Here is a 490196-nt window from a genome sequence, read left to right on the forward strand (position 1 = left end):
CCTTCAGACCTCAAATTCTATTTAAAAAACAGTAAAGAAAAAAAGAGACAGAAATACGTTAATTATAAGGCTGAAGAGCAAATAGGAGGATTATCTCCAAATCTGTTAGACAAAATAACGTTTCAAGAGACATTTGAATATTTTGATCCTGACAAGTGGTATGCTCTTGCCTGGTATGAGATGGCAGCAGTGCAACCTTCCTAACCAGACTGTGCAACTAGGCTGACATGTGCTTTGTAGCAGTGAATTGATGAAAACCAGCCCGATTTTATCAATTAACACTCTCTCAGGGCATTCCACACATGTAGAATGGGAGTGAACATCAGGCTGGATTTCCTTCAGTATAAATTGTTCACTTCTACTCAAGTCAGTGAAGCACTGCCAACTAACACCTGCTGAGGATCTGTGCAAGGACCTCAAGGTCAGTATCTTAGAGCCCTTCATACCTCATTTGCCATAAAGTTATTCTCCTCTAGAAAGTCTCCTTGTGCAGGAGGCAACTTACACATTGAACTTAGTTCCTATATGCACACTCCTATAAATCATCCACAAATATTCTTTAGCAGATGCACGGGAAGCTGATGACAGAGCAAGTAATTTTATTCATTGAGCCAGTTTTGACACTAAAGGGCATTGAACAGCTGAAAATATTTATAAGGAGTTCCACTTACAATGTTATTTAGAACATCAGTGGTGGTTTTGTTATTTCTTAGGAGTGCTTAGATGTAATAGTGTTACCCCTTTGAAGAAATCAGTAGCAGTGGGGAGAATATAGCTATCAAGATTTACATAAAACTAACAGTCATGATATGCTCAAAAGCTTAAGTTTATTGCTCTATTTAATGACTACCACCAGTATTTTAAAAAAGAATGCCAGTTCTTCCTGCTAGCTTCTCACTGAAGGAAATATTTTAAATACAGCAATAAAATCAAGAGGTTTAAAGATAACACATTTTGCCACACATTCATGCAAACCCTGCAGACAGGATTTTTACAGGTTCATGGATACAGAATAAACACAAAGATGTGTACTGAAATAATGGGAAACTCTCCCCACAGTGAAGAAGTTGTAGGCATAACATTTCGGGCCCTACACTGCACCTGCTGACATCAATGGCAAAACATCAGTGGGAGCAGGATCAGCCCTTATTGTTCTGAGAGCTGCTTTACCTTCTCCTGATTAGGAAGTGCAGTAAATTCGCAGAATCTCCTGCACTAATATAAGCAGTGGGTTTTGGTTATTGTTACAATAAAGAGAAGCAAAAATATTGTTAGTAGGTCATTACAGCTTCTATTCATAAAACACTCATCTTTCATGTCAAGGATCCTGCATACCTCCATTTTTCTCTGCTCTTAATGAAGCACTTAAACACGTGCTTACCTGTAAGCATTAAACACAAAATACGGTCTTCACAGCCTGATTGAGTTCTGAAACAAAAAACCTGGGCAGCAGGCTGTATTACTGAAAAGGAAACACTGCTGCCTGGACTAGTGGTTAGAATGGGCTAATGATTGTCTAAATTTGGTTTGAGGGCAAATTTATCAAAAAGCAGCCAACAAGTTCAGGCTGATTTTTTTTTTTAAAGGTGCCTATAGCATTTGCATTAATTTTAATAAGCACTGGGCACCTGGTCACCTTCAAAGCTTTGAAAGAAGTTTAAATTCATAGATTACAAGTGATTTTATTATTAGATTTTTAATAAATATGAACTCACAAAATTCCTCACCTGATTTTGAATCTCAGATTTCAGGGGAAATTGTATTCAGATTGTGGTCTGACAGTGTAAAAATAGAAACTATTTGTAAAAATCAAATCTGTTTGCCAGATGACTGAAATGCCAAAATATTGACAAAGAAAAGGTAAAGTGTGAAGAATTTATGTTCAGATTTATGTCTACTATTTGTCTCATATTCAGCCAGCTGTCAGTGGTACTGGGGTATAGTGCTGGTAACAATTCAAGGTAAGAATTTGACTGGCATAATTGAAATATTTTTTCCCCTTTAGTACTGATAACAGTGGTGGTGGACTGCTTTAGAAAAAATAAACAAGCAAACATGATGTGTGAAACATCATTTCAATGTGAATCTACTTGAATCTTTCAATGCAGAGGCTCAGAAAGTTTACGATATACACAGTATTCGGTAATTTTATATGTAAAAACAATCAGAAAGAGGCAAAAAGTTACTTTCAAGCTTAGTCAACATACGGCACATTTCAGCATGACAATTTGAAAAGTTTCACACTGTATTTGGATATATTAGCAATGATCTTTTAAAAAGTAGCAAACCGAAGACAGTGGATTTTTTTCTGATTTTTTTTCTTGCTTTTGTAACAAATGAAGCTACTATTCTTATTTACAGTATAAATAAGCCTTTTTTGGTGAAGATCATGTCCTGTCACATAGTTTAAGACAAGGTGTACCTCAGCTCTTAAATGTCAATGCAAACAAGAGCATAAAAGCAATATCAAAGTAAAATAATATATCTTTCCAGCTAAGACAGCCAGGTTACCATGTGTCTCTTATCAGATCTGAAATATATCTGAATGCAGTCAAAAGTTCTCTTGGCTTTAGCCTTTAGGAATATAATGGATACTTATTCTTCTGCTGTTCTAGAAAGCTGTTTTCCGTACAAGCTCATGACATGATGGACAAATTGATACTGTTCACAAGTCTGGATCATTCCTCCCCTGAAAAGGAAAGAAAAAAACGGGAGGGAAATAGCAGTCTTATTACATGCAAGCACACGAGGAAATAGCACAGCTAACATAAAGCTTGTGCACCAAACCAAAGGTCTATTCCAAAGCTTCCAGAAATGAGTGAGGAGTGCCCCTTGATTGCAACCAGCTTGCAGTCTGACCCGGAGCTCCATTTTAAAAGTCTCTCTTAAGCTAGGAACAGAAGGAAGTGAGAACAGGAATGGGCTTTGTGTTCACTTTCCTTGTCAGAGGCCTTCATCCCATAAGGCAACATCATCGTCATTTACATTCATATTACCTGAGCACCTGCACTCCAGTAACCACTTTAAACACCGTGAAAAGCAATCCCCATCCTAAAGCTCTAGAGAGATAGATGGAAGCAGGGGAAATAAAGAGGGGAAGTAGCTTATCCAAGACTTCACAGCTGTACTAGGGACTGAATTTGGGACTATAGAGAGCTAGGCCAGGCCAGCCCAGCCCAGACAACTGATACAAATTTCTCATTCTGCAATGAGGATTCTTCCCTCTGTGCCATTCCACATCATGCTTTTGGCAAGTTCACCAGGGAGCCCTAGGGATGGCTAGCAGGATTTAGGAACAGACAATGTAACTTCAGAAAAGTTACTCAGATTTGTAGCTGAGTTGGTGCACACCTTGATAGTAAAAGACTCCCAGCACAGTAATCTATTTTGGTTCAGCTTTTTCAGTTTTTACTGTTCTCTTTAAAACTGCAAACCTGAAAGGAAGTGCAAGCAGGAGCAAAAACAGTTTGATTTTCCATGTATCATTAACCTGTGTGTTTCTGCAAGTAGCGTATTAAGTAACACATGGGCACTACAGGGGGAGAAAGGAATGAACAAAAATAATCAGGATGAAGTTGTTAATTTTAAGCAGATTTAATAAACATTTAAAATTCTGTGAAGAATACCCCATCAAAGGTGATATGACCTCTTGGTAATGCATTAGAAAACAATTGAAACCCATGGTTCAAACTCACAAAAAGTGTCTGCAGAATTGTGCCAGCACCGATGCTGTAGCACAGATCCCGGGGCCACTGTGCCAAAAGGAGGCTGAAATGACCAGTGGGGTTGAGCAACATGGGAACCTGTGGGTGAGCAGAGCCAACCACACCGTGACAGTCTGAGGAAGTGCCTAAGTGGTGCATTCCCTTAGAAACCTTCACCAGAAGAAATTAATGAAAGTTCCTTCCTCTGAGCCAAATGGATAGCAGACACTCTCCTTGGGAACTGCCCTCTTCTATGGGGTCCAGCTTCACAATTAGGGGTCACACAGTAACCATAAAAGTAAGGGGGAGCTGAGTGGGCAAGACGACATTCTCCTCCAGCCTCTTGCACTTATTTTGTTAAGCCACTCCTTGAAACAACAATGAGCAGGGAAGGGCAGGGACTCACACTCCAACTCTCATCAATTAGCAAAGGTGAAAAACACCCACTGTGTTTCCAAAAAATATATTTCCTAGCTGAGCATCTCTCCCCCCACCTGCTCTACTTAATACAAGCTCCCAGTTGATCTATTTCCGAGTCCCTCTGTGCCACACAGAGCATTGAAATACATCTACGTCAGTCTGTGACACACGAGGAACGTTAGTCATATCTGACAATTAATTCCCAAGCAATTCCATTAACAGTGGGGTTGCACCCTGAAGTTGTAGCAACACAGGCACTAAGGTGGTCATTGAATTTCAGACCACAGGAAATTATTTTCATTTTTATCTGATTCCCTGCTATGTGATGGCTTCCTCTCTTCCCACACATATGCATGCCATGACATGTGCTTGCTGTCCAGGCTTTGGCACAGAATAGACAAATTATATTTTCACCCCTTTTTGCCACAGAAACCTTTCAAATCTGAGTTGCTTTGTGGGCAATGACAGCAAATGTCTCTCAGCACTGTGGGAAGGATGCAGGAATGATTACTTCCTCTCCTTAGTCATAATAGGTTATTTTAGGATCAGCTGTTGGCCACTGATACAAAGCCCAGTGCACAGGATTTTTCCAAGGGATCTGTGAGAGAATGAAAGGAAAGAAACATTCGTTCTCTCCCCACCCATGGCAACGTCAAAGGTTGTTCTTAGGGCTAATGTCAACCTCTATACTCCTGTGTGAAGCAGTGAGGGGCATTCCTTTACATATCTACTCAGGCCTGCATGCAATCCTCTTTTCCTGTGTACCTGGTGACTCCTTCCCATTCACCCTGTTTTCTCTAGCCAGTAATGACCAGGCAAGAGGAGGAGACACAGACAGTCTTCCTTCCTGTAGCTGCTTAGACACTGTCTCATCATCTCATGCTACTTTTGAAGTCACATGGAGTTTTTGCGGGGGTTTAGTGAAAATGAGAGTGGATGGCAGCATGACTTCCAAGAGACTACAAGCCCCATTTTTCAGTCCTTGAAGAAATCATGCTATTCACTAGGAAGGATGGTGATATGCTTTCTGTCTTGAGTATTTTAGCCCATAACATTTAAACGGCTTTTTCCTATCCCATCCCACTCCTGAGAGGTATGTGACGGCTACAGAGGTTCCTGCAGTCTTTCTTTCCCTCCATAAGTGTGATTTCCCTTCTTCAGCCTCTAAAAATGACTGCTAGTTCCCCTCTGCCTCCCCCTTGTATTTTTAATTGGCTTTCTGTATCACACTCATTTGTAAGCAGGCATCTTCAATCTTCATTTGTATGGCTATTTTCCTGTGTAACATTAGTCACAGACACAAGATATTTCACATCCAGACAGATATTTCACTGGTCTGTGGATGATCAGCATTCACTATTCATATTCTGGTTTTCTTTTTCTCAAGAAGTCTTTCCTTGTCTGGTCTGAAATCCATTGAAATAGCCAAATCTCTAAGCCCCTGCAGGTCCTTGTCTATCAGAGCCTCAGCAGGGCAGCAAGCATTTCATTTTCTCCCTCCCACTGAGCATAATTTCTCCTCTGAAATAAAGTTCAGCGTGGGGTTGAGGTTCTTTTTTTCCCCTCAGAAAAATCTTTGGTATGTTTTTCGTGACATCTCTTCCCCCGACTACATTTATCATTATCATTAGAGAGAGCACTGAGACATGTTTTGATGGCACTTGAAACCAGTGGGAGAGGAAAAATAACATCTCTGGTGCAAAATTCAAGTCTGTTTACTTCATAATCAAACTCAAGGTGGTGTGTTAAGAAATGCTTAACTGGAAACCATTGAATTTGGGGGAAATTTTTACAGCTCCTTTCATATGCCTCCAAACACTTCAGATTGTCTCCCTCTCCAAGCAATGTCTCTCCCAACATGGCTCACAGCTCCCAGTATGTGAGACCAGTTTTATTTACTCCACCTGGGAGGAAAGTCGTGATCCATGGCTCTGAACAGAGCAGCAGAGATCTGTACAGCAGATCTGTACAGCAGATCTGTACAGCAGATCTTCGAGCCTTTGCTTCTGTATGAATATGGGGCTAACTTCTCAGCTAGTAAAAGGCCATCCCTTGCTGCATGGAGATGGGTAGCTATGCAGATTTTGATGCCAGCTGTGAGTCTAGCTCAGTTCTATGGCTGTTCATTAGGTTTACTGTTCATAAAATAGGCAAAGATTACAAGTCAGAACAGTTTAGAACATGAAAACTTCCTTCAAGGACGTTCTCTCTTGACCTCCACTTGCCTTTGTTTTTCTCCTCTTCCCATTTGTTTCTCTTTAAATAAAGGGAAATGTTACCATTTTTCTTCTTATTTTTCTGGAAAGGAAACAGGCTTTCTTACCTGTCTAACCGTAACTGGCAGGCTGTTCGCAATATGTCAACTATGCCCTCATTCTTCAGCTGTTTACAGCACACACTGGTTGCAATAAAGCAGCCAGTCCTCCCGATGCCTGCACTGAGGAAGGGAAAAGCAAAGAGAGGTGGTGGAGATGTCAGAATGACTTTGGAACTTCCTTGCTAAACAAGTACCATTAAACCAGTACAAACCCCATTATCCTTTTTGCCTCTCCGACCTTTGCCAGGTGAGCGCTTCCAGACAGAAAGCCCAAACTAGGAAAAGATACTAACTTCAGTGGGATAACACGATTAAGTGTGAGCCACTCATAGCAAAAGGGTGAGCACTGAACATACAGTGCTAAAAATGGACTATTAGATACCACTTGACCCAATATGTTGTTGAACCTGCCATTGAACCATTGGAAAAAAGGAGTTAAACTGTATTTCTTAGTTAGATTTGGTTTGACAGCAACTCTTACTTGGAAGGCAAACTTTGCTTTGATATTCTTAATTCTAACAGCTTCTTTGAAAGCTATTTTTTTCACAAGTGTATCAAAAAACATAACCCTTGGTTAAATTATGAGAGCTAGCAGCAATATAGTAAGTGTGATGCCATTTGCTGATCAGATCTACAATCTAGTAATTATCTGAATTAGAGCAGGATACAACAAATTTGCTAATAAAGAAATATGTTTGTCTTTCCTGAACTCCTTTGTATCTGATTCAGTCCTTGGTTAATGACCAGAATTGAATTTATTCTCAAAGGCACAGTGCTGTAGAAGCTGTGAATTCTTCTTATCACCTAATAAACTAGCAGCAAATGCTGGAAGCCCTTCTTATCCATGAAATAATTAAGTGAGCACACTCAGGAATAATTACTTGACACAACTACAAGAAATCCTGCTTTCATTTACATTGTGAGAAAGTCATAATGCAAAACCACTGGTAGCAAATGTACAAGAAACAGTGGAATTCATGGTTCACTGCTACTCACAAAGTCCTTCATCTTCTAGTTGCCTATAACCAAACAGACCACAGCACAGAGCCAGAGTTCCTGACATATAGATTCCAGAGTGTTTTGGAAAGAAAGGGAAAAACACCCATTTTTAGATAAAGCAAACAGCACTGAGAGAGCACTTGTCCCAGGGGAAGCTGCAGGTCTCTCAGTGGTCCAGACAAGGTCATAATCCCTCCAAGACTGCACAAGGGTGGCACATTATCCACATAAAATACTTTATAATTCTTTCACCATGTCTCCTAGTAGTTATTTTCAAATAAAAGTACCCCATTTCTCCCCAGATTATTACTTTGTCCTGAGGATGAACCTTACAAGAGGACAAAACAAATATGCATAGAAAGAGTGACATGGTGACCAGCAGCTTTACCTGCAGCAAATACCATAATGCTTCAAGGAGCTCTTATACAGTCACAGGTTTCCAAGGGCAAAGGAGACCTTCTTAAAAAACATTTCTTATTTTTATCTGAACTCTTCCCAATTTGTTAACATCTGTTTAAAAACATAGGCAGAAAAACTGCACATGTGGTATCATACAAACTTTTTACTAGTGTTTACTCCATATTAGCCTATAGATGGATCTTTGATGACACCAAGCTAACCAATCATTCATGTCAACAGGCTCTTTAAAAACGTTCTCATTGTATAATACCCATTTACTGTGGATTTTGGAGAGCAACCATCTGCTGTTTCCTAGAAAATTTTATGCAAAATGAAGTAAAATTCCTTACAAAAATCTCTTTGGTAAAATGTATTTTATTGAAATTATGGAAGATTACCCTGGCAAGATAACTGCACCTCTTATCAGTCTTTCTGCTATTTATCTGAAATAACTGCTTTGACGACTGACTTGTAGTTTCGAAGTAATCACATTTAACCTTTCTAAGCACTGGCAAAACAGGACTTGCTTTTAGACCTCTGGAACTTCTCAAATTTTCCGAGAACTACATTCAACTACACTAAACTTTAATGGTTTAGAGTCTGTGAACCAACTTTTTAAAATACCCTTGGATGAAAATCATTCAGCATATCTGATTTAATGACGGTCGGTAGTCGTTGCTTAACACACTCCCTAGTTAGCAGCGCAGAAGAACATACTTCATCACATCTACAAGTGCTAAGTATATCATCCTACTTCTTTCTGAAGACAGAAGTATCTATCTTCATCTATTTTTATTCTGCTCTGATTGATAATTACAATTTTCTCATCAGGCTTCAAACCACTGTAAGGATTTTGTTCCTTCCATACAAGAAGTTTTCATCTTTGCCAGGGCTTTTTACTGATACTTCAGTTTTACTATCAATTGCATAAATTTCCTGACTGTTGGTTAGTACTTGCTGCAATCAGCTTTGTTGATTTGTCACTGTTTCATTTATGTGCTATACTTAAATTATTGTCTTTGGTCTAATAATGATTTTTTTTTTTAAAGCAAAGGAGGAATCTACAAAAAGGGGGTTTGAAGTTTAAAGTTTAATATTTTTATTTTTCTGCTTGCATGTGTCTTCCTACTCAATTTCATCAAAACTATGTCAATCTTTGCAAACTTGGCCCTTTAAAGATCATTAAAGGCATATAATACTGGTAAGGAAAATGAAATGAAGGCATTCTTACAGGTAACTGAGCCTTCATCAGCTTCTGTGTTCATCTCAATCTGTAACTGAATAGGACACTGGGTAATAGACAACTATTGTCATTAAATATTTGAAATTCCAAGTATATTTCAGAAGCAGTTGGACAAGATCTCCAGTGTCTGACTTATGGTCTACATGATAGTATCTGCACCATGCCATGAAAAGAAGCCCTTAGAATTTATGTACAACACTTAATTACCTGCAGTGAACAATCACTGGGGCATTCTTCTCCTCTGCACTCTGCATGGCCTCTTCCACTTCCAGTACTAGCTGTAACAGAGGAGGGGCTTGATCTGGTGTCTTCTGGTCTGGCCAAGACGTGTACCAGTAATGTTTCAGGTTTCTGACTTCTTCTCCTTTCTGCAATCCAGTTAAGACAAACACCACAAAGTTTTAAAAGAACTTCTCGTTGTAAATTGATACTGAAACATGGCCTTCCCTTTCAGAGTGAGATGATTGAATCAATCTGCTGGAAAGACAACACAACTGGATGCATGAGGTCCAAGAGATTGCTGCAGAGCACTTTTTGATACAGGTGGTGGAAGAGTCAAAGAGGAGAGGTGTGCTGCTGGACTTTGTATTAACAAAGAGAGACTGGTTGGGTACATGAAGATTGGGGGCAGCCTTGGCTGCAGTGACCAAGATAGGGTAGAATTCAAGATCCTGCTCAGAAGAAGCTAGGGTAGTAAGTAGGATTACAAGCCTGAACTTTAGGAGAGCTAACTTTGCTTTCTTCAAGAAATTACCTGGAGGAATCCCCTGGGTTAGAGCCCTAGAAGATGGGGAGTCCAATACAGCTGGTTAATATTCAAGGATCACTTCCTCAAAGCTCAAGATTGGTGCATTCTTCTGGGTAAGAAATCAAGCAAAAGGGGTGTCACCCCAATCTTAAAAAAGGGCAAAGAGGACCCAGGGAGCTACAGGCCAGTCAGCCTCAGCTCCATCCCCGGAAAGGTGATTGAATAGTTCACTCTGGATGTCACCTCTAAACATGAGGAGGAAAAGAAGGTTATCTGGAGTATTCAACATTAATTTACTGAGGGGTAATCATGCTTGACCAATCTGACAGCTTTCTGTGATGGCATGACTGGGTGGATGAAGGGACAGCAGCGGACAGATGAGGGGACAGTGACTTTTGACACTGTCTCCCATAACATTCCCATAGGTAAGCTCAGGAAGCACGGGTTAGATGAGTCGACACTGATGTGGATTGAGAACTGACTGAACGGCAGAGCTCAGAGGGTTGTGAACAGTGTCGAAGAGTCAGCTGGAGGCCTGTAGCTAGCATTGTTCCCCAAAGGTCAGCACTGGGTCCAGTAGTGTTCATTTTACTCATCAATGACCTGGATGAAGGGATAGAGTGTACCCTCAATATGTTTGCTGGTGATACAAAACCGAGAGGAGTGGCTGATACACCAGAAGGCTGTGCTGCCATTCTGTGACACCTGGACAGGCTGGAGAGTTGGGCAGAGAGAAACTTGATGAAGTTCAACACAGGCCAGTACAAGGTCCTTCACCTGGGGAGGAATAACCCCTTGCACCAGCACAAGCTGGGGACTGACCTGCTGGGAAGCAGCTCTGTGGGGAAGGACTCTGTGGGGGTCCTGGTGGACAACAGTGTGTCAATGAGCCAGCAGTGTGCCCTTGGGACCAAGAAGGCCAAGGGTATCCTGAGGTGGATTAGGAAGAGCACTGACAGTGGGTTGTGGGGGTTGACCCTGCCCCTCTATTCAGCCTCAGTGAAGTCTCACCTGGAGTGCTGTGTCCAGTTCTGGGCTCCTCAGTTCAAGGGAAACAAGGTACTGCTGGAGAGGGTCCAGTGGAAGGCCACAAAGATGATTAGGGCACTGGAGCACCCCACTGCTAAGGAAAGGCTGAGGGAGCTGGGCCTGTTTAGCCTGGAGAAGAGATGACTGAGAGAGAACCTTATTGATGTCTATAAGTATCTGAAGGGAGGGTGTTAGAAGGGTGGAGCCAGACTCTTTTCAGTAGTGCCCAACAACAGGATAAGGGGCAATAGGCACAACCTGAAACACAGAAGTTCCATCTGAACATGAGGAAAACCTTTTTTGGGTGTCAGAGCACTGAAACAAGTTGCCCAGAGAGGTTGTGGAGTCTCTTTCTCGAGAGATATTCAGAACTCACCTGGACAAAATCCCATGCAACCTGCTCTAGGTGAACCTGCTTTAGCAGGGGGCTTGAACCAGATGATCTTTAGTGGTCCCTTCCAACCCAACCATTATGTGAATGTTAATAGAGAGATCCATATTGGAAGCCACACAACATAGAAATCTGGACTTCAAATATCATGTCTGCACTTCAGTACACTGCCTTAAAAAAAAAAAAAAATCCTCCCTCCTAAAGTATTCTGCTCTTTTAGTGCCAAGAGCCATGTGCAAAACACTCCAGGCAGTCTGTTCCCTCTTGACAGATTCATTCAGCAAAGCCAGAGCTGTGCTTGTGACATAATTGCTTTCATAATGTATTTGACAGACAGAGAGCCAGGAGCCATATCTCTGTCTCTGATAGCTAGATAAATAGATGAGGGAGAGAGATGGGAGCTTATTTTTCTATCTCTTCTGACAGACAGACTTACATCAGTTTCCTGTCAATTCTATTCTTCTCTTAGACACTGTGAGAAATTCAGAGACTCTGTGGAAGGTTGGAATTGTCTCTAGCTGCAGTCCATGGCTTTTTGAGAGACACAAATTCTGATTCTCTGTCTCAGCATGGCTATGAAATAGCAAATATGCCATTTCCTTTTCCGAGTGCCAAGTAGCAGTGTGCGCTTCTGATTTTGTGTGTTCAAAGTGATCCTTCTGTCTGATTTCTAAAGGTGCAAAATAGTAACATGGTGCTCAGGCAACTGGCCTTAGCCTACAGCCATTACATAAGCCAGCTGGCACAGGGCTAAATAAATGTTTTCAAAAGGTCCAGGAACAGAAATGTTATCTTCCACAACCCTCCCTTCAACACAACGCTGTCTGAGTTGAAGAGGAAGGGATGAAAAAAAAAAAAGACAAATTTGGCTCTTCTAAAGAACAAGGCACAAAAATCTGAAAATAGTTTCTGTCATCTATATTCCCAAGTCCCTCCCTATGACTGTCAGTGACTGAATGTTAAGAGTGCTCTGTGACTGTGCCATTTTCCATCCTTCTCTTTGGTTGACAGAGCTTTTGCACAGCTTCACAGTGAATTAGATTGGGAAAGCGATCAAGTTAAATCTTTTTACTTTCTTGAGATGGATTAATTTTCAGATGGATTTATTGGTTTCCCCCTTTGGCTTACCACACAGTCATATAAATGCTTGTGAGGAAACACGGGAGAGATGGCACAAAGGTAGGAACAAGGGAGCTGGGCAACGGGAGGCTGGGCTTCATTGAGATGCTGTTCCATCTTACACTGGGTTTAAAATGCTCACTGAAGAACAGTCATAGGAAAAAAGCTACATCTAACTCACTTTAGGAAAAGAGAATCTTACTATTGTAGCACAGAGCCTGGCCTTAGGTTATTTACCCTAAGAGACCATTACCAGTTGTCATGAATAGTACTTGAGCTCACTTCAGTAAATCCAATCAACACTCCTCTGAAACAGGAACATACACAGTTGCATTCGAATGTGACTATGTGTGAGCCACAGAAGTTATGAACACCTGATTCTTAGCTCAGTTGTGAAAAATTATAATACAAATGTTGTCAATAACACAGAGAAAAAAAATAAAAGATGAAAGTCATCTGAAGAAAAACATGAATCACTACATAAAGTCACTTAGTTGACAGCAATGGAAAACAGCCAAAGTTCTAATGATGAACTCTGGATGTCTTTAGTTTTGTCTACGGTGATAAAAGTTTTATGCTTCTGCTTAGAGAATCCTAACTTTTGTGGTTCTGCTTTGACTTTAACAAAATATTCTCTATTGGTGGTTCCTTGAGACTGAGAAGACATAGAAACACTTAGGAGGAAGCAAAAGTTAAGTGATGGTTTGAAGTCTACTATCACGTATGCTGTAGCTGAGGTCATGAATCAGTGACTAGGCACTGGCAGGTTTCTCTGAGAAGGGAAAACAAACCTTGCCTATTGCCTGAGCTTTCTATAAATTCCTGAAGCTTGTCAAATCCTGGCCTCTATACTGAGAGAAGTATGACAGTCCACTCTGTAAAGCATGAAGTAATCATATATTGCTGATGGTGGTGTTGTATATTTCTGACCACTCCTGTTTAAGGGAAAACAGAAGTCTATTCATGGCTTCTCCAGTTTTCACTACCAAGTCACTTAATGTACGCATGGTTTGGAGCTCCTACTCCACTATTGCTATTAAATGATAAATGTACAGCTCTAGGCAATGGTAACTTAACAAATGGAATCTTTATTTCAGCTTTAGAATTCAATAGTTCACATCCTGATGCTTGGGGTGGGGAGAAAGAGACATTGCCACAATAGTACTGAAAACAAAAAACATTGTTTAACTCAGATGAAGCTGCAACTCTGCAACATGTCACTTCCCACTTGTCAGGGAGTGTGATTTTCTCCTTGCTGCCTTAGCCAAAAGCATGAGTGACAGACTTTCCACACTCTGAACATCCCAGACATGGGATATCATATGCTGGCTTTCTGCCTATTAGCATATGGCTGAAGAGACTTGAAACTGGTAGGATAAAAGAAGAGTTTTTCCAGCTTGGAAAGAAATTGTGGTGTTATACTGAGGTCAGGGATAGATCTGGTAGATGAAAGATGTATGAACTTTATGTAAATAGACTGTTCTTATTAAAACATGTAGCTTGATATTCTAGGACCTAGCAATGAAAACAGTTGTAAAATAGGACCCTGGTAGTTTAGACCAAGTAGTATCTAAGTACTTAGAAAATCAAAACCCATGTTTAAGTTTTCTATCAACAAGATGATAGAATGGTTACTTGGATATAAAAATACATATACAGTTAGTTGGAAAGACATTAATATTTAGAAATGTAAGCATGAAGAATGTTGTGGAGAAAATATTTTTAAGAGTCATCAACAGTTTTAGTGTCTTGGAGCAGAATGATCCCTTAAAGTATCTTTGAAGTCAAGTCAGACAAATTACTCAAAGAATAAATTAGCATAGTACCTATTGAAAGGGGTTTAGACTTGGGGAACAGAAGTGGTGCTACCACACCACTGACAAGTGCCAAGCAGACCAGTAGTCCCAGTGCTGAGAGAAACTGAAAATAGGTAAGCAAAATTAAAACATCTTTTGCTCAGTTCTCAACTCCTCCAATTCTTGCTAGTAGCACAAGTCATCTTAAGTATAAACAGCTCAGTCTGACAGCATCCTAATAATGACCATAAAAAGACAAGAATATTTCTTAGGAGTCTACCCATACATATTACAGATTATGTAAGATACCATGCATGTTAAAAATTCCCTGTTAGTAATTAGTAGCCCTTTGCCCAAGTCCATGGCCCTATGAATAAACAAGCCTTTGAATTCCGCGGAACATCACCACAGAGGTTGGTGTGTTACTCCACAAGTGCTGTCTGTAGTATGACTTGCAAAGGCTACTAAGAAGCTCTCTGTGAGCTACCACGTCATTCTAAATTATCAGTGAACTCAGAGGACACAGGCACAGAATGAGTCACTGGTTTCTTACCAAGTGAACGCCATCCTGCTACAACTGGTCTGGTAGCTTTCAGACTGTACACACGCAGCCTAAATCTCTGACTGCTTATTTTATTGTAGTCTTCATATCAACGAGCTGAGCAAAGCTTCGACGACTTCAGCACTGAAAAGTATTTGTACAGCAGTACACCTCACAGAAGATTTCTGCATGACTCTCCATGAACATCTCAATGTATAGGTTTAGACTTCTAAACTACTGTAAGCACATTGGAGTGATTTACCTTGAGGGTGATGAGCCTTAAACGGTAATCGTCTGCTTGTATGACTCTGTTAACTGTGATTTCTATGCCTTCATAGGTGACCTGTTCCTCTGGCCAATATTCTGTGCATTTCTGTGTGCAACATAAAATAAATCTAGTTAAGCAGGTATCAAGGGAGGTTCATTTTTGCTCCTCTGAAACTGGATACAGCACATGCATAGATGAATATGAATAAACTTTGTTTCTATAACAAGTACAAGTTTTTACTTTCTAAACAGGGACTACATTTCAGCTGATTTTTGCTGCACTCATAATAGCCTGATTGCTTGATTAAAAATGCACAAATCAAGTAATTACTAACCAAATCTTTTAAATACACACATCCTTTTTTATCTTTGTGCAGTTGATGTGCATTTTGAAGGTTCATTAGGTAGACCAGTGGCAATATGCTTGTGTTTTTAGATTAATTCCTTTCTTAAGATATAATGATTAGTATAACACACACTAGTTACCAATATGGAAACACAAAATACAGTTTTCCTATTTTTTTATGAAGACTCAGTGCTCTCTGAATATAAAATTATCATTTGCATAAGTTTTTGTATAAAATAACATGACTAGGAATGTTTTGGGAAATCGACTGCATATCAGAATGCACTTAAAATTGTGAGAATCTTTCAAAGCTAAGGAACTAAAAGGAAGCAATAGCAGTAAGAGATATTAGACTGTTACGTTTGATTTTGCCCAAAACCAGTCAGAGATGCAGCCAGTACAATCTGACAATTAGAGATTCAGAAACTATAGCCCAGTTGCAAATCCACTATGTGGTACCAATATACTACAGATAAGCAAAAAATCTGTAAGCACTCCCATCCTGTAAGGAGGACTAAAAAAGACTGGTTTTTGTATGCAGCTTCCTAGAACTGATCCATATGCAAAGGCAGAGACAGGCATTTCAAGATGGTGCACAAATTACTTCGTGGACAAGGAATGAGGTGAACAAGGCAGAATCTGAGAAAAAGGCTCTCTTGTGATAATGCAAGAGGCAATCTTGTTATCACAGGAGACTAGGTATCTACTATGCAACAAACCTTGGTAAAGACGATGCCTGTAAGATTCCTCTCTCACATAGCTGCACACAATCTTGAAGGAAGCAAGTTGAATCGTTTTGCTCTCCCCCACCAAAAATAATTGTGCTTCAGGAGAAAGACTAACAACAGAAAAGTACCTTGCAAAGTTATTGAGTAAAAATTTTTGTGTAGGAGAATCAGTGTTCCATCTGCACAGTGCCTCAGTTAATAACCCACTGGGAGTGTGGCCCACTGTGTCTCTGCAAAGTTATTTACGCAGATTGTGTTTTTTCTCATAAACTGCAGAATCCACTGTAAAAATTGTCAAGAGCTCCAGCAGCTATCAATAGCACAGACATCGCTCTGCTTAAAGGCGTGGAGTAAGATGGCCCACTCATTTTTGTGGGCTGTCTGTCAGTTCAGATTAGAAGTGACAGAGGGCTGAGCTACAGAGCTTTTAATACTCACATTAGTGAAGTCATTGCACTGAGGAGGAACGCAAAGCCCCTCTTACGAGCATCATTGCTGAACAAAGGTTTTGGTTTTGAATCTAGGTACTTCTGAATCCTGTTATTCATATTTTAATATATATGTTATGGAAAAAGGAAATTAATATAGAAGTCATTTACATGACAAGACCCTGTATTTATGGATGAGATTCCTGACACCATTTAATTTTTGACACAAAAGGTATCAGAAAAGACTCAGCAGCTCTGTTGCGACATATAGGCTGTAGCAAGCTCCAGTTATGTAGTGCATCAGTACTGCAGCACACTGCTTTCCCAAGACTGATAGGAGGGGTAAAATACTTGGCCAGTACGGTTAAGAGGCAGTTCAGACATAAAAGTTATTTTGCATTCATGGTATACAATCTTGCCATGAAAACTATAATGGAAGAACTTATCACCAGGTATGTAATTCAGGATCAGTATTTCCTCTTTAAACCTCAAAGTCCTCAAAAGATTCTAGTACACTTTGTCATGACATTGTAACATCTTACGTGCCAGAAACTGGCAACTTAGATCAACAAGCAAGTTATTACTTCAGTGCTGTTGCTCAGACACAGGCATATGCAAGCTTAAAAACGTTACTGAAAACAAAACTTTTAGATCAGCAGCATACTATATTTTGCATCAGCAATGCCTTGACAGTACATGTCCAATCAGCCAGCTGTAACAACTGAACATTTTTCACTTGCAAAGCATGATAATTTTGTGTCCGTCTTGTTCACGTTTTTTTTTTCAGCACAGTTCAAGGTTAAATTTATTTACTTTATGACTGTGAAAAGCTAAAGGTTTGTGCATGTGCCTGGTTATGGGCACTAAACTTCCAGCAAGCAGGTAAGCCGTTATAACTCTGTGTGTATGCTGGATGTATGCCCATATTCTTGGGCTTCTAAATATCTAAAGCCTCCTCTCCAAAGGAAACTCTCTCATCTAAATAGTAATGGGTTCTCAAGCACAAGCTTGACATATACTGCTGCTGCAGTTTAAGAAACAACATTTGGATAACTCCACTACACATTGCTGCTAGTGGTGAGGGAGGATGCAGAGCACAACACATGCCCAGACCACTTTCTCACATCTTACACTGCCAATAAAGGGAGATGTAAGCTCAGCTACATGTCTATGAGCTGAAGCCCATGCACATAGTTCTTGCAACTCTGCCACGGGGCAAATATTTCAGCAGCTAAGTAATGAACAGCTGGAGGGCAGCAGTATTTTAAACTGAAAAAAAAATAAATTGCTTTAGGTGGATTAGCAGAAACACAATAACAATTTAATTTCTGGAAGTAGGTGGTAAATAGACAATTTCAGCATTTCAGTATTTTAAAACATTTCCTATGTGCACTCAGGAAAAGGTCCTCCACATCCAAGTCAGTTCTAATTGTTGATTGTCATAACTAGCATTTTTTTCAGAAATCAGGTACAGCTTCAATGAAATGTGCATATAGATGCCAAATCATAATAAATGCAAGATAAAGCAGCAGCAACTCTACTGATTGAAGATATTCGACCTTAGTAGTTATGGGCTACTATTGGTTTTGATTCCTTTAGAGAGAACTTCAAAGACTGCCTGCAAATAGAGCTGGGTTAGGAGAGGTTTCAGGTCAGCTGAGAGATGAAAATGGTAAAACCAGTAGTAGGCTGAGTCAGGCAGCAAAACAGGACTTACAGTAAATGGAACTGAAAGAGAAGCCCACATCTTCTTTGAGCCCAAAGAATTTAATGCTGGTTCTGATTGCACAGGCCATTGAACTAACTTCTATTTGCTGGCTTAGTGTCTATGTCAAAAATATCTACTAGAGTATGGTTAAAAATCAGACTAAATGTAACACCATTACCTCATTCATCTCTTCTATATTGGTAATCATGACAATGATGGGAGAACGCTCCTGCCACACCATTCTCCAGAAGTCAGTGACAGTATTAACTATCGGTCCCTGAGTAGCAATATATACCTTTTCCTCTCCTCCATAGCCCTGCCAACAAAACAACAAGAGATCAATTTTAACAGAGATGTCCACCACAACCTTGAAGGTTTGGTCTTTAAAACAGAGAGCTATACTGGTTGAAATGGTGACTCTGCGGCATCAGTTCTCCTCTCCATCTCTTTCCTGAACACGTGTACATGGAGTGAAGGCACAGTATGGACTCACGTAATTCCAGCAAAGAGTGTCCAACAGCCTTGTGGTGACTCTGGCTAGGTCAAAGCCTTATTCAGGCTGATTATCCAGTGCCTTGGTTAGGCCAGCTGACAAGGAATTTGCATCAAGAACTGCAGAAGTATGTTTCTGTCTGGTCTGAATCTGTACAGGTGCACTTTGAGATTTGGTTTTCAGCTAATGTAAGCAGGAGAGAAGAGCAATCAGATCAGCTAGGATGCCTTTAAAAGCCAGTGAATGTTGCAATTCCGTTTACATTAACAGCAGCTGACAGAGGCTAGGCAGACACATCGGACTACTGAGCTCTTACCCTGATGTAGTTAGCATTGATGTAAGAGCTGAGGGGATCGTCCTGATCAGCTGAGGTAAGGCACACTCTGCTGTGAGGATCTGAAAGGTGTAAAGAGATAAGTAAGAATTTATCAGTTCCTCAGAGGAAAGAGACACACAAGATTATTTTGTACAGTGAGAAATTTACACGCAGTCATGGCCATCACAACAGATGTCAGTGGCCTTGGAAAATTCCCATGTTAAAAAGTTACCATAAAAAAAAAAAGCAAAGGATGGTTGGGGTAATTTGCCGCCTTCTGATAGTTTCACCCGCTCTCTGAAGGCCGCTTAATTGGTCCTGTAGCAGAGTCAGTGTCTCAGTGTGACCCTGGAAAAGCAGTCTTCTGCTCCAGGAAATTATTTCTTAGCATGTTAGGTCAACAGACTCATTCTGGCTTGAAAGACTTTTGAAATATTGTTTGTGAAATGACAGCAAACAGCTTTTCTCCCAAACCATAAGCACGCATTTCCTGTGCCCAGGCAAGCCAGATGACAATAACTCTTTTCCTGTTTCATCTTGCAATGAACCAAACTCCAAGATGTGCTATTAACAAATATAACGGTTAAAGAGAAATTAAAGAATATTAACAGTCTCTTGTACTCTAAACCTCTCCAGTACTTGAGTCTCCTTCATTGAGGCTGTTTATGAAGCATTATTCTTGTTCTAATAAGATGACAAAAGAAAACATTATTTCACTTGAGAAGCTCAGTCCAATTCCCGCTGAAGTCAATGGCTGTTGCAATGATTTCAGTGCAAACTGACACAGGCCCACGTTTATGCTCTTTCACCAGAGCTACACAGTGTGTTACAATTGATAAGAAACAGCCTACTGCTGACAGAGGCCTCAGCAAAGAGCAACAGTGTATATCACCATGATAATATTAAAACCAAACCAAAGATGACTTTTTCATAAGAAAATTCGGCCGCTTAGAAACCAGACAAAAAATATGCAAAAATTGTGCTTTACCCAATATCATATTAAGGACCGATCACACAGTAATTTCTACAGTACTACAAACACACACTCAGCATGAAACATTGTCCTGGGAGGGACCAGATTCATGTTTATTGGAATCCTTGGCTTTGAAGCATAAAGTGAATGTTTAGTTCTCCTTGCTGCCCACTTTACTGCCAGCGCTAAGCCCTTTGAAATAGAGGTAGTAGGATAAGAGCAAACACTGCTCTTTTCCTTCCTCAGCAATATCAAGCCATCCTTTGGCCCCAGCCAGGGACAAAGTTGCACAGAGGTTACAAGTTTTCGAATTCATTCATAAAAAATACTCAGATCATAATAACCCTGGGATAAGGTTGTTCATCCTTAGAGAGATGGTAGGGTAGAAACCAGTTAGCTGAGATGGAGAGGTCAAAGTGACAACACTGGCTGCTAGCAGATATCCATGTCGCTGAGATGAAGCTTGCAGTAAATAATTAGCCCACTGAGTGATCACTTTTAATAAAATATGGTAGTGGGCCATACTTAGCCATTTGATTACAATTATGGAACAGTGTTTTCAAAATGGCAGCAATTCTGATGGCTCAGTTTAAACATCCAATATTACACATTTAAAATGGATCCTTCTCTCAAAGTACACATTAGATACCAAATTCAGAATACACAGATTACTTAGAAATCTGGCACCTGGGACATCTGAAATCATCAGCCACTTTTGCAATCTTTCCTTTCCAGCAAAAACAGTGAATTAATACTTGAAAAATTCACCTCAGTCATTAGCACAGCAACAGTGAAAGGTGGTTGAATGTTTTTATACTTCTTGTCTAAGGTATGAGTAAAGTCATAAGAAGCATTGCACACACTGAGCTGCAGCTACTGGAGTTTAAAGACAGATTAAAAAAATATCTTTTGAAACCATTTCCAGTCCAGGTTCATTGACTGAAATGTCAGGTATTTTTGACTTCTCTGCACTTATCTTTGTTAACCTGGCATTGAACCTTTTGGACTTTGCAAAAACAGTTACCATGGCTACTGGTGGCATCTTCCAGCAATGACTTAGAGCAAAAAAAGAGGCATGACATCCAATCGTTTCACTTTTCAAAATAACTTTAAGTATGAGAGAGGGGAAAATGATGACACTTGTAAAACTTCGTACCAAAATGCTTCTCAAAATTCCTGTTCCTAGCTACAAATAAAATTAGTGTAATAGAAAGGAAAAATATTATTATTTTCTGTGTCATCTTAATGCCATCAGGTTAGTTCTCTATATTCTCAGTCTGCCTTTGAGGCATGAGAAAACGTTGGCAAGGAAAATAACATTGCTAGAGTTTAGTCCTTCTAAAGGAGTTTCAAAGAAACCACTAAGTAACATCTGAATGAACAGCAAGATCTTAGATAGAATTTTTAAGCAGCGCCAAATGATGCAATTCTAATAACTTAAGAGCCAAAGATTCACGGAAAATCAGCAGCACTTAGATTCTTCATGCTCTGTACCTCTTTGCAAATTTGATTTATACTTTGAAGCCAGGTTCCTGCTTCATAAACATGACCTTTGGACGATACATTGTGGTGACAGTACACTTCATGAAAAGCCCTCCAGCATGTGGAATAAACCACCCTACCTGAGTGACTTAAAAGCACAAACTTACTCGGGAGAATTGTTTTGTAGCGATTCTTACGCACTAAGCCTGGAATATCATATTCCTTTGGGTCAACAAAGTTCATTGGAATTTCCTGTTAAAAACAAACAAACAAACAAAAAACCAAACAACAAAAATCACAAAAACATAAAAGACAGTAGGTGGTATTATTAGATTCACAAGAGGAATAAAAATCCCAAGCCCATTATGTCCTCACTGTGAGGGAGCAAAAATGATGAAGTTAACTGAGACATACGGTACAGTACTTCTAGCAATTTATCACCAAAATATGATTGATGTTTCCTTTTACTGTCACTGGCTTTTTTTTCTGAAATCCTTAATATGAAAACACTTATAGTGCCTAATTCATTGACTAACATATGCGACAGCGTTATGTTCACTCCTAATACTATTAGAATTGCATTGCAAGTGTAGGCACAGAACTAAGCAAAAGGTGCTTACTCAAGACACTGCTCCAAGAGCGATGGACCTCAGACACCACCCTTTCTGACTCACATTGCTTCCTCTCAGAGAGTGGAAGTCAGTAATTTGGCTAGGGACTCACACCAGCAACAAAGTATGACACATGTTATGGTATGTTGGCATACTGACCTGTCTCTATGGAGTTGGGGGAGCGTGACTGGTTTTGCTCATCATGCTGTCAACCTCCATGGAGAAGGACAGCAAATGGGTATTCAGGGATTACCTGCTCTCTACACTGCTGGTGCAAAGAACACACAAAGGTGGAGGGGTTTTGTAGTCTCCACTGCACATCTACTGCAATAAGCAGTCAATGCCAGGCAGAAACAAATGGGAACCTTCCACCAATTGTAGTCAGTAGGCATGGGATGGGAAGAGATGTGCTAACCAGACTCAGCAGAGATATGGCTCATGGGGAACTCGGAAGAAGAGCTGGTCCTCCCACCTGCTGCACACCGCATTTGAGACACCACTGCTGGACACAGTGGTAACAGGAATCAGGGTTGAGTAAGACAAGCCTCACTCTGGGAAAAAAAATTAAGATGAGCAGATCTATGGACTACAGAAACATGGAATCGTTAAGATTGGAAATGACCTCTAAGATCATCGAGTCCAACCGTTCACCTAGCACCTCCATGGTCCCTGCTAAGCCATGCCCTTAAGCCTCACATCCTCATGTCTTTGAACACTTTCAAGGATGGTGATTCCACTGCTTCCTTGGGCAGCCTGTTACAGTGCCTGAGTAACTTTCAGTGAGTAAATTTTTCCTAATATTCAATTTAAACCTGCCCTGGCGCAGCTTGAGGCCAATTCTGGAACCTTAGAAGACTATCTGTTCTCTCTCTCTCACACAGTACTGAGAATATTGTTGGGTTTAACCAGAGGCAATTAATGATAAAAACCATTTTGTTGAAGTACTTTTGTATCAATTTCAAGACCTGCATGGGAACAAAACCTTCATATTTTCTCAATTGTTACTTGGTATTTAGTCACTCCAAACTCTTCCTGAGTAAAGCCCCATGATCTCATTTTTGGGTCTTAAATCATTCACTGCTCAAGTCAATTCTTTGTGAAATCAACAGGACTTCTACCTGAATAAAAATTCTAAATCTTGTAAGAATTTCAGGATTTAGCCCTGCAAATGTCCCCTCTGACTTTTCTTCCAAAGTGAAACAGAGCCGCTTGCTTCATCATGGATCTGGACTTTGAAAACCAAGCAGATTAGACAGATGGAAAATACACAATGCAGAGCTGGCTGGTGATAACTGTTTCATTTAAAAAAAAAAAAAACAAAACTAGTTTACAGTATTTAATTACAGAAATGGCACTTTGATTACACTGCATTTTTATCTGTGCTTTTTCAGTTTTCATTAAAGAATGAAAATAACTTTGGATAGTTTGACTGCTAAATGATTCTATGAACAGGAAAAAACTAATTCCAAATCTCTTAGAGAAATGAAGCGTATTTTTTCCTCCTTCTAACATTATTTTCTTTGCTTGAAAGCTACAGTGTACCTCAGAGACTGATGAAACCATATGTGGACTAGTTCAGCAGTCAGTTCACACACTAAGTGAAAATTTCCTCCCTAAAACAGGAATAGATGTTTTACCTTGAAAGAATCAGGGCATGCCTACAAAAAAGCTGCTTTTTTTCAACTTGGACAGCACTAAGTGAATTAAGGACCACAGATACCCGGTGTTCTGTTTTAAAAGAGAAGCCCCGACCATACCTCTTTCTTGTAAAGAGAAAAAAACCCTGAAACCGCACAAGGAGGGAGGACAGCAGGTGATACTCAGAGCGTTACTCCTTCCCTTTCAGACACTTACAGGTCATGAAGAGGACAGGCTGAAAGGGCTGTTATGTTGTCAGACAATCTTCCTCCTGCTTTGCTGAGATTCCATGCTTAAGAGAATATCTGACTTCGCAGTATTAACTTCATTAGCTCTTGATCACACGCCCTGCAACGCCTCAGCACGCAAAGTCTGTGCCCTGGTTACCTCCCATCTTGAGCAGGAATTTACAACCCTGCCTGGCAGACCTAATACAGCCACTGCAGCATTTTGCATACTACTATTTTTGTCAGGTATAATAAACATGACAAACATGACAATCCCTATCTCATGGACATCCAAGTAAGTAGGGAACAGACTCAATAGCATTTAAAGATCTAAAAAGCTAGAGTACTCTTGCTACACCAAAATGTATCTGACCTTTGTCCTAAACTACTCAGAAACCCAATTTTCAACTGCTTGTTTCATCTGTGTAAGTATATTTTCCCAAAATGAGGCAAAGAATCTTTCTGCCAAAGCATCAATAGATACAGTGAGCCAAGAAAACATATTTCAAAATCCTAAAAGTAACTGACAGACAAGCTTACAACTAGTAAATAATAGCCCTGTGTTAACCAGAGAACACTGAGTAGCTCCACATCAAGCACTAAGCAGTAAAGAGGGTGGATTAGGGGGGTTGGGCACTGGAAGAGGCACAAGAGAGAAGTGGTCACAACACCAAGCCTGACAGAGTTCAAAAGCATTTGGACAATACTCTCGGGCACATGGTGTGATTCTTGGGGATGGTTCTGTGCAGGGCTAAGTGTTGGAATCAATGATCCTTGTGGGTCCCTTCTAACTCAGCATACTCTGTGATTCTGTAATTTCATCCCTAGAGCAATTCCAGACACATTTCAAAAAGTTATGCCTACAGAAAACATGGCTTTTCTTCTGCACTCTAGTGAAAACTTTGATTTTTTTTTTTTATAAAAAAGTAGCATGCCAGCAGCAAAAACCCAAAAACTTGTGAAAAATAAGATTTGCTGTTGTCATTGCCAGAACTAATTCTCTAGTTTTTACATGACAATATCAATGAAAGCTTTCATATACTGTCATTCCAAGTGATGACAAATTTCAGAATTGCATTAAATGCTTCACTGGTGGAAGTGGAGTTTGTGTGCACTACTTTTAGACTTGCATAAAATAATAGTAAGGTTCATAGAAGAGAGACATCATCTAATTTGTATTGATGCTCCTAAAAGAGAGAAGTCAGATACTCACAAAGAACTCTGCCTGGAGTATGAAAGAATCCAAAGCTTTCTTGTGCAGTTCCTCTTCAGTAAGAATGTTTGATGCCGTCTGGAGGTATTCTCGGGCTGACTGTTCTCGTGGTGACATGACATAGCCAAAGCCTTGCTCAGAACAGCCTGGGGTACACATATCCAGTGTGAGTGAAACATTTGAACCTCTCCTGCAAAAACAGAGCGGTCAAAGTTTGCTTACAACAGAACAGAGTGACCCACCACTGTCAGCAATGGACGCAGTCCCAATGACAGATTAACAACTTCAGAAAAGCACCCAGCTGATTCTCATGGGTACGGTTTGGTCACTAACTGTAAAAAATGGGTGATGCTTCTTGTGTAGACAAGACCAGAAAATGATTTTGTGCACTGAAACATGAAGGTTGATACTTTGATTGGTGATAAACTGGGATAAACTACCAGTTCGACATCAATAAAGATGTGAAAAGCCAATGACTGCAGCAAACAATTTTTATGTCTGAAAAATTTTCTTTCCACAAATTTACATAATGAGAAGGTTAAAATGAAGGTCCCAACATTTTAACAGTTACATTGAAAACAGAGATACTGTTGAGTTTAGAATTTTTAGTGGCTTTATTGTAAGTTAGCCACACAACAACAACAAAAAAAACCCTCAAAATGCCTACATTGTTTATTGAGTACAGTTTTAACATATTTCTGAGCTTCTGCCAATCTCACATATCATAGACAAAAGTAAGATTCAAAAGGCATCAGTGAATCTATATTTAAATATCTTTAACAAAAAATAAAGTCACACAATATGATGACTACTAGATAAGTGTTCTATACATCCACACAGTAAACCTATTTTTGATGAATCTCAACTGGCAAAATCTAGTTAGGAGGTGTGTGCAGGAGCTGTTGAAAAATCACATTACCAGCTCACGGAGAAGATCACGGAAGTTGGTTCTTGGGTCACAGCCCTTTCCTGGATTCAGGAGTTTTTCCAAAAGAATGTGCAGCCAGCCTCTTGCTATGATTCACAGCCATGGGGAAATGATTTGGAATGAAACATGACCACTAATGGCAGACATCAAATCTTTAGTTATATCTTTCAAAGGATTTTGACCTTACCTCCCTGTGCTATTAAACAGCTACCACATTTCTCCCCAGAAACAGACGCATGATAATGAATGCTTTTAGTTCTTTCAAGGTAGAAGAGGTTACATACATGAATAGCTCTTCAGTATGAGGAAATGAGATTTCTTCTTTAACAACATCCAGTGTGTTTGAATTTAACTACTGACTACACCTCTAATGGAATAGGTAGTCAAAGAATGAGAGAGAAGTTAAGATAGAGAAGCAGAATGGATTCCAAAGAGGGACAGGTAGCTAATTTAACACAACACCAAACAAAGGCAAAGTGTCCAATGCTTAATGTAAATGAAATTTGCCAGGGCACAGCTTAAACCTGAAATGATGTCTGTCTTCTCAAGCATACGTGTATGTTGAAAACAAGTTTATTTTACATCTTAAGTGTACACATAGTACACATTCTACCTAGTGTGAGAATTCCAAGCAAATGCTTTATTTTTCCCACCTCTAGTTCTTTGACAGGTTTTTAATTGTAATTCTTTACTTTAACCAATCGTTTACTCCCCAATTGATATTCCCTAACTCTCTCAATACAGTGAGTATCTTCCCTGCAGGCTAGCAGTCACCTGAGAAGAAATGTCAGCATCTTTATAATGACTGAAATGGAATGAATCAAGGATAGTGAAGAACACAAATGATTCATGCTTTTCAAGCCCAATCTTGCCATAATGAAAGAAACAACAAAACTCACTGATAGCAGCAGGTTCAGGGACAAGCCCCAGAGGCTACTGCAATCTCATGTTAAAGGCAGAATATAGCAATAAAAGATAGGAAATTTTAGGACAAATGTTATAATAACATATAAAGTGAGAAAAAACATTCTAAGCTCATGGAGTGCAAATTGAAAGCCTCTTCTGTAACGTCCCTTTTACTGTGTCCTGTGGAGATTTGGAAACTCAGCATCATACTCCTTAAAATCCAAGTTCTGCCCTTTGTTTCAAGTTTTAGGTATGAGAATTAACTATGGTTAGCAATCCAATTAAGCCTGAAAACCTAGAAATAAAGAAAGGTGATACTCTGCCATGCTGGGCCTTTCAGTAGCCTCGTTCTTATTTATAACATCATCACCTTTGCAGAATTTCTTCACAGGAATTCTTTCATCAAGACCTTTTTCTGATTTCACTAATAAAATGGAAAGAACACAAACCAGAAAAAAAAAATAATCTTCCTTTTATCTTGAAACTGCCTTTTACCAGCTGTGAATCTCTCTGAGAAGCTCCATTGCCCTGACGGTTCAAGCAGTGAACACCAGCTCACCTTGACGTTTCATTACTGGGTTAATTTGAAACAAATTCATTTACTTTTGGACTAACTCATTTATACAAGAATTATTGCAGATGACCACTCCTCCTACGGTGTTCTTTTGAAGAACTGTCCTCCAGCATGAGTGACAGAAAAAAAAATCTACAAGATCCTCCTCTTTCAGAGGTAGCAGCTTTCACCGCCCTATGGTGGATTTCATTCTACACAGTTGCCATAATGAGGAATGGCAAAAGCCTGATGAAACACAAATAGATATATTCAAAGGAAAGAAATGATGCTTTAGAATAGCACTTGTTGACAGCTGCCTAGAAACTGTATTTTTTTTAGCTAATATGCTTATATTTATGACTGGATTGAAAACAAGACAGGAAACAACTAAATATATATATATATATGTAATAAAGCAGGTGCTTGACTTTAAACCCCATTTTAAAGTGACATTCACAAAGGCAATAAAGCTTCCTGCTTTGCATAGAACTCCTAAATCCACAAATTCTGGGACCAGACCTTCCCCTATTAGCCACATCTACCCTACCTTTCTTGCAAGCCCACGGATTTAACCGTTAGAGTAGCTGGATCTGTCTCCGCTTTAATGTCCATTACGCAGTCAAAGACCGGAGTCTCCGGTACGGGATCCAAATCTAGGAAGTCATCCTCATTTTTATCCTCTGTCCACTCTGAGTACGTGAACGAAGGCTGCCGGCTCACAGATTGGCGTCTGTCCTCTTGAAGCGGGAAGGGGGGGTCTGGTCGGGCTCTGAGTAGATGCCAAAACTAAAGGAAACAAACATTTAAAAAAGCCTTCTGCTTGTTGCCAGCCCTTCCATACAGCCCAGAGGATGGGTCTTCAGGGTAGTATCCCAGTTCACTATAATGTATTAGAATCGGAGAGTACTGAAGAGGACAGGAATGTTCCATGCAGGAGTAGCTTTGTGGTGCATGCTATAAGGATTCACATCTACCCATTCAAACCTGCTTTCAGCCACAGAGGTTTCCACAGAGCTGGCCAGGCTTAACTCGGGGATACAGTAGAAGTGGAATGTGCTTGTGATCATCATATGCAAGCCAACGTGATATCACTGTCCTTTTGTTCAGTTTCTTATCCTTCCTAGGCTTGTTTACAAAATAAAAACTCATTGTAATATTCTACAAATCATACCTCTCCTGACTTAATGGGTTTCCATCTAAAATTTACAGGTGGTTGAGTTAAGAAAAGTAAATATAATTGGACTGAACAACTTTGATAACTTTGCACTATACCCAAAATTTATATAAAAATCCATCATTTTTAGAAAGGCCTCAGTTTTGATGTACCTGCTTCTGAGGCTCAGAATACCCTTATCAGTTTTTGGCAAAGACTGTTTTATAATCTAATTATCTGATTTGAACATGGTATAAACATTAAATAATAAATCTTGTGAAGGAAAATAAATGTAATATTAAAAGTTACAAATAAATGAAAGGTTTGAAATGGCATGAAGCTAAGAAATTTCTGCATCATATTGGTTTGCATAGATGCTGTAGCAGGTTATATGATTTGGAAATCAGATCATTAGATTGTTTAAATCCTTCACACAGGCCTCAGTTTAAAAATTTCAAGCTCAACTGTGGACTCCAGGATCTGCAACCTTAGGCCAGCTTCATCCATCTAGCACTTCATTCATCCTAGCACTGAACTAGGAGTAGCATCACTCAGAATAAATGTCATACAAACTGTAACTGTACTGTCATGAATCCTTTTGAGGCTAAGAACAGGTCTTATTTTTCCAAAGTAAAGCTTCTTCTTTCCTTTTCTTACATGGCTTTTAAACGAACAGTTGAATTTGGAAAATGTGCCACTAAAGGTCAAATTTCTTTCTCTTCCTAGGCTAGTAAAGCACATTAGCCTGCATAGGATTTGAAAGAAGAGTTTTCTTGTACCTGTCTTATTTTCATGTACTTTCATTTCTCTGAGCCTAAAGAATGAAAGGAAGTTTTAATTTCTGTCCATATCTAGCCTTAGCCAATGTTAGACTCTCACAAAGCAGCAGTATTTATTTGAAAGTTACAAAATGCTTTTTTTGTTTCAATTAACCAGAGTACACAGGAATTACGAAAGTAAACATAGGAACACCATTACTAGACTTTCATTTTACACAAACTCAAGGCCAAGTCTGAACTTGGCCTGTTATATGACAAACAAGAAGCTGGAGGCTCTATTTTCATTCCTCGACTACTAGAGTTTGGCAATCCCACATGGCACTATCCATGATTCTTACCCATACTGCAAGACTATGATAGCTGAGCAGGGATCAATAACTCTGTACTGCTGGAGAGTGCTGCTGTACCAAAATCAATGCTCGTGCTGAGGGCTAAGAGTAAAGTCTAGGTACCAATTCTCTGTTACAGATTCTAGGACTGGTACGGTCACACAGGGCTGATTCTACTGGTGATTCAACCCACTATAAAACCAAAGGAACAGAAAGTTTCCCCTAGAAACAAAACATCTTTTCTTTACATTGAAAGAAGTGTGTGGCAAATAAGGAGCTGTCCAAGACACTGGAAGAAATTAAGTTATACTTAAAAGCGACGAGGTTACAATAAATAATGGAAAACTACTCTGAAAACCTACTCAGAAGAACAGTTCAATGCTGGTTCTCTGCAGGTGCCTGAGTGTTAACACACTATTTTATGAGACAGAAGACAGACATCATCACTAATACAAGCCTCAAGCACTCTATCCAGCCTTTTGTTTTCACCGTGATTACTAAACCACCCAACACATTCTGGTACCTGGGTGCTTCAAATGTTAGCTGATGTCTGCTCTCCTGAAACATTTGCTCTACATGTATTAGAGTTACAAATTCCCCAATACAGGAATGAACTGGACTTCAGCACATGCGCAGACCAGACAGGTATCACTTGTGAGAATCTGCTTAACCGCATTTCTCACCCTTGCTACATGGTCCAACAGTTACTGCTCTGCATTAAAGCAACAAAATACTCATATAAACAGGCACATTTTCTCCCTTTCCTAGGGAAGTGCTAAAGTAGTACTGTAGATTACCATAGCTGCTGAACAAAAACAAAAATGCATAAGCTGCTTTTCACTGTTTTGTGTTTAGTACATATCCCGGGGGGTTACAGGCCAATCAGTTTCACCTCAATGCCCGATGGAGCATTGAGGAGCATCCTGGAAACTATGTTAAAGCATATGGAAAATGAGGAGGTAATTGGTGACAGCCAACAGGGCTTCACTAAGTGCAAATTGTGTCTGACAAATCTGGCAGCCTTCCAGAGTAGGATTACAGTGGCGGTGGGTAAGGGAAGTGCGACTGACATCATCTACCTGGACTTGTGCAATGCACTGTCTTGCATGACATCCTTGCCTCTAAATTGGAGACGCATGGATGTGATGAATGGACCACTTGGTGGATAAGGAAGTGGCTGGATGGTCGCACTCAAAGAGTTGTGGTCAACGACTCGATATCCAGGTGGAGACCGGTGACGAGTGGCGTTTTTCAGGGGTCAGTACTGAGACCAGCATCGTTTAACGTATTTGTTGTTGACACGGACAGTGGGACAGTCTTCACCCTCGGCAAGGCTGAAGACGACACCAAGCTGTGTGGTGCAGTTGACACACTGGAGGAAAGGGATGCCATCCAGAGGGACCTGGACAGAATTTAGAGATAGGCCCATGTGAACCTCATCAAGTTCAGCAAGGCCAAGTGCAAGGTTCGGCATGTGTGTCAGGACAATCCCAAGCAAAAACAGCCCAGGGGATGAACGGACTGATAGAAGGTCTGCCAAGAAGGACATGGGGGTGTGCCTGACGAGAAGCTCAACATAACCCAGCAATGTGCACTTTTAGCCCGGAAAAAAATTAACCTTATCATGGGCTGCATCGAAAATAGCGTGACCAGCAGGCTGGGGGAGGTGGTTCTCTGCCCTCCACTCTCATGAGATCCCACCTGGAGTACTGGGTCCAGCTCTGGGGCCCCCAGCATAAGAAAGACATGGATCTGTTGGAACAATTCCAGAGGAGGTCATGAAGTTGATCAAAGGCCTGGAGCACCACTCCTGCAAAAACAGGCTGAGAAAGTTGGGGCTATTCAGCCTTGAGAAGACAAGGCTCCAGGGAGACCTTAGAGAAGCCTTCCAGTAGATAAAGGGGCTTACAAGAAAGCTGGAGATGGACATTTTACAAGAGTATGTAATTATAGGACAAGGGGCAATGGCTTCAGACTAAAAGAAGGCAGGTTTAGATCAGACATTAGGAAGAAATTCTTTACTATGAGGGTGGTGAGGCATTGGAACAGGTTGCCCAGAGGAGGTGTGGATGCACCATCCCTGGAAATGTTCAAAATCAGGTTGGATGAGGCTCCGAGCAACCTGGTCCTGTGGAAGGTGTCCCTTCCCATGGTTGGGGAGTTGGAACAAGATGGTCCTTGAGGTCCTTTACAACAGAAATCATTCTATAATTAATTCCACGTATATCAGAGTGGGACTGGTGTATCAGGTCCGTCTATAAAGAGAGAAGGGTACATTTGGGAAAGAAAGATTTGATTATGAAGGCACTCCTTAAAGTAAAAGACCCCTCCAAGGTGCCTTCTAGGCAGTATATTGCTTAAAATCCATTTTAAAGGAAGAATGAGAAAGAGAGAGAGATATGACTCAGCCGAGAGTCATAGGAAAAATAAAGAAAAAAAAGGGAAAGATAAAGAAAACTATCTTCATGCAACTATCTGTTGTTCACCAGACTGGGATTCTAGAAACTCTTCCTGGTTCAATCATTATTTTCAATGTTCTGCCAATGACTATTTTATACCTTATTCCCTTCTTGTTAGAAGTAGATGTTTGCAAATTGCAAAGCAGCATGACCTGAGATGTCTGAGAGTAAGGTAACAGGTAGGCAGGAATGGACAAGGTTCATGTGCTCTCTCTCCTTCCTAATGTCCACATTAGAGAGAAAAAATTGGGCAAGATGGACCATTGGTCTGAACTCACAGGACGTTTCTTTTACCCTGCTGCCTTGTGACTTATTCAGAGAGCCAGGTGACATAGCGTGTGACATTCGTGCCTCTACTCCAGTCAGAAGACTGTTAGCACAGACCACATGAACACAAACCAGTGCAAACTTGACTACAGGAAACTGTTATAAAACTTTTTTCTTTACAAAAGTTTTAGCCAACACTTAAAAATGGGCCAAAATCTGCTCTCATCTACACTAGTATTCACGTTCATCTGCAAGGAATTCAGATGCAAAGCAGCTAAAACTGAGATCAGAATTTTTGGGCACACAGAGCTTTCACTTTGTTACCTTCTGTGTTAAGAAGGGGTCAGCAATAAATGTTTCCATCCACTGAGAAACAGTTGAATATGCAGAAAAATCACACCCCTCCTATTCAGATTTTCAGCTCAGAATGTTTTGCTGCAAAATTACGTGGAACTCATAAAGTTCTTGAGAATTCTTAGATGTCTCCATCTTTTTAAGTTTAATATTTGCAATTACAGAGTCATCAGAAGTTTATTTTTGAGGACAAAATCAATTTGAATAAGGAATCACAAAAAGTAGAAAATTGCATAAACCCTCCTAACTTCCTTGCCTGCATCAATGATCACAATAATGGAGAAATTAACTATAATTACTTTGCCTTGTGAATGGTTTTTAGAAAGTATATTCAGCTGACGCATTAAACAGAAGATTTTGCCAGTGTGCTGCCTCTGAGTGAACTTAACCATGGTATATAATATGACATACTTTCTAGCAGGGAGTCTGGCCAGCAAATCAAAGGAGGTGTTCCCCTTTTCTTGGAACTGACACAGCTGCACCTTGAATTCTGTTTACAAATTTTGGTCCTCCAGTTTGAGACAGATACGGAAAAACTGGAGTGGGGCCAGTAGAAGGTTGCAAAAGAGGTCAGGGGTGCAGAGTACAGCACCTTTGAAGAAGGTGGAGGGAATTGGGCTTGTTCAGCCTGGCAAAGAGGAGGCTCTTTTTCGTAGTGGCAGCTGATACCACAAGGGACAATGGCCACAAACTGCAGAAATTCAGCTCAGACATTTAACTTTGTGAAATTCACATCAGATACTAGGAAAAAATTCTTCCCCAAAAGTGCTGTACAACTCCTTCCATGAAGGTTTTCAAAACCTGTGTAGAAATATGCATCTAATTGAGTGTTGGCAACAGCCCTGCTTCAAGCAGGATGTTAGACTAGCAAGATCAAGAGGTCCCTTCCCACCAACAGTCCCATGATTCTATAATATACTTCATTGTACTGTGCATCACTCAAACAGCATATCAATAGTACAGCTTCAGCTTCCTGAGCTACCCGAGGGTGCACCTCTGTAAGGACAGGAGGTGATGCTCTACCTGTATCTTCAGTAGCTGCATTCCCACTCTAAGAGAACAGCATACAGGGGTATGGAAAGCCACATTCAATTAGAGCTCCCTAAAAAGAGAGAATTTTTCACAGTTTTCCATATCTACCACACAGCTTTGTGCCAGTTACGCAATCAGTGGAGAAACATGATATTCTCCTCCTGTTCCCAAACAGCTGACAGCTAACCAGGTTAATTGTAGTCATGCCACTAAGCTTGTTCTGCAGCTGGGGTCTTGGCCTACATCTACAAGTGCTTTACATTCAGTATTACACTGATGTTCTGGAACAGCTCTTTCTGCCACTGAAGTCAATGGATTAAGGTCCTATTACCGGACCACATCCCTTCTATTTAAGTGCAAATTTTTTGCCCATCTGTGGATGGAAAGAATAAAAACCATCAGCGTGATCCCCCATTAATCAAGACATTGAGTAAGGTTAAGTGCTTCCTGTACATAAAGCAAGCAGATAGTTATATAGAAACAGCCCCAAAAATGCTGCTTTACAATCAACTTGGGTATAACACCAACAACTTCAGGTAAATTAGACATCTTATAAAAACTCATTGAAAAAGGGCACGAATATAGTTTGCATAGTATCATAACTTACCAGAGATCCTACAAATAGCAGTCCTAGAGAAGCTAAAGACAGCAGGATGTATGATACCACAATGCTCCCAATTGTAGTCAGGTTCTGTGAAACAACAGAATAGACAACAACTCATGAAATATTTAGGGACACAGTATAGTGTCTGTATGCGTGTTCTTGGCAAAATGTGTATTATTTCCCACGAATATTTAGTCATACCATACTCACCTGTGGAAAAGCCACCACTACCAGAAAAAATGCCAGGCTTTGGAGAAGACTGAAACTGAAATCATCTCCAAGCCCCATCAACTCAGAAAGTCTAAACCCCAGGTTTTGTTCTGAAGGCAAAAAAGAATTCTGCTTCCTACCCTCATGCATTGCCAAAACTGAGATCTGGATCCACAATTCAGTTTTGCAGCCTGGACCCAACGCTTCATTGCTGCAGTCAGTGCAATTTTATACTTTTGCAAAGGGCTTTGAACGAAGTTTAGTACTGTTCCTGTGTTTAGAGGTCCTTACATAAAATCCAGCCACAAAAGACTTTTCTCTGTTTTATACACATTCTGTGAAATACCAGCAGGTTAATTCACACCACTGGAAGTGAAATTAATTCCAGTGTCTTAGCCATATTTAAGTAGTTTATAGTTTGGCCTATTCTCAGTAGTAGGTGCAAAATTCAGTTCTAATGGGCTTCAGTGGTCAAGGAACTGTACTCTGTTTCTGTCCCACTAGTACAGCTAAAGAAAAAGGTGGAGTTAAGAGCTTCCACTTGCTTATTTTAATGACAGAAGATTTCTTTGCCTTTACTGTTTTCAAGTCTAAATTTGCATGATAAACAGTGCTATAATAAACAGTCCTCAAAAATATGCATGAACATCTGCACAGTCATACTTGGGATATTCTTGTAGTGTGTTCTAGGAATCAGTTTCCTCCATGCTGAACAATTATTTTAAGTCAAAATCACACAAATCAGTGATTTTCTGTAAGGAACAACAATTTGTTAATGATTCAGCCACTACAAATAAGACACAGGCAGTAGTCCATGAAGAGCTCTGTGCATAATAAATCCAACAGCAAAAGGGCAAAGAAAAAGTGCTTCTTTTGAAAAAAAAACACAAAAGAGCAGGCGACATGCAGCTCATAAACATTGCTAAGAGGAAACAGAAAACAGTCGTCACTTTACTTCAGTCACAAGAGGCACAGAACCAGATTTTTTATTTGTACTGCATAGCCTCTGCTACAAAGATTATGTACAATGAATCTAAGCGTTCTGATAGCAAATATATTTCATCTGATTTTTGAAAGTAGCTGTTCACTATTTAATTAAGGTTCTGTCCACACTAGGAAAATCTGCACTGGGTATAATTACCAGTAATTTATCAGATGAATCATTCTGGTATACGTGTCATTATGTCATGGTGAGAAGCCAAGCAGTTTTACTGGAATAGCTTTGTAGATATAATTGAACCTGTACACCTAGTACACTTGAAATACATTTACTGCATATAGGTATGTTCTAAACACTCAACAAAAATAGATTTTTGTGACTGAGTATGTTGTGATTTGCACCTTTTATGTGAGTTGATCCATTCTTTCAGAATTTAAGTTTCTATTCATCCCAATAAATGAAGTTCCAGCTCTCCCTTTACTGTGAACTAAACCTTAGTGGGCTGGCTTCTTATTGCTTGCTTCATTTGCAATTATTAGCACATTATAAAAAATCTGCTGTGCTGACCTAACATCATAGCCAAAAATTCAGCACTATATGTCAAAGATAAAATATTGATCTGTTTTCAGAAAACTCTTTTAACCTTCTCAGGACAGACACACAATGCAGCAATCACTGTAATATATGAAATACATGTGTATTACACTTTTAATCAGAAGAGATATTAGAAGCGCCATCCAAGGCTACTGACATCAACTATATAATCAGAGAGGAGTACAGGGACTTACCTCCCCTTGATCTGACAAAACCTGTTTAAATGGAGTAAGCAAGTACGAGAGCAGGTCAAAGGCATTCTGAGCTGCTGGGATGGTCCCGTAAGTGCCGTACCACAGCATCATGCAGAGAAGCTGTGCAATCAATCAGAAAAGACATAATGAGCACCTCTCATTATACATTTTCATTTCAAGACTGCATAATTAACTAATTTAGTTAGCATTGATTTCATCTTGATTATCATTTTTGCTTTAAAAAGTCAGGTATTTTCTAGGCTGTAGTTTAACAAGAATAAGAAGACTGAAGGCTACATGCTCAGCCACTATTAACTAGATATGCATCACTGAGTTATGCAGGTTTACTCTGATCCACACTAGAAAAAGGACTGCCCAGGTGTACATTGAAAGAGCAGCAGATTCCTCTGACTTCTGAACTCTTCTAGATCAGAACTGGTAATTCAATGAAATTACTATGTTATTAAAAGACTATTAAGACCTCTCTGAAATCTCTCACAAATAAGCAACGCTCGCATGGACATCACTATAAATAGACACATACACACAAATATACACGCATGGGAACTTTTCATTTGAACCACTTTTGGGTGCTGCACACACCAGAGGTAACATAAAACTACAAAAGCAATGATGCTATACTTAATGTACTCACAGAGAGGTATAATCTCATCTCTGACTGTGAAGGGCACACCGCAACTTTACTGGGATACACCTCCCGATCCACTTGATAACAAAATGGGTATTTACCCCCATACATACCAGCTACAGAAAATGGATTTTGTGGGAGATCAGATCAGTCATTGGGCAAAGGAGGCATTTGCAGTGAGGCAGTAAATGGGATGGGAGTCTGGGACATCAAAACGCAGGAGTTGTTCACAAGGCAAAGAGGCGGCTGCAGAAATGAGAGGACTGTACCTATGTCCACTGCTACATCTACAGCAAATGAGAAGGAGACCTCCCAAGCCAACACAGCTTAGAAGGAGGGTCCCAGCATTTCAAAGCTATGGCAAACTGCCTTACCAGTATCTGTGAGAGGACAAACAGATACATGCTGTCTCCAGGCATTAATCCATTCCATCGGGGCGGCCAACCAAGCACTGCTGTTTTCTGAGAGGTTTTCAGGGACTGCTCCTTCCTTTTCAGCTCTCCTTGCTGTCCTTCAGCTTCATCCATTGACTCCATAACAGCTGGACTGGAACAACCTTCACGTGAAAATGACATGTGCAGGGGATGAATAGTGTGTGACCCTGCAGGCACCGCGGGGGCTGCGAGGGCTATTGTTTTCCTGGAGAGGATGGTTACCTCTCAGTTCCGCATCAGTAAGTGCAGCTCAGGATTGTGAGCGTCACACTCGATTAGTGCAGCTTTATTCACCTGCCTTCGTCAGAAAAAAGTGAGTGTGGGCGGATAAATTATTTTCCCTTTCTTTCCGGAGGTGCAGATTCTGGGCTTTGTTGTTAATAAATTCTCATCTACATTGCTGCACCTTTTCATTTTTACTTTTTAAAAGAAACTATCTGTGCTATTGCCTAGCTACACACTTCCCAGCTAAATGGTAGCACAGAACCCATTTTGTCCCTTCCTGCCTCAATTTCTCTCTTTGCCCTTATTTGTCTGCTTTGTCTAATTTGATTATAAATTTCTGAGGTAGAGATTGTTTCATGTTATGAGTCTGAATAGTGCTCAAGGGCTCTAGGTTTTGGCTGAGCATCCTAAGGCACTAATAAAATAGACTTTATTCTAATAACCTACTTCTTGGATGAATTCATACTCAAGAGCTATTTAATAATGTTGTAATGTTATTCTGTTTGGTGGAAATAACTGCTGGAGTGGCTAGTCCCTCAGTAACAGTATTTTGAACAGAGTCTCTGTAGATATAAACTAATTTGTAAGCTAAAAGGAGTGAAAGATCAGACCCACTTGATGTAAGTATTACTAATTCACATTTTTCTACATGAGGAAAGCCCCAAGGCTGCCCTGTGTACAGCACTGTAGCCTTAAGCCTAAGCCAGCCACCTGTGTCCCAGGGAAAGGCCACATCATTGGTCCTTCCCTGGTTTCAGAGAATCACAGAATATGCTGGGTTGGAAGGGACCCACAAGGATCATCGAGTCCAACTCCTGACCCAGTGCAGGACCCTCCCCAGAGTCACACCATGTGCCTGAGGGCACCATCCAAACACTTCTTGAACTCTGTCAGGCTTGGTGCTGTGACCACTTCGCTGGGGAGCCTGTTCCAGTGCCCAACCACCCTCTGGGTAAAGAACCTTTTCCTAATATCCAACCTAAACCATTTGTTGAGGTCAAGTTTCTAAAAAAAGTTCTTTTCAACGTACAGTTCTCTAAATGTCTCACAACAGTAACTCTAGGTCAGATAAGGACCCATAAAGTAACCACAGCTCTAATCAGACAAATGAAACATAAGGACCTGTGTATCAGCTGAGGGTCTCACCACAGTAAGAATTCATGAAAATATCCCATTCTGATTTCTATAATAGAAAAATGTGAGAGTAGGCAGGAACATGAGATGTTTATTCCCCCTCTGCTACTGTTCTCCCTCCCCTCACTGAAACAAACCTTAGGACATCCATGCCTGCACATGAGAACAAGGTGCTTAGAAAACACTGATGGCTTCATCTACAAGGTTCTGCATTCCCACAGCTGCTCAGTAACAAGAGGGTCACCACTGGGTAATGACTGGGGAGACCCAGAGACACAAGAAGGCGCATCTGCAGTGTACTATCAGGTGTTTCCCCAGGAGCTCAACGTTACTGGCTTCTCATTTTCAAAATGTTCATGTCAGTTCATGATGAGTAATGGCCTCAGCAAGGCATGCTGGGTATAACCAGTTGTATGTAACTATTTCATTGTCTTTGCACAGATATTTCTCAGGAAACATGGAGAATGTGCATCTAAATAGACATAACCCCATGTATCTCATACCACAGGTACATGCTGAAATCACCCATTTGCCAAGGCCAGGTTGAATGGGGCCCTGAGCAACCTGCTCTAGCGGAAAGTGTCCCTACTCATGGCAGGGCAGTTGGGACTAGACAACCTTTCAGGTCCCTTTCAACCAAAACCATTCTATGAAGGAGTCATTAATTTTTTTAAACACTACCAACATTTTATGTTAAATACAGGTCAATAAAACAGGGAAAAATACGGAATTAGAGGTAAAATCACAAGTATCAAGAATCCCACCCTTCACTTTCACCAATGTGTCTTTTAATGCTGGAAGACAATCACTTGAAAACAACGCTTTTCAAAGGAAAAGCAGAAAGTTTCTGGAATACTGCTCAAGAGATCTTGGGAGCTCTACCTCTCAGTCCTTCAGGCTTCCAGCCAGTGATCTACAGTCCTTGACAAACATCTCCAAGAAACTCAGAGAGGACAGACACAGTCCTTGGTGTCCAGGGACACTGACCATACGTTTAACACCCGACTTCTGATACCACAGTACATAGAGCTGGACTCAGAAGTTCTCCAGGAGGACAACACAGCAGCCACATTAAGCAGCCACAGTTAAGGCTGCCTAAATACTTTAAATGCTGACCTTTGTTTTCACTTCTATAATGTGCTAAATCTTAACAGTTAAAGTTGCACATTTTCAAGCTTCTAAACTGCTTCATGTCTCACTGGATTCAAATAAGAATTGAGGTGAAAACACTTGTTAACGATTGCCAATTTTTTTCCCCCGCTACTTTTGCGGGATGTTTTTGCTCTGTGTTTTGGAACAGGAATTTGAAATTTAGCAGGGACAGAATCTTGATGGCAGAAATTATTTTTGTCATCCCTGCAGGGAGACATGCACCTGTGGCTGAGAACTAAACCTTCAGAAATATCTGTTTACATATAGTTTATTATTGTTTGCTCCTAAAGTCTCTAGCCTTCTATTTTCAGTAAACATATTTTAAGTTCTACTTCTCTTTTATCTGCATGAAATAATACAGCTCTGTCCCTAAGAATGGTTAATGAACATATTTACTGTTTTTCCAAATTCTGATGACTTCCTTTCTTGGATACTCCTCCCTAAAGCTCAAGATAAAATATATGCATGCAGAACTAAAATATCATTGGGAAGACAACCCAATAAGAAGTCAGGGAATGCAGATTTCAAGCTCAGCTTTCAATTGTTTTTTATAAGTCATAATATTTCATATTTCAGAAGATTTCTTTTAACTGACCAAAGGCTCATTCACCTGCCTTATGTAGTAGGTAAACAGAATTTGTTTCATATCTGTAACAGCCTGAGATTTTACAAGGTCATTTGTGTCTAGGCTGGAAACAAAATCCTGACTCTAACATGACAATGTGAAGGCCACTTAACCACATGCTCTCTGGAACAAAGATGTCAAAGTTAGGGGACTGCTCTGTGTCTGTAACCATGGGGATCTATGCCTCTCCACAGCCCAGAAGTCCAATTCCTGGAATTCCATTGTTGTTCAGTATCATCTGTACAATCGGAGGAGTCAAATTCTCCTTCTTATGACTGCCCTATATGAAAGACAATAGATTACTTCTACTTTCAATTATTTTCACTACGTAAGGTCCTGTTCTATGGACCTGGGAGCCCAGGATTCCAGCTCTGCTGAATTGAAACTGTTACGAACAGGTATTTGCACTAATACAAGAAAAGACAAGAGGGACAAGAACTAAAATACTGGAGAACTGCCTGTATTCATATGTATAAAGGAATTGATTAAGATACATGTCTTGGATATATGAAGAAAAAGGCCTATATTAATTAAAGTTCACTCAAACATTTGCTCTTCCAAATCCTAAAAGATTAGATTCTAACAAACATAATGATTCCCACCTAGGGTTCTGTATTGATTTAACTATGTCAGATTTAAACAATACTGCAATTATCACTCACACTTCATCTTGCAATCCTATATTCCTGTATTATTTGCCCTAATGGGGCTTGGATTCTTTCACTGCGCAGATGAGGTAATAAATGAGTGAGACATCAGTAAAGCTTTCTTGTCCCAGGGTGAATGCGAAGGTCTGGAGAGAGCTGGCAAGGATGACTACATCCAGGAGTGAATCGTGCCTCTCCTCTGTTAGTGATTTGACTGACAGTTAAATGTAACATCCATGTGATATCCTCTTCTATTCCTGCATCATGAAGATTGGGATTCAGGTTCCACAAATACTTCTGCTTTGGTGCAGGACTATGGTTGCTAGAAAAAAAAAAAACCCTTTGGCAGAAGAATTAAAAAGGTCTCTGACATCTGTAACAGCCATATGGCTTGTTAAAGCAACCAGACATTTCAAAACAGCACCATAAACTTAACCTCATCCTTGCTGTTCAGGGTAAGGAACTTTCTGGATCATGCCAGGGATCCATTCATCCTGTATTCCTTCCTTAAATGTTGCCACCCATACAAGCTGCCAAAAATACAAGGAACAATGCTTTGCTATGGAATAATACATAGGGAAACATCTTTCTCCACTCAGGAGGTAAAAGCTGGTTTCTGTAACTCTGAAAATGGCCATTTTAAAACCCCTGTGTCTCCATATCTTTAATTTTCTGACTTTATATGTGGGTACATAAAAGGCAGAAGAATGAAAAAAACACCTATATGCACTCTCAGGAAAACAAGTGCTTAGAGTACCAGGCTTAACTGAAATGTTAAAAGGCACTGTAGCAATGTCAACAAACCTCACGGCAACAAACGTGCCACGATCCCATCAAATCCTGCTGTGGGTGAGGCATTAGCAGCTCTGGAACTCAACTGATTCATACTTAAAGCCTTCAGTGAAAAACAAAACAAAACAAAAAACAAGTCCCCAGAACCGCACATCGTGGCTGTTATTTCCTAATGAAATTAACACTTTAAAAGGAACTTGTGTCCTCTTTTGTGCATGGGTGCTAATGCTCACGGAATTGACACAGCTCCATGGCAGACTTAATTTAATAATGTATTTTTGAGCAACAGACTTGTTTCTCATCAAAATTGTTTTTATAACAGAAATAAAATATACCCCAGCAATGACAATATAGTGCTCTACAGTTATTAGACATTTATGTACATCCATCACACTGTCCCTGTGGAGGATTGGATGGTACTGCTTCTTCACTGAGAAATATAGATTTTGTCAATGGTGGCTGCTTCTTCACCGGGGGTGGAATCCCCAGGTTTTGTGAATTACCTGCCAGACATGCAAAATGAAGGAAAACCAGGCCTCACCTGTTCTGCCAACTCTCAAGCTGTAGCAGTCAACACACCACAGATGCTCAGCTGCATTGTCCCACGATCGTTTAGGGTGTATAGAGATACATATCCCTCTGAACCTATCTTCATGATGGCTGTGAGTGGCAAGAATTTATAGGAATGGACCACAGCATAAAAGCATCACAAAGCATGAACACACCAGCCAAACTTCACATCCGTCAAGACTACCAACACTTCATACCAGAATCATAAATGCATGTATAGCTTTTAAATCTTCAGATATCAAAAGACAACTACCCACTGAAATCACTGTCTCCAATTTCCATTTAACTGCCAGGGAGACCTGCTATTGATGACAGAACAGTAGATGAATGTACACTACTGATATGGGGCTGCAAGTGCTTCTTTTGACATGCACCTAAACTGCATAAGCAGGACACAGCCCTTGGCATCACAGTTCACATATCTGGTCAAGACCTTGTTAAAAACATACATCATAGGACATCCTGATTGCAGGCAACTCCAGGTACTGGCAAGACACACCAAAGCTGAATGAGTTGCCTCAGAGTGCACATGAACAAAAGGCAGCTTGTGCTGGAGGGTAAATAAAGCTTTAGGAGAAAGGTAACGTATGAGAAAACATTCTTTTTTTTGCTTGCCACTGCAGAATGATAAGGATGGAAACCAAGTAATTAGCTTCCTTTTGCACTGCAGTGGTATGGGAGGAAATGGGTAAGAGGAAGAGGACCTTTCATACTTGGATAGCAACCACAACTTGTGTATTTTTTCCTCATTCTGCAGGAAACCAACTCATGGATCACTATTTTATAATTCTGAAACTTCTACTGAACTTCTTTATAATCTGCAATCTAATATATTAGGTAGTAAACATGACAGAAGCTGCATCATTACTGTTTACAGACAGACAAAATTCACCACCAAGCTAAGTTTGTTTCTTCTTGATGCTCTCTTCACTCATAACTCACCTGATAAGTTATGTCAAAAATTACACTAAAGACTTAATGATCTGTGTTGAAAGTGGGAAATGTTGGAAGCGGGGAATGTTTTTGCTGTTATCCTAAGAATGCATCTCCTCCATTATTAATTTTTTTTACCTTTCTGATCATGACAACTGTTACTGTGCTTAATCCCTGACCTGCTCTGCTTACAAGAGTTCAATACAATTATGTTTTCCAAACGGCTGAATAGAATACTGCTCAGGAGGAGAGCATCTAGTCCTTAAAAGTATCCAAATTAAGAGCTGCAAAGAAAAATATTCACAGATGCACCCTACAGCTACCTACTACTGGCTGACTGGAGATAGAAGGGATTTACAACAATGTAATAGCCTCAATACTTCCAATTTCACTCTGGATAAAGTCCAAGTTTTAGCTGCCAAGAACTTGTGTTTGGTAGATCTTGCATTTGTAATGCAAAACCACATAGAGAGCTACTTCAGGAGGTATCAGACAGTTTAATTCAAGCACTAGCAACAACCCCGAGAGATCCATGTATCTCACTACATTTATCACTAAACACTGCCAGGCACCAAAGCAATTCTAAAATCAGTTTGATATCTAACTGGAAGCCAGTTAGATCAAACCAGTGGTCCTTTGTAGGACTGCAAACTGTAACTGCAGATTTCAGTCACCCCTGTGTAACAGAATTTAAAGAAGAAATAAGCCTGGCACACCATCAATTTAAGTAAGAGGTCCAAGAAACTGGAATTACCCTCTCTGACACATTAGAGGAATGGAAGCCTCTTCAGTCTACATGACCAGCAACCTAGTTATCAGTCTCCTATATTACTTAATCTGAGATGAATTTCAGTTTACAATGCTTTCAGTTTGCACTAAGTGTATCTACCCTGGACTGTAAGAACAAGCTGGGCCAAGCTAGAGGTATTTATAGCTACGTGGAGAACAACTGAAATTCATAACATTTAAGGACTGCATTTGGGAAAGCTGAATATTTTCGCTAAAATGATCACACTGCAAGTAGCCAAGAATATTTGTATTTCATTCACTCCAATTCCTGGATTGATATGCCCATCAAGAGGAATTCAGCTGCTCAACAGCTCTCAAGTGACATTGTTTCAGGTTCTCTGAAGATTTGAGAGAACACCACCTCATTCTTGCTTTTTTTGCAAGTGTGTGTAGGGAAAACTCTGTGACAATGATGCACATTACAGCTTTAAAACTCGGCTTTTAGTAAGTACAATCACTGATATAAAATGTCTACCTGCTGTTGATTAGTCAGAGGAAAATCTACTTCAATTCTCCTTTCTGAAGGACAGTCACTGAAACTGCTAATAAAACAACTTCTTGTATCATTACAAAACTGCTTAGAAATGGTCTTTACCTCACCAGGGAAGGTTAATTTACCCTTGTGCAACTGAGGATAACACACAAATACTAATTCTCCTTCTCACTTGCTTTGTCCATGAGTGGCTGCTAGCATACCTAAATCCAGCAGCCTCCTTCTGAGGAAGACAAACGTTTTCTGTGGAGTTCTTTGAACAACCATGCAGAGAGGAAAAGGGGTGTCATCTACTAGCCAGGAAAACTACCGGAGACTTGCACTTTTAAAGCTCAAGTGGTAGAATCTGGCTGCTGCTTAAGCCAAACTTTGATTACCAAAAGGGAAAAACACATCAAGAGAAAAAGAAAGCAAGGAATAAAATAGTGTATAAAATCTGTGAGCAAGACAGGCAGTGGATCGAGGTCTATGTATTTCTAGCCTAATGCTTCTCCCCTTTCCCTGGCAAAACAAACTCAAAGAAGAAACTTTCCTCTCTACTTGAAATAAGTTCTACTGAAAAAAGTTCATTGTGCTGGTGGGACACACAGCTCCATCTGCAAGTGGCCTGTTCTCATCTCTGAGGGAACAGGAACCTGATGCCAGTGTGCGAGGAGAATAGTTGCCTTTCCACTCAGCAGCTCCCTGATGAACTGCTGAGTCACACATTTTCTCTGCATTCATTTCACACTGCTCCCACTCAGTCCACCTGCCACTTCATCTGGGGTGGGTGGGAGGAGAGAAAGAGGTGAAGTCAAAAAAAATGTTCATGTTCACCCAGGACCATTAGTATGATACCGCAGGGTCACATATAAAAGCAAGCCTGCAAGCTGCTAGAGAGGAATGGAGAAGAGAAATATCAGATTGCAAGACAAACTGCCTCCCCCTATTCTTCAACAAGAGAAGACTGGTCAGCAAACAAGTTGCAAACCTCATCTGATTCCCAATCAGTCACTGATGTTATGTGCTTGCTGATATGTTCTGAGAATTTAGGGTACAGATGAGGCCTTGAGGTTTTCCCTCTTTTCTGTGATTTATAAGAGCTTTCAAGTTGTTATGATTTTTTCAAAAGTCCAACAGGTACTGTGTCTGGCTGCCACAATGATAAGTGAAAATACCATCTGGATAGATTCCAGTTCCTAAGGGTATCTTCAGCTGAGTTGCTGCAGTGGAAATGTCCACCAGCTCCAACCTTCATCATTTGAGAAGATGAAGAAAAAAATTTTAGTAATTTTCTTGCAGGATCCATAGAACTCAAGCATAACAGGAATCAACATATCCTAATACCTATTAAATTCCTGCACAGAAAAGGGAGTCTGCTATCAATGGCAAGAAATATATTTATCATGGTTACAGAGGGTCCAGATTACTCTTAGGTTGGACTGTACATATAGAAACATACATTTAACTAAATTACCAAGGTAGTATTTTTTTCTATGATTAGATTTCTGGACAGTACAGTTTATAAGCCATGAAAAAATGTCCAGGAGGTTCCTAATTTATTAAATCAATGTCTGAAAAAACACTTCTGAAACTGACTTTCATACTAAACCAGGACAACTGTGATTAACTTTCAGACTAATTTTTTACCTACTGCTAGTCTTAGCATTCACTAGAAAAACCGAGGGCTTGTTAGGAGCTAAATAAGGATTTGTTTTATTAAGCAGAATTAGTGATTCAAAAAGTAAGCCCTGTGAGAAACAATGTGTTCTTAGGTAATGTTCAGTTTTGCTTCTTAGTGATTCTGGTGCAAATCTGTTTGCTTGAAAATGTGCTTGTGCTCTGTAAACCTGATGCAAATATAAAACCCAGTCTCAGAGAGTTTAATGACATAGCATTAACATGCCTTTCTATATCAACTTCCACTCCCCCCCCCAGTGAGTGAGTGGTCTTGCTTAAGAAATAATTCATGAAAAAATGATAACTGCAGAGGAAAAGAAATATGGGAAAGAAAAAAGAAAAACTCAAAATCTTCTCAAATTCCCTTGTCTCCATACAGTCTTCTTTTTTTTTTTTCCCCCAAATAATCAAAAGAATTTGTAAAAGGCAATTTTATAAGACAGGACTGGTATATGAAGTCATTCCTGAAGGGATGCAGCCTAACACCAGAGACAGTTTCACTGAAGTTTGTGTATGGGAGACTTCATTTGAGCTGTCATCTAACTCTTCCTGTCTGGAAGAAACAAGATGTTCCAGACAGCACCTCTCCCAGACCCGGAATCCCACACAGTGTTATAGACTGCTTTATAATATACCTAACCCACTTTAGTGGGTTAGTAAAGTAACTTACCTAATCATCTCACCAAATCTCTAGTCCATAATAACTCATATGAAACAGAGCTGCAAGGGAGGAGCAGCTCAGGATACACCCAGCTGACACCACTCCGAATCAGGGGTAAGCCTCACTTGGATTGGGAGTGAGAAGAAACAAAATCCTCAGGCTCTCTGCTCTAGAAAAACAGCAAAGATGAACTGCTAGGAGCCATCAGAAGCAGTAAGGGACTGTCAGATAAAGCAACCATATGGGAAGTATATGGGAGCCACTGTACCATCTGTAGGGTCTGACTGCTGGTGTCCAACACTCATTATAAACTGCTATGTTTCTACTAATAAGGGGGGAGTTGCTCTTAATTTCCGATGCAAGGCTAGTTATGCCCTTATCCACATCTAAATCATACTCCCACTACTAAATCAAATACACAATAATGGCTCTCCTAATGCTTACAGGTCTTAAACACAAGATGTGTTGTTAAGCAGTGTCCTTTTTCCTTTTCTCCTGTGAAATGTCAAGTTAAAGGATATGCCATTTCTCACGGCAGCTAGGGCCCCTCGAGCAGTGTTTGCTTTGAAACAAAATATTAAATACGGTGTCAAAGTACGGCTCTTAAGTGAGCACAGACCCTCAACGGGCAGAGACAGTGAATATTAACTTGTATCACACCCACACATATTACTACTTGCCACCTTTCAATCAGGGCTCTGTTCAAAGCTTCTTTGGTTTGGTTTTGGTTTGGTTTTGCCTTTTTTTTTTTTTTTTTTTGCATAAGGCTCTTTCCTCCCTTCCTACTACCCCCCTTACAGAAGGTACATCTGGTTACCACTTAACAATTAGATTCAATTTTTAAAAATTGATTTTTTTAAATAAAGAATACATTTCTTTGTTATATTGTTTTCTTCAGTGAACATTTTCAAGTGCCTGGTGATAACCTGGAGGTGCCTTGAGCCTTTGTAAACAGAATACTAGTTGAGTTTCAGAGGAGTTGGTTGTCCCAAATTAATTCCAGGCTGAAAACTTCCTTTTAACACTGAAAATAGAAACCCAAAAAGCAGCTCTGTAATTCCACAGTTGAAGAGGTAAGGCTTTGACTGCTCATGAATCAGCCTTGCACAGGCAACACAGCCAGGGACAACTGTCAGCAGCACAACAATGCAGATTGAAATGTACAGGCTTGAACTCTCTGAAACAGGATAACCAACTCTCCTCTTCCAAACCCTAATTATAATTTTTGTGCCTTTAGTCTTTAACTGCAGGATACACTTAAACATGCCTGAATGCATAATCAAAAAATAGCAATAATTTAAACACAGTCAAATGGCCTCTGCGATACAAGAGTGACTCTGAAAATTAAAAGAAACATTCTGGTATCATACACTTTTGAAAGTGTTTACTACTCATACTACCATAATCTAAATTGGTGTTAGCACATTGGTACCGCTGGAAAAAAAAAAAAAGCATATTTCTCCTGATAAATGAATAACTTCTACAGCTGTAATGCTAATACCACTGTGTGTTTCTAATTTCACCTCAATGACTTACTAGCCTGGCATTCTGTAGGTATTAGATCCGCTTTCTGCTCTGGTGAATGAGAAGGTTTGCACCTTGAAGCAGATGGGTGATACGCTGGCTTCCTGCCAGGTTCAAATGTGAACATTTTGATGTCATTCATTTGGGAATAGCCTGCTTTTACTAAGTGACTCAAATCTTACGCCCTGGAGCCTTCACCAAAAACATTTAGGAAAGCCACTATCGCATTCAATGTTTATTTCAAAGACATTCTCTTTCCTGAGCAAAGTAAATTATATCAAGACCAGCCTCAACAATCATCTTCAGTCACAAACCTGATACATGCCCCAAGGGTACTATGCCAAGTATAAGCATTTCACTTTCTTTCATGCATTTAAAAAGGCTATGCTTGCACTGCTTTGCTTCCTCAGAAAGCAGCAGCCTCACTCAGATACTATAACTTAGGCTTCAGAATAAGCACTTGTACAGCTAGGGCATGGACATCCAGAAACAGGACGTCCACACTCAATTTTATCTTCTTATTAGAGCCCTATTACCATCCAGGGCTACTCCATTAATTCAAACCCTGCACAATTAAATATCATTGCTTCCAGTTCAGTGCTTTGCTACTCCTGTAACTGCAGTCCCTTCACATTAGGGGCATTCTTAGGTTAATAAAATGTGGTAAGCATAACAGTTTCAACCTCTCCTTTGCCCTAGCTATCCATACAGGAGCACAAAAAGGGAACAGTGCATGTAGGAGGTGGTAACAGTCCACTTCGTTTACCTGTGCCTAGTCTATCTGGGTTCCTATACTCTGCTTCTCAACATGGATACACAGCCTTAAATAGTAAACTAAGAAAAAAACAGAAAGCAACAGCTTGTCTTCTCATCCTCTTCCCAGTGAGGAAACATGCACTGAGCAATGTTTTGTCTAGATAGAGAAGCAGACATGCACAAGTTGTTACGGATCTCTGTCAGAGAAGGTGAGACAAAAAGGCACACGCTGGTGATGAGCTTTGCAATTATTCTGGGAGGATTTTGCATGACTTGCCTGCAGTCCTGAGCTTCACTCTACAAAACAATCCAAAGAAACAAACCTCTAATGGACACAGGTATCCCAAGGCTCTGCTTGACCTGAGGTGACTCTTATACCACAGAGCCTCATGCTGAGTTACCTTAGCAAGAGCTGACATTAATCAACAGGTCTCCAAGGTGGGAAGCAAGCACCATTTTGGATCCTGCATCAGCATAGCTTTTCTACTTCTAGCGCCACAGTAAGACTGGGATCACAGTTAGCCTAGGGGTTTTCATTCTGTACTCCAGCAAATACTGCAGAAATGCTTTTTTATACCTTAATCCTAGACCTTTCTGGAGAAGACTTGAATACGATCTGATGTTGCATGGAAGCACATGGCAGGTATGCTGCATCTGTGGGAGGCACAGCTGACAAGGAGGCACACTTAAAACCTCCCATTGCTAGAGGTATAAAAGGTCTCACAGTATCTCCTACTCTGAGGATGAAAAGACAAGTTACTTTACCTCCTCAACTATGCAACACAAATTTTAAAAACATTGTTGTCTCTGATCTGGATTGAAGCATTTCTTTCTTTTCAGAAGCTTCTAATTTCATAACATTTATAATTCAGATCACCACAAAGGCACCAAACATATCCTTATGACTCCTAGTTGCCCCACTGTTTTGTCTCCATGTTGAAACACACTGGGTATGTAATATATTTTCAAATATGAGTAGTCAATTGCTTTCCATAGCATGCTCTTTATGAAGGGTGGGTATCAATGGGAAGCAAGATTTCATCCACAGAGCTATATTTCTGCTATGCTACCCAGAACGCTTCATCTGCATTAACAGGAGATGCCAAGTGCCTCATACCAAGTCTCCTCCCACACTTTACTTCATATGAAGAACAAAGTACTGAGTAATCTTGTAAATCTCATTCTTAGCTTCTAAGGACCAGAGCAGCGCTTTCAAACCACCCCACCTCTGTCTTCCTCCACATTACTTGAAAATTCTACTAGAGATTTTTTTCCTTGCACCCCTCAACTCCCATTGATGACTGCGTACAACAAACTTGCTTGGTCCTTTCCAGAAGGGTTTGTGTGGCAAAGTTTTGGTAGCAGGGAGTGTGGGGGCTACAGGGGTGGCTTCTTTGAGAAGCTGCCAGAAGCATCCCCATGTCCGACAGAGCCAATGTCAGCCAGCTCCAAACCAGACCCACTGCTGGGCCAATCACACGGTAGTAGCACCTCTGTGATAATATATTTAAGAAGGAAAAGAAGTTATGGCACAGAAGTAAATGTGGCCAGGGAAGAGAGGAGTGAGAATATGTGAAAGGAACAGCCTTGTAGACAACAAGGTCAGTCCAGAAGGATGGGGAAGAAGTGCTCCAGGTGCTGGAACAGAGATTCCCCTCCAGAGATTGCCCACGGTGCAGACCATGGTGTAGGAACTGTGCCCCTGCAGCCTATGTTGGTCCACAGGGGTATAGATAGCCTTGGAAGGACCTCACACCAGAGCAGGTAGATGCCCAGAAGAAGGTTGTGACTGTGTGAGAAGCCTGTGCTGAAGCAAGCACCTGGCAGAGACCTGCAGACACATGGAGAAAGGAGCCCATGCTGGAGCAGGTTTGGTGGCAGGACTTGTGACCTTGCACACTTGAGCCTGTTCCTGAAGGACCACATTCTCTGGAAGGGACCCACACTGGAGCAGTTAGTGAAGAACTGTAGGCTGTGGAAGAACTGCATTGGAGAAGTTCATGGAGGACTGTCTCCCATGGGAGGAACCCCATGCTGGAACAGGGAAAGGACTCCTCTCCCTCAGGAGGAAGCAGTGGCAGAAACAGCATGTGATAAACTGACTGTAACCCCCGTTCCCTATCTCCCTGAATCGCTGTAGGGGAGGAGGTAGAGAATCAGAAATGAAGGTAAGACCAGGATGGAGGGTAGGGTGAGGGGAAAGAGTTTTTAATATTTGATTTACTACTCATTATCCTGATGATTTTGATTGGTAATAAATTTCCGCAAGTCAAGTCTGTTTAGCCTGTGACAGTAACTGCTGAGTGATCTTTCCCTGTCCTTGTCTCAACTCATGAGCCTTTTGTTATGTTTTCTTTCCCCTATGGTGTTGTGGAGGGGTGTGACAGAGTAGCTTTGGTGGGGATCTGGCCTCCAGGTAGGGTCAAACCACCACAATAGCCTTAATTATGTTGCAAAGACCGTAAGAAGAAGAGACAAGAGCATTTTATGCATGGCCCAGGTAGAAGCCCTGTGATCTGTTTCAGATATGCTGAACAGAGGTACAAAAGACAAAAGATGAAGCAAGGCAGTATCAAGTCCTATTTTTGAGGGATACCTATAACATAGTTCATCCTTTCATCTCTACAGATCTTGAAATGATCTTACCAGCTGAACGGACATAGCATCATCGAACCTATATGTGCATCCAACAGAAATAGCACTTCAGTGGCATGCAGAAAAATCTCAAGAACAAAGGAAGCTTCACCTTAGAGCTGTTGCAAAAGCCTTTTTCCCTACAGAAAATAACACAGGCTCTTCAATGTCCTGGCAAAGGACATTCAGAACCTGTCAGTACCAGTGAGCACAAAGGATGCTAAAAGGGGCCATTTTGAGAGCCCCTGAACAAACATGACAGAAAGAAAAATGACCTGTTCTGAAAAAGCTTTCTCTATTTTTCTTTGTCTCCCACTGAAGGCATACAAAATGGAAGGCATTTAGTGTCTCTCAAGAGTGCCATCCCTCTTCTCAAAAGGCTGCAAAATTGGTCAAATGAAACTTTCACCTATTTCAGCAGAAATGTTGCCTGCGCAAGGAAGTTGGGACCAAGCCTTGCAGACTAACCACCTTCCATTCTATTGCTGCGCTCAGAAGTAAGAGACCATATTAACATACACAGAGGGAACGTAAAGGCATACAAACTGCTAAAGACTTTGCAAGGCAGCAACTTGGGACTGTCATTTGAAGGTCAGTCTCCAACATACAGTATTTATCTACCTATTGTCCAACAACTTGAGTAGAAAGGACTTTTAATAGAACATGTTAGTTAATTAAATCTGGAACATTAATAGGTTTTTCATAACACTGTGGCATTTTATCCATGAAAAGCAATGAAAAAATGGTTCTATTTAAAAGTGGTAATAGCTGTAGTCTTTGAACATATGCTTAATGAATAAATCTGTTAGGAAAAAAGGCTTGTGTGTACTGGAGGGGGGTAGTATGTTTGTTCTCACTTAAAGCGTGCCATGATGGCAATCATCAACAGCAAATGGCATCTATTGTTGGGACTAAATAAAATTTCATTTGGCCAGTTACTTTCAGGTGAAATTGCATTTTTCTTTTAAATAACACATTCTTTTAGCTAAACAGCTGAGTTTAAAATAAAGCAATATCAGATCCATGTCATTAACGACACGGATAAGCATTCATGCTCTTTGATAGGTGCAAAGAACCACAATACAGTACTATCCAGGCTGCCTGCTACCACAGCATGGGGTGTAGCACACAGAAAGCCAGCAGCCTACAGTGAAGAGGCATTCAGATCCCGTGGGGAGAACAGTCTAACAACCCAGTGCTACCACATATCATGGTGGTGGGTGCAATTTAAGGGATGAAATTATATAGAATACAGTGCAACGCAAAATCTGAACAGAATAGACTATGAAGAACCTCGAAGACAACCAGTAAGCTATGATGAAAAAAGCACATGAGAACAAACTGAATTTGCTGGGCTTCCACTTTGCATGAGCAAGTGGATAAGTTTAACGAGCTGGTCAATTTATTTGTGAAATTAAAATGCCAATTCCTTGCATTGGGAAGTAAGTATGAAAAATATCTACAGTTAAGCCATAGCTGGCTGAGTATTTTTAAAGGAAGCTTGACAGATGTTGTGAAAATGCACCATTAAACAATAAACGCGTCAGTATTTACTCAACTCCTCTTCTGTCCTCCCAAAAAGCTCTTCTCATGGCGTGCCCAAATCTCTCCTTTCTCTGCTTAATCTGAGAGTTTAAGATCCTCAGTTACACTCTGAGTGCTCCTAAGGAAGGCTCACCAAGGCAGACTCCCCTTTCTGTTCTTTCCTTCAATAACATGCTTGAATATGGCTATTTTTGGCAACATGGCCAGATCTCAATTGGAAGGTGCATTTTGTGGTGAAAGAGCCATGGGGAACTCCCAAGTTGCATTCAATGATATTTCCTGGTGCAACATACTGCATTTGAAAAATCTAACAAATCTAACAGGTGAGACCATGCCATGATCATCTCTGACAACTCTTTTCAAGTAGAAGGGTTGGGAGACTGCTCCTCACTGCTTTTGGACAGTTGAGCCTGCTCTTAATCAGCTTTGTTACCTTGCCAATCCTTGCAGTCCCTCCTCTTTCCTTTAAGAACTCTCCCTTGTGAAGACACAGAACAGGCCCAGATTACCAAAGATCAGAGATCATGTATAGGTGAAAAGAGACAAGAAGATGCACAAATACAAAGCAGGTCTCAGGTTCCCAAGACTTCTTTTCCAAGACAGAACAGTGATACAATGAAGAAAACATTCCATCATTAAACCCTCTAATTCTTGAGGATGGTATTCCCCAACAATTCAGCTCCTAATGTTATCCATATTGAGCTACTTTGCTTATTGAGGTTTCTTGCATTTCCCCATGGGGATGTCACCAGCAGATGTAAGGAAAGCATGAAACCACAATCCACAAACTGGCAAGGCAGAGGTCAAGAAGGCATGAAACAGTAGAAGTTTGAAATGCTGTGATGACATTAGACTTCCAAAGGGTGGTTTGCTTCAACTAAAATAAGTTTATAAAACTGCCGCAGACACACACTTATCATCAAGGTTCTGTTCTCAAAAATTACTAGTTGTTTTACCAGGCTGATTTTCAGCTTATTTCAGCTTGTAGTTATGCAATTAATTTGTCCATTAATTAATCAGTTAGTCCACCAATCCAAACACTGACCATGAGGCATTCCTAATATGTAGTATGTGACAACATGCCCAATTCAAAATATTGCACTGTTCTGGATCTCACATCCATGAAACAGACTCTCTGGCATTTTTGACTTACGAAATATCTGCTCTAATGCATTAAACCAGGCCCTATAAAACCACTCTCATCAGTTAAGCTCCGTAATGGACTCGCAGCAACAAACAGAGAAAGGAGAAGACAAAATACAGGTGACAAAAGAAGGTCTGACTATGCTTGAGAATAATGGAAATAAGAATATCTAATAAGAGATGAAAGAAGGAAAATAAATACAAGGTCATAGAAGAGAAGCCCACAGGAGGAGGAGGAGGAGTGTGAAAGCCTGACAGAAGCACTGAGTGGAGACTAAAAACAGCATCTGGCAATAGCTCAAATGAAACAAGGTAGCATATGCAAGAAGTACAGTACACTGAAAACTTCCTCCCTCTTGGGGATTAAATAACCTCAGAGTTAGGGTAGACAGTCTACCCTCCCTCTCCTCAGGAATATCTTGCTCTAAACTTTGAAACAGAAAAAATGTCTAGTTAAACTTCCCAATTTCAACTGTGAACTCTTAACGGAACATTTCAAAGGCAAAGCTGCAGAAATCAGATATTGATTTTGATTCATTTTTCTAGTGGGAAACATGATGGTGGATATCTTCTCCCCAGCTCATTTAGGGCATCAAGAGGCCAAATTTTCAAAAGCCCCAATCCAGCCAGATAAGACTGTGGTTCCGTAGAAACAACTTTAATTGTTCTTCAAAAGATGGGCCTAAGTTTCATTTTCAAAAGCAGCTTAACATACAGAATCCCTTTCACACTGAAAGACAGGGACACAATACTGCAGAGTTGCTTTTGAAACTGAGACTGACAGTTTTCAAACTGCTGCCTACCACGTGCTTTTGCTTCCTTTAATTGCATGTCTGTGGATACAGCACACAAATGTGTCTATTGTCACTCACAATTAAGATAACACAGGTGCAGTTGTGAAAACATCAAACACTACATACTGGGCAGTGTGAGAACAGCCCATCGTTCCAAACCTTAAACTGCAGTGACGTTTATGATATTTGTACCTGCACCAAAGCTGAGAAAGTCCCACATGGGGAAGTATCACACTGCTAGCCAGGGCCTAATAGAACTCAACAGAATAGTTCTGTCAGCTCTCACAGGGGCAGAACATGGTATTACAGGTAGACATGCCAAGCCAAGCAATGCCATTTCAGGGAATATCCCACCATGTCCCACCTGTTTTTTGACATGGTGAATGTGCATAGGCTGCCACATCTGACTGCACAGCTCCATCTGACTGCACAGCAGGAACAAACCACAGTTCTTCACCTCTATGACCATCTGGAGCAGGGTTGTACCTGAGTTTGATGTTGCGCTTCAAGTCCATATGCCTATATTTCCTTCAGCAGAAACCAAGAAATAAAAAGACAAAGACGATGCCCTCCAGACCTCACTCTAACAAAGAGCATGTGGTTAGATTTATCTTCTGTCACAGTCCCTATTCCTGAAGATCAAGCTTAAAAGGCAGGAGCTACACAGAGAGGCAAGAGCAGAGCAAACTGTCCTAATATGAATGGTGAAAGGAGGACTGACAGAAGAGTCCTGAATAATCATTGCAGGAGACTGACAGACCAGAATTACTATTTTGCTGCCTGTGTAGTAGCAGAGACGCAGTAGAATGTACTTTTACTTTGAATTTAGGACCCCAATCTTCCTAGGGACTGACAGAAGCTGTAAAATAACCAAACTCCGTGATCTACTTTTGAAATACAGCTGCCCACTTCTGCTAGGACTCCTGAATCATACCTTATTAAGTATGCCCCATGTCAGTATGTGCTCATGATTGTCAATAAATCTTTAAAGTTTTCAAGTAACATTCTTGTATTAAGGTTCAAAGACTGAAACCAAAACAAATAATTGGTGTGATCAAATGAATGTGAATGTGAGGCCAAACTCAGGTGTGTTCCACTTCAGTTGGTTATTTTATCATTGCAAGCACAGTACTGACTCATCAAGCAAATAAGAGGCAGCTCCATCTTATCAATTTGGAAAAAAACCCCAAATCATTCTGTCACTGCAACTCAAAATGCAGTGCATATCTGGGAAAGAAAGAGGCACGATGGAATGCACCTGGAGGAAAACAGATGTACATCCTCTTGGAAAGCAAGGAAAGACTCACAGCTGCTGGAGAAGCAGCAGCACAGTGGTTAGAATAACTGTGCAGGGGAAACCCAAATCACAACCTGGAGCTTTGCACCAAAACACTGTGGTAGATCAGCTTGTGTATGTCTTTTACTTGAGCTGTTAGACTGTAGACAGCAGACACCACTTCATAGCACACCATTATAAACTGCTGTCTTCAGAAACCTGCATGCTCTAACCTGGTTGATGTGGCCTGCTAAGACTTCTGAAGTTCCAGGTAAATCTCTGCAGCAGTTTATAATTTGACAATGCATACTTCACCAATACTAAGCTGTCAGCATTGCCAGAGACCAGCTGGATTCACTGTTTTCTAGTTACAGTGACATGATGAATGGCTATCTCTCCACGGTGACCTAGAAAGGTACTTAGCGACACAGAGATCCAGGATGTAGCAGCAAATGGGTTCTGTTGTCTTTTCATGCAGGATGCCTGAAAGGTGACCAAAAATTTCAACTTTCACTGGAACTTCAGCGGAAAGCAAATAATCAGTTCTCTTAAATGCCTCATAAAATCCCAATCTGAGTAACAGAGTCTTATCTTTGCTATTCAACGATAAGATATCCTTGATATTGTGACTGCTGTGCTGGACTAATGGCGCTGGCAGAGGAATAAACATACAGCAGGGGACAGCATCAACAGGTTCAAGTCTTTAAATTACAAAGGCATGTTTACCAAAGTTATACCTCCTACTTAATGTGAAGCAAGATAACCATTTTATGCAGCATCAAGTCATTTGCCACCTGTCCAGCCTGAGAAAGGATCAAGTACAAGAAGAATTAACAAAAAAAAACCCAAACCAACAAAAAACTACCTAAGAACTTATCCAGTACTTCATTAAGATATGATAATGCTGAAAAAAACTGTACTAAAACTGTACTAAATCAATAAGGACCATAGAACTAAAAGTGGCACATGATAATTCAGCAAATAGATACTTGTCAAAAAGAATAGACTGATTTTTAATTTAACTCTTTTGAAATCAGGGTCCCTGTGAATGTCCAGCTGTACACTGCAGATACAGTGTACCTTGGCGCTGCAAACTGCCACGTCCTCTTCACCTCTCTGATTCTTAAATGCTGCTAAGAGACAAACAGATTTCCACCAGTTCTATTTTCTTTAGTGTTTTGTGTACACACTGCAGAATAAACCTGCTTTAATAAAGCTTTAACTGAAAGAATTTAGCTTCAAAATGCCAACCCGAGTGCATACTCCTTCAAAAATAGCATGTTAATTTTTTCTCATCCCCACAGACTCATGTGACCTCTTTTATCTGTATCCTGTTTTCCACCCGCACAAGAGCAGCTCATTACTATGTTGTGCAGCTACAGCAAAACTTTTCAATCCTCAGCAACAGCATCTAGTTTTAATTTCACTCTGCATACTTTTTGCTTCATACACTATGTTGGATGTGAGCACGTGAACATTAGGCAGTTTTGTGAAATAAACAGCCTTCCAGTTACTTAAAATGACTGTTTTCCAATCTAGTGTATCATTTTATGGTTTCACCATCCCTATTTGTTGGCTGGTATAAACACATCTTAACAGTTTTTCAAGGTATCTTTCAGAATTTGAAGTTGCCCTCCAACCTACCCTAATCAAGCCGTGCCTTAGAAGCTTCTCATTAGCTCCCATGCCCTGCCATGAAAACAACAAGATTTTCTTTGTATGATTTTTATTGATTACTCAACTTAGGAACTACAAAAAAACCTTTGGCCACATTATATATAACATTTTATACAATAGCGAAGTATATTAGTGTGTTTGTGACAGCTCAACTGAATGATACCATTTTCATAGTCAGATTTGAAACAAGGAGCAGTCTGCAGTCCTGTGACAATGCCTGGACAACAACTTTTACTTCAAACATTTATTAGAGCATCTTCCATCAGCTTTAAGGACATAGATTTGCATTTCATACACCTGAGCGTTCCCTCAAATTAGTGTCAGTGATACTTTCCAAGCATCTTCGCCAAAACCAGTCTGTTCAGCCACCTCAGACTGAGGCCTTTACAGGGTACGTTTTCAGCAAGCACACTTGCCAGGGGCAGCCTACACACACAGCACGTTACCAGTGCTTCCATGGTGGTGCTATCATGTTAACAAGAAGGCAAGTGCATGACCTTCAGTTCACATTCAGCTGGAAAGTTTTAGCAAAAGTCTTTTTGCTGGAACTATTCCACTTCAGTGTCACATGATAAATGATTGTCGATCTTTTCTTTCTGCCCTCCCACATAAGGGTTGTTCCAGGCTAAGCTATTCTGCAAGGCAGAACTACCCACGCCTTCTTCTGCAATAAAAACAACTGTTTGAAAAACTTCCCTTTGTATTGCCCACATATAAAGAGTAAGCCAGTATCACTGCTGGATTAAAGATCCTTTCCATGAACAACCTTCAGGCTCTGTGCATGAACACATGGTTCATAGGAAGTGAAACATGAAAGACCTCTGAATATCCTCATTATCCATAAGGATCATACATTGGATTTATAGCACATAAATTACTTTTTCCTAACTATCCAGCTCCAAAACAGGACCTGTGTGTGGTTTCTATGTAAATGGACGGAACAAATTCACTCATGGTTTAACTCCATACTTTTAACTTAATTTTACTACAAATTTCAGTGCAGGGATAAATTTGATAAACTCTGCAAAGTGATTTCTGAATTCATTATTTTTTATAACCAGTAGAACTGTGTTTACATCTTGCTTTGAAATCAATATAGTCTATGACTACAAGGGTCAGGTAGCATAAAACATCGTGGTTTTACTTCTGTCAAACTATCAAGGATAAGTTCTGTGAGGCAAAAAGTGTGTGGTTGTCATTTACTGTATATTTGTACATATTCTACCATAATGAAGCTTCCAATCATTTGGCACACTTACACACCACCTCAATGAAAACTTAAATAACACCAATGTTTTATGGCCTAGGTTTAACAGTGGCCTCAAGGGCTCTGGTGTAAAAAACACCAAAAAGTGTAAAATACTAACATGACTCTCTTAGCTTACAGAAAAGAAAGTGCATCCTTTCTGCCATCAAATGAACAGCAAGCACTGACTGTTATTTGGCCAAAGCTGACCGCTTATATCTAAATTTGTAAAGAGAATGTGAATTTCCAGGAGGAATATCTATAGGTTACCTGAAGCTTTTCAGGATTCTTACATAAATAATAAAAGATCACAGCTCATAAAGGGTTTTTAAGAAGTAAAGCATATAGCATGTGGAATAAACCCATTCACCTTACAGCTTATTTGCATACAGAACAATATTTTCAGCATCCTCTTTTCATAAACTAGGCCTCCCTCACAGTGTGGAGTTTTGATACCCACTCACATCCAGCTGAACAGGCTTCTCTACCATAAAAACAACCACAAACTTCAACAGTCTGCAAGATGGTATGAAAGGCTGGTCCAGGGCAACATTAACTGTAACCAGTAAATAAATCCACTAACCAATAAAAAGAAAGAAGGTTTATATACACTGGATACATGATTCAAACTACAAAACCCAGTTGCTCCAAGAGCCCTCCCTGTGCAGACAGGAAACACTTTCCTGTAACAGACAGAGTATATTTAGAAAAAAGTCCAGAATTGGAAACACCCACTTCCTTGATGACTAAACAAAACTAATTTACTTACTGCTTACCACAAATAAATAAATTTTTTAAAAGTGTTTGAGACAGTTATGGACTGGATTTAAAAGGACTTTCTAAGGAGCTTTTAGGAGACAAAGGCTCAGTCCTCTAGGCTTCCTTAGAAATCTGAGCTAGAAAGAATTTCCTACACATCAAGTAGGCAATGGAGGTAAAATGGACCCCTTGAATGACATAAGAACCACAGCTAAACTAAAATATACACTCCACTATGAAAAGATCTAGCAAAAGTGACATTCCACGCTAACTGGGCATTGAAAAACATTTAAAACTTGCAATGAATTTTCCTTTCCTTTTTTTTTAGCTTGTTCCTTTCTTTCTCCAAGAAAATTAGGACAAGTTCTGAAACACTGTATGTGTGTCTTTTTCATCTGTACTGAAGGTATAATATGATATATCTCATCCTCCTTGTCTTACTTACCATCTGACTTGCACTCAGTTCTTTCAGTCACATAGTAGCTTGGTTCCAATGTCTGCTCCAGGACAGATGGTCCTCTGGGATTATCATTTACGTCCTTCATGCACTAGAATCCTGAAGAATAAGTGAAAAATTGAAGCTTTAACACTATCAGATGTCTAAGAACCATTCAGGGCTTTTACACACAATTTGTCATGACAATAAATTCTAAAAGACCATGATGTGATGTTCATCCATAAAGAAAATGTCAAGCCACTGATGTGTGGGGTGAGGTCAAACACGGAAGGGAAATGAAATGTGTTCCTGTATTGTTACTGATACCATTGCTTTTGCTTATTCCCTGCTTACAGGAACTGGAATCTGCCTGAAACCTTCCAGGTATCCAAAGGGTATGTGCCATAAAGTCTTTCAGTGTTTAAGGAAAAGGAAGCAATCCATAAGCTGAGCTCTCCTAGGAGCCGCCTGCACCATATGGAAAAAGCCTTCACCTGAAATCATAACACCCCATTTCACTAAAATCTCAGAGAGGGCTTAAAGGTTTGTGAGTACAAGAAAAACCCCTTACTACTTATTTGTGAAGGACTGTTGAATGTGTCATACTCACTAAGCAGCGGGGCTAACTGTACACATAATTTGGAAGCAGTCCGTCACAGCCTCAGAAACTGCGTGTCCAACACGCCACTCAAAGCATGGCAAAGACATGGGTAAAGAGGGTCATGCAGGCACGTAGACAGAAACCGACCTCTAGCAAACTGCAAGGACCTTTTCCTTCTTCACTCATTCAGCTAAGGGAGGGGCCAGAGATGCACTTTTTGTCCAGACTATGAAGTGCTCTGCCTTCAAGGCTTATGTGATTTGTCATCTACTTCTAAAGGACCTCACACTGCAAATATCAGGCCAGTTCATTCACAGTCTCATCTGAAGTCCACAGACCTGATACAACTCTTTGAAAAAAATAACCTCATCCTATATAGCCCATCCTAGCACTAAGCCATCCTCTGGTAACCAGGACAAGGGATTACTAAGTAAAAGGATGAAACTGGCTGTAAAGGCCTGGATACATGCTGTCTCCTTCACTTGTAATACAAACATAGTATGGAAGAACTATGTAGGTCCAAGAATAAGAATTACTGTCTGTGTACACAATGTGTGTCAAAATGTAATCCAGAAGTTATTCTTAAAACCAGAAAAAATAAGCATAAAGCATACAGATGGTATTTATACTTTTATAGGCACTTAGAAACACCTCTCCCTCCTCCACAGGAAAATATGACAACCAATTATTTTCAGCTAGATGTTTTTATAAAGTTTGTTTTCTGATGTGACTTCCTCAGTCAAAGCTCAAAACCAGAAAAGATGTCTTGCAGGAAAGACCCAAAGGGAGTCACCCTTCTTTTACAGAGCAAGTGCCATTAAAAACAACTAACAAGTACCATAGGTGTGGATAGTTCTGAGTATACCATCAGCACCCCCACTGCTCCTCAAACTTGTCGATGACATAATCACCAGTTCTGTGCAACAGCTCCCGAGAAACAGGCTTTGCAGCACACTCACTTCACTCCAGCAGAACGGCCACGAGGTGTGGAACCAAGAAGTAACTGGAGTTCATAAGGGACTGCCACTGGATAAAAGGAATTGATGCCTCTTGGCTCACTACTGAAGGCCAAATTGTATCCCAAAAGTATATCAAGTGATTTAATAAAGGATGCTATACCTCCTTACACAGCTCTCCTTACGCTACCTTTTTGTGACACGAAGGGCTCTGATATCTGAACAGGTTGCCCCAGCATAAAACGTTATTACTTCTGTTAAGTGGAAATGTAATTAACTCTGCATACTCTCAGTCCAATGTGAATAGAAGACAAGATAGTTAAAATTCAAGCCAGAAGTGCTTAGTGCTTTCACAAAAGCAGACTAAGAACGTGTACACACAGATGCTGTGATTCAGCTAACACAAGGTAACTTGACCACACTCTCAGTTTTTAACATAAAGCTGTTTGCAATGACAATAGCCCCAAATGCTGTTCTTTGACCTTCCGTAGTGCCTGTTGTTCACCACAACATACAAATGTTAGTATAAAACTGTTTTCTTTAAACCCAGTGTGCAAAGAACTTGGTATCACGTCATTTCCAGAGAGGCCAAATGAATATTAACAACTGTTGGAGCTCTGTATTCTTCTAGAGAGTTATCTCTTCGTAAGATATATGCTACTGTTGTAGTCTGCATTCAGTACAGGTGCCTTGCTAGAGAATTCTTTTCTCTACACTGACTCCAAAGTCAAACATTTCTCCTCTACTTCCTCTTTCCCCATCATATAACTTAGGGAGAAGTGTGGGTTTACACTGTTGAAGGAAATAAGCCCATCTACTGCCTAACATGAATCAATTTCTGTCTCTCCAACAGCATGTGAATGATCAAAAGAAAATACCACTAAAGCAAGGACAGTTAGGAATAACTCCCGCCTCTGAAAATGCATAAAGGTTTATTCTCAATTAACTTACACCTTGCAGTTATTATCAATGCAAAACTGATGTGAAAACAATATTCAGATTTGGCAGCATTTTACACCTACTCTACAGTGATGTCAAAGACATACTTCCATCTGCCCATGACTACAAGGAAAACTGCGAAGGCCAAGTAGTTTTACTCACCTTAAACAGTAAAGGCAATACAACTGCACGACCTTCCTTTTAAAACTCCTGTGTGCCCTTTGTTATTCTGACATGAGCAGCTAAAACTAGTTACAGGAGCACTTACTCATGTGCATAACTGCCAGCAAAATCAGGCTTCAAGTTAAGGGAAGATTTCAGCACCTAATTTTGCACTGTGTGAAAACTCTAGAGGATGTGCCACAGAGGACCGAAAAGCAATTACAAAACTTGTAGTAGAAAGTACTCCGAAGTACATTCAGACTATTTCATGGAAGCAACAGGAACTTTACCTTGTGCTCTGAATGAGGAAAATCCCATGTTTTTAAGCTACTGAGTTAATTTTTGCTGAAAACAATGACATGATCTGCCCAGATCCAGGCAAAAAATTGTACACACAGTTATCTGGATATATATCCTGGCACTGACAAGAGTGGCATAGTGGGTTAATGTACAGGAGCATCATCACAGAAGAGTAATGCAAATCCAGAGGGTGGAACACAAAACCATAAAATAGTTTATTGCTACTGTCCACTTTTTCCCTGTTCTGGGAAGGACATAGAATCTCTCCCAAGGAACATAACACATTCAGGCAATCTGTAGTGATGTCATAAGATGTTTCCTCACTCTATCTACAACCCCCAGTCAGACAAGACTATTTGCCTGAAAAGAGACTACATGGAGCCACACACTCTCCTTTAGTCCTTACATTCCCTCTTCTCTCTCTTGAGAACAGACAAGCTGGAAGACTGGGCCAAGTCTCCTGGGGCAGAGGAGCAGAAACATGTTATTAAAATAAAATGCGCACATTAGTGGTTTCTGTCTTGGGATCTGAAGACCAAGTTTAATTAACCACCTTAGTGGAAAGTACAGTTTATATAATGCAGACTATCTGTGGACTGTCACCCCAGTCATTCCACACAACCCCTTCTAACTGCTAGTCCACAAAACAGCAATTTTTACTGGCAAAATTATTGTAACTAGGATGAGAGATCTAGATGCCAACTTACAGAGAAGAAACAGGTGCTTAAAATAGAGTAAATAGAGACTAATCCACACTACACAGGGTATTAAATAGCTCTGTAGGGAAATACGGCTTTGTAACTTCTTGAACTCATAAAAATTAGCTTGTCATCAGACTTACTCAGTGCTAAATGGATGCTGATGGATTCTGCCACTGTCAGTGAGAGAGTGTCCTGGAAAACATCTGAGGACTTTGGTCTTTCTCTATCTACATTCTGAGACTCTGCTTTCTGCAATATTGTATGTTTGTGAGATGTTAATGAAAAGCATTAAAAGCTTGGAGAATTTTTAGTTCTGGGAACAACAGAGGTCTGTTCATCGAATTCTTGATCATCCGATTGTCAGGCCACAGAACTGTAATGCAGCAGTTTGAAGAGTCTGTTTTTGGTTTACTGTTTCTCCATTTTCTTAAGATTCAGATCAAGACACTGTCTAAATTCTGCATATATAGAGTTCTTAGCTCAGTGGGTCCTTAATATTTCTTGGAGAATTTAAATGAGTCCACTGTCCAAACCATCAACACTTAAGGTTCGCTTCATATTGAGTTTAAGATGATCTAACCTTACACTTCAGCAGAAAGAGAGGGGTTTGTTTCATCCTATTCACTTTCCTCTACTGCATCATATCCCTCTGTCTCCCCTATCTATGCAGCAAAAAGGCTGCTGCTTCAGCTTAAGAACTGACAGAAAACTAATTAATTTGGGGGGTGGATTAGACATCACTGGAGGAATGAAAAGGAGATGTTCTTCAGTGGAAGCTCACTGCTAGATTAAATGCTAAGGTAAACTGCACTCTGCTTACAGGGATTTACAGGACATCCCTGGGTGTTCAGCTCAATAGTATCTACATGTACATTTCAAAACTATAGCTAAGCAAGTACCAAATGAAATTCAACTCATTTGTTACAGCATACTAATTTTTGTGAGTACCTCACACCAATTTTATCAAAGAAAGTGAGATCAAATCTCAACCAGGACAGTTGAATACAAAACTTTCCAACAGCATTTCCACTGGAAAAAATTTTCACTCTTCTAAAAAAGTGTTTTCCAGCCATTAAAAAAAAGTAAACTCAGATAATTACACATGATATGCACAGCTATCTTAGTGAACATTTATAGCAATTGCTTGAAATTCTGATGTCACTCACAATAGATATATCAGCTGGTAGTTTTAAAAACTTGATTGTATATTAAAAACTATGACCAATATTGTTTTCTGTGCATAGAGATAAACATCCTGCTCAAAGATCTGAACTCCTATTTAAAAACAAAACCAAACATTAAGAATAAAAAGCACTCAGTATGGTTCTGAGACACATATGTGGCTGCATTGCATATTCCCTGCCTACACTGACAGTGTGGGAGCTGTTAGTCATCTAATGCGCATATTTGCTTGGCACGATGCCTTCACTTTCATATGCAGGCAAGGAAGATGATCACCAGTTTATTGTATCCTTACATCTTCGTTGCATTTCATCAAGCACGACCAGGCCCCCCCAGCTCAAACTACAGGGTGTTAGGAGTCAGACCAGCTCAAAGTGAAGCTCAAGGCCAGGGAGGTGGTTAAGCACATCTGTAAAGACAAGGGTGACATTTATATTCATGCTGTTTAGACACATTTTTTGGTGGGACCCAACAACATGTTTACTTAAGAATAAGGACCTTTTATGTAGTAGAGGCCGAATTTAGTTTTGCTTTCAACCCTAGTGCAGATCCTTTTACTATTTTCAAGGACATTAGAGGTTCTCGAGTTGACTTGCTTTAACTGTTCTGCTCTGCTTCCATTTTGGAAAGACTTGGAGCAGAACCTGGATTTAGTTTTCAAGTAAGGCTGTCATAAAACCTCCTTGCCCCAACTACAGCAGGATCAGACATACCCCATCGTTCTGGCATCCCATAAAAACCATACAAAACACATACAAGAGAGGTGTGCCTTGTTAGTGTAATGTTGATGGTGAAATCTGAAGAGGAAAGGAAGCAGAATTTTCAGGGGCCTCAATGTCAGACTTTGAAGGAATCAGTCTGGGCGTTTCCCCTCCCAATGGCCTTGGATGCTGCCAATTAGTATTTTACCATGAGGTATTTCATGGTGCAACCTGTTTTGTATAGAATTAAAGCACCAGAGCAAGTGACACACAAGGGAAGGAGTGTTTTGAGTGGAGGTAGCTCATGTTGTTTCTTAGATGTCTCGGTGGTGAAACCACTTCAAGCTGACTGCTGTACTTATGTCAAGAAGAAGTCTCATACTGCCCTCTCCACTGCAGAAACTGGCAAGGCCAGCCTTCAAGGGCAATCTGGAACTACCTTGCAGGACCTCTTTAAACCCCTTTCTTATTCTAAGTGCCTTTGGCAATATGGGCTGCCATGTCTGCTGGTTTAGACCCAAATGTGCACAAGGTTAGATTTCTGAGGACTGCAGTGCTTTCATGTAATGTCTGCTGACTGCACTCAGAGTGTTCCTATCTAGGTGAAGAAAATAGTCTTTGACAAGCAGGAATTCAGAATAGGTAAGATCTGGTTTGATATAGTGGAGCTCTGTCTTTAAATTCTATGACGGTAAGGCAGAAGAAATATGTGGGAAGCATCCACAATAATCAACCATCTCAAGTTAATTAGCAATTAATTTAGTGAGTTACTAAAGTCTAGCAAAGATGAATCCTGAGAGATTCTGGTCACAGTTACCCTGATGTAAATCTAGATTAACTCCTAGAGAGAACATCAATCTCCATGACAGTTACTTCAGACTTACATCCAGCTATTCTGAATTTGTGCACTTGTTTTCACAGCCGTGTGGGAGATCTGTCTCAACACAAATCAGCTCTGCTCTCCTGCAGATTCTGCAAGGTACATAGAGTTACATTTCTGTAAAAATCCAACCTCAGTGAAATGGGGAAATTAAATTCCCCACTCTGATGAAACCTAAGACTCCCACATAACAGACAAAAGCTCTGCTACAGAGCCTGCCACTACCACTGGTCACAATATCCCCCTTAGTTCTCAGTCTTCACGCAGTAAGGATAATTCCCTCTCACTGGATTTCACAAAGCACAACAGCAAGTATTGAAATTACTACAATCTTTTGCCTAGGACTCCTAAGAGTATTAAGAATATCTGATCCACAGAGTGCACAGTTTGGAGTCCAGCCTTACAACCCTAGCAAAATCCACATAATCTTTCAAGGTCATCTTTCTAAGAGGCTAAAGAGGGGTAGACACCTTCTGGCCATTAACACGTGATATACACTGCAGCTGCATCAAAGAAATTTGATATGAAAAAAGGAGTTATTGTTCTGCCACATGGCCCTTCACCATTTTACCAATTTTATTCAGCTCTGCATCCACCTCTCTGCACAGCCATCAATTTCCCCTTTCTTTTTCTCTAAACTAACCACTGGATAAAATGATGTACTGCCCATTCCCACCCACATGAATTTCAATACAAGTGGTACAGCCCTGGTCATGGAATTCTAAGCTAATCAGATAAGGTGCATGCTGGTCTGCGTGCTTCTGGGTGATCCAGAGTGCAGGTCATAAGTAACAAAGAGCAAAAACATATAATGGGTAATATACAAATGCAAGTACTTAAGTTTGAATTCAAAATATGTCCAGAGAGCTTGTGAAATGGTTTGTGGAAACATGAACAAATACTTAGAGTCACTTTCGCTAGATGGTTTAAGATCACATTAAGAACTTGCATCAAACTCAGTCACGTGAGGATTTTATTAAACAAACATAAATTTCTCTATACCAGCCTTACTTTGAAAGAACTGGGCACATTCCTACCCCCGTGCCACTGACAACTATGTTTGCACTGCAGATCCTAACTGCCTCACCTATTTTTATCCTTTGCAGGAACTGAGTAAAGGTAGCCAAAACTGCCGTGGTTCCCAGCATTCATTCAGATCAAAAGGTGTAAGTCAAGTACATCCACAAGTCAGTCAACCCACAGCAGAAAACACAGAAGAAAAATATTATCACTAAATAACCTTTGGTTTTCAGTAGTAATCTACAACTAAAAAAAAAAAAAAAGCTATTTTTGAAGCTAATGTTAAATTGGAGGGAGGGAGGGCAGCATATTTTCAATCTATAAAATTGCTTGAAAAGGGACAGCTGTTTTTAGAGTGAAGCATTTTAAACGACCCACTAACTCATTTACTCTCTCTTATAAAAAAAAAAAAAAGAAAAGGAAAAAAGAGCTAGATTTTTATAAGAAATATTGGTTCTCACTTAAGTGGCTGGAAGGTATTTGGCAAGCAACAAATTTAGGGTGGTTGATCTCAGATGATATTTTATATACAAAGGCCAGGGTCTTACAGGTAGAACTCTCCAGAACTATTTACCATTTGTGAATTTGTCTACAGATACAAATTATGTCACACTATAGAAGGATGAGTATTTTAAGAATAACTATTCCAGCATGACCATGTCAGTACATGAAGTTATTTAGAAAGTTATTGCACAATGATGCTGTATGGATAATGTGTAAGTAGTGCAGAATATTGTATCATATTACAATAAAAACAATTCAACACTTTTCTGCGATGAAGCAAAATAATCTAGTCTCCAGATGCACCGAGAACTAAGTAAATCCCACAACAACCTATAATGCTTATCTCAACCTCCATGAAGTTACTGAACAGAAACAAAGATAGAATTACACACAAATCTCAGGTGCCTTTTCTGAACTTAACTGAGCTTCACCAACAGGTGAGATAGGAATTCAATTGGTTACTGACAGCTGGGCACGAATATCCTGCTTAATTTCTAGAAGAGTAAGTGGACACAAAGTAATCTTTCTTTTTACTGTTTGACCAGCTGACTCATCCTCATTCCTAAAGTACAGCATGAAAGCAAAGTAAAACAGAATCTCTCACATTGTCAGAACCAAAATTGTTTTCTACAGTAGCAAGAGACAGACTAAAACCAAAATGTGATGCCAATTCACAAACTGCCATTAAATTTCCAGGAACCCAGTCCACCAAGGAGCATACTGCACCCTAGAGAGTCCTTAATGAATACTGTCACATTTGCAATAGGCTAGAGTTAAGGTTGTGTCAGCATTTACGTTATAAATCCCTCATTATATGTTAGCAAAACATTCCTGAAGCTTACTGAAACATGATACAGAGGATTCCAGTCTGGAAGCAAGGTAGTGAGAAATTGTTAGTACCACAGTAGATTGGATTTCATGTTTTAATTTAAAAATACAAAAAAGAGAAGCTTTGAACCATTTCAAGTTCCAAAGGCAGAGAACATTTTGGCAGGCATTTAAGGCTGAATCCTGGAGGTGGTAAGAGCCCTTGACCCTAATCTCAGTGGATATATGAATTGCCAGCATCCCCCCAAAGAATGAGGGATCACCAGTGCCTGCGGACATGTTTGTACCGATGGGCATTACAGCTCGTAGCTGTTTCTGTGGTCTGGATCACAGCCCGTCTACACTTTCTCTGTTATTCTGTGTTTAAAGAGTGTGATCCTTCTTTCATCACAAGGCTGAAGATATCTACACTCCAGGGTCTGGAAGAGAAGCACTATAAATTTGCAAACACGATGAAATATACAGTACATATAAGAGCTTTATGAACACAATATACTTTGCATTAGATGGATGATTACTTTCCCCTGGATGTTTGTATGTGGTGTATTTCACGATATTGGCATTGTTTTTATAACTACAAAACATACTGTATCCAATTTGGGATTCCTACTGCTTCCAACCCCACCAGCTGGAGCAGAGTGCATGCTTCTGAGTTCTAGTTCTTGGAAATGGATTGCAGTAGCGGGGAGAGGAAGCAGCATCAGACATCAATAAGAAAATAGGCAGAGCAGACAGAGGCACTTCATGCCCATCCAAGTCTGCATTAAATGGTCTCAGAACTCAAGTAAGGCCAGTAAGGTTAAAAATAAGGATGGTAAGCTCATAGTAAAGCCAATAAGTGTTTCCAGTACCAAATGGAGGCACATTGGTTGACTGCTTGCATTCTCTGCTGTCCTGTGCCTCTAAATGTCCTGTGATACACCACTTTGTATCCTTCAATACTACTGTTACCTTCATAATATGCATGTACCTGCATATATGCCCAAGAATGACCTTCAGCGCCTCAGGCCTTGGCTGCAGCCAGGTCTGTCCCACCTGTGAACCCCAGCCAACCCACAGTGGGGCATGCAAGGATCCCCCTTTTATCCTGCCTCATGCATTGTGGCTGTGTGACAGGTGACAGTACACTGGTATCAGGGCTTCAGGGCCATGCCACAGCCTCCCCTGCTTGTTGTTGGGTTTTTTTGGTGGTTTGTTTTTTGGGTTTTTTTTGACTCGCAGCTCAGCATTGACTACTACCCCTTTTAAGCACCTACCCCTTGAAAAAAAAGCAGTATGGCTCTCGTAGAGTCCAGGTTGTAGCTCAGGAGGCAGTGGCAACCTCCTATGACTTTTCTTGGAAAGGAAGTTAGATATAACAGCTTAAATCCTAGGTCAGGACTCAGCAGCTCCCCACCCTGTCTGATGTAAGACTTCTCACATTAGGACAGTATTATCTTAATTTTACTAAATTGTATTAAGTATTTGGATATTACAAACTACCAGAGGGCTATGTAAACATGCACATGAAACATTACCACTTTTGAAAAGCACACCACATTTGAAAAACTTATCTGTTCACAACATACTAACATTAAGACCCTGTAAGTCAACAACTGACACTTATCCTCACTAGCAATTACTGATGACAAATCACAACGTAACTCAGAACCTGTGTGTTTCACACACTGTTGTCTCACCAGCATAAACCATGGTGAGCCTGACCTTCATGAAAAATTTCCCTCTTTCTACAAATAGGCAGAGTTTACTGACATAGTAAATGAATCTTATGGAGGATTCAATCAGAAGGCAGACAACCCTCCAGAAAGAACAGTTTTCTTGTTTCCAAATGGTATCTTCCTGTTTGCTAAACAGCCGCCTTCTCAGGTTAAACTGACCCACTGATCTTGGGGTGCTGCACATACCTGAAGGGAGCAGAACTGAAAATCCCAAAAGGATGAATGCACCATATCAAACCATCAGTGTATCACTACTGTATCCATTTAGCCTATTGCTGCCACAGCCTTAAAAATTAATGAGTTCTTCAGGGAATTTACAGACATAATGCTCAAACCAAAAGAAGCTGCTGCCAATACTGTTTTCCTCTTCCCTAGACACCACTTCAAATCAAAACAGAAGAGCAGCTTTTGCCTCCTAGCTGAGTATCAGGATGCTTTCAGACAGAAGAAAAATACCTATGGTCTGTGTGGACAGGCCTTGAAATTTCCCAACTTGCCAGCCAACACCACCTAGTCTGACCCTGTTCCCTCTGCCACCTGTGGGATTTCTGCTACCAAAGTTAAACATGAAGAGAAACTAAGCTTCATTTTGAGGTAACTTCTGAAGTTATCTTGGTTCAAGTTTTATGAAGATGTTAAACCTTGCTTAGAAATTATGACCTGCATACAACTAAAAGGGGTGCTTACTTTCTCCAGCTCTAGCACTGACTTGGTTTCTCACTTTTCCTTTTCTGTGCAGTAGTTAACAACACACCCACAGATATGATATGGCATATACACAGAAACACAGGTCAGCAAAGTCGTTTATGTAAGACCCCTTCTTTAAGGAAACATCTCACATAAAAGGGAACATCAGCAGATGGGGCCCTGCTACTCCATCATACTCTTCAAATGCGAAAGCCTGGCAGGTGCAGAGGGGGAAAGGAACAATCAGTCTCTCACCCTTTCCAACTCTCGCTTTTCATGGCACCAATGCACACAAAAGACACAAAAGAGAAACAGCTTCTTTTGCTTTCCAATCCCTTTGCTTCCCCAAAACCACTCTTCACATTAACCAGTGTCACTGAGAATAGTCTGCCAGAAAAAGGTTTAGAAATCCTCCAACAAAATGCATTAAGCATTCAGAATTATCATCAATTAACAGCTCCAGAACAACGCACGAGAGATTAGCGCAGCAGAGGAGCTTTGAAATTTACACTGATCTAAGGTCTGAGACCAATTCTTGAGCAACAGGAAAAAAAAATACTTCTCTAGGACAAAGGACCAATACCATGCAAATCACTTTGATTAGCAAGCAAGGCTTTATCTAGCCTGACATGTTAGCAGGATCTCAGATTTCTGCTCATCTTTACCTCTGGTAACTTAGGAAGCATCAGCTCCTAAAAAAAAGAAACCTGGCAATCACAACCAGGTAAATGCAATGCTCAAGTTCAATATTCCAGGAAATTGGCCTAAAAATGGCTGGCTGGATTAATGTGGCATTTTCCAGGACCAGTACATCAAGATGATATTTCCAAATACCTGCTGTGTTCTCAGAATCAGAATGATGTCCACAGCAATCAGTTGCAAAAGAGTAAGAAACCAGAAGCAAATTACGTTCATGTATCCTGTAGTGGTGGCCATCAGAACGTTTCAGCCCATGATAAAGTCCCTCACAAACAAGGGATTCTATAGCTGCTGGGAAGAAGCTGCTTCTTTCATAATTGGACAATACCAATATAAATCAGTAGCTGCTAATCTGACAGGATGTAGTGGAGAGGGAGGTTTCTACTTCCCTGGTTTGAAGCCTTTGTGGCAGAGGGTTACTCAGCTCTTTCTGAGAGAAGGGAAACACACAGCTAGAGGAGCTGACACTTGGACTGGAGAGCTGATGGACACAGATGGACAGGGCAAAAGTCATGAAGAGAGTAGCAGAGATTGGTATCACCTGGAAAAAAAAATAAGGAAGAAAAGCTTGCAGATACAGATAGGAAACTCTGTATTCCAAACTGGAATAAACATCCGGCTTCAAGGACAGACAGTAAATTAGCTCAGAGATTTACTCTCAGTTTTTACTTCTGTTCAGCATCAACAACCAAGGGAGTAAGCTGGATGCCTTAATAAAGCAAATTCCCAAATGACAGCAGATGCTATTCCAGCTAGCTTTGGACTGCCTTCTCTTCCCAGTGTAATCAGCAATTGCATAGGCACAGCTTTACAAATCCCAGGCCACCAGACAAACACCAACAGGCTGTGAGAGAACACAGTGAAGCCAGAGTTAGCGTGAGCAGAACTTTTAAGCAAGCTTGCCAAGCAGAATAGAATCTTTTTCTACATCTTGAATGCACAAACAGTGGGCTCTTCTGCCTAAACACTGGAACCAGCATCATGACTGAATCAGTATCTTACAACTGGCACAATTTTTTGGGTTAAAAATCCCCTTTATTAAAGTTAATAAGTGTAACTTTAAAGTCATGCCCAGGACTAACACAAAGCAACAGTTCTCAATTTAAACTAGTGCAAACTAATATAATGTAATCTAATCCACTCAAGGATAACAGATTGAAAATTGATGTTCTGAGCTGCACACACTACACTGCAAATAAAACTCTGTTGCTTTAATTGCTAGTTCTCTCATCACTACATAACTTTAGACCACTGAATCTCCATTTGTGATCTGCTGCCCACTGGCAACAGAGAGAACTGTGGCAAGTGGTCAAAACTACATCCAAGATCTACAGTGTTTCCAGTCAGGAGTCTGAGGGGTTAGGGTGCCAGAGAGCACACAGGAAATTCAAAGGGATGATGTTTTTTCCTAAAAAATTCAGGTCCTACACTGTTGTACATGATGCATAAAGCTCAAAAAAAGTTAAAAGAGCAAATGGCAGTGCCTGTTTCAGGGACAAAATAGATAATTAAGAAATTTGGGATATTAGCAAATGTACATAGCATGGAGAATATTACACATGCTTGCAGTAATTTACCACAAAGAACAGAGTAGCATCTGAAAACATGGTTTAAGACAATAAGTAATGGGCTAAATACACATAGCATTTGGGCACTCAGCTCCTTGTGTATGTCAGGACAAGTCAGGCATCATGTAAGTATAAGAGAAGTCCTCCTCTAATTTAAAAGAAAATATTAACTTTTTTAATTATGTGACCATTCTAAACAGGCTCTGAAGATGCAAAAGCAATCACCAGCAGAATAAAATAGCCATTATATGTTTTTTAGTCATAGGATTTGTTACAGTAATTCTTGAAGCTCCCAGCAGTTTCATAACAAAGTAGTCACATCTGCAGTTTCACAGAAATTGTCATGTCTGTGCCAACATTTCATCTCACAAATGTTTGCAGGCTGTGATTTCCATGTTTGGAAGAGGACTGAAACAAGTCAACTACTTAAATTATTCCACCTCTCTGGCTTGCTATTCTCAGACTTAAGGAGCAAAGGCTTCAGTCAGTGTAATGGAATGGTGGCAGTGATCTCCACTGGCAAGGGAGGCTCTGCTCCTAAAGGAGACAGCTACAGCCAAGCCCCAGGTTGGTAATATATACTGAAAATGAGGGAACAGATGCTGTTGGAGTACCAAATGGAAGACATTCTGGGAAAGAAATAACCCAAATCTAGCCGTACTCAACCAGTCAAAGTACAGGAAGGAAGCAGGAAGTCTATGTTTCCAGAAGTAAAAAGGACTATGCAGAACTATGAGAAAAAAAATGTACTGCCTGATGAATAAAATGGATTTTCGCTCCCAGGATCTCTGGATGATGCTGAAAAAAACACGTACTAAGCATAATTTATTTGCCTATATTATAAAAAACAAACACAAACAAACAAACCAACCCCCAGAAAACAAACAGCAAGTGTAATGCAGTAAATTCAAAAGTGGTATCACATATCCAAGGGAATGCTTCAAATAATATCTCTGATAAAACAAGTACTCTCTTAGGGAGGCTGAATCAAGATGCTTAGCTTTCTTCTAGTGTCCTAACCTAAACATTATGACCTAAATCTTGCAAGAGCAGAGAAAAATGAAATCTCAAGCCCATATGGATTCTCACTACTATTAGAAGGCCTACAATGGTTTGCCTTCTGTACTATTTTATGAGAGTATAGACCTAAATTTTAAATAGCCCAAACTTCGTTCAAGCCCAGGACACCAGTATGAGCTGCAAAATTTTATAACTGATTGAGAAACATGGAATGCATCCAGGGAGATCCAGTGACCTGCCTTTTGAATAGGCAGCTACTCAATTGTAAGAACAGTTCTCCAGAGCAACAGTGTGGAGAATCTGCTGTTTGTGTTGTCACCAGAGCTGCACAGGACAACTGTCAACCTACAACCCATGGACTGCTTGTCACAACCCTATTTTCAGAAACAAGCCAGGATCAGTGAGCAGGTTCAATAGACTGTTCTTGTCCCTTGTACTTCTCTCAACCAAAGAAGAAACTTCTCAAGTCCTTGTTCTCCCCATCCCCTTAATGTTCATTTAACAACTGTCATTCTACACAAGCAAAGTAAAGCTGTGGTCTGGGCAAGCTGGTGGGTGGCACGAATGGGGCTACAAAAAGCAAGGTAGCTGTTTGTTTAGCTTTTTTAACTCTACCTCCCCAAAAGACACAAAGCTTGTTATACCAGTGGAGCCTTCCCCTTAACTTGCAGTCACCTCCATCTAAAAAAGTCTGCAATGCTGTTGGTTGCTACAAGTCTCCTGCCATTGAAACAGCAGGAAGAGAAAGAAGGTAGTAATAGGAATGACCTGCTTTTACAGACTGCAAGTCATCTATTATGAAAATGGTTATTATTTATAGCAACTGGGAGATACAATTCAGAAAAAATACCCTCACTGTGCAAATTTCTGAGCTTTTTTCCCCCCAGAAGTTTTGGTTATTCAATGATATCTGAAAATGTTCTCTGCATCTTTACAAAATGGCAGCATTTTTTTTTTTCTAACAAACTCTAAGATACTATTAGAGGATTACATCTCTGGTATTACAAACAGAATATGGTCTCCCACTGAAGGGGAGTAGCAACTATCTACAGGGAAAAAGGAAACATTTCTCTCAGGGTATAAACCACAAGGACCATTATTTTCTGGAGTGTGGAATTAAGGAAAAAAAGAGATACAACCTCATTTTGAAAGTGAGGTATACATTGGTCCAAATGAATTCAATATCTAAATTCATCTAAGTGGCCCCTGCTAAGAGGTGAAATCAGAAAGGAATTAAGTTATGCATGAAACAATAAGTAGTATGCTGTAGTTTCAATAATGAAAGAAGGTATGTACAACCTTAATATTACTAAATATAAATGGTCCTATTCAGTCTTCAAGGATGTGAAAGTTTTGAGTTTCTGCTTCTAAGAATGTCAGAAACAACAGAGGTAGGTTACTAAAAAACAAATAATTAAATAACTGAAGGTGACCAAAATATCACAAATTATATCTCCTCAATAAAAACATTCTTTTAGAAAAGATTTTCTATTTAGATTTAGGTTCAATCGCAATTTTAGAATATATTTTATCTCACCAGCACTGAATTTGTTATGTCTTTTGACTCTCCTTTACAATGACTTCATAGGCTGATGTGGTCCCAGAGTGCAAATAACTGTCAATTACTTCAGAGCTTGATATGAGAAACATAACTTATACCTTGTGTATTACAAAGTAAATCTAAACTGCTCACTGATTTTTAGCAAAATTTCTAAAATTCTGAAAGGACTATTTCCTACAAGCATCTGTGTTGTTTTGCATCAATAGTCCCCACTGTTCCACATCTGCTCCTCCTCTGCCATTTATTTAAAACAATTTTATACTTTACTCACTTAACTTTACAGACTAGTGCTATTCTATACCAATTTTCAACATCTAATTCTTAAGAGCACATAATGAAAGTTATCTTTACCTGTATCCCTTGTATTTGAGTAAATGTATATACATCTCCAGACACACAGAACTCATGGGGTATAGGGACATGGTGATTTCTAAGTATAATTCTGATTTCATAAACAGACATTTCAAGAAGTAACAAATGTCTGTCATTTTCTGCTGCAGTAGTTATGCTGCATCATTACCTGAAGAAACAGCTGTAAATACAAAGTATTCACAGAATTACAGAATATGCTGGGTTGGAAGGTACCCATAAGGATCATCGAGTTCAGCTCCTGGCCCTGCACAGGACCATCCCCAAGAGTCACACCGTGTGTCTGGGACTATCATCCAAACACTTCTTGAACTCTGTCAGGCTTGGTGCTGTGATCACTTCCCTGAGGAGCCTGTTCCAGTGCCCAACCACCCTCTGGGTGAAGAACCTTTTCCTAATATCCAACTTAAACCTCCCCTGACACAACTTCAGGCCATTTGCTTGGTCCTGTCACTGGTCACCACAGAGAAGAGATCAGTGTCTATTCTTCTAAACAGAAAGTATTCTGTTCACTATACATATACTGAATAAACAAAGAAGTGCATATGTAAGAGGATATTTAACCTTAAATTCTCATATTGGTTTCACAGATGAAAATGCATATCTTTGCCAAAGCACATGTACTTTGAAGATCTTTGGGCTCTTGTTATACCTCTACTTGCATTGTTATTGGGCTCCTTTTGTTGTTTTATTCTCCTTTAAGTTTAGATTTCATTTCACCAACTCCTGGAATAGTAATTTTAATCTAAGGACCTGTCTACACAGAATAGCCACTCTGAATATTGAGGCATATATACATTCACAGCTTGTTTCAGTAAGAGGCATGCATGCACGGAAAATAAGCTTGGTGCACTAATGTTAGCAAATTTCCATATGTAAATTAGCCCTCCATCTCTCAATGACATACATCCATCTCCTTCATCTCTCAGGGTACTGTAGGAATGCAAGCCGGCATTTGATAACAGCCTACTTACAAATAGAAACACACTTTGCAAGATTCTTTCTGCCTTTATTGCTTCTTACAAGTACTGGGTAATGAAGGTGAAAGGAAACGGAAGACAGAGATAAGGTTCTTCCACTTTTTGAAAGGGAAAAATCTAAGTCCACTGGACTTGCCCACTATATATCCACTGATTTCCACCCCCCGCCCAGGGCAGTGATCAATCACTTATCTGCCAAGAATAGTGGTGGGTTTTGTATTTAACACTGAGGCTACAACTGCGCAATGTTATTTCAAGGTGTCATATGCAGTGTTAGCATCCAAGACTCCTAGTCCACTCTAGTGATCTCTAGCCCACTATTAATTTTCTTCAGTGAAATAACTCCTTGTAAAGTCAAGGACATCTAGTCCTCCTTAAGACTTCCAATTTCAGACTAGACTATGGTGCCATCTTATGCTGTCAGTGTCTGCCAGGAACTCTGGAGTTCTATCCTCCATCAGCTTCTTTAAGGAACATTCTTATCTTGCACAAAACTGCTGTCTTCAGAGTCCTGAGTGCTCATCAGCACTATTAATGAAACATGAGCTGTGGACAAACGAGTGGTAGAACAATTCTAGTGATATATGAATTACATTTGAATGATTTTTTAAAAGCAATGTAATTAAGACTGGATGCACACAGACATCAGTTTGGAGAGTGACATGTTAGCTGTGGGTGTGACAGTGGGCATAACTAGCAAGGAGCAGGCTCTGCACACTGCAGGGATTAGTACCTTCTCACTGAAGCTTTCAAAACCTGTCTGAAACTATGCCTCATCTAGAAGTACCAAGTTTGCACACGTAGTATTATGAAGATAGTTTCCACGCTAAACACATGCATGCACATGAAAGATATTGCATGCAGTTTTCACTCATTCTAGCACTCACTGCTATCTGAGCTCAGCCTCAGATATTCTTTTCTAAAAGATGGCCTAAATGGCTTTATTATATTGTCAAGTGGTTGTCAAGGCTAGTCTGAAGGTGTTTATCTGATGATAGATAAGGGAGGTCACAATCTCTCTGTAACTTAATCGAGTTGCTTATACCTAAAAGGTGAGTTTGCATCAAACACAAAAGTTCCCATTAGCACATACAGTTGTGTCCAGAGGTCAGAATTGCTATAAGAATACAGAAGGTTGCACTATCTAGATGTTATACCCATAAACATTGTAGTGAAACACAGTATGAAGCAGTTATGATACTGAATCACAAAGAAACAAGAAGCAATTTTTTTATGCTAGAGGTCCAACTCTTAAAAATACTAAATATTTTTGGCAGCTACCCATGACCTTAAACCAGGGTCAGACTTTACTTTCTATTACACCTATCTCTTGGAGCTGCAAACAGGGATTTGAGCCTGACAAACAAGTTAGGAAAGGCTTCTCCTGCTCCAAACAGGTTAGGAGTCAGGTTACATGTAGCAGGTCACCAAACAAGGAAGGGTGAAAAGGAAAAAAGACACAAACCAATAACATACCACTTACTGTCATCTAGATGGTCACAAATCAGGACTCTTACAACACAGGAGCTTGAATTTGATTTCTAACAAGCAGATCATTACTATACTAGCTCTTTAAAATGTTGCTCAAAATCACAGGACAAGTTGGTTCCATAGGATTAAGGGAGGAGTCTGAAAAGAGCATGAGCTCGATTGTGAGATAAAAAATCCTGTCACCTTCCAGAGATATTCAAAACCATCGCCTTTCTTAAATATCAGGGCTCACCTGTTATATGGTAGCACACATACATATAGCACACACATACTCTGCATCTCTTCTGGTCTTATTCTGCTAAAGATGCTTTAGTACAAATCAACGCTTCAATTCTTAAATTTCACTTGCACGTTTTGTTTGCAGGAAGTCTCAAATATTCTCTAAAGTAGAAACACTTTATCTCTGAAAACTAAAGATAAACTCTATAATCATCAGTTTAAAGCAAGAATCCATTCCTTATCGTAGGTTGAATCTTGGGTCACAGCAGTCACATTTTGCTGTGGCCCACACAGGACAAGAAGCAAACCGAAAAAGAACTGTGAAACTGTGAGAGCAAAATTCTCAGTCATTTTAGTGAAGCTGGGATTCTGTTATGCACCTTTTAAAAAGCTACAAGTCAGAAAGGCTGTTCTACAAAAGCCTGCAGGGCTCTAGTCTCTGTTGCTTCTTCTGCCTTTTGACTCAACATCCCACAGGACAGAGTGATTTGGTTAGGCTACTAACAAGCAACCAAACCTGGCAAAACTACCTGACTTCTGGCAAGGATTGGTTTGTGGACAACTGCAAGGTAAATCCAAGCAAATGGAATTCTTCAATGCAGTTTGTTAGGCAGATTTAGTAATTTTATTCTTGGAACAGAGATTTCCTAATCGTACATTACATTCACTCCCCTTTATTGAACGAACTTAACTTCCCTATCTCATCTCTTCTGTTGACAAGCCCAAAACAGAGCTATATGGCTGACTGTTTTAGACAGAGGCAGAAAGTCAGAACAGAGGGTTTTATTCTGCTGTGCTGCAAATCAGTGTAATTGCTAGTGCTGCAGCAACATCTGCCTTTCCAGATACTGAGAAAGCAGATACTGGAAAGCGTCCTGCTACATAATGGAATTTTGAGATCCAGAAAACAAAATAGATGCTTGTAAAAACTTCTCATCTTTTCCCCACTCTGCCTTTTTTTTTTTTTTAAGCATAAACTGCACAATAGAAAACAGCCCTTCCATTTCAAACCAGTTTAGGTACTTAGAAGTTGTATGTGCTTATTTCCTTTTGTGCTTTGTACATTAACAATATCGATACCAAATGATGCATGTTATAATTGTTCAGATTTGCATTCTTTTAAGTGTATTCTGCCATTTATCACACTAAATTGTTACTGAATTGATAGTTTTGCTATTTAAAGGCTCCTGTTCTAGTTTTACATGCATGACATCCAGTTGGCAACCCTTTCAGCAGTGGAGTAACAAATATTTTAAAGCTTATCCCTTAAACCATAACAATACTAAATAAGCAGTAAAAAAAACCCTACAAACCAATAACAAAATACTACAGAGAATAATGTCTGTTCAGTTATAACAAAAAGAATAAAACGAATGTGATGTGCTTACTTTTCTGCACATACGTGCATGTAATGTTTGGACTCATTACATGCAAATGTAAAGTAAGAGTTCTAGTGTCCATTTTATTCACATAGAAGTCAGCGAGCTAAATTTTCTCTCTCAATAGGCACACATTGAGCCCCTGAACAATCCTTGGCTTTCGACATACAACCCTAATTCAAATATATCAATAAAAACATTGGCAAAAATCATTACATTCTGCTACTCCAAAGGAACAAACTGGAAATGTAGGGCAAAAAGTGAGAAACTTTACTTCAGATATTCTACACAGTAAAGTTCAGCACTCTGTCATGCACCACACAACTTCTGAAACCAACGTGTACCCTGGGTCTGCCCAAGATTGGAACCTGAGCCATTAACTGCATAATTCATACAACAAAGAATTTATCATATCAAACTGACTAACATTGTGATCAAATAAAAAAAAAATTGCTTCCTTAGTATATACGACATGAAATAAAAAAAAAGAGGGTAATACAGCCACGTTTCTTCTGAACCTGTAATGTATTGCTCTGACACAAGCACAGAATCGGATCATCAGCTGCAAATCTTTGCAGCTGAGGTGGCAGCCACAGAGCTGGATCCGAACCTTGGCAACTTTGTAAAAAGAGCTTAACCTACCAGATTTCTTTTTTCCTTTCTAACATAATGTAATAATCACAGTCTCACCAAAACGTAATTGAATAACAAGATAACCATATGTAAGGTTTGAAAAAAATCGTCTTAATTGCAAATGAGGTCACAGGGCACATGTGAATTGTCTTCTGTTCCACCCATAACTCCACCAAAATCCAGCTGCACACAAGTCTCCAGCTTCCCAGCACTTATTACCTACCACGGCAACTATCCCGCTCTCAGCACTGCCATCTAGTAGAAAGCGGCAGCGTACCACGGGCTGCCTGGAACATCAGCTCTCAGCCAGCAGTATTCCCGGAAAGCATCGCAAAGCTGTTGCTGCTGCTAAAATTTTAACTGCAGCCGGTAGTTAACTATCGACTGTGCCGGTTTGAAAGCAGCCTCCCCCTAATTTTCCCACCCCTTCTCAAGCAAGATCCGCTAAGCGCGTACACCGGCGTCTGCTCCGCGTATCTTGGCGTTCTTTGGTGGGGGAAAACGGGAGAAAACCCCCGGCCCTGTGCACGCCGCCACCGCGCCCCGGGCCCTGCGCCCGGAGGGCAGCGGGAGAGCGGAGCGGGCGCCTCGGGTGTGCGACCACCCCAGCCCTGCCCGCTGGAGCGGGAACGCGAACGCACCGCCGGCTGCTCCCCCCGGCCCCAGCCCCTCGCCCCGCAGCCCCTCCCGCGCACCGGCCGGGCTGATGCGGCTCGCCCACCTCCAAAACCCGTCCTTCCCCGGGGGACCGGGCTGCCGCTGTTGCATCTCTCTCCGTGCAGCAGGACGAAATAGGAAGAGGCTGCAGGAAAAGCCAAGCAAGGGAGACCTGTCCCGCCCGCCGCCCCCGCCGCCCGGAGGCGCAGCCCCCGGCGTGCAGCCGCCCCCCGCGGCCCCGGGAGCGGCCGCCGCAGCACGGCACAGCCTTGCCTTGCCTTACCTCGCCGCCCCGGCTCCGGGGATGCGCCGCCGCTGCCTCCGGTGCCCGCCCCCACCTGCGCCGTCCCTCCCAGCCCGGCGCTCAGGTGCGGAGGGAGCACAAAGGCAGCGCCGCCCGCTGCGACGCGGGGAGGGGAGCAGTGGGTCTTTCCTCCCGCGCCGAGCCCCCAGCCCCGCTGCACCGCACCGCTGGTAGCCGCCCGCTCCGCTCCCCTCCCCTGCCGGTACCGAGCGCCAGCCCACCTCAGCCCGCTGCGGGGCCGCCCCCCGCCCGGAGCCGTTCCACTTGCTCCCAGCCGCCCCTCAGAACCCCCTCACCAGCCCCCCCAGTGCTGCGGTTGGTGCCGGCACTACGGAGCGCCCTTCAGCCCCGGGAAGTTCCCCAGCCCCGGGGGGAGATGAGGGGGACACACCGCCCCCCGTACCCACCCGCCTTTGACACCCACTGGGCTCGTCTTTCTCCCACGCCGCCCCCGCAGCCCCCGGCAGACAGGTATGGGCAGCCCCCCCAGCGCCGGGGGCACCGGCCCCTCCGCCAGACAGGGCGACTGTCGCCCCCCGCCCCGTCGCCGCTGAGTGTGTGTGAGAGTGTGTGTGAGAGTGTGTGTGAGAGTGTGTGTGAGTGTGTGTGTGAGTGCGCCGAGGGGGGGACAGGTGACGAGCGGCAGGAAAGAGCCGTTCTCTCCCCAAGCAGGAAGGTCTGTAGTGCAAAACCGCTCCCGCCTTCCCCCCCCCCCCGTCTCTGCAGATGCCCCCGGGAAGGGCTGCGAGGCTGGCAGCGACAACAGCCGCCCCCTCCCCCGGGAAAGCTGTTCTCCCTCCTTCTCCCTCGCTCGCCTTCTTTTCAGCTCGGCCGCTTGACTGACAGGGAGCCTTCCAGCGGCCGCCCACGCGCGCTCCCGTTTCCCCTCAGCCGGAGAGGGAGATGGCGAAGGAAAAAGCATGAATGAAACAGGCAGGCAGCGGGCGGGAGCAGCCGGGCCAGCCCCCGGGCGGGCCAGGTCCGCTGCCGCAGTGCTGCGCCGGGGGCGAGGGCCCCGCGCTCGGCCCGGGTGGGTGATGAGCTGGCGAGCAGCGATGGGGACCCCCCGGCCCCGCTGCCGCTCCTCAGCGTGGGTTGCCGGCGGCCACAGACTGCGAGCGGCACCCCCAGCATCTCCTCTCAGAGGTTGCCCACAGGCCCTTTGAAGACACTGCTATACCTGCTCTGGCGTTTGTTCCCTCAGGTGCACGGTTGTTGCCTTCTCACGCCAGAGCCATGACTCTGGCCTTATACGTAGGCATCTGTAAACTCACTTCACCAAAGGCAACCCATTTTATACTGTAAAAAACAGCACCTAATAGCTGGACTAGGACTCTTGGCCGGAAGTAATAGAAGGGAGAAAGTGATCTCAAAGATTGCTTTAAGACCACTTGTTTTTCCCAGTGATTAGTTGGTACTTCAGGATAGCCTTGTAGTCCTTTTCCCCCTAGGATCAGTTGTCCCACAAATGGTTGTGACTTGTTAAACACATATTTCACAATCTCTGGCTGGAGACCAGAGGTTTTCCCAGTGCTTTGGCATGATTATTGCTGAGTTTGGTTTGTGGTGTTAGTTGTAGTAGCCTAGCTTACTGGAGAGTCAAAGGATTAAATGTTCAGGTAATGGGGGCTTCCTAAGTCAGTGAAATTACCTTAGTGTCCATTCACTGAAGGTCAGTAATTCATTGAAGTTAATTAATATTTTATGCATTTTCTTAACTTTATCTATTGAAATCCTTGATTAGAAACCCCAATAGTATTTATCTATTTAAATCTCACACAATTTAAATTGAGCAGGACATTTTCTACTTCTGAATATGCATGGAATATTTTGTTATATGCTGCTAGATACATTGCATGCTGCACTTGAGACAAATCTGCATTTGCAGTTACATAATCAATAAACATGGGATTTCATCCCATGAATCTAGAATCAGATTCTGAGCTGTTTTAAATCAGTATGCCTCCACAAATTTAATGCCTGCCAGAAAATTTGTATCAGCTAAAATTTTAACCTCTGAATTTAAAAAAGCTCTTTTGGATTCATATGATGAGAAGTGTCTTAGTAACTTCATTTTTTAAATTTTGCATTTCTGAAAACTGAGTGCACAATAAAACATTGTCAAGCCTTTTGCTATAAAATAACAAATGTATTGTTATAATTTAGATAGGTCAGTTCAATTCTTTATCTATTTGTTTTATAAGCTTCTTATATTTGTGCTAATAGTTCAACATGACTCACCTACAGTATATATCACTGCCACAGCTGTTGTAAACCTTCTTCTGAGTCAGAGAATGACTTTATGACCCAGAATTCTGGCAGTGAGTACTATCCTAGCGATTTTCCCAATTAAAAGAGAACTCGAGCTGGTATCAGTGCAGGGTGAGTCAGAGTTTGATGTAAGAGACAAAAGCTAGACTCATCACTTACTACTGGACTAGCCTGGTATCCTCTTCCCTTCCAAAAGTCAGTGTCATAAAAACCTGGAATGAGCTTGTCATGGGACCTCCTTTTAGAGTTCAGAAAGACTGCAGTGGACCACGGAATTAGTTCTCCTTGGTCCCAAATGATCGTAGTTGCTGTACCAGACATCTATTGCTCATTGCTGTGGAGTGCACTGTAGCTTTGCAGGAGCATGGGGCCAGCAGCAGCAAATAGCTGAGAGGCAGCAGGGCTTCTCTGTTTTATTCTGAGAAACCATTTTGCTTCTTGGGCTTACAAAAGTGCAGGAGGCATGACATTAAAATCACATGTGCTGCCACATGTGGTTCTCTGAAGGTTTTTGGCTGAAAAGCATCCCAAATCTACCTGAACTGATTTTGAATAACAAAATTTGGATACCCTGTACTCTGCCAACCGCTCACTGCAGAGAACCTGCCGGAATAGGTCAACCAGCTACTCTGTTAAAATTATATCAGAAGAAAAGGGTCCATATTTTGGGATTGAGTATATGGCTGAGCCATGAGGACATGATGGGCTTGAGTTAAGCTGGTGGCAATCTGGGTTTGTTCTGGTGTTTTGTCACCCTGACACAATTAGGAAGGGTTTAAGTGTGAGATTGTGGTGAGGCTAACATCACACATAGGGCAGAGTGTGAAGGTTAGAGATTCAGTGACCAGTGAGCTGAGTTTGTTGCCGGCTATGCCAGGGACTTCAGTGTTGACTGTGGCAGCAGCTCTCTCCTAGGCAGGCAGAGGTTGCTGACTTAGGGTTACAGCTGGGATCAGGGTTGAACTTTGGGTGAAGCACGGCTGATGAACTGAGTCTGAAGTAGTGTTCAGAAGGTGCTACCTACATAAGTTTTGGGCACCCACTGAAATAGTTGTGGAGCAGAGGCTATAGGTGAATTTTGTATAAAAGTTTAATCTTGCTTAGAGTGAGGCACTTGTACTAAGCTGTGTCTGAGGCAGCTGTTAAGGATTCTGGGTAAGGGTTAAGGTGGGAATAGCTACACATGTGTAATATTTGAAGCTGATACACCACTGTGTTTGCGTCCTTGTTAATGCTCAATGTCCATTTGATTTCATGGCCCAAGAAGTCATTGAAAAATCTAATCCATCTGATTTCTAAATGGCTTTGGGTTTTATTTCCCATTTGACCTGCTGGGCCTGGGACCCATTAGACCTTGGTCGACCTGCTGGAAAGCAGCTCTATGGAGAAGAACCTGGGGGTCCTGGTGGACAACAAGCTGCCCATAAGCCAGCAGTGTGCCCTTGTGGCCAATGGGATCCTGGGGTGCATTAGGAAGAGCATTGCCAGCAGGTCATGGGGTGTGATCCTGTCCTTCTACTCAGTTGTGGTGAGGCCTCACCTGTAGTACTGTTTCCAGTTCTGGGTTACTCAGTACAAGAGAAACATGGAGCTCTTGGAAAAGGTCCAGTGGAGCGCAACAAAGACAATGAACAGTCTGGAACATGTCTCTCTTACAAGGACAGGCTGAGGGAGTTGGGTCTGTTCAGCCTTGAGAAGAGGTGACTGAGAGGGGACTCATCAATGTGTATAAGTATCTGGAGGGAGGGTGTCAGGAGGATGGAGCCAGGCTCTTCTCAGTGTTGCCAAGCAATAGGACAAGAGGCAACAGGCAGAAACGGATGCACAGGAAGTTTCACCTGAGTATGGGGAAGAACTTCTTTACTGTGTGGGCGACCACATCCTGTAACAGATTGTCCAGAGAGGTTGTGCAGTCTCCCTCACTGGAGAACTGTCTGGACACAATCCTGTGCAAAGTGCTCTAGGATGATCCTGCTTGAGCAGGGAGGTGGGACCAGGTGACCCACTGTGGTCCCTTCCAACCTGACCCATTCTGGGATTCTGTGATTCTGCGACTTCCAAATGCTTGCAGCAAAGATCAGTCAGGCCCTCACAACATGGGGGGTTTTTTGTTAAATTCCTGTTAATAGATGAGGAATGTGGGTTGAGGCTTCTCTCTGGAACTGTCTTTGATACAGATTATATATATATTTTTAAACCTCAGGTTCCTAGATGCAAATCAGCCTTCTGAAGGTAAAAGTCAGTAAAGATTTTAGTTTTCTGACAAAATAGACATACTGAGGTCAAAATATTACCTGAGGTGCACTAGTGAGGTTGCTTCCTTCCCCTGCATTTCATCTGCAGCAGAACAGCTGACGTGCATAAGCAACCACCACTTTACACCAACCCAGTTCTCCTTAGACATAACAGCAAACCTTATCGAATCACAGGTACCATTGCAAGTGATCTTTGTGGGGTTTTTTGAGAATCTATGGCTGAGAGAGTAGGAGCAGCTTGCTGTAGCAAAAGTCCTCTCCAAACACCAAGATGACACCCTCAGAAAGACACTGAACTGTTCAGCTGTAGCTCTCATGCTTCTTGTTGCCATTCAATTGCTCTTTTCAAAAAGAGAAGTAGAGACTCATGGACAACATAGGTGATAAAGGAACACAGTCTCTAGTGGACTTGCATGATCTTGGGGGAAAGTATCAAAGTGACAGTTAATAAATAAAGCAACAGCTCTGGGCCTCAATTCTGGATGGCTCAGTTCTTGCAAATTAGCCAAACCTGCTGCATTAATCTGGCCATGTTGATACATATGGGCCACATCCTTTTTTTTTTTTTTTTTTATTTTGCAGTGTAAGGAAAGGATTCATACTGCTTTCAGTGGGAAGAGTCCAGTGGAACCTGGCAGGCTTTTAAATTTCTTTTCACTCTCTTGGTTACTTCAGCCTATGTCTTCTTTTAAACAGGACGGATCTCATGCAGAGATGGTTGAATGGGCTCAAGAATGGGTTTACCAAAGGCAAACCATACCTAACCAGTGTGATTATCTTCTGTGATGAAAAATTTACTTCAGGGAACAAGAGGAAAGCCATAGGTGTTGCTTACCTTGACATTACCAAGGCTTTTGACTTAGTCTCCTTTAGCATCCTTTTAGACAACTGGGGAAGTATGGAATAATAAGTGAGTGAAGGTGGGTGAAAAATTTGCTAAGCCCCAGGGCTTGAGGGGTAGTGGTCAACAATTCAAAATTTATCTGGTGAGTCATTATTAATGATGTTCCTCTGGGGCTGTTGCTGTCTAACATTAATATCAATGACACACACAAGGGGACAGACTACACCCTCATTTCCAAATGAAACCACATTAGGGCTGCTGTTTGTGGTTCAGAGGTTGTCAAGAAGCTAAGGAACGGGCTGACAGAAACTTCATGATGTTCTGAGGCAAATGTAAAGTTTTGTGCAAACTCTTGTATTTTTGTACTGTACTTTTTGTATTGATGGAGTAATTCTATGTGATAGAACAAGATGGGGACTGTCTGGCCACAGAGCAGCTTTGCAGAAAAGGATATGGGAATTCCGATGTATGACAAGTTGAACCTGAGTCAGAAGTGTGCCCTTATAGCAATGAAGGTCAGCTGCATACTAGGTTATGCTAGTAACAGCATATTTGCTATGTTGGAGGAAGGGATCTCTCCATTCTGTGAGATACTTGTGAGCCTGCATCAGGAGTTCTGAGCTTCCCTATACAAGAGAGAGATTAAAAAACTGGAGACAGTTTTGTTGGAGGAGCACCTGCAGAGAGGTTGAAAGCACTGAGGTTTGGTTTTTTGTTTTGTTTTGTTTTTAAATCTGGATAAGAGAAGGCAAAGGGAGGATCATAGCACTGTCTTCACCTACCTAATAGCAAATAACAAAGACAAAATTGGACTCTGCATAGCAGAGAGAAATAAGTGCTCTTAAGTTGTAGGAAGAGCTATATTCTGACCAGATAAAAGGAAATTGTGACTACTTTCACTTTCACAGTGAATCTGATTAAAAACTGGCACAGGCTTCCCAGAGTGATTATGTTATCTCCATACTTGGTGGTACTCAGAACTCAACTGGACAATGCCCTGAACAACCTCACTTAACTTTCAAATTGGTCTTGCTTTTAGTAGGAACTGGACCAGATGACCTCCAGTGGTCCTATTCAAACTGAATTATTCTATGGATTTAGAGGGAATCTTTGCAGTTAGCCTTTGAAAATGACTCTGTATGTATGCTGATTTTCCCAAAAGGTGAAGGCAAAGAAAAAGGAAGAACTGTATGAAAAAAGTGAAATAAACCAGTCGAGTAGTAAGTACTGAAAAGGGGCTACAATAGAAACTTTATGGCCAACTTTATGGCCAGAAGCTCTAGGAAGAGCCTGTGCAGCGGATTCTGGTAAGAGGAGGAAGGAAATGCATATGAACCATCTGCAGGAACTGACTTGGGTTGGTGTGGAAACATTTTGTTAAAGAGGCAGAATGCAAGGAGTTTTGTATAAAATGTTGCCTGCTTTGTTGGCCTCTTTGATTTGTAGTACCTTCCATGTCTTTCTATCTGACCACTTTTCTTGTTTCCGTATGCATGATATAAATCCAGATAGCTTTATTGAAGTGAACAGAGCCACGTCACATTTGTTTGGGTTAAATATGAAATTAAAACTATAGGGTTGTTTTCATACAGTAAACTTGGTAGGAGCATAAGGGACAAATGCGACCTAAAATAGCATTTAGGAAATATATATAGCAAAATGAACAAACAATAAATATGCAGTGAGTCATGTCCAGCGGTTCTTGCAGTAAAAGAAAGAGGAGCTTCTCTGAGTAAACTAACTGGGAATAGCTTTTACTTACCTGAAGCTGGAGCTACCCTCTGGGTACAGCATTTTGGCAGTGCCTGTTTGCCCTGTAACAACGGGGTGTGCTGGCCCCAGAGCAAGGTACCACTTTGTGTTCACAGCAGTCAGACTGATGGTAACAGAGAATCTGAACCAATTTCTGAAGTTGCAGCACTCAGAAGCACTCAGGAAGATGAATCGTGTGCATCCTGAGTCACAGTGTTTTCTTGAGTCCTGCTGGCTGCTTCAGCACTCTTGTCCCATAACAGGCTGAGTGTGACACATCTCTGCACTTAGCTAGTACCCCCTGAGGCCAGTGGATCCCTTTGTGGGTGCAGAGCACTCTCTGGACAGAGGTTATTGCAGGACAGGACCATGGACAATCACGCACTGAGAGACCCTGTACAGGTTAGCAAAGAAATCTTCTAGCACAGATAAGTAAACACGATTTAGAATCTGGTTTGCCTGGCAGATGAAGACCAAGAACTGCCATTTTACACATGGCCAAAGGCTGTACTGGAGTATGTCCTACGGTCATGACACGTGCCGCTGACTTAGTTACAATAGTTTTACTCTTACCTGCCTGCTATGCAGACTAAACCTTATAAGCTGGTGGTACAGCTGCTCTGAAACTACCTATACTAAGGTGGAAGGCAGCAGCACAGGGCAGCTTGGCTTTTATGAGCTTTGAAACCATGAAGACAGATAGAATTGGCCAGGCTGGGTGGCAGCAGTTTGGCCATCTCTATTAAATATAAAACTCAACACACAGCAGTGAGAAGGGGCTCTGATGACACTATTTCAGCTTTGTTCTCATGGTAACCATTATGTCATCAGGATACCATGGTTACTGTAATACTCCTTATATTTCAAATGTTAAAAGAGGCAGAAGGAGGAAAAAAAAACTTTCCCCAAAGTTGAGAAAGAGATGTGTTTATTCAGAATTGAGTAGTCATAAGGAAGGATTAACCAGCAGTTATTAATACTTCATGAAAAAGCCCTCTTGAAACCATGAAGAATTGTTTTAATTAGTATTTACTGTTTCTCACTGTTTCTGCTGCTGTCCCTGTCACCATATGGTGCGTGTCCTGGGGTTTCCCCTCTCTCAGTTTGTGTCACCAGCAGCTATTTTGATAAACACACGTTGCAGAAGTCTAATGTGGTCAGATTCAAAACTTTGGAAGGATAATTTTGGATTTAGTTATAAACCTCATTTTACACAAATGTCAGAAATAAAAAAATCCAAAAGTATAAGATTGGGACTGTGAGGTCATCTCACTTTAGAGGTTTAAGGAAAGCAAAGGAAGTCTTGGCTTGGATGCTTTCAAGATGCTGAAGCATATGGCTCAGAGGAAATCAGAATAGCAGCTTGCTATTCCTTTTTTGAGGACAAAAAGTGTACTGGTGGCACAGTGCTTTCAGGGGATAATGCCTCCAGACCTCAACGGGTACAGCATGAAAGATACCTTTGCAGGAGAGAACAAGTGCTCCGGTACTGTGAGAATGTACGATTTTGAAAATGGTGCAATAATGAGATGTGGAAGAGCTTTAGACCATCGTATGTGTGAATCTGAGAAGGAACAGAAATAGACAGACTATGCATATATTTTCAAAAGCAGCTGGTGTTTGTGGGACTTTTGGTATTAGTAACTGTTCAACTTGAAACTGCTTAAGGAAATCACTGGGTATTCCAGACATTGTGAGTATCAGGTCCTGGCAGGTAGTTCCAGACAGAATCCACAAATGCAATGCATTTAAAATTTCAAATTCACTTTTTGGAACTCTTGTGAGTTCAGGATTGCTCAGTTGGTGCAAGGCTGATTTTGAAATCAGGTAGGAAAAAAAATAATGAAATATTAGGTATTAAGAATTGATGGGGAAATTTCAAAATCAAACCAATTTTGTTAGCTTCTGTAATTGCCTGATATTATCACCTGTATTGTTCTTCCTCCATTTTCCCCTAATACTTCTTGTCACTGATTAAAGCATCTTTTTCTAAATTGGATAGTAAATTTCTGAGGCCAGGATTGTAGTTTTCTACACCAAGTCATAATAAAGCATGTGAGACTCTTAGTAAAGCGTGAAACTACATGATCTGGATTTTAGATGATAAAACAGAAATGCAATCCATTGAAAAGTACAGTATGTTGCATATATGTATTTATGTATATCTACTCACAGCCCATGAAATATTCTGTATTATCCAATAAGAAAAAGGACCAGTGGCTGCTGTGAAAACCTAACTGTGAAGAAATCAATGAGATGTGTACAGTCAACTCTAAAGTGTTGACCTTTAATGCATGTCAAGCTTCCCAAAGCATTAAAGTACTCCACTTATCCCTAGATTCATTTGACCTTTGCAGGATCCCTTCTGTCCACTTCTAGCATTCAAAACATTGGCTCTGCATGCATTTTTCTTTTGTGCTGTTGCATATTTTGCATACAAATAGTCAAATCACAAATGTTTTGGCAAAAATAAGAGCAATCACCATATAAAAATCACCAATAAAAATCCATAGTCTAGCTTCAGCTGCTGTGATTCCAGAGGGAATGGAGGGGGGTAAAAGCACAAGTCCAAAAGGAAAGGCTGCTGCTGTAGAGAATATTCCTCTTGACTATAAAAATTTCCATGCCAGCAAACAGCTAGCGGTGTTTCTAGCAAATTCCCTCTCTCTAGATTAAACAATCAGCTGCCCTTTCTTAATGTTCACTGTAGCCTAGCTCATTTTGTACATCTGTTGCAGTCTTGCAAATATTAGTAAACAAGCCTTTCACAGCATGCGTTGCTGCTAAGCAGCACTGATAGACACTTGAGACAGCTGAAATCTATATAGCTGAGTATGGCTAAAGATTTTTACCTGTTTGTCTGTCTGATTTAATAGTCCTCTTGCTCCAGAATGAAGAAAATTAATGTAAAATATCATCCTTGGAAGCAGAAGTACAAGCAAGTACATCTGGTCCAAGAGTACCATAGAAAAACGTTTCATAGAAAGTATCTTCTGACTTGAAATAGTCCTACCAAAGTCAGAAATACTTGAAAACATAGGATTTCAGGCAATTCATTGAGAAAATAGTAACTTCAGTGGTACTTCTCAAGCTTTCCATGTGTCTGTGATAAATAAATATCCTCTGCTATTGAAGTTCATTCATTGCCAGTATATAGCAGCAGTTATGGCTGCACAGAGACATGTATATGAATATGTATATGATATATATGAATAATGGTAACCTTGAGGGATGGCAGGCCAAATTACTAAACTGAGGAAATCAAACTGATTAGGGCCTTATGATCAATACCTTGAGCAGAGATAAATTGGTATCATATTTCTAGGAGATCACCACAATAGAAACTAACTTTTTTGGTTTTGATAGTATCTTGATGTCTTAAAAAATGCTTTTTAGTATATATAGGTAAAAGACAAGATTTGTCTCTGGTTTAATTAGGTTTCAGGGCATATAATCAGCTAAGAATTTTAATTGGTATGTCACGGCAGGTAATGTAAAGACAAGATATATATCCCTTTGCTGAAAATAACTTGATCAAGAAACCAAGGACCTTCATATTGTATGTAGTCATCAGAAGCTGACATATGCTCTGCAAGACTGCTTTGTCTGGCACCTGAAGCTGTTGTCAAGCTTTTTCTTTGAATTTTTCTAGTTGGTATTCGTTCCCAGTCTCGTTGTCACTTAGCATTACTGAACTGCCAGCAGCAGCACCCTTTCTTTCTGCCTGTTGTGTCAAAGCTTAGCTCACCAGGCAGTGCTCAAAAGTTACTCCAAACTGTGACAAGTAGGGGCTTGTGAGTTAAATTTTCCCCATTTGAAAAGTATTAATAATGGAGAATGACAACTAAAAAACTCCAACTAAATAGCAATAGCCTATGTCAGGTAAAAGTTTTCTAGTGCAGCTGGCATTTTTCTACTCCATTTGCAGTAGATGAAAATAATCATTTTTCTAGAATGCTATTTACAGAATATGTGCAGGAACCCATTGTTAATGTCGTGTCTTCTCAATAGATACATGTATCTTTAATTCTTAGCCCGTTTGTACCCTTACACAAATTTTCTGCACAAATAACCATAATATAGCCTAACTTACTTATAGTTGAAAAAATAGTATAGAGAGTATAAATATACACTTTCAGAAATACTTGATTTGAGCCTGCTTTACTTAAACTAACAACTGGGAGTAGCTGTCTTTGCAAAGCCTTATTGCTATTGCTTAACAGTACTGTCTACCGTGCAATTTATTACCTCTCTTCATACAAAACATGAACGCTGTTAAAGTTTATATACTTCAAGAAACAGAATTTTAATTTTCTGTAATAACCATTTGAGCAATAACTAAGCAATTTCCATTATTTAGTGCTTGGGAAAGCACACCAGTTGGTGTGTGTGATACTCACAGTAGGAGTAATGACATAGGATCCATATGGCATTTCAGCATATAATTCAGCAAGAGAAACTGAAAGGTCATCCAAACTTAAACTGCAGTGCGAGCTTCATCTTAAGGAAAAAAAATCCTTACCTGTGGCCAACTGTTATATCACTATATAGAGTGATATAACATCTATATCCCTACCCTCTATCTATATTCCTACTCTGTTGTTTTATCTTCCTAAAATAAAGCAGGAGTGGACTGTCACAGGCCTGAGGAGGAGGAGCAAGTAAGAAGTAAATGGGTATTATTAAAGAAAGCAAGTGTACTCACTCCAAGCAATACAGCTCTGACAGTTGCTGGTTGTGCTGGTTTGGGTGGGGAGGGAGTTAATTTTCTTCACAGTAATTGGTCTGGGGCTGTGGTTTGGATTTGTGCTGCAAACAGTGTTGAAAATAGAGGGATGTTTTCTTTACTGCTGAGCAGTGCTTGTACAGAGACAAGGCCTTTTCTGCCTCTCACCCCATCACACCAGCGAGGAGATTGGGAGTGCAGAAGAACCTGGGGGGAGACATAGTCAAGACAGCTGATCCCACCTGACCAGAGGGATATTCCTTACAATATGGCATCAGGTTCAGTATACAAAGCTGGCGAAAAAGAAGGAAGGAGGGGATGTCTGGAGTGATAGTGTTTGCCTTCACTGGTGACCACTACATGTGATGGAGCCCTGCTGTCCTGGGGATGGCTGAACACATGCTTGTCCGTGGGAAGGGATGAATCAATTCCTTGCTTTGCTTTGCTTGCACACACAGCTTTTGCCTTACCTAAAGAACTGTCTTTATTTCAACCTAAGGGTTTTCTTACTTTTAGCCTTATGATTCTGTCCCCCATCCTGCTGGTGGGGCAGTGAGGGAGCAGCTCACTAGTGTCTAGTTGAGGGCTGGAGCTGAACCGTAATACTGATGTTCACATTTCATGATATTGTGATGACATGACCACATGGGGTCAGGTAAAGAGTTTTCAAACAAAAGTGGTTAAGACTGTGGCACTGAAGAGGGTAAGAATGTGGATTTTCTTTTCCTTTCTTTCATGTTGTCTTTATAAACATTCTGTGTAAAACATATACAGAGGTAGTATTCAGAGCAAACTGGACTATTGCTCTGTTTCAGAATGCCAAGAGTTACACTTCATCTCTTCATCTATTTTCCGTATAAAACAACATCATTAGAACAAAGCAATAAACAAGCTTGGTTCTGTGACTACTGGTCATTAGTGCCTATTGCCAAGTGCTGCTTTCTCAGGGAAATGGAGTCTGGTTAATTGAAAGTGTGCTGTTGAAAACAGTTTTGATTTTACCTGGCTTTTTGATACCCACCTGGTAGCTTGGTAGGAGAAAAGGGAGGGATTCATTTTTGTACTGTACCTCTCAACTATTACTTTCTGAAAAAAGTCTCCCTCTGGCTGGAGTTGTCAAAGGGACAAGCTGCAGACTCTGTCTCTGGAGATATAGCCTGACTTTCCTGTAGTGCCACCCAATTCCTATGAAGACTTAGATAAATGGCAAAGAGTGCTTAATGACTCAGTGTGCTCTCAGGCTTCACCAGAGATGGCCCACGCACTGTGACTTTACTGAGAGTGGAGTGGATGGTACATGAGGGAAGAAAAAGGCCTCACAGCCTGAGCACTCTGTCTTGTTCCTGGTCTAGAGGGTTGAGATAGGACATTGTCTGACGGGACTGCAGTACTGTTGTGTGTATTAGAGTCATTGAAGATTCAAATATATCAGCAACTCCAGCTGAAGTAATAGGAAAATTCTTTCTAAACCTAAATGATAGGTCAAGACTATCAAGTACTGGAGTTTCTTGAATTCTTCAGAGCTTACTTTACTTTGAACTTTTGTAATTTATTTAAATGGTATGGCTGTGCATAAAGCTGCCTTACTGCCTCCTTAACCTCTTGCCCCCAGGCCTAACTTCAAAGGGGCTATTCTGAACTCATACCTACATATATGTGACTTAGTATATAAAACAAATATGCTCAAAAGTCACACTTGATGGCAGAAGCCAGGGCAATTATTTTTGAAGCTGATGCAAGTTATGTCCGCTTGTATCCAGAGTACACTGAGTCTTAAAAGGCCTAAAGTTTGATTTTAATCTTTCCATGTTCTTCACGTGGCTGCCTACAGCTGTTTGAATGCAAATAGCTACTGGAATGGTTCAACAGTTGAGAAACAGAAGAATCAGGAATAAGTTCCTGTTTATTTGCTAAAGTATCAACTGAAAGCTCCCTTTCCAGTTTTCATTGCAATGTGAGGGTGAGACACTTGCCTGAAGCAGTACTGAGACATGAGTAGATCCATATTTCAAAGTCCATTCTATCTGAGATCCATTTTGTTTGTTAAATTTACACTATTTTAAACCGTTCATTTAAATTTCAATTCTCTGGACATTAACTGTTTTACAACATGGAAGTCCTGTCTGTATTTATTGATGCAATGTCCCTGAGAGCAGGAGAGAAACAAAAGGGTGACCATTTGAATTTAATGCCACCCAGGAATCAAGCTATCTACTATCTCTCTTGTTGATTCAGAGTAGTAACACATATCACTAATATATTGTATAGACACAGAAGTAACGCAGGAGATGCTCTTGCTTGTGTTATTACTCACTTCCCATTTCTAACTCAAGAATGTGTTAGTAAGAGTGTTATACAAACTGTTGATACTGTTTTAACAAGAAATATAGTACAATGCATTGTAGGAGTATGGAGTGATACAATTTTCCTCTGTGGGCTGGAGAAAGTATTTTTTTAAGTATTCACATTACACAGACTATATATGATTAGTCTAGTTGTTGTTAATTGCAGGTGTTCTAACACCCACTTTCTCCTGTTACATGTTTTTTCGTGGTTGGCATCATCATTTAATCATTACAGCAGTGGACAAAAAGTCAGAATTCCTGGCTCCTGAGAGTGATTTGGGTGATTTACTGTTCTTTTGTCCTTGAATCAGTCAGAGCTCAGTCTCTTTACGCCTCCATCTTTCCATCTAAAAGCAGAAGTAATCTTGAGGTTCATTTACTTATGTCTAGGATTCTTTCCCACTCTCTGCAGTAGAAGAGCAAATAAATGTAAGCATTTTATTCCACACAAAAGTCTGGTATTTGAAAATTTGTGTTTATCAGGAATGGGGCCAAACATGATAATATTGATATGCTTTCCTTTCTGTGGGCTGAAAAGTTACAATAAGTGCTGATTAGGAAATGGAGGCCTCAGATATTTCTGTAGTCCCTAAGTGAATTGGCTGTATTATGTTTCCTGAACTTTTGATTTTTTATTTGAATTCAGTTTATTTGTCTCTGCGTTTGACTTACCTGCATGTCATGAGAACTATTCATGATTGTCATGCAAACCCAGTGGGTTTCTATAAGCTGCCTAGGGTCAGGTGAGTCCCAGGGCATACTGGTAATTGCCCTACCTTGTGCCTTTTCAGTATTAACAGGAGAACTCAGATAGCTGGGACTGAAGGGAAAAAAGCACAAGGCAGCTGTACTGAAGATCATATGTGCAAATTAACATTGATGTGACTTGGAACCATTCCAGTTTGGCTCAAAAACCTGAAGTTTATTGGTGAGAAGAAGCAAAGTCCAGGCTCTTGGCATCAGGAAACTGAAGCAATCCCTTAATCTACCATGTTCATGCGAGTGATGTCAGGGTGAAATCTAATAGAATATGTGACAGGACAAATGTGAGAATGCAAGATATTCAAGAAAAGTGCTAACATGAGTTTCGAAGTCTGGATAGGGTGAAATGGTTGTGCCTGGAAAATGCCTTTCCAAACCTAAATCAATGACTTTAGCAAACTCTCCCCATCCTCCTGAGGTGGATTTGGTCATGAGTTGAGACGTTTATATATAGGTCTAATGGGAGTTAATTCAGTGAACCTTCACCCTGTCCAAATATTTACCAACATGCCAAATGCAGAGACATTTCAAAAAGCTTGCTTAGAATACACAGAACCTACAGAAACCAATCTAGACCTTCTAGAAAATTAACATCTAAGGAGACTATGAACTAGGACATGATTTTTGAAGAAAATAATAGCGTATTTTCTTACAGTAAAAGGTTTAGTTTTTAGCTGCGAACTCAACCTCAGGAAGGAAAAAAATTGCAACTGGAGTGCCTGGGATTTCACTGGGATATATTTGAAAATGGGTTCTCAATTCCGACCTCCCCTCTGAGTAGGGCTGTAATTCTGTATACTGAGGCACTCTGAGCTCTAAGCGACTCCACCAGTGGGGTGTTCTAAACCTCCTGTTTTGTTCTACCTGCATCTAAATGTCACCTCTTCCTCTGAAAGCCAGTTAAGATACTTTAGGAATACTCTCTCAAGGCAGCTGTCACCTCCTGAGTGAAAACAACAGCCTCCATGAATGGCACTGAGTGATTAGAAAAGCCTCAGAAGGAGAGGGAGGGTGGAAAGGCATTTGTCAATGTTTTTTGGTTTTGGTTTTGTTTTTTCCCAGTGACATTAATGTGTATGTTTGCATCCTGTGTGTGAATGTTATTTTACTAAAGCAGAGACTGTGAAGCTGCTGTATTTTATCGCTGGTATCTTTAGGAGCATGAGCAAGAGAGAAGAGCAGGTGAAGACTTTTCATATGGAGTTGTCTATATGTGTGACCAATGATGAGCAAATTACTGGATCTTTCCAGGTCAGAAATTTTGAGAAGCTCTTCAGTCATCAAGAAAAATTACTGTTAATTATTTTAAGTTGCATAGATAAACCACATTCGGGATGTTCTCGAGACCTGCTCAGTTTTGGTCAGACTGCTTGACCTGGGAACTTCTACCCTGTATTTTTGCAGAATTCCCCAATCTGTTGTGATTAGAGGAGCTGGCAAATTCTAGGGCTTTTGGAAACATGGCTGCTTCTTAGTGTATGGGCTTTTTTTCACCCTGGAGGTCTGGATATTTCTCTCTTATATTACTCTCTCAGTTTTGATGTGGGCTCTAAGCAAAAGTTACTGCTGTGTGTCTACTGGTTTTGTCTTTCTGTTATGCTGTGCTTTTAAATAATCATCAGGACTGCCTAGGGCACAGGATGGGCACCTTTCCCATCTGGTTTTTTAAGCATAAATAAATACTTATAGAAAAGACAGCTGTGGCAGTTACCCCTCTTCTCTGATAGATCTCTCTTCAAAGCTGTGGATCAAAAGCACATTGCAAATATTCAGCAGCAGGGACCATGGCTCTTGAGTACTGGCACAGAAGAGTCACATGTGAACTTCTAAGCCTGCATAAGTAACCTTCCAAAATGCAGGCTGAGAAAATAATAAACACACTTATCTTGCCAGCAGGGAAAGAAAGTGCCTCCTGTCACTCAGAGCAACTCTCTGAGGCATTGCAGTCATGTATGGAAGCTGATGGAGGCCTGTGTGAGGCCTGCTACCTTCAGAAATGTGACAGAAATTCAAGTCTGCTTTCACTGAGACATTAGAAATGGCACTGCAGAGACTCAAGAGATCTAAATTAAAATTCCATCTCTGACACAGACCTTTGGAGTGTATGAGAAAATTACCATCTCCCTCAGTTCCTTCTGTTAAGAAAAAAGGATGATAATATTTTTTATTCTCTATCTTGTATCAGAGCATCAGACTGAGGCCATTTCTCACTAAATAGATGTCTTGGAACCCCAGCCTTCCTGAGGTAGCTAAGCAATAAAAGTAGAAGTAAAAATAGTTGTAAGTAGGGAAAATAAATTATTTCTAACACCTTGAAATTAGTGTAGGATGTGCTGGTATGGCTTTTATATATTAAATAAGAAATTATTTATGAAGACAGGTGAGCTTTTATTTAACAGTATAAAACTTACCTGGGAGAAACAGAAGTAAATAGACTTGATTGTAGAAAACTAATTTCTTCATATAAAACTAAGGACAGAAGAGAGAATTTGATAACTGCAAATGCTAACAAAACAACTCAAAACAGCTCATCCATTATCCTGTCTTTAAGCCCAGTGGTAGACTGGTAAGGGGAATTGTCATAAACCTCTAAATTTTACTCTTGTTCTCCAAACGTTGTTGTTTTTGTTTCCAAATCTCATTTCAGTATGTCTTTGGGTGTCAAAGGTTGAATGCAACATCTGCTGCTGTCCTGAAACTACATCTCTGGTTGGTAATGTTAACTTTGTTTCCTTAAACTTGGTTACTAAAGCTGGTGTTTTACAGTAGAGAATATATCTCTTTCCCAACCAATACTCATCACCAGCGTGGACTAAACAAGCCAGGTTCTTCACTTTCTGTCTGTCCATCTGTAAAGAGCATTCCTTAAAAAACAATAATCTTCTTAGGCAGGATTTTGCAATGACATAAATAAGTGTTTGAGGCAGTACAGGACAACAAATAAGCAGACTGGTGTTTTAAGTGTGGAATCTCACGCTGAGTAAAGGGTTTCTCTCCCTGAATGACTGAGGAAAGGGAAAGGCAAAGGAAACTGCAGTTACTCCGCAGCTCCATAGATGTCACCAGCTTTTCGCTCTAGCCTTACCCAGACGTTTTGCTTCGTACCTATCTCCCTCCAGCCACTCATTTTGTAGCCCCAGAGGGACTGTTGTTTGGATGATGAAATACTGCAGAGTACAAATTAAGAGCTGCCAGCAGTGAGCTGTGCCTGGACAGGAGATACAAAACGGAACATGTAAACAGTAACACAGTACTTTTTCAATTACATCTTAAGCAAACATATTTACCAGGAGTCAGAGAACAGTGTGAACTTCGTCTTAGATATTGAGAGCTAAATCATTATGGCACTTCCTGAGCTTTGTTTAAAAGGATTTATGAAGGTTATTTGCAACATTTTGCCTTCTCCTGGAATTCTCATGTAAAAATCCAAAACACATCATTTCCGTTCACGTAACACCCACAGCAGGCATGCACTGTTCTTTTGGAGCTGGGAACTTGTCTGCAAAATGGCAAGGGCAGTTCCACAAAGGAAAAAAGAAATAGTACAGAAGGAAAATTACCCTCTTACACCCTCACAGACAATGACTTAGTTGCCAATTTCAGATAAGGAGCCAAAGGTGTGAAGATAAGGCAAGGTGGGGAGGGTAACAGAGAACAAGGAGGAGGATTTGCTTGTTAAGGTGAATTTTTTGGAGCATAAAGTAACCTCTTTAATTAACAACTCAATCTGGATGAGAGATTGAGTTGTTAATTAAAGAGCAACACCCAGATATTTCAGATTTCAGTCCCAAGCGGAGCAGCTGCAGTGGAGAGGGCAGCTGTGCATTATCTGTGCTCCTGTCCCACCACACATACCTTTGCTTGGTGGTACTGGGGGTCTACTGATTCCTGAAGTCAGACTCCTGCTTAGGGCTCTGAGCACAGCTGATCTCTGATACATCAGGAGGGAAACGCTGTAGGTGAGTGCTGTTGTGTTCACTGGAAGATGCAGATGGATTGAGGGCAGGTTTACTCTACAGTGTTTGGCTCGAGTAGTTGCTGTCTGGAGGCGTGGGGAGGAAGGCACTCTGATGTAACAATACTTTCAGAGAAGCTCCTTTAGTCTTTGCACAACAAGTATCTGCAAGGGGCTTTGCCAGCAGAGCTAGAGCTTGGCCATTGCTCCTGGAGGCAAGCCCTGGCCAAACACTCACCAGTCCCAGCAAAGTGTTTTGACACAGGCTTTGTTCAATCCTTCATGAGACTTATTTTCAAGACTGCCCCAAAGAGTGGTACTTTCCCAGCTTGAAGTTTAGCACAGGAAGCAGGATGGAGAGATCAGAGACTGAGGTTAGGAGAGGGGCAGGCCATGGCAGAGGGGCAGTAGGCTCTGGCTGCTGGGATCCTGGGGCTGGAGGTTTGTCCATGAGATCATGGAGCTGGCTAGTCCATAGTCATCCATCTAGGGAGGATACTATGAGCAGGACAGTGTTTTCTCTTGGATTTTCAAGAAATAGACTAGTGAGGAGAAATACTAAGGAGAAATACTAAAAAACAACGTGTGCTTTCTTCAGGATCCTATTTTTTAAACTTAAAATATATTTAAAAGCTTTGTTAGTAAACAACCCTCAAGAATTGGAAAATACATATTAGTTCAGCTGGTAATGACACTGCAGACACTAAACTGTTAATAAGTAATCAGCATTTTTCATACCATACCTTTTACCTTTGGATGGAGGGCCATCCCCTAATCTGATATACAAGGATATACTTGAGTGCAAGATCACCATCAGTGCTGTTGCTGTGAATTTATGTTGGTGTAATAGAAAGTAGAATTTGTTCCTAAGAGAGAGGCAGTGAAAAATGAACATATACTATAATTCCCCAAATGGTAGATTTTCATATTATTTATGTTCATTCATGATTTCAGTCTTGGAGATTGAATTAATTTCAGATCTCCTACCACCTGACCCAAAACAAAAAAGAGACAGCTGTGTTTGTTACTGCTTGGTAATACATTTTTCCAGGAAAACACAGCTTAGGCTCGGCTCTGCTGAAATAGCTGGCTGTTGTTTGTGCTTTACAAAGTGCACCACTAATTGAAAAGAGAATGAGTATCTGCCTACCCAGGGAACATAACATTTAACTTTGGTGCAGTGCAAGAACGTGTCAAAAATGGGTTTGGAACAATGTTTTAAAATCCTGTTCAATGTAAAAGAGGTGGTAAAAGTAGAAGAGTACTGTGAGGAAATGCTTAGTTTGGTTTGTTGTTTGAAGCAGAACAAAACACACTGTTCAAGAAAAGGGGCAATGACCCAAGAGAGTGCAAGTGTTCAGGCAGGATTAGAACTTATGAAAGCAGAAGAGTCCACTTTCTGCAGCACATGTAAAATAGGGAACAAAAGTGGGCTCATTCACCATATTGGCCATGGCACATGATGTCATTCCTGAATGACATTGATTATGTAGATCTATGTCTGATCTCAAAATTTGAGAAAAAAACCCACTAATAATTTGGGACCTAAAGCTGAGGTTTTGGAAGGAGTCAGCTTTACCTGAACACCAGCACTGATAGGCTGGGTCCTGTGATGGCAGGGGGAAGTGTTCTAGCCTGCTCTGCTGCAATCAGTCCTTTGAGGATTCAGACTTCTCTGCCTGGGAACAGTAAAGAAGTATTCCTTTCTGCTGACCTCTGAAGGTGGAAGGCAGCAGAGATCCCAAATAGCTTTAGTTGTTTTACACAGGGGGCAGAATGGCACAGTGACTGGAAATTAAGCTTTTGGATGGACAAAGTGCTTGTTCGCTCTGTTCTCTTGCATACAGTCCAGTAAGGTGTCTTGGGACTGTTCTGGACTACTCCCTTCTGAACAGGATAGTTCCTTTTTTTATGTGCAGTGATGCTTGGAGATGGAGATGAGCACATATATGTATGGGAAACTCACAAATATTCATATCCCTCTACAGATTTAAATGGCAGAAGAAAGTAAGCTTTTCTTTTATTTCAAGAAACAGAGTTCTGGTCTATTCTTCTCATGCAACTTCCTAATGAGCAGACAATAAGACTGTTATATACTTTTGTAATGAATAGATTATGTGGTTGAAAAAGGAAGCATTAGTTATGCCAACTGTGAATTATAGCACAGTTTTAATTCAAGTAAGGGGAAATCCACATGAATATCCACTGCATTAATCAAGATGAGATGCAATGCAATGAATACTGAATGAATAATAATGACACACCAAGAATAAAATGTCACAGTTTAAAAATATTATATCTTACCTCTTCCAGACCATCAGAATTAATTGAAACAGTAGAAAACCTTATGGCAAGTGGCATGTTCATTGTTGTTAAATCTAGCCCATTTATCAAAAGCTGGTTCATCTACACTTGGTACAAAACTCAGCTGATGAAGTTCTCCAAATCAGTTTTGTCAGTTGCCAGTTACAGGAGCACGGGCCCATCTTCATTGGATATTTTTGTGCTGCAGTTCACTAGAGGTAAATGTATGCATCTGAAAACATATAGACAAACATTTACAAACTATATTAGTTGCTTGGAGAGAAATATATGTCTTTTTTTATAAGAAAATATTTTAAACTAGCTCACAGGCTTTGCCATCTGGAAGAGATGATGTGTCAATGAATCTTTGTTATTACTATTATTTATTTTGAACTGTCAGAGTTGTACTTTATTGCAAAAAGAGGCAAATTCTACCTGAATGACTTTTGTCCATCTCCTGAAAGTTGGCTGGAATCTTAACCAGCAGAAATGCAATAGTAAAACCAAAGTGTTGTGGTCATGGATTTTGCCTGGATACTAGTCTTGATCTTGGTTATCCAAAATCACGATGCAGAGCAAAGGTACTCATTCCAAAAAAAAAAGGAAGATAATTCACTTGTGTTATAACCAGTTTAGATGAGGTAATGTGAATTTCAAATGATGTAGTTATACCAGCAGATGAGTTATAAAAAATCCCCTTTGAATCCTGCATTGCAACTGTATACACCAGAAGCTTGGTTTGTGCACCATTTGCTAAACAATAGTGCAGGGCCCAGTTCTCCTTTTATTTATTCTGGACTGCTACAGATTAATAAAATTAAGAGCCAGATTGAATAGTATGTTCTCTAATCATAGACTTCAGACTGGTGTCCTTGCAATGAGCTTTGTGTGTCTCGCTAAAACACAGCCTGCACAAAGCAGGCATCCAGTCTGGGCTCAGAAACAGAGAATCTGCTGCTTTCCCTGCTAGTCTGTTCCAATGGTTAGTCACTGTCACTCTTAGAAATGTGTTACTTATTTCCCATCTGGCATCCAGATATGGGAATGGATGTCAGAATAGCTCTTCTGACTTTAATCTGCTACTCCTGATGAGAGGAGAAACAGGCCTGAGGTCTGTTTGCTCCTGATCGGGAATTGGAGAGCCTGTTAGTGGTACAGGTCTGAGCACTTGGTGCCATCTATTCCAGTCAGCAGGCTGGGATGTTCGTTACTGTCTTATTACTTTCTTCTGTTTGTTCCACTAAGTGAGCATTTATCCACTGACTCAGCCCTTACATGACTGCTCTACCCACTCCTTTTTCCCCCTTTCTCACCCAGTGGAAAAATGTTGCAAAGTACAGTGATGCAGTGTCTGCCATTTCCACGAGCAGGAGTGGAGGGCAGGAGTTCATAACAAGTTATTCTGACTCCTTGCAACACACATGTGCCTGTGCACATGAAAACACGAGTAAACCCACTCAGAATCTGTCTCAGAAACTCCTGCTGAAAGCTGCCAGTTATCCCACACTGAGGTAAGCTTCCTTTTGGTCTTTTAAAGGTCAAATCTACCCTGTTACAGAGGGTCTGAAAGTCAGCACATGACAAACCAGATAGTTGCTAGAGAGCGATAAAATTTTAATTTTGGATCAATAATGATATATGAAAGTGCCTAGGTAACAATTTTAACACTTCTACTACAATGTGATTTTGCAGTGTCGCTGCTAATCTTGTAATGACATCGCCACCTGGTGCCTGCTGCATCATATACCAAGCTGCAGGAAACGCTGCGTTTCTATGGCAATTTCTGCAGCAGATGCTGTGGGCTTGATGTAAAATACAGGGCTTAAAAGGCTTCTTGTGAGAAGGGCAGGATGGGCACAGTTGATACCAAAATGCCTGGGTGCCTGATGATACTGGAATGTGCTGGTTGCCACAGTCCTCACTGGCATTAGTCAAGCCAGTGTAACACTGTAGTTTAGTGCAGTGGTGGGTCTGCTGGGGAACACTGAGGTGGTGGCTGCGTCCCCTGTTAGCACTGTGCAATACAAGAGCTGCTGCAGATCAATGTATTGACAATACCTTTTCACCCTCTTCATCCCAGTGTCCAGGAGAACTCCTCTTTTTTGAACACTCTTCTAATGCAGAAGAGCTCCTTTTCATTTATATGGCTTTGGTGTGGGAGGGACATTGAACCAAGAGCCAGTTTCTGCTTCCCTTAAAGTGGGTTTGTTCTTGATCGTGAGGGAAGTCCCACAGGGTTCCAGAGCTGGGATTTACCTTTGCTATACTGCACACATAATGAAGACAGGAGACAGGCCTTCAGGACAGCTGATAGTAGAGCACTGTCACTCTCTAGATATGCTGGACAGATAACAACTACAGTCTGATTTTACTTTATAATTTTATTTCATGTCTTAGGATCACCTCCTTGTAGGTTCAATCCAGAGAAAACTCCATTTCCATGCCCTAATATGTTGTGAAGCCTACATCCACACCAGCTTGGCTGAAGGGGTCTGTGCCGCTGTGACAAGCAGTTCTGTTCCTTCTGAGTCAAGAGTCCTGGAATGGCCTCTTTCTCACATCCTTTCTGCACATTGTCTTGAAGGGAATACTTTTGGACAACACTCATACACCATCCCATGCTGTGCTGAGCTGCAGAGTTTCACAATTGCCTCACTGTGCAGAAGGGAACCGGGAACTTGGCCACGACCATTTCCTAAGTTCCTTATACTGTGCTGTGGTTTTCAAGAGCTTTTGTGTCCTAGGCCAAGCGGAGGTGCCAGCTCACCCTTCTACCCTTAAATGCATGCTTCAGGCAGGAGAAATGTTCCCCTGTGTGCTGTCACCACCAAAAGCATGGGCAGTGTTAGGCCATATGATGTCATGAGGGGGATGAGCAGGGCAGTGGGGTGGGCTGGTTGCTAGCGGCAGGGAAAGGTGGAGCAGCTAGAAAGCCTGGAGGAGCAAAAAGTCCTGGAGCCCTATGACTTTTTATAGTGGATTTTCTCCTGCCAGAGAAGAATGAGTTAAATCAAGGTATAGAATGAGGAAGACTGAACAAAGCAGTGGGTGCTAGAGTGGAGAGATTAAGTTGGGGCAGATGGCAATTCTCAGAGAGGATTTCCAGGATCTGCTCCTGAAAACAGTGCTTGATTCTTCACATCCTCCATTCTCCTTTCCCTCAGAACGTATGCAGAAGGGGAGTAGCACCACCTACCTCCACGAACACCTTTTCAGGATCTCTATTGCCTGGCTGTCATACCAGGCATAGTCTGTCCATGGATGCAGGCAGACCTTACTTCCAGATGCTGATTACCATGTTCTTAACAATTACTCTTCTCATTCTTCAACATACTCCAAGTAGAGGAACTGCACTTCTGGGTCTTTCTATGCTGGGTCCTGGAGATGCACTCTTACCTGTGTAGGTGATCCCTCAAAATATTAAGAAAAGGTGAGGATTGGATTCACCTCCAATAATTTCTTTATGCTTTATCCTGAGTAGATGTCAGTGCTCAGCACTTCCTCTTTTCCTGCAGCCTTTGTTCTTCAGCACTCCACGAGCAACTCTGTCCCACCTCACAGGGCCTGTATTTATCCTGAAGAACACACCAGTTAGGGCACTAAGTAAGAATCAATGACCCTACTTGGTCCCCAGCCCTAAATTTTTGATGTACTAAGTACTTGCAGATTTGGCTGACTTTGGAGCTGCTATGGTTCAGGAGTTTGGCCACCAGTCTTCCAATGAATAAACCAACACAGCTACCCAGACATTCATCAGCCAAGCGAAGGGAATTAGTCATATTGACACCAGATGAGAATCCGGCCCTAAAATATCTGTAAGACAAAGAATGGAAAACACGGAAAGCTTTCATAGATATTCCATTTAATGTTTTGTAAACTTTCCTACTATGCTGGTAGGGGGATTTTAATACATCAACGTATTTAAAATAGATCTCAGTGAGATGTTTGTAATTGGAGCCAATTCGTCCTCCACCCTGAACTTCCTTATTGTTCCTGTCACCGTTTCATCTCTCTCCTCTCTGTAAAAGACCTTCTTGCTGACCCACTTCCTGCCCCTGTAGCAGTACTAAGAACTGCACAAGGAATCCTTGTTTTAATGCACTTAGACGCTGACATTGCATTTTCAGCCAGCCAGGCTTCATCTGGAGAGTAGAGTTCTTGCGTTTCCTGAAGTGAGTCAGTTGTGAGGAAAGTGTTTAACCTTTTTGTCAAAGGTTAAACATATAAAAGGGGAATGTGAAGCCCTTGTATTCCTGTTGTTGCCACATTAAAGAGAGCAGCTTTCACAGCTGAGCTAAATCCTACTTTTCTGGGGAGATATTTCTTTCTGTATCTAATTCAAAGCTGCAGTTTACTGCACTTGTTAAGGAAGGTGTATGTTTGAACAGGACTATAAGACAAGGTCATTCACTGGCTGTTTCCATTGGTGTTTTTGATTTAACTAATCCTCTTTGCCTTTCTCAATGGATTTGAAGAGGCTTGGACAGGCATTTGTATTAAGTAAGCCAATCAGAATTTTTTAAAACGGTCCATTCCTATAAAATATAAAGAACTTCAAAGAAAAATAAACAGCTTGAAAGCAAAAGAATTTGTCACTACTTGTTCTTACTGATGCTACATTGTTTTAATCCATTTTTCTCCACTGCTTGGCTGACTATACTGATTTCTTACCTGTAATCACCAAGACTGGTGACTTAGCTATGTTATCTACAATAACATACCTCTTCCCACTGGCTAAATACTTAATGGCATACTCTTGTCATGATCCAGATGACTCTGTCAAAGAGTTCATTCCAATTTTACACTGTGTGTTGGCTGCTTCTGTCCTTTGTGAAGCATAGGAACACAAACCTATTTTTGTTTAGAGATAATTCCACAGGTGACCTGCAGGTTGTTCTGCACCAATTGCACCACTGACAATTTGTTGATTATCTTTATGGCTGGGTCTGAAATACCCCACTGTAACCAATTGACTATGATTATCCAATGAGTTTGCAAACAAGCCAGGAACAGAGTTTACAGTAACCAGTAACTGCAGGTTTGCTCTTGAATCTCTGTTGCTCAAGGCCTCTGTTTCAGAGGATAATTAGATTTTTCTTCCCTGCTCTGGGTTCTTCTGCAGCTCTCTAGGATTGTGTCAAAAGCTCCACACAACAGTTTTTCTGGGCTGGAAAGATAGAGTCTTGAAAGGGAAAAGAGTATAAACAAAAGATAAAGGATAAAGAAAAATTAGAAACGTCATTCCCAAGGGAGTGTTCTCGACAATCTGTTAACTTTGCATTGGCGGGTTCATAACTACTTCCAGAAAAATGTCACAAACTCTTAGCAGAGCAGCTTGAACCTCTGCTGCTGAATTGAAGGAAATTTGTTCTAAAGAAAATACATCACATGAAGTTAACTCACAATACAGGATCAGCCAAAAACAACACCACAGAACAGGAATTCCTTCATTTTAACAATGCCATAATCTCATTGCAGGCTAAGCAGTAACATTAGAAACTGCACATATAATACTTTCCCTTACAGTTGAAATTCGGCAGTGGTGACTTTAAAAAAAATTCCTAAAAACAATCTCAGTCTTCAGCCTGGATACATTTGTTTGACTAAGAGGATTTGTGAGTTAACCACTTACAAAATCCACTCAGTGTATTGTTAAGATTCCAATGTTTTATTCCAGGTATATATGTAAGGTGTTATTCAAAATACATTGTAAAATAGTTCAAAGACGACACTGTGAGTGCTGCATGACCCGTGGAGGAGAGCTGATTTTCCCTTGCTCTATTATGTGCTCATCACTGTAGTTCTGCCTCCTTCAGTAAAGCAAACTCAATCTGACCGTGCTTTCCCTAATTACATCACTTTCATTGAAAGGACAAAAGTAACCACTATGAATCCTGCTGTTGAAAACCCAGGCACTACCTTCCACAGTTTTTGATTTACATTACAGTTAAGCGCTGTTTCACTCCAAAAACTAATTCCTTGCAAAGTTAGGGTAAAAGAGCTCTGTGCGAGTACTTCCTGTGCTCTGGAATTAGTGGTGGTACAACATGAAGGCAGACATAGCACAGAGCAGTTGCATGGTCACTGCCATGGCTCCTGGCCTGCAGTCGTAGCTATGACCTCCTCTATGCTCCTGTATGGAAGGATTTTGAGGAACACACCTGATTGCAGATCAGTAGGACAAATACAGGCACACAAGAGCTCTTGCTGTTTGCCTGCTACAGAAGGAATCACTGCACCAATACATGCAATTCCTGCATGTTGCTTCTCTGAACCTCCTGTACCTCCATGTCTCTGAGGCTCCAACAGAATCATAGAATGGTTTGGGTTGGAAGGGACCCTAAAGACAGATCATCCAGTTCCAACCCCCCTGCCATGGGCAGGGACACCTTCCACTAGACCAGGTTGCTCAGAGCTCCATCCAACCTGGCCTTGAACACTTCCAGGGATGGGGCATATATAACAGTAATCCAGGCATGTACCTGGGCTGGAATTTGTTCCATCTAACTGAATGTCTGAATTAGGAGGGTAGTAACTCCAGTCGCTGTCTGTTAATTGTTCAAGATGTCATGAATCTACGTCTACAACATAGATTCTGTGATATTAGCAGGTCTTTTGGGCAAGGGACCAGTGAGGAGCAAGAACGGGCTGTTTGTTTGAGCAGGGATCTTTTCTGCCTTTCTTCCACCCTACTCAGATCATCCCACTGCCTAACCAGATCCTGAGATATTGGACAAAAAACCCCACCAAAACCCAAACAAGCCAACTAAAAAGGGTTCCAAAGGTATTTTTCTTCTGTAAATCTCAGATTTGTAGAAATCTGGTTCAGGCATCTCAAAGATAGAAAGTTGCTAGAATGATAGAAAGTTGGGGTGTATACTAGGGAAGGGAAAAATAGGATGGTAAAATCCACACTGTTATTTCTTCTAGGACAAGAGACTTCACAGGGAGACAAGTCTGTTTGAAACAAAGTGATTACTTCTGCTGCTATCACTTGGAACAGTGCAGGCAGTATCAGAGCCTCCACCTTCATTCAGCTTAAATAATAATTCAATCTTTTTGTTCACAGCATCTGTACATCCTCCTGTGTTTAGCCATAGAATACTAAAACCCTGTGCATATTTGTCAGTGATACAGATGTTTTTTCCTTATAGACATAGGACAGTTTCTAATCTATTTCAGATAGAAAGATGAATTGGAACTGAATTTGAAATGAGAGAACCTGGGCTCATTTCCCAATTCTACTGTGTACATCTTGCAGTCTTGGGCAAATCTTAGCTCTGTCTGTTCTGAGCTATTTGGGGCAGGCACTTTCTCATTTTCTATCCATATATGCAGTGTTTAGCACAAAGGGGACTCCAGCCACTCATGAGTAACCAGTAACAGATGGTTGTAAGTTGTCAGTGTGACTAGGTATTCCCGCTCTGATAATTTTTGTAGCAATTTTCACCTTTTAAGAAATCTTGCCACTGGGCCAAAACTGGAGATATGTGAAAGAAAAATTAAATGCAGGAGTCCCTTTTCAAAATATCTCTTTTTCAGCTCTAAAATACAGAAAAGACTTTTCACTGTGGGAACAGAGACACATTGGACGTACTGGCAAAGTCCTGCTAAAGCCGAATGTCAATGCTGTGCTTAGTTAAATCCATGGTAAGCTTGCCTTTTTGACTTCCATAAATGGAGTAAAGAACTCTTTTGGGACAGATATTTCCTTAATCTCTTACTTGCATTCACTCAGATGAGCTTTTCACAATTAGAAGTTTCCCCATTTGGCAGTACTTCTGCATTGTCACAGGCAGAGATGACATAATGAACTACTCTTACGTATTTTCTTGAGCTCTTCTGAGTAAAAATAGTGACCCTCCGCTTTAATCTTCAGAACTTCGCGTCTCGGTGCAGCTATTCTGATGGCGAGGGTGAGCAGATCTGGCTAAAGCAGGAAACAGATGCATCCTCTTATTCTTAACATAAATTTTTGGGGTTTATTTTTTGGTTAGCTGCAGTCCTAATCTCAGTTTTGATCGAGTGCAGAGGAAAAGAGTAATTAGTGAAGTATTAGTGTTATTATTATTTCCTGACATTAACTCTCCTGCTACTTGTCCATCCTTTTTTCAGGCCCAGTGAAATGGTGTGTGGCTTTAACAGCTGAAGAGCTTTTTTTATTGCTCGTCCCTCTCTGTGCTCTGAAGTTCACTCTGCTGAGCTACGTGGGTGGTAAGTGCCTTAGAACAGTATAGCTTAAGCAGGAAGTGGAATATGTTTTATTAGTGTAGGTTTTGTAGTTGAAGAACTGTTTTCCACTTTTTTTCATCTGCAAAGCAGATACAAATATAATTTATAACAACTGCATTATTGTATAGCAACATATAATAACTAATTTCTATTAATACAACTATTTGATTTTAAAATTAATGAGTCAATTTTTAACATGACTCCGAATGAGTTAAAATTGCAATTTGGCTTAAGCTAGGCACAAAAAGAGAGGAGTTGATTTACCGAACATCACAGCCAGGATACCAGTCCCTTATCTTTTGAAGGTGAGACCTACAGCTAAGCACAGAAGTTTCTTCCTCCCCGTTGCCTTCCATGAGCATGAGTTCCGCAGCATTTCTGACACCTCTTTACTTACCCTATTGTAAGAAGCATAATCCTTCTGTCATTTGTTGTGCAGCAGGCTGTACAAGCACATCCTTCCCTCCTAACATCTGGTCTGGACAGATACTCCAGGGACCATGAGGAGATGCAGAGTGGGTTTTTTTCCCTCTCCCTCTTTCTCTGTCTTTTTTTCAACTATTACATAATAGCTGATTTTTTGGCAGTTGTAGTGATCCCTGGTGAAAAGTTTTAGTTCCCTAAGCAGTAATGATAGTACTTCAGACCATGCTGCAAACATTTATGTAATTTTTTTATACAAACCTGTTGTGTGTGTATCTTTTTAGTTACCGTGGTCATTGTTCTCAGTATATCATAAATCTACAGTGTAAGATAGTTATGAAAAGATATTCCTCCTGTATATTTTATCTTCTTAAGAACCAGAAATATATTTTTAAGGCAGGGTTTTCTAAGAAAAGACAGGTTTTTATTTAAAGCATCTCTGTGTTCAAGCAGAGATAATCATTCAAGAGGCAATCTAGTCCATTTCCATAAAGGGACTTCAGGCCTTTCTTCATCATATTAAATTGTTTTTCATTGTGATCAGCTGCTTTTAATTTATTTTGACATTTTATTTAAACCTACAATTACAGGTTAGAATCATTATGGCCACTGAGGCATATTCAGTTTTGAGGCAAGTTGGTGAAAATCAAGGAAACAGAGCAATCATATGTGCTTACAACATTTCTGGATGTTTACCTTCCAGCATCAGGGCCAAACACAAGTAACTGCTCTACGAACAGGCTGGGAGCTCCAGCCTACATGTGGCAAAGTGGGAAGTGCACAGCTCTACAGCTGTTTTTGTGCAATGCAGCAACAGCCTTCCCTGGGAGGAGGCACTGTGACTACCAGCTGTTTCTTTCACAGGGTAAGTGGGTATTCCTCTCTCTTAGGCATCTGCTTGAGCAGTGGTGAAACACGAGGGGTAGCTGAAAAATAGGACAAAACATTGGATCATCATCATTTCTTAGACTGTTGAACAGGAAGGGAAACCACTCTCTTCCACACTGGCATGCATTTTGTTACGTTCATTGCTCAAAGATCTATTGCAACTCCTAGTTAATCCTTTCAATCTTTTCTGTCCCCATGAAAACGTTGGATAGAAGAGAATAATGGCATAATATCATAGAGTTGTCAATTGCAAAAGACCTCTAATATCATGAAGTTCAACTATTAATCCAGCACCACTGTGTTCACTACTAAATCATGTCCCTAAGTGCCACATCCACATGTTTTTTGAACACTTGTTACCTGGGAGAAGTAACTGACCCCCACCTGGCTACAGCCTCCTTTCAGGAAGTTGTGGAGAGTGATAAGGTCTCCCCTGAGTCTCCTTTGCTCCAGGCTAAACGATCCAGCTCCCTCAGCTGCTCCTTATAGGACTTGTGCTCCAGGCCCATCACCAGCTCTGTTGCCCTTCTCTGGACATGTTCCAGCACCTCAATGTCTTTCTTGCAGCGAGGGGCCTGAAACTGGACACAGCGTTCACGGTGTGGCCTCACCAGTGCCGAGTACAGGGGGGCAATCACTGCCCTAGCCCTGCTGCTGGTCACACAGTTTCTGATCCAAGCCAGGATGCCACTGGCCCTCTTGGCCAGCTGGACACACTGCTGGCTCATGTTCAGCCGCTGTCCACCAACGCCCTCAGGTCCTTTTCCACTGGCCAGCTTTCCAGACACTCTTCCCCCTGTAGCACTGCACGTGGTTGTTGTGACTCGTAGGATAAAAGTTGCTATATTTTCTGGCACTGGCCAGAGGGTTATTCTATGCAGCGTCCCCATTTTTCTGCCTCTTCTTCCTTGTTTTCTATAGGAATATTGATTATGGCAAACAATGCTGATTTCAAACTGAAACTACTAAAGGAAGCTTCTATGCAAATCAGTGTGTTTAAAACCAAATCCAAAATAGTTCTCAACAGAAACTGTTCAGTTAATCCAAGTATTTTAGTTTAGATTACTAAACTAAATCCATCTAAACTGATTTAGGGAACCCATCCAGAGGACCTGCCCATTTTTGCAGCCATAGTTTTGTAGAGGAACTCTGACCTTTTAGACAAGACACTTCTAAGAGAGACAAAATTTTTGTGATCAAAATGTGCCTTTTTGTTTTCTATAAGCTTGTAACACTCACAGCATGCTTAGTATTTTGGGGGTGTGATAACGTGATGCATATTGGAAAGGCCTCATGTTACATCATTTTTGGTGATTGAAAGTAAAAATTCTTGAAATGGGTGGAGAAACAATTGTTACCCTGCCACCCTGAAATGATAAATGCTTGGAAAACTCCCAGAATGATATTGAAGTGCCTAAAAAGTAAATATTTATTCTGCACACAAATCTTTTAGATCTGTCAGTAGCTGAATTTGATTATTTTCATGTTGGTTTCTATTATTTGACTGGGTATTTGCAGACAGATGGCCTCTTATAGTGTTAATAAAAACAACTTATGTAGAATGATTGGGCTGTATAGTAATTGGGGAAATACTGAGGATTAGGAAAGAGGATAGCCTGCCAAAACCTAGTGTCTGTTTATACACATTTAATTCCTTCTTATAGCAAATTAAGCTTTTCTTCTTCAGGCATGTTCAGTTATTCTGATCAAGTAAGGCTAGAGTTTGGTATACAGAGGAATTGAGGTTTATAGGTCAAACTCATCTTCCTGTGATGTTTCTCTGGTATAACAAAGAAAAGTATATTTTTGAGTTTGATTTTAATAGCCAAAATCTGTGTACTTTTGAATCTGTGTCAGCAAATCTCTGAAATGATATGAACTCCAAATGATGCAAGAAAAGATGGGAAGGAACTAAGCTGTGAATAGACCTAACCAAAGGCAACTGAATTTCTGTTCCCAAACAAATTTTTTTCACTGTGTATTGCTCCCCTAGTCTTCCTTTTGCTTTGTACTGTAGCATCCATAGAACTTCTGTTTGTTTAAGATCTTCTTAAATCACAACTGTCAACCCCTCCTGTGTAGTAAAAATGTAAATAAGGAAAGTTTAACAAATAATCAAACCAGTTAAAACTTTGTTACAAAATCAGCACAAATATTTGGTGAACTTTACCGAGATGTAATGTTTTAAATTTGTTGACAATATATGACATGAAAAAAACACCTCTGCTTTTTCAATAGTGCGATCAGCTTCTCCCCTTCTTCTCTCTCTTTGCTTGAAAGAAAAAACACGACCAGCTTCCTCTGCTTTAGGTTTTTATATGGCTCTTGAATGAATATGCAAAATTTAGCCAATAAGCATGAAGCATTTTGAAACACTCGTAGACCAGTGAGCTGCAGCAGGGGAAACAGAGAAGCCTCCCCAAACCTACTGTGGCAAAGAATTCTATTAGCTAGAACTGTGGGGGAACTGAAAGTCAGATTCTTCCTTCCTGATCACAGAGATTTGCAATGTGGCTGTCTACACCTGAGCTAGTTCTCCACATATCCTTAAACACCAATACAGAGAAAGAGGCGCTTTTAGGATGGTGTCTGCCCAGCTGCTTGTGTCAGATGAACTGCACTGTACCAACCAAGTAGCCTTTTATCTCTGTGGACAGTTGAAGGAATCTGCAGTGACTATTCAGACATAGCTACCCCCACTGCAGGTACCTTTGCTTGGTCATTTGCATCCCACCTCAGTTGCCTGCTGGTTGATGGTGGTTCTGAATCCCACATCATATTGATGCTTGTGCTGGAGCAGACTGGTCTTTCCCCTCTTGGCTGTTGATGCCGAGACAGAACGCATCCTGTGATGAAAGGAAAGCATGCACAATGCAGTTCAAAGTGGCAAAACTGTTTGCTGAGCTGGCAGGAAATTTAATTTAGCACATGGGACTTTATGTTGTAAAGATTAAATGTTCTTATTCAGATGAGAATGAAAGCCTTTTGATTGCCTTATCAACTGAAACATGTGTAGGGCTTCCAGTAACGGGACTATAAAAGCACTGATATACTTGCGCACTTTACAAAGGTCTTCCTAGTCCTTCCTCTTTCTCCTCTGAAAATGGTTTAGCTAAGACAGGATGATTGACTGTACTACTGGCATAACCTCACCTAGTTTGCAGTTTATCATATTACTGATCCAATTTCAGCTCAACAGTGTCAAATGGGTGGGGTGCAGACAAGGGAATATGAGGTCAGGGCAGGCTGAGAAGTTCCCTCTCTCTTGCTTTTTAGTTTCTGTTTCCCTAAAGTTCTCCAGGCTTTCATCAAATGATTCTGGTATTTGTGAGTCTGAACTAACTTTTGAAGAAAGAAACATCTATATTTTGATTCTTGGTGAATTGTGTTCTTTGTCACAAAAAGTATCAATGTCAGGGTCTAACCATGTAGATATGATACAAATGACTATATTTTTACATCCTAGAACTCTGAGCTGCAGATTGGATGCTGCAGAAAACCTGGTGGAAAGACCCTGGGAAACCATTACTACATGCTTAACATGCTGTTCTTCTCTTCTTTTATTCCCTAGGGTGCTGCTATTGGCCATTGTCATTTCTAGGATATCAGGCTAACAGGAGGTTAGATATCATCTCTCAGGCCTCACTTCCTGCAGAACACAAACACCTGCCACTGTAGCAGAGCTGTCACTTATTTGCCTGGTTGAGTTCCAGTGTGGCCAGTCCTACCAATCTTCCTAAATCCCAAGCAACACAGCCCTCAGGTGGCACACAATGATGCCTGGGATAGCAAGCCTGCCTGGCTTCATGTTTAAATACTGTCCACTGGTGGGACAGTATACTCAAGCAAGGCCAACACCAGCAATGCTTGTGAGACTGAAGAGCAGCCGAGTTGCCCCTTGGGCAGAAACAGAACTCCCACTCACAGAGATCCTCTGGGGTCCTGTGACAAGTGGTGTGAGTGTCTGTGCTCAGGGGCTTAAAATCCTCTTCCTGCCACTACCAAAGTGTGCTTATGTAGTAAGGATCTGCATAATGTTACTGCAGTAAAAGCTCATAGAGGAAGATAACACAGAATTTTCTTAACAGCCTATTAATCAGACAATATTAGTAATATTTATAAGAGTATTAAGAATAGATATGTAATTTCCAGTTTTCATAAGAGCTCAAACCACTTTTAGGGTGCTTTATGAAGTCAGTCTGACATCATTTTCCTGGTGGGAAGTTAGAGCAGCCTTTATAGGCAGCGCAGAGAAAGCTGAGTGATCTGCCTTACAGTTTAGAAGATCAATAGATCCCTGTGTTCAGGGACCCTGATGTTAAAAGAAGAAACTTCTTGTTTATATGCTGCCTTGGCCTATTAGCCTTGCTTGTTACTAGTAAAAGTTCTTTCAGAACGCTCTGAGTGATCAGTCTAGAACAATTTTCCATAATCAGCAAAAGCATTAGATAGAAAGAAAAAAAAAAAAAGAGAAGAAAAAAAGCCTCCTGAAGTCTGCATTTCTACAGGCAATGTGTCTTTGGATATGAATTTCAAAATGGGTAGAGAATACACTAATACTTGTCATGGAAATAAATACTAAATGGAAATAATAAAAAAAAAAGCATCAGGAAATATTCTTAGCTTATCAGTTATATGGGTGTATTAGCAACTTAGATGAGAATAGTTTTCATGATGAAAAGTTAACTGTGCATGTTTCTGAACTGTTATTGCAAAATAAGAGGAAGGGGGAAGTTTAATAACTACTGTTTTGGGTTGGGCTCTTTTCTGTGCTTTTACATATCTTTTAACAGCTGCGGGCAGGGGAGCATGGAGAGGACGTTTCTGTTCTCAAATGGAAAAAAGTAACCTTCAGAAATTTTCATTGGACAATATTCAAAAACTAAGTGCATCTACATTTTTCCCCAGGCAAGAGGCCATTTTATTAAAAGACAAATTGTGGGAACCACCCAAACAGACACGAATTTTCAGGAATTTTTTTTAAGTTTGTTTTAACATAGTCTTGATTTACACACCCAACCTATTGGTGTAGTTCTACAGCACTGCATGAACAACTTTTAGATAATGAGAAAAATCAGTTAGCAAAACAATATTTTAGAAGAAGGTCAACATTTTACAAATGTGAATATCAAGTTATGTTAATAAATGTTTAGGATTGGCCTCCTACAGAGGAATATATTGCTTTTTCGTAAGTTCTGGACATAGGCAAGTCTCATTGGAGGTGAGAACAGATGCTAAATTGAAAGTCAAATTATTTTTCTAGAAACATATATAAATCCATATATATGTTTCTGAGGTACAGGTTTTCTTTCTAGAATGTGCAAATCAATGCTAGCTAGGCTCCTAATGCATTTTGGCCTTCTAAAAATCTTTCCTTATGGACTCAGACCTTTAATATGTAAATTCAAAGTCAGCATTGCTCAAGAGTCCACATTGTTGCTATGTCCCCATCAGAGCTGATAGGGACTGGTGTGAAATGTTTAGCAAAAATCTAGTGTAGGCAAATATCCAGCCAGAGAGGCTCATTCTTGCATTTTTGGGAAGCACCTCGAGACAGCAGTGTAGTAGTGCGTTCAGTTTGTGTTATGCTCCAAGCCCAGATGCAGCCCCGCTGCCTTCAATGAACTGCTTAAATGTTGCAAGTTACAGAGCTGAGAGAACTCTGATAGATCAGAGGACAAAGTGCAAACAGTCAAATACTGGCCAACTGGAGCTTTTTTCCTACACAGTGGGACCCTCTGCTCCAGCTTTGATTCTTTCTTTACCATCCTGTGTCATACCACCTCTTCAGTTCCAAGAGTCTCCCCAGAAAGCATCAGATCTCTTTAGTGACTAAATTAGCTGTTTGTTTGCCTTGTGGGTAGATGTGCAGGACTGTGTATTGGGACTGGGCTGATGTTTCCACAGTCCTCCTGAGCAGCTCTCCTTTGCATTATTTGGTGCAACATAAGGTTCTTAAGTTTTATAAAGGTTACTTATGGACACTGGATTTTTTGCTAATTCTTGCTAATTTCAGCTGTCTGGGGCTGACTCCAACTCTCTGCCTTGGCTGACCTCTTGTGAAGAGGAAGCAGGATGATCCCTTTGGTTTTCTTCACAACTGGTCTCCAGAGGAGAAATTCACAATGCAATCTGCAGTGCTCTGCATTGCAATTTCCTCCTGATGCCCTCTTCCATCCTCTTTATCGTAAATTGCAAGGATTTCATTTCGCTGGAAGCCTCCCTTGGCATCTACCTGTACATGTAGCAGATAGCACTATTTTCACATCCCTCCCTCCAGACCTGAGTTTGGCTATGGAGACTTTGAACGGGCTGAAGAACTGTGGAGGATGAGTACAGTTGTAAAAATTGCCCAAAGCAAGGAAGTCAGATGTGCAAGAAAGACCAACAGCAGCATCACAGTGTCAGCACTAGTGAGTCATCTCCCTGTATGAACCAAGCACAATAGTGACACTACCCAGCAGCAACCCAGAAGACTAGGCCACTGCCTTCCTTGCAAATAAGTAGTTTATTTTTCACCCTCTGTAAGATAAAGGTCTTTTTTTCTTTAGGCTAATGAAACCACTCTCTGTTTACTGAGTTCAGTTCCATTGAAGCAACTTGTGTGTATTATATCACAGCTGAGCCCCTTGGTATTTAGGCAATGAGAAAAAATTCAGATGAGTAAACTCGTGTTGTATGACTCAGCAGACATAGTCTCAGTTTCTGGCTCTCACACAATCTCCTTCTGCAACCTTGGGCAAGCTACTTAATCGCTTACGGTGCCATCTCTAGAAAACTCCCCTTACCTGTGTCTCCTATTCTATCCATCACCTCTTTATTGCAAATGTTATCCTACATATTTGTATAGCGCTTACCAGCAAAGAAACCTTGCTCCTGGGAATCCCCAAGCATCACTGGAATTAAGAGTAATATCTGAGTAATCAAACCAATCAAAATTTCCTTATTTCAACCTACAGCTCTTTAACATGTCCTCTGGATGTCCTCCAAAAACTGCCAGACTAGAAACTAAAGCATTAATAAGAACATATCTCCTGTCATGGAGTTGGCTACAGGTTCCAGAAATAGGGAACTTTCAATGCTGAAAGACTGAGCACAGATGCCATGCTGGCAGGGAACAAGAATGCAAAGTGAGAATTGGAGCCATGAGCTGCCTGGCAGTTGCTGCAAAGAGTGAAGCTCTATATATTCACTGTAACATTCTCTGTCTCATTTTCTTCCTGCCAGAGTATTGTGGTAGAACCCAGAAAACAAGCTTTCTTGCCTCCCCATGTGTGTCATGCTTAGAGTTATGAGGAGATACTTTTCCCAGGGTTTTGCCTCCTGTAAGACATGCCCAGGCACAGATTAAGGAAAGGGAAGGTGAAATGCTTCCTAAAGAGTTGCCTTTAGAGATGTTACAACATATGAGATACCTCTATACTTGTATCACTAGTAAGCACGTTGCCATGTAACTGAGGAGTAGCTCTGAAGTTCAGGAAAATCTGACAGTAGCCAAGAAGAAATAAATGCTGAAGAAGGGGCTAAATGAGAGAAGACATTTATATATCCACCAGCCTTCCTTCTCAGTCAGTCCCAGGTGGGCCCAGTTTTGCCACTTGTAGGCAACTAGGTGGAACTGGTCTCTTTTGGCAGTACCCAAAGGCCTTGTTAAGTGTTTGCATGGCAGTAGCTCCCTGTTTGATCTGCTCTCACAAGCAGCTTTTCTGTATTAAGCCAGGGGATTTTTCAGCACTGCAATGTCTCCTGCAGTGTGAGGGCGCTCTCAGAATCTCCCAGCAGCAGTCTCCTAAGCTGTGTGGGATAATTCTGCTTAGGGGGTAGCCCAGGGTTTTGTAAAGGAGACAAGAGGCTAGCACAATCTTTCCAGAGTCCTGCTTCAGTTGGAGAGAGATTTCTGTGGTCTGTTATGAAGTGCTGGATGTTTACATTTCGCTTTTCCTGTCGGAAGAAATAGATCTGGCAAACAGCCAGTAAGCTATTTCTGGAAAACTACTTTCCTGGTAATTAAAAGCACCTGGGCAGACTTTCCTTGTCCAAACAGCACTGTCTAGCCAAGGCAGGCCTTTAGGGTCAGAGTTTTGGGCACTGAACAGTTTTAACAGGAACATAGGAATTCAAAGAGTTCCGTCTTTACCTTCTGCATCTTGAATGTCGATTTGCAATCCAAGTTAAAGATGACAAAGGACTGAAAGTTTGTGACCTCTAAAGTGTCAAAAGCTCCTCATACCCCAGACTTTCATTCTGGCTCTGCCAGGTGTTCAGAGACCATGAAATGAACGTGTAAATCATGTGTTCTTTGCCCTTTTTGCCCCACCCCTCCCACCTTCTTTGCCCTTTTTGCCCCACCCCTCCCACCTTCTGGGTGATGATCCTTTGGGGAGGTTTTGGATCATGTTTCCAGGATCCAATCATATTTTATTTTAAATAAAAGCTTGGACTCTTTCCTGCTTTTGATACAAATGCTTCCTTACTGGGTTTACTAGTCAATAGGTGTCTCTCAGGTGCCTACCTGATGTCATCTGAGGAGGGAATGGGGATTGGCAGGACATCCTGAGAGCAAGGTTGTCTGTTGACTAACAGCTCTCTTCCAGTTTATGCTGCCACAGCCTAGATGAGGCAGTAAAGCTCACATGACTAAAGCAAGTTCTGTAGCTGGTGGGATACAAAGAAGGAATATGACCCACATTTGTGGATAAACGAGTTATAGAAGTAATAGGACATGTACTGCAGTCTTCTGTGTCCAGAAAAGGAGAGCTGAGGAACGAGGGGAGAGAAAATACACAGTCTACTTGGCAACTACCCTCTAGAAAGGAATAGCACCACCACTGAACCTGCTAAATAAATTTCTCACCTCTTCTGTTTTTCTGCTATAGCTATTACTTTTCTTCTGCCTATGCATGCATTAACCTCAGCCCATACAGTGCCCCAAGGTCCAGCGAGGTGAGAAAGGTGAGTTCACACACCAGAAAAGTAAGTTCATACAAGAACGGGAGGAATTACTGCACCGAATCTTAAATCCTCTAAAGAAAAATCCAAATTATTTCTCTTAACTATAAGGCTTGTTTAGGAAACCAAAAATTTTAATGAGCATGCAGACAGCAATCAAGATTAATCCTCCTGTGTCTTGAGACCTGGACAAGCCAAAGCCTGAGGACCTCTTGAGAAGGACAGCAGCAAACAGAAGTTTTGATAGTTAATCAGAATCTCTTGATTACTCAGATCAACATATTCATGGTTTTAACTTTAATTTTGAATCTTCTACCTTTAGACAAAGAATTATTCCATACTGGAGATACATCCTTCCTGTAGAATCAGAGCTGGCTTGCAGACTAGGTAAGATTGATGCTGCAACCAGTCATTTAAATTGGATCGTATTTATCTCACCAAATCATATATAAATAGTAAATGCAAGATCAAGTTCTGGTGCAGAAAGAATATGCTTCCTAGAAGAGAAACTTAATCAGTTTTATTCCCTAGATTAATTTAGTATGCTGGATATAGGAAATGAATTAATTGTGCAAATGCTCCATTATGATTCCCTCTGATAATCACTAAGAAGCATAAGCACATCCTCCATTATCTCCTGCTTTCCTGAACTGCAGGGATTAGAAATCTTTTAAAAGGACATACTGCTATGAAATGAAAAGACAACTACTTGCCTGGGACCCAGCCAAAGCTGGTCAAATCATTGTGGTAATGGGCATGGCAAGTACTCTCACGACAATGATTTTTTTTCCCAGTATTTGTCATTGAATGTCGCTCTTAGAGTGCATTAGCACAAAGAAGCCAGTTACTGGGAATGAAGAGCTTAGTCCTAGAAGAAAGCCTCAGCACTGTCTGCTTTGTGGAAGATGACAGCATAGTCTGACAGAAAACCCATGCGTTATGTTTATGGCCTCTTCTGCAGTGCTTGCAGCCATAGACTGAGTCCTACCTCTACTTAGACTGATGGTACAGCAGCAGCAATGGTCCTTCAAAAAGAAAAAAAATAGTTTCAATGTTTCCTTGCTTTTCACCTCCTGATTTCATGTTCTAGACAGTTCGTTTTATTCCTGATCAGCTGCTTTAAAAATCTCTATTTCCTTGCTTTGGTGTCACCTGGAGGTATGAATGTCATGGAGAAAAAAGGCAGTAATTCTCTGCCATGCCCTTGATATCTGTTTCCCCCCTCACCCTATTCTCTTCCTGTTTCCATTCTGCCCAGCCACTGCTATTTCTTGCCAAAAAGTAGTGTTTTTACAGTGACACAGTTAATTTGAGCAACTGTGCTGCTGTAGAACCACATATAGTATATACTTGAAAGGAGTTAAGTGCTTAATCTCTAAACGAACAACAGAGGTGACAGGTACAGCTTCTTAGCCAGGACTCACGGGGACTAAAAGAGAGAGCAAAGCCACATCACCTCTGGCAGGGAACGTGGTCCACAGAGCCATTGCCTTCCTGCACTAGTGTGCTTTGGAGTTATTCTGCTCTGCAGCAATGAGTAAGGAGGGCAAGTAGAGAAAGGAATGATTGCTTGTTTTCATATCCTGTAAAGCTGTTGCAACAGCGTATATCTGTATAGATGAATTTTGAGAAGTCCAGGATCTTTCAGAGAATGGAAGTTTTCCATTTTAAGAGAACAGATTATTCACCCAACCTTTTAAGCTGTCAGATGTAAAATTAACTTGGACTATTTCCTGGTGAGTGCCTATTGAAGCACTAATCCATCAGTTTTTAATCTAGATTGAATCTAATCCATCAGTTTTTAAAAGGTGCTATACCTTCCACAGGATTTATTATTAGTTGTGGATGCAGCTTCCTTGCCGTTTAGACTCTTGTTTTCTTGCGGAGCAGAAGTACTGTTCAAAACAGTACTGCAGAGCTGTTTAGCTGAGGAATTGCAGGTGGAAGCATTGCACATGGAAACTATTAATCCTAAGAGCAATATGCTGGTGTATTATTGCTGTTCTCATGCAAGAAGAACATGGGGGAACAGCAATAGCAAAGCTTCATCATTTGATGTGTAGCTTATTATTTCATTTACTAGAGTTTAGTGAGCACTAGCTTAAGAGCTTTTCCAAGTAGCATCAGGAGGCTGTACAACAGCACTGACTGTTCAAGTGGTAGATAGAAGGGAGATAGATTTAAAAATAGGTATTTCAAAAAATGTTATCAAAAACCAGAACATGGGATATTTGGAAAGGATGTAAGCAAGCTAGGCACTCAGCTGTCATTGAGAGTTGAAAGGCCAGCATAAGAATTTGGCCAGCTAAGCCTCAGTAGGTCTTAAAGGATATTTAGGGCTGCGATGCCACAGTAAATAGCAGGCTGTTGCCAAAACACTATTTCCAGTCAGACAGGACAAGTAAATGAACAAAGATCAGAGCACATCACCAGGTATTAGAGTTGCAAGTGCAGGGATGCAAATTCAGAGCCAGGGAGTTCAGCCATGCTAGCTGGGATGTGAACTGATAATTTTTTTAGGTCAGCTTTTGTTTTCTTCCCAGGCAGATGTCTTCCTAGCCTTCTTGCCATCTTGCTGTTTAAGCTCAATTGCTATGTGTTGCTGCCTAGATGCTTGAAACCTTCCCAATTCAACCACAGTGGTTTGAGCACAATAAATAAGGACATGATATCCACCAAGAGGAGTCTTAGGATATCTTGCTGATCTAGGTCTCTCAGTGCTGGATATGAACACTCCAGGGATTCAGTTTCACTGCTTCCTTTTTGCCTTTTTACTTCCTGACAGTTTTTTTGCATACGTTTGTAAAAAGCAAGAGGTGTTTACCTTAAAGCAGGTATTTGTGCAGGAAAATACTGGTTATATGTAAAACAGGCCAGCTGTATTCCAGCCAGTAGTTTTATTGCTCAAATAACTGCTTCTCTCACTTTGTTACAGTATTGCCAAATGTAGATTGCTATGGAAATAATTCATGCTTCAGTACCACATGTGAAATGAGCACAACTTTTAGGGGCAATCTCTGCAATAGACCAAAAGTTAAGTGACCCTATAGATACTAATTAGTCTCCTAGGATATCCATAAATGGTCCTTTCCTGATGTAGTTGACATGCATCCTACTTGGAAGGATGCAATTTTTCATCATTTTTCCACATTATTATTTATTTGGGGGGGGGGGGAAATAACCAAAACACGTTATAAAAGCCTAGCACTCAAACTGCACCCACCTGCCCCAATTTGTAATGTCAGAAGGGAAAAGGTGGCTCAGCCATTTTGTCATAAATTTCAACACATTTAATTTTTAACCTTTTAATTTGTTCTTTCTTTAACGAGTATCTGTCACTTTGGGATTTCAGCAGTCATCTGTGACTCTAGAAGGATAATCTTTTGATGTGGAAATCTTGGTGCTGTTAAAGTATCAGTATTTTTGCAAGCGGTGCCATAACCATGATTTTTCTGGTAAGTTTCTTAAGGTTTCAGTTCTTAAAAGGGGTAGGATGTGTTGTAAGAGATCATGGTAGATAGGACTTCTGGACAGCATAAGCTATCCAGCCACTCTGTTTTCCAATGCCCTTGACAGAGGTCCCCAGTCATACACACACCTGCTAGTTTGCAAGAGACAGGTGATTTCACTCATTCACGAGAGCAGACTCAGCTCTGGTAATGTTTTGTAGCACCAATTTTAAATAGCTTGGTGTTATTTCATCTGGATTATATGGCATCATTTATGGGACATAAATAGTGATTGAAAGTGATTCCACTGATATGTTGAGAAACATCTATGCATTTCTTTAGTGAGCTTGGAGACAAGAACAAAAAAATTGGCAGGTGGAGAAGGGGAAATGTTCCTGCCAGCTACACAGGCTGCCAGCTTTTGGTATTTCCCAGAGTCCTGCCAGTCACTGTTTCCTGGTTCTAAATGCCACCTCAGAGCTCTCTCTCCTATATGGGGCAGCTGAGCTATGGCTGTTCCCTTTGGTAATACTACAGGGACTGCCTATACTGAGCATGGCTTTCCTCTTGCCCTTTCTTTGAGTCTGAGTAAAACTCTGATGTATATTTATTGTGCAATAACCCTTTGCAACCCATGATTGCAAAGCCTAGTGATTACACAGGACCTTGCATTTGAGACAGGCTGTAGGACCATGACTTCTTTCCTACTGCAACAGAGTCCATTCCTTTCTATGTAGATTACCTGTTTAAAAGGCTGGTGACTTGAGTCACTTACAAAAATGTTCTGTTGTATCGGAGGGAGGTCAGGTGCTGTAGAATCATAGAATATCCTGAGTTGGAAGGGACCCACAAAGATCATTGAAGTCCAACTCCTGGCCCTGCACAGAACCCCCAAAATCATACCATGTGCCTGAGAGCATTGTCCAAATGCTTCTTGAACTCTGTCAGGCTTGGTGCTGTGATCACTTCCCTGTGGAGCCTGTTCCAGTGCTCAACCTCTGGGTGAAGAATCTCTTTCTAATATCCAACCTAAACCTCCCCTGACACAACTTCAGGCCATTCCCTTGAGTGACCAGAGGGAAGAGATCAGTGCCTGCCCCTCTATTTCCTCTTGTTAGGAAGCTGTGGACCAGTAGGAGGTCTTTCCCTCCGTCTTCTCTTCTCCAGGCTGAACAAGCCACGTGACTTCAGCCACTCCTCATATGGCTTACCCTCTAGCCCTTTACCATCTTCATAGCCCTTCTTTGGAAGGGTAGCTTTATACCTTTCTTATATTGTGGCACCCAAAACTGCACACAGACCTTGAGGTGGTGCCACACCAGTGCAGAGCAGCGCAGGACAATCACCTCCCTTGACCTGGCTGGTGATGCTCTGTCTAGTGCACCTCAGGACATGGTTGGCCCTCCCAGCTGCCAGGACACTGCTGACTCAGTGCTTTGGAGTGTGGCAGTCTGTGGGGTTTTAATGCATATTTTCCATTCAATTGTTATGTGAAAGATATCCTCCCACCCACATGCCTTCCCACACAAAGGAAGCTGGCCACTGAATGAACTTCATAGATGGAAAGTGTTACCCACCTCCAAGAAGTAATTTTCAGTTACTGTACTTTGAAGTCTTTTTGAAAGTTGTGTAAAAAAAAAAAAAAAGCCAACAAAAAGGCTTGTTCTCTGTTTGTTTTCTTTGCTGGCCATCAGCACATAAAAACTGTCTTTCTTCTCCCCCTCATTCAAAATAAAACCATCCCAAACCTGGCCTAACCAGAATTCAAGTTAACTTTCCTCTCATTGTAAAAAGTGACGTTTTCTTTGAATATCCTGTCTATTTTACCCTCCATCTGAAAGATGGCTCTGCCAGCAGCTCAATGCACCTCTAATTCCCTGTGAGGAATGTGAGAAAAAAAAAAAGAAATAGTGTTTAGGAGTTAAAATATTACACAGCAGTCCCTAGCCAGTACCTACTGCAGCTACAGGCTGTGGAGAGCTTGTACCAGCAGAAACCAGGTTAGAATCAAACCCAGCATCTGAAACCTTTCTGCATCACTTCTGATGGTAGGACCATCCCCAGATGTGATATTTAGCCACTTTCTGCTTTATCACCAAAGCTGCTGCTGAGGTTAGTGTAGTGTTTGCTGTAAATTCTTTGATTTCAGCCTGCAAATTGACACACAGGAAGGTCCTCAGCACTCATGAAGACATTCATCCCACTAACATTTCCAGGAGTGTAACATCTTTCCCATGGACTGCTCTGCTCTCAAGGAGGATTTCTCATTTACTGTGCTGTATTTCTTGTGTTCCTGATGAGCTCATGTAAAGAGACTGAATTGTGTGCTGTGATCTTCCATTTGAACTAATATATAAACAAAAATATATTTGTACCAGCCTACATTCTCTTTTGTTACTACTTTTGTGTATATGTAAAAAAACTCCAACAAACCAAAACTAAAATCAAAGAATCCCTCTACTGTAAAGATCTTTAGTCAGTCTTTCTATTTCAAGGTTATTTAAAAGTATTAGAACTGCATTTGTTCCTGCGACAATGCCACACATAGTGTGCATGCACAATTTAGTTTATTCCCTGCTTATTCCTCTATTGCAATGTAAAAGGGGCTTGTAGTTCTGCTTTGTGAGTTGTTCCCAAAAGACTCATCTCTGGGTTCAGTGCTACATGGAAGCCTGATGGGCTCTTTTATGGTGAGAAGTGGTGTAAAGAAGAGCCAGAGCAATGTCAACCAGAAGGAGCACTTTTGCCCCACGTACCTTTGGGGCACTGAGCAAAGCTGGACAGAACAGAAGTTCATTTGGCATTCTGTGTCTATCACAGAGGTCCCATAATGACTGAATCTGAGGACTTCAAGGCAGCACTTCCTGGACCTCAGTCTGAAATCATAGCACAGAGTGCTTCCTCCCTTGCAAATCAGAACAGTAACTTATGCTGTTACATTTTACCTGTGTTGCTGAGGTAGCAAGCCAAAGGGTAGTCTACTTGTTTTATATATGCTGTATGCTTATACTTTGTACTGGTTTGAATGTTGCTGCTGTAAGCAGCTAAGGAATGTGCTGCTAGCTCAGTCAGTGATGAATCCATCCAACCCAGTATCCTGTCTCCAGCAGTGACATTAGGAGATTCTGTTTAGGAAGTGCAAGCAAATATGACTCCTATCTGAGTACCATTCCCAGCATCCAAAAGTTATAGACTCATCTCTGCCTTCTCCCTGTTTATGGACATGTTGTCCATGAATTTGTCTACCTTCTTTTTGGAACTGCTAATATTTTTTACCTTTAAAACATGCTGTGACTACGTATTTTACAAGCCATGTAAGAAAGTACTTTATTATGACTGTTAAATGGGATTTACTGAACAAGTTTTTCATTCATCTTATTTCCAGGGAGCCTTCTCCTCTCTTCATTGAAAATCCTCAGCTTTTTAAGGCTCCCTTGATAAGAGGTACTGCCCTTCTCAGTACCTCTCCTCAGTGTATTATGTCCTTCTTGCAATGCTGAGAGCAGTGAGAAGCATGAGTCAGGATGTGGGTGCACCTGGTTTTTATGCACTGGCAAAACAATGCTCTCTGCATTGCTCTCAACACCCCTCCTGATGATGCTCAACAATTTGGTGCTTCTGGCTGACACTGCACATTGAGGTGATGAATGAAACTGGGAATAACTAATGAGAACACACTACTGTGATCAAGGCTGGCTGAGGTATGCAGTTAAATATAGCCTTCCTTTTAAATCATATTTTATTGCCAGTCTCAGTGAAAGACAAATATTATCAGACAGGGTAACTGCTCCAAATTGGACAGCTTTGGGTCACTGTATTTTTGCAGTCTTTCCTTTTTCTCTGCCCAGAGCATTAGTAGAATACCTTATGGTGCAAACTAGAGCATCCATAAGTAATATGCCTGCATGTTCTTTCTGCATTTGTGTGCAGGGGCCCAAGGTGACTTTTAAGCTTAGGTCTCTTGTTCAAAAACTTGATTATAAGGATGTGGAAACACTTCTGATGCACCCTTTTGAAGAGGTTTTATGACTCAGATGCAAAAATTAACTTCCAGATGAAAGTATAGTAGAAGCTTTAGCCCAGGAGCAACATCTACCCAGTTTTATAACCCTGTCACATATATAGCTTTAATAAAAGCCTGTAGAATAAACAAAACTCAGCTATAGAAACAATAAGGCAATAGCAGTTGTAATTCAGGGAACTTCCAGCAGATTAGTAACAACCTGTGAAAAGCCTGTGGCCTGAAAGGCAACCTTGAGTCTCTAATTCCTAGGAAATTGTTTGTGTTGTGGTGGTTATTGCTGCTTAACAATTAACACCTGGAAGACTTAAAAAAATTTGGCTTTTAATTTCTCTTTCCATTTTCAGCATGTGAAGTCTGATTCCGGCATGAATCACAGCTCTTTGAGATCCACCTCTTTCAGGAGGTCTGCACAGCTATCTGTGAACTAGAGCATCCTATAAAGAGCTGAGACATTGATCCAAGGAAGCAGTCAGGTACATGTGTGATTCTTTCTCCGTGGAGCTCTCAAAATCAATAAAGCTTTTTTGGAACATTCCTCCCAGAATTTTAAACAGTCTGGAGGACACAAACATTTCATCAGAATCTGTAAATAAAAAAAGAAAAAAAGTTCGATTGCTACCAAGTTTTTTTCCTTCAATGAAATCAAATGGAAATTGCAATTCTATTTTATGTTACAAAATATTTACACCTTTTAGTGCCTGATGTTTCTTGGCATTTTTTTCTCTTTCCTGTAGCCACTTTCAGCATATCTGAGTCTATTCAAATGTCAATGAATCTTCACAGCTCACTCCTTCAGTGCAGACGGAGTCCCTGATAAAGCACTTCTCCCACCCAAGAAATGTCTCTGGAAAGGAGTTAGTCCTTTCCTTGAGATCTGGTAACAGTCAGTCAGGGAGGTACCTGAAACAGTAACAAGCCTTCTATGTTCTGTGTGTGCCAGTTAACCCTACTGTGCATAAATCCTACTGATGGCACCAGTTATGCTTAACATTAAAGATACACAGTAATTTTATACTACAGTCCTAGAAATACTCTGCTTAGATATCTCTACAAGCAAATTCAATGCAGTCCTCAACTATTTTGGATGCTCTAGAAATGTGAGTGTGTTCCAGAACTTCATAGGTCTCCTGGTTCAGGTACTTGACAAACAAGCAGTCATATGACATACACTCAGCCACAAGTGTTAATGAGAAAGTAATTAATCACAGATTCCATGTAGCTTGTATGTGAAAATCCTCACCAGTTATACCGGATCCAGACTGACTCGGTGTAGTGAAAGGAGTTTAGTTTCCTGTAATACTGATGTAGCTGCCCAGCTGCTCTCTGGAGCAAGGAATTAACATAGAAATACAATGCCCTTCGCTGCTAAATTGGGTTCTGTGGCCTCTTAAGAAGAGAAGAATGAGTGAACTTGAGAGCCCAGGGAGGGCAACATCAGTTTGGAGATACTTAGAAATTTAAACAGGTCAGAATCCTACTGCTTGCTGTCTCAGTGCATTTTCCAAGTTTTTTAAATTTATTGAATTTTTTTCTTTCAGGGCTGGCTGCCATTACTGCTTACATCAGTGGAGAGATTCCCACTGAATTTCAAGGGCAACTGGATTAGTTACTGGTTGTTGTACTGAAAAGGCCTGCAATTAAAAAAGCTACCACATTGTTCTCACTGGGCCGGAGCCAAGGATGACCAAGTGTGCTTGCTCAAGTTCAGCTGTGCACTGTCACCCACGAAGGCAGTCGGTTGCACTTAGGATGCAACCCAGACAATGGAACCCAGCCTGGCCAGAAGCTGCAGTTTGGCAGCTTAGACCCATTGGAGCTCTGACCAGGCACACGGAACAGCTACAAGGGATTTCTTTTAGGAGTCAGAGCTGTAATTTCCAAATGATAGGTTTATGTCAGCACTGCAGCTGGTGAGACTTCTGTCAGCTGTGTGGCTTACCAGGAGGAATCTTCAGCTGGAAAACAATTCTCAGGTGCTTTACACTTAATGGAAAGTGATGAAAAGGTAGTTTTATTAATTCTTATTGTATAGTGTTTATTTCCTCATTTATATACTCCCTAGCATTTAAAAAATACTTTTCTGAAGTAATTAATTATTTCCTACAAATCTTATTGATATGAAGGGGTGCCCTACACTGTTTAACTCCAGCTATAAGTCTCAACCTCCCAAACAGTAAGGTATCTATGTGCCTTCAGAGAACCATAGAACAGTTTGGGTTGGAAGGGACCTTTAAAGGTGATCTAGTTCAACTCCCTTGCAATAAGGAGCAACATCTTCATTGGGATGCTCAGAGCTCCGTACAACCTGACCTTTAATGTTTCCAGGGGTGGGACATCTACAGCTGCTCTGGGCAAGCTGTTCCAGTGATTCACCATGCTCATTGTAAAACTTTTCTTCCTTATATCTAGTCTGAATTGACTGTCTTATAGTTTATAAAAATTACCTCTTGTCCCATCACAACAGGCCCTGCTAAAAAGTCTGTTCCCATCTTTCTTACAAACCCATTTTAAATACTGAAAGGCTGTAATATGGTGTCTCTGGAGTCTTCTCTTTTCCAGGCTGAACAACCCCAATGTCCTCATTCTTTTGAGTCTTCTCATGAACTCCTGTTGAAATAGTTGCTTCCTTAATGCTATGCATATGTTTTGAGGGCTCAGAAAAGACAGGGAAATTACAAACATGTGAGCTCAAAACTTTTGAGAAAATGACGACTGCCAGTGTTTCTGTAATTAAAGATATGCTCTGTAAACTGTCCCTGCCTCTCCTTTTCCTTTCTCCAAGATGAATGAAATGTGAAACAGCGTATTAAGCCTGGGAAGTAAGTTAAGGTTATACAACTAATTGCATTTGATGATGTCACGTCCCTTTTGATGACAAGGATAAAACATGTCCAAAACAGTGCCTAGAGAGGGAGAGAACATTTTGGGGGGGACTGCCTGGGGGTGATCGATGGTGCAACAAGCGGAGCCACTCTCTGCAGCAAACCCACGATCCCCTCGGCCGGGCTCATTTGCCCTTTACCCCGCCGGAGGCCCTGTGCGGAGCGCGGCCGGGGCAGCCCCTGGGGCCGGGGTTAACTTCGTGTTATCGCCGACCCTCTCGCAGATCGCCCCCCCCGGGCATCGTCCGAGGGCCAGGGCGCTCCCCGCGCCTCCGCTCCCTCCGGGGGTGCGCACCGAGGCCGGGAAACTTTCGGAGGGAACCACTTCCTCGCCCGCCCTGCTGGGGGGGAGATGTCAGATGCCGGGCGGGAGAGAGGGAGGGGTGAAGGCGGGGAAGGGCCAGTCGCAGACCCTCCGCCCGCTGCAAGACGGCCATTTAAGCCCTGGGCGAGGAGCCGGCGGGAGGAGGCGAGAAGCGGCGGCGGAGAAGGGAGGTGACTGGCCCGGCTCTCCAGCAGCCGCTGTCCCGCTCGCCCCCTCACTCCGCCCCGCGCACGGCTTCCCCCGCGGCTCCCGTCCCCCCGCCTTTCCTTGGGGCGGGCAGCGCTGGAGGGAGCGGCGGCGGGCGGGGCGCGGGGGAGGGCCGGGGCGCCGGGCGGTGCGGGGCGGCAGCCCGGCCATGTCTCCGGCGGAGGCGGCGTCGGGCTGAGCGGCCGTGCGCGCAGCGGGGAGCGCTCTCCGCCACCATGAGGCGGCTGCCCCTGCCCTGCCTCCTGCTGCTGCTACTGCTGCTGCCGGCCGAGGTGAGACCGCCGTGCGGGAGGCGGGGGTTTGCCGCACCTGCCCCCGCCGGGGCTACCCCGCCGCGCTGCGGGGAGCGGGCGGCCGGCGGGGCAGGTGTGCGGCCGGAGCTCGGGCTTTGTCCCGTAGCGGCTCCGCCGGTGCCGCCCGGGGAGGGCAGGGGAGGCTGAGGGGGCCGTGGCGCTCACCTGGGGTGGGATCCCCGCGGCCTCGGCTTCCGCCGGCTCTCCCGCCTGTCCCCCTCGGGGGTCTGAGCCCCGCCCGGCCGCAGCGGTGGGGATGTGGTAGGATGAGACCCTGCGGTACAGCCGCGTGGCTCCTGTCGGGGCGTGAGGCTGCCCCGGTTGTTTACCCCGCTAAAAGCTGCCTTAGGTAGAATAGGGACGGCTCCCGTCTCCCCAGCGTTGTAGCCTGCCGTCCTCGTGTCGCTGCTGGTTAATTAGTAATAGGTTATTTGCGCATTGTCCGTGACGGTGGTGCACATCACCCGCTGCGTTACAGCCTTCGGGCTCAGTGTGGAGTTTCCACGGGAAAATCCTGCCCTTTGCGGGGTGAGCAGACCTGGCGATGCAAGGCGGCAGGAGGACTTTGCTTGTACACTTGGGTTTGAGGCCCTGCTCTGTTCCCAGGTGTGTTTCAGGATGTTCTTCCAAGAACACTTTTCAGTGATGTAAATCAGAATCGCTTGCCAGGTGACCCACTGACAGCGTGCTGGCATAGACTTTCACCCCGTGCTTTTCTCAGCTGATAGTTTCCTGGTGTTCCCGCAGGAACGCTTCATGGCTGCTGTGAATGCTAATGTTTTGGGGCTTCTTGAACTTTTGATTCCAGATGTACCTGCTTGGCCTCTCTGCCTCAACAGTTTTTGCTACAGAAGTGTGAATGTGTATTGGGATGGACCAGGGTGCTCAGTAATTTTTGGTAGCAGTTCTGCCTGAGAGCTGCAGAACAGAACTGTACCACTGCTTTAGTTTAATTATTTTTTTCCCCCTATCTTACACTGGTGCTGGCTTGTAATTGGAGCCAATGACTACTGTAAACCTTTGCTTCCTTCTCCTTTTGTGTCTTTCAGTTTGAGGTACCTTGCAGTGTTTTGTCATTCCGTCTCTGTTTGTTGTTGTACCAAGCCTAGGCTTAAAAATATCTTCTAAATAAGAGCTGAAACTGATTTGGGTATCAAAGTACTCCAGCATTTTGGAAAAGCTCAGAGCAGGCCTGGATTGTCCTTGGGTATAGCCTTGCAGGATCTGTCTACCATGACCTCTGTGGTTTGTAGTTTTTCTTCTCAAGCTCAATCTTGTGACATAATGATCTACTTCTAACATTTTCTAAGCCAGGGTCTTAATTAGTGTCTAGTATGATTAATAATAACATGAAAAAAAAATGGACCCTCTCCTCAATTACATGTAGTTATATTTATGAACTCATCATCTTGGGACCCAGCTGCAGATCCTCGGGTAGGTCCTGTCATCCGCAGTGGTATCGGAGTTCCCATCAACAGGAGGACACAGATCTGCAGATTCTGCTGTGGCTCGTAATTTTAGGTAGGAGCTCCCCAGCTCTTGGTGTCATTACTGAAAACTGAGAAGACAACAGTCTCATTTGTGACTTCAGGTGTACCTGTGAATGTGAAAGCTGATGCAAGGAAGTCTCCATTCACCAGACTTCTTAACTAGTGCTGATCAGCACCTGGTGAAGTTATGAACAGTGGGAACACTTCCTTGATCTGCAGAGAGAGGTGGGGAGAAAGGCCCCTTAGGAGCTTTTTCCTTAGAGTAATAGGATGTAAACTGAGTCCTTGCTGGTGGTGTGATTCTGCAAATCACTGATTTGAAATGACTAAATTTCCCTGTGTTCACCTACGGAAGGTAGGGTGGGATCACTCATGTGTGAAAAGGTCGTTTATATAGCCTGTAAGCAATAAGGATGCAGAATAAAGCCTTGCTTGGATGGAATCCTGACTTTAAGCACTATAGTCTTGTTGTCCATTCCAAGATGCGTTCACATGTCAGGATGTTCTCTGACAGGGAACACTTTTGCGCTTTGTATTGGGTTCCTCGCATAGGCTAAGGCAGATATTGGAGTTGGCGGTTGTTGCTTGTGGTGTGGCATGTGCTCAGGTGCAGGGACGTGGCCTGGGACTACCTGGTGAGGTATTTAGCTGGTGTAAGAAGATGACAGCAGCTGGCAGGACTGTCAGGCATGTGGCACGAGCTGGACTTTGTGTGTTGCCAGTAAGAACTATTGCGTCTTGTCTACCATCTCCCAGCCAGCCCCTGAGCGGAAAGGCGGCAAGTTGGATGGAAGTGGCTCTTGGCTGGATCTGTCCTCTGCACTGCCTTTCAGATGACTGTGGGGTCGGTGAGGGGACAGCAGTCCTTACACAGACAGCATTGTCGGGCCAAATACACGCAAGGACTGGGAAGCAGCCCGAGTTATGGAACAACTGTGTCGTGGCAGATCTGGAGGGGTGTGACTGGCATATGATCTTTCTGTGGTGTCTTTTACTCAAGGATAAGCATTTTCATTATTTTTGATTAATTCCGAGAGTGGGCAAAGTTGGAGTTGTTTAAAAGCAAACCTTGCTGTGTGTATTTTTGTTGAGAGTGATTATATTACTGATAATGACAACTAATGTCTACTACTTAAAAGAGCAACAGACTTTGAAGCTCTGGTGTTTGTGTGCTTATTTTAGTACTTAGAATTATAAATACCTTTTCTGTGGACCTAATAGCTTGTTCTTACAGCTTATTCCATGCACAAAACTACTGATAATGTGTGAGTTGATTATATAGGATTATGGCTTAATTACTGGTCTGAATTTCCAATTGAGGAGTTTAAATGAAGAACTGTCTTATCTTAAATGTGGGCTTGCCATGTGTGCATGTTGCATGAAAGATAACTTCTGCTATATATTGGTCATTATTAATCATCCTTAATCATTCTTGTTGATTATTCTCCTGTATAGTAGCCTAAATTTTAGTTTATGAAATTATTCTGGGTTATCTTCAGCACAAGTAAGAAATACTTAATAGTAAGTAGTATCTAACAGAAATATTTTGCGAATACTTTATGGTAGGTCTACATACAGCTCATTTAGAGGCTTTAAAAAGAGTAAAGCTTTAGAAATGTGAGGCTCCCTTGCTGGTACTGTATGTACACTTCTGGGGTAAAACCTTTAATGGCCACTATTAGAAGCAAGGGTATCTGGAGACCTGAACAGGCCTGAACATACACAGCATAGGCCAGAAAGAGAAGCTGTAGCTGTGAACTGAGTGTGCTTGTGTCGGAGGAGCTTAGAAATATACTTTTCATCTGTCAGGACTAGTTATTTTTATATGATGACTGACAGTTGATGCTGAAGTGCAAGGGCTTTCATTTTTGTCTAAAACTGCAACACAGGTTAATTTCCTGTGCTTCTTTATGTTCCTCACAAAACCCCACAACACAAGCACCTTCTGCAGTGCTCAATAGATACTTTGTTTCCAGCGTGGCATGGATGTGTGTAGCGCTTCCTTAGCGGCATAGGCTGGCTGCACATTGCAGCACACTCAGATGATTTCCAATACTTTGTGTCTCCAGCCAGCAACACACAACAAAATATCTTCTTCTGCATGTTTGAGATCAGAATTCAGGCCCACAGTGGAAATGTTGCCTGTGCAAACAGACACGCTATTATTAGTACTTCCTCAATTATGTGAGCTACATGCAAGTCTTTGTTGAAAATTTTCATGGCATGTAATTTTTTTTTGGTTGGAGCTTCTAAATATGAGCGAAATTGCTACTGTTTTAAAATCTTTGGTTGTTCATTGTATAGGGCATAACCCATACAATTTTAATCTATGCATTTCCTTCTTTCTACTAGAATTACAGTGTATTGTAGAGTGAGCATTTTGACAATGTTAGAGAGTGGTTGGGGACTGGGAATTTGATGTTTGTAGGTATGAAGCCTATCTCATGTTGTTTACTTGGGGTTTATGCTTGCCTGCTTGAAAGAAGATTCCCAATATGAGCCAAGGAGAGAGAAGCCATTAAAACAGTCAGTGGCTGCACATCTGGTTGTTAGCCTGATGTGGCTGCTTTTAGGTAGACTCCAAAATTTGAATGTAAATAGTAGCTTGAACATCATGAAAGGCTGCTGGAAGTGCAGGAGGAGCTATTTGAATTTTCTCTATCAGAGAGGGCCTACTTCTATGTAGAAATGGGAGAGTGAAAGAGAACCTTGCCTTAAATGGAGCTATCAGTAGGAAATTAATTTTCAGCAGGAGATGACTGTGCAGGGGAGGACTTTAATTGGTGGGGGGGAAGACAGTGAAATGTAGGTGAGCATGTGCTAGTATGAAGTGATAGAAAACAAAGAGTGTTGGGAAAGAGTAATCAGGCATGTGCAGGAAGGGAAGAACAAAACAGATGCACTACTCTGGAAGGCTGCACCGAGGCTTTTCTCTAAGTGCTTTCCAGCTGTTCCCAAATGTATCTGCACATAAACAGGCCCCCTGGGGCTATTAATCCAAAATTCCAGGAGAAAATCCAAGATTAAGTGGGAAAAGTATTTCTGTAATCCAAAAAAGAATGGACATGTATATGGGGTCCAGCTAGAGCTAAATTGATAAATTTGTGGCCTCATTTAGTTGTCTTCTAGGCCATTTGTGGGCATCCAGTGGAAAAGGCAGGGGAAGATTTGTCCATGTCCTTCCACAAATGTTGGTATTTGGCACATCACTGAATGCAATTAGGGTTATTTTCCTACCATCACCAAGAAATTGGAGGAATCCCTTGATATTAGAAACCACACAGTCCCACCATCACTGTTCTCCTTCTGTGCTCTATGTGAAGATACCAAGGGCCCGCATAGGAAAGCCTCTTTTTTCCACTTGTAGCAATGCAATAGGAGAAAAGGTAACTGTGCTTTTGACTGCATCTCAGAATAGAAGAAATTGTACCTACAGCTATAAATGAAGGAAGGAATGATGTTGGTGTCTGCTGCGGTACCAGACATATGGGGTCTGGAACTGGCCTTGGCTTTACATGGTGCTTCAAACCCAGTTGGTATGTGTGGGGAAGAGGGCTAAAGCCTGTGTTTGACATGAGTACTACTGTAGGAAGGAGAAGAGACTACTGTAAGGATCACCTTCAAACTCTCCTAGCCAATGCTTAGAAGTCCTTTTCTCTCCAGTGCTGCCTATCTGCTTGTTCTCAGTCTCCTTTTCCTATTATTCTCGTACCTCCCATTTGTTTGGTACACATGTGGCTTCTCTCATTGTTTTGTACAGTTTTAACCAAACTGAACAACTAAAAGAAATACCTGGTATGTCACTAGGAAGTTCCTAATGCATGCAAAGTTTCTGTTGTGTGCTGCATCTGACCTTCTATTTTAAGGTTGAGAATGTGGGAGTTTTCTTTACATGTAGGGTTGGGCGTTTTGTTTATTGGAAGGTCTTAATGGTTTTTTGGTTGATTGGTTTGGCTTTGTGGTGTGCAGGAGAATGCTGTCAACATAGTGTAGTACTATTTTCTGTGTACTCTGCACCATATGGGCCAGGGATTGAGTATAAGGAATAATTTGTGTGAACTTCACCCCTGTTTCCCCCATTGAAGGTAAGAATTTTTTGCTTCTGAGGCTGTAAAATCATCACGTAAAGACTTGAACATCAGGTCCAGGACTTATTGTAAATTACAGTCTGTCTGTAGCCTGGTAAGCAGATGCAGACTCTTCGTGTATCTGTGTTGGAGGTCGTGGGTGCTTGAGGAAGGGCAAGGGTGACATGTGGTCCTGGCTCTGAGAGAGTCTCCTCTGAGCCCAGAAGTTCTGGAGCCCTCTCTCCCATCATAGCCCAGGTGAGTGGAGGGGCGTAAGTGCCTGGGAGCTTGTCCCTTTTAGGCTGCTGTATTTTTATCTACAACACAGCTGGCTCTGTGATTAGGTGCATTCACAGATTAATTCCTTACTTCCTTTTGGCAATATTTTGGTAGGGTTTTCTTTGTGTCTGCCAGGTTGCAAGCAGTTGGGCTAAACCTAGCCTGCATGGGAGTGCCCTCCAAAGAGGGGTTATTTGTGCAAACCAGCTTTGTGGAAACCCAGGGTGTCCTTGGTCATTGAGGGATCGTAGCTTGGCATGGGTTTAAATGCATATTTAAAAACCTCTACTTTTACTAGTTCAGCAGCATTTTTTATGGTTTTTTTTGGTTTTTTTTTAATAGAGGTGTCAAGATGAATCATTCGTGGTTGTCTTGGTAGATGAGTGGTGAGATAGGGGACTTTGCACCCCTGTAGGAACGCTCCTAGCCAAGGTTATGATGTTACACATCTTGCTCTGTTTGCTGATGATTTGTTCTTTGTAGATGTCTCTGGAGGGTGTTTGCACACAGGAATGCTGGTGACTTTTGTTTCTGCATTCCCCATCATGGTGGAGCTTCGGCTGAGCTTTCAGTCATTATTTCCTCTTGTGTACTTGGATTCTACTAAGTTAGAGCATTTTGAATAATCTTCCTTGTTTATTTTCTTATGTACACACATGAACAGGTCACTGCTGGCAAGTCTATTTCTGCATACCTGCTTTTGAGTCCTCTTTTTTCAGACTATAATTTCTACCAGCTCTGTTTCTGGAAATAAGGGGAGAGCTGTGCAAAGGATACCCAGCTGGAGGATTGGTTTGTGAGTGCTGTATTGACTAATGAGACAGGAGGATGCTGCAAAGGATGGGGCAGCAGGCCATTGCCAGAGAATGCAGCAGCTCAGTTTTGGGCCAGGCCAGCTTACATGTGCAGCAAAGCATGGAACTATATATGATTTTACAGACTGGGAAAGCTTTCTGCTGCTTCCCTGAAGCAGTTGTTATGCCTGCAGTGTCAGTAGTCCCTACAGGTAAATGGAAGTTGCTTCTTCTTTGCTGCCTTTCCTCCCCAGGGTTTCCTTGTGCCTGAAGTGGCTCACACAACTGATTCCCAGACCGTTCCCTTGAAATTTTGAACTTAATTTTGCCAAAGATAGCATGATAAGAAGGGCAAAGGGGAAAACTGTGAGACTTTATTTTAGTTAGCTTCATCTGCCTGCAGCCTGTATCAGCTTAAGTACAAGTGACTTGTTACTGTCTGATTTCAAAGTAAGAGAGATCACATCTTTGTCTTCATTTGTATAAACTTGCTCCGCTTTGTGCAAGGTGGCCTGTGTGTTGTTGAAGTGGAAAGGGCAGGCAGGATGCTGGAGTGGTAAATAGTGTCCATCTGAAAATGGACCACCAGCTACATCCTGGAACAGGAAGAATAGCCCTGATAGGAAAGGGGACCAGTTTGCTGTGCTGGCAGGGATTTGGGGCAAATGACCTCTCTGAGACCCAGATGTACCTTTGACTCCTACAAAAGAGAAGGACTTCTACTGTTACCCTCTGGGATGCAGGTGAAAGAAATACACATTAGCAGACAGTAGCAGTGTGGAACCAGTCAAAAGGCATTGACTCAGCCTTGCTGGTGGTTTTATTACAGTATTAGGCATGCCATGGTCTCTGTACTTTTTAAACATTAAAATGTGACTTATGAAAAACACTGAAGGGAAAAAATGGGTGCCTGTGGTTGGCATCAAATTTACATAGGTATAGTTTTATTGTGTTAAGAAGGGAGTTTAGGGTTTTCCTCCTTTTGAGATCATGCTCTCTGATTCTGCAGGAGCTTTACATACTTATAAATACCTCAAACTGAGAACAGCGATAAATTGATAGGGTCCTTTGAGATAATCAAGTTCTGTTTTCTTTAGTTTTTTGTTGGTTTTTTTTTCCTCCAGTGAAAGCAGATAAGGGAATTCTAATGTCTTCTTGACACTAAACATATTACAATCATCCATTTATAACCAAGTTTGGAATCAGGTGCATGGCTTCCCTGCTATGTGAGTTACTCTTTTGAAATTCTAGTGTTCTTTCCATCTCCTTGCAGGGTCAGCTGCTTCTTCTAATACTAGGCCTGAAGTTCAATACCAATAAAGATGTCCTTGTTTTGATATGATTTTTTTGTGAAGTAGACTGTGCCTGGTTAATTGAGGTCTTTGATGGTTTCACCTTCTATGGATTTATACTTTTTTTTTTTTTTTTGGAAAGGAGAAATATGGGAAGTGTAGCCACAGTTTCCTTTCCACAGTCTTTGTAAATGTGTATCTTCAACAACCCCCCCCCACCAAAAAAATAAAAAGCTCTTTCTTTGGGGAAGTTCATTATCTTTGGTTCAGTTTGCATAACTCTTTGAGGGGAATTTACCTCTAGGGTCTAGTTCCATGCTGATGGGCACCAGGGAGAAATAAGCTTTGAGGTCGGAATCTGGCCTTTTTAGCTGGCATACTATGGATGCCACAGACACAGGCCTGGTGTTTTAGGCTCAGGGTTTCTGACTGATGTTGTATCTGACAGCTGAAGAAAGGAGGCTGACATACTCTCACGTGAGATAAAGGAGCAGCATCAATATTTGCCAAATAAAAGTATTCTTTTTTATTATTATTATTCAGTATCTCTCTGGAGTTCAAAATCCTATTTCTGAGATGAAAAAAAAAAAGGAAAATTTTTGTGAAAGTTCTTTTTGCATTTTTTTTAAAGTGAGTGATAGACTATCCAGTTATTCTTTCTAATTAACCTTGTACTAGTTTTAAGACTTCTAAGAACCAACTAAAAAACCCCACACTTTGTTGGTACTATTAAATCAAACATGTTCACTTGAGTGATCAGTGATGAGTTAAATGTATTGCTATATCTGTGTTAGAATAATTGAAACTATCTCTAAGCCCATGCAAAGCACTAGTAGGTATTGGTATTGTGAATGTGTTAACTGAAATCCAATTTTAAGAAATAATTATGGGAAAGGACAAGGCTGTAAGATCTGGAATTAGATCTGTTGGGCCTTTAATCTCCATAACAATGAAGGTAATTGTATGTATATAATAAATCTCAACAATAGTCTCCTTTGTCCCTATTAAAGGAAAGAAAACTTTCCTTTGTCTGTAACTTATCAAGGACTTGCATTTGGACATGTTAAAGTTTCTGGGAGATAGTTCCAGATAAAAAAGCTAGCCAGCTAACAGAAGCAGAAAAAAATTCTTTATGTGTTGAATCCGTTTGGAAATGGGCCATTTTTTTCCAGCTTAACAGTTACAGATGAAATATTGTTATAAAATGTTTAGCCATTCCTTCATAAGGCAAGACTTTAATGGCCAAGTCCTCCAGCACCATGTTAGTGCATTTTTATCTTCTTGTCTTTTTCTCCAGCTGTAATGATTTTTCACAATAGCTGAAAGGTAGTTGATCTAAAATATAAATGTCTTAGCGTATTTTTTATGAATTTGAGACTGTGTAATGAAAGTGTAATTGCTTCTGAGCTTTTATTGTGTTTGCCTGATTCCTCTGTAACACTAATTTCTGAAGTCTGCTATACACTAGTTATAAAATATCCACAGTAAAGAAGCTAATAATCAGGTCTCTGTAGTCATGACATTGAAAGCCTAAAATATTTGGAAAAAAAAAAAGCTGTATCCTTAACTAACTATCTTTATAATAATGTGCTTTAAAATAATCACCAAACATCCAAACTAAAAAAAAAAATCCCCCAGCCAGGCATTATATGCCTTTGGCGATTAAAATATCATTAGTTTATTAAAATAACTAATTAATATATAATTAGTTTATTGTACTCTGTATTAAGCTAACTTTCTTCTTCTTTCTTTTCTGCAATATTTGTGAAGTTCTGACACTGCTGATGAGAGTATTATGTGCTGAGCTCTAGCCAGCAGCAAATATTTGCAGGTGGATGCAATATCTGGAACAGCCTTAGGCGATTCTCATTTCCCAGTACTAAAAGACAGTTCTACGGTATGTGGTTTAACTGGTATTTATTTAACTATTGTCTTCTGACTCAGTCTTCATAATTTTACTTGTATCTGTTCAACTATTTCCTGGTTCAGTATGCGAAGCATAACACTGCAGAAGGAGTGAGCAGGAGGTCAGAGCTGATACTTATTTACTGCAGAGCATGTTTTCCCCTCTTCTCCACCAATAAAATAATTCTAAATTTCTGGAAGTTTGAGCAGCTTACAAAAAAAAAAAAAAAGAGGGCATTCTTTTCATTGACTTACACTGTTTTGGTTTTCGGCTTGCAGGAAGGGACTGCTGTCCATCTAGCAATGAAGTTATTAAGTCATTAAGTTAATGATTAAGTGATTTACACAGAGCAGCCCCTGCTCAATCCTAGCAAAGCCATTGCCTGCTTGCTGTGCTGTTGCTGGACAGAAGGTCATTTTTGAAAACCTTTGCTGTGCCGCACAGGTTATGCTTGCATGCAGAATCATGTGCAGTGCATTTATGGTTTATAAGCAGTGATTTGTCCAATGCCTAAGTTTAGGACTATTCACAACAACTGACACAGTTGCTACTTTTTATTTATTTTCCCTCTCCTCTTCAAGTTAAGAAGAATAATAAGTTGTAATGCCCAGCTCTGCTAAAGACCAGTTGCTGCAGATGGTGTGAGTCTCCCGTACTGCTGTTCCTGCTAGCTGGCTACCCTAGTTGCTGCTTCTCTCTCCTAAATGACTTCTTTAATTGAAAAAAGGGAAGATGAAAAAGAAAACAGATATCTCATCCGTAGACATTTATTCAGTACTTGCTGCATGTTGTATTTGTCACTATTGTCTTCAGATTTCATCAAAATTAATTCCAGTTACGTTAATCTGAGTTTTGCAGTGAAAACTGATCAGTTGAACATTTTGTCTTCTCCTGTAGAAATGTGTGGAAAACATGGGAGATAAGATACTGCCGAACTTCAGTTTCCCTTTTGAGCAAAGACCTCCTACTTTTTCCTTTCCCAAAGTTTTCATTTTCCAGGGAATCCATAAGACTGATGAAATCCAGATGGAGTTTTGATGATTAAGTTGATGACTGAGGAGTTTTAGGACTTACAGTAGGTTGTTGCGTCAATATTTGTCTGAGAACATGGGATCTGCTCACTCCTCATATCTTCTCTTCACCCTTTCCTCCCCTTTATTGCACTAGTTGTGTTTTGTGACTTGGAGGCTGTAAATGCCATGGGACATTGCATTTGTACATGGCTACTACTAAGGAATCTTGATGGAGTTAGGATCTCTGGCAATGACTTCAAAATAAAAATCTTTCTCAGTCAACGTGTTCATGTAGGAACTCAACATAGTGCCCCACCACACCTGTCTCCACCAGGATTCACTTCTGCTCACCAACTGTATCAAAAATGAGAGCTGGAGGAGAAAAAAAACTTCCTTCATACAACTTCCTCTATTTTGTGAATACAGTGTTCCTTTTTGATCATGAATGGGTTATAAATCAGACAAAAGCTGGGTTGTGGGGTCTCATCGCTTTCTTCTCTAAGTGAATTGGCTAATTCTTGGTAGGTTTGTAGCTAGGAAAGGCATTCCTTACATCAGTCACAGATGGGGAAGGGGTTCTTGTGCTCAGAGAAAGACATTCACCTCTAGACACAGGGCAGCCTGTGGTAAACCACTTGATTGCTTGGGAATAGGGAGTAGCAGTGTCACTGAGGCTGTACAAAACAGCGAATATCACCCTGGATACTTGGTGTGTCATGGAGCAAGTCCCGCTTGTCAAACAGCTACTCATAGCAAGTCAGGGCAGTGGGAGGCATTGGGCTGCTGGGGAGCAAACTGTGCCTCCGACCTTATGAAGGGATAGTACATGGCAGTGCAGATCCTGCTGAGAAATTGAGGCTAAAGATAGCAACCATTATATTCAAATGGTGCAAAAATCAGCATGCTGGTAAAATATCTGTTGTAAGTGGCTTCCATCAGGCTGTTCCAGCTCTAGGCAGTGTGTATTGTACAGAGCCGAAACAAACCTGTTGTTGCCTTTACACAGCAAATGCTACTTTTTGCTGAGGAACAAAATCTACAGTTTGTTTCTGGATGTCCTGTAGTGCTGTGACTGGTCTTGTGGGCAGTCTGGTTTGTATGTATTGGGTGGTGTTTGGAGGACTCTAATTTGAGATGTTCCTGTCCCTGCTTTAATACAGAGAGCTAAACTAGAACTGTGTGTGGGTACAGTTGAGGAGGACATGAAAAAGCAAGTGTATGAGAGACTACTTGAGCTTGGGGTGTATTCACTCTTTCATCATGTCCATCTCTATGGAACCAAAAGCAAAGACAAGTTTCTAAAGAAAAGGAAATATGTTATTGGGGGAGGATGATGAGTAAACACAAAGTGGACATGAGGAGCAAGATTGCTGCAGCCTACGTAAGTTAACAGCGTGTCTCAGCTGTTGAAGCAGTGCCCAAGTATGTGCTGTTTCGTTACACAGAGCTGAACTATATTTTCTCTGAAATAAAACTGACCAGTCCACCTCCTTCTTTTTAATTACATCCTGTTGGAATGAGACATCCCTTCCTGAAATGAAAGATAAAATTCACACATGCGCCTCAGACCTTCGCGTGCTTGACAGCTGTGATAATATGGCACTATCCTCTGTAATTTGGGTACTGCTTAAAAGTGATAAAAGGCATTTCTACACAGCTAGTGTTGAACTTGCAGGATCTTGCTATGTGAGATCACCAGCTGTGTCCTGCTTACAACGAGGTGATGATAATCGGTGTCTGCTGATGGTCAACCCATGATGATCTGAAAGCTTAAGGAGGAGTGAGCCTGTCTGGTTCATCTCCTGCACCACACTGTAGCAAAGTTTCCAGTCTCTACAGTAACTGCTGTTGAGGGGAGGATGTGATTGGTGTTACTGTTTGCTTATTTGTAATTCAGGGTATTGCTCAAAGCTCCCTAGATAGGAGTGGGGTTACCTTGTTTGTTGTGAAAATGAATAGGAAGGCAGTCTGTTCTGAAATGCCCAAATGAATGTTATTATAAGCATGCCAGCCCCCTCATCACAGAGTGCTGTTGTAGACACTTCAGCTTGCCTGGATGCATTTTGGGATGCAGATGGAGGATGTCCCAGTGCAGCTCCCCCTGTACAGCCTTGCCAAGAAGTGAGTTTGCTTGGATTTTGGGGCAGCTTTTAAGCTGAGGTGAAAGTCGGCCCAACTGGGTTCTGGGGGCATTGCAGCTGAGCAGCTGCCTGGGAAGATGACCCACTGGTGCCTTGCAGATCTGGATCCTCTACCATAGGATTAACTTCCTGGTTTGACTTTAGACCTACCTCATTACTCAGGACATGGCTGGTGATCCTAGCCCTGGGCTGAGCCTGGGTACCATTCCTTGCAGGGAATGCATGGCAATGGTACCATGGCAATGCACACCTGGCTGGTGGAGCCTCCACCTCCTGCTGTGCTGCCCTGCTCAGCTCCCTGCTCCCCTTTCCATCTTCCCATGCACTTCCCTTACATGTGTCTTCTGGCTATTTCACCTGGTTTTTCCCTGTCCTTCTTCCCCAGTCTCCCTCTCCTTCCATGTATAGGTTAGTAAGAATTGTTTACAGAGCATCTTTCAGTGCTTGATTTAGCATAGAGCAACTACTAGTAGCTTTATGATGCATTTATTCCCCCTTGCTCCACTTCTGCAAAGGCTCCAATAGCCACAAGTCAGTTAAGACTTTTTATTTTGATATCCCAAGTGTTTCTGATATATGTAAGCTTTTCCTAGCTACAGCAAGGGCAGCCTCAGCGAAGGGAGGACTAAAGGGGTTGCAGAAAGCCCATTTCTTGCCAGACCATAAGGAAAAAAGGTCTTCAGGGTATTTAGCAATTACAGATAATCCTGTTATAACTTCAAGTAAGTGAAAGCTCCACCCATTCTGAATTTTCTTAATGCAAGTATGGACAGCCTTTCTCATAGCATTTCTCATACTTGTTTCCGAACCAATACATCTTGTTTTCTTAAGTCTCTCTGTATTACATAATTTTAGTTTGTCATTTTGATTGAAAATCCTTCCCTAATAGCCCAGTCTTTTACACAGTTCCCTATTATATATTATTTTAGAAACATGGCTGCTTTCATATTTCAGCATTTTTAGCAATACGAAACTTCAGAATATGATTCCTCTTTTAAAAAGTCTATTTCTAAAATTCAGTCCTGTTCTTTACAACTCTTTATCTCCCCCTTTCCTTTTCTACCCACACCTCAAGTAAAATTTTAAGTATGTGGGTGGAATGGGTTTTAGTGATGTGGGGGAAACAATTACATGCAGTGATGATGGGGAGGAATAAACGCCTGTTTAGCATGGTAACGAAATATGTTTTTTGCAGAACTCAGATTGTAGTTGCACGTGGTATATGGTGTGGCTTCCACCCGAATTTTCTGTCATGCTTCTCTTCAGGTTTGGATGTACATGTCACAGAATAGTTTTGTTTAATTTGTATTTATTTAGCTTGACGAGGAGGAGGAGTGTGTTTTAATTGAAAGCAAAAATTCCTGTGAACCATATGCCTCACTTTTCAGTCAGCTCTAATTAAATTTCTTTTTCCTCCCTGATTTCAGGTTGTTTCCCCTTTGTGTGCATAAGTGAGAACTTACGTGGGAGATCCCCATCGTTGTTATTGTGTCACAGCCCTGTTTTATTATCTCATAGTTCCGTCTGTTGATCAGACTTGCTAACAAAGATTGTCATTACAGACACTTTTTTTTATGTTGAAAGAGCTTATGATAAGTTAAATATTGCTTCTGTAGGTCCTTTGTATTTCAGAGTGATTGATGATGAAAATCAATATATTGAGCCATTGGGGAAACTTCTTAAATGTGGAGGATAAGGCACGAGGGTCCAAAGTAACATAGTGAACTGATGGCACACAGCTTGGACTTGCTGAGTTTCAGTGCTGCTGTGTGATTGCAAGAGGACCCTACTCTTGTTTTCTCTTTCTACCAGAAAGTCATGTTTAATACTAAAGTCAGTTTTCATATAACTATGTTTTATTTCTCATAACTGTAAGATAATAGGATACTTTAAGTAACATTAGCCAGTTCAAGGATATCTGTATATATATATATGTACCTATATCTTTGTGACTGTATATGCCCACACGTATATATTTGTAAATGTAGAACAGGAGAGAAAAAATGAGCCTATAGTGAGAAATAATTTATTTTGGTATTTAGTTTTGTTTGTTTAGTATCAAGTATTGTTTGAAGGAGGCTAAAGGAAAAGGAACTCTGCATTGAGATAAGCAGTAGGAGAATAAAAAAAAAAGATGTACTTGGCTTAAACGATGTCCAGACTTACTGTGATATTTTCCAGGCACTAGTATTTTCCTTTTTTGTTAAGATTATAAACACTTGATTTTTGTTGAGTCTACAAAATACAAAGAGCCACAATATTAATACATTTAACTGTTCTTTAAATATGCATTTGAGTGCTTTGTTTTACTCCTCTGTGTTTAAAGAGGAACCTTGTTACATCAGGCTTTAACTTCTACAACTGATTAGGGACTCATTAGCTTGACAAATAACCATGTGATTAAGGGCAGGGGGAAAAAAACTGGTGAATGGAATAGAGAAGTACTTCAGTGCATTCACCTGAGGCCCTTACAAGGAATTTTATCAGTAGAACACCATCAGTCTTACTTCAGTGGCTCTCCTGTTTCTGTTAAATCGATCTGGGTGGGATTCTTTTCACAGGCGTTTTGTGTACCCACATCTCTGTAACTGAAGAAAAATCAAGTGTTTCTTCCAGCCTCAGCATCCCTGATGTTGGTGTGTCTGCCTGGTAAAAAGGGCTGTGCAGCTGGTGGGGATGTTGCAGTGGTGTGTATTTGTGAGTGTGGGTATGATGTGGGTGTTTGAGCTCAGCAGTCCCTTAGGCTGATCTGTATCCAGTCCAAATCCTTCTCTGGTGTGAAGGTGACGTGTTGCAAATACATCCGAGTGTGGGGACGGAAAGATGGGATGAGTTGCCTGGGGTTCCATGCTGAAGTGGAACCTGTTAGCTTGCTTTCCATCCAGCCCATCTTAAGGGGAATTTGGGTTTCTTTAATACCCAGGCTCGTGCTTGTTTGGGCCCTAGGGACTATAGCTCATTATATATTGGTTCAACAAGGTGTCATTTGAACTCCAGGAGCCTGTTCTCCGAAGCTTTTGGTCACATCTCTTTGTTTTGCTATCTGGATGGTAGCACTGTGAACTTCCTGCTGCAAGCAAATACTTTCCGAAGAGGGAATTAAAAACCCCCTTCCTATCAAGAATGTATCTTCCTATGAAAATGGAATCAATGGACATTTAAGTCACGATCTACTGCAACGTAGTAGAAAATTGCTTATCTGTGCTGATAGAGCTCTAAGAGGTTGGTTGCAAAGCCTGAATGTTTCCAGATATAATGTCATGTTGTTATATCATGGTCTAGGGATAAGTTGCCTTCAAATAGGAAAAATACATAATATTGCTTGTCTAAAAATGATTCTTTTCAAGAGGCACGTGCCAAGAAGCAGTGTGCTGGGGAATAAGTTCAGTTATAACCAGAGGGGTTTTATTTTTATTAGCTGAATTGTTTGTGAATGAGCAATGGAGATAGTGACCTACAGGGTTTACAAAATGTGGGAATCTGCCTGTCTAGCCAGCACTATAAATAAATCAGAAAGGCTTTTGAAAGACTTTTGTCAGTTCAATATGCATTATTTTGTTTCGGCAAGTCTCCTTTGCTTCACAAGCTCCATTCTGTATATGGTGCTATTTATAAGCTGGGGTGGAGGAAGAGTCTCTGGGAGTGGGTGATTCACAGACACAAAATAGGGCCATAAACAATGTTAACACTGTGGCATAATCTGATAAAAGCACAAACTTGGACAAAGAGTGCAGTGCTGTTCCTCACTGGGGCTGTTGTGTGGCAGCTTTTTCTCCCTTTCCACTGACCTTCTCTGACTTGCCAAAAATGCCATCTAGTTTCGCTTTCACAGGGGCCCGGCACTGAGTTGCCCAAGGTTAACCTAAGAGCAGTGCTGTGGCTCAGCCTTCCCCAGGGAGAGTGTCATGCCTGACCCATCTGAAGAGTGTGTGTTGCTGCTGATTTTCTGGGACCTGGCAGGGGAGTCTCCAAGGACTTCAGCAGCTGAGTTATCTGTCTCTGCTGCACCCTGGCCTGCGTGGCTGCAGAGAGCTTGTGTTTGTGGCCAAAGGTAATGATCATATCATAAGCTGGGAGTTGAGGTGATGAGTTAAGGAGATGTTTCCCTCATGCTGTTCCTTTTGTGTGCACTGTCAGAGGAAATGGGGTGGAGGATTTAGGAAAATATCCTGGAGCTTGCCTATGACTGCTGAGGGACAGAGGGCAGATCAGACAGGAGCTGTTTTAGTAGAGTGAAGCGGTATTTTGAGTGTGTGTTCTTCTTGTATAGGTAGAGGTAACTTAACTACCTCCAGGAGTAATATATGTGCTTCCTTGTGTGAACTAAAACGTTGACAAAGTCCAGGCTTATTTACTGAAAGAGGAGAAAGCAGAAGGATTATAAAAAGCAAGGGCAAAATTGTTGCTACTTCTATATGGCCATAAGTGGAGACCTTATTTGAGCTGAACTTTGAGGCACAGTGTACATTGCATGCGTGTACATTTTCTTCAAGGCTGTTACACTCTGTTGGAGAGGAAGTGATTTGTCAAATTTACCCAAGTACTGTATTGCAAACCCCATCCAAAAACTCAGGGTTCATAAGCGGGCTGCTGTATCTACAGAACTATGGTATGTCCAGCAAATGTTCAGTGAGTCGTGTAGCAGAGGAGTATGTGAAGACATGAAGAAAAAGACTGTAGGAGAGGAATTAAAGATGAAATTTTCCTGTACCAGTGAATGGGGATCCCAAAGTGCTTCCTGCTCAAAGCCTGTTAGAAAAAATCAGAAATATACTTTTGAGCATTCAAGCCAGAACAGAAATGAAAAGCACACAGAGTTTTTAAAAAAAAAAAAAAAAGGGCAAGCCCAACCAAATAAAAATATACAGGCAAAAGAGTGCACCCATCGTAGACAGGAAAATCCTATCTTTTGCTTTCTCCTATTATGGGAGGGGTCATTGTTTCTTTTTCTAGTAAAAGAATCCTTTTTTAAAAATGTCTGTGGGAAAGGAGAATAGTCTGAATTGAGTCTTTGAGATGTTGTATTACAGAGAGTCACAGAAAATGTACTATGCAAATGACTATCTGCCTTATTAGATGCCTCAATAGAGTTCATTGTCTCAATATTGCTATTATTGGAGATGGATGGACACTACGTGATTTTACCATCAAGCTGAAAAACTTCAGTGTTACAGTCTCATTGCTAGGGTAATAACAGTGCACTGACTTAAAGGAGAGAATTGAATTAAGGAGAGTGAAAGGTCCATTGCTCTGTCCATTTTAGTTTGTCTTTTGTAGACTGTGCATCATTTTAGGGGTCACAACAGGGGGGTTTGTGCTTCATGGTCTTGGTTTTGTTCTTCTTTCATTGCTAATAAAAAGAAAGCCCTTTTATGGGGAGGAATCCTCTAGCACCTGCTGTGATTTTGCTTGATTTGGAGTTGAAGGAACGCTGGCGTTGTTGGATGGTGGTGATGCTGGCACCTTTCTCAGGTGGATGCTGACTCTTTATCACCTTGTGTCCTTGTGGAGGAGGAGCCTGTACTCCTTTGCTCCCTGATGTCAGAAGTTCCTGACAGTACTGCTCTTGTCCTCTGTTAACTGGCTTCTTACCCGTGGACTGCTTACTGAGTCTCCCCTGACCCCTCACTAGAACCTAGGGCAAAATCTAAATCCTGAGAGCTGCTGAGGTAAAAATCTCTCAAATGTCCTAGTCTGTGCACTGTCAGTTGCCCTTAAGCCTACTTCTGAGGTCTTGCTTTTGACGTAGTGTGTTGCATTACAATTGGACAAGAAAGCTGTCATTTCAAGCACCTGACCTATGAAAGCAAACTGGTGTTTTGTGGTGCGTGTTGAGTTTTTTGTTTGGGTTGGGGTTTGTTGTTTTGGGGGGGGGGGGTTGTATATATAGAGCTTCTCAAATAGACATGGCAGGAACGTTGGCTATGAAGTTGTCAGAACAGATGGTCAGTGATACCCGGTATTTTTAGGTTTTATTTTTTCTGGGCATCACTTGATGTGCTATATCTGACTACATTACAGAATGGGAATTTTCAGATAAAACTTTGGCTCCAGAAGTGTGTGTTTGGTGTTTCTGTGGCCCTGTGGCAATAGTAAGGATCCATCGTTGAGTGTTGAGCCACACTGCTGTTGGTGATGGTAGGATGCATCTCTGGAGTGATTTCAGTGGTTCTAAACCTAATATTTACTTCATTTGTTTCTTGTGGGGAAGGGGAAAAACTGAGTTTGCTTCTCTTCTATTGTTTGGTTAATATGTGTGAAAGTTAATGAGTAGCTAGAAGCAGCACAGGTAGACTGGAAAACAGTAACCTTACTCAGTGTTTGCTTTTCTTCCTTGTCTTTTCAGCTGTGGAGGGGATGAGGAGGGACTATTATTCATCAAAAAAAGAAGTTCTTTACAGTCCCCAGCATTTCCCCCAAATAACCAGCTGCCTCCCTTAAGTCCTTAAAAGTAGCACCTGTTATGTAGTACTCTGTAATAGGAATTAGTAACCAAGGATTGCAATGTATACATGCTGCATGAGCCACAGAGAAGCTCTCAACATAGCACACATACAGAAATAATATTATTCTGAATTTGGAGGCTTTGTTTTGTGTGCTTCATTGTTCTCCTAATTCTGCAACCTCTCCATGTGTCACCTAATGCTTATTTCCAAGGACAGCACAGCTGAGCTCATGGCAGACAACCCTGATGTGATAATGAGAAGTCACTTGGCCAAAACCACAATTCTGTGGTGTGAACTTAAGCGCTGTCCTGCCCTTCTCCTTCATTTCACCAGAGCTGTGTGTGTGCAATGAGCTCTGCAATTGTAGAGCTGGCTAAATGTACTCCTTACTTTTCCATAAATATTAAGGAAATTTTAAATACCAAAGTATGTATTTTCCTTACAAATCTTTATGAAATAAAACGTAAATGTCAGAGTAAGACATGCTTCACTCTTATTGTGTCATTCAGCTTGGGGTATGTGCTCTAGCTTTCAGCATTTCAGTGCTGCTTATGAATGTTTAGTGAACTTTACTTCCTTTTGGATATATGAATAAGTCATAAAGCAACAGCTCTTCTGCTTTTTGATTTTTTTTTTTTTAATGATACTTTTCTACTGCTGTGACTCCTAACATGATGATTATTGGAAGTTCTTTAAAAAATAAAACCAGCCCCAAAATGTGTGTCCTTCCTCCTGGAGCTTCTGGCACCACTTTGGCCAAGTCAGTGTCTTGATTACTCTGTGTTTTCAGTCGTGTTGCATGTGGCAGGCACAAAACAGGGAAGGGAAAAGTACTGTAGGAAACAGTAAGATACATCTGTTAACCCGAGTCTTTGTAGATTTCAGGAACTGTGTTTATTCCTGATAAATATTTTCAGCTGATTAAAATCAGAGAAAAAAGTCTAACAGTGCAACTTTAAGTTAAAATTCTGTTTATGCTAAGCTCAGTGAATGCAGGGCTAACTTGTATCTTCCTTCTATCAATAGAGAGAATTTAAGAGTATGTTGGAAGAAAGATTACAGTAGTACAATTTGTTTGGCATGTACAGCAACAGAAATTCTGCTTTTCTCCTGCTCATCAGAAAAGTTTAGTGCACAAGGTAGTTTACTGTTTTGCACTGAGCTATCTGTCTAATCTTTAAATGCATGTGTGGCCTTTTGCGTTGCTTGAATACGTTCTGGGATTATACATAACAAGGTTTTATTATATGCAAAAAGCACACCTCAACAGTGGTTCTGCCACTGCATTTGTTTTGAACATCGTGACTTTTGTGCAGCCTCTCTTTTTCTTGTATGACTTCTTTATATTTTTTTTCATTCACTTCATTGAAATGATAAGGAAAATATTCTCACTGTGTCACTGAAGAAAGTATATTATGCCTTTTTGACTGGCTGCGTAGAGTTCAGTTACCGTTTCAGAAAATGGCACTCAAAGCTGTGAAGAGCTCCAGGGTCATTATTTACCCCACCCTCTTTTTCTGATTCCCTGGTTTGTCTCAGAAGGGCTTTAGTTACTTACTCTGTTCTTCCTCTTAGAATTTATATTTTATTTTCGGCATCACCACTTGCACCAGGTGAAATTTCCTCCCTTTCTCACAGGACACGGAAGGTCTGGTTGTCCACTGAAGTGAACCCTTTTGCCTTTTGGTTGTTGATGATGGGAAGTGGAGTTACAGCCTGTGACCACTTAGCTCTTCTGACATCTCACTTGCCTGTTCCCTTTCTGTGCCAAAGAAAATGAGTTTTGGTTTGTTGTGGGTTTTTTTTTTTTTTTTGGTGCTGCTGGCTTTGCATTTCTGCATATGACTTAATTTTCTCTTTTTGCAAAGTTGGGTTTAAGTCTTAACTTTGGTCCATTGAATCAGCAACTTTGAGTCTCCTTACTAAATAACTTCTAAAACAGGAAAGAGTAAGTTACCTCACTTGGTCATTCCTACTTTTTGTACCCTCCACATGTGGCAAAAAAGGTGCTGAGTCTTCATATATAAATGAAGTATATATATGGTGAATGCTGTAAATTCATCTCTCAAAAAATGTGTTGTGGCAAGTAGAACTAATGTTTTGCACTGGGGGAAAGGGAGAAATCCTTCGCAATTGCCAACTACTTTAACGACCCTCCTGTGTTGCTGTGGTTAGGTTGAAAGTGCAATGGGCAGGATCCGTTTTTGCCAGACACAGCAGAGTTCTCAGCAGAATGATGCCCTGGTTGCTGTTTCTAGGTGTTACTGAAGTGCAAATATATGTAATTTGCATGAAGAGGCAAAATAAAGGGTGCTAAATTTCCTCCTGCTTTCTTCAAGTTCTGCTATTTCAAGCTGCTGTATTTGTCTTCTCTGCTAATATTGCACAGAGGAAGGAGAGCAGTTTATTTAAAAACAAGTATTTCATAGCAGTTAATTCTTGTGGTATTTACAGTAATTACTAGAAGAACACATGGTACCTTTTCTGTTGTGAATAAAAACTGTACTAAATTTTACTAAGGAGTAGTGGAGGTTATCTAATGAAATATTTTGCATCAAGGCTCCCAGCTGGTTCATTCATTTCATTATTGGTGCTGGCTGAAAGATGATTTGTTCCTGCTCTGTGAGGATAATCCCTCTGCAAGTGCCTTGTGCATCTTAGTAATGATAATGATAAACTAGCGTGCCTGGAATAGAGAGTGCTTTTGAAAACAGTCTTTCTAAAAGAATGTTCTCATGTCCAGAAACGCACACTGTTAAGGCAAAAGGACCTTATGATTTTTAAAGGAGTCACTTGCCTGTCTCGTGTCTTTCGACTGGTTCAGATGGGCAAAAGATAGGAATGAGTGGCAGGGAATGAGTGGATTTTGAGATTCCTGGTCAGTAAAGAACATATCTTTGTTTTGTAGGCCACCAGTAGAGCTTTCACCAGACAGAATGATAGGCAGATTACTCTGTTTACTTGTTTTACCTCATTGAAATATTTGTCACACCTGTGAAATGTCTGTTGTTGGTGGAAGGTGAACATTTTCCTGCCTCAAATGCCATTGAGATGGATAAGTGTTAGAACTTTTATGCTTGCATAAAGCTTTATGAAACAGCTGAGCCAATCTAAGGACCATCTACTTCCCTGCTGTCATCCAGTGACGTGAGCTGCTCCCTTTCACTCTGCTGGCCCATGTCTGACCCCATGCTGGGCTGGGTGAGGTAGCTAAACTAGCAGAAAGTTATTCCCATTATTCTGGAAGAGAAATTCTCTGCCAAATGAGCTGCTTAAACAAATGCACTGTGCAGTCAGGTGAGTGACTGTGCCTCATTAAGGGCAGCCTGAGGAGGGGAGGCATGGCTTGCACCTTTCAGCAACAACCAAACTTTGGTAGGGTCAGCTATGCTCTGCAACAGGAGTAGTAAAAGTTGTAGTCATGGTATTTTAGTTTCTTATGCAATGTCATATCATCCATCTCCATAAACCTGGAATCAAATGCCAATTTCAGAGCTAAATGCCTGAACCATTTTACCAGAGCAAATCAAAGCCCAGTGTGATAGTAATGGCAATATGCTCGTGATTGAGTTAGTTTCAGAGTTCAATTTTTTTCTTAAAGCTGCAAAGAATAGGAGCTCTTCCAAGCATAAAAATCAGTTTTCTTTTTTAAAATAGTTTCTGAACCTATTTTTTTCAAAAAAAATTGCCACCACACTGATTCAATGTTGCACACCTCTGTAGCAGAAGCAAGTTATTTCATATCAGCCAAAACAAAATGAACTTACCAGCTTTTTCTGGAGACTTGTCTGCTACTAGCTGTGGGATATGAGAAAGAAAGTATTGGTATATGTTTGTACCTTGCTGAACTTGAGATTAGTGACAAAGGTTAATTTATTAATTACTTAGGAATAACTGTCTTTTAATAAAAATACGTAGTGTAATAGAGACACTGTAGTCTTACCTTATTCCAATATTTATGCCACTTTTAAGACAAGTCTGTCCACACTAGTTTGAGTTATTATTGCTTATTAACACCATGTGAGGGTAAAACACCTACTTTGCTAAAGATCTGTAATTTTTCTGATACTTTCAATGGGTGCAGTTGGTCTTCGTTGTTTATTTCAGCATGAGCCTAAAAATCCACATGTTCAGGTACACTAAAATAGTTTGAATATTTGTCTGTCAGTGCATTTTCTTTTGGAGTAGATGCAGGTGATTATTCTAACACTAATTAAGCTGTGGAATCGTTAACACTCTGATGTGATAGATTATCCAGTCTTTGACACTTCTATATCAAGCAGTTTTTACCTTGAACTGATAATGTAGCTAAACTCCAAGACATACAGAGATTTTGGAAGAAACTTGCAGAAGGAGTTGGGCCTTGGACCCTAAGGCATGTACAGATCTACGACTTGCAGTGTTCCACCTATAATAGTTGCAGTGAAGCATTTTGGTGATTTGCAGCAAAGTGCTGCAGCTTTGAGCAGCTTAAGTTTTTTCTTCAGTTGCCTTGTGTTCTGTCTGCCTAGTGAAAGTTGGAAGGACTGGGATCCTCCAGTATCTTCTATGCACTTTCCTTTCTTCTTGCTGTTAGAAATTGCAGACCGGTTACTTAGAGTTCATGCAGAGGTCAGAACATGGGAATCTACTGGCAAATATTTTTTCTTCCTCCTCCAGTTTACATTAGGGAATTAATTTTTGTTTCTTTGTTGTTTATTTTAGCCAAAGGCTCTTATCTGTTTCCCCAAACACATTTTGTTGCATTTGAGGCTTAATACTCATATTGTCTGAGGTGTTTATTACACATTTTAACAAAAAAGATGATTTTTAGATTTTTCTTGGAGTCACGCTGGCAAGGAATTTCTTCTGGTTAGAAGGTTGAGTTAAAAGCCTATTAGTTTTTACCAAGAAAAACTCTGAAGCAGGCTGAAGTCCTTTTTACAGCTCTGACAGTTTTAAGCTACTGTTGACAGATGTTTTCACTTGTAAATGTTAACGTCCATATGTGCCCACTCCACCTTTCTTTTGTGTTTATCTGTACCTATGAACAAGATCTCAGTGAAAACAGTGATGTCAAAATAGATAGAAATACCATCAACTTTATTCAGTGTAATTTTTGTATCTTTGAATTTTTCCTTTTTGCCTCCATTTGCAACAAGAAACTAGTAACTTTTTGAACACAAGTGGTAGGAAAAGCCCATTGTGGTTTTTGGGTCGTGGTTCAGTGGCAGATGGTTAAAGAGGGATATTAGGTGAGGTGAACCTGGGGCTCTTTTTGTGGAGTTTCCTCTCTGGCTTTTGTTGCAGGTTGCTCCTGAGCTGGGTTTTATGTTTGGCTACATTGGTCAGAGGAGCCAGGCAGAGGGGATTCTCCTAAGGATTCAGAAAGTCCTTTGACAAAATTTGCCCTGGTAATTTCTTACCTGCTTTGCCTGGCAGAGGCTGGGTTGGTAGCTGGGCTCAGTAGTGTTTCAGACTCCTACAGTGAAACTTACCACTTCTCAGCCTGCCCACATGCTGCACCTGAAAAAGAGCACCAATGGAGCAGAGCAGGGCTTTGCAAGGGACACCATGTAGGTAGGCAGGCATTTGGACCTGGCTGCTGGAGCACCAGACTGTTTGCACTGACAGCAGTTGCAGGGGTGTTCTGTGTAATCAGGAATGGGAGGAAAGCTTGCCCCTTGTCTGTAGTCTCCTACAGAGAGAGGGGCTTGCTTCATGCACACAGAGCAGACTTCAGAATGCAGACTTGATCCTTTTAGAATGGATCAAAATAATAATCACAGATTGGAGTGAGAAGAACAAAGCTAAACAAAAGTTCTTTTCTCCCATTGTCACTTGGCACCTCTTCCTGCTCTAAGTGCACAACCAAAGCATTAGTATTGAGCTGATGCAGAGAAGTACTGTGTACAGTTGTTCATAATATAAGCAAGCCTTCTTGTATACAGTTGGATGTAGGTCACCTGTTTTCAGCTATTTGAGGTGTTGTCGATCATATTTTATTTGAGTTTCCACCTGGAAAAAAGTAATTGGAGAATAAATGTAGTCTGTACCCCATTTCTCTTAGGCTTCTGAGGTAAAATAGAAATTGTAAAAAGCAGCAAAACCCTCTCTTCTAAATATACACAGATGAAATGTTTTGATATAGGCAAGTTTACATACAAATCTAATGATGGAGATCTCAGTCATACAAACGTTTGGATGTTTACCCACAACCAGAGAAGCAAACAGCAAACACAGTTCCCAGCTCTGTTGCAGCTCTTTCCTTATCAAACTCCTCCTCTTGTTTGCTGTTGCCTTATGGTGCTTTGGGAAGAAAGAGATGGCTTGGCATTCCTTTGTGTATTTTGGGAATTCTTGTGCTAAAACTAGGGGTGCTCTGTTCTGTGTTGTCTCTGTCACCCACACCCTAACCCCCACTCCCCTCCCCTCCTCTGTCATTGCTGCTCTTAAAATCAAAATTTTGCAACTGCTGAGCTACCATCACCACTCTGCAGGAGAGACAATGAAAAAGGCAGGAATGTGTCTAATGATCCATGAAATCAGTAATCCTTGTAAGCAGTTGGTTGGGAAAATAAGTCACATGTCTTTCTTTTGGATGTCTAGGGTGTTTCAGAAAACATGCAATAGGAGAAAGTCTGTCAAAAGAGTACTTGTGTGTGCATCAGAACCTGAGCAGCTGATCCAAGAAAACGTTTGGGAACTGCTGTCAGATTTTTTCTTCAGATATGGTGTCTGCGGGCTTGCAGGAAGTCCCCACAACATTCAACGATTAGCCTTCAGCTTTTTCATTAATGCGAAGTTTTTCTTCAGTGAGAAAGTTTTTCCAAAGGTTATATGTTCAGGAACGTGCTGCAAGCTCAGTAATAGTTTCACAACTGGTGTTTTGCCTGGCTTTCTTGCTGATCATGGAGATTTTCAGGAAAAAAAAAGGAAAATGTTTAAAGTGCTGCTCCTGATGTCATTCATTTCCATAACTTGTTGAGGTATAAAGGCTTATTGATTTGTGGTTGCTGATTAGAGTGAACAAATGAGTTTTAAGCTGTTAAATTGTAAGGTCAGAGCAATTAATATAGATAGATGCATTTTCAGAGGCTTTTTTCATTTTTGCAAAGATAACAAGTTTTGCCTGTTTCTGTACCAGCAGTGATAGACATCTTGCTTAAATAAACTGAAATAAAATACAATGAAGCCTTTAAAAACAAAGCGTGGAAGGAAGGGGCAGCAATTTATTGGCTTATTGTGTTGATGACATGCTAAATACACAAGCACAGAGTGCACAGTTTGAGAGGGCTTAGCTCAGGATCTAGTTCAAAATCTTTTCATTAGTGTATTATGCTGTCCTTGACAAAAAGGAATTCTTATGCTTGGAGACTGTTTTGGAGACCTTAGTGCTAAGAACCAAACTTTATCTGGTTAAACACTATTGAAACTGAAAGCTGTTAAAATAGTAGTAGGTGGGTTTAATGTGATGTTAACCGAAATCACTTTGCATAAAGATCTCTCTGGCTTCAGTATGTGGCCATGATCAGCAGGTCAGTTAAATATATTTTTACTTAACTCATAGCTGCTCTGCTTATTTTGAGTAATCTCTTCTTCCTGCAGCAGAACAATATTTCTTCATGTAATTTCTTGCAAGTTATGCTTCTGTAGGCAAGGAGATGAGAAGTGTTCCTAATAGCAGCCCCTTGGAACTGTTAAGTGATTTCAAATTGCAGATCTAAAGTAATTAATTAAAAACCAAAACAAAACAGAAAACCACAACCCAGTGAGGTTGAACAGTGACACTGGCAACTTGTCTTGCAAACTCTGCAAATTTGATGTGCAAGTCATCAAGACACAATAAAGTAAAACTGTTGCACCACTTGTAGCAGCCTTAAAGAACTTTATCCTCAGGGCTGTGTAATAAGTCCTGTATCTTTTTTATCACAGGGAAATGTTTTTCTTTCACTATGAGACTTTGCTGTGTTATGTTTCAAATAGTACGTGTACTCTAAAGCTTTATGTGCTAAATGCAGGCTTCAAAGCTTTTTTAGATTTCAAAACTGAAAATCATTTAATTTAGTCTGTTGCAAAAAGCCACAAAATTAACAGAGCAAATAAAGAGGAAATAGTGTTGACAGATTCCTCTTCCTTAGCAAGATTATTAAAAATACTGGCTTGTAAAAGGATCTGTGAGAAATGGTTATAACATGCAGCAAGAGAACTTCTGAAAGAAAATCTTCATCTGTCCTCTTGGTTGTTTTGTGAAGCTGGTCAGGGACTGAATAGAAAACACTTCTACAATAAGCCCTAAATTTTAAGGGATATTAATTGTGTTAAAGAATATACAGATTTTAGGAAAGGAAAAGCAGAAGCAGTACTTGAATATGACTAAACCCAGAGTCCCAAAATTTCACTTTATTCCTGGTGCAGTCTTCTACATGCAACTGTTTTCATTTTAACTATTTTTTTCTTTTTTTAATAATGAAATCATACCTAACATTTTCAGAATTCTGTGGGCCAAATCCTGGCTGCCTGCTGTGCCCGATTCCTTACTTAGTGCAACAGAAACTTTGCTCGTTCCCATTCATCAGTTTGCTAAAAAACTGCCTGTATGTGTTCAGCACTGCAGTTACTGTCTCTCTTCCTTTGGTTCTCAGACATCATAAGGGGGATGAAATGTTTCTAGTGTGTAGTACTTTCAGCTGGTTTTTTTGGGTTTGTTTTTTTTTTTTGTTGTTGGTTTTTTTTTTTTTATTATTATCATGTTCCTTTGCCCCTTGCTCAGAGGGATAATGTGTACTTGGGTCCCAGTGGATCAGAGTTGCTTTAAGGCAGGCTGTTACTTTAAGCCAGACTTCTTATTTCTGCTCTCCAGAGTTGTAACCCTTGAAACTACGGGCTGTGTGATACTAGGTTGTATACTGAATATGAGGATCAGAGATGTCCTTTGCAGAAAGATTCCAGAAAAGACCAGTTTTAAGTGGCTCCCACTCTGACTTGTCCCTGAGAAAAGCAAACCTGCATTAACAGCTCCTTTTGTTCCTGTAACAGAAATGCAGCTGGGAGCTTTAGGGTAATTTTCAGCCATTTTTGGAGAAATATGCACAGTGAGTGGCTTTGGTGCCTGGTCCAGTCTGGGCATAGATGTGGTTTTTCAAGGGGTGATATTTGCAGCAGTGTGCGACTGAATAAGTGTACGCTTCTGTATCTTGTAGCATTTGTTGAGAGTTGCAGTTTGACCCAGTGGTCATCTTGTGAGCATAAGTTAGGACTTATGTCTCCTTTTACCTGTAAAAGGATGGGATGACTTTAAAAAAAAAAAATGCACCTTTATCTGCTGAATCCAAGCTTGACTTGGATTTGACTGTGTGGGAATCAAAGCTCCCGTCTGGCCCCCCAGCCACCCTCTTTGTAGCTCTCCCCAGTTCAGAGCTGCTTCTGGCCAACTTCAAAGAATTTTCTTCAAAGGCTTTCAGCAGACACAGAACAGCCAGGCTGAGGTTGTAGTTTCCAGCTTTGACAGAGCTAGCAAAGTCTCAGCTTCTCAAGGAGTCCTGTTCTCTTTCTCCTGTTGTTCACTCAATGCACAACAAAATGCAAACTGCTTTTATGGGGGGCATTCACCCATCACTTAAACTGTGCAGCAAGAGGGGAAAGTGCTAGTGAAAGGTACATATATCCAGCTCTGGCAGAACAAAGGAACTTAAAATTCAGCTGTGGAGAAGGATTCCATATTAGTTCTCCACCTTCCCTGAACACAGAATTGTCTTTATAACTGTAAGTGCAAGGTTTAATCCTACCCTTAAGGGATTTATTTTTCTTTTTTAGCAATCTTATTACAACTCTTCTGATTCTTGTTAGTTCCACAAAGATCTGGTTCCTCTCCTCAGCTTCCTCTGAGATCTTACTTCTCAGCAACTTCCTATAACTATTATAAAAATTTACTTAAGAGAAATAGTGTGCGTTGCTTGGCAATTTGCATTCTGTTTTATTTGGCAATGTGGGAACTTCTGGCTGTCAAGTGTCCAGTTGCATGAGAGGACACTGCAGCTCCTGCCGGTGCAATTGCTCTGGAAATCTCAAGCAAGCTGGAGGCTGGGACAACCACATCCTTTTTGGGTTGGGGTGAACTCCTCTGCAGCTGGCGGGGACCTTGGTCGTGCAAGATGTGCTCTGTGCATTTTCCTGCCTTAATATCCTGAAACTCTTGTGTATGTCTTTTTTTGGGGGGACCCCTTCCTCCTCCAAACTCCAGAGTATATATTCTGTTAGCCACTATTCTTGACTAAAAGCTGTCATGGCTTCAGGAGGAGCCAGATAACAGTGGGACTGGGAGAGCTGCTGAAAAGTTTCTGCCCATGAAAAATAAAAGGGGAAGGGGGGAAAGGACCCGGTACAGCATTTTGTGTGAGGTACTTGGTGTTCTTCAAAAGTAGACACAGAAATATGTCAAGTGCAAGCCTTATCATGTTCTCCACATCCTTGGGGTTTTTAATATTAATAGTTTCCTTTAAGACAGTGGCCCTGAGGTGGGGTGTGGTTTATACTACACACTTGCCAGGCTATTTATATATTTAAAGCCTTGTTCTTGCTAGTGGAGGCAAGAACTGTGGGAAAAAGTGCTAAAAGTTGTCATTTTTTTTCTTCCCGTATTATTTTAAAGCAGCCCTCTTCCATATGGAGAAACAAGAGATACCACTTTCTGCAAAAACCAGAGGTTTGCTGCTTTTCAGAACATTAATCCAGAATCAATAACAGAAAAGATACCTCAAATAGTGTTTATTTTTATTAAACCGTACAATTTTTTCTTTTATATAAATAATGAACATATATAAAAAATATTCCCCCCTCCCCCTCTTTCTGCAATAGCTGTTACTGGAGTGGAAATTGGGAAATAAGACTCTTGATACTGACAGGCACTGGGTGTCCTTCCAGTTACAGCCGTGAATGCCTGCAGCTCTCCACCCCAGCCTGGCATGTGCCACAGGCTGGGAGTTGTGTGCTGGAAGACATTATCAGACAGGAACTTTTGATTCATTTGTGTGAGCACACACACACACACACACACACACACACAAAAAAAAGGCAATTTTGGCTCCCATCATATCACTGAGATCTTTCATTGTCTCAGTCTTGTTTTTAGAAGTCTTGATGCTGAGTGGTGATTGAAAAAGCTGTGCTACAGGGTGGAGGCTTTCCTCTGCTGGAGGCTTTCCTCTGCCTCTACCCAGTCTCTTGTGCCAAGATGCTGCTGATGCACCCACTCAGGATTGGGAAGGGAGGCTGAGGGTCCTGCCAGCTTGGCCAGGTGTCAGAGCAGCAGGTGGGAAAAGCAGTTCACAGAAGCCATCGTATGGGAGAAATGCTAAACTCAGTTCAACCTGAGCAGCTACCCCCCTTTTATATTTAATTATTTGCTTTTCATTATCATCAGGGGGATCTAAATTTGCAGATTGATCATAAAGATGCAAGAGATGTGCACACTTGGGTAAAGGGGGCAGCGCTTTTGGCTGATTCCAAGTTGTGTCCAAAGCCATAGAGCTGGAAACATCCAGTCTCTTGAGTAATCACAGTATCCCTGCTGGGACATAACTGGGTATAATGCCTCATGAGAGCTGTGTGGGTACTGAAAGAGTAGTTTTATGTATGAATGGCCACTTTCTAGGTAAGAAACTGCACCTGCAACACAGCATTTTTTTATCTCCAGTAAAGATAACAATAAAAGGAACTCTTTGGGCCTAATTCAGAGGTCTGGAATGCTGCAGTTACAACATATATTGGAACACAGATTTCCAAAATACCCCGGGCTGGAGAATTTTGTCTTGCTGTGCATACATGGTGTGAGTCAGAGTACTGCATTATGATTTCACTGTTGTCATAGCATTGTCCTGCCTATAACTTTGATTAATTATATGACTTTAGGGTCTATGTTCTCACTGTTTTTGCCTATCAACAAAGCTTGGATTAAGAACCCAAAGCTGGGTTTCAGACCTCTCTTTCCCCAGGCTTCCCCAGGCTCTTAATTGCAGTGAATGTGTTTTAGATGTCTCTATACAGGCTTGTTGAGTAGCATTTAGTCCCACCCTGAGCAGTAGAAAGTAACAAATATCATTCTTATCATTGTGCTCTTAACTGCATTTGGATGAGGGGTATGTACTCCCTGGCCTCTAACAGAGGACTTTAATGCTGTTCCCCAAATTACTGCTATTTAGTGGGATTATGCAGGAAGCTAAACAGAGAGGAGCTGGGTCCAGTTCTGGACCTTCAATTTAGGAAGGATGTTGAGGTACTGGAGCGTGTCCAAAGAAGAGCAATGAGGCTCGTGAAGTATCTGGAGCACAAGTCCTGTGAGGAGTGGCTGAGGAAGCTGATGTTGTTTAGTCCGAAAGGAGGAGGCTCAAGGGAGAACTTGTCAATCTAAAACTGAAAGGAGGTTGTAGCCAGATGGGAGTCAGTCTCTTCTCCCAGGCAACCAGCGATAGGACAAGAGGGCACAGTCTTCAGCTGCACCAGGGCAGGTTTAGGGTTGGAATTTAGGAAGAAGTTCTTCACAGAAGGGGTGATTGGGCGTCAGAATGGACTGCCCAGGGAGGTGGTGGAGTCATTGTCCCTGGAGGTGTTTTAAGAAAAGGCTAGAAGTGGCACTTAGTGCCATGGTCTAATTGACAAGGTGGTCATAGGTTGGACTTGGATGATTTCAGAGGTCTTTTTGTACCAGTTGATTCTGTGTGAAAAAGAACAATTAATCCATTTGTACTTTGCTGCTTCTCCACCCTGGCATGCAAACAAATGCCTTTCCCCTGTGCTTCTTTTAACATTTATTTATTGTTTTTACAGCATTGTCTGCTCCCAGAGCTGTTGGCCTCTAGGTGCTGATAAAATGTGAATATGTCCCAGACTCACCTCAAGTGCATGCAGTTCTGCAGTAATCAGATTTTTCTTTTCAGTACAACATAAGAAGAAAACAAAAAATCTACATCTTTATTTTTGCATTTGGTGGCATAGACATGGGAAAACAACTTTCCCCCCCAAAAAATGCTTTCAAATGGGAAAAATTGTGGCAATTCAACTAAGTGGTGAGGGTGGAGGGTGGGAATGGGGAAAGTCTTACAGAAACACAGAAACCCCCAATCTGGCAAGTTAATTTGACTGTTTGGTGTGACCTCATGTTAGAGTGGTTTAGCTTGGGGTTCTTTCTTGCCTGTGTGGTTTGTGTTTAAAACCAAGAGCCACAGGGGAAGGAGTTGAGGTGAAGACGGTGGGAGAGGAGGGCAGCCCATTTTTTCCCCAGTGGTACATCCTTGTTTGTCTTTTGTTGAAGCCCTTTTTCTTCAGTAGGCCATGAACTCTTTTATAGTCAGGAACTCTTTTATACTCCTTTATAGCCAGGAATGTGTTTTGAGCTTGGTGGTAATTAAGGGCAACTGGGCACACAGTGGAGGACAGGTCTGAGCCAGGCTCTTGGAGAGGGAGCAGCGGCCCCACTCTGCGCTTTGCCCTTGCCTCTGTGGGCCAGGCAGTGAAGAGAGTTCAACCTGAATCTGCTGCGTGCCAGCCGAGTGCTGTAACCATTTGGCTGTTGGGGACTACTTTCGCCATATTGTGGCTGAATATAGCTCTTTGTTGCCTTGGCTTTTATTCCCTGTGCTCAGCATCTGAATGTTTTTGTCATGATCAAAATAGTTCATTTCGATCTCCTGCGTTGGTTTCAATGCAAGTTGGAGGGGGTTGTCCTCGAGTGAACCCTTCTGTAAATTCAACCCAAATTCATGAATAGTTTAGTCTTCCCTGAAACTATGTTTCTTAATGAATAAATGATTGAGCAAGGGAAAAAAAAAAAAACCCTTCCATTCAGAAACAGCAATATTAAAATTTGCTAGGCTTGTTTCTTTATTGTTACATAGTCTTTAGGCTTTTTAGGAGCAGTGTGGTTCCAGTTCAGCCAATAAGTAAACCTGATTTCCACAATTAAAGGAAGGCTTTTATTTTGTTTGGGGGTTTTTAGAGGTTTGGGGTTTTTTGTGTTTGTTTTTTTTTTTTTTTTTTGTAAGCCTATAATTTTAAAAAGAGAGCTTTGCACCAAGAGCTCTGGTGTACTGCTGTAGATATGGTAACACAAGATATCTAAGAGGCCACATAAACTCTATCATAATAGAGGAAACTGTTATGCATTTTAAACTCATTCAAAGGTGTTCTGTATCTTGGATGTCTGTTCATTGTTTGAAATGAAGGAGGAAGCTCTGGTGCTTTATTGGGAAGGCTGGTTCTGCAGAAGATCAGCTCAGTTAGAAGGTGATGTTTTGGGTCTATTTTTGGGTAGCTCTGCAGATGCTGTTTCTGGGGTGACTGAGCCACCATTTGCATCCAGCTTTTCTGATGGTTGCTATAAATACACTCTGCGTTCTGTTGGTGGCATTACAGTAAAATTTATACTAATGAAATTAATGAAAGAAACTTCATGGGTTGCATATTATAGGGACTAAGAATTGATAGATACATGAAATGTTCCTATGACATGGGAGAGGTACGTGAAAGAACAACATAAGAGCTTAAAAGGTTACTGTGATAATATTTGGGGATGGGGGATCTTCATATAGTGTTTGTTGAAATAAGAGGGATATTAGGAAAACTGGAAATATCTTTCAGGATGCAATTCTAGTTAAATCAGGATAAAAAGTAGAAAGAATAAAATACTATCCCCCTCTTCAGTTGTTTCACTCTGTCTCCAGTATGGGTAGTTCCAATGTAGGGTACAAAGGATGTAATTCAGATGAGATAGTTTTGGTCAAACTGCAGTACGAATGCTTTGAGTGAGTTAACAACACCATAAGTGCAATTTGTTTTCTTTAAATATGAAGGTTAAATTCTTATAAGTCATATCTAACTTGAGTTTTTTGAGAAATTGGCTAGGAAATATTCAGTGGCAGATGTTGGATCAAAAAAATCACAGATATTTCCAGAGAGTTTTTCATTTAATTATTGTCATTTATTGTAGTACTTACACCTTTCAGTGAGGATTATCCCTGGGCTGACTTCTGTCAGTAAAAAGGTAATTCTTTTGGTTTCTTGTGTGCTTGGGTTGTCTCTGCTGGTGTTGCATTCCTGTCACCAGAGTAATAGTGTTTGGATGAATGAAAGTAGGTAACTTCATGGTCTCACATTCCATAATGAAACATGTTTCATAGTGGTTGAAGTACATTCAGTGCAAATGTTGGGGGAGGGAGAGGTTAGGGTTGTTTTGTTTGTGGTGTTATTTTCTTGGGTTTTTTTTTTTGAAACCACAATCTTGAGACATGAGTGATGCTGTGTCTTCCTTCTTATGTGCAACAATGTCCTGTATGATCAGAGCTCATCTTTTTGGCTGCCTACATCTGAACCCCCTGGGTAACTGTGCAGGAGCACACACTTGCTGGTCTCTCCTCTCTTTTCAAACAAGAAGGAAACCCCTTAGTCATCCAAACACTTTTTTGTTTGTTTGACTTACTTGTAAGGAATGTGCTTTGTAAGTGTCTTTGGGAGACGGAGCAGGAACTGGGCTTTAAACCCTAAAGTCTGCATTTAAAGTGGGTTCTGAACACAGACTTCACAACTTGTAGTTGCTGTTAGAAGCAGCGTAGACATAAAAACCCTGGTGCAGGGAAGAACGTGCTGTAACAATGGACTTTAAAAGGTTCTGAGTCATGCAGATGGGGTATCACTAGAAAAAAAAAAAGTAGAAAATAACTTTATAGAGATGTTCAGTGCTTAGGGGTTGTCTAGACATTTGCCTTCATGCCTTTTGGCATCTGGAGGCTCATGTGTACAAATACATGGTGTTCCCTTGACAGAAAAAGAAGTCTGTGGGTACACTTCCATTTTCATAGCTTGAGTCAGGTGATGGATCAGGCATCTTTCTAAACTAGGGCCTTGTCTACAGTAGTGTATTCAAGCTGGTGTATTTCTCAGTCCTTTGAAAAGTCTTTTAGCTTTGCACTGGGCAGTCTGGGTGCAGTGAACAGTGGTCTTTAGTTCGACTTGGCTTGGTTTGCCTTCGGTCTCATTTATATGTGTCTTCTCAGCCGAGCCTTTCATCTCAATGAAACTCTTCCTGGTTAGTGTCTGCAAGATGCCTTCTCACTGAGGCTGAAACACAGGGTGGAGGTTCTGCCATGCAGGCAAGGGATCAAATCATGTGAGGGTGTGGATCAGACTCTGCTGGCACCTCTTGCCTATAAGGCAAGTTGTTCTAAAGTGCTTTTTCTTGTTTGTTTGCTTTCTGCAGCTGAACTGCTGCAATGTAGTTGCTATAAGGAACAATAAAATAATGTCTCTTAGAGATGAGGAGAGGCTGCCATAGCCTGTGAAGGATTCACTGCTTTATTCTGGTATGTAATCATTCTTATAAATGTTTTACATTCTATATTCAAACCTGTTCTTCAGGTAGTCACGTTTCTGTCAGCATTATATAACTCTGTGACATTTTGACTACCTCTGTTAGAGACAGAAGAGGTGCAAAGGAATCCAGCTTGTGAATCACTCTTGGTTTAACCCTTGTTGGAAGGTGGGGAAAGAGCCCAAGACCACTAAGAGAGGAGTTCAGGGAAGGTGATGTGAAAGTCTGTAAAACCACATCAATTAAAAGGTACAAGATACCGAGGTTTTAGCAACTGGAATACAATTAACTTCCTCTTCACTCTTATCTTCCTCCCCTACCTGTACATTTCATGCAGGTGAACACCATGTGGCATGTAGCAAAGGTCAATTATTTATGACATCTGATCCAAGGCTTTGATTTCTGACTCAGCACTCTGAGTTGGTATGTAGTTTTTATTGTGCTAATTTTAAAGACCTAAGAAGATCCCACCAAGCAGTGTGGTGCAGAGCACTTAAGGTTTGCATTTTACATTGCTGCTTTACAGGATTTACTGTTGGCAAGCAGCAGTTTATAGGTGGTTACAAATATGTTATCCCCCTAATCTCAGGGAAATCTGGCTGTACATGAGCAAATACAGTAAATGACTTAGCCTTCTGTGCCATGCACATAAAATATGATACAAAGCCTGGAGGACTTAGTTTGATCTTTGTCTTAAAGCTAGTTTAATGTGGCTTTAGTATTTGACTGGGAAGATGAAACTTTGCCCCATGTGTGCATGGTAAAAATGCATCACACTGAACTGAAGGGTTTCTTCTGTAACATTCTCCAAAGCTTTTGCTCCAAACATGCAGACACATTTACATGGTTTTTCTAGTCAAAGCTTCGGGACTTGTCAGCCTTGAACATGCAGATGAGAAACTTTAGAAGCCTATTTTTAGCAGATCAAAGTTTGTGGACTAGGTATGTTTTAATGCAATACTTGAGTGCTATTTTTCATAGCCTTACCTGTTTGTGTGGGTTTTTTTGTGGGGGAGAGGGGCATTGGTTTGGTGGATTCGGGTTTTTTGTGTTTGGTGTTTTTAGCAAATAAATAATAGCAATGAGTGTGCTCTAGCTAGCTGGTTTGGAGTATGTCCTTGTTTCCTCCCTGAATATGATAGAGGTATTACGCTTTAGCTATTGCAAAGTATAAAAAATTAAACACTGAACATCAGGCCAGAAAGAAATCTGTCTGATTTGGATATGTTTTACTACCATTTGTTATTATCTTGGTTGGAAATGCTTTGCTTCTGTTTGTTGTAGGCATTGTTTCATCTTTTAACATGATATCCATATAAACCTGTACGTGTATGAATCATGAAGTTCTTGTCCTTCAAGGTTTCTCAGGATTTCGCAGTGGTGCAGGAAAACAGTTTATATAGTTTAGGTCAAGGTTAGAAACCTTTCAGAGAAGTAGTGATATTTTTTTCAGTTTCTGTATTTGTGGTCTGTTGAGGACAGAGGAGCAAAAGAGAATACATCTAATGTTTTGAAGACTTTGAACATATAATCTGGGTGAAATCAAATCAAATCTACTCTTCGGACTTTCAGTTTAAGTCAAAGAATAATTAATTGAAGGAATTAATTGATGTGTTGTTGAATATGCAGCAAAAATGAAGAGGAAGGATGAGGAGTTGTGATTGATTGTAATACCTGGTACTCATCTTTCATCCTGCCATTTTGTATATAAGCATTAAGAGAGGCTGTCTAAAATACATTGAGGATCCTTCCTTTGAATTTCTAACTGTCTCAAATATGCTTTAAAAATAATTACACTAAAGGGGTTAATGAGAAGAGAAGAGAAATACCAGTGATGCCCTCCCCTACCCCCAGTCTCTTCTGCAGAGTCGATGCCTGACTTGTATTAGTACTTTTTAATATTTCACTTTTTTTTTTTTGCCACAGTTGAGGCAATAGTTGCTACTACAGACTGCCAAAGTGAGAACCTGCCAAAGTGCTTGGAGGATGGTACTGCACTTGTTGCTACTCCTTTCTGACTTTGCATTAGGGTCAGATGCTGTGGAGGCCTGTGTGACACAACCATTCCTAACAGTGTACCGGTACTTCTAATAAAACTTCAAAGTGCATTTAAAGTATTTTGTCAAGGCAATCTGTTAATCAAAAGGCTGCCTGTATAAAATATATATGTAAGTGTCTTCAGAAACAGAACTTGTATAAAAATTTTCTTTTTAACATCTTGTGTGCTTAAAATTTGCAAGAACTGTCATCAAGTGGAAGTGAATTTCTGATTGAAATAGTTGTTCATCATTAAATTCACTGGTAGTGGATATTAATTCAGTGGCAATACAACAAGTTTGGATGAAATTGAGTAAATTTAAGGAATATTTGTCCTTCATTTAATTGTGTTTTTTAAAAGGTTATTTTCAGTAATCTTTTATGAAAACCTTGGACCTTTCTGTCAAGATCATGCAATGGAAAGAAGTATTTTTTTGTATTCTGATTGTAGCATAGGTAGCGGAAAATCTGTAATTGTATGAAAACAGTGAAAGCTATTGGAAGCCGCATCAGTGGTACTATTGCTCTAAGTGAAGAATGACCAAAATGTTGGGAAAATTGACTCTTGATTTTGAAAGCTTTCTATGTTTTTTTTTTTCAAGGCTAAGCAAACACTACACATTGATATAATATGTAATTTATTTGAAATGAGCATGTTTTAAGACTTGTAAACATCTTCCTCTTAGATATAAGAGTTTGAAATGAGCTACTAGCTGTTTGATCTGTATCAGAGCTAATCTAAATATACAGATCAGCAGGAACTCCTTCATGTGTCTTGGAAGGAGAAAGAAGCCATGGATATTATTTTTTTAGAATAAAAAATTTGCAGCTGGTCAGGCTGCAGTGTCGGTTTGATCTCTGGTTCTGACCCTGCATCATCCAGCCTTTTTCCTCCATACTCAGTCCTCCCAGATGGCCATGAAGTTGACCTTTTAATAGACATATCTATTGACTGGTAAATGAGAGAGAGAGCCCATGTTGTTGTCAGTGAATAACTTCTCATGCAGCCTCAGTGTATTCATAGAGGGGAGTCTGGTGATGGGATGATGGCAGAGCCAATTCTCATTCCTGTTTCTATTCAGCTTCTGTTCAAAGAGGAGGAAAAGAGAGACTCTACCAGAGCCCTAGATGAACTTACTGGAGCTGTACAATGAGATCTTTTGTTCCCTCCTAGGAGTACTACTGCATGTTTTGAACGCTTGCAGTCCATTTGTCTTTTGCTACAGTTTAAATTCATTAAAGGATTAAATGGGCTGACAGTTGCAGGCAAACCTCAAGGGTATCCCTTCAGCCCCATGTTGCTGTGTGAAAACAGCATATGGGAAAACATGGTTTAATCAAATTGTGTTTGTGGGAGCTGGAAAAGGTTTAACATCACATTTTTTGCTATAAGGCAATTTGCATTTGTTTTGGAGAAGTCAGTCAGATGCTACTTTGCTTTTAGGTCCCATCAAAAAGTGTAGATTCACCACAAACCAGTGCAGGTGAAGATGTGATATGTAGTAAATAAGCACTGTGAAGAAATTTTAAGGTCCAGCCCGTAATTTATTGCATGAAATTACTTCCCTCGTGACAGGTTTGTGATGCATGAAGGTGTACTGAGCCAAGCCAGCTCAGTGTGGTGTCATGATCTCCTGCAATCTGCATCTGAGCTGGTGTTAACACCTGCATTACACTTTACACTCTAACATGGTCATCCTTAGCCCTGGACTTTCCAGGAAGTCCACTTTTATGGGATTTTAGGCCTATTTCTCTGCTGTTAGTCACTCAGGCTGAAGTTCGATGGTTTTACTGGGGCCTCTAGTGGTCTCAGACTGCATTACCCAACCAGAGCTGCTGCTTGGAGATGGGGAGGAAGGATTGCTTTCCTCCCTCCCTTTGGATGGATTTACCGAGCTATGAGGCAGAGGCAGTGCCGTACAGATAACTTATTTGGATTCTAGTGGAGCATTTTACATGGAGTTAAAACTGAATGTGCTGAAGGAGTGTAAATAAATGGTAATAAATGGTAACAGAGCGTGAAGGAGGAGATGAAGGTTAGCCCGAAAGGTCTCTGTTTTGGACAGGGGTCACAGGCTGGTTTCTCCCAGCTGCACATGCACACCTCATTGCTTTTTAAATTAGGAAGTTTTGCCCCTGGTAAGGGCAAAGAGATACTTTACTAAGAAAAGTGTGGAATTAAGGCAGGAAAGAGCAAAGCCGTCATGTACCAGTGATGAGACTGTCACAAAAAAAAAAGGATTTTGTCTCTAACAAGACAGTTTTGAGCTCTGTGTGAGCAAACTTGTAGGCTTTCGCAGGCCATGGTTCTCCTGCCATCAGACAGGGTGTCATAGATGAGAAATTTGGTCCTTATTGTCAGTGCAAATAATCTTTCTTGATGTTGTCTTTGAGCTTCGGTGTAAGTTTTAAAATTCCTTCATGACTGGTTTTATTTGGAAAACACTCAAACCAAATCCAGCTCAATGTTATTCTCCTTGTAAAGTATCTTTTAACGCTTCCCTGAGCAAAGACTGCGCAGAGTCCAAAGTGTGTGGCATAGAAAAGTGAAATCTACTTGTGATAAGAGAGAAACTTGAGAGTGCCAATTGCTCTCAACTAAGCAGATCTGAAATAGGGCTCTGTCAGGCAATGCTGCTCACTTTTGTGACTGTGCTGCAAAGGCCAGGCGGCTGCTGGCGCTGGTGTGCATTTTCCATGGTGTCTGGGTGGCCAACCCTGCTGACTTGGCGACAGTTAGTGTTGTGTCATTGCCACCAGGGTATTTTTTTTTCTTTTTTCTGCCTTTTCTTTTTTTTTTTTTTTCATTGAATCCTTCTTCTTCCAGGGTGTGCCTGAGTGATGACTCAGAGTGAAAAAATAGTGCTCTTGAGCTACATGCAGGAATGTGGCTTGTTCACATAAAATAAAAGTTGATGCTTCCTTAGTTTTGGAAGAAGGCAACTGGCAGTGTTAACCTCCTCTTCTAAGAGGAACTTTTGGTTTTTCGATTCAGGCATTGCTCTTGCATATCTGACTGCAGTTCCACCCACGTCAGCATGACATGTAACTTGAGCAGGATAACAGTTTGGGGTTTAGTAAGTAGTTGTTTTAAATATTACTCATTGCTATTGTCAAATAAGCAGACTGTTCTCTTTACAAACTCCTTCAGCAGCAGCATCTCTGAAAAGACATTACATGTACAACTTACATGGGTACAATGACAATGAGTTATGCAAATTATTTAAAGTTGTTGAAACATTTCAGCCTTTCTCTGGGCTGAAGTTTTACTGTTTCCTCAGTTGGAGTGATCCGACTCTACTGTGAGGTGGTTTGCAGCACTTACGGCCTGTAATTAATGAGGACCTGGAGGTTTGGGTGAAACAGAACTACTACTGGGTCACATGGAAAAGTTTAATATAAAAATTTAATCTGGAAGTCATTGGAATTAAGTCTAATGGTGCTTCCTAGGGTCAGTGGTGAGAGAGCTATCAGTTGCAATGCAATTGTCTTTGATGTCTGGGCCTATTGTCAGCCCATTTCCTATGAAAATCTGTGCTGCTTGGTCTTAAGTATTTTTGTTGCTTCTGTGTTTTATGTGTGCACAGGTAAGTGAATCACTTCCTTGTACCAAACCACAGGAAAACTTACCTGAGAAATCTTTCCTTGAAGGCAGGACTTAGGAAGGAGAAACAAATCTAGCAGGTACAGTTCAGATGAGATCCATTCTATATTTTTCTCTTAATTTTGGATATGTTATCCAGAAAACTCCTGGCTCCTAGGCTAGCCATCTGAAAAGCAGATACAGGTAAAACTTGGACAAAAATCAGGAGAGGAAGAAAGAACTTGCTCCATATGTTCTGTCACAAATTTCCATCTGGTGTCTCATCTTGGCTTTCCTACAAGGCCTTGTCTTCCGCTGCATTTTTAGTTCGCTGGAGGTGCTGTGCAAACCAGAATCTCCTCATCTGTTTTCATAAAAACCAATGGGAAAAATTATATTTGGTCTTTCTTTGGAGAAAAACTTGCTTCAGGGAAGACAAAATTTAGAAATGTCAGGGGTAAAATATAAATACATGCAAAGTGGAAATAGTCTTTACCCTTTCACATAACTGCATAATAGCTCAAAATAGCCTGTATGGCTGTTGACTGCTTCAGGGTTTTGCATAGCTTCCTACTGCTAAGAGGGTCCAGCCTCACCCAGTTAATAACAAACACCAGCTCATGTTTCTTTCTTCGGAGTTCTGAGTTTCCATCTGGTCCTATGCAGTATCATTAGCAGAGATGCTCATTTAAGGTTAAAAGAAGAGAAGACCCCAAACATCTTGCAAAAACGTAGTGGGTTTTTTACCCCAGGATAAACCCACTTACACCAAACATTCTGTGAACTGGTGTTTTATGTATGGGCTGTGAGTACCTGCCTAAGATACCAGAGGGAAAACAAGTGGAGCTGACACTTGGCGCAGCGTATTTTCCATTTTTCATTGGAAGGGAATGCATCATGTTATTGAGATCAACTGGAGTTAATTTGAATCAAAAAAGGACTATTGTGGATTACAGCTAAAATTAATTTAGCAGAGTAAATACACGCTAGAAAGGGGAAAAAAGGAAAACCAACCCCAAATCCTAGCACTGAATCTTCAAGGAAACTATATCATATAATTAAATGTTAGCTTCTGACTTGGCCTCCTGTTGATTATTTCCTCCTTCTAGTAGTAAGGACCTGATACAGGAGGGCTAAGTATTCACAAATGCCACTGAAATTGGTAAGTGACCTGTTTAGTAGACCTACAGCACACAGCCTCAATCCACCTTGTCTTTTTTTCTTTTCATACAATAAGTACATGGGAAAGCTCTTGCTTTTCTTGGCTTGGCATATCTTTGAGATTTGGAGTCACCACCTCTGGAAGTGTTCAAGAGGTGTCTGGATGTGACACTTGGTTTAAGGGTGATTATGGTGGTGCTGGGTTGACAGTCGGACTAAATGATCTTGAAGGTCACTTTCAAACTTGATGATTCTGTGTGAATTTCCCTGCATTTTGCAATCGTATAATGATTTGTGCTTGAAGTTTTCTGCTTAAATGCACAGAAATGCTTTGCAATTGAAGATTTTTGACACTTCATGAAGAAATTAGAAAACAGGGCAATATATTACCCAAGTGTATTTTAACTCATTTTCCAGTATCGTATCTCTGGCACTCTAGAACCCAGAAATTGCCAATGTAAGGCTTGTTAGTTGAACTAGGTCATACGGGTTTAAGCACATGTTTTTCCCCAGTTCAGGTGATCTCATTTTTCTTACCCATTTTATCTTCCAAACCCCATCCTTTCTTGTTGTAGGACAACAGTCTTCTGCAAGAAGGTGTCACTCCCTGCTGATTTAGACTTTACACTCCCAGGGAAGTGGGAAGACGTCCCCAGCTGAAATAGCAGTCAATATCTTAAAAATCCTAGAAAAATCAGCAAGTGTTGGAAAGCTGTATCAATTTGTGGATGCAATACTTGGGCAATCCCACTTCTGTAACTGTGGAGCTTCCCAGTGGCATTCTGGGGTTTAACTTTCACTTACTTTGTGTGACCTTGAATAAAAGCTTTCTGTGAGAATGCTTTCTGAATAAGCCTTATGCTAAGTATGAAATATCAGAGGTGACAGAGGGGTCTGTAAGTGACCAAGTTATTATGCCTTTGCTGGCTAATGTTTGTTGGCTGAGCGGTGGTGACTGAGCACCAGCAAAGCCGAGCCTGGAGTCTTAAAATCATCATGATGGTTGCTGTGTGGTGGCTTGTCCTGAAGCCCGTATTTATGAATGTGGGACAACTAATGGTAAGTGAACATAGCAAGGGGAAAAAAAGGTGTGAGATCAGTCTTTCATGGGGTAGTGAGTGATCTTGTTACATTGTGCTGTTGCTTTTGTGAAAGGGTGTTGAGAAGCAATTTGGAGACCGCTGTGATAGCTTGGTGGTATTTTTGTGGAACTCCTCCAAGCTTGAGAGGATGGGTGGATGGAGAAGATAAGATGTAAAGGTGCACGTTTGAAAGATGATTAGCTCTGAGAGGGGTGTGAATAATTTCCTGGCTTTTTTCTTCTGAGTCACAGGGCACACACTGGTAGCACACAAGAAATAGTAAGCTGTAACCTCAAGTGGTGTTCTCAGAAAGGGGGTTTTTTTGGCTGGGATTTTTTGGTTTGCTCACTTTGACTGTTTAGCCAGCTTCTTAACCTTGTATTTACATGAACCAAACCACGTTGTTTGTTTTGAAAACTGGAGCACCCTAGGCAGGTGGGCTACTGTGCACAAGGGTTTTCCCCAGTGCAGGAACCCTAACTTCATTAGAGGGTACAGTTTGTCAAATATCAGTGGGACTTGACCTTCTCAGTCACTATTTTTGAAGAAGTTTTCCTGCGGCAGTTCCTATTTCTCCCTCAGTAAGATTACCTCTGAGACTAATAATAATTCCTCAGGCAACCCAATGTATACCTGAGGAGAGTGGAGCTGAACTCTGCATGTATTACAGGCAACCAGCTCCTGGTCGGTAATAAACTGCACATATAAGGAGCCCAGGACAGACCTTGTGCAAGTGCAGGTGAATTCCTCAGCTCCTCTGGAACATGCAGCCTTTGGTCAGGCACTAAACGTTGCTGTGTGACACATGAAAAGATTCATTTACCATCACATTGACAGTGATGACTTTGTGTATACACATCTCCCCTGTTTTTCAGTTGAAATGGTCAGTGTTTAGCATTTTGCTGTCTTTTCTTGGGGGGGGCTGTTCCACCCCTACCCAAAGCTCCACAAAAGTTAAGAAATTACCCAGCTGTACATATGAATACTAGATATTTGTAGGTATTTGTGTCATTGAATAAGAAAAGTGGAGATGGCAGGGTTCATGATATATTAGATGCAAACACAAGGAGAAGCAGGTGTTCAGTGCAAATATCCTCTGAAATAATAAACAAATGTTTTGTATAAATTCTTGTTAAGTTCTTGTAAATACTCATGTAAGACTGGAGAATGGTTTGGTTCATGGCTGGTGTTGAAAAATACAGCATGGAATGACTGAGTCAGGCAGGCTGATGCTTGGGAATGGGATCACTTGTTTTGTGTGGGTTTGGGTTTCAGAAGGAGACCTGCCTGTCACGTGATTATTTTTTTTTTTAATTTGATTTCTTTTTTAATTTGGTTTGTGCATAGTCTTCTGGAAAGTCAAGGGAGTATTGTGAGACTCTGTGATGAGCAAGTGGAATGATGGGAAGCTGTTCATTCATCATGTGACAGGAATTTTAGCATAACTTTCCTTTTGTTGTTTGAGCATCCTTAACAGACCCACATGTCACAATACAACCAAGTTTCTAGCAACCTGGTCATGATTTGCCATTAAACCAGATAGCCATAAAACAGGAATCAACACACTCATTGTTTGAGTTGGCAGGGAAGTAATGGGATGGTAAGGAGGAGGGGTACAGGAGGCTTGGTGGTGGCATACCTGTTTCACAGCCATGTGATATCTGTTGCTTAGGAAGGATGCTGTGTCCCTGAATTCAAAATTTGGGTAGAAGGAGGTGAGAAAGTTCATTTTCAGGTAGTTTTGCAGAAAGGAAAGTAACTAAAGGACAGGTTGTAAACAATGTCAGGCTCTTGCTTCTGTGTCTGTAGGGCTGCAGAAATCACTGTTGTTTAGTCCTGTGGCATTTCTTGTTGTTTTTGTTCGTTTTACAATTTCCCTTTCTTAATAAATAAAACACCTTTTTGACTTTGCTTTTAGATTGCCCTGCATTTTGGGGAATCTTACCTCTTGCTCCATCATTCAGCAGCTGTTTCCACAGAGCTTAGCACTTCTGCTCTGAATGGTGGTGTTTTCCTACCTTTCCTTGGGTGAAAGACTACGAAAGGACTCTTGATCCAAGTGCAGACAAATGTTTCCTCACTTCCTAATAGCCTTGCAGTTTGGCTGAGCTCTCCAAAATTCAGAAAGGTTGAGGAGGAGCCTCAAACTTGTACACAGGACATTCGTGTCCCGTGTCATGTCTGTTGCAGGCTGAGTTGTCCATGAGGCTGTGGTAGGAATTAGGTCTTTGCTTACAAGCGCTCTTTTGCCTGGGAAGTGTGCCCAAACTCTTCTTGCTGCTGCACTGAGACCATCACAGGCTGGAAGGGTGCCTCTCCACTTGGAGTTTGCTTCTGCTGCTCTTCTCCTTACTGTAAAGCTGGAGGGGTGGTTTCTTGCGTTGTTTCTGCTCAGCTGGCCTGCCTCATCTTTGTAGAGAGTGTTTTTTGTAGTCTCTCACTGGGAGAACAAGATTTAATGGTGTCTTCTGACTGCTTTTTAAGGGTCTGCTTGGGCCCATGAATGTGGCACAAGGAGCTCCTGCTCCTGGAGCTACTTGTGGCACCAGCAACATGTGAGCTGAGGGGGGGTGAATGATTTAGGATTCAAGCATTCACAGAATCACAGAATCAACTAGGTTGGAAAAGACCTGAGATCATCAAGTCCAACCTTTGACTTAACACCACCTTGTCAACTAAAATTAAAAGAGCCTACAGCACCCAGTATTGCCAGGCAGTCTGTCAGATTGTTGTGGTATAGCTGCTTATTTTGAGTTAGCTTGTGGAATTGCACGAACAGCTAAGGAATTAAGAAAATGGGGGAAGAGAAAATGAGTTTCAAGTGCTTTAGATGAAAGTTTCCTTCTGCCTGCCCTCACCATGGTGCCAAAACCAGACCCAGAAACCTCCCATGCTTACAGGTCTCCCTGGCACAAGGCACTGTGACCTGTGGATCTCCAGCACCACGCTGGGAACCTGCTGGTGCTTGGAACGCTTACCTCTCCATGCTTGTTTTTGCCTTGTCATGTGTAGCTTTTCAAGTTGTATTTAATCCTTGATACAATTGCTGCAGTAATGTGTTTGTTATGTGACAAAAGTGGCTGCTGCAGTCAGCTGGCATCAGCTGGCTACTGGAGCCCCAGGAAATCAGAGTTTTCCTCTCAAGCACCTGCAGACCTCAGTCTGAGGCTTTTATTTCACTCCTTTAAGGAGCATTTTGTGGTGCCCCTGGAGGGACACGAAGTTGACAATTTATGGGCCAGTTTGCACACCAACAGGAAGGGAAATGGCTATTCTGCAGTAAAAGTATGAAGTTGAAAGACTAAAAATCATCCTTGAAGCAAATTCTGGTGTGATGGTCAGTATTACTAGCAGAGTAATTTTAGACTGCAGTTAAGTGGCAAGAGTGGATATGTGCACATATATAAACTAGATTTCAGGGTATGTACTAAGTGTTTTCAACTTTGACTACACTGAGTTTGCATTCTCTAAAGCAAAGTACTCTTTTGTGAGAAGTAGTGAAGTTTATACAGCAATACGATGAAAGGAAAAGTTTTATTAATAAAAAAGACCTAATTGACATCTGCCATTTTTTTGTGGGATGGTGTCAAAGATGCTAACTAAAGGGTCTTTTGACTAAGATATTATAGGTTTGGTTTTTAAATTGTTATGTGCAAAATAACTAGCTTATGTTATTCAAACTTTTTTTGTGTGTGTGACAAAATAAACTAGTTTTTGAAAAACTGGAAATAAAAATTTTACCAGCATGTTTAGATTTTTTTCTCTAATAGTTTGGTATATTTTTTGGTGTTGTTTTTAAGTAGATTTTTTGGTATTTTTAGGGAATTCTTTTGCAGATTGAACAGTTTAGACTTTCTAAAATTGATTTCTCTCCCCCTGCCCCCCATGTTAATTAAACCAGTCATTTTTTTCCATTTGAACTTCTGGTATTTTTTAAGTTTTAATTTCTATTATTTATTTTTGTTTTCCAGGTCAGATGTACAATTGACTGTAAGTATAATTCTGTGGCTTGCTTTTTATTTTTTTATATAAGTCTCATTATCTTAATTTCTTTTAAGAAAGATCAGACATTATCAGCAAATTATTTAAAAAAACCAACCAAACTTCCTGAAAAAGTTTTTAGAAATGGTAGTTAAAAATGTAGACTCAATTATTTTAGTGACTCTAATTCCTGCAATGCATTTAAGGATGTTTAAATATATAGATATATAAATACTTTTCAGTTTGCTTTTCAGTTTGTAAAGAGTTCTGGTAAAATCAAGTGCAGGTATAGAAGAAAGATGGGAAAATAAACTTGAAGGCAACACAAAACAAACAAACCCCGAAACAAAAAGCCACCCGAAGTGATGCTTTTAATAATTTTCTGAAGTGAGTCTAGAACTGCTGTACTGGCCAAGATTACAAGTTTTCACATGGCAGAAATTTCTGAAAGTATGTGCAGATAAGTTCTATGTTAGCATTAAATGTCAGACTTATATGAGTTAGCTTTAAATTTTAGGGTCTGAATCAACTCTCTTCACACTTTGGGCTGTTCCACATCAATATAAAGTTTCTTGCTGTAGATATATAACGTCTGTTCCTTACTTGTGGGAACACACTGTGGGACTATGAGAATTTTCTTTCCTCATGTGCTGAGGAGAAGAGGGAAAATTGCTATGCCAGGTTAAACCTTCTGATAACAAATGAAAAAACACACACAGAATGTGGCTGCAAATTTCTTTAACTCTGTTCAAGCAAAACTGCACTGAAAAGAGCAAATCATGATAGCTTTCATTCGAACTGTGTGTAGCGTCAGTGAACAATTGAAATAATGTGGTGGTCCCTTGATATAAATCAAATAATCTTGCAGAAGTTGAGAGGTAAAACCAGGAAATGCACAGTGAAATTTTTGTAGAACAAATTGAGAGAAAGGAAATGACTGCAGATCTGTGCATCATGTCTCTAAAAACAATATCTATCTACTTCTGCAAACGGGAAGCCCAGAAGTTTTACAGAGACACTTATTGTTTGGTGTTCTTCTTTCAGGCACTGAGGATTGCAGCTCAAAAAATGTAACTGCAGAACAAGGAACCAGTAGTAATGATAATTTATCAGTAAACTCTGCAAGTGGAAACAAAACATACGGAGGTGGAAGATCCATCAGGGCTGTGTCACCATCTGATGGGACAATAGGTGATGGAAACAACGTAACACATACGTGGTTTGAAATGTGGCTGGGATGTGAATCGTTAGGGTGTTTTGGATTTTTTTATATTGTATTAGCATTTTAACACTCTGAACTGTAGTCCAGAGTGCAAAGAGCATTGCAGGGGCATGGATCCAACTGCTTTACTGGAATAGAGAACGAGCCAAAGAAATCTGTCTGCACAGCTGACTAGGAGTGCAACTTCATGCTGTGATTGGCTCATGGCCTTGAAATAGTTCTATTCATGTTAGACTTAGGCCCCCTTCCCTGCTTACTATGGCTTTTTAAGGTTACAACTTCAACAGTGGAACCTCACTATGACGTATAGATTTGAAATGCATGAGTAACAGGGTTACAGCATGCTGTGTCATGTATCTAGAGGAGAGGTGTATGAATCTCGCTGCTAGAAGGGCTTCTCTCTTCGGGGTAGCCAGTTTAGGAAAAAATGACAGCAGGTTGTGTGTTCCAGTCTTCCTCAGCACCATGCATGAAGTTCACAGCTGAGGCAGCACAGTAATCACTATGGCACCTAGATAGTTCTACTCCATGAGATGAAGAGAAACTTGAGGAATTAGAGTAGTTTGGAGAGCTAGCCAGGTGTGCCTTGCAGTATGGAAGGATGGCTTGATTATTTTCCCAGGCTGATTAGTGTTTTACAGAGACTGGGGTAGGGCAGGGAGAAGAGTGCTTTATGTGTTTGTCAACAAATACTCTTGTGGGTTAACAGATTTGTTTGTTTGTTTGTTTCACAGCGCCCAGCCCAGTTTATGATCTCAAGGCAAAATATGTTGGTATGACTTCTGTCATCTTAACGTGGTTAGTGAACAGCACTGCTTCGAACTCCTACAGGATAGAGTATGGAAATGATACCTCTATGAAGAGCCTGATGACCAATGAGGCCGAAATAGAAATTACCGAGTTGATCCCTGGGACAATGTACAATTTCACCGTATTTGCAGTAGCAGATGGTAGTGAGACAGGAGTGCCCTTAAGGGTGTATACAAGTAAGTCACAGTTACTTGAAGCCCTCTTTGCAGTGGTCTGTACTTTTCTGTGCAGGTCAGGGCTCTACCTACCTGTGAGGATTGAAATTCAATACTGTTGTGTATATATTTTAGTCCTGGAGGACTAAAATATATCTGGGCAATATACAAAGAATGGGATGTTAGGGTACAGCAGAAACATAGCCCTGATGGTTTTGTTTGTTTGTTTTAAATTATCATGCTTCCCCTCCATCCTGGTCTCTTCCCTGCTCACCTCTCTGGATTCCCAGGGGAAGCTCTGGGAGCTCTGACACAGTGATGTCCTACACTTCTGCTTTGAGGTGTCAAAGGGAAATGAATGCCACTCAGAATGACTTGTCTTCAGTTCTCTCTTAGCTGCCCACTGGTGCAGCAGACTCCAGCAGTGCCTGGCAATGTTGTTGGGCTCCTCCTGCACTCTGAACCATGAGTGGTGGGAAGGGAATGAAGTACTGATGTGCCTGTGTTTCTTCTGTCCATGCCTGTGAGCAGCTGTTCTTGCAGGCTGACAGATTGTTGTCTTGCCTTTCACAGAGCCCAGCCCAGTTCTTGATCTCAAGGCAGAATATGTTGGTGTGACTTCTGTCAACTTAACATGGGAGGTGAATGACACTGCTTCCGACTCCTACACGTACAGGATAGAGTTTACAGAAGATATGACTGTTAGGAACGTGACATCCAGTGGCCACAAAGCAGAAATTACTGATTTAATTCCTGGGACATGGTATAACTTCACTGTATTTGCAGTAGCGGCTGATAATGAGACAGAAGGAGAAGGAAGATCCACAGACCTGTATACAAGTAAGTCAAAGTTTCTTGCAACCTTGTTCTGCTGGACAACTCAAAGCTCTGCCTAACTGCTTGAGGGCTAAAATATAAAGATGTTTTATATATATATTTGTATATATATGATGTCTTATTCATGGAGCCTAATCTGGGATGTCCACTAAGCATGGGGTCTTGAAGTGTGGACAAAATACATCCGTGCTTTTAAAAAGCACAACCAGACAACTGTAATTCACCTTCCTTCCTCTCCATCTTTATGTCCTCCTATCTCTTCATGTGGGAGATAACTTCTTGTCACAAGTACTCTGTGAGACAACTTGGAAAGATGCCCTTCTGGACTTGCTGTTTGTGAATAGAGAAGGACTGATGGGAGATGTGATGGTAGGTGGCTGACTTGGCTACAGTGGTCATTAAATGATCGAGTTTCAAATTTTCAGTGTAATGAGAAAAAAGAGAGAGCAGAGTTGCTACCCTGGACTCCAGGAGAGCCAAGTTTAAGCTATTCAGGGTGCTACTTAGCAACCTACCCTGAGGGTCTGCTTTTGAGGGCTTAGGAATTCATCAGTGCTGTTCAGTTTTTAAGAACAACCTTTTAGAAGCACGTGAACAGGCAATTTCATTGTGTCAGAAGTCAAACAAGCGGGGCAGAAAACAAGCTTTGAACAGGGAACTCCTCATGGAGCTCAAGAGGAAGAAGAAATTCTGTGAGCTTTGGGAAGTGAGGTCAGACTTCTCCCCGCATATATGAACCACAGCTCTGTAATTCTGAGAAGACACCAAGGGCCAGAGCTTAACTACAGTTGAAGCTGCCCAGTGCTGTTTCAGATAACAGCTTTTTAAAACATGTTTATAGCAAGAAGAATTTCTAAAGAAAACATTGGACTGATACTTATTGAAGATGGTCACCTGCCTAATAGGAATGAAGAAGAAGCAGAGGCGTTCCATGTGTATTTTGCCTCAGTCTTTAGTAATACTGATAGACACTGGGCTGCCTGGTCCCCAGAGTTGGAGAACCACAGTGGCTTTCAATTTGTGGATGTTGAAACTGTAAGGAAACATTTATATCAGCTGAATGTTCACAAGTCCGTGGGATCTGATAGGATTTATCCCAGAGTACAGAAGGATTTAGCTGATGTTATGATAGGACTCCTCTCCATCAGCTACTGAGGGTCTTGGGAGCCTGGGGAGGTCTCTACTGACTGGACACTAGCCAGTGTTATTCCTAGTTACAAGAAGGGTGTGAGGAAAGACCCAGGAACCTGCAGACCTGTTAGACAAACCTCAGTTCCTGGAAAAATTATGGAGCAGATTATACTGGGTGCTACTAAAAGGTGTTTAAAGAACAACGCAGTCATGAGGTACTGTCAACATGGGTTCACAAAGTCCCATCTAACTCATTTGAACTCTTTCTATGATAACATCACCCACCCAGTGGGTGAAGGGAAAGTAGTGGATGTAGTTTTTCTGTAGGTTTTTGGTACTGTCCGTCACAGCATCCTTCTGAATGAGTTGTCCAGCTGTAGGATAAGGGATTTCATGGTGTGCTGCGTGAAGAAGTGGCTGAAGGGCAGAGCTCACAAGGTACTAGTGAATGGAGCCATGTCTGACTGGTGACCAGTCACCAGTGCTATTCCTCAGGGCTCAATCCTCGAGCTGTTCAGTTTATTTATCAATGATATGGATGCAGGAGTTGAATGCACCATTAGCAAGTTAGCTGATGATACCAAACTGGGAGGTGCTGTTGACTCCCGAGGGACAGGAAGCCTCAGAGAGAGATCTAGGTAGATTGGAGCATTGGGCAGTGATTAGTGGGAGGAAATGTAACAAGACCAAATGCCACATTTTGCAGCTGTGACAGAGTAATACTGAACAGAAGTGTAAATTGGGGGAGGGGTAGCTGGAGAGCAGCTCTGCAGAAAGGGATTGGGGGAAGCTGGTTGACAGAAGCTCAGTAGCAGTCAGCAGTGTGTGCCCTGGCAGCCAGGAGGGCAAACCCCCTCCCGGGGTGCATCGAATGTGGTAGAATCAGCCCATCAAAATAAGTAATTATCCTGCTGTGTTCAGTGTTGGTGCAGCCTCACCCTGTGTACTGGGTGCAGTTTTGTGGGCCAAACACAAGGATGTGAAGGTCCTTGAATGCCTGCAGAGGAGGGCAGCAAAGCTGGTGGAAGGGCTGGAAGTCATGTCCTGAGAGGAGCCGAGGGCTAGGCTGAGAGGTGACCTCATTGCTCTCCTCAACTTCCTGAGGAAGGGAAGTGGAGAGAGAGAGATGCTGATTCCTTGGTATCCAGTGGTAGGATATGTGGGAGTAGTTCAGAGCTGCCTCAGGGGAGGTTTAGGCTTGATATTAGGAAGCATTTCTTTACTGAGAGGGTTGTCAAACACTGAAATAGGCTTCCTAGAGAGGTGGTCAATGCCCCAAGCCCATCTATGTTTGAGACATTTGCACAATACTCTTAATAATATGCTTTACCTTTTGGTGAGGCCTAAAGTGGTCAGGCAGTTGGACTAGATGATAGTTGCAGGACCCTTCCAACTAGAATATTCCAGTCTACTCTATTATTTTCTTATGCATTTCTCTGGATTCCCCAGGGAAACCTTGGGAGTTCTGTGCTTATGTTTTGGGTTGTCAAAGGGAAATGAATGCCACTCAGAATGACTTGTCTTCAGTTCTCTCTTAGCTGCCCACTGGTGCAGCAGACTCCAGCAGTGCCTGGCAATGTTGTTGGGCTCCTCCTGCACTCTGAACCATGAGTGGTGGGAAGGGAATGAAGTACTGATGTGCCTGTGTTTCTTCTGTCCATGCCTGTGAGCAGCTGTTCTTGCAGGCTGACAGATTGTTGTCTTGCCTTTCACAGAACCCAGCCCAGTTCTTGATCTCAAGGCAGAATATGTTGGTGTGACTTCTGTCAACTTAACATGGGAGGTGAATGACACTGCTTCTGACTCCTACACGTACAGGATAGAGTTTACAGAAGATATGACTGTTAGGAACGTGACATCCAGTGGCCGCAAAGCAGAAATTACTGATTTAATTCCTGGGACATGGTATAACTTCACTGTATTTGCAGTAGTGGCTGATAATAAGATGGAAGGAGAAGGAAGGTCCGTAGACCTGTATACAAGTAAGTCACAGCTTCTTGCAGCCCTCTTCTTAGTTATCTGTATTTTGCTGTGCAGCACATGGCTCTACCCACCTGCCTGAGGGTCAAAATTTAATACAAATCTTACCTGGGTTGAATACTAAGAAGAAAGGGTTGATGTGTAGAGGAAACATAATCCTGATTTATTTATTTATTTGTTTCTTTATTTAAACGCCAAAATCCCTCTAACCCCCCCCACCCTGAAACAAAAAATCTACCACAACAACACCTGAACCAAAAACCAACCAGCTAGAACAAAATCCCCTGTATTGCTAAACATACACATGCCATTCCCGTTCATCTTTTTGATTCTCAAGGGAAGCCCTGGGAACTGAGGCTCAGTGGTGACCTGTGTTTCTGCTTTGGAATGTCAGAGGGAGATGAATGCCTCTCAGAATGACTTGTCTTTGGTTCTCTCTTAGCTGCCCACTGGTGCAGCAGGCTCCAGGAGCGTCTGGTGATACTGTTTGGCTCCTCTTGCACTTTGAACCATGAGTAGTGGGAAGGGAGTAAAGTACTGGTGAGCAGCTGTTCTTGCAGGCTGACAGATTGTTGTCTTGCCTTTCACAGAGCCCAATCCGGTTCTTGATCTCAAGGCAGAATATGTTGGTGTGACTTCTGTCAACTTAACATGGGAGGTGAATGACACTGCTTCCAACTCCTACACATACAGGATAGAGTTTACAGAAGATATGACTGTTAGGAACGTGACATCCAGTGGCCGCAAAGCAGAAATTACTGATTTAATCCCTGGGACATGGTATAACTTCACTGTATTTGCAGTAGCAGCTGATAATGAGACAGAAGGAGAAGGAAGGTCCATAGACCTGTATACAAGTAAGGAAATGGTGCCTCTAGTTTGCAAGTAAACATGGCATTTGTACCAAATTCCTCTTCTTTCTTAATGTTTGCATCTTCGTTTTATTTCTTGGTTGGGACATTGTTTTGCTCCAGCTGCCTGTGTGTGTGAATGCCAAGTGGTCTTTGGTTAAAGGAGAAAGATCTGAGATTGTCTGTCTGTGCTTGCTTATGTTGCCTGTAAATCAGCTGTTTCACCAGCATTGCTGCTGAAGATGGTGTAGAGATCCAGCTGCTACAACAGTGTGACTTCTTTTAGATGCTTGAGGGCCAAAGAGACCCCTTAAAATGCTTCTGGGAGCAGGTTATCACAGCTTTACCAAAAGATGTGATATGCAGGGATGTGGTGACCAGAGTCACAGAGGCTTTTTGTTCTTGAATTTTGTTTTGAGCTCTTTGCAGAGTCTATGGCCTGAGGTTCCTGAGGGCTGTGACTGTCCCATTGCTTATGATCACATTCTTGAGTGTGGTGCCAATCTTGCTGTTTTTGTGCCATGGAACCTTTTTCCCAGACCAGAGGGATGGAAAGGAGGAGATGTTTCTTTTGTGTGTAGCTCAGAGACACAAAGGGAACAGGCAGTGTCCCTACAAAGCAATTCGAAGCAGTGTGTCCTGGAGCTGCTACTGAGTAGATAAACTTTTCTAAGCTGCCTGAGGTGAGTCTTATCTGCCTGGAGTTGATGCTGAGTCAGGCTTGCAGACACAGTCCCCCAAAGTGTGTCAACTGTTGCACCTGCTCAAGCAACCCATTTCTTTATGCTGATATTGGGGAGAGTTGGGGCTGAAGGTCTCAGATTAAGACTTATAGGCACAATTTTGAGTTAACACACCAAGATCAACTTGCACTCCTCTTCCTTCACTGATTTCCATCTGTTTCTCTGTCTGCAAACCCACTGTGAAACAAATAATTCTGGCATACGAATTGAAAGAGAAAATCCCCCAGAACTCCTGTGGCTTCTCCGGAGATGGCTCAGCATGAGTGTCTGAAACTGGACGTTGGTACTGTAGAAGTGCTGCTTGGCTACAAATGATGCTCATTCTATGTGGAATAGGGAAATGTGGCTGTGGTTCTTCTTCCTTTATTTCTGTCTTAATACATTGTTGTCTTGCCTTTCACAGAGCCCAATCCGGTTCTTGATCTCAAGGCAGAGTATGTTGGTGTGACTTCTGTCAACTTAACATGGGAGGTGAATGACACTGCTTCCGACTCCTACACGTACAGGATAGAGTTTACAGAAGATATGACTGTTAGGAATGTGACATCCAGTGGTCCCAAAGCAGAAGTTACCGGATTAATTCCTGGGACAATGTACAACTTCACTGTATTTGCAGTAGCGGCTGATAATGAGACGGAAGGAGAAGGAAGGTCCATAGGCCTGTATACAAGTAAGTCACAGTTTCTTGCATCCTTGTTCCTGGTGGTCTGTGTTTTGCTGTGGGGCACAGGGCTCTTCCCACCTGCCTGAGAGTTGTAATATAATACAGCTGCAGGCAGAGGTGATGATTTGGTCCTGGAGCTGGATATGGCCAGTCTTCCAAGCATGAGATGTTGAAGTGTAGAAGCAGCATTACCCTGATGGAAAGCTGTTGGTGAATTTTGCCCCTAGGCTGTCAACGAAGAGGAGAGACACTTCCCTGATAACTAATCTCTTCCAAATTTGGGAAAGGGGCATTTACATTCATTTCCTAGAGGATGGGGATCTCAGATTTTCCTTTTAAGGGGCTCCCACACACGGAATATTGTGCCAGGGGAGCTTGAGTGATTTGGGTGTGAGTGATTGATACAGCTGTGATCGGGCTGCAGCCAGGAGAGTGAGATTCAGGCAGTGCTAGTTCAGGAGAGCTCCTTTTGCCATCCAGCCCCTTGCCATGTTAAGTATCAAAAGTCTTGATGTATGGTGTTGGAGGAACCATTTTGGAGCTGGCCTCCAAGGCAGTAAGTAGCCCAGCCTGGTCATTCCACAGAGTGCATTTGAAAGAAAACAGATGACTGTTGTTGTCATTTGTGTTTTTCTGAAATATCCATGCAGTCAATACGCAAAAGTTTCACCTGTGCTGGTCTGTCTGTAAGGGCTGGTTACCCTCTATTGAAGATGTGCAGAGAATAGGGTGCTGGAAGAGGGGTTTTGGAGATGTTCTCTCTGCTATGAGAGTGAAGTGCAGGGCATGAGGATTGGAGAAGGCGGCAGTCAGGGTCATCACCTCTGTTCCTCTTCTTGTACTATTTCATCTTGCTTGTTTTTGCTATGTGGAGTTGCACCTTCACTGTCTTTCCACTCCACTCTTCTCGCCTTCCTGCCTACCTCTCTGGATTCCCAGGGAAAGCCACGGGAGTTCTGTCACAGTGATTGCCTGTGCTGCTCATGCCTTTGCTTGTGAAAGGAAGGTGAATCATGCTTGAGATGGCTCTGTCTCATTTTCCTGTTACTTAGCTGTTGATGCAAAAGCCTCTAGGAGTGTCTGGTGATGTTGTTGGCTGCTCCTGCATTTAGAACCATGAGTGGTGGGAAGGAAACGAAGTACTGATGTGCCTGTGTTTCTTCTGTCCATGCCTGTGAGCAGCTGTTCTTGCAAGCTGACAGATTGTTGTCTTGCCTTTCACAGAGCCCAGCCCAGTTCTTGATCTCAAGGCAGAATATGTTGGTGTGACTTCTGTCAACTTAACATGGGAGGTGAATGACACTGCTTCCAACTCCTACACATACAGGATAGAGTTTACAGAAGACATGACTGTTAGGAACGTGACATCCACTGACCGCAAAGCAGAAATTACTGATTTAATTCCTGGGACAATGTACAATTTCACAGTATTTGCCATAGCGGCTAATAATGAGACAGAAGGAGAAGGAAGGTCCATACCCATCTACACAAGTAAGTCACAGTTTCTTGCAGCCCTGTTCCTGGTGGTCTGTATTTTGCTGTGGGGCACAGGGCTCTTTCCACCTGCCCAAGGGTCAAGATGTAATACTGCTGCAGACAGAGGTGCTGTGCTTTGCCTGCCTGCAGTGAGAGATGTTTGTGTGGAAGAGATATAGCCTTCTTTTAAAAAACAAAGTGAAACAAACACCTCAGAAATGGTAATTGTCAAAGTTGGTCATTAAGGCCTGTGACACAATGAACTCTTCCCACGAACTTCCTTCCTGTCCTGGGATTTGCATGGGTACTTTTGTTGCCTTCACTTCTTGGAGGATAAGGGCCTCAGAACGTTCTTTTAAAGGGCTCCCACACAGAGACAATGTGTTGTGCCCAGGGAACTTTTGTGGGCCTGTGGCTGCCATTGGGCTGGGTCAGGAGAGTGAACTTTAGGCAACACTAGCTCAGGAGTGCACTCATGGCATGACCCAGGTAAGCTGCTTCTTTGCCACCTTCCATCACCTCTGTTCCTCTTTCAGTGATATTTGAAGTTCCTACCTCATAAGGTGGACAGATACACCACCATCTCCTTTCACCAATGCCCCTGCAACTTTGTGTCTTTCCTGACCGTATCTCTGAATTCGCAAGGAAAATCCTGTGAGTGCTGGCATTGTGGTGACCTGTGCTCCTGCTTTGGAGTGCCAGGGAGATGAATGCCACTCGAGATTACTTTCCAGCAGTTTTCTCTTAGCTGCCCACTGGTGCAGCAGGCTCCAGCAGTGCCTGGCAATGTTGTTGGGCTGCTCCTGCACTCTGAACCATGAGTGGTGGGAAGGGAATGAAGTACTGATGTGCCTGTGTTTCTTCTGTCCATGCCTGTGAGCAGCTGTTCTTGCAGGCTGACAGATTGTTGTCTTGCCTTTCACAGAACCCAGCCCAGTTCTTGATCTCAAGGCAGAATATGTTGGTGTGACTTCTGTCAACTTAACATGGGAGGTGAATGACACTGCTTCTGACTCCTACACGTACAGGATAGAGTTTACAGAAGATATGACTGTTAGGAACGTGACATCCAGTGGCCGCAAAGCAGAAATTACTGATTTAATTCCTGGGACAATGTACAGCTTCACTGTATTTGCAGTAGCAGCTGATAATGAGACAGAAGGAGAAGGAAGGTCCATAGGCCTGTATACAAGTAAGTCACAGTTTCTTGCAGTGGTGGTCTGTTTCTTCCTGGTGGTCACAGTTTCTTCCTGGTGGTCTGTATTTTGCTGTGGGACACAGGGCTCTGCCCACCTGCCCAAGGGTTGAAATACAACATGGTTAGGCAGAAGTGCTACACACAGCCTACCTGGAGTCAGCAATGTTAATGTGTGGAAGGGGGATTTTGGTGTTTATAGGGGGTTTTGATGCCCTCTCTTCCCTATGGATGAGGCCCTCAGATCCTGAGCCATGAGTGGTGCACACAGAGTGTGCATTGTGCCTGGGGAACTTCTGCCTCTGGAGGGGCCCATGGCTGCAGCTGGGCTGTGGGCAGCATTGTGTTGGGTGCCTGTCAGCCACGCTGCTTTGTGCAGCTCATCTGCAGGCAGGAGAAGGCTGAGTTATGCCTGCGTTCCTCATGTGAGGCATTGGGACTATTTCCCCCCTTGTTGTGATTAGGTGCTACTTTGTCCTTTCCTTTTTTATTGTCCCGCTTTGACTGAGGTACAATCAATCTGTCCCAGAGCTCCCCAGTGGGTTTTCCAAAGGGGCTCTGGGATGAACTTGTTAAGAGAGTTGCTGGTACTCCATAAGTGCTACTTGGCAACTCATAATCTCAGTCTGTCTGAAACATCAAAGCATGGTTGTGCCTCTCTCAGTTTACAGAGACCTTTCTTCTCAGTTTTACTGCTACATTAACTTTTTAAATATCTTTTTGTATGTGGTCATAAGGTTGCAGTTTTTATATTGTGTCCTAGAAGACTCTCACCCAAACTGACATGTTGTAGTTGCTGTTTCGAAGGATGGCTACTGCTATGCTCTTAATGCACAGAGCTTATATTCATTTTCTTGTTTGTTGGCCACTAGGCGTTTTACATAGTTGTACAGGGAGTTAGTGTCAGTCTACATACTACTCTAAGAATGTTCTTTGTGTAGTATATTAAAAAGTTGAACATCATTTTGAAAACGTTGCTGATCTTGACAGATACTCAGCCCAAGTTTTCCCAGTAACCCTGTCTGTAGAGGAGTTACAGAGCACAGAATGGATCTGTGTACTCAGTGTGTTAAATACTTGTCTTTCTCATGGGATAACAAGTCCTTCTGTAGGCAGTAAATGCCATGTAGGCATCTTTTTAAAAGTGAAAAGGAAAACTGAAATTTTACAAACATTTATACACATAACATACAAATAGTCAGCTTTTTCTATTAAGGACAACACTAGATTTATTACTCCTCTTTTTTGTTATTCTTTTTTCTTTTGGCAGAACCTGCCTCAGTGAATTCATTTTGGTGTGAACCAGTGCCCAAGCAGCCTTTCCTAATGCTGAAATGGAAATGTCCTTCTGGTAACAGCTCTGGCTTCAGAATTATAATATCTAATATAAGTAATTCAGGGAAAAATGAAGAAGATGCTCCACCCTGCATGGAAGAAGGCTCAGAGGAAACCTTCAAAACAAAATCTTTAGATTATTTCACCACCTATAATGTTACTATCATAACTGTTTCAAATGGTTCTGAAAGCTCTCCAGTGTACGGGGTGTGTCACACAAGCATTACTGGTAAGCATTAAGATTTGAGAATGAAAGATATTTGTAGGACAAAAATATTAACTTAATGGTTGTAGAATGCCAGAGTTGGTATGATACATTATCAGCCTACAGATTATGAATAATTAACTACATTAATGCAAAGTCTAATGTGATGCACGATAAATATGCGTTATATGAACAGCATCAGTATTACAGAATTTTCTTGTTTGGAAAATTTCTATCAGTCTTTAACATGCTAAAAAATATTTTTGTTGATAGACCCACCTCATCCAAGTGAAGCTCCTTCAGTCAAGGTAGTCAGTCACAGCTCATTGTCTGTTGAATTCTCTGATTTTGATTCATTGTATGGTCCATTAAAAGCCTACGCAGTAATGATCACAACAGAACAAGGTAAGATGTTATGACATTATCTTTAGCTATGTGAAACAATTTATCAGATGGCATTATGTTTTAGACTCTAAATAGGTGTTAAATGGACAGAGAAAAAGCTGACTCAGTATTTTCAATCACGTTTCAAAAATCATGTTTGCTTTGTCAGATCACTCCTTATTTTCAGTAAGCCTGTTTTCAGTTGGTCTTTCTTTCCTGACTTATCCTTGTACACAGGTCTCATATCTACTGCCCCTATGCTGTTGTCAAACTGATTTACCAGTGATTCCCTTCCTCAAGATGGTGTAGTATCCTTTCTTCTCCTCCCCCCCCCCCCGCCTTTGCCCCCCCAAATAATTGTCAGAGCAGCCAACACAAGCAGCTTTGGAACTTGGAATGTTTTTCCCATCCTTTCTTCAGCTGGAAGATGTCTGCAGTAAGATCTTAAAAAGAAGAGGGCTTTCCTCCTGATTTTACTTAAAACACTTTTAACTGAGAGAGATGGGATGCAGGTGGAAGGCTTGAATAGCATTGACAGCATTAATGCTGTGGGAGGTTGAATGTCACAGAAAACCAGAGAGTAGTCTGTCAAACTGGTGTCTTTAAAACATCGAAACTGAGAAGTATCTTTAATTGGTGACTGTCTAGTGTTGAATCATTAAATTAAGGAACTTACCTTTGCAGCATAGTTTCAAGTTGAACAGCTTTTCATTTCTGCCAGTGCAGTGAAGGAATAAAGCACCTGATGGAGATATTTTCTGCCAAGTAGGATTTGACATTCATGCTTATCCTTTGTTATAACACTGGAAATTCATCTTGCAGAATTTTGGCCATAGATCTTTTTTCTATGGTTTTCCATATAATACATGTCCAAGAAATGTTTGTGTGTGTGTGTGTGTACATATATATAATATAAATAGGAATTTTCTGTACTACTGTTATAGGTATACGTGTATATATATATATCATATCAGTGCAGAAAATACCTACTTTTCACATGCCTGCTCAGCTGCCCCAGAGTTGCTGGTTTGAATGCCAGTCTCTTGCGTGTAGCTCTGCTTGTACTTTCAGCCAGTCCTGGTTAGTCGTGATGAGATTTGGTGCATTCTTCTTTAATTGTAAGGTATTCAAGAAGGAGAGAAATAAGAGAGGAAGATTGCCTGCCTTTACAATGTAGAGTGAGTGCTTTGATAGGAGCAGAAAATAACCTTACAGCCAAGCATTGCTTCAGCTGTATGGTGTTCAGTTAGCACAAATATACTTGAGATGTGTTTCTCTGTTCTAAAACAGACATCATCGTTGCCTTTAGGATAGACAGAGGTAGGGTAAGGAATAGTGTCTAAGGCTGTTTTAGGATGATATCCAAGACATCCACAAGGTGCTGCAGGTGTAACCTGGGATTCCTGTTGGATTTGAAACTAGGGACAAGACAGGACATAAAACATATCTCAGGTAGTATTGAACACACATTTCAAGGTAACTTAGTTAATTGCACCCTCAACTGCTTTTAATGGAGTCTAGCTAGTGCTTTAGAAGAGTTGTCTTGCACCCTGTTCCTGCACAGTTACAGTTGATGGGAGCTTTGCTGCTGGTGGCAGTGAGCCACCAGCTCACTGGTGTCAGAGCAACCCTTGTTTCTACACAACTCTACAAAACTTTAGGCTTTTCCCCCTTTCAGAGCTCCTGCAAGGTTTCTCCTTTTTAAAGATGAATTCAATACTATATCTGCTTTTAGAAGGAGCTTTTAGCTTTGTAAAGGCGGTCACTAGAGAGCAGTGTATGCAAACTTCAGTCAAATGAGCAAGATTCTTCGTTCTCCCTCAACACTGAATATTTGTGTCAGTTTGCTTGCTCTTGAATTGTTGGATAACTGGTAGATTGAGTTTGTTTATTACCTCTTAGGTTACATGTGCCTCAGCTGTATGATTGCTTCAAGTTTCTAAGGTTCATCTTCTGTAACAGATACTGCAAAGTGGTGCTGTTCTGTGAACAGTGTCCTGTTGGTCACTGCTCACTGTGGTAGCCTGGTTTTAGTCTTCTGGAAAGGAAACTGTTCTGATCAGCATTTTGTCCACTGCTTGTCTATGTCAAGAAAAGGCAGAAGTTACCTCTTTCATTTCTTAGGGTTTAGGTGTGAGACTTCTTGTAAGATAGAACAAGGAACAAGGTCAGGACAAGTTTTAGTGTCACCCTGAATGAGGCTTGATGCTATTTTGGTAGCACAGTGTTACCAAATACCGATTGACTTTTTCTACACCATTTGCATTGTAGTCTCTACATATGATAGTTGATAGAACATGTATGGATATAGCTTACTTGGCTAGTGAAGCTTGTCCATGGGGCACCAGATTCCACCACTAATGTACCTTTACGCAGAAGCTCTGCAGGGTAGAAGTAAAACCAAAAGCAGATTGAAACAAGTAACACTGGGAAATAGGGAGGTAGTGCAGTAGGTTGCACTGCAATAGAAGTGATTCCTGAGATTATCTGTTGCACTTAGCCTTTCATTTCAGGCAGTACTTATGGAGTAATGTCAGCTGTGGTTAATGCAATCATCTCAGCCATTGTGCCATCTGATATAAAACTAGTGGACGATGTATATACCACATATATCCTTGTTTTTTCTTGAAGGTTATGAGTCTTTGAAGTCTAAATTGAACAACACATACAAAGATTTCAAGAAGAAGAAGACAACTACCTATGTTACGTATGTCATAGAAACAGAGCAGGCAGAATCACCTTCTTTCCATTCTCAGAGTGGTAAAAACATCGTTAATGTAGGCAAGGGAAATACAATGTATGGCTATGAAAACGGACCATTGATTCCACTTCTTTCATACAGGTATTTATTTCAAATCACTGTTTTGTTAAGTTTTCTGCAATTGAAATCTAAAAGATAATCTAATGGAAAGATGACAGATCTTGCTTAAGGCTGATACATGAACCTATAACATACCTGGTTTTTTTGTTGGGTTTTTTTTTTTCCTTCTCCCTTTTCAACAGGGCATGTGTTGCAGGTTTCACTAATATAACCTTTATGGCCAACGTGATTGAGGGGGAAGAGAGTTATGTATCATTTTCACCCTGTTCTGAACCGGTTTTACTACCCCAGGATCCAGGTATAGTTAATGTCAAATATAGGACTGTTGGCTTGGCACATACACAGCGTGTGGAGATTCCTTAATTATGGCAAGTTTCATAATATCAAAACACCCATTGGTTTCTCTGTGTGAAATGTTTTTAGCTTTGCGGTGACACTACTCTGTAAATTCATACCTTGCTAGTTCTGCAGGTGATCCCTTTTTAACATGTGTGACTTCCACTGGAGGAGTAGCCAAAAACTGTGCTACTTGTGGCATGCTAAAAGGGATTGGATGGCACAGTGAGACTTTGGTATAGCAACAAGTAGCAAAAAGAAACTGATGTTCTAACAGTTCTGGTAAACTAGAAGCAGGTGTATTGGAATGCAGATACTGGTCCCTTGATCCCAATTTTTTGTAATTTATCATCTTCTTTTTATTATTCTTACTGAGGTTTCAATACTGGTGCTGCCAAAGGACACAGTAAAGGCGAGACATTTAGTAGAGTAGAGCATGCTCTGTCACCTGTAAGGTTCTGCTGTAGTATGTAGATTTAGATCATTACTGAAGAGGTAGATCAGTAATGAGTAATACTTGTTCTCTTTTATCAGGCATTATTGCTGGAGTGGTTATTGGATGTCTTTTGGCCATATTTGCTGTAGTCGCTGTAGGGGGTTTCATATTCTGGAGAAGGAGAAGGTAATGTATGTTTATAATTGTATTGGTTGTGTTGAGGAGCACCAGTATTTCACTTCTGTATCTCTCTCTGTTTTATACACCTCTGTAATGATGCTTTAAAATACATTGTATTAAAAATGTTGTTTGTATGTTAGAGATTAGAATTGAAGTATCAAACCAGTTGTTAAATCACTTTGTTTAACCCCATAGTTAAATCACTTTGTTTAACCCCATAGTTAAATCACTTTGTTTAACCCCATAGTTAAATCACTTTGTTTAACCCCATAGTTAAATCACTTTGTTTAACCCCATAGTTAAATCACTTTGTTTAACCCCATAGTTAAATCACTTTGTTTAACCCCATAGTTAAATCACTTTGTTTAACCCCATAGTTAAATCACTTTGTTTAACCCCATAGTTACAAACTAATGAGTTCAGAAGAGCTAAATAAATCTTAATTGATAGAATAGAATCATAGAATAGCTTAGGTTGGAAAGGACCTTAAAGATCGTGTCCAGTCCCCCTGCCAGGGTCAGCTTCCACCAGGCCAGGTTACTCAAATCCCTGTCCAACCTGGCATTGAACACTGCCAGGGTTGGGGCATCCACAACTTCTCTGGGTTCTAGTGCCTCACCATTCAGGCATGTTGATGAAGTCATTCACTTAGAAATGAGCAAACATCACAAATTATTGTGCTAAAAGGCATATGTAATTGTATCTTATATGGTTTGATTTTAAGTTTTCCATTAATATCCTTTTTAACTCCCTGTCACATGAAACTTCCATTTTGGAATTTCCAGAAGCTAATGGGTTGCCTAAGGTTTGAGCTGGTCTCTCAGTTTCCAGTCTTTTCCAAATAATCTGGGATGTAAGAGTCCACAAAGGCTTTTTTCTGCTTCTGATCATGTAGTACCTCCTTTCTAAAGAGTTAACTGTAAGGCCCTTAGTCCAACTTTCTTAGTTTGTTTGATTAACTGCTGTTGTTTTCCAAATTGTGTCCAATAACTGTGTACAATAATGAGAACATTTATTTTCATTCATCAACCACTTTCAGTATGACTGACACAGCGCTGTTGAACACTTATTGTAGGGATTGTGGTATTAGTAGCAGTTCTCCTGAGATGTTACGTAGCAATGCAGATCCCTCAGATGTACTTATTCCACCAAAATATGTGCTTTATGTTCAGGCTTTATACTCTGGTTGCAACAGAAAGAACAACATCACCCAATAAAGGATGAAGTATTTTATTTTTATTCCAGGTGTAAGGTTTGCCTCAGGAGTTTGGGTTTTTTTTCACAGAATGAGATGCTTTAAAAGAAATTGCTCTCAGCAGGCACAGGAGATAACTGTCATCAGAAATCTCATATGCATTCCATTAAATTCTACTGTGAACCTGTGTTGTTTTCTTTCACCTTACAGGAAAGATAAAAGAAATACTGAAGTGTCCTTTTCTCCAATTAAGTAAGTCCATATCCTTTCACATGTTGTTTTTTGAGATCAAGTGATATTTGCAATAATTACTCTGAACCCAGATACTTGTTTTCTGTGCAGTTTTATATAGAACTTCGAAGTATTAATTCCTCATGGAATTTAAAGACCTCAGCCTCCAGACTAAAAATAATCATATTGATCAAGACTTCTAGAGCCACTGCAGAGATTTGTGTTCACTTCATGAATCACCATTAGACACACAAATGCTCCACATGGTTTTGAAAAACAGGATGTTTGATGTTTCGTGCACATTGAGGGAACAAACCAAATTGTTGATAAAGTGCACATAGGCAAAATGAGCACTGTGACCTGAATTTTTTCTATTGTTTGTGACTACTGTGTGCTGAGCCCTTAATTCAGATAATGTTGTGATTGTAAAAGCTGGCCATAGGGGAGTAAACATAATAAATTGGAAGTCACAGGCAGTGCAATTGAACCACATTGTTGGTTCTTGCACCCATTTTTGTGCTGATGGAAAGGCATGGCCAGAGCATCCCATGAAATCCCACCTGTGTAGACTTTGATAGTTGACATAAAATACACCAGAGAATAGGGCCCATCCAATGGGAGTAAGTGGCTGACTGACACCTTCTGCAATGTTCCTCTCCTGAAGTATGTACTATTCTCTCCTTTGTTTAACAGAGCAGTTATATGCTATGCTTGATACCCTGTCCCCTGTAAATGCACAGTTTTGTGGCTGCAACTAACAGTCATGCTTTCATTCTTAGATTCACATAGTGAAAAATACAACTGCATGTGTCTAATCAGCCTTTTTTTCTTCCCCCCTCCCTCTCCTGAAGGGTCAAGAAGTAAGTAAAGAACACTTTCTAACACATTGACTGAATTAATCTATGGTTTCTTGACCTAATGCCAGTTGCTAATAGATGGCTTTTCTCATTTTAGATCAAAAATGATTAAAGTGGAGAACTTTGAGTCCTACTTTAAGAAGCAGCAAGCAGACTCCAACTGTGGTTTTGCAGAAGAGTATGAGGTATGTGTCCTCAGTGGAGAGAGCTTCATGACAAATATTTTGGGCAAGTCAAATCAGCTTTCCTATGAAGCATACACAAGGCTTACTGAAGGGAAAGAGAAGGATCCTTTATTATAGAGACTGTTAAGCTGTATGTATAGCCTTCCCTTCCCCTATGCAGCTCCAAATTTAGTTGAAGTGCATGATAAATACTTCATGTCCTGAATTACTACCACTACCTGTGAGCTTACAGCATGGCCTGCTGGTTAGAGCTCTCACCAGAGACAGGACCTCCCGAGTCCTTGCCCTAGTCAACACTGCAGAGTTAGCCTGGGGGATGCTATTTAACTTTTACACTTCTTTTTTCTTATCTTGGAGGATTTTTTAATTAGCAAGACAGGTCTCTTGCTAATTTCACTGACTTCTTCAGTGTGTAGGTGTGATTTGCAAACCACACCTGTGAATAGCTCAGAGGAGCAGTCTGAGAAAAAGCAATTATGATTTGCTTACTGACCATAAATATTTTGCTGTGAAATGTGCTAAAGCTCAATTGTTCCAAGGTACAAAGGACAGGAAGGAAGTGTCAGGAAGGATTCTGTGTTGTCGTGTCTGCTGTTAAAGAATTAGGGTTTTTTTCTCATCTCCTTGAAGTTTTTAATTGACTTTATTCTTCAAATTCTTTCTGGGATTGTACTTTACAGGCTGGTGCTCCACCTTGCCTTCCTTCAGTCCGTTCATTATGTATGTGCTCCCTTTCTCCCTGTAATGTCTGTAAAGGTTATGCAAAGTAGTTCAGTGCCTTGGGACCAGAACTAGTGTGCCATTGATATCAGTGTTGTGTTTTAGCACAACAGGCTTTTAAAGCCCATCTCTGGTTTTTAAACACACTACAATTCCTACATTCTGTATTAATCCCTTCTCTATCAGGTTTGCCACTGTCACCCTCCCACCCTGTAATAAGATGATTTTTATTGTCATTTATCCCAGTTTAACATGCCTGCTTTTACAGCACAGACCATGAGTGTTTGGAGTATTTTTATCTGTTTGTCATGTGTTTGCATGATTCTGAAGCCCAGACCAGGTGCTCACGAATCCTTCTTTTACTGTAGGAACTCAAGTCTGCTGGTGTTCATCAGCCCAAATTTGCTGCTGAACTACCTGAGAACAGGGGAAAAAATAGATACAACAATGTCTTACCATGTGAGTTACTCTCTTTGGTTTTGCATCTTCTGCTGGTCGAAAGGTTAAGTGAAAACCTTGGATTTGGCTAATCTGGCTCTACCCAGAGGTTTCAAGTGTTGTCAGTTTCCAAAGCATTGAATTTGAGCTGCTGCTTTCCCAAAGTCACTGTATAAGCAAACCTGGAAGAGCTTTCCCTCAAGGATGTTTCTGAAGAAAACTCCTTTAAAGGACTTTCCCTTAATTAATTAACTTTTCACTTTCCGTTTGTGAGAAACTTGCAGTCCGGGTTGAAAACGCAAAAGGATGACAGTTGACCACAGACAGATGTATATGCAGAGCTATAAGAAATATAAGACCAGCTTTGCAGATGAACAGAGAGTCTTAAGCACTGCCAAGCTGCCTGTGGGCATCCCAAGGTAGCAGAGTATAAGAAGGAATTGAAAAGTGAACAGTGATGGGTACTTATGGATGCTTTGGAGGAAAAACATCAGATGCAATGGCAGCAGGAGACAAATTACTTTTTTTTAATCCAGTAATTAACACTGTAGTAAACTTTTTGTTGGATTAGAAATATATAAATAGGTAAAACCATACCATGTTTAAAAATAAAATAAACTGTGTTGAGTATTCTGAGTGTTTATCCTGGCCACTCATTTTTCTGAAGGCTTTTATTATATGAATACTACTAGTTATGATTCCTGAAGTTCTGTTCTTAGTCTTAAAACGCACATTGTTCCAAAACACCTCTTATTTAGAAACCATGCATTAGATAAACAGTATTTTGGTGACAGGTTCCAGTTCTAAAATTCATAATTGTCTTCTCATTTTTTCTTTCTGCAGATGATATTTCTCGTGTTAAACTTTCAAATGAAAGCTCTGGAACTGGTGATTATATTAATGCAAACTATATACCTGTAAGTTGCTTCATTAGCTGAAATGAAATATAATGTGTGTTTTTGTGATGTAGGCTTAACAGCTCTTAATGATGTTTAAAATCAGTTTTTATGTCCGACTGATGCCCATTTGTGTGTGTATATATATTGATTTTGTTTTTTTCTTCTTAGGGCTATAGCTCAAAGAAGGCATTTATTGCTGCACAAGGTCCTTTACCCAATACTATAGACGACTTCTGGCAAATGATTTGGGAAAAGAATATCTACTCTATTGTTATGTTGACAAAATGTATGGAACAGGCTCGGGTATGTTTTTATCAAAACTGAACTATCTCTTGAAGGCAGCTGGATCCCTTCTAATTTTGTAGCAGTTTGGAGATTGACTACTTTCTTTTAACAACCATCCTCTTGGTGGAAGACTATTTTCTAGATAAAATAGTCACAACTTTTTTTTTTTTAGCTTTTTCCCATTTTCATATCTGCTGACTATTGGAATAGATTGCCTCAGGAGAGTTGTGGAATTGCTATCTTTAAGGGTGGGTTCTTCTCTCTAGAGAATGATTTTGGTAGAGCTTCTTTTGCCCTGGAATAGACCTTGAGAAGGGTGACATGCTTTCTAGCCCTGCTTCAGGTGGTGTGTTATTTAAAACTAAGAGTCAGTTGCTTCGTTGTCGTGTGTAATGTGTCTAACTTTGTAACTCTGTTCTTAGACAAAATGTGAGCAGTACTGGCCAGACAAGCAATCCAAGACCTACGGTGACATTATAGTGACAATGGTCTCAGAAATTGTCCTTCCAGAATGGACAATAAGGGACTTCACTGTAGAAAAGGTAAGTACTGCCTTGGTTGTTAGTTGTTAGTATATAAAATAACCTTGTGCGTATGCAGATACTTGTAATATCTGCTGGACTGAACAATTAGCCACATCAGCAAATACAATGCAGCAGATACGAGCTCAGAGTAAAGTCAAAGGAAAAGAAAATTATTTCGACGTATTCCCTACTGTAGTGGAAGGAAGAGGGAAACTGGAATATCACTGATCCAAATCCCTGCACGTTTTGTAACAGGCATCTTTATTGAAGCTGAGCTTGGCCCAGTGTATATGGCAGGAAGCCCCTACTGTTGCTCCTCTGAAGCCAGTTTTCATTGTCTTGTGGGTTTGTTGTTTGTTTGGTTGGTTTGGTTTTTAATGTGTATTCCTGTAGTCCAACACAGCAGAGAGCCACACGGTGCGGCAGTTCCATTTCACCTCCTGGCCGGATCACGGAGTGCCAGAGACAACAGACCTTCTCATCGACTTCAGACACCTTGTTCATCAGTACAACAGTCAAAATCCAGTTGACTCTCCTACTCTGGTGCACTGCAGGTAGGAAGAACGTGTTTCTGTTAGACATGCTTTTATCTTGTGGGTTTTTTTATGATCGATTCTTTTTTTCAATGGGATTAAAAACAAAATAAGTTTCTTTGCATAAAGACGTGGGCAGAATGAAAACCTTTGCCTTGTGCTTCAGAAACTAGCAATGCTATGTACGTAGCAAGGTAAGTGATACAAAATTTCGTTAGAATCTCTCCTAGCCTGGAAAACTTAGCTGAAAAAGTTGTCCTTTCAAGTGCTTTTCAATATAGTCTTGTGCGAGTGCAAGGCTGAGAAGCCCAGAAGCATATCCCTCCTTCCTCTTGGTGGTGGTAAGAGCCACCCCTCTGGGCTGCCAAGAGTTTTATTACCTGTGCCACTGAAATAATAGGAGGCATCGTACTGGCATCACTGGCTTTTCATCAGACCAGCAGGGAGCAGGTGGTTGGTGTAAAGCAGTAAATGGCCTCCCCATGTCGTTGCAGTGCTGGTGTCGGGAGGACGGGGACGTTCATCGCCATTGACCGCCTGATTCAGCAGATGGAGATGGAGAACACTGTGGATGTGTACGGAGTGGTGTACGACCTCCGCATGCACCGGCCTTTAATGGTGCAAACTGAGGTGAGGCTGTCTTGCACCCAGCAGCACGTTTTTCAAGTGTGCATAATAATCCAGGAAGCATGGACTCAAGATGTAGCTCAGAACTACGGGAAGATAAGATATTAAGGAGTTAAAATTGTTCTTTATTTAACTTCCCTCCTTCCTGCTCCATCTCTTCCCACAGAAGTAGTTGCAGCCAGGGGCCACCATACATCCAAGCAAGAGTACTTTGTAGGACTGGCATTTGCAGCTGGAAAGAGCCAAATCCCAAAGCAGACTTTTTTGCAGCTTGTTTTACCCATGTGGGTTTTATCCTTTAGCTGTGAGCCAGAATTATCTTGAGTCAGGTGGTCTCGATGTGCATCTTTTCTTTTGTGCTCTGCAGGAATACAAGTGTTCCTGCTGAAATTATCTCTTTGATCCAAAAAGGTGTGTAGACTAACTCAAGCTGATTCGAAAAAGGCTGTAAAATCTCCATTGTGAAAGTCTTTTAGGAGGGCATTAGGCCTCACAGTAAACTTGATCCTAGTTTTATATGGGGGTGTTGGTCAGATGACATCATGATGTCCCTTCCAGCTCTGTTTTCTACGAACTACACACACAAGTTCTAAAACATACTCTGTGATAACGTTCAGTGCAGTGCCAAAACCTACATTCAGAAGCAGAATTACTTTGAAACTCGGATGTTTTCTAGAAATGCATTACCTTCTCTTTTTCTCCTATCAGGACCAGTACGTCTTCCTAAACCAGTGTGTTATGGATATTATTAGATCCCAGAGGGAGAAGAAAACTGATCTTATTTACCAAAACATGACAGCAATGGCAATCTATGAAAATTTCACACCTGGGCCAGGCTTTGGGAAGGCCAATGGCTACCACGCATAGTCCAGCAGGAAGGCAGTTTCTCCAGGAGATGTTACCTGCCCATAGGAAAGGGAGGTGTTCTACTCATGTTTTCTGGGATTGTGTGCAGTGTCTCATGTCTGGCTTCTGCAGTTCTGTCTGCATTCAAAGAAGTGATCTACAGGAGGAAAAACACAGTGCTGGCGGGAGCCGCAGGTTGATGTTAAAAAGAAAAAACAACGCAACACAAACAAAACTATTTGAAGTTAACAGAGGAATCTTCCTTTTTTTTTCTTGGGAATTTAACAGTACTGATAGGTGAAATAGCATTTGCAGTATGAACAGTGAACTAGAATTTAAATATTAAAATAATAACACAAGCTTTTTATTACAGTTTTATATGATTTCATTTACAGACACCAGGCTTGTGAGCTGTTTTAATATATTTAATTATAAGTTTCAGGAACATATTTTATCTACTGTATCTGGTTACTTAGTTAATAGATTTGTGCCTCTGTGATCTATTTTTTCTGTGTTCCTTTTTATTTAAAACAAGGAGTACAAACGGCTCCTTCAAATGGACATTTATACTTGGAAATTGTGCCTTTTCTAGTTGCTACTCTAGAAAAAAAGAAAACAACAGAGATTCTATTTTTGTATGAAACTCTTAATGAGAACACAGATTTTTAAATAAGGCTTATGTCAAACTTAACTGTAGTTGCACTGTTGGCAGGACTCTCCAGAAGCTTGGAGGTGAGCTTTGTTTTTGCATTTCACCACAAATATACCCTGCCTTAATGTTTTGGTGCCTCTGCCAGAGGAAAAGGAGTGTGGTCTGTCACTCCGAGCTTTAACTGTAGAAAAAAAACAGAGAAAGTGAATCTGTGAATGTGTGTGCAAGGGGGTGCGTGTGGGTGTGTATGAAGGACAGAATAGCTCCTCCCTGTTCCTGGCTGATATTTCTGTTTTTATACAATTTATAATGATTTATTTAAAGGTGCAATATATGATTTACTGAATAATGCTCACTCTATTCTAATAGAGTTTTTCTCAGGTTGGTGTCTTTTTATCATTGTTGTTGTTTTTCCTCAAATATGTAAATCTGTGAAAATGTTGAAACTAAGGTTCCAAGTGTTCACGCACTCCCAAATGATTGACTGGCTTTACTGTTTCTACCAAAACACATTGTACAAAATTCTGCTGTAAAGACAAATTTCTCAGTTGTCTTAGCCATTCAAAACTGAGACATGTCTTACCTGCCTGCATCTCATTGATCCAGTGTAATTGTTTGATAATTACTTGCAATGTACTGCTGCTGTTGTTTTAACTGGTCCTTTTAGAAACAGAGCAAGCACGCAGAAATCCTCCAGTTGTTGGTTTCACAAGTCGAGGATCAGATTGGATTTATTTTGCTGGTACATAACTGTTAGACTTAGGAAGGCATTACCAATGAAGGACTTAAGTAGCTTGGGGTGGGGGGAGGGTGTGTTTTTTGGTCTTTGGATCATTGCACTGGTTGTATTGCAGATGAATATGAAGTTCATGAATAATGCTATAGAATAGCTATAAAGCGGTGAAAAATCTTATGAAGGTTTAATAACCAGAGTCCCTGGAATTCTGCTGCTTTTTTGTTGTTTTGGAGTTTTTTTTCTTTGTTTTAGTAGACTTGTCAGAAAAAGCTGCAGATGCTAAGAGTGTATGTGGCTTTACAGTGGAACCTGACAACCTCACAGGATCCAATGTCAGCTGAAGGAAAATGTAGGAGTTGGAATTCCTGGTGCACAACTGTAACTTTATGAATATCCTGAGGAATTCTTTACAACCTGGTGTGAAACTGTGGTGTGCTGTGTGAGCAAAACTGGAGAACAGGCCACAGTGCAGTTCAGCTTTTGGTTGGTTGTTTTTGGAGTTTTGTTTATTTTGGTTAAATTTGTTATATATATATATTTTTTTTTTTAGCAGCCACTTGAATATGTTTTTTCTCTCTTTCTCTGAAATACTTTAAAAAAAAAAAGCCAACAAAACAAAAAAACTACCATGAGGTTAATGATCCTGCCAGCTCCATCAAAACTGGCTGTCCACAAAGTGGGCCCATATTCTTCCTAAGCTGCTGTCAGTTGACAAACAAAGATAAACCACTTGGACCAAACAGAACCATTCCAAAGGAACTGGGAGGGAGGAAAGTCTGCCCCTTACAGTCATGCTTTTTTTTTTTTTTTTTAAGTCTCTTACTCTTTTAGTTACAGCACATCTGTGCAGAGCACAGAGCCAGTATTCATTATTTCAGGTCTCCCAAGAACTTGCTGCCTTAGGGTGGCAAATGCTGTCTTGCTCCTGAAGGCCCTTGTTTGGTATAGCACAGAGGAGAGGGAGATGAGTCTTCCATGCTAGATGATGTTGATTTCATAATATTGCAGCAGAACATCAGAAAACTAGCTAGAACAGTAACTGGTTTTGCTTGACGACTGCCCCGATCCTCTTACAGAAAACAGTCGGATCTGTCCCGTTATTTTGGTGTTGGAAGCAGACATCAGATTCTCACTTGTGGCATCATCTGATGAGTATCCATTTTAAATAAAACTGTATGCATGTGTTTTCCCCAAACTGACTCATTGTGAGAAGAGACTGAAGTTTGAAGTAAATGAACTGTTGATCCCATGTTGATAGGTGGAAAAAGTTGGTAAGGCTTAAAATGTTGTAAAGATAAAGTCGGGCATAGTGTCGATGTGAATAAGTAGGATCTGCCTTATAGGACATCTCTGCAGGAAGAGGAAGAGCACAGGCAATACTCCACTACCTTGTGGATCTGTCTTGGTCAAGATGACTTGAATTCCTGAAATTATTTTCTCCCTGCCCTCTGATGTTCTTTGTGTTATAATTGCTGAGATCTCTCTCTTTGGTCAATGTCTTCTGTTGCTGTTGCTTATCTAAAGCTGTCCATTGAAAGCTCCACTGTGTGACAATTACATCTCCTGCATTTCTGTTCTATTTTTTTTTTTCCCATTTGGGGCCTGCTTAAGAAGGGAAAAGTTGATGTGTTTCAAATAAGTGACTGTTGAATATCATGAAATGATGTACAAATTTTGTTGTTTTCATACTTGTTGTACAGGAAATTTCCGCACATTATAATGTTTTTAATGGTTTGATTTGTTTCTAAAGATATAAAATAACAATTAAAAAGCATCATCCTAGAGCACTTTGTCTTATTTTTCCTTTATTGGGTTTTCTTTTTAGTTCGTTTCAAATAAAATTAATTTCCTAAAGTTTCATTTAGAAGGGCTTTACAATAGGTAAGGAAGGTGGGCTCCCATTCTCTGGGGTGACCCTTGAGTAATTTTTGTATTACAGTCGCTGGAGCTCCCTGCAAGGCTGTAATCTGTCGTTCAGACTTGCCTGGCAGGACCTGCATCTGATGTTACTGTGTCCTGCCACTTGGTGGATTCTCAAAATGAAGAGCTTGATACCAGGTAGAGGAACAGGACCATCATCCAAGGTCCATCAAAAGACTTACATTCACTGAAATAGCCTTGAGGGAGGTCCAGTGTTTCTAGGACTCATTTACTTTCAGAGGAACAAGAATGAGGATTTTTCAATCCCTTTAAGATGTTCTGTTGTTGGGAGGTGATAGAAGGGGATGCAGAAGTATCTGCTTTATTAATGTTACAGCTGGCTGCTTGATTACAGATTAGCTGTCTGTAGATGCATATAACATTATCTCAGGTAAGTACTTTTCTCCTAAAATTTTTAGGTTCCATTCCTGGCTGCCATCTGAATCACTCCCAAGAAGGATCACATACCTGGAGGGTGATACTGGCGTTCAGCAGCTCTCCAGTTCATCATGGGGTGCTGACACTTAACTGTAAAAGCTTGTGATCCTCCATGGTAACTTCTGTGTTTTCTGAAGTGACTGGGTGGTGAGATAGGAAGAGCAGCGTGATTGTCTCATCATCATTTAGTGGGGGCATGTGCCAGCCACATGATGTTGTCTGTGTGCTCTCGATGAGACTCATGTGGTAGAAGAGAAGCTGTGACAATGAACGTGTAGGACCTGCAGCAGGTGATCACCACTGCCAGGGGTAATCAGCTTCAGGGAGATTTCTGGGAAGTGAAATTCCTCATTTCCCCCCCCACCCCCCCCCGAAATTACATGGGTTTGAGATATTAGAACTTGAGTAAAGCAAACTGTCTGGTTGTTATTTGGAGTGTTACTCTGGGTGGGTAGAGCTGAACCCATATATCTGAAAATCATCTTCTATACTTGGTCTTGTCATGTATTAGTTCTAATGCCTTTGACTTTAAAGAGGTGGAGGTCAGAGAGGAGAGGGTATAATGTTTCTATCCTGTTCTTCACTTGATAAATGGGATATGTTGATGATGCCCTTGCATGCCCTTCCTGGCTGGGAGTTATCAGGCAGCAAATGGAGTTTAAAGATGAACAGATGTGGATGTTTTTGTGGAAGAGGGTCAGAAATGGGAGCTTGGAAGGGAAAGACACCTGAGAACTTTGCACACTGTGCTTTTCTGAAGCAAAAAGAAAAAGCCGAGGTCTTAACAGCTCTTGGTTGTTCTGAGTAAAAACTAATTAAAAAATGCAGATGCAATCACTTCGGTCTAGGGCCAGAATGAGGGGCAAGTGAAGATCAGTAGTTAACTTGCTTCTGAGGTAGGCAGGTACAGTGTTTTCCCACTTCCCATACCCACCAGAGAAGTTACTGTACTTCCTTTTTTCAGTTAGTGTGGCACTGCTGCAGAGAGTTCCTTTCAGCTCTTCACATAAGACATCGGGGTGTTGAAACCTCTGGCTGCAAACTGTTCCATTTCAGCACTTTGCAGAAGTGTTTAAGGAGTTGGTACCAAACAGTGCCTCCCTCCAATCTTGTACTTTGTTCCATTCTCTCTGCCCTTGGACTTGGCAAACCCTTTGCCCATGCCAGCCTCCTGCCTGCGAGGGGAGAGGAGGAGGCAAATGAAGCAGAAATCCTGAGTTTGAAGTACCAGGAGGAGCTGCTTCCTGCCTGTATTGCTGGCTGAAGGGAAGGAGCTGTTAGAATATGAGGGAGAAGCTGAGAGCCCTTCTCAGACTGTTTCTTAGATCTGAAGAAAAAGATTAGTTATCCAGGCCTGTTCTTCTTTGTCCCTGGTACTTAGCAGAGCCCCATTTATTAATTCAAGTTGCTTTCCCTGGGGTTATTTCATTATATATTAATAGACATAATTTCCTGACAGCAAGAAGAAAAGCTAGCAAATTATCCCCTCTTGCTGAGAAAAGATAGTCTAGTTTGATCTCAAGTGAGTTATTTTAATTTGCATTTTACCTCCAGCTTTCCAAGTAAGCATAAAAAAAAAACAGATTCCTTGGAACAATGTTCCAAGTGTAATGCTAATGTCTCATGGACATTAATGGTGCTGACAAGAAGTTTGCTAGAGACACGAGAGCTGTGTGCTCAGTGTACTGGGGTCAGAGCTCTCTTTAGACACTGCCATGTCTCTGCCCTTGTTTCACTACAGGGCAGGATGGACAGGAAGACATGTATCCTCTAGAAGAGATTTCTGGACTTGTTTTAATTTTTTTATCTGACAGTTTTTTGATGTGGTGTTTTTAGAGTTGGGAATATGCTATCAGAAGGAAAACAGACTTTGTGATAAAGACTGATCTAATGTCGGTTCTGATTAAGGTATGTATCTGCCTAAAAGGTGATTGCTGTCACTCCAGAAAGAAAATACATCCTGTTCATTTCTGTTTTAAACCTCCAGATGGCACATGATACCACTGTTCTTTCCAGGGAAAGCTTTCCCTGCCAGGCTGCTCCTTTCTCACTTCCTTCTCAGGTTCTGATCATCTCCCTCCACCCTAAGTGCTGTTTCCCCTTCCTTCTCCCTACACTGTAGGTGCAAAGCCTCTCTCCTCCAGTCCTGCCTAATGCTCCCTCCAGCCCTCGCCTACGTCAGTCGTCAAGTCTGGGCCACTGTGCCTATGGATGGATGGCTCCCTCCTCCACAGGGATATGTAGAGTGTTGTACACCTGATCAGATGACTTTTTTTTTCAGAGTCTTAAGCTTAGCAATAGCTGGTAACACCAAATAATCATTTGCTTCCTTGGGAAGTGCTCTTACACTTCAGTCTGTTGATACCTAGGCATTTTCTGATGATGAATGTAGACCAAGGTGTAAGGGCTCTGGCTGGGGCCAGCCTGGTGCTAGTTGTTCAGCTTTCCCAGCTGTGTGCTCATTTCCCAGCCTATTGGTCTGCTCCACAGCTGTTCCCAGCAATAATGGATTTATAGGATTGCTGAACACAGTGCAGATACATCAATAAAGACAGCAAACAGTGATGTGCTCTTGCTCATACTGCTCAATATGAGTAACAGTTAAAAGTCTCTTTCAGTCAATGGATCTGTTTATGTGTGCATGTGTAACTGATTTTTCCCTGCCTTTTTCTGCACAGGTCCTTAGGGATGTTTTAAATGCAGCTTTTAAAGCATCTGGCAACATCTGCTGGGTTACTTTGGTTTCTTCCATCTCCTACTTGAAATACAGCGAGATTTCAATGCAAAGCTCTAGTGATAGATGCATTTTTTACAAGAAGGCAGTAGCAGAGATGGGGGTGTGAGAGCTCTAAATCTACTGGAAAATGTGTCTGCAACTGCCCTGCTGCTTATAAACCCTTCAGCCTTTGAGCAAGGAATAAATCAAAACTAGAAATAACACTTCTCATCAGAACTTCCCATGCTTGTGTATCAGAACCCATCCTGTGGACAATCAGCTCTGAGAAGGGTTTGGCTGGGCTGAACAGCTCTCAGCTGCTGCCTCCTGGTCCGAGTGATGCTCCCAGTGCTGATGGTGCCAGGCCAGGTTGACACGAGCTGAAAGCAAGCTGAGCTCTGGAAGCCAGTTACCAAAATACTGAGAAAAATTTCTGAACAATAAGAATCAATCAAACCTTTAAAATCATTGTGATTTAGTTATAACCCAGGTCTAAAGCTATTGAATTGGATTTTTCTCTGCATGATGATCTTTATAATGTGACTGAGATGCCAGCAAATAGATTTCATAGTATTTGCTGCAATCAATATTTCCATGTGTCAAGCTCGCTGGCAACACATTAGTACCAGTCATGTTATTTCTGTTAAGACACTTGATGTTTCCGCTTGATATTTTGAAAATGAGATTTTTAGGGGTTTAGAAAGTGGGTATTTTAAAAATTAGTTTTTTAGGGGTTTAGGAAGTGCTTCCTTTAAGAAATGCCCCTAAACAGAGGTTTGAACAGTTCCACATGAAATAAAAAAAAATCTTTCCTGGGAATTTTCTCCCATTTGGACATTTTTTAAAGCAATTTAAAGTAAAGATGAACCAGGCTGTTTTGATCAGGATTTACAAGTATATTCTATTTTTGTTTCCTGAAATGTGTTCTGTAGTCCAGGGGACTGAAATACTGAGAAATCCAAAGAAAGCACTGATCCCTGTCACGTGTGGAACATGACTTTATCTCTGCTCACCTATTCTTGCAAGTCAGACAAGAGAGGGAATGTAAGCATACCCAAACCAAACAGCTTGCACAGGGCCTTTGCAAACCAAGCTTAGAGGGTTTTTTTGAGCAGTATTAAGCAGTTAGAAAAGGGTGGCACAGAGAATATGGAATCTGAATATATAATTGATGTCAATCAGTAATATCCCTTTAAACTTTCTGTAGATGATATTCTGAGTTATGTAGAACTGAAGACATATTACCCTAACCCAAATAGCTCTACTGTATGTAGATTTCAGTATTGTATGTGTTGACCTATTTCAAGGCATGCATTTTTTTCCATGGTATTCTCCTACCTGATTAATAGATGTGAGTTAGGGCCTTAGAATAAGGAGCTGTGGAAAGTAGATGCTCTCTCCTGAAGAGCATTGCACTGATCCGTCCATCACATGTATTTGGGTATCCACTTTCTATTTCAGCGGAAGTTACATATCTTTTTTTCTAATTTTTTTTAAATTTTTTTCCCCCTCTAGCAATGTTATTCCATTGCAATGAAATTTTACAAGTGAGTCCTAGGAAGGCAAAATGTTATTACCAAACCAGAGCCTTACAGCTCTCTCAAAGTCACTTGCTTTAAATGATATTAGAAGTTAGTGGAAGTACAAACTATGGTCGATTGGTTCCAGATGAAACATTATTGTAGTTGCAATTTATTACATGAAGTGATCAATATGTTGTAAGTGCTTTTACAAGGTAGAGCCAGAATCTATGTGAAAACACAACCAGCAGCACCACAGTCTGCAGAGACTGCTCTCTTAGCACTTGGACAGAACACAACGCTGCTACTTTTCCTGGGATTGGGCTTTCACTCAGAGAACATTTCAACTTTCAAGGACTTTGCTCTTTAGTTTATTTTAGAAAAATCAGGATGGCTTTGGTGGACTCAGGTGGCTGCTTTCTGGGCTGAGGACAGAGTTGCTGAGGAGAGAAGGACCATCTCCTGATTAGAGTTTGCAATCAGTGCTGTGGCCAGAAGCAGGAGATGAACTCAACCAGCAGGTGTGTGAGGCACAAGGCAGCAGAGTGATGACCATGGTCACCCTAATAAGCAGCATTTGTGATTGTCTACCATTTTTTGGACTACTTAAATACGAAATTTTCAGGAGACATTTGAAAGTAGTTTTGTAAACTGCTCAGAAGTAGTTTCTCTCAGAAAAATGGGTGGAGTAGGAATAAAATCAGAGGGCTTTGTGGGCGATTCAATGTTGGTATCATTAACAAAGACAAACAATCATCTATGAAATGCCATGAAAAGGATTGGCAAAATGAATGACGTCTTTGCTAGCAGCTGCATTGTGGGGGTGAATTGCTTTCCCAAGGCTGGGGGAGCAGAAGGCACTCTTGCTATGCCGAGGGGCTGTGGTGGGGAAAACCTGTGTTCGGTTGCAGATGTACACTGCAAATATTTGCAGAAGTGAAGCTGTGGTGCTTCTTCTTTCACACAACAAAGAAAGGAAAAAAAAAATAATATTTTCTGCATAGTTAAATAATTCCATTGCAAAAAAATATAACATCTCCATAACATATAACTATACCAGAAACCACTAGGCAAAGAGCAGGGAGAGATTAGTGTGGAGTCTCTCATCAGCCTCCGTAGAGAAGGCATCATGCTCTGAGCTGGCAGTGGCCTTTTAACTTTGCTGATGTGTAAGGAAAATTCATACATGCTAATAGTCAAATTATGATTTCCCATGATTGAAAGGCAGGAGCTGCTAAGCATAACAAAGTGAGCTTTCCCTGCTCACTAGGACATCTGCCAGCGCTGTGATCAAATTATGGCTTTCCTTGGCCCACAGTCAGGAGCAAACTGCATATCCTCGATCAAAAGCGCAGTCTGCTTGGGTGGAGATGGTTTAATTATTAGTGACAAATCTGACAAAAGTCCTTTGAAGTGACAGTCTCAGGATGGCTTAGTATTCACATATGGGGGAATGAATTGAGTAATTACAGCAAGAAATAACCTCAACAATGAAACTGAAACATAAGGTGGGGGTTGCAGCTACACAGAGCCACAGGCAGCAGGTGTGAGGGTGGCCAGGCAAGGGGGACTTGCTGGCGCTGAAGACTGTGGGTGGGGGAAGAAATATTTGGGGTACATCACTTGTCCTAGAACACGTCTGGCTTTTTTTGGTCTGGTTTTTGCTATGCAAAAGCAGCTGAGGGACCAGCCCAAGAAGTTGCAGTGGAGTGGTGCCTTGCCAGCCTTGCAAAGGCTCTATTTCCCTGTTGGGGGCCAGTCCTCAGAAGCAGCCCAGGGCCCTTTGGGCCAAGCAGAGCCACAGCACAGGAAACAAGAGATTCAATAGGGCTGTAATGGATGGAAAAGCCCAAAATAACTCTTTCAGTTAAATGAAATGCCAACTTCTCCTAAGTAACTTCACAGCAAAGGCAGAAAGCAAATGGAAAGCACAATGCTACACCTGGGCAAATACCCTCGCCCTGGAAGCTGACTTTTAATTGCAAGGAAAGGGTCTGTGAGCAGCCTGAGTGTGCCTGCTCTCTCTAATCTGCCCTGGTGCTCTGGTAAACCAAAACCAAGCAGGCATCCTGAATGTGGCCACAGGCCTCCTGTTTGCTAATGGGTGTGGGGAGGACTCATTTCAAAAGGAGGAAGTCAGGGCACCCAGATGGATTCCCCTTGGCAGCAGATGAAAGCTGTGTGGTTTGAGAACAAAGAGCTCGATTTTTGCATGTAGGAAATGAAGAGATCAGCTGAGTAATGTTATACAAGCTGAAAGGGAAGCCTTAAAAGTTAAAAAAAGCACATTACACTTGATGCATTTGCCGGTGATGCTGACTGAGACATTCTGTGCTAACTGAAGTTGCAGTGCAATGCAGGTGAGGGCGCTGGGCAAGGACAGCAGTGGTGACAACAGATTTATACCACTTCTACACTGCAGGACATCACTGTCACTAAAAAGAGGAGAAAGATGCTTTGGGGTTTTTCTAACACAAATCTATATGTTGCTGCTTGGAAATGGGGGCTGGAATAAAATGCAAGCAAGGGTATCTGGTACTTGAATTGCAGAAACCAGTAATAATTTCATACTTTTCCCTAGTTTGGCTGGACTTGCCTGCTGGGGAACTTGGAAGGACCAGGGCTGGCATCAAGTGTACATGGCTTCATAGCTCCCGTGCATGATCCTGTGGAGAACACACATGAGTTAAACCAAGATTCCCATTGGCACTGGCAGTTGAAAACAGCTTTTAAGATCCTGGCTCTCAGAAAAAGCTACTGTATGTATACTGTACTGTATACTGTTCTGTATGTAATACCTTATTCCATGGGGTTATGCATGTTCCTCACACTGCCTCTCCTCTCCTGACCCCCTGGCTGCCAGCAGGGCTGTTCTTCTCAGTGTCCCTCACTTCTCACTGCTGGTGTGTATTGTGCCTTCCCTTGCCCTTTCTCAGAGGCAGCACCAGCTTCTGTGATAGGCTGGGCAGTGCCCTGTGGTGGGACCGATGGGGAATGGTCTGGGTCCATCACAGGGCAGCCCTTGGGCCCTCTCCTCACAGCAACCTCCTCACTGCTGCCAGCACCTGGCACGGATCTTCTCCTTGCACTCCCTCCACCATTGGGCCCAGGCTCCTCATCTGACCTGGCCACCACATCCAGTGTACTCCACTTCCTGCATTGCTGGGGACAGGACTGGCACGGCCCCTGTGTAACCAGGTACCCAGCCCTTGTGGCACCCTGCAGGTAGGTCTGCCTTCTTCAGACATTTTCTTCCAAACAGAATCAAAGTGGAAATGGTGCTGAGAGAAACAGCAAGTCCCATCCCAGGCGAGGGTTCCCTCTGAGACTGGCATCGTCCTGGGCAGGTGGGAGGGGATGCTGGTCCTTGGGGTTCTGTACCACTGGGGGGGGCTGAGGTGAGTTTGTTTTCAAACCTTACATCAGGATTTCTGGTGGCCACACCAGACTTTTTGGGGGTACGATGGGCTGCCCACAGCACCTGCTCAAGGGGCAGGAGGGTTGTTAGGGAGCCCAGAGGGGAGATGACAGTTCTGTGCATCAGCCACTGGCTCTGACATAGTGCTCCTACCTCTTCCCAAGGTCTGAACCAAACGAGTCAGTAAACATGCAGGATTTGGGTTTCTCTGGTAGAAGCCAGCAGTGTCCAGAGCTGGGCCAGGTTGTAGGTTCACACCCTTGAGAGCTGATGGTGATGGAGGGCTTGAGTTGATGAATCATACTGGTTAGTCCTTGTGCAAGTGGAAGGGGAAAGACGGTGAGGGCAGAGGGATTAATGAATAATTAAACTCTGAGACAGAGGAACATACATAATGCATGATAAATTAGTCCAAGTGCAGCAGAGGAAGCATGAGTAAAGTTTTTTTCAACAAGCATAAAATGGGATATGACAAGGTATTTACACTAGAACAGCTGTTTGCTAAAATTTTTCATTTATTTATACAAATTTCCTCCCCCTCACAGTTAGGGGTCTGCCTAAAGTGGGAGAGAAATCAGCAACTGAGATGGAAAATAAGTTTGGTTCCTGCTAGGTCCCAGTCCAGCATGCTCTCTGCCTGGGAGATCTCCCTCCCTGCTTAGTGCTTTCCTTGCTGATAATCTAATGCAATATTTCCCTCCTGGTCGTTTGGGCTGCAATTTGACTGCAGCTAAGGTGGGTAGGGTAATGCTCTTAATTCCATGGAAACAGTGAGGCCCATGTTGACTCACTCTAGCCTTTTCTGATCCCAGATTCCCTAAATGTTTTCTTCCTTCCAAACTGTCTTTGCTGTTACAACATAAATTATTTATAAGATGTTACATTTGTTACAGATGGTAATGAGGCTGCCAATCAGAGGGCACTGACTCTATACTGCAGTGTCAAACTGATTTAAGGAGGGGGGGAGGTGGGTGTAAATAAAAACCCAGTCCCTTCCTTTCTTTAAACAAACCTGGCAAGTCTGTTCAAATTTACTTTTCCCATAAATAACACTAAAGGCCAAAAGCTGCATTATTAGACTTGCAGAGTTGCTTCATCTGAATCAAAGTGAGTTCTGAACAATACGACTTGTTTCTTTCCCCCACTGTGAATCACTTACTGGTGATTACGGTGTCACAGGACACCATACACAGAAGATGTTTATTACAGGTAGCTGGTACAGCTACTCTGACACACAGAAACCATAGCTTTGTCAGAGCTTTTGCTCATCACAGGCTGTATATGGAAAAGGACTGTGTGAAGCAATATGGAGCTGAGCACTGAAACACCAGGTCTTTGATCTTGTCTCTCCTTCCGTGTTCTGCTCACTCCAAAGCAGCCTTCTGCCTTAAAGCAAGGGCCACTGGATGCTGTGCCTGCTGACCTGCCTGCTCGGAGAGAAGATATCTCACTTCTCACAAGTGTAGACAGTACACAGGGAAATAATCTGTTACTCTCTGCAGCCTGCTTTATTTCTTCTCTAGGACTGATGCCTGCTTTCTGGTGTTTATTTCACTTGGATTTCTCCATGCTTCTGGAGTTCACAGAACAGAACCCTCAAGCAGGGACTGCTTAGACTTGAGGTGGATGAAAAACCAGTCTGAGTTCTTCTGATTGTTTTACTATTTTTTCTTATACATGGACTTTCACCATTCCTTGCTAGAAAGGGTAAATCTATGGAAAGTCACACCATCTCCCTGTCATTTGTGTGCAAAGTAAGTGTGAAGAGTTGAATATAAAATAGCTTTCTCCCAAAAATCCATATGTTCTCTTTAAACACTGAGGTCATCTATTTATTAAAAATATAAATGTTAAAAAGCATGCAAATACTGAGCCGATAATACAGACAGTTAAGACTGCATAACCCCCTCACTGAGGACACACAGATGCAACTGCATATCCAGGTGCTGGAAGAGATGGAGAAGGGGGAAGCAGCTTTTGATCTTGTGTTACAGAGAAGCCCAATGCAGTTTTAACAGGATTAGCTGCATAACTGCAAAGATATGCTTCAGCTCCTTGAAGTGTCACAGGCTTCCTGCATGCTGCTGGGCTATCCTAGTAGTAAGGAGGTGAGGTAGCTTTCCTAGACAGAACACCCTACTTCACAAAGCCATCCTAAGGATAAATGTGCTCAAGAGAATAAAAATGGGCTATGGACAGGCAAAGCACAAGAAAGCTATGGAAAGTCCTTGGTGAGCTGGGTTTTTTTGTCTGGTAGGGTTTTACCCCTTCAGCTGTTGCAATGACCCACTGATTTGCATGGCCACTCTTGTTTAGAGATACTGAAAAGCTTTGAGCACGGGATTGTGATGATGATATGCCCTGTCAGCCATCTCTAATTCAGCTAGATTTCTTTTCTTTGTCTCCCTTTTCCCTCTGAGTGCCTTAATCTAGATGGGCCTTACCACTTTAAAACTAAAGTGGGACACAGGGATGTGAGAGAGAGAAAAGGAAAATATCTGAACTCCCTGCCCTGTTCCAAATTAATTAGAGCCAAACCCACCTCAAATAGGTGGGTAGAAAGCAGCTTAGAAAACACTCTGTTACTGCATTTAAATCCTGAGCCTAAAGCTTATGATGAATGATAAACCAAACCCTGCACCAGCATCTCTCTGTGCAGTTTGACCTCACTCCAAACACACTGAAAGAGAAAACACAGGTTTCTAGCACAACGTGCACAACTTGCAGACTAAATCAACCCAATGCTTGCCAATGGGATGGGATACCAGCAGAGCTGCTTATCTGAGAGATTTTTGTTTTCAGCTGTATGAAAATTGAGAAGTTCCTGGTGGCAGGCTGCTCTGGTAACTTGCTTGGCATCTCCCTCTATTGTATGCCACTGGTGTGGGCCCTGACCTGCTGCTGGCTTTGTGCTCTCCTACTCCCAAAGGTGTGGGGGCTCCTCACTTGCTGCCATGTTTCCCTTAGTTTCCTTAAGACGGTTGCTTCTAGTAAGTATATGTTCAGCTTGGCTGCCTCTGCAACCAAGACACTGTTTCTTAAGCTACTACTTGACAAGACCCTATCTGAGGGAACCCTCAGCATGTAATTGCCCTCAGACTGGCATTTTTTCCCTGCCCAGAACTGCCATTGAAAGGGGAATACCATTCCTTCAAATGGAACCCTGCGTTTTCCAAAGATAGCAAAAGATCCCCAGCTGGAAGAAAAGCCTATGTGAATTAGCATGGGTCTATGCTAATTTACATCAAAGGAAAATCCAGATCATAAGTGCTTGCACATGTTGCTTTTCAAGATCAGAGTGCAAAGTCCAGGCTGCTAAGTTGTTAGGCTGTGCCTCTGTGCTGCCTGATTTTAGCTACTGTGGCTCTTGAGGAGCCTCTTTTCTAGCTCCTCCTGTGTAACACAGCTTTCAGAGCTCTTGGGGGTACCATCTCTGGCTTGTGGTCCTCCGAAGAGCTGTAGTATCAGCATGAAAAGAGAGCAGAGGTCTCACATAAATAAGTGAAAATATATCCACATTGAACCAGGAGATTAAAGGCAGTGGCACATGAAAGTGAAAAGTGGTTATTGTTAATGACAATCTTGATGACCCTCTTCTAATATCTAATCTATTCTAATTTCTAATCTTCATATTCTAATCTTTTTTTCCTTACCATTTCCTTTGTCATTAAGAATCTACTCCCACTTCAAGGTGCAGTGTAGTTTTTTGCAAAGTCTTAGCCTTTCAAGGGGTTGTCTCAACTACAGACAACTTTGTCCTCTAATACACGTAGGTGAGGTTATGTAATGTTACTGGTGAAGATTGGATGGGATTTGCTCTTCATTTGTGTCAGGAGACTGAAAGAAATGTTGCTGGAAACGTGGGCTTTGGCCTTGGCTGGCCTCAGATTGGGTGACAAGTCAGCTTTGCAGATGAAGCACCTTTTGTGCAAAACTAGAAGTTACCTCAGAGAAGGTAGGGGAGGTAAATTACCGCAAGGGAGTAAAACAATGTGCAGAGAACGCCTGTGCTATTTCTTTATTTAGATTTTGTGGCAAAATGGGTCATCTGCTGCCAAAATACATGTTTTCAAACTGATGACACGTAGGGCCTGGTCTTCCTCAGAGTGTTAATTTACAGGTGAAGACCTCTAAAGGCCTTTCACGACTTCCTAACATGCATAACTACAACAAATGCCTTGTCATCTTTAGGCTTTGGTTAGCTAACTGTTGGTTAGCTAACACATAGTAAGACTGACTTCTTTTGGTTTTCCTTGAAAAGGCAAACCTGATGTCAGCCAGCTCCAACTGCCAATTTTGTGAAGTCTTGTTGCATGCTGGGATATTTTGCTGCTGCCGTAGGACTGGCAGGGTGAAATCAAGGGCTCCTACAAATGACAGTGAAGTTCAGGACAAACACGTGGGTCTGAGGACAGGATGACTTCCCGCAGCCACTGCAGCAGGTCAGCTCTGGAAGATAAAATAGGGGTAAAGTTTTCACAGCGTCCACACTGCCCACCATGGACAACACCTCTGTCTTCAGGTGAATGCTACATTCTGTGAGCAGTAATTTCCACTGCCCCATAAAAAGCTAGGTCTGGTGTGGTATCCCCCTTAGCTGTGTGAATCCACGGCTCTGGATGTTGCTGTATTGCTTCCCAGCACGAAGCACCTGCTTGACTCATTTCTTTACCCTTGTCATTGATCAGAATTAGCTGTGCACCCATGTTAGCCAGGCAAGCCAAGTGTGAGTTGTTTTTCACGCAGGATGACTGCATACAGCAGCACAGGGAGGGGGAAGCCAGATTTTGGGAGAGCAGACCCTTGGTATGGGACAAAATGCTCGCCTGCACTCTGATGCTGATTTTCTCCTTTATTGGCTGCTCCTGAGCCTGCAACCGGAGGAACGGTCTCCTGTGGAACGGCAGCTTTAGACAATTTTATTGGCTGATGAATCTGATCTTGTCTGGCCACCTTCCAGAAACACTGACTTGCCCGAGATGAGAGTGAGAGGAAGGTTGCTCTGCCTGGGGCTGTAAAGCAATTGTTTTGAGACCAACGTAACACCCATGCCTTGCTGCACGGTAAGTATATAACGATAGGTCCGTATACCCACATGTATATGCGTGAAGTGCTTTATAATATAATTGCTGACACAATTAAATGTGCAGCTCCTGTGGACTGTGTCTCGTTTGCTGCTTAATTATGTGAAAATGTACTTGGTAAATTGCTTGCAGTCACAAAATGCTCGATTAACTGTTGCAATGATCTAAGTTGAAACATTGTATTTGTGTCCTACTCTGGTTATTTCCTGTGCTGCAACACATTGATTTAAGCTTTTTGGCATGAGAGAACAAGATGCAGCTGCAAGATGTTGATATTAAAATGTTTTCTTCAGTTTTATTATTTTGCTAGTGGAAACTCAAAATACCAGAGCTGCTTGCTAATATTTGCTCAAGTCTTCTAAAAATTGCTGATTAATCTTGCCCTTTCTGTTTTTTAAGGGTAACTTCTGTGAAGTTTGATGCTATGGATCGTTTTGCAAGTTGTGCCTTGCAACAGAGCAAAAATAGGGCAGAGCTAAGGAAGGGAATGTTTTTAATGTAGCCCCCAAAGTGTGTGGAGCTCAAAGTGGCAGGATACTGCATTGCATCTACATCAATTGCAAACAGCTCTCCAGATGAACATTTCTGATGAGCCTCCAAAACTATTGCTACCTAAGGAATTGATGATTGACCAGCAGCACTGGAGCAGAATGAAGGAATGCAGCTTTTTAGACTGCAGCAGTCCTATAATATACAAAGATGCAGCTAATCTTGAAAGCACACCATACCTGCTGCTTCAGAAATGATACTAAATATTCTGTTTTACTCTAACAACCTGCAGAACCCCTAATACTCAGAGTGGAGTTTGAAAATTGTGTCTTTTTAATAGCTTTGGGAGACAACCTTTTATCACTGCATGTGTTCAAAATACCTCTCTCTAATGTTTCATCATTCTTTTTGTTAGAAGAGATGGTGCAGGAAGTGGGGTGACTGTTTTCTGCAAACAGATCCCTGCTAAACATAGTGCAGGGACAAAATAACTTCCCCAGGTCTAAGACAAAGTATTAAATTAAAGCTGAGTAAAGCTATAAACAGTCCTCAAAGATTTCCTGAGCTAGAACTTTCCATACTCTTGGGCTGTGTGTAGCACAACTGTGTTGATGGCAGTAATGCTTTTTTGCATTCTTCTTCCTGAGGGCCAATGGGGAACCTGAGCAGCTTCATGATTTGCCTTGGCTGAAATAGCTTTGCAGTACTAGGTTGGCCTTTGATGTTCCTTAAGGAGACAGAAGTAGATGGTATGGTGCTGGCTGTAGCCTCTTAAAATCACCTGCACCACAGCTGCCTTTCCAAGCAGTGTTGAAGTTATGTTTTGAGAACTCTGGGAAGAGGATGGTGTAGGAGGGCCAAGTTTTGCAGGTGGAGGAGAGACATGAACACTGACTTGCAGCTGTAGCTGTAAGGAAGAGTCTCCCCATTATGTTCAAGTGGGGGAGAGGCGAGGCCTTGGTGCAATTCCAGCTGTATTTCAGCTGCAGAAGGAAATAATTTATTGAACTGGCTCCCACTTCAAATGGAATGGCAGTACATGAAGTTGTGTGGCTCTGTTATCACCCATGGTTACAAAAGTTAAGTAGGACCTTATATCAATGAGAAATTATGCATAAAATATGGTTTAATATGACTTTGGTGCAATTGTGTTGGGTAGCATTGACTAACTTTGATGCTGTGTCTTCTAAACATTTGTTCTGTTGGCTCTGTAAATAGTCTAAACTATATTTTTTTGCTTGTTCCTGTGTTTCTACACTGTTCCTGTTCCTATTCTTGCTGTCTGAGGCTTCTAAGGGAGCCATGGGAAGCTGACATTCATACTCATTGGATTTGAAAGATCCCTTCTAGAAATCACAGTCACTACCATTAAATGAAAGATGAGGGGGGAATGGAGACAAGTGGAAAAAGCAGGCAACTAAAAATATCACAAAGCTTGTGATCTTTTTTAATGATTATATTTGGCAATTCTGTAGAAATGGATCCAAGAGAAAACTATGATTCCCTGACTTTTAAAAAAGCATTTATCTGGAAATGTTTCAGTTTTCAGCTAAGATCTAAGTGAAGAAAGTGGAAATACACTGATTTGTATTTTGACAGTTTAAAATAGCTTTTGTGCAATGCTTTTACAGTGTGTTCATTTAGAACGTGGACTTGCAAATTACGGGAATATTTTAAAACACTTGGAATTCAGAATGACACGTAAACTGCAGTGACTTTATTTTTATCTTTGTTGGGTTTGTTGGCTAGTTTGCCTCTGAATTTGTATTTCTGTATATGTATATAAACATAATCCCATTAACATGTATAATAGTAGGAAGCTGGTAGGCAATGTGCTTACATATATATCAGCATATTACTGAGCCATAATATGAAATATTTACTATCAATATTCATATATAAACCTGATGTGCTGTGGATTCCTGCTACCAGTAATAAGGCAAGAAACTGTTTATACTGTAGGATATCGATAGCCAGATCAACAATGGGAATGAAAACTGGAATTGTTCTTCCATTTTAATTACAACCTGACAAATGGTGCATTCATTTTTCATTGTTAATAAATGGCCCATATGGCATCCTTTGATCACATGCTCTACAGCTTCAGCAACAGTAAGGCACTTACTTTCTGGGAATACAGAACGTAACATTTGATCTGGCCTTTCTGAGCAGAATTTTCTCTTGAGCAAGAAAATGGACACTACCAGGAGAAGGTACCTTAGGTAGCTCAGTTTTCTAGTCTGAAGGCTTGGTGCATGGTGCACCCACCTCAGAAGCAGAGCCAGCAGCTTCTTCATGTTCCAAATCAAAGAACCGGAAGGGTTTTTCTCCACCAGCAAATTTCATTCTTTCACAGAATATGTGAGAATGGTTTTTCCATGGTGCACAATTGAGATTCCAGGATGCCTGGCATGCAGGGACAGAAAAAACTAACCAGATAGAGGGGCTTTATTTAGAAAGTAAAGCAAAGCAAACTTAGAATTTCTTTGTGTGTGAGAAATACGCATCACAAAAAAACCCACCAACCTCACACACACATACACCTTGGAATAAAGGCAACCTATTTGCTTTTAGTCATGGTATTTATCGTACCTTTTAGAAACAAAACTGAAATCCGTAGCCAGGACACCAGCTGGAGGCATTCAGGAATATCTCCATGGAAATACCATCTTGGAAAGCAAAGCTTGCTGAAGTTTGCTCATTATTATCTGCAGAGCATTGCAGTCTGGGAGAAAACAGGAGCTAGGTGACAACTAGTCTCCTGTTTTCTGCACCCACATTCACAGCAGATGAATGGGTGATAGGATCTCTTCAGAGCAGCTCATGCCCTCCCTCACAGTGTAGCTCTTGCAGCCACTTTGATCTAGGTGGGCAGTCAGTGTTTGGGACCTTTCTGGGGTGTTCCTACCAGGAAAGGACAATGATTATGCACAGCTCATACCTTTAATGTAAACTTAAATGTTTACAAAGCATGTGTGTATGTACACTTCTATTTCCACAAACACAAGAGGTTTCCCCTCTCACAGTTTTCCTGTGATCCTTCCAAGGTCAAGGAGATACAGGAAGAAAGCGGGAAGAAGGAGAGGGGGAAAGCTTATTGGTCTTGCTTTGGGAAAGTTTCATCAGTAAGACAGCAACTTGTGGCCCCCCATCACTGCTGCAACACTGTCAGCACCCCCAGAATAGTTTCAGCTTCTGCTCTGGCAGCAGCAAATGGCAAAACTGCACAGTCACCCATTACCACATATAAGCAAAGATTTGTGTCCCCTTAACCTTTTGCAAATGATGGGTACAATATGATAGCTTAAACGCCAAGGCAGATGGTGCATTTCTGTACCATGCATCATTTTGTATGCATGAGGAAATGTGGCTGGCTAAGTGTGTCCAGATGGGCATTGCTCCTTTGAAGAAGAAACCAATAAAATGTGGCAATCTGTGGGAATCTAGGCTAAAATAGGCTCTCACAGGGAGGGCTAGAACAAGGCAGAAAGTTCCAAAAATTGTTCACCACACACGTAACTGAACGGGGGGGGGGGGGGAACATTTCAAGTTTTTGTAATCAATTAATTTACTGTTTCATGGAACTCAAATATAAGACACTGTGAAAACAAGGAGTGACGTGAACTTTCAGCCAATACTCTGGTGCTAGTATATAAAATGTTTCCCCAACATACCTGATTTCTCTTGGTTTTTTAGGAAGGTTTTTTTGAGAAAAATGCTCTTTGTGATGTTACAGGCCTGTAATTTTCAGGCTAGACTACAAAGGGATTATATACTTACTATTTTGGTTTTCCTTTAGAGAGTTCTGCAATGTTTCATATATCCTGATGACCAGTACAGGTTTTATGTAATACGTAATTTGCCACATGGAATACATGCTGGTCACTACCTCTGTTCTTAGAGGAGATGGCAGCTAACAAAAACTATGTCTGACAGGCTGTTTCTTACTGTGTGGAATGATCTGTCATCTCCTCAGGTTCTTGTAAATTGCTGTAGCTCAAGATTAGGGTAAAATGTTTAAAGTTATCAAAAGCAGCTTTAAAGCCTCTGACTTTCTAACATTAAAAGTGGTTTAGGGGCTTATAAGTTGATTCCTATAATCACCTTTGAAATGTTTTTCTAGTCCATCTTCCTGAAATTAGTAGAAATGTCTTTATTTAATACAAGTAGAAAGTGCCTAACTTTGGCCACAAATAATTGCTGATCATGAACTTGCTGAAAGGTTATCTGAGAGGAGTAAAATTTGGAAGTGACTTGCTAAAATGATAAGATTGTCAGACAGTAATAGGTAAATGCCTCAACCTTTGTAATATAAGTGATTACACTTGAAATTAAGCATGGATGGACAGTGCATTTGTCTCAGCATAAGAACAGTGAGCACTTCCCCTGTGCAGAGTCAGGGGTTGGACTCAACAATTTTTGTGGGCCCCTTCCAACTCAGGATATTCTATGATTTTGTGACTTAATTATTTTCCAGAATCCATGACACAGGAAACAGGAATTTCCTCAAGCATTCTATCACAGCAAATTAGGTTTTTATATTAAACATTCCTGCTTGGCCTGCAAACCAAACCTCATTCCTCTTGTCTTTGTTTAACATGGTGGACATCACAGTTTAATATAAAAAAAATGAAATATTAAGTCAACTTCTTACCCCCCTTTTATCGTGCAAGGCTCTGGCTAGGTGAAAGGACAAAGATATGATACATGGAAACACGAGTGGTTTGTGTTCAGGTTTATGTCACATGTTGGCTCCAATATGTGGGCAGCACACTTTCCAACAGAGTGCCACAGAAATGCTATGAAGACCCTATGTGGGCAGTGACTTCTACGTGAAACAAAGGTAACACGCTTGACTGAGTCAAGTCTGTGATATATTTAGATACCCACTGCAGCAACTTGCACCAACACAAGCTCTGAGTTGCAGGTAATTCACGTGGCTGTGTCTCAGCAGTTAGTCTCTGCTTCATACTGCAGTTAAGTTGCACTGGCTTCCAGTTATTGCATCAATATCTGGCATTTACGTGGTCCCAGGAAAAGTCTTGTCTGTGTGAAGTTTTGATAAAAGATGGTTAGATTTCTGAAAAGTAAAAGGGAATGAACACTGACTAATCTGAGAAATGTCTTTCTATCCAGGCTTTATTAATGATCATTTGCTTCTGTGGTTATTTGCATACACTTACAGAGCCCAGCAGAGCTATTTTCCTTGCTCTGGTTTTGCCTCATAAAATTCCAAAGTATAGAGCTGTCATTCATGCTTGCCAGGGGTAAAATGGTGTGATGCAATCTAACTATAGGCAAGGTGGCTTAATTAACACTTACAGTCTGTCTTTAATAGGTGGGTTTAGGATACGCAATTTTGTTTTCTAGCAACTTTCAATTTTTCTTTTACATCTTTCCTCTACCACTGTAGCAGTGGAAAAAAAGCTCATGTGCTCTTTAGCTTTCATGTGACCATGTAGCTCCACAGAGGGACAGGGAATGGTCTGTTCAAGAAAAGTCAGTGTATTTAGGGCAGGACTCTGCAAATTAACTGGGAGCCTTTTTTCTAAAGGCTGATTTATGCCAACAGGGAGATCCTCATACAGTGTGGAGCAGTACTGTGCTGATCTCAACAGAGCTACTTTGTTTGGTGGGGATTAAAAATCTAGTCCCAAGTCTATGTGATTCTCTTATGCTGTTGCAATTATCACCCCTGTGCTTGGGGAAGGTTGTGCCTCTGTCTCTGTCTCTTCCTCTTCTCTCTTTATGGCCTAGCAACCCTGCAACGCAATATTGGTTTTTGGAAGGTCATCCTTGCTCACATTGCCAGCTGTGTTTGTGGCTTGATGTTGCTACTTATGCAAGCTTAGAAGCCATGAGAGAGGTAGCAGAGAGAGCACAGCAGCACTGGCTTTGCCTTACTGCCTCCAGTGGGACCCCAGGACCTGATTTGCCCAGCTCAGCCCATTCAGTGCTCACTCAGTTTGTCTACACATAGCAACAATGTGCTTTCCTTCCCGAAGCGAGACACACTGAGTTGGTAGGAGTTACCTTGAGATGTGCTTCCCTGCTGGCAGTGGCTCATTGTGCTATATTGAACTGGTTTGCTTCTTACATATGGCAGCAGGAAAAGCCTGTCCCCATGCTGTTGCCCCTGCTCAGTTTATAATCTTAAAAGACATGGTCTGCTTGACTAGCACTCCTTCTGTGTTTGTAGGTTAGACAGAACTCCCTGCGGGTCAGCTTTATGTCTTCAGCTGTAAATGTAGGTCAGCTGGCTGCTGTGCAGAATGCTCCTTTATCCTTAAAAGCACAGATCCTCACACGCAACTTCACAGTACATTGCCTTTGCTTGTCTTGTAAGAAAGCTCATTTTGCCAGCGTAGCCAGTGATCCAGCTGCTCCTGTGACATCAGCAGTCCTGCCAGCATGGGAGCAAAGTATTTTTCAGTCTAGGTGTAGCAGACGTGCAACGAGAGCAATTTCTGGTGTTTCTGCCAGTTTTCTTTAGTAATGAGGGATTGATTTCAGGCCTGTTAAAGGAATTAACTATCATAGGGTGTGATAGTTGGTGCCTATAAATTAATGCAATTCCTTCGGTTCTTCTGTGCCCAGTGTCTGTCTCTTCTGATGCTAAACCTAAGATTTGTTTATTCCTGCTTCCTAGAGAGTCCATCAGAGGTTTGGAGCCTAGATGCAAAAGAGATTCTCCTGAGCTTGCAAGGAGCCAATTGGGTTCAGTTACTTTGCTGTTTCCTTCGTAGCACACATTCGGTTTACGTATCCCTGCCTGCAGGCTCTAATCTTAGATGTGACACTTAATATGCTTTGAATTTTTTTAGCTCAGTTTCCTAGGAAGTTGAGGCTTATGCAATCCTTATGCAAAAGCAGAAGGCCCAAAAGGTTTCCCCAAAAAGACAGCAGAGACCAGCCAATGTGTTCATGAATTGGAAAATTTATGTTGCAATATGTTGTGCACAGGAGAAGGTAGGTGGTGCAGAGCTTCTGCTGGTCATGGCTGCAGGGAGCCTTCAGCTGCTTGTAAAACCATGGCAGGGCATGGACTGGGGCTCTCAATGACCTCCAGAGGTCCCTTCCAACCTCAACCATTCTGTGATTCTGTTGTCCATGAAGCATTAACCCTACAACAAAATTCAGCAGAGGGGTACAACTCTCAAAGGCAAACAAGTTTATGGCAAATGTCTGCACTAAGAGGAAGGCTGTGGCATGGATGGGGCAGTTCCATGGCTTGATTGCCATGAATATACTTGAGTCACCAAGTGTTGACAATCCTCCAGAGCCACTGGTGGATATAGAAAGGAGTAAGAAAGAGAGATACACAGAAATACAGGACCCATGAGGTGGTCTGTGGGGAGATAAGAAGATGGTGCATCAATGCACAGGATGTTTCTAGACTTGATTACTTCTGCTGGCAGGACACCTTGTCTGCAGTATCTAGAGAAAAAGAGATGTGGCTGTGGTAGTTAATCAAAAAATGAGTGTGGTCCCTTTTATATATCTTCCATTTGTTTTCAAACAATGCAAATTTGTGGAGACACCATCAGTGTGGCCAGCAAAACAAACACAGACTGTTTGTAATATAGCAATCCCTCTATTCAAATATAAAATAGTTTGGCAAATTTCTTAGGGTGGAATTGTCTTTTTAACAAGCGCAAACTTCTCAAAAAATGAAACTATGTTTTCCCCAATACTGGAATTTCTTAAAAACTGACAATTGATATATTACTGTTTTATTGAAATTAATTTATTTGGTTACCAAAAAGAGTAAAACAAATTCAGGAAAAACTAAGAAAAGTTTTTTTTTTTTTTAATGAAATTACTTGCATTTTTTTTAGAAAATATCACTATATGTATAGTACATTATTGAAATTATATGACATGAAGTCAAATCCCATTAAAAATTGCTTGGTTCCGTTGCTTCAAGAGCAGAATGTTACTTTATTCTGCTCATGAATCTTCTGTTCACTGCTCTTTTTTTTAACCTCTGCCTCCTCCTCCTTGAGCACAAAAAAGAAATGCAAAACTCCACGTAGGAAACTGAAATATCAAAATTTGACTGCAAAAACAGCTGCTAAATTGATGGCAATTTCATAAGCCACTTGCAAGGCCACTTAAATTAAAAGAATAGAAACTCTAAAGGGCATCCTTAAGATCAGCCTGACCCGTTAGTGCTGATGTAAGCTGTTCTTCCTGGAGGACACCCTCAAAATAAGACCAATAGCTAAACCTTTGAAAAAAGCAACCTCAGACTTAGGTGCAGAGTTTTACCTGGCACCATTTGGTGGGGTGCTGCCAAAGCCAGTTGAGTTCATCACCCAGCAGGTGCCCAGCCCCATGGGCAGGTATCAATGACATTCTTTGGTCACTTACAAGGACAAGCACCACTTAAGCTTCATCCAACTGTAAGTGAATACATGGTGCTCACAGAGAAGTTAGTTACCATTTTTGTGCAGCAGAGAATCAGGCCCTTTGGAACTTCAATTTTCTTTCACAAAGAAAAAATTTCTTTCACAAACGAGAATAAAATAGGGTTTCATAACAGAAATGATGTAGCATTAAATATGTATTGTCCCTTGCCTCCCCATAAGAAACAAAGGACATTTTTTATTTGACAATATATGTAAAAGCCCTGGTTTTTTTCTCTCATTTTCTTGACCTTAAATAGCAAATCTGCAAGAGTAACTCCACGTGTCTTAGCAGTCATTTCTGTCTGGTAAAGGAAGCATTGCTGCCCAAGAAAATGATGGGAAAAGTCTGATCAAGAACCAATGCTGAGAATATATAACCAGTCTGGAAGTGTGACAGGCTGCCCAGGCTGCAGGGGAAGGCAGAGACAAGCACGTCCAGCTTGGCCCTGAGTCCCCCATCAGAAATTACTGGCAGGGTACATTGCAGCCCTCTTCTTTGATGTTCCTTGTTCTGCCAGCCAGGGATTTGCTTATCCCTTGCCCCTCTGTGGTGCAGGAGGATGTGGTTTGCCAAACTCATCAGCTTCCTCTGGAAAAAGCATTTCTGTTTTGGCCATGGCTAGATGCAGATAAAGATTTATCTGAGCTGACAGAACTCCAGAACTGGAGACATGTTTTTGTGTCTTCAGGGAGAGTCCTATGTACTGACTGTGGCCCAGCATGTGTCAGCTGGACTACATCCCCAAAATCTCTGGGAGAGAGAAGGAAATAGTACTCCTCTGAAGAGAGGATGTTTGGTTTTGCTTGCAAAAGGATCAGTCAGGTGAAACACAAGAGTTGTGCAGTATACGTTCAGATCCTTATCAGCAATGAGATGTCAGGGGGTTCTTTCCTTGAAAGGGTCTGCAGAAAAATATTCCTCTAAAAATGCTTGGCCGGAAACACATCTGCTATTATAGTCTACTAAACAGATGTGAACAAGACTTCAAAAGGAGTTTTGATGGGACTAGGCAGATTCATAGCAGCAATTAGACTGTGACCTAACCAAATTTTCTCTTTTTTTACTCCTCCAGTAACTACCTGAGGCTGATTGGCTTTCCTTATAGGATTCTATTTGGGCAGCAGTGGGGATGGGCAGGGAGCAGAGGTTCAGTGAACAGCAGAATCAGGGAGGAAAAGGCTTTTTCCAGTGCCTGCTATAGCATCTTGAATGGTGATGGGGAAAGTACCTGCGCTTTTATTGTTATCGCAAAGGCATATATATGGCAGGAATCGGGAGGGGGGAAGGATCTGCCTGCTTTGCTGTCAGTTGAGGGTCGAGCTGCCAGCAGTGAATGCTGACAGTGGCTGTTTTAAATCAGACTCTGTCAAGGTTTTGAAGGTGGAGGGAATGTGCTTTTAGAGCCAGGGCAGTGACCTGGAAGGAAGTAGCAAAAGCGCTGCTGACACTGGCAGCAGATGACATGTGGGTCAGAGGCAGCACGAAACAGAAGATGGTTGCTGGGCCAGGGCTGTCTGGCTCAGCTGGAAGTGGGCACAGGAAGCAAACTATGTGTTTCTTATGGTATAAGAGGATGAGGATGTTCTCTTCAGGCATTTGTGCCAGCTGAGCTGAAGCACAGGGCAGGTGCAGCTGGTTTTTGGAGTCCTCTCACCAAAGACTACAGTTTGGGAGGGAGCTGTCTGTTTTGCCTCCTGCCACTGCACTGGGAGGAGTTCCTTTCCTAGGCCACCTGACTGCAGCCCATGGATATCGGCACCATGAGAGGACGCGGTTGTAGGGACACCCAAACTGCTTCCCTGTGGCTTTTTCTGGGTACCAGGAGCAGCACAACTGCCTTAGCTTCTCCCAGAACCTGGGCTAAGTTAGCCTGCCTTGCAACAAGACTGTGTTAGATGAGGAGCAGTATCTGGAGGCTGGGCTGCTGGCTGCACTTGGTTTACTCCAGCCATCTCTGCCTGGCTCTGCATCCTGCTGTAGGGACAGCACTACAGAGGCTCTGCTGTCTGGCAGTCAGCACTGGGGTTGGAAGATAAGCAGATAAAAATAATCTTTACATGAAAGAGGGTAATCAATCACTGAAATGGCTTATCAGTGCTTGTTGGGGACCCTTTATCACTTACAATTGCTAAATAAAGATGATGTATTTTTTTTAAAATATAAAATTCATATGTATAGTAAGTTCAGTGATATTGTCTAAATAAGAAGCCAGACTATGACCGATGATCTTTTCTGGCCTTATAAAAATGACTCTATACATAATTTATAGAGTTCTAATGAATATTAGAAGTACAGTATTAATTTTGTCTTTAAATATGTTTACTCATATCTGGATCCTTCTTCTGACACACAAGTAGATTTAATAAGAAGTTGATTCTTCATAGCTAGTGACCTTAATTTATTCTGGCAAAAAACAGCTAATATTATTTCATAATATCCCCGTAGAATTAGGAATGGAAAGCTGAAGGGAAGTCTCAGAGTCCAGAACTGCTGAAAAACTGAGGACCCAATGTGAAAAAATTCTGTCCTTAATATTAGCAGAGTTGAGCATGACCAAGAATAAATTGCAGTAAGATAAGGATTTATGTAAATTAGGAGACTTTGAATATGAAACAAAAATCACTGAACAGTCTGGAGTATCTTCCTGGGAAAGTGTTTCACCATGTTTCAGGCCCATTAGGTCTCTTTCCACACAGCTGCTCCTTGCTCCCAGTTGTGGCAGACAGTGAAAAGAGTAATTTTTAAAGATGGTAGGCTGTATTTTGCTAGGATGTATCTGTGTGTAGGTTCCTAGTGATTCTGAGGAAGTATCTTGCCAGGACTGCTCAGAGTAGTTGGTTCTGGGGTTTCTGCCCTTTTGGTGTGCCCAGCTGCTGCTTTCCACCTGCCTCAGTGGATGTGGGATTGGAAACAGGCTTCACTTTGGAGGAGACTGTCTCAAGAAGGGAGGCTGCCTGCAGTGGCACCCCACCCTGCAAAAGGCGCAGGAGGGCCAAAGGCATCACATTTTGAGACTGGTGAAGTTGCCAAAAGTCAGGAACACAATTCTGCATGGCCTTGGCTCTGCTGTATTTGCAGTAAGGAAGTTTATGAACACCTTATTCACAATTAAATGTGCTGTCTTACTAGTAGCTGCCTCACATTGTATACCAAAGTAAAATACCTTTATCTGGAGCTCTGTAAATTAAATCAATACTTTCCATTAGACTTTTTTCCAGTGGTTGTGAATTCCTTGGAGATGCTTTGCTTTATTAACAAGAAGAGTGTGTGCTCTGCCAGAAGCTGAGAAGAAATAGGTTATAATTTCCAGAGGGTAGGATTTCAAAAGCCTTTGCAGCTGCTAAGGTACAGTTTAAACCTTTTCTGCTCGGGCCTTGCAAGTGCTGTGCTTGCCAGGTTGGCTTCTGGCCTAAGAATGTCAGATATCAGCTCTCGCACATGAATCTTTTGCCTTGTGGTTTCCTGATGTGTCAACAGAGGGAAAACACCACTCTGTCCTCTGATATTGGTACCAGCAAAGGTCCAAATATGCAAATTCAGGTCTATTGTAAGCTTTTTGTGAAAACTCTTATAAACTCACTGGACTGAATTTTCAAGTGCTATAAGCATGAATTATTCTACTTAAATGATTTCCAATTACTTCAGGATTTAAGCCAGGCATAGATAAAACCAGCAATGTAGTGAAGTAAACTCAGAGAAATGAAGTTCAGTTATTTTTAATTTGGGCAACAGAGCCCTTCTTTTCTATCAAACAAAATACAATCCTCTCTTTAGTTGTTTCTGGGCATGACTAGAAGCACTAATATTTTTGCAGCTCGGTTTTTAGCTTCTTTTCACATCATATTCCCTCTGCTTAGAAGAAAAATGTACCCTTAGCCATGACTTTTAAACTTGTAACCCTCTTCTTTGGCCTCACACTAGAAATGTTTTTATTGGATAAAATTTATCAGTGTCATAGTTTACAAACTCCATTTTAGTAGACTACAATCTCAAGCCTGGCATGACAATATGTGCTTCATGGCCCTGTGTAGAGCCTATGGAGGGGATGCAAGGACAGCTGGTTCCAATTCATAGTAATCCTGAGATTGCAACCAAAATATTGGCTAGTCACAAAAGAGAGGATCCTACTGAGGAGGTTTTATTACTGGTTGTTCTTGGTGTCTACGCAAGACTGAAGAGCTGGCTCTGAGGTAAGGTTCTAGAGTAGGTAAGATGGGAAGAGGGGAAAAACCCTACCATGAATCCCTTTGGGCAGTCCTCATGTCTTCTGAGATTACTGTTTTAGAAACTGAATTTTGCTGTAAGTCAACACTGGGGTAAGAATTAATTTTTTTAATCTATTTTCTCAGTATGTTACAGGAAAAGCCAGCTTCATCTCCTTTATATGATTGTTTCTAGGGTGGTAAAGAAGCCTTTGGTATAAGAAGAATGATTTTCCAATTAAATACAAAGTCAGGTCATACACTGATCTGTTTCTCAGCTGACTGTTGGTCTGTACAGCAAGGTGCCAGGCAGTGTTGTCCAGTGCCTTGCTAGTAAAAAAAGTCAATCAAACTAGTTTCTGTGCGCTCCCTTTCTGAGGAGCTGCTTTAAATGCCTTCACTTAAACAAGGTCTTCTTGCGGAAATTGAAATGTGATGAACCTCTGTATAAAAGCCTGGATATAACTGTATCTTTCAGTGTGGTTTGTTGCAGACCAAATTAAATCACTGGAGGAAGTCCAGCTCTCTTTCTGATAGTAATACCTTAAAGATCATTGATTTTACACTTGAATATAAGAAACACAACATTCTCAAAATGTTTGGCATTAACGGAAACGTGCTCTCATTGAAGTCAATCATAAAGTGATCTTCATTTCAATGGAAACAAATATAAAATGCCATGCCAGAAAAGCCTTCCAGGCAAATTTTTAATTCTACAGAGGTTATTTTACCTTGTTAGACTAGCTAAGTAAGTTTTTGTCTAACTTTAGTTAGATTTCTGGTTGGTAGGAATCCCCCAATAGTCAGTGAGAGTGAGCATTTACAGAGAGCAAATCATTGTAGCCACTAGTGGTGCCCTTTTGAAAATAGGATTAACTACACTGTGAAGGTCTGGGTCTCTGTGTACTGACTGGGATTTTTACACTATTGACTACATGACTACAGTTACCTGTAGTTCACTCCAAATGTTTATTCTTTGCCACATATGCTTAGGTGCTTACAAAAAGGGTTCAACTTAGTCAGTCCATCTCTGTCAAAATGTATGTATACATATATAGTTGCACCTCATACTAGAGGTGAAATTAATTTAAAAGAACTCAGATCACCCATTCTTTAAAAGTGTTCATCTTGATCAGTTTGATCATGGCCAGTTTTCTAGGCAATGAATGCAAATAATGCTGTCATTTCTGTTTACCTTTCCCTCGCACATTGCCTTTGCTATTCAGATATTTTTCTCTTCACTGGTTTTGTTTATTTGCTTTCTCCTCTGTATTCCCAGGAAGCTGTAAGCTCTTACAGGGTAGTGCTGGCTTAAAGCTTAGTGAAATCACATCTCAGATATGTTCGTCTCAAAGACCTGTGCTGTAGCGTTGTTACTCTCCCTAGTTCTAGCAGGAGTCACACACCTCAGATCTTGCATGTTGTTTTGAAAACACTGGAGCAGATTTAGTCTTTTAAGACATATTGTTCTTCCTTAATTTCTTGGATAACTTCTGTCTCTGAAAATTGTGCTAATTTCTGTGCATTTAAACATTTGCTGTGGAGAGCAGCAGAAAGAAGCAATTTCCTGTAGTTATTTTGTCATTTCCATTCTAGTCAGGGCTATAAGTGGGTCAATCTCGTTCAGAGAAAAAAGCCAATTGACAATCAGCAAAACACTGTGAAAATGTGTGTTGATTTTGCAAATAATTTGGAGAAGAGAAAAAGAGTTTTATTACAATATACCCCAAATCTTCTTGACCAGTATATCCTTTCTTATCAGGCATTATTGACTTTAAGTTACTTATAGACCTGAGCAACTTTCTCTAGTCAGAGACACGGTTTTTAGTCTTCTTTTGTTTTTTTATTCATCTGCTCTGCATGGAAAACCCATTATGCTTTGTTGAAAGCTAAGGTTATATCTGCGTGATACAGCGTTGGGATGTGTAAAGTTAGGAATATTGTTCTGCACAGGGTACCCTGAGTGCCAGAGGAGTCATATAGCCATGGAGAATGATTCCAGTGTGTCCTGTTTTCCAGCTGGGCTGGCAGAAAAGCTGGCATATGTTGTACTGTAAGACAACCATCTTCTGGCTAAAATGCAGCTCCCTTCCTCAGTACTGCTGTAGCCCTGGTGAAATGGTCAACACGACTCGGAAAGGCTCAAGCTTTGCACTGGAATGACTTCCACAAACAGGAAGCCAACGCTCAAAGACGCACACTGATGCCCACACACCCGTTGCTAATTTGGGCACAGTAAACATCATCCTGACACATCTACTGTCTTTCTCTGCCACTCTTTCTGTAGGATGAGGACTGCAGTGCAGGTTTTATGGATGGTGTTTCTAACAGGCGAATCAAATGCTTCAAGCCTGCAGAAAAACTGCTCACATCCCTTTCTCAGTACTAAAATTTCTACATAGTCCTGACTGAAAAAAAAAAAAAAATTACATCAAGGTATAGTTCTGGAAATATATCTAGAGGAAGGCTCCAAGGGGAAGATTCTATTAAGTTATTTTTATTCTTGTAATTAGATACCTGAGGAGGGAAGAAAATCTCTCTGCGGGAGAGTAAAGTGCTTACCAGTTAATGAAATGGAATCAGTATCAAGAATGTTAAGTGCCTACATTGTGTTCTCCATTAATTTGCTTTGCACTCATTTATCTTGAAACTCTTAAAAGAGCTGGTGATTGAAGAGACATATCTCTTGAAAGCATAAGGATTTATTCTTGAAAAGTGTCTATTGTTAACAGTCCCATGTGACAATCAGCTAATTGTATCGTTGGTAGCACTGAGGTCTCATTTATTTTTTTTTTTTGTAATTCCAAGGTTTAGTTACTTTAGCTTCTATTTGTACTCGTCAATCTCTTTGGAGCTGGAATAATATCGCCTCTCTAAAAAGCTCTTTCAGGGAGAAAAGGGCTATAGGAAAAATGAGAGTGCTCTGTATTCTGGAGAGACATTTATCTCAGTCCTAAGGCTGGCACAGAGCTTACAAATCTCCTAAAGCCTCCCTTTAAGCCTTCCCAGCAGGGTCCTGACTCTAAATGCTTCCAGGTGTGGGTTCCTTGTGCAGGGCTGTGTTTTAGTGCATAAGGCATTTCTAGAAGATGTGCCTAGAAGAGGAATCAGAAGAACTGATGTACAAAAGTAGCACCTTCCCCATTTGTTGTGTTTTTTAATCTCACCCCCAAAATCTTCTGGAAGTCAGGTGGGATATCTCACAGAATCACAGAATATGCTGAGTTGGAAGGGACCTACAAGAATCATCGAGTCCAACTCTTAGCCCTACACAGGACCATCTCCAAGAGTCACACCATATCAACAGCTACTCCCAGTTTTGTGTCATGTGCAAACTTGCTTGGTATCCCTTCCAGTCCTGTGTCCAAGTCATTTATGAAGATCTGAAGAGCACAGGGCCTAAGATGGAGCCCTGTGGAACCCCACTAGTGACAGGTTACCAGTCTGATGTTACCCTATTCACTACCACCCTCTGTGCTTGACCTGTGAGCCAATTGCTCACCCACCACATGATGTGTTTATCCAGCTGTGGGCTGGACATTTTGTCCAGAAGGATCCTGTGAGAGACAGTATCAAAAGCTTTACTGAAATCCAAAAAAAATTATATCAACTGGCTTCCCTTGATCAGTCAGGTGGGTTACCTTGTCACAAAACAAAATCAGGTTGGATAAGCAGGACTTTCCTCTCATGAAGCAGTGCTGGCTGTGACCAATGACTCCATTATCTTGCAGGTGTTTTTCAATACCTCCCAGAATAATCTTCTCCATAATTTCACAAGGCACTGAAGTGAGACTGACAGGCCAGCTTCCATGGTCCTCCTTCTTGCCCTTCTTGAAAATCAGGACAACATTCACCATCTTCCAGTCAGCTCTGGGGTTGTGGGATGACATCAGCCAGCTCTTTGAGCATTCCTGGATGAACCCCATCAGGCCCCACAGATTTGTAGGGATTCAGCTTGAGCAGCAGACACCACACAATTTCAGGGTCAACTGGGAGCTGATCATTCTCATAGTCAAGATCCTCCAGCTCAGGGCACTGAGACACAGAGAGACAGCCAAAATCTCTATAAAGAAGATGGCTTAAAGTAAGCTATGATGGTGACTATGGCAAGCTGATGCCCAAGAGAAATGTCTAGTAAAATAAGAAAGGCACACATTTTACAGGTAAAAGGCAGCATCTTAAACAGAAAGCATTGTTCTCTTTTATATCCAGCACCTGACCAGCCCCAACACTGACTGTATATTGGACCCAGCCCTCAGCTGGGAGCCAAGGGAATTTTCTTTTCTTTCTCTTCCACCCTGCTAAGTGAGCACTGAGCTCTGGGTGAGCAATAGCCCCCAGACTGACTTCCTAGTAAAGATGGTCTCTGGTGCACTGCAGGCTTCAGAGAGCAAAGCTTTGTCCAGGCTTTGTGCAAGGCATTTCTGGAGTGTTTCTGGTGGCTTGTCTCCTGTGTCTTTTTATTCTGTTTCTCTGCAGAGCTTTACTAGACTCTGCAGGATCCAAAAAAGGATTTACTTTTTCCCCCCTTCTTGGGATGAGGAGATAAGCCAGCAGTCTCCAGGCAGTTTTCCTTAACATTTATTGAAACCTTTCAGTTTAAACAGCTGCACATATGCCAGTATTGAACCAGAAGCGCCAAACTAGTTTTTTACAGGTGCATAAATTAGATGCCTGAGGGTTTGCACATGTGCCCAATTTATTGCAGCTGGCACTGTAACATATTAGCTTGAGCCCTTGCATGGGACAAGGGCCCATGCAAGAAAGTGAGGTAAAATAAATTAGTGCAAAGCACTGATGCTCCTAAGATGGATTTATTCCAGCTAGCTAGAGATCAAGTAGTGCTAAAGCAGACTTCATGTATTACAGGGCAGTACAAGCCTGTCCAAGTCCTGAATATGTAAGTACTGAGCGATTATTTAAAAGATTTTACTATGTGAAGGGTTATAGCTCGTGGGAAGAGGCATTTGTACTCTTAAAGTCCCAGTACAATGTCATAGCTTTCATAATTTTTCTTCCTTAGAATGAAGGGTGTGACAGAACTCAGGGATATTTTCCCATTTCAGTGGTGTTTTGGAGTGGTTTAGTTATGCACTATCAGTGGTAGCCCATTAACCAAGGCAGTTGCATGCACTGAGTTTCATTAAGATTTAATGACAAATGCCATGGGCTAATCACTATCTTGCTTCTGCTGATTGCTAACAATTATGTTTTCCACTGTTACCCACTTGTGCACACCACCCAGACTCCCAGAGGTGTGTACATCCCCCCTTGCCCACCCAAGGTGGCTTCCCCCACCTTGAAGAAGTGGCACCTCCTCACTTCTTTTCATCTCACAAGGTTGATTTCCTTCCATGCCCCTACTCCTGCACTTTGATCCTAGGCCCTCCTGTGGGTGCCTGTGCAAGGTGGAGGCAGCAGTGGGAAACAGGGGCTTGCTGCTCTGGGAGGTGTTGCCTGGGTGTTTGTGCTGGGCTGATTAACACAAAGCAGCTCCGTGGTGTCTAGTGCAGACAGAGAACAGAAAGGAGGCAATTCCCAGAGCACAGTTTGACCCAGGAGATGTGGAAGTGTGTGCAAGGGAATTTGAAGAGACTGTGGTCAACATGGGTCTTCAGCCAGAGGGGTATCAGCCAGATGAGTGAGGCTGGCATTGCTTTTAAAATAATTTAGTCCTGAGGTGCTTACATTAGCATTCCTTTCTTCCTTTCTCCCTGAATGGTGTCAAAAGAAAGGAGACTTTTATTTAGCTTTAAAAAAGGGGATAGGTCCTGAATATGGGAAAGGTTTTGGTGTGGAGGTCTTTTTTTTCCCTGTAAAAAATTCAAAGAGGATTTTCTGTGTTGGAAAATTGCAAATCATTGAGTGAAGAATGACAAAGGGAAAACAAGGTGAAGATACATAACGCTGGGTTGCCAAGAAACTCTCTGGCTTGCTGATTCTGTAAGTATCCCATTAGAAAGTAGCTCTGAAACAAGCTGTGGTTCTTTTTATGTTCTTGACTTACGGGGCAATTTAAACTATTCTGCAATCCATGATGTTGGTATGAATTAATGTGTTAGTTTTTTGTGCTAGAGAGAACTAGTGAAATTGTCTTTCTCTTTTATTTTTTAATGTGGATGTCTTAGAAGATTCTCCAGTTCTTGTAAGTTCCAGAAGTTTGTGTGCTACTCTTCACTGAAATGAGGAATGTTAAGGCATAACCCACCTCAGAACGTGGTGCTCTCTAATCTCAGCTTCACTTCAATGAGAGTGAAACACATGCTGAACCACTTTGCTAAATTGCAGTATTTATTATTTAGACATGCAACATCAGTTCTGATGTTTTACAGTAGTAAGAGTCTCAGAATATCTGGTCAGCCTGAATAACTTGTATCAATTACTAGCTGCTTTGTTTACTTGTGGAATCAGTTCGTGTAATTCATTGAGTATCTTTAAATGTCATGCACAAAGTTTGCTGCATTTTAGTTTTTGTCCTATGAATTAGGGCTGTATTTTGGGCTCTGACTCCTGTAGAATCATTGTCAGCTGATGGGAAACAGAGCAGGAAAAAGCTGAAAAGACAAATTCTCTTTGTCATAACATAGCAAAGCATAATTTCTTGGTAAAAGATAACACCATTTGTTCTAGCAGCTCATCGGCAGGAGCAATTTACCTTCTACCCTAGAATATCTGATTTTGACCTCTTAGATCTATTTTATACTATTGTAGCTTTAAGATCCTCAAGAGCATTTTGATTTAGGCACAAATGCAGCAATGTGATTAAATACAGATTGATTTTAATCAGGATGAAGCCTCTACTTAAAGCTAATTATGTACCTAAATATGCTGCTGGAGATGACTTTTCTACTGATTTATGCAAGCAAAAATTGAGTTCAAAAATACATATGAAATAAGACAGGTATCTATTTCTTTTGAGATACCATGTCCTATCTCCTCCTCTTTTTCCCATATCTCTGTACTTAAAGGCTGTCTTTTTTTGGATTTTCAAAGACTTGATAATGGTGTTTTCTGCAGCTATGCTGATGTCCCCAGATTTATGCCAATAAATCTAATCCATATGCTTTCCATCTTTCCTTAGCAGTCTCATTAGACTTACAGTAGCTGTTAAAGCAGTTTTGCTGCTAAAACTTCTCCTAAGCTTTTTTTTTTCCTCTTATCTGGAAAGATTGATGTCTCCAGAGACTATTAAGCTTTAAATCTTTGTGTTTCTTCAGCCTCATAATTAATGATGGTGGGACACTTGCTGCTGTCACAGAGCATCTGCAGGATGTACCAGTCCTGCCTGAGCTCAGTGAACTCTCTGCTCACCCTTTGTGAGCACAGCCACCTCCTCTACTTCAAAGATATGGAGTAACAAGGGCAGGCCAAAGCTTCTGGGCTTTCACAGCACACTCTAATATTGGAACACTTTACCTGTTTTCTGCTGCTCTGGTGTTTTCCAAAGCTCAGGGCCTGACCCAATGTGGGCAGTCTGGGAAATCTGCTTAGGCATGGCTAACTGGTACCATCTGAAATTAGATGGTACTTCTAGCCTGTTCCTGCCTAACACCCTTGTTCCCAGGATCCCCACCCTGTGGTCACCACTGCTGTTAGAAGGAAGAGGCCTCTTGCTGGCACTTGCAGTAGAGCACCTGAACAAAGCCCAGGGAACAGTTTTTCTGTTCATTTCCAGGCATAGTGCTTTGCTGAGGATTTACCTGACTTTTTTGACTCCAAGTTAGGAAATAGCATCTTACTGTTATTACATAAGACAGGAAGTCTTTCCCCATGCCAGGTCAATTTACAGTCCCTCACAATCTACAATTAGGGAGAAAACCTGTGTCTAGAAGTCCAGTCACTGAATTGTTGTAGTCAAGACAATTCATCTGCCCCTTATCTTGAAGTCTACTGAAAATACACCACTTTTCCTGATGAGCCATGGTAGTCAATGGCAAATAATAACCCAAAAAGCATAAATTCATAATAGGCACTCTGGCATACTGCTTGATACGTCATGGTGGGTGTGGTTATAATTCTATCCTAAATCCTGGTGCTTTGTTGCCATGCCCTTGAGCTACTCCGTAATATTTGTGCAAAGAGGGCCTAAAACGTGAACATGCCTAAAATATGAGCACAATAGAACATGTGTTGATAGCCAAGTGATGTGCACCAGTGGTACACAGTTCACTGAGCCCTGAGTGTGTGGGTAGCTCAGTTTGGCTTTGTCTGATCCCATTTTTTGCCTTCCCAAGGCTGACACATCCCTGAAAGTGGGGCAGAGAGGCATGTTGCACCCTGGGTAGCCTGTGCAATGTGCACAGGAGAGAGGCTGCAACCCCTTTAGCACAGTTACACTTGGGGGCAGAAGCGTGTTTCCTTCCTGCACAGGTATGCCAGACAGCAGACAGGGGATCCCTTCTGAGTCATGTGCAAAAAGAAAGCATAACCTGGTTTTGAGAATGGAGATACCAAAGTGCAAGACAAGAGGCTCTGAAGTTGAAGTGTGGTGGGCTGGTAGGGTGCCCCCCACCGTTTCTCTGGAGCACTGACCCATAGCTGTGCAGGTCCTGGTGAACCAGCTTCCAGGGGTAGGAAGCAGGATGCAGACTATGGCAAAGGTTACTAGTAAGAGAGCTGAAAAAAGAAAATGTGCAGAGTCCTTGAGGATAGTAGAGAACAATTTTTAAAGAGGTCAAATGTGAGTCATAATGTTTTGCCTTGGAAACCTTCTATTCTCAGGAGCTGCTTTCATTCTGTGTCTTTAGAGAAACAACCCAGCAAGTTGGGGCCTCAGTTTGGGTCAGGCTGTCTCAGTATCATGAGTGAAGAGTAATCATAAGATCCTGTCTCTTTAAAGTAGAACAGCCAGAAAATATCCTTGCTGAGTATTCTTGTTATCACAGAGGTTTACAATTTATGTGGTATTTGTCTTTTAACCCTGAAAAAAATGAGTGACAGCAAACTGTGTTCAGATGTGAGGGGAAGCTGTAATACACTGAAAGAACCCAATACTCAGAAAAAGCTCTCTGTGCGTTCCAATACATAAATTTATCTAAGTAAAAAAAGTCCAGGCTTATGCCCAGAATTATTTGGGAATGTATAGGAGGGGGATAATACTCTAGTGTTTGAAAGGGAAGTCGGGAAGTTTTAAGGGGCAATGTTTTCTCCAGTATCCAAACCAAGAGCCACAGAAAGAGGACAATTCCCAGACCTGGTCCTATCTGTTTAGCAAGAATCCATCTGCTTAGGGCTCAAGCATTAATTGATGCTGACTGACGCATTTATTTATGCAGTGGTGAAAACAGACATACAGCTTTACCCTTTGGGACTAGACATTTGTCTAGGAAGCACATGGAGATGTGGACTCCTCTGCTCCAGAGCCACAGGGCGAGAAGAGAAATGCAGAGAATTGTTTCCTTTATTTTCAACTTTGTGGCAATGTACTTAGCAGCTCAACACTGAGGCAAAGAAGTCAGCCTTTGGATGCTGTGGAGAAGAAATTAATGGATCTGATAGCACAGCAATTCTTTGGTCCTCTTTTCTTTTTAAGCTATGCATGATTCATGGGTTACATTAGTATCCCTGCAACGGGAAGGACATGGATCATTAATGCACCAGTCCAGAGGAGACTTTGAGTGAATTCTTTATGCTTTCACTACGAATCACATTGTTTACCTTGCACACTGCCAACCTTGCCTGTAGCTCTTGTCTGTGCAGCACTCCCCATTTACAATAAGTGAATTCTTCAGGCTCCAATGTCACGTTAGATACACCTCCTCTACAAGGAAACCCTACCTCTTCAGGAAAATGTGCACTGATTAAAGCTGTCAGCATCCAGAAAGAGTTATACAGAGGAGCTTAACTTGGCACGTTAGAGCACGTCACACTAATGTAATTGCTAGTGCTGACCCTCTGCCTTTGGGCGTGGAGCACAGTGTCTATGTCACCACTGCAGTACTGGAGAGGATGCCCTTCTCCTGGCTTACCTTTTGTTCAAGTCAGACAAAAGTGTGTTGTGTGTCAAACTTGAAGAGCATCTCAGACTTTAAACCATTTTTTTTCACTCGCTGTGTGTTCTCTTTGCAAAACAGTAGCTGCACGAGACACAAAGAACTGTTGCTCAAGATGCTTGATTTGACAGTAAAAAGTTATAGATTAATAAATAGGTCAGGGACAGGCAGGATAAAAATACCAAAAAGAACCAGATGGATCATTGGTGGAGCACAGTGTGATCAAGGGTACATTTATTTGTGACAGACTATGCACACAGGAAAATCAGATGTTTCTACTTGTCTGAGTGGCAGTAAATTTGCGCAGTATTACTGAAGTCTGGGGTTGTACATGCACAAGTCCTGAAGATCAGACCTCTTTGCTAAGTGTGCTCTCTTTCTCAGCTAAGCTCCAGCCTATTTAGTGAGTTAATACCCCACTAGCAAAGCCTGCCTGTCTTCCCAGCACATTCCCCTGAAAGTGAATAAAGAGGTGTTTTCCCCCTGCAATTGAGAGAACCTCCCCATGTGCCCCTGTCCCTTGTGACTGGAGTTGCATGGGAGTGGGAGCCAAGCCTTCTACAGTACTGCCACAGTGAAATGAAAGTGTTGCGCGCTGGAGTCAAACCATAGCTGCATTTAAAACTTGCCCTCAAGAAAAGATGAGGTCACTCTCACTAAGAATAAAACATTTTAATATAAACTTCCATCTTCATCTTTACTGCTTTTACAGGGAGGATCCAGCTGTTCAAGTGTGACTTTCTTCCCCTCTGTTAGCAATTTCAGGAAATCAAAATATGTGTTGGGAGAAGTGAAAGCTTACAGATTTGTGACCATCTGGGATTCATCTCCTGTCCAGTCTCCAGAGAGATCATGCTTTTCAGGGCCCTATGTACAGGCAGCTGTATTTGAGTAGCATTTCTTGTAGGCTGACCATTTCTTGAGAACTAGATTCCAAACGTCTCACGTAACTCCTACACATAGGTAAAAACAGCTGCAGAAAAACTAAGATTGACTTGGTCTATTTTTGCCCCAGAAGGTGTCACTGAAGAGCCAGGAAAGGTGCGAGTTTAGTAGTAGTCTTAACTGGGGTCTTAACTGCAGCCTTGAGAGGTGGAGCCTGGAGGAGGTTAGAAGCAATTTGGAGTCAGAGATTCCTGTGGCTACTGGGGAATGAAGATCTGGAGAATTTTGCATCAGAGAATGAATACCCTGAAACTTGCAATGCTGTGTTATTCCTCAGCTAAGTCATCTTATGGTCTGCAGCAAAACTAAGTGATTCTTGGGAGGTGGTGGAAAGGGGTTCATGAGTTTGGAGGTGCTTTTTTTTATAACATACCTTTAAAGGAATGCACTTATCTTCTTGCTCTTTGCTTCACAGCTGTTGTGTAAACATTACACTGTAAAGCACAACTGTCATGTTTTTTGCATAGTCTAGGTCTTTAGGCCCTTTCTTACGGACGGGAGGAAAAGCTGAGATTTTTCTGTCCAATTGCTTTGCTATGATTTATTACAGATTATTGGTAGATACAGAACTAGCACAGATTTGGCAGTGATGCAAGAGGCCTCAAGAAGCTTGCAACGTGAACTCAACAAAAACCAACTAGTTATATACATCAGGCTGGTGTGCTCTCCCTTTGGAAAAGGTAGTTTGATTTACTGTTTTAAGTCTTTCCTCTGATGTTGGGAATCTTACGACACTTGATCTGATACATAAAGCAGAGACATTTCAGATACCTGCCTCCATGATGGGCACTGGGAAGAAATTCCTCAGTAATGTGGCTGGAGTAGAAAACCCTTTCAACCAGATATTAAATACTCTGCTCTTAGCCAGTCTCTTAACTATTGTAGACCAGGCTGTGATTTGATGTGGGGGTAAGATTATCCTATACCAGCCTACTGTGGGTTGCTGGTTCCTTCCTCAGAAACATCTGCTACTGTCTGAGGCAGGATAATGGACTAGATTATTGCATCCATGTTCCCATTCCTGGGCTTTAAAAAAAAATAATTGGAGGGTCTTAAAAAAAAAAAAAGAGTGGTTTAGTTGATAAGTCAACCTATATAGCTGGCACATTTTTAGCCAGTTCTCTGCTCTTTGGGGTATTGATATTGCACATCCTTTCCTCCAGTTTCCAATAGCATGACCTCAGCTGAGTTGGTTTATCTTACCTATAGTTTAATACAGCACAGCTTTTTGACATATTGTAACTCTCTGAGGTAAAGAACAAAGGAGAGAGACTAAATTTTCCCTGACAGAGCTATATCAAGTTCACTGCTCCGATGGATTTCCAAGGTTTGAAGGAATATAAAAAAAAATTTCCCAAATTCTCTAAAAAGTGTGTGTTCTTTTTCATAAAAGCCATTCAAAGTTTCACTTAAGTGAAAATTCAAATGTTTTTCCTAACCTTCTCAACACCAGGTGAACCATACAGACTGTAGGTATTTTTAATGGTAGAAATACCATAAACTCATAGAAAAGTGTAAGAAAAACCTTTACTTTGTTTCAATAAAAAGAAAATAGGATGGAAAGCCCCACATTTTTGATGACATAATGGAATCTACACAGTGACATTCTGCTAAAAAGTTAGGTGTTCATATTGAGGCAGTCCAGCAAAGGAGACTTGCAGGTCTCAGTGCTGGAATTTTGCCATTTAATCTTTTCTCTGGCAGATTAGCACAGAGATAACACAACCTCTGTGCATTGTTATCCACAGAAATAAAACCTATAAGAATTTGTTCAGCCGTACTCTCCACTTTATTTATCCATTTTTTTATTTCAGCTGCTAATCTGCTAAGGATTTCAGCCTTTGGCTCAGGGTTATCAGAATGGCATTGTGAGTGGATAACATCTGTTTCAGCTTTCATCCATCTAGAACGCAAGCATTAATCACTAGAAATGGAGTGTGAAATGGAAAGAAAAGTTAAATGCACATTTGATTCTGAATGCTCTCAGAGAAAATGTCTTTCAGGATCTGACCAGAGGGAGAGCTTTCCAGAGCTATAGCTGGAGTTGCCAGTGCATGCTGCATGAAAAGCTAGTCATATTATCTGACAGAAATTCTGCTTCTTTCAGTTTGTTTTAAAGACACAGTAAAACCCTGCCCTGCCTCTTCTAAAAGAAATAGTAAAAACAACTAATCCCAAAAGAGTGCATCTGTTTAGCTCAGTTTGGTTGTGGTTATCAGAGTGTGGAGACAAACAAACCTTCTCTTTCCAGGCTTTCTGTGCCCCAATTTGTACCTTTAGCCCTGAGCTGCTTCAGCCTCATGCTGCAAATGGGATGCTTTACTGGGGTGATGAGGAATAGGTAGAGAGGACTAGGAACAATCTTGGACCATGACACAATGAGCTGACTTAATAGGCCTTTTCTGTCCCAGTTTTCTAGATTTTGCAGATGTGGTAGGGAACAGTGTTGACTTTTTTACTTGTCTGGCACATGTCATGGTAGCTGGACTCTTAATTTTTAAGTGACTTAAAGAACAAACACCAGTCCTGCCAGCATGGGAGCAATTAGGCATGAGATACTGACAGACTGCTTAATTTTCTCTGCAAATTCACTTGCAGGTAGAATATTTAAATCTCTTTAGTGAACTTCATCTACCTCTAGTTTCCCTTCCAGCACACTTTCTCCTTTTGTCTGGTAAAGATTTGCTTTCTTAGCTAGAATTATGAGTTTCCAGAAGCAGCACTGTTGGAAGGAATGCATAATCAGTAAATCAGTGTTCATGTGATGGCAGTCAAACAGCTACTGCAAAGAGCTGTCCTGTTTCTTTTAGGAGGTTTTTTTAATCTTTACTACTCTAAGCGAATTTTCGCAGCGTTAACACCCACACTTTGGGTGGTTAATTGGGCTTGTGGCTAACTGTGTGTACTTCTCTAGCAGTTGAACAATGGGCTGGATTTGCTCCATGTTGTGAGGATTTATGTGCAGGTACCCTTTCTGCATTGGAGAACGTGTTGGTTGTTCTGGTGGCTCTGGCAAGCTGGAGATGGAAGATGTCTATATTCAGACCTAGCTCATGGTATGTGTTTTGTATGTATGCCCTTCTGCAGAGGTGATTTCCAGCTTCGCTTCTCACATCACTCGATGCTCAAAAAGCTGGCAGGAGTTAATTTCTGAACTCCTCAGAGAAGGCTTCTCACAGAATTCCTCCAAAACCATGGAATACAATTCATCCACAGCTGTCAATACTACCTCCTTCTGTCAATTTAAAATTCTTTTTCGTCAACAGACAATTGACTGAGATTGTCAAGGCAGAATTCTGTGCAGTACAATGAATTCAGCAGATGACCTGTCCCTGTTTCCTTTATCATTCTTCCCCTTTGTTATACTTTGAGACGAACTGCTGTCAGCATTTTAAGAAGAAGTCCCTGAGGAAAGCCACTGTAGATTATTTAAAACACCCCAACAACTCTTGCCCACCCATCAGGTCAGTGCTATAGCTCTGGAAGGACTCTGAAAGAGTCCTGTTCCCAGAGCCTAAAAACAGTGTCTTTCTGGAAACAAGAGAGAAACCTGCTGACAAGAGTATTATTTCTCTAGCATTTCAAAATTGAGCCCATGTCTAACCTTTTCCTGAAAAATCACTTCATTTGGTGCCCCCCCAACCTCAACTTCCTTGCAGTTTAACAGTAGGTAGACTTAAATACATTCATTTTTATGCATAGCAGCAGCCAAGCTCTGTATTCTTCAAGCTCTGTATTCTTCAAGCTCTGTATTCTTCAAGCTCTGTATTCTTCAAGCTCTGTATTCTTCAAGCTCTGTATTCTTCAAGCTCTGTATTCTGGGAAGTGTTTCTGCAGGCCCTTTGATTTCCTTGTGTGCTTCATTAAGAAGTGAAATATATAATGTTTACAGGCACTACAGTTACAATACTTGTCTGCTGAGTTGGCATCTGTTCAAGTGAAGGCAAATATGCAACAGAGATCAGTTCAGTCTGTCTTCAAACTCGGCTTATTAACATGGGATAGTTATAATAGAAAGGGGAAGGGAGAGACTTCAAGCCTCTGTAATTAAACCAGCAGTAGATCCCAGAAGGATACTTTGTGTCTGAAATCAAGGCCTATCTTTTTTACCATATATTGCAGCATTTTCTTTAAGCTATTCTCACAAGATCCAGTCTTCACCTAAAATTAGAATGTCCAGCCTGGTCTAACATGGATCATCTCATTAGACCAGTAAAACCAGGAAAAAAACAACTGCATAGACAAGCTCACAGGTATCTATTTATATTCACTTTGTGTTTAGAAAGGTCCTTTCCTATTTTAACAGAACAGAATTTACTTTTACAAGTGACCTGTGAGTCTGCCAAGGAACTGCCAGAGATCAAATCCTTTATGTTTTGTGGAGCTGATGCCACTTACCTGTGCTTTGAGTAAGAACTGAGAGTCTGCCAGCTCCCCGGATAGTGTTCTCCTACCTTTCCATCCCCAGCCTCGCTCTACCAAGAAAGCTTTTCTTTCTGTTAGGAAAAAAAACAAACTAGAGATGAGAGGGGAAGAGAAATTATTGCCAGTTCTTGACCTTATGCTTTTAGGGTTACATTATTTAGGGTGTATCTTACTGGTTTCTTACAAAAAAGGCGTAGAAAGACATTTATTAGGTGGGTTTTTTCTGCACAGGCAACAGCCTAAACACAGAATAGGGGCACCATCTCTGACTGATTTGTCTTTTCTATAAAGATAACTTTTCTTCTTTGAAGGTCTTTTTAGTTTTAAAATATCTTCCATTCTGTAAACTGGTACTTTTAGAAATTTCTTGGGTCTTTTTAAGGGAAAATCTAATGAATCCACAGTAAAGCAATAGAGAAGAACGAGTCAGTGACTGTGTTTTTCTGTACAAGTTCTAAAGTGCAATGCTGAACTGAAATGAAATATTGTTATTTGTATCAGAATAGGAGTAATTGCAGTTCTAGACATGGTAGGTAAGACATGTACTGACGTCAGGAGTATAAAATGTAAGTAAACAAAGTCTGTGAGAAAGATTCCATTTTGCAGATGAAGAATTGTGAAGGAGTAAAAGGTTTGCAAATAGAAATTCAGTATCAGAGGCCAGAACCAAGACCTGGTCTGATAAGGATGTTATTTTCCTCAACAGACCCTCCTTTCTTTCCTTTGGGCTCTGGTTTTTGTACCAGCTCACAGAACAGACTTCTTGAAACTACTTAGTATTCATCACAGATGATAGCCTTGCCATTTTGTGAAAAGTAACATCTGTTCAGGGAGAAACTGTGTGTACATGTATAAGCAGGTTTCCAAGACATGTATTTCAGAGAAGAAAACAATTTTGCTCAAATATCCCTAAAATTTACCTGCCTACTCAACATAATTCAGTGACCCAACCTCAGAGCAATCTTCTCGGGTAAAGAAAAGAACACATAATGATGTCCAGACCCCCAGCTGACAGCAAATGGTATTGCTCCATTGCAGATATACTCCATTATGGTTTTGCTGCCTGATAAAAAGAATTTCCTGTCACTGGCAAATAGAATTTTTCAAAACCAATTTATATGCTGGACTTCTCTCTGGCTTTAAGCAGCAGAGCCTTGTATCCATGTCGCTGCTGAAATAGGTACTCTATGAGCTTACTGAGTGCAGAACTACTGAGTTTCATCTGGTTTCACTGGAGAGTTTGACAGAGCTGTGAAGAGCACAAAGTTTTGCTGCAGAAGCCCAAGCTGTCTGAGATGCTTGGCACAACTCTGATGAAAACAGGTTGAATTTTAAGGTTTTAGTATGACCCCACACCCAGGAAGCTTCACTTGGATTCTGCTCTGCTTAAAAAAACCCTTTTCCCAAGGGTTAGTTAGGGTACTTTTGAAAAGTACTATAAAATTAGCTCAAATGCAATTATTTGTCTACCCCTGAGGCCAGTTAAAGAGAATATTTTATTCTACTCTTTATTCTACTCTCTCTTCTGTAGCCAATGGGAAACAGGACAAGGATTAATTGCATGTCACAGAGTCTCTTGTTCTGGGTAGCAAGAGATCATGGATGGTCTCAAACTCTGGTTTAATTCCTATATACCTGATCAACATTACTCCTCTAACTGTAAAAATATAAATAATAACACTTTAAACTGATACATTTAATATATTTGTGTTTATACGACAATATCTCGGTCAATGTAACCAAAGGTAGCATTTGTTGTTCAAACCTATGGTATGTTTTTCATTGAAAGTCACACACCACAGCAGGCCTGATTTCACTCTATGAAGGCATCAGGAGACATAGTAATTGGCAGTGGAACAATAAAGTTCATCAGGGCTAAAAATAACTTTATTTGCAAAATGATGGAGCAAATATCTATAGTTCTCTGTGGCCACTGCCAGGTCACCCATGTGGACATCATTCTTCCCAAGTTCTCCCACTATTTCAAGACCCCAATAGTAGCTAAATCCAGCCATCTTCTGTGAGAGTGCCTTGTGTTTGGACTTCCATAGCACAGATCTAATCAGTGACTCTGGGATCGAATCAGGTCCTTTGTAGCATGAAAGGGATGGACAATTTGCTCTGGAACAAACTTTTGTCTGTTGTCCTTTTGGGCTGTTAGTCAGAGCATGGTCTTTGATAGTGTTAGAGCTGTTCTGGGGAAATAGATTTTTCTTTCAGGCTTCAGTCTTTTGTGTTTTGCTTCTATAGCTGTGATTTATAGAAGGAACACCGGACAGGTCTCCCTGTCTGAAGCAAAAGGAGGACAAAAATACTGGCATCCTTCTGTGCAGACAAACCAATAAGGCAGCTGCCCTTCAGCAGTAGCAAAAAATATTATTGCACTTTCTCTTCCTGATCTCCTTCAAGCTCCTGTGGGAGTTCATGGGAGGCATCAGCAATAACAAAGAAACCTTAAAATGAATTGCAACAGCCAAGGAGACTTTTTTGCTTGATCACAAAGGGAGACAGATGATGGATTTCAGAGAGAAGAGCAAGAAAGAAGCTGTGAGAGGTTCCATAATTTATTAGAGATGAGTTGGATGCAAGAGTGAGTCATGAGTCAGGCAAAATAAAAAGGGTTAAGTATGAGAACAAACATATCCTGTAATGTTTGGAAGCAGCTGCAAGCTTGGGAATATGATACAGTGTTATGACAAAGCTACTAATAGAGCTGATTTGTGACTCTCTGGCCTGATGTCCAAATCAATAAGATACACTGGAAGTCAGGAAAAAGATTCAGCCATCTGTAAGTCAAAATGCCCCTCTTTGGAGAGAACGGCATAGTGAACAAATTGGAATTAAACTGTGGTTTCTGTGTGTCTAGATCCAGATCTATCTATGGACAGAGTATCAGTCAGTCAATACATAACTAAATATGTGTGGAGAGACTGGTACTGGCTTATATGAATATCTGTGTGTCTACATTTATGAGTCTGATAGTAAAATCTTTTAGATACATGTGTTTATATTTCTTCTCACTGTAATATTTCCTGTATGACAATAGAACTTAGTCCAGACAGATTAAACTTGTCAGCATCTGTTCCAAAGTTTATTTGGGGCAGGAAGAAAAACAAACTAAAAAAACCAAGTTTGACTTCATACAGACATTTCTGATCAGCTGTTGAGGAAATCTGTGATCATTCAGAAACATGTCAGCTATCCATACTGATGCTGATGTTCCAGCCATGCAAGAAGTGCATTCACAAATATATTTGTATGGTCAGATTGGATGGGGCTCTGATCAACTCGATCTAGTTGAGCATGTCCCTGCTCATTGCAGGGGGTTGGTATGGATATGTTTACATATACGTGTGTGGGTTTGTTTTATCTTTCAAGGCTTTGTAACAGCTAGCTTGCTTTGCAATTAGCTTGAAATACGACCAAGAACAAGGGCTATTGGAATGCTTTTGAATACCAAATTGGTTTTGTGTCATGTCTTATCAAGGGTTTTGAAATCTAGCCCAGATTTCACTGCACAATTTGTCAGATCCTGGATATCTCGGCTGCTTTCCAGACTGCTGCTAGCTGCAGAAGGAACCTTGTTCACCAGATCAGCTCAGTGTGTTGGGCTGTTCTCTGAGACTTGCAACTAGTTACTGGCCAGGCCTGCAGGAGCAAATCAATGGCAGCCAAACTCTTTGCTCTATTTTTCACACCAAAGCCATAATAGCAGCGTTCATCTTAATCTGCTGTCTTAGCTTGGAGGAAAATAAAATAGGTTCATGGTGCTTTATGTGAACAGGCTTCAGCTGAACAGTAAGAAATTAGGATCATTTGACTCCTGCTGTGCGTGAAACAGTTTTACCTAATCTAGGACTCCTGAAGGTGAGACCCCTTGAGAGAGAAGTTTATTTTAGTGAGGGGGCAGTGTAGGGAAGGTGAGGTCTACCTGAGAAGTCTTGTTTAATATAAGATACCTAAGATCATAAAAGATCTCTCTGAGATGAGGTCTTGGTAGAAGTAGTTGAAATGACATTGTACTTAGACTCCTGAAAAACACTTCTGGGGTTAAGGTTATAGAAAGCAGTGAACCATCCAAGCATAGGACAGATCATATAGATAAAATAATCCAGGTAAGAGCATCTGTGATCTTTTATCTTGTTACTGACAGGTCTTTAAAGCTGCCTTCAAAGCCTCTGCTACCAGAGACTCTAGTCTTGAACTAGATAGTTCAAGACCTCTTTTGCAGGACCATCAGAGCTGTGAGTGGCTCATGAGACCATTGGAGTCTTAGCCTACTGGGTGACATTGCTGGCCAGATAACCTCTTTGCTGTAACCCAAGCCCAAATGAGGACACGTGAAAAGCTTCTGACCACAGTGTGCGGGTAAAGAAAGACTTTCAGATTATTTACTTATTCTACCTTCTGCAGTGCTGTTCTTAGCAGGGAGCATGGCACTATCATGGCCAACATCCATCACTCCTCACAGAAACGACTCCTAAGCTGAACTCAAGGCAGTCCATAGGGACTATTGCAGACAGAAAAGAACACAGCGGAAAAGGAGATGGAATACAGAGCAGCAGGATCCAAACAAGATCTTAGAATTGTGTTATCTCCCCATTTCAGCAGCAGACTGACAAGAAGAAGGATGGAAGCTGGCCTCTGATAATGCAGAGTGAATATATTAGCCAGGAGAAAAGTTCTTGCTGGCGAGACACTCAGGAAAAATTACCTCTTCTAACAGAGACCAACAAAACACCAAACAACAAAAAAAACCCAGCCAGAAACAGCATCTCAGCAGGGAACACTCTAACAGACTGGAGCTACCACAGTAAACAGAAGCACAATTTGCAATATCAAAACACAGTGGCATCCTGCTCCTTTTGATGCTTGCCCACTGCCAACTGCGAAGTCTTCATGCTGCTGCTTTTATGCTCTGCAATGTGACATCAAGCTCTTTACAAAGCAGACACTCCCTGTATCTGTTACTCACCGTGCAGCCTCCTGTGCAGAGACCCAGTTTTCAGCAGTCATCAGTCACTGAAAATTTTCCTCTACCTTTTGCCACAAGAGGACTCCAGTCTCCAGTGGCTCCAAGGGAGACGTTTGTGGTTTTTTTCGAACTTCCTCAGAGACCCGTTCCAGCAAACTAGCAATTAAGAACCTGGTTTAGCAGCAGCTCTGTTTTTCAAAATGTAAAATGAACAAACACGTTTAGTGTGGACTTACTTTTTCAAAGCTTTAAACAGACAGACTACTCTTTGTTAACAAGAAGCTCCTGCTCTATCCAGCTATGGCATTAAATATTTTTGCTAAGGAACCTTGCACTGGAAAACGCTTATGGGTAAAAGTGATCTTTTTCTTATCATTAATTGTATACAGCTGTGTTGAAGCTTGTGGCTAATGATAAAGACCCATGTTTAATAATGTCTTTTTTAACTTATTTTTTTAAGAGCTTCCTGCTTCTTGCCTCACTGTGTGCCATGAGCTTAAGGGCAAGTATCTTACAATGCTAACAGCCATTCATATGATGTCTGATTAATGCGGCTATGGCTGCAGAGACATTGTAGTAATTATAATGATAGGAATATGATTGTTCCTCTCAATTTCCATTTTAATAGAGGCCAATAAATATGTCTTATGGCTTTTATGGTATTTAATAATATTTCTAGTCATAAATGGGAGCTTATAGAACTATTCTGGATATGTTGGGAGATATAGGAAGGCATAAAATGCAAGTCTTCTGGACTATGCAAAATAAGTACGTATTTACAATTCACATAAGTAGGGGTTGATCTCTGTTGGGGGAAAGAGGAGCTTAGCAGCTAGCAAAAGGTGAAGGATTTGAGAAGGAGGATGCAAGGCAAAGCGCTGCAACCATGTCCTAGGCAGGCTGATGATCTAAGAGAATAGAGTGATCTATCTGTTGCTGCAGCTCACCTCCCTGTCTGCCTTTACCACAGTTTTTAGACAGCACTGATACTGTGTTGTAGCACATCTCCAAGGGTTGTCATAAAAAGACATTAGATATTGCTTTTCACTGTCCTGATTATGAATTCCTGGACTTACCTTACTGGATTGTAAGGACTGGAGTAACGCAACTGAAACATTCCCCCAGCACTAGAATTACAGCTAATTGTGTTTTACTGTTTTTGTTACCCTTGCTTATGATAGAGTTCACACCAGTTTACAAGCCCTCTTAGGACAGAGTTATATTGCTGTGGTGGGAAAGTTAAGTGTTGCGAACACTGGTCAGTGCCCAAAGAAAATATCACAGCTGCAGACCCTCTAAAAGGAAGGCTGGTTTCTTGCAAAGGAGAACTAAAGCCAGAAGAGTTCCCAGCTCTAACTGTCTGGTACATCCATCAGAGAGCTTCTGTCAAAGGGAGATGTGATATCTCGTGGACACTGATGAATTAGCTTTAAGCTGGGGAACTCAGGTGGTCTTAGGACAGAAGATGGTGCAAGGCTCACAGCAAGGCTCACCCCAAGTGCAGGGCTGGGTCATGAGCTCTGTACTCCACATCCACCCGCTTAGGTGTTTATGGGCAGAGCAGGTATATTTGCACGAGCAGACAGCACATAACCAGCAGAACCCCAGCAGATGTCTCTTCTGAATGACTGTTAACAGAACAGACACTAGAGGGCTGTGGAAAATAGTCTTTAAAAATATTAGTGTTTGCATGGTTTAGTTTCCAGGGAGAATGAGTCCAGGTCCTGTCTTTGACACACGCAGAGGGAAGTGATGAATGTTACTCTTCTTGTCTAACCCAGACTCAGACTCTGCATCAGACTCTGATGCAAGGTCTGAAGACACATCAAATTCAATTTCAGGGCTCCCTGGACCACTTCAGAAATGCCATGGCTGCATGATGCAAAGCATCAGTATGATGTATATGTTTCTCTGATGGTCCAGTTTACTCACAAAATATTGACAGTTTAACTGTCAAGCATTTTGTTCTGTGTGTTCACTTCACCAATGTCACATGCGCTGTCCTAGAGCACATAAGAAAACATAAAGTATTATTCTTTATCACGGTCTGTAACTGTTTTAACAGGAATATTTTTGGATGCTCAGTTTTTAAACAAATGAGCTCTGTGTGGCAATGTGGCACTCAACAGATGAAGTACTATTAATCATGGAATGATTAGAAAGTAGTAAGATAAGAAATTGATAAAAAAATAATTTAGTGGAAAACTTTAGACAAAACATTTTTAAAAGGGTTTTAAAAGTGTTTAAAATAGGAATCCGTGGGAACTCTGTGGGAATCTGTCCTGCTGTGATTCGTGTAGGGATGCTAGAAACCGTAGATCTCTGTACCAAAGTAGCCAAGGAGCCACTTCATGGCTTGGTGGGACAAAGCCAATCTGGATGCAGACAGTCCAACCAATGTCAAGTCTATAGTTTAATGAAAAAGTCATTTTTACCAGACAAAGTACTGGCAAACAACCTGGCTGCATTTGAGTGAGCCAACTCTAAAGGCAGAAGGGTGAAGGGAGCAGAGGACACAGAAAGGACCCCACTGTGGCCTCCAGGACAGGAGGCAGCGGGGATGGAGCAGACAGGACAGGAGGCAGCAGGGAGAGGGAGAAGGCAGCATGAGGCAGGGTAAGCTGCTTCAGTCTCTAATACTGTGGCTTTGCCTGGCAGTGCCCTGAGTCAGGGTGATGAGAGGCCTTGGCTCATGAGCATTCTGGCATCTCCTTGCAGCATCCTGCCCCACTGCACAGTACAGGCTTGCCCTTAGGGTAAAATTTTGGTGAGGATTAAGTTAAAATCCCAACCAACTTGAAGGCAGTTGGAATCATGACAAGTCTCCACACCGTGCAGATGATGGCAGAAATCACAACAAATGCAGGTAAATTTAAAATCACCTTCTCTATGCAAATGATTCAGCAGCTTATTTAAGGGGTGGAGAAGGGCTATGGTGATTCTTGAATAGCAGAGACAGTTTAGGCTGTGTGAGCCGTTCATAGTTTAGTTTATGGTCTGTTTATAGTCCTGCTTTGTACTAAAACTTCTAGGAAAGACTAAAAATAGATGGTGACTTTTCCCTCCACTACCATGCTCTACTCCTAGCTAGATGTAGTGCATACTGCTCTGTGTCCCACCAAGCTCAACAGGAGAAAATCAACTACCTCTACAGGCATTGGGTGCATGGGTGTCAGTGATGCAGAGTGAAGCACTGTAGCCCATGGATGGGCTGTAGTTCGCTGGAGGCAGCAAGTGAGAGAAATTGTGCCCTGGTCCAAGTTGAGCTTGCAGCTTTGGATGAATTCAGGATTTTTCATTAAGATCTGGTAGACCTTTTCAATTAATGAGTTGCTGCTCTGTAGCATTGGAAGCTGGCTTCCTGGGTATTATGAGGAACATCAGATCTAGTCGGTCTTTGTCTTGGTTTAGAGGCTGCACACACTAAACAGAAAAAGGATCTGGCTTTTTCTTGAAGGGTGGGGTAACAGAGTGCTTCAGGCACATGGTTTAATGCTTCTGGTTTCAGAAGCATGAGTCTGAGCTTCATGCTGTATTTTGCACTAAAGGTTCAGCTGTACATGGGTGATTCAGACTTTAGTGATGAACGTCAGACTCATGCTAGTCACATTATCTCCTCATGTGATTTTGGTTTCAGAAAGTTTGGGTGCCTTTAACTCTGCTACTCCTTTTCCCACTGCGATGGAGGAGGTATGAAGTCCTGCTTGGCTTCCTTTTCTTGGTTCAGCGCTGAACCGTGCGACCCGCAGAGTGGAGGCGAGAGGAAGCAGCAGTAAAATCCGCGTGGCTAGGTCGTTTTCTGCCGTGATGTTTTACCAGATATTGTACTGCCTGTAAAGTCATGCCTCCCCCGAGGGACAGGCAGGCTACGGCCAGGGATGCGATGATTGGACTGTCCTCCTCGTCTGGAGGAGCTTAGGGGTCCGTGCTTGCCATGGGATTGATTTTTCGCTCTGGATGCACAGGCAAAGCTGGGAGCGTGCCCAGCTGCGTGTCAGGGCTGCATATTGCATGGGCGCCTTTGAGCCACGGCGTCGGCGGAGGCGTGTGGCTGGATGCTGAGACAAAGTGCTCCTGCAGCTGGAGAGCTTTCGGCGTGGTGATTCCCCCAGGTTGGCTTTTCTCCATTACCTTGCGCGTGGCGTCAGTAAACCCCAGGGTCGACTTGCTACTTGCTGGCCAGGGGGTCCCCGATTCTTGTTTAGGGAGTTGGTGCTTTTGCCTTATTTACTCTGCCTCGGCTTCAGCCTCTCCCTGCGTCGAGGAGAAGAAAGGAACAAACTGCGGGGGGGGGGGGGGGGGAAACAGCGACCCGAAGGGAGCCGAGCTCCGGCCAGGGCGCTCCCCGGGGGCGCTCCCGCGGGGAGCCGAGCACCGCGCCCGCTCCGCGCCGATCCCGCCCGGATTTTGCACGTTTCCGTTCCTTCTTTTTTTTTTTTTTTTTTTTTTTTTCTTTTCCCTCTCCTCCCTTTTTATTTTTTTTTTTTCCCTTCCTCTATTTCTCTCCTCTATTCCCCCTTCTCTTCCCTCCCTCCCTCCCTAGCGTGGTTGGATCAGTCTTTTGGTATTTCCTGCCGCCGCCTCCCCCGAGCAGCTGTCCGGCCGCGGCCCGGCGCGTTCCCTTGCCGCCGGGGGAGCGGCTCCGCGGGGCCCACGCGTGTCCCCCGCGCCCCGTCCCACGCGTGTCCCGGCGGCGGCGATGCGGCGGCGGCGGCGGGGAGCGGCGTGCTGAGCGCGGCACCGCGCGGGGGCTCGGCCGCCCCGCACAGGTAAGGCGCGCCGCGCTGCCCCCTGCCCCAACGAGCCACTTCCCCGCCCCCCCCTTCAATAACCCCCAAAGCCATCCTCCCCAAAATACTCTATAAAAGCAAATACCCCCCCCTCCCCCCATTACCCAAATTAATCCATTCTCTCCCCCCCATGACAAAATTGAAAGGCATTTGCACATCTGCTGTTCTCCTCGTCTCTCCCGCAAAGCCAGGCTGCCTATTTTTAAGTATAGCGTGGTACCCCAGAGCGGCGTGATTTCAGTGAGAGGCTGAGCGCTGGCAGCTCCGAGAGGGTAACCCTGCTGCCTCTGCCCGTGCTTTGTGCCCAGGTTGTGTGCCGCCGTTTCTGTGTGTTGTCTTTTGGGATTTGGCGATGGGAACTGTGGGGTGCTCTCCTACTTCTCCCTCGGCCCCCGACATCTCTGCATGGCAGGGCTGGGGGTCCAGCATGTGGCCGATGTGGCATGTGGGATGGCGTGCTGTCAAGGAGACATGATTTCTTTAGATATATGGGCATATCTGGTAGGTGGAACCCGTTTTTAATGTATTTCTTCCAGGATGGTGGGGAACAAGTAGGGAGACTGCATTGTTCCTAATTGGCTACATTTGATTGAGGATGGCAATTACCTTTCCTATAGGCACTTGTACAGATACCATACTGAAGACCATATGCATTGCTATCTAAAAACCAGATAGACCTGAGTTTGGAAATGCTTTTAGCTTGCACTAAGTGAAGCGAGGCAGCTTGTCTGGAGAAATAAATATATAAGCACATACAACTGTCTGCTGGATCAGAAACCATGTTTTTCAAGTGTTATGCAAACCTAAAGTGTTGTAGTGTGAAACAATTGTTTAACATAAGCGAGGAGGAAAGTTCTTTAAGCTGTGTAGTCACCTCCTCACTTCATCTAGCTGCAGCAGTATCTTTGTTGTCAAAATATTCCTTCCTCCTCTTTGCACTGATGTATAAGATAACAACAGTATTCAGCAAGGTCTGTACAGCAGGGAACAGCCGCTGCATTGGATGCGTCCCCAGCTGCCACCTTCCTTCTTGGCAGCAAGTTTCCAAAGAGGTGTGAGTGGGGAGGGAGAGAGAGAAGCCTCAAGTCACCTCTGCTGTGGCTTCCCCTCTGTTGGTTGTTAAGTTTTCTTGCCAAAAGAGGAGAATGTCTGTTCTCAGCTGGGCAGTTCATAGTGGGATGGTGGGTGACCCTGGGAGTGTGCTGGGCAAAAAGGGTGACAGCTGAGTTGGGCCAAAAGGGTGTGGGGGCAGCAGGGGACCCGATTCAGCACCAGGGTTACTTTGTGCCGCTGTTGATCAAAGTAGTGATAGCAGTTCTCTGATTCAAGGCGAGTAATGTAGACCATAGTCCTGCCTGTTTTGGTTTGAAGTGGACAATGTGAACCAAAGACATGATTTAATCATGGTGCTACATGAATGTAACTGAAAGGCGGATTTACTGCTGTAATCTTTTCATGGTACTTAATTTAATTTCCATGTGCTTTATTGCAACACTGATTCATCAGGTGAGTGGGAGGAAGGCTTGTACAGTACAGGTGGTTCAGTTTTCTTTGTTGGGTTAGATATTTAGCAAGGTGCTTTCTTGGCTACAGCATTGGAAAAATGGCTCTGTGTCTGATACAGTGCTGTGGTTTAGAAGTTGGGATATCTCTAGGGAAAGGCCATTCCTGTAATCTGTAATGTGCAGTGTTTGAAATCAGTGTGCTGTGTTCAGAGCAAAACTGAGACTCGATTGATTCATATTATGTTCTTAGATCATAAAAATTTTAGTTAAGCTAATCTGAAGTGGGTTAGACTGACTTCACATCCAAGAGAGCTGTTATCAGCTGGAGGCAATTATGAGATTGCCAGTGTTGCCAATGGTGAAGGTCTTTTAGGGCTCAACCTGGGTCTTAAGAGGCAAAAATGAGACTGCCCTAAGTGTCAGCAAGGCCCTGTTGCTTCTGAGACGAGGAGCACAGACCTCCCTCTGCAAATGCACAGATTTCTGCTATTCGATCTCTTGTTTTATTTGGGGAAAAAGCTGCATTTACTGTTTTTTTGCCTGATCTCCCTGCCTTTGAAGCATTAATAGCACAGTGTTTTCTCAGCCAGAAATGCTGTTCCTCACGCCTCCACTCCTCAACATGAGAAGTCTCTGGCAGCACGTGGTAGGTGTTTGTGCATGCCTGCTGTGGTTACTAAGGTAAAGGAAACACAAGAAGCAGCTCAGGAAATGGGAACAATCCAAATGCCAAATACACTTGGGTTTGGGCAGGAATGACAGTGACCTGCCATGCCAGCCTGTCTCAGTGTAGATCTGGGCTTGCTCACTGCTCATGCAGGCTCTTGACTGTCACTGCTGGTGTTTATGCTGTGCTTTCAGAGCACCGGGTGTCTCCAGACTGAGCAAACTCCTCCCAGGTGCTGCTGCTGCGTGTGGAGCGCTCAGCCCTCCTTATGGAGCAATGTGGTTGTGGTGCATGTAATTGTACAGGGCTGTGTCTAAATCACAGGTTCTGCCTTCATCCCAGCCCCTCCCCACCACTGTGGCTCTTTCTGGTCATGCAGTGAGGGAGGAAGGAGACAACTGTCCTGAAAAATACACTTTTGATAAGTAGCTGCTGAGCCTCTCTGTGGGACTAAGGAGCAGTGTACAATCTGCCCAGGTTTTCACAATTCTGAATTTTTTGAATACTCTGTCTCTACTCAAGGTGTAGGGGGATTGTTGTTGCATCAGGCAATGTATATGCATTTGTGTAATACAAAAAGATCAAGGGACTAGAGGGGAGAATTCCGCAAAATTGGAAGCAGCTAACAGCAGGCTAGTAAGAATTACCTGTAAATGGCTTCTGCCCATCACAAAAGGAGAGTGATGTGAAAAGGGGATTTTTTTTTTTGGGGGTGTGTGTGTTAGAATAGCCCAGCTGCACGTGTAGTGGTGTTTTTTAATTTCTTGCAACCTGCATAAGAACCACGGGCATATCCCTTGTTCTTTAGTCTCAGTTTTCTGTAGTGTTTGTAGAGCTACAGTTGAAATTGTACCATTTTTTTCTTCATGCTTCTTTTGGATTGAAGGATTTATAGGTGTATAAATCAAACTCTGAATTGAAAAGGCTCTGTTCTCCTCCTTGTTTAATAAATAGCCAGGTGTATACCTATGCTTTCCTTTTGCAGTATGTCACTGAGGTCAGTGCCATGCACCAATATCAATTACCTTATCCTGCTAGCAGTCTTCTTGGTAGTAGTTTTTGTATGTGTTTTGCTAAACTCCAAGCCAAGCTTCAGCTTACTGGGAATTGACTGTAGGGCTGTATCAATTTGAGTATTTTGGCAAATCAGTTACCGTCTGTATGACTGTTGTATCAGTAAAATTAACCAGCTAAAGGCAAAAAAAGAAATAAGCACATCCTTAATCAACTGGGATGTGTGCAGCTCTCCTTGTGGGGGGAAAAAAACTCAACATGGAGTCTGCCTGCTTCATCCTATCTAATCTGTCAGTGAATCAATCAATGTGAAATTGTACCCCCAAGGAATAATGCAATAGCTATTCTGTGTGTATTCTCAAACTGGAATGCTACTGTAGTAGAGTCCTGAAGGGTATGCTGTCTAAATTGATCAGGAGAGGCCAAGATAAAAGCAGATTTACTGTTTATCTGTCAGATGTGGCAGAAAGGCATCGAGGGCTGAAATGTCTCGTTGTGTGTTGAATGGAAGGCTTAATGTGAACTTGATCCTTCTGCATCCCAACACTTCAAGAACAAAAGCAGTGTCCTGCTAGCTCTCCTTCAGTTTTTCTCATGGCAAAAACATGAGATTGCTCTAAAAGGCATTTTAATTTTCATGCTATTGTGCTTTGTTCCAGACAACTGTTCTGGTGTCATTGCTCCTTCCCACCTTCAGTGCTGCAGAGGCAGCTTGGCTTTTGTTACCTGTGTTGTTTGATGCCAGTTAAGAGTGCTAAGCCTTGCTAGCATTGCACTGTTCAGTTGTTTTGCTCTTTTCTCAGATTATAATGATGGGAAATTGTCTCCTCACAGCAAAAAATTGCCACATCCCAGTGAGGGGAGGAAGGGAATTCTGCTGCGTGGAGTGGTGTGTGTAACTATTGCTCACTGTGGCAGAATGAAAAGAACTATTTAAGTTTCTTGTTTTGTTGTTGTTTTAATATTTTTGCACTTCTTCTTTTTGGTATGATTTTCAGCATCAGGAGAAAATGACTTTTATATAGTAGTAGGAGGTGACCAAGGCTTTTAGACACTTTATCAAACATTGCACAGTTCACTCAGGGAGCTGCTGCTGGCTTAGCTGTAAAATCCCTGAAATCTGAACGTGACATTGCCACTGGATTTAGTACTCGGTCAGGGGGGTTATTCTGGCAAGCTCCTGGCGCAGATGCAAATAGATGAGATTTCCATTTTATAAGATGAATCTTTGTGTCTTTTCTTGCTGTGTTGCCTTGGAAAACAACCTCACGCAGCGCTCTGAGCCTGACAGTTGCTGATGCAGTGAATAATTATTTTCCCCTTACCTTACTAAGGAAAGAAATATGGATTTTCAGATAATTTCATGATCTTTTCTTTCATACGTGTGTCAAAGACAGTTCAGTCTAAGCAATTCTTAATTTTTTTTGGTAAATCTGTAAATCCTCACTTGAACTTTGAAGGCTTTCTGTGAACAATGAATGCACCATACAAATTACAGCACTAGTGGACAAGGCAGTAATTTAAGCTGCCTTCCATGGAACCTTGTTATAGTCAATCTAGACCAGGTGTGTTAGGCATGAAATATGCAGTCTTTGTATTTTTCAGTTTTGTTTAAAATAGATTTTCTTCTTTCCAGTTTAACATCTGGCCCATCCATTTAACATTTGGCCCATCCTCCTTGTCTTGCTTTCTTTCTCTGCCTTAGTAACCTTCCTGATTGAAGAGGAAATGTAATTTCATAACAGTCTCTATAAATGGATTTTTTTGTTTTGTTTCAATTCAGGATCAGTGGATGCAAAACAAGGCTCAATTTTTTTTATTTTTTATTTGTCTAGTGTGCCACCCAGGCTTTGATGCCTGTAATCAAACTGCTGTTACCACTTTAATTTCTCTCTGGACTCCAGGTCATGGGAGGCATATTGGCATACCTGCACTTGCTTATTCATACATCTGTGCATTGCAGTAGACTTGGGGATCTCCAGTTTTGGACAGGGCTGGAGGCTGTGTAAACCAAGCTCAGACTGTCAGGCATCTAACCTAATTCTTTCCAAGCTGGTGTTCAAGTTCTGGCTTGTGGAATCGCTCAGCGTAGGTGCTGAAAGCTTTCTTTTCCAAGAGGGTGAGATGTGCTGAGAAGCTGCGAGGATCCTGTAGCTGTGAGTGTATCTGAGAAGTGTAGTGTAGGGTCTCTTGTTCCTGAGTACCTTGAGAAGGTACGTGGCCAAGATGTGTTAACATCAGCTTTCTGTGCCTTTTTCATCTTCTCTTATGCCTGCCTGAATTACATGTTCTTTGTCGTCAAGGTCTCTTATGATAAGTTCACACAATGCCTAGTGCTGTGTGGTCTTGGCTTCTGCTGGGGTGTTCTGTAATATAAATAAAAATAATCCCATTGTGGAAGCAAGATCCTGAATAACTCGTCTAAATGAGCTAAGAGAGTGGGTTGCAACAGTGCAGTTTTATTCTCTTCTTTGAACAGGTGCATCCCCATGAGGAAATAAAAGGTAGGTAGGTAGGCAGGGACCAAGTGAGAAACACTGAACAGCAACAGACTGTGACTCAGAAGCAATTTAGCCATAATAATCCCCACAGTGCTAAAGATTCCTTTTCCCAGAAATGCACAATATGCTGTTCTCTGCCATAAAGCTGTCGTCAGCTGACATCATTGTGTTAACATAAAACTTGCTGTTATCCACAAGATGCACAGTTAGCAGAGTTCCCGTGCCAGCTGCTAATTATTACTATATTTTCCCAGTTGTTGAAAACCAAGGTATTAAAGATATTTCCTGCTTAATATTTTGTTCCTGATGGCTAGTATGCTTACATTGTGTTAAATATAATGCTTCTAGTACTTCTAGTATCAGTTCAAGTATTACCAAGCCAGCATTTGATTTATTTATGAGAACAGAATGACCATTTACCTCTCTTGGTAGTAACAAATACCTATCGTAAATGCTTTGTCTTTTTTTTTTCTTTCTTTCTTTTTTTTCCATTTTTTTTTCTTCAGAGTAGCAGTGTAGTAATGTATTGCTTTTATTTTTTGTTTATCCTGGCCCTCTCGAAATCTGTGTGTTTTCCCATTGACTTCATGGCCAACCAAATGCTTTTCATCCTGTGTGTCTCTTGGAGAAATCAAATTATCGATGCATCACTAGCCAGGGAGAGCTTTTGCTGAAAGCATACAAAGGCAATAATTTACCTTGTTATTTTATAAAATGCAGATTTTTTTCCCTCATATTAAAAAAGGAAACTTTGTTAAGGTGAATGAAAGTGAACAGAGAATGGGTGCTCAAGTCATGTCTCCACAGTGTGAGAGAGACATCGTGATACCATTAATGAGATTCTCCTGTTTTCCCTGGGAGATGTGGTGTTGAATTTAGAAATAGAATTTGAGCAATTTTCAGCTGAATATCTCACTTTTCTGCTCACTGAATAGATACAAACCCTTATTGTTTAATACCTAGCTTCACTTTTAACTGATAGAGTTTCATAGAGGTAAGATAATAGCTTTGAAAAAGTCTTTTTTCTAGACACTATTTAATTTACTGTAATTATATTAAGTGCTAAATTGAAAGAGGCTTTTCTAGTTAAGACGAGGATAATGAATAGTTGTGCATTATTTCCATAGCCACAATGGGGAAAGGAAGAAGTAATTTAAATTTTGCTCAAGACAGAAAGAAAACCTGCATCAATGTGGTCCTTAATAATTTATTTTCCCATCTCTATTGCTGACTCCCAGGTTTTGCTAGAAGAGCTTTCTGCCCTTTGTACCTCAGGGATGCAGCACTTTTTGAAAGGAAACAGCAGGCACTCCAAGTGAAAATGACTGTGGAAATAGAGTGAAGAAGCAGATTGCACCTTCAAGCCAAGCCTGGAGCTACATAAGCAGGGGTACACATAGCAAATGCCATTGCAGGAGTCAGCTCTGGAGGAGCTGCAGTGTCACATGGCTCCCCGGAGGCTCCGCTCCCTCCCTGCTTCGCCCACGCTGCAGAGCAAGTCATAGTTTGCTGCTCTTTTCTGCTTGTAGCAAGTTGCAACAGCTCAGTCCCCGGGCAGGTTGAGTGGGTGCACCCCAGCTCTCTGTGCCTGATGCCAGCAGCCACCTCTCCTGCTCTTTCCCATCCGGAGCTGGGGACAGTTTGTGTAGACAGTTGCTTCCCTCTGGCTCCCTCGTTTGAGTGCCTGAGCAAATCACAAGGTGTGCAGAGTTGTGTATTCCCTTTAAAAACCCACCAGCTCTTTGTTTTGGCATATCTGGTGCAAATGAGAACAGCATCGTTATGCCACTTTTAATGTGAGCTGCTATAAACACACCCTACCTCCATGTGGATAAAAGTGATTTATTTGGGGCAGGATTTTACTGTGTCTTTGGAAACTGAAGCTGTCGAGGGGAAAACCAAACCGTGTTCCCTCGTTTATTCACCTCTGTACCCTGGGGTCCAAGACACCACTTCTGTGCAGTATTTCCTGCACTGGCTTCCCTTGTTGTCCTCCTAGGACTACTGCCAAGTTGATCTACAGGGATTTATCCCATACAAGCATTTATCTCCTGGGAATTGCACTTTGGTCCTTCTCTTATCTTTCAGAATCTATCAAGAGTGCACGTGATTGTACTTGACACTTGTGATTTTGGCTGGATGTGAACTGCTGGGGAAAGGCAGGGTTTATTGTGTGAATTATTTCATCTCTTGAGCATTCCAGGCCCCTGTCTAAAAAGCATTAAGCAATATGGGGCTTTTTGCTTGCTTTAATAGAGGGTCTGTGTCAGCCTCACTTGAACTCTCAAAAAGCTGAGTAGTAAAGTTCATACCATTGTTCCAAATTCATTGAAATGCAATATGGGAGACTTATACCAGTATAAGCAGGATTTGATTCTAAGTGGATCAGAAATATTCCCAATAAATGTTCTGATTTTTTCCCTTCTTTCCCTGCTTCCCTTACCCAGTAATTTGGTTCTTCTGGATTAAGACAGGTTGAGACAATGCAAGTAGGATAATTTTGTGGTTAGGGCATTTGGCTTTGAAGTCAGGAGATCAGTGTTAGTTCCTGCTTCCATCACAGGTCCCGTATAGCTGTGGGGAGATTGCTTTTACCTCTGTGACTCTGTCTGCACTGGAAGAATAACAAAGTAAGTTTTGGAGTTGGGTTTTATTTATTTTCCTGTGTTGGCCTACGAGGCTCTGTTATGAGAGCAGGGAGAAGGTCTGATCTCTTCTTGAGGTTATTTGGCCACGTCTGCCGGCCCAGTTCCAGCCAGAGTATGCCTGTTTACTCTCTGGATAAAGCTAGTAGGAAATCTTCAGGCCCCTTTTTTAAAAATTCTTTTTTTCCCACTACCACTCTTTTGTCATGCTTTTTGCTTTCATTTAACATCAAAATTAAATGGTGAGTTAAATAGTGTAGCTTTTAATAATGCATAGAAAATGAGCTGAGCTGTGCACATGGATGGTGCCCATAGGAAGCCCTGAATTATCCCGTAGTATTTTTAATGGGCAGTCCTACTGTGCTGTGAGCTGTTGGCTCAGGGAGTCTGTCTTAGATGAGCTACCAGATGAGACTCCCAGTACTGTAAATGTCTGTGCCATTTAGCTTTGAGTACCAGAAAATGAAACGGCATATGAAATAATAAAAAGGTTTATTTTACTGAAGTCAATAAAACACTATTTTCTTCAGGCTGGTTTGGAAACAGACCTTATAAGAATTAAGTGGAGAAGAAATGTTTAGGGGCTAGAAATGTTTAACAAGCAACACAAGCTGCCTGTCACAGGCTGCCCTGCTGCTTGCTTACAGTACTCAGGCAGCCTGGAGAGGGACTGTGCAACACTTGGCATGGTGATCTCATAGGGTCCTTATCTGGTGAGCAAGTGGGCTCAGCTAGAAAGGCTGGAGTTTGCTTTTTGGACAACTCAGCTTTTCTTTGCATCCTGGATTTTAAAGGCAGAAGCATCAATCCTGTTGGGCTCATTTGACTTTGTATGTGCAAGCCACTGGATTTTAGCCAGGGATTCCTGCCTCATCTCTAGAAATTTCTGTTTGAATTAGAGCATTTATCTTAGGCAGGCAGTGCATTGTAATATTTGTTGGTGATTCTTTTGTGCTCTTCAGCAATGTGTGCAAAAGGTAGTTTTCTTTACAATAACAGATAGGTACTTTCTCTCCAATCTGGATTTTTTTCTACTTCATTTTTCCAGCTTTCTGACACCTTTTCCCTCTGAGTGATTTCAGGCTATGATCAGGTGATCCTTAAAGTGTCTTCAATTGGTTAACTGGGTTGAACATCTTGAATCTCTCATTGCAGTTGATTTAATTCTTGGAGACAGCCTTACAGTTTTTTACTGGGTCTTTTCCAATTTTTTATTATGTATTTCAGGTAAAAATGAAGACTGCATGTGTTATGTCAGCAGTGATCTTGTAGCTGTGACATACAGAAGGAAGGCTGCATTCTGGCTCTTGCTCTTTTTGTTCCTTCCCTCTTATTTATGCTTCCAGAAATTGAGCAAGCCCTATTCACCCATGGTATTGCACTTGACATTCAGACTCTGTTGTTTATCTATAATTCTTTATAAATCAGAGCCGTTTGGGAAAACTAAGGTACGTGTCTGGCCAGAGAGAAGGGGGCGTTTTGGTCTGGTATGTGGTGACACAAGGTTTTTTATCATAGATTGTATTCTCTGCACTTCAATAATGTGCTGACATTTTGCCAGTAATAAAAAGGTCAAGGAAAAAAGTTGCTTCCTACAAATCATGGCATTTGATTGTTCTTCTTATTAAATGGAGCATGGTTTCCTTGCAACAAAATTTCAGCCATCTCCAGCGCTGTAAAAGATTAATTACCAGCTGGTACAAATGTATAAAAATGAAAAGCACTTTCCCAAGCATTCTTTCTATGCTGCTGGCCCCTGTTGCAGTGATTTGTCCTTTCCTGAAGCAAGGTATAGGGAAGATGCAAGAAAAAAGTTTGCCTTGAATGCTGAATACAGTAGCAGAAAGAAATTATTAGAAGTTAATACTTGAAAAATGAGGCATTAAGTTGACTTGAAATCATCTCTGTAGTCTCAGGTTCACAAAATCTTACATATTCCTAATTTTTAGCAATGGCTTTCCATGTCATCTTTTAAGAACGCTCTGTTAATTCAGTGAAGCACAACATCGTATCCTTTTCCTCTTAGTTTTCCTACAAACTTCCCTATTGATTTTTGTCTCTGAGAGGCCTCAGCTTGAAACTGCAGTGCTGTTTTTCTTGTAACTCCAAATGGTGCTTTCTGATACACAGATCACGCTGTTGGAGGCAAGGCTGTTGCTTAAATAGAACAGTAGTAGTTGGGTGGTGGGTAAACATCAACAGTGAAGTTGGAGGTGCTTTGACACCATCCGTGGTCAGGAGCTTGGAAGGGTGCATGGGAGCTTGAACAGGGCTGCTGTTTGTGGGGGCAGCAGGCACCTGGGGCAGGTTGATGAGTATTAGTGCTGTGATTTAGGGTAGTTTGTTATTTTGCACACAGAGGCAGCAGAGCTGGCATACTTTTGTTAAAGGAGCAAAAGTGTCTTGCTAGGCAATGCTGACTTGTTTCTCTTGTAGCAGGGCATTTGCTGCTACCCTTCCTTAAAGCATCTCTGTAGATATGTAAGAATGCATGCCTAAAAAGCTGAATTACAACAATTATGTGGCTGTGGTGGATGGAGAAATTGTGTACTGCAGTTCTAACTGCCAAACCACCCTCAAAATGAATTTGAATGTAAATAGTTTCAAAAAAGAGAGTGTTGAAAGGTCTGTATTGGGGGGGGGGGGAACAGCATGTGTAGTGTCTGGCAAAATGAGCCAGTTTTTTAGTGTTTTATGATGTCATTATAGGGAAGTCCATTTGGCTACCCAGGAATTCAAAATTACTATTAATTGGTGTTGGAAACAAGCCAGATCCACTTGAAATGGATTTATTTTTTAACGTTCTGTTTTGCCTTTTGAATTACTTCAGCCAAAGCACTCTTGGGCAAGTCAGTGGGTTTTACTTTTTCACGGAGCATTGTATGTGTTGGTCCTGGCAATGGCTGATGCATTGTAAAATGCTGAAATGTGCTGGAGCGAGCCACTGGCTGTGTGGGGGCTGAAGAAGCATTCCCAGCTTCCTGCCATCCCAAGGGATATGGGGAATTATATTCATGCCTTCTTTTCTAGCCTTTTATATTTCAATGTTCTAAAAAGTTATCGTTCTTGTGCAGAATAACATAATGTGTTTCTGTACTTGCTTTCTATCAAACAGACACACTACTCTTTTTCACCCAGCAAATGTGTGCAGGGAACCTAGAGAAACTTATTAAACCACCCCACCCCCCCACCCAGGGGTTTGTATTTAGCATGTAAAGTACAAAATCTTGAGCTTTACCTGTAAAGTATCTTTTTGTTAGAATTACTCACATCTGGAGGTAATTCTTTCTGAGTTCATTTCTACTGTAAGAAAGGATGCAGAAGCTTTCCCTTGTGAAAGCATCCGGCACTGCTCTGCTTTGGGTTTGTGTCCTCATCCTCCTGCTCTCTGGAGTATGTCTTTCACAGAATACAGTCATTTCCGCTCTGAAAATCTTTCTTTAGCCAGCACTGGCTTTAGGCAGGCTGAGAGATAAAGGTGGAAACTTTGAATGAGACTGGAGAAATGGTCCTAATTTTAGGAAGGTTCAGGCTGAACAGGAAGGGAGCAGGTGGGCAGGATGCTCTGGGGCAAACACATTGTGTAATGTCAGTGCCTGTGTGCATGCAATAGTCATATCTTTCTTACAAGTCTGTTTGATTGATATTACAGATACCAGTGGTATCTCATCCTGGAAATTTCTGTGGCTTGTCTCCACCCTGGCTTAAAACTGGACTTAATGAGCAGCTTCTGGAAAGTGGGAGGAAAAAGCATGTCATGCCTGTCAGTGTTTTCATTCACAGTTCATTTACTGGGCCTTTTCTTGATATATTTAGTAGTTCTTCATAGACTTTGGAAGAATTGTTAACAAAAGAAATCTATCGGGTTGCTTTTTTTTCATAAATGTAATTCAAGGAAAAGTCCCCCACTTCTATTCAAAAACTAAGAAATCAGGCAGTTTTGCAGCTATGAGAGGCCACAGAAAACAAAGAGGGAGCCAAGAAAAGGAAGGCAGGGTTAATGCCATGGCATTTGAAACACTGTTTTGTTTTCATTCAGATATTTTTAGCTAATGGTGATTCTTCCTCTATGTGAGTTGATGTGTTGTGTCAGTGCTAGAAGCTGCCAGTGTAGATGTCTGTTCCAGGAAACAGATACCAATTGACATGGAATACGTTCCAGGGACTACTGGATAAAATAACGTTAAGAAATGCTTCAGCAACCCTCCTTACTAGTAGTAATAAAGTACAGATTAAAAATTGCAGTCCCTGTTAAATCAAGTTTTAATTAGAGTTGCAGCAATCCAGAGCCTTTGCTTTATTTCCACAGCTGTCTTCCTGCTGCTTCAGCCACCCCACTCAGGTAGACACGTTACTTTCCTTTGTTTGCTGCAGTCCTCCCCAGGAGAGGTGATCTAAATACTTTCAAAGAAAGTGATCAATTGTTTCCAATCTCTCCTTAGCTTGAAGTGTATTTTTTCTTTTTGATTCTGTATATCCATTGAAGTCCTGATCTAAATCCCACTGAAGTTATGCAGTAAGTGGGGGGGGGGGAGTGGAGAATGAACACAGGTGGATGATGGGAAAAAGTAGTAAATCAAGCCCATGGGTTGTACTCATGACTTGGATATGTAAAGGCATTGTCTTCATCCATATTTGAGCTTTCATTGTCATCCAGTTTCCTCTGAACTATGCACATTTCACGGACTGACAGTGTCATGCAATAGGCCCGTAGAAAGTCAGGGACTTGTCATGTTTGTAGGTGCAAGCAGGATACACCCTTTACTAGGTATTCATAATTTTCCAGTATGCAAGACAACAGATGCTTTAGAAGTGTAAAATGATGCAAAATGTGTGTAAAATCAGGGCAGAGAAGATTCTCTGACTCCCCCAGAGAATGCAGAGCTCAGGTACCTTGTGCTGAAAACACAACATTTCTTCCATGAAGTTTTATTTGCGCAGTGGGGAGGCCGAGTATGGTATATCTTCAGCACTGTTCTTGGGGCAAGCAAAGATGGGAGCAGTTCTACAGCATCATTTTTCAAAAAGAAATAGCACTAGACACACACACACACAAAAAGTCCCATTCCTTGTAGGATAAATGAAGGCAGCCCCAAGACTACAATAATTTATATGCTTCCCTTTTGCAATGCTGTCACTGGGGAAAATAACAGCATGCCTGCTTGCTGTCCAGAGATCCACTGTGCCAAGGCAAATAACTAAAGCAAGTGGCAAGCAGAGAAGGCACCTAAGGTATTTGATGGATGAATGTTCCTCCCCCAAGGAGAGAGGAATATTTGTGAGAAGCTAGTAATATACTGGGGTTGAAATGTCCCATTCACTTATAAAATTCCCAGTCAAGTTCCCCAGGAGAGACTTGAAAAGCTGGTGTTGGAGCAGAAATCACTATAGATAAATCAGGTTGGCGTCTAAATGATTGTGGGCCCTGGACAGGCGGTGTTACCATTTTGTCTTTCATGGGTGAAGTCAGGGCAGATTTCATTGTGTGATGACTGATGCTTCCCCCAGCTTCTTCTCTTCCTCTTACAGATGCCTCAGTTCATCTGAAACAAGATACTTGGCCTGTTTTGCTACTGTTGAGATTCATTATTGCAGTAGTGTCCCAAAGTCCTTATCCTGTCCAGTCGGGCGGGATGCTACTCAAACAGGTCCCAGAGAGGTGGTGGTGGAGGCCAGTAGGGAGCTGGAGATGTGGTTGAGTGTGGCTGCCAAAGAGCTCTCCAGAGGCGAGAGCAGTTGCAGCTCTTGTGAGGGTGGAGATGGGCTCCTGTGCTGTAATTATGAAGGCTGGTGTTTAATTGCTGCTGCTTGCTTCAGAGGTGTGCTGTAAAACAAGGAGGTGCTTTACAATAGCGGCATTTAGTTTCTTCATGTCATCTGCTTTCTTTTCAGTTGATCTGGGCTGGGATTTACCAAGGGAAGCTTCCTGAGCTGTGTAAATCCCTTGAAAGTGTGTGGGCACTGGGTTCCTAACTCTCCTCGAGGTGACTTGATGTTCCCTATAAGCCAGGGTAATCGGGCTCTTTCCGCACACCATTTTGTGGAAGCCCACTGTGTCCCACGTATAAAATCCAGGGTCTGGTTGAGCTGATCTGAGGGGAAACTGGTCCATCTTCTCTCTGTGTCATAAACCATCATTTGAGAACATCCCCAGAGGCTACTTGATTGCTGGATCTAAGGGAAGGGGAGGGAGTGTGCAGCTGGAGGAAGAGGGGAAAGATCTGTGTTTGTGCAGTTCAGTGGAGCATTGAATAGCAGACCTTTAAAAATTGCTGGAGGGAGAATGGGCAAAATAGTGCCCTATTTCAGAGCTGCTAGCTGTTCTTCCAGCATTTCTTGAAATTTAAATGAGATAGAGACCAATTCAAGGCTGGAAAGACAGATTGCATACAACTAGATGTTCAAATTGAAAGTTCTAGTATGCAGATTTAGTCAAAATAGCTGGTGCTTCTCAAAAAGTACCTTGCTCATCCATTTGTTAGGGATAATATTAAGAATCCAGGAAAATAATGTCAGTCTTGGAGATACTAATGATGTTAGAAATTGTGAATCTCAATTTAAAAATAGAAACTTTAAGGAGTGGGGTTAAGGGGCCTTCTCTACAGTTAAATTTTTAAAAGTCTCACTTATGTTCCCCACACACTTCCAAGCTTTTTTCTCCAGCCAGAGAAGATTGGGTTGTGTTTTTTTTCAGGTTTTACTAACAAGCAAACAAACATTTTTTCAAAGCAATCCCCTGAGGTTTAACAGGAAAAACATATTGCAAAATTGATTACAAAGTGGCAAATCATAGCAGCCCTAGTTAAAACACAAAAGAGAGCCAATACCTCTTTAGTATCCTCTCTTGCACTCTCAAGAGCGTTAAAGTTTGTGAATAGTAGCTTTAGTGGCAGGGGAAGGCATTCGTTTGATAGCAGAACAAAATATATTGGTCTTAACTCCAAGATAATGCTATGGATGGGTCATAGGCCTCCCCACTGGCATGTGAGATGTGTGCATATGTGCAGATAAGAGCAATGGATATAGGTCTGTCCATAGGAAGAGGTCCGTATCCGCACACTTACTTGTAGTCTGGAGGCAAGGTAGCTGTGTGTGCCAGGTGGTCCTCCAGCGCCGCTGCGTCTCCATTCTCAGGAGGCAGGCACAGTAGGTACCTGGGCACAACTGCACCTGGGACTTGGAGCAGGGCACTTGCAGGTGCCTTTTATACAGCGCTGTGCCGTGCTTTCCTTCCCTTAATGTAATTGGCAGACTTTATTTGGGATAACATTCTCACCAATTGGTGTGGTGGTAATTAAAGTCGCTGTTATATTATGTACTCACTATTATACATTATGTACTCGTTGGAGGAAGAAGGGAAAATAGGTGAGGAAATGCTATCTTTGAAGAAGAGGAGTGGTTGTGCCAATTATCCTGGATGAGTTGTTCTGTGGCAGTTAATCCATGTGAGTGAAAACAAGTCCTCTGTGATGCTGTGCCAAGGTCAGGAATTTGAGCTCTGTTTGGAGAGTGAAAGTTACAGTCTTGCAGATTAGAGCTCCTTAGAAGAAAACATCTTTATTGAATAAATTGAAACAGGATTTCTCCAACTGTGTCATCTGTATAATCTTCTCCCCCTGATGCCCAGGAAAAGGCCATGGCAAAGTAGAGCTCGTATGAATCGTTCCGCAACTCAGGTGTGTAACACAGTGGGTTTGTGAAACTTGTCTCATGGTGGGTTTGCCCACGTTCGTGCCTACTCATGTAGGCTGCCAGAGGAGATCAAGCACTGAGTACACTTGATTTTGTGGGAGAACAACTACTGCAAAGATACATTATCTTTTGCCATCCATGATGTCAACAGAGATGAACTGATTTATACCACCTGGAGCTCCTGTTCACTATGCTGCTACATTTTTAGCAGGTGGAAAATGGTCAAATTGAGAAAGGTGAGAGGCATTATTTTGTCTGTGCTTTCTCATTTTGCAAATAGGATTGAGTCAGGACTTGATATGTTGGAGGTTGAGCTACACTTACAATACAGTTCTAGTAGCTGGTAATTTGGGGTAATTTGGTTCATCCATATGAATCACTCTATTGTACAGAACAAGGTCGTTTTCTTCTCTGTCTCTGCCTTCTGTTTATTTAACCAGACACCATCTTGTAAACATTTAGTTCAATATCTGTGAATTAATTTTTCGGTTCACTTCATATTTGGGTTGTATGTGTTTGCCCATGTCCCCCTGCCCACTTCCCCCCCCTTCCTTATTAACAGGTATATTATATAGGCTATCCAGAAATTGACATTTTATTATAGTCTCTGAAAAATGATGCTGTAAGTTCCATGATAGACTGCAGTTTGTAGGACATGCTAACCAAGGAAATGCCTCTTTATCTCGTTATATGGGCTTTGCTGATGTGTAAGCACACCCATTTTAGTATGTACTAGTGCCATATATTTTATTATCCATAGTAGAGTATAAATACAGTACTTTCTGTTTACAACTTTTATCTTTAATGTAGTAATTCCTTATGGATGGTATTGCTTTCATGCAGGGATTGCTATTTGTTCACTTGCCTGTACAGCTGAACATGCAAAGCCTTGGATTTGGAAACTCATTGACTTCATTATCCACTTACATTGGTGTGTTTGAGTGAAGCAGACCCCAGTATATAAAATGGCATCATATAATTGATATGTGCCTCTTCTGTATAGAAGGCAATTGATGGGCCTTAAAGGTAGTTACCTCTGAGCATTAAAGGCTTGTTCATTGCCAAGAACCAAGTTGGATGGATTGGCCTTTCAAATAGGAAGCATTGCTGGAGCTCAGCACCATCTCTAGCTCTAGTGCATTGTGAAAGTAAACACTGAGGCCCAGAATTCCTTTTCAAAACAGGATTGCTGTGTTCCAGGCAGTCCCACCAGTGGGTGCCTCTACCAGCCCCAGGGTCACCCACCCTTTGCAGCATGGGTGCTCTGCCTGCTGGCCTCTTCTCTCCTCCACTTTCCATTGCATTCTCCAGTGCAACATGATGAATTAATCCTTCCAAATTAATTTGTTGTGGGAAACAGCTCCCAGCAGCTTCTTTCCTTGTTGCTGATCCGTCTGTGGAAAGTCACTGCCATTTGACTCTTTTCTAACCTATCCGTAAGTAATTTCTGTTTGTCTCTCAATCTCAGGCCTTTTTTCCTTGCATGTTTGTGATGATACTCCCTTCTGTCATTAAGGCACTAGAAGCTTACTTAGTATGTCCCAAATGCACTGGAAAACCCGAAAGACTGTATTTGGTCAGCGGTAAAATACCATTGTTGGACAGAGGGATTTTTCAAGTGGGAATATTCCACTCCTCACATGTAATTGAAACCAGGCTTTTCCAGAGCGTCTCACTTGTGCACAGGTCTGCCAGTGCTGGAGAGCTGCGAGTACAGACACACCCTGTAACTGCATGAATCAGAATGAATCTAAGGGAGACATAGTCTATTGAAGTTATGCTTTGGAAGGTATTATTGTAGTTAGTCTTTGAGGTTTGGTGGGTTTTTTAACTGTTTGTGAACAGAAAAGCTGCCATTGCTCTGAGAAGTCTCCATGTATGTTCCTGAGAGGGGATAAGCCTAGGTAGTTTTGGGCGTGAGGCTTGAGGCTCCCTTTGCTGCTGCTGAACGCAGGCAGTCACACCATGACAAGCACCAGGGCCTTGTGGCATGCACCAAAGCCAACTGGGCAGAAGGGCAGTACAGATCAAATAAAGCCAGTTCTTGAACAGATTGAGCTCTATGCTTTTCTAAATCAGAACATGAATGTCAAATTCCTTGTAAATACCAAGGCAGTAGTGCACAGCTGCATTGAGCTAGCATAGCTGCTCTGATCTGATGGGTGGGAGAGCAGGGTCAAGCTGTTCCTCCGTGAGCCAGAAATATGGAGAAATATGGTGGTTCTGCCTCTCAAAAGCAATTATCTGCATTTCCCCCCAGCCTGAAGCAATGGGTCACCCCCTTCTTAGCCTGGTGAAGAATATGTCTAGTCAGCACTGAGGGAAACTCTGGAATAGTCCAGGAGTGCCAAGCATGCAGACACAATACCGTCATTGGCAAATCAGCATGAATAGCTTTGGAGTGCTGTAATGTGGGCTGCAAATTGCAAGGCTGACTCCTTGCACAGACCACAGATCCATCACTTTGAAATGTCAGGCCTTTGTCACCCAAAATAGTCTTTTGTCTTCTTGTCCCATGCGTGATACATGGAATTTTTTCTCTTTTGCTTTGTGTCACACAATGTAATTGGAAAAGGCTCTGTGCAGTTCACACTGAGAAGCTCATCTGGGAAGAAAGGCTCCTTCCTAATTGCTCATTGATCGAGGACACACAGGCACAGTTGAGTTGTGGTCAAGGCAGGAAACTACGAGGCAGCTCTTGGGACTCCTGTAGAGTGTTGCGATACTCTCCCCTACAATGCTGTGTTTGTAGGGTCCAGGAGAGTCCCAGACTTAAATTTCCCTTTTTAGTGGCTTGAGTAATGGCCCAGGCTATTGGATTTGCATTTTCAATTACTGCATTATGGGAGGGGACTCTCTCCCTCCTGCTTACCCACATGAGTCAGGCATGTATGGATCCTTTGCGAAAACACAGTATGTGGTGTTAGCAAGAAGGAGCTGTGATCCCCCTGAGTTTCTCAGCTGTAGTGGTTTTCTGAGTCTTGATTAAATGAAGTGTGGTCCATGTGTGAGTTCAAGTCTCATAAAGGAAAGAAAAAGCAAGTCTATTTTTACACATATGCTTGTACCACCAGAATTATACCTACCAAAGTGTAGTGTATACTTAAGTTCTCATCTGGTTTTGAGGTTGAGTACTGCGCTGTGCAATGTGCAGTGGGAGGGGATTCAGGGTGTTTCCAATAGCATTTTTGTTTTTCAGATAAGGATTGTGCTTTGCAGGTGCAGTCTCCACTTGTGGAGTAACCTCCACTTCCTGTGCTCTGTTTCATGTTGTGGAGCAGTTTTGGAGTATGCAAACTGGTTTGCCTTCAGACGAAACTAAGTTGTGTTTATGATAACCAGAAGAGATAGTCCAGAGTGAAACCTGTCCTGCAACTTGATTCCTTAATCTGGATTCATCTGCAGTCTTGGTAATTACAGTTCATGAGCTTGGATCTTTGTATTTTTGAAAGGCATCAGCCCATCAGCAGTGTGGGAGAAATCAGGCTGGTGTTAAAGTCATCGGCCCATGTGCCATGTGGGCCTGGAGGAGACACATTGTCTGAGGATCTTTCACAAGTGTGGTGGAAGATTAGTAGAGTTGAAGTATTGTGGGTTATCACGTTGCTCCTAAGTTTCGTCCCAGCAGAGTGAAACACACTTTTAATGTGGTCACCGATGTTTTTGAGTTCTGACCAACAAGTGTCAGAGCTCAGTTTTGTTCTCATAAGGTCTTCTGTGCTCCAGGGAAAGCTGGAGAGCTTTTAGCCTTCTCAAAACTGGAGTTCACTATTTGTGCTTTTTCTTGTAGCTACACCTAAACTTGTAGGAGACAATACTCTTGCGATCTTTCAGTGTAGCTATTGCTAACAAATATCACAGAGAAAGCACAGAATCCTGAAAATTATCTTGGCAGCAAAGTACATGAAGAGCACACTTTAACTTGTGAATTTAAACTCTAAATATGCTTTTTTCCTTTTAGATTTGGAATTTTTCCTATATCGTTTAATTTCACATAAGAAAGAGCGGGTTGATGAGGGTTTAGTTTTTCGGTTTTGTTCTTATCTCTGATGCCTTAAGCCCCTAATGGTTTTTTATTTTTCTAATACTTGTAAGTTTTATAGGTAGATTTTAAAAGCAGCAACCCTCACTCCCTTGCATCCCTTTCCCCATAGCACCCTTGTTTACACATTCCTTAACCCTCTTACCCCATTCTATGCTCCCTATATCATCCCTACTCCCGAATCCAGTAGAAATGTTTAGTCTTTTGTCAAGGCAAGGCCTAGACTGTTGGCAGAACAGCATATCAGGGCCTAAACCACAGAACACGGTCAAAAACCGGGCAACTATGTACCCTGTGTGCTCTGATGATGGTGAAGGTGTTGAAGTAGGTGGTCCCGAAATGCACTCCAGACCCATTTTCAGGGGGTGGACTCGGGGCAGTCCAGAGCAAAGGCCGCAGGGTGGACACATCTGGGATTGGATGGATGCTGTTATAAAATGTAATCTCTCAGGCACAGGGGCGCGGGTCTTGTAACATCTTCTACCTTGGCAAAATAAACCCTTTCTTATCTCACCCCTAATTAACTGCTCCAGGAGATTTTTTCAGCACCATAAATCCCAGGGCAACATCTCATCATTCTTCTACTCTTCCTGGTTTAGCTTCATGTGCCCGAGTTGATTATGTGGAAGGAGGTGTACAAACCCAACTGCCTCCACCCCACACTTTGCTGGTTTTTTTAAGATATGAACATAAATGCTTCTCCCCCCTTTACCAGAAAGCAGGGCATGAGTGCTGTGTAACTCTCCGAGTGAGTGGCATAGGGAAGAGGATGTGTCCCTATTAATGGTAGGCTGTCCAGCACTGAAGAGCACACGAGTAGCTTTTCCTGAGCAAGTTTGCAATGCCCTTCTTAGAACTGTCATGCAAGTCCCTTTTTCATATGCCAGCATTCCTTTCCAGTAAGTTAAGGAAACCCAGCAGCTCTTGTTTCCAGGAGGATAGATGTGAAGGAAAGAGGGTATTTCTGGGAATGTATTAAGTAAAATCTCCATATCAAGCATGACTTCAGGGGAAGAAAAGAGGATATTTCCCCCCCCCCCCCCCAAGCTCTAATAATGTAGTTTGCAACTGATTGGCTGTGTCATATGTAAAGCTTGAAAAGTCTACTAAGAGTCTCATTAGGATGATCAGAGTTGAATTTGACCAAGTTAATCATCCCATACCATTTTCTTATGCATCCTAACATAGTGTCAGAGGGTATGCTAGTTAAATTAGGCTCTCATTTTCTGAGACATATTAAAACCCAGAGCTATACCCCTAAGAATTCACATCTGGGAGCCCAGCCCTGATATTTTCCCCCCTGCCCCAACACTGTCACATCACTGCTGCCTTTCCAAGGCTCTGTATAATTCAGCTGTAGGGTTGGAAAGTCTGCTCCCATGTATTGGTCTGTAGGAGAGGGTCACAATGTTCTGAGGTGTAAGAAAAATTCCCCTACCAGCCCAAAAGAGAAAATTGTAACCAGAGTGTTAGACTTCTGTTTTGAGGGATGAGGACCAGCAGCAAGTGTGCAATTACCCTTCACTGTCAGAACTAATTCCTTAGCATTTGTATCATGTGTTCTGCTTGATCTTGAATAGGGAATTGTTTTCCATGAGAGCCATTTGCTTATACCTTTCTAATACCAGAAAGTTTTAAATATCTAAAAATGCCAGTGTCTGAGTTGGCTCTGAACAACACTCATAAAACCTTTAATGGACTCCAAGAGCTCAGTGACTCATCATTCCATCCTTGGGCTCTCCTTTGCAGGGACATCCTCTGCAAGTGCTTCTCTCCATCCACTCTTAAGCTATTGCCCTTTCTGGTTACACAGAAACTGAACAGTCAGGCTCCTGAGACATGGGGAAGGATGTTACCGTCCCATATTTCACAGAACCTGTGGGATAAGGTCCTTTGTGTGGCAGTGAGTTGCACAGGTGTTAGTAGAACAGCTTCAGCTGACCTCAATTCCAAAATCATTTCTTTGTGCTGCAGCTCTCTGCTGATAAAGTCCTTACTGGCGTGAAATGTCATAGGGACCAGAGGCAGCTCACAGCTGTCATCCAAAAAGGTTATGTTTTACCAGTAGCTTGAGTTTCTTTGTTTTCATAATGTTGAGTGAACCTGTTTTAAATTTCACTGGGTCAACCAGGAACATTGACTGATAAGCTCAGAGCATCCTGTAGCTGAATCTACATGAGCAGATTTACAATTAATGAAGTGGGAAGGCTTGTCACTGAACTCCTGAGGAGTAACAATGGGACTCCTCTTCAGCATTCTATGTATTATGCAAATGATACATTGCAAATTGCAAGTAATAAAATGCTGTGAGGAAACACTGATCCTTTTTTCCTTTATTTGGTCTTCTCTTTTTTCTTTTAAATAGTTTTAATTTTTTTAAAATTTTGGCAGTTAGCAAGTAGAAAGTTGTTTCTGCTGGGCTGGAACAGGCTGGTGTAGTCTAAGTTGTTTCTTGTTGACTTATCCTTGCACAACTCCCAGGAAAATGTACAGGCTTTACTCCATCTGGCTAAATGCCCTGTCCTCTGTGAGGCACAAATTGAATTAAAAAACAAAGCTGTTTTCTTCAATCTGGCTGTTGCTACTTACTCAGACACTGTTAAAAACCATTTTAAACATGGATTTCAAAGTTGATTTCATGTCAAGTACAAATAGGTGCTAGAGATGATATCTTTGTAGCTAAGGGTTGAAGGTGGTGTTGATTTTTCCCATCTTTGTTGCCAGGTTTGGAATATGAACATGCCTTGTGTCCCAGGCAGACTTGATTGGTAATAAATACTTTGACATATTATTCAGGTGCCTGCCTAATGGCAGCAGGATTCTTGGAGATCTTGGCTTACTCTTGAGAATTAAAATATAGAAAATCAAAGTCTGAATTTTGCCAGGATATCTACCCAACAGACAGCTCCAAGGTAGGTGTGGGATGGGGCAACCCTAACCTGATGTCAAGACTCCCATCCAGGCACTGGCAATAAGGACTGCCTATCCTAAGCCTTGGAGATGGAAGAGCTTGGGAAACAAAGTGCTATTTTAGCAGATGTATGGGTTTAAACAAAATTAAGTGAAGCTGTCAGCCTTTTCCCCAGTCACACTGAGTGTCTTGAGGTCAATACTGAGTTGGACACAACCTCTGAGAGCCCGGCAGGCCAGAGGTACATTTCCCAACTGACCCAGTCTGCTTCCCAAGGCTGAGACCAATCTGTTGCAGTGGTGGGGTTTATCCATCAGCTGTCAAGGTGTATACTGGTGTGTCAGCCGGGAAAAGTCCCACAGGAAGATATACCATAAAGGTTGAATTCCCTCTCCCCTAAGGTCACAAAATATGAAGCTGTCTACTGTGGAGCTGTGGGGGAAATGATTAATGGGGACCTTGGATATCTGAAAGCTGCACTGCTGAGTCTGTCAGGTGTATGAGCTGAAAGGTCTGACATCCCTACAATACCAAGCTAGTTGGAAGTGTGAGATAGGATTGCTGGTTTGGTCTCTCCTCTGTCATCTTTCCCCTTCTTTGCAGCTCAATCCGATCTTAAGATGGATCCAAAATACAGGTACAAGCTGGCAAATTTCTGAGCGAACGATGTTCTTCCCTGCATCCTTCTGTCATACCTGCACCACCTCTGTTAAATAAGATGTGCTTTGAGGAGCAGAAATATTTAAATGCTTTTACTAGTGACTTAGCTTCTTAATTTCTTTTCCTCCTCACTTGTTCTCTGAAATAGGCAGTGAGTGGTTGTATCATGGTGTTGCTATGGTGAGTTTTGAGATACACCTTTGATCACAGTTGATAAGTGCCAGCCAGCATATTAATTCCAAGCAGTCCATATGCTTCCAGACCAAAATACCTCTCTCTTGCTACTCTTGATTTTGTTGAACACTTAGCCTGCTAGTTCACAGACTGCTGCATCTTACTGCACTGTTCTAAGAAATGGGAACAGGTTCAATATTTCCTTTTCTCATCAGAGCAGCTTCTGGCGAAATTAAAGCTGGGTTTCTCTTTGTGAAATAGCGATTGGTGTCTTCCTCAGAGCTCACTTTGGCAACTCTTTAAGACTGGGGGCAAACAGTACACTAGGAGATGGGATGGGAAAGATTGTGTGGAGAAATATGAGGTGCCACAAGTGCAGACTTAGTGATTTATAATGCTTATACTTTATATTTTATATACTTATATCTTATATACTTCATACTGTACTTATGCCCTCTTACTTTTTCAGTCTTCCTGTTGCAGCATTCGCTCATGCTGAAGTGCATGTCTTTGTAAAAGACATTGAAATTGGGGCCCTCTTCTGTGAACGAGTGTTCGCTGATGTGAGTAAATTACATAGTCAAGCCCCAGCATTTGTGTTGATCTGTTCTCTAGCAGTGGGAAGGCGTTGTGCTGCTCACTATCGACTCCTCTAGCTAATTCAGCAGCAGGATTAATTGGAAGGAAGAATGCTGTCTGATTTTCCTTTGGTAGCAGCTGCAAGAAAAGGTCTGTAGTGATAGACATCGTGGTGCTTGCAGAGTGGTGTCACACTGTGGTGTATTCTTGATGTTGAAGAGTAAGGACAGAAAGGGAAGGTTTTGAAAGCATGATAGGAGGAACCAAAAAGTGTTGCTTATTGGACTGTGGGAATATGAGCGTTTGCACCCTGAGACCAAGGTAGGACTGGCTTCATTTATGGTATTTTTAAAAAAAGCATTTGGTAACTCCTCAGCAGAAGTGAAACAGGAGGTAAGTGAAGTCACCTGGCTCAAGATCAGCCTCTTCTTGTGTGAAGAAGCCCAACAAGCCCTATTAAGTCTACAAAATGATTCAGCTAGAAATATGTCTGGAATGGCAGCTCGTTCCATCTGCCTTGTTTATGTTGGCCAAAGAAGAGTCCATAGCTCCAAAGCCTTAATAAACCACTTGGGCCTTCTCAGTGAATTGAAAGCCCTGATGAAGTCAGGGGGGCTTGGGCATCACCCGTTCCAAGCAAATATTTGAAAGTTAATAATGCGTTTTGTAACTTGTCTGTATTACTTGGAGATGTTGCAGGAATGACTGAATTCATAAATTCATGCATAAATGTGGGAGCACGTACTGTAATTGAGAAACACTGCTAAAAATCAGCATTTTCTTTGTTGCTGTTTGGAAGAAGCCTGGCCTGCTTATCTAGCAATGCTGCTCTGCACAAGGTTGGCTGGCTGGTGGTTTTCTGGCCTTTGACTTCACTTGTTCTATAACAGTTAAATGCCTCCTACCTATGAAAATATTTTGCTGTCTTGTGTGGTTTTATACAAGTCTAAATGAAAAGCCAAGTGACAGGGAATGTGGTGTTTAGTTATTTTCTGTGATTTATGCTCTGGTTTATCCAGTGAGGCAGCCTACATACCCGAGAGAACTGTCTGAGTATCTGTGTGAGCAGAGATTAGATAGCAGTCTGCCACGGCCTGCTGAGCTGGAGAGCTTAATCAGCTATTAGAAGACGATATTAGGAAATATAATTTGCAAAGAGACTCTATTCAGAGAGTTTTGAGTCTTTTGTCATGTATAATGGAATATTCAAGAGGAAGTTTGCAATTTCAGTCTGATTCTTTTGGGTTTATTTTTTATTTTTGCATGCTTGTTTTTCTGACAAGCAATTGCCCCTTGCAACTGTTTCCTAGGACTTGCTTATCTAGGCTTCATGTTATTTTCCTGGTTGAAAATTATTATTTACTGGTATGGTAATACCTAGAGCGTCTGATCTAGGATCAAAGCTCCATTGTGGTAGATATTACCCAGACCTACTTTATTAAAGATGAGTATTCACTGTCCTAGGAATGTATGGGCTTACCATATGATAGGAAGAAGGGACAGAAAAAAGTAACAGGAAAACATTCAAGTACTATATAGTCAGCAACAATCACACCAGCTGTTTTGTTTTAAAATGGCAAAGGTTAATGCCTGCAAAGAAAAAGAGTTATTATGGCTAGAAAATGTTGTTTTCCCCAATAAAACAGCAATTATCAAAGTGTTTTCATTTTTATTGCCTCTGCGAAATATTTGCAGTGCTTTTGCAGCACAGAATGGTTTTTGCTGCTATTTGCAGGACTACAGCCAATTTCACTAATCAATGGGCATGAGAAGTTTCTTTAAACAGAAATTAGGAAATCCTGGGTAAGAAGTTTGCATGACAAACATGTCAAATATATACTCCTTGGAATTAAGACCTGGCTTGAGCCTCTTGTAAGTCCTTGTGTTGGTCTGGATCCTGCAAGCTTCTGCATCTTCTGACCACTTCTGCAAAACAATTGGCATGGCTCGCGTTACTCCTACTTGGCCTGTCTGCTACAATTGTGTTACAAGAGGCAACACCACTGACCTTAAAGGAATTAAGTGAATATTAGTTTTGGATAAATCTGAGTATTTGTCATATGCTGAACTGGTAGCATTAGTGGGGCTGGGAACTGGCTAGTTGATGTGCAGCCCTACCAAGAAGGACTGTAGAGTTACTGCAGACAGGATGTTAAAGGTGAGCTGACACTGTGAACAAGGCAAACTGTCTGCTGGGCTGCACTATAATGAGCACTGCCAGCAGAGTGAAAGGGATTGATACCTTCTTCTACCCTTTAGTGCCCTCTCAGTTTAAGGGGGTTGTGGAGCAGCTGAGGGGGCCCAAACCTGCTGACCCCATTCAGTGTGCGAGAAAAACTGCAGTGAGTTTGAGACACTGTCAGAGTACTGTGAAGGGAAAGCTGAATGTGTCCCAGCAAGCATAAAGTATGGGAATTTCCTCTCCTGTGGGAATGGAAGGTTTAAATGCCATCTTCCTGTTCTTAAATGTACCTTCTCAGCAATCCTGCAGGTGCCGTTGGGATTTGTCCACCCAAGTCTGGTGGTGTCCTTGAAAAGAAATCAGCTTTTGCATAATCAGTCTCAATAGGAGGGTGGCTAAAGCTTGCGAGGTCAGGTTTGTTTTGTTTGTTGTCTTGTTTGTACTTTTTTCCTTTTTTTTTTTTTTTTTTGGAACAGCAGTGTATTTTTCCTGCCAGCAAGACATCTCTTCCACCTTGGATCTATACAGCCTGCACTTCTGTTTTTCTGCTGGCTCCCACACTTGGCTTTCTGTTGTTGCTGCTGCTGGTGAGTGCAATTTCAGAGATGTGCCAGGCTTAGCATACAGATCCAAATTTAGGTCTCTCTGCCTTTAAACAGAACAGAAGGTCTACAGAAGGCATTTTTTAGTGTGGCTATTCAGAATAGCTAGGAACAGAGGCTTGTTGGCTGTGCATGAGACTGCACAGCATCCTTGGACCCAGCCCCACTGGGCACTTGACTTTTCTTCTTTTATGCCTTCATTACTTGCCATGGTGATGGCCCTAGGTGACAGTGGTCCCAGGGAGAACTTGGGAGCAGAAGCCCCCAGCCAGGCTTGATGCGGGACTAGACTTAATTTTACTTCTCAAGGCTCTGTGTCACCTCATCCTGCCCAGGCCTATTTCCTTGCTTAACTTACTTACTAGTTTCCTGATTCATCTCCTCACTTCTTCATATTTGTAGGGAAATGCTAGTGCTGCCTGGCAGGGAAAGATGTTTCCTGACCAGTAGATGGTATAAAAGGGCAGAGCAGAGATAATTTCCCTAATGCAAACCGACTTAGGGTATACCTTTGTAAGGACTGTAGCCAGGAGGGCTGTATTAGGTAGCTCTTAGACAACTTTTAATTGAAGAATGACTGGGACATTTTAAGAATTGGAGAGCTATTTCTGGCTTGTTTGGATAGGAGGGGGCTGAAAATGAACAGGCTGCTGAGAAACAAGGTGGCATATAACTAATTGCAGGACAAATACTGTCTTGTATGTGTGTTAATTATTTTATTTTAAAATTGACTGGCAGTTAACTACTTAGTATCTGAAGTCCTTTACATATTTGGGTTTAAGATCTAAACTGTAAGGGAATTCATGGCTCTTTACTACTGGCTAGGAGCACATTTTAAAACATGCCTGGAAGTGTGCAACTATTTAACTTGGCCTGTGTTATTCAGTAGTACAGCAATGGTAAATGTGTAACTCCAGGAGTCTATTCGTAGGTGTGTCTGGTTACCGTATTTCTTTCTTTGTGGGTTTTTAAGGAGCTAATATTTGAGTAGGCCAAAGCTTTTCAAAGGCATTGCATTATCATCGGTTGCTTTGTTTAATACTCAAGCCTCCTTCACTTTTTCCTTAAAGGGTTTTGAGCCTGATAAGCCTCCTGGATTGCACAAGGGCTGTGCCAGGTGAGCAGCACCTCGTGCCACAACTGGCAACTGCATGTTGCACCCACCTTCTCCTCCTTCCAAAATAGTCCTGTGGCTCTGGAAATGTATACACTTGAACCCGCTCCAGGTCTTGAGATGGTGTTTTATGTTGCTTCTTGAATGCAAAAGTTTAGCCAAAAAATAATGAAATAAGCTTTGAATCTTGCCTCACGTGCTGTGAATCTGTGGGAGGAAGTTCGTAGTAGGTACTTGAATAATTTCCAACATTGCGTGTTAGTCTTGGATGGAATTAAACTGCTGCAAAATGAGCTGCTGCCATGGGAACAACGTATTAATGATTTCAGTGTACTAAAGTATGCTTAGTCAGGGTTTAGGAGAATAGCCACCCAAAACATTACCTCCTGTGTCTTCATTTCTTGTTTTTGTATCATGATGTTCCTGCTTATGGCCTTAATATCAGTGAGAGGGACATGGGAAAGAGCTAAGCTTGCTTTTAGGACTCCAAGGCCTTTCTGCGCAGTGATAAATGGCAGAAATTACTCCTGAGCTGCCCTTTGTGAAGAATCTCATCCTTCTGTTTGATATCAGTGGCTCTGTGCTGCTTCTTCCTGTGCTGAAATGATTGCTGTTGAGGACACAGTGGTGAAATTGGTTTGTCATTATCAGCAATTGCTGTGCTTGAGGGGGGATTTGGAGTAGGTCGGGTAAAGGAACAGAGGACTAGAGCCCTTCCCCTAAGCCTCAGGCTCTTTAGTGATGCATCAAGGGTATATGGGGCTGTTGCTGTTCTCCAAGCATCTCTCAAGGGTAGTTCTTTGCAGAGGTACCTGGCATAAGATTGCATAAATTTGGACCAAAATAGCTCCATCCGCAGCCTAATTCAGCAGCAACCAGAGAACCATCTTTTTTCAAATTTAGGATCAAATATCTACTTGACTGGCATTTCTATCCTCTGTTCATTAAAATTAGAACTATTCTGTAAGACCTCACCCATTCATTAACCAACAAACCAGTGCTGATTTTAATTTCTGTGTCTGGAATTTAATTTTGCACAAAGTTTATAGACACTTCTGTGATTGCCTTTCAGCAGGCTCACTGGTACTTCTGCCGTGATACTATTATTACTAGCAGGGACAATACTAATGCCTTCCTTCTTAAATCTGTCTAGGAATCTATTAATGGGATGGCCTACTTCCAAACTGCAAAAAGGAGAAAAAGCTCATCAGGCAATGTAAATGGTAATAATTCCAGCAAATGCTTTCTGTGTAAGGAGGTTGATGGTTTAAGTGTCTCAGCAAATTGGTAATAATGATCAGCAATTCTCCACAATTCTTCACAAAGGAACAGGTCTTTGAAAGAAGCAAGTAAGTGCAGCCACCTTCTGGACTGAGCTAATGCAGACTTCTCTCATTGTTCTGTAAGTTAGCTATTAGACCTACAAATTAAGTTTAATGAGCTTTCTGCTTCCAGACCAGCATGGAACCTGTAATGAAGCTGGGGAAATGTGACCAGTGTTTGTGGCAACTGCCCACTGCAGCTTTCAAATCACACTGGACAAAGCTGTGATTTCATCCTAGTGGAAATGGGATGAACAAAGAGATGAGTAATAATTCTGCAATGTCTGCTGTTTTGTTGTGCAGTTTTACAGGTAGTGACTGCAGAATGAACATCAAGTGGTTCCATAATGCAATGTATGGATAGAATTCAGCTTGGATGTCTGTGTACATCCTGACTCTGTATTCACAGATGTGAGAAAGAGACCTAAATTGAAAGTAAAAATTAATACAAGAGCTTCAGTGTAGGTGTCCTTTTACTTTGCTACAGGAGACATCATTAGCATGATCTCTATGTTGCAGTGACCCCTGAACACCTTCACCTACCCAGCTGCAAGACAATTAAATTTTAAAGCCCTTGATTGAAACCCAGGGACTAGTTTTTGTGTCCTGTGTTCTGTTTAACAACAAAACTCAGTTTCCTGATTCAGTCTCCTGAGCCCATATGAGCTTCTTGTACTCACAGTGTCCTTTCACAGGGTGACCCTGCCTGTGTGAAGAACAGAGATGCTGTTTAGCTCACTCAGTAGACTCAGGATCCTGCTTTGGTGAAGACAGCAAGCAATCAGTCACTGTCCACACTGATGTGTCATCGTTTTACAGGCCTTTTTTCTCCTAAATCAGGTGTTTTCCAGACTAATGGTTCCCAGACTATTCAGTCATTCCTTATATTGACTTTTGATCATTCTTGCTGCCTTTCCATGAGCATATTCCAGCTCCAGTTTACCTTGTCTGAGGTGAGAGGACCAGAGCTTCATGTAGTATTCAGTGTGTGAACTAGCTGTGGATTTATAATGCCATCTTCCCTACTCTGTTCTGTGCTCCTAATGCACTTCACCAATGACCTCCTTTCACTGGGAGCTGAATGCTTAATCCTATTCTATGTTTCCTAATTTTTAAATGATTCTTTTTCTATTCAACAACTTCCCTTCTTATCCTGCAGCTTTTAGCTTTCAAGAGCTTAAGATGAAGATCTAAAGAAGATCACAACTCTTCTTGAAATCCAGATAATGTGAGGCAAATCACTTTTATTCATGTGGCTGCTGACGTTGTGGGAACTCCAAGAGGCTGGAAAGGCAGGGCTCCCCCTTACAGCAACTGTACTGACTCTGCAAGGAGCTTATATTTATGTGGGTATCTGTTGTCCTTTATTATAGGCTTCACAAAGTTTCCAGATACAAACATTAGTCATATAGGCCTGTGGTTCTCCAGATCCTTTAAAAATATTTTCTAAATGCTGCATGTTTTTCATTTTTCAGTAACCCAGCTATCTCAACTATGTTCTTACATTTTGAAGGGAACACCATCTAGTCCTGATTGTTCCTGTTTCCTATTTGTACCAGAAGTTCTCTTCATTGAAATTTTGGACAGACCCTGAAGAGGCTATGACAACCTCCCCAGCTTCTGGTTGTCTTTTTGTTGAAATTGGATCTATGTAGATTTTAACGGGTGTGGGTTTTGTTAGTTACTTGAAACAGTTTTTAGGTTATAATATCAAGGTTATAAATAATATCAAGAGACTAACTATGTATCCTTCGCCTCTTTGCACATTTTAACATCACTTCAACTCTCTTTAAAAGGATAAAAAACCCCAGACAAACATTTTGCACTTCGAATGCTCTCATTGCTCTGGCAAGGCAAAAGGATCTTCTTTGGATAATTACATTTCTGTCTCTTTATACAGATCAGTGGAAAGCAGTTGCTGCTGTAAATGAGAATTACACCCTGTAGTTTTCTTCTGGCAAGACAAAGACTACTTCAATACGGATATGTAGTACTTAAAATGTTCATAAAAGTCACTTCATTGCTCTAAATGAAAGTGGTCAGATGTAAACAAAAATTAAGTGCTGCTGTTTCCTCATTCAAGTCAGCTCATCTAGGTATGACTTATTTTTCTCCTGTGTTTACCCAGGTCCATCTGATAGGACTATCTGTCTTTTGATCATGATGGACTTGAACTTCATACAGGCAGGCTCACAGCTCACATGGGCACTGTGAGGACAGCCTATGGTTTTTCACATTGATTTCTCTGTGCCACTATAATTTATCAGCTTGTTTTCATCCCCTGGAGGTATGCAGAAATGCAAATGCTAACCTAGTTCTCTCAGTTTCTAGAAGTAGCTGAAGCCAATGAGTTTTGTATGGAACTAACTACCTTTTCATCTCAACTGTTGTAACATGGAGTCTTCAACCCAAATGCGCAGTTAGCAGGCAGGTAAATGATATTTCAGCACACAGGGCACTTTTTTTGCCTCTATTCTTATTTCAAGTTGCAACATTTTGGTTGTGTTTTTTCAAGATCAAGCCAAGTAGTACATACTGAATTGCCAACAATAGTGAGAAAAACGTGCTCTAGGCTTCCTTAGCGTCTGAGCTGCTTTATCAGTCAGCTCTCCCAGTTTGTTGTTGGGCCTTTTTTATAAAAGTCTCCACTTCTCATGTTTTTGTTATCATGAGAGCTAGAAGCCTATATTTTCTTACATAAAAGCTGTTATGACTCGTGTTCATGTTTTACATGAGAAAATATACCAAATCCCTTTAAATTGAAGATGAAACTCAGTAGCATGTTAGCGACACCTTATTATTTTACGAATGTATTTATTATTATATGACTCCAGTTTCTGAACTTTTCAATAGGAAAAAAAGAAATTTAGGGTGCTCAGAGCTTGGTGCTAGAGCTGAGATGTCCTTTAGACACTTGTGTAAAAGCTGTTGGTTTTCAGAAGTGAAAACTCCCATAATTACTATTGGACTTGGTAAAACCTGTGGCTACTCAGACCTTTGAAAACTGGGCTGGTTTTGTTTAGATGTGGAACCGTAGAGTTAGATGTAGATATCTGACCATCACGTGCTAGATTTAGATCTGCTGTGTTGTCTTTACTGCCCAGTCTGCTTTTTCACATTGTTTGTGTTCACCTGTAGCCTGGTCTTACGTCTGCTGAAGCCACTGACAAAACTCCCTTTTATTTTTCCGCGTTGCATAATTGGCCTGTAACAGATTCTTACATGATTCTATCTTATCACCTAGGGAAAATTATATTAAAAAGCAATTCCTGATAACTTTCTTGAAGTCCCCTTTGCTTTTAAAGATCATCACATTGTAATAATCAGGGAAAATTATATAAAAAAGCAATTCTTGATAACTTTCTTGAAGTCCCCTTTGCTTTTAAAGATCATCACATTGTAATAATCAGGCCAATGCTAACATAAGTGTGGCATTAGCTGAGAGGTTATTAGGTTTGGTGTTTATTAGTGCAGCAGAGGTTACTAGAGTTCTTTTGTCCTATATGCATGTGCTTTTTAAAATTTGTCAGGATGTACCAGGAAGAAAGGTAGGTGTTCTGGCTTGAGCATGCGAGCAGAAAGAAAATCAAAGCTAATTTCAAGTCTCCTATTCGATGCAATGTTATACCTCATAACAGAATATACTGAATATGAGAGCCCCCAACTATGTTTGAGATCCAACTGAAGCCCATCTTCTCAAACTGCAGATGGGAAAACTGCAGAAACATTTATTGAAGGTGAGAAAGCGTCAAGGCTGGAAAAGGTGCCTAATAATAATGATATCCCAGAACTCTTTACATGCCTGAGGCTATTGTTGCTGACAGTTGTGCATCCTGATTCAAGCAAGTGGTCCTGTTCTACAAATCCCTGGTGAACAGTTTAGGTGGTACAGGCTGCAATAGCATCGCTGAACTGCTGGCCTAGAAAGGTGGTATGAATTGAGTTTATGTAATTCTAATACACTGAATTAATGAATGAATACTTTAGAGGAAGATGCTTCTCTGGATCCTTTTGTGCTAGCATTTACATGCTAGGATTTTTGTTTTTCTTTTTGTTTCATAAAGTTAAATATTCTGTCACATTATTCTTCTTAATATCGGAATATTCATAATATATTGAATATTCAATAATATAGATTGAATATATATTCTTAATTATTTTATTTTTCAATTCAGAGACATTTTTGGAGACTGTATTCTTCTGTTAAGTGAAATAAAACTCTAATCTATCCTTAGGCATTTCTGACAATGATATCTGTATTTTCAGCTGAGGACATTTTGTTTTGAACTGCTGGTCTCAAGATTTATTTCCCCATTTCCCTGTCTCCTTTTCATCAGGTTTAAATGCAGAGTCATGGTTGTTATTCTCAGTCCCAAGCCTTCGATGTTCTCTGTTCTTGGTTTCAGTTTGATTACAGCTATATCAGGAATTCATCTACAAAAATGTGGCTTTCTTTCTCTAAGTGAGGTATAATCTCCTGGGAAATCCAACATGTAGATTGATTTCTGCACATAAGCTGAAAAGGATTAACAGATGTGTAGTGGTCAAAGTTTTTGAAACGTCAGTCCTGATTTCAGGTTATCTTAAATCTTTGATATAACACTTGGACGTGCTGGAGAAGATCCTGGCGTGCAAAGTGTGGTTGCTGAGCTCTTTGAAAATGGAATCTCTTGCATTCTTTCCACTTGGACGTCCAAGTTGCTGGGTGCTTTTCTGATGCAACAAAAATTCTTTTTTTTCTCTCCAGCTGAGGAGTATGACTGGCTCTTAAATACTAGGACAGACTGTTACCTATATTCAGAGAAGTGTGAGGTCTGTTCCTCTTTCAAATTTGCAGTTTATTTAGAAATAGTTATTGAAAGCCCTAAGCATTTATATGTCTGCAAGCTCAGGTGCCTGTGGGGTCTGTCCTACCCATACATAAAGGACGAGACATTGGTGTATTACACTGATGGATGAGTGGCAGAATTGCTGCTCATAGGCAAAGAAATAAACTGTCCATTATATGTTTTTCCCATCTGTTGTGGGGAGATGCCAAAAGCAGTGGTACTTGGGGTGTAGGTTCATATCACACTCAGCTGATGTGAGAGCCTGCTGCTCCTTTCATTGAACTCCCTTTACATCACCATTTACTCTTGTCTCTTTTTCTGAACTGGCACCCATGCACTTAAAAACAGGTCCTACAAAGCTGTCTATTTATTTTGGTTTGGTTAAACTGCCTCTCAGTGATGACAAAAGTGCTCAGAGCTGTCTCCTCTCCCAGTGAGAAGCAAACATTATTCCTCTTGGGAGCAGCTCACTGTTGAAGCTCAGCTGTTGTATGATGAAGCCTGCATCCCAAGGGCAAAGCCTGTGTCCTGGGATTGCATTCCCACCTTGGGATGCTTTGAATAGGGGCTCTGTGGATGGCTGAAAGCCAAGGAGGGTGCACCAGACCCACTATCTCTGCAGTCAATTGAGTAGGAAGGAAGATTGCTGCTATGTGGCAATTCAGACCAGGGACTGGCAGGTGTTTCTGAGCCATTGTCTGCAGGAGTTGCTTGTTAATTCGTAACAGAGGGACCAACATCAGTATATTCCCAGACTAAAGCCAGTTTTCATACGTATGCTCCTAAATCTTCCTGTCTGAAACCTTTCACTACACGAGCCTTCCAGATCATCCTAGCTGTTTTGACATATGATATTTCGAGGCAAAAATTCACCCCAACTTCTCTTTCACAGTAGTTCAGTAAACACTACAAATCATTCTGCATATAGTTTGGAATTGCAGTTTAGATGGTTCTGAAATGAGCCCTTTAAAATGCTATTAAGTGAGAAGGTGGGCAAGAATGAACCACTTTTGACTCTTTGAACTCCCCTGGGCTGGTTAAAATGGTGACTGGTGTCTTCTCTAACAGAGGCCAGTCATCTTCCTGAGTGTTTTACTGAGCTGTGTATTCTGGACATTGATGGATAAGCTCTGGACAATCTTGCTACTGCAGTTGTAAAAGGTGCTACTCCCTGCGCTTGTATTTTCTTGAGAGTAGTGGACCCTTAGCAGAAATATCAGAAGTTAACATGCATTGGTAGCTGCAGTAAAAAATCCAGCACCTCAGTCTAAAAATACTTCTTAAGCTGCTCCAAGAAAATGCTTCAAAGCTAGGGCATGCTTAGTGCTCCTATTTAAGACAGGGCACAGCTCCTGTGTAAATGTGACATTCTCAGATATGCCTTTTGTAAAGCTGATTGATTTTTCTTAGGTTGCCTTTTTCTGTTGTTTGGACAAGGACTGGAGAAAAGCCAAAGTGGTATCTGATTGGGCTTTCCCTCCCTTGGGTTTTTGGAGGCACAGGACCTGGAGGCTTCTATTGCAATCCCCAGTACAATTCCAGCTGATTTAAACAGACCAAGAGCCAACCTCATGCTCTTGTCTCAGATGGGTGTCTTATTAAGTTGTTGCTTTCCTTTTCTTGTCCTGTTAGGCCTGGGGTAGCTGATATTTTCCTTTATCAGTTCTGGGAACTAGGGAACTGCCCAGAAATGCAACCTGAAAGTGCTGAAACATCTTGAACATCTTACATCTCCTATTTGAAAAACAGGAAGGAAAAAAAGAACAGAAAAAATATAATTTAAAATCTCGTGGTGTTTTGTTGTTGGTTTTGTTTATTTTTTTTTTTAAGTTGGCCTCATGAGTTTTATATACTGTAAGTATATAGTGCTTGTGTCTTAGTGGTTCTGTGAGCATGCAGGAGTCTTTTGGTGAACATGAGGAGTCATGATGAAGGACAAATACAGCCTCATAATGGTTCCAGTCTTTCTGTACAAGGAAAATCAACAAGTATCTGGAACTGCATAGTTTCTAAGCTTCTGTGATGCTCCCCCTCTTGTCTTGTGACTTCACCAGTAGGAAAACAGAAAATAAAGTTAGCCAACCAGCTACATATTCTGGGCAGATTGCTCTTGCTTAGTGCTATAGTGCTGTGTAACAAGATGTTTCTTCTCTCATGTTGTTACCTGACCTACTTGCACAAGGTGGTGGCATCTGTTTCAAAAGCACTGTTGACACATGTATATCCTTTGTCCTCAGCATGTTGGTCACTTCGAGGTAGGAGAAACTTCTGTCTAGGAAGAACATCTACAGGAAACAGGATCTGTGTTTTAGCACAGAAGCTCCAAACAATATTGGTCACCTGGAATAGGATGCATAGCTTGAACCTGCTAGTTAGTTCAGAAAGTAGTCATGGCCAAGGATCTCAACAAAGAGCTGTCAAGCTTGGGCTTGCTGTGAAGTGATATGGAGTTTCCTGACAGAAAGCAACTCTCCTGCAGACTTCCCATACATCCCGTACCTCAGGTTGTGGGGCTCCATTTCTCAACTTGGTCTTGACAAACATCCTCAGACACTGTCTCTTTGAAGGGGAAGTCAGTAGCAACACCTGTAATTTGCTGCTTATAAGTTGCTGTTTACTGGTTCTGGGGGTGGAGAACGGTTTCAGGGCTCCATATTAAGAATTCATTGGAGTGTAATAAACCAGGCATCATCTCACCTCTTAAATCAGGAAAAATTGTCTTACTGCTGTCTTTTCAGGACAGTGTTGGCAGACGAGCCAGACACTCTGTGGCGTCTGTGGACTATGACAGCAGCACAAATCATAACCTGGAGGATAGTAATTGTAGCTAAATTATTCCCTTATTGCTTCCATCAACAGCATTTTTCGTGTCACAGGCATGGCTTTTGTCCAACATCCTTCTATTATGCTGATAATCCACCAGTCACACCTTTGTGTGTTATTTGTATTATTTTGCTTACTGGAAGCCTCTTTCATGTACCAGCCAAGGAGTTTCACTCTCAGAATACTCTCAGTATTTAGAAAAACCCAAAACCCTCCATGCAAAGACCAACTTTGCATTTAAAACAGATGTCTGTTTGTCAACCCAGACACAAAATAGGTAATGACTTGGCATATTGCCAGTAACTCCCATTCCTCTGCCATGAATAATGAGATCATGTGTTTTGAATTAACTCTTTGTCTTACACTGTCAGATCCCAGGAGCAGAATCTCCAGATGTGCTTGTAAAACACTGTTGATGTAGATCGATCTTTCCTTCTCTTCATAGAGACACCCATGTTGAGTTGTGGGCTTAGGTTTTAGTTCTGAATTAAATTTGGTACAGCAGTAGGAGACAAGAACAATTAAGAGCTAGGAGAAGATTTTTCTGGCTGTGATTTAAAAAGGGGTAATGGAGCAGATACTTCCGGCCAGATACAAAAGACCTTTTCGGTTCTTAATCCTTAGTGCAATAAATGGAAAAGCCAATAAAATATAGACCCATTCTAATGAAATCAGTGGTAAAACAAGGAATGTAAATAGCTTGTTGAGTATGGTCCCTTCTGTGGTTTACAAGGAAAACAGCGGAGAAAGTTCTCCCATCAAAACATTACTTTATTGTGGTAACAAAAATGAATATGTGAAAATGAACTGAGCAAATAAGAAGCAAAAAATTAGTTTCTCTTCTGAACAAAAAGCAAGCTGGATAAAAAGTGTATTTTTTTACTGGAAATCTCTATGCTAAGTTTCAGTTAGGGAAGAATGTTATTTGCACTGGGTAAAAATGTATTCCAGATTCCAGAAAATGAGTCTTTAGCATTGAAATGCTGATCCAGTGTTAAGTACAGCTTTATAAACAGCGCATTAATAAGAAGAACAAAACCAAATATCTTTAAACCAGTCCCAAGGTTTGCATTAGATGAACTAAAACTGGCAGAAGGAGAGATATTAAATCTTTAATCTCTTTCACAAAGAGGAAGAGACCTCCAAAGATGTGCAGCTTTCTGCCATTGAGCCACTATTAGGAAATATTAATTTAAAGTTGACTACCAAAGCCTTTTTGATGTTTCTAAATAGTTGTAACCAGAAGAATACTGAAAGGACTGCTTTTTATGGAAATAGCTTGTCTCAAAATTTGTGTGGACGTGATCTTAGCTGAGACAGACATCTTCTGTGGACATTGAAATACAGTGTGAGCTATGGGAGAGAAGATGAATTTCAGCCAAAGATAAATATAAACAGTGCATTTCGAGCTTTAGCAGAAGATATTTCTGGTTGCAGCCTAATAGGCAGCTGTCTCTTGGTGGTTGCAGCATTGCTTTGACTTCTGCCAAATGGGCGAACATGACGTGCTTGACATTTTTTTGTCCTGCTACTTTGAGCATCTCTGCTTTTGTTGAGCAGTGCACCTGTATATTCCTGCTCCTTTTGAGGGCACTCTTCTTGCAGGTGTACTGCATTGAGACTATCCATCAGTCTTTGCAGGATGAGGACATAAATAATTTACAAATTAAGAGAGTGAGATGCTATACAGAGCTACAGATGTGGTATTATATAAAGTTCTGTTAATTTCGATGTGGCTGTTGCAAAAGCATCTATTCAAATGCATTTACTTTACTCACTATTCCTGGATTTAATGGACAAAACCTGTCAAAAAATAAGTTCAAGTAGTCAGCAAATCAGGTTTTCCACTGTCAGCTACACTCTTCTGGAATGTAAGCCACCTCTTGAAATGTATGTAGATAGAGCAGCTCTGTGGATAGTTGAATTCAGCCTAATTCCTCTGGAATGAGAGATTGAGTTGGACACGTAGGACGCAGACCAAACTGCAGTTGAAAAATATTTTACGTGTCTCTCTGTAAGATGCTTAAAACTGCTCAACTGGTGTCCACGGAGGGCAGTTCTGGCATTTTGGCAGGAATCAGATATTTTGAGCCACACCAAATGATGCGAGCTGGAGGTGTGGCTCATTAAAGCTGATAGTTACAAGTCCTGGGGACGTGTACTCACAGCTACCTTGGAAACAAACAATACACTCTTTTGAACGTGGATAAGTGCTGGTACCTTCTAGTTATGTGTGTGTGTATACATGTATTTATATCTTTATATTTGAAAAAAGGAAGGGCTGCAATATACTTCAGTTAGGATATTTCCGATTTGAATGTTTTTGAAAGAGTTGTGTGTTAGAAGGGACAGGAGGAAAGGTCAGGGTTGGGAGGACTGCCTTGGAGCTACGAGAATGCACAGTTGCCTATTAGATGCAAACAATTTCAGGCTAGTGGAGGTTGTCAAACATAATTTTAATACTTCGGGGAAGATCACTGGATTTGACTGTCCTCTTATTATATGCTTTGGGAATGGACTCCATGAGATTGCTGGTGAGTGCTCTTATTAGTTTTAGACTTTTTTTCTTGTGTAACACATAGAGAAAAGCAATCCCAGACTACTGCCAGTTCATTGCTGTTGGTAAGTGGAGAGTTGATCCTGATGCAGGACCAAAATGAAATTGCCTTCAGTTTGGCATGAGACATATGAAAAATATTCTCCTATTCTGACTGGATGACGCCTTTCTTTGGCACTTCATCCAAAGCAAATCAAATAGCCACATCATCAGCTGGAAAGAAAATGCTTGCAGTCACAAAGTAAGCAGGGCACCAAAAGGGATTCATTTAATCATTTCACGTGTTCCTAATGGGAAAATACATAAAGCAAGTCATCTACTGTAGCAGGCATTTTTAAGACTTCCACAAGCCAGGAGTTTTTAATGCTTGTGTGAGTATTACTGCACAGTAATTGGTGTAATAACTTTTACTGGTGACTGTCCTGCAGAGAAATTATAGTCTGTGACTGAGAGATGCAGTCAAAGCTCTTGCCACAGGGAGTTTCATGTCATAGTCTGGACCCAATATAACATAGGCAGCAGAAGGTTAAAAGGACAGAAAGCAGAAAATATAATCAGGAGACTTGGGGGGTGACAATACGGAGGGAACAATCACATCTTGCAGCCTGATACATCTGAAGAGCTGCGTCAGACTGCTGAAGATAACTAGTTCATAAAATCATTGAGTCACCTCAATGAGTTCCAGAGTCAAAGACTATCCTTGTGATGGTGTCTGTGATGGAAATGTAGAAACCCTGGACTGAAACTTATATTCGAAGTATATTGAGAGTTTTGAACATACTGCAACTGTTTTAGAATGTAACATATACCATATACTGCTGTGCCCTTCTGGTGTTGCAGATTTCTCTTTTGTCTTTGTCAGTTCACAGACTAATTTTCCCAGCTGTGTGGCAGCAAAACCACTCCTAATCACCAGGTCAATTGATGCTGGGTTTTTGTCAGCAAATGGCATTGCTAACAAATGACTGGTTCCATCAGAAGTTTTCTTGGTCATTTGAAACACAAAGGCAACCTAATGTTTTTCTCTGTTTGGTAACAATGTCCTTAAGCCTGACTAAAGGTACCACAGGGTACCAGAGCTGGGATCATGTGTATCTTACGCAGTCCGTAGGACCTACTCCTGAAATTAGTTCATGTGGTCAGCCAGCTTGTGTTCTGGACTGAGCTTCTTGGTTAGGTGTCACTTGGTGCTGCTGCCCTAGAAAAGTGTTTTGAAAGCCAGAGGAGTCTAAGGAAGCTTTTCTTGGCTGGTCCTGCCCAAACTGGCATGTGCTGTGTCACAGCTCATGAATATACATTACCATTTGATTTTTAGAACTATTTCTGCTACATCATAACTGCTTGCAGGGGGGAAAAAATCCCAACAACCACATTATGAAGTAGATTAACTTTTGTTTCAGCTGCCCTTTTGCTCTCAGTATCTTCCATCATTGCCAGGAACTTCTGTCTGAGGCAGTAAATTGGAAAAGATTAGGCTTTTGATTTCATGTTATCATTCTGAGTGAGCCATCGTGAATAAACCAGCAGTACCTTTTGTAGTGATTTTTCACATTGACAGCTCACAGATACTGTTTGTTTAGCTTAGTCATTCTATGGGAGGCAAGGCTGAGGCAATGTCAAATTATTTTCTGAAATGCCAGCCTTTTCAACTGAGAGCTCTCCCTTTGATTTATGTTCAGAGCTGCTGTTGGATTTGAGGAATGCCTCCTAGCTTGGGTTGTTTTTTAATAAGTATCTACCTAACAGCTGTTTACAAAAAATTGCTACTTTGCATAATTTTTCTATATTTTTTTGTCCCACTTATTAATTTTAAAGGTAGCTTTCATAATCTACATGAAAGGTACAATTCATATTTGCCTCAGTGTGTTAAAATTATAGAAAATAGCTCAGTGCCTCACTGTACGAGGTGTTCACCTCTGGTCAGTTGTGGTGTCATCTGAACCTAGAGAAAATTCCCCTCATGAAGAAGTGTTGGTTTCTGATTTTTGTTTAAAAATAGTGTAATGCAGCATGTGGTTCTGGTTTTGCAGCTTCCTCTCTGTTTAGTTCCAAGCTGACAAGATGCTTGTTTATGAAACTGAGAGCTTGAATATCTGGCTGTTCTCAAAATGCCAGTGCTATAATTGGGAGCATATGCTAAAAGAGTTGAAAAATGTAAGAGGGCCTTTTACATAATTAAGTGCATTTCCTTACAAAGATATGACAGATTTCAATAAAGGTTGTTCTCCAGCATTAAAATGACGTAGTGATTAGAACCAAAAAGGTTCTTCTCCAGCTTTCATACGCTTGCTCACACAAATAATTTTGCAATTGAAGAAAACATGATAAAATAAGTGGTTGATCATTTGGGGATATTTGAAATGACCAAATGATGTTTTTCCCATTTTTGTGTTTAGAATAAATGAATAAGTAAATGAGTAGTACAGAAAACTGGACTGTAAAAGTTTACATGGCCTTCAGCAAGGATAAGGCTCCTGGAACTGTTGGTAGAAAGTTGTTCTAAAGGTGTGAGTTTTAAATGAGAGCTACATCCCCAGAAGTGCAGCACATTCTTGCTCTCTGCACACGGGCAATGCTGTTGCAGATGGCAGAGGTTTGAATCCTCCACAGTCTGAACAGGAACATGCACATAGCAGAGTCATAGAATCCTTTAGGTTGGAAAAGACCTTTAAAATCATCAAGTCCAACCATTAAGCCAGCACTGCCAAGTCTACCACTAAACCATGTCCCTGAGTGCCACATTTACATGGCTTTTAAATACCTCCAGGGATGGTGATTCAACTACTACCCTGAATGAAGAAAATATTTGGAGATTAGTCCAGGTTTAATAAAATCATTGCTGTATGCCCTCTTAAAATGCTGTATCTGTGCTAGAACCCCTGTAAGGTGCAAACTGTCATCCATCATTTCACGTGTGTGTGACAGATGATGGTATCTCCAGATACTGGGTTTCTATAGGGGTTCTGCCCTCACTTATCTCCAACTCTTTACTTGTATGTTGTTATATTATGGTTCCTTACACCATAAGAGATCAAAGGTGTTTTTTTGCCATGTCTTGTTGTCTGTCCCCACATTTAAGCCCACTTAAGGTTTTATTTGTTTCCCTTTCACTGAGTGACTGTAAATTGAGAACTTCTTCCTAAGTGCTGATGTGTTTCACACCCCTTCCCATGCTCCAGCTGTGAAAAGCTTGCTGCTGGTGGAATGACCCTCCAGGCAGCGTGCCAGTGAGAGTCCATTCTATACATTGTGATGGAAACCAATGGGAAAAGGTAATTAGAGTGGGATTCAGGGTGGTATATCGGACATCTGTGAGACTGAGTTTATAACTGCAGATTGGAGTGTTATGCCTTTAGCTTCATTGATCTATTAATTTTAAAAATTTTATACCCATGAAGAGACAGCACTCAGGACTTGGTCTTCCATTTATTTACTGGCAGATTACTGTACTCAGAGCAGGGACATATGCTTTTTGCTGCCTTGCCTTGCTAGTGTACCTTGTCCTTGAACTGGAGGGATCACAGGAGAGGTGGAAGGGCAGATTGAGTCAAGTACTAGAACCAGCTTCTGTTCCACTGAAATTATTAGTGAGGTTGCCACTGAGCTCAGATGAATAACATCTAGATTGTGTTCTTGGAGACTTAGTTCTGGTTGCATCTTCCCCTATATCTTATTCCATTGTCAGTTCTTGGTACACCTCCAGCCTTCAGTGTGCCAAGGCCAGGCTCCCAGTCGATAACTGGAAAGGCTCAGTGTGGAAGATGTGTCCCTGCTCCAACCTGTGTGTGTTTCTGAGCTGTTTGTGCCTTGTTTTGGGTCTGCTGCCATGGAAGCTGGGTTCAGCTGCCATTGATTTTACCTTCCTTCACTGCAACATCAGTGGTAGGATGGAAGGTTGGTATGAAAACACACAGCTTGGCCAAATTATGGTACTTTTCCATAGGAGTGGTGCTAGGCTATATTTGCAAGTTGCTCTTACAAATGGGAAGGTCTCTGGCTGGCATGAAATATACATCATATCTCCATTCATAGTAATCACTGATTATCTCTGGTTGAAATGTTCTTTAAACCAGCCCTGAGGCAGGTGACTGAGATTCTGAATTTCAACACAAATAGTTGAAATTAAGCTGAGTACAAGTCCTCCTCTACTGGGAAGTCTTGAGTAACTTTAATTATAAGCCACTGCAGTGATAAGTGTGTGTACCACTGCCTATGGTACTCTCATTCTCAATGTAAATAAATTAGTCAGATCAAGCATTAGGAAAACCCATATAGGTAAAGATGATGAATCGTCAGAAGAGGCTGCAGAGGAAAAGCTGTGTGGTTTTCCTCACTGGAAGTTATTGAGAGCATACTGGAGAAATACCTACCAGTGCATGACCTGAATGCACTCAGTCTGCTTTGGGCAGAGGGATGGGGAAGAAATACAATACAGGACTGTTTGAGATCTCTTTTGGCCTGGAGTGGTAGGATTATTAACACATTCATGAGTTAATAACCATTTTACATAATTTTGTTACATGTCTCTCACTTCTACATACTGAGTGTTGCCTCAAGTGGTAATTTGCTTTCTTTTGCAACCCTTTATCAAAAAGACACCAGAACTATAGCTAATTTGCCCTCTGTGCAGATGCAGTAGATTAAGGAGAACAGTGGGTGATACTGCTTCAGAAAACCAAACAACTGTGCTCTTCTAGCTTTGTGGGGGTATTGGCAGCTGTAGTAGAACAGAGCAGAGATCACCCTGTCTGAAAGAAGTATTTGGGTGGAAAGTATATCATCTGGTGTTTCTGGCTGTGTCCTACCAAGTGGAAGTCTTCTAGGGCAGCTGTATCTGTTTGATGATCTGCTGGTCTTTGGGATTGGTTTTGATTTATTGGTGAGGCTACACTGTGAATCCTGTGTTCAGTTTTGGGCAAGGATGCTGAGATGCTGGGGCATGTCCAAAGAATGGCAATAAGGCTAGTGGAAGGACAACAGAACAAGTCTGATGAATTGAGGCTGAGGGAGCTGAGCAGCTGAGGTTGTGTAGCCTGGAGAAGGGGAGGTTTGGGGAGACATTATCACTCTCTGATAAGGTCTGAGAGGAGTTTGCAGCCAGGTGGGTTTTGATCTCTTCTCCCAAGTAACAAGTGGTAGGACAAGAGGAAATGGCCTTGAATTTCACTAGAAGAGATTTTGATGGGATATTAGGAAACATTTTTTTCACTGAACAGGTTGTCAAGCATTGAAACAGACTGTCCAGTGAAGTGGTGGAGTCACCATCCCTGAAGTACTCAAAAGACATGTAGATGTGGCACTTGGTGACATGGTTTAGTGGTGAACATGGAAGTGCTGGGTTAACGGTTGAACTCAATGGTCTTAAAGGTCTTTTCCAACCTAAACAATTCCTTGATTCTGAGGGTAAAGGCAACAAGTACAGCCAAGTGCTACACAGCCACAGAGAGACCCATTGGTAACATTCTTGGATTGCATCTTGCATTTATGTGCATGGCATGTATCAAGAGTCACTGCAGTGGCACTTCCCAGATGTTACAGTATTGCCTGTTGCTCCAAATTCTGCTCTGAGTCATGAATTGCAAATCTGAAAAACCTCCAAACTTGGAATTCCCCCCCCCCCGTCTCTCCTAGTGTTTTCCTTTGTGCATGAGGCTTTGACACGGAGCTGCAGCCAGACTTTGGGGAAGAGTAATGCAGCTTTGACCCAGGTGTATCCCTGTAAGGTACTTCAGTAGTAGAAAGGTACAAGGATAATTTGAATAGCTGCTCAGGAACCAAAACTGAGTAGCCAAAAGTAGTGCTCACTTCCCAAAAAAGGATATATGTGAGTGGAACGGAAAGGAGCTTCAATGGGTGTTTTCACTTGCTACTTTTAGGTGTCTGACTTAGATATCGCCTCTAAGAGCACAGTGATACCAGGGTCCTGCTGAGAGAGCTGCTGCTTTGAATCACTCTTGGCAGGAGCCTCTCTCCTTCTGCTAAAAACAGAGAGACTAATTTCCTAATTTAGGAGCCATAATTGGTTAGCAGAAGTTGGGCAATATAAATACCAGCAAAAAGGATCCTCCTGAAAGAGGAGAGCACTCGAATACTTACCTGCTGGACGTAGAGTACTCTAGAGTCTGCTGCAGGTGGGACAGGATTTGGGGCAACCAGAAAGCTATTCTCATTACTCTGGGGTTGAATTTGCTGTCTTATTATCAAAATTAGACTCCTGGGTTTTGGGGTATAACTGGGTTCATTATCAATTTGTGTGTATTAGTATTGCTTATCTTTCCAGGTCCTAGTCTGCTTCTAGCAGATGTCTGCTTGGAAAGCCTGGGTATAATTTTTGTTGATATTGTGGTCTCTCTGCAGAGAACAATAGTCTTTTTACTTAACTTCCCTGCTGATGGAGCTGCATGTCAGGGATTTGCAGAGTGGAGAGCCAGGGAAGAAAAGTGGAGCAGGATTTGGGCTGCCATTTGTTTTCCATCTGTCATAATGCTGTTCCATGAGGCATAAGGTTCTTCCTGAGTCTCTCTATTCCACCTACTAATAGTTTCAACTCTTTTTCCAGTTTAAGGGTTTTTCTCCTCCCAGTCTGAGATCAGAAACCCGATGTGTTCATGCATTGCCCAACAAGAAGAGTGAAAGTCCCCACCCTACATGTTTGTACAGTTAAACACGGACTAGAAAACAGAAATGCAGAAGGTGTGGGGTTTGGGGTTTTATTTTCAACTTTCAATTCCCGTGTTATATCCACAAGACCATCAGATCTTTATGATAAAGTGCTGTACGTGTATAGTCATGTGGATATTCAGCACCAGTAGTGAGTACACCAGCTGACCATTCCCAAGTGTGGTTATGCTTAAAAATATTCTGGAGCAAACAAAGCTGAAGTGCTCAGAATGAAGCTGTGAGAGAAGCAGAAGTGTGATGGATTTTTTTCCTGGTATTAGAAAGTTAAAGCAAAATGTTTGGTTTCATTTTTTTACTTCATGTAATTTCTGAAAACATCATTATTGTCAGGCTGGGGAGAAATCTGAGGAGTGTTGCAGAAGTTCATTTAATTCAAATCCTTACCTTTGTATTGCGTAGTAATGGTTAGTAATAGATATATTTAGGACAATACGTGCAAAGATGTTACTTTTCTGCAAAGTGATGGTGTTAAACAGCTCAATGTCCTGTAAAAGCTGCTATGGGCTTGGTCTGCTCTCAGTCCACTTTAGAGAATGATGTAGGGGAATGGGTGAGTGGCTGCTTAGGACAGGACTCAGGCTGTTGTTTGATGTGAGGACAGCAGAAGTATCAGCTCAGGTTGAGTTATGAACCGTGCCCTATGCCCATCTCAGATATTTTCACCCTATGCCCATCTCAGTATGTTCACCAGCAAACACGACGAGCTGTCATGTGTTCAACCTACTTGTGTGAGTATGTGTCATTTAAATTATATAAAGCAGATACAGGAACTGGGTTACCTGTTTACCTAAAGACACTGAATACAAGGTAAAAATCCACTTTTTCCTTTTCTTTGGTATAACAGTCTTTATAAAGATAGAACACACCTAATATATGAGTCAGTTCCCTACATGCCATTAGTCTCATATACGCAGTAGTAGAAGGCCACTCTTTGTGATAATGAGGAAGGAACAGATGTTTTTATCACCTTTGCTCACTGTGAGTAGTACCTTACTCATGATAACCACCCATTTGGATCAGTCAGGCTATTTGTGGAGTACAGCATTATTCACTGCATGGGAGATTATCAGAGATTGGTCTCTATTTAAAATTTAAAAAAAGATTTCTCTTGCAACAGAATGTTTCCGATGGGATCACCTCATTTACTCAGGGAACATTTGTAAAAATTACTCCCTTCTGAAACAAATTGTGATTTCAATGGAGGGGCATCCAGTTGTGGCAGCTTAGGGACAGCTCTTAACTTACGTGCATGGACTCAGGCTGCCCTGGAAAAGAAATCTGGGTGGATTTTATGGTGCACTATGGTTCTGGCTTTCACCAAGACAGAATCTGAACCCTGATGCTTTGTGAAAATGATGGTATATTCATCCTGACATGTTTTTCTGCTTTTGTTGAAATGCTGTGCCTACTGTGCATTTGATGAAGGATTAAGTAAACGACACCTGCCAATCTGCCTCTCTTTGAAAGAAGCTCCATTTATAACTACTGTTGCATTCACTTTGATGAAGATGCCCATGTTTGTTAGCTCCTGCAGTGTTTGACTGAGCTGAGTGGTCTGATCAAGGAAAGCTGCTGTGAAATTCTCTTCTGCTTTGATAAAAGTCAGCTCAGTGCACAGAGTTGGTGAGATGCCAAGAAGATGTGTTTTTCTGAAGCCTAAGCTCAGTTTTGTGTGAATGTCATCTAAGGACTGTGAGATAAGTTGAAGGAAGAAGAGGGAAGCCCTTTTTTCATCATGAAAATCCTAGCAAAGGATTCATTTAAGACCAGACACTTCTCTTCAATGCCATGCTGTAGCTCACTGGTGACTCAGGTTGGAAGAGGAGCTTTTCCTATCTGAGTGATGAGAAGGTTACTGTGCAGTGCTCCCAGATGGAGACCACAGGTATTGACAGCAACCTGCCATTTGAGACAGCTGAAATGTAGCTGCTGTTCTCCTTAGGGAGAGTAAACACCTAGTGCTTTTTACGGTTCTGATGTATTTAATTTTGGTAACATAACTCCTATGAAAAGTATTTCATTTATAATCTGTGCAGCACAATATGGAGCAGTCTGTGTTTAGGGTCAAATCCCCAGTCATGCTGAGTAGCTTCGTTGGAGTGCTTCTCTGACAAGGCACAGGAGACTGCATGTCCACTTTTGCTTTACCTTCTTTGTGGTGTGCATGACTGGGACCAGCCTGGATGCAGAGCCTCTGATGGGCCACCAGAAAGTATCTGCAGTTCTTTGGGTCTCAGTAGTGCTTGTTCATTGAGAGAAGTCCATGAGAGTGGAACTTCCTGGTTTAGTTTCCTGAGGGAACCTACCTACTGAGAATAAGTTCCTGTGAAGGCTAAATTTTTGCAGTTGTGATTAACTCTATTGGTTCAAAGTTACTTTTAATGCAGGGTTTTTTTGTTGTTGTTGATGATGGATTCAGAACCTTTGTCTTCTGAAAGGTAACTTGAGGAATTGAGACGTGAGAAGGGCAAAAGTTTGGGAGTGGCAGAGAGGGGATTTGAAGTGAGTGTACGGGACAGAGCTGCCTGGCAACAGGCTTTGGAAAAGTAAAGGGAGAGGGTTCCTTTTCAGCACCACACAAGCATTTGCCTGGCAGGGCAGTTCCAAGCTCCATCAATGTTGCTGTGTAGTCTATCTTCTTTGTCTTAGGCCTTCCTCAGGTCTTGATGTGGCTCTTTTTGCTCAAGGAGCACGTCATCAGGCTCCAGTGCCATCCCCAGGGTCTCGAATGTCCGTGCTCATTGGCACAGTGCCACTCATGTACTTCTTTTCATGCACAGCATGCAGGCATGGGTCTCATTTCGGACGTTTCCATTTGGACCTCTTTTGCCATATCATTCCAGGCTCCATCAGCAGTTGTGCTTTCTAGCCATTCATTTTTCATGGACTGGGAATTGAGTGGAATCCCCCTCCCAGCTGGGGGATTTCTCTTTTCCTCTGGGTGGGTGTTTTTTAGCCCTGTCCTGGCTGCCCTGTAGGCAATGTTCATCACCAAGGTTTGGGCGTAGGGTAGTAGTTAGTGTTAAAGGTTGGATTAGGGTTAGAATTAGAGTTCAAAGCTTAATTATGTCTCTTCACACACCATAGCTCGTCTGTACTGTTATCATGCTGATTAAATTGCAGAGATCTGTTTTATTTATAAGCAAAAAAAAATGATATATAGGAGTTGAGAGGCAGTAATTGGAATTTTCCAGTGCATTTTAAGCAGGGAACCATGGCACTAAGCTTTCTCAGTCTTGATCTTTCTCTTTTGTTAAAGGTAATCTATGTAGAATTTTTTTTCCTGTGAATGGTTTTTTAATAGAAACTTTCCATTCATTGTCCATTAATATAATTTGGCACAAAGATAGACTAATTGCATGGGCGGGTGCAGTGATGGAGATACAAATCTTTTCCAGTGACAGTGTCTTGAAATAGCAATCAGTTAAGATATCATCACTGCAGTGTTACATTGCAGATAGATTTTGGTGCTTTTCTGTGAGGGTGAGTGTTTTATTGAATCCATACATGTGTGTATGCATATATATATGTGTGTTTTGCTATGTGTGTATATATACATGTCTGTATTATGTGTGGATAGCTTGTATTTAATTATGTTGGATCCTTCTGCCACTGAACCACTAGGGTATGGTGGATGGTACCATCTACAGATCTAAGCAAAAAACAGTCTCTGCCTGCTTTTTTATCCAACTTCACCCACATTATTACACCTCTGTACTGTCAGTGTCAGCTGTTATCCACAGTGCTTAGGAGGGAGATGAAGGCTTTGGCTATGAGGAGTGTGGTGTTGTGAGTCCAACTGGTTCTGCCTTCAGATCTGGGTGGCGTAGGCATAGACAGCTCTGAATGTGTTTCAGCCCTGTTTGCTGGTGCTTTTTGCAGGTTTGGCTTTCCCCAAGCACTGCCTCAATGCCATGGTCCTGCCAAGCAGTGATTTTTGTGCTCTGGTTATAAGCTTGTAATGTGGATGTGGCCCTCTTAGGCCATGCTTAGCTGTACCAGGCCCATTTAACATCCCTGGAAATCTTGACCTGGGGTTCACCAGCTCTGAGCTCAATATTTTAAGCCAGATTTCAAGGGATTAAATGTACATTTGGCTTGTTTTATTTCTTGATTTATTCTCACCGGCAAGTCTTCAGTTACCCACCTTCTTGCCTGTCCCCACAGGGAATCACTTTGCTTGCACTTTCTCCTGTTGTCAGGCTCTAAACTGAATAATGGCAGTCTACAAACTCAGTCTTTTTGGAAAAGCTGTAAAATGCCAGGCCACAAGTAGCAGGCATGAGGTCCTGTATTCCACTTGCTGTGGTCACCTGCTGCTCAATGCAGGGAGCTGCAGAGAAAGGGCATTTGTGTTGCCCTTCCTCTGCTGCCATGTTCCAGCTATGGGATCACAGCTCACAATCTAGTTTTCCATTCTCTGGTGTATTCATTCCATATAATACAAGCAAAAATACTCTGGAAGCCAGTCTGGCTCGGATGTGTCAGTCCTGGTTCCCTGTCCTCTTGAGCGAATCTCCCCTTCTTGCCCATGCTGCCACGGGGCTACCAGTGGGACAAGTCTGGATACTCAGCATCAGGGAATCTCTGAGTCACTGAGGGCACAGCTGCAGAAATGGATTTTCTTGGCACAAAAGAGTATGGTAGGTGTGGTTTCAGAGAAAAAAAATCCTTTGGCAACTGTGTTACATTGCCATTTTAGAATTGGCATGTTCTGTCAGAAACACATCTAAACCCTCTTACTTGCTTTGGATTTAGAACATGCCCTTTGATGCAGAAAGCAGACTTGGGGCTGGAGGTCCTTCCTTTGGGTGTCCACCCTTTCAAGGGAAAGGCTATTTTCTAAATCACAGGATTCAAGCCTAACTGTCTTTATCAGAGTTAGCTGCTACATGTCGTACTGCTGTGCCTCCGGCACGTACAGCACTCTCCTGGGTGGAGTGCAGGCACTGGCCATTCTCTTGGGTTGCAGGTCATTCCCTCCTTGCTGTGCAGCTGCTCTGCTTAACCACGGGAGCACAGTTTAAAACCAGAAGCCAATGCAACACATGATACCCAGCTATCTGTAGCATGAAATGATATGTTAGTGCTTCAGAGACAGCCTGGAGCCTCACTCACGCTTGTCTTCTCGAACAGACCCTGCTCTCTGCTAAACGTAAAAAGACATCGTGTAAATAGCCTCACTAGCATCAAAGTCATTTCACCAGCTGTGGATCTGGCTCCACATGTCTGATGTGTTCTTTACCAGCAGTGATAATAGTATTTAAAGTGACTTTTACTGAGGTTTTTTACTCTCTCTATTGTTTTTCACTGCATCTGGCTTCATTACTGGCTTTCTTACCATTCCCATAACATCTTTTGCTTTTTGGGAGCTATTGTAAAAGCAAAACCTTGTTGATCTGAAAGCATTAAAGCAAAAGGGTTCAGGAAGAGGGAGCAGAACAGGCCGTTTCTGATTCTGGTTGCTTATAGCTGGATTCAAAGGAAGCTGACACATATGTCACCTCATATGCAGTCCTATGGTTCTAGATTAATTTTAAGCTACAATACACAATGTTTGTCTGTGTAAAAGGCCATAATGAAAATGAGAGTTTTGGAAGAAATAAGGCCACTTTTTATGAGTGGTCCTTCCTTTCTAGTTTAATGAACCCCTTATCCTTTTGTAGCTCCAGACAATAAACTTATCTTTAAGTAGTTACAGTAAGTTAAATTAAGCATAATGGGCAATTTAATGTAAGCGTCCCATGCATTCAACTAGCCAGCACAGACTGCAGAAAAAATTATCATAGAACAAGTTATTGGCATAGTCTGAAGTGTATGGGGTTTATTGTGTAAATTAGTATATAAGTCATGTTAGGAGGCATCAAAATTTCTTGAATCTGCCAGGTTCTCTGAGACAAAACCACAAGGTTTTGAACATTTGAAAGCTGGATTTCTGAAGGTTTGGATAAATTTGTCTTTAGCTGAAATTTTTAAAATCTGCAAAACTCTTACCAAGAAAAGCCTTTTTTTTGTGCCACTTTGTCCTCCGTGGCTGTGTCTTATGAGAAGTTCTCTGTCATATATAAAGACAGTACTTAGGACAAAACATGTTGGCACCAAGGACTAAGTGTGAATCTGAAAATGTGTGAATCTGAAAATGGACCAGACCTGTGGTTGCAGTTACAATTTTTGCAGATGAGTGATTTCATTTGGAAAAAAAAAAAACCTTTCAAAGGTGGGGAGAGGCTGACACTGCTGAGAAGGCAACTTCGTGATTTAACAAACAACATTTTTTGATTTTCCATTTTTAATTGCAGAAGTCAGTCAGACTTCACCTTCTGCATGTGGCCATAAGGAAGAACAATTTCCTCTTCATCCCTTATGCTGGCTTTTTCCCACAGTATGTATAAAACTAAGGGGAAATATTTTTCCTAGCAGTTTTAGTAACTAAAGTTACAACAAACAATTCAGGATCACACATAATAACGATAGCTCAGTCTGTTTAGAAAGTTTACTTTGCCCCGTAGCAGCCAGCACGTTTCACCATATGGAGTTCTTCAATCCAAACCTCCTGTTGTGCTCTGTAGTTGCCGGGAGCAGAGGAGGACACTTGGGTGGGCGAGGAGTACCCTTGTCCTGCTTTCACTCTGCTTGGGAGTAGCGGGCTCTGAAAGAGGTCCCAGCAGCCTTTGCACTCAGTTTGCCTGGTTCCATGACCTGTTTGCCCATGGCTTGCTGAACTCACTCAGCTGTGGCCTTTTTCTTCGAGTTCTCAACCTGGGGGAAGCTCTTGGAGCTACCAGTCCTCCTCATCTCTGTCCTTCTGGCAGCAGTTGGGTCACTGGACTTTTGCCCACCTCTTTTTCCCCTGTTTGGCCCCAGTATGGGGCTGATCTTTGTAGGGCAGTGTTGCTCTGACAACACAGTCCTGCTCACTGCAAACTAACCCTGCTGCTGTAATTCCTCAAAACTGGGCCAGGTGCTGCAGAGGTTTCTGTGCCTGTGTGAGTGCTTGTGGGGTGTGTTGCTGGACTCTTGCTACCTTCTGGCTTGGCTAAAGAGCTTTGCTGATTTTTGTGGGCATGAAACTGCATCTTGGTTCACAGTTCACAAATTCTCCTGTTCTTCTCTGCAGCTTTGCAGTCTGCCTTCAAGAAAAAACTTCTCCTTGCAGCTTTTGTTTATTAAACTGAGGAAAAAGAACAACGCCCCAAACCCAAAGCACTATCATTTATTGGCAGCATGGCAGTGATTCAGGCTAACTGTTGGCAAGCACAAATCTTGTCTCAACCTCATCATGTCATTTGGGAATATCATTACAATAGTGTTTCACCCAGCAGTATTTCCTCAGTGTCCTAGCCCTGGAAAACCTCCTGTTTACTGGACACTCACCAAGTTGTTAATGGAAAGTTTGGAAGCAGATGTGGCAAAATTTATAAACACATACTAGCTATCTTCTTGTTTCTTCCTGCATAATGGGACCTAATAACATATTTGGAAAAAGGTTTACATTTTCTCCTAAACTAGGGCTAAAAGCCCAGACCTACCCATACTTTCTAGCAGGCTTAATTCTCATAGCTGTGTTCCCAGAAACAGGCACAGAGTATGCAACAAAACTATTTCCAAGATTAGCCTGTTAGCCAGAAACATCCTGAGAAGAGTAATTTGCCTAGAGGGATGGGTGGTGAACATATTCTTGCTGCTCTTAATTTTCCCTCCCTTGCTGCCATTTGAGGCTTCTCTATTAGTTTCTAACAGTTTTATTTTGAGATGCTTTTCTACCTAGCTGTTCTGGCTCATCTCTTTGACTCCTGGGATCCTGAGTTCTTTGAACTGCAAGACAAACTGGCTATAATTCACTCCCTTTTTTTTTAAAAAAAGGTACCTTCAAGTGTCTGTATGTAAATCTCCAAAATGGTACCTCTCTAATCTGATCCTTTAGTACCTTGTATTTTTTACTTTTCTACGCTGTTACTACAGTATTTTACTGCTCAGGTACAGTGGAGCCCCTGTGAAGGCAGGGAGATACAGCTCTTGTGAAAGTCATCTCTGGAGCAAAATAGCTTCACATGCATGATGGTGGTGGTGTCAGGGAAGTTCTGTGTTGTGTAATAGATGTTAAATGCTACAAATCAGCCAAGTTCTGAATTTGTGTTCTTTCAGGGGCCTGCCTGCACAGAAAAGCCTGCAGTCACATTTTTCAGACCAGGTTATGGGATCGGTGCTGTTACTGAATCTGTTCTTCAGGAATGAAAGTGCCGTGATTTAGAAAGGTTACTTCCTTCACATGAGCTGAATTGATGACAATGGCAGTATTGCTGGGAAAAAGCACCATCCCATCAAAGCTGTACTTTGCATAAAGCAGCGAGCATGGCTCAGTACTGTCAGTAACCCACTTCCTATGGCCCTGTTTGTTTGCAGACAGAAAAGTGTGATTTAGGCAAAAAACGCTCTTGAGCGAGTAGGACTGTGAGCATAATAAAGGAGGATTGGTATCTCCAGCCTGCTCCCTCTGACCCGTGGCACCTTCCAAAGCAAAGCAGTGAAGGTTTCAGCACACAGCAGAGATCCTCTTTGCCTAGGAGCTCACTCTCCCAGCTAGGGTCAGAGTAGGCAGCAGTAGTGAGAGAATTTGTTTAAAAAATAGGTTTAATTTGCAAATAGCATGAGAAGGTGCAGCATGAAGCATATTTTAGGACTGTTTGAGAACAGTCTTACAGCAATTTCAAATGAACAGGTTTTCCTTTGTCAAAATTCTGGATATAAAATAGTTTAATCTGCAGCTTACTAGAAATGAAGGACTTACCTGTGTCATTCCAAAACGTGCAGTTGTGGAAATGAGCAGTTGATGGGGACTCTGGAAGCTCTGAGAAAGCATGGCCAGGCATCCATCAGAGTTCTTCCTCCATCTCCATCTAATTTTGCTTGATGAAAAAGCAGCACTATACAGCCCAGCATGGTTTTTTTGTGTCAGTAGATGCGTGGTTGCTCTGCAATCACAAAAAAAATGCAAAGCCCAAATCCCTTTCATGTCAATGACATTTCAAGAGGATTCCAGGTCTAAAAAGAGAAAGGAAAATTTGTTGTTTCTTGTTTGTTTATTTGCTTCGGTTTGTTGTTTTTTTTTTTAAACTAGAAATACACTGACTTGTACAGTCAGGGAAAGGCCTGGCAGGCTCAGCTGTGCTAAGCTGTCCTTGCCAGAGCCACTGGAGAAGACTGCATGGCAACTCCACACTGGGATGGCCAAAGGGTTCTGGGGCTGGGGGGCTGAGCAGGGATGTAGGAGGTCTTCTCCAGCAATGCTTGTGTCCTGCTACCTGGCCAGAAAAGGGTTAAGGGCTGCCCATCTGCTCTGTGATTCAGAGAGATTTGAAGGAAAAAGGTGTTCCTTTTCTTGCAGGAAATCAGAAGACACAAAGGGAGATGCCTTTCAGCTTCTGCTACTTCAGCTGTAGGAAGAAGCTCTGTTTTATGTTATTTGGGCATTGTCTTTGACCGAGTAAGAAATGCCCAGAGGAAAAGGACCAGTGTAGACTTTGAGGCAGGAGCATGCTGATATTTCCCTAGACGAGTTAGCATACTTTTCCCAATTTATAGTGTCTTTGAAAGCAGCTTCACCACCAGACCTTAAATTCCTGTGTAGGAGTTGAACCTACTTGCATAATCCATGTGCCAGCTCAGTTGTTTTCTTGTTTTAAATTGATCAGGCCATTGATTTGTTGCAAGCATCAGAATTTGGAGGGATTTGAAGTGGGACAGTCTGTTCTGAGGTCTGGTTTTACAGTGTTAATTTACCAACACAAAGCTGCATGTGCTACTTGGCCTTTACTAACACTATTTAATAGTGGTCTTTTTGACTGTTGTCCTTTTGTTTTTTTTAAGATCAAGATGTTTTGCCTGCTGTTCTAGGAAAGCAACGAATTCAGCCAAACTTGTAAAGAAAATCACCTGATACAAGCCTGGGGACCCAGACGTGCTTTTCCATTTTCAGGAAGGAGGCTGTTACTTGGCAGAAATGTAGCATAAACAAAGAAAGAAACAGTAGGAATGTGATTACTAGGCACGTGGAAAATCACTTTCAAGCAAGTCTCTTTAAGATCAAGCAGTGTTAAGACTGATCCTGTCCACACTGACCCCAGGCAAGTCACCACTGACCCAAATCCAGCCAAGTGGTATGAGGTAGGAAGAGAGAAACCACATACCAGTTTTCAGAAACTAATTTTGTTATGGCATTATCCTGAACTAGGCTGTGTAAGGAAGAGGTAGGATGTCTTGGAAGGAGTTCTAATGGCTTCCTTCTGGGAAGAAGTTTGATGATTTCCCATTGTTTTGCTGTGGCTGAGATGGCAGACATGTGCCATTGCTCACAAACAATGCAGTGACAGTTCTCCTCTCTGGACTGCCATGCCTTGCCTGGAGCCAGGGACTCTCATGGCTGCCAAGGGCAGACCACACTCTAAAACTATTTGTGAGGAGCCTCCACGTAGCTGTGATATTTAGTGGTTCAATACAGAGAAGGGGTTGCTTAGAGCTGCCTCTTCATGTGCCCGTTCAAAAACTCCCTGCCCTCTCTCAGAGTCAACTGGCCACGGCACTGTTGGATTTGCTGGTGTTGCTGCTGATGCTGAACAGCCCGGGCAAGTGCTGGAAGACTGACTTATCTTTGCAGTGTTGGATGATGAAAGTGGTGAAATAGCGAACCAAGGGAAACATAAGGCTTGAGAGACCACCAAACCTTTCTCCTAGACAAAACTGTTCCTGGCGCCTCCTTGTCTCATGTGCCCTGAAAAATCACCTGTATTTTCACAACTAGAATGGCCTCAGGCTGTCCTTCCCAGACAGGAACCTGCTTGCATCGATCGGGGAGACCTCAGACCCTTTGCAGTGCTAGTTGCTTGTGAACCCTTTTCTTCAAATTTATCTCAATTTTTATTTTCAGGTCATAATACCCCACCACTGTCTGAAAGTGAGGGAAACACTCTCGCCTGAACGCTGGCTCCCAGACCCCAAATACACTGAATGGATTTACAGTACCCCTGCCCAAACCAACTCTGGTGCATGCCGTAAAAAAATGTTACTTTCCACTCTTTTTTTCAATTGCTGCCAGAATTTACTGCAGGATTTCTCTGCCTTCTTAAATGAGACTGGGCGGTTTTTGGGCACGGTGTGCACCCTGCATGATTCCTACCCTGCTTTGTTACCCCAGGACACATAGACAGTGTCTCTGGGTGCCCTGATTCTCCCAGCCCCTTGTGGGAGAGGGGCTGTGGCCTTGGCATCACTTCTTGCATGGTGCCCGACCAGGGTCTGTCACTTTGTCCAAGGTGGCAGTGTTAGAATCCCACTGATGTTTGTGCTGCCTGACACATGAGCATTGCCTCCTATGAGAATTTCAATAGTTTCCTGCTGCTGCAGTGTCTCTGATAGCTGAAACAGCTGATCTAATAAAAGATCATGTCTCAGCAGGTGCTGCAGCTTCAGCAAACAATGGTCTCTGTGGTGTCGAAGATGGCGTTTATGCAAACATTTTAATCCTCGTTTGCACCATACTTTTAAGGGGAAATGCTGGATTCTTGTTGTTATTATTATCACTTTCATCTTAATTTTCCATCATTCTGAATATCAGTTATTCATGAGAAATTAGTGCAACAAGTGGGAGTTCTTCCAAAGCTTTTTAGTCCATGTTGTTTTCAGTCACATCGTGACAGATGTCTTGGAGGAATCTGATCTACACAAACCCAGTCAAGTCTGCCCCAAGACCCCAATGCACACAGCATGGGTAACAAGCAAGAGGAGTTGGAAACCATGGTTCAGTTAGAAAACTATGATTGAATTGTTATCACGGAAACATGGTGGAATGAGTCACACAACTGGAATGGTGGTATTATCACAGAAAGATGGTGGAATGAGTCACACAACTGGAACACAGTAACTGAGGGCTACAAGCTTTTCAGAACGGATAGGTGGGGGTGTCGCACTCTAATGGATAGATTGTGAAGAGCTGCTGCTGAGAAATAGCCACAAACAGGTTGAGCTTGTGGGTAAAAATCAAGGAGCAGACCAACAAAGGACACTTTATGGTGTCTACTTCAGGTGTCTGACCAGGGGGAACCCATTGAGAGGCCTCAGCTACAGGAAGCACCACCCTCACGAGCTCTCATCCTGGTGGGGGCTTTCAACCATCCAGATATCTGCTGGGAAAACAATACAGAAGACTCCTAGAGTGCATCAAGGATAAATTCCAGGTCCAGGTGTTAGACAAACCAACCAGGGAAGAAGCTTTACTGGACCTGGTGCTCACCAGTGCAGATGAGTTCATTACAGGGATTAAAATTGGAGGCAACCTGGGCCGTAGCAACCATGCTTTGGTTGAGTTTGTGATCTCAAGGATCTCTTTGCCTGGCAAAGAGCGAAGTCAGGGCCCTGAATTTTAGAAGAGTGAACTTCCAGCTGTTTAAAGAATTAGTGGATGAGATCCCCTGGGAAACTGTCCTTAGCTGACCGGAGCTGGCAGCTCTTTAAGGCCATTTTTCTTAGAGCACATGAGCTTTCCTTCCCAATGTGTGAGAAATCAAGCAAGACAGGCCAGAATACGGCAGGGCTGAGCAAGGACTTTCTCCTCAAGCTGAGGAGTAAGAAGAAAATGTAGTCAGTGGAAGCAGGGTCAGGTGACAAGGGGAGAGTACAGGGATACAGTTTGAATGTGTTGTGATGCCATCAAGAAAGGTAAGGCACAGATGAAACAGGAGTTGGCAAGGGATGCGAAGAAGATGTAACAGGAAGAGATTCTTTAAGCACATTGTTCAGAAGAGAAAGGCCAAAGAGAGTGTACTCTCCCCCCCAATAAATGAGAAGGGAGAGCTGGTATGAACAGATAGGGGGACAGCTGAGGTGCTCAATGAGTTGTTCACCTCAGTCTGCACTGGCAGTCAGGCTTCCCACATCTCTCACCTGAACCCAAGACAGAGGTAAACCTGTTGGAGTGAGTCCAAAGGAGAGCCATGAAGATCAGAGGGCTGGAACCTCTGGTTGAGAGAGCTGGAGTTGTTCAGCCTGCAGAAGATAATGGTCTGGGGAAACCTCATTGTGGCCTTTCAGTACTTAAAAGGTATTAGAAAAAACAGGATGAACGACCTTTTACATGGGCAGACAGTGAGGGGACAAGGGAGAATGGTTTTAAATCAAAAGAGGAGAGATTTAGATTAGGTGTTAGAAAGAAACTCTTCACTGTGGGGTCGTGAGGCACTGGAACAGGTTGCCCAGAGAAACTGAGGATGTCCCATCCCTGGAAGAGTTCAAGACCAGGCTGGATGGGGCTTTGAGCAACCTGATCTGCTAGTGGAAGGTGTCCCTGCTCATGGCAGGGAGTTTGAAACAAGATGACCTTTAAGGTCCCTTCCAACCCAAGCCATTGTATGATTCCGTTTCTATGAAGTCACTGTAAAACTGTGTACAAAAAGATAGACTGATACACTTGCAGTGGGTGACACCAGCAGATAAAGATTTTGTTTGTAAAACTCTTTCTTCAGTTTGAGGGTGTGAGGGCCAGGGAAGAGCACATGCTGCAGAGAACAGCCGCAACACAAACAGCCTTGGGGGCGAGCTTTGGCCAAGGTGTGTGTTCTGGGCTTATCTCTTAATTTAGCAATATCAGCAAAACCCACAGAGGAAAAAATGTGGATATTTTCCAGATGCAGAGTGATGCAGGAAGAAGCAGGGCTGTAATTATGCATGCTTGCCTACTGAAATATGTATACAATTGCTATGGGATACTGTAACTAGCAACATCTATTGGATTATTTTTAAAGCTAAAGCAGTAATACTGTGGTAGTGTGCCTGAAGTCTGTTTCTGTGCTTGGCAAACCTGCCTCTGCATGGCAGGTTTAGGTTCTGTGCCATTTAGGAAATGCTGTTTTTACTGTGCTCAGCTACATCAGCTGAGAAATCTTTGTCAAACTCATTTGTATCTGAGCCCCGTGGAGAGTTCAGTGAGTGATTTCCACCACCACCAGCCCACTGTTGCAAGGATTTACTTTATTCCTTTCAGTTTAATTACAGAAAAGAGTGAAGTGCTTGTTTTGGTTTCATTTCTTTTTTTTTCCCCCTTTTGATTGCCCAGGGATTCTATGTGCCAAGAAGCCACTAAAAAGAAACAGAAAGAGTGCGAAGAGATTATGCATGACAGCAATAGAGTCTGTCACAAAGTTGCAGATTATTTATTGCTGGTGTGCTTTGAATAAGTGACAGCAACTGTCTGTAATTTTCTCGGTGCTGCCCAGCTGCTTTGATCAGCAGTGAAACTGTTAACAGTGCTGACAATTAATTATTCTCGATGGGCATTGCAGCTTGAACTTCCCCTGCCAAACAGTGGCAGATCACACCCGTCAGGGCTATTGTTTAAGGCTTTCTTTGGACATATCGCTGGGTTGAATCACGCTGCGCTTCTTTTCAGGGTTTTCTTCCACAGTCACTGTGGTTGGAGAGTTGCTCTGGTTTTCTGAGGGAGAGCTGGGATGGTAGACAGCGCGCTGGCAGCGTGTGGGAGGTGTGTTTGATTGCCATGTGCCCCTGGAGCAGAGGCTGTGCGTGCGGGTGTCTTCTCCGGGTCCTGTGCTAATCTGCAGCTTGGAGGAGTGTAGCATCCAGGAGGGAATCAGAAAGCCTCCATGCATGTAGCAGGTGGTGAGGACCTGGGGAAGGGATGGTGGCTCTGAATGCAGGTGTTGTGGTGGAGAGGAGAGTAATTGCCGTCTGAGACAGCAAGCACTGCGGTGAGTATCTTTTTCTTCTTCCCTGAGTCACAGCCTTCCTACTTTCTTATAACTCTTTAAACCCCTCCCTTTGTGTAGGGTCTTTCTTTTTTTTTTTGCCTTTCCGTCTCTCCCTTTTTACCTGCCCTCCTCTTCCCCCCTCACCTCTCATTCCCCTCCTTTCTGTCTGCTTTCTTTGTTTCCATCCTTGTGCCTCTGAGGCTGGACGCAGTCTCATGCAATTGCAGTGGGTTCTTTGAACATTTGTAGCCTTATGCTTTAGGAACTGTTGGCTGGCAGGAATTGTTTCTAATGGATTTAAGACTACCTGAACACCCTATTTGCATTTCTGCCTGTCTGCTCAAAAACACACCGGCATTCAGCTCCCTGGAGGCTTGAATTCTGATAGAAGCAGCTGTGGCAGTGGCATCTTGTGATTTGCTTCATCAGTTGACATTTTTAGGAATTTGGACTGATATAACAAGGTTGACCATTTTACTGCCCTCTGCTGCTGAACAACTTGGGTAACTTCTCACCTACCTAAAGGCTTTATTAGCGAGAGCCCAGGTAAATATGTGCTTCCTCCTTACGTCGCTCTTGTTGTTATTATTTTTATCCAGTGGTGTATATTGATTTGTAGTATATTTAGTCAGCTAAACCCCTGAGCATCCCAGTTCTGCTCCATGTCTAGATTGCGTGTAGGATTAGGAGTTTTAGTAGTGTTTTGACGATGAGGAGCAAATCCTCTACAAAATTAGGTCTTGCCTATGTAAACAAGTTGCACTACTTTTTAACTACTGTTCTGTAACATTGATATAACTCTTCCCTGGTGTGAATTCAGCTATGCCAGTATGGACATGCTTATACCAGTGTAGCTTGTTCGCTGTGGGAAAGAAGAACCAGCTATTCCAGTATAAAGCACTTTTATTTGGCTCTGATTACATCCACGCTTTTGTTGTATCGGCAGAAATATACCGCCAGATAATACTTGTAATTTAACATGGGTGCACTGGTACAAAAATCATGTATAGGACAAGTCTTGGTCTGCAGACTGCCTCAAAAACTCCCTGACAAGCAAGTGTTGAATATGCCATGTATTTATAATCTTGTCTTTGTGACTGGAGTACAGTGAAAAGACTTGGTGTTACTTCTGTTATGTCACAGTTAAACTAAGAACTGGTCAGTGTGTTGGGTATAAAGTCATGACTGTGAGTCATGTGAATCATGGTTGTCAATTATTTTTAAATAAAGTATGCAAGGCTTTATTCAGTTTCAGACTGGTTGCTGGTCTTTGTTTTTATTTGCAGCAAGTTGGCAACGTAAGAGAGCCGTGGCAGAGATGCAAATTCCAGTAATGCTTACTTGGAAATGCATTTGAGCTGGCAGGGAAATACAGAGGTGTTCCAGCAACATTGCAAATCTGGGTCCTGAAAAGCCTCTTGCATCAGTGAAATGTGAGTGCCTTGGTGGGTGTCAAACACTTATCTGTGGTCATCTACCTCAGTCACTGGCAGGGCAGGGCAGTCTAGAGACCAATGGGCAACAGATACAGAGTGAAACTTTGAAAAATTCCAATCCGATACTATAATCCCAAATATCATAGTTTACTGATGGAGTGTTCCCAGTACTGCTGCTAGTCTAGATGATCAGTATGTGCCTTGTAGCAAGAAATGTGTACAGAAGACTCTTGGTGTTTGCAGGCAAAGGGGGAATACATTTGGTAAGGGAAGCTCTTTATATTCAGAGAACTGGAGAAAGGCAGTGCCACCAACAGACTAGGGTCTTCCGGAGAACTGTATTAATTGCACATGACTGATGACAGGTGTCTGGAAACGTGGGACCTAACTAAAACTTCTAGGTTCTCTTTTACCACAGAGTAAATAAATGGGTGTGATCCTTTTCTTCTGCAAATAAGAAGTTATTTTAAGGCAGGTGATGGTGAGGTGAAGGAGTCTCTGAGGAGGAGAAGCTGGTGCCATTAGGCGACTGCAGATATTTACTGGAAGGAACATGGTTTGTTGTGCTGCTTGTTGGCACAATTACCTTGCCAGGTTGCTGAGAGAAATAAATTTTCACAGAACCTAATAGTTTCCTCTTATGAGTTAGTGTCACCTTTGTCTCATTTAATTCCCACCCTTCCTTACTGTGAGTGCCATTTCCATGCTGCGTTTCTCAACTTCATTACTTCCAGACTGAGCACTGCTTTGAAAACAGCTTTCCGAACTGCAAGTGGCTTGTTTTGCAGAGCAGGGTGGAAATCTTCGATGTTTTTTTCCCTGAGCTCACTGACTCCCCATGACTCCAGTGATGGGATGGTGGCAGCAGTGAGTCCCATGAAGGAGCTAGGACTCTTGCCTGCAGGGTGGGGCTGCAGCTGGATGGTTCTGGGGCTGTCGGAGTGCATAGGCAGGCAGCAGTTGGTAAAACTGGTGTATGGTCATCAAAAGCAAGGAGCTAACCTTGGACAAATCTGCAGCTGGGCCATAACTCAGCCTAGTGTCCAGCTTGCCCTGGTCTTTGCTGGTTCTTTCTAGGAGGAATGTGATCTGTGGTAGTCCTTTTGCTGGTAGTTCTCTCCCTGAGCTGGCTCACAGATTTTGTCTGTTCTGTTTGCATTGGGTGGGAGTTGCAGGCTGTCAACAGCAGAACTTTCATCTTAAAGAGTCCAGCAACATTGGTAGTCTTGGAAGGAGTGGCAGAGGCATCAGACAGGTCCTTGCCTGCGGCTCTTGGCAGCATGGTTTGCAGTCAAGACAGTTTACGTGACATTGACAGACAGAGGCAGTATCGGCTTGCCCCACTCCCACAGGAGTCTGCAGAGTCCTTTGGTGAGCAGTTTTGAAAAGCTCCTCTATATTTGTCTCATCACCTCCACTTTTAACCAGATAGGAAATTTTTTGTTATGAAACACACAATTGTCCTTACAAGCAACTGCGTCATTGGTGTCTGAGGTGATACGCTGTGAGCTGCACAGGAGAGAAGTTGTTAATATCCGTGTTTATACATCTCTCTAAAGATGAAGAGATGATTGCAGTGGAAGATTAGTTTTACTGCGAAAGACACTGAATGAGCTGACCTGATCAAGGGGAAGACATAATATTATGCTCTTTAGTTTGCTCTGCTTCACTTAGACATTACCTACTGTGGTCTGTCGCTGCTTAGCAAGAGCTGCCTGAGAGTGATAGAAACCCAATATGCTTTTTCAGGCAGGGACAATTATTTATTATGTGTCTGTACAGCTCCTAACACTTTTGGTTGCTGTGCCTCCTGATTGCTGATGGTTGAGCAATAGTATTTGTTACTGGCAGTTGATAGTAGCAGCCTGTGTTTATGCCCTGTAGGGGAATTTGGTATGTGTCTACAGCTATAAGATGTTAAAGATTTTCTACCTTTTAGAGGCACCACAAGGTCTGTACAGACCACCTAGCCTTCTGCCATTTTAAGTGCCTCCTTACTTCATTTCAGAGATATTTGTTCATTATTTCCCTTGTTGCCCTCCCAAACTTTTCAGATCTTTTCCATCTAGGCTGTTGTGTTTATAAACTGTTCTGTGTTTGGAGCTCGTAGACAGCAACCACTTTGAAGCCTGCTTTTCTAATACAGACCAAATAGTTGCCAGAAAGCACCATGGGCTCTCGCTCTCCTCTGCCCCTTCTTTACAGCATTGCAGGCCTCTCTTCGACCGGCTGGATGCTCAGCCCTGCACTCACCGCTTTCAGTCAGCATCACTCTGCTAAGGAAGCCACAAAACTTCCCTGACTTACATAGCCTGAGGAGCTGAGGCAGCAGAGATATTTTCATTTGTTTTGGTTTGTTTCTATTGAGAAGTCATAGCATGGCAACTCCAACTCCTATTGTGTGAGACCCACCCTATCACTTTTTTCCTGGTGTGGAAAAGAAGAGCTGGTCAGCCTTGAGAGGGGCTGAAGCCTAGCCTCATAAAAACTGTCTGTCACCTTTTAGCCTTTCTCCTTGGCACTTCCTTTCCATAGTAAAGATAATGGGAGTGTTTCCTGCTAAATCCTGTCTCTCTGTGATAAATTGCTGTGGTCTTTATTGGAAAGCATTGTATAGCTGCTCTTAGCACTGAGATAAAGAAAATGCTGTGAATGGCTGCATTGTGTTTGGCTTCCTTTCAGTCAGGGCCAGTCTGGACACTGAGGACTTGATCTTCCTTCTGGGCCAGGCCTCAGGTTGTGTTTGTGTGGGAGGCAGGGATTTCTGTTCGTTTAAAGCCACATTTATTCTTATGACATGCTGAAGGTCAGTGTGATCCATAAATCTATAGATGGAGGTCTGCAGGTGTCCCTTGTTCTTCATATCCCCCTTTGACCTCTTCTTCCTCCCTTGTGGCAGTGCTGGAGCTGGCATGGATATCCTTGCATTGGTGTTGTGCTGTGTGGTTGGTGCTTCCCTTACCCTCCCCAGCTGGGAGCTCCCAGCTGTCCAGTCAGGGGTGATTTTGACCCCTCCTTGTATTTCCAGTTGCCAGTCCTTGTAGCAAGGAGGGCTTATAGCCTAGCAATAGTTTTGTTTCAGTTCAGGGTTTTTTTGCTTGGGTCTTTCCATTCAGTCACAAAAAAAAGCTGGTGTCAATATAGGTTAGCTTTAAAGTGAGGAGAAGAGTTCTCTTCTTGAATTCCACAGTTTTCAGATTTCTTGTCTTTTGTCAAGAGCAGTATTCTTAGGTTTGCTGCCCACAAGACCAGGAGCCTGGATTCTCCAGGGCTGTAGCTTATGGCTGATAAATCACACAGTTTCAGTTTAGCTTAAACCCAGCACACTGCACCTGAGACAGTACAAGTAGCAGAGTAGTCACTGGAAAAATATGGGGATAATTTTAGTTGAACAGGTATAAGGAGATCAGCAAAGACAAATAAGCTGTTAAATTTGTGTGATGTGGGTGTGCTCATTCACACCCAAATGTGCCTAGAACTCCCTCTGGCAGAATCAAAGGAAAGCCACAGTGCAAAGAATTTATCCTGTCTCCTTGTTTTCACTGTCATGGATAAGCTGGGAGAGAAGGAAGGACTGAGGTAGACACAGAAAGGATTGTGGCTTGAGAACTGAGGCTGAGAGTGGGTTTCATTGTGTGTGCTGCATCAGCCTTTGCTTGGTTTGAGTCCTTTGGGCTTATTTAACACAGCATAATCCCACCCTGAATGCTCTTTGTGGGTTGTCTAGTTTCCCTCCTCCCACAGAGTTTTTAAATTAAAAATCTAGGCCCAAAATAACTACAGTACCATCTTTTAACTATTGTTGAAGGAAGAGCTGGATGCTCTCCTCTCTGAGAAACAGTGAGGTTTATGCAAAAGTAAACAGTGTATTTACTTCCTGTAGAATTTTAGGGAGAGTGGCTGTGTCAGAGGAAGTATAGGTGTATGCTAAATTTAAACCACTGTACAGCAGATCTCAGTGTACTACAGAGCCCAAAAGTCTGACAAGCTAAACAGGGGCATATAAGGATCTCTTAAAAAATACAGACACTTCCTTAAAATTTATTTGGTCATGTTTATTCAGCCCTCCTTATGAAGGCCCCTGAGATTTACAGATCCTGTCTGAATCTGATAGCAGAAACAAGAAAGTAGAAGAGTGGAAAAATCAGCATGATTGGAGCCCCATGGGATATGGTCATTTCTCCATTGCTTAGCTGTTCTTCAAAAGCAGAGGCAGGTTGGCTAAAATTTGGTAGGCTTGGGGTCAGAGCCGTTGGGTGGAAATACAGTTTGTGCTTATACAAGATTTCAAAGAAGAAATATACTTCCAATCTAAAATTCTTGGCATTTATGATTGTCCATTTCATTCTTTGTGAGTGTATGTTTGGGACAGTGGATGCTTATGGCATAATCTGGAACTGAATCTTTGTGACATTGAACAGGACTTGTTTTCTGTCTTGTAAGATGGTTTGTAAACATCCTTTCCTGCCATTACCTTTGCCTTACTGCCGTGTCATAGTTCCCTTCTGAGCCTGAGTCTGGAAATGGCTCAACAGGACTTGAGACAAAAATTGATTTCAGTTTACTTTGTTACAAAGGGGCAATATTTCACAAACAAGGGAATAATGTCAGGAGGACACCATCAAGCATGAAAGCAGGTCTTAAAATTAGCTTGGTATTTCCTAGTAATTGTGTGGTGGGAGTGTAGCCCCAAGGCACAATCTTTTCTAGATTTAATTGTATAAAGCCAGAGGTGGATATCATAGAAAGCCATCAGTGAGGCTTGCAGTTGTCTGGGTTGTTTTTAAATGTCGTTAAAGCTTGAAGTAGGATCCTTCCATTTAAATGGAATATGATCTAATTATGTGATTTAGATAGCAGTATGATGTTGTAATGATGCTCTTTAATATGTTCTTTTTAAAAGAAAAATATCAAGGCAAGAATTGACCTTGAAGATGTGGCCTGCTTGCAAATGATGTAACTACATGCCTGTCCAAAGCAATGTGTTCTTGTCAGGCTTTAAATCTCCACTAGCTTTAGCTAAAGCAACTAAGTTAACATCTTGTTTATGTTTCCATATACCTGATACTGTATTTCCCTCAATGCCCTGGGATTATCCCAAATCCTGTCAGCCCCTGCAAAGAGCTGTCCTGCAGGCAGTGGGGAATAGCAAGTGCCATGCGGGACTGGGCTCCTTCTTCCCAAAGCCCATCATGGTGACTCCATCAGGGTGACTCTTATCACAGCCTGGGGTCTCTCACCCTAAGGTACCTCTAGAAAACATGGTCTATTAAAAAGCTGTTCTCTTAGGCAGTCATCTCCAGTTTAAAAGGATTGTATGGGAAGTCATAAGGGGGTATTACTTACAGCACACACGAAAACTTCAGGGCATGGGGGGATGTGGGATAGCTGTTCCCAAGCAACAAATACTGTGTGAGTTATGGATAATTACTGGAAAGCTCAATGTGTCAAAGGTGGATGTGGTTTACCATTATGTAATTCATTAATACTGTTCATGGGACTCAGATAGTTGCTCCCTGAAATGCCCCGGCTTGGAGACACAGTGTTCAGAGGGGGCCTCAAATGAACACTGTCACTGGTAGATGAGCTATTGGTATTCATAACTGCATTAGAAAGGAAGCAGAGCACTTCAAATCTGCCTTTCACATGGAGATTTTTTGAATAATATGTCCAATGTTTTCACCTTTGGGCCTAATATTATTTTTATGGAAATTCATAACTGAGTACTTATTTCCTTAACTAGCACAAAGCTTTCAACACTGTCTTTTAGTGCCTAACCTCATACTTTGTGCCTGAACCTGACTCCCATGGAAGTCAAAGGGAATGTTGCCTTTTGGCTTGGACATGCGCTGCCAAACCGCTGTGTGCTGCCCAGGGACTGTGCCCACACTTCCAGCACAAGCAGCAGGGATTCAAGGGTCATCTGTATTGCAAGGCTTATATCTGCTTACCTGAACACTTGAACAAGCTTGAACAAGTAGCAGGTGCCAGCATGGATTTTGGAATGATCTGGCCATCTGGTGCTTGCTTGATTTCTCAGATACAATTTCTAGCCTGCCTTGCGTGTCTTCCCTGTAGCCCATGCTGTTAGCCCTACTCCAGCTACCTAGCTCAAAGGTAATTTCTGTATATGTGCTGTGTGCCCAAGTTAGACTTATACCTTAATTTTGATGTAACTGTGTTTCCAAGGCCACTTGAATCCACTGCCAAGAAGCAACTGTGACAGCCGCGTGAATGCTTGTGTCATCTATATGAAACTTTAAATTAAAGACATATATAAATATTTCTAGATGAAAAGAAATTTACAGGCAGAGATCTGGGTTTGTTTCCAAGTGGATCATTACTCAAATTTCTTGGTTAGTTTGTTACAAAAACTGCACCAGGAGATGAGTTGTGATTGAGGATGGCACATTTCTTCTTACACATTGCACACGTGCTTAGATGTACATGATGTTCTGGTGGTGAGTCTTCACTAATCTAAGTTTTGACTTTGTTTTCCTGCTTAAAAAGAATGCTGATGAGAGAGATCAGTAACAAATAATGGTAAACTTTGAATAAAAATTCAGTAAGATGGACAAGGTGTTTGATATATGCCTAACAGGTGTGATTTACCTCTTCAGCTGAATATGTTAGAACATGGGATTAAAGGGCTGAAGAGGATTCAAAGCAAGTACCTTACCTTCTTGCATAGATAGATCCTACAATAAAATACCTTTGCATGAGCTATCTTCAACAGAGGTGCCTTCAGAAATCAGGGTTTAAAGGAGATTATGCAAAGTATAATTTATTGAAAATAAAGCGAGGCTCCAAGAAAAAAGATTTGCAGGAAAGGTGCTTGCTCCTGTTTTTCATTGGGTGCTGGGGACTTTCTCATCCTTCTGGTAGTACAGGTTAGACCTTCAGTTCTGCATGCACCTGCCATTACCAGAGAAATAATTAATGTTGATGTACTAGTTGTAATTACAGCAAGTGAGGTAAGATCTATGCAGTTAGCAAGGGGAAAGACTAGTGAAATGCTAAGTCAGGAGAAGCTCCTCAGTGCTAGTGGGAAATTTAATATGCTTTGTTAAATTAATAGCCTTAGAATAACAATCAATTTACAGTTTAAAGGGCAGAGGAGGTGGATGTAAAAATCATTAAGCATTCATTTCAGTGACCCACTCAATATTCTTAGTTGGAAGAAATCACTAGCATAATGTTTACAGAGTAAATTGCAACGTTTTAAGACAAAAAAATCCACATGATGATTGAGTATGTAATGCTTATTGCAATACTCATTTCTAAGCCATAAGGTTGCTGTGATCCCTCTTCCAAACACAACACGGCTTTAGTGATGGGCTGGTGTTTGCTCACAGATGTTTATCCAAACCAGAGATGATTCTGAAGAGAGGGTTTTCCTGCATGTCAAATATAAAGGTTTTGACCTTCGTGACCCTACCTTGAAATTTATTTGTCCTGAGTTAGATAGTGTCCCCAAAAGGAACAATATGGGATATTTTTTTCTTATTGTAGGCATTCAGGGCCTGGTTTTGCCTGTAGTTGTTCTGTTTGTGGTCTTTGTACATAATGCTCACTGTAGAGAGAGATTAGTCATAAGAAGATTATGCATCTAAATGCTCCTGGCATGCCTAAAGCTAGAAATGTTCTGGTGTATACAAAGGAAACATTAATCAAGACATCTTACAGAGAATTAAGGGAGGAAATAGTTTTGTCTCCTGATTACTACGCAAGTTTCACTGCCCGGTGCAGGAAAAGTCAGGGAGGGAGGCAGAAGGTGATAGAAAGAGGTTGTTCTTCTGTTCTCAGAGAAAGCAAGGGCAGATTGCTGAGGGTGGCTGTGGTAGGCAACTTCCACAAAAACAGCACAAGGGGGGGCAGCTTTAAGGACTCTTCAGGACATGTGAGCTTTGATAGATTGTAGGGACAAACTAGCCATACTCCTGAGCTTGCCAAAGCAGCTGAGAGAAATCCTTCCTGTTGCATGTGATCTTAACAAAGCCAGTTCCTTTGTTGCAGATGGGTGTCTTCAGCAACCCACATTACTTGATTTTCCAGCCTGGACTGATCATCAAGCTGAGTGGTATGGCATGCAGCAGAGGGTATGGCGATCCTTAAAATTGGAGCACTCTTGCAGTACCAGCATTTCAGTGTATTCGTCTGGAATGTGTAAGGGATTGGGAGAGTAGGGCACCATGGAGCTGCTGGGGCTGGTTTGGAATCCAGCAGAGCGTGACATGGTCTAGGAGGAACATATTAGGAACCACCACTGGTGAGGAAAGGTCCCCTTGCCAGCACCACTGAGTATCGTTGACCCTAAATAATTCTGGAGGATAGCTGACACCTACTCCATTGCTTCAGGTTCCAACTAACAGCACAAAAGCCCAAAATATTCAGTGGCAGCTGTAATATATGTGTTTTGCCATTTCTCTAACAAGCAGACATGAATTAGGTAGAGAAAAACATTGCCTGCACAGCCACTTTTCATTGTATCAGGTTTTATTTAACTGCTAGTGGGAGTTGGTCATCCAATTATCTATCTTATTAATAGGCATTTTTGGGAATAGCTTTCAGAAACAGATTTCACAGACTTCCTGAGTTGATAGTGGTTCTTCAGCTGTTGTAAATCACCAGCACATCACTGAACTTATAATTTACCCTCTTTGAGGATTTGAGCTGCTGTTTTTCCTTATGAATACTTAGAACTGTAATCGCTAGAAATGTATCTGCTAACAATTTTCCTTCTGATTTCATTCATGAAATTTTTACCTCCTCAGGGTTAATTGGATCAGGAAATGTCAGTATCTTTAGATTTAATTTTCTCTATTGATGCAGGTTTTGGAGTGAATGACTTCTGTGAATACATAATATGGTTTAATTTAATTTCTGTGAAATACTTAGTGACCAGAAAAAGAGAGGGTTTTTTGAAACAAGATTTGAATAAATTAAGAGCCCCTCCTAACTAGCACAGCCTTCTTGACTATACAAACCCCCTAATTAACTATTTATAGAGAAGTACATATTTCCAATCTATTTTAAAGTGCTGAAAATGAGAGTAAGCAAGCTAACCTACCCACCAGTTTGCAGAGGGTAGGGACAACATAATATCTTCACAGTGTTTATCTGGGTGGTAATTATATATCAGAAACTTTGAAAATTTAAAGAAGGAGCCAGGAAAATTCCATCCCCAGAAGCTTCAAGCCCAATGCTGAAAGCTGCCATTATCTTCCCAGCAAGCACAAAAGACGCAGAATGCAGAGCAGCTGGGTGAAAGGCATCTCTGCACCAACACTGATCATCTGTAAGAGTATTAGTTACTGCCTTTACCCAAAATGGGTCCAGTGCCAGAGGAGGAGAGCGCTGACAGTTCCCATTTGCTTTAATGGCAGCCACGAGGTTTGCTGATAAAGAACTTTTATTCTTGCCCCATTCATCTTCGTTGGCTGTTCCTGAAGTCTCATTGGGCTGTTGCACCGGGTTAAGTTCACCACTTTCATTTGTCCTGTGTTTCATGGTGGTTTGACATAGACTTCTCATCTGCTGTATATTTTGTTTTTAAAAGATAAAGTGGCCTCAAAGGCAGGGTTAGTAAGAAGTTTATTTCTTGCTGCTGAGTTATTTATTCCTTTTTAAGCTCTGGTGAACAGCCCACATTTAATAGCCCATTACTGCTTACTACCGTTACCACAAAAGAGGCAATCCTGAGAAGTAATGTGCTTAGTGGCTCTGTCCTTGCTCTCTGTATTACCTTTCCTTCATTTTTATGGTCAAGACCACAGAGTAGAAGGCCAGAAATGACCTGAGCTGCAAACTTCAGGATGCTTTAATCTGTCAAGACTAACAACCGGGTAAACTCATAAGAGAGAGAGAGTGAAAGCTCTTCATTACGAAGTTAGTTTCCTGAAAGAGCTTATGAATTCTGCATCAGTTGGCATCTTCAATTTCAGACATGTTTTCTTTCTAGGACAATTCTCCATCTCGTCTGCTTGATTTGGAGGGAATGCAGGAGCAGTGGGTGAAATTGCTTGCCTTGTGTTACATAAGTGGTTTGGCGACAGAATGGCAATTTTTGGCCTTCTGGAGTTCTGACCCAATTTTGATTTTTACTTTCTCTCTATTCCCTGAGCCTCTGCAGAACTGGTTTCTGTGAAACGTCTGCCATATCCTGAAGCAACCTCCAAAATACTGATTTAGAAGTAAATTTGGGTTTCAGAACAACAATGTTATCTTCAAATCAACCATGAAAGATTTGAAGATCAAAAACACTCATGTCTAGAAGCCTATCTTCTACAGTTGCTTATTTCTTATCAGATACTTCATCACCACTGAACTTTTGTATGTTTTCTAGATAATTACACTTTAATGTTATGAAAGTAGATTTAGTACAAGGCAATATTCTTGAAACCCTTCACACCCTCCTACCTCACACAGGTGATTCTGGGCAGAGGCTGGATTATTTAGGTGTCTTAACACTGAACACACCTCCCACCTTCCTGTTACACCCCTTCGGAAAATTGCCCCTGGCATGTACTGTTCATCATCCCCTACAGCTCTCACAAGCTTTATGTTATTTGAAGCCAGCTTGGGCAGTCAGACCCTTATGGACAGATAAAACAAGTAGCAATCTGAGTAATTGAGTTAATGAGGCCTCAGTCTCTTATGGATTTGTGGCTTATGTTGGATTCACTGATGTTTGGTAATAACTGGGTTCATAGTACTGCCCCTCTGTCAGAAGACAACTACAGTTTCCCTCTTTTCTTTAGCCATTGATCTTTTAAGATGCAACTTTTAAGAAACTAATAGTTTCAGATTTTCCAATGCCTGTTAAAGTTCCTTGACTTTTGCAAATATTACAAGAGGCATTGGGAGGGAGCATAAATCAGGGTAGACACAGATGCAGATACACACAGAGATGTCTTTTGGAAACCAAACCAAATATTTCAGATGTATTATAGAATCTTGGTAGTGTGAGCTACATTTTCTCTCAACAAGGAAAAAAGTGTCTGATGTATTAAAAAAATGAAAATACAAAAGAAAGTCCATTTCCGTGATTTTGTGCTACATTTTTTACTGTGTAATGAGGTGAAATCTTGTAAGCTGAGTCTGTCCATCTCAGCCTTTTCTGAAAAAATATAATGGTAATATAAGATGGTGCAGAGTCAGGGAATGAACTACAAGCCAACAATTATTCTCTTTTACCCAAAATAAAGGCAAAGTAAGTTGAACTGTGAGCATACCATATAGCACATGGAACTAAAGGCTCTGCTGCTCTTAGCTTCCAGTTGGAGGGAAGGTCTTGCTAATGTGGCTGGCATAAGAGGCTGTCTGGATGAGGGTCAAATGTTGGAAGGATCAGTGCCTGTGAGCTGGAGCAATGCAATGTTAGATATCTTGGAAAAGCAGGCTGGGATATTGGTGGCACAGTGTGTGGTGTGGTTTGTGGGTGTGACTGACAGACAGACACATCACTGCTGCTGCTTCTCATGGAGCTTCGGTCACTGAGGGTCTTCTGCCAAAAGGCACCCAGTTAAGAGGAACTTACCCAAATTGATCTGTGTGGTCAAAAAGAGATGAGTTGCTGCCACAAGTTTGTATTGAGATATGTAAGAGAAGAGACAGCAAATTACAGACCTGGGGAAAATCTTTTTTCCTTTGTTATTGTCCAGTGGTGGTTCCCAGTTGAACAAGGCATGCAGAATTCTTGCCGTCAAGCCCGTGGCTTAAATAACTGTGGGAATGAGAGAGCATCAGTACAGGAATTCTGACAATTATCCTGTGGTTAAATACTGTGAAATAATAAGTCAAGGAAATGTTAGAGTATTGGTCTCTCTGCATAGTAAATATAGCGACAGTTGAAAGGAGTGGTGTTCTGGTGTGTCTGACCCAGTACACAGCTCTTGCTCTGGAGGGGTTTTGCCACTGACATCAGTGTGAGCTGGCTGGCAGTTCTCCACTGACATGGCTTGTGGTATTGCTGAGACACAATGATGATGGACACAGCTTTTCTGTTACCCTGGCAGGGCGTAAGAGCTGATGGATGGATGTTTTATGTTTGTAACCTGTTCCCCAGCCTGCTTTCCACAGGATGGGCCTTGGCTTTCGGAATGCCTTCCTGCACATCAGCACAGCCTTGCCAGGTCGTGTCTTTTTGCAGAAAGTATCCCACTCATCTGCTTTTGTTCTGAGCCACTTACCAGCAGTTCTAGAGGCAGAGAGTTGAGACTGCCTTTTTGGGAACAAGGACAAAAAATAGCTCACTGTTAGCATTCCAAACCCAGCTATTTAGACCTGGATTATTTTTAAATATTTTGCTTTCAGGCACATGACTAGCTGTATTTTCCTCCTCTCTCTTTTCTTTTTTTTAAAGTTAGCTTTAATTTTGCATCTTCTCCCTGCCCAGCTGTATGCAGTCAAGAGCTTCTGAGCAAATAAAGGTTTATTTACATTGCCAAATTAGCTGTGTTACCTGCTGCCTCAGAGACGCTGTTGGCTGCAATGGGAACCCGAGGATGTTTTGAGCCTGGATATATGTTTGTAGGGCAGTTTTCTGGGCAGTTGAATTGACAGGAGGCAGGGCAGCAGTGAGTGGAAAGCTGCAGCCACCTCATTTCACCCTGCTGTTGTCACATGCCATCATGTAAGGCACCAGGGGAAGGCTCAGTTCGTGGCAGCCCTGTCCAGCGTGCATGTCTTGGTGCTCGAGTGCAAAGCCTTTCACCAGGAGCTGTGTGAAGGGGTTACGGTGAAATGCTGCTGCTCAGTGGGTACTGTCTTACAGCCACTTCACAGAGGGGGCCATGATAACAAATAGGGCTTTTGGAGAATGCGATGTCCTGCTCTCTGGAACTGCACTGTGACTGGGCAGCTTTGTCTTGTTTGCTTTCCCAGTAGCCTAAAAGAGATGGGGAAACTTGGAGACACTTTTCAGGAAATGTGTGCTACCCTAAAAAGTTTTTCTTACCTCAGAGACTGTCCCCCAGAGAAGCAGCAGACCTTGTGGTGTGTGATGCCCACCCGGAGGCTGGGTTAACACTTTTTACTGCTATCCAGAGCCCTTCCTCTGGCTGCACATGGTGAGAGAATAAAGCTTGTAACTCAGGGAGGAGACAGTCATAATATCTGCTTGTAAAGGGTAAGAAAGAACTGCTTGTTGGATGGATATAAAAGAAACCTTTAATTCCAGCCAGGATAGTCTAATACTTTAGCCAAGTGGTGGTAAAGAGCAAAGTACCACCAGGCTCTTGTATGGGAATGCAGGGGGGCTTCTGGGGAGACAAATGCTGGTCTTTACCCTCACAGAGCAGCAATGGTTATCTTATTGATCACTCTGTGAGACTGATCTAAATGGCATTTTAAAGAAAACTGAAATTATTTATTTATATGTGCTATAATTGGAAATTAGAGCAGGAGTAACACTGGCATGATCTCTGCTTGCTGCTCTCTGCAACCAGGGCAGCTGGTCTTCCTCCACACAGCTCAGATTAGTGTTGATTTCTGTGGAACTGGTGTAACTCTGCTGACAGCAATGGAGTTGCATTTATGAAAGAGACTCCAAAACCATTTTAAAAAAAAAAGTGAATTTTATGGACTGTGCAGTGGATGGACCCAGTAAGTAGCTATTATCCTAATAGATCTCTGTAGGTAGGAGGATGTTATACTACCTGGATTCACCAAGGAGCAGTGTCCTGCTCCCTACAGTTTGCAGATACCGAGAGTCAGCAAATCAGTAATTGTAGCTTCAAACTAATATCACTTTCTTTTTTTCCCCTGCATAGCCTTCTGGGACTCTGTGAAAAGATCTGGTGCACTGCCTAGAATTGGTTGGCTTTGAAGCAGCAGAGTCATCTGGGTGTGAAACTTCGATTTCCCATGTCGTAAAATGAACTGTCATGTCTATCTTTCTTTTTCAGAAAACCCCCACAGCTCATGCCATGAAGGAGGAGAACTTTCTTCGTCGCAGGTTCTCCCTCTGTCCGGCATCATCCACTCCTCAGAAGGTCGATCCTCGCAAGCTGACGCGCAATCTGTTCTTCGGGGCCGACAATGACATCTACCCGCTCAGCCCAGGTTGGTTTCTGATGGGTCGGTGCAGAAAGCAGTGTGTCTCAGGTGCTTGACTGCAAGGAGATAATTTAGCATGCTGCCGAGAATGTGAGAGAAGCTGCTGCAACACAGATGTTACTGGATCCCAGATAGTGCTGCTTTCCTGATGCTGTTGTTTATCATTGCTGTGGCATTAAGTGGGAATGGAGGGCATCAGACTTGGGGTTTGTAACTGTTCAAACACTGCATGGCCTCACATTTAAAAAATGGCTAATGTTTTCAGGTGCTTCCACTTCGAGGCATTTGATGTGTTTCACCCTAAGCACTGGACTCGTTTAAGATTTACTGGCTCTGTTTGCAGACATTTAATGGCAGATTTCCCTGTTCAGATTTAGAGCCTAGGATAAATATTACAACAGCAGAGTTTCTGTAGTTAATGTTCTGTAAATATCTACAAGCACTACAAGTAGCAGGAGTCTTGACAGGTTGCAATGAATGGCAGACTGGCTTAGCATTCTCTTTACATCTTTTTTTACTTTGAATTTCGTAACACCCCTCTTGAAGGAAAAAGAGCTCACTTTATTGTTTCAGTATTTTTTGCTCATAATAAACATTCAAGTCTTTCCTTGATTGCAGTCTGCAGACAATGCTTCTGTTCCAGTCTATAAACAAGTGCTTCAGGGGGCAGTCACAAGTTTGTAGAGCTGTCATCTGCAGCTGCCATGTCAGTGCTAAATAGTCAAACCTCACAGCACCTTCGTGGGGTCTCAAAACACTGATATCTAGAGAGAGAACATAGCATCTGTCAAAAGGTTTCAGTGTTCATATAAATGTAACACCCAACAGAGTCTCTGGGCTTTTCAGATGTAGAGCAAAACAAGATCTGGATTTCCTGAGCTAATTGTCTTTAAGTGCAAATGTTTCAAGGGACTCTGATTTTACAGGTATTTTTATTTTTGTTTGTGAGTGTCTGCTTCAAGGCAGTGGGAAGCCTATTTTCAGCAGTGCTGACTAATCCTGGCTGTCAGTGAGGCCCCTGGAAGCTTCAACAACCTTTTGGTTAATCAAATTGGAAACAATTTGAAATGGGACACCTAAAATCTCATACGTTTCAAACCTGGAGGGACTTCTGAAGCACTGGCTGCCCATAAGCACAGTCTGTACAAATGTGTGGCAAGTAAACAGCTCGCTTCTGCTATCCTTGGGAGCTGAAGGACTGATTTTCCAGGCTGTAGTCACTTTCCCTTGCTTTGAGGAGATGGAGAGCCATAGCTTACAGTTTGCCCATTCTTCAGTTCTTATCAGAATTTTCAATGCTAAAAAAGTTACTGACTTCCTCACAGTGGTATTTCTGTGGTGTAATCTTTTAGAAACCAGGGCAGGTTGAGGGTTTTAGTCTGGAGGAGGTGACTGGAAGAGTTAGTTTCTTCCTCAGCTTCCCCCATCACCTTGTTTCTCCTGGATCCCTGCTGGCAGCCAGACCAAACAGCCTTTGCTGGGCTTAGCAGAACAAGTGCCTTGAGCCATGCAGGAGCTTCTGTTCTGCTGCACAGTTCTCCCAGGTAACCTCCAGCATGTTGAGGGCAGTAGCCCTCAGTACTGCAGAGGAAGAGCACATGCCAAAGGATTTGTAAGGGAGAGAATATCCCTTTTAAAGAAACAGAAGTTATACTGCTTCAGCAAGGGAGCCTGGGGTTTTGTCTTTCCTTACACTTCTGCTCCTTTCATTTCTTTTCCTGTCCCCATGGAGCTGCAGTCTCTTTGTTGTCCTCATATTTTCTGTAAGAAGTAGCTGTCACTCTTCACGTTCACTTGCCATTTACTGTGGTGGGCTCTCCTTTCACTCCTTTGCTGCTGCTTCTGCCTTGTTTTCCTCTGAGCCTGTGTGCTTCCCTCCACCTTCTCCCATCCCTCTGACGGATGCTACTATCACCATAGATAGCAGCAAGCCCGAGGTCTATGTCCATAAGCTGCATCCAATATTTCTCTGTTCTCTGTTCTTCTGTGTTCTTGAGGCTTTTTCAGTGGTCTGTGTTTTGCTGCTTGACCGCAACAGATTTTCTTTATGTGAATGCTGGGCTGACTGTGTTGAGTGGGTGCGGTGGGCAGCAAAGCCCAGTGATTTCCTGCCAGGAATTTAGTGGCTGGAACTGCAGGTCTCACAGCACCATCACCTAGAATTCATCCTCCAACAATAAAGGTGTGCAAGTAATTACTTCAGTGAGTAGGGAGTGACAGACTTTACACCTCAAGCAAGCTACACTGTGGAGATTCAGTTTGGCAAGAGGATTTTTTCTCTTGAAGGAAATATATGGGAAATGCAGAGGGCACTGTCTGAAATAACACTTTGGACTTTTTGCCTCTTGCTTGCATATGAAAGTGCTAATGGTTCTCATAACTGAAAAAAAATGGAGTAAGATATTTTCTTTTTATAGGAAGTTCACAAACTAGAGAGACATGAATTCTTGTTCCTTGTTCATGGTTGTCTTTCACTTAGCCATGAGGAGAGAGAACCTTTCTCTATTTTCTGTTTCAGAGAATAGGAAATTTATTGGGTGAGTAGCTAAAAGAATTTTTAGAGAATCTCTCTTTTTAACTAGGCTGCAAGATCACACAGAGTCTTTAAATAAAAATTTAGCCCGGCTTATCTGCATCCTAGGAGATGTACTTTTATGAATATGGGAATTTTACTGTGAAAGATACATAGAACTACATTTGAGTCAAGGTGTTGCCATTGGGCCACGTGGCTGATATTTACAGCAGAAACAGGTTTTATTGGCAATAATTTCACATATCAGAGCTTGTATTTCCTCTTGTCGATCAGTCATGCTTACTGTATCATTGTTTATAAAGGGGAAAGGAAAATGCACTTGCAGGATTGATGCCCAGCAGAAAGCCAAAGAAAAGGAATGGTTTCTTTCCTGTAAAGGAACTAAATATTTATTTTTCCTGTTCATGAGAGTAATGGATAAAAAGAAGGTATCAGTAATTCTACTCTCTAGCCACAAGACTGGAATGTTGGCAGTTTTCTTCACAATGTGGTGAAGGCTGTTTCCGTAAGCACCACTGATTCCTTTCCCAAAATCTTTTTTGTTATTTGGTGTAAAATTTTTGGGCTACTTTGTGGAGGAACCTTCTTTGCTGCCCTGGTAGCAGCCAGCACTTTAAGTTGAGAGAGAATCAGCTCTATTTCTGTGGTGGGCATTATGTTTTCTTAATCAGGGAGATAAGAACTTCAGCTTCTATAGCCAGTTAATATTTAGCTTCTTGTATATTTTTAAGTGGTTTCCTATTTATTTTCTTGAGACAGCTGTATCTGTTGTGCACTGGGTGGGTCTCTCGCTTTTGGACTTTCTGTGCACTTAACTATGTGTGGGGGTTTTTGACAAACTTCCACATCATTTCAATGAAATTTGCTTTCCAAACAATGACTGGCTCTCTCCTTCTGCATGGCTGCAGCGAGTCTGCTTGGGACTGGCAGCAAAGATAGCTCTCCTCTGAAAAACAGCCTTTCTCTCACAATTCCCAATAGACTTAATGAGTTTGGTGTAAGAAACTAATATATGTTACTTCATAAACATACCTTATGAAGCCTTATAAATGATATGGTAAGATTGAACAGTTGCATGTCCCATGTTTTTCCATAATGCTCTGTGAGCAGGATGATCCATAACCTCAGGAACAGTGAAAATCTCATTGTTCAGGTGCAAATCCTTTTACCTGCATTACTGAGAGAAGGCAGAAATGTCTCACGTTCAGGCTTTTTGTATGGATACAAGCTTGGAGTTAAGCTTTCTTTAAGAAATGAGACATAATAAAGAATGGATGTGAATTCTGTTATGCTAATAGACACCATTCCCTCGGAGCAGGCAGCAGCTGATTCCCATTAACTTTATTTGAACTTTTAGACCATATGTTACTTTCCCATACATGAGCAGAAAGAACTCTTCATGGGAAACAATTGCAGCAGCTACATGGCTTTGTGAGTTTTTTCCAACCTCCTCTGTCAGGGAGAGTGGGGGCATATAAGGAGGCAAACACCATCAGAGAAAGAAAAAAATACGGAAATGCAGGTTCTAATCCATAAACAGCAATGCTTATGGCCATCCCACTTGTCATGGTAGCACAAAGGGACTGTCAAATCTCTGGCCACCGGGGGTATTTTGGGGGTTTTCTCCTGCCCACGAACAATAAGTTTCTGAGTGTATTATTTAGGGCTCGGTGTTTCCAGGGGAGGAGTGACAGCAAAGAAACTAGGTTGGGATATGGGTGCCCTGTTGTTGCACCACCTTTCTGTGTGTCTGCATAGGTCCTTCCTCTGCTTCACTTCCCCAGGTGAGCAGCGCACGTGCCATCGCTCTTCTCCCAGGCTTCCTGCGTCAGCACGGCTGTGTGCACGTGGCACAGTGCAGCACTGGGCCATGGGGTGAGAAACACGTCTGGACCCCCACCCCAGCCCTTGTCACTATGTGGAAAGTTGGACAGTTGTCCCACAAAGCCTTTTCTCACATTTAAGAGTTGATACCCCCAACTACCTGTTAGTGTCTGGATGAAGGGCACGGTTTTGTCCTGTCTCTTTAGTGGCAGAACCCTGTAGCACAGTTGCAGTTCTGGTTATAATAGGACATGCTTGTTCTCTCATGCGTGCTGTGATGGAAGTGCAGGGCATGGCCATGAGGATATTTATTTTTCAGTGAGCTTCTTGTGACTGGCTTTTTCTAACAGTGTTTGGCTTCTTAAAAGGCTGCTCTGATAATTCCGGGAGAAATTATGGCTTCTGACACATCTGTGACAACTTCTGTGGTCTTCAAGAGAATGAGGATTTTCCCTTTCTGGTTTTGCATTTTTTGGTGTTTGTTTCCAAGGCTGGCCCACACAATGTTAGAAACATTTTCAACAGTTCCCATGTCTGCAGTGTGCTACAAATGTATTATATTTCAATGTCTCAGTGGTTCTTTACTGCATCTCATATTCTGAAGCCCTGATTACCAACAATTTTGAGAAGAAAACTACGTTGCAATTGATTAACAATGCCTATCTTGGTACTTAAAAATCTAGTCTCATCAATCAGAGACTATTTTTTGCTTTTTTCCTTAATAAAAGCTCTCTGCTTTCTTTTACTTTAAGGACATGATTACAGTTGGCAAAAAACCAGAATTTATCATAGCATTGTATTGCTTGGACTAGCACTACACATACTCATGCCAGTATATAACGTATGCAAGCTTAGGATATTTGAGTAGTGGGAATATATCTCTACAATGCTTGGAAAATGCCATAGAGTTCATAAATACTACTTATAAATTGTAAATCTTTCTTATTTTAACAAATAACTTGATCAGAAGACATCGATCTTATGCAAGTTGTGTTTAAGTTTGTTTTACTAATTATGCCTAGATGCTGTTCTGTCTTCTGTAACATTTTGTGATAATGGTTATTATTTGTCCAACAAAACATGCTATCAAGTGCATCTGTATGTAGTTGCCAGATACTGGCCAAGGAGGATTGAATAGCTGCTTATGAACTGAGTTGCATTTATTATTTGCTCTGAATGAGGCATGGGGTATGTAAGAAAAGAACAGACTGCGGTAATGTAATTAAAGACTGCATCATAATGGAGACACAGAAGGGAGCTGATTAAGGATGCATAAGCAATCTTATTTCTGGGGTTTTTTCCAGCCTTCATATGCTGGAATTTTCAACCATCATGTTGGTTTACCACTGTATTTCGAGACCTGACTTTTGAGTATCTTGTTGCATGGCCCAAGCATGTGGATCCAGGCTATTTCAAGCTCTGCAAGATCCCTCTCTGTGATTGTGGTGTGGCTGCTCTTTCTCATGACAACTTCCCTTGTGTGATGTTTGCAGTAGTCCTTTCTAAAGCCATGACAAGCCATGGTTTTGCACAGAATTTCTCTGGTTTTGAATTACTTTTTTTTGTTGCAGGAAAAGAGGTGGAAGGAAATAGCCCATCAGCACTGAAGGATGAGACACCACAGACTCCAAACTCGATTAGCAAGGTACTCTGGGATAGGGATCCATTCTCTGTCTTGCTTTCATTTCTTCTCAGTCTGTTATTAATCATTCTTACTCTCTTGTTTTTAAGTCATTGAGAAAGCCTCTCCCTCTGTTCCTGCAGGAACTATGTGTGCATGTTTTGAGAGAAAGAAAATGAGTGTTTTTGCATGGTTGGGATGACAAAGAAGCCTACACTTTCCTCTGACTTGATTGCACCTACCGCAGAAGAACCCTGTTTAATTGGGCCTCGTTTGGCAGTGTAATTAGATATGAATAATTATGGTTGAAAGGTTGATTTTGTCAGCAGAGGTGTCTCCTGCTGTTCCTGATCAGCAAGTCATCATGAACCCTAATTGTTTTGGAAGAGAAAACTGTAGTATTTAGTGTAGTGCATAGCATCCGAAAACAGTGAATTGAGATCCTGGGAGAGAGCTTTGGGAAGTAGTGTAACAGGAGAGGAACACAAACTAACCAATATTTCCTGAACACAACTTTTCCATCCAGCCTGTTACAGAGAGGTAAAACTGGATCTAAAGCCTCTGAGTCTTGGTGTTCAAAACCTGCCTCTACATCAAGAGTTATGGAGTGCTTGGGTTTGATTTCCTGTGGAGATGGAATCAACCTTATAAATTAGATCTGCCTTTGAGATTAATGTACAGGCTTTTTTGGCTGCAGATCCCTAACATGTTTTCTGGGGGGTAACTAAAAACAGAAGCAAGACCAGTTAATAAATTTTTAACTACATTTATTGAACTGTGAAGCTGTAAAATGCAAGTGACACCAGCTGAAAGAAACAGCTGCAGACAAGTGATTTCTTATTAGACATGAAAATAGTTTCTGCATCTTCCAGTACATTTGTCTACACTCGCCTGGAGCTTGCAGGTTGTTCTCCTGGGATGCCCTGGCAGAGGTCAGCACAGGGAGATGGTGATGAGAGGAGCTCTGGGAGTATGGAACAAGGACTCATGTACATGTCCTCTGCTATCACGGGTACCTGGCAAGCTGCAAACCAACCTTGGCTTTGCTTTTTCAGGCAGGTTCCTCTAGGAAGATCAGCCTCCCACTTATCCTGGCAGTGGAGAAGCCCAAGGACCAGGTAACTGCATCCAGGGCTGCTTTAAAGCTAGATGTTTTGCACGCCTTACAAAGGAGTGTTGTTCAATTTTGTAATGACTTAGGAATGTAAAGAAGAAGGACTTTTTCTGGACAGGACAACTCAGAGCAGTGAAATGCTGTCCAAAAGGGAGTTTGATTTCTGAGACGCAGGATGAATCCAAGAGTAGGAATGTATTTATGAAAGATTTCTGGTTTGAGAGCATGGCTTGGCTGTGTTTTCCCAGCCTCTGGGCCTGCCTTGCTAATTAGTCTCCACAGATGTGTTTTTGAAAGGAGAAGCACCCATGGAAAATTTGGGTACTCACCTAGATTTCTGCCATGCTTTGTGTGCACTGGGGAGCTGTTGGTGGGTCTCTCTTTGGTGGTGTCAAGAGTAATTGTTAAGAAGAGTTAAGAGAAAATGCACAATAATAAACAACTGCATCAGAATTGTGATTCAAAATAAGTGGGGGTCTGGACATGAACTTTGCTTTCACTAACCTAAGCCTTTGGTTTTACAATAGTCAGAATTGCTCTGAAACATCAGTGGACTAAAAACAGATATGAGGATACCAAAACACCGAACTTCAACTTGCTTACTCGTTTGCAGTGTTGCAATTGCTTTGGCTACGGAGTGGCCAGGGCTGGGTGTTTCTTTCCTGCCCAGATGTTCTGCTTAGACACATCATGTTTGATTTGGAGACCTTCTGCCTCACTGAACCTGTGCTGTAGCATTTTTCATTCTCACTTCACTCTGCTTCACCTTGCTGTTATATACACTACCTTGCTCTTCTCCAACCATGTAACTTGTCTTCTGTCAAGCTTTGCAACATCAGTGACAGTAGGGAGTCCTTATTGTGAAATGACTTGTACCTTAAAAATTTAGGCAAACTGGTAGTCAGTTTGCTTAATATGTAATTTTTCACATCCACTCAGCTATAATGCTCTAAAATGAAACTTTACTGTCAGGTGTGCAGAACTGCAAGCAGCGATCGGTCACACTCTTTCAGTTTAAAAATAAATAGTGATTCCACCTACTTGAATCAAAGGGAAGAGTGTGTGGTAATTGGGTCATGTTTAGATTCTTGATAGCAGGGGGGGAATAATTCTTAGAAACTGAACTGTAGGATGTGCAGGTTTAATTAACGGATTCAGAAGTAAATGTTGTAGGTAACAGATCCGTGCCACGAATACTTGCCCTTCTTTTGGCACAGTGGGTATAACAAACCTCGTTGGAAATCAATGTTCTTTCAGCAGCACTATTTTGATGTACCACACCACATTGACTCTTCACTCAGTAATGAGAAGGAAAGGAAAGCCAGTCGAGTGATTCAGTCCCTGCACTGGGGCTTAGGTAATCTCAAATTCCCAACTCTGCCTTGGATTCCCTGCACTTCCTAGGGCAGATTAATTGGTTTTTTGTTTCACATCTTCATCAGTAAGATGGAAACAGCTTTGCATTTTGTTCACTGAGGCCATACCCACATTGCATGGTGGAACAGGCTGCAGGTTTCCAAGGTTAGCAGAGAGAATGTATTATGAAAACCCTATAAATATCTGTGAACTTGTGACCTGTGCAGCCATGTGACTGCAACCACAGAGCCCTGTGCTCGCAGGTGGACTGCTCTCTTATGTCCAAGGTGTGAACACGTCCCAGTTGTCATATCTGTACAGACAGTCAAATATTTGATGCTGGAACATTTGCTTTCAGCGTGTTTGTGTGGTTCTTAGCACTAATATATATTTCTGATTTCAGTTGTGGCTTCTGACCCCATATTTTATTAAAACAAATTTAAGGCATAGTTCAGCTACATATTACATTGCTAACTTTCCTGCAGCATATTTTCTCCTACTTAATTTTTTAAGTCGAGTTTCTTTTATGTCCTTTACCAAGGGGAAAAAATTATTATCTTATTTATTTCAGATTGTTTATCATAATAGTTTCTCTTTTTTTTTAGAGCCCTTTAGCATTATTTTCTGAGACCAGTACTCATAGTTGGGTGTAAAAGTATAACCAAGCCTCAAGCTCATGAAGCAGACAGGTAGTACAGTTAGCACACACCTGATAATGACAGGAGGTACCTTTCTCTCATTTTGTGACTCATTCAGCACTGTCAGAGTCCTCTAAGGCACCTTTTATTACAGTATGCAGTGCCACGTTCTTTTTCTTCCTTTCCTGTGCTTACCTATTAATTCTACTGGATGGAGGGCAGCTGGAGTCTCTTGGTATGATGCAGGGCCCACAAAGATTTGAGGTGTATTTTAAGGGATAGTGAGAATAATCTTGAAGCTGGATCTCAGCTGGACTTCACTTTTCCAGTCCCTTGCTAATGCCACAGTGAAGTCTATCAAGCTGTAGGAGTGTGGCTGTTGCGTGCACAGTTATATGATGTATGTGAGGGTAATGCGTTGTGAATGAGTTTTTCTACATGCCTGAATTGTTCAGGCCTTTATTGTGTTATTTGTAATCTGAAATATGAATCTCACTGACTGTTAGAAATTTGTTTCAGCCAAAAGTAGTTTGAAACAGCTCATACCGATCATTTGAGATTTAAGCTGCAGTTCCCATGCTGTCTCGAGTTTACTCTTCTTGATCTATGAATCGTGCTCCTAAACTCTGAGGTAAATCAAGACATGGTTACATTTGGGACTACCATAAAAGATCATTTACAAATGTGGCAACCTACAAGGGTGCCGTTCCTCTGTTCTCCCTTAGCCAGCAAACCAAGGAATCAGTTGTCAGACAGATCCAGTTTTGCAGGGATCACCTTTTAGATATTCAGGAGTGAAACATCCCCTGTGTGTGTTAAGCACGGCTTTGTAGGAGAATCTAGTGCTTCCAGGTGGTGTTATGCTCAACTGGACCCTTGCTGGCTTTTCATTACCATACTTCATGCTCTCAGTGTTATGGATGGAATTATTTTGCAGCTAGTTATCTCTATCAAGATTTACACTCAGTTCCTGTGCCCTGGCTTGATATGCCTTGCTTCTTCAGTTCTACTATGTGCAGTACTTTAGGGTAATCACTGTTGTCCACAGGGGACTTTGCAGCTGATTCAAAATGAGCAGAGATGTAGCCTGGAATATCCTGGAAAAATCACATGGAGAAGGGATGGGGTTTTGCACTGAGAAGTAGAAAACGTGGAGCATCCCTAACTTGTGTTGGTGCACACAAGCTCTGACACTCCCAGGTGCCTCACAGAGGTGAATTTAGACAGCAGTAACTGCAGAAAAGAAGTCTCAAAGTTGATAGTTTTGGGTAGGCCACAAGCAGTCCTGTCATGTCCTTGGGTTATGTGATCATTATTCCTTATTCTGGTGTTTCTGATGGAGAAGATGAGAGTAAATGGAGGTGCTGAAATTGAAATGATTTACTAAACAATTTAGCAAAACTTACATTAAACTGCAGGTCCAGTTGTTTTTCATTGCTTACTTTCTTTGTTTAAGCTCAGCCTAGGAACAAAAGATGTGCCTAAAGCTGAAGGGGAAAGCAAAACTTTGCTTCAGCTTTCTGTGTGGCACTGTATCTGTAATATATCAAACAGCATTTTTCTCAGTGTGCAACTTCCTATCTTGGCTCAGATGTTCTTTAAATATTCTGAACTTGCAGAATGATCTTCCCAAGCAGGGCACATCTAAATGATCAAATAGAAATCCTGTGAGGTCTGTGACTTGTTCTTTATTTACTATAATTCAATGCAGTGGAGCAAAGCATTTAACTAAGCAGTAGTATAACTTGATATTTGGAGTTGCTTGGATAGCTGCATTTCACCAGTGACTTTCCCCAGATGTTGCTGTCATGTCAACTGTTTATTTGTTCAGGCTTCTCAGTTTGTGCTAATCATTGTGCTATTTCAGAGTTGTAAACACAGTTGCCGTATCTTTGTAACATTGTTGAAATAAGAGGGATTTTTGTGTTTTTGTTTTCTTTTATTTCAGACTGGAAAGTTTTAGATGAAGATTATTCAGCTTGCTATAAAAAGGCATATCAATTGAAGGGTAATCTTTCCTAATGCAAAGCTTGTTTGCCAGTAAGAATTGTTTCGCTGATTCTACTGTGCTTTGGATGAGCTGTTAATTCACAACAAAAGTAAAAAGTTTTTTAAAAGAACTGCCTATAATAAATTGAAACCAAAATTGCTTAAATTTGGTTGAGATATATGTGAGTATTCACATCAGTAACAAGGAGTTTCTCACTTCTAATGAAGCTAATAAATGCAGCTTTTCCATAGTTTTTATGCTATGTCAGGAACTTTTGTTTGATTTTTTTTTTTATTTTTTGTGTGATTGAGTTTTTTAGTGATTATATGTGGAAAAGATACTGGAGAAATTACATGTGACCAAGGGCACATCTCCTATTGCTTTAGTGAAGCATAACTTACGACCTCAGCTACTTTTGCTCTGCCTTGAAATTCCCATCTGGTCTTGTCTTTCTCTCACTTGGATGCAAAGAATACAAAAGGGCAACTTCTAAGCTGTCACTGCTGTTAATATGCAGAGCACAGCTTGAGAATGACTTTATGTAAATGTTTCTGGTTTGGAATAATTCTGTCTATTGTGCAGCAAGGATTGCTTGCACTAAATAACAGGATATTCCTCTTGCTGTTATCCAAGGCACGGATGGCATCCTGATGGGCTGGCATCCGCCACGCCAGAGTTGATCACTGACTGTTTTTCTGTGAACTGATTTGATTCCTCTTAGAAATGAAGTCACCCAAAAGACACTGGATTAGAACAGCCCTATTGTGAGGACTCTGTATGCTTTCTTACAAAGTCTGGCAGAAGTGTGAGGCTATTGTGATGACTGCTAACAGTCAGCAGTGAAGCTGCAGAGCTCCGTGACTGAGATGGAAAGGAACAGAAACATACAGTACAAGCCATTGTTAGCTAGCAAGGTCATCACTCAGTCCTGGAAAGGACAGATTTGGTTAGAGAACTGAAAAGGGACAACAGTTTCCTACCCCTGCAAGTGCTGCCGTAAGCTCTGGTTAAAGTTTTTGGCACATTAACAGTCTTCCCTCCTTATGAGAACCTGTATATGGAAACATACCTATTGCTTTCTTATTAGAATACTTCAGTGGCTTCCTTTAAAAAGGACACCAATTTCTAACGTTCCCATTGTAAGAAGTCTCATATCTGGTGAATATTGTTCATGTTGCTGCACAGAGAGAGGGCCAGATTCTGATATCCTGCACAAGTGTTATCCTAGCACCCTTGAAAGACTTGCTGTGATGACAAATGGCTTCTCTTAGTTTTCTGCCTGGCTGAGAATGGCGGGGTAGTAGAAAGACATCATTAAATGCTCTTGATGTGCCTTAGACCTTGCTGTGTCTAGGGAATCTTTAGAGCTGATGGCCCAAATTTATTGAATCTTATACGTACCACAAAGTCCAATCAAAATTATTAAGACAGATTAATGTAAAAACATGAAATCATATTTCTTCAAGTCACTTAGCAGGTTAAACCTAAAGGAACTATCATTACTGTCAGCAGCATGGAGGCCTATGTTATGTTGTCCTGGGGGCTTAGATCCCACCTTTCCTGGGAAAAAGAGGAACTTTAAACCCAGAAATGGAATGCTTTTCACTCTGTAGACCTGGAGATCACCTGCCAGCAAACTGCTGTTTAGAATATGTGATGGTGCATCCTCATAAGCATAATGAGAGGCAAAATCAGGAGGGAGAAGCAATCAGTTAAAAAGTAACTGGGGCACAGTGTCAAAAGTTCCAGGTCAGGCACATCTGGAAGCTTGTCCACAGCTCCTAGTTAAAACTTGGTTATAGTAATATTTTCTCTCTCTTCATAAAGCCTTTTGCAACCATCTCGGGGAGTTGTGGTATTCATCACCCAGCTGGTAGGTACATCACAGGTTTTGGGACATAGCAGCACAGATATTTATTTTCCTGTGCCTAGAAATTCCTATGCAGGCAGTGAGGGACCTACACTACTGCTTCTTTCTCATGCATTCTTAAGCCTGTCTTAGTGTGCACCATCCCTGTGGCCGTGTTTCCCTTTACGGGCAAGGTGTGCAGATTCAGCACGTCCAGGTGTAGCCCAAACGTGGGGGAGGAAATGCCTGAAGGAAGCAGCACAGTAGTTCAGGAGCCCACTACAGCAGCCCCCTGGGCTGCTCATCCAGCTTCTTTAACCAAGAGAAGGACCGGTTTGTTGTGGTTTCAGACAAGTTTCAGTGTATTTATTGAGCTCCTAAAGGCTGTGTTGGTGTAAGGGGAGATTATCCCTTCATCAGCTGTTGTGTGCTGTGGTTTTATGACAGGCATAGCAGTATTGGCTGGTGCTGGGCACACGGTGTTGTCCTTCGTCATGGACCTATGAGTCAGCTCTCCCGAAGAGTCAGAATCAATGTCTGTCTCTGTGAACACCCCAGGTTTGAAGTCTTGTGGTTGTTTAACTCTATTTTTAGCATGACCCAGAGTGACTTCAAGGAGGAGGCAGGTGGGGCTGGTAGAGCAGTGAAAGCGCCTCTGTCTGTGTCAGTGCTGGTTCCCCATGAGCAGTGGATTAGGGTTCAGGTTTGCAGTGGTTTTTGGAAGCCTTTCTGAATTCATCTGCAAGTAAATTTCCCTAAGCTAAATGAGCTTAAGGGGCAAAATTTTATTCTTTATATAAGTGCTAAGGTGTAATTGTCTGGACAACAAAGGACTGTAGTTTGTTTTATTTAGTTGAACAAAAAGCATTCTTTGTATCCTGATGCTTTGCAGACACCTGAGCAGTATTTCCTAGAATCGTGGGAACATCTGTCCTTTTTCTGCCTCTCACACTGGCTAATGAGGAATAGGACGCGGTGTTTCTCTCTGTGTCTGATCTCTCAGGCCAGAGGGAGTGAAATTGCTAATAAACAGTTGGCTCAAGGACAGGACATTCTTCCTGGTAATTGGGAGAAAGGGGGAGAATTCTTCTGACTGGTTTCAGAGGGCACGTCTCAAATCATGAAAGCATAATCTCCTAATAATTCGAATGGATTCTTGCTCAGAGACATTTAAGCACTTGGAAATGTTTCTTCATAAAGAAAGGCTTATAGCATATCTCCCAAATGCCTACTACTACCCTTTGAAATGTGACAAAGACCTTGTGGGCACAAGTCTCTGCTCAGATGTCATATCTGTGCAGAGGTCCCCACCATATATCTTGTGTTCTTACCGTGAAGTCTCAAGCACAGAAATACAAAATATGCATCAGAGGTTGCATTGCAGGCAGATGAGGCAGGCTTAGCTTTCTGTGAAAACAAAAATGGCAAATACTGAATAGTTTTCAGGAGCCCAAGAGGTGGTATTTTCTTTGGGTGGAACCAAGTTGACTTCTAAACTAAACAGTCCAATCAGGGACCTCACTGGTCTTTACGCACCATCATAAAGTTTTCATTTCTCTATTCTTAAGTATTACATGTAGTTCTGTTTTTAGTGAAAAACTACTACAGGGGTATGTGAGAACAAGTAACAGGTTCTACAGTGACTGTGGCTCTGTTGCAAACGGCACCTTCAGCCCATAATTTCTAATCCTGTGTCACCTACCGGTTTTGCTCAGTTGAGTGTGCTCCCTTGTCTCCCATTTCTGCTCCTGCCACAGTCTCCAAAGCACAGCTGACAGCCTGTTTGCTGTGATCTGGTCATGCATTTGTGTGGGTTTTTTCTGAGTCATGTGAAAAGGACTGATCTGGCTGTCATTAAATGTTTTCCTGCTCACACTAACATTCAGCATAGTTTGTGGCTGTAGTAGCCTGAGAGGTTTCTGTGTCACTGGGGGGGGAAAAGAAAGTGGGTCTCTCGAAACAAAGGCACTGTAAAATTATCACATCAACTCATGACATAAAGGAGAGAGAGTGTGAGAGCCCAGTGGGTTTGTTTCACATCATAGCAGTAATTTTATAAGTAGGAAGTATACTTGATACATTTTTTCCTTAGTACAGCTCATTTTTGTGTCATACTCATTAAATCAAGGTGTCCAAGGGCTGAACTTTTTTTATAAAACTGTCATGCATAAGTTGGAGAGACAGTGCCTGACCCAAAAGATCACAATCTGAATGCATCAGACACATGAAAGGCTGGAAGGAAGAGAGGTACAGAGGAAGAAAGTAACTTCCCCAAGGTCACATAAAAAGTAGCAGAGTCCAGAGTGTACCATAATTCTCATACCTCTAACCCTCCCTAGGTTTTCGACAACTTGCTGACAATACCTGTCCAAGTGGGGGTCTTTGTTGTGAGCTGGACTGCAGAGAGCTGTACTTTCTAAGTGTATTTTATTTTGGTAACAGTAATATTGTGATTATGTCTAACAGAAGTAAAGCATTTTTTCAGCATGTCAGCACAGTGATGAGATCAGTAGCCTCTGAGAGTGAATTTAAACAGCCCTGACAGTATCAAATATGATTTGAAGTGACTGTATATATTTTGTGCCTTGCTTTGCAAGGCCAAGACGATGGTGATTTCCTGTATTATCTGTAACATTATTAAGCAATTTCTTGCCCACTCATGTTTCTGGACATTTCAGCTGGGGTAACAGTCATTGCCAGTATCAAGTCTAGTTCTGAAAGATCTATAACAGATTCCAGTAATTTTTATTCCAGTAATTGAAATCCTTTCAGATCTGAGAAGAGATGAGTAGTTTTCAAAGATAGGAATAAGTTTTTGGTTTGGTTTGATTTTATTGATTTTTTTTTTGTTTTATCAGATGGAGTTTTTTAAGGGGTTTTGTGTTTGTTGCTTTTTGTTTGTTGTTTTTCTTTTTACCAAAATTAATGACTGCATGGGAGAAATATCAAGAAAATTTGGTGGGGAATTTTCCAGCCAGATATGAGTATAAGAAGGGAGTTTGGACTGCACTGCAGGTATGCATTTTGTGCACCTGCTTAGTGTTATGCTGCTGAAATCTGCAATCAGCTCCTGAAAGATATAAACAACTCTTATTAGAACATAACTTAAACATCTTCATGTTAACACATTCCTATTTTCTCTCTCCCCTTTTTTTAGATTGAATATAAGCTTTGCAATGGGTCTGACAAAGAGTGTGTGTCTCCCACGGCCAAATTCATGAAGAAGGAAACACTGAAGGTATGTGCAAAGCAGCCAAGTCAGCCTCAGCTGACTTTCTTTTACAAAACAAATAGTACCTTCCAAACCACTGGAACTACTTGTAGCCATTTCCCAAGACTCAGAGAAGCCTCTGAATCTTCTAGGAGTCATTATAGGCCAAGGGCATTTACAGGCTCTATATACAGGATTAGATTATATACTGAAAGCAGAACAGATCAGTGTCATTATTTCACTATGTTTGTATGTTCCAGAGCCATTAGGCACCTCAAGAGGACTGTAATCCTTCGCTGGTTTTGTTAGGAGGGGTTTGCCTAGGCAATCTGAGCAAATTATAGCTCAAACACTTGCTTGTCTACCAAACCTAAATGTAAATAATTTGGTTTGAGTGAAATGAGATTTAATATCTTGAATTTGAGGGTGAGGAGGACTGGGTATTCAGCCTCTTTCCATTCCCCCTAAAGAAAAGACAAACTAGGTTATGTTTAGTGAAACTTCAGGGGCAAAGAGAATGCCTGTTTTTGTTCTTCCTTGTGCTCATTTCTGGGGAACCTGTGCTGGGTCAAGTTCTAGCTATGCTATACATAGCTGTCCTTAATGCATTATGTTCCTTCCTCCCCCAAAAAGGCTGTGATTACAGCAGCTATATTTTCTCTGTTCTCAACCAGGTACAGAAAAAAAATTACAGACAGGAGAAGAAAAGAGCTACCAAACAACTCTTCAGTGCTCTGAAGGATCCCAGTGTAGTGATCACAGCAGACTGGCTGAAGGTATTTAATACAAACCGTTGCTTCTCAAACTGTAGGGAAAAAGAAGTGAGAAGTAGTTGATGTGTCTGACACTTATGCAGAAGCACTTTTTTGAGTGAAGGAAGACTGAATAATTTTGAGTTGAAATAATTTTGAGTTGCTGTAAAGCTGTACTTAAATAACTGCTATAAAAGTGGAACTATGTGGAATATTTACCTTCCGTCTTAACCTAACTCAATCCATCTGTTCCATGTCCTTAAACAGCAACAAGGTCTCAAAAAGTGCAGAGTACAAATGGAAGTGATGATGTTTCTTTCTTTGTTCCTCTCTGAAAGTGTCTGTTGGCCTCTTCCCATAGATGTGGTTTTGTACTGAAGAGGGAGTAGACAGGAAACAACCTGGGCAGATACAGCTTGTCCTATTGACAGTTGGATTTTATGTTGTCATGGCACAGAACAAAATGTATTGGACCTGATGACAACTGTAATTTCTTCTTGTGCACAGGCTCAAGTAGTGACAGCTCCTCATTGAAGTCCTGAAACTTCGTATGTGGCAAAGTAGATTTGGATTGACATTGAGAGATGTTACCTCTGAGCACTGCTTTTCTCTTCCTTTGGGGCCATTTAGTCTTCTCAAATAATGGTGAATTGGTTGCCCCTTTTCTATTGGCAAAACTTAACTTCCAAAGGTGACAAGGTGGTCTTAGGTCATAGGTTGGACTCGATGATCTCAGAGGTCTTTTCCAACCTAGTTGATTCTGTGATTCTGTGAAACAATACAATTGCATTTGACTAATGTGAAAAACCTCCAGCATTGTTCTACAATCAGTATTAGAGGCCGGAAAAGTGACATGCTTATAGTTTATTTGAGAAATTAGATTGGCAAAAGAGTGTCTCCATAGTGTTTACAGTTAATGATGGATAAATATTGAGATTTTTTTAAAATACAAAATACTTGTTGCGTGTTTGCTGTGGCTGGAATTTTCTGGTGAGCAACATGTAATGCTGAGCCACACAAACAGAATGCTGACATAAGACTTGAGTTTTGGCCTATGTACATTGAAAGCAAGAAGACCTTAGGCAAGATCTAACCTTACTGAGAAGCTTCTCCATTCTTAAAGATGTTATCTTTAATATACCCTATCAGATTTAATGTCTTTTATACAAGAGAGAGCTGCACTGAGCTTGACAGAGAAGTAAACCAGCTGGAGACGGTACTTTTAAAAATGGGGTATTTGACAAAACCCATTAATAGCTGTGTTCTGCAGAACACTATTAAAATGACTTATAAGTCAAGTTAGACTAGCTGTAACATTTTTATATGCAATGTTCTAATTGACATGTCCTCCGTGATTATTAACAGATCACTCTCACATGGGCCAGCAGTGCTGATTGCCTAAAAAATTAATCAAGCTGCTAACACTAAGGTAGTAATAAAAATATGAAGAACACTAAGCCAGTAATAAAAATATGAAAACTAGATTCTGATATTCGGGTTTGCAAGGTCTGTGGTTTTGCTATGAGATCCCTAGGACTGCTCAGATAACACAGTCTATGTTCCTTAGGACGTGTGTAGTGGCGTGGCCTTGGAATGAACATACTGGAAGTACTGTATAAATACTGAATAAACGCTGGTTTTCTTTGAAGGAGCAACCTAAGTGTAACTTTTTGTCCTCTCCCTGCTTTTTATCCAGATTCGTGGGACTCTGAAGAGCTGGACCAAACTGTGGTGTGTCCTGAAACCAGGAGTGCTGCTGATTTATAAGACGCCAAAGATCGGGCAGTGGGTTGGGACAATCTTGCTCCATTCTTGTGAGCTGATCGAGAGACCTTCCAAAAAGGATGGCTTCTGCTTTAAACTTTTTCATCCTTTGGATCAATCAATCTGGGCTGTAAAGGTAACAAACCTGATGAGTTGAACAACCTCTGCTTGGTCACCAAAGTTTCTGAGCACTAATGTTATCTAGATTTGCAGTTACTCGGTTGCTGTTAGCAACTGACTGCTTAAAAAGATTAAAGACACCGAAGCTTGATCATTATATGACATCTAAGGAACATAGTCCTTGTGACTAGTTCCAGAGATTTGTCATTCTTGGTGTATGGATGCATGCAGAGACTGAGGAAATGGGAAATGTGCTAGTTCAGGAAAAAAATATCAATCCCTAGAAGTTTTGTCAAACCACGGCCTACATCTTTAAAAGGAATTGAGGAATAGACCCAATTAACTAAATTCCCCAAAACTCGGACACGCAAAGCACCAAGTGCTTTGCACAGCGCTAGAAGAGGGCTGGCAAAGTGACAAAAAATCAGGTTGATAATTTGACTTTTTTTTTTTCTAATGCCTCTGAGGTTTGGATTTGTTTGCAATGAACTTGAAACTCAGTGGTCTGCACAAGCCTTGACTGTTCCACAAAAGAGTGACTTTGGATATGTTGCCTTTATTGTCTCGTCTTTGAAATGGAAATAGCAAGGTTTTCTCCCCTTCACTTTTAGTTATTTTTCAGGCTGAGACAATCTCTTCCTGTACATTCAGTAGCTCCTGCAGTGACCTCTGGATCTCCCTGTAATGCAAATGATGAATAGTTTTTCACACTTCTTAAAATAATTCCCTGCAAATTTTAAAGGGCTGCATTTATTTTTCTTCTTCCGTTTAAGAATAGACAAAAAAAGAAAAAAAATTATCTAATGCCTGTGAGCAAAGAGGAAGATCCCAGTACCTCCTGAGAGGCGCTGAGAGCCACATCTTTTGGATACCCTGAAGACAAAAATTAAATGTTCTTGAACTCTTGTTTCCCTCTTAAAAACAGTGACTTGGCAGAGTTATTGCAGACATAATTTCTCTGGGAGACATCATGAGTGTAAATAAAGCATTACAAGCTTGTGCCTTGCTGCAGGGTGGTGAGCAGAGTAAATGTACTTGGAAAGACTCATGGGAGAGCAATGAAGATGCTTGTCACTGGCATCAGAAGTTCTAACAAAACAGGGAAGCCCTGTGAGAGCATATCAAGCAGATGCCCTTCTGTTCATCAGTGCAGTTAATTGAACAGTTTTAAACACAGCTATACAATCACTATAAAAAGTCTTTTGATTTTTAATAAGGTAGGAGGAGAGAATTAAAATTAACCTCAACAACCAGGGATAAGAGCTGCTGATTTCTGTCAGCAGCTCAGCTCTGATTTGTGCCTAGACGCATTGTTTTTGCTCAAAGTCCCAAGGGTTTCTTTGCTACCTTGCTTCTTATTCAGTTTTGAGAGTTTTGATGCTTTTTTAATTCAGAGCCTTCACCCGAGAATGTTGTTGATCATTTACTGTCTGTCAATAAAAGCATTCCTTGTGATTTGACAGGTCAAGTGAATTCTTCTGAGAAGCACAGTCAGGAGAGATAGGAAAAAACATAATCAATAGTGCAGTCAGGTACTGAAAAGTAGTGTTGCTGACAGATCTGAAGTGTTGTGCTAGAATGCCCTGCCCTTGATATAAAGCATCCAAAAGAAAGCAGTTTTTATCAACATTTATATGTATTTGAGTGTGTGTATGTATACCTAATTCTTGTGTCTCTTGAGAAAATACATGATAGAAATAGGAATTAGTATATTAAATGTGAAGGGAGTGTATCTCTGAAAATGTTTGTGTACTAGAGGAAGTCTAAAGAGGTTTAAATTTTAGAGTCAAACTAATATTCTAAGGCTCTTGAGACATATTTAGAGAGCTACATTTGAGCTGCATACTAGGAAATTCCTTGAAACCTGAGTTCAGCCTGGGTTGTTGTCTGTGATAGATGCTTTCAGCCATGAGGTAAACACCAAAATATACATCAAGAAGAAATCCACCAGTGAACTTCTTGATGTCAAAGAAGCTGTCTGCATTCTGACAACAGTTTAAGGCTGAAACTGCCAAAAATAGTTTCATTTTATGTCATTTCACACCCTCCTTTTAAAGGAACTGGAGGAGAATTGTCTGATCTAAATTGGTTGTGTATAACTATGCAAAGACGGTCTATTTTTTGTGAAATATAGATTAGCCTAAGCTTAAGCAAAAAGCCCAAGTTACTGTCCATCACAACAGAAACATATGTATAGATAAATAATAGATAATAGAAAAATATGGATCAACAACTTTCACTTTTGCCCAAAATGGCTTGTGAAATTTTCGGGGATTGTCCAGACTAGGGTTGATGGTCCAACTTTGACTTGCATCAGGGGACTTACAGCTACCTTGTGGTTATTATTGAACACCTTTTTACATGTTGGCCTGGCTGCCCAGCGTATGTTTGGATCTAACTACAGGGTTCAGCCCTGGAACAGATGACTGGTTCAGACACTGCCATAGGAATTTATGGTAGTGCTAGCTGAGTAAATTTGATGTGCAGGCATTTAACTTCGGTTAGAGTGAGGTGAGATTTTTGGGCTGCCTTTCAGGGTGAAATGTAAGGCCATTGCTTATAGCTGAAAGCTAAACACATGCACCAGGGTACTGTTTTCCTGTGAAGTTCTCTGGGGTCTAGAGCTCTTAGAAGCGTATTGCTCAGGGAACAGGTTCTTTATTCTACACCACTTCGCTGGCTTTTTGAGAGTTTTATCCTGAAACTCCTTTGCAGCGCAAATGAATTAGACCTTTTATCTATTTGCTCTGCCCAGACCTTTGTAAATCCAAGCCCAAAACCACCAAGGTCTCAAAATCAGCCAGCAGTGCAAGCAGCAGTAAGAAAAGGTTGCCCCACATGTTCCAAATGCTGCTGCAGAGGCACTTTGTTGTGTGAGGGCAGCGTGATCCCACGCTGCTCCTGGGAGGAGACATGACTGCAGGAGACTGGGGAATGCCAACCTATGTGGGTGTCTGTCCTCTTGCTTTGCAGAGGGAGTGTAGGGCTATCAGCTTGCAGGGTTTGCCTGGCTGTCCCCAAAAAATGTCCTGGAACAGGTCTTGTTTCCCTTTGAGCTTGCTCAGAAGCTGGCTGAACAGCATAGTGTGGAAAGGCTTTCGTTATCTGCAGCTTGTTCTGACATTTATTTAGAGCACTAAGTAGGTAGGAGTCAGACCCACTGCATCTGTATATAGTTTTCATTTTGTTGATTTTAAAGAAATTCGAGTCCTAGTAACTTTAAAGAAAAAGTCCTAGTAATGGGCTTGTGCCTCTGCTTTTGCAGTTGTTTATTCCATTCTAGAATACAGTTTCATCTTCATCCTTACAGTTATCCACAATACTGTTAATGAGGTTTTTCCCCCTTTTTTAAGCTTTGATTTATAGCTCTCCAAGATGTCTTGTCATACTATTTAAAACTGTCAGTCCACTCAATTTTTCAAAGCCCAGTCACCCCCTTATTTGATAATGCCTTTTGACTCTCAAATCAAATGTAAAGACAGTAATGAGATGAAGGTTGTCCTTTCTTAGTTGTACTGCCTAGGGGCTGCAGCTTAGCTCTGGGTCCTGATGCAGCAGGGATAATGCTCACTTTTACTGAGAGGTGGTCATTGTCTTGGAGGTCTTGGGCTCTAAATAGACATGATACTCATAGGCTGGGAGACAGCATCATTATCTCTGCTGTGCAGATACAGAACATCATTTACTTGGTCCAGATGTTGACTTTATTTTCATGGCCTCCTCTCTTTTCTTTGCTTTCTGTGGGAAATGGCCACCTCCATATATGAACATGCCTCACTGTTGCATGTTTCCTTGACAGAGTGACCTGGTTGGTTCTTGAGTTTATCCACATGCCTAAATGTCTCTTAAAATCTTGTGTTATCCCCTCCTTCCCATGTGCTATCCCCTCTTTCCCATCTACCCCTTTTTTTTGATATTGTTTCTCTGTATATGTACTGTTTGGTTGCGGGTTTTTTCCTCAGATAGAGCAAATGTCAACCTCTGCACTGAAAACACAATTAATGGTGTTATCAACAGTTCTCAAACACCCTGCTCAGCTGCAAGCCACTGAAAGGAAAAATGCCATGGGGAATGATGCCTGATTGCATTAATGTCACTAGTAATGTCTTAAGCTGCTCTGCTCTGGTTTACTAATCAAATCTCAACCTTGCCAGTCCTGACTATTAAGCCTTTAAACAGTCTTAATTTTGTGAACCTCCTGTGGGAGGTGTGTGAATAATGAGGATCTCAGTTTCTCCTGGCAGCAGAGGAACCCCGTAGATGTGAAGGCAAGAAGCTTGACTGGAGACTGCTGTCTTCTCAGCACTTCATCTTTGTAGCGTACACTCACATACAATTTTATGCTTTTCCGATGCTTGCATTCCTCATTCTTTCCAAATTTTGGTTTTCTGAGTATAACTTGAAAACAAAAATCCAGTTAAAAGCACCATTTAACTATGAAGCACTTGTGTACAGAAGCAGTTTTCACTTGCGGTCACAGTTCTGTGCTTATAAACTAATGCCAGGGAGAAATCCTTGAAAGAAGGGACAGGATTGGATACTATAAAGGCCCGTGTTAGGGAGAAGAGTCATACTCAATCTGCAGAAATCTGCCTACAGATTTTCAGCATTGTGTGGTATTTTCTAGAAACTCAAGGAGATCTGTATTGGAGCATCCTGGAGAAAACTGCTTGTTCCACCCTGCCGTTGTCACAGTGGGCATGCGAGTATTGGCAATGCTTTCTACTCTGCTTTTGTTTCTGACATCATGTCTGCATATCTGAAGAAGGACCTGCTTTTGTGGTTTTTGTTACAAAGTGAGGAAGAGAAGGAATTGGAGGAGGCTGGGTAACTTTGGAAATGCAATGGAAGAGGAGGGATCCCTGTTTATTTCAGACAGGTTATGATGCAAAGTCCATACCATGTAGAGGATGAAACTGTGCTCACTGGGTACCAGAACTGCTTTTTCTTAGCAGCTTCTGTAGTTCAAAAGCAGAGAAAACAGAGAGGAGATCAAGGTGGGAGCTTGTGGCTCCATTGGAAGTGCCTAATCCAAGGTGGACTCTGCCTCCCTGGGCATCATTTCTGGAGGGTCCTGCTGAAAGGATGGTGGTGGCAGGATGTTTACAAGACACTGTTTTCTTTTGCCACAGCTTCTAAACTAAAAGCAACATAAACATGCAAAGCCTGAGGTGGCCATCACCCCAGGCACTATAGAATAAGAGTTCTCAAAGGCTCAGGATTGAGAGGTGAAGGACTGCAACCCCACAGCACATGCCTGTGTTGGGAGACCTCTGGTCCTCAGTCTGAGGTTTTGCCTGTCTCCACCTTTCCCACAGACAGGTTTTCAGGATGGAGTTTTCCCTTTGTTTCCTTCCAGAAAAGCTGCTGTTGCCTCTCTGCTCAAGGCACTCACAGCACAAGGTGTGGCTCTGCTGCTTTTGTGGTGGTGCATGAAAGGTGTTTCATTGTCAGTCCATGTGCACCTCATGGAGCTTGTAAGACGTGCACATGGGCCATTCAGGTTTTGCACAAAGATGACTAATAGAAAATATTTGACTGGTTTTGTCTGAAGTGACAGCAACAAGATCCTTCCATTTCTGAAGATCTGAATGAACATAGTAGGTTTTGGGCTGAGTGTAGGTTAGACCAAGCCCCATTTACATAGGAGCTCGTTACTGCCTTGGAGCTGCAGCAGCAGTGTCATGATTACTAGTGAGCCTTTCTAAATTACTCCATCTTCCCCTTCTTTCTTTCCTAGCACAATCATGCACACTCTGCCTGGGAAGGGTAGAAAGACATTGAAGAGTCCATTGCAGCTTCTGTGCCTTACATCTTTGTGTCTGTGTGCATTTCCAGGGGCCAAAGGGAGAAAATGTTGGTTCGATCACTCAGCCTCTTCCCAGCAGCTACTTGATTTTCAGAGCAGCCTCCGAATCAGATGGTAAGTTTTGGGTTTCATTTGCTTTCTCCAGATTGCATACTTTCTGCTAGTTAAAAAAAATATGTTGATGCAAAAAAATTGGTGTGTAAAGGAAAAAAGGGCAACTCACCCAGCCTGAGATGCTGCTACTTATCAGTGGTCGGAGTAGATCAAGCAGACTACAGGCGCATTTCATTTCCCTCCCTGAACAACCACCTTTCTGTCCATGTGTATGGAAGAAGGACCTAGGCTTCTAAGAGAGGAAAAACACTAAGTCAGTATAAACTAAAGGATGAAGGGAGTTGATCCCAAAATTTAGATGAGAGGGGGGTTTAACTGTTTCCTCAGTTCAGCAGAGACTCCAGTGTGTTATCTACCTACATCTTACAGTAGGTACGGATCTGTTGGAGGAAAATGGCGTAGAAATGTTGAAGAACTGTTGATAGATGTCTTTCAGCCACCAGAATTTTCCTGTAAACTTGTTGTGCCAGGGTTTGCAGTGTAACAGGCCCAGATACTGGTAAACCAGCCCACATCTAAAATACCATTCTGGGAATTCACAAAATTATGGAAGGTAAATTTAGGTCAATATATAACAGACATGCCAGCTTGCTATGTGAAAATCTCTACAAATGACTTTAGTGGACCTAAAATATCAGTGATTTATAAGTAGATAAGAAGATTAAAAACATGTTCTCATTCCATTTGACCTTCAGACTGCTCTAATTTTTTTTTTCTAGCAAATTAACCCAGGCTGTTCATTTTATGGATATTTTTCACCTACCCCACCAAGGGGGCTCATGTATCCCATGTGCTCCTTACATGGAGTAGAATAGCTTTAGATTTGTTCTAACGTCACCTGTAAAGGCTCTCAAGCTAGCAATATCTCCCAAGAGATCATCAGAGGTAAGACTTTTCTAGCTGTGATCTCTCTCTCTGGGTCATACAACATGTGCTGAAAAAGCACAAAATGGACCATATCTGGCACATGAGAATTTTCAGTATCAAAATGACTGTGGGAAGTTTTCTGCCAAGTGAATTATTACCTGTCTCTGGTATCATAAGAGCTTAAAATAGTGAGTTACTGGAACACATTTTGAAAGCCAAAATATTGGCCAAGATTCTTGGGAAGCATGCAGAGGCCAGGCAAATGAATGCAGAGTTACTTTAGGGTTTAGCATGATTTTCCTTTACTTTGTTCTCAATGTTAGATGGAGAGCTAATGTGGTCAAGGGAAGCAGGAGGAACTGAGATACCTCTCAATCAAATATCTTAATTGTGTACATAGAAAGTAACTAGGGCCTTTGGTTCAGGATGAAATAATGTATGCTCTTGAACAGCAATGCCCTAGAGCCATCTGCACAGGTGTGGAGCACCCACCTTATGCCTTAGAGATTCTGAGACTGGGGAGGTGACTTTTGCAGCCAATGTGAAGTGAGGCTTTGGGATCTGACCATTTAGCAGTTGACTTAAAAAAAAAAAAAAAGATGCTGTATTACACCAGAAATATTAGCATGAAAAATGGTGCAATTTTTGTCTGAGTGAGAGTGTTTGACTTTACTGCTGAGGCCAGTGAACAATAAGAAGTGGCTGTACCTTTTGCAGGAAGGGAAGGACGTGAATCTGCAGACAAGAGGGAAGAATATCTCCTTCCCAAACACAAGAGCTGTCCTGGTGTTGTGACTGTGCTGTGCTCCTTTTGTTTGTTAGTTAGCCTTTGGGGGGGGCAGTTTGGGGGTGTCCACTCCATTGGGCAGGGTAGACGAGCTGACAAATGGGCAAACACATGGGTGTCACACTTGGAGATGAGTGACTTGGAGATGGTATTAAGGTCAGTAGGTCATGTAAAACATGTGCAGACAAAGATACGAGGTGCAGCAACTGTTACATTTAAAGAGTTCTATATAAACTGCACCAAATTAAGGCTTGTACTTTGCAGTTAATACAGTTTGATTGTAAGCCCAGGAGACACCACTGTAATGGTTGTAGACTGCTACATAGCTTCACCTGGAGGCTGCTCCAGAAGGGTGTGCCTGAATTTGTTTCATTTCTTTAATGCACTGGACAAACCTAGAAGATGCACTTATGGTCAAGAGAGATGGAAGATTGAGGTAGAATGAGCTAAACCAGCTGACACAAGCGGGGCAGATGGAATCTCTTCCCTTGTGTCATGTTAGTGTATATTTGTAATATGTTCACATTTCCTCTGTAGATGCAATGTTGTGTGAATCTACAGCAACTCTGAGGAGGTGTCCAGACTGTGTTCTTCTTAACACAGTCTCCCATGTCAGTGGTGGAAAACGAACCACAAAGCATTTGGCAAATATAACTAACTTGTGGAGGCCTTTGACTTGCTGGGGAATATCGTGTTATAGCATATGTTAGATGTACAGTTCTGCTATCCAGGCAACTATTTCATGATCAGCAGCTACATGGCCTACTTTTTCTCTCAGCGTTTCAGAATCCCTTTTTTTCCCTCTGCCATACCATCTGTGACAGACTGCTGGTAGGATTTAAGATCCTGACTTCTGGACAGCCTGCAGAACCACCGCCCAGCTACAGTAGATTTCACATTCACAGACCACAGCAGCAGTTTTGTACTGCTTTGTGATGTGTTTTAAAGACATCTGGAAGGTCATATCAGGCTGCAAGGCTCAAACTGTACAAACACAGGGTTGGTCTTTCTTACCAGTTTCAAAAAAGAAAACTGCTTTTTCCAAACTGGTGACTGTGTATGCATTTCAGATTTATACTGATGAGTGACTTAAAATTAGTAGTTGAAATCTGCCCCAGACTTCCTGCCCAGACCGTTCTAGGGCTGTCCCTGAGGTCTCCTAAGCAATGCCCCAGACTTCCTACGTGTTTTGAGTCACCTGCTTAAATTTCACAGTGCAGATCTCCACTTTGCAACAGGCACTGCCACCAAAGGGGTTACTGGGGGACTTCAAAGTGGCAGATTACCGAGGGTTAAAAGCTTAACAATGGAACTGTAAACCATACTTATGTTTTATTCCTTATGTCTGTCCACTCTTTCAGGCATGCTTTGAGTAGTCTCCATTGCCTAATGTGGATGGAGTTGTGTCTGGCTCACAGTGTTGTTGTTCTTTGCTAGGCATCTGGCCCTTCCTCCAAAACTGATGCTCTGATCTAGAGAGGAAATTAGATTATTAAAATAAGGGTCACACATAGAAGCAGTGAACCAGAAGCAAGATTGCAGTTGAAACCAAGGTCATGATGAAATATGTCTCTGGATCCTGGCAGCTCTGGAGAAAATAGAAGTTACCTTTTTAGCTGAATGTCTGCCTTTCATATTCCTTAGGCTTTTCACAGTAGTTTAAAATACAACCATTTGCAACCAGACTTCATTATCTCAGTGCATACATTGCACCTGCAGCTAACTGAGAGCTCACATCCTTGTATCTTGACAGCCAAAGTGCAAGAAATCATGCACACAGGCACCCAAATGGCACAGCAAAATAAGCAGTCAGCTGAACACGATGACCTTAATATTCACTGACTGAACCAAATCAGCCTCTTCCTCACAATTCCTGATTTGTGTGCACTTGAGCAAGAATTCATCATTTCCAGGTGACAGTCTACTTCAGGTTGATTTTTAAAATCATCTATCTTGTAAGTGTGAGGCATGAGGCCAAAACTGGATGACTTTAATAATTCAAGAAGAATAATATTCCCTTAGTGATGCCTCTCTGGAGGAATGTATGGTTACTCAGTGTGAGTCTTTTGAAGTCTTAATTGGCAAGAGATTCATCGCAGGTGTTCTGTAGCTACAGGAGTGCAATGGAAAAGAAGTATAGTCCCAGACAGATTTCAGTGTGCAACGGTGTGATTCCATCTCGAGCGGGTTTTTGTTACTGGTGAGTGCTGAGAGAACATTGGCTGCGTCCTCTGTGACCAGTTGTTGCAAAATGTGGCAGGTAGACTTGGCACATCAGATTAGGAGTCGTTCTGGGTGAGTGATGGTGACTGCAGAGAATTTCAAAATGGAATAGCTTAGTATTTTCAATGCTGTCTTTTTTTTGTCCTGTGGGATATTGTAATTTTATATCTATGCAAAGACTAGGACAGACTCAAGTCATTCCCTGAACTGAACTCAGGTTAGCAGCATAAGCACCTTCTGTTGTTTTGATTGATTGGGGGGGTTTCCAAGAAGGAGAAGAAATGGGTTTTGTCACTTGGTTTTAGTAGTTCCTTTTGTCTGTGAGAAAAATGAGTTGTTGCAAAGATGTGCCTGCTCCTGTTCAGCCTTTCAACCTCCAGGTTTCTGAATGATGCCAGCAGTGCCCTGCCAACCTGGGAAATGTCCTGCAGGACTTATAGTGTTTCCCAATTGCACAGCTGTACTGCAGGAATCATCTCAAAGGACAACAAGGTGCTTTTCCAGCCTGCTGAGCCAAAAGGCCTGCAGAAAGCATATGGAAGGTTTCAAAACATATGTGGGATGCATGTTCAGCTTTGTTTTTGCAAAGTTAAAGCAACATGCATCCTTTATTAGCTTTTGTTTTCCCAAACCTTTCAAGAGGGAAGGAACTTTGGAACCCCACTGTGTTTAACTGATTTTTCAAAGAGTTTCCTTTTTCAAATTGTTACTGATGACTGTTGCCATTTTACTATAAACACATATAACAGAGAAAAGGGGTTGCAGGGTGCTCAGGGGAGACTCCTCTGGAATTTGGCAAGGGTGTGTGTTGGGGGGGATGTTTCAGTTGAGCACAGATGAGTGGTATGCACGTGTTCATCTGACATCCTGTTCTCCTGGGACTTCTGTCACGTGCCAAATGCTGTGATCATCATTTACTAGAGCGGGAACGGATATTGAATGGCTGTTGAAACCAGTGATGCAAGGAAAGAGGCTTCTACAAAATAGAGCAGGAATGGGAGCTAGCACTAGCACTCTGCTAGGACATCCACTTTTGGTGCTCCAGGAACAGCCTTGTCAAAGTGTCTCACTCTCTCCCCTTTGTTCCTTTTGAGACAAAGGGGGACTGGGCAACCTACCCGTATGACTTGTTCAGGTGGTGAGAGATGGGTGATATGAAATGTCCTCCTTGTGCCGCCTGTCAAGCAGAGTTGTCTAGCTGGACTTGACAGTGAGGTGTCATTTCTCCCCATTATTACCCTCACTGAGAATTCTCTTAGCTTGGAGGGAAGATTTATATTGCTGAGCTTTGTAAATCCTCTATGCGCCTTGTGAGATACATGGGAGTATTATGTGTAGATGGACTATTTTACTCTCTCCCTCTTTCATCCTTTCCCCTCTGCAGCCCAGGTAAGAGCCACAGCTTACTCTAGGTCTGCCCCTCATAAGTCAGTAACAAAAATACTCTAAATACAATGAAGAAAGGGTCAAGCTCAGAAATAACGTTTCAAAGGGAACACTCTGTTCACAGCTCCCAAGCAGAAGGAGGTAACGCAGGTGTTTTGGAGACAACGTGATCTCTGCAGAAATTGCCCAGAAGTAATCACTGGGGTGAAGATATTAACGTAGCAGATAATCTTGAGTGCACATGCAGGACAACCAGGGGATCAGGTCCAGCCAGAGCATCGTTTGTGAAAGGAAGGTCCTGCTTGACCAACCTTGATCTCCTGCCATGACAAGGTGACCTGCTTAGTGGATGAGCACTGGAACAGGCTGTCCAGGGAAGTGGCTGGGCCACTATTCCTGGAGGTATTTGAAAGATGTATAGATGTGGCATTTAGGGACATGGGTTAATGGTGGCTTGACAGTGCTGCATTATCAGTTTGACTTCGTGTCTTAGAGGTGTTTTCCAACGTAAGCAATTCTGTGATTCTATATAATTTGATTTAAGAAGAGCTTAAAAGCCTACGTGGAGATTCTGCCATAGGCTGACAATAAGCTTTTGGGGTTTCCTTCAGAATTTCAACATATGCTCATTTGAAGCCACGATTTGTGAAAAATTATAGCTGATAATCAATTGCAATGTTTTACATTGAGCCTTTGAATACCTCAAACCTTCTGAAAGAATACTATTGTAAATTTTTTTTACTTCCTTTATATGCATCCTATTGGGCTGCCTTTCCTGTTTGAAGGAACCACATTTTGGATTCTTTTCTGATCTAATTACTTTGTATACAAAAAATCCTACTTGAGTCAACCACTCAAAATTAGAATATGTGAGATTTAAGGCAATCATGTAGCCTTCATGCAGACTGCCATGACTACAGATGACAGCCTTTAATTATGTGACCACATACTTTTCTCCCCTTCTGCAGTTCCTGAGGGAGTGAGTAGACCTGTGAGGTAAGCAATTAAGTAATCTAAATGCTAACATTTTTGTGTCATCTTCACAATAAAGAAGAATAACTCAACAACAAGGTCACTCAAATGTAAAAACACTTCATATAGGCTTTTAACAAGGAAACGGGTTTATCTTGTGTGCAATCCCTGTAATTGAGAGAGTATAATTTTATAGTGTTGAACTGCAATTAACACACTTGCAGAGAATGTAACCTTTTCATTTGCAGAGGTAAGCCCTTATTTTACCTTTGGGTTAGTGACATATATTTGTTTGGATTCACAGCACCACCTGATGGCTGAAGACCCATTTCCTAGCTTGGGGATGGTGTACATCCCTTCAGTTCATTTTCTGTTAGGAATGAAAGTAAGGGTGTAGACTGATGCCATTTCTGTTTTCTGCAGAGTACAAGTAATGCTGACTGCTGATGAACAGTGAGTTCCTCTAAAGCTTTGTCTATCTGCCTTGGACTATTAAAATGAATATGTAATTTTTAATTTTTTTTTTAAGTTAGGCTCTTTGAATAAGGCTTCAACAAAGATCCAAGTTACTCATAACCCCTTCCAGGGAGTTATCTAAAGAGATGAAAACCCTAGATATATTGTGTAGAAATTTCCTCTGGTGATATGGTGAACCCCAAAGTTTTTGACCAAGCCTGTAACCTCATGTCAGTACTGGTGAATACCTGTGGCAGTGGGGGTAAAAGAGCTTCCCATGAGGCTGTGGCCAGTGTGGCCTGCTCTGCCTACAGCCCTGGGGAGAGTTGGGCTGCAGGGGCACAGCGAGGGAGATGTCAGAGGGAGGCTTTGGGTCACCCTTGCCACAACCATGCTAAGATAATGTGTGTACATGGGTGCTGCAGGGCACTGAGGAGACACCACTGCCCCAAAGGGCTCATGCTGCTACAAACCAACCTACCTGTCAAAGCACCTGATTTTACAAGCCCACTGAATATAAAAATATCTTGACATATGCAGCATTTCCAAATGTCAAATAATGCAGTCCTCACTCTGTGGAGCTGGAAAAGAAAAGCAAAGGTAAAGGCAGAGGTAGGTCAAGGCAGGGAGCCTGAGTAGGAGGGTGCTCTCTTGTGTGGAATAGCCTGAAACAGGAATAGCCTCCATCTTGGTGGGTTTGGGGGACAGGGGATACGTAGGAGGAAGTGGATTTGTGCTCAGCGCAACCATTAGCTCTAATGGGTTATCCATGCAAATCCTCCACAAGGTGAGAAGGGAATAAATCTCTGCATGTAAAGCCTTAATGCAAGAATATTTGTTAAATACAACATAGTGTGAAATCAATTCCAACAGCATTCTATCTTTTATTAACCATTATTTGTGATGTTATTATTAAATCAGAAGCTGATGCTGAAGGAATTTATAGGATGAAATTAGAATAAGTCATGGGCGCTGCAGTGTTTGTGGCTAAATGTTCAAGGGCAATTCTTCAAAGATTTGAGGTATTTTTATTTTTCTGGTGCAGCTTTGTGTCAAAGTAAGTGCTGAAAGGCACACAAATGTATAAATGTGTCTTTATATACATATGTTCTAGAATTTTTTTTAGATTCTCATTGATCTTCCTATAAAGCCATGTTTTGGTCATATAGAAATTGATGGGAGTTCTGCCCAAGAGAACAGCACGTGCTTGATGCTGTGTGATAGAATTGAATGTAGTGGAAAAATTTCCCAAATGCAATCTAGGAATTAATGTGGTCCAGGGAAAGCCTGTTTGCAGCACTTGCCAAAAGTGAGCAAAATCCTTTTGTTTTCTTCACTGCCTCTCAAGCACACTTCTAATTATTGCAAAATGTATTCTGAGAAGTGTAATGAAGAGCTCTGTTTTACATGCTTGAAATCAGAGGATAACTCCCTTGATACTCCAGTTCTCGAATGTTCAGCCAATTTGCAGGTGTCCTGGCCTCATTAATGACTGCACTATAGAAGCAGGCTATTTTTAGGTACTTCCAGGAATACAGGAGCTCCAGCATTGTGGTGGTTAGGCTTTGACACACAGCTTTGTAGGCTTGTACGGATCATTGCAAACAGAGCCGAGGGTCAGCTTGGATTCCCGTGCTTTCCATTTGCTGTCTGTCTGTGAGACTTGTGCAGGCCATAAGGAAATCCAGTGTGGCTGTGCATAGGTACTGCAGTTTGTCTTGTCTCTGTGCCATGCTTAAAGCTGCAAAACAGACCCCTCAGGTTAAGATATTTTGTGATAAGATAAGAAAAAATGATGTTCCACTCAGATTATCTGATGGACTAGGCAGAGAGAAAGAATGAAGAAAAGGAAAAAAAATGCAGAGAAAGAGGAAGATGACCAGCCTGACAAGCAGCTCTCTCTAGTCTTAATCACTCTGGCAAATATTGACCATCCTGCATCTTGATTGGGATGATTGTTACTGCAGCACTACACCCTGTGTGGGACCCCTGAGCAGGCTGCAGTTCAGTGATCCCAGACTAAGCAGGAATCACTCCTGCACAGCACAGTGGCTCAGTATCTATTGGGTAGTGTGTGTGGTGGGGATGGCAAATGCTGAACATGTTTTTGGGGTCTATTACTTGCAGACACGAGTTGCTAGGGGGTTTGAAAGCACCATACCCGTATGCATTTCCTGCATCTCAGACTGAATCAGAAAGGGGCAAAAGGATATGAACAAGTTCATGTCTTAGAAGAAGAGATGTTATTAGAGAAGAGGAAGTTGGATGAGTTTCCCACTGTATTACCAATGCAGATGTATTACTCATGCAGCCACTAAACCACACCATTTCTGGCAAGATAACCTAGGGATTATTTATAGGAAGACTATACTGTACACAGTGGCCTCCTGAATTATAATGAGCTTTACTCCTAGGCAAGAAGCTTTTGAGAAGCAATGCATGAATTGTCTTACTTACTCTCCTATGCTTAAATAATTATTTTTGTTTTGACAGGCCGATGCTGGCTGGATGCTTTGGAACTTGCCCTTCGTTGCTCCAGCCTCTTCCGTCTCAGTGCCTCCAAGCAGGGAAAGGATGGAGAAATGAACTGCTCGAGTGATTCTGCGCATGCGGGGATCAACCACCTCTTGCACACAAGTGCTATGTCAGACCAGGAGTTCTTCCAGTAAGATGGGGCTGTCACTTCTTAGTGCACAGAGAGGTGTTTTATGGCTCAAACTTTAGCACAATCTAGCCAGAGTCCACTAAGGGAACCTGTTTAAAAACCAGCCTGTATATTCTGCTGCTTGCGTTCCTCACTAATATATGGGCTTGGTGCATATGAGGTTTGTTGCCACGTAATGCTTGAGCACACAGACTGGGGGGAGCCTCAGCTGTGTTCATTTGTACATAAACAATAACCAGTTTTCTTCTATCCCCTGCTTGGGCCAAAATGGTGTCTGGAGATGCTGGCATGAAAAATGGCTTGCCTGAGTAAAGATTGCAGAATCTAGCTGCTAGAGCAGACCTGCAGTTACACAGACAAGTTACTAACAATGTCTGTGTGTTGCTAGTACATATGGCTCTGAGACTGATCTATTTTTTAATAATGTGTTCTCTTTCCTAATAATACTGTGTCATAGTCAGCAGAGTGCACACACTGCATACTTATTTTTATAATTACTTTCTCTCTCTACAGGGGTTTTGAGTGGTGTCCAGTTTCTTCCTTGATGCATCAGATAAATTTTTATATAAGCCTCCTTTCTATTCATATTCCTGGTGTTACTGCAGCATTTTGGAACAACCCACATCAAAGCTCTGTAGGCATTAAAAACCCCCAGGCCTTTCTGTTGCTTATAGCTGAATAAGCAACTTCAAAAATCTTTCTGGTATAGACATTTGGCCTTTGGAGTGGGAACTGGGAGGGGTAGTGTCTATTTCTAGTTCTGCTGATTCAAATTTGATTTTTAAGGCTCACAGCAATGCACCATTGGTTACGCAGTTTTCAGGGTAGCAATTCTTGCAGTCTGCAAAGATGAAGCCTTGCACAGTGGGACCTCATCTTTAAGTGGTTTTCTTAGGCTCTGTTATAACAGCAGGGGTCTCAGTCCTGTTCAGAGTGTGAAGGTATCTCTGGTCCCATGGGACCGAAGGGGTGGCAGCATTTTGGTCTGACCTGTGCCCTGAAAGGCTCTGGTATTCCCAGTGTGTATTGTCCAGTCCTGTTGTTTGGGTTTTTAGTTAGAATGTGAAGAAGAGCTTTACTGAAGAGCAATGGAAGAAGAGAAGGAAATCTGATGTGTTACCAGGTCATGTGCCCTGGTATTTATAAATTCTATTGCTTCTATTGTTCTTGGGCTTCTTCCATTAATACTTTGCTTTCTAATTTCTTTCTGCCTAAGAGAGAGTCTCTGTGCTCGCTGTGATAAGGAATTCAGGAATGCAGTGGACTTATTTTTCAGTTGATGGATGTGTGTACAGAAATACACATAATATTAAAATAGAGCCTGTGGCACTGAGAACATTCAGGCAAACCATGGCTACTATAAGGAAGTGCAGAAGATAGAGTTAAAACTGTATTAAAGTATTTCTTCAAAATATGATGTGTGAATGACGCTTAAATGTGCTTCTATTTCACTTCTTAGTAGTTCAACATTAAAAACCCTCTTGAATTATGAGTCTCAGCAATACTAGTACACATGGCAGAGTTTTCAGCAGGACAGAGTACCCATAAGTGGAATCAGATTTTTGTGATAGGCTCAAATCTTAGCTCAGTCTGATTCAAATCGGGTGGTCGTCTGGACACTACACTGTTTTTTCTGAGTCCTAACACTGTTTTGAATGTGTACCCCAGTGCTCAAAGCCCAGGGGAGTTTGATGGTTGCAGGATAGGGGCTGACTTGCTCTGATCCCTGGAGGAATAAAGAACGTTTAAATAAGGGAGAACACAAAACCCAAGACGTGCAAGTGCTGAGCAGAGGGTTTTTGGTTGCCAGTGACAGTGACTTCCTCACAGGGATTCAATCATTCTAATTAAATACTTTCCCTACAGGGAATCTTACCAATTAAATTGGCATGCTGTTGTTAGGGGGCCAGTTAATTACATTTAACTCTATCTTCAAATTAGCCAAACTACTCTGTCAAGAACAGAAAAAGAAAGGGGAGATGATGGATATTATAGGGAGAACAAAACCCCCTTGGGAGCTGGCAAAGGCGCATTTTCTGTTGAGCCAAAGTTACATTTGTCTGCTGGCTGATTTGCTCTTTTCCTGCTGGGAAACAAATCAAGATTATACAGTGATTTTAAAATCCATGTCTTAGTAGCATATGAAAATGACAGAGAGAGAACAGTGCAAGTGAATCAAAGGCTCAAGTACTGTGTAAATTGTTGATTTTAGACAAGAGACCTTTAGGCACCAAGGACTCTTCTTTTTAATATGAGGTTGCATTTCTTGTGGCTTCCATGTCTTATCTCCAGCAACTCCAGGAATCTGGCTGGTTACTTGTTTGATAGGAGCTTAAGTTTTTTCTTTGCTTTGTGTAGAAGAGTGGTATTAAATCCAAAAAAGTCCTGGTCAGTGACTGATGTTTCCAGGAATGCCACTAAAGGAATAAAGCACTGGTTTAAGACAACTCCAATATGCTGAAATGGTAAATTAGTCGTGAAGAATTTCAGGCTATTCACATTCATGATGGAAATCCAGTGATGACTTTTAGCATAGTTATTCCCTCCCAGCTTTTACAGTCTGATTCAAATCCCATTGGAAGCCCCTGGGAAGTCTTTACACTGATTTTATTTCAAGCTCATGATGTGGCTTTTGTTTTTAGGATATCATACGTATTCAGTGATAATTCTGTTTGGAGGAATAGAATAGCCTGGCTACATTTCAAATTTGTTCCTGAGAATGAGGAGCATCTGTTTTCCCTTTGATTCCCCAGAGTGGCTCCTTTGCTCTGGATGTGTTAAGTCTTGCCTTGTTTGTGGCTGGTGGGTAATCAGTCCACAGCTGAGTGAACTTTCATGTGAATTTATTTCCCACTTGGACTAAATCTGAAATCCTTGAAAAATAATAGGGAGGTCAGAGGAAACAGAAAATAATCACTTATTCCACTGAAACTTCAAATATTTCTCAAATGTGCAGCATTTGAGAAAAACACTTGCTCTTCTTACAAATGTGAGATAGAAACAAGGGCTACTTCTCAGCCATGAACCAAAAGCCTTGTAATGCGCTGGTTTTCAAGCATTTTTATCCCATGGAGAAAACTTTCACTACGTAAAGGGAGCAAAGCAACCACAGGCAAAACTCACATATTTAGCTGATCATTGAAAAAATAAGAAATAAATTAGGTGTTTAAATGATCAGCAACTAATAACTTCCTGAACCTACCATCCAGGAAGTAGCTGTGGTGAGGAATCATGGGATAATCTCCCTAGACAGCTCTCACCTCATCTTCTTTCTCTTTTATTATCTCAAACTAATGTATGCATGATCTGTGCATCTGGTGTATTTGGTTATCAGTCATTATATTTGCTGGTTGCTGGCTAAAATAGAGAAGTAACATCCTGGCACTAGAATGATGAATATATGTAATGTCTAATAGCAAATTATTAGTGCTGATCATTGACTCTCTGATTTATGATCTTAGTTTTACTATACAGTACAACTGTAAATTAAAAAACCTCGTGGTTTGTATATACATATACACACATAGCCCTATATGCAGACATACCTACAGTTACAAATGGAATGAAAAGAAAGATTTTCTAAAGGCACAGAAAGCTGTAGATGACACTTTCAAAAGAACTCTAGAAACTGAGCTCCTCCAGAAACTAAGCTGTAACTGTTGCAGTGTGGCTTGCTTGGCAGTTAAAAATCATGAACTTATTTCAGTGCATAGTTGGAAGATGAGATCTTCTGAAAAGCTGATGCCAGTTCTGTGTTCTGATTCTTCTGTTGTTTTTTGTGGGGTTTTTTAAGTTAATCTGGCTCTACCTAGCAATGCCTAATTATCTTAAAAAGAAAAAAAAAAAGAAAGAGAAGAAGACCAAGGGATGGGAACTTTCAGCATTCATCTCTAATAAAAATTGGAACAAGCCCAGAATGGGCAGAGAAAAAGCCCATCATGGAGAGACTTCAAGCTTGACAGAACATTCCTGTGTACTGAGGAAAGAAATCTTGCTTTGAGAGGGAAAAGGACTACAGGAAGTTACAAAGATCCAGGGCCTTTTTAGATCATCTGAAACCCCTTGTATAGGAAACCTTTTTTTATTGCTCTGAGTGCAATTTTGCATGAGAACTTGAGTAAGAAATTTTCAGAGGAAGAACAAGCTGAAAAGCTCAGCACATGAGAGCAATGCTAGGCCATGAAAGAGGTAAAGTGTGTGCAAAGACATATATGAATAGGGAAAACTGAAGCTTGTGCTAAATATCACTTTTAAAAGTGGACAGTTAGTGAATACTTCTCAGCACCTGACCTCTGGTCCATGTAATCATGTTTGCCATCTGTCATATGAAATGCATCTGCTTTTTCAAAGGAGAGAGAGAATTTTTGGCATTCTCCCCATTCTCTAAAGCCTGGATCACTGAGCATGAAGTTTGCTACATCTTTCATACTTTCCTTTGGATGCTCTTACAATTTGAATCTTCTTCTTACATGTAATTGTCCAGTCCATGCTTTCAATTCAGTTCTTCTACACAGCATTGTCTGTGGAAAGCCCATTCCCCAGGTTAGTCTGGTGGGTGAAGGAGGGATGTGTGTGTGTGAAAATACTTGCTTTTATTGATTTTTAAATTTGTCTTTTCTAGTGTAGGGCTGACTTAGGACCACCCTGTTGAAATAAAGTAGCAGTAGTACCAAAAAGAAAATGTATCTCATAGTGTCATATTTTTCCTGTATGCTACAGTCCACTGATTTGCTTCTGTAAAGGGAAAGATCTCTCCTGACTGACGCTTTAGTTCTCTAATCAGCAATGTAAAGTTGTCAGTGCGTGCTCTCTATCCCTCTGGTGGGTGTGCTCCCATGCAGAGCCAGTGGCAATTCTGTGTAAGGATGGGTAAGTGGAGCTGTGTGGTGTGGCACATTTTGAGAAGTGCAGTTTGGAGGGGAAAATTTTGATGGAAAATATCTCTCTGTTTCTGTGATAAAACCCCTGTTATCCAGGAAATCAATGTCTGAGACACTCCTGGGCTGCACACCCTACTGTGAGTCCCGCGGGTGTTTTTATCGTGTCTAAAAGGCCTTAAATAATGTGGCTTTATAAATCAAATTGAAGCAAGTAACGAACTGTGTGTTGCAGTTTGAATGAATCAGCCCTGGAGAACAACCACCATTTGGAAAACGATGCTTTTTCGGACAAGTCGGAGAGAGACAACGTAGAAGAGTCGGAGAATGAAACACATGAGAACAGTCGGAAGACAAATGAAAGTGAGAGTGATCAGTCAGAAATACATGGAGAGGTCTCTCCGGGAAGGAAAGGGACCACTTACATTGAGCAGATCTATGAAGAATTTGGGGAGGTAAAAAAAAAAAAAAAAAAAATTGTTTGCTCCCTGTTTCTGTTAAAATGTATCTGTTCACGGTATTTGTCATTCAGCCTTCTAGATGTATGGCAGGTAACAGCCAACTTTGTGAGTTCCAGTGTTTTACAGATAAAGCAACGCACAGTTTTCTGCTAAATTATGTTGAATTATCATGTGCTTTAATAATTATGCATTATGAGCAGCAGCTCTGCTACTGTGCTTTGGCGTGTTTCCAACATCAGCGATTGCTGTAACCAGTTATTGCATTAAAGAGCTGCACAGCACTGGCACATTTGTGGAGCCAGCAGGAGGGGGAATTATTATTCTGGGCATGTGTCCAGCCAATTGGGGTGCTCAGTCCTTGCGTGATACAAAATATGATACTTTCCTTTTTTTATTATGCATGGAACATCCTTTTTGTGTGTCTGAATGGAGCGTTCGAGCCACTTGATTGCTAAATGACAGTTGCTTGTTGGAAAGTCATTTCTCATGTCATTTAACAGCAGGAGGATGCATTTCTTCCATATAAGAGCCTTTGTTAGCTGGATGTCGCTGTGACACCCCTGAGGAAGGCAGTGGTAGAGAGCTGGGCCAGCCAAGTGTGTTGTTTGAGAATTGGTCTGAGCAGGCAGCAGAGGAGCTCTGCTCCAGTGCTGGGAGAGCTCTGAGCACTCCCTTGCTAATTGCTTTGAACAAGGAAGCTAAGGTCTTGTTGATGCTTCAAAGAAATGCACTGCTAGAAAGCTATTTCTTTCCTAGAATCACAGAATTACAGAGTAATTTAGGTTGAAAAAGACCCTTAGGATCAACTAGTTCAACCATTAATCCAGCATAGCCACGTCCACCACTAAACCATGTCACTCAGCACCACATCTACATGGCTTTTAAATGCCTCCAGAGGTGGTGACTCCACCATAATCTATTCCAGGCCTGTTCCAATGCCTGACAATCTTTTCAGTGAAAATTTTTTTATAATATCGAATCTAAACCTCCCCTGACATAACTTGAGGCCACTTCCTCTTCTCCTATTGCTTGTTACCTGGGAGAAGACACCAACACTCACCTCTCTACAGCTTCCTTGCAGGTAGTTGTAGAGAATGATAAGGTCTTCCCTCAGCCTCATTTTCTCCAGGCTAAACAACCCCAGTTCCCCAGCTGCTCCTCACAGGAGTTGTGCTCCAGCCCCTTCACCAGCCTCTGATTCTCCTCTTTCAATGTTTTCCTGACAGTGTACTACTAATATTGAGGAAGCAAATATAGTTAAATATATCCTAATTACACCCAACTCCTCTTTTGTGCATTTTTCCCCTCAAATCCCCCTGCAGACACACAGCAAATGAGAGCTGGGTTCAAACAGGGAATTTTGAATATAGATGAGCAGCAGCAAATAAGCAGCAGCAAAATGAAAGCAAACTTAATTTCTGTCAGCTGCTTATTCTGAAATGGCCTTTTGGCACATGACAAACTTGTCCTAGAAATGTTGGTAGGGTAGGGTGATATTTTGGTGTTTGAACAAGCCTTACAGCCAGCACTGATATGTGTATGTGGGTGTTGGGTGTGAGAGAGAGATTTCTGCAGTTTTACATTAAAATAAAAAAAGATGCGCTACAAACCAACTGGAAAGGACTAAATTTCTGTTGTAGAATGACACTTTGTGCAGCATTAAGTAAGATTAGCTGTAGTGTGACTGCTCAGGCAGAGGTAACATCTGATGGACTTCCAAAAAGAACTGTCGTGTAGCCTTGACCACCACTGGGTGTTTTGTTAGATTTCTGTTGTTGGCCAAGAGATGGTGCTGTTGTCACCTGGGACACACAGGTAGGACTGGTTGTTGAGTCTGATCCCACTGGTGAGAGTACTAGAGAGAGAAGCAAGTTGTTGTATGCAATGAGGTAGCTTTTCTCAGCAGTGGGCGCAGATGTATCAAGGTAAACACGTGCCAGTGAAGTCACATGTCAGCTTAAACTGAAACTGCCTCTCAGCCTTTGTGTACAGTTTGGGTGTGGCAGGGCAAAGGTCACGAACTGGCACTGTTAAATTTTCAGCTTGGCTTCGAGAGCTCATCTGAAATGTGTGCACGTGTGCAGGTGCATCTCTATGCTTTGAAAGGCGTGTGCTTCTGCAGTTGATGTTTCAGCTTCGCCTTGTTTGCAGTAGGAATGTGAAGGCAGAGACAGTTGTCAGAAGGACTTTGAGATTGCAAAAGTTGGTCTAGAATATAAAATAGATACCTCAGTACATAGGTTGATAACCTAGAACCCCTTTTTTTCGGCCAAGATTTTAGTTTTAATGAATTATAAAAAGGGTTATTGAGGATGATGTATTTATTTCAGGGGAAAGCAAACAGAAATTACTTGAAGTCGTTTGTGTCCCCCTGCACCTTTTCCTATTTGTGTTTTCATCCATCCCTGGTGCAGTGATTTATTCTGCAGAGTAATACCTTGTCCAGCAATTTCAACATGGCATAAATTTACCTTGCCAATACCTGCACACTTGAGAACCTGGATAAAAAAATGAGAGTTCTGACAGACCCATGTGTAAGCCCTAGATGATGCTGTGGTATGTCATTTCTTCTTGGAGGTTCAAGCTGTGTGTTGCATCAGACTGTCAAAATAAGAATGGTACAATAATGGAAAAACACTTAAATGAAAAAAGCTTTGTTGTTCCTGAGTCTGAAATTCTCTCAGCCTGCAAGCCCTGTATGACTATTACACTGACTATGACTATAGGGCTGATTGATGGTCAAAAAGGTGGTACTGGAAATGCTCAGGTGATGAAAATAAATGTTGAGTGATTTACACCACCTACAAGTCCTATTGGGATATGCTGTGTCCTCTACTAAATTGAAGTCCATTTCAGAAGTGGATCTGTGGGTTTTTTGTCATAGAAATCTCTTGCCTAAAGTCAGTAGTCGTAAGTCTAAGCCTAGGTGTTCTCTTTCACTGTTAAATTATGATGCCTAGAATGCATTCAAATGACATTCGTATTTGAAAATTTAATTTTATTTTCCTTCTCTGATGGCTTGAAAGGCCCATTCCTCCATGTTATACATCTCATAGCCCCATTGAATGTATAGGAACTATACAGTTGAAGCTGAAACCACAGCATAATCCCTGCCTTTTTTCACCATTACCCACACTTCTGCTGCAGAGGGCGCTGAGCAGCGTTGTTGGGTTCTGGAGTTTTTGAGCCTGTCGCCTGTCAGTGGGACCTTTACCTACTGACACACCAGTTTGTCTTGTTTTGAAATTGGAGACCTGCTTCCATTCTCTGTTGATTACTTGTTTGTCTCCTAAAATTTTCTGCACATATAATAGTATATCTTACAGTCTCTCATTCGCTGAGAATGGGACTGAGAGGAGCTTCTTATGTGCATCCCACCAGGCCACAGTGATGCTGTAACAGCCTTGGGCATGTTCACACCTCCTGAGGACCTGAAGTGCAGAGTCCTTTTGGTAAATTTTGGGCCAAGTTGGCCCATTGCAGTCCTGAGGTGTGTGGAGACAGTGGCTCAGGAAGGAGCACCCTGCCTTGTAACAACTTTCACAGATGCCCAGGGCTTTCTGTACCACTCACTTTACTGCTCTGGGGATTCATTTCTACTGAGACATAGCTGATGTCTCTTTGTGATGGTGTAGGTGAGTATTCACCCTTGTGCCAGGGCCAAGTATGCCTGGGTGAGCTTAGACCTGCCAGGTAAATATGCCCATGAGAAATAGTTTTCCTGTTTCTGCCCTGAAGTTCCCTTTTCCCATTGTAGACAGGTGAATCGTCTCAAACAGAAACAGTCTCTGAGGAGAACAAGAGCCTGATGTGGATCCTGCTGAAGCAGCTGCGTCCTGGCATGGACCTGTCACGGGTGGTGCTGCCCACCTTCATCCTGGAGCCACGCTCGTTCCTTAACAAACTCTCTGACTACTACTACCATGCTGACCTGCTTTCCCAGTAAGCAGCATGAAGAGTGTGCCTGACCTGGACACTTTTTTTATATTTGTGAAAATATGTGTTGGTATGCTTGAAAAGCTCCCAAATAATACCTAGGTCGCTGGGTTCAACATAGACCAAGCCAGGCACCATCTGCAGTGACTTTTTAAAGATAAACTGCTGACAGTGAGGGGCGAGAAAGGGAAAATTAAACTCCAGGCAAAACTACTTTTGCACTGCACATATTTGCCAGCACTGGCTGGAACTGATGGGGATTCAGCTGATGCCTTTGAGTGTCTCACAACAGAACTGTGCCACCTCCTGGTGTACTCATGTACAGAGGGGAATAGGACAGAGAGTGAACGGAAGGGTCAAGCACTTCTGCCCCCAAAAGCAATATAATTATGTTGGTTGATAAACATGTTTTAAAACCCTTAATGAGAGAGGCCTGCTGGGAGCAGCAGAGTAGAAAATAGGAAATGTTATGCTTCCAGATAGGACCTGCCTTCTCAATGAGATATGCCTGGTGGATTGTGAAACTACTGTGTGCAATATTCTAATAGCAGTACTATTTACTCAGTGCAGTTATTCCACCGCATCTGGCTAATTATAAAACTGTGGCATTTTCAAGCTTTGTCTGTGGTATTTGTAACATCTGAAGTTCAGGAAGTGGTTCTCCTCAGTGCTGAGATCTAAGAACACTTTGAGAGTTTTGGAGGTTTTGTTAAATAAACCTCTTTGTGGTACGGATGATCCTTCTAAATTTTACAATAACTTATCCAAGTTGATTTTTAAATCTGATTAAATGGTTGGAAATACCAGGAACTCCATTGTTCATGTTTACTTCCTGCTTCGTCTTCGAGATGTTGGATGAGGTGACCTTTAAAAGTCCCTTCCATCCTAAAGTATGAGATCTCAAAGTGGGATAGAGGCCTTATAGCACACCACCTTTAAACATCTTTCAAGGAAGAGGGAAACAAAGCAAAAGAGACAAAAATAGAATTGTCTTTGATTTTGGTGGCATAGGTATTACTGGTTTTATGACTCACAGTGTACTGTTAGCTCTGACTAAATGCTACTGTGAGTGGCAGTCCCACATTAACGTACTTGAATGTCCAGTCAAACCCAATACACTCCAGAAATATTTTTAGCCTTTCTCTAGGAGTACAGGGCAAGGTTTGCCACCTTTTAATAGTTTATTTTTGTGTTGTATGATATGTGCTACTAAAAAACCTATTAGTTCTGCTGGCGGATACCTTTGTCACTGGCAGCAGCACAGAACCCTTTAGTTCTGGGGAAATACTGTTCAAAATAATGTTATTATACTGGTAAGAAATGAATGTGATGTGTGACTGGTATAAAGAGCATTTTATATTCTCTTTTGCAGGGCTGTCCTTGAAGATGACCCGTACACTCGAATGAAGCAGGTTTTGAGGTGGTATCTGTCCGGCTTCTATAAGAAGCCAAAGGTAAAAGGAGGCATGAAGTTCAGGTTGTAATGGCCATTGCAATCTTCTGCATGGTTATGTATTTCTCTATTGCCTCTGCTTTGACAATTTACCTCTTCTGTTGTTCAGAAGGCTTTGACCATTACTTTTAAAACTGAAGTTGCATTTGGTTTCAGAGTAGACAGTGAATGCAAAATAGTGTTGATCAACCTCAGAGTCTTTGCACTGGACAGTTAGAAGGCAAAACTAGTCATTAACAAGTAACATGTCCTGGGATGCAAGATTTTCCCTTTGTTGAAAGCTTCTCTTTTCAGGCCTGTTAGTACCACTATGCCATGTTTCCACATCATTATGCACCTGCTACGTATAGTAGCAGCAATAATAAGGTTTGATCATCTTGTAAGGCTTTGATCAGGCAGTATTAAATATTAAATTGGTGAGAATAGCAGATTAATCCATGGCTCAGATTAAAATATTAGATTAGGAGAATAGATGTAAGCTAGTTTAAAACATCAGGGAGAAAATTATTATATTGTTTTGTGGCCATTTGTAGAGTTGTATTGCAAATCTTCATTTGTAGCAGGTTATGATTACTTGGTTTTTCAGGGAATAAAAAAGCCATACAACCCTATTCTGGGAGAGACATTTCGCTGCTGTTGGTTTCACCCTCAGACGAACAGTCACACATTTTACATAGCAGAACAGGTAAGTTGCTTTACTTGTATGCTCTGGTGTTGCAAACTGCAACCTCTTTGCACCTCCATGCATAGAAATACATCTCACCCTAGGAGAGGAACTTGAAGCTTTGTGTAAATATCCAGAGCAGGACATGCGGTAAACTGGTTGCTGATCTTTTTTCTTTTCAGATTTACAGAAGTTATGTGAGGTCTGGTAGGTACTCAAGACCATAAAAGCAGGTGTCCCATATATATAACATCAGCTTCCTCAATAAAGACCTTTTCTATGGGATTCTGTCCTACTGTTTTCTTATTGTTGATAAAATGTGTGTTGTTTTACCTCTGTCAAAAGGGGCAATAGAACACACAAATTCTTCTGTCTTTTATTGCTAAACTTTCTATAATGATTTTAATAGGAGTAAATTGAGGGCTTATCTCTATGTCTTTGTGAATAAACGAAGGGCAGAGATCAAAAGTAAACTGGCCTGAGAAAATGTACTTCGACAGTTTCAGTGTTAATAAAGGGATAGAATCATAGAATCAGCTGGGTTGGAAGGGACCTCCGAGATCATCAAGTCCAACCCTTGATTCACTACCGCTGCGGTTACTAGACCATGGCACTAAGTGCCACATCCAGTCTCTTTTTAAAAATCTCCAGGGACGGAGAATCCACTGCTTCCCTGAGCAGCCCATTCCAATGTCTGACCACACTCTCTGTAAAGAAATTCTTTCTAATATCTAACCTAAACCTCCCCTGGCACGACTTGAGACCATACCCTCTTGTCTTGCTGATAGTTGCCTGAGAAAAGAGACCAACCCCCACCTGGCTACAACTTCCTTTCAGGTAGTTGTAGAGAGTGATGAGGTCTCCCCTAAGCCTCCTCTTCTCCAGGCTGAACATCCCCAGCTCCCTCAGCCTCTCCTCACAGGACTTGTGCTTGAGTCCCTTCACCAGCCTCGTTGCTCTTCTCTGCACCTGCTCCAGCACCTCAATATCCTACCTGAACTGAGGGGCCCATAACTGGACACAGTACTCCAGGTGTGGCCTCACCAGCACTGAGTACAGGGGAAGAATCACTTCCTTGGACCTGTTGGCCACACTGTTCCCAATACAGGCCAGGATGCCATTGGCCTTCTTGGCCACCTGGGCACACTGCTGGCTCCTGTTCAGCTTCCTGTCAATCCAAACTCCCAGCTCCCCCTCTGCCTGGCTGCTTTCCAGCCACTCTGTGCCCAGCCTGTAGCACTGCATGGGGTTGTTGTGGCCAAAGTGCAGGACCCGGCACTTGGCCTTGTTGAACCTCATCCCGTTGGAATCAGCCCAACTCTCCAACCTATTCAGGGCCCTCTGCAGGGATCTGAGAACCATGTGGACTTTGCTAAAGAGACTCCCTCTTTCACATGCACTTTTTTCCTATTTAATCAGATAATTTTTGCTTTGCTAAAATTTTTATTTTAGCCACTGCATTCATTTTATGGAGGCTATTCAAATGCTGGCCAAAAGTTCTGCACTGTTCATTTATTGTGTTGAAAATCTGACACTCTACCTGTTGGCCTAAAGTGATCTCACACGTACAAGCTCAAGAAAATACAGGGTGGGGGAAAAATTTAGATATTTAACGTTCTCATATGTAATGAGGACAGGTATCATGTTACCTCCTTTAACATGGAGGTTATGGTGCAGATAGAGCTTAGTCCTGCAACCTCTGTCTTGTGCTCTCCCTGGAGTCTGTGAGGTTGTGTGTGCACCCACCTCACTGTAAAAATAAATTTTTACAGTTATTTAGCCTGTAAAACCTGCTCTGAATGACCTCTGCCTATTTTTATTCTAGGTCTCCCATCATCCGCCAGTGTCAGCTTTTCATGTCAGCAATAGGAAGGATGGATTCTGCATTACTGGCAGCATTCTAGCTAGGTCCAAGTTTTATGGTAAGGCATTAAGTTTAAGCATCTCCCAGGTAATATTGTGGCATTGGTTTTCATTTGTTTTTCAATCACTCCTGAGTGCGTTGAGAGTTAAGATCAAAGAAATGCTTATAAGATCCAGCATCAGGATAGCCTAATTCCTTGTCTTGGCTCTCATAGGTTTTCCCCATTTCCACCATTCCAGTGTGAAACCACACTGATATTAAAAAAAAAAAAAAAAAAACAACAAACCAGATAGAAAGATTGAGAGTTTTAAAAGCCTGTTTTTCTGAAAGCAAAAGTTTGTAAGAATGTATTGGCAGTTGGTTGTCAGACCACTTTGTGTGTGCTCATAGTTGAGTCACTTTACAGCTATTTGACCATCCAACCGACAAGTGCAGAAGTCTGTATAAATGTAACACCCTTTATCTAGCTCCCAGGTCCCTGAGAGCTGAACCCCAGAGCTTCAAAATGTCCTTGAATCTTTTAATATCAATGCTAATAGCACAACTCCAGACTCTGGAACTGTGTTGCTGTTTGAAATAGTTTTTTTGTTTAGACAAATGCCTCTTTATTGTTATCTTCCACTAAGTGTATTTGCTGAAACACTTGTAAATAGTCTTTGCTGTCCTTCTGGCATTTTTTTTTGTTATCTGGGATCATACACAATCAGAAAAGTTGTGAGAACAGAAGGATCTGAAAAACTTCAAAGCATTATAACTCTTTTCTGCACCCCACTAGTGATCTGTTTAATCTGCTTCTCTTTCTGCAACAGGGGCTAAATGCCAGAGCAAATGAGAGCCACACAGCAGTTTGTTAGAACTGCCTGCCTCCAACTGCATGATTTGCAGGGTCCTGAATTATGAGCATTTCATATCTTTTCTTTCATTAATGACTGACATTTAAATGAAAATGTTTTTTCTAAAGTAGAATGAGGGACCAAGTATAACATGCATTTTTAATGTATATGTATTTGTTCTTTTAAATTATAGGTAACTCGCTTTCTGCACTGTTGGATGGGAAAGCAAAGCTGATGTTTCTAAACAGAGGGGAAGACTATATAATTACTATGCCATACGCCCACTGTAAAGGTAAGCTATGAGTCATCAAATAGGAAGCAAACAGAAAGAATAATACAATGGTATCTTACTGACTAACTTTGCACTGGCTCTCCCCTCTCAAATAAGTGACACCACAGGGACTGGTAACTCCAGACAGCAGTTGCTCCACACATGAGTCACAGTGCTCAGCAGGAGACTGGTCATCCTCACTGAAGTCTTTTTGTTCTGTCTGTGCAGAGCTGAGGAGGGAATTAGGCCCATCTGCATTAGTTTTAACACTGCACAGAAACGGAAAAATACTGCATATATGCACTGCAGATAAAGTGGAGATGGAAAGAATAAGACTACATTTCTGAGCTTCTGAGGATAAAAGTTTTTCTTATGTTAACACTGAGATTATTTAATATGTTTTCTCACTTTCTGGGAATAAAGGAAAATTCTGAATTCTCTTCCAATTTCTTTGTTACTCTAATCGTATTCCTCAGAGTAAGAGCTGTCTCAGTGAGGCTGATGCCTATTACTGTGTGGCTTTGCTCTGTTGAGCCAGTGTGCACCGAGGCTGGGGGATGGCTGCTGATTCACTGCTCCTCAGGAAGCATTTCTCCTCAGGAAGCTGTGTCGGTGGCATTTCAACCACAGTGATAAAATCAGCAGTTGGATCCAATTTTGATTTATGAATATTTTTTAATTTGGCACCTTGACTTCAAAGTTAATATTTATGGAGGGGCTTGGTACCTGAAAACAGTGACTTCTGTAAATCACACTTATGCACTCCAGTGCATAAGTCTTTTTCTTGTCAGTTTTAATTTTTCTGCAAATGACCTCTTCAGAAAATGGTAAACATGTATAAGAAGAAGTCCCCTACATGACTACTGGTCTCCCAGATTCTGTTGAATCCCATTACAGCTTGTCTCTTCCCCATCCACCCTGTGAGAAGCAACTGGGTCTGTTTAAGCACTGGTATAAATAAAATTGCAGGACACAACCTTCTTTATTTTTCCTGTCCCACTTTCAGCTTGCCACAGGTGCAATATCAGCACTTGTGAGTCAAGCTATTTCCTAGCTGGTGTAATAAATGGGGAATACAGACTCAGGAGGATTCTTCATGCTTATAGTAAACAACCATTTCCCAGAAACTTCAATTCTGGCTTTTCAGAACTTTAAGCCAAGTGGTGAATTTCGCAGCGTGTCAAGTGAGAGCCGGGTTGACCTGAGAAAGCAGATAGTTTCCATTGGGGCCTTTCTTAAGCCTCTATTTTAACTTTCAGGACTTTTATATGGTACCATGACAATGGAGCTCGGAGGGAAAGTTACCATTGACTGTGAGAAAACTAACCACAGGGCAGAACTGGAATTCAAGCTGAAGGTAAGAGACTTTGTGACCCCCATTTTGAATGGGTCTCATACCTGCCCCTGTGCCCCAGGCAGGGTTTGACCATACACACCAGATCATTTTTATATCAGCAATGTGTGTGTGCACCACAGCGTGGCCTACCTGGAGAGGAGGCATCACCCTGCAGTCAGTTTTGCCTCATGCAACTTGATTTGAACCCAGGAAGCCTTAGTTTACGCATGATTTTTTCACTGTCGGCTGGCTACTGGCCAAACTTCGTTCTGAAAGTTTGGTGCTGACAGCATGGTTTCTGTTCAGGCAGGTACAATTATTTCTGCTTGAAAAATACAGCAAGGTGGCTGTCACACTGACAAGCCTTGCACTGACTTGTTCACGTATCTAGTCCCTCCCTAGAAAGCCTGATGATGCAGATTTATGGTATGCAGGCAAAATGGAAGAATTTTTGAGCATTCATGTTACTACATGTATTCAAATTTGGAAAGGAAAATGATAACCTGTAACTTTCCTTGGGCAGTTAACTTGCTTTTTAAGGAGTATCTGTTTCTTTTCTGCTCCAACTAACAATTTCTTGCCTGGGAAAAAAAATGAAAGAACTGAGAGACTGCAGGACTTCAGAGTTGCAGCCTTAGCCATGTAAACGTAAGAGATCACTGGAGTTAGAGGAGTCTTTTGCAAACTGCATTTTTTCCAGGGCAATAATAATTTTTTGTCTTTATTTGCCTTTTACAAAGTGAACTGTTTCCCTGTGCACTTTCTTGACATTTGCACATGCTTGTCTTTAAAGCCTGTTCTTCCCAGAGGCCTGGTGTACTGTGTTGAGGCCAACGGGATAGTGCCCTGACTTTGGTCAGTGTCATTTACCTACAAACACTTCAGAGCTTAAAGTGCAGACCCTTCTTTTTTAGCTTGAAAACAATACCCTGAATCTGAAGATGACTCAGAAAGGACCCTGTGTCTTAATTACATGCTCTGCTTTGAGTATTTCTCACCTACCTTTTTTAGTATAATTGTTAGAAGTTAAAGGTAAACCCTATAACTTCGTTATTAATTTGGATATGTACCAGTTCTCTGCTGGATTGCAAATGCTTCAGATACTCATGATTTCTTTATCCACGGGTGTTGTGTGAAATTTGGTTTTGTATTGTTATTTAAAAAAAAAAAAATTCTTTGCACAAATATTATTGGAAAGTAGCTGCTAAAATGACTGAAGAAATGTTGTGTGGTATGAATAGAAGAGCTGGTCACTTATCACTGCTGTTTCCTGTGTTTGGCAGACAGGAGATGAGGGGAATTTTCCATTGTTCTGAGAATCTTTTCCTTGACTCTGGAAATACCCTTTTTCTTTTTTTTTTTTTGTTTGCTGCTGGTGAGAACTTCTTCATTGGCAAATTGACACAGATGCAGTCATCAGCACTGCCACACTGCTGTTGCTGTCCCATAAGCAGGAAAAGTCAGCATTAGTGCTGCTCCTTTTCTTTGAACAAGGCTGCAAGTATAAGAGTGCAAACTGTAATGTGATTCTGGACAATGGGAAGGACTTGTCCACATACACTTATCCCAATGTCTAGCTGACAATAAATAAGTGTATTTGCAATGAAAGTGAGGCCTTGTACTGCTGACTGTTGATGCACCTGAAGGTTTATCTCCCTTCCTGCAGCTACAGTGATTTCGGTGTTGCAAACAAAAGGAAGAGGGCACAATGTGAGTTAGTCAAAATCCATGTTAGAATTCATTCTGCCTTTCCCCAGAAATAGTGGAAGTCAAGCAGGTTGCACTTTCCTTCCCTACTGCTGCATCACTGTGTTTGGTTCCTTCCAGTTCTCACTAGACTGATCGAATTTTCTGTTCCTATTCTCCCCTGACAGCCCTTCTTCGGTGGCAGCGCGAGCATTAATCAAATCTCTGGGAAGATTAAATCAGGAGAAGAAGTGTTAGCAAGTCTCAATGGACACTGGGTAACACATGATAATCGAAGTTGCTGACAGGTTAAGTGCTCATGGCAGCAGGGTGCATGGGAGGATGGCAGCCCTTGGCGGGCTCCCTGCGATGGAATGGGTGCTGCCAAGGGCCGTGTCCTGCCTTTTCCTGCCAGCCTCAGGGAGTGCAGGCAAGTGTGTCCTGCTTCTTCCAGGACACACCTCTCAAGGTACCTCTCAAGGTCATTTACACTTCAGTAGTCCCATCCACTTGCATTCTCAGAGCATGGGTCAAAGCTGGGAACAATAAGGAGGGTTTTCATCAAAGCCAGTGGTTCTGTATTCAGGGTCTGAGGCTTAGGAGGAGCACTGATGGCAAGAAATATAGTATGTATTAGGTGTGACTGTGAAGATCACGAGGCTTCCTTTTGTCTTGGTGTGTTCAGTACTCCCTCAGTTACATCAGTATCAGGGAAGAACTTCACAGGGTTTTGAATTTACAGGGTTTTGAATTCAAAGGGTTTGAAAATAATTATTTATGATAGCAGACAGTTATTCCTCTGTTCATGAGGTGAAGGACAGAGACATAAACTCAGTGAGAGTCTATTGCATGTGCAGCTCAGAACTGTCATCAGAGCACCTAAACCTTTGTGCACTTAGTATACACAAGTGAATTACTTCAAGTCACCCTTGAGTGCAAATCCAAAAAGAATAAAGTTGCATGGTGAAGGATGTGGTCTAGTTTTCATTGAAACTCCTGGTAACTGTGGCAAAAGCAGTGAGCACTGGGCTTTGGGCTGGACATTGGCTAGGTATTTCTTCTCTCAGCAACATTTGGACATCTACATCATCATTACAGTTGTTGTAATGGACTTTCCAGTCCATAGAAATTGCCACTTCTGAGACAAGATTTGTCTCATCCTGAAGGAGGTATTTAAAATAGGTCAGGTGAAATGTGCCTGGATAAAGCCCTTTCTGTAGTGAGGTCCTAACCACAGTGTAGCTTTTGGTACTGGACTCGTCCCCTCAGACCATCTGTCTTTTTACATAAAAAGCTAATGCCCATTTTGAAATTGGGATATTTGCCCTTTCTGGGCTTGTACAAAGTGATTTGCTCCCTGTGCCTGGGTAGCTTTTCCATCCTGAGCTCCCTTTCCTGCAGGATGGGCCTTGGCAATTGTGAGTTGTGCTGGGCTGGGGAGTACCTTGTCTGTGGAGGGTCCTGCAAACACCATCCACAAGAATATGTAAGGAGGGGCTCCCCTGGGGCACAGAGCCACGTGGTTGTGTGCTGCTCAGCTTCCAGCCTTCTGTTTATTTATTCCTCCCTTGTTCTTCGTCCCAGTTAGTTATGGTGCACAAAACTATAACGATGTATAAAAGAAGTTAAAATGGCTTTGAAAGGGTGGCTCTGTGAGCCACTGTTTACAGTTGTGTGCTGTGAATAGAGGAGCTGCTGTGCACTGATAGGAAGGGTGCCTGTTCTCCTCCCTCCCTGCTGAGAGTATTGGCCTGCTCTCCTGGATTTTCTCTGACACTGTCCAGCTTCCTGACAGAAACGCTTGCATCTGAAAGGTAAATTCTCTGTCTCAGGACCTGAAAACCCACTTGAATAAAGAAGGGAAGCAAATTCCAGTGCTTCTCAGTCCTAGGATCACAGCAGCAGCTGCGTGCTTTGTATATGCCCCTTAGAGATGCATGTAGTGATGCTTGATAATGCCTGCCTGCCTCCTCCTGTCTGCAGCTGGGGGTCTCTTCAGGACCTCAGATCAGTGCTGGAACTGGCGTCTCAGGATATGGCAGAGGAAGTCCTGAGGGAGGCTTTGAGGAGGGATGGTAGTCCCTCAGGGTTGAAGGTATTTCACATTTTGAGACATACATCACAAAACATGTGCAGGGGGAGAAATGCAGCCAATGGGATGCAAAGAAATTAGGCAGCTACAGGCAAAGCCAGTAGTCATGACTTAAATAAGGTTTGCCTGATACTCACACCATGTCCAGGCAGCTGAATGGCACCAATATACTACTCATTAGCTGTAACCATCCGATTCATTCCACTCACAGTCAGTGTCAGGCTGTTCATTCTGTAAACTACCCTCTCTGGCTCTGTGGCATTGCTGTGTCTGTGAGCCAGGCTGGGAAGCAGATCAGTTAAGCAGGGGCATAACAATATTGTCTAGCCAGCCTCAGATCAGGGAAGTGCTGCTTAGTAGTTGGTTGCCAAGTAAATTGGCAAGGAGTAAGAATTGAAGACTGCTGACATTTTGAAGAACTAAATGAAATTCAGGAGCAATAGTAGAAAAACCTGGCTAAACTCAAAAGAAGAAAAATGTGAAAGAGTATCTCAGCTTTAGCTCTCCTTTCTGGAGAGGATGCTATTTCAGGGGGCTCTGTGTGAGATTTCAGCATTGAGGAATGGAAGAAATATTGGAAAATGAGCTAGGGCTCTTGTTTATATGTGCTGGGTGGTAGCTGGGAGGAACCGTGGGGAAAGAAGAGTATCTTAGGGCTTCTTGTCCCCATGTTTGGGGACAAGACTAATAGGAGGGACCGGGTCCCTTTCTAATTATTCTGTGATTAATTCTGCCAGTGCTTCTGGAATGCCTCACCTCATTTGTTTCTATTAGAAACTTTCAGGAAGCATTCAGTGAGATTTTTATGGGATAGAGGGGGAAATAAGCCTCCTAATCGAGCTGTATCCCTGATCAAAATCCAGAAGCAGCTTCCATTTGTCAGGTTTGTTTTCTGCCTTGTGTTTCTGATTGTCATTAACATTTTCACCTAATTCTGCTTCTCAGGATGGGGAAGTGCATATAAATGAGTTGAAAAGCGGGAATGCAGAAGTGTTCTGGAACCCGACCAGTGAAGTACGAAGGCAGAGGCTGAAGCGCCACATTGTGCTGTTTGAGGAGCAGACGGACTTTGAGTCAGAGAGGTAGGGAGCCCGTGGAATGTCTCGCTGCCTCTTCCCTGCCGGGGGCAGGGCTCTGATCAGAAGGCTCCCAATTCCTCAGCACAGTCCTGGAAAAGCAGTGACCTGCTTTGTCTGCACATATTACCCAGCCATTTACCTATTTTTTTCCAGGCTATTAGCTCTGGAGTATTTTCATGAGGTATAGCTCTGAAATAACCAGGGACCTGGGCAGACAAATTATGGAGGCTACATTTTATCTGCTTGAAATAACAACTCTGCTTGGACTCCAAAGACCATGAACAAAGTCTCTGTAACTGCTGGAACACTTTATGGAAGGTCAAGGTGTCAACCCGCGGTTGGATATCTTGTTAAGAAGGGTTGTTTCAACCACAGGATCTTAAACCAGGTGCAGGAATTGTGGAAAGTCCTGGCATCAAGAGAAGCAGTAGTTTGAACCACATAACAGGTTTTTATGAAAGAATACAATTAAATGTATGTTTAACCCTGCTTCATAATCTCAGCTGAGATCTCTGATGAAGTCTGCACCAGGTTTTTTTAGTGATCTAGGTTACCTAAAAATGTAGTCCTGGCAAACAACTTAGAAAATTGAAGGAATGACTAATACGTCACCAAACCAGTTGCTGGGCAAGAACATTATTTGTTGAGCAACGTTATGTGGTGCTGGCTTCAAACCAGCTAGTCCTGCCACTTCTCCGGTTTGGTCAGCCAGCACCAGGCAACATGCCAAGCCAGCACATGCAGTTTGCTGCCTGGCTCTGCATTACATGCCCACCTCTCTGTGGGCATCTGATTTTGGTGTTGCATCACATCACAGTAAGAAGATTCACCTTTTCATAGGTAAAGAAAGGGATTGCATGAAAATAAAAACATAGGAACATATAGTTTGTTCTGGACAACAGTGGACGTTATGGGCAATAAAGTCTGTATTTGTAACTTATGGTTGTGCAATTGCCATTTCAGAGCAGACTGCAGTACATTTCTCTATTAATCTTCAGAAGAAGATTTTTTTAAAGGAGACAAGAAATCTCAGTCTTGTGGACAAAGAATCTCCAGTTCTCTGTTTACCAGGTTATGGCCAGAGCTGACCCTCTTTGCTACATCAGAGATTAACAATGATACATGCATCCAAGGGAAAGAGGCAAAAGGGAAAATAGAGACCCCAACAGACATTCCACCGAGCTCCTTATGCTGACATTTGTATGAATAAATTGCCATCTAATCCACCTGAAATCACCTGAAAATCACCTATTTTCACAAATGTGGGAGAGCCTCTGAAGCTCATACCACTAGGCAGCTCACCGTGGAGGGTCTCTTTGCCTGGCACATGCAGCTCTTGGTGGAGTAATTTGCCCTTGTCAAACAGTTTTGTGCATGTCCCTCTGAGGTTCTTAGAATTAGAGGACTTTACACCACTGCATTCCTTAGGACGGACTTTACACCACCTCAGTATTTTCTCAGGCCATTTTTTCCACTCCTCCCCCACCCTCATCACTGACTTTGAATTGAATTTCCTTCCTTTGTTTCTGAGAGAAAATATTCATATACAGAAAAATGGGAGTGACTTGTTAAAAAGGAAAGGAAAGTGTTCCTCTGCCTTCAGTAATTATCTAAGAGGCCGCATTTTTGGAAGTGTGTTAATGTATGCTGATAGAAATATAATGAAAGCATCAATATCCCTTTTAAATTAAGAGCTTCACAGCGAGCTCCAAATTAAATGCAGTAATGTATTCATCTTCTAAATGGAAGACGAGTGTTTTGTGGAGCTGGGAATACTGGAGCAGCCTGGATCTCCTGTGCATAGTCTAACCACTTGGTAATGTGTTGGGAGGGCTAGCTGCTAGTCTCAGAAGTATTTCCAATCTGAAATGAAGATTAGAGTGCTTTGGTTAGAGGAACTGTGGAGAGGCCTATCACAGCTTGGCTATAGCAAAAAAAAAAAAAAAAAGTAATGATTTTTCTCTTGTAAAAGGCAGATCCTCTCCCCAGGGCAGAGGCTCAGTGAGACATCATATGATGGATCACGTATCCTTTGGCAGCTGAAAACAAGTGCGGGTGAAAGCCTGTACTCACAGTTCACGAGCACAAGGACCTGTCCGTTGCCTGCAGATTGAATCAGCTGCCTGCAGATCTGGTAGCTAATCCTATATAGGAGTACAACATGCAAGATATGCACACAAATCTGTTTTCCAGTGCTTTTAAACTTTAAATATAAAGCCTTTGTTGGGGGGATAGGCATTAACACAAAGGCTTCTAAACTGAAATGCCTGAAAGGGCAAGGAAGAGAACAGATTCTCCATCTATCACCTCTAAAGAGGCCTCTGATCTCGGTGAATTGAGCATAACGATCCTATAACTCGCACAGACAACACTGAAGAATTTAATGAATATTGTAGGTGATGTTATGTAAGAGAAAGTCCCCTGTACTTCAGCAGGTCGTTTTATATAGCATTCAGTGTTGCCCTTCTTTAATTTTCAAGCCAAAACTGAGGCAGAACAATCCTGTTACAATAGACCAGACAAGTGTCTGCTCTGAAGTTCCAGTTGGCAAAATGCGTCATTGGTTTTGAGGTGGTTTAACTTGCTTCCCTGTTTATTTCTAGGCTTTGGCAGCACGTTACCAGTGCAATAAACAAAGGCGATCAACACAAGGCAACACAGGAAAAATTTGTGCTGGAGGAGGAGCAGAGGAATGCTGCCCGGGAGCGGAGGGAAAATGGCACGGAATGGAAGCCACTGCTCTTCCAGCACGATGCCACAACTAACGAATGGCGCTACAAATACGAGGAGTGAGTGCTGGGGTTGGGGGTTATGAGCAGACCTCACTGCTTGAGTCCCCAGGGATGCAAGCAAGGTTACAGACCTGTAATTGGAGTCCTGCCATTTCCCAAACTACGTCCAGAGCTTGCCCTTTCTGAGCTCCATGTCATCATTGTAATACATATTTCTGATGCTAATTGGGAATAGCTGGAAATGGGGGCTCAGCAAAGGAAAATCCACTATGCCTGTGGAGTCATTTAGCAGAGATTTTCTGCACTGTGCAAGCAGAGTTAAAAACTGTGATCTCCTCCCCTGCCAAGAAGGGTGAAGCCTCTGGAGACTGAACCCCCCTCATTCATGGCAAGGAACTGTGAATGTGGAGGGAAGTATGTGTTACTCCTGTCACTGTATCTGGAAACTCTGGTTACTGTCAGGGATGATTGCCTGCCCTAAGGCATGTGGAATTAGTGTATTGGTCTTAACACACCTGGTGTGGGATTCTTGCTTTTCTGATGGTATTTTTTTCATTTGGTCTCAAAAGTCTAAGGCCTTGGGATCCTTTGAACGACATTGCCCAATTTGAGAAGGATGGAATACTTCAGACAATGGAAAGACACTTATCTACAAGGATGCCAAACCACAAAACAACCTGCATAAACAATCAAATTACTCGGCACAAGGTAAAAAGCCTGTTTTGGGGAATATAGTATTCTTTAGGATTGTTTAAATACACAGCCCTCTTCTACAGCATTTTCATATAAGCATAGCATAGGCTGAAAGGTTTGTTTTGGATAAATACAGCTTATGACTGTAGACCTGCAACATCATACCATCATTAACTCCAAATAATTATAATCATTGGTTGACATATTCTATCCATTTTTTTCCACCTAATCTTAGTGAAAATGACCCTTTAGTGGGTTTTGCACACGACTGAGCTGAACTTCACAGTTCAGAGGTTCCAAAGCAGAAAACTTCACATAGGTTTTGGAGCGGAGAATTGAGATCCTGCAACTTCAATTTCAGTCTTTGCCATCAGCCTTTATCACTTACTTTCTCTCAGACAAGACAAGAAACCTCTCTCCATCCTTTCCCTTAAACAGAGATGATACTTTCTTATCTCACTGCTTTCATCTTTAGAGTAATATATGTAATTGATAACACACTTCTTAAACGTTGAACTGCTGAACTAGCTAAATATAACCCATATCACACCGAAAAACTTGTATCTTACTATGTATGTAGACTTTTCTTTTATAATACCTGAATCTGAATGTCTCTGAAGCACTGGGAAGTTGAGGTTTATAACTGCTTTTCAGACCCTCTGGTGAGAGGGTTTGGTTTACCCATCTGAGAGGTAGGGAGAAACTTTCTGAAGCGCATCAAGAAATTAGGCATAAAATTTCTATGATATTTAAATCCTTCATGCCCCTTCTGAAAAATCTTCCCTGGGAATTTTGATTCTAATTTTTTCTTCTTTTCATCCTTTCTCTTATGTATGTAGTTGAGTGGGTACACAAGTCAGCAAAGGAACTATAAGGTTCATCACCAGTATGTGTCAGTTAAAGCTACAAGTATATTTGGATAGGTGTCTTAAGGATGTTGTCATTTGAGGAAATGCTTGTCTACAGGGCATGTGTGTAATATCCTTAAGTAGCTGTCAGGAGTCCAACTACTAGGAGTTGCTGAGAAAGCAGTCAGACTTCCTAATCTCACACGTATTTCCCAGCACCCCGAATTATTTTGTTTAAAGCAGACACCCGAGTTTCCAATTTGACAGCAACTGAGACTCTTGTAATCCCTGTTTAATCCAGAGGTCTGCCAAGGACTGCAGGCGCCGCAAAACCAGTGATCAGCCGTCCAACCACAGCCAGAATACAGAGAGCAGCTGTTCAACACCAGAGTCAGTGCAGGAGCTCTCAGATGATGATGGCAAGTATTTGTGTATCACTGGGTCAGGCTTTAATGTTCTTCCCTTTGTACCTTATTCCTTGAGCCAGCCCTGGGACATTTCCCAGCCCAGTTAATACTATGGGCCAACAGCCCACAGGCAAACACACAGAATGTTCTGCATTTCTGTTCTCTGTATGTATTGCCTCTCTGCCTTACACTATCCATGCCAACAAGGGCTTCCCACTCCTGGCACAAACATGTTGAAAAAATACACTGACATTCCAGTCAACAGATAGGAAACAGCCCTTGTCATTCTCTTTGCTTTTGTTAGAGGTGACCTTGAATGTTTCAGAGATAGGGGCAGGTGCGAGCACTCTGTTCTCCTCCCCTCAGCTGGGGAGCATGCTGCCAAAATTGCCTGAGAGCTGACTGAGAAAGGGCTCTAAGCCAGTGTCACAGGACCTGTTCCAGTGGCCTGAGTCTTCAGGGTGGAAGATTCTGTTCCCTGTCTCCTTCTCCCTGTGTTTCTTCCTGAAAGCATCCCCCTGGCTGTGACAATTAGATCACAGCCAGCCACTTGCTGGGTGAATCTGTGTTGTGTTTCATCACTACCACTAGAATGGTGATGCAAAACATAATTCTCCTTCAATACTTTGCCACAGGGTTTGAAAGCCTGTGTGCTCAGTGTGGGAAAGAAATGAATCACCTGAAGGAAATTCACTCAGCCGTCTTATCTCTACAGAGAGCCCAACAAGACATACACAGGTAACTATTTGCTGTCATCAAATCAATTATTTTAATGGGCTGAAAATAACCTGTGGCATTTAACCTCTCACTGTGGCCTTTGGAGGCTATCAGCTGCTGGGGTGCATTTAACAGTTGTTTCTATAAGTAACCAATTAACACACAAAGACAAACCCATTCCCTGCTTGAAACAGTGAGGAAATCCCTTCCTCTTAAGAGTCTTTATGGCCAAAAATCTTCGCCTCAGCATGTTTCACACCTCATGGCATTCCATGCAAAACAGCTGCAGAAGTTGGGAGGGGCTGGGCCATGTCCTGGCTACAAATAAATCTCTGCTAGCCAAAAAGGTGTGAGGTCTCCCTTCTTGTAGAGCATGTTTCTGATTTCCTGTAGAGATGCAGGCGTGTGGTCTGAAAAGCTGGACTCCATGGTGAAAAGCACTAACTTCCCACATTTTGTTTAAATGGCTAATTGCTGTCTGAGGGAAGTAGTGACCACACCTGCTGCTGACAAACAGCTTTGCCCTGCAGACACCTGTAGCTGGGACAGGGGAGTTATTAACTGCTACATCTGCTCCAGGGAGCCCTGCTGGTTCCCCACTGTGTATTATCCAGCTCTCCTGAGGCTTCACTGTGGTGGGATCACACGAGGCCCACCGTTACTAGATGCCAGAGCCATTGGTGACATGGCTTTGGCTTTCTGTAGCTCTTGGGGGTGTCCAAGGCAGGCTCTTGTATTTGGGAAGTATAGGGCATAGGATTATGAGTGCTGAATAAAGTGATTTCTTGGGGTTTGTACCCTTACACCTTCCAATGCCAATCATCATGCTCTGCCTGATCCAGCTCCAGACAGAAGTACTAATCTCTCTGTTAAAACAAAGAGGGAAGTAGAGTCTATGGGGGCACAGTGCTGTACCTGTGAAGGTGTCTCCTTCCTTATGTGGGAGTTCTGGGCATGTGCACACATGTGAATGCACACCTCCCTCCTACCCACAAATAATCGTACTGCTTTCTTTTCCAGAAACCTCAGTGCTCTGAACAAAAAGTCCTTCCACAGGAAGGCCTCTTCTGAAAGCTTCCTCCTGGACTCTCGCTGTTGGTTTCTCCTCTGCATCTTTCTTACGTGTCAACTATTCATTAATTATGTCTTCAAATAAAATCACTACGTTTGGCAGCAATAATGATTACTGGCTGCAGGAGGGGGGCCACTCGCGCAAGGAGCCCAGAGAGGCACCAAAGCACTTTAGAACCAACGCGGCAGAGGTGGAAGAAAGTGGAAAAACGAGGTTAAAAAGGGACCTAGGAACCTGCAAAACTTTGTTCCTGCAGATTTTGTCATTTTTGCCTTTTACATGTACATCTTCAAGGACCTCTTAACCTGTACGGGCCTTAATGCTGAAGCCAAATGTAGCTTTAATTGTGCAATTTGTTTTCTATGTCTTGTCATTTTCTGATGCAATTAATAATTACCCAGCAGTATTGGTAACCCCAAAATGGTAAACACCCCAGTGTTTTGGAAAGGTCACACCGGCCTGGGTCATAGCTCCAGGAGTGAGGGAGTGCAGTTGGGGAGCTGTAAAGAATTGATGTCCATGGTGCCTGTCCGGCTGCCTTTAATTAATTATGGGAGGGAGCACACTTGGTCCAAAAATCCACCCCCGGGATATTAAGTCATGATCTGTTTTGTCACACACAGAATGAGACCTCAGGATGTGTTTTATTTTCCATTCCACAGGAACTGTAAATATGCACAATTTCCTAGAGCCATTCCTCTTTAGGAAATGGGAAGTATTCAGTGAAAGCTCCTTGTTTGTTTGCGGAGCTGACTGGTGTACTGGATCTGGCCCATCGAGTGTAACGTCAGATATGCCTGTTTGTAAAATCTGGTCACTTACTATTATTGTTATTATTTGCTATATGGCTGTTTTATAATATCACACACTAGCATTGTAGAGAGAAATCCACTGCCCCAGCATAGGTGAGAAGGATGGGAGAGATATAGGTGTATGTGTGTTCGGTCTTAGGCACATTTTTCGTCAAAGGTCAGGAAAGAGGGAGGGTTTTGCCACTGCATTGTTCAACTCTGTTAATAGTCTTCCTATTTTACACCATTTTTTAAAGATTTGCAATATTTTCTGTAGACTGCGGACAATACTAAGCCTTTCTTTTCTGGCCTGAAGTAGTTCCAAGTGGTAAGTACTGCTATATATACAGCCTTAAAATACTTAGTGGTGGTGCCAGTCTGGGCTATCTTTCAATGTAAATGTTTCCAAATTTTTAAGTACATTCCTCGTCATACTCCCCAGTTAGGGGACACCTGTTTGTGCTTGATATGTTGAAATAAAACTACACACAACTTTCACTGACAGTCTATCTGACAAATTATTTTTGGCTTTGTATTTGATAGTGTTTTACAAGTAAATCACTTTTTAGAGGAAAGTCTACAGGAAAAGGCCTCCAAGAATCTCAGACACAGGCCATAAGTTAGAACAGCAATAGCATTTTGACACCTCCCTGGCTGAAATTGTGTCTTCTAATTGTAGCAACTTCCTCAGAAAGAAAAGTGGTTGCCTTGGTTTTCACTGTTGTACATGTAAATGTACAGACTTGTCTTGGATTTAGAAAACCTTTATATTAAGGAGGTGACTTGATGACAGCAAATAGATACTTCCAGGAAGAGAACCACAGCTCTCTGATATGGACAGGATGAGAGCTGGCATCTGGAAGCCAACAGTCAGGGAACTGATCACAAATAATAAAGGGCGAGTGACTGTTGTTAGCAAAAGTCTCCAGAAAACCAAAGGATTCTTGATCCTTGAGGAATCATACTACAAGAATGTCAACATTATTGATTCAGATTGGGTGTCTTTTTGAAGGACATCATCCTGGTCACCCTTTCTGAGGAAGTCTGACCTGTGCCACAGATAAAACTTGATGAGATGGGGTCCCCCCACCTCTGGCTGTCAGGCTATGCAAAGTCCTGTATGCACCTTGAAAGTGTTCACTGTGCAAACACATCTGCTAATATCCTTTGAATGCTTCAGCAAGTCAGCACATCTCTGGCCTGTCAGCACAGCTTTCCTCATCACACACATCCTGCTTTGGAATTATTTGAGTTACAGATAGGAGCCTCTCTGCTTCTGTAGGGCTTATTTACATCTCTTGGATACAGCTGTGTGTGGGTTTGAGAAATGCTTACTGAAACAACAACAGGGAAAAGAAAACAGCCCATGCCCACCTGAACCAAAGAGAAGCAGTGCTGAGAGGAAGCACCCGGTAGGTGTAAATGCAAATGCTTGAAATTGTTTGGATCATTTCCATTTTACCAAGCTACGCATCCACAGGGATTTCACTGGGACTTGTTACTGCAGTTAAGTAAAAAACACTTGCCACAAAAAGAGCAATTCAGTGAAAGAAATTATCAGCTTACATAAACTAATTATGCATGAGCAGAGTAGGAGTTTCCAACATTTACTGCTGCTGCCGCAAGGTATTAAAAATAATCCAAAAAGGAACAGTCTATAAATCCTTGTGCCATTAATTTTAATCCAATTTCAACATCTTGAGGTGAATGTTCATACCGGATACATGCACATGGAAGATAAAGAGTATTCTTGAGGAAAATCACGTTCAGAAATGTTATTTCTCTGGGAGGAATATCTGCTGGGGGAAAAGCCGAGAACCATTTCAGGGCGTTAGAAAACCCAGTCTGTGCGTCGTTGGGAAAATTCCCCGTCCATCCTTCGGCCCTCCTTTTCGTGATCAGTGAGCAGCCCGTCAGCGCGCGAGCTTTTTTGAGTGGAGGGGCACGGATCGCGCCCTATCCCAGCGTGGATTCTGCCCGCTCTCGATAGGTGTAAAGCGTGTGACCAGGGGCGGTCCCAAGGCACGGCCTGGTTTCCCTCGCTCCCTAGGGGGGGGCACGGCGCCCCTGGGACGGGTCGCTGCCCGGGCGGGGGCGGCCGCTGCCGCCCGCGGGGGCGGATAAAGGGGCAGAGCCAGCGCCTCCTCCCGGCTGTGCCGAGCGGAGGCAGGACGGGCAGTGCCGGGCCAGGAGCCGCGATGGCAGCCGGAGGAGCGGCGGGGCTGCTGCTGGTGAGTGCCGGGTGAGGGGCTCTGGCCGGCCCGCAGGGTGGGAGTCTCTGGCCGCTGTCTGCGGGCAGGGGCTCGCCCTCAACCTGCCCGCCGCGAGTAGGGGCTGGCACCTGTCCGTAGCCAAATCCTTCTTTTTGACGGGAAAAGAGGCTTCCTCCATGTCCGGAGTGGAGGAGCCTTGCATATTGTCCTACTCTCCTCTTCCTCAAGAGACTTTAGTAACTTACCTGAACTTTTTGTTTGTGTTGCTTGAAACTTCGGGGATCCTGATTATGTGGGTCTCCTAAACCTGAAAAGGATAAGGAAGGGCAGCTGCTGTGAACCCAGCCCCGGGTTGCGGGGAGCCCCCCTGAAGGGTGTAGGGACTGGTGACGCGTCCTCCCAGTCTCTCCCTAAGGCAATTGCTGCCGCCTTTCCTTCTCTCCTGGGAAAAAAAGAAAATTACAAGTCAGGAGTGAGCTTTTTAATTGTCCTTGGTGTAACTGTGAAACTGGAAGTTTCCTGAACTACGCGATTACAGGAAAGACTTTCAGTCTCCCAGGGAGAGAGTTGGAAGAGCGCAGCTGCGGGAGTCGAGCTCTTGATTTCAGCTTGGAAATTGCCCGCTGATGGCAATTAGCGGCGGGGAGCTCGGCGGCTGTCCCTTCCTCTCCCCCTGCATCTGTTCTAGGACCTTCTCTCTCTTACGGTTTACAAGTGAGGGATGTACTTCGGTGTCTCGAAACCGAGCTCCGCGCTCGCCTACCTGCGAGGCACTCAGGGTGCATGCCCCGCGGGCCTGTTCCTCTTAAAAAAAATTAATAATAATAAACACATGTAAAAATATGTGTGTGTGTGTAAACATTCCCAGTGCTCTTGTGGCTACAGTAAGTTATTTTTGTTAATGACTCAACTTGCCTTCTGCTTATGATTACTGAGCCAGTGAGAAGTGCTGGATGAGGTCTCTGGGGCGTATCCTCCATTTTGCGGGGGGGGGGTTGGGGGCGGAAAGGACTAACACTGATCCCCATGAATTAAAAAGATGGGAGGAGGGAGAAACGAAAGCCTTGCATGTGGCAGAAACTTCGGCCTCTGAAGTTCCATTGCAGTGAACTAGTGGAAAGAAAACAGAATTTTAAATGGAGTCAGGGATCTGTGGCAATAGTTGTCTAAAACCCATCAGCTGGTGCACGGTAGTGCTTTAACCCCAAATTTGTGATTGCAATTACTGCTGTGAGCAGCACTTAGCAGAAATTAGTTTGGGTTTCCTCTGTGGCTTCCCATAAACTTCTGAATGTGTTTCCAAGTCTTTACTGGTTCATCTCCCTGAGATGGTTATCATGTCCTGGGAGGATGATTCACTCAAATGCCTGTCTGTATTTGCTGTAGGTTATGCTGCTGACAATGCCTGGAACCCGAGCAAAGAACTGTGAAGAGGGAGAGTACTTCCATGAAGGACACTGCTGTGTATCTTGTCCAGCAGGTAAGACTTTGAGAAGTTACAGCTGATAATGGCTATGTTTCTTTCTCGTGGAGATGACTGATCACTATTGCTTTTTATGGTTTCATCTGGTGAAAGTGTAAGCCCATCTGGAGCTGTGATGGCTTCTTGGGGCTGTTAAGGCTGGGCTCCATTTTGAAGCAAGAGTCCCTTGTGTGACAGGTGATGACTGGGAGAGGTGCCTTGGCAGCAAGCCAGGAAAACTCTGCTCATGGTTGAAAATAAAGTGTTCAAAATTGGGTATTGTTTGGTTGGTTTTTTTGTTAACAAAACACTTCAGTTAGCACAAAGAACAAGCCATGAGGAATTGTGGTATTTCTGTGTCTAGAGGTAAAACTTGGGTTTGGTTTTGCTCTCCCCTCCTTGCTCAGTGTGTGTAGAGTTAAGGAGTTTTGTGTTGAGAAGTACCCTGCCCCTAGAGAGTATCAGAGGGCTATTTAGAGGTAATTCAGAGAAAGGAGAAGAGTAGTTCCTACAAGCACTTCTCTCTGTGCTCATCAGCTCCTTCAGAGATGGTGCTGGCCATATAGCTGACTCTAAGCTGTTGCAGAGAGTCATCCTTGTCCCCTGTGTGTCCCAGCAGAGGCCTGGCTGTATGCCTTGTTTGGCACTGCTCCTTGTCTGAGCAGCAAACTGGGAATATGCCTCCTGATTCTCCTGTGCTGGTTCATGTGGCACATGATTCATTTGTGAGGAGGGGTTGGACTCTCCTCAAAATGGGTTTGTGTTGTAACATCCTGTTATAGCCCTTTGTCTGTTTAAAAGATCCCTTGAGACTGCTGCTGCCGGTTCTCTTCTTCCACAGGTACTTTTGCTGCTGAGCACTGCAGTGCTCCACATTTGAGAGGAAAATGTCACCCTTGCAAGGAAGGAGAGAGTTATACCGCCCATGAAAACGGCTTGGACGAATGCTTGTCATGCAGACAGTGCAAAGATGGTACCAAGCATGATTTTGATGAAGCCTTAACCCTTTCCCCTTTTTAATGTGGAAAATCTGATCCTCACTGAGCATATTGAACTTAGAATGAAATTGCCTTTATGATATGAGTATAATTTTTGCACAGTTGTAGAGTCACATCTTTTATATTTACTTTGTAATTTTTATGTTTTATTTTTTAGATCAAGTAACTGTGAGACCCTGTACTCTGACACACAATACTGAATGCGAGTGCAAACAAGGGTATTTCTGCACTGACAAGAGCTGTGAAATATGTCAGAGACACAATAAAATGTAAGTTTGATAAAGAATATAAGTGACTGTTTTCTTTCTAGGGAATGTTAGACCTGTGGCCCAATCAGTGCCAATAGCTAACACATGTTATCTGGCTGTAAATAATTGCCCTGAAGCTAAGTGGTATTACTCATGCATTTAAATTTTAGGTGTCAAAGTATGTGAAGTTGAGACCTAAAAAGACATGAACTTGGGTATTGTTGTGCTTGTTGTTTATGGCTGCAAGCTTGCACTTTTCATGTCTTCAGATTAGTATTTCCCCAGGTACACACTTGAATAAGCTTTCTAGCACTCAGTCAAAATTTTTGGGAAGTAGAACTACCTGTTGAAGGCAACTAACTGTGCATGAATAATGCATCTACTGTGGTTTGGTTTTTGCATTTTTCCCCCCCTACTTACAAGCTAACATACTTGAGCTTTATCTGCTGTGCTTCTATTTAATCTTGTAGTACTATCTTGGGTTGTTTAAAGGTGCACTTCTAACAAAGTTATCTGTTTATGCCTCTAAGCTCTGCCTGAAAAAAAGTCAGGTCTATACAGAGCTGCATGTTGCTCTGGAAATGTTGATATAACACTGTGTTGCCATCCACTGCAGGTATCCGGAAGGCAAAGAAATCGACCAGAATTGCAATGCTACTACAGGCCTAGGATGTGACTTACCGGGTCAAGGTCTGGTACAGAAATCCCACTCAGCTTGGTTTGTTGGGTCTGTGGCTTCAGGCTAATAACACCATAGTAGTCTGTAAAGCAGTGGTTTGAACTACTGTAACATATTTAACAGCTTCTGTGTTTTTGTCTGGGAGTTACTTGCTAAAGACAAACTCTCAAAGGCATTGGAGTGACAAACCATCTTAAGTTTCACTGGGTGAAAAGCTACACGTGTTGCCGGGATTTTCAAAGTTCCAAGGGTGATTCTGCTGAAAGTTCCAGATATGTTTCTTGTGCCTGAAGCTGTGTATGGAGTAGCTTTCTCTTCTGCCAGACCAGAGGACACTACCTATGTTACAGCACCTCAGGCTTGCTGTCATCTTTTGCATACTTGTTTCCCCTTTTAAGTGTCTGTCTGGCAGACCTTGTAGAAGTTGTGTTGCAGGTCTATGCAGAATCCCCTGCTGCCTTTGGGTTAATGAAGTGCAGTGCAAACGAGTACTTGCACATTCAGGTCAGCTGAAAGTCCCCAGTGCCTCTTCCAGGACAAGCTAGCAGGGTTGTTGTATTAGTGCTGGGCTTAGGCTGTTTTCTAGGACAGCAAGGAATATCTTTTTGGGGGGCTGCTTCAGTACTAATTTTATTTCTTTTTCCTTCACAGGAAGCACAGCTCTTTCTTGGGTTATTCTTCCAATCATTTTGGTTGTTGTTATGGTTTTGCTGTTCTTGGTATTTAAAAAGTTGAAGTGTCATAAAGGTAACTACTTGATTCTTATCCATAAAATTTACTTTCCAGAATTAGGTAAAGCATGCACTAGGGCATGGGGTTTGTGTTACTTTTATAGGGGACCTTTTTGAGCTCTAGTTCACTTAGCATGTGATTGAAGAAGAGTAGTTTTGTTAAGTAAATAAAATGCATAAACCTTAACTGAGCATCCTTATTTTGCTGACAGATGCCTTTACTTCAAAGCAGGATTATAATTAGGTCCTTAAAAAGGACTTTTCCTATCTATTTGCCTTGTATTGGCAAAGACAAAAACCTTTGTCAGCTCAGATGCATGGTGCAAAAAGTAGCAACTAATTAGTTCATTAAGTACTTTTGTTCTCTGCGTTTGGATGTGGAGATTTTTCTACAAATTGTTGCCCTTTCATCATTTCAGCCTCTTAATGAAGGTGAACGTTAGGTTGATAAGTCCTGTGTGAATTTATTCTTTTAGTGAAATTGAGCTGTTTTCCTTGGAAATTTCTCTTTCCACTACTGTGTATTAAGGTGTTTTTGCAACTAGTGTAGTTAGAATAATGTTAAAAATTGGTCTGAATTTTGAATGCTAACTTTGTTCAAATCCTGCTTTACCAATTGTATTGCAGTAAAAACAATTGCTGTCTTTTCTGTATTGCAATAGCCCACAAAAATGCTGGATAAGCTGGAGTGGGGGAGCATGCAAGAGTGACTTAAACTGCATCTTGTTGTCTGCATTTTACTAAGTGGGACTCTTGTCTCTATGAAGGCACAGTGTTTGTGCTGTTGGTGGAAGCTAAGAGTAGTAGTGTCATGAAATGTATGACAGGTCAAGGAAACCTAATGGCTTGTAAAAGTTTTCATTTGTGTTACAAAAGTTTCTACTGTGTATAAATCTTGCATGAATTCAGCTGTGTTTAAGTTGCTGCAATTTTTAAAAGTTTCTTAGACACTTATTTTGTTTTTCAGCTGCTTCAGCTGATAAAGATGTGGAGAAAAGTCTGGTAAGTATGTGATAGATCAAATGTTTCATCTCAGTTTTGTGCAGTTTAATTGTGCACTGCTTAATTGTACTTGATGCGTAGCCCTCAATGTTTATCTCACTGTAGACCTCCGGTAGGATGTGTTCCTGTGATGCAAGAAGTTGTGATTCATACAGGGCCAGATATTAGCAAGGGCCTGATAAGCTGCATGTGTCTGCTACAGTTGGGCTTTCCAATACTTCCCTTGGAAACACTTCAGAGCCTGTGACCAGGATGTTTTGAAAGCAGAAAAAAAATTAGACTAGCTCCAAGCTTTCACTTCAGACTGTCTCCAGATGATACCTTGATCCAATTTAGTTTTTTTGCTCTTTCACATGTGTTCTGCAGTCAGTGTCAGCTATCAGTTACCTGCATGGTGGTGTTCAAGCTTTTGTTGTAATTTAACAACAAATTATTTGTTCATATGATCTACTACTCTTGGTCCAGTAAAGTGACTGAGCCTTCCTGCCTTTGGGCTCATGTCAAAAGCTACAGACCAGAACACTCTAACTTTTTAGCTCTAAATAGTCCCATAAGATGAGGGATTTGGGGCTGAGGGCATACCAGTTCCAAAGTGCATCCCTAAAAATGGTTTACCAAGCTAAGGCTGGCTGCTAGCATGTGTTCCACTGTAAAGCTGGATATACCCTGGCCTGCTGTAGTCAAACGTATTTCAGAACATTACTGTTTCAGTAGGAAAAAAACCCACTACTACTAATCTAGCATTTTGCAATATAAATACAAAATTAGCTTGTATTTACCTAGTCCAGCTTTAGCTTCTCTAGTTAGAACCTATACCCCGAACAGCACTCTGAGGCAAAAATTAGCTCAGTCTTAGCAGTACAGTTAGTGATGTGTAGTGCCAATTTTAGTCTTGATGAGGATCTAAGAAAATATCTAGATTACTCTCATAGCATGTGTACAACACTAATTCTTCCTGCTGCTTCTCTTGTCCCCCTTCCAATACACTACTCACCCAGTGTGTGAGCTCATCTAATGTTACCAGTTAGATATTTTGAGCAATTAAATGCATTTTAATTATGTAAAAAATACTTGAAGACTGAAGAAACAGAATTGAAAGATATGTTTAAAAGTATCACCTTAAACTCTGCTCTTTTTTGTTTAAGGTCCATAAGTGGCTCAAATATGTCGATCACCTACACTTTTTTGCTGGGTTGTCTCCCCCCACCCCCTGGCCAGATTTGCAGTACTTCATGTATTTGTAGAAGCTGAAGGCAGAAAACCTACAGTCAAAAAGCTGTAGCATAGGAATAGGCAAATATAACATCTCTTAAATTTGAATTAAAACGTATTAGAATAAAGCAATTCCATGGAGACACTTAGCTCTCGCGTAAGAGTTGTCACAGAATTGAGATGGAGTGTCTGTGCACTTGGAGTGTTCATGCTGCTGTAGTAGCTTATTTGCTAAGGAGAGTTACACTGATAGAATTCTGAGACCAGGTATTTTGGCACCAACACACTGTCCTTTCCAAAGTACTAGTGAATTTATGTGGCTCTGAAAAAAAACCCAACAATTGCTAATACTTTGATAGCTGCTGCTGTATTTTGAAACAAAATAGTCAGCTGTGCTATGTATTTTCAGTCACTTGGCTTCCTATTTAAGAACTATGCTTTATAAAAAAGATCAATTTCTTTAACCTGTTTACACCCTTAACAGAAAGTGTTTTCAATGAGAATGATGTACAACTACATGTGTGATGTGTGGGGCGGTTCCCTTCACATCCCTGCTTATGCATGTTGGTCATATGGTGGTGTCACACATGGGTCACTGACTTTGTGCAAGCAGAAACCACACTGGCTTATGCTCACAGAGGCTGTACCTTAAAAAACACATCTCATGGGAAGAACAGTTACTCTTCACTCTCATTTTCCACATCTTAAAAACAATATTCCTAAAGCTTCCTGGTTTTGGCACTAGCTGATATGTTAGATGCTAGTCTGCTTTGTACTTGTACTGTTCATGATGAGTTGGGGCTGTGCTCCCTGGCATATGCTTTAATAAACTGGCAATGCTGAAATAGATGCAGCCTTCCTTGGTTGCTTCCCTCTTTGTCCCTTCACAAAAGCTATGTGAAGTGCACTGGTGCTCCCTGGTTTCTTTCAACTGATTCCAGTTTGTGAACCTGCCAGGAAAGTTAATCCAGCCAAAGAAAGCCTAAACTAGTGCACTACATGGAGCTGATAGGCTATAATCAGCTTGGCAAAAGTTGTGAGAGCATCAACCTTGATAAAGCAAGAGGCTTGAGGCCCCTCTTGCTGTTACGTTAGCTCAGGTGAAGCAAGGCAATCTAATTTCCTCCTAACTTACAAGAAGTGCAAAACTTCTGTACCTAGAGAGGAGCAAGCAGAAATCCCACATCAGTGAGAACATCAGGAAAAGTTTCCTGCATTTTGTTGTGGAGGTAGCCTGCAAGCCTTACCCCACAGTCCAGTGGGAGCAGAACAGACATTAAAGTGAAGAGCTGGGCTCTAAAACCATTTGAACTCCAGTTCTGTGAAGGCTGTAACTTTGCCATATTAGCAGGTCTCCTGTTATTTCTCTATCTGGTGGTTTCAAGTGTTCTCTTTTCTTCCCCTAGACTGTCTTTGTAGGCCTACCTATGAAACATCTCTTAAAGCATGTTCTTATTCTTTACAGAAGTCTGAGGGCGGTAGTGAAAGCCTCATTTTGCCAGAAAGGAAGACACCTGCATCTGCAAATAACTCAGTGAACCCAGAGGATGAGAACTGTGGTGAGAGCCCAGAGAGCCAAGCACAAATCAGTATTAACTTGGAAGTAGAAGACACATCACCAGAGGAAGATAGTGCACTTACTGAGCAGGGCACCATCCTGCATGGGGACTGGAAGCACCGTGTGCTAAGGTGGTTGAGGAGGATTCCTGAGTCTTCATTACAATCAAAACCTGGCCAGAATTCTGCTTTTCATCAGAATAACCTATCTAATGTATCAAGTATTAGAACACCAGCAAATCATGTGGTAAGTGTGTGTATGTGAAATTATCATCATGTTTTCTCTAATACATGTGTAATTTCAGTTCCATTTTTAACTATTTCTTGAGTTTTCAGGCAGAATGATAGAGGAAACTTTGCATTAAAAATGTAATAGAAAGTATGGAAAGTGATATCTTGGGAAAGCAAACTTCAATCCCTTACGTTTAATTTACTCTGCCTCTTTCATCTCCCTGTCAAAATGTACATAGAAGCTGCTCTGTAGCAAAAGCAGCAAATGTGTTGCAGTGTTGCTTCACTTCAGAGCTGTTTCATCATGCAATTTTCTTTACTCAAATTCTTTCAGCTGTGCTGTGAAACTTGCCCCCACCCCCTACCCCCCCTGCTTAATGGTGAGTGTGCTGTAGAAGCAAGCTGTCAAGTAGGTCAAAAATAATTGTAAGTGACCCACCCTGATATGTTGGAGTCATGGTCCAACTTTGTATTACAGGTGCGAGAACAAGAGCATCGAATAATTGTTAAAGATCTCTCTCAAAAAGGTAAGTGTTCCATAAATTGACAGTACTTGGAATTTGGTTTTGTTTCCTGTTGACCAGTCTACTTAAGGAATAGTGTAGGGAGGCTAATGAATACTGCTTAGAGCTATAAGGCTTTTAGTAAATTGTAAAATATGCTGAAACAGGATTATTGCTACACTTGAGAGAAGTTGTAATCCCTGTGTTGAATTGTTCTATTTTTAAAGCATGACTTTTCTGCACAGAGGTATAGTGGACCCATGATTTTAAGAATAAGAATGGTACACGTTTTTTTAACAAATATTTTAAAACAAGGCTGCACTGCAGCAGTGTACTCTGCTTTAGTGAGTGGGGGGTAGGTCAGAGCAGGAAATCTTTCTGTCAAATGTCCACTGACATGGAAGACTCCATCAAATCCCCCTACATCTACCTGTACCCAGCAAATTGTGCTGGATGTCCAAGAGATGGGTTCTTCTCATGATGGCTTTGGTGTGGCAAACCTATGGTTAAAGCCTACTGTTGAGTAGCCCTGTTAAGCTAAAGTGCCAGGCAGTGAAGCAGTCCTCAAAACCACCTTTGCTGAATGGTGTCTTAGGAGACTTCTTTTAAGATGTATAGACCAACAGACCTTCAGCTGTCTTTACAATCTCTTAGTAGGAAACCTGGTGCTCCTTAGGTGCCAAACCTGGCCTTGCTGCTACTATTCGGTCTGTGCGGGCATTGGCTGAAAATGAAAGGGAAAGCACGTACATTAGCTATGAAAAAGAGAATCTGTGTCTAAAAACCCAAGCTGATGTGTGTTGTTTTTTCTTTCAGAACGGAGAGTTTGCTTTGAGGCCTTTATAAAGGAAGTACCACCAAAAAACTGGAGGCAGCTTATGAGAACTCATCTGCATGACAATGATATTGATAAAATTATTTATAACTTTCATAATGATATAGAAGAGCAATCCTATCAGATGCTTCTCATCTGGAGAAACACACTGGGAGAAAAACAGTGCATTATTAAGTTACTGAGTGAGTTGAAGCATATAGATAGGAAGGCTTATGATAATGTAGTGAACACTTTAAAAAGTAATAACATTATAAGTAAAGCGGAAGCTACAGATAAATGTTTATGAGGAACTTGAGTAATGCTCTTGTGTACATATACATGTGTCTACAAACTTCTGTTAAATGAGGACATCAACAAGCTCCAGTAAAAGTGATGGCATGGACTTGATATCCTCCTCACCTCATGTGGAGAGCTGGGAGGGATTTCACACTGTCGGTGTTTACACGGACTCCGGTTGTGATATTCACTAAGGTCTTTTGAGTTGTGCAATATTGAACTCAGGCGCCGGATGCCTGCTTGGGAGCGAGAGGCTCGTGCTTCCCTTTGTGTGTGGCAGTGCCGAGCTGTCCTAGCCTGTCTGGCGGGAACAAAGAGGCTGCTGCTGCTTTTTGAGAGTATGTGTGCTTTGGTTTCTTCGTACAGTTTTGTTTTGTATCGGTCTGCTTAGCACCGTTGTGTTCGAAGCACAGCAATAAAAGCCTGGTTGAGAGAGAAGCAGGGATTGAGTCTTGGACTTCTTTCGGGTGGTGGAGTCGCCGTCCCTGGAGGTATTTAAGGAAAGCCTCATTGCCATGCTCTAGTTGGCACGGTGGTGTTCGGTCGTGGGTTGGACTCGGTGACCTGAGAGGTCTTTTCCAAGCTGACGGACGCCGTGTGTGCCCAGGGCGGGCGATGCCGCGGGATGGCGGGCGGTGCTCCCGGTTGCCCCGGTGACGCGGGGCTCCCGTCGGAAGTAGCGTAGGGCGGGCGGGGCGAGGCTTCCGGACGCGCTGTTGCATCAGCTCGGAGCGAGGGCAGGACGAGGCACCAGGATGGCAGCAGCGGCCGCCACCGAGCACGGTAGGTCGGCGACCGGCGCCGCGGAGCCCCGGCGGGGCCAGGCGGGGGGTCGGCCGGGGTTGTCACGGCTCGGCGGCGGTCGGTGTCGCGGCCCCGCCGCTGTCACGGTGTCAGGTGGGAGATGGGGGCTGTGGGGCGTCGCCGTGGTCGCCTCCTTCACGCGTCCCTTGGGATCTGCATCCCTTGGTACCTGCGGTAGCGGGGTCCCCCCCCGAGCCCCTCCAGGACGCGTTCGTGGGGACCCCGCCGCCGCAGCCCCCCGAGGTGCCTCCGCGCCCATCCCGTGGGTGCCCGTGGGATGCGGCTCCTATCGTGCCTCGCCACGAACGTAAAGGTTAATGCTGACACGCAGCGATTTGTGGAAAAAAAACCTCGGAGCTTCTCGGTACTGAGGGTTGGAAACAGCTGTTCTGCAGCTCGATGGGTTCCAAGAGGTATTTGGTGGCTGCCAGACCGCTCGGGCTGTGCGCCTTTCGCCGCGTCCTCTGTTCTCTTTCACCTGCCCCTGTGTCCCCCTTGCTGTCTTTCCGAGTCATCACTGTTTTCCCTTGAACTCGTGTCTGAACTTCTTAACTTTTCCGGATATTTTCTTTGGTCATGGTTTAATGACGGGTTGTACTGCTCACTTCCATATGGAAGGAGGGCTAGGGTAGTCCTGTAATTTTTGGCACTACCGTAGCAAATAGAAACTTGGAATACCAGTCATGCAAGTATGAAATACCATTATGGTATGTAAAGGGTTGGAAAATTCTGTCATTCCAGTTAAGGAACTGTAAATTCAAAGATTTTGCTCCCTTTTCTTTGCTACTGAAAGTTACTTTGCCCTCTGTTCATCAAAAGTAACATTCCCATTAAAGAGAAATATGTTTTCAAGGGATTGCCTTTTTTAGAAGTGGTTTCAGTATCTTAGGAGAAAAAAACAAAACCACCAAAGGCTCAGTTCAGGTGCCCTTTAAGAAACTTCTTAATTGAGTTTATAATTAGGCAAATAGCTTTTTCTTCTTTCTTTTTTTTTTACCTGCAATTGTTACATTTAGTTTCAGTTCAGGAAAAGTGGAAGTGAAACTGACTGGGACTGACAAGCTCTTCCTCGATGTGGGATACCCCACTCTTAAAAATCTCTGCTCAACCAAAAGCCTCTTGAATCTCATGTGTGAGTCTTGATAAGTCCTTTGTCTCTCTGTCTATCTGTGCTGTGTCTGGCATAGATGAAGTCACTGCACTGGTTTGGTGGTTCTAAAATGTTTATGGAAAAGGATAATTCATCTTGGCTGAGCAAATAGTTGGAATTCCTTCTGAAGGTACCAGAGTGGCCAGCTAGAATGATAAATGGCCAATTTGGAGACATCTTAATAATGAGACTTGTTACATTTGTCTTTTCTGTGTTGTTTTAAATTTGTTGGAAGAGAAATTACCTAAACTAGCTAGTTTACTGCCTGCTTTATGGCTTTTTGGTATTTACTTTGCTGTCAACACCTTCAAGGAACAGAAATTTTCATTTTCTAGTTAATAAAAGTGAAAATTTTCCATGAAATTTGATATTGTATGGTCTATGTGTCTTGATTAAACTTCAGAAGGTATTTTATGTGCAAATAAAATGTAGAAGCAGTCCTATGCCTTTGAGTCTGTGTGTTGCTGTGGTCTTGCAGACCAATTACCAGTGTCCTTTAGTAGTCTCCAAAGCACTCCATGCATGGAAAGAAGAATGTGTGACAATTACATCACCCAAAGAGATTGTACACCAGCAGCTACTTTATGAGAACTGTATTAGTTAATATCTACAGTGGAATTTTTTGGAAACAAATTCATAATGTTTCATTGTTAACATTAATTCTTATGATTTTTTCAAGGTTATTTTGCTACCTCTCCAATACTTGTTCTCTGTGCTTATTTCCTGAATGGAGTAGCTGTTGTTATGACTTGATATCTATGGATCATTCCATTCACATGAGTTAAAACTCAGTGTTATGCAATGGCTCTGTAATACTCCCATGTTTCTGCCATCAAGAAAACACTTCTTAATGCAATAACAACTGTAGTTTTTCTTTATTGGGAGTGGAAAAAAAATTACAGTCAGAGAGAAAGGTAATTTCTTAGCCTGTTTTCCTAAAGCGACAGGGAAAACAAATCAGATGTACGTATATCCATTGGCCTTTCTCCCTCAATACTTTTTGCGTCCATCGATTTTTACTAATTGCATTTAACAGTGGACTGCCTCTTGCACACAGCTGGCTAACAGACTGAGCAAAGAGGGGTTGGAGCTGTACAGGAGGATGGGGATACTGAAGTATATGGGAAGAGGGGATGCAGCACTTAGGAGGTACCAGGAAATACATCAATGGGAGTGTGTGATGAATTAAAGGCAGTGCACTACACTGAAGGAGGAGCTGAGGGTACAGAAGGGTCACAGAAAAACAAGATTTTGTAGATTTACTCTTCTTGTTTTAGTAGTGATATTAATTAAATCAGAATAGGCTTTTATGTAAAAGTAGTTTTTTCTAATTTCTTTTGCTTGAAAAGAAACGGTCCACTGCTATATTGCCATCCAAAAAACACTGTTACCACAGTCATTCTTTCTTTCCAGGAGAGTACCCTGTTCTTCATGAGAAAAGCTTTTGTTTTGTGAGTTCAGTCCTGTGTGGAGCTACTCACAAAAATGCCAAAAGCGAGAATTATTTTGTCCTGCATGTGCTGAAATAGGATGCTCAGAGGTATTTCAGAATTGCACTGATGGTAGAATCATAGAATGGCCTGGGTTGGAAAGGACCTTAAAGATCATCTAGTTCTATTCCCCTCCTGTGGGCAAGGACACCTTTCATGAAACCAGGTTGTTCAGAGCTCTCCATCCAGTCTGACCTCGAACACTTCCAGTGATGGGGCATCACTCAGCACTCTCTCAAACACTGATATTTTGCCTGTATCTGCAACTGGCTGCAGCAGAGAGTAGAACACATTTGTCATAGCTTCAAGTTGTCATGTTCTGAAAAGTAGCTGTGGGTCTAGAAAATAAAGTTTGGAGCTCAGCACAGCCTGTGAAACCAAAGTGGGACACTCAGATTGGTACAGTGAGCCTGCTGGGAGCTCGAGACTGCTGTGGCTCAGCTACTGCTGCACTCTGAGGAAACCCTGCCAACAGCTGCTCAGGTGTGTTCTTGCTGTACTGCACGTGCTGTGGTGCCCAGTCATGGCTGTGAGTTTGGGCTGAATTTGAGTCAGGGATCTGTTTCGGCATAAAGACATCCTCCTGTTAGGTCCCCTGGGCTACATGAGTATTTGATGTATTAGGCTTTCAAGTCTGCTGTTGCTCTTGCAGCCAGACACAGGTTAAACTTCATAATTTCAAGTATTAATGTGTATGCCAAGATTGCTTAAAATAATTTTGGTTTGTCAGAGCTGAGCTGGTACTGATACTCACAGGCAGTATTTGCCATCTCTCCTTGCCAAAATTGGTTTGTATGAGTTCTGTCATATTTGTTGGATTTGTGTGTAAGTTTGTGCAACTTCCCTTTTAGATTGGTTTGCAGATGTGGTTGTAAAGTGCTTACATTGTTTCATATTCACTGACTTACATCCCATTAGCAGTCTGGTGTGTGAATAATGGTCATAATAACCCTAATCATATTTTGCAAATTGAGTGTTGATTTCCTTGCAATAGATCTTCCAAGATCTTTTCTTTGAGATATAGTTTCATTTCTACACAGATCATTCTTGTAATACTTTTTTTTTGGCATTCTCCCTCATATGATTCATGTATACAAAATTCACATTCAAGGAAGACTTATGTCTTAGGTTTCCAGAGTTAATGAACACAACTATTTCAAACTATTTCATGTGTATAAACATGTGAAGTTCTGTGATGATAAACATCAGTAAATACTTAGGAGCCTGAAAAGTTTATAGTAAAATGAACTATGTGAGCTGAAACTGAATCCCATTCAGCTGGGTAAAACAAGCCCATAAGGTCTAGTTATGAACCATTATTTCCTTTTTATTCCTTATTTATACTGAACAGTTATATGGGTAGGTCTTCAGAGAGATTTTACATGAGTTTGTCTTTGCTTTTGTATATGAATCTTTTGTGAACTTCTGTTTTTTAAATTGTTTTTTAAAATCATTGATCTTTTTTATTAGTTCTTATGTGCTATCTTATATCATTTATACCCAAAAGAGTCAAACAAAAACATGCTTGGTATCTAGCTGCCATTTCCATGTAATTCTGACTTGCTGTTGGATATTTTAATAATTGATTTCCATGTAGAAAACAAGCTGCTCATAAAGCCTTAACTGATGATATTTGGAAAAACTTTTCAGTTGTACAGTTCCTCACATCCTTTCATATCCATCACTTCCCTGTCTCCTTCCATTCTTGCCTTTCCAAGGGCATTGGTCTGTGAGTACCTCCAGTGCTTTAGGAACTGCTTGTGCAGATGTTCATTTCAGTGTGAGAAGCAACACTTCTGGCCATGATCTCTGTCGTGGTTTGGGAGCAGGGACAGGTGCTCTCACACTGCCTCTCTCACTTTACTGCCCTATGACCTTGACTTAAATTACCTTCTTGGCTCACTACCTAAGCAGGATATTGGCTTAGTGTTTTTACAGTACTTTGAACATGAACAGAACATTGAATCATTGCAGGAAAATAGGAATGCTGCCTTTACCTAAAGGGAGTGGCTTGCCCCAGAGCCATAACCTCCATAGTGCTTTGTACCCACTGCCTTGCACAGGGCTTACTCTCACTGTCAGCATCCCCACCAACTCAGAGAACCTTTTTGCTGCTTCCTCTGTGTCCCTGCATTTGTAAAGATGAGACACAACTGAACTTGCTTTGCCTGTGTTCCAAAGAGATCATGTAATTAAAAAATTGTGAGAGAGAAGCATAATCTAATATCCTTTCTGTTTGTGTAGATCTTACTCATTTGAAATATAATTCATATGCTGAGGAGAGAAAGCGGTATAGGAGAAGTATGGGAATATTCAGCAACAGCTGAACTTTTGGGTTTCTAGAGCAAATAGGAGTAACCAAGCATTGTGCTGGGAGCCTGCATGTGGGCAACAGTCCTGCAAAGATTCAAGGATATGCTCAAGTTCAGTAGACATATTCACAGCCTAACTTCAGTGTATAAAATTAATTGTATTTAAATATTTGCTGGATGACTGTTTTAGCAGCGTGGAAAAGAGGGGCTGGTTAGGTTCCCTCTGTGTAAAGAGTTGTCTCCAATTTCAGTAGATTATATTTCTTCATGGAAAGGACTTGTGCTTTTGCCCTTACTACTCCTTGTAATGATGTCTTCAGAAAACTTAGAACAGCATGAGCATAATCCTGTTAATAGGAAATACATATTTTTCTCAAATTTCTTGTCAGTTGCCAGAGCTAATTTGCAGAGGGAGATGTATACTATAAGGATATATTTCGGTCATGGGATCTCCTTCTTTTAATGCTGACCAAATGTCCTGTGCCTCTCTTTACAGCTTCCAGCTACAGTTTTATTCTGAGCATTAGTGAAGAGGAAGCCAGGGTGAAGGCTTTGAACGAGTACCTGAGCACTCGTAGTTATATCCAGGGGTTCACATTTTCACATGCAGATGTGGAGGTGTTCAGAAAGTTTTCGGGGCCACCTGTGGACCAGTATATCCATGTTGTCCGGTGGTACAGACACATAGAAGCAATCTATGATGGCAGCAGTGAAAAAAATGAGCCTTGTAAACTTCAAACAAGTGAGTAATATAAAACCGGTGGGCAGGTTATAGACTAGCTGACATTGTATTGGTTTTTACTGCTGAGAATTCCTGGAAGATCCCTTTTGTACTTTCTTGCACACCTTAAAATTTATAGTATCAACTTGTATTCAAAGTCATAACAATCTTCTTGCATACAAATACTGTGTAATTGATAGAGACTGACCTGTTTGAATGTTAAAGCTGTTTCCAAATTATTATTTTTTTATTTTAAAATTCCTTGGTGTACAGAATCTGATTATGGATATTTTCTTTAAAAAGCTAGCTAGCTTCTGGGTTGTAAAAGAATATGTGAATTTGGGCTTGTTCCTTAAAATATCAGGATTTGCTCAGTCCACCTTTTTCCTTGCAAGGGTAACTAAATATTAGATGTATGATATACAAATTCACAATAAAATAAACTAAATGCTTCCTCTTACAAATGTTATTAACACTGCATTTCAAAAAGGATGTCTGGGGTTCTTTTTTAACTCTGGTAATTTAGGCATTGCTGATGATTTGAGGAAATACTAACTGGTTAATCTAGGTCATCATGTAAGCATGGGTGCAGGCATTTTTGGGAGCTGCATCACTGTCCTGAGCTGTTTCCCAATGAGCTAGTCTAATTTAATTGCTTTATAGTGAGATCCTTGCTCAAGGAGTCATGAAATAATAATAATAACACAGAGCTGTTGTATAGTGCTTGCAGTACCTACAAATGAATGCACAGTGTCTGTCATTTTTGCTGCTGGTTGTTGACTAATATTACTTCAATGCCATCTTCTCACAACCTCTCATCATATGTGTTCTCAATTCCTAGCAGACCAGCAGCTAAAATCAGACTGCTGTGAGTAGACTTTGTGTGTGTGTGTGTGTGTGTGTGCCTGCAAGTGTTTGTGCTGGTTATTGATTTCCTTTCAGCAGAGAAGGGACCTCAGCTGCACCCCTGGCTCTGATAGCAGATTTATGCCACTAACTACAGTTTGTAGACTTCCATGGATCAGGGTAGAGCAGTATGAGAAAAGGTTTCCCTTTTCCTGTCCACGAAATCTTTAATATTAAGTCTCTCTTTCCAAAGGGTTATGTCTTTTTATCTTCATGATTTGTGCACATGTATCAGGAGTCCTGGAATGGGGTTCTGCAGTGTTCACTGTGAAAGTAACACATGAATCTGCCACGCTTACTAGACCTTGAATCCTTTATTAGTGGGGATTTTTTGGATGTACCAGAGAGCCCCAGGGTGGACTAGAGCAAATGAACTTCAGTTCAACCAGGGGACAGGCTGTAGCTGGCAGAGGTGTATTTGAACAGACTAACCAGTATACTTTGCCCTGGGTGTCTCTGTAGTGCATATAACGTGACACCTAACTCACAAGCTGGGAACATTAGGCTGCAGTATCTGGGTTTTTTCTAGCGTTTGTGTGGTTGTTAGTAAAGAAGGCTTTACAGATTTATCTTTTATTAGACTAACCCACAAAGGCTTTTTTTCTCCCTGAGGGAAGCGTTGGCCACAATTAAGCATGCCAGTGTAATCTTTGTAAATCAAAGAGTAAACAAATCCATCCCTTGGTGTATGACCTGTGTTATGGATACACTGCTCTTGAGGTATTCTGTTCAGGAATACCTCATGCAATGAAATGTTTAGAATCAACACATGTTTCCATGGATTCATAACGTGAAGATTAAAAGAGATTAAATTTTTTATACCATGAATGTTTACATTACTTGAAGGTTTTCAGCCAAAATATGTATATGAAGATATTGGGAGAAACAGATTTAATGAAGAGCACCCTGAGACACAGGATCAGAAAGGCAATTTTGTTGTCAAAACAAATAGTTTGTATAATATTTTAATTGCAGTTAAAATGCATACCATGAGAATTCCTAAAGACAGTGCTGTGTGTATTAAGCTGGCAAACTTGCTGTATTTTTGAATTTTCTGGTTTGCTTTCATTCCTAGTTAATGCAATAATTAGTTTAATATCATTACAGCTGTAAACAGCTCTGTGCATAGCAAACTGCAACTTTGAAAAAACCCCCATGAGTTTAACAACTCTGTCACTTCTTACAAATTTAAGAGAAAACAAAAGCAAGAATATTGCCACTAATATTACTCTGGGCTTTATCAACTCTCTTTAATGGCAAAATGTAGCCTCTTGCTGAACTGGAGCATATTTGTGTTAAATGAGTGTGTTCAAAAATGCCTTGTGTACATAGCAGCAATGTATGATAAAAAGCCTTTCCATTTCCCCTCTCTCTTACCCTGAGTACACATACTCTGTCAATATTGGCTCTAGAGACCACCTCTGGTCTCTGGAGATTGTTTTTGCAAATTCTGTATGAGATCTGTGATACACCATCATAGTAAAGTCAGTGGCATTGCAGAAAGCCCAGGACTGCCATAACACTTCATTAATAATTCATTAAATTTGAAAACTCTTGGTAATGATTTAACTGAATTGCATGCTCTTACTTTTATACCCTCTTCCTTGCTGTTACTGGGATTAAAAACTGTGAGGAATTGCAACTTAGAGAGTACAAAATAAAAGAGAATGAAATAATTTACTTTGGTTTTGGTGGCTTTGTAGGAGACTAATAGAAGTAGCTGGATTACTAGGATTGAAGCTGCTTTGTCTATTTATATGTGGAGTTTTTTTCTTTTGAAATAACTTAAAGATGTGATAAGAAGAAAATGTTATATTGCAAGTGTGTTTGTGGAAAATGTCTTTTCAGTTTTCTTTAAACTATTTTTTCTCCTAGGTAAAGGCAAACGTGTGCAGCCCCCCTGGTCTCCCCCTGAAGGGACAAAACATTCTAAGCTCTGCCTCTACAACAGCCTGACTCGCAGTAAGGTGTGTAAATGAAAGAAAAGTGGAGATTTCCATAGAAATACAGCTAGAGCAGTCATCAAACGTTTGTTTCTGAAGTGTTTGCTCTCTTGATAGTCAGGTCTCTGGGTTGTATTTTGCGGAATGATAACAAGCACGTGCCAGAAATGCTGTATCAGTCAAGTGTTTTTGATGGGCAGGTGTTATAATGCACACACTAAGTGTACACACACTCTAAGTCTGTGTCTGTATGTGTATATTGCATAGTATATAGTTCCCAATTGCAAGTTGTCATGCAAAATAGCCTGGCTTTCAATTGTAATACACATAAATGCAGGCAGTGTGAGCAGAATAAAATCACAGTTTCTTTCGTTGGATGTTATCTGTGTAAAAAAAGTCCTGCCAATTATATAGTTGTTATATAAACTGGTAAAACTTCTTGTGGTTTTGTTTGAAAGTCCTTTGGGAAACAAGAGATATTAAAAATATTAATGTTACATGGGATGTAGTATCCAGGTACGTGTGAACTGATTATACTGTGTAACCTTTTTCAGTGCAAAAGAGAACCTTTACAATTGCAGCTTGAATAATGCCCTGCCTCATCCAGATCTTTGTAACCTGATATCTGGATTCATAAGAGTGCAGATGACATAAGCAGCCACACCCTGTTATCTCTCTTACAAAATAAAGCTAGTGGTGATCTCAGTTTATGGTAAAAATTTGTTGGAATTATAATCCATGTTTTCGTGTTCCAATCTCCAAGTGTATTATTACTGGCCTGAGATCGTGTCTTCAATTTCTTCTGATCACTTTATCTTCTCTTTCAATTAAGGAAATATTTCAGCCTCAGAATGGAAAAAAGGTCTTGTGGTATTGCTGTGGTCCAACAGTTTATGATGCTTCTCACATGGGACATGCCAGGTACCGCAGTTCCTTATCGTGATATAGGTAATAACAGTGCCTATTGGAAATGAAAGATTAGTAGAAAAGAGTACTTTATTTAGATGAGTGTATTACTAGAAAACACGTTTCTCTAAACTTGATGCTTGAGATTTAAGGTTAAAAGCATGTTATAAAATTATGTCACTGTGTGATTAAAAGCTTACTAGTAGATGTGGGTGAATTAAAACTGCTGTAAAATGATTGCGATCGAAGTGGTTTGTGCATAGAATAGAATACACTGGAGGTGTTCATTAAAAACATTCCTGTATCTTTCATGTTTTTAGGTCATACATCTCATTTGATATCCTGAGAAGAATCTTGAGGGATTATTTTAAATATGACATTTTCTATTGTATGAATATTACAGATATTGATGATAAGGTAATGTTTTTTGTTAAATTGCAATCTAAAATACTGTACTTTGAGCATGGAAGTCAGAGAGTCACATGTAGTTGCCACTTGATAAGCCAAGATAAACCTTACACTTATTAACTTAGACATACATTTTGTACAAAAAGGTATTGATTTTCTCAGTTTTGTAGCATTCCGATGGTAGCAAACCCTATATTCTCATATATAAATGACTGTTGTCATAAATAAAGAAGACTAAGTATTTTAGAAAGATAATTTATTTTATTTCCCTGTTGTTAAGATAATTAATTGACTCTGTTGAGGTAACTGTATGGTGTGTTTAATCTGCATTACTGCATGTAAATCTTGGAGCTTGGTAAATTTATAGGTATTCTGAAATGCCTTTGGTATGTAATAGATTTTATTTGCACTATGTATCACTATGTGTCACTTCACAAAAATATTTTCATATTTCTGCTTTGTAGATCATCAAGAGAGCAAGACAAAATTACCTTTTTGAGCGGTATAGAGAGAACAAATCAACACCAGATCAGCTTCTTGAAGATGTTAGAACTGCCTCAGAGGTGGGCATGATATTTAATCTTTGCTACATAATCTCTAAGGTTCTCACTCAATAATGTAGCAAAGCATCTGAAATTGCCTCATGCTTTGCTACCTCTTTCTGCTTGTTTCAGTTATTGTATTGACCTGGTACCACACAAATTAGAAATGTCATTTGAACTGCACATCACTTTGATTTTTCCATTGTTTTAGAATGGATGAATTCTTTAAAAGGCATGCCAAATTTTTGTGTTCCTAGTATTTATTTGTGAGTGTATGTATTGCTCAAAAAGCATTTGGCTGTTTGTGTGTTAGAATTCTAACTTTAATCCTTTAAAAGAGTTTTTAAATGGTGGAATGTCTGTAATATTTTAAAGCTTGGGATGTTTCCCTTTTGTACCACTGATGACCTTGGAAAGAGCAAAAAGGCTTCAAAGCTTTAGGAATTTAATAAATTGTGTATTCTGGACTGAAGGTGAGGAAAGGTGATTCTCTGGTAATTTTTAGAACTACAGATCACAAAGAGATTGTCATTCTAATTAATTTAATACAGGCCCGGGAACAGGAGGTGTGGAAATTTTGCCCAGCTATCTTTGCCTGACCTAAGCATTGCATTTAATCTCTCTCTGTTTCACATTAAAGGTTATTCTTTGCAGATTTGTGAAAAAAACTGTGTAAGTAAGGTGATCAGCTGCATAGAAAATGAAAATAACAGTAATGATGATGATGATGATGTAGTGATTATAAAGTATTTCTGAAAAACTGAATTCAGCTGCAAACTAAACTCTTTTGACTACAGCTTTATTTCTGATGAGAATGTTTCAGTGATTGATGTAAAAGCTTTTTCTGTGGCATAATGTATTATTCATCACTAGCAAGGTACTATGTGGCTAAGATATTGTGTATGGAACATAGTGCTACTATACTGCAAGTGGCTTTCTAATTTCTTTTTAATTGTAGCTCTTTTCAGTTAAATTAAATGAGACAACAGACCCAGATAAAAAGCAAATGTTGGAAAGAATTCAAAATGCAGTGAAGGCTGCTTTTGACCCTCTACAAGAAGCTGTGCAAGCAAAACTCCCTGCAGAAGAGATCAACAGATGTCACGAGGTAAGTTTGAGCTCTTTTGTATATTTTATATTTGGCTTATAATTCTTAAGAGGTTTAAAAATAATATTTAGCTGGTAGTAATTCCTTGAAACGTTATGGAACTTCTTATTCATATGAAGAGGAATTGTGGGGCTGTGAACTTTTCAGTACTTTGCATTCAATACAGGAAATTTGATTCTTTAATTCGATTTTGGATGCTGTGTTTATCAATTAGGGATTTTTTTCTCTTCACACTGTGATAATTATTCAGTTATTTTTTACCTTTCCAATGAGGACTTTTCTATTTTATGTACTTAGACCTTCTCTTTGACGATTTTGTCTTGAAGAATTAATTTCAGTATAGGTTACTGAACCTGCGTTTCTGACATTCCAGTACTGGTGGCAGTTTTCTACACAAGTGTTTCTGTCTCTGGTCAGAGAAGAAAATACATCCCACAAAGTTATGCTCAGGATTATTTTTGTTAAAGACAATTACATTTAGTGACAGTAATCATGTTGACTTTACTGCGCTTTGGTTCTGTCCCAGTAACCAAGTCAGTCAATACAACTCGTGTCTTTTAGTAAACGGTTTCCATTTTGATCTTTTCTTCCTTTCAGATTATTTCTGATAATTACTGTGGGAAATACAGAATATGTGCTCCCCTTCTTGAGAAGAATCTCACTCTAAATTATGTTTTTTTTAAAAGGCCCAGCTATTCTAATATCAAGTGCCTTTATAAAAGCATATACTGACCTAACAGAATTTTAAAAACCACTAAAATCTAAGCAATCACATCTTCTGCACTATATCCTAGTGTAAAAAATGTAATCTTTTAATATAAGATTAAAATGTAATCTTTCAATATAAGATTAAAATGTGTCCTTGCTGATGTTCAAGTTAGTCTTTCAGACACTTTTTAGCAATGTGCACAGTAAGGCTTCTGTTAGATTATCCAATAGCAATGGGTGAACAGATGATGTGGTCTAACTGCAGGTCCCAGCTGGTGTTTACAGCATACATTCCAGATGCCAATTTAAGGGATTAATATCAAAACAGATATCAATTATCAGTTTATCTTCCTTTCTCTGATTGTTTCATCTATATTTATGAAGGGCAATATGATAAAAATGTGGTAGAAACATGGATTACTCTGTATTCATAACTAAGTGCCTCATTCCAAGAGTCTTGTTCCTTAAGCAAACCTCTCTGTTCAGAATAAGATCTTCCTGCAGAATTCAAACAGGGCAAGTCTTTGATCAGTTGCACTTTCTGTCATTGTTTTATAGAAACTGTTGGAAGAAGCCAAAGATTTGCTGTCTGACTGGTTGGACACAAAATTTGGCAGTCAGGTGACTGACAATTCCATATTCTCAAAGCTCCCCAAATTCTGGGAAGGGGAATTTCATAAAGATATGGAAGCGCTCAACGTAAGTAAATGAACTGTTTTCTGTTCTAAAAGTGTATGTGTCGTGCCTTATAATACCTAGAATATGATTTAGCTCCTTAATAGCTTTCAAGAATTTTCTTTGATATGAGTAGGCTGCTGTTAAATTAGCACCTGTTCTGTTTCCATCCCAGCGATCTTAAATCTGTTGTGCTTGTTATCAGTCACTTAGTTGGTGATCAGGTTTGATGTGTGCACTCCATGCCTTCCCCTTGATGTAACGTGGGTTAATAATCGTAAACTGATCCAGAAGTTTGAGGTGGAATCTCTCAGCTGCACAGGAGACCCCTGCCAACCTCAGCATTTAGACTGACTACTTGAAAGTCTTCAGCCACTAAGAAGTTATGTGATGATAACAATCAAGAAGACATTTGTCTGTTACAGATGAAGTGCTGTGTCACATGCAGTGGTTCAGATCAGTGAGGGTTTATTTATTTACCTGCAAATCAGAGGGACTTATTGCCTGTTCTGCCAGAAGAGCTGGCATCTCCTAGTTTGTTGTTAATGTCACCTTAAAGGCTGAGATAAAAATGGCCACAGCACATTGTTTCAGAGCAGAAAGCTTGAAATAGGAGTGTTAGATTTTATTAGCACTTGCTTTTGAGCAAATTTTTAACCAATATACAACATATATATATTTAGTGCATATTTACACATGTATAAACATATATGTATATATAGTTCTACTTTTTATCCATAGGTTTTACCTCCAGATGTTTTAACACGGGTTAGTGAATATGTGCCAGAAATTGTGGATTTTGTGAAGAAGATTGTGGATAATGGCTATGGGTAAGTTTGCTACTGGGTGCTTTTGTTGTACCCTTATACTGCATCAAAGCCAGAATGACTGGTTTCAGCACTTAGCTGTGAGCTGTTTTCTCTGTTTTCATGAGCAATAGTAATCTCTTCCAGAAGCAGTTTTTCATCAAATAAAGAAATTTCAGTTTCTTTTGCAAAAGACCTGTTATTTCTCACGTGGTGAAAATGTGCTATTCCATACTTTTTATGATGTCCTACAAAGAGAGGTTAGATTATTAAATTTATAGGGTGAAATCCTTGTTCATTAGAATAAATAGTCAAAGTCCCATTCACTTGAACTGTGTTTGATTTCTGGCCTTCAGCAAGGGATTTAAAAAGTTGACACCTGAGTTGATAGCTAGAAATCAGTTGTAAATAGCATAAATTTTTAGAAATGGTAATTGTGAACTCTTGTTCTGCCATTGTCTATTGTCTATATTTGGAAATCAAGCTAATGCTCTAGAAGTCTCTAGATATCATGAGAGATTTCCATCTGAAATTTTGGTGTTCTGTTTCTGTTAGTAGCCTGAATTTTTTGACATAAGTCTATTTTGATTGTGAATAAATGAAGGCTGTGGTTCTGAGTGCCATAATTTTTCGTTAATGTATGTTTCTTTAAACATACATTAAAAAAAAAGGGCAGGGGGACTGTTCAAAATTCTTTCCACTGAACTATCAGCATTCATGGTCATCCTGAAACTTACCTTTGTGCCAGGGCTGTTATGGCTGCAGCCATAAATGAGGAAAGCAAAGGAGTACAAAATGGACTGTGAAACAAATGTGATTTATGTTATATTGTTGCAAAATATTAAAAGTCCTAGAGGCATTGCAGATATCTCTTCTGTTGTGACTGCTACCTGATGTCTCACCTCTTAAGAACTTTACAAAAGATGTTAGTTGTTTTCCCTGTCATCAATTTTATTATGACTTTCAATGATTTGTCCAAAGCCTTTATGGTAAGAACTTAAAACTTAGGCTCAGCTAAGTCATCTTTACAATACTGAGCAGTACCATACTGTGAGTGGTTTCACTAGAGAACTTATGATAGTGATTCTGGGGATAAAAATCAGTTAACTTGTGGTAGAAAGTTAGCTAAATAATGATCTTTAACTTTGCAGGTATGTGTCCAATGGATCTGTGTACTTTGATACTATGAAGTTTGATGCCAGTGAAAAACACTCGTACGCTAAGTTGGTTCCTGAAGCTGTAGGGGATCAAAAAGCTCTTCAAGAGGGTGAAGGTAAAAAGGGGAAATAACATTTGCTTAAGTTGCTGAAGAAACTGATGATGTGTTGGTCTCTTCAATTGATTTCAGTGACATAGGAATCAGTTACTTTCAGAGTTGAATTGTTTACCTGCTGCACTTCCTTTACCAACAGATTTCTTTGCCGAAGTTTTGTGGCTTGAGGCAGTACTTCCCTGCAAGTTTTTAATTAGAAAATGCCAAGAAACGTTATTTATTCTAGGATGTTTCTGGGGTGTTTTTTTGTTTGTTTGTTTGTGGGTTTTTTTCTTTGGTTAGAATTGTGAATAGCTCAGTCATTTGGCCATAGCCCAGTTGTTTGGCCATTCGTCTGGTTCAGTGTAGGAACAAAGACTTGAAGCTGGGTCTTCCACATTCCAGGCGAAAGCTCTCCACATCAGGCTGTGGTTATTTAATGACAAATATGTGGGTTCCTTTTTAATACTGAGAACTGTTTTTACTTTGTAAACTTTGTTGTGTTGAACTAAATCCAAATATAGATTTTTTTTGAAAAGAGATATAGCAGAGGATTAGTTTAAAACGCTCGATAAGCCAGACTCATTTGTTATCTGCTCCCAAGGTTGTACAGTTTTAGTAGCAAATCAGCCACAAAGTGTATAAAAAGAATATTAATAGGTTTTATAGCACTTGTACCAGGTGAAATCAGGACACTCATACTAAGTGAAACTAGCGATATCTGAGAGATGCCACTTAAAATGGGTATGATTTTTTTTCCTTTTTTTAAACCACTATAGCTGAAATCTCTGTGAAATAAAAGGTGATAGGTAAACCACTGTCTTTGTGGTAACATAAATATGTAATTTCCACCATGTAACCAGTCACTTTTTTTAAATTATGTCCTTTTGCAAATAGTGACTGATGCCGAGTGATTAATGTAACTAGTGAAGAATATGCAGATATCAAGTTATTACTTGTCAGGTTAGCTGCTTTGACTCATTTGTGATGATTGTTGTTACCTGGACAGATAATGTAATTTTGATTATGACAAGCAGCAGAAACACTAAAATGTGAAAGTTGCAATTAATGTAAATAAAAGCAAAATATTTCTGTATTTAAAGTGCATAACGTATCATATTCCAAACAATGGAGATTGCAGGTATCTCCACCTGTACATCAAAACTAATTGAGAAGTTTAACATTGACAGTCTTAGCCTTAATCTGTCTTGGATTTTTATGCTGTAGGTGGTATTGTTGACCACTTTTAGTCTTGGGCAGTAGTGCAGAAATGGTAAATTTCTTGTGTTTTAAAGATGTTATAATGAGAGTACCACCTAATTGATCATAAGAAGCTAAGAGCACATAGTGCATAACACGTCTGTGACGGCAACAGAACAGTAAATGTAGCTATTTAACATTTAACAGCCATTCTGTGCAGCAGCTGAGATTAGGGGTGGAAAAAGTATCCTGTGATCATTTTGTATATGCACATCAAGACACTAGTAGTCCTAATTTGGATCCATCTAACTTTGGAATGAATTGATTCTGCAATCTTACTTGTCAATGAGTATAGGGTTTTTTCTTTCTGTGTTTATTTTTCTGTAACTGCAATACTGGAATTGTGCCTGCTGAGAGAATGTAGATGAATCTCATGTCAAAACTTAAAAAGCGGCGCAGCTGATAGTTGTCAAGTATCCTGTCAACCAAACATTAATCAAAGTCCCAAAGGATCATCAAGGGTTGATTATGAAGATTTTTGACAGTTCAGTGATTTGGGGGTTTGTTTGGTCTTTTTCGAATTTATTTTTTTTTAAATTCACTTCATGTGAGGTACAGCAAGGCCAAAAATCAATAATGCTGGTGTAAAATGTGTATATTTACATTTTCTCTTTTTAAAGGTGACCTGAGCATCTCAGCTGAATGTTTACGTGAGAAGCGTTCTCCAAATGATTTTGCTTTATGGAAATCCTCCAAGCCAGGAGAGCCTTCATGGGACTCTCCATGGGGAAAGGTAAGGACATGGTAATCAGGATTTAGATATTCTACACTTTATTAAATAGCACAGTTACACAAGTACTTTGCCTCACCTCATATTAACAATGTATAAATTATGGAGATATTGTATTCAGTCATAAGATTCAGTTGTTAATGTTTATTTAATAACTTAGGACGTGAAACAGTCTGTTTGACACTTTTTAAACAGAAGTTTGCAATGCAGGCTTTTCGTGGCTGTTACTGGTCATTTGTCCTCTGTTTATCAATAAGCTTTATCTGTAGTAAGTTCTATTTCCATTTTTTCTCTTGTGATCAAAAATATTAATGTACTTTTTAAAAGAACAGTAAACAGGATAATCAAACATTACAGATGTGTATGCCAGGTTTGATCTTTAAATGCAACAGTTTACTTTTATGAAACTGACACTGAGAATTTTTTTTTTTGTTTTAGTAACAGTGTATCCCATTTCTTCAGATCCATAACCGCTTAGACAATTGCTGGTAGTCAAGTAATGTCTTTTTCTTAACAGGGTCGTCCAGGCTGGCACATTGAATGTTCTGCAATGGCTGGATCCATTCTGGGAGAGTCAATGGATATTCATGGAGGAGGGTTTGATCTCCGATTTCCCCACCATGACAATGAATTGGCACAGTCTGAGGTGAATGAACTGGCCTTCAGTTTCTGCAGTGAAAAAGCAACGTGCTTCGCTTTGGCTGCAACTTACATAAATCCGTATTTCAAATTTTGAAACCTGATGTATGTTTTGTAGAAACACATGTTTTGGTTCTCAGGATTTTATTCTTTAAGTTCTCCTATTTCAGGATGTGTATGTAAACAGTATTGAGTCTTTGGGCTTTGTTTTTTTTCTGCAGGCATACTTTGAAAATGATCACTGGGTTCGGTATTTTCTGCATACCGGCCACTTAACAATTGCTGGCTGTAAAATGTCCAAATCTTTGAAGAATTTTATTACCATAAAAGATGCACTGAAGAAACATACAGGTAAATATTACTTTGGAATGCGAATACTTCTGATGTACTTCCAGTGGTAACTGTGGTAATTTTGTTATTCAGTGTAACCTCAGACATCTTTCTTCTTCACTAACTTCAGAACAGCTTCCTTGTTTTTCTGTTCCTTGTCGGTATTATCTGTATGGATAGTAGAGTTCTTGCTTTTTTGGTACATGTAGTGATAGGAAGAATTTTAAAAATTAGGTTCTTAGCCACTGCAGTACTGGAGGCCATAAAAATGCTTTAGGTTATGACAATTTTCCTTGTTTATTTTGAAACTCCTAATAGCACGACAGTTACGGTTGGCTTTCCTCATGCACTCTTGGAAGGATACACTGGATTATTCAAGTAATACCATGGAGTCAGCTATTCAGTATGAGAAGTTTATGAATGTAAGTAGGTTTTCCATTCCTTCTCCAGCTCTAAACTTTGCGTTGTCATATGTGTTTCAAGGAATAGAACTCCAAGGATATATAGGCCTTATTCCCTGGCTGAGTTTGCTTTCTGAATTCATCAGGTAGGATGTCACGGTGTTTGTTGAGCTGCCACTGAACGCTCACGTAAATTCCAGATTGCTACGTTTCTCTGCAGCTGGGTGCTCTTTCCCAGTTTTGACATCTCTGAGCAGCTTGGCACTTACACACAAGATTAGTTTCTCAGTTCAGCTTGCTTACAGAACTCAGTCCAAAACACTCATAACATGTCTACCAGGTGAGACTTTACACAAATGTAGCCAAAGAGGGAGTATCATTCCCACCTTGTCTCCACACCACATACATGGAGCATTTGCCTCTGTGCCTTGTGGGCATGTGAGGGGTCAGGCACAGGTCCTGTCCCTGCTTTGTTTGAAGCCATAATTGAAACCCACATTTTCCAAAAGGATGCTTTACAGCATTTTGAGATTGTTGAGCTTGGTCTGTCCAGCTGAGGCTATTCTGCCTCTTATGTAAAATGTTTGTTTTGGGCCACAGAACAGGTTAAAATGACATTTTGCCAAGCTGGATGCCAACATGAAACAGATCCTCGCCATAAAGCCATTTTATTCTTCAGCTTCCATTGTTAGCAACAAACTTTAAAATCTGCCATAAGAACTGTTGCCTAAACTTTTTAAAAATGATATTATGAGCAGCTTGCTGTTAAAGTATCATAGTGTATCATGCAGTGACAGAACCAAGAGACAGAACTGAATTACAGCTCAGCTGTGATTTCCTGAGTTATGCAAAATGTGTGGGTTTTTTTGTCTTGACAGACTTTCAGTAGTCCTGGCTGAAGTGCTGTTGAACTCACAAAGTTTAGAAGGCTCAATAAGAAATAATGCCCTTTGGTAGTAAGTCCTGGTTATGTCTAATTGAAACTGATTTTTAGCTATATTCTTCTTTTATAGGAGTTCTTTTTAAATGTGAAGGATATTCTTCGAGCTCCCACTGATGTGACAGGCCAGTTTCAGAAATGGGAAAGTCAAGAAGCAGAGCTGAACAAAAAGTGAGTGGAGCATTTCTGCTTCTCTCTGCATAGCCATTGTGTAGCTACATGTTTAATTTTTTTTTCCTTACAAAATCACTTACAATGTTTATAGTGATATTTATGTCTGTAGCATTTCCACTGCTCCTTCCAACTCTTTACAAGCAATTAATTTAATCTTGTGATAACTTTGTGAAATAAGATGAAATTGTTAGTTTCCCTTTTGTTTATATTAAATACACTGGCATGCCTTGTCACACTGTTTGTGAAGGGAAAGAGAACTTTTTGGTTAGATAGCTGTCGTTTTCTTCACTACTTGAAATCCTGTCCTTCTATCTGAGAAGTGACCAATAATTTCCAGCGGTTACAACTGGAAAAATAGTATTTTACACATTTGAAAGTGTAGTGAGTAATCTGATGCAAACAGAAATTAAATGACCTGACTAAAACCACAAAAGATCAGACAGTGCCAGTGTTTGAAAATGTGTTGTTGACACAGTGATATGAATTTTGTCACTTTTATGATCAAACTGTCATTATTATTTGTAATGCCAACAGCTTCCTATATGACTTCTATTATGTCTGAAATTTAAAATAAAAGCATCTTTCATTGCAGTAGTAAAATTGTTCCTAGTTCAGTTCGCTTGTGGTCACGAATGTTGACTATTGAAGGACTAAGTGCAGATGTTTCTGTGTAGTGGTGTCCTCTGAAAATTTGATCTTCAACTCGAGATTTGTAGAGATTTGTAGATTTTTAAAAAAAGGGGAGAAGATAATAATAGAGAGGTCAAAAGGAAGGCATAAAGAAGTGGGAGGAATAGAAGATGCTTAGTGGGTATTTTTTTTTGTCTCCTTTCTGCTACCACTTCTCATTCTCTTTTCTCTGGAAAAAGTACATTGTTCGAAAAGGCTTTGTGTCATTGAAGTGGTACTTAATATATATATTATTATTTAATTATTAATTATTAATATATTATTTATTATGTCTATTTACAAACTGGAAAAAGGTTTGTTTGAATTTATTCCTTTTATCTACTTGTAATATATTCATAAAAATGCACTTTGTGGTAAGTTAACTTCCACGCTGGTGCTCCCTCCTGGAATAATACTAAACAGGGTACTTGGCTGATACATAGGGATAGAAGAGCAATAGTGTAAAAAAAAAATAAAAAGTAACCACAAGAAGATACTAAATAAGCAATTTATACTCCTTTAAAAAAACTTGCATGAAAAGGCCAGTTGTTGAAAAAGTGCTTGATGTAATTTGTTTGGATAGTTGTTGCCAATTAGATTATCCTGCCTTTGTCCATAGCAGCAAAACAGCAGCATCATGATAATGCCTTTTTTCTTGCTCATCCATTTTTCCTTCAAATATAAACTGTGACCGATAAAAGATTATCTCACTTTTAGGTCCCCTTACTCTTCTAATAGAGGTTCTTCAGAGTAAGTTGCAGGTGTTTCTGACATCAGTAGTAAAACCCAATTTTTTTCTTCTTAGTTTTTACGAGAAGAAGGCAGCAATTCATGAGTCACTGTGTGACAATATTGACACTCGCTCTGTCTTAGAAGAAATGCGTTCATTAGTCAGTCAGAGTAACTCCTATATTGCTGCGAAGAAGTCTTCCAGACAAATGCCAAACAGACTTCTTTTAGAAAACATCAGTTCCTATCTCACTCAAATGCTAAAGGTATGTAACATTAAGTAATAATGTTGCTATTGCACTGTGCATTTGTTACAGTTGTGTTTTCAAGTGTGTAGAGATCAGTCTTTGTTTAAATCTTACAGGTCCCTAGAGGTTTCCCCCCCACACCCCAACCGAAACAACCCCAAACTACAGCGTGTGCTGCAGCAGGAAGGATTTTGAGTCCTCTCTGTTACATTATATTTTCAGCTAATGTTCCCTTGAATAGTGGAGAGCCCCCAACATATGCCAGGAAATTAGATAGTAGAAAAAATATGAAGTCAGAATGTCAAATCTGACAGCTTTAATGCTAAATCTGAAAGCCAATGCTTAGTATTCTGTAACAATTAAAAATCAAAACATCATCTTTTTAGATTTGTGAATTGTGGGTTAGATGAGAACTATTCAAAAGCTTAGTACATGTGATTTTGCTTACTTTTCACATGCCTGTGACTTGGTGGTTTTTTTCTTTTCTTTTTCCTTGACCAGATTTTTGGTACCATAGAAAGTGATGATGCACTTGGTTTTCCTGTTGGAGGGAACAGTCAAAACATAAATGTAAGTGAAGGACAAAGTACACTATACAAAATTACTCTGTGTCCTTTGAAGGCTTGTTAAAGTGATGACATTACTGATATGTACCTGAATTACATTATTTATGTTTTTAGCTTTTGAATCTGACGTAATTAATTGGCTTAGGAAGCAGGATTTTTCTTTTAAGTGTTGGGGTTTTTTATAGGTTTGTTTGATTTAATGACAGACAAATTGTATAGCAACCAGAAAAATAATTACCTTGTCTTCTGAATGATGACTGTTTCAGAAACCACATGTGAATTACAGACAGCACATGCTACATTCTAAAGACTCATTACAAGTATTTGTATGCTAAGTAGTTTCAAAAATATAATTATACTGATTAAACTTCCTTGTGGTACACCAAAACCAGCCTGGAGGCAGCTGGAGCTTTATCCACATTTCAGTCTCTTTTTCTGATCTCATTTGTAGCCACAGTTTTTATGTGGCTTTTGAAGGCTGTTTTGCTTTTGTCACCCAGCTGTGATCCAACCAGTTCTGCTGTGATGCAGAACTTTTCTGGAAATACTTCAGGGATACCTCTTGAAAGTGCTGGTGGGCTCTGTAATAACAGTAACATTTTGTGATACAGGCAGGAGAAATAACTCCAGGTGAAAACTATCAACTTTGCTTGCTTTGTTCATGCAAAAAATCTGTCATGGACACATCAGTGCTGTTTTCAAGTATTTTTCTGCATTTAAAGATGTGTGACCACGTGTTTCTGTTCCTCCTTAGAAGGAATAAATGAAACATTACTGGCGTAACAAAAAAAGCTAAACTTTTTATTCATCAAAGGAAGAGGAAAGCTTGCTTGTGGTTGAAGAACGTGAATGAACACTCATCTGATAATTGCCCATGCAAATACTTACATTAGTGTGCTGTGGAAATTTCCAGGAATGATACAATAAGGAAGATGCTCAGTATTCCCTACCAAGCTCATCAGTAGTGAATTTTAATTTAGCTCAGACATGTGGATATTCTAAGGGAGACGAAAGTGCGCATTTTTTTTCTCTTTCTCCCCTACCCTCCAAAGTAATGAAATTTTTAATTTAAGCAGTCCCCTGGGTGCCTGGCTTCTCCTCTTGGGATTCCAGAGAAGTGTTGGCAGACAGCACTGGAGTTGTTTTTTGTAACTGGTCACTGCTGTCCACTAATAGCTTGCTGTTGCTAATTACCACCCTTGAGAGCAGGACTCACAGGACTTTTTCTCTGAGATTTCATGACCAGCATTTACTTACACCTGAAATAATTCAACAGTAATCTTTCCCCGCTGTTTGTGGGAGAGGGAATTGTGTGAGGACTACAAACAACTGCACTCTATTGGAAATACATACAATTAGCATAAGCTAACATCTGAGGAACGTATCTGTGTCCTAATGAAAATAAGTGCTAACATGAGCTTCACCTGGTATTATGTTTGATAAACAGCTGGCCCTTTGTAAGAAAAGACAGAACATGAAGGAGCAAATTCATCTGAGTGCTATTTTTATCCCTGTACTGCATTATAGTTAGCTGGACTGTAACGTAGCCCTGTGGAAGTTGTGGACCTAGCTGAAAGGAGATGAAAGGGGAATGGGGAGAGACTGAACTTCACAAGCTGATTTTATCTGCACAAAAGGAAAATTGACAGCTAATGCAAATTATCGTCTATCCTTTGACATTAATAGAACAAAGACAATTTTTATTGATACAGATCTGCCCTAAGGGTCAAGTTCCATCCAACAGCACATAAATATGAAGTGGGTAAGGACATGTTTTATGTCTAAATGATGATTAGCTAACTGTGGAAATAATGGTCCTGCAGATTGAATCTACAGTGATGCCATACCTGCAAGTTCTTTCTGAGTTCAGAGAAGGAGTGCGACAAATTGCCAGAGAGAAGAAAGGTGAGAGTTCACTTTTTCCTGTATTGTTGCGTATGAGACTTGGAGGTTGTAGGAATCAAACTGGTGGAGGAGGATGGGGATGGGGGTGTGGGGCAGCTTATAGACCCTCTCTTTGCTTAGAGAATAGAAGTAAGGCATCTTTAAGTCCGAGCTTGTTTGAATATTTGCATCTCTGCTACCTGTCTCTTTAATTTGAGGATCTTTTACAGGCTAACTTTCTTTTAATTTCCTAAAGAATCTAAAAGGTCTGGAATGACAAGGTCTAGCTGTTGTTTTTCTAGATTAAGGCACTCCCTGCTTTCTAGGTATGAAAGTACCCCGATCTCTTCCTCAGGGAGCTTGCATTCTATTAGAAGTGTAGATTGCTGCACAATGATACTGTCTGTGTTTAAATAGCCCAAGATGCTCATTATTATTTGTTAGCATAGTTGGAATTGTAGCTTCCCTGATGGTAATTGAGTGCTCTTTCTGGAGAATTCATATGGGAGTTTGCTAGAAGTTGTTTTGGGTGCTTTTTTTAATCCTTCTGAAAAGCTTTGATCATGCTGTGTGTGTTGGCAGCAGAACTATATAATGTTAAAAAGGTTGTTCCATTAAGCCCTCTTTGATTTTACTGGTTGATTATTTCCTAATGGAGCTCTTATTATTTTCTGCTATTCCCTGTGGAATTTTACATGTCTTCAATATGTATTTGATTCTTGTATTCTTAAAACTTCTACACTCAGATTTGTCCTTGAGGCAAAACAGGGCATTTTTATACATTGTAACCCATATATTACACAGAAATATAAAATTACTTGTAGTGTCTGGCAACCTATTCAGCTGGCAAAGACTGTGAACTCTTACTTTGCTGTTGTTTGGAGTCCTTGTAATGGCTAATGAGTTTACCTTAAAAGCACAAAACTGTAATTGTTAATGAGACTACTCAGCTATTACTGTCAAACTCCTATAGGCCTAATTGATGCTGAGAAATAGGCTTATTAGTTCCAACAGTAAATGTTTTCTATGGTTTGAATTAATTCAAGAAGTTTGTGTGTATATCCTCAGCCAAAAATGTGAGTTTTGGCCTTTTGGTATTTAACGTAAATACTTATTTTATGTAAGGCTTTTTTTGTCTTTCATTCTGATGGTTGAGCTAAACAGATCCTTGCTTTTAACAATTGTAAGGTTTAAACATCACAGGGCTTCTTGTAGATCATTTTTAGAACATACTTGGCACTAGACTGCTTACAAGGACTTGAGTTTCGTACTTGAAAGGTATTGATTTTTTTGCCTGAAAATGGACACTAATAATGCAGCTGGATCTAGTTTCTGTTTGGTTGGGGTACAGAGCACTCTGCAATTTGACCAGAGAGGTACCTTTCTGTTAAACTATTTGGATATATGGAAGCTGAGTGGTGGTTGGCAGGACCTGCACTGACATACTACGGACTTGTTTCCCTGTATCCATTAAATTCTTGCTTGCAGGAAGTGTTAAATTATTGTAGAAGTTGTTCTGATTAGTGGCTGGGGATATTGCCTCTATGTGGCTGTGAGCAAAGGGAGTTTCCCCATCACAGCCTGATGCTGGCGGGATTGTGTTAAATATTAATTAAAATAATCTGTATTGCTTGCAGTATTCTTAGAGGTTAAATAAAAAGTATGCGGCTCCTATAAAACCTCCAGAGTAATACAAATGTACCCATCCATGTATGTATACTTTGAAAATGTATCTATATGTACAAAACATTTCACAGAATAGCCATTTGTAAAACTATGGATTTTAGTATGTATATACTCTACAAAAATGTTACAGTATCCAAAATGTCTAACATTCAAAGATGCTAGTAAATTAAATTCTCTATTTTTTAAGTTTATTAGTATTCAAACTGGAAGCCTGCACTGATCATTTGCAGTTGAGTCTTAATTCGTGAACCTGTTTAGGAATGGTGGTAAACAGAAAAAGCAAAACACCATGCTGGCTGCACAGGGGAAAAAAATGCAGAAAACCTCCACGAAATGCATCAGTGTTTGGTTGGTCCAAGCATCTGTCTTGCTCATCCTGACATTTTGGTCAAGTACTTCAGTACTTGAGCAGCTAAAGGCCCTGTATAGTTGTCTCTGCAGAGATGCACACTGGAGCAGATCTGTGATCTACTGCAGCTGCCAGTGCTGGGGAAGAATTCTTATTAGCAACAAATTGTTATTCAGATGCTCAAAAAAGAGCAAGTCTCTTCAGTTGTTGGTTCTTAACCTCAGGACATCTGCTTAAATTGATAAAGGTGTCCATGTCTGAACTCTGCCTGGGTCTTCATTTCCTACCATGGGCTCTGTTGCCATGTGGTATCTTGCTCTAAGCTGCTTCTAGGACACATTGAGAAACCTTCTGCCCTCACTCAGTGTAACATTGCCTGCTCTTGTCTTTTGCTATGAGTCTTAACATCCAGCATTCTCACAGTGCTTTTAAAGCTCATCGTCTTCTTCCCCATTACAGTGTTCCCATTCACAACAGCTCAACATCTGTTTCACATCCAGTACTCTTTGGCTTGAAATTCACAGAAAACGTGAAGAGAGCTCTGGGAAAGAGTCAGAGGCCCCAGGTGTGTCAAGCTGCTGGGTTGTTCATGGGCTCTGATGATAAGGCACTATCCCACTAGTTTCCTGGTCACTGTCCTCAGTGAATGCCTCCTGATGTCTTGAGGCAGCCCATAAACAACCCCCTCCTCAACCCCTAAACATCTTTGCTCTGATGGTACTGCTTGCAAAGAACAGGCACATTTTAGCCTTAAGAAGCACAGTGCTGGCTCCTTTGGATGACAAGATTGATCAGAGGACGTATCCTCTCCTAAATAATACATGTTTTGTTATACATTTCTCCTTGATGGATTTCTTCTTCTTAAACTTTCAATTATTCATGATTTTAGATAAGTAAACATTTATAACTGTGCAGATGCTGTTGTACTGAATAAGCAGCAGGTATATCTGATACAGTCTTGATATGTGTAATTCCTTTGCTTAGGTTAGAGCCAACATCTTTTGTGTTAACAGCCAGTGAAGCAATCTTATCCCTTGTTTATCTTAATGGATTATTTAGAGTTGCATCAAACATCAATGTGGTTCACTGTGTGTAACTGCTCTGAATCAAGAAAAATAGCGATGTATTTTACAACAGACAAGAGAGGTTCTATAAGCTGCAATGGTTTCCTATACAAAGAGAGAGAACACAGAATACTACCATGCAATGAAATAGGGTGTCTGTTGGTTTTTATGGTATTAGGATGGTTGGTGCTCTGTTCACTTCTCAGCTCTCTGAGGCTCTGAGAATTATGGAAGAGTGGAAGGCTCAGCAATGGTAGTTGTATCTATCAGTATGTGCAGTGTTTAGCACACTGCCTGCATGGGAGTTTCTACTGCCAGAAACAATACCTTTGAAAGCCTGATTACTTCTTAGATTTAACCAGGTGAGAGTTGCTGAAAGGAAGAACAATTGTTTCTTGTAAGCACTTAGTATCATCTAACCCAAGTATCTATCTTGTCACACTTAGTAAGTGTTCCTCCTAAATACAAGACTGTGTATAAAAAATGCCACAGAACTGAGTTCACACCAGCAACATACTAGGTATCCTTGATGCATTTAGTTCCTTTTAACTGTTCTGTTACTGCTCAGCTGATAAAATTTCTCATCCAGGAAAATATTTTGTGTGAAGTTTTCTTTTACTTTTAAAGACCTGAAGGCATCTATTTTGGCTAAGTCTTGAGTTCTTAACCATTTGCTATCATAAGTTTTCAAGGAGAAAAAAATAGTAGTCATGATGATCACCATCCAGAAATCTAAGTGAAAATTCTCTATTCTACTGCAACTAACTTGCTTGAAATAAAATAGAGGATGTTTGGATTACAGTTGCTCTGACAAATATATGTGTATCAAACCAAAAAAATCATAGTCCTTCAAAGGTTAGATGTAGCACAAGATATGTTAATTTTGGGTTTTTCTAAAATTAGGTTCTTAACCTTCTTATTGGAAATCCTACAGCACCCATTAGGATCTTCCTGAGTCAAATACCCTTTCATTATACCGTGGCAGAACTGTTGCATGATTTCTGAATTGACATGGGTTTTCTTTCTGTTCCCCTTCAGGAACAATGAGGGTATCTTGAAGGAAATTTATGATTTTGAAATCCCTGCAAAGAAACATGCTGCTTCTCTGTGTAGCTGAAATAATGCAGGACTTACTTAAAAGCTTTATCCCTTTAAAACAAAAGACCTTTCTCTGGCCTATGTGAGAGAGTGGCAATTTCTTAACTGCATTTAAATAGCTGTGTAGCAGGACAGAAGTATACTTTCACCAAATCTTACTTCACTAAAAGTACTTTTCATACTGTTTAGTAACTGAAGTGCTGCAGTTGAGTGACGCTCTTCGGGATGACATCCTTCCTGAACTTGGAGTTCGATTTGAAGATCATGAAGGTACCCAATCATGTCTTGCAGCTTTGTAGGTAGCTGTTTTTATAATCCTACTGTTTTCCTAAGAAGTGTGAGAACAAACTGTCAAGGCTAATCTGGAATAATGAAACAAACTCAAGGACTGCAAAACTATATCATGTCATATCATATATATGTACCATATGTAATGGTACATTATCATATGTATCAATGTATATTATAGAACTATATTTGAATACATATATAGAATAAAAAAATACATTGCAATATTTTTTATCTTTTTGTATAGCACCTAAATTCTTAGTCACTTTTGAGTAGTACACGGTTGTATTTGCATTCAGCAGGCAAAAAGAAAACAGTTATCATAGGGTAAACACATTTATCTTTCCCTAATCAGAAAATTAATTAATCTGTTTTTTGCTTCTTTAGGACTTCCAACTGTGGTTAAATTAGTGGATAAGGACACATTATTGAAAGAAAGAGAAGAAAAGAAAAAGGTTATTATTTTAACCATTCTACGTTTTTTTTAAATTTAAAGTAATGTGTAAGCTATGGATACTTTTATATTTCTTTGATAATTCATAAAAAAAATCATAACAGATTAGCAACAAGGAAAATAACATAAGAGAATTGACAGAAAAGTTTGAGTGTGTTAAGGGAAAAGAATTTTTTAAAACAGTAGCTTCTTGAAAACTTTGTATGGGACTCATGAAAACCTCTAAGATTTTTTTGTTTGTTTGTTATGATTTTTGTAGAATTAAGGGATGTTGAGTATTGCATACATGCTGTCTTATCTGTCTGGAAGAACAATTCCAATGAGAAGATGATTTGGACTTCTTCTGTCTGCATAAATGAAGTTGACATTTTTCATAGAACTAATCTGTATTTATCTGATATGTGAGGAAAAGATGAACTGGCTAAATCTTAATTTATGTAGTATAGATGAGTGAGATATTCAGGATGTGGGGGCAAGAATTCACATGTTGCTATATAAAGATTGTGAATTCTAATTCATGTGCACAAGATCTGTACAGAAACCCTCCTTTTGGCACTTCCTGGCATTAATATTTGACTTTGTAACATTTAGAAGTAGCACTTCCTGTGTCTGTCTTCAGTTTTACCAAATAATAAAATTCTGTCATGATTAGAAATGTTTGGAAGACTTTCCAGCATTTCTCCTTCCATGTTGATGTTTTTAAAAAAGGGAGAAGTAAAAAGTAGCTTTAGCCAATTCCAGATGTTTTCATCAAAACATGATTTAAAGGCAGTTTGTATACAGCTGCTGAGTGGGATCTGAAGCTAGAGTACTTTTTCCCTGGAAACAGTATTATGTTCAGTACTTGCAGAACCCTTGGAGAACTGATAGGTCTCTCCCAAACAAGTGCAAGATAAGATTTTTAGCAAGTTGGCTAAATTTGGATAGTTGTTTCCCTAGGAACACCAAGGGATACAACTGCTGCTTGAGAAAGTGTAATGTCTTCACAGTCTGAGGCAAGAGCTTAAAATATCAGTGAAGTACAGTCTTTTTTTAAAGTCATTTGCAAAACATTTTCCCCCGTAAAATGACAGGACCATTTCTTTTGCAGGCTTTGTAGGTATTCTTTTATGTATCCCTTTTGCATGCAAAATGCATTCTGAACAGTTAAAACTGGTTTAGCTGTGAATAAAAGCAAATGGAATCAAAGTCATACAGTGAGAAGTATCAGACAATCCTAATTATAAGGCATGGTGGTTTTGCTGCAGGTCATGCTGCCAGTTCTGTCTGTAATTAGATATCCAGGGGAGCTAGCTGGCTCAGGGTTGTAGAAAACAACCAGATGAAACAGTGTGTTACCTTTGACTCATTAAGACTCCCTCTTATAGATAGAAGAAGAGAAAAAAAGGAAGAAAGAAGAAGCAGCCAGGAAAAAACAACAGCAGGAAGTAAGTGTTCAGATCCTTTTAACCTTATTTTGAAGAAGAGTGTAGGCAGCAATAGTCACATGCAGGAAAGAACACATCAGAACACAGGCTCTCTGCCTGGCCTTTACTGGGCCTCCGTTTGTTTCTTTGTCTGTACAATTTCCTGCTCAGAATGACTTTGGCTTGCTGTCCAGATTTGAATTTCCAGCTTCTATTATAGAGAAACTGTCTTTGAGAACACAACTCAAGGCTTCAAAATCTTCTTAGAAGATCCTGTAGCACTTAATTTCAGTCTATAAACAGTATTACTTCCTTAATTGTTAGAGTCTTACATGCCTGGTACTGTTAGAGATGATTTTGCTTGTGTCATTTATTATTTTCTTTGCTTTTCAGTATCATAGGTATGTGTAAAAGGGTTTCTTATTCTTTTTTTCTTTTTCTCTTTAATAAGTCCCCTGTTCCCTGTGACTGAACAATGAAATGTTTTGTCTCTACAGTTGGAATTGAGATAGCTCAAAGGTTTTAGGCTTTGTATGGGGAGTAGACAGACAGAGGAGATGAACTTATAAGAAGAAAATATTGTTTTCCATGCTGATGACTCTAACAGTACAGGAAATACTTTCCTGTGTTAAAAGAGGAAGAAAACTTTTCAAGAGCACCACATACAGGGAGAAAACCAGATAAATAGCATTTATCATTCTCAAATTCCAAGTACCTTTTTTCGTTCTTTCAAAAAGGCGATTCTCTTGCATTGAGTAGAAGTTACTTGGAAAGGATTCTGAGGTGGGCTTGTTTAGAGATAAGTGAAATTTCATTTTATTTTTGGTGGAATTACTGCATCTGATCCTGCTGTGAGCTCTAAAGAAACCTTTGTTTGTCAGCAGGAAACTGTTGATAAAGGTGGTTCCCTTTGCAGTGAATTAATTCCTGAATATTCTTTACTCATAGCAACTATGCTTTGTGTTGACTAAGGAACCAAATTAGCAAGAATCAGACAGATGTAGTTTTTGGAATATATAAGCAAGTCATTTTCAGTTTCTCTATTTTATTAAGTGGTTCTCTGTGGATTTAAAACACATTTTTACCGTGGACAAGCACAGCTAAGACATACTGAGTTGTTCCTCACTAAAAGTTTCTTTTGACATGATAAACAATTGTGAATTAAATGCTCTTTGATTTGCAAATTATAATCTACTTTTCCTTTTGCATATATGACATGTTTTAAGTAATTTCCTGTGATGTTAATGCACGTTTTGTATTACAGGCAGCAAAACTGGAAAAAATGAAGATTCCACCACATGAAATGTTTAAATCGGAACTTGACAAATATTCCATGTTTGATGAAAACGTAAGAGTAGTTTTCCTTCTCCAGTTGTACATACTTAATGGTATATGTTTATAGTGATCTTGTTCCAAAACCTCCAAGGCAGTGCCATTAACGTAGTGAAAGGAGGGAAGGAGAGAAAGAAAAGGCGATATATTAATTTTTTTGTGCACCGGGGAGCGAGGTCTCTTAACTGTTAGCCATCATTTCAAGAGTATTCTCATTGTATGTTTCCTTTGGCTCCTCTCATTGCAAAGCAAATTATATATTGTGGGTAGGAACATGTACGGTGTTTGTTCACAGATTTATTACCCTGGTGCAAGGCAAGGTATTCACTCATAAGTACAAACTCCCCAACTCTGCCAGAACTGACGATTTTTGGAGAGGTCCTGTGCTTCCTGTTTGATTCTGCCCACTGTTTTGGTCTCTCTGAAGGGGCTGTATGGATAACTTTGCTCTTGGTTGCTCCCCTTGGGGATAAAAAGAGTTACTTGGAAAACATAAAGCACTGTTTCTTCAGGACTTGATCTGGGACATTGATCCTGCTTCTGTCAGTCCCCTTCACCTGCACAAATTCAGGCCCAGGGGGCAAGTCAGAATGGAGAGTGTAAATACTGGAAAATACCTCTGCAAGCCAAGGAGAGTGTCCATAAAACCTCTGATCATACTTTCTCCATCAAGAACATAAATCTCTTACTGCTTTTCCTTTAAGCCTTGAATTCTGTATGCTAGGATGATTAGAAGATTATTTTAACCATCTGTTCAGGAATTAGTCATTATTCTCTCAAAACCAGAAGTTAGTGGTCTAAGCTTCCCTTACTTAGTACAGGACAGAAAATAAATACACCCTTATGCCCCTTCATTAACTAGGAAGGGAACATACAGAAATAGTCAAAGTACGTTGTCAGACTTCTAGGTGACTAAAATTAACCAAGATACATGCCATCCTGACAGCCTGTCATTATGACATTATCTCCCTATCTTATTAAAACATGATTCCATAAGGAGCAAAAGCAGTCCAAAAATTTGTCTTAAATATTCTTCTTTTTTTTTTTTTTTTAATATTTCAGGGATTTCCCACCCATGACACTGAAGGCAAAGAGCTTAGCAAAGGACAAATTAAGAAGTTAAAGAAACTTTATGAAACCCAAGAAAAGCTACACAAGGAGTACCTACAAATGGTTCAGAATGGAAGTGCAAATTGAAAACAACGGGACTTTTTTTAAGAAGGCGAGTGCTGGGTTCCCATTGAAGAAGTGAGCATATACTGATGCTCAGATTTCTGTTTACACTTTCTATTATGTGCAAAGTAAAATTCCTGTTTACGTAGATTAATAATGTCATCTGGAAAGGAAATAAAAATCCAACATTAAAAAAAGCCAACCTGTAAGAAATTTCTTCACAACAGTAGCAGGCTGAGTGGTTGCCAGGTCTTTTTGGGAAGGTGCTGCTCAGTCAGCAAATCCACATAAGGATTCTTGTTCATTGTGGCTGTCTGGGCTTTGGTTAATTTGTCCTGCATACTGATCTCTATCTAAGACCCACTGTAGTTTGCATTCTGGAATATGTCACAGTCAGCAAAATTTACTGCTACATGGAAGCTGAGCAATTTGTCCTGCAGCAAGAACAGTATTTTCCAGATGACTTTAGTATCTTTACATAAGCAGGAAAAGTGGGTAGTCCCACTATGACACTTATTTTAGCTGCTGTTATTAAAAACTCTCATAAGTATACCCAGAACACTTTGCATAGTGGAAGCTAACAGTCCCTTTGTTGAAAAAGGGATCATCATCTGTGTTCAGCCTGCAGTTGGAATCAAGTGGGTAACTACAAGGCAAATGCACCTGCATTGAACAAACAGGCGGGAAAGACATGAAGGGCTATTGGCAGAGGGTGGTGTGTTCTTGGAGCTATCCCTCCAAGGAAACAGGAGTGCTGCCAAAGTACCTGATTACCCAGAGGACTCAGTACCTAATTACCAGTTCCCAACTGTGGCGAATTACCAGAGGGTTTCCAACTGAGATACAGTTTGTGGGTTGGTTTGCAATTAGGGAATACAGCTATACATTGCTCTGTATTCAAGACTGATGTTTTTAACATGATAATTTAACCCTGAGTTAATAACATTTCTGATGTGGTATGGTCACACTATATCTGCAAGGAGAATTCTCTGTTGCCCAATAATGCATTTCACTGGCAGTAGCTACTAAATGAACCAAAGTTCATGAAATCCTAAAAAATATCTTGCCCACTTCATAACTGCATGTAACAGCCAAGTGTCTGATTTGCAGAACTATATTCATTGAGTAGTCTCAAGGTGACTTGCAGAAAATCATACTGTGACACCTCTGTTCTCTCAGCCCTAAGGTTCATGCTACAATCATTAGGCTATGTTACTTTTCTTAATTAAGAGTTAAAACAACTTTGCTTTTCCTTTATTTTTATATTTATATTCCTCCTTCTGAGGAATGAACATATTTGGAGTAACAGAAAGGTCTAGTAGGGGTTTTTTTTCTAATTTGTCTGTATTTGCCTTTGAAAACATACATAATGTTAAGGTCAGTAAAGCACATGCATCTTGTGTACAGAAAATAAAGTATAAGTTGTAAAGTATAAGTTGTATGTGAACTTTGTATAGGGGGGAGAATATGGAGTTTATCTTTATTCCACAACTGTCTTTTTGAAATGTGGTTTAGAGAGCCTTTCTTTTATCTTACTATTACTAATCGATATTTGATTATTCTGATAATTTCTAATCAATTGTATAAATGCATGTTTAAACTGCACAATAGTACTACAAACAGCCAGCCATAGCCATGAGGGCAACTCCTCTATCCTTTATTCTGGGAACAGAAGAGGATCAGTTGCATTTTTACACCATTCTAGATTCTAACTCCCTTTAACAGTACCTGCTCATTATTTTCTTCCCCCTCATGCTCCCCCATGATGCATGTGCACTCAGGGTATCCATGAGGGGATGGGACATGCCTATGCTGCTTCTGAAGTTGCTATTTAATGTCAGTAATTTGCTTACAGAAATTCTGTCTTGGTGATCTGAGTTAGCACTTACTGAAAGAGAGTTAGTATATAACTGTGGAGAAGATGCTGTTAATCCATAGCTATCCTGGACTGTAGTTTATGACATCTCCATGATAACATCCTGGCTTTTGCCCCCACACACTGTTTTTTCTCTTCCTGTTGTGTTTTCGGTAGAACTTAAGCCAATTCCATGATTAATCTACTCTATCAGTGTAAAAGAATTTTTTTTTAAAATGCCCTTTTCCCTTCCCAAATGCTTCATTTTGTTTCTGGGACAACTACTTGCATGGATCTTGGGAGCATTTCAGACTCAAATTTTCCTAAGGTTATTTTCCGGTCTTTCTGTATGCCTCCCACATGCACACACAACTTCCTCTCTCCCTCAGTAATTTTTTTAAATTCAGTATGCGTAAAGTCCTGGTGAAGGAAAACTCGGTAGCAAACAAAGGATGCTGCAGCCAGACTTGGATGCACACTGCTCGAGATGACTTTTTCAGTGTGGGTGTGCCAATTGATCTGTGGGATTACTGAATTGTACAGACAATACCTATTCCCTGGCAATCCATCAAGGTGGCACTTGAGTGAATTCCCCTGCACTTGCTTAGTGAGAGCGACCTGGCAAGCAGAAAAAGGGAATGCAACAGCAATGGTCTGCAGTGTCTTAGTCATCTGTCTCACTCAGCAAGGAAAAGAGAGAGGACATACTCCATAGTATTTTAATTTTTTCTGTTTTGTTTTTTGGTTTTTGGGTTTTTTTTAATTGATGTGTATGCATACACATGCTCAGGGAAGCCAGTCTGAAATGTGATTTTCTAAACATTATGAAAATGAAAATCCCCGTAGCAAAATCTTGGAATTTTAAAATATTTTAATTTTCCGGAACAGAGACCTCATATTGCTCATACAACATGAAGCTTTTCATTTCCCACCTATCAAAGAATTCATTCAGAGATGGCAAGGGAAGATAAAAGAGTGGTGTTTCTGTTTTTCATTGCACCCTTGGCTGAAGGCCAAACTTGGCAGTGGCAAATTTTGTTTCTGTCTTTTGCTCAGAGTGTGCCTTTCAGCCCTTCTAATGCGAATATTCACATTAACTCAAATGTGTACTGCTCCACTAAAGAGAACAAATTCCACCCATCACTCAGCTTGTTCAGATACTGGTAGAAAAATCTGAATTGTTCATTCTGAACTTGTTGCCACTGATCTTTTCAGACTTTCAACTAATGAGTGCCTGATTACAGTCATGGTACTCTTTTTGACCTCTTTATCCTAACATTTTTATTTGCTCTCTGCTGCTCCACAAAGCCACTGATACAATTTTAAGTCTGCAAAAAAGCAATTTGTTGCCACATACAGTACATAGCTTAAAATGTACAAAAAGAAGCTGAAGGTAAGTTTAAACTTTTTCGGGTGTTAGTAGTTGTTGGACCAACTTTAGCTCCCTCTTTAATTACACAACTTCTCCCACACAAATATGGGAAGGAGTTTTACTCCTCTCTGTGATTTCACAGGGCAATTTCTACATGTATCACCTGCATAGTATTTAACATGTCTCTTGAGACAGAACAGATTAATTAAGAAGCACATTAGCTATTTGGTACCAAGACTCTGCTTAGCAATGATCAAAGTTCTTCCTCCTCCTGCAGAAAAAGTCATTGACAGACTAAGTCTTATCTCTCAAATTAGGCTGTGAATGTCTGGCATCTCTCTCAGTGAGAGCAGTTTCCATTAATACCCACCCAAGGGCAGAAGACACCAGCATTTTAATGCCAGATACAGATCTCAGCCTAAGCTTTCTCTCCAGTGTCAAGTGCATCTGTTTGGCAGCTCCACCACAATCCCTTCCCTTGGTTTTGGTTCTCCAAGCTCTTGCATGGGAGGCTGGGTGTTTAAACTGAGCCAGGGTGATTCAGCAAATATCCTTTTGCAGCTCTCTGCAGGGCAGCGGCACCTGACAGCAAGATGACTCCACAGATTGTGCTTTATCCACAGTCCTAAAGTCTACCACTGTACTATGTGCTACGAGAGGTTAGACAGCAGTCAGCAAAAATCTCTTGTTGTTCATGGGAAGTTGAGGCCTTTGGAGAGGGGCACTAAAAATCCAGGGGTGTAAGGTAATTGAAATGTGTATTTACTTCGATATACAGGTGCAGAAAGGTGCAGCTAGATCACGTAGTCAGGCAAAATCTCACATCTTTGTAGGAGACAAAGTTTGGAGTTTGTACTCAACATCTGAGTGAAAAGGGGAAATGGCTTTTAACAAAATGGAGGTAGACAGAAAAATCTTAAAAGACAACTTGATAGCTATTAACCATGGACAAGCATAAAAGTGTGGAGTAGGAATGTCTTCAGATAAATCCTCCTTTGGAACACTGAGAATTGGGAGAATCAACTTCCATGAATAAAGTTGTCCCAAAATGAAGAATTAATGGATATATAGAAGGCTGATGTTAGAAAAAGGGCTGGTTTGGAGAAACAGGGAAAGGGAGTTGGAAGCAAAGGAAAGAAGGCGTAAAAGAACCTTCCAATGAACATGTTCTCTGGCCCACCAAATCTGCTTGTTTATGCAACTGGCTACAACATGCCTGCAGTTCTTTAGCTGTTTGAATGCAATTCAAAATTGTCTCATTTTTAATTACAGTATTTGGCATCTATTTAGTCAAAGATTCCTTAGTTATTCCTGTAACTTAAATTCCCACCATAACCGAATTAATCCAATGTTAATATATTGGCTAGTTGCTAATTAATAAAACACTGCTCTCATTGCTTCCAATTTTTAATTTTGTCTGTGAAAGGACTGTGATGATAAACACTAGTCATTAATTACTGAAAGCCAAGCAGCAGACCTGGAGAAAGCGGTTTTTTAGAACAAGGGAATCCCCTGACAGGAGAAAAGGTTAGAGGTTTTCCCTGTTGAGTGAAAGATGACTGAAACTCTTCTGTGGCTCCCAGTGCTTGAAGTTGCACTGTTCCTAACACCAGTGCTGCACAGCATCTGCTGCCCCATGCCCACGGAGCCTGGACTGGCCAGGAGGGTTTTGTTGGCTTTCTTTAGCAGGAATTATGTTGGAGCAGAAAGTGGGCACTGCTGGGTCCGTCTTTGCTGCTGGAGGAGCCATAAAGCAGCAACACGTTTCACAAGCCAGGCACCGGGCACCTCAGAAACCGCACTTCCCAGCACGGATAATCTGAATGACAAATTGGAATCACCGAGACATGGTGGGACAGCTCACGTGACGGGAATATTTTCAGGGATGGGCATGTACTCTTTAGAACAGGTCAGAGAGGCAAGGCGGTGGAGTTGCTCTTTATGTGAGAGAGCAGTGAGAGTGTATCGAGCTCTACCCAGGGGCAGAGGCACCAGTTGAGGGTTTACGGATGAGAATGAAGGGCTCATACGGTGACGCTGTTGTGGGTGTCTGCTGTCGGCCCCCCCCCCCCCGATCAGGAGGAGGAAATGCGGTCACAGGCTCTGGTTCTCCTGGGGGAACTTCAACCACCCTGATTTTTGTTGGAGGGACCGCATGGGCCGGCACACACAGTCCGGGAAGTTCCCGCAGATTATCAAGGATAGCTTTCTGCTGGAAGCGCCGCAGGAGCCGGCGAGCGCAGAGGTGCTGCTGTCACTTTAAGGGCGCGGGCGCGCGCCATCCCCCCCGCGCGCTGCCCCGCCCCGCATCACGCGCTCGCCTCGCGCGCCGCCAAGCCCGCGCGCCCTCCCTCCCCACCGCGCGCTCCGATTGGCCGAGCGGCGCGAGCCTGAACAGTCAACATGGCCCGCGTGCGGCGTGGCGGCCGCGGCGCTGCTGGGACCAATCGGCGACGCCTTTGCTGAGGGAGGCGCCCACTTCGCGGCCAATGAGACGCGGCGTTGTTGGCGGCGGCGCTGCCCGAGCGAGGAGGCTGCGAGGAGCGCGGGGCGCTGCGGCCTCTGCGGCGGGAGGGGCGCGGGCAGGTGAGGGCGGGCGGCGCCGGCCTCGGCCCCGGGCACCGCGTCCCGGGCACAGCGCACGGGCCGGTCCAGTCCCCGCCGTGCGGGGCAGCGGCGGCCGTCAGGGCCCGCTCCGGGCGGAGCGCGGCGGCGGCCGGGGCCGCCCGGCGAGGGGAGGGGGGAGCCGGCCTGGCCAGGCCAGGCCTGGTCGGGCACCATTTTAAGGATGGTTCGAGGAGCTCGGGCCGAGGGAAGGGTGGCCCGCGCTGCCCCGAGCCTGGCAGAGGGGAAGGCAACGGTTCCGGCCGCATGTATGGCCGCGCTGGTCTGGCAGCGCGCCCGCCCTGTCTCCGCCCTCCCGAGGGAGCGGGGGAGGAGGAGGAGGACGGCTGTTTGTGGTGAACGGTGTCCCCGGCGCTCGCACGCCGCGCTGCTCGGGTTGAGTCAGGCCCTTGGCCTCTCGACTGGGCCGTGGGTTTGACCTCAGCCACGGTCTTGTGCCCCAGCAGCGTGATGAGGGGATTTGGGGAGGGCTCGCGTTTTCATTTCGAGTTCCCCGTCTCCCAAGTGAGGGCCTGTTTAAAATTTTCGCTGCCGCTACGATTGTTTACTACACGTAATAGCACCGCTCGTAGGGTTTGCCAGACTCTTCCGTTCCTTTAACATCTGCTCACGGTGTTTCAAAATGCACAGTTAGAGAGGAGAGGGTGTGAGTTATAGATGGAACCGGAATCACGAGGCAACTTTTTATAAAGTCATCTCTAAACAAAATAGTGTTTCCTCAAGAAAGCTTCCGAGGGAAGCGCAGCTATTGCTGATGTCCGGGGCTTGTGGAACAGGTTAATAGCTCCCTACTCTCGACTGTTTTTGCACGATCCCTTCGAATTTTCCTTCCAGAAAATATCGGACTGTTGCGTTTTCGACTTCCCACGGGGTTACATCCCAGCACCTCTAACGCGGAAGTCACAACTTTCCCTTCTGATTTGTTATAGTTACGAAAAACAGTAACAGCCGTGGGCAGGAGCCTTCCTGTGAGTGCAGGAGTCCTTCGGTTTCCTGCTTTGTGTTTTAGTTGTGTTCAGAAGGTTTGTATAACAAGTCATAGGCTTCCTTGGTAGAGAAGATTTATTTTGCGTACACTTTATTTGTGAGTACACCTTGCCAATGTACAGACTTTTCCTTTAAGTTTGTGTCCTTCAGGATATTACTTGTCCTTGTAATGGCCTTTTCCTATCCTGGTGTGCATTGAGTTTAGGGTTTCCTGCTGTTTTTAGTGACTGATGGTGGGTGATGTTTGTGCCAGACCAGTTGCAGCAGCCTGTGCTTTGTGGGACAAGGGGTTGTTCTGGTCCCCTCTTTCCCCAGAGCTTCATGTCTGAAGCTTTCATTTGAAAACAGAGAAACAAGATACTAATTTGGCCTCTTGGTGGTGGTGGCAGCGATAACAATGATGCCTTCCACTGTTACTTCCTTGGGACTCTGATGGCTTTTTCGTGTCTTCATTTGTTGTAAACTGAGCTCACTTGCTTGGAAAGCAGTGGAGATGATGGATGTGAAGACTCAATGCTTTGGTACCGCACATTTTCCTCTCTAGGTGTGCACTTAACTTTGTCTTTCTAAAATTACCTTTCTCTCTCCTCCCCTGCCATCAGCAGTTGTACCAAACAGTTCTGTTGGTGACTCTGGCAGCTGGGATGAAACTGGGAATCACAAGCATTTTCTAAGAAAATTTCTTCTAATTATTTATTTATATACTTCTTTTTACTTTCTAGTTGCCAAAGGCACAACTCTAGGGAGTGAAACAAGGCTTAAAGTATGTATTTGCACCAGGGAATGGTGTCTTTTTTTTTCTTTTCCTTTTTTTTTTTTTTTTTATTGTTGTTGTTTCTTGTTACTTGGGTGAATGGCTTTTGTCAGAACATGCCCAATTCACATGTGTTCTAGTGGAGATTAATTCAACTGCTATTTTAATGTTATTCAAGCTATGGGCAGCTTTATTCCATGTTTTCCAAACACGAATTAGGATCTTACTTTCCCTCAGCGGAGCTGAGAAGTAGTTCCCTGCAGAAAATACAGCACATACAGTGCAGCAGAGGAATTTGCTCTTCCATTAGCTCTGTCACTGGGCATAGGTTGGAAGCAACAAGTGTTTGAGGATAATTTTTAAGTAACACAAGTCTGCATTTTTAGTTGCTTACTGTAGCCTCTTCTAATAGTGACTGGGATCATATAACTTGTTGGCCGAACTCTGATGTTAGGTCAATTTGCTCTGTCTTACCTTTCTAATTGTATCTTTTTTTTTTCTCTACCTTCCATCTGCTATGAAAGCCTCATTTATGCTCCTTTATTTCTTCAGCTGTAAGATAGTAAAAATCTTCTGTTTTGCCCTAGCAGGTGGTTGGTGGCATTGCCACTTTCTTTTGTTATGTTTAAGGCAAGAGGAAGTGTTTGCAAATCAATCTGCCTGAGCTGGTGAAACACCGACTCTACCAGGAGCCCCTTTTGTTTGTTCCTGGACTTGCCCTGTCCCTTGGGCTCATAGGCTTGTTTGGTAGATGTTAACCAACTTCCTGTGGAATAATCTGAAGTATGCTCCTAATACTTTTGTAAATGAACAAAGCCTTTCAGCTCCATTTAAAGCAGTTGTGAAAGTGTTGCTTTTGCAGCTTAGAGCAGGATTCAGCATTTTCCAGATGGGAGAGTGTGTGCAATCTCTGGGCTGCCGCTCAAGTTGGCATTAGCACTTGGGTTCTTTGGTAGCCCTGGATTGGAAGATGGGCCTAATCAGCCTGCTTGGCCTTTGTAGAATCTAAGAAATCAGATCTGTCAACTCTCACGAGTGATTGAAGCTCCTTTTTGTTCTGAACTTGACTTGCAGAGTAACATCTTTCTTGAAAGCTTGGTAGTGGATAATATCACCTACACTTCTGTGTGGTAGGAAGTGATTGCTTGAATTTGCGTTCAGCTGTTTAGAATGGGGGTAAAGAAAGAAAAAAACCCCAATCTCTATTACTAAAACAGATGTACAGGCTTGGATATTTCACCCCAGTAAAGAAAAAACAGCAAAATAGGTAAGACAATCTGTCTCCCTCTGGTTTCTCAGGAGAGCTAATTTAGATATTGGGGGCTGGGGTAGCTGTGCTAAACTTGGTTCCAGTCATTGCTAGTACCAAGATTTTAACTTTTGCTTTCCTCTTCATTTTCTCACACCTGATTAAAAAATCCAAGGCAAATCTTTATATTGTGCCCTCATACCTACTGTCAAAACCCCTTCTCTTGGTAAATAATTTTCTTCCCTTCAGTGTTTTTCTTTATCTAGTAGCAGGCTCACTGTAGAGCAGCAGAAGCATCTATTCATGAAAATAGCCCTGATTAGACAGACAAGTGAAGCATATTTTTCTGCCTGGGCGATGCAAGAAAAAAGTAATTTGGAAGTTGTTGTAATTAATTCATTTAAACTTTCATTGTTTTCAGCTCTAGTATGCTACTGTAGTATAGGCAGAGATTAAAAATTCATTATTTATTTTGATACTATTAAGGAATTAGAAAATAATGTCTTCCTCTTTGGCTTATTTTTGTTTAATAGAATGCAGAGCTAGTCTAGGAAACTGTGGCACTTGTCTTCAGGCTAAAGACACATAATAGGGTAGAAATGTATTAGTATCTGGAGTATTTAAGAGAAAAATAAGTTTTAGGGGGGTTAAACCACCTAACAGGCTGTTTAAAAACTGAGCAAGTTCCGGTTTGAATTGGGTACTGTGGTAGCTATTTACTGTAAGGAATTATGCATAATGAATTTCTTAGCAAAACCAGCAGCTGTTAATTTGTATTGAGGTTTTAAACAATGACCTGTTCTATTTTCATCATCTGTTGAGGTAAACAAATTGCTGTTAAAGTATTTTTAAATGCTGTTTTTCAACTTGCAGGTGGATACAGGCACACAGATGGCAGATAACAGGTATGTTGGACTGTTTTCTTGAAGTTAAATCAAGGTAGTCAGAACCAACAGTATATCTGGTCTTCTGCAGGAGAGTTGTTTGGGGATTTTAACCTGTGAAGAGTGGATTACCAAACTTGGATAAGAATGAAGTGGTACTATTTTCTCTAACTAGGCTGTTTTTACTTACAGCTAGGACAAAGTACTCCTTTGATACAGGAGAAGCTGAGATTGTAGTGTATCAGATGCAGCATTAGTCTTCTCTTGGATTAACATTTGTTGTCTTGATTTAGTTTTCAGTGTCCGTATTTAAGTGCCCTAAAGAACTGAAGAGAACACTGATCCTCAGTGTTTCTGTAATATCTGTAATTTCAGTGTGCAAAAGGCACAGTTTTATTTTCTAGTTTACATAGTATTTTTTAAACGAATAACTGTCTTATGGAACAGCTGCAAATCCATACGTGCTGCTGGACTTTTGAGGCTTGCAGTGCACCAGAGTAAGCTGAATAAGCTGGTCTGTCTGGTAATTAATAATACCCCTTTGCATATATGATACCTCTTCTCATTTTGTGTCTGAGTTAGGGATAATTTCAGCAATGTCCAGTGTGCATTTTGTGATCCATACACTGGCAGGGAGCACAGGGAATGCTTGCTGGTTGCTGACTCGTGCTGGACCCCCTTTCCTCCAGCACAGGAAGTGTGATGGAAGACATTGTGGCAGGGAGATGGGGAGGACAGGGACATCTCTTTTAGAGTAGAAGTGAATGTTTTTGCTATAAAACAAAACAGCTTGTTATGGAAGTTTGAAACAGCTTTTATCTGTTGTTTATCTTCCTGTCTTACCTGTATCCTTTCTCGTGTTTTTCTTCATCACTGAAAGTGATGAAGAATGTGTTTTCATTTGTGAGTAATACTGTTTTCCTGTGTGGAGTGACCCAGTCCAGATGAATGACCAGCCATTCACTTAATGAGATGAATTTATCTGTCAGAGGTTTTTGCTTTGGGGTTGTGTTTTGTTTTGAGGTTAGTTGTTTTTTTCTTTCTTTGCCTTTCCTTGCTCTGCCTTTGTATCCTGCTCATGTTAGAGGTTCAGATATGAAATCAGATCTCCTAAGTTTTCACAAATTTAGGCATAAATATGTGTCTTTTATTGGCATACTTGTTTATAAAACATGTCTTGTAAAATGAAAATTCAGAGTAACTTGTTCTTAAATGTTAACATTTTTGTAATGTGATGCCTTTTTAATATGTTACATTTTGAATTCTTTTAGTAAAACAGAAGATACTGCTTCAGATTCTCTGGAGGCTGCTAAAAATGCAAGCAACAAAAAAGGTAAGAAATACATAGTAACAGGTAATGTTACAGAAGTGGGATAAACCTACTGCCTTGTGTATTGAAGCTTCTTTATATACAATTCCAAAGCCTTTGCAGTCCAAACTACAGACGTGTTTGCAAAGCAGTGGTTTCTAGGCTAACTGTTCACTTTCTGGTGTTTTCCATTTTCATTGCACCAAAAGCAGAATAAAGGCTATATTTTTGTAACACTGAAAGTATTTTTGTGTATGTTGTGACTAGGAATAGGCTTTACTATCGCACAAAATAACCCACTAGACACTTGCAATAAAGCCTGTACAGACTAACCTGTAACAACATGTAATCGTTATCAGCATAATTATTAAAATGAGCAGTATCTATGCTAGTTCTTTACTGTCTTGTTTGTTGGAAAATGCGTCGTCATAATGTGTCCTCCTGGAAGTTTTTGTTCTCCATTTGGAAGATCTACAGATAACTGCTGATCAGATTAATACCTCAATGTGGGAAAAAGCTACAGTTCCACTACTACCCTGAGTATTCAAATTTTGTAAGAGAAAGCAACACACAAACCAAACCTGTGTGCTGTGCAATCTATCGGGTTTTTTAATGTCTGGTGGGGGGAAAAAAGCAGTGAGAAAGAATGGAAAGGTGTGAAAAGCAAATGTCTTCCCACCAAGACAACCTGTGTCGTTATTAGTAAGGGTTTTTAACTCCTTACCCAGAAGCATTTTATACCTGACCTCCTGTAAAAAGAGTCTTACAGATTGTAAAATTATCTTGATTTAAAAAAATTAGTAGTTGTCGAGGTCATAGTGCTATGCTTCTTTATTGTACAGTACACAAAGTAGTTGTCAGGCTTTTTTCAGGAGTCAGACTAACTGGAAAACAAACATCTTGGAAGTACAATTCAGTGGTTCCCCTCTTGCAAATTTATACGTGGCTTTTAAGGTATATATAAGAGCGATATAGAGGGAGGATAAACTCCTGTTTTGCACTTTCTTACATAAGAGGAAAATGGGAAATTTGCTTATGTCGTCAGTAAACTACTCGCTTGTAAAAGCAGCTGATAGATTTGCAAAGAGGAAGGTGCTTTTTCGATCATTATTCAATATATTTATATTTCTGAAATCTGGTCCTGAAGTAATTTTTTTTGTGTTATTAGTTAACTATAGTAGTGTTATTTGAGATCTGAAAATAGAGAATATTTTTACTGTGACTGCTGTAAGACGCAGTATGACAAAAGCACTGTAAATAAATGCAGATTTGTTTAAAAGTGGTTTTCTGTCTTTGTAGAAAAACTAGCAGACCAAGTGATGCAAAATCCACAGGCCTTGGCAGCTCTACAGGAACGTCTTGACAACACAGCACTTACTCCTTCAAGTTACATTGACACGTAAGTCCTGGGCGTAATAAAATTCTTCAAAGACTGAAAGCATAATAGAATGTTATTGCTGAATAATTGAGATAGGAAATTAGAACAAATGGTTCACTAAGACAAATGGTTGACTTAAACCACGATTCATAGTGGCCTGCTTCAGGAAGGAGGAGTCAGGTTTTAGTTTGCTTACGCAAAATGGCAAACAAAATTTTGTCAGGTTCAGTGTTTTTCTTGGCTGTTATTGTTTTGGACAGAAATAACTCCGCTCCCCTCCATTGTTTCCTTCTGTGACCCCTTAGTCTGGCAGGGCATGTGCTACACTGACTGACTGTTTCTGTAAGAATGCTGTCCAGGATGTAATGGAAAGTTTAGGATCTGTAAATCCCTAGTTTGAAGCTTAGTTTTATATTAACTGTAAAGTAGATTTAAATATTGCCTTTTGTAAATATTTGTCTTCATTTCTTGACTGAGAATAGCTGGTTGTAGATATCTTTAAAAAAAATATAAGTTCTATAAAGAGTTCTTCTTACATAACTGTATCTAAATGTTTAATAACTTAAAGTGCAGATGGACAACGTGTGCTTTCTAAGTATGACCCGTGAATCAAAACTTTCCCCTGTAGAGTGCACAGTTCTTATTTTTCACAGATCTAGTCTCAAAGTTTAGGTGTAAACAAAGGTATTGATTTCAGATCTCTGAACTACACGGGGAGGGTGGTGGCCCCAGGGAATGGAACAGAAGATAACACCTTTGAGAACAACTTGGGTAGGAGAGGATTCCTTCAACTTTTTGAAATAGGTTTTGAAGAAACGTGTGTACTTGACATGAGCCTTTTATTTAAAAATTGCACCTAGTTATAAGCAGCCTTTTTCACAGTGATATGTTAAATAATGCTGAGGCAACTTAACTTTTAACCTTAAATAATTGTTTGGTTTTTAGTTTTCCAAAAGCAGTGATAAGAAGAATTGATGCCTTGAAAAAGCTTCAGGTGAAATGTGCCCATATAGAAGCTAAGTTCTATGAAGAAGTACATGATTTAGAGAGAAAATATGCAGCACTCTATCAACCCCTTTTTGATAAGGTAAGAAAACTATGTATATAATTTTTATTTTCTCATTCCTGTCAGTTCTGGTTGAGTATGTATAATTTTACATCTTCAATTACATTCTTCATTTTTCTAACACAGAGAAGAGAGTTTATTAATGGAGAAGCTGAACCCACAGATGCAGAGGCAGAATGGCACAGTGAAAATGAGGAAGAAGAAAAACTGGCTGTGAGTACAAGCTGAGTGATGAACTACTGATATATCAGATTGTCAGAGTTAGTTCCTGTTCTTTCTATTGAGAGACTTTTTTTTTATCAGTAACATGTTCTTGTGATGAATACACTGTTATGTCCAGTGAAAGCTTCTAAGCTATTAGTTTAGTCTTTTTTCAAATTTGTAACCTGAGTGAATTGAAAAGTTGCCTTTGTTGGCACTGTTCGTAACCTGTTAACAGCATCTTCCTGCTAATGGGTTCCATTCCAGTGCTACATGATACCCCCCGGCTAACAGAGGCTGGTTGTTTGTCTGCCTGTCCCTGTTATTTTGGGGGACATAGTTAGCTTTCATTTTCATAAATACAGATTAGACACATGTCACAGAGTCATAAAACGGAATCACACCTAATAAAATGTGTGCTGCTAAAATGTGTGGATTCCTACTTGTCTCTTGAGTAAGAGCTGTCTAGATTTAGGAGGGATAATATAGTCTGTAGGCTGCCTTTTACTTTCCTGTCATCATTTTTGGAGATGTTTGCTCATGGCTGGCTTTTTCTCAAAGAATCGACCTACTTAGAAAGTTGTGTTTGCCATTCTGTCGGTTTCTTTGCATTTTTTCCTTGGCCTGATTTTATTCAGTTTTCTTTGGACTCTGTTCTGTATACAAAGCAAATTGTTCTCTTTGTTTTACTGATCTCCTGAGATTTAGCATGACACACAGAGTGCTCCTTGTGCATAAGCAAAAATGTTTGTTAGGCTTTGTGTAAATACAGGATCGACAGGCCACATTCCACAAAAGTATAAAATCAGAAACATGTCTAGGTGGGAAGTAAACTGCAGCTTTATGTTCTTAACTAGTGGTGACCCAAGTAGCTGCTGTTAAGAAGATCTTATATACGTGCTGCTATCTAGTGGTGTAAAAGGAAAGGTGCAGTACAACTAATTCAGATTGCGCATTTCCTGCAATTTTTTTTGTGATGGAGAAATGTCTATAGAGACTCCTATATCACAAGGTAATAATTCAAGAGTGTATTCACAAGTGTAATAATTAAAAATAACCATGAAACCCAATTTTACCAAGTATTTTGCAAAACTGGGAAGGTAAAACAGTAATTCAGAGGGCAGAGTTAAATTTTTAATTTTTAGATGAAACACTGTAAGTGGCAAATGAAGCTACAGAAAGTAGATTAATAGAAAAGTAGAAATGTATTTATATTTTTTTCTATTTGGAGAAAGAAATGTGTTTTAATTATTTTTCCTTCTCAAGTCAGTGAAGCTGGTCACTTGGTCTATTTAGTCTTCATATAAAAGAATTTCAAATGAGATTAAAGTACCTCTGAATTAAATGTATACATGTTACCTTGTGTAAGTAAACCCTGTATCTCTTCATTGGCAAGAAAAAAACTGTACATTTCAAATGTTCCTTAAACACAGTTTCAGAGATGGCAGTTGTTTTGTCTACCTCTGTTTATTAAATATACTAAGTCACAATTTCATTTCTCAAATGTGTCTGTATTTTTTTCCCCAGGGAGACCTGAAAAATGCAATGGTAATAGAAGAAAAAGCAGAAGAGACAAATGTCAAAGGAATTCCAGACTTCTGGTTTACTATCTTTAGGAATGTAGATATGCTAAGTGAATTAGTACAAGTAAGTTTCTCCTCCGAAATGAGTGACTTCTGTTGTGTTAAATGAATTGCTTTTTCCCATTAGTAGTCAGTCCTTGTGGAATGTGTGTGAGCGACCAAATATTTGAGCCTTTAGAATCCCTGAAGATGCTTGAAAGGCTAATGATGGACAAGCACTGTTAGTTTAGCCCATAAAGGATTATTTTTGCAAGGATATTATAAGAATATCCATGGATTAGTTGAATTCATTATGTAGTTTTGCCCACAGTTATATTAATTGCTTTTAATGCTGTTAAGGAAGAATTCCCTGAAGCATGTCTTTCTGTGAGTCTCATGGCAATAAATATCCTGGATGGTTACTATATTTTTGGTCATACTCACACAACCTGGCATTTGGCACCTTTTTTACTGAAGGTGAGGCCTAACGATTGAGAATTTGGCACATAGTATTTGCAACTATGATTTAAGAAATTTGGATCCAGGTCTTTACTTCAGCTGAAATTGCTGAATAATTACAAGGTTATTAAGAAGAGGAGGTTCTTCCAAATATTGCCTGCTGAATAGGGTTTTACTTTTTTTCTGCTTAGGAATATGATGAACCTATCTTGAAACATCTGCAGGATATTAAAGTTAAGTTTTCTGAACCTGGACAGCCTATGGTGAGTTTCCTCTGCTTGCTTGTTTCTCATGAAGATTGTAGTAGTGAAGTGAACAGCATTCCAAAGTTTTCATTCAACTCTTTGGCTGTAATGTGTGTGTGAGGTTTCTTTCTAAGTTAATATTTTCATGCCTGGCCTTTTAAAGATTTACCTTCAGCTTTCCTGACCCTTTGCTCTTTTATTCTTAGCCTGGACATCTATGACATCTTTGTAATTTAGATAAAAATTCTTGTTCAATTCTGTCTAGTTTCTGCTTTCTTTTTCTCTCTCAAGTTCTGGTATAGCTGCTCTTAGTAATAAAGCTGTACTTTTCATTTTCAAATGAAAATTAATTGAGGGAAAAATTCTGGATGCTACTTGCATCTCTTTTGATAAAATGTTCAATACAGTGAATTGGTGATACTAATCAAAAATGATGATGGATACTGTGCTATTGAAAGGCAGCGAAAATATATTAGATGATCTTTTAAAAGTGTACCTAGTGAATATTTTTTAAAGTGCAACTTGGCTTTTTTCTTTTTATTTTGGAAATTGTTTCCTTGTTTAAGTTCAGTGTACAGAAAAGATACTGTGTTTGTTGAAAAGAAGTTGTTCTGTTGCTTATTTAATTCGTCCAGACTATAATTACTCCTTGAATTCCTTCTGAGAGGGAGGCAGGGAGAAGGATGGAATTACAGCCTACACATCCTTTCTTTATTTTTTATCATTGTGGCTTTTTTCTTATATTTCTTTTTTCTTGTTTTGCCTTACGGATTTATAGTCTTCTGACAATATCCAAAATAAATGCAAGAAAAGCTTCATCGAAGATTCACATAAAGATGAAAGGACTTTCTCAGAATAGCTTTTAAAGGTTAATACCAGATGAAGCAAAGTTTGTTTGGTTTTTTTAAGTCCTTAAACACTTGAGCTGATAATAGGCAAGAAAGTAGTACAGGCAGAGAAATATTGAGAATTAAGTTTCTAAACACTGCTAGGGCTAAAGGAGAGGATACAAGTGTTATGAAGAAAATGAATTGTCGAAGCACAAAGTACGGTATTCTAAGAAGTTGGGTCTTTTCATCTTGAAGCATATCTATTTGGTGGCATTTGGATGATTTGGTAATAATTGGTTTTGCCTATACTATTTTCGTGTTCTCATTCAGCTTTGTTTTACAGTACCTTAAGTTGAAGAATTGCTCTTAAAACATCAGTGGATTTCTCTCCTCTTGCACTGTTCGTAACCTTTTGACAGCACATTTCTGTAAATAGGTTCCATTCCAGTGCTACATTAAATCCAGTAATGGGAGGCTGACAAATGCCATGTCCCTTCTGTATTTGGAGACAAAGGATGCATTACTAACTGCTTGAGTGAAACCCATTTTCCATTGGTGTGTGACTTGTCTGAAATTCTTTCGCTGTTGAAAATCAGTGCAGCAGTGGCTGCTTTGTACTGTGAAAGCTTCACATAATCAGTGTGTAATAAATACACTAATTCTGCTGGGGATTAGGTTTTGCTGCTAAAAGAAGTACATGATAGTTAGGCATTTTCTGAGTTACTGTTGACCCAAAGCCATTAACTGTAGTTGTGGCACTCCAAAAGTGGATTTGCTTGGCTACAGTTAACGTGCTTTCAAAGTTCTGTTTGTTATAGCATGTACATAGAAACTTTTATCCACGTGAAGCATAAGCGATTCCTTCACTGTTTGCTTTTACATATTTATAATCATGTGAACAAACTTACATGTATTTTATAATTATAATTTCTACCTATATATTTATTTGGTCATCAGGATCCTCAGCTAGTATATTCAGACCTGGATGATGCATCTGGGTATAACTTAAATAGCTTAAAAAAGTAAGTTCTCTTTTTTTGAGCTTTATGAGAACGTAGCAGATAAAAAACGCAAAGGTATCCAAGTAAACACTGCTGCAACACTTCAAATAGTATGTGAAACTTGAAGCTTCTTGTCTGCTAATTAGCAGGTAAACAAATGCTGAAATGCAGCCTCTGCAGATACTGTTGTGTTGGTAGTCCTTGGGATCCTGCATGAGAAGCAGTGCCACTGGTTGCCTATTTATAGCCCCAGTGATGGTTTATGGGATTATTTGGGTATGAGTGTTCGTCACGGTAGTGGATAAGCTAAGTCTGTAACTATTCCCCTGAGCATGTTTGCCAGGCAGAGATTACCCTTAGCTGAAGATGGCCTCCAAACCATACAACTGTCTTGAATTGCTTTAAAATGGAAGTAAAGCTAAAATAGGCAATGTGAAGCCAAGACAGATATTCCAGTGTACTGCTGGGTCCCACTATCTTCCTTTGCTTGAACAGAGTTTGGGAAGGTTGCTGTTGCCACTAGTTTCCATCACTCCTTGACCACTGTCTTTGCAGATTTCAGTGTGTGAGGAGATTCATGAGGCCTTAGAAAGATTAAGGGGCCTTTGGGAGATGAGTGAGGGATAAATGTCTTTGAACAGGCTGTTGTCTCCAGAGTTGTTTATCCTGTTTGCACATGGATGGCCTTGAAAAAGAGGCCATCAAGCAAGGCAGGCTTGGTGACAACAGACCATTTTCTGGCCTGACTCTGAAGAATGCCTGGGGAAGTATATTCAAGGCTAGTGTTTTTGGCAGTTACAGGTGCTTCAGGCTGTAGCCTGTTAAGACATGTATAAATGTAGGATTCAGTTTGAGCCAGTGTTCTTTTGCAGGATTTTCTGTTATCAAATGGAAAAAACCTCTCTGGTTCCTGGTGAACTGTACTGTTAAAATAAACTCCTTCAATCTAAATTTTGTTTTAATCAGAAATAAAGTTTGTTTCAGTCAGGTCATGACATTGGTCAGAACTGCTGTGGTGCTATTCAGATGTAAAAATTACTTCAAAGTAACATTATCCCTAATGCAAGGATGATGAGAGGCTTCCACAGAAAATAAAACCAAGACTTTTTTATCAAAATACTTATTTCTAAGACTGCTTTTAAGACAGCAGTTCTGTGTGTAAAGGTGAATGAAATGTAGTAATTACCTGATTAGAATTTCAGTGTTAGCCGTTGTTGTTCAGGCTTCTTGCACTTTTGGAATTGGTTGATGTTCTTAAATTTCTTGCTTCTGCTGTAGTTTGAAAAATATGTTTGCCATCAAAATCTCATTTTTTTCCTGTATTCAGAGATGGATTAATGATAATTTTGCTGATGTGCTATTTCAACAATAAAATTTCATGGTAACATAAAATTATAATGGAAATATTTTCCAGTCTTTCTCATTAGAGTTCCACTTTGGGCCCAATGACTACTTTTCTAATTCAGTCCTGACAAAAACGTACAAGATGAAGTCGGAGCCAGACAAGACAGATCCCTTTTCATTTGAAGGACCTGAAATAGTTGATTGTGAGGGGTAAGGAAAACTAAAATTCAAAAAAGCTTCTGAAGTAATAGTGCATATTTTTTTGCTTACTGTGATAATGATTAATGAAGATAAAATTGTTATTGACTTAAAAACTGGGAATGTTTGTAGGGATTATGATGATGTTAGCCTCAGCATCAGAAGGAACAGATGCCTGGATGTAGATATGTTTTAACATAGCGTATATTTTAAATTATATGCCTTTGAAATGTAATACTTGGCTAATTGAGGTAACCTGTTATTTCCAGGTAACTAGGTAAATTAATTTTACTCATTACATTTCACAGACCACCTCTCCTCCTTAGTCTGATGAGTAACCTTAGACTCTCTTGGATTCTTGTCATCTCTTCAGCAATTATTATTCCAGCAGGAATTGGTACATTACGATCAGGCAGGAATTGGTCACATGTACCATCACTTCTTTCAACCTGTTTTGAGGCTGGAATGTACTGGCCACACAGTTTGGTTCTGGTAGTTGTGGCTAATGCAGCAATTTTCAATTTTTTTTATTGTTTTCAAAATGTGTTCAGAAACCAACTGTGGAATGGTGAATTCTTGTCTATTCTAGAAGTCTGTTGAGTTGGACACCACATTAGAGTTTTTGGGGAGGTGAAAGATCATTCCATCTAACCTAAGACTTTCTCTTCCCATCAGTGATCTCTGTCCTATAACCAAATTTCAGTGCCACACCAGAGCAGAGCTGACAAAAATAAAAAATGGTTTTGTACCTTATTTTTATTAGCTTCTTTGGTGTTTTTTTCTGTTGATATTTTTCTTGGGTTTTAGTTATGTTTTTATCCTTTCAAGGATGTGTTTTGGTGGGGGATTTTGGTTTTTTTGAGGTTTTGTTTTTTCTTTTTTTTTTTTAACTAACACTTAAGAAATGCCAAATACTTGGCTTTTTTTGAAGGCATCCTGACAACCTCAAAACCTTTTGACTTGTGGTGCTACATACTAGCTTCTGAATTGAGTATTCACCTGAAGTGAGGCAAAACATCTACTTGCATGTTTAGTGAAGGTCGTGTCCAAGTTACAGACTAGTCCATGTTGAAGAAAACTTTAGTTAATTACAACAAAATGTTTTCAGTTTAAGTCTCACAGAGGGATGCTTTCCTAAATGGCTGATATGTCAAAATTTTGATTTCAGTTGATGTTTCATGATGAAGGTGTTAGATACTGGTACAAGTAGAGCAGGAAAACATGTCTGTGACTTGTTATACAGGTTAAGCATCAAACTGTTGACTTTGACCTTTTGTATATAGGGCAATATATTTTGGGACACTTAAGGATTACTGTAACACCATTATTTCCATTGCAGGAGAACTAGTTGTGTTTAACCCCCATTCTTTGCCATGTGCAGTTTTGGGTAAAACTGTAGGTGGATGGAGAGAGACTTTTAGTTGACATAAAGTGTCAATTTGTACAGTAGCAGAACAGGGAAGTAAACTCTTTCCAGCTTGCTGCACTTGGCTGCCAAGTCAATCTGAGCACTGTTCTTTATAGAGCTAAAACATCCCTCTCCTTGGCCCACTCTTGGTGCATTTATTTTTAGGATACAGGACACTTCCTTGACCTGTAGTGACAGGTTTCCTACTGGTCTGACTGAGATTTTTTTCTCTAATAGCTTTATCATGTCCTTGGTTACAGAACTCCAGTAGCTGGGTCAAAGGGGTTATTAAAGTTTGGGGGGAGGAGGGGGGCAGTGACTACTCTGCGAAGACAAACTCGTACAGCATTTTCATTTAGGGAACTATTTAATGTGTCCAACATAGGCTTAGTCTCTAGCACTGTGATGCATCCACTTCACATCTTGTCAAGCAGATTCACTTGTCAGTGTGTGTAAAACTAGCTTTATCCAGAGAATAATAAACCATCTTTGCCTTGATGTTGCTGCTCTGATGCTCAGTTCCCTATTTTCACTGATGTCTTCTGTTAAAATGCTGTTTTCCACGTGTTGTCTCTAGGTGTACTATTGACTGGAAGAAAGGAAAAAATGTTACAGTTAAAACAATCAAGAAAAAGCAGAAACACAAGGGTCGAGGCACAGTTCGGACAATTACTAAACAAGTACCTAATGATTCTTTTTTTAACTTCTTCAGCCCTATAAAGGGTAAGCTTGGAAAATAAGAATTGAGGATTCTTAAAATATGTTGTTTTATTTATATGTATGTGTATTTATGCAGCTTAAACCTTCAAACTGTTTATGCTGCTGCATTGTATACTGTCTTCTTACTAGAGGAAGATGGCAAACTGCAGCCCATCCAAGCAGATCATTTTGTTCTGATGTTATTCTGTGGAATTTGGCCAAGAGGTGTGCATTGTAAACAGGATTCATAGTATGGAAACAGTCTCATGTCATGTAGAATCTCCTAAAGAAGTTGACTTGTTTTACCACAGGATGGCTCCATGCATCAGTTTGAGGTTTCTAACATGCAAAAGAAATCTCCTCCAGTGTTGGTCAAGTTACAGCGTATCTGTTTCGTTTAAACCTTTGTCTTAAGTGACAAACTTTTTGTAGTTTCTTCTGTGATTAATTAATGATCCATAATGCTCCATACAGCTTTGTAATTTTCTTAGTTGCCTTATGTTAGGTGTCTACTCATATATTTAAAACAGTTTAGGTGGATTACAAAACTTTTTTTTTTCTTGGTGCATCTCCCATTGTACTCTTCTGTGAACATGGATGGAGGAAGTAGTTTACTTTGTGGACTAAAGGAATCCTACAGGAAAGGTGATAGGGGACTCTTTCAAAGGGCATGTAGTGACAGGACAAGGAGGAATGGCTTTAGGCTGAAAGAGGGCAGGTTTAGATTAGAGTTTAGAAAGAAATTCTTGGTGACTGTGAGGATGATGAGGAACTGGCACAGGTTGCCCGGAGAAGTTGTGGATGCCCCATCACTGGAAGTGTTCAAGGCCGAGTTGGATGGGGCTCTGAGCAGCCTGGTCTAGTTGAAGGTGTCCCTGCCCATGGCATGGGGGTTGAAACTAAATGATCTTTAAGGTCCCTTACAACCCAAACCATTCTGTGATTCCAGAGATATATTGAACAAAATGGACATTGATTCTTGATTCTGTTGTGGGCTATTATGAACTACCTGTCCCTTCTAATTACCACTGCAAATCCCCATGTACATGGGGATGAGAACCAAGTGATACATATTTCCAAAGGGGGTTGTTTGGTGCAGAAATACCTTTTAAATTAATTTTCATTGCTGCTTTCAGAAGGCGATGGAGATTTGTTTGTATCATGTTGGTGTTATTTTAATTTTTTAAATACTTAAAAGACATACTCCGGAGGTGTGTAAGAAAAATAAGACTGACATCTGCTGGTAGCTGATTTTTCAACAAAAGAACAGGCTGAGCCAAATGATCACTTTCATAGTAGGATCACAGTGCCATGGGACCTGAGTAGAAAAGGGAAATCTGTTTTGGTTTGTGTTGGAGTTTTTTGTTTTGATTTTGTTGTTGTTGGTTGGTAGGTTTTGTTTATAAACAAACAAGCCCCCCATTCCTTACTGGTTACAGTACTGGGCCTGTTCTCAACAGTGCTTTGCAAATTCATGGCAAAATGTTCATCTACTTGGTATCCTCTGTATTTGGGGAGATGAGAGGGTTTGTAATGCTCTAGCAAAATAGTTACTGTAATTACAGCATTAATGTAGAAATAAAATGTGTCGATCTCTGAAAGGAGAAGTGTGATCTGCATGCCTTCTGAATCCATCTTTGTAGAAAGAGTATTTCCTGTGCAAAAATCTTTGACATCTGTATGGCAGCTTTGATGCTCTTATTACAACATGTAAAATTCTTACAAGTACAATATCTGTAGGTTTAGCTTATTATGAATCTGAATTGTCATTAAAGGTTTAATAGCTACCTTCTGAAGCCTTTATAGCTCCAGTGTTTTCTGGTATGAGAAGGTCTTTATACTGTGTTTTGTCATCTTGAATATTGAGGTGGGCTAGACTATACATGCTTGTCCTAAATTTGCTGTCTTTTCTTTTTGCAGTATCTGGTGATGGAGAGTCGTTGGTAAGTTTGTTTCTGAAATGGCACAATTGCACTTTGCCATGTCCTTTCTACCAGGTCACTCTATAGTGACTATTGGGGTTCTTTCATTAAGTGCTGTGTATTTTTATTGTTACTTTTGCTTTTGACACAGTAATCTGTGTGTAGAAAGCAGGAAACTTTTACAATAAATCTCAATTCTGCAAATCTAGATTTACACCTTAGATTTTGTTACAAAGTATACTGAAGGTACATGTGACCTGAAGATTGATGATGACAGTGTAATGTGCTCTTAAACCTGTAACTTTGAAATACTTTTGTCTGCTTCTGTATAGTACATCACGTTTGTAGTAGAAAAATCAAGCTGACTTGCCTTACAGGATGAAGATTCAGAATATACTTTAGCTGCAGATTTTGAAATTGGACACTTCTTCCGTGAAAGGATAGTCCCTCGTGCTGTGCTGTATTTCACTGGTGAAGCTATAGAGGATGATGATAATGTATGTATGCTCTTAGCATTTTATTAGTCATCATGTAGATAGAAACGTTCTCCTTCTTTTCTGATTAGACTGGTATGAAGTATCAATTACAAGAGAATAACAAAAAACCTTGAAGAGATTCCTGTTACTGGGGAATAGGAAAGAATCATTCAGCTTGCTATGAGTTGTTAATCTGCTTCTGGAAGGGGCTTAATTTCAGTTACTGTGTTTGAATATGCTACATCTATTACTGCAGAAGTTTTCATGCAAATATTAGTAGAGCTAATAAAGCCTTGGGTTTGTTTTTCAGTTTGAAGAAGACGAAGAAGGTGAAGAGGAGGTGAGATGCACACTATCTTTTATAGATAACTGATTAGCTACTGCATTCCAGTACCAGAAATAGTTCTACATAGAGTAGAAAATAGTTGTTTGTAAATGCTCTCATGGATGATACTTCTTTCCAAAAGAGTTCAGCATGCCTAACTTAAAAAAATCTGTGGCTGGTTTTTCTTCTTCATAAAAGTACTTTCTGCAAGAACATTTATCCATTTTTTTTTCCCAGTATTTTGAAAGCTGCTTTCTGACATGAGTCAAAAATTAAAGACAAGCTCTTTATTTCTTGAGTGCTGCACGATAAGAATCTTCAACCTCATTTTTAAATATCTGTTACTTTGGAGGCAGTGGAATTCAGCTGTCAGCTTTTAGTTGTCATAAGCTTGAAGACTGGGTTTTACTAAATGTAAAGTGAAAAAGGGGGAGTGTGCAACTGCTCAGGATAAAGGCTTGATTTAGGCTGGAATTTCTAGTATACCAAGAGCTCTGCTCTGTTTGCAGTAGCGTTGTATGAACACAAACATGCTATGAAAGGCTTTGCAGAAAGCCACTAAATGTTACCACACTTAAATGAACTAATATCCTTTACAAAGGATTGTATTTTTTGTTTTACTGCTTTTACTGTGGTGTTCTTGCTAATTTGTCAGAGGTACATACCTGACTGTTGTCAGGTTGACCGTACTCTGGTACATCAGGAGTTATCAAGCTGGTGGTCTGATGTGAGCTGGCAGCCTTCAGCATGCAGCCTCTTTTCTTCTCTTTGCTTAGGCTGTTCAATAACTAAACATGTACTTTTATTTTTTAAACTGAGTATTGATAGAAGTGTACGTGTATTTTTAATTTGTCTCCAGTGCCATATTACTTGGATGTAGTTGTGTATAGAACACAGTGCAAAAATACTGCAAAATCCTCTATACAGGAATACATAGCCTGTCCACAGTAATCCAAATAAACAGACCCTTTGGAGGGAGATGAAAACAAAGAACAAAATTAGACATATATACCTGTTACCAGAACTAAAATTCCAGGTCATGTTAGATAGAAGTTTTAAAATTGCTGGGTGACTGCAGCAGAAACTTATAGAGGAAGATTGTCTCAAACCACGCTGAAACCTTTAAATCATCTTTTAAAGATTTTACAGATGCTGAATTCTTTTATATCAGCCCAGTGCTGACATCTGAAACACTATGGAATACAGTGATAACGTAATTTGCTATTTTGCTTTTTGTCCATTACAAAAAGTTGCACTTTTAACCTGTTTTAATTTCTGTTAGTTTATCTCTATTTTGTCATAGGAGTTGGAGGGGGAAGAGGAGGGAGAAGAGGAAGAAGATGCGGAGGGTGATCCTAAGGTAAGGATTTTTGTGTACTTAGTCACAACACAGACTATAATCATGAGCAGTGTAACTGAGGTTATAATAGTTTGTGAAAATATCAATAAAATATTTTAAAAACCCAAACTTCACCCTAACTTCTGACTGCAACATCTTCATCTTCTTCAGCACTCAAATTGCCCTTACAAGTTAATCACATCAGTTGAGAAAGTGTAGGTTTTGTCTTCCAACCTGCACCAAGAAAGTGATAATTTCTGAACTGTGTCCCTTTACTTCTTAATGCCATCTCTTTGTAATGCTGATAGATATTTTTCCTTTAGAAAGTTCATATTCAAATGTTCCTTGGCTGGACTTCAATTTAGAATTAGTCTGACAAATCTCAACTAGCTTGTTTATTTTCTTTTCCTTAGAGTTGTTCTTTATCGTTGTCCTGATGGCTGCAGGTTAGACTCCACATGTCTGTACTTGGTTAGAAATCAAAAAAAGTTAGTCCTCAACTTTGAATTTGCAACTTTGATACCTGGCGTAAAATTCAGCCTGAAGGGTTAGTGCTCCTTCTGATAGGCCTTTTTCAGTCCTTCAGTCCTGGTAAAGTTAATGCTTATATTTATTGAAGCTGGGACAGTGATGACAGGTTTGGGTTCATTTAGTTCTTAAAACATCAGCTTTTAATGTTTTATAAAGACAGATGAAAAAGTGGAAGGCATGCAAGACTGCTTGATCTCTGGATGACAGTCTTAACAGCAGCTTAATGTGTTACTCTTCTGGTGTAGTTTTATATACAGCATCATATCACTAGTAATGCTTTTTGCAACTGTATCGAGAATCAGGTTAGTTTTTCTTTAATGAGAAATACTGTGTACTAAAGAAAGTCTGTCTTGTGCAAAGATCAATCAAACAGGATTAGAGTGGCAGAAATAAGTATTCTGACTGCTTGGTAAGATCAAGATGCAGTGATGTACCTGTAGTGGGAAACAGTTGGACAGCTGAGAACCAGTGTTAGTTCTGTGTCAATGTACATTTTTGTGAAGTATCAAATATCCTTCCAAAGGATTTGGCATTCTGTAGGGAAAAAAAAAAGCTTAGGTTATCTTGGAAGGTTATGGTTTGTTGCCTCCTGTATTATTTTGTACATTTCACTTTTCATCCATGCTGACAGTTCCTTTCAATTTTTTCCCATTTAGGTGTAATATAAGTCTGTTTATCATTCATACATTTCTAGGTAAGGTGGAATTCCATTCATACCTAACTTCCAAGAGTCCCATTTGTAGTCATGTAATGTGATTTGTTTTCTAGGGTTTTCTGTTTTGTTTTTAATTTTATCCTTTTATGGGGAAAAGAAATGGGGGAATTGTGACTTCAGAGTTTAGGTTTTATTAGTAAAAAATGGAAAGAAATGTGTATAGAGATAACTGCCTTTAAATTGTGTAATTAAATTAGATTTTTCAGAATGACTCTGCCTTCCTGCCTTCTGCTTTGCCTTTGTAGCAGTCAAACTGTATTTCATATACATATGATAAAAGATACTGAGACTTGTCAGACTTTTTTTCCTTCTATCTGGTTTGATGTTGCATCTCTTTACTGTTTGTAGTGTACTTGCAAATTATTTCTTAAGTATCTTCTCTGCTCTTAAACTCTTGTAAATCATCAGCTTACTTAGTATGTCTTTTCCAACATCTTATTTATGCTGCCTGACAAAGGCAGTCAGTCACTCTTAGAAGCCTTTTCTTGATCTTTCATGATTCTGCACAGGTATTGTTCTTCTGCTCATCTGTCTCTTTGTTTAAAAGAAGAAAGAAAAAGTTCCTTCTATTGTATACTGTCATCTTTCACCTTTCATCCCATTCCTCATAGAGAACAATGCCTGCAACAGCCTCCATACTTTTTTCCCCCCTGTATTTTAGGCTGTGTCTTTTATTTTGCTTATTTAGGAAAAGCTATAATCTTTCCATGTCATGCCCTCTGCATAGATAATGCCCTTCTTTGCCTAAACTCAAAATTGAGCTGTGCTTTTGTGTTGGTTTTTGGTGTTGATGTTGTTTCCAATGGGATGTGCTTTGAGACACCAGCCCCCCTGCCTCAGCACACTTGCACTGGTTGTTCACCTGCAGGAATAGAACATCCATTTGTCACAATGGCTTATCTGTCGTCCTGTTGCAGTCTGCTGCACAGCTCTTTTCCCTCCCCACAATTCAAAATTGTCAGCCACTGGCTCCAATTTTTGAAGTCAACTTGGAATTCTTTTTTTTGTCTTTTAACACTCATACCTCAGTCCTGTTTTCCACTCTTTCTTGTGTTCATCCCATTTTCTGGTCCTGTTTCTCCCTGTCCTCTGCCTCTCTTTGCCTTTCAGTTCCTGCCCCCGTTTTTTCTTAACCAGAATAATTTTCTTTTTCATGTACAAAAAAATAATTGGTGTACTTTCCTTTCAAATTCAGTTTCTTCTCTTCAGTCTTTTCCATATTACCTCCTCCTTTAGCAAATGTAGTATAACAATACATGTCAACACTTTCTGCTTTAACTTTTCCTCCTTCCTTCCTCTCACTCCTGTCTGTTTTAAGTACATTTGAGTTGTTCAGTTACAACCAGATCGTTATCACCTCTTACACAAAGCACTTATATATAAAGTAAGTTGTGGCTTTGGAAGACTGAGCAGTCAGATGATTGGAGGTAGCTTCAAAAAGATGCTACAAAACTGGATAATGTAGCTTGTTTTGTCTAGTATATTTTTCTATGTACTTGCATGCCCTGTATTCTTTTAGCTGCCTTTATTTTACATGACTGAGACTGTGCTTGAATTGAGAAGTAGCTGACAGGGTTATACAGAATGCTGGTTTGAATCATGACTGAAAAAAAACTGCTGTGGAGAGAGACTGCATGTGCTTCAAGGTGCTTTGTCTTCTAAGTTACAGTAGTAGAAGGACCTGTGAGGAGCAAATTCATTTTCAGAACCAGTTGTGGGCAGAGGCAGTTTGGACTGCTTGCTTACTTAGCTCTGCTTAGCTCTGGGTTTACTTCCCGTGTGTATGTTTTATATCCTTGCTTTTTCTCATTCAGTAACATAGAATTAGAAAATAACCAAAGATAAGTTTCAGCTTTAGGACCCCTAACTGAACTATTTCATTGAAGGCATTTGAAATACTGAAAGGCTTTCTAACCTTCTCTGCTAGAATGGGCATCAGCTGTCATGCCTACTGCCTGTGTTGATCCCACTGTTGGCATCAGAGTTGTTTGGGAGTCAGATGAGATCTTGATGAGCTGCCTGTGCCTGCATGGCTACTTTAGCAGATGGAAAGTTTCCCAGAAAGTGAATTGTAAAAGTAAGGAGATAAAGACTTGATTGCTCTTTGAATCACCTAGGAATGTACCCTGCCTAGTATGTTTAAACATTGAAGACTTACAGAAATTCAGTGTTTCCTTTTAGTGGTAACTTCATGTGAAAAAGGATCAGTCTAGAAAAAATAAAATTGCTAAAATAAATGGCATGGATATTTTGGGCTTCTGTCCCCATCCTATAGGACACCACTTTAACTGGATGGGTAGACATGGTGGGCTTTGTGTAGGAAAGTCATGAAAGCAGTGTTACCTCAGACCTGCTTTTCTTCTCCATTTTACCTTGTGTTCCTGCAAATTCTAGGTGATATTTTTAATTCTGAGCAAGTGCAATCAATTAGAGGCAGTGACAAAAAGCTTTATATTGATCTTTGTTAGCAAAAGAGAAAAAATAGGAGTCTCTCACCTTATTCAGCTCATTCACCTCAAAGTGGAATCAAAGGCCCAGAGTAGCATGGAATAAGTAAATATTATTAAATACTTAAAAGATACAGAAAAAAAATTCTACCAATTTTAAAATTAAGTCTTTTCTCGTGGCTACTATAGAGAATATCTCTACAACAAGAATTCTTGTCTCTGTAGCACTGGTAGTGATCTTCAGTACATGTGTTTACTGCTAAATTTATTTTAACACAAGATGCAATTCCTCCTTATCTTTGCTGGTTAAAGTCTCTCTGGTCTTTATTTGCCTGTCCAATGCACTTCACTGCCTTTCTAAGATGTCTTGGGAGGTTAATATAGGGAAATACAGCACGAATGGACTTGCTAGAATGGGGAGATAAGTGGCACAGGCTCTGTCTAGGGCAAATCAGTGGATTGGTAGTGATTGACTGACCAAATGTCACCAAATAATCTGGGCACTGCAGGGAGAGCAGGCTCAAGCTTAATAGCACTGCCTGAGGGAGTGTGGGTGTAGGATCTCCATCCCACTCACAGCCTGGGGTCTGGTCCCTGATCTTCCAGGAGCCATTAGAGGCCAGAGAAAGGTTTAAACATGCACGTGCCCGATGGAGCAGCTGCAACTTGAAAGGAATTGTAGTTTATATGTGCTGTTGTCCTCTTGTGATCGGGGCATGAGATGCTTTGCATGAGGCTGACAGGTAGCTGAAGGCAGCGTGGAGCTCAGGGCTGTGCTGAGGAAAACAAAATGGTGAGAGAAAATTGATTATGTTGGAATCTGGATCTGAGATGCTGTCTTGATACTGATGGCCTGCTTAAACACTTTGTATCTATGGTCAAGATAGATACGCCCTCAACCGTAAGCTAAAAATAGCATAAAGTAGCAGTATTTGTTTCACAATCCTCCAACAACTGACTCAGATACAAGAACCCCTCAAACTGTATTTATTTTTTTTTTTTTTTGTCTGAGAGCAGTAATCAACATTGAAAGATCCTTAAGAAGGAACTTTGAGATCTGTGTGACTCAGTTTTTACAGGATAAAGAATTATATGCAGTAAATAAAATTTACGTGTTTACAGAATTAAGATATAAAGAAGATAATGGGAGTTTAATAGAAAATATAACAAGTGTTTTGGTTGATCATTAAAATTTGGCTGAAATGGTTGTGGTGGTCAACCTACATGTATCTTCTTGGTATAACAGGTGAATAGGAAGGAAGGAGAGAGATGGAAAGACTTTTAAATATATTTTAAATAAGATTTGTTACTTTATTGTGGCTCTCATCCTAAATACAAGGGAGACAAGAAGTGATGCTGTGCACTGTTCTGTGGCCATGTTCAAATACAAAGCAGTTACAAGAAGAACATAAACCTTCAGAAAGTTTTTGATCAAATGCTGCTGGTTTTTGCCTACCTCTAAATAAAAAGGAATAGCGTGCAATGTACTACCAGTGGCAGTTAGATTTTTCTTTTTTTAAGAGCAAGAATGCTAATTTTGTGTTCTGTGTAAAGGTGTCCCTCTTTTCCTGTACTTAGTCCCAGATGAGTGAAAATTTAATTCACATCAGTGTTACTTGGAACCCCAGACAGATGAGAGAGAACAAAGTTGAAATTAGCCAGATGTGCTGGGTGAGGAAAACCATAAGGTCTCTTGACATATCTGTGCAGAAGAGACATATTTGACTCTAATCCAGACTTGTAGTGGGAATGATAGTGACTGCTCTAACCCTCAAGCAGTTTAGGTGAGGAACAGAAAAATAGCCTGGATTTAGTGCAGATTATCAAGGGGAAAACTTGATGATAAGGAAGCTTTAAACTAGTTGCACCCTGTTTTTCCTCGCTACAGGCAAAAAGCTTAAGTTGTCTTAGCTCTTGGTTACTTGATGTTTAATGAACTGTTGCATGATTACATCTTTTATAACATATAGAGCTCTTCTTCAGGATAGTTACTAAGAAACATTTTATGTTGCAGTCAGTGACGTTCAAGTCCTGGTTTATACCTGTATTTTTCTTTACTAGAATTCAGTGACTGTTATTTGTTTATAATAAACTATACTAAGAATGGTAAAGGGAGAAGCAAAGCAAAAATTCAATGAATAAATTCTACTTTCTAAGAATCCTATTTTACAACAGAAAAGGCAAGAAGTGCAGTGTAAACCTTAAGTTCTTAGCTGTTTAAGTACTTGTTCTCACTCCCAAATACACTTCCTTTTGCCAAAGGGGAAGTTGTTTTACTACCTAATGAAGGTGTTTCTACTTTTACATATTCAGATTAACATACGGACTTCTTGCCCAGTGTTAAATTGTTGAATAGTTACCTGCTGGTGATGCAGAACCTACAAGAAACCAACACATTAATTACTTTTTTATCACTTTACCAGAAAGGGCAAGGCTCCTAAGGAAAGACTCAAACGTGCTTCAGAATAAGCAGCCTACCTGCCCTGCCTTCCTCCCTCCTCAGAGTTGGAGGAGGTGGTAGTTTATTGTTAAAATTGTTTAATGGGAACTGAAAGTCAAATGAGGCTCTGTTTGGGTGAAGTAGTATGTGGTTTGCTTTCTTGTTTGTCTGAACCTCGGCCTACAGGATGGAGTGTTAAGAACACAAAAGTAGATTAAAAATTATGGGATATCAAGCAGCTGGGGACAGGGGGAAACCCAATAAATATGGTGACTGCTGTTGGACCCTTATGATGTGGCCTGAGTTTTCATGTAGCATTTATGTACATGCTGATACTACCTAGTTAATTTGAAACTGCATAGCCAATTTCTCTTATTTGTTGAAGTGTGTTCTTATATGCCATTTTGATTTTTGACTGTTTATTTTCTTTTTCCTTTTACACAGAAAGATTCCAGCCAACCTGCTGAATGCAAACAACAGTAATAAGGAAATACCACTTGGAAGTGATATTTGAACAACTTGTAACAAATAGTTGGATACCTGGCCTGCAGTTCAGGATATTCCATCGCTGCAGCACAATCTTATTAACAATGCTTACAATTAATTTGTTTTAAAATGCATGATTTTCACTAACTTTATTGCTTAACATGTACAGTGGCAACTTCAATGCATTTGGGAAATATGAGGTTTAAATAAAGCACACTCTACAGCCGTTGGTACACTGTAGCTAAGTATGTCAATAGGCCTTTAGAGCCTTTTGCCCTATGCATAGGGGAATAGTCCAGACTACCATGTGAGGATTATCCATTTTCTTGTTAAACATTGAAAATCGTGGAATAGCAATGTGCTGAGAAGCTGAAGTAAATGGATTACATGTATGGTAGCTGAAACAGATAGAGCAATATGACTTTTTTGCTAGTTCCCTCCCCCCTTTTTTAATGTTTCTCGCAACCTACAAATTGAACTAGTGCTTGAGCAGCTTTAAATGTCATATTTATTATCTCAGTACAACCAATCGAGTTGAAGTAATTTTACTTCATTGAAGAGGGTGTCATATTTGAGACTTAGTTGTTCATCTTACTATTTATTTATTCATGTTTGTAAGTACTTTGACAGAATTAGTGCTTTTTAATAGTTTTTAATATACTTGAAAAATCTTCTTCCTCTTTTGCATACAATATGGGTACTTGTAAAACAAATAATTCAAATTGGTCCCCATGTAGTAGTCTAGACAGAAGAAACAAACTTGCATCAAAATGACAACTCTTCTGGATGAAGATCAAAATGCAAAGGCCAAACTCTTGCTGTTGATGGAAGTGGGTTGCAGCCAAAGAACCAGAACATTTCCAGTAGTCTTACTGCTTAGTGTCCAGCATGAAAGGACCTTTCACTATGAACACAGAAATTTATCAAAATGAACCAGTTCAATAAATCTGAAGTTTGGGTGTCTTACTTGCAACACTGAAATTATTCCATTCCACAGTTTGTTTTATTTAAAGTTCTGAAGTCTTCAAAACTACCTTTTGTTGTTGTGTGGCACTTCAGGTACACGTTTCTAGTTTCAGCATCCATTGCCAACCTCTGGCAGCAGTTGAATAGCAGCTGTATCAACACTGTGACCAGGCATGTAGAGTGCTCCAGCCTTACCTTACACATTTGTAACTTAATACGGTGTTTTCAATTTGTACAGAATAGATAGAATATTCTATTAAAGTTGTGAAACATGATCGTTGGTGCCTGTCTGATCCGTGACGCTTCCTGAGTTAAGTGAACACCCCTTTGCCTTTGGTAGGGAATGGTGAAGTGGTTTAACATGGCACACTCCAGCTGTTTGCCCATGCGGCTCCTGGCTCAACATCCTCCTTTGTTGTCAAAAGCCAAAGAACAGGAGCTCTTGTAAACATTAAATTATGGAGTTCTTTGATGTAACTCGGAGCAAACTTGCTTAATTTGCAAGTAAACAGTCTGCAGTGTTTTGTAGGATTTGGGGTTTTTAGGGAGGCAGTGTCATAAGGTTCCACATTATCTGTGCAATTTGGTCATGGACTGAATGAGGTGCTGGCAGGCAAACCGGTTTATGATGTGTTAAGCTATTCCCACATCAATACCTCGCAGTCACAAAATGTGTAACACTGATGCTCAGGTGACATAGTGCTAGGGCAGGAACGGGGGAAGAAGGCAGGAACAGCGATAGGTTCTGGGCTTTGTTTTAAAAAAAGTAGATTTTGTAACCTACCCCTACAACTGCAGTGCACTTGGGGCGGGCACAGTGTAAAGGCCCCTCTGACAAGGAGGGAATAAGGAATGGAGCTTGCCCATATGTAGACTAGCTCACAGCAGTGCCAGGGATGCTAGAAACATCAAATAAGAGTTCACTGGGTTTGTTCCTCTTTATATTGGAAGAAATTGAATGACAGTTCCCCCATCCTAAAAAAGCACTTTCCACTACATGGTTAAAGAGGAGTGCTGCTACCTGGAGATAAACATCTGCAAATTAGCACACTGAAGTAATTTATGTGCATGAATCCTGAAAGGCGGACTTTAATTTTGAGAAAACGGGAAATTCCAGAACATGCAGAGCAAATGTGCCAGCATCCAGGGAGCTCAAATGAGATGCGTGGATAATGAAGCTGCCTAGCAAGATGTTCATCCTAGGGAAAGTGATGGGAAAGCTGAGCTGGGATTCGTTCAAGCAGAGTTCATGTGAGTTGACACAGCCTAATAGAAAACAGATCTTGTCAAAGCCCAGCCGTGCTCTTCCTATTGCAGATCTCGCTGATAGTGGCATTTCTTAGACTTCTCTGTTTTCTATAGACTTTTTCTACAGGAGAGGTAACTAACTGGTACTTGCACAGCCCCTTCCTTTAACAGAAAAGAGTATGAAGAACTGATGAGTTGATTGACAGAATGTCATGGCCAGATAAGTCCAGGCTGGATGGTAAATACCAGAAGTGATTAATTGTTTGAAGAGAATTTTTTTTAAAGAATCAATACTGGTGTTTTCTGAGGACTGGGCCTCAAGACAAGTAAATGGGGGGCCCTATGCAAAACTAGTGGGAAGTTTGAAAAATGGTGAGGTGATACCAAAAAGTGAGTCTAGGTGCATCTGTGCCTGATTGCCATGACAGCACCCCGGTAAAAAACCACTGAAGTCTGTGGGAACATGCTCTCATGATGCAGCCTTCATGTTCGTGGCTTCTCATTTGAGGGGGAAAAAAAAAAGCTCTGGGTCTGAAAGTTGAAGCAGCTGGAAGTGCTCCAAGCGAAATTCATTTGGCGCGTTGCCTACTCAGGATGCACCATGATTAACAGCTCCTCTGTGCCTGGGTTGTCTAGGAAGAAAGCCTTGGAGGTAACTACACTGCTGCCCTATCTGATACAGAAGCAAATGGCAAGTACTCTGCTTCCAGCTGAAAATGATGCCCTCCTTGTGCAAAAGGAATCTTTTGCACAGCATTAGGGTACCTTCCAGGGAGTTTGGGATAACTGAAAGCTTTTGGTTCAATTTCAGTATGTTCAGTTACCTGGGGTTTGCTATCCAGTTAGGACTTGTGGTAGCTGGAAAAATTAAAATGGTCTCTGTGTGTTTCCACTCTCCTTATTAAACAAGCTTTTCCTGTTTCAAAATAAAGGAGACTTGTAATAAATTCATCCTTGGTTAAATGCTGCCTTGACGGCAGTTCCTCAAGCAAATGAGGTCTCACCGAGGCAGCCAGCTCAGCACAGTGCAGTCTGGAGGAGGCCCTCACTGGAAAAGAATGCATAAGAAGAGGTCAGGCTAGTTACAGCACAAGGAAATCGCTCGCTCCTTGCGAGCTCGGCGATTCGCAAGGCGAGTTTAGGATCTGAGACATGCCCAGTTGCCTGATGTTGCATTGAGGTAGCACATAACCTTAGGACCTTGTGCACCTTCTTCTGAAGCATCTTAGCTTGAGCCCTTTTGGAAACAATTATAGCCAGAAAACATCCTTTCTAGTTGAGCCTGTAAGCGCAAGTAGTGGGTTATGCAGTTAGGTGAGAGACTTGCTTTTCCTGCTGCTGGAACATGTGTTACATGTCCCAAAGCCTTGCCATCACTGTACTTTACCTAGTCCCGTGGGATTTTATGCCCACCAACAAATCAATATCCGTATTATTTCCCAAATAAAGTCCACAAGGAATTGATTTTGTGTCCATGTATCTGTTCAGGACTCCTCCCCTGAAGCTGAAGTCCTCACGGTTTTCAGCTTTGTTGCCCATATTTTTCATTCCAGTCAGCGTGCAAACAGCTCTGTCTTTTGCAGTAGCTGTGACCCACGTGTGGAAGAACCTTCATCCTCCCCTTCCCAAACAGTTTACAGTCATCACCCTAATAGCAGGCAGAGCTATTTTTTTCCATACGCTCATATTGCCGTCCTAAATACAACCAGCCTCTGACAGGCCAGAGCCTTGAATTCCAAACAATAAATGCCATAAGTCACTCCTTTCTGACATGCATCAAAAAAAAAAAAAAAGGTAAAAAAATCTAAAAAAAAATAATCCAGGCTTGTACGTTGTTAATGAGGCATCATGTGAATGAAAACTGAACTGTTTGCCAAATGCCAGCTTTTGTTTCCAGACCGGCTTTCCTCTCTGCTGGTTCACCTCGCCATTACACAAGCAAAAATGTACGCTCCACCCAGCAGCACGCTCGCCTCTTGCACAAGCCGCCTTACCCTCCAGATTTTACCGTGGGAATTTGGACACCTTGTGGGGATGCCAAACCAGGTTAACACAACCCAGTGAGCGTGTGCTCCAGTTGCCAGCGCAGCTCCGCGCAACCTCCCGGCTCGTACGAGCCTTCCTGGTAACAGTCTCGCACTGAAAAAACAAAAATCCCTGCTAGCAGATTTTCCTTTCCTAAAAGAGCCATCAGCAGCGACACAGTGGCCTCTCACTGACTCGCCCCTACCGTGCTGCTTGCCCACAGCATCTGCAAGGCAGACATAACCTAGCTTAAGAAAAAGGGCTGAAGAGAAGGGAAATAGTAGAGAAAGGAATTTACTCATTATTCAACATGACCCAAAGGGTAGAACAAAAAAAAAATAACTAAAATAATAATTAGCCCCTGTTCAGGGCAGAAACCAAGCAGCGTAGGATGATGCTGGAAAAGAAGGACCATTGGTCTATCACCAATGTCAATTTTTGTACTGTGCAAATATTCCTTGTGATCTTTTTGCAAAATAAATTCACTCTGGTTGTTGAGTCCACGTTCATCCAGCTTTTAGGAATAAAGGAGGAACTTGCTTAGCGTTAATGTCTACTTGATCAACTGCATTACAGTCACGCTTAGGAGGGGTTTGGGATTTTTTTTCCTTATTTTTGATATTCTTTTTTTATTTTACCCAATTATCTGGTCTTCCTTCTTCCTTTTCATGATCCTGACTTAAGGGACATTCCAAACTCTTTGATTTGCCTGAACAGAGAGAGCACAAGAGAAGGAGGGTTAGGTGAAAAATTAGTATTGGAGCTACTACCAAAGCAAACTCCTGAAGTCGGCGATGGGATATAACTTGTTAGGGGAGTTAAAGCACTTGCTATAAAGGTCACGTAGAGCTCCTGCACACAAGTGAATAGTTCAAGGCGTTTTGATGCAGAGAAAAAACAATTAAGATATAACTGCTGCTGACGTTGCCCTAAGCCGTTTCATCTCTTACCGCTTCAAAAAAGCAGGGAAAAACAAATTATGTACTTTCAATCTGAGATTTATATAGGATGAATTGTTGCTTAGCCTATGAAAAGATCAAAAAGGAGATCTTTGAAGACAGATTGCCTACAAAGAACACTGGACTGTTATTACACCAAGAAAAAAAGAGAGGTTAATAAGCACAGTTCAGGTCAAAACGTAGGCAAGTGCATGTGTGCAATAAAGCGTTTGCAAGGGCTGCTTGCTCAGGCATTTCAAAGCCGAGCAGCAAGAGGGTAAATCACTGAGCCGACATCTGGAGCAGGAATGAGCAGCATTCCACGAGTGTTCGACTCTGCACTTGTAGTTTTGATAGAGCTTCTTTGGAAACTCCTGCAGTCAGAGATGGCTTAGCTCACGTTGGGATCTCCTGGCCAAGGAGGAGAGGGGATGGAGCCCTCCCTCTCACCGCACCCAGCTTCATCCTGTGCCTTCTGTGGACCGGGTGTTTCAGTCCCTTTCTCATAGTGAGGCCGAAGAGGCTGCAAATAACCTGTTTCATTTGGGACTGAACCCTCTGGGAACTGATTGCTTGTATGGACAGGGGCAGTAAACGAGCAGCACTCTGAATGTGCACCCCCACCTCACAGCACAAGGTCAGCATGGCTCCCAAAAGCAAGCAGGGGTGGAAACTGCATGTATGGTGCTCCCAGCCCTGGTGAAGAGCTGCTGCCGGCAGCAGAAAGGATCCCTGAGAGATGGAGACCAAAAGGTAAAGCTACCTTTTGGTAGTCATCCAGCTCCAGCAAGCTGGATGACTGGTAGTCATCCCGTTGGTAGTCATCCAGCTCCAGCCCAGCAAGCCCTGGCCGGGGATGAGGACTGTTGCCCCACAGTCCTGTCGTCCATCCCTAACTCCCCAGAGCATCTGTCTCCCACACTTGGCCTTATCTACAGGTGCAGGGGAGGAGGAGGAGGAGACAGCGGAGGAAGAGGAGGCATCCTGGCCTCCCTTTTCCACTGCAGTGTGTAGCAGTCTCTCCCAGCATCCAGCCCGACCAGTACGCGGGGTTTGCTGGGTACGAGGAACCCGCCAGCACCATTTCACTCGGGGTCCGATTTCAAAGCCGGCCCTGATGAAGACGCTGGGTGAAGGCAAAGCAAACAGACACCGTAATTGCGGTGCGCTTTCTCATCTCCGCGGCAAGTTGCAAAATGTGCCGCCTCCTCCCTTGTCAGCCGGGCTTTAATTGGCTTTAATGAAGAAGCAATTACATGATTTCAATTTTTAATTAAAGGGGGTGGTGGTGCAGGGGAGGGGGGACCGACCCCCTTCGAGCATGTTAGTGGCACAATGGGCAATCTCCGGGTGTGGTGTGCAGTAGGGGTTGGGGGGGGCTCCCCCCTCAACCCCCCGGGCTGGGAGGGCTTCGTGGAGGGATCTGGGGTGACTGGCAGGAGTACATCGAAGCCAGCTGCCTCCCAGCAACGCTGCCAGCACTTTCAGATCCTGCCCCGGCACCCCAGGCAAGCTGCAATCAGCTTTTTTTTGTGTCAGAGCCAGCAGATCAAAGGGGCAGAAAATAGCTTTAAAAAACAACAACAACAACAACAAAAAAAAACCAACCAAACCCCCCCCCCCCAAAAAAAAACAAACAAAAAAACCCCAAACACCAAAACCAAACCAAAACCAAAAAGCCCTCCAAAGCCAAACCAAGTCTTCCCCACACACTGCACCAGCCAGAAACGCCTCCTGGATAAAGTACCGGGTAGTTGTTGGCATGGGGAGGAGCTGCTGGGGTGGGATGGATGTCTGAAAGTTAAAGTAGAGTCACAATTTGAAGCTTATTTTATTTTATTTTAATTCTATTTTAATTAATGCCAAGCACTAGGCATCCATCCTCTGATAGAAACACCCTCCCTGTAACCCCGCAGAGTGACCACAAAGGTGGGACTGACCCACCCAGCTCATCTGTTCATTTTTCCTATAGACACAACCTGGTCTGTCCGTCCTAATGTATGACTGGTGAGGGAAAAATGGAAGCACGCGGTAGAAGTCTCCCTTGGGAAACAGTGATAATTGCAGGTGCCAAACTGCCGGCTTAGTCGCTATGTTTTATTGCTCTCCCTGGCAGCCAAGAAGCCAGAGCTTTAGCCTTGACTTAGTTCCATATGCTGGGATGTCCTTCCTCATCATGTTTCAATAAAACATAATCGCTTTATGACTTCCTCTTGCCAGAGATAAAAAATCATTAAGAAAAAAATCTGGCGGCTTTGTGGCTGCACTGCGCCCTCGGCGTTCCCTCTGCCCCAGCCAGCGCTGCTGGGCTTGCCCTTGGCTTGCAGGGGCTGGTGGCCCCGGGACCACCGAACTGCCGACCGCGCTGCCCGATGCCACCGCAGCGGTGCCCCCCTGAGCACCCAGCGCAGGCAGGGCGGGTTGCCAGGGAGCGCCACTTCGGGGAGTGCGGCTCCAGGGAGGGGAAGGGAAAAGGAAAAGTGAAGAAAAGGGAAGGAGGACAAAGTCCAAGGTCTTTCTGAGCAATGATCAATTCACCTGCTCGACAAATAGAGCTGGAACTGGATGGCGGCTGCTGCGTGGGCGGGCTGAGTCACCCTGCTGCTGCCAGCCAGTCGCCCCAGCCCTGCGCAGATGGAAGAACAAGGTCGCCTTTAACCGAGGAGAACTGAAACCTGCCTTTTTAAACACCCGGATGAGAGCTGGGAGTGTCAGCACTGAGCCAGCAGCCTCTTCCATTTGAAGGCTGGGGCTGAGATTCCACTTCAGGCTCCCTGCCAGGCCCCCCACAAACACAAACCTCCGCCCTCTGCCTTCCCACTTCCTTTGCCCTGGGGTCCCAAATGCTCGACAAAAGCTCATCTGCCTCGATGCCCGCAACAATCATCTATCACAGCCTGGAATTGTGGAGGGGATTTTTTTTCAGTGACCCCTCAACCGGTTGATCTCCCAGAGAAATGCAGTCCACTCCCATAGGGATGGCCGTTTCTCCATGCTAGTACCCAGCTCTCTCACAGGGTTAAGGCCTTTTTCCCCCTTCTTCCCTCATTACTCCGGGATGAGAAGTCACTTGATCCAAGATGACTTGCAGCAACTGCTTACGAGGAATGAAAATAAAACCACCCTCCTGCAGTTTAGGCTGGGGAATGGGGCGCTGCATGTCAGCAGCACTGAGCAGCTGCCTTCCCCTTGATGCAGCCCCCTTGTCTTCATCCTCGTCCTCAGCTGTGAGCAGACATCACTGCTACAGCCATTCTTCACAGCACGAGAGAAGCAGCAGAAGCATCGAGCAAGGTACCACAAGGTGAAAAGCTTTGGAATGAATGTGGCTAGAGGGGATTTCTGGGTGCTGGTGTGGCTCTGCTCCTCCTGCCCCTGGTCAACACTTTAGAGTTTTCCCATGGAGGAGGCAACCAGCCCTTGACGTGCAAGTGAAACAGGAGCAGCCATGAGTCACCAAAGATAAAGGTCAGGCTCCTTATCGGCCATGGGAGAGGCTGTGGGCTGGGTGCGCTGCAAAGAAATGTGCTCAGAGGCCAGCCAGAGCCAAAAATCCCAGTGCCATGGAGACCTCTGCCCAGGGGACCAGCCCAGGGGATGCTGATTTTCTTCTTCCATTGCCTATTTCTCAGCAGCATCCGATGATGATGATGGGTTTCAGTGGTGCCATGAGCCAAGTGGCACCGACAGGGTGGTTAAAGAAGCTGTGGGTGGTGAAGCACCTACACAGCTCCCTGCAGGGTGCTTGGCTGTTGTCAGACATTACTGGAGTGGCCACAGAGAAGTGCTGTCCTTCATGGCCAGAGGAATAGAAGGAAGAAAGGAGATGAACTCACTGACATCAAACATTTTTCCTCCTGTTCTCGCGTAGGTTCTCAATTCAAGGCCTCATAAGAAAAGCTAAGGATCAAGAAGTGCCTGTGTAAGCCCAAAAAGGCTTTTAGAAAGAGGCAATGAAACCAGGCTGGCAGTGTCTGTGTTGGAAACACAAGCCTCACTTTGCCAGTATTTTGGCCAAATGAGTGATTTGCTGTTTCTGCTCCTTGGTTACTTTTCTTGCAAAGCACTCACATTCATGGACATGAATCTCCCTTCTGGAGCTGCCCTGCCCATGCCACCCCCCACCACTCACAGCCCACCACAGCTTCTGCTGCAGCCATGAATCCCACAGTTCTGACCAAGGGTTTCCAATTATGGGAATTGTGTCCGGTTCCATGACTGACTCCTGCTCCAGTAAGGCTGGAAGAATGACTTAGTCATCTTGGCTGCCTGCCAAGGCATTTAACTCGTTTTACTCCATTTGGAGGTTATTTCCGGGCTCCAAAGGCCAGTAGGAGTCCAGATTTCAAATGTTCAATAGTCAGTAAATGGATTGAGGAAACAAGGAATTTAAAGCAGTTTATCCCTGCTGTAGCAACATCCTTGGTTACACTACCTCCAGAGAAGCTCAGATAAACCTGTCCCAGGTGGTGAATGCCAGTCAGTCCTTGCTCACAGGGGGGACCCCTCTTCTAAAGGACATCAGTAATTTGGGGTTAATAGCTAAACTTTCGTGACATTTGTCCCAGCGAGCTCTCAGTGATTCCCCCACAGTAAGGGGATTTCTGTGTTTTAAGCTATCACACAGTGTTAGAAGAGTACTGTGTTTTCACCTCAGTAAAAATCACTTTTTCCCCCACAGCTCTGCCAGACACTGAGCAGACAGAGGGCATGCAAATGGGAAGGTATGGGAGCCAGGCTCCAGGGAAAACCCGTGGGAAAGGGGGACAAAGCTGCCCCCAGTAAAGCAGTGGGATGCCTTTGGCTGAGTGATACATCTCTATCCCCTCCAATCTGCTGCGTGTGCCATGGCTCATCATTCACGGGCTTTAACCTGAGTGCTGGCTGCCCTGCCTCCAGGGAAATCTATTTTTGGCTTGTCCCTGGGGTGCAGAGCCTGGCCAAGGTTATGTGCCAAGCACCTTCATTTCCTCCTCTTAACTGCCTGCCTGCTTTATCACAAACTTTCTCACTTCATCTTTTTTTCCACTCGTAAAGGCTGCAGTCACTGGTGCCTCCAGCAGCACCAGCACAGGCTGCCCCTGGGCCACCAGGCCACCAGGCTCGTGGGGTTTCTGCAAACCCATTTCTCCCTGCCACCAGACTGTGGTTTCTCTAACAGAGCAGAAAAGAAAAATCAAAATCTCAGCTTTTTATGACTCAAGGTTCATCCAGGAGAAGAATAACGGCATCACTGATGCTCACCCAGCCCGAGCCCTCAGCCCAGTGGGACAGCTGGTCTTGGCCTCAGGATCCAAGGCTGGGACATGCCCTGAGCTACTTGTTGCAAATATTTGCCAGGGTGGGGCTGGGCATTTGAGCATGAGGTGGGCTGAGTAACCTGGCAGGAAAGAAGAAAGTTTGACTTTTACATGTTAGCCCCATCAGCAAATATTAACTTGAGCACTGTGTAGCAAGCAGACTGCTGCTATCCTCCACTGCACAATCCAAAAGGCAAAGGGCAGGTACAAATTAGGTGGCACATGGACCCCATAGCCTACAGTTCAGGGCTGTCAAACTCACCCCATACCCTTTTGTTTGGTGGTTGTAGTGGGGAAACAAATCAGCGACAGGTTCGATTTGGGAAAACTAATCAAAACTGGAAAAATACATGTTGCTGTTTTCCCTTCTCCATTTTATCCCGTGTTTTTAGTATTATTTTTTTCTCTCCCATGGTTTTTGGATTTCACTGAAGCACCTGAAGCTGATGTATGGAGAATATTTTTGGATGTATGGAGAATATTTTTGCCAGTCAGGCAACATGGCATCTTCGGCTCCCACCTGGCCATAGGTGCAGGTTTAGGGTGGAGCAGCAGGGTAATGGTAGCCAGTACAGGTCAGGGCAGGAGGAACATTGGCAAGGATGAGAAACCCTCAGGAGAAGGTGGGCAGAAAAAAGTCCTAAACCCTCATCAAACTGCTTCCCTTCATACCTACCACAGTGCAGTGTCTTGGCTTCAGAAAGAAAAATCAGTGGCCATAGGACGATATGAAACACAAGATCAGCTCTACCACCTGGCCTGCCACACACACCAGCTACCCAGGAGGGAAAGGATGCTCTTTCCCCTCCAGGTACTCCCCACAGCCTGGCCCTGGCCACTGCTGGAAATGATGCACTGGAGGATTTTGTTTGTGACAGCTTCTCAGCCCTTCTGGAGACAGGAAATGTCCCAAAGCTGGACAGTACCATGACCTCATCTTCTCCCCAGCTTCCTAAACTTTGCTGATGTTGTGGTTAGGCAGTCCAGTGATGCTTTTCAGTGTTTACTCTTAAAGTTTACACACTGTTAGTTAAAAAAAAAGCAAAGAAAAAAAAGGCAAAAAGCAGAAAGCAGGGCCAGGAGGATGAACCGAGCAGGGATCTCGGTCACCCGCTGTCAGGAGAGCCGGGCTGGGGCGCCGGGACACGGGTCACACTGACGCCAGACAGCACAGCCCAGCGACACTCTCAGACGTGATGCAGGACATCCTGCTCACGTGCACTTGTCAGTGCTGGACCTGCCACAGTCTCCACACGTAGACAAAAATACGACAAAGATGGTTACAAGCCACTTTACTGATCTTTGCAGATTTCAAAAGTGCAGGTGATCTGGAGAGGTGACCTTCAGCGTGGCATGTGATGTCAGCATGTTACTACAAGGCCTCGCCCTTCATAATCTCTGGTAAATGCTACTGCTGTAGCACAGCAGGGTAGTAAAAGGCTGGCTGGTACCAGGCAGGCAGTGTCAATGGCGTGAGCCGTAACCACTGGAGACTTCGTATGCATAGAGCACATCAGCATCAGTCAGGGCTGAGGTCTCAGACATTTATTACTGCTGCTGAAAAATAAAGTATTCCAAATATTTGTCCCAACAGACTTCAGAAAATTGAATGATTCAGTGGGGGAAATGTCCCATCATTTTAAAATTGTGAGCTGTAGTCTAAACCATCTCCTGAGCTCATTAGATATGAGAAAATGTTGACAGCATTCAGAGGGACCAGTAAATAACCTAATAGTTCAGGGCAGCACTTGGCAAGCCACTGGCTGGTCTTTCCATGCTCTTGGCAGAAATCTTAGCTGAAGGGGAAGTACTGAGTCACCATGGGTCCCACGGCAACAGGGGGCAATGGGGCTCTCTTCTCCCTACTGACATAAATCTCAAGGTATTTGTGGATCCCCCCATGGTGCTCAGCAAGCCACTCCATGAAGATAGTCATGGGAACAGGCTATATCAAGGTCTACCAGCATTTAGGCAACAGTCCTGGACCAAACCCAGTCTGCTGGGTCCATACCTTCCTTGCCCGCTTGAAGATGCATCCAGGTTCCTCAGAGCTGTGTCAAGCTACACACGGACCTTGCAGCAGCTTTCCACCTGTTGTACTTCTGCCATATGGGCTTGAAATTGGGCCAAGAGGCTCAAAGATATGTGTATTAGGTGGTGGACCAGAGCAGGGAACTGCATGACCAACAGGTCAAAAGAGCAGATAACACAAGACTGTTTTCCATTTTTATTTTTGTAACCAAACTACACGCCTATACAATGTCCAAGAGCGGAGAACACACTACAAACAACACATACAACAGCCGAGGCTGCTGGGGAGAAAGAAAGCAAAACAGCTGCTGACCCCCAGGTTTTAATCCCAATACTGAGTTTAAGTGCCTGGAATCCTCCTCAGCCAGTTTGATTTGGCCCATACCACCCTTATTTGGCTGTCTTCCGCAGAGCACAGCCAAGCACTGGCTTACTGGAAATGATATCTTTTTTTCCCCAGCCCCTCACAACTGCTCCATGACTGTCTGCAGCAGTTTACAACATGTAATGGTAACACACTGAGTCAGTGGGATGAGACGTTTCAAGCTTCTCAGGAAAAAAGAGTCTTAGTCAGATAAATATTAGTAAATTGAGCAAGCGGGGCTGCGTGCTATTGCTGATTAATCCATGGTTTGCGTATGGTACAGAAAAAAATCTCACAGATTGAGCAAAGATGCTTCCGCTGCTGCCCTTGTTTAAATTAACCCAAAAGCTCCAATCTTGCTGCATAACATTTGCTGTAATCACTTAATGAGCAACCTTGGTGGCCTTCATCTCCCTGGCTGAGACCTTTCTAAGTGAACTGCTCCTAAGACAAGAGCTTCTTCACCTGAACTTGGGCATCTTGGAGTGAAGTGCCTGAGCTCCCTCTGTGCTCATGGAAAGACCTGAACACCCCCAAAGGGAGACTGAGCCTCCTTGCAGGGCATCTCCATTATAAGCAGCTGGCCCTGATGGGCTCCATGTCCCTCCAGGAGGTCCTGCCTGCAATTAAAAAAAAAAAGTTAGGAGTATGAAGATGTAAAAAAGATGGAGTAAAATGTGAAAAGCACGAAAAAAGCACTACTCCTTACAGCTTTTCCCTGTAGTAACCCATACTTTTCATTTACAGCTATTTAGGGTTTTTTTGAGTACAAATTTCCTAGGAGATCTGGTGGCCACTATACTGAGCTCCAGATATAAGTGCCTCTGGATACAGCTACACCCTAATATAAACATGGAGGGCAACAATTTACAGTGCAAGACCATATGTTTCTCCGTTACTAATCGACTTCAGCTGCCAGGATTATACTGTCAGTTCTGTAAACCAGCTTTTTCCCCTACAGATGTCATATTGAAATCATTATAAGAAAAGCAGTTTTACAGTCTTCAGTCTCCACTTCCTTCTGCTGCTGAGAAGTCTGCATTAACGCCAGCCAAATTAGGGGGCCTTCTCCAGGGACAGGCCCCTTGGAGAGGAGGTGCATGCCTCCAGGATTACAGAGTGACAATGGGAATAAAACCAAGAC

At 41.4% G+C, this 490196-nt stretch overlaps 6 protein-coding genes, 2 long non-coding RNA genes and 2 other non-coding genes across 32 annotated transcripts; 8 read left to right on the plus strand and 2 right to left on the minus strand.

Annotated features, from left to right (window-relative positions):
• Positions 1-821: 821 nt before the first annotated feature.
• Positions 822-83186, minus strand: PTPN5 (protein tyrosine phosphatase non-receptor type 5). 3 transcript variants are annotated; one of them, XM_032691388.1, is made up of 14 exons: positions 83030-83186; positions 61001-61111; positions 37462-37643; positions 36439-36558; positions 34504-34587; positions 28071-28309; positions 25137-25326; positions 21615-21699; positions 18993-19072; positions 18362-18499; positions 14969-15079; positions 9290-9450; positions 6448-6561; positions 822-2689 (listed from the first exon to the last, which is right to left on the minus strand). In XM_032691388.1, exons 2-14 carry the CDS (start codon positions 61098-61100, stop codon positions 2596-2598), a joined length of 1698 nt encoding a protein of 565 aa, XP_032547279.1. In that variant the 5' UTR covers positions 61101-61111; positions 83030-83186; the 3' UTR covers positions 822-2595. The 3 variants fall into 3 exon arrangements, with proteins under 3 accessions (XP_032547279.1, XP_032547278.1, XP_032547280.1); XM_032691387.1 differs by lacking the exon at positions 83030-83186 and adding an exon at positions 82811-82936; XM_032691389.1 differs by lacking the exon at positions 83030-83186 and adding an exon at positions 73005-73219.
• A 29239-nt stretch (positions 83187-112425) lies between these two features.
• On the plus strand, positions 112426-130759 carry LOC116788412. The gene is made up of 3 exons (XR_004357627.1): positions 112426-112478; positions 126109-126211; positions 130574-130759. It is a non-coding gene; the product is annotated as an uncharacterized LOC116788412 (long non-coding RNA).
• LOC116788411 lies at positions 130528-134332 on the minus strand. Its single transcript, XR_004357626.1, has 2 exons — positions 134102-134332; positions 130528-130812 (listed from the first exon to the last, which is right to left on the minus strand). It is a non-coding gene; the product is annotated as an uncharacterized LOC116788411 (long non-coding RNA).
• PTPRJ (protein tyrosine phosphatase receptor type J) lies at positions 133822-208823 on the plus strand. Of its 7 annotated transcripts, none has more exons than XM_032691238.1 (24): positions 133822-133915; positions 181538-181556; positions 182592-182759; positions 183504-183755; positions 184308-184574; positions 187418-187684; positions 189680-189946; positions 191165-191431; positions 192342-192608; positions 193882-194175; positions 194425-194556; positions 197167-197377; positions 197539-197654; positions 198227-198314; positions 199714-199755; positions 200586-200594; positions 200689-200776; positions 201865-201955; positions 202778-202851; positions 203002-203136; positions 203541-203660; positions 204036-204196; positions 204670-204805; positions 205511-208823. In XM_032691238.1, the coding sequence occupies exons 1-24, from the start codon at positions 133859-133861 to the stop codon at positions 205667-205669; spliced, it is 3687 nt and encodes a 1228-aa protein (XP_032547129.1). In that variant the 5' UTR covers positions 133822-133858; the 3' UTR covers positions 205670-208823. The 7 variants fall into 7 exon arrangements, with proteins under 7 accessions (XP_032547129.1, XP_032547130.1, XP_032547133.1 ...); XM_032691237.1 differs by having other exon boundaries at positions 133823-133915; positions 182592-182755; positions 183500-183755; XM_032691239.1 differs by lacking the exon at positions 200586-200594 and having other exon boundaries at positions 182592-182755; positions 183500-183755.
• A 13179-nt stretch (positions 208824-222002) lies between these two features.
• On the plus strand, positions 222003-399473 carry OSBPL5 (oxysterol binding protein like 5). Of its 6 annotated transcripts, none has more exons than XM_032690052.1 (23): positions 222004-222111; positions 336962-337118; positions 343041-343114; positions 344146-344208; positions 353195-353275; positions 353923-354024; positions 355697-355900; positions 361723-361807; positions 370992-371163; positions 376276-376495; positions 380259-380443; positions 381810-381891; positions 382477-382575; positions 384380-384476; positions 385445-385543; positions 386782-386879; positions 388733-388822; positions 391582-391718; positions 394319-394504; positions 395017-395155; positions 396290-396407; positions 397028-397133; positions 398133-399473. In XM_032690052.1, exons 1-23 carry the CDS (start codon positions 222097-222099, stop codon positions 398266-398268), a joined length of 2745 nt encoding a protein of 914 aa, XP_032545943.1. In that variant the 5' UTR covers positions 222004-222096; the 3' UTR covers positions 398269-399473. The 6 variants fall into 6 exon arrangements, with proteins under 6 accessions (XP_032545949.1, XP_032545943.1, XP_032545944.1 ...); XM_032690053.1 differs by having other exon boundaries at positions 397031-397133; XM_032690057.1 differs by lacking the exon at positions 222004-222111 and adding an exon at positions 259267-259684.
• Positions 399474-400752: 1279 nt separating this feature from the next.
• On the plus strand, positions 400753-411360 carry LOC116787936 (tumor necrosis factor receptor superfamily member 1A-like). Of its 2 annotated transcripts, none has more exons than XM_032690062.1 (10): positions 400753-400876; positions 402575-402668; positions 403492-403623; positions 403806-403917; positions 404513-404586; positions 405227-405322; positions 406274-406308; positions 408986-409324; positions 409787-409835; positions 410628-411360. In XM_032690062.1, the coding sequence occupies exons 2-10, from the start codon at positions 402578-402580 to the stop codon at positions 410930-410932; spliced, it is 1233 nt and encodes a 410-aa protein (XP_032545953.1). In that variant the 5' UTR covers positions 400753-400876; positions 402575-402577; the 3' UTR covers positions 410933-411360. The 2 variants fall into 2 exon arrangements, with proteins under 2 accessions (XP_032545953.1, XP_032545952.1); XM_032690061.1 differs by lacking the exon at positions 400753-400876 and adding an exon at positions 401131-401206.
• Positions 411361-411594: 234 nt separating this feature from the next.
• CARS1 (cysteinyl-tRNA synthetase 1) lies at positions 411595-445508 on the plus strand. Of its 2 annotated transcripts, XM_032690059.1 has the most exons (23): positions 411595-411705; positions 417175-417420; positions 420181-420272; positions 421081-421169; positions 421475-421571; positions 422027-422125; positions 423063-423212; positions 424479-424619; positions 425337-425425; positions 426553-426674; positions 428534-428646; positions 429161-429289; positions 429504-429633; positions 429931-430034; positions 431027-431124; positions 432602-432791; positions 433275-433343; positions 435163-435244; positions 439610-439690; positions 440096-440163; positions 441530-441589; positions 442833-442916; positions 443963-445508. In XM_032690059.1, exons 1-23 carry the CDS (start codon positions 411678-411680, stop codon positions 444095-444097), a joined length of 2496 nt encoding a protein of 831 aa, XP_032545950.1. In that variant the 5' UTR covers positions 411595-411677; the 3' UTR covers positions 444098-445508. The 2 variants fall into 2 exon arrangements, with proteins under 2 accessions (XP_032545950.1, XP_032545951.1); XM_032690060.1 differs by lacking the exon at positions 417175-417420 and having other exon boundaries at positions 411599-411705.
• Positions 445509-449774: 4266 nt separating this feature from the next.
• On the plus strand, positions 449775-477421 carry NAP1L4 (nucleosome assembly protein 1 like 4). 8 transcript variants are annotated; one of them, XR_004357535.1, is made up of 17 exons: positions 450060-450173; positions 451635-451675; positions 453789-453820; positions 455071-455132; positions 456408-456507; positions 457432-457573; positions 457679-457765; positions 459281-459400; positions 459966-460037; positions 463265-463404; positions 465378-465523; positions 467420-467442; positions 467799-467918; positions 468208-468237; positions 469505-469582; positions 470749-470786; positions 476139-477421. XR_004357535.1 is itself a non-coding variant. In XM_032690429.1 (17 exons), the coding sequence occupies exons 1-16, from the start codon at positions 450089-450091 to the stop codon at positions 470752-470754; spliced, it is 1263 nt and encodes a 420-aa protein (XP_032546320.1). In that variant the 5' UTR covers positions 450060-450088; the 3' UTR covers positions 470755-470786; positions 476139-477421. The 8 variants fall into 8 exon arrangements, 6 of the variants coding, with proteins under 6 accessions (XP_032546321.1, XP_032546324.1, XP_032546320.1 ...); XM_032690429.1 differs by having other exon boundaries at positions 469526-469582; XM_032690433.1 differs by lacking the exons at positions 450060-450173; positions 470749-470786 and adding an exon at positions 449806-449882 and having other exon boundaries at positions 469526-469582.
• LOC116789115 lies at positions 457966-458093 on the plus strand. The gene has a single exon (XR_004357898.1). It is a non-coding gene; the product is annotated as a small nucleolar RNA SNORA54 (small nucleolar RNA).
• On the plus strand, positions 461243-461363 carry LOC116789114. The gene has a single exon (XR_004357897.1). It is a non-coding gene; the product is annotated as a small nucleolar RNA SNORA54 (small nucleolar RNA).
• Positions 477422-490196: the final 12775 nt, after the last annotated feature.

Source organism: Chiroxiphia lanceolata, chromosome 6 (assembly GCF_009829145.1).
Source record: "Chiroxiphia lanceolata isolate bChiLan1 chromosome 6, bChiLan1.pri, whole genome shotgun sequence".
NCBI classification, from domain to species: Eukaryota; Metazoa; Chordata; class Aves; order Passeriformes; family Pipridae; genus Chiroxiphia; species Chiroxiphia lanceolata.

Coding starts and splice junctions, on each gene's coding strand:
- LOC116787936 (XM_032690061.1), top strand. CDS start 401,174: ATGGCAGCCGGAGGAGCGGCGGGGCTGCTGCTG. Junction 401,207..402,574: donor GAGCGGCGGGGCTGCTGCTG/GTGAGTGCCGGG, acceptor TATTTGCTGTAG/GTTATGCTGCTGACAATGCC. Junction 403,624..403,805: donor ATGCAGACAGTGCAAAGATG/GTACCAAGCATG, acceptor TTTATTTTTTAG/ATCAAGTAACTGTGAGACCC.
- PTPN5 (XM_032691388.1), bottom strand. CDS start 61,100: ATGAAGGACGTAAATGATAATCCCAGAGGACCATCTGTCCTGGAGCAG. Junction 37,644..61,000: donor AACTGAGTGCAAGTCAGATG/GTAAGTAAGACA, acceptor TTTCACGTGAAG/GTTGTTCCAGTCCAGCTGTT. Junction 15,080..18,361: donor ATATAGAAGAGATGAATGAG/GTAATGGTGTTA, acceptor TGTTGCACACAG/AAATGCACAGAATATTGGCC.
- OSBPL5 (XM_032690052.1), top strand. Junction 385,544..386,781: donor GCCATACGCCCACTGTAAAG/GTAAGCTATGAG, acceptor TTTAACTTTCAG/GACTTTTATATGGTACCATG. Junction 394,505..395,016: donor TGGCGCTACAAATACGAGGA/GTGAGTGCTGGG, acceptor TGGTCTCAAAAG/TCTAAGGCCTTGGGATCCTT.
- NAP1L4 (XM_032690428.1), top strand. CDS start 450,089: ATGGTTCGAGGAGCTCGGGCCGAGGGAAGGGTGGCCCGCGCTGCCCCG. Junction 453,821..455,070: donor ACACAGATGGCAGATAACAG/GTATGTTGGACT, acceptor GAATTCTTTTAG/TAAAACAGAAGATACTGCTT. Junction 456,508..457,431: donor CCTTCAAGTTACATTGACAC/GTAAGTCCTGGG, acceptor TTTGGTTTTTAG/TTTTCCAAAAGCAGTGATAA.
- CARS1 (XM_032690059.1), top strand. CDS start 411,678: ATGGCAGCAGCGGCCGCCACCGAGCACG. Junction 429,290..429,503: donor ATGAATTGGCACAGTCTGAG/GTGAATGAACTG, acceptor TTTTTTCTGCAG/GCATACTTTGAAAATGATCA. Junction 435,245..439,609: donor AATTGCCAGAGAGAAGAAAG/GTGAGAGTTCAC, acceptor CATACTGTTTAG/TAACTGAAGTGCTGCAGTTG.
- PTPRJ (XM_032691238.1), top strand. CDS start 133,859: ATGAGGCGGCTGCCCCTGCCCTGCCTCCTGCTGCTGCTACTGCTGCTG. Junction 203,137..203,540: donor AATGTATGGAACAGGCTCGG/GTATGTTTTTAT, acceptor CTCTGTTCTTAG/ACAAAATGTGAGCAGTACTG. Junction 204,806..205,510: donor CTTTAATGGTGCAAACTGAG/GTGAGGCTGTCT, acceptor TTCTCCTATCAG/GACCAGTACGTCTTCCTAAA.